At 49.8% G+C, this 498,850-nt stretch overlaps 16 protein-coding genes, 1 long non-coding RNA gene, 5 other non-coding genes and 1 pseudogene across 73 annotated transcripts; 12 read left to right on the forward strand and 11 right to left on the reverse strand.

The window, feature by feature from the left end:
- Positions 1 to 25,405: 25,405 nt before the first annotated feature.
- On the forward strand, positions 25,406 to 25,459 carry MIR1281 (microRNA mir-1281). Its single transcript, NR_031011.1, has one exon. It is a non-coding gene; the product is annotated as a microRNA mir-1281 (primary transcript).
- Positions 25,460 to 25,484: 25 nt separating this feature from the next.
- Positions 25,485 to 89,672, forward strand: EP300 (E1A binding protein p300). Its single transcript, XM_024992796.2, has 31 exons — positions 25,485 to 25,988; positions 44,896 to 45,533; positions 50,653 to 50,829; positions 52,088 to 52,349; positions 53,541 to 53,654; positions 54,522 to 54,767; positions 57,109 to 57,202; positions 57,771 to 57,908; positions 59,503 to 59,620; positions 60,278 to 60,449; positions 62,156 to 62,233; positions 62,672 to 62,781; positions 64,221 to 64,358; positions 65,127 to 65,564; positions 67,161 to 67,340; positions 67,543 to 67,687; positions 69,552 to 69,670; positions 71,429 to 71,668; positions 72,086 to 72,174; positions 73,981 to 74,061; positions 75,952 to 76,008; positions 76,609 to 76,686; positions 78,409 to 78,476; positions 79,096 to 79,246; positions 79,363 to 79,509; positions 80,115 to 80,228; positions 80,936 to 81,101; positions 81,972 to 82,136; positions 83,451 to 83,612; positions 85,856 to 86,137; positions 86,391 to 89,672. The coding sequence occupies exons 1-31, from the start codon at positions 25,895 to 25,897 to the stop codon at positions 88,563 to 88,565; spliced, it is 7,236 nt and encodes a 2,411-aa protein (XP_024848564.1). The 5' UTR covers positions 25,485 to 25,894; the 3' UTR covers positions 88,566 to 89,672.
- LOC112446777 (uncharacterized) lies at positions 65,551 to 106,923 on the reverse strand. Of its 19 annotated transcripts, none has more exons than XR_009494697.1 (10): positions 104,590 to 105,047; positions 103,666 to 103,705; positions 95,573 to 95,761; positions 90,537 to 90,676; positions 83,088 to 83,193; positions 75,032 to 75,215; positions 68,334 to 68,530; positions 67,531 to 67,570; positions 66,159 to 66,354; positions 65,552 to 65,936 (listed from the first exon to the last, which is right to left on the reverse strand). It is a non-coding gene; the product is annotated as an uncharacterized lncRNA (long non-coding RNA). The 19 variants fall into 19 exon arrangements; XR_009494686.1 differs by having other exon boundaries at positions 104,271 to 105,047; XR_009494701.1 differs by having other exon boundaries at positions 65,553 to 65,936; positions 104,914 to 105,046.
- L3MBTL2 (L3MBTL histone methyl-lysine binding protein 2) lies at positions 105,965 to 127,664 on the forward strand. 5 transcript variants are annotated; one of them, XM_059886330.1, is made up of 17 exons: positions 105,965 to 106,053; positions 111,248 to 111,488; positions 113,018 to 113,151; positions 116,170 to 116,293; positions 117,133 to 117,212; positions 118,530 to 118,647; positions 119,038 to 119,172; positions 119,437 to 119,525; positions 120,729 to 120,960; positions 121,486 to 121,562; positions 121,733 to 121,837; positions 122,653 to 122,800; positions 123,172 to 123,254; positions 123,559 to 123,793; positions 124,302 to 124,367; positions 125,209 to 125,325; positions 125,731 to 127,664. In XM_059886330.1, exons 2-17 carry the CDS (start codon positions 111,269 to 111,271, stop codon positions 125,841 to 125,843), a joined length of 2,076 nt encoding a protein of 691 aa, XP_059742313.1. In that variant the 5' UTR covers positions 105,965 to 106,053; positions 111,248 to 111,268; the 3' UTR covers positions 125,844 to 127,664. The 5 variants fall into 5 exon arrangements, with proteins under 5 accessions (XP_059742313.1, XP_059742311.1, XP_059742312.1 ...); XM_059886328.1 differs by lacking the exon at positions 105,965 to 106,053 and adding an exon at positions 109,375 to 109,557; XM_059886329.1 differs by lacking the exon at positions 105,965 to 106,053 and adding an exon at positions 109,375 to 109,448 and having other exon boundaries at positions 111,199 to 111,488.
- MIR2441 (microRNA mir-2441) lies at positions 120,620 to 120,689 on the forward strand. The gene has a single exon (NR_031254.1). It is a non-coding gene; the product is annotated as a microRNA mir-2441 (primary transcript).
- A 573-nt stretch (positions 127,665 to 128,237) lies between the features above and the next one.
- On the reverse strand, positions 128,238 to 139,831 carry CHADL (chondroadherin like). The gene is made up of 6 exons (XM_024992797.2): positions 136,247 to 139,831; positions 134,575 to 134,743; positions 132,343 to 134,043; positions 131,650 to 131,816; positions 130,812 to 131,010; positions 128,238 to 128,477 (listed from the first exon to the last, which is right to left on the reverse strand). The coding sequence occupies exons 1-6, from the start codon at positions 136,252 to 136,254 to the stop codon at positions 128,445 to 128,447; spliced, it is 2,277 nt and encodes a 758-aa protein (XP_024848565.1). The 5' UTR covers positions 136,255 to 139,831; the 3' UTR covers positions 128,238 to 128,444.
- A 90-nt stretch (positions 139,832 to 139,921) lies between these two features.
- RANGAP1 (Ran GTPase activating protein 1) lies at positions 139,922 to 167,064 on the reverse strand. Of its 13 annotated transcripts, none has more exons than XM_024992202.2 (16): positions 166,811 to 167,057; positions 164,281 to 164,430; positions 159,379 to 159,506; positions 156,584 to 156,643; positions 154,163 to 154,342; positions 152,002 to 152,136; positions 149,846 to 150,004; positions 148,735 to 148,848; positions 148,213 to 148,312; positions 148,048 to 148,132; positions 146,855 to 147,035; positions 145,715 to 145,834; positions 144,146 to 144,248; positions 143,066 to 143,154; positions 142,720 to 142,841; positions 139,922 to 140,921 (listed from the first exon to the last, which is right to left on the reverse strand). In XM_024992202.2, the coding sequence occupies exons 2-16, from the start codon at positions 164,390 to 164,392 to the stop codon at positions 140,852 to 140,854; spliced, it is 1,758 nt and encodes a 585-aa protein (XP_024847970.1). In that variant the 5' UTR covers positions 164,393 to 164,430; positions 166,811 to 167,057; the 3' UTR covers positions 139,922 to 140,851.
- Positions 165,103 to 235,698, forward strand: ZC3H7B (zinc finger CCCH-type containing 7B). 8 transcript variants are annotated; one of them, XM_010805757.4, is made up of 24 exons: positions 179,109 to 179,307; positions 196,045 to 196,240; positions 201,034 to 201,092; positions 204,799 to 204,832; positions 204,971 to 205,168; positions 205,997 to 206,155; positions 209,046 to 209,126; positions 210,234 to 210,290; positions 213,178 to 213,220; positions 213,810 to 214,003; positions 214,548 to 214,869; positions 215,674 to 215,762; positions 216,557 to 216,656; positions 218,400 to 218,561; positions 220,580 to 220,785; positions 221,769 to 221,869; positions 222,913 to 223,094; positions 226,161 to 226,246; positions 231,120 to 231,256; positions 231,361 to 231,466; positions 231,598 to 231,706; positions 231,932 to 232,065; positions 232,193 to 232,356; positions 232,698 to 235,698. In XM_010805757.4, exons 3-24 carry the CDS (start codon positions 201,040 to 201,042, stop codon positions 232,942 to 232,944), a joined length of 2,964 nt encoding a protein of 987 aa, XP_010804059.1. In that variant the 5' UTR covers positions 179,109 to 179,307; positions 196,045 to 196,240; positions 201,034 to 201,039; the 3' UTR covers positions 232,945 to 235,698. The 8 variants fall into 8 exon arrangements, with proteins under 8 accessions (XP_059742526.1, XP_059742527.1, XP_010804059.1 ...); NM_001192799.3 differs by having other exon boundaries at positions 179,115 to 179,307; positions 215,704 to 215,762; positions 231,123 to 231,256; XM_059886543.1 differs by lacking the exons at positions 179,109 to 179,307; positions 196,045 to 196,240 and adding an exon at positions 165,103 to 165,191.
- LOC112446896 (U6 spliceosomal RNA) lies at positions 170,622 to 170,728 on the reverse strand. The gene has a single exon (XR_003034974.1). It is a non-coding gene; the product is annotated as a U6 spliceosomal RNA (small nuclear RNA).
- TRNAG-UCC (transfer RNA glycine (anticodon UCC)) lies at positions 187,327 to 187,399 on the reverse strand. The gene has a single exon. It is a non-coding gene; the product is annotated as a tRNA-Gly (tRNA).
- A 4,900-nt stretch (positions 235,699 to 240,598) lies between the features above and the next one.
- On the forward strand, positions 240,599 to 264,032 carry TEF (TEF transcription factor, PAR bZIP family member). 2 transcript variants are annotated; one of them, XM_003586156.6, is made up of 4 exons: positions 240,599 to 240,758; positions 254,315 to 254,629; positions 258,876 to 259,096; positions 260,443 to 264,032. In XM_003586156.6, exons 1-4 carry the CDS (start codon positions 240,656 to 240,658, stop codon positions 260,656 to 260,658), a joined length of 855 nt encoding a protein of 284 aa, XP_003586204.1. In that variant the 5' UTR covers positions 240,599 to 240,655; the 3' UTR covers positions 260,659 to 264,032. The 2 variants fall into 2 exon arrangements, with proteins under 2 accessions (XP_003586204.1, XP_003586203.3); XM_003586155.6 differs by lacking the exon at positions 240,599 to 240,758 and adding an exon at positions 250,628 to 250,907.
- Positions 264,033 to 283,643: 19,611 nt separating this feature from the next.
- TOB2 (transducer of ERBB2, 2) lies at positions 283,644 to 293,699 on the reverse strand. Its single transcript, NM_001083387.1, is given in 2 exon segments — positions 283,644 to 287,534; positions 293,240 to 293,699. A coding segment is annotated over 1 exon segment (1,038 nt). The 5' UTR covers positions 287,439 to 287,534; positions 293,240 to 293,699; the 3' UTR covers positions 283,644 to 286,400.
- An 8,636-nt stretch (positions 293,700 to 302,335) lies between these two features.
- Positions 302,336 to 311,344, reverse strand: PHF5A (PHD finger protein 5A). Its single transcript, NM_001083382.1, has 4 exons — positions 311,288 to 311,344; positions 310,832 to 310,855; positions 310,175 to 310,341; positions 302,336 to 302,992 (listed from the first exon to the last, which is right to left on the reverse strand). Exons 1-4 carry the CDS (start codon positions 311,337 to 311,339, stop codon positions 302,903 to 302,905), a joined length of 333 nt encoding a protein of 110 aa, NP_001076851.1. The 5' UTR covers positions 311,340 to 311,344; the 3' UTR covers positions 302,336 to 302,902.
- Positions 311,345 to 311,848: 504 nt separating this feature from the next.
- On the forward strand, positions 311,849 to 360,913 carry ACO2 (aconitase 2). Of its 3 annotated transcripts, none has more exons than XM_059886089.1 (18): positions 311,849 to 329,974; positions 337,178 to 337,314; positions 343,087 to 343,345; positions 346,476 to 346,568; positions 349,992 to 350,150; positions 350,381 to 350,531; positions 351,833 to 351,937; positions 352,848 to 352,939; positions 353,903 to 354,008; positions 355,146 to 355,303; positions 355,436 to 355,509; positions 356,118 to 356,229; positions 357,288 to 357,410; positions 357,608 to 357,763; positions 358,589 to 358,780; positions 359,155 to 359,287; positions 359,784 to 359,905; positions 360,389 to 360,913. In XM_059886089.1, exons 2-18 carry the CDS (start codon positions 337,241 to 337,243, stop codon positions 360,521 to 360,523), a joined length of 2,244 nt encoding a protein of 747 aa, XP_059742072.1. In that variant the 5' UTR covers positions 311,849 to 329,974; positions 337,178 to 337,240; the 3' UTR covers positions 360,524 to 360,913.
- On the forward strand, positions 333,065 to 333,181 carry LOC112446877 (uncharacterized; annotated as a pseudogene).
- POLR3H (RNA polymerase III subunit H) lies at positions 360,772 to 373,311 on the reverse strand. Of its 2 annotated transcripts, none has more exon segments than NM_001076962.2 (6): positions 360,772 to 362,274; positions 363,163 to 363,364; positions 364,672 to 364,735; positions 365,121 to 365,207; positions 370,070 to 370,166; positions 372,866 to 373,311. In NM_001076962.2, coding segments are annotated over 6 exon segments (615 nt in total). In that variant the 5' UTR covers positions 372,977 to 373,311; the 3' UTR covers positions 360,772 to 362,220.
- Positions 373,312 to 374,450: 1,139 nt separating this feature from the next.
- TRNAM-CAU (transfer RNA methionine (anticodon CAU)) lies at positions 374,451 to 374,523 on the forward strand. Its single transcript has one exon. It is a non-coding gene; the product is annotated as a tRNA-Met (tRNA).
- Positions 374,524 to 384,298: 9,775 nt separating this feature from the next.
- On the forward strand, positions 384,299 to 398,206 carry CSDC2 (cold shock domain containing C2). Of its 2 annotated transcripts, none has more exon segments than NM_001076877.1 (4): positions 384,299 to 384,441; positions 394,263 to 394,561; positions 395,443 to 395,565; positions 396,320 to 398,202. In NM_001076877.1, coding segments are annotated over 3 exon segments (462 nt in total). In that variant the 5' UTR covers positions 384,299 to 384,441; positions 394,263 to 394,385; the 3' UTR covers positions 396,483 to 398,202.
- Positions 398,207 to 398,427: 221 nt separating this feature from the next.
- Positions 398,428 to 408,753, reverse strand: PMM1 (phosphomannomutase 1). Its single transcript, NM_001076083.1, has 8 exons — positions 408,316 to 408,753; positions 405,689 to 405,806; positions 404,112 to 404,188; positions 403,891 to 403,982; positions 403,597 to 403,696; positions 400,103 to 400,178; positions 399,342 to 399,457; positions 398,428 to 398,971 (listed from the first exon to the last, which is right to left on the reverse strand). The coding sequence occupies exons 1-8, from the start codon at positions 408,400 to 408,402 to the stop codon at positions 398,849 to 398,851; spliced, it is 789 nt and encodes a 262-aa protein (NP_001069551.1). The 5' UTR covers positions 408,403 to 408,753; the 3' UTR covers positions 398,428 to 398,848.
- Positions 408,754 to 428,641: 19,888 nt separating this feature from the next.
- DESI1 (desumoylating isopeptidase 1) lies at positions 428,642 to 450,262 on the reverse strand. Its single transcript, XM_002687946.7, has 6 exons — positions 449,994 to 450,262; positions 437,090 to 437,111; positions 435,855 to 435,924; positions 433,500 to 433,609; positions 432,727 to 432,849; positions 428,642 to 431,206 (listed from the first exon to the last, which is right to left on the reverse strand). The coding sequence occupies exons 1-6, from the start codon at positions 450,079 to 450,081 to the stop codon at positions 431,113 to 431,115; spliced, it is 507 nt and encodes a 168-aa protein (XP_002687992.1). The 5' UTR covers positions 450,082 to 450,262; the 3' UTR covers positions 428,642 to 431,112.
- Positions 450,263 to 450,551: 289 nt separating this feature from the next.
- Positions 450,552 to 473,733, forward strand: XRCC6 (X-ray repair cross complementing 6). Of its 6 annotated transcripts, XM_059886265.1 has the most exons (14): positions 450,552 to 450,806; positions 451,200 to 451,289; positions 453,817 to 453,929; positions 458,667 to 458,805; positions 459,083 to 459,337; positions 460,000 to 460,180; positions 462,089 to 462,275; positions 465,794 to 465,962; positions 467,254 to 467,415; positions 469,355 to 469,484; positions 470,629 to 470,729; positions 472,460 to 472,573; positions 472,977 to 473,033; positions 473,140 to 473,258. In XM_059886265.1, coding segments are annotated over exons 1-13 (1,695 nt in total). In that variant the 5' UTR covers positions 450,552 to 450,805; the 3' UTR covers positions 473,030 to 473,033; positions 473,140 to 473,258. The 6 variants fall into 6 exon arrangements, with proteins under 6 accessions (XP_059742248.1, XP_005207440.1, XP_005207439.1 ...); XM_005207383.5 differs by lacking the exons at positions 472,977 to 473,033; positions 473,140 to 473,258 and adding an exon at positions 473,265 to 473,731 and having other exon boundaries at positions 450,552 to 450,619; XM_005207382.5 differs by lacking the exons at positions 472,977 to 473,033; positions 473,140 to 473,258 and adding an exon at positions 473,265 to 473,731 and having other exon boundaries at positions 450,552 to 450,581.
- Positions 473,734 to 478,039: 4,306 nt separating this feature from the next.
- SNU13 (small nuclear ribonucleoprotein 13) lies at positions 478,040 to 486,835 on the reverse strand. The gene is made up of 3 exons (NM_001077004.1): positions 486,775 to 486,835; positions 480,177 to 480,297; positions 478,040 to 479,273 (listed from the first exon to the last, which is right to left on the reverse strand). The coding sequence occupies exons 1-3, from the start codon at positions 486,775 to 486,777 to the stop codon at positions 479,011 to 479,013; spliced, it is 387 nt and encodes a 128-aa protein (NP_001070472.1). The 5' UTR covers positions 486,778 to 486,835; the 3' UTR covers positions 478,040 to 479,010.
- A 1,916-nt stretch (positions 486,836 to 488,751) lies between these two features.
- On the forward strand, positions 488,752 to 495,744 carry LOC112446778 (uncharacterized). The gene is made up of 2 exons (XM_024992798.2): positions 488,752 to 489,049; positions 491,118 to 495,744. The coding sequence occupies exons 1-2, from the start codon at positions 488,834 to 488,836 to the stop codon at positions 495,630 to 495,632; spliced, it is 4,731 nt and encodes a 1,576-aa protein (XP_024848566.1). The 5' UTR covers positions 488,752 to 488,833; the 3' UTR covers positions 495,633 to 495,744.
- The last annotated feature ends 3,106 nt before the right edge of the window (positions 495,745 to 498,850 follow it).

The raw sequence follows: 498,850 nt of genomic DNA on the forward strand, positions 1-498,850 counted from the left end.
CTACAGCCCACCAGGATCCTCTGTCCATGGGATTCTCCAGGCAAGAATACTGGAGTGGGTTGCCATGCCCTACTCCAGGGATCTTCCCCACCCAGGTATCGAACCCGCGTCTCTCATATCTCCTACGCTGGGAAGCAGTTCTTTACCACTAGCGCCACCTGGGAAGCCCCACTCCAGTATGAGCGGCTTCTGTAATGACTTCCAGGTATCCCTGCCTCCCTGGACTTATTTATTCACTTCTGGGAAAGACATAGGAGACATGGGTTCAATCCCTCGGTCAGGAAGATCAGCTGGAGAAGGAAATGGCAACCCACTCCAGTATTCTTGCCTGGGAAATCTCACGGACAGAGGAGCCTGGTGGGCTACTGTTCATGGCATTGCGAAAGAGTTGGACATGACTGAGTGGCTGAGCACATGCACACAGAGAAGACAATACAGGAGACGTGGTAAAATGTTCCTTTCAAGATTAGTCCATGAAAAGATGGTGGTTCTGTGTTACGTGCTAGCTTTCTCTTTCCCTTGGATGGCTCACTCTGGGAAAATACAGCTGCCATGTTGCAAGGCTGTCCTGTGCAGAGCCTCATTGGAGGGAATTTGGAAATGCATCTTTCAAGGACTGCCGATAGCCACAGGAGTGAGCTCAAATGCAAATCCCCCACTACACACACCCACAGCAGGGTCTTGAGGTGATTGTCGCCCCAGCTGATACCTTGATCACATGAGAAAGAACCACCCAGCTAAGTTGCTTCTGGATCCCTAACCTGCAGAAACTTTAAGAAACAAATGTTTCTTGTTTCCAGGTTTGTAGCTTTGGGATAATTTTTAATGCAGCAATAGATAAAACATTCCCCTTTGAGAATACTTCCCAGAAGTGCCTTCACCAAGCATGTCTATAGATGATTGGTCAAAACTTGCTCCACGACCACATCCAGTTGCAAGTGGTGCTGGAAAACATAGTCTTTATGAGGAGAGTGGCAAATGTCCAGCTAAAAATTGAGACTTCTAAGTGAAGAAGGGATATTGAGAACTACTGCCCATCCCTAGAACAATGACAGTGACCAGAGATATGGCTTGAGGTGATTACCTTCAATGAAAGTTGTGGAACGGATCACTGGAGAGAGGAATGAGTTGGCCATATTGGCTCAAACGAAACAATCTGGGAATGGGGTCAGATTCCCAAGGTTCTCAGGGGCTGAGTGGTGAGGGGGCAAACACCTGAACAAAACTGAGGCTCTGGTAGGAAGAAGGAAGGGTATGTGAATGCTGGGAAGTCGACCAACAGTGTTCTTGCAGACTGAATACTGTATAAGAGGGTGAAGATTGGTTTTCTTCCTTCTCACTTTCCATAGTCTCCTGTGGAGACACAGACAAAAGACTCTGCTACACATTTCGTCCAACAATTCCAGAGCCACTTTGTCCAGCCCAGCCCAGATCACCCCATGAGGCTGAGACGCACACATCCAACCGTCCACTGCCAACGGGGCACAGTCCATCCACAGGTCCCTCTATTGCAAGGTCCCTCTTCACTGATGGTGAAGGTCCCTCTTCACCATCAGTGTTAACTCACTAGGGCTGCCATGATGACATAGCACAGGTTGGGTGGCTTAAACAACGGAAATGCATTTTGGGGGGACTTCCCTGGCAGTCCAATGGTTAAGACTCCTCCATGCTTCCACTGCAGGGGGTTCAGGTTCAATCCCAGGTCGGGGAACTAAGATCCGGCCTGAAAAGAGAAAGAAAAAACAAAATGTATTTTCTCACTTCTGGAGTCTAGAAGTCCAAGATCAAGATGTCAGCAGGTTTGGTTTCTGCTGAGACCTCGCTCCTTGACTGGCAGATGGCTACCCTGAACTCTTTTTACAATACCACGTGACCACATGTATGGTTCTTCTTCTGTGTGCTCAGTCATTCGGTCATGTCTGACTCCTTGAGACCCCATGGACTTTAGCTCACCAGGCTCCTCTGTCCATGGGATGTTCTAGGCAAGAATACTGGAGAGGGGTGCCATTTCTTTCTTTTCCCACACCAACAACAAATTCTCCAGCTCTTGAGATACCAGCTGCTGCTGCTACTACTGCTAAGTTGCTTCAGTCGTGTCCAACTCTGTGGGACCCCATAGACGGCAGCCCACCAGGCTCCCCCATTCCTGGGGTTCTCCAGGCAAGAACACTGGAGTGGGTTGCCATTTCCGTCTCCAATGCAGGAAAGTGAAAAGTGAAAGTGAAGTCGCTCAGTCGTGTCCGACTCTTAGAGACCCCATAGACTGCAGCCCACCAGGCTCCTCCATCCATGGGATTTTCCAAGCAAGAGTACTGGAGTGGGGTGCCATTGCCTTCTCTGAGATACCAGCTGGGTGCCCAACAATTCAATCAATTCTGACACAAACTGCCCAGAATAGGCACCAGACCGTACAGGTTAGGGCTCAGTCTCACAAGACTGTCCCCTATTTCAGATGCCAATCACCATTCTCAGACTTCTCATATGTGTGTGTGTGTATATATATATATATATATTTTTTTTTTTCCCCCCTTAATCTTTTGACTGCACCACACAGCATGTGGGATCTTAGTTCCCTGACCAGGGATCGAACCTGCATTGACAGTGCTGAGTCTCAACACTGGACAGCCAGGGAAGTCCCAGGCTTCCCACACTTCTGACAGAGGCTCTAAATTAGGGGTTTCCATGACCCTCTCTTCCAGTGCAACTATTTCTTAAGATGGCTCACTCAGGAAGGCCGTTTCCTGACTATTCTCCATTATAAAGGACACACCTGAGGAACAGGGGATGAAGAGACACACCGGGCAGGCAGGATATGGGGGAGGGGGTGAAGCCTCCCAGCACGTCGATGCATTCCCCAACCTGGAAGCTCCATGCTGCTGCTGCTGCTAAGTCGCTTCAGTCGTGTCCGACTCTGTGTGACCCCATAGATGGCAGCCCACCAGGCTTCCCCGTCCCTGAGATTATCCAGGCAAGAACACTGGAGTGGGTTGCCATTAGGGTTTACGAAGATTCCGTCATGGAGGAATGATCAATCCAATCAGGCTCCTCCCTTCTTCCCAGAAGTGAGTGGGTAAAGATGGAGTTGAAAGTTCCATCTCTCTAATCCCAAGGCTTCCTCCTTTGGTAAGGAGCTTCCATCTTGAAGCTATCCAGGGGACCCACCAAGAGTCACCTCATTAGCATAAACTCCAGTATGATTGAAAGGGGCTTATTATGAATAACAAGACGCTCCTCTCACCCCCATCGCTCAGAAAATTACTAGGATTTTAGGAAGTCTTTGCCATGAAGTAGGGCATGTGTGCTAAGTCACTTCAGTCACGTCCCAGTCTTTGTGACCCCATAGACTGTAGCCCTCCAGGCTCCTCTGTCCGTGGGATTCTCCAGGCAAGAATACTAGAGTGGGTTGCCATTTCCTCTTCCCAGGGATCTTCCCGACCCAGGGATCGAACACACATCTCCTATGTCTCCTGCATTGGCAGGCGGGTACTTTACCAGTAATGCCACATAGGAAGCCCATAAAATGGGGACGAAAGACCAAATGTATATTCTTATATCATAACATCACAACCACCTTCTCCCTATGTCCTCACATGGTCTGTTTTCTGTGTGGTCCAATCACTGCTATCTGTTCCTCTTCTTATTAAACACCAGTCTTGCCTGGAAAATTCCATGGAACAAGAATCCTGGTGGGCTACACAGTCCATGGGGTTGTAAAGAGTCAGATATGACTGAGCTCACTTTCATTTACATACACATAGTGGATTAAGGGCCTCATTGTAGCTTAAACGCCTCTTTAAACATCTTATCTTTAAATAAGCTACATTCTGAGGTACTGGGCATTGGGACTTCATGAATTTGTGGGTGGGACATAACTGACCTTTAACATCATCTTGCTCCAGAAATCTTCCCTTTCATTCACACACGATTCATTCAACAAACTTATACTGGACATATATAGAGATGGCACTAAAAGCCTGCCCAGGGGTAGAGAATGGTATTAGAGGGCCAAGAACTAAGCCTTGGGGAGTGCAGCATTTTTTTTTTTTTTTAAATTTTTGGCTGCACCACGTAGCTTGCAAGATCTTAGTTCCCTGACTAGGGATCCTGTGCCCCTGGCAGTGAAAGGATGGAGTCCTAACCACTGAACCACCATGGAATTCCACTCAGCATTTTAAAGACAGAGGAGGGCCCAGAAAAGGAAACTAAGGAGGAGTGAAGGCTGCCCTTTCTGGCATGTGGATCTTCTCATTCTCTCCTCTGGCTCTTTGGCCCTTCCTCACTTTGAGCCCTGCTCCTGCCTCTTGGGGGGCTTCCCAAGTGGCGCTAATGGTAAAGAAACCGCCTGTTAATGAAGGAGACATAAAGAGACACAGGTTGGATCCCTGGATCAGGAAGATCCCCTGGAGAAGGGCATGGCAACCCACTCCAGTATTCTTGCCTGGAGAATCCCATGGACAAACGAGTCTGGTGGGCTGCAGTCCATGGGGTCACAAAGAGTCAGACACCATTGAATGCACACGCACCTCTTCCCCTTGGAACTCCCCATCCCTCCAGGCATGAGAGAAGCCCTTCTGGTGTCATATTTCAGTTGGATGTCAGTGCAGCCCTCTTGCGCTTGGGTGTTTACCACTTTCCAAGAGGATGATGCCCAGATGGGGGTAGAAATGGGGGTTGCCCTGTACTCTTAACAGGGATATAACATCTTAGGTGTTCAGTTTAAACTCGCATCAGCAGAAGCTGTAGCTGTTTCGCCCCTCAGTTCCCAAAAGGCAAACTGATCTTCCCACCACAGAATTCATTTCTTCTAACTCCACACTGTCCAGTCCAATGAAAAACACAATTTCCGGGACTTCCCTTGTGGTCCAGTGGCTAAGACTTTGAGCGCCCAATGCAGCGGGCCCAGGTTCGAACCCTGATCAGGGAACTAGATCCCATGTGCCACAACTAAAGATTCCTGCATGCCACAACTAAGACCCGGAGCAGCCAAATAAATAAATATTTTAAACAAACAAACAAGCACAATTTCTTCTGATAGATAAGATTTTGCTCTGTTCCCTAAGAAATGATAAAAATTCCTTGGGCTTTTTGTCTCCCAAATGCATTTGCTTTCCTCCTGGGGATTTTTTCCATAAAAATGTTATATGGTAATGCCTCCACCTGAGGTACCAGGGAAGGATAGCACTTTCTGGCATAAGTCTTCTCTGATTCCCAAATTCCTCCTCTAATCTAGGAAAGGTTTGGTTCCTTCTGCCACACTGTTGAAACCAGAGAAAGGGTAGGAGTTGTGTTCTGATGCTTTCTCTTTGCCCTGCAAGGTACAACGCAAGGCCATTTACTGAGAGTGAAAGAGGAAGGCAAAGAAGTACATAGTTCAGCGGAAAAAAAAAAAAAAAAAAGATTAGCAAGAGTCTTGTGAAGACCAGGAGAGAGAGCTGACCAGAGATGCTGGGTAATGTTCTCAGCAATGTTAGAAGGCCCAGGGAGACGGGTGACCCTGAATTTTAAGCCAGACCAGCCTGCCCATACCACGTACGGCTGCCTGGGTACATCGCTGCCTCCTCTCCCTGTCTCCTCTTCCTGGTTAATAATGCTACTGTCCCCTACCTGGAAACCTCAGCCCCACAAGGAGTCAGCCACTCAACCACCAAGCTTATAGATTCAATTGCTTACATATTCCTCACACCCATCCCCTCTGCAATGTTCTTTCATTGTGTACAACAAATTCTTCATTGGACTCCTACTTCTCTCCTTTCCATTACTCCAGCCAGCTATTACAGTAACTTTTCAGATGCCTTCCAAATTCTCAGAAATTTGGTGATGTCATTCTTTTATTTAAAGCCCACCATGGGTTCCCTGTCACAACCCTATCATCCGTGGGCTTCGTTCTCAGAGCAGTGCAAACCACCGGAGGGCTTTGAGCGTGACATGATTCAATTCACATGTTGGAAACGTCACTCTGGCTTTTACGTGGAGAATGGCTTTGATGGGGCGGGGGTGGGGGGGCGGTGGCGGGAAGAGCAGCTGCAGGAAAGGCCAGTGAGGACATCTTCTGATGCAGGTGAAGTGCTGGCTGAGGCCACATTGCTGGTGGTGGGGATAGAGATACAGGGAGAGATTTCAGCCCGGTGGTCCAGTGGTTAGGACTCCACGCTTTCACTGCCATGAGCCCAGGTTCAGTCCCTGGTTGGGGAACTAGGATCCCGTAAGCTTCACAATGCCACCAAAAAATAAATGAATAAAATAAACTATAAAATAAACATGGTGGCTCAGTGGTAAAGAATCTGCCTGCCAATGCAGGAGACTCTGGTTCAATCCCTGGGTCAGGAAGAACCCCTAGAGAAGGAAATGACAACCCACTCCAATATTCTTGACTGGAGAATTCTATGGATAGTGGAGCTGGTGGGCTATGGTCCACGGGGTCCCAGAGAGTCAGACACGACTGAGCAACTAAGCACGCACTTTGGTCTAAGCATGCCAATAAATTGGGTACAGATTCTGTGGGAGAGGGGGCTGTTAAGAAAGACCCTTTACTTTTGGAGATTCCAAAGTCCTTGTCTGGAGAAGGAAATGGCAACCCACTCCAGTACTCTTGCCTAGAAAATCCCATGGACAAAGGAGCCTGGTAGGCTACAGTCCATGGGGTCATGAAGAGTCGGACATGAATGAATGACTTCACTTTCACTTTTCACTTTCATGCATTGGAGAAGGAAATGGCAACCCACTCCAGTGTTCTTGTCTGGAGAATCCCAGGGACGGGGGAGCCTGGTGCGCTGCCGTCTATGGGGTCGCACAGAGTCAGACACGACTGAAGCGACTTAGCAGCAGCAGCAAGTCCTTGTCTTCTGCAGCACTTCACTCTTCCCCCAAGACGTGACTCTCAGTCTTGCCATTGCTCCACAGTCACTGCCAGCTCCTTAAAGGATATGATTCTTTAAGGCCCATGACCCTCTTCCACTCCAATTTTATTAGCTCTCTCTGGGAAAGCTCAGTTACCCCTTAGCTTCAACTCTTAAATATAGGTGACATTTTCCAAGTCTGCCTCTCCATTCTTGTTTATCATGTTGCAATCAGTCTTTCTGTAGGTGCCTCATTGAACATGCCCAAAACAGAACCTATTCTTTGACCCTCAATCATGCCCCATTTTCTGTGCTCTTGATCTCAATGCTTTCACCATCTCTCCAAATATTCCTCATTATCTACTAGAACATCATTATTGTCTTTCTCTCCTTAATCCATATATGCTGAGCCAACAAATTCCATGGTCCTTAAATACATTTGTCATTCAGTGTTTCTAGCCATTTCCAAAGTCACAGGTTTATTTCCATTCTGCATTATCTCTTGCTTGAACTATCTTACCTCCATGAACCACTTTCTCTAGCTTTTCCCTCTGGGTTTCTGTTGCTTAAAATTAGCATTTCCCTGGGATTGCTCCTCATGTGGCTTGGTCAAAGTTCAGGTGACGTCATCAGGAACCAGTCTCATATCTCCTCCATGCTCTGCTTCCTCCACGATGACTCTTCCTAGGTTCCATTCCCCCTGTGCCACAGATACTCTGGTCTTTCTCATTCAAGTCAGGAAGTAAGACCTAAAATTGAGCCTCACTGGCTCTGATTGGCCAGATTTGCATCATGAACCCCGTCTTGAACCAATGATTGTGTTCAAGAGTATAGAATGTTTTTATTGACTTAAGACTAGCTCACATGCTTCATCCTTGGTAAGGGGCTGGAAGAAGTTTCATCCAGAGCATCATGGTTGAAAGTAGGGGAAGAATGGTTCCCTTAAGGCAAAACCAGGGTACCATTATCTCAAGAAGGCAGACTGGATGCAGATCATCATCTACTGCAAGTTTCCTCTTCCTATATCCCTTTTCTTAGTGAGCAGTACCATCCTTAACCATCTGAGGGAATCCTTGGCACATTCCCCACATCCAGTCAAATCCCACCAAATGCCAAGATTCTAATCAACTTTTCCTTTCTTTCCCCAATGACAGGTTGCAATAAACTGTCTTATATGTTCATAGTCACTCATTCCTTCCAACCCATAACATGGAGCTTCCCAGGTGGCTCAGACGGTAAAGAACCTGCCTGCAATGCGGGAGACCCAGGTTCAATCCCTAGATCTAGAAAGATCCCCTGGAAAAGGGAATGGCTACTCACACTAGCATTCCTGCATGGAGAATTCCATGGACAAAGGAACCTGGTGGGCTACAGCCCATGGGGTCGCAAAGAGTTGGACGCAACTGAGAGACTAATACTTTTTTTTTTTTTTCCACCCTTCACATATCTCCCTGGCCTACTGCTTTGGATCTTGCCACTTGATCTGCTTTGGCCACTGGGATGTGAGTGTAGGCAACCTTTATCACAACTGAGTAGAGCTTTAAACCCAATCGTGTGGCTTGTCTGGGGGGCTTTTGCGCCAACACTCCACTATGAGAGCATGTCTCAGAAGGTGGCTGTTCCTTCATCCTGGGTTCCAGGAAGAAAAGATTTGTGCGGCTGCATTTAGAAGGGGCTTCCTAGGTGGCGCTAGTGGTAAAGAACTAGTCTGCCAATGCAAGAGGCGTAAGAGACGTGGGTTCGATCCCTGGGTCAGGAAGATCCCCTGGAGGAGACAATGGCAGCCCACTCCAGTATTCTTGCCTGGAGAATCCCATGGACAGAGGAACCTGGAAGGCTGCAGTCCATAGGGTTGCAAAGAGTCAGACAAGACTGAAGCCACTTAGTATGCACACATCTAGAGGAAAGATAGCTAAACTACAACCTTCGTGTTTCTTGAGCAAAAAATAAAGTGTATGTGGCCACATGCCATGAGATTTTAAAGTATTTGTTACGTAGCGTAACTTAGAGAAAGCTGAGTATTACATACACCTGAGTTTGAGTCCTTATCATTTCTACCAGGATCACCGCCAGCATTCCCCACTCCCACCGCAGCATCCTCCCCACCATCCTCCTTGCTGGTCATCTGGCCTCCTCCTGCCCATTCTCCACATTGCAGACACAGAGATCTTTCTAAAAGGCATATCTGATCACACGACCTCCCTGCTTACCTCCAAAGCCTCATTTTTCAGATAAAATTCAATCTCCTGGGAATTCCTTGGCAGTCCAGTGGTGAGGATTCCAAGATTCCACTGCCTGGGGCACAGATTCGATCCCTGGTCAGGGACCTAAAATCCCGCTGGCTGAGCAGCGTGGTAAAAAATTTTAATTTAATTTTAAAATTCAATCTCCTTTAAGCACACCCCAGTTTTTCAGGAGCTTATCCAGATCTTCAAGCTTACGCCTTCCCCATACAGGCACCCATTCCCCCAGTCTCACTGAATCCCAGTGAGGTTACTGCATGCAGCCACTCTGCTGGCTCTGCCTACCACGTTCTGCTCCTCGTTCACCTAGGTGTTGCTTAGTTGTTCATCAAGGTCTACCTCTACCCATATCTTCTTTGCCTTTTTTTGGGAGGAGGGGCCATGACTCACGGCTTGCGGGATCTCAGTTCCCCGACCAGGGATTAAACCTGGGCCATGGCAGTGAAAGCACCAAAGCCTAACCGCCAGACCACCAGGAAACCCCCAGCCATACTTTCTATTATGGAAGCCCCAGCCCACAGTGGAATTAGGTCTCTTCTCCTTCCTCTGTGCTCCCATAGCACAGTGTGCCCAACTACTCCTCTTACAGCGCGAGGTTCCCTAATCTCACTCCTTCCTGGCCCCAAAGTCCCACAAGGTCAAGGACAGCGTCTGGTTTACCTCTGTGTTCCCTGGGCTTGGTGATCCCTGGCACAAAGTGTGTGGTGATACTTGGAAGATGACTCAATAAAAACACATGAATATACGTGTCGGATTTTCTACGACCTATTTCTCCAAATCAGTCAATCTTCTACATTGCTGCCAGAGCTGTCTTCCAATAAACAAGATTTGTTCATGTGACTTCCTTGCTAAAAAAATTATTCGGGCTTGTCTTTGCTCTTACTTAACTTGTCCCAGTCTAATTTCATCCACTGTTTTGACCTCAGGCTGTATCCTCATGATGCTCAAATTTCCAGCCCAGAACTTTCTCCAGTTATATATATAAAACTGCCTATTGTACTTAACCTACTCAGGTAGGGTCTCACAGGAACCTCAAATTGGAAGAATCAGATGAACATTTTCTTTCTCGAAACTTCTTCCTCTCTTGTGTTTTCTCTCAATAAGTAGCATCATCGACCACTGAATTGCCCAAACCTGACATCTGGGAGTCGCCCTTAAGAAATGGGTTAAGGGCATGAACTTGGCAGCCAGATAAATGACTTCAGATGCTGGTTCTGCTGCTTAGTACCTAGGTGGCTTCAAGCAAGTTCCTTAACCTTCTTTAAATCTGTACATTCTCATCGTGGTAGACATACCTTCCCGATCACTAAGACCACTGAATGACAGAGTCATGCTGGGCAGGTAATACCACGTGGAAAGTCCTTACCAAATAGTAGCTTTTATTATTATACTGATCTTCTCTCTCCTTCTCCCTGTCATCCAGCCACTAAGTCTGGTGATTCTATTTTCTCAATCTCTGGAATTTGACCCATCCTCACTAGCCTCACTGCCACCCTCTCGGTCTAACCACCTGTCTTCTGTCATCTGATGATGGCAGAAGCTTCCTAACCAGTCTTCTGGACCCCACTTTTGTCCCCTTTCAATCCTTTCCTCACACTTCGACTGTGGCTTTTTCTGAAAACCAGCTCAGTTCATGTCAACTTCCGGCTGGGCCAAACTTCTCTCAGTTCCTCAAATGGCCAGAGCTCTCTGTTCTCCCTCCACAAATGCTGTTTCCTCTTCCGGGCCTGTGGTCTCCAGCTCCACAGGCTGGCTCCCTTGTCCTTCTGCTCCTCATGTAAACATCAGGCTGCCCACCTACAAGGCTCTCTTAGATGACCCTGCTCTGTGTCAGTTTCCTCCAAAGTGCCTCAATGTCCTATATTATAGCACTCATCACATCACCATAAGGATGGCTTTAGTGACTGTCACCCCTCACTAGACCAGGAACTCCAAAGGTAAAATCTCTGTTTTGTTCAGCACGGTATCGCTAGGATTTAGCACAGGCCTGGCCCATAATTGGATCTCAGTACATTTTAAAATTATTTGGACTTTCCTGGTGGTACAGTGGATAAGAATTTGCCTGCCAATACACGGGACACGAGTCTGATCCCTGGACCGGGAAGATTCCACATGGCACGGAAGAACTACAAATCCCATGGGCCACAGCTACTGAGCCTGCGCCCTAGGGCCTATGAGCTGCAACTACTGAGTCCACGTGCTGAAACTACTGAAGCCCGTGCGCCTAGAGCCTGTGCTCTGCCAAGAGAGGCCACTGCAATTAGAAGCCCAGGCACCGCGACTAGAGAGTAGCCCTGCTTGCCACAACTAGAGAAAGCCCATGCACAGCAACAGAGACCCAGCACAGCCAAAAAATAATAAATAAAATAAAACTGTTTAACTTACATTTAATAGGTGAAATGTACACCTAGTAGAAAACCCAAAAGGTGCAAAGGGAGGTACAGTAAAAAATAAATCTCTTTTCGCCCTGATTACCCAATCATCACTATATCTATTTTCTTAAGGGTCCTTCCAAGATAGTCTGTGCAAATCCAAGCATATATGTACATACTGCAGGTGCAGTAGCATATTATATACAGTATTCTACACCTGGCTATTTTTCCTTTTCTTTTGTTCTTTCTTGTCTTTCGGCTACACTGCGCCACTTTCAAGATCTTAGTTCCCAGACCAGATCTTAGTTCCTAACCACTGGACCATCAGGGAATTCCCTGTATTTTTTTCTTAACAATGTATCTTAAAAGATATTCATTTTCAGCCTGTATAACTTAAAAAATAATCTGCATGTTCCTTTGTAAAGATGTATCTTAAATTACTGAAGCAGTCCCCAGCCGATAGGTATTTGTTTTCCATCTGTGCTATTATAAACAAAGTTACCCTGAAGATCTTTGAATGTATCATTTCACAGATAACTGAATCCATACCTTTCTCAACCTTAAAATGTGGTGACGTCACTAGAAACCCATCATAAGTTGAAAATATTGTAAGTCAAAAGTGCCTTTAGGGCTTCCCTGGTGGCTCAGTGGTAAAGAATCTGCCTGCCAATGCAGGAGACATGGGTTTGATCCCTGATCTTGGAAGACCCCACATGCGGAGAAGTAACTAAGCCCATGGGCCACAACTGCTGAACCCACGTGCAGCAACGATGGAAGCCTGTGTGCCTAGAGCCCGTGCTCTGCAGCAAGAGAAGCCACTGCAACGAGAAGCCTGCACACTGCAACTACAGTGTGACCCCCCCAGGGCTGCAACTGCAGAAGGCCCAAATGCAGCAACAAAGACCCAGCACAGCCATAAATAAGATAAATACAATGAATACATCTTTATAAAAAATGCACTTAATACTCCTTAAAAGCACATCAAGCTTAGCCAAGCCAACCTTAAACATGCTCAGAACACTTACATTAGCCTTCAGCTGGGCAAAACTATGCAACACAAAGCCTATTTAATAATAAAGTGTTGACTACCTCATGTCATTTTTGGAATACTGTACTGAAAGTGAAAAACAGAATGACCGTCTGGGTTCAGAATGATTGTAGCCATATCGGTAGTTAACCCTGGTGACCACGTTTACCCTGGGAGCTGTGGCTGCTGCCCTGACCAATATCCTGAGAGAGTTTTCTCCCAAACACCGCTAGCCTGGGAAAGACCCAAATTCAAAGTCTGAAGTATGCTTTCTGCTAAATGAACTTTGCTTTCACACCGTCCCAAGGTTGAACCACCAGAAGCTGGGGACTGTCTGTGTGTCATGGGGTAAATTCCTAGAAGTGAAACGGCTGGAGTCAAACCACACCTGCATTTCACAGTGTGCTAGATGTGCCACACTAGTCTTCAAGTTCACTAGTTTACACATCTGTGTGTAACGGACTGCTATATATCCTTCACATGCTTGTCAGCACAATATTACCAGACTCCTTGATCTCTGGCTAAGCTGGTAATAGCAAAAACAATGCCGTCATAGTTTTGTCATCTCTTTTTATAACTGAGGGTGAGCATCCCATGTGCAAAGTTAAAAGACAAATGACATAGTGGGAAATTACAAACCATCAATCAGACAAAGACAAACGAACCGACAGAAAACTGAACGAAAACTTGAACTGGGGATTTCTCTGATGCTCCAGTGGTCAGGACGCCCACACTTCCACTCTAGGGCACGGGTTCGTTCCCTGCTTGGGGAACTAGATCCCATATTCTGTGCAGAACAGCAAAAAGAAAAAAAACAGTGTAAAAATAAACAAAACTTGAACTGGCACTTCATAAAAGAAGATATCCAAATGGGCATTAAGGGAAATATGAATTAAAATCACAGCAAGACTGCATTGTATACTCACCCGAGTAGCTCAAATTAAGAAGTCTGACAATACCAAATGTCCCCGATGATGTGGAGAATAGGAACTCTCACAGACTTCTGGCAGGAGTGTAAACTGATAAACTGCTCAGAAAAGCTGAAGATATGAATGCTTTATATCCCAGAAATTCTACTCTTGGCATCTATGTTCCTTGACAAAGTCTCGCCCATGTGTACCAGATAAGTTATATAAAGGAATTTCGGGGCAAAACTGTTTCTACTAGGAAAAAAAATTGTAAAACCTTAACTATCCATTCTAGTAAAGTGGAAAATAAATTGTTTACTCATTTTTATGATTTTTTATAAAGATATTTTAATGTTTAATAATTAAAAATAAAAATATATAATATTTTGGAAAAAATAAATCTCCACAACAATGGAAAACCATACAGTAACAGAATGAAGGAATCACGGCTTCATGCATCCACATAGCTGGGTTGCATAAAAATGCAAGCTAAATAAGTCACAAAAGAAGAACATGACTCACCTTATATAAAGGTCAAAAACAGGTGGAGCTACACTTCTGTACAGCGTCTGAGGATGCAAACACAGAAGGAAAAACTACATTAAAAAGATAAAGAAGGGCTTCCATGGTTGCTCGGTGGTAAAGAATCCACCTGCCAATACAGGAGACATGGGTTCAATCCCTGATCTGGGAAGATCCCATACGACACAAAGCAACGAAGCCCGTGCGCCACATCTACTGAGCCTGTGCTCCAGAGACCAAGTGCCACAACTACTGAGTCCTCCGGCTCCAGAGACCGTGCTTTGCAATAAGAGATGCCACTGCAGTGAGAAGCCCAAGCACCGTAACTAGAGAGTAGCCCCCACTCACCGCAAATCGAGAAAAGCCCTGCCGAGATGCTGGCTTTATTTTACTTTACTGTGTGGGTAATAGTTCTGCAAGTGTTGGCTACGTCTTTAAAATGTACGTATATGTTTCATACACTCCTCTGTGGGTATGATAAAAAAATAAAAGAAGTTCAGAATGACATGTGTATAATACCACTTAATTAAAAAGAAAAAAGTTTTTAAAATATAAAGAAATAGACATTTATTTCCTCATCTATGCACTGATCAGCTCTGGGAGCTTATGGAAGAAACTGGTAACAAAGATCATCACTGGAATGAGGCAATGGGTCACTGAGAGGCAGAAGCAGGAAGAAAAAGATACTTCTGGGGACTTCCCTGGTGGTCCAGTGGCTAAGACCCCATGGTCCCAATGCAGGGGGCCCAGGTTTGATCCCTGATCAGGGAACTAGAACCCACATGCCTGAACTAAGACTCAGTACAGCCAAATAAATAAATATTTTTTGAAAAAAAAGAAGAAAAGATACCTTTCACAGTGTTAAATCATGTTAACATACTACTCGCTTAAAAATACACTTGCATTAAAGAAAACAAGTTCTGTTGGTATTTTCTTTCTTGATCTATTACTACATAACAAGTAGCAAATTTAGTGGCTTTAAACAATACATACCTTTATTATCTCACAGTTTAGGTGGGTCCATCCTAAAGGAGATCAGTCCTGAGTGTTCATTGGAAGGACTGATGTTGAAGCTGAAACTCCAATACTTTGGCCACCTGATGTGAAGAGCTGACTCATTTGAAAAGACCCTGATGCTGGGAAAGATTGAAGACAGGAGGAGAAGGGGACAACAGAGGATGAGATAGTTGGATGGCATCACTGACTCAATGGACATGAGTTTGAGTAGACTCTGGGCGTTGGTGATGGACAGGGAGGCCTGGCGTGCTGCAGTCTGTGGGGTCACAAAGAGTCGGACATGACTGAGCGACTGAACTGAACTGAATTTAGGTGGGTCAGGAGTGCAGGCATAGCTTAGCTGAGTCCTTGACTCAGGGTCTCCCAGGGCTGCACAAGGACTGGGCAGTATTTTCACTGGGAGGCTCACATGGGGAAGAATCTATTTCCAAGCTCATTCAGATGGTTGGCAGAATTCATTTCTCAGTAGCTATATGACTGAGGGCCCCAGGTTTTTGTCCCAATTCCTTGAGACCACTTTGCCAGGTGGGCTTCCCAGCAGGGCTGCTCTAAATGCAGTCATAGGTAACACAGCATGTTTTGGGAGTGTCCTCCCATTATCTTTGCTGTATTCTAATGGTTACAAGTGAGTCATACATTCTGCCCACACTTAAGGGGAGGGAGTTACACCAAGGCATGGACACCAACCAGGAGGTAGGAATTACTGGGAGTCACCTTAGCGCTTGTCAGCCACAACTGTTTATTATTTGGGAAGATTTTTTCCCCCAATATTTTTCTATTTTATTTTTTCCCTTTATCTATTTGCAAGAGACCTGTGGATAAGTTAACCCTTTGTTTGCCACATGAAGTGCCAATTCAAATCATTTCTGATAAATTAATAAATGACTTCATGAATCTTCTATTTAGCTGGTAAAGAATATGCCTGCAACATGGGAGACCCGGATTCCATCCCTGGGTTGGAACGATCCCCTGGAAAAGGGAAAGGCTATCCACTCCAGTATTCTGGCCTGCAGAATTCCATGTGGTCCCAAAGAAACGGAGAGGACTGAGCAACTTTCACTTTCACACACTGTTAGCTCCGGCAAGAGTGACTTCACTGGGCCTTTGTAGAGTCTGTTTCCCTTACCTGGAAAGCTGAACTGGGTCAAGGCACAGAATTTGATTAAAATCCAAGGACAGGTGAGAAGATTGATTTGGGCCTGACTTGAAGTTTCTCTGACTTTGATTTATGTCAAGATGAACCAAAGAAATAGTGCCAAGAGGAACTTCCCTGGTGGTCCAGTGGCTAAGACTCTGTGCTCCAAAAGCAGGGGGCCTGGGTTCAATCCCTGGGCAGGGAATAAGATCCCCCATGCTGCAGCTAAAGATCCCTTATGTCACAACTAAGACCCAGCACAGCCATAAATAAATACATTTTAAAAAAGAAAAAGAAATAGTGCAAAGACAGTGTGTGCTGTGCCAGTTCTGGGCACTCTTCCCTTACCTGTGCCTGGACTACAGAGCCAAAAAGGAGTTGTTCAACTCTTTCACATAGGCCTCTTCCTTTTTAAACCACAAAAGCAAGGATAACACTCTGAATCATTCCAGATTCAGCTCCTAGGCTGTCTCCTAGAGGGACCTCACAACTTCCAGGCCAAGGTGGTCATACCATCAACCAGTTAGCCTTCACTGCAGAGAATTGTAATAGATCTATTATTAATATATTCACATTTCTAATTCTTTCACTCCATAGCAAGACCCTCCAAGGCAAGAATGGAATTTGCTTTTCATCTGTATGTCCAGCTGTCCACTGGAGATCTCCATACAGGTATCCCGCAAGCAGATCACCCTGTCCAAAGCTGAATTCACTTGATGCACCCTGCCCACTAAGTGTCTAGATAGCACCCAAGCCTCTTTCGTTGCATCTTTTTTCAAAATTTTTATTTATTTATTTTTGGATGTGCTGGGTCTTCGTTGCTGCTCAAGGGTTTTCTCTAGTTGCAGCAAGTGGAGGCTACTCTTCATGGTGGTGCCCAGGTTTCTCATGCAGTGATGTCTCTTGTTGCAGAGTATAGGCTCTAGGTGCTCGGGCTTCAATAGTTGCAGCACAAAGGCTCAGTAGTTGCAACTTGCTGGCTTTATGGTGCACGGGCTTCGGTAGTTGTGGCTCCCTAGCTCTACAGCTCAGGCTTAATAGTTGTGGTGCATGGGCTTAGTTCCTCCATGGCATGTGGAATCTCCCCAGACCAAGGATCGAACCCGTGTCCCCTGCATTGGCGGACAGATTCTTATCCACTGTACCACCAGGGAAGTCCTCATTGCATTTTGCATGTAGGTTGTAGTTTTCTGTTAACAAAACTATCTCTCCCATTAGATAGTGGGAAACTGGGGGCAGAAACCATATGAATTTTATTTATCTTTGTATCCCTGGAGCCCAGCCCAGACCTCCAGTGTAGGAGCTATTGAATAAATGGCCACTAAACTGAACTGGGTGTCTATATCTTCAGGCCCAGGTACCATACGGGTACCTGGGAAATGCTCAGGACATGTTTGTTCCATTAGATTCGAGGAAAGATGCTTCTCCGAGTCCTCTGCCCGCCCTCCTTCTCTAGCAGGCTTGGATTAATACTGAGAGCCAATAGTTTGTCACATAGCAACAATAGTAAAGAATGAGCTACTGCCGCAGAGAGCAGAAGCTTGCCTGCCGCAGAGAGCAGAGCTATTTTGAGATCCTTTAGGTAAAGTCACAGTCTGATAGGCCCACGCGTTGTAGCAAGTTACCCTCAGCTTAGGGGTACAAGGCACTGAAAACATCTTATTTGCATATCTGTCTCTTTTGCCATCCTTTGGAGCACCCTTTTAGAATATGAAGTACCACATTTTAGGTCATGGTTTTTCTTATTGTTCAGTCAATCAGCTTTTCACCTGCAATAATACTAACATATTTTAATATTCCACTGAATTACTGTACAGATGTGCTAATTTAGAGATCAAATGGCCACAAAACCCAAACAAAAAAGCAGGACTTAGGTCTCAGCCCAAACTTCTCGGCATGACACATGGGCCCTTTGTGGCCTGGCCAGGCCTACTTTTTCGGGATCTTCTCCTCCCTGGCTGTTCTCATTAGCATATGCTCCAGCCTTGGTGAGCAACCTCGAGGCACCAATGTGACAAGTGCTTTCGCTCATGAATTATCCATCTTTGTTTGCCTTGAGAGAGCCTCTATTGCTCTGTCCAGGAACTATTTACCTCCATGAGTTTCTTTCCAAATAGACGGTGTGCCCAGTGGACAGGAATAGTGGTTTTTCCCTTGTTGAAATCTACAGTATCCAGCAAAGTGCTGGGCACAGAGAAGAGGACCAGCAAAGGTTGGTTCAGGTATAAAGAATACAAGTTCTTCAGGTACCTTTCAGGCTCTGCTAGTCCACTTCAGTCCTGGTGGTGGGACACCATGCCTAATGACATGGACAATTATTACACATTCTATGGTTGTTTTTGTGGCCTTGGCAGTCTGTGTTCTTATTTTATAGAAAAGACATTGTGACTGTATGTTTACGTATACAACTGTCTTCTTCCTTTATTCATTCATTCATTCAACAAACACGCATTGGCTCTGAATTCTGTGGCAGTTCCTAGAAGCGGTGCTTCCCGCCCCAAAGGTTCAGTGGTAAGAAGCCTGTATGTGGGGTTGGAAGACCTACGGTCAAGCAAGCCTTGCCTTTGCCTCAGTTTGGGGTCCTGAACAGGACATTTCACTTGCCTTAGAGTCCTAGGTTCCTAGATCATCAGTGAATACAAACACTTATTCTCCTTCTGTTGTAATTGTAAATAATTTGGGTCAAGATATTCAAGATGCCAGGAGAGAGGAAGATAGACTGGCATCTTGATGGACAGGAAAAAAGAAACAAAAAAAGACCAAGTCCTTTTCAGGGCCAGAAAGTCCTCCTTGCTGCATTAGAACAGATGAGGGTGGGAAGGGAGACCTGCCCACCCAGACCAGATTCACAAGTCAATGATATCCATTCATTTGTTCAAGAAATTTGAGTTGAGTTCTTGCTTTCCCTTGTAGCTCAGTTGGTAAAAAATGTGCCGGCAATGCAGGAGACCCAGGTTCGATTTCTGGATCAGGAAGATCCCCTGGAGAAGGAAATGGCAACTCACTCCAGTATTCTGGCCTGGAGAATCCCATGGACAGAGGACCCTGGCAGGCTACAGTCCCTGGGGCTGCAAGAGTCGGACACGGCTTAGCGACTAAACCACCACTTGAGTTAGGAGCTGGGGAGAGAGAAATGGACCATATGGTCACCCTTCTCACTGTCACAGGGAAAGACCAACAAGGACTGTAACAGCATGTAATGTGGGGCAATTCAGAAGTATAGGATACTGGCCATGGAGGCCCTGGGAGGAGTCAGGGACTGGGGAGGACTTTAGTGGAAACGGGAGTGTAAGCTGAGATCTGAAGGGTGAATTGGCAATTCGGTGGGGAAAAGGGCTGAGGGTGGTGAGTGTTTCAGACAGAAATAACATTTGTATGACTGTCCCAGGCACAGAGAAACCATGGCTCAAACAGAACAGAAATAATTCCACTTGGCTGCAAGGAGGGAAGTTGAAAGGAATAAGACAGGTGGGCAAGAGCCATTTCCTGAACATGAAACTTTGCCCTCACGATAAAGAGGAACTATTGAAGGCTTTTGAAAAAACACTTTTGGGCTCTGATGTCATACACCACAGAAATTCATATTGCAGAATGAAAGCTCTCACTCTGACACTGGTAACAGTTCAGTGCATATTCACTCCCATTATTATCATTAATAACATTCGTAAACATAGAGCCATTCTTTACCTGCTGTCTTATCATTTTTTCCCTGTCCTTAGTAATATGGATATCTTTCTATGGTAGTACATATCTATCTACTAGTTTTTAAATGACCACATAATATCCCATTATTGTAAGGCTGTTTGATTGCTTTGTATTGTGGTAAAAAAAAAAAAAAAAATGTATATTCCCTGGTAGCTCAGTTGGTAAAGAATCTGCCTGCAGTGCAGGAGACCCAGTTTGATTCCTGGGTCGGAAAAATCTGCTGGAGAAGGGAGAGGCTACCCACTCCAGTATTCTTGGGCTTCACTTGTGGCTCAGCTGGTAAAGAATCCATCTGCAATGTGGGAGACCTGGGTTTGATCCCTGGGTTGGGAAGATCACCTGGAGAAGGGAAAGGCTATCCACTCCAGTATTCTGGCTTGGAGAATTCTATGGACTGTATAGCCCATGGGGTTGCAAAGAGCTGGACTCGACTGAGTGAATTTCACTTTTACTTTCCCCATCCCTCCTCCCCCCAGCCCCTGGCAATCTCCATTTTGCTTTCTGTCTTTATGCATTTGACTGCTCCAGGTACTTTATATAAGTGGAAACATATCCACAGCATTTTGTTTTGCTTTTTAAAACATTCACATAGAGATAGGCAATTGATTTGTTTCCCCCTTTTGGGTGAGGGATATTCTCATCTCTGTGTACTTGTATAATACATCCTAGAGGTACTGGAATTTTCAAAGTCTGTAAACATTTGGTATGAATCTAAACATTTATACCATGCTCTATCCCCACTAACAGTGTATGAAAGCCACGATTCTCCATATCCTTGCCAATTGTTGTTGTTATTTAGTTGTTAACTTGTGTTCGACTCTGTGACCCCGTGGACTGTAGCCCACCAGGCTCCTCTGTCCATGAAATTTCCCAGACAAGAATATAGAGTGGGTTGCCAGTTCCTCCTCCAGAGGAGCCTCCTGACCCAGGGATCAAACCTGCATGTTCTGTGTCTCTTGCATTGCAGGCAGATTCTTTACGTCTGAGACAGGGAAGCCCATCCTTGCCAAAATCGGCTATCACAAAAAAAATTTTTTTAAGAACAGATCTTATTAAATGAGTAATATAAAAAATGTGTTCTTGCAAATGTGGACAACATTTTACATATAGTATATCAATCGATAATTCCTTGTAATGGGTGTACAGTCACTTTCACCTCCCCGTGAGTGTTCACATTTGCAGGAGCAACCCAAGTTCGTGAACTGTTTTTCCCTTGATGACAAGTGCTTTGGAAAAAACTTTGTTGAGGCCACACCTGTAAGAGTTCGCTTTAATTTTTGTGAATAGGTGATACTTGCACGTGGTTCAACATCCTCAATTTGGAAGATAATTCAGGAAGTAGTATTCATAGGGCTTGATGACTTGGTGTGAGGAAGAAGGAACAGGGAAGAAGACTATGTGGATTCATGGATGGTGCCCAGATATCCATCCACAGATAGAGGGATCGTGGGGTTATTCGTAGGAATAAGAAACACAGAACACAAGGTATAGATCCTGGGGAAAGGGGGCAGGGGTGAACTAAGCTACAGTGCCAGGGGGTCACAGGGGTAGTATCTCAACCAGAGGCAACTGATGGATACACCCTGCGCTAACATCTATCTCCTCCTATTCTTGTGCCCATTATCTATGTGTGTTTGTGCTCACTCATGTCCAACTCTGCAACCCCATGGACCGTAGCTCACCAGGCTCCTCTGTCCATGGAATTCTCCAGGCAAGAATACTGGAGTGGGTTGCCATTTCCTCCTCAAGGAGATCTTCCCAACCCAGGGATTGAACCCTTGTCTCCTGCATCTCCCGCATTGACAGGTGGACTCTTTACCACTGAGCCACCTGGGAATCCCCAATATCTAGATGTCTCTTTTGGCAATCAGGGCATCTGGAAAGCTGAATTAGTGATCAGAGGGTTTCAAGGTGAACTGAGAATGTCTTAAAAGGAGTTGGATGACCCTGTGAGACACTTCCTTCTGACGACGGAGAAGTGAGTGTCGTAGCTCAGGAGCGCTAGCCAGGCCTGAGGTGCAGGCCTAATCACCTTACATGCAGTGATCTCATTTGCATTCTCCCAGCAACTCTCTGAATTAGGTAAGATCTCTTCCCTTTTAGAAGGAATGACCAGAAACTAAGGTGTACTGAGTACTTGCTGTATTCCAGGCACTGTGATAAACACCATTCATAAATTATCATGTTTCGTCTGTGAAACAGTAAAGTAAGTCTAATCAAGAAGTCCACTTTACCAACGAGGAACCAAGTCACACAGCTGCCAAGTGACAGAGTCAGGATTTAAACCCCATCCTGACTGACTTCTTACCTGCCTGTCTCTACTGCCTAGCGTGTGTCCCCCACTCTCCCACCACCCAGCTACCAGCAGGCAATTTCTTCTTTATGAATGTACTCTTCATTTACACATGGCACTCCACATTTGATTAGATTTTCATTTGATTAGGCTAGATATAATCCAAGCTGAAGATTCAATTCCTTGTTTTTGGAAACATGTGAAGTTTTCACCCTGATCGCATTTTGTGTGATAAAATTCCTTCAGTCACTCGCAACATGGCTGACTTCAGTGTCAGATTCTGGGTGAAGACCCAGAGGAGTCAATTGCCTGGAGAGAAGGGCGTCGAATCAGAATTCCCGGTTTACAGCAGAGCCTTCCCTTTGCCAGGTCCATGGCCCCTGACTACTCTCTGCAGAATTTTCCCCTGAGATGTTTCACAGGATCTTCTCTAATAGGTATTCCGTGGTATTTGGGGCTAGGTGGGCCAGGGACGTTTGAATGCTGTTTAGCCTCAAGCTGCACCATCTGCAAACAAGGCAAATCTTTCCCCAGAAGTCATGAACTCTTCAAAAAAAATCAGATGAGAAACCTTTCAGGAGGAAATGATGGGCAAAATTTCCAGGTGTTGTGCATATTTTTTCCCTCTGTCCTCTTTACTTTGAACGTGGATATAAACTACTAAAGAGAACTGAATTATTCCTGAAGGCCAGTTCTGACTGTAGCCCAACAAGGTGAATCCATCCTATAACAACTTTAAGGTAAGTTGGTACTGCCCTTTTCAATTTGCCTGCCTTTCTACTGCTGCTGCTGCTAAGTCGCTTCAGTCGTGTCCGACTCTGTGCGACCCCATAGACGCCAGCCCACCAGGTTCCCCCGTCCCTGGGATTCTCTAGGCAAGAACACTGGAGTGGGTTGCCATTTCCTTCTCCAATGCATGAAAGTGAAAAGTGAAAGTGAAGTCACTCAGTCGTGTCCGACTCTTAGAGACCCCATGGACTGCAGCCCACCAGGCTCCTCCATCCATGGGATTTTCCAGGCAAGAGTACTGGAGTGGGGTGCCATTGCCTTCTCCACCCTTTCTACTGCAGTTTGGGGTAAATAAGGCCTGAAGTCACAGGACGGAATTCATCCCTGTTGGCAACCTGAATTGCTTTATTAAGATTTTCACTTCTAGGTTCTTATTTATTCTCCTAGTTATTCATTTAAAAGGCAATAAACAACATCTACCGAGTCTGATGCTGGGAGGGATTGGGGGCAGGAGGAGAAGGGGATGACAGAGGATGAGATGGCTGGATGGCATCACTGACTCGATGGACATGAGTCTGAGTGAACTCCCGGAGTTGGTGATGGACAGGGAGGCCTGGCGTGCTGCGATTCATGGGGTTGCAAAGAGTCGGACAAGACTGAGCGACTGAACTGAACTGAACAAAAATCAAAGTAGACAGTAAGGAAACATCAACTAAGAAGCATGAGATCTGAAACATGTTTAAAAGCTTTTAACTATCTCCATAGAAACTGGTTTAGGGGTTTCTTTGGGGAGACCTTGCCATCAATTTACCCAAGGCCAAACACAGAGAAATCCTGTAACATGTAGGTACGAATGCTGGTGAGGCCTTCCTCTGCAAAACTGATGTCATAAACACATTTTATTTATATTCAAGCATTTTCCTCCATCATTTCCCCCATAATTACATTATCTTTAAAGCACTGCCTAAACATGGCCTTTTTTTTTTTTTTAAGCTGTTTTATCGAGAGCGAATTAAAAGAAACACCCTAAAATGTCATCAGGTCCTGGATGCGTTCAGAAAAATAATTCAACGCTCCTTTGGTGAGAGTGCCGCCTGGTAGGGGCATGTGCACACGTGGTGGGCAAGAAAAGAGTTTAGTAGATCTGGTCTTAAAAAATCTTCCCACTGCTGTGATTTTTGTTTCCTGATTATCAAAATAAAGTATGTTCATTGTCAAAAAAACCTAACATTAAAAGAAAAAGGAAACAACTCGTAGTTGGTGTGATTTTTGGATGGGAGCCCTGGGAAAGCGACGGAGAGGAACGCACGATCTGTGGCCTGGAATACTGGGCGGCAGGGTACCCCTGCCTAATAAATTAACAGGGCTGGGAAGACTGGCTTCCCAAGGGCCCCGGGCGCAGTGCCATCCCCAAGAAGCTCCTCTTCGGCCACCTGTGTGGCGACTTGTCGCCTTCCCTGAGTAGCTGCGCGGCCCCGTCACCCCGCCACCCAGTTCCCACCGATCTCCTACGCAAAGACCCAACCCAAGCACCTTCCCCCGTAAATGTCCACCGACTGAAAATAGATCCCAAGCCCGCCCCTGACCCCCCCCCCCCCCTCCGCAATCCTCCCCTTTAAAGGGAGCCACCGGGTGACGCCGGGGGAGTTTGCGGAAGCGCCAACCGCGTTGGGGCCTTGGGCGGATCCCGTGATTGACCCGGCCCCGCCCCCCGGCTCCTCTTCCCCCATTGTGTGAGCGGCTCGGGCCCAGGCCCCGCCCCCTGCCACCTCCCTCCGGAGGCCCAACCCCTCCCCTTTTTTTCACCCCCCCCCCCTTGGCTCATTTCCGGCCGCCGCTGCTACCGCTAGCCTGTAAGGAGGATTCGGCAGAGGGAAGAAACAACAGCCGCCATCTTGTTTGTGTGCTAGGCTTGGGGGGGAGAGAGGGCGAGAGGGAGCGGGCGAGAGTGGGCAAGCGGGACGCCGGGCTGAGTGCGAACTGCGGGAGCGAGAGTGCGGAGGGGAGCTGGGCCGGAGAGAGGCGGCAGGGGGCCGAGACAGTGGCAGGGGGCCCGGGGCGCACGGGCTGAGGCGACCCCCAGCCCCCTCCCGCCCGCACACACCCCCACCGCGGCCCCGGAGCCGGGCCGGCGTCGACGCCTAAGGGGGGACCATTACATAACCCCGCGCCCCGCGGCGCCTTCGCCCGCCGTCGAGGGCGGCCCCGAGCGGAGCCCCGGGGGGCGGGCGCTCCAGGCACCTGGCCGCCGAGGGTGGGGGCCGAAGCGGCGGCCGTATTTATTTTCCGCGGGAGGGGAGGGCGAAGGAGGAGAGAGCGCGGCGCGAGAGGAAGCCGCCTGCGCCGCTCGCCAGAAGCGGGGCCTCCTCGGTGGGCTCGGCGTCGGCGCGGGCAGGCGGCGCTGCTCAGCCCGGCCCCCCTCGGCCCTCTGGGCCGCCGAGCTCCGCGCCCGGCGTCCTCGCCGCGCCTCCGCTGCGCGATGTGAAGCGGCGGCGCCAGCCTGGCTCTCAGCTCGGGCGAGCTCTCTGCGGCCATTAGGGGCCGGTGCGGCGGTGGCGGCGCGGAGCGCGGCGGCAGCAGGAGGAGGAGGGTTCGGAGGGTGGGGGCTCAGGTCCGGGAGGGGGCACCGGGAGGAGGTGAGTGTCTCTTGTCGCCTCCTCCTCTCCCCGCTTTTCGCCCCCGCCTCCTTGTGGCGATGAGAAGGAGGAGGACAGCGCCGAGGAGGAAGAAGCTGATGGCGGCGGCGGAGCTCCGAGAGACCTCGGCTGGGCAGGGGCCGGCCGTGGCGGGCCGGGGACTGCGCCTCTAGAGTCGCGAGTTCTCCGGGATTCGCCGCAGCGGACGCGCTCGGCGCATTTGTGTGCCTGTGCCCTCCTCCGGGCCCAGGCCCGGCCCCTCGCACTTGCCCCTACCTTTTCTCTCGAGTCCACATCCCTCTTCAGCCACCGCGATCCGGCGGAGAGAAAAAGGAACTTCCCCCCACCCCCTTCGGGGGCCGGCGGAGCCCCCTAAGCCCACCCCCGGGATCCGGGCGGGGACCCCGGGCTGAAGAAGAGATTTCCCGAGGATTCTCCTTTTCCTCGCCCGTGTCTCCGAAAGAATTAAAAATGGCCGAGAATGTCGTGGAACCGGGGCCGCCTTCAGCCAAGCGGCCTAAACTCTCATCTCCGGCCCTCTCGGCGTCCGCCAGCGATGGCACAGGTTAGTCTCTGAAGCCCTGGCCTTCCACCTCCTCCTCAGTCTTTTCTGCTCGCTGCACCTTTATTCGTCCATATTTTCTTCTCTCTTCCTAGTTCTCTGCCTCTTGATTGATTTTAAAGGTGTTTGAATGAGCTGATCGAAGGCGTCCAGTAGCCGAACCATTTTCTTTGCTTCCTAAACATTCGTTGCCACACTAGGTCATATCGATGTGTGTTCTGGAATTAGGGCTCTTGAGTGGTGCTGTAAAAATGGCCTTTATTGTCGTTATCATGCAGTTTAATTTTGGAAATGCTAGTGCATTTGAGTTGTAAGGGCTTTTTTTTTTTTTTTTGCACTTTTAGTTGTAATTTGTGGTTAAGTGAGGAATTATGAATTCTTTCTTCCTGATCGTTACTTGTCCTGTTTCTTCTACTTTCTACTACTCTTCATGAATTCCATTTTGCATAAGATTTTCTGTTGAGGATGAAGGTGTAAAAATTCTTGGTTTTACTTGTTTGTGTGTGTGAGATCCAGGATTTCAGGCTTGATGTGAAGTTAAACGTCAAACTTGAAATTTGGTATGAATTATTTTACTAACCATTCCTAGCTCCCTCCGCCCCCTTATTTGCTTTAAAAATCAATATGGAGCGCAGTTCATTTTATCTCTCTCATTTCTTTGGTGCCAGACCAAAATGTCTGAAATTCTGGGGTTTTAGGTTGGAAGAGAGCAGAGGCATTTTCTTTGCAATTTGTAGTTACTTTCTCTCTGGGAAGAGTTGGGGGGTTAACTGATTCTATGGAGTTATATACTTGGAAATCAAGACTAGATATTGAAAGAGTCCCAATCAAGAACTGCCCACATAAACTGATCATAGAAGAATTTAAAATGTGTGTTAAGTTTTGTATTTGTGGGTTTTGTCTTTTTACATTTTAAACAATGTATGGGGATCCAGATTGCAGTTTAAAAAAACTTCAAATTTTTTACTTCACTCAGTTGTGGACCAGCCTTTTGTCAAGAGAAATGAGACTTGTATCATTCCCTTCTCAGAGTGAGTTTGGTGCTATCCTGATGGGCACCGACCTTCTCTTTGGCTTGTCATAGTTGTTTGAGGTGCCAGGATAATGAAGACGAAGAATGGCTGGCCATCTGACAGTCTACAAGATGTTCCCCTTTACTACGGAGCATCTCTTTAACACCCTGAGAAAACAGGCTCGACGTCATCCCTCCATCTGCCAGTGATAGTGCATAATGGAGTTAAATGTACCCTCTGAGTTTGTAGAGAACTTCTAAGCGCGGTTCTAAGTAGGTTTCCTTTCAGTGGGTGAAAAGGTAAGGATATGGCAAAATGCTGTGGATTTTTTGCTTTTATAAGATGTATCCTGAGTTTAAGATAACCTGCAAAGATTGAGGATTTTTGCAGAGTTCCTCTGCTTCAGGCTTGTAACATTGACAGTACATGAACTTTGATCTGTCCTCATTCCTTGAAGTTTCTGTAGTCTTCAGGGATTATTTTTTTTAACCTGTTTTTTCCCTCAGAATTCCTACACGTATTGAGTATCGTATTCCTTTGCGCTTATTAAAATGTCGCTCGGGACGACTTTCACCTTAACTTTAGACTCATTTTCCACCTGTAGATTTGTGTGTTGTTTCTTTAGTTTTTGTGTACTGTGGTAGTTTTTGCTGATTAGTTTTTGTGTAATATGGTAATAGATTTGAGTTAGCCAGTGACTGGGGATATTGTAAAGAAAACTTTTTACCTGTACTATTTTGCCAATTCCTCATTTAAGCAGTTTAGTCTTGGGAGTACTGCAAGGCCTGAAAGGAGACTGCTCTGTTGTTCAGATACTTCTGTTCAGGTTGATCTGTGCACTTGGTAACTTTAACTTACTTTGGTAGTGTTTCACCTGACTTATACACAGAAACTGTTTTGCTACTTTAAATACCTGTGAATAATTGTAAGAGTACTAAATGTATCAAGTAGGTTTTTATATAAAAAAAAAATTTCCTCAACATTGAGATTTAACTCAGTCTTAGTATTAAGAGTTTATCTTAATTACTTTACTCTAAATTTTGTAGTGAAGATTGATTTTTCTACCCCTGCCCCGCCCCACTTAAGATTCTAATCCAGGAATTGTTTGGTATCTAATTTTTAATCCTAACCAGTCTGGATTTTTTGATTGGGGCTGGAGGAAGGATATACTGTCCCCCTGTGAACTTCACATTGGGCACCATTGTATTTCTATCGATTGATTGTTTTACATCCAGCACGGTGTAGTTTTAAGTTTGCAGATAACTTTAATAGAAACATTTCACTCTTTAAAACTTTACATTTTAAACTTGTAACTTCTGAATTTTTAGAGTTGCCACCCTAGGTAGTTTATAAATGTGAATGTAAATTATGCCTCAGTACTTACTGATTGATTTTATCTAGAACTGTTCAAAATGATCCCCGAATTCTAGACTCCAGAAACTTTTTTTAAATGGTTGAGGCTTGCAGTTTTAATAGTGTACGTGTACCTGCCAAGAGTGTTTGCATGTGCCAGTTTTATAGGGAAGAAAGTTGGAACACAATTGGGTTGACATGCTAAAGCATTACAAAACAGAATTAGTGCTTTAATCTCCAAATTTGAACTTCTAAGGTTATCCACTGATGCAGAATGAAAATGACTTATTTAATTCTCAGAGATTCTTCTAAAAGATTTTCCAGGTTGATTGTAGTAGCTTGAATTAAGTTCAAGTTTTACATGTCAAAATGAGGAGAAAGAGAACTACAGCTTTTGCATCTTTATGGTCTTGTCTCAATATGCGCACATGATCCATTGAAATTTTTACGTAACTTGGTATGGTTAGATCAGAATTATTTGAGAAATCAAATGACTTTCTGTCCTACCACATCTGTTACCGCCCTACATCATAAAAGCATTTGTAAAAAAAATTGTTTTGGTAAAATTATTGACCAGAATAGTTAATATGTAAGTCCTACAAATATTTCTTGAACCTGTTTTGGTAATACCTTGAGTGGCGGGAAAGATGGGGATGATGCGTTGCCTTCATTGCTCACTGGACGTGTTCTAGCACTGCTTTGTGTACATTGGATGCTGTATGGCCAGAGTCGGGAAAGAGGCATGACAGCATGATCTGGTGTGTTTAGTAGGCTCTTTCTGGTCTTGATACAGTTTTGTGGCTCTGCGTGTACTCTGTGTCAGAATTAGCTTGGATTTTATGCCCATTTTCATTTTGAAGGCAAAGGACAGCTATAGCTGCATTTGAACACTAGATTATGGTACGTAATGGATTTTTTGTGTGTGTGGCAAGGATTTTTTAAATGTCTGTTTTTTTCTCAGGACACCCTTGTGTCTTAGTGGTTTATCATCAAAGAAAATATTTTTGATTGGAGACTCTCCTTTCTAGCTCTTACACCGGTGATACTATGTTTTAATTTTATTTTGGGGGCATGAAGGTTTGCTTGAGAGTTCTGCTTCTGAAGTTTTTGAGTTATGGCTGTTCAGTCCAGCAAAGTATTGCTGACCTTGTGTTAAATTTCAAAACATTTTAAGTGCCTTAAACTCTGGCAATTGCTTATTCTTAAGACTTTGTAAGTTCATTTATAAGGCTCCCAGAAAGTTGTCTGTGGTTGATAGTAAGATAAGATGACGTTAAGTTGTAAATCTTGTGTGTGTTACAGTAGGGTTCCCTTTTTCAGCTAGAGTTCACATTATTTTGTGGAGGTAAGAAATGCATTGCCATGTCCAGCGATTGGATGAAGGGGAGGGAGGAAAGGGTTTCTGCCTTGGTTGCCTTTTGGCATTGTTTTCTGTTTTACTTTGCTTTTGAACCTTCTCCTTAGTCTGTTCTGTAAAACGGAGGGGAATTAAAACAAAAAGTTGAATATTAGTGCATAGTGGGTTTGTAAGAACAGTAAGCGGTAAATAGGAAAGAGAGTAGGAAGAATGTTGCAGATACAAGTGGGAGTGTAAAAAGCTTCTTCCTGGTATATTTACAAAAACAATTCAAGAGTTATTCTGCCAGTTCTTACACCCAACAATTAATGGAAAAATAAGACATCTTGTTTGGTGTGATTTAAATTTTAAGGTTTCCTCCTTTGAGAATTTCTGAAGTTGATATTTTTTCCCCCCCGTATGGCAAGGCATTAAGAGAAATTAATGGGCAAGCTGAAACTTAAATTATGCCACGTGTAAAATATTTAAAACATTGGCTATTGCAGATGATTTTTTTTTAATTAGATGGATAGTAGTTTTCTTCTAAAATTTTAATGGGAAAATTTTTTATTACTGCTCAGTTCTTGAAAAAGATTTAAGAGAATAAATATTGAGCTTTTAAGGCCTATTCTGAACAATTTGGATATCATTTGTTTTTGAATGTACATTTTTTAAAATAAATGCCCCCAACGTCAATTAGGAGTAATTTAGTTGAGAATGTAAATTTTGACTAATAGGGAAAAAAGTGAAATGTACACTACTGGGAAAGTGAGTGGCTGAGAGAATGGGTTTTAGAGTCTAACTAGCGGAGTTCAAATCCCAGGCCTGCCTTTATTAACTGTGTGCCTTAGGCCAGTTACTTAATCTTTCTGTCTCAGCTTCCTCACCTGTAGTGCCCAATGTGTAGGATTGTGGTGAGGAGTAAATGAGAGTTCTCTTTATTAAATGCTTAGAGTAGAGACTTCCCTGGTGGGCCACTGGCTAAGACTCTGTGGTCCCAATGCAGGCAGCCTGGGTTCGATCCCTGGTTGGGGAACTAGATCCTACATGCTGCAGCTGAGACCAGGCACAGCCAAATAACTAAATGAAATAAATAAATATTAAAAACGCTTAGGGTGGTGCTTGCTGTAATATAGCATGAGCTTATTAAGTGTTAAGTGTTTTTAACCTTACTGCTAAATATACCCCACAAAAGCAGTTCTAGGTATGTTTTTTAATGGATATACAGATAGGTTGGCTAAAGATAATGAGAGAGTAGTCTTAAAAGTAAGGCTTATGGTGCAGAGTTAGCCTATACATCATCTACTCAAATGTGAAGTTTTTTGAGAATATAATATGGCAGCAGAGATTTAAGAGTATATATATGTGTGTGTGTGTGTGTGTATATATATACACACACACACATACACTGTCACATATTGAAGGCAGTTAAGAAAGATTGTTCTTACTGGAAATGCTCAAGGTAAGAATGTCTTTTTTTCTAAAGAATCGTGTGGTTGAGCATTTTTTATTTATCTGGATTTTAAAACTTTCTTAAAGGAGGAGGAAGAAAAGTAGAAGGAGCAGGGTACAGCTTTTCAGTATTTTTGGCCACACCCAATAAGAACTACAGTTTATATGGAGAACCAGAGACCCTGTCTCAGCAAGTGAACAAACAGTACTTATCCTGCTTATTTCTTGTGATCTACTCTGATATTTTCTGTTGCATTTTATTTTTTTAAAAAGTGGTGGTTGTGATCCACTACATTGATTTCATGACCCACCATGGCTTGTGGCTCATGACTAGTATTTGAAAAATACTAGTTTAAAAGAGTTGACAGTCTGCCAGTTAGTTGTCCTGTGTTGGACCAACATTTTCTGTGTGCTAGGCATTTATCCTCAGAATGAGGAATATTGTGGTAATCCAGAAAGTCATGGACCCTTCCTTCCTGGGGTTTGCAGATAAGGGGAGGAGAACAACATTCAAGTCTGATGGGGCCAGTATTGTATTTGGGAAGTACAGTGTACAGTGGGAGAAATGGGGGTACCTAACCTGTAGCTACTATTGCTCTGGTGGCTGTCTTTGAAGAAACTGGAATCTGATCTTGGGATTTGAAGGATAGACAGGGCTGCTAAGAGTGAACCCAGGTTAAGGAGAAGAGTCTGGTCTGTCAGGGAATCTTTGCATGTCATCTAGTTGGGGGACAGCAAGAAATATAACTGCATAAGTTAGCAAGGGGTCAGTCATACAGGACTTACTGGCGTTACTGCTTACTAGAGTTTAGACTTTCCATTTTAGCTTTTTTAAATGTATAGACAGAATTGTACCTTAGAGTCTAAGGCTTAGATGATTGACAAATGAGGAATGGTTTGGAAAGGAAAAGGAGAAAATAGGGAGACCAGTGAGATAACTGTTTCAGAATTCCAGCTGTGATGAGAGTGGCCCGGATTAGTAGATGAAAAGAAGTGAGGTTTGAGGGGGCATGGGTGGTCAGCAGAGCTTGGTGATTAATTAAATGTCAGGATATTGCCAGAGAGGGAAATTCCCAGATTTCAGGCTTGGACAGCAGGATTGATGAGGATGTCATTTACTGAGACAGCAAGCATAGGAAGAGATGTGTGTGGGTATGGATGGGGGAGGGGTTTTGATGAGTTAAATTTTGCACATTTTGAAGTTGTGCAATTCTCCTGAATTGAGTAGTCACTATTTTCATTTGGAAAACTTTTCATTTCAGCTAACAAACATTGACTGCCTACCGAGTTATAAGTGCTCGCACATAAAGATGAAGCAAGGTGCAGTGTCTGGTTTCAAAGCCTTTAGAATCTGCTGGAATTGGTATACATATCTACACAGTTTTCCCATAAGTTATACTCTGATACAAGTTGTTAAAATGGGTTAGATGAAGGCAGAGGATAGGGATTATTTCTTTCTTGACATGTACAGCTGCTATATTTATTTATTTTTGGCCACACTGGGTCTCTGTTGCTGCAGGCAGGCTTTCTCTCGTTGCAGGGAACGGGGGCTTCTCTGTCGGTGCACGGGCTTCTCTTGTTGGGAAACACAAGCTCTAGGTGCACGGGCTCAGTAGTTGGCTACTTGCTGGCTCTAGGTTGAGTGGGCTTCAGCCGTTGTGGCTCACAGACTCAGTAATCATGGCATGTGGGCTTAGTTGCTCCGAGGCATGTGGAATATTCCTGGACCAGGGATCGAACTTATGTCCCCTGCACTGGCAGGTGGATTCTTATCCACTGTGCCACCAGGTAAGTCCAGGGATTATTTTTGACAGAATGGGTTTGAAGTATTAGGGGAAAAACTTCATAGAGGAAATGTATATTTGAATAAGGGTAGGAGAGCATGACCTACCTTTTTTTAGAAGTAGGGAAAGTTGGGAATTTCCTGGCGGTCCAGTGGTTAGGACTCCTGCACTTTCACTGCCAAGGGCCTGGGTTCAGTCTCTCAGCAGGGAACTAAGATCCTGCAAACCGCATGGGCCAGTTAAAAAAAAAAACAAAAAACAAGAAGTAGGGAAAGTTGGAATGGTATTTCAGGTGGAACAAACATAAGTGGTTTATATGTGACCAGAACACAGACTGTATGGTGGAATGTTTTCATAGGCGACAGATGGGAAAGGATGTTAGGGTCCTATTTTGAAAAAGACAGAAATATGCTAAGGAATTTGACATTTATCTCACCATCAGGATAAACATTTTATGAGAATAGTGGCATGGTCAGGGGAAGAGTAGTTCCAGAAGCCTTGTACGGAATCGGTAACAGCGACAGAACCTAATGGCTGGAAGACCTAGGGTTTGTCGTTTATCTCTTGGACATGCACATATCTTTTGTCTTTGAGGGTTTTGGTAAGTTGTAATTTTCAAAGTGAATTGTTTATTTTCTTAAGATCCAAGTTTTGTTACCAGTTGTTTGTCATACATGTAGAAAATACAGCTGATTAAAAAAAGTCATGCTCCTCTTTTTCTTTACAGATGTACAGTTTCTAGGAGGCTTTTTTTTTTTTTTTTTAAGAAAAGAGTATGATAGCTTCTCTAGGAGTCCCCTAGGCATTCCCTTGGAACAAACTCCAATTAGGCAAACAAATCCAGCCCTCAGAGCAAAGCTTCTCTTAAGATGTTACTATACTCAAAATCAAGAAATGATCAGTGGTAGTTACGTTAGCATGCTGTTGAGGCTTAATATAAACATGTAATTGAGTTGATTGGTAAAGTGGGTATTTATTGAAATGAAAATAATAGTGTCCTCATCTTTTTAATTTCACACCAAGAAATATCATAAATATGTTAGGGTTAAGAATAAAACTTCAGGTCAGTCACTTTGCAAAGTATAGGTACACCTTTTGATGTCATGGTTGCAAGACTGTTAAGAATGCATATTTTGAAAATTAATACGTGCTTTTGCCTGTTGGCTTTCGAAATTCAGCACCAGCCAACATGCATAGCTGTATGATCCTATAAAACTTAATATTGATTATCGTCTTTGATCAAACTTGTATCTTACGAAACAGATGTTTCGTAAAGTAGTAGAAGTCTTACCTGTCTCTCCAGCATGGATTTTTTTTTTTATATATATATAATTTTTGGCTGTGCTGGGTCTTTGTTGCTGCAAAGGCTTTTCTCTAGTCGCAATGTGTGGGCTTCTCATTGCAGTGACTTTTATTGCAGAGTACAGGCTCTGGGGTGCACATGCATGGGCTTCCGTAGCTGTGGCTCTTGGGCTCTTAGGGCACGGGCTCGGTAGTTGCAGTGCATGGGCTTAGTTGTGGGATCTTCCCAGATCAGGGATTGAACCCATGTCTCCTGTTTTGGCAGGCAGGTTCTTTACCACTGAGCCACCACGGAACACCCACTGTGAATATTTCATTACATTTTTTAGTGTTCCTTTAAGCTCAGTATTGTAGTTTTGAGTGTCTGTGATCTTTTCCTTGACAGGTGGGTTTTTATGGTTAGATTAATTCTGCTTCATCTACAGAGTATTAAAATACTTACGAATTACAGTACTGAATAGAAGTTACCTATCATGAAGTTTACAAAATTGCCTCGATTTTAAAGGCCAACATTGTGCTTTTTTAAGCACCCAAAACAGCTGAGTTAATTTAAGAATAGAAGTGCCCCAAACCATTAAGGAGAGATCTTTGTGAGATTGATAGTTTCATATCTAGCCAAACCGTTTTCAGAATTATTAAAGTTCTGTAGATTTGACTTTCATCTCCAATCCCTGTTTTTTTAAAACCTCAGCTCTCTGCCCACCTCGTCACTCACCTGGCTCCCCTTCAGTTTGCTGTGGCTCAGTTCCTCTCCACTCTTAACTTGTCCCGTTCCTACTCGTCCTCTGGCCCCACCACAGGGATGAAAGAAAGGTTTTGAGATCTGGATTGTACATTAATTTAAAGGCACTTTTAATATCACCAGGGAAGTCCTTTAATATCACAGAGAAAGCTAGCTTAAAGGAGTGGATGGATAGATTCTGTCTTTTGAGCAGATACTTGCAAATTGACTAGTTTTAGAATAATTTGTACAGGTATTTCGCTTAATGTACACAGTTTAAGAGAACTGAGTTTTTATTTGAATTCAGCTTACCTGAAGTACAAAAAATAAGCCTGTTTATTCAGCAAATAAAGTTTGAACTTTCTAAATGGGGAAAAAAATTAGTAAGTGCAAGAGATTCTCTTATGCAGTAGAATTAGATTTTGAGCCAACGTTATTTCAGTTTTGCATCCTAGTTTGTAGTTTTAAACTTTTCTTTATACTCAGACAATCCACTGTTTGGGATTATATTGTTAGTAATCCTAATTTTGAAAGTTATACTTCAGTTATATATTTCACAGTAGTGAATGTCTGCCCAATTTCTCAGCTAAGTATTTATTGTACAAGAGATGATACAGTTAAATCTGCTGTGAGGACCACAGAAATAGAGAAGACACCAAGGGTAATCTACAGAATCAGAATGTAAGAATGAAAGGGTGTTTTGACTCAACACTAGTTTCCTACATGTTCAGTCCAAATTCATTTTTATTTAAATTGTCACATTTCTTATCCACGGTCCATTGGCTGAACCTAATGTATTATGCTAAGCTTTTCAAACCAGATTAAAATCTGTCCTGTTCGGCTCATTTTGTGCCACCATGTTTGGACTGACTGTATATTCAGGTGAAGAAACATTATTTTTTACCACATCGCCTGGCATTTGGGATCTTACTTCCCCAACCCAGGGTTGAAACAAGCCCGCTGCAATGGAAGCGATGGACCATGGACCTCCAAGGAAGTCCCGAAGAAGCATTTTACTCAAAGTTCTTTTGTATTTGAGCATCTGAGAACTGTATATGGAAACCTGTCAATAAACTATTTGATAGAAGCAGCCTGCTGTTGATGTTGATCGGTTGATACTTTGAAAAGTAAGCAGGAAACATCTTACAGGATAAGACGTTCAAGTTGTTCGTGATACTATTCTACAGTGTTTGTCATGGGATACTTTAAAGGTAATGGGATAAATTTCAGATTTATACATTTCTAATCAAAGAAAAAGGGGAGTCAGCAAATTAAATATGTTAGAGGCTCACCTTAGTATCTAGAAAAAGTTCTCTCTGTCATTTACTATCTTAACTTCCTATTTCTCAGTCCACTGCAGTCTGGCTTATGCGCTTCACTGCTCTTAACTTAGACCACCAACTATCTCCTGTTATCTATATTCAGTGAATTCTCTCTCAAGCATGGAACACCACGAACATTGCCTTCTTGGAACCTGGTTTCCAGGACAGTATTCCTGGTAGATGGACTGGAGGAGGATGTTGAATTTTAGCATCCTTTGCTGGTAAGATCATTGTCCTTTAAATACGGGCATGTCCAGGTTATCCAAGAGAGTAACTTCAGAGTCATTCCTCTCTTTTTCTCTCCGTAACCCCCTAACTACAGTTAGAGAGTTCTTCTGGTAGACCTCTTTGATGCCCCTTTAGCAGCAGCCTCCTCACCAGTCTGCCTTACTCTAGACTTGTCTGTCGATTTATTTTTCATCTTCTTTGTCTGAGTGAGCTAGAGCATGAAGATTTGTTCATATCCTGAAAAGTGAAAGTGGCTCAGTCCTGTCTGACTCTTTGCGACCCCATGGGCTGTATTAAGTCCTTGAAATTCTTCAGGCCAGAACACTGGAATGGGTAGCCGTTCCCTTCTGCAGGGATCTTCCGCACCCAGGGATCGAACCAAGGTCTCCCACATTGCAGGCAGATTCTTTAACAGCTGAGCCATCAAGAAAGCCCAGGAATACTGGAGTCGGTAGCCTATCCCTTCTCCAGTGGATCTTCCCAACCCAGAAATTGAACCGGGGTCTCCTGCATTGCAGGTGAGTTCTTTACCAGCTGAGCTACCAGGGAAGCCCTTTATTCATGTCATATTTTGCTTAAAACTCTTCAGTTGGGAAATTCTTCTCTTTACAGTAAAAATCCCAAGGTATTAACGTTAAGGATCTTCTAGGTTGCTGCTTTTATTTGTTTAGCACGTAAATTTATTTATTTATATATTATATATATATATTTATATATTATTTATATATATATAAATATATATATATAAATAAATTTACGTGCTAAACAAATAAAAGCAGCAACCTAGAAGATCCTTAATGTTAATACCTTGGGATTTTTACTGTAAAGAGTATATATATATATATATATATATATATAAATACGTATTTATTCAGCTGATCTGACTAATCCCTGTGAAGGGCAAGTTGAGATGGGGGCCTCAGAAGGTGATTTATTTGAACGTTTATATTTTTCCTTTCCTTGAACGAAAAGGAAGAAGCTGAGGAGCTTAGTAAGAGTCGTGGATTGAGGCTGGTCAGTATTGAGACCCACTGTTCAGTATTTGTTTAAATCCTGGCATTTAAATTTCTAATTATTTTTCCCTTGCATCTTCATACATACTACTTTTTGTTTGGGATTTGCTTTTCTACTAGTTGTAGATCATTGGGTTTTATTTCTGTTTATGACAAACTGGTTAAAGACATAATATCTCATTTTTAGTAATCTTTTTCCTATATGCTGCTCATGAACTTGCAACCAGGTTTTTTTCTGGGAAGCCCCTTGCAGAAGAACCTAATGGGGAAAGCTTGGAAGTTTGATTGTTAAAGTAAAACCCTCGTATTACATTTATTGAGCTTTAGTACTCCTAACCCTTTGGGGTTTCCCTGTTGGCTCAGTGGGTAAAGAGTCTGCCTGCAGTGTAGGAGAGACAGGTTTGATCCTTGGGTTGGGAGGATGCCTTGGAGAAGGAATTGGCAACCCACTCCAGTATTCTTACCTGAAAAATCCCATGGACAGAGGAGCCTGGCAGGCTGCAGTACAAAGGGTCTCGAAGAGACAGATGCAACTGAGCACACCTCTTATCTTAACTCTACCAGTATAGAACTGATACAGTTTGGGTAATTTTTCTTAGTCTGTAAATATTTAAGTTTTTATTAAAAAATGTTTTCTCAGTTTAAAAATGTTCAGAAAAGTTATACTTCTCATAAGGTTGACTACTACTCTAAAACAACTGCTAAAAATGAAGTCTATTTGCTTACTTACATAGAACATTCAGCTGGAATCCAGGGGCTTTAATAGAGTCCCTATTCAGTAACAAAATAGTACAATCTCAGGGAAGCCGGTGATGGATCACTAACTGCACCTATAAAATGAGAGAATCAGTCATTTCTGATCTTGGGCCCTCCCTGGCAGGGACTGGGTTCTCTAAGAGGCCTGAGGAAAATGCATCTTCGCTCTCCCAATTCCTCCCCACCCCATGTGTGCTGTGCTCAGTCTCTCCAGTCATGTCTGACTCTTTTCGACCCTATGGACTGTAGCCCACCAGGCTCCTCTGTCCATGGGCTTCTCCAGGCAAGAATACTGGAGTGGGTTGCCATGCCCTCCTCCAGGGGATCTTCCCCACCCAGAGATTGAACCTGTGTCTCTTGAGTCTCCTGCATTGGCAGGTGGGTTCTTTACCACCAGCGCCACCTGGGAAGCCCAGTATGTTTCTGCTTTTATATTTTGTCTGTTTCCAAGTAAACACTACTGGGTGATCTGAGGATCCTTTGCTCAGTCCCACCTGGTATATAACTTTTAAAAGAGGGTTAATGAATTTACATGTTTTTTAATAGGCACATACATTTATATACTTTGGAATTTTACTTTTTTTGTTTTTAAATATGTAAGAACCATCTCGTTCTTTAAAAAAAAAACACCATTCATTCATGGGGGTAGAATAAGTAGCCTTTTGATAGAAGAGGTAACATGAGCTCAGTTGGAAAGTAATTGGTAAATTAAGTCAGCTTATAAGAATTAGGTTTTAAACCCCAGGTATTTGGACCCCTTGAACTGTGCTGTTAGGTACCAGTGATGGCTGATGGCATTTGGGAATCCTAAATGTGCAGAACTCGGAGGCACAATCAGACTAGCTCAGAACAGTCAGTGGTAATCAAATGAAATAGTAAGATCTGTTTAGTCGTGGGTCAAAGTAGATGCGACTCTCAAGCCTTCTTTGCTGTGCAGGCTTTTCCCTGACTGCGGTGAGCGGGGCTGTTCTGCTCGCAGTGCGCAGGCTTCTCACCTTCTTGGGGAGGACGGGCTGTAGGTGCGCAGGCTTCCTTAGTTGTGGCCTAGGGGCTTAGTTACCCTGTAGCATGTGGAATCTTCCCGGATTCAGGGATTGGCAGGCGGATTCTTTACCACTGAGCCACCAGGGAAGCCTGTGACACTCTAGCATAGTCTTCCAAATTTAATTAATTTAATCATTGAAAATAACAAGTTTTAAGGAAAGGTTAAGAGAACTTTTATAAATTTGTAAATCACCCAATCAGATATAAATATAGTGTGCAGTTCCAGAATTGCTGGAAACGTTTATTATCATATTCATTTATTGAGTATATGTGAGGTGCTATGGGAAATGTAAATGTTAAATGAGACCCTTACCTTTCAATACTTAAAATTTGGTAGAGAAGAGCACACAAATATTTAGCTATAACAACAGGTAGAAGATAGGAAGTACATAATTGAGGTTGTAACAGTGAACCATCTTAGAAAATAGGAGTACTTGAATCAGACTGAGTTGAAACCTGAGTGGATCTTTTGTAGTGATCACTGAATTAGGTCAATTGAAAATATAGGATTGCCATTAAAAGAATAACCCTATAACGATTGTCAAGGTCTACCAGCGTTAGCTTTCCTGTCTGCTTCACAGTGGAGCCTAACTTTGTAATGAGATGTTGAATATTTTGAAACAGTAACCAAGTGCAGCAGATTGGCTGTAGTACAGGTTAAGTTAAATCCTCAAGGTGAGGGCCTGGAATAAGGCTTCTGTATTACTGAAGTTGGTATCTCCTCAATACTACTTCTGAGATTCTTGGAGGATTAATGAGAATAATGTATTTATTGAGGAAATGTAGACAATATGACACATTGAAAATGCCTTATAAAAAGTTGTTTTTGTTATTATAAGCTAGTTATAAGCTAGTCTTACCTCCTAATAGAGTGATGATTCTATTGAATAATAGGTAACATTTTCATAGTTCTTAATATGTGCCAAGCACTACTATAAATACTTATATTGTCAAATTCTCACAAATAATCCATGAAGTGGCTACTTCTCCTGTTGTGGAAACTAGGTTCTTCTGTGTATACTTTAAAATAGTCTTGTCTGGTGATTTGAAAAATTGTTAGGTTGTTTTTTTTGTGGGGGGGTGGTGTTGCTTGGCATTTGGGATCTTAGTTCCCCAATCAGGGGTGGAACCAATGGCCCCTTGCAGTGGAAGCATAGACTTAACCACTGGACTGCCAGGGAAGTCCCCTGTTAAAATTTTGATTGGCCTTGCATTGAATCTATAGGTCAATATTGGGGAAGAGTTGATGTCTTTATGTAATATTGAAGATCTGTACCCATATGTTTTGTGATGTTACTCTGTTCATTTAGATGGTCTTTAGTTTCATAGTTCACGTGTATCTTCTAATACTATTGTCAGGTTCCCCCCCCCCCCATTTCTTAAATTATTTCTAATCATTTTTTACTGATATACAGAAAATGCAATTTAATTTGCTAACCTCTTACTATTTCCACTTCTTTGCCTTGGAATTTCACTGTTGACAGGTGTATTGTTTGCATACAGTAAGTTATGTTTCTTCCTTTTCAGTCTTGACTCATGAATATTTCTTGTATTATTGCTTTGACTAGAGACTCCAGTTCAGCACTGAATAGAAATGGTTGTTTTGGGTATCTTTGTCTTGTTCTGATGCTAAAGAGGCTGTTTTTAATGTTGGTGCGTTATCCATAATTGCTGTCAGTTTTTAGGTTTTGGAAGAGCCTTTTTTATCAATTTAAGGAAGTTCTCATCAGTTGTGTGTGTGTGTGTGTGTGTGTTTTATCGGAGTGTTACTGATTTACACAGGCTTCCCTGGTGACTCAAGAGTCACCTGCCAACGCATGAGATGTGGGTTCAATACCTGGATGGGGAAGATACACTGGAGAAGGAGATGGCAACCCACTCCAGCATTCTTGGCTGGAAAATCCCACAGAGGAGCCTGGCAGGCTGCAGTCGATGGGGTAGCAAGAAGAGTCAGACACGACTACAGACGAGAGCATCGTTGATTTACACTGTTAGTTTCAAGTCTACAGCATGGTGATTCAGTTATATGTATATCTGTTCTTTTTCCCGTCGGGTTTTGATTGCTGTGGTTTTGTTTTAAAAATCGTGATTGGGTATTGACTTTTATCCAGTGCTTTTATTCCAGTCACTGAACCTAATGTTTTCTTTCTTCTCTGTTACTATGGTGAATATGCAAACCTCTCTTTCCTGGATTCCTGAGATGATCCCAACTTGATCATGAGATTACACCTTTAAGACACTGATAAATTTGGTTTGCTCTTTTTTAAGGATTCTTGCTTCTCTGTTCATGATTTTCTTTTCTTGTACTGGCCATGTGTGGTTTTTAGAGTATTTCTGTTTTCTAGAAGTATTTGTGTGAGGTTGAATTGTCTTTTCCTTGAAAGTTCAGTAGGACATGCCTGCAAAAATACTTATATTTGGTCTTTATGGGAAAATTAAGCAATGGTTCTTTGATAGTAATAGGAATATTCAGAGTTTCTCTGTTTCCTTTTAAACTTTTTAAGTGGAAGAATTCAATTTAATAGAAAAAAGAATTCCCATGTGCCTGTTACTTCAGGTTACTAATAATTTTGTCTCTTCCCCCACTCTGTTTTTTCTGCTGGAGTTTTAAAAGTAAATCCCAGGCTTCTTGTTTCACTAGAAATGCTTAAATATGTATCTCTTAGGATTTATTTCAATAACTATTCTGTTGTCGTACCCAACAAAATTAATGATTTTCTTAATATCCATTAATCAGTATTTGTGTTATCTTGATTCTCTTCTTAAAATGTATTTCCACAGTTGGGTTTGAATCAGGTATTCAAACGAGGTATTGTTGAATCTCTTGAGAACTTCTACCATTGACTTGTTGGAGATGCAGGGATATGTATAATTTCTTTTTGATTGAGGTTTATTGAGTGCTTAACAGGAATTCATTAGTTTTGTCACTTTTCCGTTTTTTCTTGGTATAAAATTGATTAGTAATGCCACTTTTTCTTTTTATTGTCTTTTCTCCTTAACTTTCCCAGAAGTTTATCTTTTATTACTCTCTTTGAAGAACTAACTTCTGGTTTTGTTAGTAACCTCTCCATTTTTCTTTTTTGTTGCATTGCTTTTTTATTTGATCATCTTTTTCTTACTATTTTTTTCAAATATCTTAGATATTTGTTGATTTCTAGCTGTATTTCCTTTAAGTTTTGAAATGTATTCTTATCATTATTCAACCAGGGATTGAACCCAGTGAAAACCTGGAGTCCTAACCACTGGGCTGCCAGGGAATTCCCCATGTGTATATTTTAAATTTCTAAATAGGTAGAGATTATTTTTTCTTAAACACTAAACATATGCTGACGGTGGAATGTTTCCTTGTGTACTCCAGGGGGTCAGTAGAATGCAAAGCTGCTTAAAAGTTTGTATGATTCCAGTGTTGTGAATTATGTAAATAGAAGGAAATGAAAGAAATATATAATTAAGCAGTTGTCTTGAGTAGTGATGTCAGGTAAATTTTATTTGAAACCTTATTTATATTCCAAAACTAATCATGAGATACTTTATTTTTATGATGGAGGGGCACATGATTTTTCAGAAGGAAAGAGAATAATTCTGTACTCTAAATCACATCCTGAGATCCTGAGGTACAATTCAGTTCAACTAAAATATCACCCTTTGAGGAGTTGGTATGTAAGTAAGTAACTCATGTCATTCCCAGAGCTACAGTCTGGGTGCATAGGTGGGGTGAGGGGTGGGGGCGGGGGGAAAGATGGCAGGAGAGGAGGAAGAGAAAGAGACACACATGTGATTTCAGTGCCATGACAGAATGCAAAAGAACAGGAAGTTCACATAGAAGAAGAATTGTACTTAAGAACTGAGGGTAATTAGACCAAGAAGATCATTATTAAAGTGGTATCTTGTCTTTGGATGAATTATCTTTAATAGGATTATCAGTTGTAGATTGAACTATATTTACTTTTTAAATACCCAGTAGGGCCTTTTTTGTTTAAAATTAATTACTTTTGGCTGCGCTGGTTTTTCCTTCCTGCGAGCAGTCTTTCTCTGGCTGTGGTGCTGGAGCTCCTCATTGCAGTGGCCTCTCTCGTTGCTGAGCAGAGGCTCTAGGACACATGGGATCACTAGTTGTGGCACTTGGGCTCCTAGTTGTAGCTGGAATTCGTGTCCCCTGCACTGACAGGCAGATTCTTACCCGCTGGACCACCAAGGAAGTTCAGCAGTGTCCTTTTAATGTTAAAACTACTTGGAGAATTAAAACTCAACATCTCAGTCCTTCTATTTACATAACACTGGATGGAGGAGCCTGGTGGGCTGCAGTCCATGGGGTCGCTAAGAGACACGACTGAGCGACTTCACTTTCACCTTTCACTTTCATACATTGGAGAAGGAAATGGCAATCCACTCCAGTGTTCTTGCCTGAAGAATCCCAGGGACGGCGGAGCCTGGTGGGCTGCCATCTGTGGGGTAGCACAGAGTCAGACACGACTGAAGTGACATAGCAGCAGCAGCAATCATGTATACTTTTAAGCATATACTTATAAGTATATGCTTTAAGCATACTTTCATTCTACTGTCCCCCTGGAGTACACAAGGAAACATGCCACCATCAGCATATAATGAATTAATACTGTCAACAACCAGGGACAGTTTTGCACTTCCAAGGCACATTTGGTGATATCTGGAGACATTTTTTATTGTCACAAATTGGTTAGAGGTACTACTAGCATTAAAAGGAGAGACCAGGGATTTGCTGAGTATAGTGCACAGGACAATTTTTCCTTCCTCCCAAGCAGAATTATCTAGCCTAGAATGTTCAATAGTGCCAAGACAAGGAACCCTAGGTTAATCTATAGTCTTCGCATCTTCTTTTTGGCACGGGGGTAGGGCAGAGATGGAGTGGTGATGGTTCGTAGGTTAGTGAAGGAACTAGACGCATGGTTTCATATCTTACTCAGCTAGATTTTGGTTAAGGAGAACTATTCTGTGGTTTGAAGTCAGGTGAACACAACTTCATTCAGCTTTGTGGCAGGCGCTGTGTGATAGCAGTTAGAGGTAAGCAGCTCCTCTCTTTCTGGAGCTTACCCTGAGTGGTCTACAAAGAGCAGGTCTTTTTCTTTATATCAGTTGTCTTTTTTATAATTATTATATTTTTAATCTTTTGTTTCATTCTGAATTAAGTTTGTGTATAGATTCTGGATTTAGTCTGTGTATAGATTAGTTATTTTAACCCCTTGTAAGAAATTCTGGAATAGTAAACAATTTTAATTGTATATCTTTTTCATGACTGTCAATACAAACTTTCAGCAACTTGTAATGTATATCACACTAATATGTATTCTTCTTTGGTTTTATTTTAGGTACAGTTTATAAATGTTTAAACTTGTTGGCATGATAGTACTCTTTTATATATATTTTCTATGTGCACACACACACAAACATGTAAAATAAAACTTTAGTGTAACATGAAAAACTAATACAAACAGTATTCCATGGGGTGAGGTTTAGAGATGATATTTAATGCTGATCAAGAACAAGTATAGAGAAATCTGTAATTTTGACTGTCATACTTTAACCTTTATCTTTCCTCTTTGTTTTTAGATTTTGGCTCTCTGTTTGACTTGGAGCACGACTTACCAGATGAATTAATCAACTCTACAGAATTGGGACTAACCAATGGTGGTGATATTAGTCAGCTTCAGACAAGTCTTGGCATAGTACAAGATGCAGCCTCTAAACATAAACAGCTGTCAGAATTGCTACGGTCTGGTAGTTCCCCTAACCTCAATATGGGGGTTGGTGGCCCAGGCCAAGGCATGGCCAGCCAAGCCCAACAGAACAGTCCTGGATTAGGTTTGATAAATAGCATGGTCAAAAGCCCAATGGCCCAGGCAGGCTTGACTTCTCCCAACATGGGGATGGGCACTAGTGGGCCAAATCAGGGCCCCACGCCGTCTGCAACAGGTGTGATGAGCAGTCCCGTCAGTCAGCCTGCCATGGGAATGAACACGGGGATGAACGCTGGCATGAGTCCCGGCATGCTGACTGCCGGCAATGGACAAGGGATGATGCCTAATCAAGTCATGAACGGTTCAATTGGAGCAGGCCGGGGGCGACCGAATATGCAGTACCCGAACCCAGGCATGGGAAGTGCTGGCAACTTAATGACTGAGCCGCTGCAGCAAGGCTCTCCCCAGATGGGGGGACAGACGGGACTGAGAGGCCCCCAGCCTCTCAAGGTGAGTGCAGTTTCGGTTTGTGTGCCCTGTCAGTGTATTTCTGAGTGTTCCAGGGGTGGAGGAGGAGGGCCTGAGGTCATTTATTCTTTACTGTTCATGTTTACTCTTCTTAGATTATGTAGCATCTCCCACATATTATATGCCAGGGATCTATTGTCACAAATTTTATACTGCTCTTACATTAAATGTAAGTGATAAATTTATTTTAACAACTTTGAGTACCTTCACAGTTTGTTTCAAATGATTGCCAGCTAATTCCTGTTCCCTGTGACACAAGTATTAGAATATTTTCATCTCATTTTAGCCTTCATAGCCTCCCTTAAAACACAGTTTTGAGAGAGCTGGCATTATACTATCTTCAGATAGATTTCATTTGTTCCCATTGCTTGGAATGTCCCTGGTTTTTAAGAGATGTGTTATTTTTTTTCCTTATTGGTTGATGGATATTAAGATGCGTTTTTGTTTAGTCACTTAAGTTGTGTCCCACTCTTGTGACCCATGGAGTCCAACCTGCCAGGCTCCTCTGTGCATGGGATTTTCTAGGCAAGAAAATGGGAGTGGGTTGCCATTTCCTTCTCCAGGAGATCTTTCCAACCCAAGGATCTAACCCACGTCTCTTGCGTTGCAGGCAGGTTCTTTACCACTGACCACCTGGGAAACCCTAAGATGCCATTAAGCCCCAACCAACGTCCCAGGTGTTCTAATTAACCTGATCTTGGCTGTTATTTGAAAGACTTTTCTCTTTTAAAAAGCCTACTTTCTTAGCCTTATCAAGTAGAGAATGTTAAATACATTTTAAAATACATTTAAATATGTACTCTGTGTAATTAAAATTTTATCAGTGTATATTTGATGTTTATTCCTCCATATTTTTCCTGCACATTTCATTCCTTTTTCTTGAAATGGCATCACACTACAGTTGCCGGTCTCTGACATGTAATTATTCCTAAGTTCTTGTTGAATGAAAGAGATGGCTTCACTTGTAAGGTGATATTAGAGGTGGGAGAGATTTTCACATTGAGTTAGGAGCAAGCATGCTCTGTAAGAGGAGTAATTTGAGCAACATTAGGACTTGTGTATTCCTGAGAATCATGATGGTGAGGGTTCTAGAGTGAAAGTAAAACGTGGATGAATTGGGAGCGGGAACCCTGAGGGCACGCAGATAAATGAAAGCCCTTAAATATATGTGTGTGGGGGGGTGTGTGTGTGTGTATATATTTTATAGCTACAGGGTAAAAAATACAGACAACTTAGGAAAGGGTTCTGTTTGGGGTTAGCTGCCTACTCGAGGCTCTCCCTTTCCGGCACTGTCATGTTGTGTGTTGGTGTGGCTTACTTAAAATATTTGGAATGAGAAAGAACAAGAAGGTAGAGTATTAAGTACCTCTTCTGGATTCTGGGGATATGCCTGTTAGGAGTCCCTGCCCTCCTGATGTTTGTATGGGGCAGGGATGGTACACCTTACGCCTTCACTGACCCAGCAAATATTTACTGAGTTGTGGCTTTGATGCTGAAGCTAGAGCAGTGGATAAACTCAACTTCAGGGAACTTACTTTCTAGGCTACACATAAGATGTAAATTAATAGTATTCCAGGTAGTGCTGTGAAGAAAAATAAGAAAAGGTTCATTAGGAGAATGCCTAGGTTGAGAGTGGATCACTGTTGTATTTATAATCTGAATCACACATTTCTACATCAGCATTGTTTCAGGTTGGATATATAGCGAGTAAATTAATCAGACAATAAAATCCTTGGCTCTGTGGAGCCTATATTTGCATGGGGAGGGGTAATTCAAATATAAAGATTCTATTACTAAAATATTTGTTTTAAGTGAATACCACCTATATGAGTACTGAACCCATAAAGTTTAAAAGTAAGAGTATTAAGTATAAGGCAGAGAGGAAGAATCCATGCTGAGAGAGAAAAAGACAAGTCTTTATGCCAAATCCTGATGGATTTTAAAGGAGACTCTTTCTCCAAATTTGCAATCTTGATGGGTGTGGTTTTAGGTGTGCTGTATCAATTTGAAAAATAGTCCCTATGGGGAGGTGAGGCCCCTGAATTAAGTGTAAGAGTCATAGGAATGAGTATGGAAAATGTTTAGGATTAGATGTCTTTTCGCTTCTGAAAGATCCCTAGTCTTCCTTGTTTATCATTGTACATACCACCCTGCCACCGCCTCTCCCACCCACCACCAATTGACACAGTGCTTGGGGAATGACTGGATATAGATGTATTTATCAAATCCATTAGGTAGACCAGGTCAGGATGTAGTTTAATTTTGTTTTTATTATTTGGGGATTCATGGAGTGTGTGCATTACTGTTGATGCATGCAAGTCTTATTAAGGGATTTTGTTTCTTAAATATTCCTGAACTGTTCACGTTGTTGTGTTCTGGGCGCTGGTTTTTGTTTGTCATGTGTGTTACCATCGTGTGTTTTATGTGTTCCTGTGTTCCCTAAGTTTCTGTTTTTAATGCATCGGACGCTAAGAAACAACCTGTAGAGTCAGATTTATTTTTAAAGAAAGATAAAATACTCCCCTGCGGTCCTCTGGTTTTAGTTGCCTGGAACTGACTGTGGCTTCCTGGTCCTCTGCCTTTTCAGTTGAGGTGGAGATCTGTATCACTGTGGTCCAGGTAGGTGGTACGTAGTTGGACATCTGGATCACATTAGCTGTAGGGAAGGGAACAAGATGAGATAACTCACTACAGTGTAGCAGAAATTAAGTACAGTATATTCCCTTCCTGTTATACTTAGTGAGAGAGTAGAGGGGGTTGAATAAATAGAAACGATAGGGGTGAGGGGGTTGGTTGTGTTTATTTTCTAACACAAAACTCTGAGGGAGATGGCACACAGAAAGCCTGAGGGCCTTTGTTGGTCACGGTGACCACAAGTGTTAGGAATGAATTATCGCCATCTGACCAGCAGTTGGTGCAGTCTGTATATTTGAGACCAGGGTCTGCTAGAGTGAACTTGGAATTTCCAGGTTATGCATTGTGATTGAGGAAACAAGCAGTGTCAGAAATTGTTGAAACTTGGTGAGAGCAATCAAGGTGATGTCTGTGTGAACAAATGTGTGAAGGACCGAACTCTACGAGGATGTACTTGATAAAGACATTATGCATCTAAACAAGAGACGTGAAGGCATCTTACTAGTGCCAGGGTTTTGTTTATATAAATTGTGGACTCTTAAATGGCTTTCGTTTTACATCTACCGTGGATTTCCATGCTAATAAGAAACACAAGTGAAATCCAACTCCCCCAAGTGTAGGCGAGCACACTGTTGGAACTGTTAGTGTAAATATCAGTACTTTAAAAGCAACATGTAGCAGCAGTGCTCCCAGCCCCATTTGGAACTACCAGAAGAAACTGAAACTTTTCACGTAAGCCTGTTTTTGTATTTGGTTATCCCTACATTTTCACTGGTCAGATTCACATAGGAAATTCCAGTTATCGGAGACCAAATACGTTTTTACTCTGGCTGCATCCCACTGAGGCTGCCTGTTTTTTTATGCTTTCACCGGAACGATGCCACTTCCTCAGTCTCATTCCCTATTATCATCCCTGCCTCTTTGTGAATTTAGTATTTTATTTCCTTTACAGGTTAGCATTCAGGAGCCAAAAAATAGGGAAGGAAGGTGTGCCACTCACTGCCTAGTTATAGGGAAAGGGAAAAGCTGAAGCAGATATTGGAGATTCAAGAAACATGATGCTCTCAGGTTTGCAAGTAAATGGGTAAGGGAGATAAGTAGTACTTCTGCCATGGAGAAGTAGTCAAGTTCTCATGAAGATAATGAAAGGTCTGGTATACCATCATTTTTTTCCCCCTTATGAGTAGAAAAAAGTGAGGACAGATGGCAAGAAAACCTGTTAGATGTAGTCTACAAAAGCTGCGTTCAGGGACTTGAATTAAGACAGTGACAGTGGGCACGGATGCATGGGACTGGGCGGCTAGAGGTAGAATTTGAAGGACCCTTTGATAGATTGGATCTGTCCAAGAAAGGTGAGAAATCTGGCATGACTCCTCTAGCATCCTTAGTTTGTATCCTGAGTGCTTGCAAGTAGGCAGTGATTGACTTACATGGGGGTCTTATGTGGAAGAATAGAGTTGTGAGTTGCATCATTGTTATCAATAAAACATTTGGCTTTTGAATAATTAATGCTGTGTTCTTTAAGCTACAGTATGATGGCTCCACACAGACTTACATAAAGACAGGGAAATACTTTTTTTTAAAGCCATGCTCTGCAGCATATGGGATCTTAGTTCTCCGACCAGGGATCCAACCTGTGTGCCCTGCAGTGGAGGTGCAGATTCCTAACCACTGGACTGCCAGGGAAGTCCCTGAACTTCCTTTTTAAAGTACATAGGGATTACGAATATACTCAGATTACTTTAAGAGCCAAGGAGGCAATTTAATAAAGCAGCTAGGTCTAAGATATCAAGAAATGCAGGCTTTAAAGTTTATGCGCTGTATCTAGGTAATTCAGATTCAAAAAAATTTTAAATCACTGTTCTACTGTGTCCCTAAATTTAAAAAAAGACATATCCCCCAAACTACCAGTTTTCTACCTTGTTTTTGGTATTTGTTTGTTTGTTTTTTTTAACCCAGCCACTCCACACAGCATTTGGGATCCTAGTTCCCTGACTTCAAACCCATGCCCCCTACACGGGAAGCACAGAGTCTTAACCACTGGACAATAAGGGAAGTCCCCTCCCCCACTCCTTTTTTTTTTTTTAATGCTGGAATAAGCATTCAAATGCTTTGGTATATCAAATTCTCTAATATATTTAAGGATTAGATGGTTTATTGAGTTGAATTGAATTTGTTAAGTTATAGTTTGCACGTTAAATGAAAGTTATTTAGTCATTGAAAGTGGAGATGAATGGCAAAACCTGCTTAGTAGGTATAGCTAAATGAAGACACATTTTTAGTAACATCTCATATTTACAGGCAATACCTCTAAATTCACTGTACCTCAGGCCCCTAGTCTTTTTATATATGGAGAATTTCTTTTAGAATTGTCTTTGTAAATTAGGAAGTGGAAAAGGAAGGGAAATAGTATGTCCTGTTAGTGTGGGGAATAAGATGTAATTTCTTTTCTGTTTCTTGTTCTTAGATGGGAATGATGAACAACCCTAATCCTTACGGTTCACCATACACTCAGAATTCTGGACAGCAGATGGGAGCCAGTGGCCTTGGTCTCCAGATTCCGACAAAGTCTGTACTACCAAATAGCTTATCTCCATTTGCAATGGACAAAAAGGCTGTTCCTGGTGGAGGAATGCCCAATATGGTGGGTAGTAATCTGTCTGCAGATTTGTTTTCCATCTGACACTTGAGCAAAAGAAATGCGTTTGGGACTTCCCTGGTGGTCCTGTGGTTAAGACTCTGTGCCTCCAGTGCAGGGGGCGGGGGTTCCATCCCTGGTTGGGGAACTAAGATCCCAAATGCCATGCATGCTTGGTGCAGCCAAAAGATTTTTTTTTTTTTTTAAAGAATTCTGTTAAACTTTTATGTTTTCTGTTCTGCTATAAAGCACAACACTAGGATTTAATGGGATGGTCCCTGTGATCAAGGAAGCTTATGCCTGCCTTCCATTTCACATGGTGTTTTTTTACTTGGGTATTGATCAGTAAAGCTGTTAGCCCAAACAGAAGCAAGTGGGGCTGCCACAATGAAAGTTTTGGGGTCCTGCCATATTCAACTCCTTGTATATGCAGTTCTTTCTATAGGATAGGAAAGTGGAACCTTTTTCCTCTTCGGTCAGTCATCTGGATATCTATTGATTTATATCTGGTACTGTTAGACAGAAGTAACTTCTCCCTCTCAAAGTTACACATTTTTAACAGTGACTGTTATGGAAAAATCTCCAACTCTTCTAACATTGCTGTTTTTCTAAAGTAAAACTATCTCTAGTTGTAAATGTGTCACATAGTCCATGTGTGTCTTCAAAAATTGTACTGTAGGAATTTTATTTCTTTTTCAGATATTTTAGGTTTTTTGCTTTATGTCCCATAGTCACTGAATGCCTGTATTTCAGATACTCTGCTAAGTACTGGAGACAAAAGATTAACACGTTTCTCTGTCTCCAGAAATGTTTACTTTTCTATAGGACAAGACGAATTTTGTCCAGAGTTTACAAAAACTAGTTTTTCACCCACCTGAAAGGCCCCTGCCAGGTCTTCTGAGAAGCTCTTCACTGTTTCAAAACCTAACTTGAACATGCCTTTCACAACAGATTCCTTTATTTTCCCCCTTGCATTGGACTTTACCATGTCCTCTTTGTTTTACTCTATGTTACACATACTTTGATTATATTACTTGTTAATATAGTAATAGTAATTTATTTTCTTGTTAAATTAAGCTTCTTGATGGTAGAGGCCATCGTTTATTTATCTTAGAATCCCCTGTGTTAAAAAATTGGGTCTGGCACCTAGTAGATGACATGTCGTTAAAGGTTTTCATTGAAAATCTCCAGGTCCGTATTTATTCAGGAGGTAGCACCCAGTGACCCCTAACATTGAATGTGTCTTTACTGTTGCACCCCTTAGGGCCAGCAGCAGGCCCCACAGGTCCAGCAGCCAGGCATGGTGGCTCCGGTGGCCCAGGGGATGGGTTCTGGGGCACATACAGCTGATCCGGAGAAGCGCAAGCTCATCCAGCAGCAGCTTGTCCTCCTCCTGCACGCTCACAAGTGCCAGCGCCGGGAGCAGGCCAACGGGGAGGTGAGGCAGTGCAACCTTCCCCACTGTCGAACCATGAAGAACGTCCTAAACCACATGACACACTGCCAGTCGGGCAAGTCCTGCCAAGGTGAGTGGGCTCAGAGGTTTTTTGTGCTCCGCAGTCAATATTTATTTATAGTCAGAGCTGATCACATTTTCTCTCCCCTGAGACTCCTTACTGATAATGCCTTACTCTATGTTATGATCAAATTCAGTATCATTTTGTGCTTATCTAGAGATATGGTAGTAGAGGAAGTTTTAGAGACTTCTCTTTTGCAAGGGACTTTTATTTGCCCCAGCATAGCTTTAAATATTGAGAGTTTGCTGTCATGTAGGCAAATACTAAAAAGAATGTTACCCAACTTAATATAATTATAGAGCCATTAGGAATCTGTATTTTTATTGAAGCATAGTAGCTTCACGATGTTGTGTTTGTTTCTGCTGTACAGCAAAGTGAATGTTATACATATTCATATATCCATTCTCTTTTTGATTCTTTTCGCATGTAAGTCATTAGAAAGTATTGAGTAAAGTTTCCTGTGCTATACAATAGATTCTTACTAGTTATCCGTTTTATAGAGTATAGTAGTATATATATGTCCTTCCCTATCTCCCAATTTTTCCACCTCCCCTGCCCAGTAACTAGAAGTTTTTTTTTACATCTCTGACTCTCTTTCTGTTTTGTAAATAAATTCATTTGTACCCTTTTTTGGGGGGAAGGTTGCACTGGGTCTTTATTGCTGCATGCAGGCCGCAGGGGCTACTCCCTGTGGTGGCTTCTCTTGTTGCGGAGCACAGGCTCTAGGAACTCAGGCTTCAGTGGTTGCGGCTCTCGGGGCCTAGAGCTCGAGGGTTCAGAAGTTGTGGCACACAGGCTTAGTTGCTCTGTGGCGTGTGGAATCTTCCTGGACCAGAGTACTCTTGCATTGGCAGGCAGATTCCTATCCACTGAGCCACCAGGGAAGCCCTGTACCACCACCACCCCCTTTTATTTTTTTAAGAGAAATCTGTATTTTAAAGATTTTTCTCACACAGTGTTGTGGTCAAAAATAGAGGCTCTGGAAATCAGACTGCTTGAGTTTGAATCCCACTTGGGGTGCTCTGTGACTTTGTTCAAATCACTTAACCAGTTTTTGCCTATTTTCTCAACTGTAAAATTTGAGGATTAATAACTACCCTTTAGGGGGTGTTAGGAAGATGCATTAATAACATTTGTAGCACTCATTATATGGTTGATAAGTTAGCTAATAATAATGTAAAAAATCACTTTTCTTATCAGTGGCACACTGTGCATCTTCTCGACAAATCATTTCCCACTGGAAGAATTGTACAAGGCATGATTGTCCTGTGTGTCTCCCCCTGAAAAACGCTGGAGATAAGAGAAATCAACAGTGTAAGTGATGAAATCTTTTGAAACTTTTATATCAAAGTATTCTTAGACTCTTCCCCGGTGCAATTTGGTGAGATTTAACATACTTCTTGATTATATGAAGTTCCTGTGACTGCCAGTGCTGTCATACTAGATTATTTCCACTTACCACAAACTTCATAATAATAAGGTTAGAACTGAAGTGTTTATTACTTAAAATAAGATCCAGAAAGATCATTGCTTTGACATTGGGCAGATTATTACTCTTCTCTACCTGTGATGTAAATATTTAGATAATTTGAAATTAATGTTAAAGAAAAGTTTGAGGTTATTTTTAGAAGCCTGGGGTTGATGAGCTTTTCTTAGAGAAAAAGTATCAAAAGTAGAAAGTGCAGCCACCAAGTCTCATTTAGGATTTAAAATTGAAAGGTGGCATTTAGGATTGAAAGATAAATTTGGAACTGCATATAGCATATTTTTAAAAGGAATGAAATTCCATAAATGAGTAAATAAATCATAGATATCCTAGTAGAGAATTAGGACTAGGAAATAGTTCACCAGGAGGAGGAAATACCCAAAAGTTCCCTATTAAATTAAGTAATGAAATAAAATACCATTTCTCTCCTGTCACGCTGTCATGCATTCTTCATGGGAACATTGATAACAGCTTGTGGGAAGGCTTTTGGGTATTTTGGATCAAAAGTTTTTCATGCCAGTGATGCCCTTTGACCAATCAGTTCTATGCTTAGAAATTTAAGGAAATAATGGGAAACAAGATGCATGTATTTCATAATCACACAACAGTATTTTTGTGTTTAAAACTCAGACATGATAGTATTTCCTGTCTCAGCATCTTTAATGTTGTAATACTCTTTCTTCTGTTTTCCCTAGCAATTTTGACTGGAGCACCAGTTGGACTTGGCAGTACTAGCTCTCTAGGGGTGGGTCAACAGTCCACTCCCAGCCTAAGCACTGTCAGTCAGATTGATCCCAGCTCTATAGAAAGAGCCTATGCAGCCCTTGGACTGCCCTATCAAGTAAATCAGATGCCGACCCAGCCCCAGGTGCAAGCGAAGAATCAGCAGAACCAGCAGTCTGGGCAGTCTCCCCAAGGGATGCGGCCCATGAGCAACATGAGTAAGTCTGTGTCCTCCTCGTCATGGCAGAGTTGCAAGTTAGCTTCTTGGATTTCTTTTTTACCTTTCTGAGTCTTTTTTTTTTTTTTTTTTTTTTAATTTTGATCTCTTCTACTGTTTTTGGGGGGAGCATTGTGCTGGGTCTTCATTGCTGTACATAGATTTCCTTTAGTTGCAGCAAGCAGGGGCTACTCTTCGCTGTGGTGGGCAGCCTTCCTGCAGTGACTTCTCTTGTCACGAAGCACAGGCTCTAGGCTTGCGAGCTCAGTAGTTGTGGCGCAGGGGCTCAGTAACTGGTTGTCCCTACTTTTGAGACATCTCTAGTGTGGATGAGCAAGTAAGTGAACAAATAGACAAAACAGCAGGATCTCTACTGCATATTTCAGGTAGTAGAAATTCTGTAGCAGAGAGGGGAAAGAGGGAGCCACTCCTGGAACTCCGCATTAGAGCTTTTCTCTGTAAGGCCCCCATGACCCTGTTTAACCACATGCTTAATCTTCTGATTACTATTGGATTCACTTAATGTATAAAGATTTTGTTGGGGCTTAGAAAAAAATATATGTTCTCCTAAGGCTTAAGATTCTCCCTAGGGCTAAAAATATTACATGTTTTCTCCTTGATTATTAGGTGCTTTGAATTTTTCTTTTGTTCATTTTTTTTTTCTTTCTGACTTACTCTCTGCCAGTGCCAGTGGTGTTTTTATCCCTACATTTTTGTATCTCAAGTGAATGCTCACTCTTAGGGTCCTAAATACAAATCTGTGTAAAGGTATCTTTCTCAAGTTAGATTGAGCCATTACTTGCAATCAGTGCCAAAGATTAAATGAACCTGGATACTTTGGAGGGAATGTCTTTTTTCGTATGCCATCAGAAGGCAGTAAAATAAGCAAATCAGTAATAGTATAATCACTTTTTTCTTTACCTTAATACTGTTACCACCAGTGAAACAAATCTGTGTTAAGGATGTGTAGTTTTCTTAAAAATGAATATTTCATAGTGACAGATAAGCCACTACCAGCAACTGCATTTCAGAGCCTGCCTTGATGCTGTTAGGAGAGTTCTGCCTAACGATTTGGGAAGTGTGATGAAAGAAGACAATAGGATTTTTATTAGACACTGTTGAGAAATCCAGTCAATTATTTGCATTTTAGGGAGGAGTTTTGTTTTCTTATTTTTAACTAAATATCTTGAAGGATATATTAATAAAATTGTTAATCAAAAAATTTTAACCACATGAAAATCTGGTTTAGTATAAATATTGCCATTGATGGTTTTCTTTGTTTTAAAGAAGTAATATTCATTAAATCATTAATTTAAAAAGTGATAGGAATACATAGAGCTATTCAAGCCAGTTTGAAGGAGTAGTCAATTTAAAATGTGTAATGCAAATACTGTCTTTAATTCTCCTCCCTGGGGATCATCATCCTTAGCTTTCTTAGGTTCTTACATAGATGGTGCTTATGAAAACACGTGCATGTGTTAAGTTCGGTTCCCTAAACAATTTTAGTTCTAGTTTTTTGCTCCTTTTGACACCATTACTCTTATGTTTATCCATACATATGTGAGTATAACTGTAAGATGGAATAGCAAGTGGAAATCTAAGTTGGTGAAAATGTGTGTACATTTTTTTTTTCATTTGTTTAACGGTTACCAGATAGCTTTCCAAAGAGTGGATCAGTTTACACACCTATGAATTTTCAGAGAAATGCTGCTTTTCCCAAACCTTTCTCAACATTTTGTATTCTCAAACTTTAAGGGAATTCATAGGAATTCCCTGATGGTCTAATGATTAGGACTCCATGCTTCCACTGCAGGGGGCACAGGTTCAACCCCTGGTTCAGGGAACTAAGGTCCCCACAAGCCCAGTGGCCCCCAAAAAAAAAGTTTGTGGAATTTCATACGTGAAAAAAAATTATATGTTTTTCATGTATATTTTTTAAGCCATTGTATTTCTTTTTTTATGTAAATTGTTCTTTTCTTCTTCATGTTTTTCTTACTATGCTATAAAGGAACTTTGTGTAGTAGCCTTTATATATGTGTTGCTGATTATATTGCAAATAATTATCATATATAATATTAGCATTTTCCCCCCCAGATTTGTCATCTGTCTCTTGATTTGGTTTATGGTGATTATTTTACTTGTTACTAATTACTGTTACATTTCTAAATATCCTTAAAACTTCTGTTTTGGGTCTTTTGAATGGACAAAAAATTCTTGTAATGTTTTATTCTAGTACTTTCATAGTTTTTCCTCTTCCTTTCTTTTTATCCTTAATTTTTGTTGTTTTTGTTATCATTTTTTGGTATTTAAAATACCGTCTCTTGCTTTTTGTTTTGATGTAGGTGCTAGTCCTATGGGAGTAAATGGAGGTGTAGGGGTTCAACCGTCGAATCTTCTTTCTGACTCGATGTTGCATTCAGCCATAAATTCTCAAAAGTAAGTTTTAATCTTGGCTTGTGCCCTTTGTCAGATTTCAGACTCTTGTTAGAGCTCCTTATTTGAGCTTTTTAAGTTTACTTGATTTGACAATATCCTTGGTGAATGATGACAAATTATGTGTTTTCTTTAGGCTCTGTATAACCTCTTTAGAAATTATATCAAGTATTTGGGGTAACTGACACCTGTACAAATACAGTAGGAAGTTAACAAATGCAGCTGCTTAAAAAGCGAGTTTGCTTTATCCCAATGCTAGCAGTTAGTCCATCGCCCAGTGGATTCTTGGGTAAGCTGTGTCAAAATGACAGCTCAGTCTTGTAACACAAGACTCAGTCTTTTAAACACAAGGTTATCAGCCACCCCTCTACACAGTGAAATGTTGTGTGTTTTAATTGTTTCCCCTCACAAGTACAAATACATATATACCATTTCCCCCAGATTTATGTGTAAATAGACTTGTCATAGTGTATTGGCCCTATTGCAGTCATCACTGTTAGCTCTACTTAAATTGAGAGCCTCTTTTTCCTACTACCCTTCTTTGCTAAAACTGTTTCACTCCTTCTTAAAGCCCAATGATGAGTGACAATGGCAGTGTGGCCTCTCTGGGTCCTATGCCAACAGCAGCTCAACCATCCAGTACTGGAATTCGGAAGCAATGGCATGAAGATATTACTCAGGATCTTCGAAATCATCTTGTCCACAAACTGTAAGCTTGTTGGCATGTCTTATTCATAAGGAGTTATAAGGTCAATCTGCCAGGCACTTAAACATGAGAAATTACTGATTTTTCTATAGCCTGGTTGCTACTGATACTTCTCCTGTGGCTTTCCTGCTTCTATTCTCTGCTTCTCAACTTTTTCTCCATTATTTCTTAGGTGTCTTTTAGCTTTTAACCATGTGTGAGGATTCTGTCTAGTGACAATAATCAATATATATTAAAGATTATTCATTTTATTAATCATTTCCTTTACAAAGTTAATATTTTAAAAGAAAAACTAGGTTTTAACTGAGATCATTAGAATAGTAGTGGCAACACAGCCTTCTGTTATCCTTGGTAAAATTTTTATTATCTTGACAAATTGAATCTGTTTGGGTGGCCTCTCTGGTCTTCTGGTCTTCTAAATGTGTACATAGCAATTACTTGTGAAATACCTGTGCACTGTTTTTTGTGAAGTTAATGTATGCCAGGCACACTGCCTCACAAACACTGTCTTGTTGGATGAAAGAGGCGTAAGGCATATAGAATGGTAAAATGTAATATACCCGATACCCTAAAAATTGAGCTTTGCCCTCACTGGTTACAGAGCTTATACTTCAACAAAATGCAGCACTTTTTTTTTTTCTTGGAAGAATCAGGTTTTTTTTTTTTGTTTTTTGTTTTCATTTCCCCTCTACTTAATAGAGAGATCTCCAGTTCATCCAGTTTTTTTTATTACCTTGAAACAGGGTAGTCTGTCTTGTTTTCTTAGTTTATTTTTATGTTACATTAGCTTATCAGTTATACTTGAGCTTCATTTAGGAATTCTCAAATGATAGCACCAGAAATGGAATTTGACACAAAGAAAAAACAGATTATTTTTAATACAATGAATTAATAGGGAATAACCAAAACAAACTTATCTTGTGATCAAATTGTTTAGAAACTTAATAGAAACGGTAGGTTATTTGGGATTGATCATCTGACTTGATGTTAATATTATATGCTTGAGAACTTTTTACTAACTCGGATTTCCATTTATTTCTTCTCCACCTGGTGCCTTCAGGAAAGTTAGTGCCAGGCATTTTGGGGAATTGCTAGAGAGTAAAAGACATTGAATTTAGCAGAATTTTCTTTGCATTTTTGCTCCCTTCACTTCAAGTTTTTGATCTTTTAAGATTTTGTAGAGACTATTAGGTTTTATTTTACTAAGCTGAGTGCAAGAGTAGAAGGATCTTAAGGCTTTTGCTACATGATGCTATAGTAAAGGTCAGGTTTTCTCACTTCCCTTTATGCAGATAGCACAGTTTTTTCTTTTTTTTTTTGCCTTACATTAGAGTCATAGGGACCAGAGTATTTCCATGGAGTCATTTCTTATATTCTGATCAGGAAAACCCTTTGATTTGATTAATACAGACACTTCTTTTGGTCAGTAATTTATGTTTGAACACATCTCAAGCCTTATTTTAAAATTTTACCCAAAGTATTCATTGTATAAAAATGAGAAAATACTAACCAGGAAAATATTTAAAATACTGTGTGTTTCTATGATGAGAAAAAAAAGCTGACGTGATATAATAGTGGTAGGATTTTATATTCCTAGCGTTCAAGCCATATTTCCCACTCCGGATCCTGCTGCTTTAAAAGACAGACGGATGGAAAACCTAGTTGCATATGCCCGGAAAGTGGAAGGGGACATGTATGAATCGGCAAACAATCGAGTGAGCATCTGTTTTTTCTATTTAAAGCAAAAGGGGACCTCTTCTGGTTGTTTATTTTTGTTCCTCTGTGTTGCATGTACACAGAACACTATACCTCAGAGGACACCCTTTAGCCATTCTGTCCTGTAATGCACTGTGGAGTTGCGATAACAAAACACTTTTCTTAAAGTGTATGTCAAGAATCTTGCATTTTTCCTCTTAATACAGCGCACTCATGTGGCACTTTATCTGGGTTGTCCTTCTGGCAGCTAAAAAGTGGTTGAGCTGTTACCATGCTCCGTGCTATTTTCACTGGAATATGGTGGTGAATCAGCTGCTCAGTATCTTCATCTCAAGTAGTATTTCTGTATCAGTTGAACTTTCTTCTCTAAATTGGCACTTCTTTAAGAAGTAGCATATTCTTGGCACATGTTGGGAATTGTACTTTGAGAAGTCATGCCTTACTGTGTATATTCATTATATAGCAATTTTTTACTGATCATTTTAAATGTGAGCTCATATTTGGAATGATCTAAGAAAATAGATTAGAATGCTTCTTTTCCCTTTTCATTTCTGCCTTTTTTAAATGAAGCAAATATTTGCTCTTAGTTCGTTTTTTCTGTTACCTGATGGTAGTTCATCTTTTTTCCTCATCTCTACTTAACAAAATTCAAAAAGGCGGAATACTACCACCTGCTAGCTGAGAAGATCTATAAGATTCAGAAGGAACTAGAAGAAAAGCGAAGGACTAGACTACAGAAACAGAACATGCTACCAAGTGCTGCAAGCATGGTGCCAGTTATGAACACAGGGCCTAACATGGGGCAGCCACAACCAGGAATGACTTCTAGTAAGTGCTTTTTATGTATTTTTAGGAGAAACTGAAATAAAATGGTTTCTAACCAAATTCACTAATTTGCATTAGCTTATGTTACTATTCTGGAGCTTTCAAATGACTATTGCCTTTTCAAAGAACTTAGTTTGTTCTCTAGTAAAAACAGTAAACAGTGTATTGAAGATTCCTAGATTTGCTACTTGTCTTAACAATATGGCATCATTTTTAGTGCCAAAGGTATTCTTCTCTCATAGTGACACCTAGGAACTGATAGCCCATGGGTTTTTACTGACTTGCATGTGGCAGGCAGCCAGTTGATGTAGACTCAGCAGGCAAGCACCTTATTGGCTTCGATACATCCTAAACAGTATCAGATTACTTACCTTGTCACACTTTCTTCTTGACCCAGTATGTTCATAGCCTAAGAACTGTTTAAATGATGTGTGAACGGCTGTGATGGGGAAAACCTGTGTTTTTTTTAAGTCAGGAAAAGCTGGCTACCTGTAAGTATGCCAACTGAGCCAGCAGGTACCAACCTTTAGGCCACTGGTGGATGGTGAGTGGGCTGAGAAATTGACACCCCACAGGTCTTGAAGTAGTCAGGTGGAGAGCTTTCAGCAGCCTCATGTGTTAACTGTGGTGTGCTGGATACATTTTCTCATTGGACCATGATGGTGAAAAGAATTGAGAACAGCATTTCTGGCAGAGAGAACAGCATGCACGGAGGCCCCACTAGCAAGGGAAAATTGCAGGTGTGTGGGTTTGGGTTGGTTTTTTTGTTTTGGTTTTTTTTTTTGAGTAGGTAGAACAATTGTTTGGAAACAAAGTCAAGATTGGGTTGAGGATACTGCTTCAGTGCTGATAGTTTGAATTAGAGCAGTACCTATGATATAGAGACAAGTGGATAAGTTTGAGATATTTGAGTGTGCTACAATTTACTTGACTTCTTCAGAAATTGGAGCCAAGTTTAAAGTTTGTCAGGTATTAAATTGTAGTCTGTATTTTAAAATACAAACAATGGTTCTAGTGTAGGCAGGAACAAATACTAGTGGAACTGAGTAGCCCTAAGTGCGTGTTTATGGAATGAAATCCCTCTTATCCCATACACAGAAATCAATTGTAGAAGAATCCAAAATTTTGTTTTTAACCATAAACATAACTAATGAGCAAACCAGGGGAACCAAGCGAACCACCTTTCATAAAAAAGGTGATTTTAGACCATATAGATTTTAATCATTCTTAATTATTTCTATTTTTGTATTTAAGAGGTACATGATATATAGTTCAATATAATATGTATATTATTTAAAGTCAGTGTTCACAGTGGACATGTATACATCAAAACACATTATTGGGGGTACACAATCAAAATCGGTCACTGGACAAAATCTGTGGCTCTTGTCTATAGAGAGATTCTTTTTACCAGTGAAATAATCAGGCTTAATCAAATGACAGCATATTAAATACTATATTCGTCTTTTTAAATATAAGATCTCACATTATTTCCTGTCAACAGCAAAAGCACCCTGGTTCATATAGAAATGGACTAAAACCATTTTGAGGTATTTTCTTGTACTGCAGAAAAGCATTTTCTTCAGATTCCTCTCTGGTTCAAACCTTTATTCTTTTGATAGACTGAATTCTGTAAGTTACTACTCTTATTTAAATGGGAACAGCTGGCTGAAAGGTGCGTTTCTAACCATCTCTCTGTTCTGCTCTAGATGGCCCTCTCCCTGATCCATCTATGATCCGCGGCAGTGTGCCAAACCAGATGATGCCTCGGGTAACTCCACAGCCTGGTAAGGTTTTTGTTTTTTAACAGAATTCCTAGTGTATTACAAGCTTAAAATTGTCACCTTGATTCCTGCTGCCACTCAGCAGCAGGTATCACGATTGTCTACTTGAGAAATCAGAAAGCCTTTTAGATTAGGAGCCCAGGGAGGGGGGAAATGTGAAGAGCAGGTTGACTGGCAGGTGTAGGAGCACAAGGTACAAACGATCACGCATTCATTCAAAAACAACTAGCCAAGATGAGGTTTATTCCATCCAAATTTGGTTGAGACCATACATTAATTAACAGTGCCTTTCTGTAGCTGTTGGGAATGAAACAGAGATTCTTTCACAGTTGGAAGCAGGTTCCTTTATTTGTCCTGATAAAATGACATAGAATTGTAAAGAAGAACTCTCTTATTCTCCAGTCACACGGTGTTCAGGTTTAGTATTTGTACTGATTACAGGTTTGAATCAGTTTGGCCAGATGAGTATGCCTCAGCCCCCTATTGGACCCCGGCAAAACTCTCCTCTTCAGCACCATGTACAGTTAGCTCAAACTGGAACACTTAACCCGGTAAGTTTGACCTCTGGGTCATCTTTTTGCCCTTTACTTGACCTTTTTGAAGTTCCTTTTCTCTGAGACAACAAATTCTAACACTAGCTTAAACAGCTAACTATATGCAATTAGTTCTTAATGCTGTTGTTTTTTGGGGTTTTTTGTTTTGTTTTTCGTTTTGTGTAGAATTCTGTTGTATTTAGCCCTTATCACAGACATGATTAAATGATTAAAACTAAACCATATACCACAATTAGACAGTATTCTTAATTTTCACTTACCTCTGTTTACCTATATTTGTTGTTTTTAGAAATTTATCCTATAGAAATAATTCCTGAGATACTGAAAGGATATAATTTGAAGAAAATTCATATTAAGGGTGGTATATTATATAATGTGTTTTAGAAAATGGCCATAGCCTGAATGTATATTAAGGGATTCATTATGGTTAAATTATGGTACATCTGTAAATTGGAATGCTTCATAAGTGTTAATTTCAGAACTTATATGATGGCATGAAAGCTGTTTACAGCTTTAATTGGGAAAAGCATGTGTCTAAAGTATATAGGATACTGTACAGTTAAGAACTCTCTCTGGATTATAACATATAAAATAAACACTAAAAGAAAGATTTGCTTCCAAATACTGTTCATATCTAGTCACAGTACTAGAAAGCTTGTAACAGCACCCAGTCAGCACTGCCTAGAGTCTCACTCAGCGTTGAGTAGTCTGCACACTTGGACAGAGTCCTCTCTCTTCTGTAATGCCTATCGTCCCCAAACACAGAGCCTGCCCAGGGAGGAACCTGTTAAGGGTGATGGAGGGGCAGTTGTTTGGTTCTCAAGAGTGGAGAAGAGGGACTCTGAGCACCTCATTCCTCCTTACACAGATTCTAAACCTGTCATCCACCTTTCCATGTTGGCCCCCAGCCCTTACCCTACCTCTCAGAGTTAGTACTATCAGTCATTGGGCCTTTTTGGAGTTGTCTCTCGCCTCTGGTCTGCTGTGTTTAATGAGGGGTTTTATTTTTCATTTTAATCTATGAGACAAGTGCCTTTCTTAGATTATGAAGTTTTGGGCCTTTGGTATCCATAATTACTCATTTTAGAGTCTTACAGCTTGTGCTTTAATAATACCTACATAAGCAAAAACCTCATGAAACTGATTTGCTCTTCTCACTTATAAAACAAGCAGTGTATAAAGACAGTTACCTCTGTACCTCGGTCTAGATGCGTGTGTGTAACTTCTTTAGAGTGGGCTTTAGGGTAAGTAGTGAGGCTGTTCTCTGTTATCTTGGCATGAGTGTCTGCTGCTCTCATGCCACTTTCTTCTTGTTCTTCCCCACCCTCCCATAGCAGGGCCAGAGCAATTAATTGGTGATTCCAGCCTTAGTAGAATAACTAAAATGAAGCAACTTGGTGCTCTGTGTTTTGTTTTTTGTGTGTGTGTGTGTACAGCCTATGGGCTACGGGCCTCGCATGCAGCAGCCTTCCAGCCAGAGCCAGTTTCTTCCTCAGACTCAATTCTCAACACAGGGAATGAATGTAACAAATATGCCTTTGGCTCCGTCTGGCGGTCAAGCACCAGTGTCTCAAGTATGTCTCACAGATGATTATTCTAAATTTGTGCAATTCTTGAAGCTTCTCTTGATGTAGGTTTTTACAGAGAAGGGCAGCAAAATTAAGCTTTTAATAAAAATAGTTATGGACATAGTATTCTGAACATGAAGTGATGACTCTGTGATACACCAGTGGTATTCCTTGCTAATAAGTAAGAAAAAAGTGACTGTGGTTTGTTTGCTCAGTTGTGTCCAATTCTTTGTGACCCCATGGACTATATCCCACCAGGTTTCTCTGTCTGGGATTTTCCAGGCAAGAATACTGGAGTGGGTTGCCATCTCCTTATCCAGGGGATCTTCCCCACCCAGGGACTGAACCTGGGTCTCCTGGATTGCAGGTGGATTCTTTACCAACTGAGCTACCAGGAAGCCCAAGTAAGAAGGAGATTAGATTTTAAAGAAAACCATTTTAGCCAGTTTTTAAAACCGTGAACTCTTTAAAAATGGTATCTTACTGAGTGCTATAAAGCAGAAGAGAGAGCTTTGGCTGAAGAGAGCATTGGACAGCTAGAAAACAACATGTTCACCTGTCCCATGCCCCCACAGCACCTGAGACATCTACCTAACTAAGTACTGTGTACTGGTTGGATTTTCCAAAGACAGGCCCCCAGTAATCGGGTTTTTGACACATTTTGAAATGGAGACATTCACTGCTGATTTCTGTTAAATGTATGTAGCCTGCCTATGTAAATACTTCTTTGACTGTGTTCTGAATTGCATCTTGTTTTGTTTCTCCTTTTAACAGGCACAGATGTCCAGTTCTTCCTGTCCTGTGAACTCTCCTATAATGCCTCCTGGGTCTCAAGGGAGCCACATTCACTGTCCCCCTCTCCCTCAACCAGCTCTGCATCAGAACTCACCCTCACCCGTACCTAGTCGCACCCCCACCCCTCACCACACTCCCCCTAGCATAGGGGCTCAGCAGCCACCAGCAACAGCAATCCCAGCCCCTGTTCCTACGCCTCCAGCCATGCCACCTGGCCCACAGTCCCAGGTTCTCCATCCGCCTCCAAGACAGACGCCTACGCCGCCACCAACACAACTTCCTCCCCAAGTGCAGCCTTCGCTTCCTGCTGCTCCCTCAGTCGACCAGGCGCAGCAGCAGCCTCTGTCCCAGCAAAGCACAGCAGCCTCTGTGCCCACCCCGACGGCACCCCTGCTGCCTCCGCAGCCGGCAACTCCAGTAAGCAGAGTCTGGGCTTTCAGCAGAACCATGTCAGCTGTGCTGTAGTTTTACACTACTTCAATGCGGTTTCTTTTTTTTTTTATTTTTTTAAGCTGGGAGGTGGGTGGGGGTGGTGAGCTTGCAGGATCTTAGTTCCCTGAGCAGGCATCCAACCTGGGCCCTTGGCAGTGAAAGCGCCGAGTCCGTATCACTGGACCTCGGGGGAATTTCCTCTGCCATGTCTGTTCTCTGTCATTTCTTCTCTCGTTGTCGCCTCCTCAGACTGGAACCTCTTACGTTTACGGACTTTTGCTGTCATACCTCACATAGAAGGACCTCAAAGATTTTGTTTAGATCTTATGTTGACCGCGGTCATGTTGTATTCAGAGGCTTGAAAGCATGTAAGGGGAGAAGAGCGACCAGACGTTTAATACTACACGTGAATTTTACAGATATTTAAAGAGTCTTTTCAAACAGCCTGAACTGCTGTGCTCAAGAGCAAATGAACAAAATCACTGATTTATGAATGTCTGTGGTACTAGCCAAAGTTAGAAAATTCATGAGAAGGTGTTTCATAAGGGCCTGAAACACTCCTTGCAAAAGATGTGTTACCTGTGTAGCAGAGATCCAGATGTCCACCTGACAGTTGATCCTTATTAACAGAACTCTGCGTGTCACTGTTCAAACTTTCTACATGATCGCTGATACTAACACTTCAGTTCTCTGTCCTGTTGGCAAACTGAGAAGTGCTGTGAGTCATCGCTACTTCTTAATACATTGTTCATGTGTGACTGGTTCATCTTAGCCTCTGATATGTAAGAAAAGGCAGGATGCAAAAAGGCATCTTTATTCTGTGTAGGACAGATTCTGAAAATACTGACTTCCCATTAAGAGGTATGTTATTGGAAGACTTAGGAAAAATAGAGATTGTTAGTTATCCATTAGAATGTGATGACTCAAAACAGCTGCTCATGGTGGGTATTTATTATATTCTCCCAACTTGGACATATGAAACTTTTTCTAAGGAGAGTTAAAACTAAAAGATTGCCCATCAGTCATTCTTATTTTCTTTCCATTTTTCTATAAACATGAGCTCCTCTGGGGCAGTCCTTTCTGAAACCTCCCTCCCAGGCACTGTCACAGAATGGTACTGGAGAAACAGTTGTTGACTCTTATGTCTACAACCAGCCAACTGATATTTGTTAGTCCTCAGTCTACTTTTCTTAAGCAACATTTACTTCAGGGGGGCCAACTAGGTAGAGTAAGTGAAAGCACCATGCGTGTACATGCGTGCTAAATCACTTCAGCCGTGTCTGACTCTCTGCAACCCTATGAACTGTGGCCCACCAGCTCCTCTGTCCACAGGGATTCTCCAGGCAAGAATACTGGAGTGGGTTGCTATGCCCTCCTCCTCCAGGGCATCTTCCCCACCCAGGGATCTAATATGTTTCCTGCATTGCAGGCAGTTTTTTACTAGCCCCAAAACACCATAAATGGGTGTAATGACATTAGCTTAGAAATAGGTGGTTATGCTGCCATCTTGTCATATAGCCTAAACTCTGGTTTTGTAATAGACGGACTTTTTTTTCCTCTCCCCCGCCCTTTTCTACCCAGCTTTCCCAGCCAGCTGTAAGCCTCGAAGGGCAGGTATCAAACCCTCCATCCACTAGTAGCACGGAAGTGAATTCTCAGGCCATTCCTGAGAAGCAGCCTTCACAGGAAGCAAGAATGGAGCCTAAAATGGAAGTGGAGGCGCCAGAACCAGCAGAGACTCAGCCGGAGGATGTTCCAGAGGTGAGAGGAGGGCAGTTACCACCTTTTTGGGTTAGGAACGTGTTACAGGAAAGGACTCGGATAATTAGGTCTCATTTTACTGATTTCCGTATGAGAAGGGGTCTTGACCTCCATTCACAGGGGAGAGTAAATAAGATAATGATGGGACTGCTACTCAGTTACATGACTTTGGAATACCAGAAATTCCTACCTTGCCTTCTAGACTAAAGCAGAAGACTGTAAAGTAGAACCTACAGAAACCGAAGAGAGAGGCACTGAATTAAAAACTGAGACAAAAGAGGAAGAAGACCAGCCAAGTACTTCAGCGACCCAGTCATCTCCAGCCCCAGGACAGTCAAAGAAGAAGAGTAAGTTTCTTAGTCTCTGGGTTCGTGGAGGCAGAGGGAAAACTAAAGACTTCAGTAGAGCGAGATTGGGCTTCTTGGGCCTTGGAATTGAACTCTCATGTGATTTCATTAAGCTTGGCGCCCTGGGCCTGGTCTTCATTATTACTAATGTTGGAGAAGGAATTTTCTTTCCTTTAAGTGTATTTGCTTCCAGCAGTCGCTGGGTGGCAAACAACTTCTCAGAACTCTTTCAGAGGACAGAAATTATTAAATAATAGTCTGGATCAAAATGCAGGAAATAACAGCAGTAATAATATTCTTTGTTTTCTTTGTTAACTGCTGTGCACCAGGCACTGTACCACAAGCTTTCTGGTCTCGTCTGAGAACCGCACAGCCCCTCTGTGAGTAAGGTCCCTGACCCCTGTTTCACAGTCGGGAAAACCGAGGCTCAGCAAGGTCCAGTAACTTATCCCAGCTCTCTTAGTCCAGGCAGGCTGATTCAGAGTCTCTGCTCTGAACCATGCTACTGAATGGTAATGAGGCAAGCAAGTCTGCTTAAGCAGAAAGTGTTTAACAGGTCCCATGGAAGTTAATTTACTAGCTAGTTTAGGACTAGAACTTCTATGGCTCTAGTGACCCCTTCAGTGTCACAGGTGGTAGGACTTACCTTAGAGGGGGTCTGCTAGCTCCTGAGATGATATATATGAAAGTGTTCCATGAATACAATGCACCTTCAAATGATGGGGCTAAAAAATTATTTAAAAATAAGGTTGTTGGGACTTCTTGGTGGTCCACTGTCAAGACTCCTTGCTTCCACTGCAGGAGATATGGAGTTCGATCCCTTGTTGGGGAACTAAGATCCTGCTAAAAAATAAATAAAAATAAAGTTTTATATATGGAGATGTGATTTTGATGTAGGCTGCAACAGACCCAGTCTTACTATTAGGAATTAATATTTAAAACAGCTAATCTCACAAATTTGCTCAAATTCTGTTTATTTTGAACACAGCAAAATATTAATATATTAAGAGACAAGCTTCTCCCATCTATTTGTTTGAATTTTTCATGGCAGCCCCCACCACGTGGTGAAAAAATACTCAAGTACTGACAGATATACCATCTTGAAGATGAAATTAATTTGTAAATAGAAGAAATAAGTCTCTGCTCACAGTGATGGACCCTGAATGGCCAGCTTCTTAAATGGAGTGTAAATTAATTCCATTTGGCGCACACCAGCAAATCTTCCTGACTTTTGGGAAACATACTGAGAACACATTTGAACATAATTTGATAACTGAATATACATCATTCTGGTGATAACAATTTAGGTTTTTTTTTTTTTTTAAGAATTAAAACTAACATTTGCCATTGAAACAGTAAATATGTCTACTGCTGAAGCTCTAAAACATCAAACATTTTAACGAAGGACTCTTGGCCTTCATTGGTTCTGATTCCTTTGGTGATAAGACAATACCAGGTCTAATTTCTGACTTGTTATACTCTGATATTGTGAAGAGGGGGCTTCTTTCTCTTCTTGCTTGACAGCATCCCCTGCCCATCGTATCATTTGGAATATGCTGACAAAGTCTTTTCATAAATTTTTGGAGCACTTAGGATTCTCTTGCTACTTGGTCAAGACTAAGTGAGTTTCTGACTAAGAAATTTAACTGAGTCATGACGGGTATTTAAAGATGACTAGACAGGGTGTTTTAAAGGATCTGTCTGAACCAGAAAATAGAAACACCCTTAGTGATCTTTGATGGGGACAACGTAGGGAATTTTGTGTATACCTCAAGACCCTTGAGGTATATGTTATAGTTTCGACTTGAACTTTTTCTCCTCTTTCTCTTAGTTGGTAACTAATTTCTAATATACTCTTTTTCAGTTTTCAAACCTGAAGAGTTACGACAGGCACTGATGTCAACACTGGAGGCACTTTACCGACAGGATCCGGAATCCCTTCCCTTCCGTCAGCCTGTGGACCCTCAGCTTCTAGGAATCCCTGTAAGTATGTGGGTGCTACTTCTCATTTCTCTTACAATCTGGTAACAGCTTTTTTTTAAAGATGGAATTCACGTATTATACAAACTGCCCATTTAAGTGTACAATTTTATGGTTTTTTGTATTAACAGAACTGTGCGACTATCACCACAGTCAGTTTTGGATCATTTTTCATCATCCCAAAAAAGAAACTGTGTCCATAAGCAGTCACTTCCCTTCCTGCCCACAGTCCCCCTACTCCCAACCAGCTGTTGGTCTGCTCTCAGTCTCTGGTTTGTCTTTTCTGGACATTTCATCAAATGGAGCCTTGTAGTATGTGGCTCTTTGTGACAGGGTTCTTTTCATTTAACATAAAGTTTTCAAAATTTGTCTATATTGTAGCACAATCAGTACTTGATTCTTTATGGCCCACCAGTGTTTGTGTGGATATACATACGTTCTCTCTGCCCACTCATTAGTCAGTAGTTACTTGGGTTTTTTATACTTTTTGGCTGTTGAAGATAGCATGCCTATGAATGTTTACGTACAAATTTGTGTGTGTGTGTCTTTTTTTTTCTCTTGGGTATATATCTAAAAATGGGACTGCTGGCTCATATGCTTTATTTTTATCAGTTGAGCAGCAGTAGTTTCATGATAGAAAAGATAGACCCAAAGTAGCTTCATCTGCTTTTACTTTTTTTTTTTTTTTTGCTTTTAAAGTTGCCTTTATACACCAGACTACTGGCAAGTTTCATTTGAGGATTTTAAGTGGTGTTGGATAAGGCATTGGAGTGCTTCAAGGGGTAAAAATTGGTTGGAATCTTTTGTTTTTTTCCCCTCTGTTTTTTTGTTTTGTTTTGTTTTGTTTTTTAGAGTACAGGTCTGTGAAGTTTCAGAGCAAAGTTTTTTGTTTTGTTTTGTTTTTTTAATTTTATTTTATTTTTAAACTTTACATAATTGTGTTAGTTTTGCCAAATATCAAAACGTCCCCTCTGTTTTTATAGATGATCTTAGTTTCATCTGTAGGCCCCATCTAGTACTAAAATGCTAAGGGTCTTTGACTTCTTGGTTTTTAAGTTGATCACACACATACTATAACAAAGTGTGTGGAATTGCTCCGATAGACCATTAGCTTGCTACTAGAAAGTCTAGGATTGAAGGCAAAAGGAGAACAGGGCGACTGAAGATGGGAAGGTTAGATAGCATCACTGACTCAATGGATATGAGTTTGAGCAAACTCCAGGAGATAGTGAAGGACAGAGGAGCCTGGTGTACTGCAATCCACGGAGTCGCAAAGAGTCAGACACAACCGAGCAACTGAACAATAAGAAGCTCGAGAATAGTTGTTAGTCTCTCTGCCCCTGTCTGCTTAGTATGTCTATAGACTGATGATTTAAGGAAGTGTTGGGGGACTTCCTGGTAGTCCAGTGACTTAAGAATCAACCTTGCAATGCAGGGGATTTGGGTTCAGTCCCCAGTTGGGGAACTAAAATCCCACATGCTGTGGCGCAACCAGGCTTGAGTGCTCTGGAGCCCGCATTATACAACTCGGGAGCCTATGTGCCGCAAGGACAGGTCCCGCATGCCACAACTAAGACCCGATGCAGCCAAATAAACAAAAATATATTTTAAATAAATAAAGATGTGATGGGCATCAGTCATTTATTTGGACAGACACATCAAAGATTCAGCATTGCCTAGAAAATGTCAAATGGTTATACTGTGGACCTTGAATATACTGAGGTTTTTGGTAATGTTGTTTGGTGTCACTTGTCCTTCTAGGATTACTTTGATATTGTGAAGAGCCCTATGGATCTTTCTACCATCAAGAGGAAGTTAGACACTGGACAGTATCAGGAGCCCTGGCAGTATGTGGATGACATTTGGCTCATGTTCAACAATGCTTGGTTATATAATCGGAAAACATCACGGGTGTACAAATACTGCTCCAAGCTGTCTGAGGTCTTCGAACAAGAAATTGACCCTGTCATGCAAAGCCTTGGATACTGTTGTGGCAGAAAGGTAGGAAATTTTTGCACAGATAAGAATTACAGTGAAAACTTGACCAGTTAGAATCCTTGGATCATCAGGTTTTAAGTTCATCTTGAGTTAGGGACTTGGTCATTTTTGCCTGCGGGGCACTGTGCCTGGCATGTGCTAGTTCCCCTGTGCGTGCCAATTCACACTGAGCTGTTTGTGCCCTCTTCAGTTGTTTGGCAACTGGTGGAGAAGTAACAGCTATTAAGCTTACCTCAGAGTGGTGGAATAATACAGTAGTAAACTGGAGTAGTTTTAGTTCGGTGAACTGTCTTGGAATCTGAAATTGCCTATCGTGAGAGACATAATGAGGACTAAGGCTTAAGTTCTCTTTCTGATTTGCCAGTGTAAATATTTTAGCTTGCCCTTCAAACCATATTCACCAAATGGTTTCTCTTGCAGTTGGAGTTCTCTCCACAGACACTCTGTTGCTATGGCAAACAGTTATGCACAATCCCTCGTGATGCCACTTACTACAGTTATCAGAACAGGTAAGCTTGACCTGTGTGGACCAAGGTCACAGTGTCCGCGTGTCCAGGGAGTGCATGCGGATGGACCAGCACACATACAGTCATGGTTTGTGTGTGGCTTGCTTGAACACAGCTGTACAGCACAAGTTCTGGTCTTTGCATTCTGCCGTTGCAAAATTGCATGATTTTCTAGTAGAAAGGAGCCTTGGGTCAGTTGTCTGGGCCCGTATTTTTATAAGCCAGGAACCCAAGGCATGAAGAAGTCAAGCAACTTTATGAGTTGGTAGCATTCATGGGATTATGTCCCAGGCTCCACATTCTTTTCCCACTGTCTTTTTATAGCTTACCACAGCCTCTGGCAAAACAGAAAATTGTCAAACTAATTGGTCTATCTCTCCGTGAAATTCCCAAATCTACCCAGAAAACTTTTAACCAGAAATTTGTTAGCCAGCTGTATCTTTTAGGAAATAATTCCCTTTTTGTGTGCAATGGATTCCTCAGTTTTTCTTGGAGCATATAAAATCAGAGGATCCCAGGGTACTTGCTTTTTTCTCTGTTAAGTACATCAAAAGGAGCACCTCCAAAAACAGCTCGGTACCGGCCTGTTCCTTACAAGATGCACATGACCGTGGATGGTGTGCTTTTAACAAGTTAGACACTTCGGCCTTTTCTCCTGCTAAAGTAAGGACTGTAGTCACACAGACTGCATTCATTAATCATGATTTGTCTCTTATTTTGTGAAATCAGTCAGCAGTGTACCTGGCATGGGGTGTTGACTTGGGGCTCTAAGACAGTGTAAGAGCATGGCTGGACAGTCAGTACTTTGATAAAGCAGCCCCATGGTGATGGCTTTTTGCTGAACTTGTGCACTACAGCTGTATTTCTAGCTTTGAAAAAGTCACTTAAACTTTTTGTTTTATTTACAAAAAGTTAGGTGTGTTCTCCTAATGCTTTGTAGTGGTAAGAATCCACAGTTTTTTATTCATGAAAACCTAGGAAAAAATGGGTCTCAAGTTGTTATTAGCACCTTACATTCAAAAAAAGCAAGTGACAGCTGGCATGCTATAGTCTCATGCTATCATCTTGGCGTTTATATACCATTTTTGGATTTTAAACACCAGTCTACAGCGCTTGCAGTCTTTGTACCAAGGAATATGTAATCACGTGTCTGCACATACCACTGCCTTTCATTTCCCTCTCAAACTAGGTGGCTACAATCAGTATTTAACTGCTTGTGCAGACTTTTTATTGTACACTGTGGTTTCCTTGGGATCAAAGAGAAATTGGTGTTTTTTGTTTTTTTCAGACCAAAATTGTTTTTAGATGATTATTTCCTAGTACTGTGTTCATAGTGGATTTTTGTTTATCCTATCTTTGATTATTTGTATCAAGTAGCATTAATTACTCAAATGAAAGGGTATAGGTCTGTGTGAGGCTTGTTTATTTGCTGTAATCATTTGCTACTTGTGATCCCATTGAGATATTTAATGCTAATCTGTGCTTTGCCTTGGCTTTCTGCTTTGTGTTGTCTTGTCTTGCTTTTATGTTTTTTGTTGCCCTGCAATCCCTCATTTCTTCGTTTGTTTTGTGTTTTTTTTTTTCTCCTCATGCTTGTCGTTGTCTGCACTTGGCTTTGATTGCAAAAACCAAAACCCAAACTGTGGTGCCCATAAATCTGCATCATTGAATGTTCTTGTCGCCGTTGATGACCTGCTCTCTGCTCCCGTCCCCCTCCTTGGCCTGCTGTGATTGGTGGCTTCGTTGCTTGGCTTGGGCTGTGTTGTGTGAACGGAACAGTTCACCCCAGTATGGCCTTCTTGCCGACAGGTATCATTTCTGTGAGAAGTGTTTCAATGAAATCCAAGGGGAGAGCGTTTCTTTGGGGGATGACCCTTCCCAACCTCAAACGTAAGTAACTATTATTTTAGAAAGTACTGTCTTTTCAGTTTGTCGTCAGATGATCGTGCTCAGGCTTCTAAGTGGTCTTGGATTTTGTTGTCCAGGATGGTATAGCCACAGGCAGCTATTTAAATGGAAATTAAAATAAATAAGATTTAAAATGTCTAATTTCGGTTGCTCAGTAGACGTTTGTGGCTCGTGACTGCCATATTGGTCAGCATAGATGGAGAACATTTTGATCACAGCATAAGTTCTCTCGGTACTGATTTAGCGGGGTACAGCAGTACTGGATGGTCATAGATTCCTTCTACAAGGAAATAGCTTCTCCCAAAAAGTGCAAGTGTGGAGTGCAAGGTAACTTCATCATTAATTGTTTTGAGTTTGAGGAGAATTGAACAAATAACCACCATACAGCCTTCTCATAAAGGTTAATAATACCAAAATCCTTAGAATCATGTGTATCATAATATCATTAGGGATTTAGGAGGTTGTGAGAATGACTTATTTTAAAGAGACTTGGTTGGACTTCTGCAATCCACAAGCTCTTGTGGTTCGGTAAATGCCAAAAAAATTTTTTAAACATTGCCTAAACTGCCTCTAATCTCTTAAGATTCAAACCGTCAAATTTTAACTGTTTTAGGAAGAAAGAACTATTTGGTGTCCTTTAAATATTCTTCAGCTTCTCTTCTGATTTAACCTACAATACACAAGCAATTCAGAATATTTCCCATAGCAATTCAGAATTGTTATGTTACTAGTAAAAACAGGGCTTCTGAGAAAAACTTGGTGTCTTCAAATTGGATTTTGAAGTTGTACCTTTCCTTCAGTCACCACTGACATATAAAATGGTGGGGTCTGGTACTGGTTTGGGTCCCCTTGAGCCTTGAGATTTTCTAACTCTTGGCTAACCAGGGAAGTCAGGTCTAGGTAGATTTCCCTGATGCAAAAAAGGGAGGCATCCTTACCACAAGTTTTGTACCTTAGGACAGCAGGTCTCTGACTTTGAAGTGTGTAGGAACCCCTCTTCCAGTTCTGCAGTTGGCAATGAGCCTGAGAGTGTGCGTTACTGACAAGTTCCCAGGTCCATCCAGGCTGATAGTCTTCCAGACGCACTTTGGGTAGCAATATCTTAGGGCACGTAGCGATGAATCTGGAGTCTGTAACTAGGAGAAAACAGTTTCAATGGGGAAATCGCTTCATTTTTATGAGGAAGAATCACAGTAGTCAAAGTTAGGTCCCTAACTTTAAAAACTTTAAAATTTTTTTAAGTTTGTTGTAGGTGGCCTCCTGTGTTTGTGAGACTGAGACTATGAGCAGAGTAGTAGGCTAGATTTCAGGATAGGAGGCCATGTGAAAAATTTTTAATGAACCCTTTTTTTTTTTTCCTTTTTTGACTAATCCCATCAGTAACCTGAACTATGTATTCTTAATGCTGAAATTTTTTATTAATATAAAAAGTTGCTTGATTGGACTGTCCTAAAAAATGCCTTTTTTTTTTTTTCCAATAGTGGTTTAGCTCCCTCTATACGCACTGTCTTTCATACTGCTAGACTGAGCTGTCTAGAAACATTAAACTATTCAAAGGTATAAATACATAACACTAAGAGTAGTAGGCAAGATTTTAAAAGGAAAAGAAAAAAGTACAAATTCATTTTTAGGTCTTACTGGGTTGTCCTGTTAGTGGGAACAGATTTACTATAAAGTCATTTCCCAAAACATAGGCATGTAAACGTGTGTTTTGTGGGAGCTTAGAATGTACTACTTGTATCCTTGATATAGTCTTAGATTTAAATAATCTCCTTACAGGGTGGGGTTTTTGTCATTTGGTTATTAGAACAATAGTCAACTTGCTAATCTTCTTGTGTTGCTTTTTCTTATTGTATCCTTTTCTTTCCTTAGTACAATAAATAAAGAACAATTTTCAAAGAGAAAAAATGACACTCTGGATCCTGAACTGTAAGTAGTTCCCCTTGAGTAGTACACTTTCATTGTCCTTCTTCCTGTCATTCTCTTGGTTTGTGCAGCCAGTGTGGTGATGCTATTATTCTTGGGCTAAATCTGTAACCTACATCTAGCAGGAAAGGTAGAAATGTAAAAAATTGAGGTTATGGTTTACATTTGCATTTCATTAACCCTCCCTAGTGTTTTGGTGCTTTCGAGGCTCACGTGAAGCACCAGGCTACCTCTGCTCAGTGCCGTTATTCCAACTTTGTCCTCTGTGTGTTCCAACCGTTTCGTAATCGCCTCCTTTATTGTGACACCTTTCAGAGGTACAGAGATGTACTGGTACTAGACATTCCTGGAATGGACAGGATGGTGTCAGACTCGGAGGTTTAAGCAGCAGTCATTTTTTCTATCACTTTTTACTCCATAAAATGACTGAATTTAACTGTGTTTGAGATTCGCTCTGTTACACTAAAGAGCTTTTAAAAACACTGTTACTTCAATTCTTTGGACATGATCTTGGCCATCTTTTGAATTGTCAGAAAACGAGAAATACCGGCAGTTTTCATTTGGTTCAAGTTTTGGATTTAACTCGACGTTTTGCCTTTGCAGGTTTGTTGAGTGTACAGAGTGTGGGAGAAAGATGCATCAGATCTGTGTCCTCCATCACGAGATCATCTGGCCATCGGGGTGAGGCATCAGTATTTTCCCCAGACTTTGTTGCGAACTTTAGCAAGTTTTTGTCATCTTTGCAATGATTGTATTTTATCGTCAAAATTAATTCCTCTTAGAATTATTCTCTGGATTGGGAAAAGGTCATTAAAATTCAGTTTTGAAACAGTAATGAACCTGGAATCCAGAACAGTCCTTCTCTTATTGCATCGGTTAGTCCATGTATAAACATTTCTCTCTGCTGGTTCACAGTTTCTAAATTCTTTGGTGGTCATTGCGCATCAAAAGTAAACATAGAGGATTCATCAGTAGAGGTAACAGAAATCTGTAGCACCTAGAAACTAGAAAGGAAGTGTTAGACACAACTAAGTGTTGGTCACTTGCTCACGTCCAGCTCTCTGTGACCCCATGGACTGTAGCCCACTAGGCTCCTGTGTCCATGGGATTTTCTAGGCAAGGATACTGGAGTGGGTTGCTGTTTGCTTCTCCAGGATATCTTCCCAACCCAGGGACAGAGCACAACTCTGCCACATTGCAGGTAGACTTCCCTGACTGAGCCACAGGAAAGCCCTTAAAGTGTTAGTTGTGTCAACTAAACTTGACAGATTTTGAATGTTGCTAATATTGCAGTAGACAGACTAGATGATGTCAATAATGGAGAACGCCAAAACGACGACTTTGTTTCTGCCTCCGAGAGAACATTAAAGTGAGATTGTATACTGAATGGTGGCCCTGGTTAGTCTGGATTATTTAAAGTCTTTTGGGCAGTTGGATAACAGGTAACATGGGTGTTCCCCCCTGCAAGGCAGAGATGCATGAAAATGATGAGATACAGACTTCAGTGAGCTAGATACACTTGGGCCTCTTGTTTTGTTTCTTGAGTATTCTCCACATATCTCCCCAGGCTGCCTATCATCAGTGCCTCTCACGGAAATACGTGGATTTTTGTCCACTGTGACACTGCCAAGTGTTTACTGCCACGGCTGCCTCTCGCTCTCCAGGAATGAGGCTGCTCCCAGCTCCCTTCAAGGGAAGGGTTGGGGAGGGGATGTCTGTGCATTAAGTGACTCTCATCAAGATGGGAGCTCTACTCTCTCTGCTTTTTTCCTGGACTAACCTGATGCTAGTTTAGAGTTTATGGGGGAAAAGGAGGCTAAATAACAAAATTTTCAGAAAAAAAAAAAACTAAGGAAAATAGTAGTAGATTTCTAAAGGCTTGTCTTTAGATAGGTTTCTCTCCTTAATTACAGAGGATGTGAGGATCACGAGACTTGCAGTGATCCTTGCAACTGAAGGTCAGCCAGCTGGTTGACGAGTACTTTTGTGGTGTCGTTTTTCTGAAAATTCTACTTATGCACACATCCTTATGTAATTTCAGGAACAAAGAGAATGTACATATAAAATCTATTCATGCTGCTTTCAAAATGTCCCTTTTTATATTCCCACCTGTAACATATACACTTTTGCTAATGTGATTGGCCAAAAAACAAAAATTTCTGCTTTAATCTGTGATCTTCACCATCTTTGCACATGTAAGCTAGTTTATACGCTCTTCATATCTTCTACCTATTTATCTTTTTTCTCTTAATGTTTTCTGAAAGCTCTTTGTATATTGGTTGTATTTCTCCCAGGTTGTTTTTTTATTTTCAACTTTATGCATACATAAGATAGATTCTGTAGAGTGCGTTATTTGAAATGCTTCTCTAAGTTGTTTAAACAAAGTCTTGGTTTACATTTTAGATTTGTCTGTGATGGTTGTTTAAAGAAGACTGCACGAACTAGAAAAGAAAATAAGTTTTCTGCTAAAAGTAAGTTCCTTTCTTACACGTAAATTTTGGGAAAACTTTGCTTGAAACATAGTTAAAAATTAACATCCATAATGAATTATTTTGTTTCAACATTATTTTAGATATTTAACCAAACTAAACAACAAATAAGTTTTCCATGATGTACTTGAAGTTGAACTGTAGTATCCTTTTTGGTGTGAAGTTACTTACACCTAATAATGTGTGAAAAAGAGCAGATGTATTTTTCTTGTTCCAACACATTTCCTGATAGAGGCCAGAATTGCCATCCCGTGAGTGATTCCCTCAGTTTTGTGTAGGGTCTGCATTTAGTCCTGTGTGATCTTTTCAGTTGGCTGGGGGTGGCAGTAGTTTTAGTTCTGGAGATAGATGCCTGTGCAGTTTTTTGCTGTTCGGTGGTGGTGTTGTTGAGTCCATCTCTTTGCAACCCCTTGAACTGCAGCACGCCAGGCTCTCCTGTACTCCACTGTCTCCCAGAGTTTGCTCAAATTGATGGCCGTTGAGTCAGTGATAATCTTGCTAGTATTGAAAAGGCAGAAATGAGATATGGTATTGAAATTTGACTGATAGTAATAAATGTGCACCTTGGTTTCTCCTGAACTTGTAACTTGTAAATTCCTAGGACTGCCATCTACCAGGCTTGGGACATTTCTGGAGAATCGTGTGAATGAGTTTCTGAGGCGACAAAATCACCCTGAGTCAGGAGAGGTCACTGTTCGAGTAGTTCATGCTTCTGACAAAACTGTGGAAGTCAAACCAGGCATGAAAGCAAGGTATCTAGTTATTTCCCCCTTCTCTGTGGATCCACAATTGCTCACACATAGTTACTGTTGATGATTCTAATCTGAATGAAATGTTGTACTTCTTCCCTCCACTATGAATTGTATAGATTTGTAGATAGTGGAGAGATGGCAGAATCCTTTCCATATCGAACCAAAGCGCTCTTTGCCTTCGAAGAGATCGATGGTGTTGACTTGTGCTTCTTTGGTATGCACGTTCAAGAGTATGGCTCTGACTGCCCTCCGCCCAACCAGAGGTAGGACTTTCCTGTGGTTACTTTGTAATTTGTGTGGAAGTTTGAAATTACAATAAGGTGAACAAGCATAGTGGATAAGAAAATGTTTGATGTGCTTCTTTTGGAAATGCAAGTTCTCAAGTGTGTAGTACAGAAGTGAAATAAAAAAAAATAGAAAATACTGCTCTTTCATATTCATAACAACAGGGAAAGAGATATGAATGGCAGCCTAAAATATGACTTTTCAGAAAATGCACTTAAATCTAGGTTGTGTCGAGTACCTTCTTGAGATTCTACTACAAATGAAGTAGAATATGGTGTAGAATTCTCCACATAGTATAAAGGCCAGAATAAGAGTCTGCCAGAATGTATTTGGACTGCTCAGTAGTGACTAATTATGCTGTATCTCAGGCCCTCTAGGTGCTGAGATGGTAATAGGGCCACAGACCCACAAAACTCCCTGATGAGCTCATGATCTAGTCATTTACCTAAATAACTGTAATATTGTGTGATAAACATTAAAAATGACAAGGCGAGCCAAGGGCACAGAGAAGAGAGATGTCTTTAGCCACATCGTCAGAAACTCATTATGCAACTTGACCTGGCTTCTTTCTCATTTGATACAGGAGAGTATACATATCATACCTCGATAGTGTTCACTTCTTCCGTCCTAAATGCTTGAGGACTGCCGTCTATCATGAAATCCTAATTGGATATTTGGAATATGTCAAGAAATTAGGGTAAGCATAAAAACAAATGCTAGTTTTAAAAACAACTTGTTTAAGCTGATTAGTTTTAAACTGATCACCACTGTGGTATTTTGGTGAGATACAGTACATGCAAATATGTAACTTTGGTTTTTTCTCCTCTACTTTGGTTTTCATCTGGCAGAACTATAATTTAGAGACCCTTTGAAATTGTTGGCTTTGCCATGGGAAAGAAATGGGTATTGTGATGCTAGTTGCACCCACCCCAAATTACTTTATTTTGTTCAATTAAGCCGTTTGATACAGTTTGATTTGAAGAGCCAGAACTTTAAACTGCACTTGGTCCTTTCACACCTCTAAGTGTCAAAACCAAAATCACACTAAGGTCTGAAGATACAAAACTCCTTCGTAGTGGTTCCTTACCTTCAAGGTATATATATGCTTGAGAATGTTTAGCACCTCACCTTGCAGGTTATTCCTCCTGGTGGTTTGCATTTCATTTAACTCTCTTGCTGACATGGATTGACTTTCCTTTGCATTGTAGCTTTTGTTTGATCTTTAAATGGAAATTGGGGATTTTTTTGATCCAGGGTTATGCCTAGTTCTGGCGTAGATCACACACTTCATGTTATCTTGGAGAAGCGTTAGTTTCTGTACTGATTCCTCTTTGTGGTTTAAAGTGTAGCATTCTTTCTAGAATGGATGATCTTTCTCTTCAATATTCCTTCTGTCTGTGTTAGATACACAACAGGGCATATTTGGGCGTGTCCGCCAAGTGAAGGAGACGACTACATCTTCCATTGCCACCCCCCTGACCAGAAGATACCCAAGCCCAAGCGACTGCAGGAGTGGTACAAAAAGATGCTCGACAAAGCTGTGTCCGAGCGAATCGTCCATGATTATAAGGTCAGGACAGGGATGGCAGCACCGTTGCTCGACTAGTCCTGCTGCTCTGTATTCGGCTTGTTTTACTACCTTAACAAAAATCTTGTGTTTCTTCTCATTCTTCCATGTAATTTAAAACAACCATTTGTGACTGTAGGATGTCTCATAATAAGAAACTTGAACTGTTAAATTTTTTACCTGTTTTTATTTATGGGGAGGGAAAACATGAGCTGCTGCTGCTGCTAAGTCGCTTCAGTTGTGTCGACTCTATTCGACCCCATAGATGGCAGCCCACCAGGCTCCCCTGTCCCTGGGATTCTCCAGGCAAGAATCTGGAGTGGTTGCCATTTCCTTCTCCATGAACTGGTATTGTCCTAATAAGCAGCCCAGAAAATCGTTCTTAGCTATATGGTTTCCAGTATCTGTAACTGGGATTTTTCTGAACATACTTCTCAGTAGAAACTGCCAATATTTCTAGGATTTTTGCAAGGCCAGCGCGCCTCCCATCACACCGCATTCTGTCTCAGAAGTGCTGGAGGCATGGGTGTGAGTGCTGCTGCCTCTGCCTTTGTTCCCGACAGAGGCATTTGTCACTTGGTTACATAAAGGCAGATAATCTCCCCGTCCTCAAGGGTAGAGGAAAGAGGAAGCCAGAAATACTGACTTCAGACCAGACCTTTCCCTGTTGGTGACACTGTCTCCCCAGGCACCAGGCTTGGGCACAAAATCCCTGCTGTCTTGCACAAAATCCCTGCTGTCTTCCAGAAGACAAATCTGGTTCTTTGCATTTCTTGAATCCATTAGCTGTGACTCTGCTGCTATATAATAAACACTTCCCCCTCCCCCCCCCCAAAAATAGACATTGCTGTTCGTTCTTGGATATTTTCACAGGACATTTTAAAACAAGCTACTGAAGATCGATTGACAAGCGCGAAGGAATTGCCTTACTTTGAGGGTGATTTCTGGCCCAACGTCCTGGAAGAGAGCATTAAGGAACTGGAACAGGAGGAGGAGGAGCGGAAGCGGGAGGAGAACACCAGCAACGAGAGCACAGATGTGAGCACTCTGCGTTTCCCTTTTCCGCCTCTGCCTCCGCTCATATGACCCAGACGTGAGCTGAAGCTTTCACCGGGCCCTGAAGCTCCAGCTGTCTAAATTGGGCAGGCGGGGAATATTGGTATAGATAAGTTACTATGGTTCTAGTTTAGAGATTTTAAGCCCTTTTTGCACCAGCTGCTACTGCTAAGTTACTTCAGTCATGTCTGACTCTGTGCGACCCCATAGACGGCAGCCTACCAGGCTCCCCCGTCCCTGGGATTCTCCAGACAAGAACACTGGAGTGGGTTGCCATTTCCTTCTCCAATGCAGAAAAGTGAAAGTGAAGTCGCTCAGTCGTGTCCGACTCTTAGCGACCCCATGGACTGCAGCCTACCAGGCTCCTCCATCCATGGGATTTTCCAGGCAAGAGTACTGGAGTGGGGTGCCATTGCACCAGAGCTCATTTTTAAATGGAATCTTAGATTTCTAGTAATGGAAACCCTGGAGAACAGAACATTACCTGTCTAGAACACGAGGTTGATAAACTGTTTCTGCAAAAGTCTGAATGTTTCAGGCCTTATATTGTCTCCAGCACATTCTTTTTTTCTTCTTTAAACAATCGTTTAAATGTAAAAACTATCATTCTTAGCCGTACAAAAAACAGATCTGGGCCAGAGTTTACCAGTCCCCCCAACAGAAGTTGCCTTATAGCAGGTCACCTGAGGAGTTTTTCCTTGTCATTTATTTCCCTGCAGTATGTTTCGGTTGCCCTTGCTGAGCCTGAACTACTGAAGTCACCCTTAGTCTAAGAACTCTTTACAGCCTGCAGTTTAGATTCCTCGATTGAATGTTTTTCAAGGGTTTTCTTTTTTTTTTTAATAGTAGGTCCATGAAATTTTAGAAAGTGAGTCGAAGGAAATAGAGCCAGGGCCTTTGGCTCCCTGCTCCCATGTACATACACTTCACTACCTGTTGCTCACTCCTCTCCATCCTCAGATTTGGTATGGCCTGGCTCCACCTGAGGTGTCTCCCGGTCCGCAGCTTCCGCTGGCCAAGGAGCTAAGGCTGCTGTTGCCTAATGAAAAGATAGAAGAGAGATTTTCAGTGAGAGAAAATTAATGCAAAAACATTAGTAAACCTTAGTTTACTGTAAACAACAGCTTTAAAAATAGAGGAGCAATGAAGAGAAAGCAGCTGTTAGAAGGTTATGATCTGTTCCTCCATTAGAAACTTGTTCTTAACAGTTATTAACAAATAACTGTTCCAAACTTCTAAACAGTCTGTTAACAAAGAGTTATTAACATTTTCTTGTTCTCTTATGGTAACCTGCAGGTGACAAAGGGAGACAGCAAAAATGCTAAAAAGAAAAACAACAAGAAAACTAGCAAAAACAAGAGCAGCCTGAGTCGTGGCAATAAGAAGAAGCCAGGCATGCCTAACGTATCCAACGACCTCTCACAGAAATTGTATGCCACCATGGAGAAGCACAAAGAGGTAAGGGGACAGCCGAAGAGCAGGAAAACCAAGGCCAGGGTCCTCCAGAACTGCCCACCGTAGTTGGTATCTATGATGTGAGCACCAGATCATATGAAACTCAGAAGGAAGGAAATCATTTGAGGGAGAAGAAAGCAAAGAGAGGGCGGTGAGAACAGGAAATGGTAAGGTGTCTTACTTGGATTTGTAGCTGTTACAAAGCTATATGGTGTTGGGAAAAGTGTAAGCATAGTTTGTCTGACCCTATTGTTTGTAACCATTTTATGTTTGTGTTTCTGTCCATTGTTCAGAAGATCGGCTTGTTGGATATTTTTTGGGTATCTTTGTGGTCTTGCTTTAGACCAAAGCCCCTTAGAACTCTATTTGGCCATTCAAGTTTGTAATGGAACTTTGGCAAAACGAATGAATGTTTTGCCTAACTGAAAGGGAATTGGCAAATGGAGAGAATTGAAGAAAAGTTAAACTTTGATATATGCATTTGTGAATGCCTTCACAGCAAAGTTAAAACTTTGAATTATTTCAATATTTATATTGGTTATTTGTTGTTTGGGAATATAACTGAGTATGTTGGGTTTTTTTCCCCTTCGACATTATTGTTGGTAAGATGAGGCGTGTTGAAGATGTTGCTTTGTTTAAACATCTGTTTATCTCCATGTTCAGACATCAGGTTCTTACAGGAAGAGGCTATTAATGTGGAGAGGGAACTGATGGTTTGACTTTAGGTGTGGAACCCTGAAATAACAGCCATTAGGAAAGGCCCTTAGAGTATGTTGTAGTCGGTATGACTTCAGTTGTAGATATATCATCTGAAGAATTTGTGGGTAGTAGTCTCCTGTTAGGAGTTAGAATCTAATTGTAATCATTTTATTAAATTTAGGTGTTATTTTAGCTCTAGGGTGACATTCAGCAGAGTCAGTCACGATGGCTGTTATTGGAGGTTGGCCATAGTGAAGGTTTCCTAGGGAGTCACCAGGTGGTTTGATCTGCCCCCACTTGTTAGATACAGTACTTCCCTGTGTGTGATTGCATTTTCACAACACTCCTCACTCTATGAATGCTTGCTTTGAGCCGCAGTAGCAAACCCAGTATCACAGATCCCCCCTTGAGCTTTTAACTCTGGCTTTGATGCGTCTTTACTCAGTGTGGATGCTCTTGTCCTGTGTTGTTTTCTGGCACGCGCAGTCTTAGTCCCACGTCCCGTCTCCCGCTCTCACCCGGGGCCGAACCCATGCCCTGCAGTGGAGTGCAGTGTTTACCAGTGGGCCACCGAGAAAGTCACTGTGTTCTTTTCCTAGACTCTTGTTCTGTGCCAACATTGCTGCCCAGATATATAACAAATATTACTGCCAGTTTGCACAGATTTTCAGCCTCAAAAAAACTGACAGGATATAGTGGGCAATACAGCAGTTACAAGTTCTTGATGTCTTGAAGGTTCCATTTTACATTTTATTACAGAAATAACAGCAGCTTCCTCTTGCAGCCTTTATACCAGTGGTTATGGGAAACAGTGGTTGTATTGTGTTTTTAAACTTCAACAAAAAATTTTTGTTTCTGTAGCAAGGAAAAAGATTTTTTTTTTCTTTTTTCCTTCCAAACTTACAGGAAAGTTCTACAGAAGATGCCCTCCTGTTGCCTTCAGCTAGATTCATCAGTTAACGTTCTGCTACATTTTATTTCAGTAAGCTCCTTCTAAGACAGAGGACATGTTCTGCATAAGCGTGCTGTGACTTCACACTCGGGAAACCTCACCCCTGTAGCCACCTCCCATCTGCTCCTCTGCTCCATGTTGAGTTGCCGTGTCTCAGTTCCTAGCTTTATTTTCTTTCATGACATGGGCATTTTGCGAAGACTCCAGGCCAATTGCTTTGTAGAATATCTATCCATTTGGGTTTTTCTGATTTGTTTCCTTATAATTAGAGTCAGGTTAAACCATAGATTGCATTTTAAAAGTTGACCTCTTTGAAGCAGAATGTCCCCTGTATGGCCCTGTGTCTGACCATTCTTCTTTTGAAGAATTACTGAATGAGGTAGAAAACATAAGATGTAGATGTTTTAGGCCCATTGTAGTCAGTTTCAAAAAAGAGAACAAATGCGTGAAGCAGGAGAACGAGGGCAGTATCGTGTAACCTTGCGGAGTGGTCACAAAACGAAGCCAGGCATCCCAGCCCCCCAGGTGCACAGCCTGGCCCAGCTGTCTGCAGTACTCTAGTTCCAGAGTCCAGAGGAGACTGTCTGTTTTGCAGGTCTTCTTTGTGATCCGTCTCATCGCTGGCCCTGCCGCCAACTCCCTGCCTCCCATAGTTGACCCCGACCCCCTCATCCCCTGTGACCTGATGGATGGGCGGGATGCCTTTCTCACCCTTGCAAGGGACAAGCACCTGGAGTTCTCGTCGTTGCGAAGAGCCCAGTGGTCCACCATGTGCATGCTGGTGGAGCTGCACACCCAGAGCCAGGACCGCTTTGTCTACACCTGCAACGAGTGCAAGCACCACGTGGAGACACGCTGGCACTGCACCGTGTGTGAGGTCGGTCCCTTGGCGGGGAGGGCTGGGGGTTCCAGGTACCTGGGAGGTGGTTCAGAGGTGGTACTGGCCTGAGGGCAGGCTCCGGGGCCAGTGTGAGGACCAGAACAGGCCAGGTGGGGCCTGGTGTCAGATTTGAGTGGTTGGGCTAAAGAAGCTTTCTCTAAACTAGGGATTTTTAGCCCAAGCAGGATGTGTAAATGCCTTTGAATGGCTTGAATCCTGGAGTGTTGACCTGCGCCTCTGTTTTCCCCAGGATTATGACTTGTGTATCACCTGCTACAACACTAAAAACCACGACCACAAGATGGAGAAGCTCGGGCTGGGGCTTGATGACGAGAGCAACAACCAGCAGGCTGCCGCCACGCAGAGCCCGGGAGACTCCCGCCGCCTGAGCATCCAGCGCTGCATCCAGTCGCTGGTGCACGCCTGCCAGTGCCGCAACGCCAACTGCTCGCTGCCGTCCTGCCAGAAGATGAAGCGGGTGGTGCAGCACACCAAGGGCTGCAAGCGCAAGACCAACGGCGGCTGCCCCATCTGCAAACAGCTCATCGCCCTGTGCTGCTACCATGCCAAGCACTGCCAGGAGAACAAGTGCCCCGTGCCCTTCTGCCTCAACATCAAGCAGAAGCTCCGGCAGCAGCAGCTGCAGCACCGGCTCCAGCAGGCCCAGATGCTGCGCAGGAGGATGGCCAGCATGCAGCGGACTGGTGTGGTGGGGCAGCAGCAGGGCCTGCCCTCCCCTACCCCTGCCACCCCCACCACGCCGACGGGCCAGCAGCCCACCACCCCGCAGACACCCCAGCCCCCACCCCCCTCTCAGCCCCAGCCCACACCTCCCAACAACATGCCGCCCTACTTGCCCAGGACTCAAGCTGCTGGCCCAGTGTCCCAGGGCAAGGCAGCAGGCCAGGTGACGCCCCCGACCCCTCCTCAGACTGCTCAGCCCCCACTTCCGGGACCCCCACCTGCAGCAGTGGAGGTGGCCATGCAGATTCAGAGGGCAGCCGAGACGCAACGCCAGATGGCCCACGTGCAAATCTTTCAGCGGCCGATCCAGCACCAGATGCCGCAGATGACTCCCATGGCCCCTATGGGTATGAACCCGCCCCCCATGGCCAGAGGGCCTGGTGGGCATTTGGAGCCAGGGATGGGGCCCACTGGCATGCAGCAGCAACCCCCATGGGCCCAGGGAGGACTGCCCCAGCCCCAGCAGCTGCAGTCCGGGATGCCCCGGCCAGCCATGATGTCGGTGTCACAGCACGGGCAGCCCCTGAACATGCCTCCCCAGCCGGGCCTGGGCCAGGTAGGTGTGAGCCCTCTCAAGCCAGGCACTGTGTCTCAACAAGCCTTACAGAACCTCCTGCGGACTCTCAGGTCTCCCAGCTCCCCCCTGCAGCAGCAACAGGTGCTCAGTATCCTTCATGCCAACCCCCAGCTATTGGCTGCGTTCATCAAACAGCGGGCTGCCAAGTACGCCAACTCCAACCCGCAGCCCCTCCCCGGGCAGCCGGGCCTGCAGCCCCCCGCTATGCCAGGTCAGCAGGGGGTCCACTCCAGCCCCGCCATGCAGAACTTGAACCCCATGCAGGCAGGTGTCCCGAGGGCTGGCCTGCCCCAGCAGCCCACGCAGCAGCAGCAGCTCCCGCCACCCATGGGCGGGATGAGCCCACAGGCTCAGCAGATGAACATGAATCACAGCACCATGCCCTCGCAATTCCGAGACATCTTGAGGCGACAGCAGATGATGCAGCAGCAGCAGCAGGGAGCGGGGCCAGGGATGGGCCCGGGGCTGGCCAACCACAACCAGTTCCAGCCTCCCCAGGGCGTGGGCTACCCTGCCCCGCAGCAGCAGCCGCCACCGCGAATGCAGCATCACATGCAGCAGATACCACAAGGGAGCATGGGACAGATGGGCCAGCTCCCGCAGGCCCTGGGAGCAGAGGCGGGAGCCAGTCTGCAGGCCTACCAGCAGCGGCTCCTTCAGCAACAGATGGGCTCGCCGGCCCAGCCCAACCCCATGAGCCCCCAGCAGCACATGCTCCCGAGTCAGGCTCAGTCCCCGCACCTCCAAGGCCAGCAGATCCCGTCTCTCTCCAATCAAGTGCGATCTCCCCAGCCTGTCCCTTCTCCGCGGCCTCAGTCCCAGCCCCCCCACTCCAGCCCTTCCCCACGGATGCAGCCTCAGCCTTCTCCACACCACGTCTCCCCACAGACCAGTTCTCCACATCCTGGACTGGTCGCTGCCCAGGGCAACCCCATGGAACAAGGGCATTTTGCCAGCCCGGACCAGAATTCGATGCTCTCTCAGCTCGCTAGCAATCCAGGCATGGCAAACCTCCATGGTGCAAGCGCCACGGACCTGGGACTCGGCACCGACAACTCAGACTTGAATTCAAACCTCTCACAGAGTACACTAGACATACACTAGAGACACCTTGTAGTATTTTGGGAGCAAAAAAAAAATTATTTTCTCTTAAGACTTTTTGTACTGCAAACAATTTTTTTGAATCTTTCTTAGCCTAAGAGACAATTTTCCTTGGAACACATAAGAACTGTGCAGTAGCTGTTTGTGGTTTCGAGCAAACATGCGAGATGAACCTGAGGGGTGATAGAATACAAAGAATATATTTTTGTTAATGGCTGGTTACCACCAGCCTGTTTTTTTTCCCTTGTGTGTTTGGTTCAAGTGTGCACTGGGAGGAGGCTGAGGTCTGTGAAGCCAACCACATGCTCCTGCCTTGCACCTCCAATAGGTTTTATTATTTTTTTTAAATTAATGAAAATATGTAATATTAATAGTTATTATTTACTGGTGCAGATGGTTGACATTTTTCCCTATTTTCCTCACTTTATGAAAGAGTTAAAAAAGAACATTTCTAAAACCAGAGGACAAAAGGGGTTAATGTTACTTTAAAATTCATTCTATATATATATAAATATATATAAATATATATTAAAATACCAATTTTTTTTCTCTGGGTGCAAAGACGTTCATTCTTTTAAAAATGTTTAAAAAAAGAAAAAAAAAAAAAAAACCCCTTTGCTCCCCTCAAGTCAACTTTTGTGCTCCAGAAAATTTTCTATTCCGTAAGTCTGATCGTAAAAACTTCAAGTATTAAAGTAATTTGTACATGTAGAGAGAAAAATGACTTTTTTCAAAATATACAGGGGCAGCTGCCAAATTGATGTATTATATATATTGTGGTTCTGTTTCTTGAAAGAATTTTTTTCGTTATTTTTACATCTAACAAAGGAAAAAATTAAAAAGAGGGTAAGAAACGATTCCAGTGGGATGATTTTAACACGCAGAATGTCCCTGGGGTTTCTTCTGTGCTTGCTTTCTTCCTCCTTACCCTGCCCCCACCCCACACACACACACACTTTCTGTAAAACTTGAAAATAGAAAGCAAAAACCCTCAACTTGTAAATCATGCGATTAAAATTGATTACTTATAAATATGAACTTTGGATCACTGTATAGACTGTTAAATTTGATTTCTTATTACCTATTGTTAAATAAACCGTGTGAGACAGACCCCTGATTTTGTTTTACTTCTTGCGGTTGCATCTCTGTGTTGGAAACCATCGGTTTAAATGCCTGACATCTGGGATTTCGGGCGGAAGGTGAGAGCACTGGCTTAACAGCCCTCCCTAACTACTACGTGAAGTGATTTTGTGATAAGATAGATTTTGATAAATTCATCCAAAATTTTGGAAAAAGACTTGCCAGGGAAAAAGACAAGCACCAGCTAAACATTAATTGTATCCATTTGAATTGATACAAGCCTTTATCAGCTTGATACAGCTCCTTCTCTATGGTCCCCTATGTATGACCGCACGGTCGTCATTCAGTCACCCTCATCTTAAAGGAGTAAGAATGACCACCTAAGAGGAGTCATACCTGCTGAAGTCACAAGTAGCTCCACTGGAAGCTGGGGCAACAATACAGCCCTGTTCTCTGTGAAACACTTTATTTTGCTGACTGCCAGCCAAGAAGTCCTGGGGGGATGAGGCTGTAGGAAAAGACACTCTGGAAATAAAACCCACAATGGGAAGGCTGAGAGAGACTAGCACAGAGTATGGTACTGAGATGGGTGTTGAAGAACAGAAGGGGAACCGGCCCTTCCTCTACAGAATATTACATCCACTGTGGACAAGCTTGAAAAGTCAGAAGGACCCTGGAGTGAGCTGCTCTGGCAGCATTTGGCAGGTCTTCCTTGTTACTCTAATAGAGCTTTAATTTACATTGACTCGATCATCTGCTAAAGGCTAAGGAAAGAAGACCCTCTTCAAGTACCTTAATTCAAACTCCTGTTTGGCCTTTCCACTAGTTTACTTGGTCTCAGCAAAAATAACCAGTATGTCCATGTGAGGTGGACCAGCACACTCAAGCACCCACCCCGGAAAATGTTAGCCAGTGTCCACCTGCCTCAGGTCAGTGGTCCAGCAGACATACACGCAGCGCCTACGTTCTGTGCCAGGCCGGACAACACACGTGGATGCGGTGCAGCTTTGCCCTCAGGCTAGCCAGCTAGTGATCTAGAAGAAAAGACAGAATGATGCTTAAACAAGATAAAGTGGAAAGTCTTAAGCATTGTAAGCAGGGAACAGAGGAAGTAGGAGTAAAAGCTTCTGGCTATTGGGAAGTTTCTGGGGAGGACAGCACTTAAACTTTCCTTTGTGGGGACTATCCACAGCTTTGTGGGGGAGATGGATGGGATCCAAAGGAGAGAGGTGAGGACGGTCTCCGCCCCTGAAGAGAAGAGTCAGTTCCTACTGGGAAAAAAACAGCTTCAGGTCCCCATGACAGACCAGAGAGAAGATGTGAGTGCCTGTTACAGAAAGGTCCCCAGTGTGGTCCCCACAACTAGAGACCCAGGGTAGATCTGAGCGCCCAACAAGGAAGATACTTAGAATTCCATCCATTTCCAAGCAGTGGATTCCCAGCCTAGGTAACCCTAGCCTCTGGCCAAATACAGCTGGATTGAAGTGTTAACATTCGCAATTTTGCAAGGAGGAAGTGGGGACAGAAATAATTAAATGGGGAGGAGGACACAAGCTGTCCTCGCCCAGGCCAGAGGCAGTGCTAGGGAGAGGAAAGATTGAATTAATACACAGCCAGGGATACAAGAAGGTGATTCCAGTGTTTCTGTGTATTGAAAATTACCACAATCAAAAGGTCTAAAAGGAGCCCCAAGTTTCCAATTGGGCTGTTTCTCGGACATCAGTCTAGGAAATGGGTGCAGCAGTGTCCAGGTGCTTTTTCATTTACTAGCTCACTGAATCCTCAAAACCAGCTCCAAAAGCTGACAAATGAGAAGACTGCAGCTTGGGTGTGTGCGCAAGGTCCTACAGCCAGAGCGAGCCAAAGGCTGCTGGACTCCAGCCCTGCCTTCCCCGGCATCCTTTCTCTCACTGCAGAGAAGCCCCGGTGACGGCTGACGACACAGGGCTGTATTCCAAACAAATCCAAAACACAGACTAAAAACTGAAGGGACAAAAACTAAGGAATAATAAACTTAAGTTCCAGGGTTCTCCAACCAGGGAACCTGATCTCTAGACAGTTTCCCGAAGTGTTAAGTTCAGGACGTAGTCATGCTGTTCAAGGAGCGCACAGGCCAGCATCAAAAAGGATAAAATGTTTAAGAATAAATTTAACAAAAGACATGCACAATTGTACACTGAAAACTACAGAACATCACTGAAAGAAATGAAAGACCTAAAGAAATAAAAGGACATCCTTGTTCATGGATCAGAAGACTGGGAAGACCACATATTGTTAAGAAAGTGCGGACATACCTCGTTCTATTGTGCCTCACTTTATTGCACTTTGCAGATACTCACTTTTTTTTTACAAGCAAGATTTGTGTAATCCCTACATCAAGCAAGTCTACCAACGCCAGTTTTCCAATGATATTTGCTCACTTCATTTCTGTGTCACATTTTGGTAATTCTCCCAATATTTCAAACTTTTTCATTATTATATTTGCTATAGCAAATAGAAGGGGGGAAAGCAGAAGCAGTAACATTTTATTTTCTTCGGTTCCAAAATCACTGCAGACAATGGTGACTGCAGCCATGAAATTTAAAAGATGCTTGCTCCTTGGAAGGAAAGCTATGACAAACGGTATTAAAAAGCAAAGACGTCTCTTTGCCAACAAAGGCCTGTACAGTCAAAGCTGTGGTTCTTCCAGCAGTCATGTATGGATGTGAGAGCTGGACCGTAAGGAAGGCTGAGCACCAAAGAATTGATGCTTTTGAATTGTGGTGCTGGAGAAGACTCTTTGAGAGTCCTGTGGACAGCATGGAGACCAAATGAGTCAATCTGAAAGGAAATCAACTCTGAATATCCATTGGAAGGACTGATGCTGAGACTGAAGCTGAAGCTCCAAACTTTGGCCACCTGATGCAAAGAGCCGACTCACTGGAAAAGACCCTGATGCTGGAAAAGACTGAAGGCAAAAGGAGAAGGGGTGGCAGAGGATGAGATGGTTAGATAGCACTGCTGCCTCAAGGGACATGAGTTTGAGCAAACCCCGGGAGACAGTGAAGGACAGAGGAGCCTGGCGTGCTGTAGTCCATGGGGTAGCAAAGAGTTGGACACGACTTAGCAACTAAAGCGGAGAAGGCAGTGGCACCCCACTCCAGTACTTTTGCCTGGAGAGTCTCATGGATGGAGGAGCCTGGTAGGCTGCAGTCCATGGGGTCGCTAAGAGTCAGACACGACTAAGCGACTTCACTTTCACTTTTCACTTTCATGCATTGGAGAAGGAAATGGCAGCCCACTCCAGTGTTCTTGCTTGGAGAATCCCAGGGACGGGGGAGCCTGGTGGGCTGCCATCTATGGGGTCGCACAGAGTCGGACACGACTGAAGTGACTTAGTAGTAGTAGTAGTAGCGACTAAAGAACAAAATGGTGATCTATGATCAGTGGTCTTTGATGTTACTATTAAAATTGTCTTGGGAAACTAAGAACTATGCCCATCTAAGATGGTGAACTGAATCCATAAATGTGCGTGGTCTGACTGCTCCACTGACTGGCCATCCCCTCATCTCTCTCCCTCTCCTCAGGCCTCCCCATTCCTTGAGACAAAACAATACTGAAACTGGGCCAATTAATAACCCTATGATGGCCTCTAAATGTTCAGGTGAAAGGAAGAGTCACACATCTCTCCCTTTAAAGCAAAAGCCAGAAATGATGGAGCTTAGTGAGCAAGATATGTCAAAAGCTAAGATTGGGCTGAAAGCTGGCCTCTTGCACCAAACAGATTAAGTTGTGAGCACAAAGGAAAAATACTTGAGGGAACTTAACATTGCTACTCCAATGAACACATAAATGATAAGACAGCAAAACAGCCTTACTGTTGATGTGGAAAACAAACTTTTAGTGATCTGGAAAGAAGATCAAACCAGCCCCAACAGTCCCTTAAGCCAAAGCCTAATCCAGAGAAGGCCCTGCCTCTTTAATCTAGGAAGGCTGAGAGAGGTGATGAAGCTGCAGAAGAAAAATCTGAGGCCAGCAGAGACCGGTTCATGAGATTTAAGAAACCACATCCGTGACACAGAAGTACGAGGTGAAATACCAAGTGCTGATGAAGAAGCTGCAGCAAGCTGTCCAGAAGATCTAGCTAAGATAATTAACAGCAGTGGTTGCACCAAACATTTTCGATGCAGATAAAACAAATGAAGATGTGAAGAGCTGACTCATTAGAAAAGACCCTGATGCTGGAAAAGACTGAAGGCGGGAGGAGAAGGGGACAACAGAGGATGAGATGGTTGGATGGCATCACCGACTCAATGGACATGAGTTTGAGTAAACTCCGGGAGGTAGTGAAGGACAGGGAGGCCTTGGCGTGCTGCAGTCCATGCGGTCGCAAACAGTCGGAGACGACTGAGCAACTGAATAACAATAACAAATGAAGACACTATATAGGGTTTTCATAACTAAAGAGAAGTCAGTGCAATGCCTGGCTTCACATCTTCAAAGGACAGGCTGACTCCCTTCTTAGGGAATAACAGAACTGATGACTTGAAGTTGAAGCCTGGGCTCGTTTGCCATTCTGAATATTCTAGGACACTTGATAATTAGGCTAAATCTACTCTGCCTGGGTTCTATAAATGGAAAAACAAAGCCTGGATGATAGTACTCCTGTATAAATGTTGTTTACTGAATATTTTAAGCCCACTGTTGACATACTGCAAAGAAAAGAAGATCTCTTTCAAAATAGTGCTGCTTCTTGACAATGCACCTGGTCCCCAGAGCTCTGGCAGAGATGTCATGAGATTACTATTGTCCTCATGCCTGCTGACATCCCTTCTGCAGCCTGCGGGTCAAGGAGTAACTCCTACTTTCAAGTCTTATTTTTAGGAAACACATTTCATAAGGTTATAGCTTCCACAGATAGTGATATTTCTCTGATGGATCCAGGCAAAATCAGCCGAAAGCCTTCTGGAAAGGATTCACCACTCTAGCTGCCAACAGATTCAAGGCAAGAGGTATTAACAGGAGTTTGGAAGATGATTCCAACCCTTGTGGATGACTCTGAGGCATTCAAGACTTCAGTGGAGGGCTTCCCTGGTGACTCAGTGGTAAAGAATTCGCCTGCCAATGCAGGGGACATCGGTGCAATCCCTGATCCGGGAAGATCCCACAAGCCATGGAGCAATTAAGCCTGTGTGATACAGCTATTAAACCTGTGCTCTAGAACCCAGGAGCCACAGCTACTGAAGCCCGGGCTCCCTAGAGCCTGTGCTCCACAAGAGAAGCCACAGCAATGAGAGGCCCGAGCACCACAAGTGGAGAGTAGCACCTGCTCACCGCAAGTAGAGAGAAGCCCATGCAGCAACAAAGACCTAGAACAGCCAAAAATAAATAAATTATTTTTTTAATTAAAAAAAAAGACTTCAGTGAGAGGAAGTAACTGCAGAGGTGGTGGAAACAGCAAGAGAATGAGAAGTGGCACCTGAAGAAGTGACTGAATTGCTGCCACCTCATGATAAAATTTGGGTGAGGAGTTGCTTCTCATACATAAGCAAAGAAAGTCGTTTCTTGAGATGGAGCCTACTCTTAGTGAGGATGCTGTGAAGACTGTTGGGCAACAGTGGGGTAGAAGATTACAGAAACCTAGGTGATAACAGTGGCAGGGCTTGAGAGGACTGACCCCAACTTTGAAGGAAATTCTACTGGGGGTAAAATGCTACCAAACAGCTGTGCATGCTACAGAGAAAGCATCTGGGAAAGGAAGAGTCACTTGATGATTCAAACTTCACTGTTGTCAATTTTAAGAAATAACCAGTCACCCCAACCACCCTGATCAACATCTCCACCAGCAAAATGGTTACAACTCACTGAAGGCTTAGATGGTTAGCATTTTTAGCAATAGTATAATTGTATACAATAGTATAATCTAACAATAGTATTTTTAAATGATTTACTTATTTATTTTTGGCTGCGCTGGGTCTTTTTTCTGCTGTGTATGGGCTTTCTCTTGTCGTGAGCGGGGGCTACGCTTCATTGCAAAGCACAGGCTGTAGGTGAGCAGGCTTGAGTAGACGCAGTGCGTGGGCTTTGCTGCTCCAAGGCAATGTGGGATCTTCCCAGATCAGGGATCGAACCCGTGTCTCCTGCATTAACAGTCAAATTCTTAACCATGGGACCATGAGAGAAGTCTCACAATTTTAAAATTAAAAGATATGTACATTGTTTTTTAGCCATAATGCTATTGCACATGTAATAAACTATAGGACAGTGTAAACATAACTCTTAATTTTAAGAGTTAAGCACTAGGAAATAAACAAATTCATGTAACTCACTTTATGGCAATACTTGCTTTCCTGCGGTGGTCTGAAAACAAACTGTCAATATATCTGAGGTACGCCTATACTACTCTCCAACTAATCTACAGATTCAATGCAATCCCTATCAAGAAAATGTACTTTTTTTTTAGAAGAAATTGACATGCTGATCTTAAAATGCATATAGAAATGCAAAGGAGTCAGGGACTCCCCTGTTGAGCCAGTGGCTAAGACTCTGTGCTCCCAATGCATGGGGCTGAAGTTCAATCCCTAGTCAGAGAACTAGATCCCACACACTGCAACTAAGAGTTTCTATAGCTGCAACTAAGACCCGGGGCAGTGGAATTAAATAATGAAAGAAAATGAGACCCACATATTCACGGACAACTTATGCACACCAAAGGCACCAAGGTAATTTGAGAGTGAAAGAATAGTCTTTTAAGTGAATGGTGGTGAAACAAGCGGTTATGAGTAAAACACCAAAAACCTGATGCACACAGCAAACCATATACAAGCTAAAGCCTTCGACTGTGTGGATCACAATGAACTGTGGAAAATTCTGAAAGAGATGGGAATACCAGACCACCTGACCTGCCTCTTGAGAAGCCTGCATGCAGGTCAGGAAGCAACAGTGAGAACTGGACATGGAACAACAGACTGGTTCCAAACAGGAAAAGGAGTATGTCAACGCTGTATATGGTCACCCTGCTTATTTAACTTCTATGCAGAGTACATCATGAGAAACGCTGGGCTGGAAGAACCACAAGCTGGAATCAAGACTGCCGGGAGAAATATCAATAACCTCAGATATGCAGATGACACCACCCGTATGGCAGAAAGTGAAGAAGAACTAAAGAGCCTCTTGATGAAAGTGAAAGGAGAGTGAAAAAGTTGGCTTAAAACTCAGCATTCAGAAAACGAAGATCACAGCATCTGGTCCCATCACTTCATGGCAGATAGATGGGGAAACAGTGGAAACAGTGGCTGACTTTTTATTTTTGGGCTCCAAAATCACTGCAGATGGTGATTGCAGCCATGAAATTAAAAGACACTTGCTCCTTGAAAGGAAAGTTATAACCAACCTAGACAGTATATTCAAAAGCAGAGACATTACTTTGCCAACAAAGGTCCATCTAGTCAAGGACATGGTTTTTCCAGTGGTCATGTATGGATGTGAGAGTTGGACTGTAAAGAAAGCTGAGCGCCAAAGAATTGATGCTTTTGAACTGTGGTGTTGGAGAAGACTCTTGAGAGTCCCTTGGACTACAAGGAGATCAAACTAGTCCATCCTAAAGGAGATAAGTCCTGAGTGTTCATTGGAAGGACTGATGTTGAAGCTGAAACTCCAATACTTTGGCCACCTGATGCGAAAAGCTGAGTCCTTTGAAAAGACCCTGATGCTGGGAAAGATTGAAGGTGGGAGGAGAAGGGGATGACAGAGGATGAGATGGTGGGATGGCATCACTGACTCAATGGACATGTGTTTGGGTAGACTCCAGGAGTTGGTGATGGACAGTGAGGCCTGGCGTGCTGCGGTTCACTGGGTTGCAAAGAGTTGGACACGACTCAGCGACTGAACTGAACTGAACTGAAAAGTTAAAGCTACAACTACTGAATTTTCTGGAAGGAAACATAGTAAACAAAAAAAAATCTCTGCAAATCTGGAGAGGCAAAGATTTCTTAGGATGCAAAAATCATGACTCATAAAAAAATTTTTTTTATTAACTTGAGTAGAACACAGTTTAATACTCATAAAACACCGTTAAGAAAATGTGAACAGCCCACAACCTGGGAAAATATTCACAATACAAATACTTGATACACTAAAAAAAAGACCAGCATCTAGAATAAAGAACCCCTACAACTTAATAGTAAGAAGACAGATAACCCAATTAAAAAATAGGCAGTAAGATTTAAGCACACACTTCACATGATAAGATATGTGAATGACAATAAGCAAATGAAAAGTGCTTATTAACATCATTAGTCTTCAGAGAAATGCAAACTAAAACCACAAGATACCAAAACCACAAGATATACACCCACTAAAATGGCTCAAATTGAAAAGGCTGTCAATACCAAGTGTTGGTAAGAACACCGAACTACTAAAATTCTCCCAGCGTGCCATTCAATGTTTAAAATGCCAAACTCTGGAAGACAGTTTGAGAGTTTTTTATAAATTCAATCACACCAGTATTCTAAGACCCAGGAATTCTATGAAATTCCCAAGTATTTACCCCCAAACATTTGTCCATGCGGAGAACTGCGCATGCACGTTCCCAGCAGCTTTATTCCTAACAGCCCCGAACTGAAAGCAACCTAATGTCTAGCGCCAGGTGGATGGACGCTCAGCCACCAGGACACTGCCCAGCAAAGAAGCAACCTCACTCATGCAACAAGGAGGATGAGCCTCGAAAGAACGCAATGCTGCGTGAAAAAAGCCAAATTTAAAAGCATATACTGTATTACATTTATGTGAGATTCTAGAAAAGGCAAAGCTAGTCCATTAGTAGCAAAAATCAGAACAGTGGTTGCCGAGGGCCAGACGGGGGTAGAGTACGGCCTGACCGTGAAGGCACCTATTGGTAAACTCCCTGGGGTGGTGGGAATGCTTGGTTTCCTGTGTGGGAGTGAGGGTACTCATCGAACTGGACTCACCGCATCTCACCTCACCCCAGAGAAGACTCCTGGCCAGAGGCCGCATCTTCCCTAGCCTCCCCCACTGCCAGGCCATTGACGCCAGCAAACACCAAACGTCACACTGTGCAGCGTGTGTGACACACAGCGTTTCACTGAACTCTCTGGTAAGGATGTTCTGTGATGGTGCAGACCTTGGCCCTAACCCTAAAATATAAGTCTGTCCTACACTGAGCCACTAGCCACACGTGGCAACTGAGCACTGGAAAGGCAGTTCCTACAACTGGGGGACTGAATTGTTCTTTAATTTTAGTGAATTGAAAGGGAAATGCTACTGTAGACAGCACAGTTCCAGCTCTCCCAGAAGTGAGGACCATAATCCTCATTTTACAAGTGAATAAAGTGGGATTCTTGCGAGGTCCTAATGTCAGTCTATGGGGAAAATATTAAGCTTCTCCCACTCAGGTTAAAAAAGGAAACGTGAAATTGATTGTCCTCTAATGGATCAGCTCAAAGATACAAAATCATCACAAAGAAACAGCACAGTTGCCACGCCTACACTGACGTCCCCAACGTCGCTGCTACCCCATCAGAAGGGCCATCAGCAATGGCTTTGAGAGAAGACAGGCCATTGCAGACACACGTCCCAGCCCTGGCAAAGGGTCAGCCCAGGGATATCCAGACTCTCCATGCCAACCACCTCCCGGGGTGTGGTCCCAGATGTGGGGCCACAGTCTGGGACTGCCTGTCAACCCCCACCCCTGGCCCCTGGCCATGCGGCTGAAATAGTCCTCTACTTCTCCAGGCAAATACATTAACTAGCATGTGTCCATCAGGCCCACGCCCATGCTTGTGGCACCCGGGGCGTGAGAACCAGAAGAGCTTCCTGGTGCTGAGGCAGGTTTCTGAGCCTGCAGGCAGAGATTCGCAGGGACCAAGCTGGCTGGCGAAAGTGACGAGGGACCCCCGCTGGACTCTGTCCAGGGGCAGCTGGCCTTTCCCAGGGGACTCCCCAGCTCTTCTGCAAGTCTCCTCTGTGGGGGACCACACCAGCCATGGGGCTCAGCACAGGGCCAGGGACACACTGTAAGTGCTTGATGGTGGCTCAAGGCCTCCTCCTCCAGGAAGCTGCCCTGATAACTGGTGCACAGACTCCCTCCTTCGATGGACAGAGCACTTGCTGTCACAGCACGTTTGGGCTCTTGGTCACATGCTGTCCCCACTGTGCAGCACCACATTCCTTGCTAGCCTGCCTTCCAGCCGTGTGCACTCTGCCAGCCCTGCCTCCACCCCCACCAGCATGTGATGAGCACCTGCTGACCACGCAGCTCTCGGGGACGGCATCACCTCCTCAAAGAGGTCCTGACCACCACTTTCCGGCACACTGCCCTGTGTCGATGTGCTCCAGAACCCTGTCTCTAACCAATACTTTTCCTGTTTATTATTTGTTTCAACCCTGTTGACCCGTTTAAGCCCTGGTTCCCACTGGCTGGGTTATTCTGGTCAGTGGGAACATTTGCAGCCAAAAGTTCTTGGGAACTTGCACCTGCCAGGTACCGCTAAGCTTTCACATACATTGCCTCACCCAACACTCACAAAATCCCAGCAAGGTAAGTTCTGTTAGTACTCCAGTTTTCACATGAGAAAACTGAGATGCAGGAAGATTCAAGAACATGGACTTCCTTGGTGGCTCAGTGGAAAAGAATCCACCTGTCTATAGGGGACCCAGGCTCAATCCCTGGCCTGGGAAGATCCTACATGCCAAGGGGCAACTAAGCCCATGCATTACAACTACTGAGCCACGTGCCCTAGAGGCTGTGCTCCACAACAGAAGTCACCAAAATGAGAAGCTCGTGCACCCCGACTAGAGTAGCACCCGCTCTGGGCAACTGAAGAGTAACCAAATGCAGCAACAAAGACCCAGCAGCCAAAAATAAATAAATTAATCTTTTTTAGAAAAAGACTCATGGAAGAAAACATAGAGAAAATCTTTGTAACTTTGGGTTAGGCAAAGAATTCCTAGATATACCTCTTTAAAAATGATAAACTGGACTTCATCAAGATTTAAAACTTGCCTTGCAAAAACGATGAGAGAACAAGCCATATGAAGAGAATATGTGTAAATATCTGTAAATCATAAATACAACAAAAACTGGTATTCAAAAAACCAAACAAACACAGCAAAAGTAAACATCCATCAAACTAAAAAGCTTCTACTTGGCAAAGGAAACAATCTGCAAAATGAAAAGGCAACCTACCAAATGGGAAAAAATATTTGCAAATCATATCTTTGATAAGATTTAATATCCAAATATATAAAGAATTCATATAACTCAACAGCAAAACAAACAGCCAACAATCCAATTAAAAAATAGGCAGAGGATCTGAAAAGACATTTTTCCAAGACCACCAGATGGCCGACAGGCCCATGAAAAGGTGTTCAACACCACTAATCATCAGGGAGACACAGATAAAAACCATAGTGAGAGACCACCTCACACTTTTTAGAGTGACTATTATCAAAAAAGACAAGAAATAACAAGTGTCTGTGAGGATGTGGAGAAAAGGGAATCCTTATCCACTATTATGGACATGTAAATCTGGTACAGGCACTACGCACACAGTATGGAGTTTCCGAAAATAATTAAAAATAGAACTATATGAACCAGTCATTCTACTTCTGGGTATCTATCTGAAGGAATGAACCCTAAATCAAAAGGATATCTGCACCCTTGTGTTCACTGCAGCAATATTTACAATAGTGAAGATATATTAACCACCTGGGTGTCCATTCACTGACGGATAAATGAATACAGACAATATGTTAAATGTATACAATTGAATAGGGGCTTCCCAGGTGGTGCAGTGGCGAGAACGTGCTTGCCAATGCAGGAGACAAGAGAGACTCAGGTTGGATCCCTGGATCGGGAAGATCCCCTGGAGTAGGGAATGGCAACCCACTCCAGTATTCAAGCCTGAAAAATCCCATAGACAGAGGAGCCTGGCGGGCTACAGTCCATGAGGTCACAGAGTCAGACAGGACTGAGCACAGAAGATACAACTGAATATGATCTAGTCACTAAAAAAAAAAAATCCTGCCATTTGCGGGTGGACCTTGAAGGCGTTGTTGCTGGTGCTGTTGTTCAGTCCCTACGTCACGTCCGACTCTTGTGACCCCATGAACTGCAGCACCTGAGAACATCTTACCTGCCTCCTGAGAAATCTGACTGCAGGTCAAGAAGCAACCGTTAGAACCGCATGGTTCCAAATCGGGAAAGGAGTACAACAAGGCTGTATATTGTCACCCTGCTTATTTAACTCATATGCCGACTACATCATGCAAAACGCATGGCTGGATGAAGCACAAGCTGGAATCAAGATTGCAGGGAGAAATATCAATAACCTCAGATATGCAGATGACACCACCCTTATAAAGAGCCTCTTGATGAAAGTGAAAGAGGAGAGTGAAAAAGTTGGCTTAAAACTCAACATTTAAAACACTGAGATCAAGGCATCTGGTCCCATCACTTCATGGCAAATAGAAGGGAAACAATGGAAACAGTAAGAGACTTCATTTTCTTGGGTTCCAAAATCACTGCAGATGGTGATTGCAGCCATAAAATTAAAAGACACTTGCTCCTTGGAAGGAAAGTTATGACCAACCGAGACAGCATATTAAAAAGCAGAGACATTACTTTGCCGACAGAGGTCCATCTAATCAAAGCTATGGTTTTTCCAGTAGTCACGTATGGATGTGAGAGTTGGACCATAAAGAAACCTGAATGCTGAAGAATTGATATTTTTGAACTGTGGTGTTGGAGAAGACTCTTGCGAGTCCCCTGGACTGCAAGGAGATCCAAACAGTCTATCCTAATGGGAATCAGTCCTGAATATTCATTGGAAGGACTGATGTTGAAGCAGAAGCTCCAATACTTTGGCCACCTGATGCGAAGAACTGACTCACTGAAAAAGACCCTGATGCTTAGAAAGATTGAAGGCAGAAGGAGAAGGGGATGACAGAGGATGAGATGGTGGGATGGCATCACCGACTCGATGGACATGAGTTTGAGTAGGCTCTGGGAGTTGATGATGGACAGGGAAGCCTGGTCTGCTGTAGTCCATGGGGTCACAAAGAGTCAGACGTGACTGAGCAACTGAACTGAATTGGTCCAAGTGTCACAATAGTGGTTAGTCTCACTAATCACTATTGAGTGCACTTATCATAGGAAACCAGTGACATTTTCAGATTTAATTGTGGTCAGTGGAAGAATATGCTCCTGCTATTTAATTTGTTAGATAAGGCCCACACCTGTTTTGCATCTCCCTTTTTGAAATGTCAGGATTGCGTTAAAGGAATTACTTACTTCATGTGTCCCCACAGCACCACATCACATTTAGAAAGAGGGGCTAGAACATCACCATGGATTTATAAATGTTTATCCCCTTCCCTGCAGGAGGGATTGGGCTTTTTTTTTTTTTTTAAGGTTTCCTAGTTGATTTCAAGGTGATCAGCTGAAATGAGCAAAAACCATGGTGGGTTGTCATGAGGATTAAATAAAATACTCAAAGGCACCGGGCCTAAGGAGCTGTTTATTAAATATTCACAGACTCTGAACCTGGATTGATCAACAATGGGAAAAGTGTTGTTTAGTGAAAAGTTTTTCAGCACCAACAAGGCTGATTTACTTAACTTTTCTACGCTTCACTCTCATTTCTAAAAAGGATAAAAACCCCTCCGGCCTTTTAAGTTTGTTGTGGGGAAAAACAAAGTTACAGGATCAATGAGAACAGGCAGCCTGGAAACACCTGACACACATCACGGTAGAAAACGCTTGGCCTCTCTCCCTTTCACAGGCCGATGGGGACTGAAAAAAACACAGCGTCTCTTAGGGTCCCTGTCAGTGTCTGTGATAATAAACTGCCAGCTGCTTAGACCTTGCTACATGTATTAGTAAATACACCCCTCAAAAATGGGCATTTGATAAGCACCCATCAATTAACTGTACACCTGGAAGTGGTGCCACCAAATTAACTGCCATTATTCTACAAAGAAACGATTTCAGTTCTTTAACTGATACTTCAAAATTCCTACTTACATTTTGCATTTGCCTTCCAGTAATCTGCTAGGAGGTGAACCTGTCAATAGGAAGGACAAAAATTATCTATCACCAACGCCCTCAAAAGAACGCTCACTTAGAAAACCCAAAATAGTCAGCTGGAATTTTCAGAATTCAATCAACCCCCTCTCTACCTACCTCCCACTTTTGATTCTGCCTATAGGACTCCTTGTAGTTGATCCAGCCCAAATCAAGAAATGTTTAAAAAATAGTAAGAGTCAAAACTGCTGGGGCCTGGTGATCTTGTTTGCTGGGACACAGTCGTTGGGACTTGGGAAGGGGCAAGCAGATTCCGCAAAAAAGCTGCTTTAAACTAATAGCTAGGCACTCAGATGAGGTCAGATGAGGTCACAGCATCTTTGAGCTTTTCAGAGCTCTATGCTCAGCCAGGCAGTATTCCTACATACCTTTGATTTATTCAACATTAAGGCTCTGCCCCTGCTCCCTGATCTTATAAACGTCTCTAGGACACAATTTCTCCATCTATATAGGGAGGCTAATAAAACGCTTCCTCACTGCGTTGTGAGGAATTATCTCTGACAACGTATCTGAAAGTGCTCTATCTTTTGCAAAGCACTACTCACATACTAGTTATGTCTTCCTAAGTCCAGCCGTTTTCACGTCAGAGCAAAGTGTGGCTTACAGAGATCAAACGTCTTCCCAAGGTCTCACAGAGAACCAGGGCAGAGCTCGCTCGGTTATCTGCAACCATCCAACCCTTCTCAAATTTCAAAGCCTGGTTCGAGTACGCGTTTTCCTCAGCCCAGCGCAGCGGGCAAGAGACAAAAACAGCCCGGGGTTCGCACCCCAGCGCTGCCTCTCACGACCTCCTAGGACACACGACTGCTCCGTGCGCCTCAGGGGAAGGATGGGGTGGCGACCCCGCCTGGCCAGCCTGGATACCTAACAATGGCAGTTAGCTTCTTGTCAGTCCAGCTGGCACTCCCTCTCCTATTTTCTCTCCGCTCGGGGGCCTGCAGTCAAGGCCGGGACACTTTGAGGGCTCGCTGAGTGCCAGGCACTGTGCTCGTGGCTCTGGCCGACCGCGACCCCCTCCTCAGCCCAAGACAAATGGTGGTGGTGTGCCTGTGGGGGGTCGTGCCGCCCCATCCTCCCCATCACGGGCAGGCGGGCATCCCAGCTCTGGCAGCCCCCGGTTCAGTAGTTCTCCTATTTCGCTGCCCCGCGACGACTCCAGCGCCCCTACCCTAAACGGCGGTCACTGACCCGCCCTGACTGGCCCCCGGCTGTTCAGCAGTCTGGCCGGGCTCGCACCAGCAGAAGCTGCACCCTTCCCGAGGAGCGGGCCGGGGCGGGGCGCGGGCCGGGGGCGGGCCGCGGGGCGGGGCGGGGCAGCCGGCGGTTGGCGCCGGGAACCCGCGCGCGCTCGCAGGCCACGTGACCCACGGGGCGGGGCGGGTAATGCGAGCAGCTCCGCCCCAGGCTGGTATTCCCGCCCCGTAACCCCAGGGGGCGCGCCAAGATCTGGGCCTAATAGTTATCGTCCCATTTTGCAGATGAGGCAAACTGAGGCCAGCCCAGAGTCACGGGGCGGTGGGAGGGGGTGGAGGCCGGCCGGGTGTCAAAGCGGTTAGCACCGTGCCTGCCCCTGGTTGGGGCGGGAAAGCGCTGGTCTCCTTTCCTTTGGATTATATTGGAGCGGAAGCCCTAAGAGGGCAGAACTGTGCCGTTCGGTGTTGTGCCCGAGCACAGTGGGCACGCAGTAAATCAGTTGACTCAATGATTTACTCCGGCCCTGCCTACCTCTCTAACTTCAACTTTGAGTCACTCAGGCTTCTCCTCAAAAGCTTGTACAAGAATCGGAGAAAGTCCAGACAGGAGGGATATGATATGGAAAAGAGCTCCCAGCCTGCACTTGTGCAGAGGAATTAATCCAATTTACAGAAGAGGTGGAGAGAGACCAGCTAGGAGACTTCAGTGAAACCCAGAGCAGGATGATGGTGGTCTGTTTAAGGGGTGGCAGTGGGGATAGAAGGGGAAATGTTTGAGATAGGTTTTGGAGAATTAAGGGGATTTTCTGATGGATTGAAAGTAAGGAACGGAGCAAGAGGAAATAAAGAAGCAGTTCTTAAGTGGCTGATGGTGCTGGATAGTGAAATGGGGAACTCGGAGAGAAATAGGTTTAGGTTAAGGGAATAAAGTGTTCTGTTTTTCTATTATGATGTAAGTTATCTCTACAGATATAAAAGTCTAGAACTCAGCGGACAAACACATGGACTGAAGATGGGAATGCAGGCCATATAAATGGTATTTACAGCATTAAGAATGAAAGACATCACTTATGGTGAGAAGATAAAAGAAGCAAGCAGGACAGAGCCCTGAAAATCACCTGGACTTAGAGTTCTGGTATGAGAGGGAGGCCCTGCAAAGGGGAGGGGACTGGCCAGAGAAGCAGGAGGAAAACCATGAGGGACCCAGAAAGAACAGTGTTTCAGGAAGCATGGAGTCATCAGTTTTGGCAAATGCCACTGAGAGAACAGCGATGTGGCTGTACATCAGAGAAATTGTACTTGAATTTGACAGAGCGCGTTTGGTGGAGTGTAGGGACAGCAGCAGCAGAAGTGGAGGTAGGTAGTGTGCACAGACAATTCTTTCAAGACATCGAGGGGTGGAAGAGAAGAGCGCAATGGTCAGGGACAGAGGAGGTGATTTCAAGGGATTTATTTGTCTAGAATGGGTGACACATGAGCACATGTGTGCAGTTATTTGGGAATGATCCAACAGAGAGCAAGAGATTTAATGATCCTGGAGAGACAGGGGCAGTGACTCACAGAGGAAAGGCCTCAGAAAGAGGGGAGTATGTAAGATTGTATATAAGGGCATAGCTCAGACCAGCCAAAAAGCATACCTTTGTGACAGCTCAGACCAAAGACCCAGGAGCTCCACTGCAGAAGAAACAGCCACACTATTTCAGGGTAGCCACTGTTGCTTAGCAACCTGTGTTTAGTAAGATGTTTCAACTGAATTCCTCATTAACTGCCATTTCAACTTAGGCTAACAGTTCACATCACTGGGACCTGCCTCAGCTTCCTTCCCTCCCCCAAAGCTGGGTACTTTTGTGGAAATGCCATGAAACTGGAAAGCTCAGGTTTCTGCTTTCTTCTACTGTTGATGATCTATCCATTGCGATGTGAAAAATAATACATCATAGAGAAGATGGATTTAGGGACTCTGACTCTGATTTCATCTTAAAGGGAGGTTGTTGAAAACTGCAACAGCAAAGTGTTGAGGAAACTTCCCTGGTGGCTCAGTGATTAAGAATCCTCCTTTCAACCTGAGGGATGCAAGTTCGATCCCTGGTTGGGGAACTAACATCCCACATGCCACAGAGCAACTAAGACAGCGTGCCCGAACTATCGAACCTGTGCACTCTGGAGCCCATGTACCACAGTTACAGAGTCCATATGCCACAACAAAAGATCCCACGTGCTGCAACTAAAACCAAATGCAGCCGAATAATTTTTTTTTTTTTAATTTCAGGGTTTATATTTCTAACTCAGGACTCTCTGGTGAACTCCACTACCTTTTTGCCCTCTTGGAGGCATATCAGGCTAAGCAGAACTCCTAATTCCCTCTATTCAACCACCCAAACTCACTTATTCCTTGTACAGTTTTTACCAACTACAGAACATGGTCAACCCATCTGACATATTTACCCAAAGTCATTCTGGATTCCACCCTCTTCCAAACCTACTCCATACAATTAATTACTGCCTCCAACATACTTCTCAAATTCTTCTACCTTTCTGCAAGTCCTCTAAGTCTGCCCTGGTCCAAGTCACCACCATCCCTCCCCTGGATCAGCACAGGAGCCTTCTAACTGGCCCCCTGCTGCTCCCTTGATCTACCTCCAACACACTCTCCACGAAGCATCCAGAGAGTGAGCTCTTAAAACAAAATCTAAACAATCTACTTATTTCCTTAAAAATCTTTAAAGGTTTCTGGTTACATCTTTCTGCCAACTGGAGCCCTTTACCTCCTCCTCTAAATTCTGTGTCTGGGAACTTCCCTGGTTGTCTATTGGCTAAGACTCCACAATCTCAATGCAGGGGGCCCAGGATTGATCCCTGGTTCGGGAACTAGATCCCACATGCCACAGTTAAGAACTCAAATGCCTCAACTAAAGCTCCTTCATGCCACAACTAAAGATCCCCCATACCACAACTAAGACCTGATGTAGTCAAATAAAAAAATACATAGTTTTTAAAAATATAGGATACCTTTTGGTGGCAGAAGAACCAACAGTACTCGTGGACAACGTGGGTATGTGGCTGGAGGTAGAAAGTCTTGAAGAAAACAAATTAAGAAAAACTTTCACATGTATCTGAACTGAAACTGAAAGTTGCTCAGTCGTGTCCGACTCTTTGCGACCCCACGGACTATACAGTTCATGGAATTCTCTAGGCCAGAATACTGGAGTGGGTAGCCTAACCCTTCTCCAGAGGATTTTCCCAACCCAGGAATTGAACCGGGGTCTCCTGCATTGCACGTGGATTCTTTACCAACTGAGCTATCAGGGAAGCCCACTCACATGTATCTAGTGGACCTCAAATTTAGAAATATATTTAACACATGTCAAGGCCTACTTATTATATTTAGATTCTCAATTAAGAGTATAGCATAGGCAAAGAATTTGGAATAAATCTTGAATTCCAATCAAATGTGATCTTAAAAACTGTCTAAACCCAAAGTGCCACTGTTTCCTCATTTGTGAAACAGTGACTGATTGTTCCTGATTTAAGATGTTTGTACAGCTCCATGGTAGAATTTCCTTGATGGCTCAGTGGTAAAGAATCCGCCTGCCAATGTAGGAAACAGGGTTCTGATCCCTGGTCCGGGAAGATCCCACATGCTGTGGAGCAATGAAGTCCGTGTGCCACAACTAATGACCTTGCGCCCTAGAGCTGGCGGTCTGCACAAGAGAGTCCATGGCAATAAGAAGCCTACGGATTGCAAGGAAGAGTAGCCCCCACCCTACCCCCACCTCTCTGCAACTAAAGTCCACACAGCAAGGAAAACCCAGCACAAATAAATGAATAATTTTTTTTTTTTTTTAATTTAAAGCTCTACTACAGCACCTAGAACTGTAAGGACCGTTGTGGGAAACCCCAAAAGAATGAGGCAGAGAGCCTCATATCTGAGATTTATTTCAGGAGATGGTGATGCAAGGTAGAGTGTTGCAGAATTTTGAGCATGTGGGACATTTATACCATTGGACCTAAGAGTGAGTATTCCAGTTTCTGCCTAAACAGGGAACAGTCTCTCTGCTAGGCATCCCAGCACTAGAGCACATTTAATTTCTCATCAGGGAGAGGGCGAGGTTTTTCCTGGAGGGTGCCTGAACAGTACCTTCTTAAGTATTCAATAATTGTTTAATGAAGAACGGAGTCGGTGTGATAGCAAGAGGTTACCGTGGAGAAACAAGAACTGTGCTCCCGGGCCGGGCAGGTCTGGGGCGGGGAAATTTTCACGTCGCCATAGCAACGACCCCCTCCACGCGCAGCCCAGAGGAAACTACAAGTCACATAAGTAGCCGCGGCTTCCCCGCCTCCAGGGGAGGCGGGGCTCAGGCCAGCGCGGAACCGGCTTTACCTCTTTCCTGCAGCGTGATTGGCCCTCGGCCCTGAGAGGCGGCCAATGAGTGCGCTCCGGGAGAGCGGCGAGGCCAATATGGCTTCCTGCACCTGGTGACGGTTGAAGAACCTGTGTTAGGTCTCATGGAGAAGCCACGGGGCGTCGAGGTGAGAGGGAGAGGACTTCTCGTGACTGGGAAAGGGAACCCCGAGAGCCTCGCTCGGTGGGCCTTTGAGCGACGCCTGGAGGGTGGAGGATGGAAGAATGGATAAACAGGTAGTTAGGCTGAGCAAGGCCAGAGGCGATTGGCGTCGCCTTTTGCTGCCGTTCTCCTGGGTCCGAGTGAGGTTGAGGGAGGAACAGCTTCACTGCTCTGGGGGAAGAGGAACTGGGTTCAGAATATGAGAGCTCCTGAATCTTCCTTCTCCTCCTTGTCTCATGGTGGCGTCTTTAGGGTCTGTGAGGCCTGTCACATCCTGGTGGGAAGTAAAGGAAGATTAAAGTTTAATAAACACTCCGCATCTGGAGCGTTCCCATTCGTTATCTCCCACAATTACAAGCCCTGTGTTATTGTCTGTTTTTTATGGATCATGCAGCTGAGGCTTGGAGAGGGTAGTGCTTCTCCCCAGGAGGGTCACCCAGCTGTAAAGTGAAGGAGATGGGCGCTAAGTCTGTCAAGTTCCAAAACTCTCCCTGTTTTGCTTTTTCCATTCTTCCCACCACCTGTAACCCATACATCCTTTCATTATTTGGCTTCTGGTCACCTTATATTTGAATTTCGTTTCTGGCACACTTGCATGTGTAGTATAAATATAAAGTGGAATTGCTCAAACACTCTACAAGAGTAAAGAAGAATCATCATCAGTGTAGAGTGTGAATGATAACTCCCAGTTTTAGAGCTGTCACTGACTCCTGGGAACAGAACTAGGCTTTACATAGTGCCTGGGTGCTCATAGCAGCCCTCTAAAGAAGGCTCGTTACAGCCATTGGACTGATGGAGAGACCAAGGGCCCTAAGTAGGACAGCCTGGATTCCAACTCCGGCATATCTGATTTGAGAGCCTGTGCTTTTAACCAGTAATGATCACCAGCATTTATTGAGTACTTGCTGTGTGCAAGTCACTATTCTGAGTGCCTTTCCCATATTAACCCCCAAAGCCTATGAAATAGGTGGAATTGTCCTCATTTACAGATGGGGAAACCGAGGCACTGAGATTGAACTGCTGCCGGTCATATACTAGGGCCGGTTTTGGAGTCTTGGCCTAGAGCCCAAACGCTTCACACCTTTTCTGCTACATGCCATGAGATTCATATACAATACCTCATTTTACATTGCACATCTTTTGAACCAAATATTTTTTTGTTTTATAGATGAGAAAATTGAGACCCAGACAGGTTAAACAACTTGCCCAAGGACCCACAGCTAGTTAGGATCAAGGCTGAGTCCAAAGCTATGGTATTTCCCACAGTGCTAGTATGTCATTTCCTCAAATCCTCTTTAGGGCAGTCTGGGCCCCAAATTAACTTTCATCTGACTTAAATTGTTTTTGAGTTGAAATTACTTTGGTGTACACCTGCTGAAGGGGGAAGAATGAGTTTCTAAAATACATCTTTTCCAAATGTCTTCACGAGGCACCATGCTTAGTATATTTTCACATCACTGTGTTCTCTGTGAATTGTGGTAAAATGTTGTCACGTGTAAATCCGCAGAGGACCCTGGTGAATTCCTAATACATGTTTCTGTCTGGCTAAGGTATTCTTTCGACTTGCAGTTGAGAAATGTATAAACACGAGTAAAGATCCTGGTGTTTACGAAAGGGGTGTTTGATTGTACCTGCCACTCGGCCCAGAAGCATTGACTTGACTAAGAACTGGAAAGGGAGTTGATAGCAGACTTGCAGTTTCCCTTGTCTTACAGTAAGCCAACCACGATTGCTTCTGCCTGCTTCGTGTCATCCTTTTCCTAGGAGACTCCGTCTTCAGAACCGATGGAGGAGGAAGAGGAAGACGATGACCTGGAGCTCTTCGGCGGCTATGACAGTTTCCGGAGTTACAACAGCAGCGCGGGCAGTGAGAGCAGCTCCTATCTTGAGGAGTCAAGTGAAGCGGAACATGAGGATCGGGAAGCGGGGGAGCTGCCCACCTCCCCGCTGCATCTGCTCAGCCCTGGGACGCCCCGGTCCTTGGACGGCAGTGGTTCTGAGCCAGGTGCCTTCAAAGTGTCCCCCAAAGATAGGGAGGTTGCAGAGGCTATGGATGGAGAGGCAGATGTAGGCCAGGTGGGCGGAGCTGTCCAGGTGTAAAGGGCTCTTTGATCTGATGTCTAAGGACCTGTGAGAGAGACAGAGGCACCCCAACTATCCCCAAGGGTCATTTCAGTCTGATTTCAAGTCGTGATTTCATTCTTTTCTCACAATTAATATTCATTCAGCACATATTAGATGCCGGTCATTAACATGGTGGTACTTTTGCGTTTGTGTAAATAATAATAATTGGTGGATTTCTAAGCCTGGGTCTTGAGAACATATGACACCTAATGTGATCTGGTTACTCTCTGGGAAGGGACAAGAAATAGCTTGTGAGTTGGAAGTGAGAGGGAAGGAAATACAGAATTAAGTGACCTCCAGGTAAGAGGATGAGGGCAGATAAGAATCCCCGTGAATCATCTAGAAGCCAGTTGGCTTCAGAGGTGTGATGCTTGCATAGCTGCTGGACCTGTGTGTCAGGGCCTCCAGTGTGGGGACTGCCTGTGCAGAGAGGCAGGTTAGATGGTCTGTGATGACACTCCTGTTTCCTGGTCCCTTTACTCTTTAGAAGAGGAGCATCTAATACTCTTTGCCTCTCCATTCATCCTGTCTTCTCTTCCTCTCTCCCCTTTTATTTTTATTTATTAAATTATTTATGTGTCTGTTGGTTGCGCTGGGTCTTCATTGCTGCACGCAGGCTTTCTCTAGTAGCAAATGGGGGTACTTCGTTGTGGTATATGGGCTTCTTGTGGTGGCTTCTCTTATTACGGACCACAGGCTGTAGGTGCACAGGCTTCAGCAGTTGCAGCACATGGGCTCAGTAGTTGTGGGGCACGGGCTTAGTTGCATTGTGGCACGTGTAATCTTCCCAGGCCAAGGATCAAATCCGCCTCTCCTGCACTGGCAGGCAGATTCTTAGCCACTGTACCACCAGGGAAGTCCTATTTCCCCTTTCTTTTTTCTCCCTTCTATCTTATTCCAGTCATTGTCTTAGAATCTTAGAACTAGAATGAACTATTAGAGACCATCTAGTCTGGGGGTGCACTCACCTGGCCACACATTAGAATCATCTGGGGAACTTCTCATAACCACTGATGTCTGTGTCCCACCACAGAGCAGGTCATTCTAATCAGGGCATTTTTAAATGCTTTCCAGGTGATTCTAATGTGATATCAGGGATGAAACATTGATCTAGTTCAGCCTCTTTAGAGATGAGAAGAAAACAGGCCCACAGAAATTACATTTTTGTCTTCTCATTTTCCTCTTTGCAAACTTTCCCCAGTTGTCCGCAGGGATCTCCTTAGCCCCACTGCTGACACACAGCCAAGGGATGCCACACAGCTTTCAGGGGTACACACCCAAACCGCTTCCTCCTATTCCAGCTCTGTCAGCCTTAGGGGGTTAATACAGTGCCCCAGGTTTGAAGGGCCCATCATTTTGTTTGAATTGGGGTGATGATCGAGGGAGTCACGTGCTAAATTCTCTTCCCAGCTGTCTGTGAGATGTGTGGGATCGTGGGTACCAGGGAAGCCTTCTTCTCCAAGACCAAGAGATTCTGCAGCGTCTCCTGTTCCAGGAGCTACTCCTCCAACTCCAAGAAAGCCAGTATCTTGGCAAGATTACAGGTGAGAGGCAGTGACTTGGAAGACCCTTCCTGGGGCCCTGGGTGCTGAGTCAGGAACCACTACCTGTGCTGCCGAGGGGCCCAGAGGGCTTGGGCAGGACGTTGCAGGTTATAAACGGCCTGGTATTTCTTAGGCACCCATTTCTGGAGCTCAATAAGTTGCAGATTCATGGAGCTACCCTTCACCCCCAACCCTCAACCCTCAGGGTCTGATGTGTTCTCAGAAAGTTCTCTTTTTGGCTGTGCTGCATGGCATGCGGGAATCTCAGCTCCAGGGATGGAACACATGCTCCCTGCAGTGGAAGCGCAGAGTCCAAACCACTGGGCTGCCAGGCAACCGCTGCCCTCAATAAGTTATAAACAAGAACTCGGGGGGGAGTCTGACACCCATGCCTTCCTGTTGCACTTTTACAAATGCTCTGAAAGGAAGCTGGGAAATGGGCCACAAGCTTCTCCGGCCATGGGGTGTTTGGGAAGATGGGGCCTTGACTCTGACTCCATTCCACAGGCAGCTGCCTAGAGTCTTACCAACCTCTAGTTAGTATTACCAACTAGTCTTACCAGCCTCTACTTTTGACATTTGTAGAACTCTAAGAAGGGGGAGGATGCTTGGAGATGTGTTGTCTAACCCACATACTAATTGACAAGTGTGCTGAGGTCCCGAGAGGAAGAATGATTTACCTGTGGGCTCTGTAGGAAGAGGACAGAGCTGAGACTGGAGCCTCATCTCAGGAGCCTGGCCTTGTGTCTTCACTACACTGGTTTGCAAACTTGACTACACGTAGGGGTCACCTGGAAAGTTTCAAAAATCTCATGAAGATTCTAGTTTAATTGGGAGGGAGCACAGCCTAGACATAGGCTTTAATGAGCACCCTAGGTGATTGTCCTGTGAAGCCTGATGTTTATTGTGGGTCTCAGCCCAGCTCTTCTAGTTAGAGCCTCGTGCATGTTCTCTCTCACTCGTGAGACAGCTACTGTTGTCTCCCTCACTTTGCAGCTTTTAGTCAAGGCATAAGAAAGTCCTTCCCAGGGAGCTAATAATAACATTGTTATTAACTACAGTCTGGGGATACTTGAGAAGGGCTTGGCACCCTCAGTCTAACCAGTGATTCCTAAAAAATGAATTTTTAAAGATTACGATTTCAAAGCCTCAAAAATTTTTACTAACTTACTCAGAGGTACACAAATAAAATTGAAGAGCCAGGATTTGGCGCCAGATCTGTGTGGAACTTCAGTTCAATTCAGTCGCTCAGTCGTGTCTGACTCTTTGCGACCCCATGGACTGCAGCACGCCAGGCCTCTCTGTCCATCACTAACTCCTGGAGTTTACTCAAACTAATGTCCATTGAGTTGGTGATGCCATCCAACTATCTCATCCTTTGTCGTCCCCTTCTCCTCCCACCTTCAATCTTTCCCAGCATCAGGGTCTTTTCAAAGGAGTCAGTTCTTCACATTAGGTGGCCAAAGTATTGGAGTTTCAGCTTCAGCATCAGTCCTTCCAATGAACATTCAGGACTGATTTCCTTTAGGATGGACTGGTTGGATCTCCTTGCAGTCCAAGGGACTCTCAAGAGTCTTCTCCAGCACAATTCAAAAGCATCAATTCTTCAGCACTCAGCTTTTTTTTATAGTCCAACTCTCACATTCATACATGACTACTGGAAAAATCATAGCCTTGACTAGACGGACCTTTGTTGGCAAAGAGACATGTCTCTGCTTTTTAAGATGCTGTCTAGGTTGGTCATAGCTTTTCTTCCAAGGAGTGTCTTTTTGTTTCATGGCTGCAGTCACCATCTGCAGTGATTTTGGAACTTAAACCCACATTTTTTTATTTTGAATTTTGGCTGTGCCACTTGGCTTGCAGGATCTCAGTTCCCCGACCAGGGATTGAACCCTGTCCATGGCAGTGAAAGTGCCAGATCCTAACCACTAGACAAGCAGGGAACTCCCTAAACCCACATTTCTAGTTCACTGATCTCTCTTTTTTTTTTTTTTTTTTTAAACTTTTTACTTTGTATTACAGTAGCTTCCTTTGCAGCTCAGTGGTAAAGAATCTGCCTGCCAGTGCAAGAGAGGTGGGTTTTATCCCTGGGTCAGGAAGATCCCCTGGAGAAGGGAATGGCAACCCACTCCAGTCTTCTTGCCTGGGAAATCCCATGGACAGAGGAGCCTGATGGGCTACAGTCCATGAGGTTGCAAATGAGTCGGACACAACTGAGTGACTAAATAACAACATAGTCGATTAACAATGTTACCATAGTTTCGGGTGAACAGCAAAGGGATTCAGCCATACATATGCGTCTATCCATTCTCCCCCAGTCATTGATCTCTAATAAAGTCTCTGGGCCTCTCTGATCAGTGCTTAAGCTACAAATTACCAACCAGGTTTTCCTTCTAGCTTAGATGGTAAAGAATCTGCCTCTGATGCAGGAGACCTGGGCTCGATCCCTGGGTCTGGAAAATCCCCTGGAGAGGAAATGGCAACCCACTCCAGTATACTTGCCTGGAGAAAAATCCCAGGAGCCTGGCGGGCTACAGTCCGTGGGTCTCAAAGAGTCGGAAACGACTAAGCGACTAACACACAGTTCAGTGGCCTTTCACTCTGGGGTAGGACACCTTTGAGCACCTCATAAACTCTGTTCAGTTCATGAGCCTCCTGAAGCCCCGTCTCTGCCATAAACCTATAGGAGCACCAGGGGAAGGAGAAGGCTGAGAGCTTTGGCCACCAGCAAGAAGTTCCTGGCAGTAGCAGGGCTTAAAAGATGGAAAATGTATCCCTCCCTGCCCTCTGGCTCTGCCAACCCCTGCCCCAGCAGGTGAACAATGGCTAAGTGCTTCCAGAGTTCAGCACAATGTGTGACCCTCACCCTTGCAACTCCCCACTGAGCTAAGCATTATAATTGTTATCATCTTGATTTACAAGTGAAGAACCTGGAGTCCCAAAGAGGTTACCAGGGCAGTCCAAATCCAGAGCCATGTTATCAGCCTTTAGGCTACAGACAGGCTCTCCTCCCTCCAGGGAAAACCACCTACCAAGAAGGCCAAAGTCCTGCACAAAGCTGCCTGGTCTGCCAAAATTGGAGCCTTCCTCCACTCCCAGGGGACAGGACAGCTCGCCGATGGGACCCCAACCGGGCAGGACGGTAAGTCTGTGGGGACTGGTGCTCAGGAAGCCGGTGGGGTGTGATGCCAGGACTCGGCAGGTGAGGCGGGGGTGCTCCCTAGGAGCCAGGATTGGAGAAGGGGGCCAGCTAGAAAGGGCCAGCCCAGGCTCGCTTTAGATGTCATCTTCCTCACCTGGGAGTAACTGTGAGATGGCCCAGGAGATCCTTCAATCACTCTCACTCTTCTCTTGAGCACTTAAAAGCCAAGAGTTAGCTTCCTCTGTTTAGCATTGCCTGTAGCCCTCTGGCTTTTATTTCCCTGGGGCAGTGGAGACCTAGATCTCCTGTGAAGAAGGGTGATGGGATCAGGAACTTCTCTCTCTCAGCATGAGTAGCTGTTTCTAAATAAATGAAGACTGGAAGCTATGCACTAGGTGGTCTGACACAGCTCCCAGATCAGGGCAGGAGGGGCTGTGGTGTGTGTGCCTCCCACCCATCTAGATTGGCTGTGGCCAATGAGAGGTTGGGGGCGGTCTGAGGAATTTAAGCCAGAGGGTCTTTTCTCCTGGGGAGAAAGATCAGACGTTTCCCTCTGAGAGCTTCCTTGACTGAGAGTCTGGCAGCCTCTGGATGAGGTCCTCCCCGTCCCATCCCCATGGCCACTGCTGAGGCAGGTATGGGGTGGGCCCGGGCTGCACGGCAGGAAGGGGCCTGTGTTCCCGCTCCCCAGGCCCGGGTTCCTGCGGTGGCCACTGCTGGGGCAGGTATGGGGCGGGCCCTGGCTGCTCCCAGTCCTCGGGGCCGCCCGGGTTCCTGGAGTGGCTGCTGCGAGAGCTCCCCGCGTCGACCCCTCAACTCTGGTCCTCTTGGCTCTGCAGCGCTGGTCTTGGGTTTCGACTGGGGGAAGTTCCTGAAGGATCACAGTTACAAGGCTGCTCCTGTCAGCTGCTTTAAGCATGTGAGTGCCTTGGGCACGAGGGGAGGGAGGGCAGGGCCCGGGCGCTGCCGCCGGCTCACCCACCTGGCTTACCGCTTCGGCTCCGGGAGGGAACAGGCTGAAGTCTGGGTGCTCGAAGCCTGACTTTGCCACTCGCTCCAATTCACCGTTTCTGTCCACTTGTTCTTCACCAAGTCCTCCCACAGACCCTCACCGAGGGCTTCGAGCACGCCCCTCGGAGGTCGCCCCCTAGGCTTATTCACATAATGGCACTTTGTGTTCTGGTATCCAGAGCCAACTGTGAGAATCCCTTTCTCTTTTCCCCCATCTTTAGTGCTTTCCTGTTGACAGCTTGGTGCTTATGAACTGCCCCCGGCCCATTGGCTCCTGGGAGGCAGATATGGGTGCCTCCTGGAACCCCTTCTGCTAAAGGCTTCCTGTCAGTGCCTAAGTTGTATCCGATTCCTTGAGACCCCGTGGACTATAGCCCGTCAGGCTCTTCCATCCATGGAGTTTTCCCAGCAAGAACACTAGAGTGGGTTGTCATCTCCTCCTCTAGGAGATCTTCCCAACTCAGGGGTCGAACCCTGCATTGGCAGGCAGATTCTTTACCACTGAGCCACCTGGGAAGCCCCGCTGTCACTGAGAAGCGGCCAAGGCTGAGACCTGGAGGGCTGGGCTTGGAGTGCAGGCCTGAGCAGTGGTCCCCCACAGGTGCAGAGAGAAGCCGAGGGGGCTCTCTTCGTCTTTCAAGCCAATTTCCTAAACCCCAGGAAATCTGGAGAAGGCATGTTTATTTTGGCTGCATTGGGTCTTTGCTGCGGAGCACAGGGGCTCCTCGTTACGGCACAAGGGCTTAGTTGCCCCTTGGCTTGTGGGTGCTTAGTCCCTGACCAGGGATTGAGCTCACATCCCCTGCACTGGCAGGCAGATTCTTACCCACTGTACCACGAGAGAAATCCAACCACCCAGTATGGCGATTGAAGGAGCGCTGTTTGTGTCTCAGAAGCGCCTGTTACGCAGTGAGAGTGGGAAGCCACTAGGTGTCTGCTGGCACAGGTGTGATGTGCCAGAGGGTGACAACTAGGAGCCAGGCCTGTGAGATTAGCAGAGCTGTCTGACACCCCGACTCCCATGCCGACTAGGCTCTTCACAGAGGCGGGCGCATCCGTTCATCGCTTCCTCCCTGGTCCTGGGCCTGGCCTTCCACACACAGTGAGGGGAAACACCGAGGGGCAAAGGAGAGGATACGGTGTTTTGTGAGGCCCTGCAGCCAGCCACTCTCCTCTGCCCACCCAGTGGCTCACTGTCCCCTTGAACCCTCTCACCCCCACGCAGGTCCCACTCTATGACCAGTGGGAGGATGTGATGAAGGGAATGAAGGTGGAGGTACTCAACAGTGACGCCGTGCTCCCCAGCCGGGTATATTGGATTGCCTCGGTCATCCAGGCTGCAGGTGGGTGCTCCTCCAGCCAAGGCAGGGTCAGGGGCTGGGGGCGACATCTCCAGATGGACAGGTAGAGTCGGAGCAGACATCAGCTTCATAAAACAAAAAATCCCGCCCACTGGAGTTTCGTTCTCCCTCCTTGCTATGCTTTCATGCTACCTACCTTAGAGGGGACCACAGAGCTTGGCGAGTTTGGAAACTCCCATTTTGAAGTTCATTCCGGGGTTGATCAGGCCATAGAAAATTACTCCCCCTGCTGTGCCATACTGCTTTCCAGGTACATGACAGGGGTTTGTTTTCGCTCTGGCTGTTGTAGAAGGGGTTCTTGGAGTAGGCAGCCTGGTTTAGGCTGGAGGAGCGAGAAGGCCTAAGAGTTCATCTCCCCTTCCTCCTGCTCAGGGTACCGGGTGCTGCTCCGGTATGAAGGCTTTGAAAATGATGCCAGCCATGACTTCTGGTGCAACCTGGGGACTGTGGATGTCCACCCCATCGGCTGGTGTGCCATCAACAGCAAGATCCTGGTGCCCCCACGGAGTGAGTTGATGAGAGTGCTCCCTGTCCTGGTTCCTGTGGGCCCCCTGGGAGAAGTCAGAACAGCCCAGAGCCCTCCTGCCTCCTCGCTCCCTCTCCTCCCTCATCCAGAGGCCCCAGGGCAGATCCAGGTTGGGGAGTCCAGGATTGCCGGCCTGAGAAGGCAGAAATACGTTATTCAGGCCCTCTGCTGCTCTCTGGGGCAGACTGGCACCCGTCAGCAGAGTGGTGGCAGTCTGTATTCAGGATTCTGCTCTGTCTCCCCAGCCATCCATGCCAAGTTCACCGACTGGAAGGGCTACCTCATGAAACGCCTGGTGGGCTCCAGGACACTTCCTGTGGACTTCCATATCAAGGTCTGGCAGAGCACCCTGGGGTCTCCTGACTGGTCTGCTCCTGCCCTTTTCCCCTTCTGTTGGTCCTTGGTGCTGCTCACTGGAGTATTTTTTCTAAGACCCCCTTGGGTTAGCCCTCAGAGCAGCTCCAGATTCCCTAAGTATGGGTGGTGGGCGTCATCTACCATTAGCTTCCTCCCTTCTCTGATCCAGCCTCATCAGTCACGTTGCTTTGTCTGCTGGCGTGCTCTTCCAGATCCTTCCCTTTGCTCACAGCATTTTCAGGAGCGTTCATTCATCTGGGCTTCCCAGGTGGCGCTAGTGGTAAAGAACCTGCCTACAGTGTAGGAGATCTCTCTGCATTCGATAGATTTGATTAAGTGCTTGTTGTATACAAGGCACGGCCATCTGGCACTCTCACCCTCCTGGTAGGATTTGGAATTGCACTGCTCTGTCCCCACCACCACTAAGAAACTGGAATGGCTCTCCCTGAGTCCACAGTGCCCTGGTGCTAGAAAAGCCACAGAACTTCCATAACCATCCTCTATCCCAGGCAGGACAGCACGAGAATCTCAGCAGACAGAACCACCTGTCTCTTCACCCAGGCCCCACCACCGGGGCTCTAGAGCAGCTGTGGGATCTTGATCACTATCCTTGGCTGTGTCCAAGAGGCTGGCATTACTGCTGAGGTGCTAGGAGAGCCGTTCAGAGCTGCAGCCCAGCGGGGCCAGGGCTGAAATTAGAGGTATCGAGGCAAAGGGTGCTCAGTTCTTTATAAACACCAGGCTGGTTGAGTGAGTGTTGTTGGCAGGGGCCGGAAGCTAGAGAGCACTGGGAGGGACTCGTGATCAGAGTGCAGATCCCTGAAAGAGCTCAGAGCTGGACCCCAGGACGAGATTTGTGGCTCAGCTCTGGCACTAATGACCCTGTGTGACTCCAGGTTAGTCACATGACCTCCCTGGGGCACCTGTTTCCTTAATCTGAAAAGCAGTCTATGATTCCCATCACAATGAGTTGCTGGCATTTTGGTGCACACATTGTAAATATTCTATCATCCCAGGGACTTGGAAGCCAGGGTGGAACCTGGCCGGCAGGAGGGGCCCCTCTGCCCGTTTCCTCCCGCCCTCTGCCCCGTCCCATCCTCTGGTTACTCCCAAGGGACAGGACAGGACAGTGGGAGGGAGGGATCGACCCCAGCAGGCCTGTGTTCTGATGTCATTGCAGATGGTGGAGAGCATGAAGTACCCCTTTCGGCAGGGCATGCGGCTGGAGGTGGTGGACAAGTCCCAGGTGTCCCGGACCCGCATGGCTGTGGTGGACACAGTCATCGGGGGTCGCCTGCGGCTCCTCTATGAGGATGGTGACAGTGACGACGATTTCTGGTGCCACATGTGGAGTCCCCTGATCCACCCTGTGGGCTGGTCCAGGCGAGTCGGTCACGGCATCAAGCTCTCAGGTTAGCCGAGTCCCTGGCCAGCATGGGCCTGGGTCAGGGGGGCACATCTCTGCACCCCACAACTACTCTGAGTAATGGGGGCAGTCATCTTTACCTGAGGATGGCAGGACTTGACCAGGTGTCCCAAGGGGTTGAGTGACTTGACCAAGGACACTCAGCCTGAAGTGTGTTCTGTGTGTTAGTTGCTCAGTCATGTCCAGCTCTTTGTGACCCCATGGACTGTAGCCTGCCAGGCTCCTCTGCCTGTGGAATTTTCCAAGCAAGAATACTGGAGTGGGTTGCCATTTCCTTCTCCAACCTGAAATGGTAAAAGTTAATTCGCAACTAGAGGTTCCAGGCCACATCCTCTCCTTGCGACGTGGGAGGAGTCTGGGTCCTCAGGGCTGAATAGTTCCGACAGAGAGCTCCTCCGTGCGGGTGGGAGGTTGCTGAGCAGCCCCACATTCTGGGGGAGGCGTGGAGATGGTCATGTTAGAAGCTTCAACTTCCTTCTCTCCCTTCCTCCCTCCACTATCTCCCTAAAAGAGAGGCGCAGTGACATGGCCCACCACCCCACCTTCCGGAAGATCTACTGTGACGCTGTTCCTTACTTGTTCAAGAAGGTGAGGCCCAGCCCTGGACACTGCCCCTTGGCTGCAGGTCCACTCCAGACCTGAGGCCCCGGCTCTCCCTTCCCTCCCCGTTTCCTTGCCAGGCCGACGGCAGCTGAGGCCTCTTCCCCGCCCCTCCCCGGGTCAGCCCAGAGATTGCCCAACTGCCCCATTCCTTTAAGGTTCGAGCTGTCTACACAGAAGGTGGCTGGTTTGAGGAGGGGATGAAACTGGAGGCAATCGACCCCCTGAATCTGGGCAACATCTGTGTGGCGACCATCTGCAAGGTGAGCCTGGTGCCCTCCCGCCTCCAGCAGCGTTTCCTACGGGCAGGGTGGTGGCAGAGCGCCCCCTACTGGTTGCTCCCGAGTGGCCTGGTTTTCGGGCACATAGACTGAGCTCCTGGCTGGGAATCTGCTTTCTCGTTGGGGGTCGGAGGCTTGCCAACCCTGTGGGCTGGCCCAGGCGTGTCAGCCATGGCATCAAGCTGGCAGGTTAGCCGAGTCCCTGGCCAGCCACCCGTGGGTGCTACGGAACACCTGGCCTGAGCCTGGTCCTGGGGTAAGTGTAGGCCTTCCTGCCACTGCCTGCTGTCTCCTTTGGGGGCTGGCATTGCCACGCCTCAGCCGGGCTGGTGTTGCTGCAGACCTCTGTTACTGCTGCAGCCTGAGGAGCCAGCCACACCCCTCGGCCCTCCTGGGGACACGCTGATTTGTCCATCTAGCCAACTTCCAGGCTCTGCCCCCTGTTCACCCCTGAGAACAGTGACAAAAGGACAGACACCGTCCTTGCTGGCACAGCATGTGGTGTCCACTGAGGGAGTCAGGAAGATGCCCTGGGACAGGAAATGGCAACCCATTCCAGCATTCTTGCCTGGAGAATGCCATGGACAGAGGAGCTTGGTGGGCTGCAGTCCATGGGGTTGCAGAGTCTGACATGACAGACCACACATGAGGAAGCTAGATGATTTTACCGTTATGGGTTACGTGAGTGCTGAGTGCTCTGAAAAGCAGCTCCATCCTATCCCTGTCCTGTCACCTCACCCTGGAATGGGGGTGCAGTTTAGAACACCAGGTTCTGTTTCCTTCTCCGCCACCACTAGGTCCTCCTGGATGGTTACCTGATGATCTGTGTAGACGGGGGACCCTCCACAGATGGCTCCGACTGGTTCTGTTACCACGCCTCCTCCCACGCCATCTTCCCAGCCAACTTCTGCCAGAAGAATGACATTGAGCTCACACCCCCGAAAGGTAAGACTGGCATACAGTTGGAGGGAGCAGGGTTGAGGCCACAGGCCAAGCCAGACCCCCAGAGTTGAAGTCTGAGTGGACTGGAGAGGTGACAGCACTCCCCACGGTCACCACTAGCCTTTAGTCTGGGCTGCCTTGGCCCCATGGCCTCATGTGGCTTGGTAAGCAGAACTCCCACCTGTCCCTTTGGGCAGTGAGCACCCTGTACTACAGGACCATGGTCCTAGAGCAGGTACCAGCCTGGGCAGGAAGGAAGAAGGTTGCTGGAGAAACTTCGGGCTGAGTCCTGATGGAGCTGCAGAAGCCCCTTTGGCGCTGTCTGGGACTCCCCCTCACCTCCCTCCCTCCCTCATCTCCGCCTTCCACTCCAGGGTACGAGGCTCACACTTTCAGCTGGGAGGCCTACTTGGAGAAGACCAAGGCAAAGGCAGCTCCATCGAGACTCTTCAACATGGTGAATAGACCAACCCTGCCCACTACCACCCAAGGTGGTGGTTCCAACCCCTTCTCCTCTCGAGTCCCTGCTGCTAAGATCAGCTGTTTCGGGGACAAGTCCAAACTCTGATGGATGCGGATGCGTGCTGAACAGTCAGCCAGTCCCTTTCCCAGAGGGGCTGGTGCCTGGGATCACAGTGCAGAGGGGTTCCTGGTCTGAGGACCCTGCCCCCACAGGCAGGCTCAGACCCACTCCCATACCCAGGGCTGCCCCGCCAGGGTAGGGACCTAGCTGATTTGTTCGGCCTTTATCCCCATCCCAGGACTGCCCCAACCACGGCTTCAAGGTGGGCATGAAGCTGGAGGCCGTGGACCTGATGGAGCCCCGGCTCATCTGTGTGGCCACAGTGAAGCGGGTGGTGCACCGACTCCTTAGCATCCACTTCGATGGCTGGGACAGCGAGTACGACCAGTGGGTGGACTGCGAGTCCCCAGACATCTACCCTGTTGGCTGGTGTGAGCTCACCGGCTACCAGCTCCAGCCACCTGTGGCCACAGGTCTGGGCTCTCCTGGCCCTGAGGGGCTCTTGACTTTCCTTTTCATTTTCCTTCCTGCCAACCACCCTCCACCCCACCCCCCGTGCCGCATGCCCACCTTTGGCCCTCTGGCATGAGATCGAGCATCTCCTGGACCACTTCTAGGGAGAGAGTGGCCCTGGTCTCCCCTCCTGCTCCTGACTTCTCTGTCTCCCTCTCCCTCTGGCCTGCAGAGCTCCTTCCTTGACCTTGCCCACTCTGTCATATGCTCGTGCCCTTGTGCACCAGGTAAATCCCCCAGGCCCCTCTAAGCACCCTGGTGATGCGGGTGGGAAGAAGGGACAGCTGTCATCCAGTCCCTCCCCGCAACCCCCTCCCCGTTCTCATGGCCCAGCTCTGGCTTTCCTTCAGGGGCGTCCCCTGTGTAAGGGAGGCCCGTGAGGGGTGGGCAGGGGTCTCGGGACGTGCCTGCAGCCTATGTCCTCTCAGAACTCTCTTCTCACCTCATGTCCATGTCTTTCAACAACAGAGCCCACCACACCTCTGAAAGCCAAAGAGGCCACAAAGAAGAAAAAGAAACAGTTTGGGAAGAAACGTAAGTGATGCTCTAAAGCTGCCCGGCTGGGGTGGGACCTGGGATCACCTGAGCCTGTGCCCCTGGGCAGGGGATCACTACGCAGATCAGTCACACTCTTCATATTCCCACCTCTCCTTTGCCCCTTGCCCCATGCACCCATCCATCACCCTGTGTCTTAGGGACCCACAGCACAGTTAGGGAGTCTTCTGGTCTCTGGCAGTGGTCAGGATGCTGAGGAGAAGACACAAGAGACTATATAGGTTGGAGCAGGGGTCGGGGGTGGCCTGGTCTCTGAGGCCTTGTGCAGCTGTGGTGTATGAAAGTAAAAGATGTAAGAGCCAACAGACGGAAGGCATTCTCTCATGATCCCCAGAGGGAGGGAGCAAGGGTAACCACCGGGCTTGGGAACCTCTCACAGGCCGGCCTAACCTCACAGGCCCCAGGCTGAGCTGCAGTGAGCTGGGCTCCCCAGTGTGGTCTCCGCAGAAGAGAGGATGTCCCGAAAGGGAACAGAAAGGAAACAGATGCGGTCCCTGGGCAGGGTTAAGATCCTGTGAGGGTGTGGTGTGGTTCGAGTGGCAGGATCCTGTGCCGTTCCGAATCAGGGCTGGGAAAGGCACGGTGTAGAAGTGAAGACAGTGAGGAGCAGAAACAGGAAGCTTAACTACCGTGGCGGGGTGGGGGCACTAACCTCTTACTGGGGAGAAGCTCTGCGCCTCGGACACACAGCCCTGAGGGTTGAGGTCAGAGCTGGGCCTCCGTCCTCCCCGGCTGGCACCTACCCCTCTGCTGGGCTGCCTGACCGCTGTTTCATGTGGATACAGCCCTCGCCTGGGTTGAATTCTGTTTTTATTCCAAGGAAAAAGAATACCACCGGCCAAGACGCGGCCCCTCAGACAGGGGTCCAAGAAGGCACTGCTGGAGGAGGACCTGCAGGCAGCGGCGAAGGCCCCGTCGGAGCCCGCCCCTGATGAGAGTAAGCCTCCGGGGGCCGGCAGGCGGCTCCCTGCTCAGAGGCCGGTCGCCTCCTTTCCAACCTGGCACAGAAGAGCAGAGTCAGGCTTAAAGGGCATTTTCTGGGCACTGAGAAACCTCTCTCAGACCACTGGGCCTGGAGGGCTTCCCAGACACCACTCCCCCAGCTCTGAATGGAGCCAAGCACCAGCCTGGCCCTCTCCACCCCCAGCCCCAGCCCTTAGCAGGGTGGGCTGCCTGCCAGGCTGGTGGGACAGGGCCCTAGGCCTTGGCTGCTGTCTGCCCCACAGATGGGAAGGGGCTCTCCCCACCACACCCAAGGGCCCCTGTCTGTAGGAAGCCCAGTTCCTTGCATCCTGAGCTCCATGCTCTCTCCTCCTTGCCCCGCACCTCTCTCCCTCTTCAGTCATCACCGTGCGTGTGAAGGAAGAGCACCTGGACGTGGCCACAGCCGACAAGGCTCTGAGTCCAGAGCTGCCAGTACCCGTCGAGAACATCAAACAGGAGACGGACGACTGAGCCTTCCTCGCTGCCAGTCAGAAGCCAGCCTAGGGCGCCGCTCTTGCCACCACGCCAACCTGCTTTACTTTGGAGACTGAGCCTTTTTGCATAAATTTTGCCTGGTACTGTGGGGGCCGGGGACCCAAGGAGCAGCCAGGGTCTCCTCTAGCCTCTGGCCTCCTCTCCAGCAAGGCCATGTGACGGGGGCTGCCTGCGAGCAGCTCCCTCTCCAGCTCGAGTTCCTGAAGCTCTTCCACACTAGTCCCCTCCACTCCCCCAACAGTGCTCCATTGCCAGGGCGGGGGCTACACACGGGAGACAAGCTGGCTAGTGGTTAGGCCCGAGCAGGTCTCGAGGTGGGGACAGACGGTCACCTGATGGACGTGAGTGGTGTGAGGGGTACAGCCTCTGCCCCAGACTCCATGCGGAACGGCCCCTCCTGCCTCGGTTGGGGCTCTGCTCCTCCTGGCACCCCCAGGAGGTTGCGGAGCCCTGTGCTGGTGCCCAGCTCTGGCAGGCAGCTGAGCAGCAGTGACCAGCATGTAGGTCCTGGTGGCTTGTGAGGTGGCCTTGATCTGTTTTCCCTTGGCATGAGTACTGACTCCATTTCCAAGAGGAGCAGAGATAAGGTCTGCTCCCTGGGAAAGGGAGCTTTCCAGGGCCTCAGGTCGGGGAGACCACACCAGTCCCTGTGCCATGGGAGTGGGGGGTGGGTGTGGGTGTGGGTGTATGCACATGTGTGTGCACAAGCATGCAAGTATCCCCGAGAGAAGGTGCCCCCAGTGTTGAACTTAGCCCACTCTGGAGCCCAGCTGGACGGGACCTGTCCTCCTCCTTCTCCCTTTCTGTTCACCAAGAACGGGTCTGGCCTTGCCAGAGTCTCAGGGCCTCGACACGGGGGGTGGTTTGCCCTGCTGGGACGTGGCCCTGAAGGAGCTCCTGGAGGCAGGGATGTACTTCTTGGTCCTTTTCCTCACCGTGCATGTCCTTAACTCCATAATATGTTTTGATTCCGCTGCTCCTCTGAAAGTACATTCTAGAATTTCACCTGGTGTCTGCCCACATTTCAGCTGCTTCTGCTCTGCAGTTAAGTCTCCTTTGAAGCTGTCTTCTCCCTCTGACTCACCCTCTCTTCAGGAGACCTGGGACCTAAGTGGTAACAGGCTGCTGTCCTCAGCCCTTCTTTTTCCTTCCGCGTGTTTGAGTAGAGACAGCATGGCTGAGTGTGTCCCTGTGTTCCCCTGTAATAGCTGCCACGGCCCATGCTTGCCTGATGGGGTGCTGACCTTGGGTGTGTTGAGGACCCTGCTGTTGGGTGTCATCCCAGAGATGGGCAACCAGCCCAAAGGGAGCCAGTTTCAGTTCAGAGAGAACCAGATCATTTGTCCTTTCCTAAAGGCACTGTGCAGGCTCACGTGGAATAGAAACGACGCTCTTGCAGCCTGAACTCCCCTAAATGTGACAGGGGCTGTGCCTCCCCTCACCCCACCTCACATTGATGGGTGGGTCATTGGAGGAAGGTGGCCGACAGTGGCTTGCAGTTCCACAGCCTGCTCTCATCACCTGCCTTTGTTGAGGGTGACTTGCCCAGCTGAGAAGAATCATTTTCCCCTATGCTCTTGCCCTTAAAGGATCAAGTTCTGCCTGAAGAGCTTCTGGGGCGATGGGACTTGTTTGGCTTTCAGTTTCGCTTCTTCCTAAGTGAAGAAGTTGATGCCCACAACTTGATGCTTGGGTGCAGCAGGCAGGGCTAGAGGACAAGTTTAGCCACCGTTACAGCCCCAGATGGGCTTCCCACACCTAAATCCTATGAGACGATTAAATCCCTTTCTTGCTGCAGTCAGTCTGTCAGTGTTCCTTCTGAGACACCACCCCACCAGGTCGGTTACAGAGACGGGGAGAGTTCATCCGTGAAGAGTGCAGAACAGCACGTCTCCACAGCAGTATGCTATGTTATTTGTCCCTGCCACTCCCCTCCCAGGACCCCGGGCTCCCCAAAGGCCCCGCCCGTGTCTTCATGTCCCTGGGACCTAGAGGTTAGTCGGTCACAGACGGGAGTGTCGACCTCCAGGGCGTTTTAGCTCAAGGCACAGAATGAACCTTGTCCCTCCACTGCCCTTGCCTATGGATGGGACTTGGTGAAGTTCCACAGCGGTGGCGGGGGTCGGGGGCGTGGGGGACACCTGAAGACTGGAAGACATCCTGAGGAACAGAAGCCTCTCTACTCCTTGCCCCACTGCCTGACGGCCTGCAGCGAGCGGCTCCCTGGTACAAACACTGGTGGAACCCCCTGCACCTTCCTTTACTGTCACCCCGTCGGACTCGGCTGCTCGAGGGATGGGGAAGCAAGGGATTCCACATTTGTGACAGCCTCATGCCAGACACTAGTTTACAGGTGTTCACACTGCTTGCTTCATCTTTGATCCTGTGAGGATGTGCTGACTTTATTTTACAAGTAAGAGAAAGAAGGCTTGTTAAAGTTCAGTAACTTGGTGGCCTAAGTTGACATGAAATGGCAACAGTGGGATTAAACTTCATCCAGCTCGTCGGCCAGGTCACAACCAGGACTCGGTGGCTTCAATCTGGTGAGCACCCCAGTGCAGAACATTCTGCCGGGGGTCAGAGCCCGTGTCCTTCAAGGCCTTTGTATTCCTGGGAGGAAGCAGCTACTTTCAATAGAAGTAGAAACAAATCCTAGGGCTTCCCTGATGACTTAGTGGTAAATAAAACGCCTGCCAGTGCAGGAGATGCTGGCTTGATCCCTGATATGGGGACATGCCACATGCTGCAGGACAACTACTAAGCCTGTGCTCCAGAACCCAGGAGCTACAACGACTGAGCCCATGTGCAGCTAAAGCTGAAGCCCAAGAGTCACCACGGTGAGAAGCCTGTGCACCGCAATAAGGGCAGCCCCCACTTGCTGCAATTCCAGAAAAGCCCGTGCAGCCAAGAAGACCCAGCCTAGCTGAAATAAACCCCTGGTGTGATCACTCACCTAGAGCCAGACATCCTGGAATGCGAAGTCAAGTGGGCTTTAGGAAGCATCACCATGAACAAAGCTAGTGGAGGTGATGGAATTCCACTTCAGCTATTTCAAATCCTAAAAGATGATGCCGTGAAGATGCTGCACTCACTCAATATGCCATCAAATTTGGAAAACAACAGTGGCCACAGGACTGGAAAAGGTCAGTTTTCATTCCAGTCCCAAAGGCAATGCCAAAGAATGCTCAAACTACTGCACAATTGCACTCATCTCACACGCTAGTAAACTAATGCTCAAAATTCTCCAAGCCAGGCTTCAGCAGTACATGAACCGTGAACTTCCAGATGTTCAAGCTGGTTTTAGAAAAGGCAGAGGAACCAGAGATCAAATTGCCAACATCCCCTGGATCACAGAGAAAGCAAGAGAATTCCAGAAAAACAGCTACTTTATTGACTATGCCAAAGCCTTTCTGTGTGGATCACAACAAACTGGAAAATTCTGAAAGAGACCGGAATATCAGACCACTTTACCTACCTTCTGAGAAATCTGTATGCAGGTCAAGAAGCAACAGTTAGAACTGGACATGGAACAACAGACTGGTTCCAAATAGGAAAAGGAGTATGTCAAGGCTGTATATTGTCACCCTGCTTATTTAACTTACATGCAGAGTACGTCATGAGAAACGCTGGGCTGGATGAAGCACAAGCTGGAATCAAGACTGCCGGGAGAAATATCAATAACCTCAGATATGCAGATGACACCACACTTATGACAGAAAGCAAAGAAGAACTAAAGAGCCTTTTGATGAAAGTGAAAGAGAAGAGTGAAAAAGTTGGCTTAAAGCTCAACATTTAGAAAACGAAGATCATGGCATCTGGTCCCATCACTTCATGGCAAATAAATAGGGAAAACAATGGAAACAGTGACAGACTATTTTGGAGGGCTCTAAAATCACTGCAGATGGTGACCGCATCCATGAAATTAAAAGACACTTGCTCCTTGGAAGAAAAGTTATGACCAACCACGACTGAAGCGACTTAGCAGCAGCAGACAGCATATTAAAAAGCAGAGACTTGACTTTGCCAACAAAGGTTCATCTAGCCAAAGCTTTGGTTTTTCCGGTAGTCACGTATGGACGTGAGAGTTGGACTATAAAGAAAGCTGAGCGCCAAAGAATTGATGCTTTTGAACTGTGGTGTTGGAGAAGACTCTTGAGAGTCCCTTGGATAGTAAGGAGATCCAACCAGTCCATCCTAAAAGAAATCAATCCTGAATATTCACTGGAAGGACTGATGCTGAAGCTGAAACTCCAGTACTTTGGCCACCTGATGCGAAGAACTGACTCCTTTGAAAAGACCCTGATGCTGGGGAAGATTGAAGGCAGGAGGAGAAGGGGACAACAAAGGATGAGATGGTTGGATGGCATCACCGATTCAATGGACATGAGTTTGGGTAAACTCTGGGAGCTGGAGATGGACAGGGAGGCCTGGCGTGCTACAGTCCATGGAGTCGCAGGGCCGGACATGACTGAGAGACTGAACTGAATTATGGTCCCAGTTACTTAAAAAAAAGAAAACTATATGTTTTGTCAAATGTAGTCAAGGGGGTGATGGAGTCTCATCTGTGGTGCCAGCAGCACACCTGTACCCTTGCTCTTCCCACCCCAGCAACAAGCAAGGCCCCCGAGATTGGGTGGGAAAAGGCTGAATGGACAGCAAGCTAGCAGTGACCGTCATTGTGGGATTCTTCTGGACACACGGTCCCGGGAGGCTGCAGCTTAATCAGCCACTGCCCAGGGGACAAAACGGCGTGCAGTCATTTCCCCATAGGCCCCCTCTGAGCTTAGCGCAGAGCTGGAGAGGGTGGACATCACTCTCAGAAGCCACCAGAAGTAGATCTGGTCCCTGCCCAGATCTACAACCTCATGAAACTGGGACCAAGACAAGTCAGACCCCTACTACCATAAGGGCCTTGAAACCTGACCCAACCACCCCTCGGCCGACCTTGTTCGCTCTCTGCCGTCTTCCCTTCGTGGGGGTCCCCCAGGCGCCAGGCCTGGGGGCTGGTGTCCGCTTGGCCTTCCTGGCAGCCTGGCCTGGGCAGGCTTCAAAGACAGCAGCTGCGGCCTTCACCCTCTGGCCACGGGCACTGGGAGGGGTGGCACAGGTGGCCCCCACGCGCAGGTTCAGCCCAGCCAGCCACCTGAGAAGAAAAGGGGTAGTGGGGAAGCCCCTGTGCTGAGCTTTCCTGAGGACAGCGAGGAGGTCCTCAGGGATTTGGGGATGGTGGGGCCTAGTGGGTGAGAGTGGACACACCAGTTAAGTGATCCTGAGCAAATCAAACTTCAATCCCCTTCCTGTAAAAGGGGGCCGGTAATAAACAGTGGTGGAGGACTGGTGAGCCAAACCGATCGAGACGAGCTACTGAATTTAACGTCATTTTACAGTCACCATCATGGCCTTTATAGATGATGAAACAGCACAGAGAGGCCACGTTCCTCAAAAGGAGACAATCACAGAGACGGGTTTGAGCCCCGGTCACTGGGCTCCAGGGCCCTTGCTGCTTTCTTGGGCAATGATGTACAGCACTCACACACACTGACTAGGTCCACTCGGCCAGGCAGATTTCACCCCCACTTTATGGATGAGGGAACAGAGGCTCAGGGAAACCCACCCCAAGCCCTGTGGGGTAGTTCCCCAGAGGGGGTAACTGGCCCTGGCAGGATCCTCCCCTGCCAAAGGTGCTCAGATGGCACCGACTTGGTGCCCCCAGAGAGACGGTGGGGGCTTGAGAGCAGCTGGCCGGGCCCCCAGCTGGGGGACTTCAGGCGGAGGTGCTCACCTGTGAAGCGGGAGCAGCTGGCAGTCACAGTGGAAGGGGTTGCCGCTGAGGTCAACAAGCTCCAGCTCACCAAGACCGGGCAGGGCAGGCAGTGTCTGCAGCTGGTTCTTCTGCAGGTGTAGGCTCCGGAGCCGGGGCCCCAGGCCTGAGAAGGCCCCAGGAGAAATCTGCAGGAAGGCGCCAGGCCCTGGTGTGAGACCCTGCACGCCTGTCCCAGCCCCAGGCCTGGGGAGTGGCAAGGCCAAGGCAGAGGCAGGAAGGGCAGTGCTTGTGGAAGACTCAGGCTGGTCCAAGGCCAAAGCACTGCCCTGTGCAAGTCACCCAGACCCCCCAGTTCATGGTTCTTACTGCTAGGCCCTATCCCCCCATATAATATATATTATAAATATTTGATTATAAATATAATTATTTATATATATACCCCCCATATAATTATAACAAAAGCCCTGCCCACAACGTGTGTAACAGCAGGTAATCCCACAGACCCTGGGGAGCTCCTGCCTCCAGGCCTCAGCAGCGTCCTCCCTGCTTCGCTGTGGCACAGCATTTGGCCTGATCTGTGGCCTACACCTGAGCTCCTAGGGGCAGGCGCAGTGCCCGGCTCATCTCGGGGCCCCACGCCCAGCCTGGGGCCCAGCGAGGCAGGGCAGCGGTGTGGGCTGCCTCCCCTCGCCCCTCTTCCCCTGCGCCCACCTGCTCCAGGCCACTGCTGTTCAGGAAGAGGTGCTGCAGCGAACGGCCCACGGGCCGGAAAGCGCCATCTCGTAGGGCCCCGAGCGGGTTCCCCGAGAGCTGCAGCTCCAGGAGGGCCGGCAGCCCCTCCAGGGCCTCAGTGGGCACCTCGCCCAGCTGGTTCCTGTCCAGGTGCAACTTCTCCAGCTCCCGAGCGGGGCCCAGCGCCCCAGGGGACACTCGGGCGAGGCGGTTCCCACTCAGGTAGAGCCAGCGCAAGGCCCGCCCGCCTGCCAGGTCACCAGGTGCCAGGTGGTCCAGGGCGTTGTCCTGCAGGTGCAGGGAGAAGAGGCTGGGCAGGGCGAGCAGGGCGGCCCCTGGCATCCGCACAAAGCGGTTCCGCTCCAGGTACAGGTAGCCCAGGCGGGGGGCCCCCTCGAGAGCGGCAGCGCTGAGGCCGGAGAGCCGGTTGTCTGACAGGTAGAGGTAGATGAGGCTGTCCAGCCCCGCCAGGGCGCCCGCCTCCAGCTCCGTGAGGCCGCAGTGCTGCAGGTGCAGCGACACGAGACGGCCCAGACCCGGGAAGGCCGCTTGGGGCACCACGGGGAAGCGGTTCCGCCTGAGGTCCAGGAGCTGGGTGTCGTTGGGGAAGCCGCGGGGCACGGCCTGCAGGCCCCGGCCCTCACAGCTGCTGTGCCGCGACTCCGGGACGCACACGCAGGTGCGCGGGCAGGGCCCGGCCGCCCCGGCCTCCTCCCCAGGGGCGTCGCCAGGGGCGCGGGGCCGCGCGGCCTTCAGCTCCTCGGCCTCCTCCTCCTCCTCCGCCCCGGGCCTGGGACAGCGCAGGTCCGAGGGCCGCAGGGCGTCCAGGGCCTCCCCACGCAGGCGCCGCGGCCCCCAGCACGCGCCGTCCGAGCGCACGCGCGCCCGCGCCAGCCACTCCAGCAGTGGCCGGGCCCGGCAGCCGCACCACAGCGGATTTCCCTGCAGCCGCAGCCGGCGCAGCTGCCCCGGGCCCTGCAGCGGCGGCAGGGCGTCCAGCTGGTTCCCGCGGAGATCCAGGGTGTGCAAGCGAGGGCAGCGGGCGAAGGCCCGGGCATCCAGGGCCTGCAGGGCCCCGTGGTCCAGCCTCAGCTCCCGCAGGCCGGGGAGCGCCAGCCCATCCTCCTCGCCCGTGTAGGTGAAGGGGTTGTGGCCCAGCTCGAGGCGGGCCAGGCCGCGGGCCTGGGACAGGGCCGCCCCAGGCAGGGCCTGCAGCTCGTTGTGGTGCAGGCTGAGCCGGCGCAGGGCGGGCAGGCCGGCCAGGGCCTCGGGGGCCAGCACGCTGAGCGCGTTGTGCGACAGCTGCAGCCAGCGGGCGCGCACCAGCCCCTGGAAGGCCATGGCGGGCAGGTAGACCAGGGCGTTGTGGGCCAGGTTCAGCGTGGTCACCGCGCCCAGCGCCCCAAACGTCCCTGGCCGCAGCTCCTCCAGCAAGTTCCCCGCCAGCTCCAGCCGCTGCAGCGAGCCTAGCCCGTCCAGCGCCTCCTGGGGTAGCGCGCGCAGGCGGTTGGAGGCCAGGTTGAGGAGAAGCAGGCGGCCTAGGCCTCGGAAGGCACCCTCGGCCACCAGCTCCACCTGGCAGCGCCGCAGGTCCAGGTGCGTCAGGTGAGGCAGGTCCCGGAAGGCGGCCGGGGGGATCTCCTTCAGCATGTTGCCCTGGAGGTCCAGACGCTGGGTCAGCTGAGCAGGGAGAGGGAGGGGACGCTGAGGGGCACCCGGACCACAGCCTGTGCCCCTTGCTGATGCTGGCACCTGTTCTTCCCTCACCTGGAACAGCCTCCTCCCCCTCATTCTCTTCATCCTGCTCCCTGACGCCTGCTCCAGGGTATCCACAGCCACCCGGGTATCCCCCACTCTGGCACTTTCCACACTGAATTATCACTGACCCCTCTACATTCACTCTCCAGCTCTTGACTCCGCAGGGCAGAGACCATACCTTATCCCAGTAGGTCCCCAGTTCGCTGCCCTAGGGCCTGTAATTAACTCAGTATCTATTATAGGTCACATAACTTGTTCCAGTCACTTAGGATTTTAAATAGATCATCTCCCTGTTGTTGGCTGTTATCATTCCCATTTTACAGTTGTGAAGACAGAGGCTCAGGGAGGAAAAGTGACTTGCCGGGGCCTCCCCCAGCCAGGTAGTGGCAGAACCTCCGGTGCCAGCCCAGGCTCCTCCCGCTGTCCTTCTCCACCCCACCTTGCCCTGCTGACCTCAGGAATGGCAGTTGGCACCTCGGTGAGGTTCTGGTGCCGGCAGGCGACATGCCTTCTGGGATTGTCACAGACGCAGGCCTGTGGACAGCGCTGGGCCACTGCGCACCGGTTTGGCCCTAGCGGCAGCAGCAGTGGAAGCAACAGCACCAGGGAGAGGCTCTGGGGCCTGGCAGAGAGAAGGGCCAACTGTTCACAGAACAAGAGACCCACACTGTCTGCTTCCCTGAGCCCTGCTTCTTGTCCCAGAGCCCATCGGACATCTTCCTCCTTTGGTGCTGGGGAAGCTTTCGTTACCCTGAGCCTCCAACCCCTCCACAGAGCTGGGATTCCGTTTTAACAGAGGAGACGGGATCAGAGGGACGACCTGGCGAGTCTCTGTGACTATCTGCCCGTTGCCTTGGTGAGGCCTTGCCCAGTCAGTTCAGAGGAGTGAACAGGCAGTGCAGAGGCTCCTGGGTCCAGGGGAGGCCTGTCTTCCCGGGGTGAGGCTGGCGATGGAGAGTCAGCCGTTCCTCAGACTGATGTGGCATCGGCACCCTGGTGCCAGGGAGCACGACACCCACCTTGAGAAGACGGCCCAGCAGCTGGAGGGGCGGACCCAGGCCTGGCCCGAGTGAGGCTAGACTTTGGGGGACCAGGTGTCATGGGACCCGAGAGCCTCAAGGAGCCTTGGTGGCTGGCCAGCGCCACTGACAGGCAGGTTGGTGGGAGCTCTGACTTCTCTGCTGTTTATTCCTCTGCTGTCCTCTCTCCATCTTACCACCCAGCTGGCCTGGCCTGGGGGAAACTGAGGATATGGCCTTAGAGCTGTGCTTTGGGCCTGGTCTGTCCACTTACCCATCTATCCACCCACCATCCATCCATTGCCCAGCAAGACCCCTTCACCTCCCAACTGCTACCTGCCTCTCCACAGGGCCCACCGTGCCACGATGGCACTCCTTGCCGCCCCCCCCACCCCCCCGCAGCCTTCCGCTCACTGCTAACACCCAGAGGGAACTTTCTGAAATACAGCTGGGCCCTGACACCCCAGCTGAAAACCCTCCAGCATCTCCTCACTGCCTTTGCTGGGAGGTCCTGAGTCCTGATTCCCTGACAGGTACCCACCCGCTCTGAGCCTTCAGTGTACCGTAAGTACGCAGAGCAGCTCCCTCCTGTCTGCCTGCCACGCAAACCTCACCAGCTCTTCCCGTGTCTGTCCTTAGCTCTGAGCAGCCCTTCCTGACCCCTGGGCTGGCTTCTACCCTGAGCTGCCCCCATTTCTGTTCACTGGCTTGTCACCATCTATTTTGCAGTCTCCTTGGAGTCCCAGGGTCCAGCCTGGCCTTGGGGCTGGTGGCATCCTCTAGTCTGTAGTGAGGTTGGGGCTCAGCGCAGGCTGGAGTGGGGTGGGGGCTGCGTGGTGACAGATCCCTGCAAGGTCAAGCGTCCAGGAGGGCTGCCAAGCTCTCAGCTGGGCTCCTGGAGGACTAGCCCAGGGGAGCTCACGGGAGCAACTGCACCCGCCATCTTCCTCAAAACCCTGTTTTGAGACCCTTGGAGAATCTCTGTCCGGGAAGATCCCAGAGCCCCTGTCCCCCCAGCCCTGAGAGGCCCAGAGAGGGATAGGGGCTTGCCTGCAGCCATGCAGCTTCTCAGACCCCCCCAGCAACCCTGAGGCCCCAAGACTCACCCCGCCATGCCGATCGCACGGCCAGTCTGGCCTGGAGGCGCAGCACAGGGAAAGGCTGGCAACAGTCCCCCGCCTGGACGCCGGGGGAGCCCCCCCTCCCGGCCCACAGACCTGGCAGCAGGGGCAGAGCTGAATGGGAGGCTTTGTGAGGTGAGGGAGAGACAGGCACCACGGGAGCAGCCGCTGGAGTTACAGGGCCTCCTGCTCTGAATCTGGGCCTGGGCCTGAGACCCAAGTCCCTGGACCAGCCCAGCAAGGAGGGGCCTCGAGGGCCAGGCAGCCCGTGGGTCCCAGACCTAGACTTCCTCCTGCTGTGGGTCAGTTCCCTGCTCTGTTAATGTGCTCACACACAGTGACTGGTTTACGGGGCTGCTGTGGGGTTACGGTCGGCATCTGGCACACCATAGGGCTCAAGAACAGTTAACTCTGCCTTGTTTGTGCTAACATATACCTATGTTCTTCAACACTTTACACAAGATATTCTGCACATTTTTTGTTTTTCCACTCAACATCATGGAACTAAGTTGATTAGTTAGTATTGGATGGTATTTCATTGTATAAATGTATCGACTTGCCTCCATTTTTTATTGCAATGTTGCACAGAATACCTAAATACTATCTTCCTGGGGACATGCACACTTAAAAAAAAAAAAAACAGTTTATCTAGACTGTAGCAATTATGTATCCTATGATTTTCCACATCCTATACTTTAGATCTGTGTTTCTGGTGGAAGTGCAGCTTTCATTCTTTTTTAAAAGCAAGAAACAGTGTCACACCACACACAGACTTCCCCATGTGCTTTATCTCACACAGCGAGTTCTATCCACAGTATCCCATGGGGTGTATTCTTTTATGTCTGGGCTTTTTTTTCGATCAGTATTGTTTGTGAGATTCGCCTGTGATGCATATTTTAAAAATTTGTTCATTTTCATTTTTACCCAGCATTCCCTTCTGGGACAGCGGCAGGAGCGTGGTCCACCCCCGATGGAGGTAAGAAAGTGTAGCATCTCCTTGTCTCTCCTTTCTACCCGAAAGCAATGGCTTTCATGTAGTAGTATAGTTTTTAAATATATTAAACAGTGCCATATTATTTTGCAAACATGTTTCTTTCACTCAGCCATGTTTTTGAAGGTTTATTTAGTAGATCCATGTAGCTTCTGCATCTGGTTTGTTCACTTTGAGTGCTACACATATCTCACTGCATGTCTGTGTGCCATAGTTTAACTCTTCTACTGATGGATATTTGGTTCTTTATTTACTTTGGCTGTGCTGGGGTCTTAGTTGTGACATGTGAGATCTCTGCTGTGGCACTCAGAATCTGTAGTTGTGGCACCTGGGAATCAAGTTCCCTGACTGGGAATCGAACCTAGGCCTCCTGCATTGAGAGCTTGGAGGCTCAGCTGCTGCGCCACCAGGGAAGCCTCATTCGGCTATTGAATCTTCTGGTATTCCTCACCAAGCTGCTTGTCTCCTTCTGCGCATGTACAAGTTTCTCTCAAGCAGACCCTTAGATGGGAACTTGGACTCACAGGCCGTGTATGTTTTCAGCTTTCTGTGTCTGCCAAATTACTCTCTGAAGCGGCTTTCGTTAGCTTGACATCCCTCCAGCAATGTGTAAACGTGCCAGACTCGTCTTTTTTCTGGTGTCACCTCTCAATCGTATCTGCCAGCCTGGTCTATAATGGTATTACCTAGAGTTTTACTTCGCATTTCCTTCAAACTGGATGTATATTCTCAGCACGAATCCTTGCTGTGTTGCAGTGTCTTTTTCTACTCTCTCACCTTGTCTGTTAACTTCCACGGTATTTTTGGTCACTTGTTTTTCACTTTGTTTTTCAAATGTATTTGGCTGTGTCTGGTCTTAGTTGCGGCGCATGGGCTCCAGGGTGCGGCCTCAGCAGTGGCAGCCTGTGGACTTGGTTGCTCTGGGGCACGCGCTTTGTTCCCTGACCAAGGATCAAACCCACGTCCCCTGCATTGGCAGGCAGATTCTTACCCAGTGTACCACCAGGGAACTCCCTTTTATTTTGATGAAGGCAAATTTCCTTATGGTTTGTGCTTTTTGTGTGTCAAAAATGCTCTTGTGTTTAATTTTTCCCTTAAAAAAAGCTATGGCTGTCAGGCAGTGGAGGTGGACCACTCTGAAGATTGGTGCACGAAGGCAGCCTGTGCCTTCACCCCGTCCTGACCCCTGCCCTCCCCAGGCTAACTCCCGTCCTGAAAGCTGGGTTTGTCGCACACGTGTATCCCGGCTTTGGAACCCGGGGTGCTGGGCTGAGGCTGCCATTGCTCAAGGCCACTGTTGATGCACCTGTGGGGGTCACGGTGTGCTTCGAGCCCACACCACGCTCTCACTGTTGTGACGTGGCCTGTGCTCCTGGTCCACTTTTCAGATGTGCCTGTGAGCCATTTGTAGGTTCCTGCTGTCGCAACAGTGCTACTCCGGGCGCCCCTGACCACACTGCGTGGGCCTTCCAGGATGGAATCGATGGTTTGCAAGCCACTGGCCCAAAGCTGAGCTCCGTTTACTGGGAACAGCCTGGGGCTGAGCAGGTCGTTTGCAGCTGGTGGGGGGGGGTCACAGGCTGCCTCAGCGGAGGCATCCGTGATCTCGCAGACCCCAAGTCAGGGTGTTCAGGGACCTGGTGCCTGTGTAATCCTAGGATTGGCTGTCGTCCTCAAATGTGGGCATTCGAGTCTGGGGAGGAGATTCCAAAGTCTGCTCTCAGTAGGCAGGGGAGAAGCCCCCGGCCCCTTCCTGCACCTGGAGTTGCTCTGAAGGACGGGGCAGGGGTGGGCATCCTTTGTATCACCTGTGAGAGGTCCTGCTTGGACGTCACGACTCAGCTCTTGAACCTGTAACTCGAGATTCTTCTCTGACTTCACCGCCCACCACCCCCACACTGGGTCTCCTACACCAGACTGGAGCTCCCCAGAGGCTGGGTGCCGCCCAGGAGCTCAAAATGGCCAGACCCCCACTGGCCTCCTGCCTGACACCTGGGATGGGGCGAGGGGAGGGTGAGGCCTGGGCATCGCTCTGCCACCCAGCCAAAAAGGATGTTGCCTGAGTGGTCCATGCCCAGTAAAGACACACTGCCCCCTAAGCAACCTCGGAGGGAGCTCTTCACTGTGGGGCCCGCTCCAGGGTGGGAAGGAGAGGATTAGGCTGTTGTCACACCACCGCAGCAACAAGAGGACCCCAGGGGTGGTGCCCTCCACTCTGGGCCACTTCCCATGCAGGCCCAGGGGCTCCTGCCTCGGCCGCCAGCAGGGCCTGTGGCCACATCTGGACTGTGTTCCACTCAGCTGGGTCCGTAAATGGAATAATGAAAGGTCTGGTGGAGCCCAGGTTAGGTAAGGCGGGACGTGGGGCTAGGCAGGTGAACCAGGGCCCAACTCCCCTGCCCAGAGCAGAGGCCTTCCACTGTCCCCGAACTCCAGGAGTGGCTGCCCCTCCTGGGCGCCACCCACCCAGCTGTGCGAAGGGGACAGGCAGGCCCACGACAGAGAGAGGGGGCTACCAGGCTGACCCCCGGTGATGATACAGACTGGCCTGGGAGCTCTTGGGCAAGGCGGACTGCCCCTTACAGACCTAGATGTGGCAGGGGTTGGGGGGCGCATCACCGTGGCCCCGTGAGGCAGGACCCCAGGAACCAAGGCCTGAGAACAGCTGCTTTAGGGGAAATGTTTCTCAGTGGTCACTGCTGCCACACTTTATTTGTGAAGCCCCGGGCACAGCCCAGACACACACAGAGCACATGGGGAAAGCACGGAGTGTCGCAGGGCTCCTCCAGCCCAGCCCAGCCCCCACCTTGCCCCGGCCCCAGCAGGCCCTGTCCCTGCCCACACCGCTGGAGAACAGCTGTGGGCCTGCCCAGACCCTCCACCTCTCTGCCAGGGCTCCCAGGCCACACCCAGACACCTTAGCGGCCCACACGGGGTGCGCAGCCAGAGCTGTCCAGGCAAATGCAGCTCCCAGACCCTTGCGTCTGCCCCCCGCTTCCCTTCCTGCCCACGCGGTGTGGGCGGACACCCACACCCAGTCTTGCCCTCTGCCACCCCCACCCCGTGGCCCCAACCAGAGTGGTCCTGGCCCCTCAGGCTGAGCGGCCGCACAGAGCGGGGTGGATGGTAGGGGCAGGGGTGGCCGGAGGAGCCAGCCCTGGCGACAGGAAGCAGAGCAGCCCTGAGCAAGCAGCCCCAGGCAGGACAGGACACACCCGGCCAGCAGTGCCCCAGGCCTGGTGCCGCCCGCAGCGGGGGCAAGGAAGGCAGGCGGGGGGATGGCCGCCGGGGCCTGGCGCCTGCGCAGAGAGCAGAGCGTCCTCAGACGGCGGCAGCTTTAATGGCACAGCAGCCTGCAGCCCTGGCGCCTGGGGGCCATCAGCTCCGCTCCAGCGGGACCAGGGCAAGTCCGGCAAGGAGACATGAAAAACTCAAACCCCGACCAGAAGCACACGCCTGCACGTACGCCACACCAACACACACACTCGGGAGACGACACGCGAGACAAAGCCCGTCCCTGCCGCCGGCCAGAGTCCTTCAGCTGAGTCCCTTCCCAAGTCATGGTCCAGGCGAGGGATGGGCAGAGGCCAGCTTGGCATCTAGACCTTGTACAGCGTCTGCAGTAGATTGTGGCGGGCAAAGGAGCAGGATTCCAGGGCGCCGTTGGGCCTGTGGGGAGAGAAGGGTCAGTGGGCGGGCCCCGCTGGACCCAGGAAGCTCTGGCTGTGCAGTGCCAGCTTCCCAGCTGTGATGCTACCCAGTATACACACCACACTCGGGTTTTCTAATTTTCACGACGACTCTGCAAGGGGGACGTCAGCTCCTGCCTTTGCAGGTTGGGTTTGGGGAGGCACCTGAGGCCACGTGGCCCCGAGCTGGCACCGGGCTGGGAACCTGGCCTCCGCTCCACCAGACAGGCTCTCCCAGGCTTCTCCAGCGGGCACAGGGCCAGGGAGCCTTCCTGAGCCACTGGTCCCTGTGAGCGACTGGACCGTGGGAGTCCCAGCTGGGCCCCTGAGAGCCACAGGTAACCAGATCGTTAGATGGTTAGTTCCACTGCCGAGAAAGAAACTGGCGAGGTGCTCAGGGGGACAGGGAACCTGGCGAGCAGCCAGGACCGAAAGCCACGGACGCCTTGCCTGGTGCAGGCTGGGCCTGGACCCTAGAGCCCTGGGCTGGAGCTGAGGGAAGGGAGCACACGTGACCCTCACGGTCGCCTATCAGGCCCAAGCCCCCCCTCCTCTGATGTGGATACGTTGAGGCCTGCACTGGAGGGCCGGCAACAAGCCGGGAGGAGGCAGTCTGTCACTGACCAGCAGGCGAGGGTGTCTTCTAGGGGTTTGGGGGTCCATGCCTAGCCCAAGGGCCAGACAGGGACGACAGGAGAACAGAGGCGACAGTCCCAACCAAGGGCTGGAAGGACACGGGCAGCCGGGGATGGCAGCTGGGGACACTCTGGACAGCCTGTGGCAATGGCTCCTGCAGCGCGAACAGGTGCAGGGAAGCGCGCACCTCGGCTGGCGGGGGAGGCCGGGCTGCAGTCCTCATGAGACCATGCCCAGGGCTTGGACTTGCCCTGGGCTTTGGCAGAGGAGCAGCTGCAGCACAAGGGGATGCCTGGGCTGGGGCAGGGGGTGGAGGGGTGGTGTGTGGTGGCAGGGGCAGGCAGACACAGCGAGGGAGTCAGGCCAGACCAAGGAGGCACCTGAGATGCCAAGTGGCAGAGGCCAGCTGGGTCCTCGCGGCCAGTGGGTGGTCCTCACCCTCCTCTATGCAGGCCACCCCCACATACTCCCTCACAAGCTCTAAGCGCCCTGACTGATGCCCGGGGGCCCAGCGATGTCACGTGTCCCCCAAGGTGGGGGCCCCTCCTTTCTCCTTGGACCCTCCCATGTTCCCCCACGGTCCTGGCTTCACCAGAAGTATGGTGGTCAGAGCCTCGGAGACAGCCTCACCCACCCCTCAGTTTGGCAGAAGGGGAGACTGAGGCCTGGGGAAGGCAGGGGCTCGGCTGGGGGCCACACGGGGCCTCAGTGAGGGCAGGGACGGGCCTCCCACCCCACCCTACCCCACCCCACCCCAGCTGGGCCTTGAGGTTAGGAGGCTCCTTGTTCCTTGACTGTGGCCAGCACCCTACCAGGCCCAGGACCCTCCAGGACAAGGCCCCCCCTTGGCCTAGGCTGCTGAGGGAACAGACACAAACTGCTCCTGGGATGCTGCCAGGCATGGAGCCCCGGTCGGCAGCAAGACGTGGGCAGACCCCCTCTGACCCGGTGTTCACTGCCTTGTCTGCAAGACAGGGCCACTACCGTGTCCCCCACTCTCAGGGAAGATACTGTGCCCGAGCCGTGTCCTCAGCTGGCCAGGCCTGGTGAAATTCAAACACAGATGCTGAGAGCTGGGGAAGCCTGCGTGGCCAGGCTGGGGACATGGACACTGGCCGCGTGGCCGGCGGGCGGACACTCACTTGGTCATGAACGCTAGCAGCAGGGGGGCAAGGGCCTTGGGGAAGTAGTCCTGCTGCACCACGTGGGTCAGCGCCATCAGGGGGCCGTACAGGTTGGCAACGGCCTTGATCTTGTCTTCACTCTGCGAGACAGACACACAGCAGAAGGCTGGGTGAACACCGACGCAGCCCCTGCTGAGAGCGCCCCACGGCCGAGGTCAAGCTGAATCCCACATCCCATCACAAAGGCAAAGCCTGCTTAAGCAGACCCAGGCCTGGGGACGGTGAGCGAGCGGCCCCAGCAGGACTCGAGGTGCCGGATGTTGGGGTGTACCCCCCCGCCTGGGCCACGCTCCTTTTGGCGCACCTTGAGCAGCCCCATGTGGATGAGCAGCCGGGTGAGGAAGGCGTTGGAGTTGAAGGCGGACGAGCTGAAGGCCTTCTTCATCAAAGCATCTACAAGGCAGAAGCAGTCGAGAGGACTCAGGTCATGTGGCCCCTGGGCACACAGGCTGGCCCTGTCTCCTGTCTCGTCAGGAGGTGGACGTGGGGTGGATGTGGCCACGGCAGCCAGACGGCGGGACCAGCCAGCACCAGGGGAAGGGCTCAACCCCCCTCCCGCCCCTACAGGGACGCCTGGGCCTGGCCTGGCCTCAGGTGGAACGGGCATGGGCAGAGGTGAGGTGAGGCAGGTCACCCTGGGGCGGTTTCAGCTGGTCTCTGGAGGTGGGGGGTTGGGGAATGGATGGGGGAACGGGAGGAGGTGTGGCCAAAGCCATGCAGGGACCCCACGAGCTCCTGCTCCTGTGTGAGGCTGTTCTGGTAAACAGAATTCAGGTAACCTGTCCCCACAAATGCCCCAGGAGGGGCGGGGCTAGGCCCTCAGGGAACAGACACAGAGACCCCGCCTGGCCCTTCCCGCCCCTCCCAGCCTCCCCTCCACCAGCCCACCAAGCGTCACCCACTTCTCCAATCGCTTCCAGCCTGTCCTCCCCTCCCTGCCTGGCCCAACCTGGTGGCCCAAACACTGGCAAGGTGGAAGGTGAGAAGTGCTGTGAGGAGAGGAACTGAGAGGATGGGGTGGCGAGAGAGGGTCCCAACAGGACCAGAGACCCTCGGAAGCCTGGGGAAGGCCTGGGGACCTGCGGGTGGAGGGGACAGTGTGTGCAGCGGCTTGGAGGCGGGGACAGGGTTCAACTCTCATCACCCCTCCTCAGAGAGGTCTGACCTTCCTGCAGAGGGCACCACGTGGCCCGAGTTCTCACCGTATAGAACTGTATGGCTTTGGGAAGGGCCTCAGGCTCCCCATCTGCAAAAAACAGAGAGGCGAGCACCCGGCCCGAGCTACGGCGAGAACCCGACGAAGAACAGATGGGAGGGCAGCGCTCTGAGCCAAGCCTAGGGCAGCGAAGAGGCCGGAGCTGTCTGGGCCACCCCCCGCACGCACCTACAGCGTCCTGCACAGCTGTCCGCACCGAGGCTTCATCCTTGAACACGGAGGACACCTTCAGGAAGGCGGAGACCACCTTCTCCGGGTCAGACGTGTCAGTCTGAGGACACAGGAGACGACGGCTGGTCACCAGGGGCCTTGGCAGACGTGGGCCCCTGCCTGTGGCTAGAGGAGGCCTTGGCAGGACATGGGCCTTTGCTGGGCAGGGACACGCTGTCCCCCCAGAGCCGGCAGGGGCCCGGCCGCCACAGGTGTGCAGCACCCACGGAGAGTGTACACGCTAAAAACCACTGTCTCCAGGGACCCCCTCTTGCAGCCTAACCCGATGAAATAATCCAGCACGCAAATGACGTTCACATGAAGGAAACCTGCCTCAGCTTAACCGACAACAGAGGAAAAGCGAAATGTTGGGAATCCACGCAAAGTGTGGATGGTTTAAGTGCTACCTCTGCTCACTGACATAAAGGGCGTGATGAGAGCTGTACTGACACAGAAAACAATGAATGGTGTTCAGTGAAAGGGTGGCCACACGAAGGTCTGCATCATATAATCTCATTTACCATGGGGGAAATCAGATAACAAGAAAAAAAAAGAGATCACAGAACAACATAAGAGGGAAATAAAAAGCCAAAATACCAAGCCAACTCTGCGAGTGGCCCCTTTTATTTCTTCTAGACGCACCTCGCAGACACTGTGGGCTTGGCTCCAGACCACAGCAATAAGGCAGATGCCACAGTGAAGCCAGCCACGTGAACTTTGGGTCACCCTGTGTGTGCGTCTATGAAGTGTGCAGTAGCATCATGTCCAAAAAAACACGTATATTAACTCAAAAACACGTTCTTACTAGAACATGCTGTTATCTGAGCCTTCAGAAAGTCGCGGTCTTTTGTCAGTGGACGGTGTGAAGCACTGTGAGAAATACCAAAATGACAGAGACACCGAGCGAGCAAATACGGCGCAACCACGGCATCAAGAGACTCGCTCACCATGGCTGCCACACACCTTCCATTTGTGTAAAAACAAACATGCAGCCTCAGCTTTCTTATCTGTCAAATGACAGGAGAAGGGCCTACGTTCCGAGGTGCCAAGAAGGTTGAGTAAATCATGTCCAAGTGCTCAGAGCAGTGGGGGCAGACAGGCACTGGGCGCTGTTGAGCTCAGGGTGCTCGGTAATCACCTCGGCAAGAACGAGTCACAAGTGAGCAGCCTGGGGCCTGCTTGGGGGCCTGGGACCTTCACGGGGGCAGGAGAGCCGTCTAGAAGCCGGTCCTGCAGGACGTGCAGAGGGAAGCCTAATAACCGTGTGCTCCCGTGACAATCCTGCGAAAATTCCCAAACCCCAGTTATCACTGAGACGCCCCAGGCCTACCCTTCCTCGCGGCCCAAGTTGTGTCCACAGTGTGCGCAGACCTGTGCCAGCACTTGTCACACTCATTACACGAGTGTGCATTAGCTATGACGCTTGGCAGCCCCGCCCCCGCCCAACCCCGAGCTGTGCCGGAACCTCTGCTCCGGCAGCTCCAGCAGCCGAGGCCCGAGTGGGGCTGGCGTCAGTGGTACTGTTACCTGCTGGGCTATCAGCATGGAACTCTTGGGCCCGAGGCGCAGCAGCTTCTCCGGGGAGGGGAAGGCCAGGAAGGTGGAGACGTCTGCGGGAGGCGGGGAGGACAGGACAGGAGCTGGTTCCTGGGGGACAGGCGGCACAGGTGGCTCTGGAGAGGTCCATGTCCAGACTCCTTGCCCAGAAGGACGCCCCTCACTCGGGCCACTCAAGGCTCAGAGTCCAGAATTTCCCCAAATTCCCCAAGGGTGAGGGGCCTGCAGAGGCTGCCTCTGGTCAGCTCTTCGCGTAGGAGCCTCTAGGGTGTGGGCAATCACTTCCTTCAGACTCCAAGAGCCTGGTGCGGCCAAGGGGATCCTTGGGATGACATGGGATACTGCAGAAATGACTCCAAGGCTCAAGGGGCCCCACCAGGAGCCAGTGTCTTAGCTGGGATGACCATTGCCGGTGGGCACCAGAGGCGCCCGGCCATCACACTGGACCATTAGCCACATTCAACATAGCCTGGCCCTCTGTGCCCAACCCGAAGTCCCCCAGAAGCTTTACTTGGGAACCTGAGGGAACAGACATGCCTCCCGGCCGGGAAAGAAACACCAAGTATCCAGGCTGGGTCATGACCCGGCCACTGTCTCCAGAATGGGGACCATCCCTAGGGGTCACCAAGATGGGGAGGAAAGTGAATTTCCATTTTTGCCTGTTTTTTACCCTACTCTTTTAGAAACACTTATATGCCTCCCGCACAACTGAAAACCCAGGTATGACTTTACAGTTGCCCTCTGTGTCTGAGGTTCTACACCCACAGATTCAACCAACCGCAGATCACGGAGCCGCGCTGCAGTTCAGTCACTGCAGACACCCACACAGAAGTGGGCTCGTGCAGGGCACACCCGTGCTATTCAGCAGTCTACTGCACGTGGCGCAGCAGCACTGTGCGTGTGGATAACTTATAAATGAGCAGACACATCTGTCCTGGGGTTAAGTAAGACAAATGCAGCCGCACTGGGGTGATTTCCTCTTTTCCATGTGGAAGCGCACAGGCAGAACGAGTCTGCAGTCCTGGGACCAAGACACCCCCACCCCCCCTCCCGGGGGAGCGGTCTCAGGACCCCAGGACCCGGGGCGGGGCTCTGACCTGCAGGACTCACCCCACTGTTCGGGCCCTGGCCCTTCCTTGAAGGTGTGCTCGACTCCTCGCCCTGCTCTTCCTGCTGTGGCTCCTCTTCCTCCTCCTCCTCTTCATCCTCCTCCTCCTCTTCTCCTTCCTCCTCCTCCTCCTCCTCCTCCTCCTCCTCGTCCTCATCCTCGTCATCCTCACCCTCGTCATCACTGCGGAGGAAGGTCTGGCTGAAGCAGACCCCTCCCTGTCCGGTGGCCCACATTGGCCCCGAGAACCCACAGACCCCCAGCCAGGCAGGAGCCAGGCAGGGAGGGCCGAGGAGCAGCTGTCCCGGACTGGGGACCTGGGAGTCGCCTGGAGGCCCGTCCCACAGGGACGCATGCACTGCATCTTGTCCCTGTCCCAAAGAACCCGCAGTCCCACGGGGGAGAAGGAGGAAAGGAAGAATTCTGTCATAGCTGGGGCCCAGGGCCGGGCGGGAACACTGCCCAGGCTGAGACGCCCAGGACGGTGCCACCCACGTCTTGCTGACCACGGGAAACTACGGTCAAGGGGGAGTGAGGGGGCCGCCCTGCCTCTGATGAAGCCTGTTCCACTTCCCCCGGACTGGGGGGCCCCTCGAGCCCTTCCTGGCCTAGGTCCTACAGCAGCACGGGGCCTGGCCCTGATGGGACATGATGGAGGGCCTGACACAGAAATGACGCCCATCTAGAGGTCAGAGAGGCAGGCAGAGACGGGTGCTGATGGACGAGCCAGCTCCCATCCAGACGGAGGAGGCAGCCCCCTGCCCCTCAAACCCGGAAGACCCTCGCTCCTGCATCAACTTCTGCCTTCTCCAGTCGACCTCCAAGACTGGTCTCAGGAACAGCCCGGGCCCATCCCATGGCCACTGCACCCCACATCACTGCTGCCCCGCACAGCGTCACCTCAGATCGAAGCGCGTCCCTTGGGAGGCTTCCCCGACCCTCCTGCTCTATAGGGTGACTGCTCTCAGCCCCCTCTATGTCCCTGTGATATTTACACGCCATCACTTGATTATCATTGTCTTATTCCTTGATCCCTTGCCCACGGCAACAAGGTCTCAGGAGTCAGAAACCTTGACTGTCTCGCTGTCAATCCCCTAATGCCCAGCACGGTGCCCGGCACACCACAGGGACTCCACCCATGTTTTCTGAATGAATAAAGGGAGGAACGAAGAATCCGGGGCCCCAGACCCCCCACCTGAGGGACGCCAGCACCGCGGCCATGTTGAAGCCTTCCAGCACTTCCTGCAGCTGCTCACAGCCTTCTTCTCCCAGCATGTTGCCTGCTCGCGGGGAGGGGCCGGAGGTCAGCACGGGGTGGGGCCCACTGGGCAGGCCGGGGCCGAGGCCACCCGCCTCCTACCATTGAGGTCCAGTTTCTCCAGTTCCGTCTTGTCTGCCACGGCCTCAGCGACGGACAGAGCAGCCTCTCTCTTGATCTCACCAAATGACAAATTCAGCTCCTAAAAGATAACGGGAAGGGGTGGAGGCAGGCAGACACAGGAGCCAGAAGACAGGGGGACCAGGAGACACGGGGTGACCAGGAGACAAAGGGGTCAGGAGCCTCCGCTTCCCCAGGTGAGGGTTTGAGGCAGACTCTGTCCGGCGTAGACACACCGCCATGACAAAAGGAATACTATTCACCCAACAACTCCCACTAAACTGCAACGACCCGAGTCACTCTTCTCTTTGAAAAGTCAGAAACCCTAGCTCGGAGGGGTGAAGAGACTTGCAGAGTCACTCGGGGAGAAGGAGGTGGAAAGGCCGGGCTGTGAACCCAGGCCCACCTGCCTTGACAGGCCTGAACCCTGCTCCCCGCACGCTGTCACCCTGAGAGCGGGGAAGCCTGGACCCCGGAGGGAGGAGGTAGGGGGTCGGCCAGCACCTTCAGCTTCGGCAGGCCCCCGTGGATGGCGTCTGCGATGGCGATGGCGCCCTTGGAGCGCACCAGGCAGTCCCCGAAGTTGATCACCTCCACCTGCCGCAAGGTCTTCAGCGTCTGCAGGAGGAGGTGGGGGACCAGGGTGAGGCCCTCCTTGAGCCAGCGTCACACCGCCCTGTGCCCGGTCCAGTTGCCTCATCAGCTCTTCCTGTTGCCCCCGGGAGGCCTCCCAGCCTCTGGCTAAGCCCCTTCCAGGGCTCCCTATTACTCATGGGAGGTCTCAAGGAGTCAGCAAGGCCCCCTCCATCCCCCAGCCCTCAGACACACCTTGACCCCCGGCCTGGTCACACCAGGACCAATGGAGTAAGGGTCACTCCCGTCTCTGGCCTGCCCACGGGCTGCTGACCCCTTTTCCCGAACACCCCTCCTGCCCTCCCTGTCCACACAAAGTTCACTTGTCCTGGAGAACTTGGCCACAAGGTGGCCTCTTTCAGGAAGCCTGCCCTGCGTCTGGCTGGAACTCCCTGTGTGCTCCCCAACGCTTGCTCAAGTCTCTAAGACCCCACAGCAGGCCTGCCAGACTCCTGTGGGGTCGTGCAGGCCTCTGAGGTTGATGGGAGCAGCAGCGTCTCCCACCCAGCAGCCCCGACGCCCAGCAGCCACTGTGCTCGCAGTGGACTGGCTCCTTCCTCCCCTCCTCGCCCTCGGGGCTCCTTGAAGGCAGAGTCCCAGACTCAGCTCTGTGTGGCCTGCACTCGGTACAGCGCTGGGCACTAGACGGGGGCTCAATAAACAGCTGAGGAAAGAATCGATGAGGCCAACAGGCTGGAGCAGCCTCTACGTGGCCTCTGAGAACAAAACCAGCACCGACAGCTGCGGCTGCATGGAGGTCGCTCAGGATGGGGCAGCGCAGACACACAGAGCTGCCCCCAGGGCCCAGGCCCCCTGGTGACAGATGCCCCGTTCGGGACACGTGCACGTGGCTGAAGCCACAGGATACACACCAGGTGGGTGGGCCGGGGGGAGAGCAGCCACCTGCCGACGGGTCCACAGCAAAGACAACCACCAGTCCTGGTTTCCGTGGCCCACTCGGGCCCTGCTGTGCCCCTCTCACCTTGGCCATGGCCACGGCGCCCTTCTCGGTGAACGTGTTGTCGTTCAGGTTGATGACCCGCAGCAGGGGGTTGATGGCGAAGGCTTGGGCCAGGGCAGTGACGCCGGGGTGGTTGATCCCATTCTGGGGCATGTGGACCTCCTCCAGAGTCCCGATGATCTGTGGGGGGCAGGAGTGAGAGCAGTGGGCCCCGAGGTCGGGGGCGGGGCCAGGGGACACCCTGCGGGCAGGAGGGCAGTACCACCAACCAGGTGTGGGAGGGGCTTGTCCATGAACAGAGGGCAAAGCATGCTTCAGGGCACAACCACACCTGATCCTCTCGTCTCAAGAGGGAGACCTACCTGGGATCAGGACCATCACCAGACAGATGACTGAGATCAGAGGGGCTAAGTAACTTGCCCAGGGCCACACAGCTCTGAGCACTGGTGTCTGTCTGGCACCTCTGCACTGCAGGGACCCTGGGCTTTGGCCTGCAGTCAGCCCAGGCCCTGCTCTGTATAATGCAGCACCGCGTGGCCTTTCTTTATGAGGGTGCTGCTGCCTTATTTACACAGTATGAGTGGCAGCCCATCTTCTGCATCCTTTTCTTGGGGTGAGAAGGCTTCCTGAACCTAGCGAACCCCCTCACTCCAGCCTTCCCTCACCTCCTTTTCTCTGCCTGGAACACTCTGTCTCCTCCTTTTTCTGGCATTTTCTTGACAGGCTGACTCCTAATGTGTTTAATAGCTCTCATTTTGGATGCCTCCTCCCACAGAAAGACTTCCTGGATTGCCCTACCCCAACCCCCCCAGCACAACCCAACACTCTTCCTCTCTGCCCCCAGGGCGCCTCATCCTTCCCCTCTCATGGTGTTCATCCTTCTAAAGTGTCAAAGCCACCTTCCTGTCTGCATCCTAACAGCCCCCAAGATCTCAAGGAGAGGCCCACGTCCCAGTCTCCATCACCACCCTGGAGGGACTGAGGACAGGCCTGGCCTAATTCTGTACCCAGGCACCTTGTCATCTCTGGGCGCCCAGCACAGCATGGGGATTCACAAATGAACACAGGCAGCCCAACTGAGGCACATTCCAAGTCAGGGCTCTTAATATTTTCTGTGCCATCAGGCAACCTGGTAAAGCCCTAGGGCTCCCCCTCTGGATGTTTTTAAATTTTAAGCTAAATTATACAGAATAACAAATCAATTCAACTGGAAGACAAGTATCAAAATGTTTAGAAAACTGCCTAAATGTTTGCTGTACTCATACATATACCTCTTAAGCCAACGGGTAATAAGACCTTGGAGAACCATTAACTTTAATGTATGAGAAACAAATACTTCTGTCTATCCACAATGGCTATCATTTGACATGAAAATACCTGTGATTTCTCCTGGTAACAATGCCACAAGAATTTCTAAAGCTGAAGTTTACTGTCCACATTCACCATGGAAGGTAAATGCTGCATTTTATTAGCTCTGGTAGTGAAACAATCATGCACTATCCCCCTGACCACATTCAAAGCCTTCCTGAACTCTATTCACAGACCAGTGGGATCCCACAGCGTGCATGCTCGGTCATGTCCAACTCTATGCAAAGCCATGGATCGTAGCCCACCAAGCTCCTCCGTCCGTGGGATTTTCCAGGCAAGAATATTGGCGCGGGTTGCCATTTCCTACTTGAGGGGATCTTCCTGACTCAGGGATCGAACCCAGTCTCCTGTGTCTCCTGCATTAGTAGGCAGACTCTTTACCACTGAGCCACCTGGGAAGTCCACGGACCTGACTTAGACGCCCTGCCCTGAAGGACACCTGAGAGCACCCCCTCCAGCTGCTGCTCCCGCCCTCCTCCCTGGCTCATGGGCAAGTTTCATGGGCTCCATCCCAGCGCCCTTCTCACTGGAGCCAGGGACTGTGACCCCACAGGCCGGGGTCAGCACTCACGCTGCTCTGGCACTGCCGCTCGTTTCCCAGCCTGGCAGGTCACAAATAGCACTGACGATTCACCCCAGAAGGCGGATCACGCCACCTTTCCGACTTGAGTGATGGGGATCCTGTCCCGAGAAGATGAGCTAGCAGCCTCGGAGGGGGAGGTGAGCCACCTGAGGTCTCTTGGCCAAGTTCTTGCGTCTGCCGGCCATGCTCAGCCTGCCCCAGGGCAGGGAGGGCAGAAACCACTCACCCCGAAAGCTTCTGCCAAGGCGGTGGCTCCGTCATTCTCCAGACGGTTTCTGCCCGCCACGAAGACCTTCAGTGCCAGTGGCTTGCCTTGGGCACTGGACTTCCGATGACACTCGGTCAGAGCTGCTGCCAGGATCTGGGGGAGGCAGGAGGCCCTGGTCTTCAAAGTGCTGTACCAGCCATGGCCCAGGTGGATACGGGACGAGGAACTGCTCAGCAGCAAGCACCTCAGCTGGGCCCAGCACTTTGCAGGAACATGGGCTGTGACATCCACCTCTGTGTCCACCTATCCCGTCAGCCTGTGGGGCTTAGCCTCATGGTAGGGACGGGGAGAGGGAGATAACAACACCGAGTGACGTGGGCAAGGGGCTTCATGGTCAGCCCACTTTAGCGTCAGGACCCTCTGTCAGGTGGGCACCATCGCGACTCCCACACTCTGGCTGAAGAAACTTGGGCTCAGAAAGCGACAGAAACTTTCCTGCAGACACCATGCAAGCGGCACACCCTGGACAGAACCTGAACCTTCTGGCATCTCCTCCACGCTCCGCAAGGCCTCAGGGGAGCTGGCCAAGGAGGGCAGGGCTCCCCCCACCATGACCCATCTGACACCCGCCCAGGCTCTGACCAGCCATACAGCGGGGGCTCACCTGCTGGGGGTAAAAACCTAAAACCTGGTTTGCCCTGACCCTGGGGTGGTGCCAGGAGGTGGCCTCTATCTAGTGACACCAACAGAGCAAGAGGTCACAAACACCAGTCGGCTGGTGGGTTGAAGTGGAGAGACGGCAGTATAGAGGATGTAAACGGGTCCTGGGCAGCGCGGCAGCAGACACTTACACACACCTGCCAGGCCTTGAGCGCTCCCAGCCAAGGTGCTTTCACACCTCATTCAACCTCAAAACCAGCCCGGGAGACAGAAGGCATTAGCCTTGCTCTGCAACGAGGGAGCCGGCTCAGTGTGGCTGCACACAGCTCTACTCCGGGGCACATACAGGACCCGGGACACCGCCAGCGGGGGTCGGGCGTGTGTTCAGGGCAGAACCCACCGACTTCTGCTGCAGGCCAGCCTGAGGGATCTGCAGAGGCAGCTCTACTCCGGGTGGGGCTGGACTGGTGTCCTGCGCTGAGGCAAACACTGTTGTCTTAACACACAGCTTACTGCCCCTAGACCAGAGGCCTGCAGGCTGAGACAGCCCAGCGTGAGCTGCCCGCCCTCCCATGGGGCAGGAGGTGACAGGCCATGTGCAGGGCAGGCCACTGTGGCTCCTCAGCCTGGGCCGCCTCGAGCACACACAGGTGCCTCCTGCTGCTCTGAGCGGCCACGGGGATGCTGGTTCAAATCCCACATCCGGCCCACGCTAGCTACATCATCTGAGGCGCTCAACCCAAGAGCTCTAAGCTCAAGTGCCGTTATCTGAAAAGGCAGGGACAGTGTCACCCACCTCTCAGTAAGGGGGGAGAATTAAGGTGACACGTCTTCAAAGAGAAGACGTCCCTGTTTGCTGTCAGTTCCTATGTCCTGGCCCCCTGCTCGTTTTGGTCAGACGGTGAGGGAAGGAGAATGGGAATGCAGACTGGCGCTTGGCCTTTCTAGAAGCTAGGCCAGAAACAGCCAGAACGGGCCAAGAAGAGAATAATCAAGGCTGGCCTCCCTGGCCCTTCTGCCCTGACCAGCCTGGTTGCTGGCAGGACAGAGGAGGCACCCTGGGCAAGGGTCTGACCAGGGACAAAGGTGAGCTGCGCCCAGGCCTCCCCGAGTGGCCCCTTGCTGTGGGCTCCCTCCGCCACTGCACATGCCAGCCCTCACATGGCTCTGGCAGCTGTTCCGAGGGCACAGCGGGTCTGGTGATGCCCAAACCCTGTGCTCTGCAGAGCCAGCAGGTTGGAGCACGTCTGCAATGCTGCCTGTGGGTTGCTAAGGCAACACAGAACTGAGGATGGTTGCTTGGCAACTCCACCCTCCCAGATCCATCTCCTGTCCCCACTGGCCATAGGCTGCTGCCTTTGAGGCCTTTGTCCTTTGAAGAGAAAAACAAGAGGCGAACCATCCCAGACGGTGGGTGGCCAAGGGCACATACTCCAGGCGGATGCAGATGTACCAGGGGACCGGGCAGGGAGGAAGGCGGAAGACACAGGGATGTGGGGGAGGGAGTGGCCACACCCACCTTGCCACCACCGATGCCCATGCCACAGTTGTTGAGCTTGAGTTCGTGCAGTGTGAAGCAGGCGGAGCTCTTGAGCAGGGCCTCGAAGCCTCGCACGCCATCAGGCCCGAAGGCGTTGTCACTCAGGTCCAGCTCTACCAGCTGGGCCCCGGCCGTGATGAGTCCCTCCCCGAGAGAGATCTGGGCACAGAGGAGCTCGCGTCAGTTTCACAGACAGGGACCAGGTGCTACTTCTGTGCCAGGCCCTTCCTGCCCTCGGGGGGCATCTGGCAGGTGGGGACCTGGCAGAGACACAGATGGTCTCAGTACAGAGCTGACCATGTTACATTGGACTGAAAACCCTGCAGAGGACTCTTAATTCAGCTGTAGCCTGGGGCTTAGTACGGTCATCCGGGAAAGCATCCTGCAGGAGGCCACATCTGAGCTCAGTCTGGATGAGCAGCAGCCAATCATGGAATACGAGGAGGTTCCAGCCAGAAGTAAACCCACTAGCAGAGGGACACAGCACGAAGCGGCAAGCTGTTGTCTGGGGACAAGCCTCCAGGAGAGGCAGGGGTCAACTCAGGCAGGCGCCAGGCCAAGAACTGTGAACTTGGGCCTGAGCGCAGTGGGCTTGGAGGCGCGTGAGGGGTACAGAAGACACAGCCCCAGACTTGGGGAGGGCAGACAGACAGGCAGAGGGAGGCTGGAGGTGTGAGACAGGGATCCAGGCAACAGAAGAGGCTGCGGGGGCCAGTGTGATGAGAGGTGGTGGAGGGGAAACTGAGTCTCGTCAGGGTTCTCACAGAGAGAGGGGGGACCTGCAGAGATGGGTTCACTGGCCAGGGAGGGGAGGAAGGACCACCGATGCCCCAGGGTTTCCAGCGGTGACTGAGCACCCAATGTGGGTGCCCCATTTCCCACCTCAGCCCAGGACCAGATGTGGCCAGAAGGTGCTGAGCTCTCCCGGGAACCTGCCAGGCTGGGACACCGAAGTTCCCCAGGACAAGTGGGTGGGGCAAGGCGGCTCTGCCAGGGCTGGGCATGGAGGGGGCAGGGTTTCAAGGTGGGAGGCGTACGGAAGACACTGCCCTTGATCCGGTGATGGACAGGGCAGCTGAGGCAGTTTCCACGGCCTCCAACCCCAGATCGACAACGAAGGGCCATTCTCTGGCTCCCCCGCCTGCTGAAGAAAGCCCAGCCCCAGTGATAGGGCTGCAACAAATCTCAGCCCTTAAGCGGTCAGAGGCTCAAGCTCTCCCTCTACACCACTCCACCATCCCTGCACTTCACGCCATTCCTGGACCCCAAATTTGTATTCCTGTTTCTGAGACGTGCTCTCACCGTAAGTTTAGTATGGAGATCACGCCTTCTGCAGAACTTCTGCAGAAGATTAGAGACTAAAATGTAGGTAAGACAACAGCGCAGAGGCGCCCAGCCAGGATCTCGTCAGTCAGTCTCCTTCAACTTTTCTAACTCAAAAGCCTTTTGTATACACTCACGTCAATTCACTTAACCTGTGCTCTGAATCCTAGCTGCCCCTGGTTCCTGTCCACCCTTGGAGACTTGTATCCAGCTTGAGCAACTCTGCCAGGGCTCCATCAACCTTCCACCCAGGGAGCCCGCTCTCCAGTGTCCCCATGGGGACAGCTGTCCCATCCTGGATGACCCTTAACTGTCTATTTGACAGAGGTGCTTTAGAGATGAGGCTAGTGCTGGCATCTCAGGAGGGCCGGTGCTGGCTGATCGGAGGCCTGGGAAGATAGCACCAGCACAACACAGACCAGACGGACCGGAAGCTTGCCCAGCCTCGCTGGGAGGCCTCGCTGGGAGGCTGCCAGCCCCGCCCCCTCCCCTTGAGCCCCAGGCAAGCCACACTGGGTCCTGTGACCCTCCGTGCCTCCCACACATGCACACAGGCTGGGAGCTCCACCCAAGCCAAGCTGAGCCCAGGAATGGGGAAAGGGAAAACAGGCAGAGAGAAGCCACCCATGATGAGAACCAAAGCAGAAAGAGTGGTATTGGAGAAAGGGAGGGGCTGGAGGAAGACTGGGCAGCCTGTGTGCAGAGTCAAGTCGAGAGGGACCTCAGGACACAGAGAAGGAGGGGCTGGGATGAGGGGATAATCATCTGGGGAGGAGACCCACGCTGCCTGTGGGCGAAATCTCTGAGCTCAGGTCTCTGCTGCGCTTCCTGTCACTGGGCCGCCCAGTCTCCCAGGGACCTTGAGTCCTCACTCCTGGCTCCCCATCACCGCGTGTGCTGCCACCTGCTTGTCAGGACACAGACAGTGACCGCGCTTGCCTGGCTGCCATGGCAGAATCTCGGCTGCCCCCAGGGCACTCTCAGCCTCCACAAAGAGGAGGCTGTGAGGGAAAGTCCTGGGAGGTGCTAAAGGGGTCCCTGCGGCCCGGGGCGCAAGCAGAGGTCACCTTTACTCACCAGGGCGGGAGGGATCTCCGACCGCAGCCTCCCCGTGAACATGTCGCTCCAGTGGCATCGCTTTGGAAGGAAGAAGAGAGTTAGCCGAAACCCTTCGAGATGGCCTTCAGACAGCCCCTCACCCCCATGGACCTGGGACCAGCTGTGATGGACGCTGACAGGACCTGGAGGCCCCAGAGGAAAGGACTGTGAGTATCAGCAGCAGTGTCAGGAAAACCCTCCATCTGTCCAACCCTCTGGTTCTCAGAGAAAAAAATAATCAGGCTGAGAGGGAAGGAGGGGACTGGCCCCAGGCCCCCCGGCAAGGCAGCGGAAGGACCAGGACCAGGACACCAGACTCCTGGCCCAGTGCTCCTTCCCAGTCCAATTTTCCCCCATGGTGTGGGCCATAGCAACACGGGACATGATCTTGGAGAGTGGAGGAAAGGAAACGAGACAACATAGAACCCAGCAGTGAAGAAGTTACTCTCTTTTCAACCCTCCTTACCACCTCCAGAAGACAGGTTTGGTTTGGGGTTGGTGAGTCTCACCCACGCCCCCACTTCCAGCTCATCTGCCTTTTTAACAAAGGGAGAGAAGGCTTCAGGTTCAGACCCTTTAGATGACAGTGACCTCGAACTAGAATTTAATAACACTCTGATTTCCTTTATAGTAAGGGATGTGATTTTTCCAGCTAGAAAAGAGATCGCGTTTGCTTTTAAATTACTTCCAAGTGAGCTGATTTAAAGGCCATGCCAGTTAAATATCACAAAAACAGTGGCCACGTAGCTGGGTCACATACCATGCTGGGGAGCAGAGTTGAGGCTCCCAGCACACAGCCCTACCTCTAACGCTAGGTCTGTGTCCACTTAAAATATCACCTCTGACAGCTCTGGCCTTTCCTGGCCAACCCTCGGAAAAATGGACACAGGAGAAGCAACTCTTCCCTGAAACCCAGGCCTCAACACGTATGAACTAGACCCAACATTAAGTACTAGAGAAGCTGGTGTTGGCAAAACTCTCACATCCTCCAATAAAGCAAATCACTAACACGCCTGTGGACATCCTACACAAGTTGGCTTGGGGAGATACACCTGTACGTAGGTGTGTGGGGTCAGAACCGGCAGCTCCAGCCTAAGCGCCTCCCTACGGACAGTGTTCTCATCCAGAAGCTTCCCCAACCTAACTCTGATGGGCTGAGGTCAGTGTGGGGCTCCAGGGCACGCGGCTGCCTTCTATTCCTGGCTCAGCTGACCCAGGCCTGCCACTCCCTGACTCTGACCCCCAGCATCTTATCTCTGAAGCAGGCTTTAGGCCTCGCTCATATCCATGTGGGCAGTATAGCAGTTGAGAGGCTGGGGTGCTGTCTGGGCTCCAAGCCTGGGTCACACTTTGCTCACCTGGCAAGACCTAACGTGTGAGGTGCTACAGGAGTGGAACTACCATCTTATCTCACCTCAGCGCTGTGCCCAGAAGGGCACCGGTGTCACAGGCACCGCTGCCCCGGCTGCTGCTCCAACACCCCCAGCTCCTTCCTGCAGAGAGGCAAGCTTGAGACTCTGCGGTGAGGCGACTCAAGGCCCTGGGCCTGCACAGGGGGATGCGAAACAGGCCCTACTCCCACAGCTCAAGCGCTCTCACTCCAGCCTGCCTGTGGTCACCATGGCAACCACCCAGGGAGGAAAAACTCCTCTGCATCAAGGAGCCCAGACGCCATGTAAGGCCAGGCAGTGCAGCCAATGAGGTGGTGGCACTGGGGCTCCAACCCAGGCCCTTGGATCCCTATGCTCAGCTGCAGGCATGTCTCCTCTGTTCCTGTCCTTCAGGGATCACCCGGGAGAGCAGAGTTCCTTCACAGAAAAATGTTCCAGTTCATGCGCAGGCAAAGGACAGGCCCTGGGCAGGAGAGCAAAAGCAGCCCTGCCTTGGCTGTCTGTTAACCTGACCATGATCCTCTTGAGGACACAAACATCAGAGGCCACGCCATTGACCAGCTCGGGGCCCTCCGCTTCCTCTCACGGCCCTGGCCTCGTCTGCCTTCCCTTTGAGAAAGCCCTGAGGGCCACGAACGCGTGCTGGACTTGGAAATGTGAGCACAGCTCAGGCTCTGACCAGCAGCAGGATCTGAGGAGGCTGACTCAGCCGCCCTGAGGCCTCAGTTCCCTTGACTCACAAGATGGAGACACAGCTTTATGACGGCACGTCTCTCACAGAGCATGAAGGACCAGCATTCAGAGGAACTCGCTCTGAGAAACACCAAAACGGAAGAATCTCTGGGTTGGCTGAGGAAGGGCACCGTTTGCGTCTAACCTTCAAGAAAGGACCAGCCATTAGGCTGTGAGAAGGGCAGGTAGAAGGCCCCCACTGAGCAGCCTTCCTTCCAACCACCAGCACCTGAGCTGAGGTGTGGCCATTTCTGCCCCAAACGCGCCTCCTCTGAGGGGCAGCCTTTGCTCAGGAGTCTTTGCCCAGGCTGGGCTGAGCACCTGTCAGAATGGCTCCCAGATCTGTGACATGAGCTGCAGGCTTTCTCCAGCTCTGCTCCTTCCTCTTTCCCTTTCTCACGTGACCCAGTAAACCTCTTATCCTCCTGACACCTTCTCCGGGTCTGTGACCGCCGGGCTCGAGCAGACACATCACACAGGCAGAGGGGCCCCAGCTGGCGCTGTGCTCCAGGAAGCCTGGAGCAAGGGGGCTGTCCGAGGTGACCACCCCCAGGGCCCAGGAGGGACTGGACACAGGCACCTGCCGGGGGGGTGGTATGTGAGCGGAGGCCTGTCCCCAACCAGGCTGGGCCTGCTCGCCCCCGACCTCACCTTCAGCTCCGGCTTCTTCTCCAAGGCCTTGGCGATGACCCTGGCTGCCTCCACGCCCACCGTGTTGCCCTCCAGGCGCAGGGCCTCTAAGCCGTCAAAGTCTTCAATCTCCTTAATCACATCTTTGGCTGCCCGGGGACCAAAAAAATCACATTCTTAGACTTCATGGGCCACAGATGCAGGAGCTGAGGCCCAGCAACCACCTCGTCCCTCACGAGGGCTACAGTGCACCTCCTGGGTGCCAGGCCCAGGCTCACCAAGGGACTCAGACAGGCTCACGGTATAGTAGGGGACGTGGCTATGCGGACAATTCCTCTGTAGTCATTAGTAGTTAGTCGCTCAGTCGTGTCCGACTCTTTGAGACCCCATGGACTGTGGCCCGCCAGGCTCCTCTGTCCGTGGGGTTCTCCAGGCAAGAATACTGGAGTGGGTAGCCATTCCCTTCTCCAGAGGATCTTCCCAACACAGGGATCAAACCCAGGTCTCCTGCATTGTAGGCAGATTCTTTACCATCTGAGTTACAATTCCTCTGTAATGAGTGTTAAAACAAGGCTTGGGAACCAAGGGAAAAGAGGAACCGGCTGGTGTGGGTGAAGAAGGTGCTCGGGGCACCTTGTGGGTGGTGTGGGTGGAACCTGCCAAGAAGGGGCGAACACCGGCAGGGCAGGGAGAAGGCACACACGCATCCAGGGCGAGGTGACTCGGGCTGGCGTGCGCATTAGTGTGCTGCTTTATTGTGATGAAAAATCCCATACACTCTAAATGCCAATCAACAGAGGGCAGGGTAACTCACTGGGGCGCGTGATATAAGCAGTCACACTGATGTCACTACGAATGGCAACAGAGCTGTTTACCTGACTTGGAAAATAATCGTCTTACAGTGATAAGTGAAAACATTGTATGAATTCTTACACACACACCCCCCCCGCCCCGCAAGTTTTAGAAACCAGACGTTAAAGCGGTTATCTCCAGGTGGTGGGATTCTGGCTCAATCTGTGTTTTCCCAGCATCTGTTCAATGTACTCTCAATGTGTCTGGTTAGAAAGCAGCTTTTTAAGTATCTGTAATTATGATCCCAATTACTTAGAAAAAAAAAAAAAGAGGAACTCAACTATGTGTTTTGGGAAAAAAAACACAAAACTTGAAAAAAAAAAAGCATCAAAATTAACAGCAGTTACATCCCTGGGCTGTGTTATAATGAAGATAATTTTTCCCCCTTCTTTCAATGCTTCTGTATGCTACAATGAGCATGTATTAATTTTACAATCTGAAAAAAACCATGCAGGTTACATGAAAGACAAATCTAGTCTGGCTGGCACAGGATGGATCGGGGTAACATGGTGGGGAAGAGATGGAGAGGAATGTGAGAGAGAAGAGCGGAACACGACCTTCTAGGCTACGACAACCACAGAAGGGTTGTCAGAAAGTCTGGGATATGCTAGGACTTCCCTGGTGGTCCAGTGGTTAAGAAACTCCCAATGCAGGGGGCCTGGGTTCAATCCCTGGTCAGGGAACTAGATCCCACAGGCTACAGCTACAACGAAGGCCCAGTGCAGCCAAGCAAACAGTTTTAAAAGAGAAAGCTCGTGACCTGCAGCCTCTAAGGGGCTCCCTGAGAAGCTGTCAGAGCTGCAGGAGAGCTGGGGGTCTCCCTCCTCTTCCCCACCCCCGCCAACAGTAGCACCTCCTCAGAAACCTTGCTACCTCCAACCAGGTCCATTTTTCTTTCGGCCCTGTTGTGCAGTATGCTGGGTCTTAGCTGGGATGGACTGTGTGGAGTCTTATCCACTGGACCGCCAGGGAGGTCCCTGAACGGTTACTTGATTATCACACAGAGACTTCATTAATACCGGCTTCCTCGCTGGGTCATCCGTTTGTGAAGAAAGGGCCTTTCCTCATCTCACTTCGCCTCTGCTCACTGGTACCACGTTTCCTAAGGTTGTTACTGACAAGCCTGGTCTTGTTAAGTGACCTGAGGTAAGGAAGTGCCTGCGAAGGTCACACAGCTAGAGTAGTGACCAGCATGCATTTTATGACAAGAAAGACTGGACAGGCACGAGCCTCCCATTTCCTAGGAAGGTACGCTGAGGCTTCAGAGAATGAAGCCACTCTGCCCAGAAGTTCAGGGGAAATGGCAACGCTGAGCTTCAGACAGGTTTTCCCAAAATGAACGTATGTGCTGCTCCCCAAAGTCTTGCTTCTGTGCACAACCACAGACTTCACACAGGGGGGCCCTGGCAGAGAAACCCCCAAACCCCTCTCCCCCTTTGGAGCTGCAACTCCACAGCGCCAGGTGTCCAGGCCGCTTCTGCAGCTGGCACTTAGGGGCAGGGCTGGCGTGGCCTCTCAGCCTTTGGAAGACCTGCTCCAACAGGGCGTCCCCCTAACATCCAGGGAACGGCCGGCTCACCAGGAGGGAAGATGGCTGCTCATGGGAATGTTTACACCGTCCTTAGAAGCGAGGCGAGATGCCAGGGCCCCAGGGGAAGCCGTGTATGTGACACAGGTACAGAGACCGGAAAGTCCTGTGCTTGCCACGAGCTTAGCCAGGGAGTCAGAGTGAGCGTGCAAGGAAGAGCACCCAAATGGAAAGAGCAGGGACGGGAGAGGGTGGGGGTCACAGCCAGGTCGCCTCTCGCTTGACTGGCAATCCAGAGTTACTTTACACAGAACTTAAAAACAGGCCAGGGATGGGCCCCAGCTGGCCCTGACTAACCACCAACCGTCACCAGGCTGTGTGGAAGGGGGTTCTCCTTTCAGCCTCGACTGCCTCACAAAGAAACAAATCCCAGGGGCTCTGCTACCTAAGGTAGCAAGGCCTTACTTTGGTCCTTACATGACTCAGTGAGCAGAGAAAAGGACCTAGTTCTTTGTTTTGTTTTCCAATTTTGGGGGCCTAGTTCTAATCAATGGCCTCATGGCCTTCCTTGGACCTCACCTGCTCACTCCCAGCCAAGACAGAGGCCCTTTCTGGGCTCACGATCAGGCCACCAGGCCCCTTGATACAGCACTCAAGGGCCTCTGCCCAGGGCTCCTTCTGGGATTCTGACTTCTTTTCTCTCAAGCCCACCCTGTGTGTCCCAGCTCCTGGGCCAAATCACATGGTTCTCCTGCCTGCGGTGCCCACTCCCCTTCAAATATCTGCTCATCCTCGGGAACTTCTGGAGCCCTCCTCCTCCTCCTCCTACTAAGTCGCCTCAGTCATGTCCAACTCTGTGCGACCCCACAGACGGCAGCCCACCAGGCTCCGCTGTCCCTGGGATTCTCCAGGCAAGAACACTGGAGTGGGTTGCCATTTCCTTCTCCAATGCATGAAAGTGAAAAGTGAAAGTGAAGTCGCCCAGCCACATCCGACTCTCTGTGACCCCACCAGGCTCCCAGCCTCTCCCTAAGTGGAAAACATCTGATCCCTTCCCCAACCTTACTTCCCAGAGCTCTTCCATGTCTCTGAGACTGTGTTTCATCTCTCTCCTGTTGGCTGTCTGAGGACCTCATTCCTACTCCAGGTCAGGAGCTCCTCAGAGGCCCGGGCTCTAAGCTGCCCATCCCTGGTGACCGCCAAAGCAGGAGGTGGCACGTCCAGCCTGAGCCAATGAAGTGGTTACGTGCATCTATTTTAGGAGCTGACAAACCTGAATTTTCTTCCCAGCTCCACTGCTTAGAGCTGGGCCTTAGGAAAGTCCTATCACCTCCCTAGGCCTCAACTTCCCAATTTGCAAAATGGGGTGAAACCTACCTCCAGACCTTTTCGGGGGGGATAAACGGAGACACTCTTTGTACAGCACTGAAGACTACGTGACTCAGTGTTAACAACCAGCATTTAATAGCAAATTCACGTTTACTGAGCTGGGCTGAATGTACACTGAGACGCACCAGACCAGGGACTCAGCTGGACCTCCGATGGAATCCTGGCTCTGCTATTCAGGGCTACACCACCTTGAGTAAGTTACTGAAGACTCCCGAGTCCTTTACTCCTTATTTATCAAATGGCAACATGTTTACCTCCCTTTCCCAGGGATGATGCAAGGATCAAAAGTGACAAAGCACAGGAAGGAACTCTAAAGATTAAGGCCCTACAGAGACGTTAGGAATGTGCAAGGACTCAAGCGGTCTCTGGCCTGGAGGATGGGAGCCAGTCTGCCTGTACACTAGGACAACCGGGCAAGTCCAGACCAGTTTCTCTGGTTGGGCTGGAACCTCAAGAGGCCCGATTCGGGCACCTTCATTTCCAGATGCCTGGGATTCGGGGTGGATGCGTGCCAGCCATACTCTGGCCACAGAAGCAAAGACAGGGTCTGCATTCTGCTTCTAGTTCTGTCCAGGCCTGATGCCTGTTCACAGACAAGCACATCCATCCCTCCCCAGGGGCATTCACTATGTGGACTAGACTCCCAAGAGGGCCCCAAGTCTCTTTTTTTTTTTTGGCCTGCACTGCACAGCATGTGGGATCTTAGTTCCCTGACCAGGGATTGAACCTATGGTCCCTGCAGTAGAAGTGCAGAGTCTTAACCACTAGACCGCCAGGGAAACCCCTGGACTGTCCTTTTCATGCAGCCTTACTGCTCTCGGGGTGCAGTGCTCGGAACCTTCCCGCTCTCGGAAGGGCAACGACTGTCCCCAGACCAACTCTGGATTGTGCGGTGAACTCGGGGGTGGATCTGAAGTAAGAAATCAGGGCCGGATCCTGGGACTGCAGCTCACTGTGGTCCTGCGCTGCCAACCATTCCCCCAAAGAGGCGTTTCCCACCTGCCGGCCTGAAGCCACCGGCAGGGATGCCCACAATGTGCTCACGGACAAAACATCTTTAAGCCTCACTGGGCTAGGACAAGTGTGATCATGAAGCTAACCGGGCCTGACAAGTGCTCCCTGTCCCTCCAGGGCCATTCCACATGGGTACTCACCATCGTCCGCAGTGTTGAGTTTGAGGCTCTTGCCCTTGAAACTCAGCTGTCCCCCGGCCACCTGGGTCTTGGCGAGCGTCTCTGCTAGCTTGGCAATATCTTCAGAGGCCATGGTGGCTGCGTTGGTGGGCTCCTCTGGAAATCTGCAGACTGAGGAGGTCAAAGTGCATTAAGAGAGGATCTCTGGGCATCTCCAGGTTGGGGAGGGCCAGGTAGGACCATTTCAGCTGCCTGAGCCCACCTCCCAGGATAAGGAAATCCCAAGCACTAAACCACTGGGAGAAATAAAAACACTGAGCAAGGAAGAGTTCTAAAAAGGCAAAGATTCAACCTCTGTAGAGTTACTGTCTAACTACAAGCCCTCCTCTGCCCAACTGCCCCAGGCGGGGTACCAAGCAGAGCCATGTAAGTTGACCACTGGGTCCCTAGGGAATGGCAGTCGAGTCCCAGTCTGACGGCTATGAAGAGTCTCCCCAGAGCACACACCTGCCTGATCATGTTGGGTGCTTTCTGTTTGAGGGTCCCATTCCTCAAACAGGACACAGATGGCTATGGGATCCAGGTTATCCATCCCAAAGAATGCCCCACTGCCCTCGTTGGCATGACTCTGGGGGTGGGGCACAGGGCACAGCCCACTGCACAGCTCGTTTCAACCTTGGCCAGGAGACTGGGCAGCCCATGGCGGCCAGACCTCAGGGGTTCCTAGGCGACCAGAGGTCTCTACATCACAACAGCCACCATCACAATAGACTGAGGACAGAGTTGCTGAAAAAAAGGAGCTTCTAGCTTATAGTTCAGCAGATTGGCAGAAAGGATCACTACATTTCCCCAAAGAGGAATGGGTGATCAGGAAGAACAAGGTTATTTAGTGTCTCAGACAGTGATAAGAAAAAAAACAAACAGGAAAAGGGGTAAGAAGCTTTGCTGTTTTCCTTTTTTCTTGGGAGGGGGGAATGGATTTAATCTAAAATAAGAGTGGTGGTTGTTGTTCAGTTGCTTAGTCATGTCCAACTGTTTGCAACCCCATGGACTGCAGCACACCAGGGTTCCCTGTTCTTTACCATCTCCTGCAGCTTGCTCAAACTCATGTCCATTGAGTTGGTGATGCCATCCAACCATCTTGTCCTCTGTCGTCCCCTTCTCCTGCCTTCAATATTTCCCAGCATCGGGGTCTTTTCCAAGGGGTCAGTTCTTCATATTAGGTGGCCAAAGTACTGGGGCTTCAGCTTCAGCCCTCCCAATGAATATTCAGGACTGATTTCCTTTAGGATTGACTGGTTTGATCTCCTTCCAATACAAGGGGACTCGCAAGAGTCTTAGAGAAGGTATTATTAAGAAAGAAACAAAGACTTGAAGGATACTGGGGACTGACCCACGCAGATATCTGGGGGAAGAACATTCTTGCAAAGGCTCTTGTGGGGGAAGGGGGGGGGGGGCGGTCAGAGGAAGTGCAAGGAGGCCAGTGGGGCTGGAACACAGAGAGAGAAGGAGAAAAGAGGTAAGAGATAAAGAGAATTAACAAGAGGCCCCAGTCACAAAGGCCATTTTAAGAACCGAAGCTTTTACTGTGAATGACAAAGGGAGCCACTGGAGGGTTTCTAGCAGAAGAGGAACTGTGATGTGACGTTATATTCTGACAGGATCACTCTATCTGCTGCGTGAGGCAGGGAATCTCAAAGCTGCTTCACGAATGAACGAGGGGATGAAACTGAGCATAAAACAGCCTGACACCGCCACCACCCCACTCCTTGTAATTCCAGTTTGGGACAATTTAAGGCTAGAAAAACGGTGGTGAGGCGTCCAGACGAAATAGGAACACAGAACTTCTCAGCTGGAAAAGTCCAGTACGCACACACACACACACCCCATCCTATCCACTATAAAGACTAGGCAACACACACACCGTTCACTGTAAAGTCTAGGCAACTGGACCACAGAGAGATGAACTGACTGGTCTAAGGTCTACAAAGGGCCAGCAGCGAAGTAAACACAAACATCTCCTCTCCCTCCCAAGCAGGAGCCTGGCACATTTGCCTCCGTGCACATCCACCGCTCCTGCCCAACGTCGGCAGAGACTCACGAGGGTCCCCGGGGATGAGGCTGCACCAGCCCAGGTCCTCGGCGGGTGTGGGCCTCTTGGGAGGCGGCGGCGGGAGAGCGACGTGCGAGTTCGGGCCGCGAATGACAGGCGGGGCCGCACCGGAGTCCCATCCGGGATCCCAGGCGGACGTTCACCGCCCTCGGATTGACACCGACGCGAACAGGGGACGCCGCTGCCGGCTGGGCGAGCCGGGTGGGCCTGATGCCCTCTCTTAAGCCTCAGCCTCGCCGCTTGGGAAAAGGGACAGCGCCCCTCCCGGCTTCCCAAACTCCCACCCGCTCGGCGCTCGGCGGTCGAGGGCACAGGGGATAAAAGCGGAGGGGGCATGCAGAAAGCGCCACACCTTCCTCGCCCGGTTCCAGGGCCGCGCCACCCCCGCCTGTATCCCCAGGCAGGTGACAAGGAAAGGAAAGGGATCCCCGACCCTACCGTACACAGGCTGCGCCGCCGCGTGGGGCGATCGGAGTGCGCGCGTGCGTCCGGCGGGCGCGGACGGATTTAGGGTCCGGGTCAGGTCAGGTCAGGTCGGGGTCGCCGCCTCCGATCCGGGGCTCCCGATGCTCAGCTCCACCGGTAGACGTCCGTCAGCTTTGCCCAAGCGCTTCTCGCCGCTCGCAACTCCGACACCACCTGCTCCCCGCACGGCGGCGGATGATGGCGGAGGGAGGTGGATTTTGAAAGCCGGCAGTTTCTTTCCTTCGATTTGATTTGTCGGAGGCCTGGTCCGGCTTCCCTACCCCTGCGCGCGCGCGGCCTGTCGGGTATGGTAGTCCGCTTCTCCTGCGCGGGGAGCGGCTGGACGCCGCAGAGTCGCGCCCGCGAACTACCATTTCCATAATACCCGCGCGGCGTCCCAGGGCGCCTCCGCTAGGTCCCTCTGTGCCCTCCCTTTTGCGGCTTCTGGCTCTTTTTCCCGGAGGCCGCTGGGCGGCGTTGAACCGCGAACTCCCAGGGAGACTACAATTCCCTAAATGCCTTGAGGCCGGGCTGGCTCCGCCCTTCCGGAAAGGTTCAGGTTCACGTAACTTTATTGACAAAGGCTGGTGCTAACGGAGACTCGAAGCTCAATCTGTTCCGCAAGCTAAGAGGTGTCCATTTCCTAAAGGGAAAACCTCGCTTTTTTTTGTCCCATGAAATTGGAAGGACATTCGAGGACTTTCCCCAAAATAGCCACAAATTCCTTGATAATTAAAAGGAGGGGGGGAAATAGTAACTCTGTAGCAAAGAAACTCTACCACACCACCCTTAGCCATATTAACGTTCACATTAACGCTACACTGACGCTGACATCCATCGCACACCTCCCGCTGTGCTGAGGCCACAGCATCACCATCCAGTCCCCGCAACGCATAAAATTAATCTAATCGTGAGGAGCCATCGGACGTACCCAACTGAGGAACACGTTACGGAATAATGTGTCTGTACTCTTCCAAAAATGTCTGTGTCGTGAAAGACAAAAGCTGAGGAGCTGTTGCAGATAAAACGTGACTGAAAAGACACGATAATTAAATGCAACACGTAGTCCTGGATTGGATCCTGGGGTCGGGGTACAGAGAATTATTATAAAGGGCAATATTGAGACAGAAAAATTTGTATGTTAGATAGTAACATTGTAAAAAAAAAAAAAAGATAATAGCATTGTTTCCATGTTAAACCCGTTGTTCCTTTTAAATTGTACCTGATTATGTAAGAGACTGCCTTTGTTCTTGGGAAATACATGCTGAAATAATTACAGGCATGATGTTGCAACCTAGTCTGGAATGGCTCAAAAAATGTATACATTCATATGTAGCGTTAGAGAATGCAAGTACAGCAAAATGTAAACAAGTGAATCTGGGTGAAGGGTCTGTGGGAGTTCTTTCTCTAGAGTACTTTTCTCTAGATTCGAATTTTTAAGTAACAGAACACAAGTAGCTATTTTCTTTTCACAAAGAACTCTTTAACCATTATGTAAATAAGGTGTTCATTATAAACACTTCAACCAACATAGAACAGGATAGAAACAGAAAAGTAAACCTTACCAGAGAAACTCCAGTTCCCAGAGATCAGCACTGGCAACACAGGCAGACTTCTTTCCAAAGTTACCTCTCACAACTCGGCCCACACACCCACTTACGCTTTCGCTTTACCTGCAATTCAGAGTTAAATGTCGTATGTGCCAGGTTCTTCCACATACAACTAAATTAATCTTTACAACCACAAAGGAAAAGGGCATCATTGCTACCCTTCCCAGCAGAGATGAGAAAACAGAAGCTCCAGACTCTAGTCCGAAGTACTACTGAGTTGTGGATCCTCTGCCTTCTCCCTTTCCTCTTCTGCCTGTAGAGCCCATATTAAATGCCACCTCCTCCAGGAGGCTTTCCTTGCCCTGGTGACTCCACCCTGAATGAATCAGCTTCCTGTGGGGCCCCTCAGCAAGCTTCAGAACCCTCACAGCTGTGGGTCTGAGAGCTTTTTCACAGAGTTAACATTCTACTTGGCAGCTTCCTCCTTCATCTGAAGAGCCTCTAGGCAGGTACTGTTTCTATCTGGGCAGCATTCTCTGGGGTCCTGGCCTGTCATAGGTACCTCAGTTCTGTTCAGTTTAGTTGTTCAGTCGTGTCCGATTCTTTGCGACCCATGAACCGCAGCACACCAGGCCTCCTTGTCCATCACCAGTTCCCAAAGTTTACCCAAACTCTTGTCCATTGAGTTGGTGATGCCATCCAACCATCTCATCCTCTGTCATCCCCTTCTCCTCCTGCCCTCAATCTTTCCCAGCATCAGGGTCTTTTCCAATGAGTCAGTTCTTCACCTCAGGTGGCCAAAGTATTGGAGTTTCAGCTTCAACATCGGTCCTTCCAATGAACACCCAGGACTGATCTCCTTTAGGGTGGACTGGTTGGATCTCCTTGCAGTCCAAGGGACTCTCAAGAGTCTTCTCCAACACCACAGTTCAAAAGCATCGATTCTTCAGCACTCAGCTTTCTTTATAGTCCAACTCTCACATCCATACATGACCACTGGAAAAACCATACCCTTGACTAGATGAACCTTTGTTGGCAAAGTAATGTCTCTGCTTTTTAATATGCTGTCTAGGTTGGCCTTACTTTCCTTCCAAGGAGCAAGCATCTTTTAATTTCATAATCACTGCAATCACCATCTGCAGTGATTTGGGAGCCCAGAAAAATAAAGTCAGCTGCTGTTTCCACTGTTTCCCCATCTATTTGCCATGAAGTGATGGGCCCAGATGCCATGATCTTAGTTTCCTGAATGTTGAGCTTTAAGCCAACTTTTTCACTCTCCTCTTTCACTTTCATCAAGGGGCTTTTTAGTTTTTCTTCACTTTCTACCATAAGAGTGGTGTCATCTGCATATCTGAGGTTATGATATTTCTCCCTGCAATCTTGATTCCAGCTTGTGCTTCTTCCAGCCCACAGGTTTCCTCATTTGAACTGGATTTCAGTCAGGGTCACAGGATGTTTCCTTAAAATGAATCATCATCTGAAAAGTCTGAGAAGCTTCCAGCTAGGCCTGATGTTATTCCTGAGCTGATTCTGGCTGCTGCTGCTGCTGCTGCTGCTGCTGCTAAGTCGCTTCAGTCGTGTCCGACTCTGTGCGACCCCATAGACAGCAGCCCACCAGGCTCCCCCGTCCGTGGGATTCTCCAGGCAAGAACACTGGAGTGGGGTGCTATTTCCTTCTCCAATGTATGAAAGTGAAAAGTGAAAGTGAAGTCGCTCAGTCGTGTCTGACTTAGCTACCCCATGGACTGCAGCCTTCCAGGCACCTCTGTCCATGGGATTTTCCAGGCAAGAGTACTGGAGTGGGTTGTCATTGCCTTCTCCAAATTCTGGCTAGGACTGATCAAATCAGTCTAAATTTTCCTTAGGATGACCCTAAGCCTCCCTCTTCTAGTTTTACTTTCTGAGACTCTTCTGATGGGGACCTCCCGAAGGGAAGAGAGAAGTGGGTGGCAGAACATCTGAGGTAATCTTCCCTGCCTCCTTGTCTGGGTGATGGATCACAGGGTTTTTTACAACTGCAAGTTTCTTAGCAGAAACTCAATGGCCTTCAAAGCCCAGGGGTAACGGGGTCCCATGGGGCCTGTGGAGAACCAATGGGTAGGTGTTCTGCTTGAAGGTGTTCATGTTCAAAGCTAAAAATCACAAATCCAGGCCCTTAGCAACACAGATTCTGTTTGTTACTCCTGAATCTAGATTCTATCCCAAACCCCTTTATTTTATTTTATTTTATTTTTTAAAATATGGAACGCTTCACGAATTTGCGTGTCATCCTTGCGCAGGGGCCATGCTAATCTTCTCTGTATCGTTCCAATTTTAGTATATGTGCTGCCGAAGCGAGCACCCAAACCCCTTTAAAATGGGGAGACTACAGTTTAAAAGGGAGGAGGGGGTTTGCACACTGAGTCCAAATGTTAGGGGAAGCACACTGTCTGAAATCGCCCACCCTGGCCAAGTACCTGAGTAACCATTTGCATGAGTTATTTTAAGACAGGAGGTCCTGGTAAGGAACACGAAACTAACAGGCCACCACCAATGGGAAGAGTTCGGGAAAGGTCAAAAGGAGACACCATGTGTTCGACCACCTCCCAGAATCCTTCTTGCTGGCATCCATCTTGGCTGGGCGATGCGATGAGTGTGCCTTCAGGAAGGACTCTGAGTCAGAATCATTGGCTAAAGACAACCTGGAAACTAATCCCATCACCATAAAACCCGAGACTGCAAGAACGTGGCAGAACAGTCCTCCTAAGTGACCTTACCCTATTGCTCTCTGCCTGGGTGCCCCTTCCCAATAAAATCTCTTGCTTTGTCAGCGCATGTGTCTCCTTGGACAATTCATTTCCGAGTGTTCCAGGGCCCATTCTCGGGCCCTGGAAGGGGTCCCACTTCCTGCAACACAGAGTCTTGAAAAATCAGTGTTTCCAAGCAACTCATTTGTCATCTTCTTTCTCTCTTCCCCTCACTTTCTCCAACTCTCTCTTTCAGAGAGACTAGTCTGTTTGCCTGACCCTGAGAAAAGAAATGGAATGGACAGATGGAACCATCTTAGGCCATCCCTTGCCTCTTTTCTTTTGTTCTTCTTCTTCTTTTTTTAATATTTATTTGGAGGCACCGGGTCTTAATTGCAGCATGCAAGATCTTTAGTTGTGGCAATGCGAACTTTTAGTTTCCACATGCAAACTCTCAGTTCGTTGACCAAGGTTGAACCTGGGCCCCCTGAATTGGGAGCACCAAGTCTTAGCAACTGGACAACCAGGGAAGCCCCTGTTCTCTTTTCAGCAAATGGAGAACTAAAGCCCAGAGGTCAAATAACATAAATTACACAGTAATTTAGACAAGAAATAGTGGAAGCCAGATCTCTGGGGTTCTTTTTCATTACACATGCAAAATAAGTCACCTTTTGAGTGTGAGTTGGGAATAAGAGGAGAGTGGATGTTCCAGACCCCTTTCTCCATTGTGCAGCAGCTTTTATTGTCTGCTTTCTTTCTTTCTTTTTTTAATGTTTTGAAGAGAAAAAGCAGACTGCCTCTGATTAGTTTGGTTTTCTTGAACTGAATGTTTTAAATTCCATTCTGGTGCCTAAAAACAAACTTAATTGCCAATTTTGAATGGAATAAATAACAATATTTATTCTGGTTTCCTGAAGAGCTACCAAGGCTGCAGACTTGCCATTTAGTCAGATCAAAAACAAATGCCTGAACTATGTCAGACACGTGAGGAATGCGGAGAGAAAGTCCCAAGAACCAACTGGGTGCTGGCCTTAGGTTCCTCCTGGAGAGAGGCAAGGGGGCCTGGCTTACCCACATTGCTGGAGAGTCTGCCCCCTCCCCCAGTGGGAGGGGATTACTACATTATTTGTTAAAGATAACTCAAACCAGGCTCCCCCCAGGTTCAAGCCCAGAGCTCCCTTAATGATTTCTTTTTAACCTCAATAAAAAAATGATACTCAAAAGAACTCATTCACTCCACAAATAGTTATCTACTGTGTGCAAGGCATTATTCCAGAATCCAGTGTTGAGTAAGATGGAAAACAGTGCCTGGGAGGAGCTTCAATTTGGGTCTAATGTGTATGAAGGGTTTCCTGGTATCCAATTCTTTTAGTAGATTATATCCCCTTTTAATAGTTCTTTTGTTTCAAAATGGAAATTATTTCATTTTTAAAATGAAAACTGATAGCAATTTAAAAAATTAGTATAAATGTAAAAGAGCACAGAGAAGAAAGTTAAAAATTACCTATTTTGTTTTTAACAAAAATATTACGTAGACTGATGGAGGGATGAATATATGATAAAACAAATACAGAAAAAGTTTAATAGTCAGAGCATAATATGGGCTTCCCTGGTGGCTCAGCAATAAAGAATCTGCCTGCAATTCAGGAGACTCGGGTTGTATCCCTGAGTTGGGAAGATTCCCTGGAGGAGAGCATGGAAACCCACTCCAGTATTCTTGCTGGGAAAATCCCATGGACAGAGGGGCCTGGAAGGTTACAGCCTAGGGTGTCGCCGAGTCGAAATGGCTGAGCAACTGAAGCAACTGCGCATGAATAGCATAACAGAGGGCTCTATAGTTCTTCCAGTTTTCCGTATGCTTGATCATTTTCAAGCATACTGGGGACAAATGTGAGCATGTTTTATCACCTGAATTTCATCCACTGTGTTATAACCTATCTCAGCTTCTGGGTTCATGGGTCCATCTTCATTTCTGAGAATTGGAATTCTATGGACTGTTTCCCAGAAGAATGTGTTATTTATTTAATCACACAGTACTTTGCATGCAGGAACTCAATCTTCATAGTAACCCTATGGGGAATGTTCTCATTACCCTCAACCTAAGCCTAAAATTGTGCACTTTATCTTCATGGTCTTTCCCTAACCCCGAAGTTAAGATCCCTTTCTGGAGGGCTGGGACCAGGGACTGTGCTGGAGCTGTGGGGAAAGGGGTTTACTTACAGTCCCAGGAGTGAGGCCTGGCAATGAATGTTTTTGAGTGAGTAAATGAACAGTGTATACATGATTGCAATTAAGGCTGCCCTTCTCTGGTGATCTAGTGGTTAAGAATCTGCCTTCCATTGCAGGGGATGCGGGCTTAATCCCTGGTTGGAGAACTAAGATCCCACATGCCACAGGGAAACTAAGCCTGTGTGCCACAACTAGAGAAGCCAGTGGTGGTGGTGGTTTAGTTGCTCAGTCGTGTCCGACTCTTGCGACCCCATGGACAGAGGAGCCTGGCAGGCTACAGTCCATGGGATTCTCCAGGCAAGAATATTGGAGTGGGTTGCCATTTCCTTCTGCAGGGGATCTTCCCAACCCAGGAATCGAACCCGGGTCTCCTGCATTATAGGCAGAGTCTGTAGCAACTGAGCTACAAGGGAAGCCCCCAGAGAAGCCAGTGGGCAACTGCAAAGATCCAGCACAGCGTGGAAAAAAAGAAAAAGATTGCCATGGACTCAGGCTTTTCCCAGGTGATAAGAAGGCATCCCTGAGGTCCAGCCCATGGCATGCCTAAGCTTGGAGCGGAAGGTGCTCACTGGAGAAGGGATAACTGAGTGATGTACCTGTCAGTTCCTCAAAGGTCAAGTGTCCACTTCCTATTCTCCAGCTACCCACTCCCATGACAGGCCCTTGGAGGTAATCAGTGATATGCATTCAGATTTAAGATAGTCACATCATGACATTCACATTCACATCTTACAGGTAGACAGCCCTGGCATTGAATTCTGTCTCTACCTCTTTCTTAGCTGTGTAACCTTAGTGAAGTGAAAGTGAAAGTCGCTCAGTTGTGTCCAACTCTTTGTGACTCCATGGACTATACACTCCATGGAATTCTCCAGGCCAGAATACTGGAGTGGGTAGCCTTTCCCTTCTCCAGGGGATCTTCCCAACCCAGGGATCGAACCCAGGTCTCCCACACTGCAGACAGATTCTTTACCAGCTGAACCACAAGGGAAGCCTGTGTGACCTTAACCAAGTCAATTAACTGCTTTGTGTCCGTTTCTTTACTGTGAAACAGGCAACAACTGCTTGATACCAAATTCTAGAGATGGCGGCAGCTGAGAGGAGATCCGATGTCCAGTTGAATTGCAACCTGAATGATGAATAGTCCTCTTTTAAGGATATGTGTTTTTCCACTGGCAGCCTGGGATGGTGGAATCACCACATCACCAGGTAGTTCATTTGAGGCAAGATGCAGTAGTCCAGCTGACCTCAACAGCTTCAGTCATAAAACCGGACTGATAGTAACAGTGGAACCTAATCTGATAAATCTGTCAAGAATGTTTCACCATACATTGTACAGGGGATATGGGAACTAACATGGATTCACCCCCGTGGGCTGGGCACTGTTCTAAATATTTTACATGTATTATTTAAATGTAGTGTTTGAAACAAACTTTATGTTGATTGGGTTTTCTTATCTTTATGTTACCATTGAGGAGCCTGAGGCTTCAAGATTGCCTGGGGTCACATAACTAGCAAGCCCTGGAGCTAGGACTCCGACCAACCTTTGTCTACCTAAGGTTGCCTCAGTGACAGCTCCACTCTTCCACTTAGCCTCCCTAAATTGCCAGGCTCGGCCTATGGATACCTTTAACCTATGATCTTGGATTTCTTACAGGTGACCCAGCAGTGCTTGTCAGAAATACTAAATCAAAATCTCTGAGAGCTCCCTGGTGGCCTAGTGTTTAGGATTCTGGGCTTTCACTAACTATGGCCCAGGTTGGGGAACTGAGATCCCGTAAGCCATGTAGCACGCCCCTCCTCTTCCAAAAAAAGAATCTCTGAGATAGCAGTGAGGTGGGGGTGATTAGAGGTCTCCATTTTATTTCATTTAATTTTTTATTTTTGGCCATGAAGCTTGTGGGAATAAACTCGAGCCTCCTGCAGCGAAAGTGTGGAGTCTTAACCCCTGGACGGCCAAGGAATTCTCTAGAAGTCTTCATTTTAAACAAGCCACAACCCTCCTCTACCCCACCACAGTGAGCCTGCGTGGACGTGGCTTTTCCTTTCTGGACGTCCCCCTCATGCCAGAGACTGCCTTTCTGTTGTTGTTGTTAACCTCAGAGGAGTGAGGGGAGCGATGGCACCCACGGAAGGAAGGGCTGGAGAAATGCCGATGGTGCAGGTGTGCTTCCCCTACCCCTTTCCAAGGCTTCCTTGAGGTGGATAGTGAAAAGCACAGGAGGCCATCTAAAGCGTACAGACTCTGCAGTCAGACTTGCCGCCTTGGACAAGTCACTTAATCCTTAAGGGCCTAGATCTGATAAACAGAGTGCCTGATGAACTATGAACGGAGGTTCGTGACATTGTACAGGGGACAGGGATCAAGACCATCCCCAAGAAAAAGAAATGCAAAAAAGCAAAATGGCTGCCTGAGGGGGCCTTACAAATAGCTGTGAAAAGAAGAGAAGTGAAAAGCAAAGGAGAAAAGGAAAGATATACCCATTTGAATGCAGAGTTCCAAAGAATAGCAAGGAGAGATAAGCAAGCCGTCCTCAGTGATCAATGCAAAGAAATAGAGGAAAATAATAGAATGGGAAAGACTAGAGATCTCTTCAAGAAAATTAGAAATACCAAGGGAACATTTCATGCAAAGATGGGCTTGATAAAGGACAAAAATGGTAGGGACCTAACAGAAGCAGAAGATATTAAGAAGAGGTGGCAAGAATACACAGAAAAGATCTTCACGACCTAGATAATCACGATGGTGTGATCACTTACCTAGAGCCAGACATCCTGGAATGTGAAGTCAAGTGGGCCTTAGGAAGCATCACTACGAACAAAGCTAGTGGAGGTGATGGAATTCCAGTTGAGCTATTTCAAATCCTGAAAGATGATGCTGTGAAAGTGCTGCACTCAATATGTCAGCAAATTTGGAAAACTCACCAGTGGCCACGGGACTGTAAAAGGTCAGTTTTCATTCCAACCCCAAAGAAAGGCAACGCCAAAGAATGCTCAAACTATCGCACAATTGCACTCATCTCACATGCTAGTAAACTAATGCTCAAAATTCTCCAAGCCAGGCTTCAGCAGTACATGAACCGTGAACTTCCAGATGTTCAAGCTGGTTTTAGAAAAGGCAGAGGAACCAGAGATCAAATTGCCAACATCCACTGGATCATTGAAAAAGTGAGAGAGTTTCAGAAAAACATCTATTTCTGCTTTACTGACTATGCCAAAGCCTTTGACTGTGTGGATTACAATAAACTGTGGAAAATTCAGAAAGAGATGCGAATACCAGACCACCTGACCTGCCTCTTGAGAAACCTGTATGCAGGTCAAGAAGCAACAGTTAGAACTGGACATGGAACAACAGACTGGTTCCAAATACAAAAAGGAGTACATCAAGGCTGTATGTTGTCACCCTGCTTATTTAACTTATATGCAGAGTACATCATGAGAAACGCTGGGCTGGATGAAGCACAAGCTAGAATCAAGATTGCTGGGAGAAAAATCAATAACCTCGGATATGCAGATGACACCACCCTTATGACAGAAAGTGAAGAGGAGCTAAAGAGCCTCTTGATGAAAGTGAAAGAGGAGAGTGAAAAAGTTGGCTTAAAGCTCAACATTCAGGAAACTAAGATCATGGCATCTGGGCCCATCACTTCATGGCAAATAGATGGGGAAACAGTGGAAACAGCAGCTGACTTTATTTTTCTGGGCTCCCAAATCACTGCAGATGGTGATTGCAGCCATGAAATTAAAAGATGCTTGCTCCTTGGAAGGAAAGTTATGACCAATCTAGATAGCATATTAAAAAGCAGAGACATTACTTTGCCAATAAAGGTCCATCTAGTCAAGGGTATGGTTTTTCCAGTAGTCATGTATGGATGTGAGAGCTGGACTATAAAGAAAGCTGAGTGCTGAAGAATCGATGCTTTTGAACTGTGGTGTTGGAGAAGACTCTTGAGAGTCCCTTGGACTGCAAGGAGATCCAACCAGTCCATCCTAAAGGAGATCAGTCCTGGGTGTTCATTGGAAGGATTGATGCTGAAGCTGAAACTCCAATACTTTGGCCACCTGAAGTGAAGAACTGACTCATTGGAAAAGACCCTGATGCTGGGAAAGATTGAGGGCAGGAGGAGAAGGGGATGACAGAGGATGAGATGGTTGGATGGCATCACCAACTCAATGGACAAGAGTTTGGGTAAACTTTGGGAGTTGGTGATGGACAAGGAGGCCTGGCATGCTGCCGTTCATGGGGTCTTAAAGAGTCAGACATGACTGAGTGACTGAATTGACTCAGTTTTCTATTTGTAAAATGAGCATGATAAACCCAATCTTCCAGGATTATGGTGAGAATTAGGTAAACTGTTTAAGTTTCTTGTGCCTCCCAACATTTGCCACATGTTTAAAATTCATCTCAGTAATGTACCTCCAGTTCCTAAGACTGTATGGCACAAATGTGGAAATGATAACATTTATAAAGATAAAATCTTCACAAATCTCACAGTTGATCCTCACTAAATAATTTTCTTTTTTTGACCTCACTGCACAGCGTGTGAGATCTTAGTTTCCTGCATGCCTGGATCTCAGTGGTATCTGACTCTCTGAGACCCCATGGACTGTAGCCCACCAGGCTCGTCTGTGCATGGGATCTTCCCGCAGGAATATTGGAGTGGGTTGCCATTTCCTTCTCTAGGGGATCTTCCCAACTAAGAGATAGCACCCCGGTCTCCTGTGTCTCCTGCATTGCAGGCAGATTCTTTACCACTTATCTGTTGGGACAAATGCTCAGTCATGTCCGACTCTTTGTGACCCCGAAGACTGTAGCCCGCTAGGCTCCTCTGTCTATGGGATTTTCCAGGCAAGAATACTGGAGTGGGGTGCCATTTCCTCCTCCAGGAGATCTTCCTGCCCCAGGATTGAATCTGCATCTCCTGCATCTCCTGCACTGCAGGTGGATTCTTCACCCCTGAGTCACAGAGGAAGCCCCTTGGTTCCCTAACCAAGGATCAAACCTGCACTCCCAGCATTGGAAGTGCAGAATCTTAACCACTGGATCGCCAAGGAAGTCCCCCCTCAATAAAGAAATTTATGTGCATATACATACATGTGTGTAAAATGAAGAGGGAAAAGAACTCTAGGAATCAATGGTAGGGTGGGATGGATGACACGGTGTTTGGATCTGAAGCTCTGGATTCAAATTCAACCTGGACCTCTGACAGCTGGTTTCTCCTTCGGGTGATCTCCCCTTAACTTTTGGGTCTTCTTTGTTGAGTCGTCAAGTCGTGTCCCACTCTTTGCCACCCCATTCACTGGGTCTTCTAAGCGGCCTCACATCCTTTAGGGAAAGATCCTAGACAAACAACAACCTTGGGTTCCCACTCTTGAAAAGGGCACAAGGCTCCTAGGGTTTTGGGGGAGCCTACACTGAAAGCAGCTAGAAACTCTGGGGCGGGGGCGGAGGGGGTGCTCTGTACACGCATGAAGAAGGGCGGAGGCGCTCAGGGAGACCAGCACCGTCCCAGAAATGCAGAATCGCCAAGAGAAAAGCCCTAAGAGGGCAGGAAACTTGCAAAGAAAATAAAGGTGAATTCCAGGCATGAGCTGTCGGCGAGGAAGGGGGACCTCCCCGCCCCCTCCGCCCCCAGGTGCGCGGCCCGCGCCGCCCACCCCCGGCGCCCGGCGAGGGAAGCCGCGCTCTAGGACCCGAGGAGGAGGGACTGCAGGGAGACCGAGCCTCCAGCGGGTGCTGCCGCGAGCGGCCGGCCGGCGGGGAGGGCTGGAAATGAAAGTAAAGCGCTCCGGAGCCACATGGACGGAGCTGCCGGGGCGGCGGCGCCGGGAGCAGGATGCGGCTGCCCGTAATTAAATAGCATTTACTCTTATTATTACTAATAATAATAACGTAATCATACCTCTAGTCATAGCATACCATTTATCGGGCTCGGCGCAGGCCCGCGGGGAGCGCAGCCCGGCCGAGGTGAGTGCAGCGTGCGGCCCGAGCCCCGCGGGGCAGAGGCCGGGGGCCCGACCGCGGACGGGCGGCCGGCGCGGGAAGGGCTCGGGGTACCCGGGGGCCGCGCCGGGCCGGGCGGAGGCGCGGGGACCCCTGGCCCGGCCGGAGCTGCGCTGGGGACGCCTGGAGAGTGCATGTTGCAAAAATAAAGACACAGCTTCCTCCCCCTCCGCAATCCCCCTTTCCTTCTTTTTGGGGCTCCCCCTCCCGGCCCCCGCGCCCAGCCCCAAAGTTTCAAAGTTATTGTGCGGCCGGGGGCACCTGCCGCTGGGTGATTTGGCCGCCTCTGCAAGCCCCCGGGAGGTGTCTCGGAATTTCTTGCATGGGGGCTCTCTCTTGGGCGTCCGGAGCTTTGGGGTGCGCGGAGCCTTTGCGGGTCCCCGCGATGGGGTTCGAGGGGATTGGCGATTGGCGGGGGCGTCGCTGGCAGCGCTCCCCTTCCTTTTGTGTGCGCCTTGGCCCCGCAGCGCCGGGAGTTGGAGGGACCGCAGCGCGGGCGGAGGACAGCGGCCGCCAACGGGCCGCCCCTGCGGGCTGCGGCGGCCACGCGAGCCCGGGGATCCGGGGCCTGCGGCCCGGCCGCGGGGAGAGGGCGGCAGGAAAGGGGGGCGCGGTCTGGGTGGGGGGAATTTCCGGTCGTGGGATCGGTCCCAGGACTCCTAGGCCTGCGAGAATTCCGTCGTCTGACCAGGTGCGCTCAGGGGCTGCGGGGGACAGCTCCAGTGCCTGCGGGGCGCCCCCTGAATATGGGTCCCCGAGAGCCACCCACAACGGCGGCCTCGGACCCCTCTACTACCCTCCGCGGGCCTCAGGACCCTTCCCGGCCTGCCCCTTTCTTTCCCTGATTTCCCCCTAAAATCTGACCGACTAGGACGTTTATAGGTGCCTGATTTGGGGGTCTTTAACAGAGACAAAGCAGTATTCCCAGGAGAAAAAAAAATCAGGATTCACTCTGATGGACTCTGATGGGTGTGATGCCTACATGCCATCTGTGGGGAAAAGTAGGGGCTGGAGAAGGGGTCTGAGCCCAGAGTAGGGGACTGGGGGCCCCCAGCAGCTTTGTCAGGGATTTCATTTTCCTGGGGCTGCTTACTGGGACTTTGGTCCTGGGTACAAGACTTGGAACCCCAACTTCTTAGCATTTTCCCTCAGAGCTTGCAGTTCATCAAGTTCCATGAAAATAGCAGAATGCAGATCCTTGAATCCTCACACAAATGGGATAATTATAGTATGTTTAGCAACTGTTGGACACAAAATTCCAGCAGAATCTTTCATTCTGTTACCAAATCTTCCTCTTCCTCTCTCTGCAAATACAAGCATACCCACCTTGGTTGTCTTTCCCCATTTTTACTTCCCTTGGAAATTGGACTGCAAGCTAGAAATGATGCCCAGCAGATCACAATTAGAGCAGGTTTGAGGTGTGGGCTTCCTTAAGCTGGGAAGAAGAAACATGTTCCAGAAGGGTTGAGATCTGAGGATGGGAGAAAACTTCTGTGATCCCTGAGCTGGGATGACGGCTTCCCCAGTGTCTCAGCAGTAAAGAATCTGCCTGCAATGCAGGAGTCTTGGGTTCAATCCCTGGATCAGAAAGATCTGGAGGAGGGCATGGCAACCCACCCCAGTATTCTCGCCTGGAGAAGCCCATGGACAGAGGAGCCTGGCGGGCTGCAATCCACAGGGTCACAAAGAGTCGGACAGGACTGAACATGCATGCACGTTCGTACTGGGATGAGGTTCCATGGATACTGTGAATGACTGCTGGCTTTTTGTTTAGGATGAACAATAAAGAATGTGGGTTTTGGTGGACTATTTGGGGCTAAGAAGCTCTGTGGGATGATCTGGGCTCTTGAATCTTAAGTATAGGACAGTTGAGGCATCAGTAGGTTTGGATTTGAGAATCCAAACATAATAATCCCTTAAATAGCACTTTTTAGTTTATAACAAAAGGGTTTCCACATATGTTCTCTCATCTGTCCTCCATAGCAACCATGTCAGCTCGACATTTTTCAATCTTAATTTTCCAGATGAGAGATCTGAAGCTTAGAGAGTTGAAGGTCTTCCTGGAAAGTCACACAACAGAGTTAGGATTCCTGCTTTGTTTTCTGCCTGCAAATCTTCACCCTCTCCCAGAGCCCTGCCTACCTTAGCAAATTAGTCTTCAAGAGCCTCTTATGGTGTACAGTGTGATGCTGTGGAGTCGGCTTGGGTTGAGTTTGCCACTTAAAGGCTGGCTGGAAAGAGAAAAGTTAACTCTAGTGAAGCAATGAGAGAACAAGAAGATGATCAATACTGGGGTCCAGGCGGTGAGAGCGGAGAGAAGAGAGAGCTCTCAGGGTAACCTGGAAAAGTTAGGGAAGGTTTCCTCCAGCAGGTGGATCTTGAGCTTGAAAGGATGAGGAGGTGTGGCTGGGGTGGAGAAAAAGTAGGGGATTCTGGGCTCCTCACCACTGCTTCTGCGCCGCGACGTTGGTGTACATTTTCTCTGATTCTTCCAGCGGCTCCGTGAGGGGTAGGCACTATTATCTCCATTTCACAGATGAAGAAACTGAGGAACACAGGAACACAGGACCTTGGCTGGTCACCCAAGGTCACCTGGCTGGATTTGAAGCCAGTCCTGTGTGACAGTTGAGTGGGCTACATGGTGTCAGAATTGGACCACCTCCATCCCAAATATGGAGAGCAACAACAGGGACCCAGACAGTCTGAACTGGCAAACGCTCTAGGGGTGAGGACCCAGGCTGAAAGGTCGGTAGGCTCCCCAGGGCCAGAGTTTCACTGAACTAGCCTTGTGTCCCATGGTCTTATGGGGCTGGCCCAGTGCAAGTCCTCTCAGGCAGCTATTGGAAGCCTGATTTTAGAAGGCAGACTGGTGGTGGAAGGAGACTGGGTCCCGAGCATGAGATCCGAGCTCAGTTCCCAGTGCCTGCCAGAGCCTGATTTGATACTGCCGAGGAGCTTGTGCTTGGAGAGGAGAAGGATACGGATGATTAACCTGAGTCTCCCAAGGACAGAAACTGGTTCTGATTCACCCTCTGTGTCCCAGGCCCCCGTGGAAGTGCCAGGAAGACACGATCAACTATTGTCTTGTCAAATTGAATAATGTCCCAGTGTAGAGGAAGAAGATTTATTTTGCCCTGGGGGTTGGAAGGTCTTCCAAGAAGTGCCACTTAAAACATTGGAAAGGAAAAAAAAGAATAACGTGTTGGAAAGATGGGTTGAGAAAGGGCATTCTAAGGAGAGGAGCTGAGCTGGACAAAGGCAGGGCTGTGTAAAGTCAGACCGGGCAGGTTGTCTGGTACAGTCCACAGTGCGGGTGGCAGGTGTGAGTTCAGGTTCAAGTCAGGCTCTGCTACCGTGGTCCCTTGGGTTCTCTGGACCCAAGTTTCCTTTTCTGAAAAGGAACTCTGAGAGTTGATGTTTTATGGTAACCTCTAGGAGAAGCCCAGTGCCAGGGGATTGGGACAGGAGACTCATATGAGAGGAACTTTGTTGTTCAGTGGCCCAGTTGTGTCTGACTCTTTGCAACCCCATGGACTGCAGCATGCCAGGCTTCCCCGTCCTTCACCATCTCCTGGAGTTTGCTCAAACTCATGTCCATTGAGTCGGTGATGCCATCCAACCATCTCGTCCTCTGTCGCCCCCTTCTCCCCCTGCCCTCAGTCTTTCCCAGCATCAGGGTCTTCTCCAGTGAGTTGACTCTTCACATTAGGTGGCCAAAGTATTGGAGCTTCAGCATCAGTCCTTCCCATGAATATTCAGGACTGATTTCCTTTAGGATGGACTTGTTTGATCTCCTTGCTGTCCAAGGGACTCTCAAGAGTCTTCTCTAGCACCATAGTTCGAAAGCATCAATTCTTCAGTGCTCAGCTTTCTTTATGAGAGGAACTAGGGGAGTTTATGCAGAAGGCAATGGCACCCCACTCCAGCACTCTTGCTTGGAAAATCCCATGGACGGAGGAGCCTGGAAGGCTGCAGTCCATGGGGTCGCTGAGGGTCAGAAACGACTGAGCGACTTCCCTTTCACTTTTCACTTTCACGCATTGGAGAAGGAAATGGCAACCCACTCCAGTGTTCTTGCCTGGAGAATCCCAGGGACGGGGGAGCCTGGTGGGCTGCTGTCTATGGGGTCGCACAGAGTCGGACACGACTGAAGCGACTTAGCAGCAGCAGCAGGGGAGTTTAAAATTTTTTAGTAACTTCACAAACACCAATCCAGCGATTAGCTAGTGGCCAGCTGTTATGAGTGCTTTCTCCTGGATAAGCTTATTGAATCTTTATGATAGCCATATACAGGTGGGTGCTACAATTATCCCCATTTTACAGATGGAGAAATTGTGGCACAGAAAGGTTAAATGTCATCCTGTAAGTGGCAGAGCTGGAGGGCAAACCGGGGCAGTCTGGCTCTTGAGTTGGCCCACTTGGGGACCAGGTGAGGCTAGGCAGGAGGGAGGCAGGAGACTCGTGGGGCCGGTGGTAGTACAGTTGAGACAGCAGAGGGTGGAGGTGTCCTCTGAGGAAGTCTGACTGCAGCTTCAGCTGGGGTTGATGAAGTGACGGCTATGTGTCAGCTCCCTGGAGCCTCCACGGAAGCCAGCTCCTTTCATCACATTTAATGGTCCATAGAAAACGGGATCGTTTTCCTTTTCTCTGTCAACACCAGCTATGGGGCTCCTTCCCACCTTATTTATTTCTCCTAGTAAGTCTGTTTCTTTGCAAGTGCCCTGATGGCTTCTGCAGGTGTGTTAACGCCATTTCACCATCAGGCCTTGGAGGCCCAGAGGGAAGGGGAGGCAGCCTTTCTGCATCCAGGAGCTGTCTAGAGGTGACTTCAGTTCAGCAGCATTTCCTGAGCTCCGGATCAAAGCCTGAGATTCAAGCTTGATGGGCACAGCGGCTACAGCGCCAGCAACCACCACAGCTGGACGCAGCTGTGTGCCCACACTGTACTTGTGCTTTCTGTGTGCCTTCTGTTACCAAACCTGCTAGCAGCCCCATTTTGCAGAAGAGAAGACTAAGGTTCCCAGATCATACGACTGAGGTAGAGCAGGAGGGTCAGGGGGAGCCCGAGCCCGAGTCGGAGGTCTTAGCTGCCCTGCCAGAGAGATGCTGTCAAGCTGTTTCAGTTTCCAGGGAGCTCTTTGCTTTTTCTTTTCAAAATATTTATTTATCGATGTGGCTGTATGGGGTTTTAGTTGCAAGATCTTCATTGTGTCATGTGGAATCTTTCCTTGCGGCACGAGGACTCTCTAGTTGTGGCACACAGGCTCCTGAGCGTGCGGTCTTGGTTGTCCCGCAGTACATGGGATCTTAGTTCCCTAACCAGGGATTGAACCTGTGTCCCTTGCATTGCACAGTGGACTCTCAACCACTGGACCACCAGTAAAGTCCCTTGAGCTCTTTTCTTACCTGCCTGGAAACCTTAGTTATCTAACATGTGTGTCTAGTCTCTCATTCATCCTCATGATAATCCTTCATGATAAGAGAAATCTCTGTTAGTCAAAAGAAACCAAGGGGCGACCCACCCACCCTCCAATTCTTCCTGCTCTGTCCACAGTGTGACTCAGAGAGGGGACCAACCGGGTGTCAGATACCCTGAGACCGAGAGCTGGGGTCAGCCAGCAAGTGTCTATCGAGCACTTCCCTGAGGGCTGCAGGCAAAGGTCGAGACTGTGACCCTTTTCAGAGGCTCCTCTAAGCTCTGGAGCATTCCGTGTCAAACCCTGTCCCTCTGCAGGCAGAGGGGTCCAAAGTCCTGGCTTTCGTTCCCCGCTCCAGCACACACTAGCTGTGTGAGCGGGGCACCAGCACCTCCTCAGTCTTGGCCTCGGTCTTCTGGTCTGTGAAATGGCCTTGCTGATTCAGTCCCATCTGCCTCAGGTTGGCTCTGAAACTTAAATGAAGGAACTTTGAAAGTTATAAAGACCACCCAGTGTGATGGCCATGAATACTGAATAACCTCCAGAATGTTCCTGAATCTTCTCCACTGCCCGCCTTGATCTGGGCCTTGACCACAACAGCAGGCAGCCTCCTAACCTTCTACCTTTGCCTCTTAGGACCCACTCCCAAGGCAGCAGCCAAGGGGTCTTCTCAAAATTTAAAGGAGACCCTGTCAGGACTTCCCTCATGGCCCAATAGTTAAGACTTGCACTTCCACTGCAGGGGGCATGGGTTCGATCCCTGGTCAGGGAACTAAGATCCTGCATGCCACACAGCCAATATATAAAATAATAATAATAATAAATATTTTAAAAAATAGATGAGATTGTCAGTCCTCTGCTGAAAACCTTCTGGTGGTTTCCCAGCACACGTGGAGCACAGAGCTGGCTCTCGCACAGAGTGACCTGCGTGTAGCTCTCTGACCAGCTCCAGCCTGTCCCCTGCCCCTTTTGCTTCCTGCTTGACCTGCTCTCGTTCCAGTCCTGCAGCCTCAACTGGCCTTCTGTCTCTTCCTTGAACATTCTAAGCTTATTCCCACCTCAGGGCCATTCCCCAAGCTGCGCCCGGTGCCAGGTGCGCCCTTACCCACCTCCCGTGTCCCCGTGACTGGCTCCTTGTCTCTTAAATGCCACCTCTCAGGACAGGCCTTCCCTAAGCTCCCAGCCGCCCCACCCCCGTCATTCCCTGCCACGTTCCCTATTTTAGTCTCTGTGTAGCTCTTATCTATATCTCTGCTTGTCTTGTGCATTTAACACTGACCTTTTTATTTGTTTTTCCACGCCTGAACCACAAGCTCCCCAAGGCCAGGGACTTCATTAATCTCATTCCCTCGGCTCCGGTAGAGCCCACTGCACACAAAGGTGTTCTGTGGTTGTTTGTTGAGTAAATGAACGGTAGTAGCAGAGTGGTCCAGAAGAGCCCTTGCCCAGAAAGAGTGGCCTAGACAGAAAGCAGGGCTTCCCTGGTGGCTCGGCGGTAAAGAACCCGCCTGCCAATGCAGGAGATGCGAGTTCCATCTGTGGGTTGGGAAGATCCCCTGGAGGAGGAAATGGCAACCCACTCCAGTATTCTTGCCTGGAGAATCCCATGGACAGAGGAGCCTGGTAGGCTCAGTCCATAGGCTCTAGGAGTCGGACACGACTGAGCACACAGGTGTCATCATTAGTCTTGCAAGGTGGATATCATTAGGTCCATCCTATAAAGGACAAAACAAAGGCTCAGACTGATGCCATGAAAGCTAGCATGAGTCAGGGCTATGATGGGAACCCAGCTCGGGGCCCTTTGCACTGCTCTGGCCTCTCTTCAGCCCATGATGCAGGCAGAGCAGCTCATGAAACTCTTGGTGCTCAGGTGTTAGGACCACAAGGATTTCTTCTCCCATGAACAGGAGCAGTGACTTCAAATTGCTCAAAAAAATAAAAAAAAGAATAGTAAGCAGTCAGTCGGAGCTCTGGGACCCTGGTTGAGTTCTGGTTTTTTTTTTTTTAATGTGTGCATGCCCATAACTCCCAAGAGTAAGCTTCTGTTACTTTTCTATTAAAAAAAAAATAAAACAAAAGAGTTATTGTTCAAATGTTTCACTTGAGCAGCATAGCAGGTGGGTCTTGATGGAGAAGCAGGAGTAGAGCATTGGTCCCCTGGAGAGAGATGTAGGTTTGAACCCTTCTGTGCAATTGGGCCCTTAGGTTGCTGGGAAGGAGAAAGACAAGGTGAAGAAAGTATTGAATCAAAGCCCTTTGGAGCCCGGGTGCTGCGGGAGGGTGGGGATTAGGCCTTGCTGCTGATGCTTGCTTTTACTTTGGCTTATGGTGGGGCGCCGGAGGAGGCCTGGGGCAAGTTTCTTGAACCTTGGTTTCTGTTCAAGGTGGCCAATTGAAAGAAACAAATTACAGGTTGCTGAGGCCTGTGGGTATCCATTGCATGTCCATTCCTGAACATACCTGCAACCCGCTTCCCTGGGAGCAGTGTGGCCTTGGACAAGTCACAGAGCACTCCAAGCCTCATTTTTTGTTTTTTGGCCGCTCCACGCTGCATGTGGGATCTTAGTTCCCCGGCCAAGGATCGAACCTGCACCCCCTGCATTGGAAGTACAGAGTCTTAACCACTGGACCACCAGGGAAGTCCTCAAATCTCTTTATTTTTTTAATAAAAAGACTTTACTTTTATAGGCCTAGCTTTTGGGTGGAAAGTGGGGATAAGAGCACCTATTTTTGAGATTACTGTGGGGATAAATAACCTGATCCTGAGAGCAGGGCTTCTCAAGCCCCTCTGTACTGCAGACCTGTCAGGCAGCCTGGGGCATCCATGAATGCCTTCTCAGAATACTCTTTCTAGATGCATATGGTAAAAACACACAGGATTACCAAGGAAATCAATGCTCTTGAACTACAGTTTGGGTCTCTTTTAAATCATTGCACTAAAAAATAAGAACTAGCAGTGAGTCTATGTAACTACCAAAATTTCAAAGTTGGGGTGAGCGTGAACCAAGATTTTGTTGTGTCTGCAGCAGCTGAAATGTGACAGGGAAAAAGCTGTGATTTCTGTGCCTGGCGCTCTTGGGGTGTTTTTCCTGTGTTCCTAATTGGAGGGGAATGGTCAGTATGAGGTAGAAGTTTGTGAAAAAAGTTGTGTTTTCCCAGACCCCTGAAAAAAGGTCACAGACCCCTGAGTTCTCTCCTTGGGACCCAGGTTCAAAACTCCTGCCTTAGAAGTGGCTGGAAACCCAGCAGGTGACCTCCAGAAATGACTTCCCTGGAGCAGAGGGTTGTCCATTGGACAGATGGGGGATGGATGAGGATGAGGGGAAGGGATAAATGCAGACCCGGCGAGCTGACGAGTGAGGTCAGAGACCATGGAATTAAAGCCTTCCCGGTCTCTCTGGGTAGCCGTCGAGGGCCTGGTGAGTCGGGAGAAGTGCCAGGCATGGAGATGATGTAAGCTCAGATAGTGTTCGTGTGGTGTGTAACCTGTCTGCACACTGTGGTGGGGCGGTGAGTGCCAGGGGTTGTGGGGGGACGAGGAGTGCAGGTCCAGGCTGAAGGCAGCCTGTGGGGGTGGGGGAGCACTTTTGAGTTGGGAGGTGACACTATCTGAGCCCCAGAACCCACTGCCAGAGTTCAAAGCCCAGTTTCGTCACTTAGTAACTAACCCTGGCAGGTCACTTCATCTCTTTGTGCCTTGGTTTCCTCATCTGTAAAATGAGGGTAATAGTGGTACCTTCCTAAGGAGTGTTATAAGGATTAAGCGGTATACTTAATGTTATATATAGTGTCTTATAGTATGTTATATATAGTATCTTACTCTATTGGTATATAGTATCTTACTCTCTTGGTATATAGTATCTTTTTAAAATTAATTTATTTTATTGGATAGTATCTTAGTATAGCATTATAGTTAAAGCTCACCAGGGCTTCCCTGGTGGCTCAGTGGTAAAGAATCCCCCTGCCAGTACAGGAGATGCAGGTTCAATCCCTGGGTTGGGAAGAGTCCATGGAGAAGGAAATGGCAACCCACTCCAGTGTTCTTGCCTGGGAAATCCCATGGACAGAGGAGCCTGGCTGGCTCCAGCCCACGGGGTTTCCCAAGAGTCAGACAAGACTTAGCAACTGAACAAACAACTCAGAATAATATCCGGTAAGAGAAAGTGCTCAATAAATGGTGAGTGAACTCTGCATCTTCACTTTTATTCCAGCTTTCATGAGACTGTACTTACTCAGAGTGTATTTTTCTGTGCTGCTGAGAGATAAAGCAGATACAGCTTCTTCGTTCAAGGAGCACCTAGTTTAGGGAGAGAATGGGAATATGAACACATACTTTCAGTTAACTAGGATCACTGCCGTGCTTGTGAGCTTGGGGAGCTGTGCTAGGGTGGACTTTGGGGCAGACAGCCTTCCTGGTAGAAAAGCCACCTCAGCTGAGCTTTAAGAAACAGGCGTTAATCAGGGTTGTTCTAGAAAGAGCCGGCAGCTTGAACAGGAAGCTGCGTGGTCCAAAGTTGCTGGAATGTCACATTCCAGACCGGGCCACGGGCTCTGTGTGCCCTGGATGAACAGCCTGGCCTTTGTCCTCCTGGTAGTGGGTGTCATGGAAGGTTTTGTTTGTTTTTAACTTTTTATTCACAGGAAGTCGCGAAAATGGTAACAAAGGGTTCCCTTTACTCTGCTTCCCTTGATGGTGATATATAGCCAATATCAAAATCAGAAAAATGACATTGGTACATTACTGGACCACAGAGCTTATTCACTTTTCACCTTTTTTTTTTTTTAATTGATTTATTATTTATTTGGCTGCGCTGGGTCTTAGTTGTATGGTGCTCGGTGCTCAGGAACTTCACTGTGACATGTAGACTCTTAGTTGTGGCCTGTGGGATCTAGTTCCCTGACCAGGGATTGAACCTGGGCCCCCTGCATTGGGAGGGTCGAATCCTAGCCACTGGATCACCAGGGAAGTCCTCACATTTTTTTAAACCTACATCCATGTGGGTGTGTGCACGCATCTGGAAGGGTTTTGAGCAAGGGAGTGATGCTGATATGTGAATCAGACAGAGATCCCTGACCAGCAAATGGCAGCAGATTGCAGGGAGCACAATGGTCAGAGGTGATGGAAGGCCTGCTTGTGGAGGTGGTGGGAGAAGCGTGGACAAGCGTTTCAGAGGTAAAGCTGGAATTGGAGATTGACTGAGAGAAGGATGATGGTTGGATCTATAACTAGAGTTGGAGAATGATGGAGGAGGAGCAGGATTAGGGGAGAAGCTGCTGAGTTAAGTCTGGAATGTATTGAGTCGGAAAGAACACTCAGCTCAACTGGAATGGGTACCAAGGAGGACTTTCTGAACACGGAGGCATCCATGTTGGGTCTTAAAGGATGAGTAGGAGTTGGCTGGAGGTGTGGCTGGGGAGGGGGAGGGCATTCCAGGTAGAGGGTTCGGGATTAGGAAAGGCACAGAAGTCATAAGCAGCCTGGGTATTGGGCATCTGGGTAGCATTTCCCACAAGGTAAAAGATGCGAATCTGAAATATTGGGGAGGGGGTGAGCCTGGTGGGAGGAATAGATTTGTGAGTCATCGACATGACTCATGAGATCATGAAATGCAAGAGCTCATCTAGGGGGAGCAGGTGGAGTGAGGAGACCAAGAGCACTGTCCCTGAAGCTGAAGACCTGGGCGGACGAGGACAAGGACCCACAGATGCAGCCAGCAGTCCCAGAAAAGGCCAGTGAAAAACTGGCCCCTCCTGGACTCAGCAGGTAGGAGGTCCCTGGGACGAGGAGGATCCTTGGCAAGCACCCTCAGTGGAGTGAGCGTGGGCTTGTCGTGAGTTGGGGAGTGGAGTGGGAAGTGTAGATGTGGAGACAGAATAGACAACTCTTTCACAGAATGTGACCAAGAGAGGGAATCAAGTTTGTGCTCGCCAGAAGGGGATTCGGGATCTGAGGAGGGAATTATTTTGAGGGGTGAGGAAGACTTGAGTGCGATGACAGATGGAGGTTCCTGGGGCTAGGTCTCTTTGCTTAACGGGTAACACTAAAGGTAACGGCCATGTGCGTGGGCTTGAGGGCCAGGCTGCTAGGGTTTGAATCCCAGCTCTGCCTAGTTCCAGCTGTGTGACCTTGGGTAAGTCACTTAACTTCTCTGTGCCCTCTGCTTCTCCACAAATTGGGAATGATAGTAGTCCCGATGTCATAGGATTATGCAAGTCTTAAGAAAGGTATTATGTGGGGTGGGAGGTGGGTAAGTAAGTGTTAGTCGCTTAGTCATGCCGACTCTTTGTGACTCCATGGACTGCAACCCACCAGGCTCCTCTGTTCATGAGATTTTCCAGGCAAGGATACTGGAGTGGGTTGCCATTTCCTTCTCCAGGAGATCTTCCCAACCCAGGGATTGAACCCAGGTCTCCTGCACTGCAGGCAGATTCTTTACCGACTAAGCTACAAGGGAGGGTGAGAGGGAGGCTCAAAAGGGAGGGGACATATGAATACTTATGACTGATTCATGCTGATAGATGGCAGAAACCAACACAATATTGTAAAGCAATTATCCTCCAATTAAAAATAAATATTAAAAAAAAAAGAAAGGTATTATGTGTATAGGGATCATGACAGTCCCTGGAACATCATAATCACTGAGGAAATATTATTACCTGATTGTGTATCTTGGTATCAGTTTTTTCATTCATTTATTCAACACTCATTCATTCTTATCTATGTAATGCTTGGGTTGAATGAATTGATACTCATTCATCCATTTCTTTTTCATCCAAACCACCATTTCCTGAACACTTGCTCTATGTCAAACATGGGCCAGACGTTGAGATTTTGGAGAACCTAGCATAGTCCCTGCCTGGTCTGAGGAAGATCTGAGTCTCTAAAATTCTGTCATCTTCAAACCCTTCTCCAAAGTGGGAAAAACATCAGGTTTCCTTCGTGGCTCCCAGGTCAATGGTTTGGTCTTTTTCTTAGGAAGGACAGTCCACGGATGCTTTGGCAGTCCCAGAGCACTGGGTTTAAAATCAGGCTCCTGGTTCCCATTTGGCCCCTGTCCTGCTGTTGGCGTCAAGTCAGTCATCTCATTTTGTATTTTAGATTACAAGGCAAATACTTTCTCCCTGCAAAATGTCCAAACCCTGCTGAGGCATTTAAAGCAGAAGGGAACGTGGTCTGTGTGCTCTTGCCTCTTGGCAGATCCTAGTTCCCAGAAAGAACCAGTGAAACTGGAGAATATTCTCTCAAACGCCTTCTTTATATAAACACACATTACACACAGATGTAATCATACAAACCCAAATGTTCTGAAATCTGTTTCTTTTTTTCCTTTCTCAACCATGTACAGAGGCATTGCCATGACAGTACCTATAGATTAAATAACTGGTTGTATTCCATAATGTAGTAGTTTGATTAAACCAGTTCTTTACTGATGGACATTAAGGTTGCTTCTAGTTATACAGTACCAGAAAAAGGGATAATCACTGCACCCCCATTTTATTTATTATTTTTAAGGTTTTTTTAAAATTTTTCTTGAAGGTTAATTGCTGTACAGAATTTTGTTGTTTTCTGTCAAATCTCAACATGAATCAGCCATAGGTATACATATATCCCCTCCTTTTTGAACCCCCCACCCCGCCATTTCCCTCCCTATCCGACCCCTCTAGGTACAGTCCCATTTTAAGTGTGAAGGAAATCTTTTCCAGAAGCCCCTTGGCTGATGTCCCCTCCTTCCTATTGGCCAGGATGATGTCACATGCCCTTGCCCAAGCCAATCACTGGTAAGGAAAAGAACCATTATGATCGGTTTAGCCCAGTGCAGGTTCACCTGCCCGGCTGTGTGCAGACAGAGGAAGTGATGCTGGCTGCTGGGTAGGCAGCTTGCTCATTTTGGTAGGTGTTGCTTCACAGAGACCTCACCAGTTCACAGGCTGAGTGCGTTACGGTGTTGGAGACTGCTCTTTCCTTCACCTCATTGACCAGGCTCTCTTCTTTCATTAGCCTCATAGGTGAAAAGAGTTATCTTGTTGTTTTAATGCGTTTTTTTTTCCTTTAAATTATATTTATTTATTTTGGCTGTGCTGAGTCTTCACTGCAGTGTGTGAGCTTTCTCTAGTTGCAGAGAACAGGCTTCTCACTGCAGTGGCTTCTCTTGTCGTGGAGCGCAGGGCTATAGGGCTCAATAATTATGGTGCATGGGCTTAGTTGCCCCGGAGCATGTGGGATCTTCTCAGACCAGGGATAGAACTTGTGTTCTCTGCATTGGCAGGTGGATTCTTAACCACTGAAGCACTAGGGAAGTCCTCTGAGTATCTTTTCTTAATGAGTTATGTTCCTGTGAATTTCCTGTTTATATTCTTTGCCCATCTTATTTTTTTAATTATCATAATAATTTTATTTATTTTTTATTGTGCTGGGTCTTTGTTGCTGCAAGGGCTTTTCTCTAGTTTATATTCTTTGCCCATCTTATTTTTTTAATTATCATAATAATTTTATTTATTTTTTATTGTGCTGGGTCTTTGTTGCTGCAAGGGCTTTTCTCTGTAGTTGCAGTGTGTTTCCTGTGAATTTCCTGTTTTATGTTCTTTGCTCCTCTTTTTAAGTAATCATAATAATTATAGAATAAAAATCAGTTCAGTTCAGTTCAGTTCAGTCGCTCAGTCGTGTCTGACTCTTTGAGACCCCATGAATCGCAGCATGCCAGGCCTCCCTGTCCATCACCAACTCCTGGAGTTCACTCAGACTCATGTCCATCGAGTCAGTGATGCCATCCAGCCATCTCATCCTTTGTCGTCCCCTTTTCCTCCTGCCCCCAATCCCTCCCAGCATCAGAGTCTTTTCCGATGAGTCAACTCTTCCAATGAGGTGGCCAAAGTACTGGAGTTTCAGCTTTAGCATCATTCCTTCCAAAGAAATCCCAGAGCTGATCTCCTTCAGAATGCATATCTTGTGTCAAACATGTCATTGAACTTTCACAACAACCCCTGACAGTAGCTACTATTCCTGTTTTAGAGGCGAGGGAAGTCAGACACTGAGAAATTAAGCAGCTCATATGCAGTTAATAGGGAGCCAGATCTTGGATTTGAACCAGCATGCCCCTGGGTATGAGGTCACATACCATGCTGACATATTGACGGAATCGTTTTCTGTTGGCTCTTTTAATTCACAGCTGTATTTCTGAGACGAGCTCATTTGAGTCAGGTCCCACTTAGAATTCCTAAATTACCAGAATCTGGACCCAGAGCTGGGGGGAGGGGACCGCCCAGTCTGGTGGTGGGATTCTGGGGAGATTGGGGCCTTGGTTTTCTCCTTGGACTTTTTTCTTTAGAGGGAAACAAGATTTATTTGGCTTACATGCTCCTTGCTCTTTCACCAAGTGCCCTCTCCAAGCCGTGCCTGACCCTCACCCTGGAGGAGCTCACTCCCTCTTTGGCTGAGAACCAGTGATCTTTTAACCACTGTCTTCGTCCGCTGTGGCTGCTGTAACAAAATCTTATAGCCTGGGTGGCTTAAACAGCAGACATTTATTTTCTCACAGTTCTGGAGCATAGATGACCCAGATCAAGGTGCTGGCAGATTTGGTTTCTACTGAGCACTCTCTTCCTTCTTACAGACGGCTAGCTGCCTTCTCACTGGCCTCGTCTGGCCTTTTCTTGGTGATGCCTGCCTGTAGGGAGAGGGAGGGAGAACTGTGTGGTGTCTCTTCTAATAAAGGAATCAGTCCTATCAGACCAGGAGCCTACCCTTATAGTCTCATTTAACCTTAATCACCTCCTTCGAGGCCCTATTTCCTAACAGTCGCATTTGTGGTTAGGGCTGCCAACATGTGGTTTGCGGGGAACACAAACATTCAGTCCGTAGATTCTACTCTTCCCACTTCCCCAAAATTCATGGTCTCATCACATGCAAAATGGATTCATTTCATCACATTAACCCCCAAATTATCAACTCGTTCCTGCATCAACTGTCAAGTCCAGAGTCTCATCTGAATCAGATATGGTTGAGACAAGAGGGATGATTCATCCTGAAGTAGAATTCCTCTCCGGCTGTGAACCTGTGAAACCAGGCAAGTCACAAGCTTTCAAAGCACAGTGGTGGGATGGGCATGGGACACATTCTCCTTCTCAAAGAGATTCACGGGAAAGAAGAAAGAGGTCACAGTTTCCGAGTATGTACAAAGCCCAGGGGGGCAAATTCCATTTGATTTTAAGGCTTGAGAAGCATCTTCTTTGGTTTGATGTTCCTCCTTCCTGGGCCCCTGGGGCGCAGCATCACCCCCACAGTTCTGCCAGCACTTTGCCGCCCCCAAGACTCTGGGCTTGTAGAAAAGGAAGCAGTGGCCCCACCCTTTGAAATGGAGCAGGTGGCCCTGATGATCCCTGAATCACCTTAGGGTTATATTTCCTTTTTCTTAAAGAATAGAGCATGTATGTAGCCACATAGCTCTGTTGTCTTGTCCTGTAGAATTTCAGAAGTCCTCCAGCCTTCTCTTCACTCTTTTTTTTTCTTTTAAGCTCAAGAAGAAACATGATCTCTTTCCCCCCAGACTTTAAGCTTTTTATTTGTATTGGGGTGTAGCCTATGAACAGGGTTGTGGTAGTTTCTGGTGAACAGTGAAGCCACTCAACCACACACACATGTATCCATTCTCCCCCAAACCCCGCTCCCATCCAGGCTGGCACCTGACATTGAGCAGAGTTCCGTGTGCTCTACAGTAGGTCCTTGTGGGTGATCCATTTTAAATATAGCAGTGTGTATATGACCTTCCCGAAGTCCCTAACTATCTGGCAGCCATACGTTTGTTTTCTAAGTCTGTGAGTCTCTTTTTGTTTTGTAAGTTCATTCTGTATCATTTCTTTTTAGATTCCACATATAAAGGTGCCATACAATGGTTCTCCTTCCCTGTCTGACTGACTCTACTCAGTATGACAATCTCTAGATCCATCCATGTTGCTGCAGATGAAGTTATTTCATTCTTCTTAATGACAGCCTGCCTTCATTCTGCCATTCAGTTTTCTCTGTCCCCTTCAGTTCAGACTGGCATCATTTCTGCTGCTATAATCCCATCTCTGTTTCTGATTTCTGCTGATGGCTGGTTTGAGCCGTACTAATCTCCTTACCCAACAGTTGTTCAGCCACACACCAAACAGTTGTTCTGGTGTGCTTTTCAGAACACTCCTCATTTTTTTTGCAATATGGATACATTCTGGCTATAGATATGGATAGTTCTGGTTCCTTTTGTTAAACAATCCCTCCTTCAATTTATCTCTCTTCTCTGCATTTTAGCATAAGCAATAAGGAGGACCCGTGCCAACACGTCTAGACTTGGCTTAGACTTGGCTTAGACCCGCTGCCTCTGTACTCCTCTGCTAAATACCCAGTTTCATCACTTGCAAAGTCTACCCTCCACCAAACACAAGAACACAGTTCAGCCAAGTACTTTGTCACTTTTTAACAAGGATCACCTTTCCTTCAGTTTCAGGTAACCTATCCTTCATTTTCATCTGAGTTCTTACCAGAATTGCCTTTCGTGTCCATGTTTTTACCAATGGAGAGGCAGGAGACTATGGTTTGATCCCTGGGTCGGGAAGATCCCCTGGAAGAGGGCATGGCAACCCACTCCAGTATTCTTGCGTGGAGAATCCCATGGACAGAGGAGCCTGGCGGGCTGCAGTCCACGGGGTTGTAAAGAGTCGGACGCGACTGAGCACACACACATTTTTACCAGCAGTGCTTCCATGGCAGTCTAGGGGGTTTTGGTAGCGTGCACCTCAAAACCTTTTCAGTCTCTACTCATCATCCAGCTCCAAAGCCTCTTCCGTGTGTTCAGTGTTTGTTATAGCAGCACCCCACTTCTCACTACCAAAATCTATATTCGTCTAGACAGTCTGCCAGAACAGAACACTGGATCAGAACCCTCTGCTCGTGACCACATGAAACCTGAATTCCTTCCTCAGAGGCTGTGTCTCCAAGTACCGTCAGTCACACTTAGGGCTTCAACATATGCATTTGGCCGGGGACACAAACATTTAACTCATAACAACCACCAGTAAAAATATTCTTCCCAGGGGAGGGAAACTGAGGAAAGGGGAGGCATGTGGGGCGTTCGGTGCCTCCTGGGGCTGGGGGGGGCTGCCTGTCTTTGCTCACCTGGCATTTGTTAAGGCGGCTGTCTGAGGCCCATCTCTCCAGGCCTTTTCATCCAGGTCCCACCATCCCTACATGGTCATGAACAACTTCCCTAGCCTCTTGGAAGCACTATTTTCCTGCCTGATGGGGTCGTAGTGAAATTTAAGTAAATCTCATTTGTTTAATGACAACACGTTTTCATGTAGGGCAGAGCCTTCCTACTCACCATGCTCCCCAGTACCCACCCCAGGCCATCCACACTGGCCTCCCTGCTCCTCCTCAAATACGCCAACCAATTTCTACCTCAGGACCTTTGCACCCACTGTTCCTTTCCCCCAAACATTCACAATGACTTGTACCCTCTGGTCATTGAGGTCTCTGTTCCTGAGTCCCCTATATAATTATAGCACCCTGTCACTCTATCTCCTTATTTTCTCCTTCATTATTATGATTTAAATCTATTTGTTCCTTTGATTTTTAAAAAATACTTATTTATTAATGTATTTGGGTACACCGAGTCTTTCATTGCATACGGCACGCAGGATCTTTGATCTTCACTGTAGCATGTGGGGTCTAGTTCCCTGACCAGGGATTGAACCAGGCCCCCCGTGTTAGAAGTCTTAGCCACTGGACCACCAAAGTCCCCTAAATCTAAATGTGATATCCCTGCTCCCCCAGAACATGTGCTCTATAAACAAGGGGAGACTTTATCACCTTTGATCATTGCTGAATCCTCAGTAGGCCCACAATGGGGTGGCGTTTCTCCAGCGGATTGCGGGTAGCTGGGGGCTCTTCTAAGGCTCCTCTTCTCATCTGCATGTAATGGACATACTGCAAGTGTTGACTTGAATATTCAGCATAGGAACTCTGATAAGAACCGTCATTTATTGTCTGCTGTGTACCAGGCCCTGTGTACCAGGGGTGCCTTCTGTGTATTAATCCTGTTGGTGGGCACTAGTTGTAATCTCCGATTTACACAGCAGGAAACTGCCACTCAGAGGGGATCGGAACCCCTCTGCATAGCCCACGTGCGTGGCTGCGCTGCTGCCTTGGGAGTTTGGTGGTCAGAGAAACGCATTAATGCCCACCAGCAGCGGAGCCTTCATACTGCCTGGGGCAGAGAATAAAGAGAATGTTTATTCCCTGGCATGAGGTTCAGATTTGTCAGGAATTACCGCTAGGATGGTTACAGGCAGCATTTGTTTCTGTTAAGTCTGTTCAGACCTCAGGACCTAGAGAGCTGATGCAGAAACGCGTCTGTGACCCCCGGGGTTTTCTGAGAAGACCGTGGGCTGAATGGGGCCCAGGGGGGTCGCAGTGGGGGAGCAACAGGGCACGTGTTCCCACGAAGTGTGCGCTGGTGTGGGGAAATTGACCAGCAAAGGTCAAGAGAGGCTCTTGGCTGAGGAGGACGGGGTCTGATCTGTGGTTTGAAAGACCCCTGTGATGGCATTGAGGAAGTGGGGGCAGGCAACACCCCAGGTGGTGGGGAGGGACGGATGAGGAGACCATGAGTGTGGTGGCCATGGGCATGGCAGCTTTGGGGGTAGACACTCTGGCCACGCCCTGGGCTGCTGGTGGTCCAGGCTGGCATGGTCCTTCTTCCCTCCCATCCCCCACTCTCCCCCAGCTTCTTGGCCAGTGCTGGGCTGCCCTGTTGTCTTTCCACCCAATGAGCCTGTCTTCCAGGGCAAGGGTTGGGTCTGACCCCAGGCTCCCAGGAAATGGGATAACTGAGTGTGTGATAGTGCTGTTGGAGAGAGTAGGAGCAGCTCCATGGAGGAACCGGGCTTGAAAAGATGGATGGAGTTTCATTAACAAGGCGGATGGAGGAGCATGGCAGCATAGGCGGAAGGAACGGCAAAGGGAAAAGCCTGGAGGCGGGAAACCCCCCAGGCCTTCTGGCTGGAGCCCTGATGTGGGGCATGGGTGTAAGGATGATGAGCGCTTGTATCACAGACAGGGACACCGAGGGCCAGGACACCAACCAAGAGGCCCGCTCGGGGAGGCACGGGCAGCCTGGGGCCACTGCTGCCCGCCTCCTGCAGGAGAACAGGGTCTCACCGGTTGGGTCCATCCCAGGAAACACTCGCAGCGTCTTTGGAAGAGGGAGTGGATGACAGACACTCGCACGGTTGTTGGACTGTCGCTCCGAGCCAGGCCTTCCGCACGTGTCATCTTCTGAACCCATGACAGCCGGCGCGTCGGGAGCACCATCAGCCCCACTTTCCCCATCCGTCAGGCATGTGACCAAGATCCAGAGTCACGTGGTGTGCAAATGCTGGCCCTCATACCCAGGTCTGAGTCCAGAGTGCTGGCCCAAGGCCCTGGCAGGGCCAGCAGACGCATAGTGAGTGCTTGCCAGTGGCCCCGGTCCTGCCTGGAGTGGGAACGGGTGTGAGCAGCGCTGCTCTGGGAGCCTGAAGACGCGGCATGGCTCCAGCCCTCCTGGGATGGACCGGCGGGCGGACCAAGGTTCCCGTGGCCTGAGCCCCTCGCTCTTAACGCTCTCATCAGTCTCCTTAGAGCCTCAGGGGCACCCTGCCTGACCTGGGCCGCATGGCATCTCACAGCTTGGAGTGTGGGTAGGGCTGTGGCCTCTGACAAGCTGGGTTCCAGCCACGGGTTAAGTGACCTTGGGAAAGAGACTTGATTTCTTTGTGTCTCACTCTTCTCATCTGAAAAATGGGGATAGTGACCCCCTGCCCGCTTACCTTATGTGAGGACAAGGTGGTCCAACCCGGAGTGGGGAATAAAGAACAAAGAAGCAGAGAATTTTTAGAAAGTATCAATTTGGTACACTTGCTGCCTCTCCAAAGCAGTTAGGTGTTTTTTTATACTTTTTTAGACCTCTTTGCCAGTGAGGCAGTGAGGACCCTCTCCCTGTGTCTGCATATCAGCCCTCTGAAGATGTTGTGTGGGGCTGAGATATGAAGCCGGAGGGGTCCTGCAGTCCCCGGCTGTCCCATCCCCGAGCCTTGCCTGAATCCTCTCACAGTAATGGTTTGATGGGCAGAGCCTGGGAAGGGCCTGGGAGTGGCTGGGATAGAAAGTGCTGGGCAGCAGGGCAGTGAGTGCCCCAGACTCAGTTTCTCCCCTGGGGTAGGCCTGACCCCCTCGGGGCTGTCACTGGGCGGGATCAGCTGAGCTCCATGGTGGCATGGAGAAGGAGCCCAGCAGGCTGTTTGGATCTGGCCAGGAGCTTCCAGCTCCCGGGGAGGAGGGGGGGCCCTCACCCTGGGGGTACCAGAACCCTAGCTGCTCTGCCTGCGCCTCCTTCTCCTGAAGCACCCCTGCCTTCCGTTTTCACTCCCTTCATCTCTGGAGCAGATCCCTGCACGAGTTCAATGCCATTCATTTGCTCTGCAGCCTTGGGCCACCCCTCAGCCTCTCTGAGCCTCGGTCTCCCCTCATCCATAACATGGGGAATTCACACCACCTCACTGAAACGGTGCGGGTACCAGGCCACCACGGCCTGGTTGTGGTGGAGGCCAGCCAGCTTATGACGAGGGCTCCCTGAGCTTCAGTTTCCTGGTAAAATGGGGACAAAGTGACACCCACCTCAAGACTTCCCTAGAGGTCTGGTGGTTAAGACTCCGTACTTCCAATGCAGGGGGCATGAGTTCAATCCCTGGTCAGGGAACTAAGATCCCATATGCCACATGATACCGCAAAAAAAAAAAAAAAGATACCCACCTCCTGGCAGATTCAGTGAGCCTGATACAGAGTGCCTGGCCCACGTGTGATGCTACACTGTAGCTGTAATCATGGCCATGCTGGCATTTTCTGTGTTTCTTCTCTCTAAACTGTGCCTGCTGGTAAAGCAAGACTTTCCCCTTGAACTTGAGGGTGTCCTGTGCAGTTTGGCAGCCCCAGCCACGTATGGGGAAGGGGTGGTGGCCTTCACGAACCCCCCTGTCCATTGAAGGTGCTGTACAAACTCAGGGTCCAGGGGAGGTGCAGGTGTGGATGGAGAGCCGTGTGCTGGAGGTCTGTGTGGCCCCCGAGATGGGTCACCGGCCTCAGGGACGCCCTGACACCCTGTGAGATGGGGTGAGCAGGGAGTAAGGGAACACACGGTGGGGAGGCGGGTGTAGATGGCGACCAGCCCTGCTGACTTCCTGATGGACGGCATTCTCTCCACAGAGACTGATGGAGAGGCAGAGACGGAAGGCGGACATCGAGAAGGGGCTGCAGTTCATTCAGTGAGTGTGTGTTTGGGGCGGGGGGGGGGGGCGGGGGTCGGAGGGTGGCACATCTTCTTTGTGTTTCTTGCTTACTGAGCTTTTGCTGTTCTGGCTGCCCTGTGTGTTGGGGAGTGAGGAGGTGGGACAGGTCGGGAAGGGGCTGGCGGGGCGGGCGCCGGGGGTGCTCTTAATCCTGAGCCATGATCTGCACACGTGCACACGCTTCCTGACCTGACCCTGGCCACCCTGTGGCCTTGTCCAGCATATCATTTTACCCTCCCTGTCCACGCATGCTCCTACGCTCCCTGTTAATTCTCTTGCTTGTCTGTGCACATCCCATAATAAGTCAGTAGTCTTTGCTTGCTGAGCACGTCTTTCTATTCCATGCTGGGCCCTTCACATCCGTCGTCTCTCTCATCTTCACAACAGCTCAGTTTAGCAGGTGGTTTTATCTCCATTTTGCAGATGAGAAAGCTGAGGCTCAGAGAGGTTAAGAAACTGGTTTAGTCACACAGCTACTAAACGACGGAATTCTAACCTGGGTCTTGCGGACTCCAAAACGCAAATTTCTTTCCATTATTTGCCCCTGGTACCCATATGCCGTGTTGGTTTTTTTTTCATCTTTTTCTTTACACACAAAATATTTTTATTAACTCTTTTCTCTCTCTGAAATGGACCCTCAGAGGCACGTTTATCGTGACTCTGATGAAGTGTAAGCTCCCAGCCCCTCATTTGTAAGAGTTCTTTCCAAAGCCCTGAAAGACTGCCTAGCAATTCTTCGTTTCTCATTTTGTGTCTTTATCTTAAATATGACTGCCTACAAAACTGGGGTTTGCACATACGAACCCTCATTGTTGTCGTTCAGTAGCTCAGTTGTGTCCAACTCTTGCGACCCCATGGACTGTTAGCCTGCCAGGCTCCTCTGTCCATGGAATTTTCCAGGCAAGAATACCGGAATGGGTTGCCATTTCCTCTTCCAGAGGGTCTTCCTGACCCAGGGATCAAACCCACATCTCCTGTGTCTCCCGCACTGAAGGCAGATTCTTTACCGCTGAGCCACCGCAAAAGCCCCACAAACCCTCATATACTCCCTGATTTTGTGCTCACGCAGACCTGCAAAATGCAACCTGCCTTTTCAGCACAAGCTCGGTCCTTTTCTACACACAGACACACACACACATGATCTGCTGTGTGTTTATATTCTCACAACACGCTCTCCTTCCTCAACTTGCAAAACGGCCACTTTTCCTGGCTTCTGCCAGCTCAGAGCTGTGGCCTCACCCTTCTTCACAGGGGGCTCGTCTTCCATCTGGGGGAGAGCGTTGATCTTGGTCAAATGCCCAAGTTTTGCTCAGAGGCCATTCTGGAGAACAAGGCAGGCCTTGGGAATCCTGTCTGTCATAAAAATTCTATCTTCAAGTCACTGATTTCTGTGTAACTGGACCTCCAAGCCCCAGTCTTCAGCCCCCGTCCCGGTGCCCCTGCTTTCTGTGGTCTCAGCGTCTGTGAAACAGAGAGAATGCCCCTTTCTTCTCCAGATCGTTGCGCTTGAGGTCAGTGTTAGCTCCGTGTCTTCCTTCCCCTTCCCAAAGGGGAACTCTGAGGAGGTATAGCAGTGGGTCACCCTCCCAGGAGCCCACACGTTGGTCTCCTGAGGAACTACAGGTTATACAGTCAGGCCTGTTCCTTTAGAAATGGCTGTTTCCTCGTGTGCCGACCTCGTGTGCTTTGCTAGGCACCAAACACCGTAGGAGCCATGAAGTGCTGCGGACAGGTGGGTGACAGGCTTGTGTAGAGCCTTAAACACCAGAATAAGGTGACCTTAAGGACAGAGTGTGACCTACTGAAGATGAAGCTGAGGCTGGAGGAAGAGACTGGAGGTGGAAGATGAGTTAGGAGGAGAGCGGCGGGCAGCCACGGCTGAGCGAGGAGGGACAGGCCCTGGTTTCTGATGGTGGGCGGCAAATGAGAGGGTGGGTGGCCGGCCCCACTGTCACAGTCAGGGACACCTCCCCCTCCCCACAGGGGACCTCCGGGGTCTCCACTCACCACTTGTCACTCACCAGCTTAGGCTGCCTTTAATGAGATCTTACCTGACCAACCAGGAATTGAACCCATGCCCCCTGCATTGGAAACACAGAGTCTTAACCACTGGACCACCAGGGAAGTCCCTGTGTTAGTCGCTCAGTCGTGTCTTACTCCTTGCCACCCCATGGACTGTAGACTGCCAGGCTTCTCTGTCCATGGACTTCTCTAGGCAAGAATACTGGAGTGGGTTGCCATTTCTTTCTCCAGAGGATCTTCCCAACCCAGGGTTCGAACCCACATCTCCTGCATTGGCAGGTGAATTCTTTACCGTCTGAGCCACCAGGGAAGTCCCTAAGCTGTTCTTTTTTGCACAGGTATTCACAGTGGCTCCAGGCAGTAGAAGGAGCCCCAGCCCTGCTTTCTGGCCCTGGCTTGGACCTGCTCTGTGACCTTGGGCCTGTCACTGCCCCTCTCTGAATGTCTGGTTTCCCCTCTGTGACATGAGAGACCAGAAGACAAACCCCAGCTTCCCTTCCAGTGCTGCCTTGTAGCCTCACAAATGTGCCTTGGGCTCATGCTTGCTTTCTCCTTGCTTTCTCCTTTCTCCCTGAAGGCCCTTCCTCTCCCTTCCTTTCTTTCACACTTTCTCCTGGGCTCAGCTGTTCTGAGCTGGCATTGTTTTGGCAGGAGAGGGTGCCTAAGGTCCCACCTACTCTGCTGAGTTTGGCAGGAAGGGTTAGGTTCTATGTGCTGGGCATTGGTTGGGGTTTGTGTGTCTTGTGGGCAGGGACAGAAAAAGTGCAGAGACTCCCAAATGAATGGCCCCCAAGGTAGACTTTGGGTGCTGCCTGCGAATCTGAAGTTGCAAGTTTGGTTTGCAGGGACATGGTCGTACCCAGGGACTGGTTTCTTAGGCAGAGGACAGCCAGCCAGAGCTCCTTCTCAGCAATGTGCACCTGGAAAGGTCTATACAGTCAAAGCTATGGTTATTCCAGTGGTCATGTATGGATGTGAGAATTGGACCATAAAGAAGGCTGAGCGCTGAAGAATTGATGCTTTTGAATTGTGGTGCTGGAGAAGACTCTAGCGAGTCCCTTGGACTGCAAGGAGATCAAACCAGTCAATCATAAAGGAAATCGACCCTGAATATTCATTGGAAGGATGGATGCTGAAGCTGAAGCTCCAATAGTCTGGCCACCTGATACGAAGAGCCAACTCATTGGAAAAGCCCCTGATCCTGAGAAAGATTGACGGCAATAGGAGAAGAGGGTGTCAGAGGATGAGATGGTTAGATAGCATCATCGACTCGATGGACATGAATTTGAGCGAATGCTGGGAGATAGTGGATGACAGAGGAACCTGGCGTGCTACAGTCCATGGGGTCACCAAAGAGTCGGACATGACTTAGCGACTGAACAACCACAGCAGCACCTGGGAAAGCCTGGCTGCCAGGCCTGGGGCAGAAGCAGGACCTTCCACCATCCTTTTGTAGGAAAGAGAGGGGCAGCGTGGTGTTGATTTAGGGGAAAAAAAAACAAACTGCTGTCCCCTCATCTCGGTCCACAAGGTGATGTCTGAGGTCTGAGCTGGGGGAACCAGCTCCCAGGCATGGTCTCTAACCTGTGGCTCTGGTTCCTGGGTCTGTGGGAGGCTGAGAATCCTGGGCCCGTCCAGACCTTGTGTCCTTTTCCCATAGGTCAACCCTACCCTTAAAGCAAGAAGAATATGAGGTGAGCATCAGGGGCTGGGCTGGGGGAAGGCAAAGGGCAGGGTATCCCTGGTGGGGGACATGGGGCTTGGGTGACAGGGCCCGAGCTGGGTGCAGAAGACCCCCTGAGCACCCTCATCCCCACGCCCTGCCCCGGCAGGCCTTTCTGCTCAAGCTGGTGCAGAACCTGTTCGCTGAGGGCAATGACCTGTTCCGGGAGAAGGACTACAAGCAAGCGCTGGTGCAGTACATGGAGGGGCTGAACGTGGCCGACTACGCCGCCTCCGACCAGGTAGCCTTGCCGCGGGAACTCCTGTGTAAGCTCCACGTCAATCGGGCCGCCTGCTACTTCACCATGGTGAGCTCCCCCCACCCGCTGGTCCCACCCACACGCCCCTGTGGCTGCTCCGCCCCCATGCCCCTCACCCCCGCCCTCTGCTCCCAGGGCTCTCAACCCCAGCGCACAATGGACTCACCTGGAGAGCTTTTAAAGGACTAATACATAATAAAAAGTGTTGTCATGATATGGAGCCCAAGCCCTGCCCCAGATGAGTTAAGTTAGGTTCTTGGATGGCCTGGGCCCTGGCAGGAGTCTGTGGGCCATCAGAGCTGAGGACCGGCGCCCTTATCACCATCTCTTTCTGCAAACCCCCTCCCCATCCTCCACCACCTTCCTCCTTTCTCCAGACTTCAGGTTCTGCCTTTCCCTCATTCTTGCAGCTCCAGCCTTCTCCTCTTGCCTGTCCTCGCTCAGGGCCTCAGTCGTTCCCCAGATCCTACGGGGCTCTGCAGTGGGCTCTGCCGAGGGTTAGGGTTAGGGGAGTCAGGGCTGGATGAACGGGTCTACCAGATGCCCGTTCACGGTGTGTTCTGTGTGCTGAGCCACTTTCCTGATGTTGCCTCCTCTGGAGATGCCTGTGTTACTTGCAGTCCGTGGTCTTCTGAGTGGCCGGGCTCATGACTATAGAGTTCGAAGGCCCTTCCCCTTCATGTCCTGCCAGGGCTCCTTGGCTGGACAACAAACACCCTTGATTGGGTCTGAACACCAGAGCTGTCTCCTGGAGCCCTTGCCCCCGCCCCATCTGCGAGGAAGGGAGGAGGTTGGTCCTCGGTCCCCGTGGAGGCAGGAGGCTGAGGGAGGGCGGGTAACAGGCTGACGGGCGGCCCCCCTGCTCCTCTCTGGCAGGGCCTGTACGAGAAGGCGCTGGAGGACAGCGAGAAGGCGCTGGGCTTGGACAGCGAGAACATCCGGGCGCTGTTCCGCAAGGCGCGGGCCCTGACCGAGCTGGGGCGCCACAAGGAGGCCTACGCGTGCAGCAGCCGCTGCTCCCTGGCCCTGCCCCACGTGAGTGCCGCCTCGCTCGCGGAGGCCAGGCTCCCCATCCTCTCTGGGCCCACGTGCCTCACCCCTCTGAGCCTTGCTTTCCTCCGCTGAGATGCTGATATTAACACCAGGCACTGCTAAACATATACTTGTGTATCAACTTACTTAATATTCAGGTTCTATATTAACTTACTTAACCCTTGAGAGAGTCCTGTGAGATAGACGCTCTCATTATCCCCATTTTAAAGATGAGGAGACAGAGGCATGGAGAGGAGGGAACTTACTGAAGATCCCAGTGAGGGGGCAGGGTCGAGACTTGAGCCCAGTAGTCTGACTCCTTTTATATACATACATACATACACACACACACACACACACATATATATATATATAAAATTTTGGGGGGCTTCCATCGTGGCTCAGCTGGTAAAGAATCTGCCTGCAACACCAGAGACCTGGGTTCAATCCCTGGGTTGGGAAGATCCCCTGGAGAAGGGCGCGGCTACCCACTCCAGTATTCTGGCCTGGAGAATTCCAAGGACTGTAGAGTCCGTGGGGTCAGGAAGACTTGGACATGACTGAGCGACTTTCACTTTTATTTGTTTTTGTCTGCGCTGGGTCTTCGTTGCTGAGTAGGCTTTCTCTAGTTGTGGCGAGTGGGGGCTACTCAAGTTGGGAGCATGGGCTCTAGAACACAGGCTCAGTAGTTGTGGCTCATGGGCTCAGCTGCCCCGGGGCATGTGGGATCTTTCTGAATCAGGGATTGAACCCATGTCTCCTGCATTGGCACTGAGCCACCAGGGAAGCCTGAGCAGTCTGACTGTTTAATCTCCACCCCTCTCCTAGAGTCAAGGGTTGCAGTGAGCACCTAATGGGGGTGTCGTGTGTGTGGGATCCTGATGTCCAGGGTGTCATTAGGTGGGGAAGGTCAATGGGAAAATCCAGTCAAAGGTCTTGCTTGCCCCAGCTCACGCACAGCTGGGCACATGTCCCCTCCCCATTTATCCATCAACTTAACAAATATTTATGAAGCGCCCACGGAGTGTCCAGATCTGTGCCTTCCAGGGACCCACAGTCTGGAGGGAGACACGTGAAAACAGCCCTGAGGTCTAGGCCTGGCTGCACGGAGCCTGACATGATCCTGGCAAAGCCCCTCCTCTCCTCTCTGCAGATCAGCTCCATGTCTATAAAGTGCCCTTCCCACTTTGTCTCTGGAATCATGGGTGTGAAAGGGCTTGGAGAAGGGTAAATGCTGCCTAGGAAGGACTAAGAGAGCTCTCAGGAGTGGTCAGGATCCTGGAGGGCTCCCAGGAGGAGGCAGGGCTTGAGTGGGGCTGGAAGAAGCAAGAAAGATTTGAGTGGGCAGAGCAGAGACGAGGCTGGAGGCAGGATGATCAGGAATGTCAGTGCCAGAGAACTGGTCTGGGTTTGGGTTCTAATCTTGGGCCTGCTATCTACGAGCTCTGTGCCCTTGGACACAGGGCTTAGCCCCTCTGAGTCTTGGTTTGCACCCCTTTGAAGTGGGGGCGATGACATGAAGCGGGGGTGATGGTATACCATGCACCATAGGGCCGTGCTGAGGATGGAATCAGAAAGTCATACAGGGAAGTGGGCACAGTGGATGGACACAGTAAGAGTTCAGAACACTCACTGTTGTTATACTTTCTGTTTATTATTCTTGCTTCTCCAATTCAGTTTACTCTCTTTTGATCTAGTCCCCGACCTCCACCGAGTTCTTCAGCATCTGCAGCAGGTCCACATCTGGGTCCTGGGCCTGCCTTCTTATAGGAGGAGAGGGTGGCTCTCACCTCGCTGTACAGGCCAGGGAGCCAGACCTGTGAGGGCTCCCTGTGAGGGCTCCCTGTGAGGGCTGGTAACTCCCCAGAGGGACGTACCCACATAAGGACTTCTGCCTTTGAGTCAGAGAATTCCCTCGTTTTCCCAGGCAAACGCTGACCAGGCCCTGCTCTGTGCTGGGTGTCAGGACCAGAGGTGACCCAGACCCTGGGCTCCAGGAGTTGTCAGTGAGGTGGGGAGGTGGATGAATGAACAGCGTCCCCAATGCCCATCTGAAGTCAGGACTGCAGTCGCCGTTGCTCTGTTCACTGACTGGTCTCCCCACTGAACTGGCGCCTCAGGGAAGCCTGGGCCCCACCTGCCCTGTGACTGCGATGTCCCTGGCCTCCAGCTTGTGCCTGGCACATAGGCGGTGGTACAGACATGGAGGGTGGAAGGGGTGCTGGGTGCCATTACTGAGCACAGCCGTGGGCCAGGCTCCTTCTAGACTCTACCCGGCCTTGTTCCTTGGCGCCTGTGCTCCATCTGCTCGTCCTCACCTGCAGAGAGCTCCAAGACACTGTTTGATAAAAGAAGCCCATTGTAGAACAAGCAACAGGTGTAATATAATCTCACTCATATACAAAAAGAAGGAGAAAATCCCCACAAAGCAAAACTAAACATCCTTTGTCATCCACGTGTGTGTGAGTCCCTAGCTGAGATCTGTAGGGACACAGAGCACCCTTGTTGGCTAAGCTCCCGCTATGGGAGTGGGAGTCTAGGGTGAGAGTCCAGGGAGTCCTTACTCCATCTCTGACATTTCCGCCTTCTGCAGTAACTGTTACTTGAATTGTGGAAACAAAAAGACAATATTGAAACGAAACCCCAAACGTATTCCTTTCTACTCCCCATAATAAAGGGAACAGGAGAAGCACGGTTTCCTGGCCCCAGCCCCCCACGCGCCGGCCGTGTGACCTGGGCAGCTAGCATCCCCTCCTAGGATCTCGCTTCCATACCCATAACCTGGGGTAATGGGGACCCTGTCCCCCTTTGCTGGGCTGCGCAAGCGTTTGGAGCACAGCTTCGCAAGTCGGAGCAAACTCACCCCCCCTTACCCTGTGTCTTGCCTTCTCAGGATGAAAGTGTAACTCAGCTTGGTCAGGAGCTGGCTCAGAAGCTTGGGCTTCGAGTTCGGAAGGCATATAAGAGGCCCCAGGTAGGTGGGCCCTGGGCGCTGGGGCTTGGGTGGGGCTGGGGGGTGGGGAGACGTGTAGAGGGGGGCCAGGGCCTTTGAGAGACATAGGTGAGGGGGGCTGGGGCCAGGCCAGGACAGAGGGGGTGACAGCAGGTAATCTTCCCTGTCTGTTGGCTGAAAGCCCTGGAACGGCTTTCAGAGCCTCTCGGAAGAGGAAAGAACAGCCAAAGCTCCCAGCTCACCCTAGACACCAGCTGTTAAAGCCTGCTCAGTCCCCTGTCCTGGCCGACCTTAACATCCCAGAGATGGCCTCAGTTGACACTGGTGTCCTTCAGCCTCCTGTTCTCAAATAACCCCCGTGTGGTGCATGTTTGAATTGTCGGTATCTGTTTGGCTCATTCACATCCACGTGTGTTCATTTGGCTCCTACTTTGGGCCAGGAAGCCACATTCAGGAGAGGGTATGGCTCTAGAGTCTCTGCTGTGACCTGGAGCAAGTTAGTTCCTCTCTCTCCCCCTTCTTTTCCACATCTGGGATGTGGGGATAATCGTGTCCCCTCTCAGAGGGCTCAGTGAATTGCTGAAGCTGAAGTTCTAGTACTTTGGCCACCTGATGAGAAGTGCCAACTCCTTGGGAAAGACCCTGATGCTGGGAAAGACTGGGGGCAGGAGGAGAAGAGGGCGACAGAGGATGAGATGGTTGGATGGTGTCACCAACTCAGTGGACTCAAGTTTGAGCAAACTCCAGGAGACAGTGAAGGACAGGGAAGCCTGGTGTGCTGCGGTCCATGGGGTCACAAAGTGTCAGACACACTTAGCAAGTAAACAACAATAGAGGGCTCATGGGAGGATCACAGGGAGAGAGTGTTTGAGACTGTGCCGGGCACACACAGGAAGTGTGTGCCTAGAAGTCCTCTGCCCTGGTCGTGGTAGCAGGAAGAAAACATCCAAATGGAACTCACAGAGACAGGGTGGGCGACTCCCTGCAAGCCTGGGGGCAGGAAGCTTGGGAGGGCACCACAGACCCCACCCGCCTGGTTGGGGCTCCTTTGCAGCCCCAGCTGGTGGGAGCAGCTGAGCACCTTTGCAGAATCGCCATCTCTTCCTGTCTCTCTCCAATCTCTGGCAGGAATTGGAAACCTTTTCTCTGCTCAGCAACGGCACTGCGGCTGGTGTGGCAGATCAGGTAGGATGGGGCAGGACCCTGAGCCGATCCCCACCATCTGTACCACTGCCCCGCACCCCACCCCCTGCCCAGGACCAGCCTATCTTGGTTCATCCATCATGAGAGCTTTGGGTTTGTTCTCGGATATAAACAACCTCAAGCAGCAGAGCCAGAGGCAGCACACTGAAGGGTTGGGCTCAATCTGTCCCCATTCTCACCACTGTAGCCAGTCCCTGCCTGGAGAAGTGGGGTGATGACAGCTTGGGCCTGCACCAGGCTCTTGAGGGCAGCCCTGGGACCCAGAGCACCTCCCCGCTCCCAGGAGGGGCCTCCTGGGACCACAGGGGCGGAGTGGGGGTATGGAGTGTGGCTGCGGTGCTGGGAGTGGTCCCCACACATTAGAGTCAGGGTTAGGTCACTGCAGGGGGACCGTTGGGGGTACCCTCACTTGTGGACCCCGAGAAAGAAGCCAGTGGCAACAGGAAGAGTGGGAGTAGGACTGAGAGAGAAAGGCGGTTGAGATCGGACCACCAGGCCTTGTCTAGGGGGCGGGGCAGGGCCCTGCACACATCAGACCCCCCACCACCCACCACACAGGAACTGCTCAGGAGGACCCGGGGAGGGGGACGGGCTGTGAGAGCTGACCGTGGCTGGCGTCCCGCCTCCTTGTTGTACGTAGGGGGAAACTGAGCACAAGAGTGACGAGGGGACTTGGCCAGCGCCACACAGTAGGACAGCTCATTCACTCATTTACTCCAGACTCCCAGGGAACCCCTTCGTGGCTCTGGACTGCCGCTGGGCCAGAGCTGAGACAGGCGTGTCCTTGCCCTTGGGCGCCTGGCAGGCTGCAGGGGAGGCACATGTGGACCTGCCTGGGTAGCGTTCAGGATGGTTTGTAACCAGAATGGCTAGGTCTGCCGCATACCGGGTCTTCAAAAAAAATTTAAATTAAGGGAATGTCTTAGTCTGTTCTGGCCACTGTAACAGAATGCAGGGAATTTCCTGGTGGTCCGCTGGCTAGGACTTGGCACTTATTGCTGGGGCCCCAGGTTCCATCCCTGGTCGGGGAACTAAGATCTTGGCCATGTGGTATGGCCAAAAAAAAAAAACAAAACAGTCATGTACTGGGTGACTTACAAATAAGAAATTTATTACTCACAGTTCTGGAGATTGGAGGGTCTCCTGCTGTCACTGGTGGCATGGCCTAAAGGAAATGACATCATGTCCTGGCCTTAGGTTCCCTCTGTAGAATGGAGATGACACTGGTGCCCGGGTCCCTGGGTGGGTGTGTGGCTGGCATAAGGGAGTGCAGTGCCCGAGGCAGGGCTGGACCTGTCGGGTCTTTCCAGGGCAGTGTTGGGGAGCCCCTGCAGGTCCTTGGGGCCCATGAGGGGGTATGTCTGCTCATCACAGCAGGCAGAGTGGCGCTGGGCAGGCACAGCGGCTGCTGAGAAGACAGTTGTTGAATAACTGAATGATCATGGCCAAAGGGGCACAGCAGATATGGGTGGGATGCTCAGCTCCACAAGGGCCAACCCTCGGTGTCCACTGAGTCTGTAGCCAAGGGATGCCGTGCATGGCAGTGGGCACTCCAGCCCCTGGCAAGCCAGCCACCCATCCCTGCAACCTTATGGATCCCCCACTACATATTGGTCACAGGGATGGGAGTCTTTAAGAAGCCCAGGCAGAGAGGATTCCATGATGGAGAGGACCCTGCCTCCCTGTGCTAGCATGGTGCCATGTATGCGTACACATGTGCACACGTGCACACACACCCCTACATCCACCACACACTCCCACACCCACATACCACCCCCTACACACAGTGGCCTGCAGACACGTGGGACGGAAGGGCAGGAGGGGCCCAGCTGGATCCCCTGACCTTCCAGAGGTCTCACTGAGATGCTGCATGTGAGCCTGGCCGCTGGGCTCCCCACCAGCTTCTCCAGTGTGGAGGTGCCAGCCAGGCAGTCATTCCCTGCATGCCTGGGAACAGAGATGGCACGAGCTGTGCCCACAAGGCACTCCCCGTGGTTTGGAGACAGCAAGGCCCCGGGGCACTCTTGGCAGCCTGGGGAGCCAGACGCAAGGAGGACTGTGAGATCCAGGACCAGACAGAGCCTGAGGCAGCCTTGGCCTCCTGCTCACCTTGGACTTCGCAGAGCAGCCAGGCTGCGGGATGCCGGCAGGTGGAGAGGAGGGAGCCGCTCACTTGAGTGCCTGGAGGCAGGTGGGGAAAGGCAGGCCACAGCCCAGTGCTGGGCACGAGCCAGGCGAGTCCACTCGGGCCAGGCGTGGAGGCCGGTGGACGAGAACGCCAGGTTCCCCAGGCCAACCTCCTGGTGGCCTGGATTTAAAAGTTGATGTTTCACATTCGACTGACACATGTAGCACTCCCTGTGTGTCGGGCACTATTCTAAGCTCTGTACAAATGCCACGTGATCTCATCCTTTTAACAGCCCGGGGAGGAGGTGACTGTGCTGTCCTCATTTTACAGATGAGGAAAGGGGCCCAGAGAGGGTGGGGGACTTGGTCAGGCCCACAGCACAGGCTTGGGCCCAGCTTTTCCTCCAGTGGGAGGTCCGCAGGGGGCAGGGGAGTCCCACCTGGGCCAGTTGGGCCTGGGGCTATAACTGGGCGAGGGGACACTGGTCAATCAGGAGACTGGTGTTTTAGGCTTTGAGCTGTGACCTGTCCACGCCTGGCATGCACATGGAGGGCTCAGTAAAACACCCCCTTGTGACGGGCAAGGAACCAGCTCAGAGGTTGCGTCCCCTCCCTCTGAGGACACTCTGGTGAGAGGCAGACACAAGGCCCCTGACCAGCCGGCCTGGTGGTTAACACAAGCGGGCCACTCAGGGAGGGGCCCTCCCAGCCCGTGTCTGTCTGACGTCCCCCTTCTCTACAGGGAACTTCCAATGGATTGGGCTCCATAGATGACATCGAAACAGGTAGTGTCCGTGATGCCAGACGACAGGGTGGAGATGCGCCCTGGGGAGAACTCAGCCCCCACCCCCCACGACCCCGGGAGGTCAGCCTGGTCAAGCCCCTGCAGATCCCTGGCCCTGCAGACAGGGCTCCTGGGGGCTCCCTGCCCTGGGGACTGCCTGAAGTACAAAAGAAAAGAGTGAGTGCAGGAAAACAGACTCCCCTACAGGGCGAGTCTCCAGCCTGGGAGGTATGGGGTCACCTCAGTGGGACCCAGGTGGGGGTCCACCTTTCTCGAAGTCCTCCTCTTTCTTTGTCTTCCTCACTGGCTTCCAGGAGGGGTCACAGTTACAAAGTGTCCTTGAGAGGGGGTGTTGCATACCCCAGAGGTGGGCACTGACCTGGCCCATCTGGGAGATGCCACAAGACTGAAGTCCCCTCTGCCAGCGAAGCCTCCCCGTGGGGTCAGGCCACGGGGCAGGCAGGGCTCCAGGCTCCGGGGAGGCAGGGGAGGAGGGCAGATGGTAGCTGAGGAGCCCCAGGCCCCGGGCCAGCTCCCCCATTCCCACCAGATGGGACTCCCTGCAGCTACTGAGCCCACCCCATCCACAGACTGCTACGTGGACCTGCGAGGCTCCCCGGCCCCCCTCCCCTCCACCCCCACGATGCCCCTCTTCCCTCACGTTCTGGACCTGCTGGCCCCCCTGGACAGCAGCAGCAGGGCCCTCCCTGGCACTGAGAGCCTGGATGACTTCTCCGATGGGGACGTCTTTGGTCCAGAGCTGGATACCCTCCTGGACTCGCTGGTGAGCATGGCTGTCCCCTCCTGTTCCCAGAACCCCTCTCCCCACTCCCCGCTGGGACCCCATCACATCCTCACATCCCAGGTGAGGGGGAGGGAAGGCCCGCATCCATGTCGCAGTGGGGAGACTGAGGCCTAGGGGAAGGCTGCTTGCGCTGGATGAAACAAGAAAAGTACAGATCACGCATCCAGGAGGGACTGAGGTCCGCCCTGTGGAACGGGCCTGGGCACTTGCATCTCGCTGGTGTTCTCCTCCAAGAGGGACTGAGGTCCGCCCTGCGGAACGGGCCTGGGCACTCGCATCTCGCTGGAGTTCTCCTCCAGGAGGGACTGAGGTCCGCCCTGTGGAACGGGCCTGGGCACTCGCATCTCGCTGGTGTTCTCCTCCAAGAGGGACTGAGGTCCGCCCTGCGGAACAGGCCTGGGCACTCGCATCTCGCTGGAGTTCTCCTCCAGGAGGGACTGAGGTCCGCCCTGTGGAACGGGCCTGGGCACTCGCATCTCGCTGGTGTTCTCCTCCAACTCCTCCCTCTGTTCCCATCTCGCAGTCTCTGGTGCAGGGAGGCCTGCCTGGCGGCGGTGTGCCCAGCGAGCTGCCCCAGCTGATCCCCGTGTTCCCCGGCGGGACCCCGCTGCTGCCCCCTGTGGTGGGGGGCTCCATCCCCGTGTCCAGCCCGCTGCCCCCTGCCTCCTTCGGCCTCGTCGTGGACCCCTCCAAGAAGCTGGCGGCCTCTGTGCTGGATGCCCTGGAGCCTCCGGGCTCAGGGCTAGACTCCCTGGACCTGCTGCCATATTCGGAGACCCGGTTGGATGCCCTTGACAGCTTCGGGTCATCCCGTGGTTCCCTGGACAAGCCCAGCTCCTTCCTGGGTGAGGCCTTCCGCCACCACCTGAAAGTTGGCAAAATGCCATCTGTCTCTAGTCTCTGGAGAGTGCAGCTGGGATGACAACTCCTTCCTGGTCTGGGGCCCCTGGCTTTGTGTCTCCTGTAATGCCCACCACAGCGTGGGCCCAAGACCTCAGGGGCTGGGTTACTTGCTTAAGATCAACAGCAGGGCTGGTATATAGTCTGGTGCTCTCTGCCCAGCCTCCCAGGACCCTGGGATCGCCAGACTGGTGGGAGGATGATCCTGGGGCTGGGGGCAGAATGCAAGGCCATGGGTTCCTCCAGCACCACTCTGACCTAGGACCCTGCAAGGAAACAGACCTTCCTGGGCCTCTGTGGGACCAGTTTTCCGACAGACCTAGCCTAGAGTGCTCGCTGTTGATGGGAATTCCCAGGGGGCACAGATGGGCTTCACGGAGACTTCCTGGAGGAGGTGACAGCTAGCAGGATTGCCTGCCAGCCGACGGAGCGATGCTATGCAAGCCTGGTGTTGGAGGGTCTGGTGGATGAGCAGAGGTGTTGCCCACAGGGTGGGTGGGTTGGGGGGCCTTGAAGGCCTGAGGCTGGTCTCGGAGGACCGTGAGCCAAGCTGAGGAGCTCAGGCTTTCTCCCGGGGGCTGTCAGGGCATAGAAGGTGTAAGCGCGGGGTGGATGTGCCTGAGCTGGGAGGCTTCTCTGTCCCCGGGCGATAGCTCACATAGGAGAGCATGTGTGGCCTGGATGGCTTCTCCAAGTTAGAAATACAGAAGAGAAATACAGAAACATAGAGGGCCCCTTACACCCTTCAGGACAGGTGACCCCTCTGTCTTCTCGCCCAGAGGACACCAACTCGCAGGACCATCGTCCCTCGAGCGGTACTCAGAAACCAGCCCCCTCGGTGAGTGACTCGGCCAGGATGGGTGCCCAGGTACCTCGTGCTTTCCGGGGGGTGGAGGCAAAGCCCTGTGGGCTCCAGAGTGGGGGTGAGCCCTCAGCGTGGGATGAGGTCCAGCAACCTCAAGAGCAGGTGGGCCAGAGATGGTCTCTTCCTGGTCCTTCCAGACCCTTCCTGGCCTGGTGGCATGCTGGGAGCAAGCAGAGGGCTTGGCCCTCGCTTTTCTGACCGGAGAGGACATCGAGACTCAGAGGATTGAGTGATCTCTCCAGGGTCATTAACATCCCATATCTCAGGATTCAGCCAGCTTTGAGTTGAAGAGAGCATCTGTCCAGGACTCAAGTGACCTAGACTCTGGCCTCAGCCAAGACAGTAGCTGTGTGGCCCTGGGGAAGCCACCAAACCTCTCTGAGTTTTGCCTTCTTCCCATCTAATGAGGCTGTAGGGGCTTGGGAGAGAGGATGGGTTGCGGGGGCTGGTGGTGGGCTGTGCTTGGGCCCCAGTCAGGGCCACTCCTGTTCACTCCTTTTACGTTGGACTTTGACTCAAGGAAGGGTTCTAGGCCAAGGTCACTGTCGCGCAGGCACCTTGACTAGGCTGAAGTAGCCCTGTTGGATTCTTGGATCATGTTACAAGGACCTCCCCGTCTGGGAGGCTGGGGGAAGGAGGAGGGTCCCAGGCTGTGGTTCGGCTCTTGAGTGGGATGGGGGGCATGTCACACTTCTGGTGCCCAGGCTGGCCCTGGTGGCTCTGGCCACTGTCCAGCGCCTAAAATGGCCAACCTCCTCCTGTTACAGCCAGAGCCTTCCATGCCGAACACCGCCTTGCTCATCAAGAACCCCTTGGCTGCCACCCACGAGTTTAAGCAGGCCTGTCAGCTGTGCTACCCTAAAACAGGTAAGGCCACACCTCCGTGCTCCACCCCTCTGCCCAGAGATAGCAGGGGTCTCAGGAGCGTAGAATCCCAGAATGACAGAACCCCAGTGCACCGGTCAGAGAGAAGTCTGGGAAGACAGAAGCCCTGCTGGCTATTTAGAGCAGCCAGGGATGTCAGGGGAGAAGGCAGTGGCACCCCACTCCAGTACTCTTGCCTGGAAAATCCCATGGGTGGAGGAGCCTGGTAGGCTGCAGTCCATGGGGTCGCTAAGAGTTGGACACAACTGAGTGACTTCACTTTCACTTTTCACTTTCATGCATTGGAGAAGGAGATGGAAACCCACTCCAGTGTTCTTGCCTGGAGAATCCCAGGGACGGGGGAGCCTGGTGGGCTGCCGTCTATGGGGTCACACAGAGCTGGACACGGCTGAAGTGACTTAGCAGCAGCAGCAGCAGCAGCAGGGATGTCGGGTGGGGCAGGGACTTTCAAAACTGCCAGAAAGGCTGGAGGGGTGGAAGCCAGGAGACACCATCGAGGCTGTAGGCTACTTCTTCACAAGCTGAGGCCCAGAAGTGGGGTATACTGCTCACACAGAGCTCAGGGGGCTGCTGGCCAGTATCACGGCTATCCCATAGCCCAGAGGCTGGTTCCTGGCTGTGGAAGGCAGGGTCTAGCTAGCTGCTGCAAACGTATCTGCTGAGAAAGTGCAGCCTGCATCTCTGTCCACATTCACCTCTCCATCCAGCTCTCACTGGGTGAATTCAAACCTTGCCTAGAATCCAGAGAACAGAGGAGCCTGAGAAAGGTTATTTCCTGGGCTCCCCGCCCCTGAACCCAAAGGAGACTGTAGGAGCAATTCCAGCTAGGTACCTGGTGTTGGTAAACAATTTTCAACACACCTAGAATTTCAGATTTCTAGACTCAACATCATTTCATCTGCCAGAATTCCACAGTCCTGATGTTTCAGAATAATATTCTCTGGGTATCTCAGGGTTACAAATCTTCCCAGCCTGAAATTCTCCATCTCAGAGGGGCTGGAGTTGACAGGACCTCAGAGGTCATCTATTGCTGTCGTCCACCCCCTCCCCGTCACATGTATGTCACGCCTGCCAGAGTCATCCTGCGAAGCCCATGGCCCTACAGGGCCAGGGGACAAAACGCTGTCTAGCTGGGTGTCTGTGCCCACGAGGAGGTTTTTTTCCTTGTACGGAGTGATCCGCAGTCCCCTGCTAGGGAAGCAGAGTTTTTGCCCACCAGTTGCTGGCCAGCCACGTCACGTAGGTCCCCATGAGGGACCTTGGTCCTTCTGGTCTCTTTGGGGAGACTCACCCCACTCTATTGTTGGGAGAGAGGAGTCCCTTGGTCAGAAGATTCAGGAGGACCAGGGGAAAGAAGAAAAGGAGCAGGGGAGGGAGGCTAAGGAAAGCTGGCCATGCCTCCATGGGCAGGAAAAGGAGGAGATGGAGCCTGCTCTCTGCCGGCCTCTGTCTTCATCATTTGTTCCAAGCAGACACTGACATGGTCAGGCTCTCTGACTGGAGAGTCAGGGCGGTGGTGGAAAGGGGGTGGATGCTGAGAAGGGGCTCCTCAGAGGGGATCTTCGGCTAGCCCCAACACCCTGTCCGCAGGGAGCACAGGCAAGGAACTGGCGGGAGGCCCGGAGGAAGGAGGTGGGCTTCTAGGCAGCAGTGGGGTGGCCAGTCCCCCGTCCCCCTTCAGTTCTGCCTCCGGAACCGCAGTCCCGGACCTCCCTTCCCCCACAGGCCCCCGGGCAGGCGACTACACCTACCGCGAGGGCCTCGAGCACAAGTGCAAGAGGGACATGCTGCTCGGCCGGCTCCGGAGCGCTGAGGACCAGACGTGGAAGCGGATCCGGCCCCGGCCCACCAAGACCAGCTTCGTGGGCTCCTACTACCTGTGCAAAGGTGGGTGGGCCGCCGCAGGAGCGGGCGGCACGGCCAAGGGCCCAGCTGCCCACAGCTGGCCGCGGCTCTGCGCCTCACCGCAGGCAGACAGGCAGACAGACAGGTGGTCTGGAGAGGATGGAGTCAACGTAAGAACAAACAACCCCGGCCCTGACCAGCTCTGCAGACAGACAAGAGCCTCTGGGTGTTACACTCGAGCTGGGGCCTCGGCAGCTCCTGGGTGGGAGGATCAGAGAGTTCTGATATGCTGCTGGGCCCCAAAGGGCTATGGGAAGGATGTGGAGAGAACCTATGTAAAGCACTGGAGACTGGACCATAGTAAGGGCTTGATAGACACTAGCTTTTAAAAACTCGTGTGTTGTCATCATCCTCCCTTCTGGCTCACATCGGGTTGACATGTTGTGGATATTCGGCAGGTACCTCATTTGCTTTCTTCTTCTTCTTCCCAACCAAGCATCTGGGTGCCATCTGGGTGCAAGACCTGAACAGTCTTGATAGCGTTCAGAGCTTTAGAGTGTCACCCTTTTGTTGCCACCGTCACACATCCTCATGACAACTCTGAGTGAGGAAACTGAGGCTTTGGGAGCCCGCCCCAGACTCCGCCTTTGTCCCCCAACCCAGCCCGTGGCAGTAGCCCACCCAGGCTTTCTGGATCAGCTTGTTGTCTTCCCGGCTGGTTCTAAGAGCTAGCTTTATTTTTTTTAATATTTACTTACTTACTTTTGGCTGTGTCAGGTCTTGGTTGCGAGATCTTCCTTTGCAGTATGTGGGCTTTTCTCTCGAGTTGTAGCACACGGGTTCAGTTGCTCCACCACATGTGGGATCTTAAGTTCCCTGACCAGGGATTGAACCTGTGCCTCCTGCATTGAAAGGTGGATTCTTAACCACTGGACCACCAGGGAAGTCCCTCAGCTGGATCTTAAAGACTTGTCATTTCTGAGCCTGAAGGTCTCCGGTCGTGCCCAGCCAGTGTGGATGAAATCCCGATTCCATGAGGCCTACAAGTCCCCCGTCGGCCCTGAGCAGTCGCCACATACACTGAACCCTGACTCTTGTACACGTTGTGCCCTGGGAGCCTGATCATCCTCTGCTCCTCCTTCAAGCAGTGCCCAGATCTTGGGAGCCCCCCCAGGGCTCCCCGATGGACTCAGAGTTGGTCACAGTGCAGAGCCCACTGTCTGTGGGGTCACTTGGCCACCGGCCTGCTCATCCCTGTGTGCCGGCAAGCCTGGCCAGGGGCCAGGGGCGACTTAGAGTGTAAGGGAGGGGGATGAAGAAAGAAAAGCAGTTCCCACTGCCAGGAAATGGCTGGTCTCCAGGTTATAAACCTGCTGCCTTCCCAGCTCCCTGGCCCCCAGGAGTTTATTTATTATTATTCTATTTACTATCATTACTTTTTATTTTATATATTATTTCACTTAATTCTTACAACAACCGTGTTCTCATTTCACGGACAGCTGAGGCTCAGGAATAACAGGGAATCCCCAGGCCACATCTGCCAGACCCCAAGGCCCATGCTTTCCATCACCAGGAGTATTTTCCTAGTGACTAATAATAATATAATAATAAAACCTCCCATGTTTATTTAGAGGCTTATATATGTCTGGGCTTCCCTGATGGCTCAGATGGTAAAGAATCTGCCCGCAATGCAAGAGACCCTGATCCCTGGGGTGGGAAGATCCCTTGAAGGAAGGGCATGACAACCCACGCCAGTATTCTTGCCTGGAGAATTCCATGGACAGAGGAGCCTGGTGGGCTACAGTCCATGGGGTTGCAAACAGTCGGACACAACTGATCGATTAACACTTTCACTTTCTATATGTCTACAAAGCCCATTTGTGCCTGCCATCTTGCCTGGCCCATACACAGCAGCTCTGTGTAGGGGAGGAGCAGGGATGACCGCATACTCTCCCAAGCCCCGCTGGGTGGCTGCCTGTCCGTCCGGCCGCGGCAGTGGCCGCGAGGGTGCTGCGGTGCCGTCCGTCTGGCGGACCGTGTGTCCTGTTGCCTCTTTGCAGACATGATTAACAAGCAGGACTGTAAGTACGGGGATAACTGCACCTTCGCCTACCATCAGGAGGAGATCGACGTGTGGACGGAGGAGCGGAAGGGCACCCTTAACCGCGACCTGCTCTTTGACCCGCTGGGGGGCGTCAAGCGCGGCAGCCTCACCATCGCCAAGCTCCTCAAGGAGCACCAGGGCATCTTCACTTTCCTCTGTGAGGTACCAGCCCCTCCCCAGTCCATGCACAGACCGGGGTGGGCTCCATGGTGGGCGATGAGCCCGGGGACCCGAGGGTTTTGGAGGCCTGTCCTTCCAATGAGTAGGTTCCTGGGACTGTCATAAAGTTAGGCCCATAGGACCCTATGGCACTAGAGCCCAGATCCTATCCAGTCCCCTCATTTTGCGGAGGTGGAAACTGAGGCCACAAAGAGAAGGAACCACACCTGGCTCTTGACTTCCGGCCACCAGAGGCCAGACTCAGGTGCCCTAGGAACTCATGCTAAGCTCCCCGCGCTTCCTCGTTCAGCTGTGCTGGTTTAATGCCCATGGTACCTTCCGGCCCACTTCCCTGCCTATGTCCAGGCCAGGCCCTCTCCCCGGGGTGCCCTCCCTATGTTTCTGCGTCTTGGACCCTCTGAGTCTCAAGGGTGATGCCAGCAGCCCCACCAAGCTGTTCATTTCCTCCCCAGAGCTGTCACAGGAGACCAGCCTCCCCACCAGGCATCACGTGATACGGGGAGGGACAGGCTCCATCTCTGGGAAGTGAGGGCGCTGGGTCTGGGTTGCCGGCACGGTTTGGTGCTGCTCGGCCAGCCCCCATCCCTCACACAGCCAACCCTTCCCTCTGACTTAGAGCAGGTGGGCCTCCCGCTCCCTTCAGGGGACCACAGTCTGCAGCCTAGGGGTTGCATAGACTTCACAAAGCACCTGCAGTTCTGTTAGATCCTTCTTCGGTTTCACAGTGGATCCGTGGGACAGAGCAGGTGTGGTTTTCCCCTGGGTTACAGCTGAGGAAACGAAGGCTCAGAGATAAGGAGTAACCCCTGCCCCAGCCATTTGGAGTGGTGGGATCAGAGAGGTGGGGGCCACAGACCCTGGGGTTCCCTTCCTCATCCCCCTGACTCAGGGCAGGGCTTGCAGGGACCCAGTCTGTCCCCCTGGGGTGGCCATGCTGGGTCCCAGCCCACCCCCTCCCTGGGCAGATCTGCTTTGACAGTAAACCCCGGATCATCAGCAAAGGCACCAAGGACTCTCCGTCTGTCTGCTCCAACCTGGCTGCCAAGCACAGCTTCTACAACAACAAGTGAGTGAGGCCCACAGCCAGACCCATGGCCTGGATCAGGGAGGGAGCAGGTGGAGAGGCCCCCTGGGGCAGCTTAGATGCCTGGGGAGCAGTTGTGGCCATAGGGTGGGCCTAGGGTGTCAAGGCAAGGGGCAGGATTTGAGACTCAGATCCAGCATCCACCTGGAAAGGACAGAACCACATGTACTGAGCATCTACTATAGTCCAAGCATTTTCTTACGTATTTTAATAATCAAATCCCAGGGACGGGGGAGCCTGGTGGGCTGCCGTCTATGGGGTCACACAGGGTCGGACACGACTGAAGTGACTTAGCAGCAGCAGCAGCAGTCATTAAAGTCCTCCTGTGTGGAGGAGTGAGTGTCTCTGATACATGGTTGACAAAGCTGAGGCTCAGAAGCTGCTTACTCAGACAGCAAGTGAGGGCCACATCCCTGACTCCCATCCAGCGCCCTCCACGGTCCTGACACAGGCACTGGACAGAGAGTGTGAGAGGCTGTGGGGTCCAGCACCCACCTATGGTCCCTCTGACTCCTCTTGGCCGTGCCCCAGCCTGAGTTGATGGAATCAGAGTTGGGTCCAAACCCCAGCTCAGACCCTGGTCTGTTTTATATCCTCTGACCTCTGTGACCCTTGGTTTCCTCTTCTATAATGTGGATGTTAATCCCCATCTCCCAGGGTTACTGGGAAGGTAGTTAAAATTCCCAGCCTGGAGGAGATGCTCAGGCGTCATCCCTCCGGGTGCAAGACCAACTCTAGGGTATCAAGCTGGGGAACCCAAGGGAGATGCCCTTTCTGGGGGTCTGGTGCAGCTCCTTCCTAAGCCGTCTCCAGGGTGAGGCTGGGAGAAGGGCACACCGCTGGGATTCGCGGCAGACCTGCCTGAGCATAGGACCCCCGCCCCTTCCCTCCTGTGCCAGTGGTGAATAGGGGGAGGCAGCCGGGTAGGAGACCTTCATCAAGTGTCTGGCACAGATACCAGGGAGAGGGCCTCGGCCAGGGATGGGGGGCTGCAGACTGCATCATGCCCCGCCCCCCCCCACCAGGTGCCTGGTGCACATCGTCCGCTCCACCTCCCTCAAGTACTCCAAGGTTCGCCAGTTCCAGGAGCACTTCCAGTTCGACGTGTGCCGCCACGAGGTGCGATACGGCTGCCTGCGCGAGGACAGCTGCCACTTCGCCCACAGCTTCATCGAGCTCAAGGTCTGGCTCCTGCAGCAGTACTCAGGTGAGGGCTCAGGTGGGGGCTCAGGTCAGGGCTCAGGTGGGGACTCAGGTGGGGACTCAGATGAGGATTTAGGCGAGTACTCAGGTGGGGGCTCAGGTGAGGGCTCAGGTGGGGATTTAGGTGAGGGCTCAGGTGAGTATTCAGGTGGGGGCTCAGGTGAGGGTTGAGGTGGGGGCTCAAGTGAGGATTCAGGTGGGGGCTCAAGTGAGGATTGAGGTGGGGGCTCAGGCGACGATTCAGGTGGGGGCTCAGGTGAGGATTTAGGTGGGGGCTCAGATGAGTACTCAGGTGGGGGCTCAGGTGAGGGCTCAGGTGGGGATTTAGGTGAGGGCTCAGGTGAGTATTCAGGTGGGGGCTCAGGTGAGGGTTGAGGTGGGGGCTCAAGTGAGGATTCAGGTGGGGGCTCAAGTGAGGATTCAGGTGGGGGCTCAGGCGACGATTCAGGTGGGGGCTCAGGTGAGGATTTAGATGGGGGCTCAGATGAGTGCTCAGGTGGGGGCTCAGGTGAGTACTCAGGTGGGGGCTCAGGTGGGGATTTAGGTGGGGGCTCAGGTGAGGGTTGAGGTGGGGGCTCAGGTGAGTACTCAGGTGGGGGCTCAGGTGAGGGCTCAGGTGGGGATTTAGGTGAGTGCTCAGGTGGGGGCTCAGGTGAGGATTTAAGTGAAGGCTCAGGTAAGTACTCAGGTGGGGACTCAGGTGAGGATTGAGGTGGTGGCTCAGGTGAGGGTTGAGGTGGGGGCTCAGGTGAGGACTCAGGTGGGGGCTCAGGTGAGGGTGAGAGGACTGCAGGGTTCAGAGGAGGGCAGTGATGTTGTGATGGGGGCTGCAGAGAAACCAGTACTTCCTGGACATCCTAGGACTCAAAGGCTCTACATTAGGGGGCTTCCAGGCCCAGAAGACCCTGGGTTTATCCCTGTGTGGGCACTGCTAGGGGAGCCAGTGCAGAGGAGCCAGGAGGCAGAGCTCCATGGGCCATCTGGGTGGTCTGGTCACCAGCGGCCCCTCACTGAGCCCCACTGCTCCTCTGTGAGGCAGTGATGTCAGCTCCGCCTCAGCGATGAGGAGGTTAAAAGCCATTCACTTGCTCTCTGGCTCACCTGATGGGATTCCTTGAGCACCTACTCCATCAGGGTCCTGAGTGAGCATGTGGAGGCCCTTGGCCTCAGGGCCCTGGGATGTACATGACAGCAAGGCAAACAGTCGGATGGGGAGGTAAGGGACCCTCCATCCCTCTGCTCCAGGAGGCACACTGTCCCCTGCTGCCTGTCATTGTTCACTTAACAGCATTTTTGTTCTGTGTGCAGCATAAAATAACGGTGCATCTAACAAGCCTTGCCTTCTGAGAGTTGGTGGAGTAGGGTGATAGAATTTCAGATGTACATCAGTAACATGAGGAAAGGAAAGCAGAGCAGGAAGACGGAGAGGGACGTGGGATGGGGCATTTGGGATTAGGAAGTCTGGTAGGGCTTCTTGGAGTAGGTGGCATTTGAGCAAGGAAGGGCAGAGAGAGCGTTCCAGGCAGAGGGATCGGCAAGGCTGGCAGCCAAGGAGCAAGCTTGATACAGAAGGAAGGATATCTGTGAGGGCAGAGCAGCTTCATGCTGGGGGGAGGGGCAGTGTCAGAGATGAGGCCTAAGAGGTGAAAAAGTCTCGAGATCATAACAGAAATAGAAATAGTTGCATGCATGTGTGCATGCTAAGTCACTTCAGTCATGTCTGACTGTGACCCTATGGACTGTAGCCCGCCAGGCTCCTCTGTCCGTGGGATTCTCCCAGGCATGAATATTGGAGTGGGTTGTCATGCCTTCCTCCTGGGGATCTTCCCCGACAGGGATTAAACACCAGTCTCTTATGTCTCCTGCGTTGGCAGGCAGGTTCTTTACCACCAGCGCCAGCTGAGATTGTTCTAAATACAATGTGCAGGGTTCGGGGGTCGGGGGTTGAGCGGGTAGAGTTGTATGACCTGATCAGTGTTTTTAAGAATTCGCTCTAGCTACTGGGTGGAGAACAGAGGGGCCAAGGGCAGATGGAGGGGGGCCCAGGGGTGTGGCTCAGGCCCTGGTGGCAGCGGTGGAGGTTGTAGAAGTGATCGGATTCTGGGTGTTTTGATGGTGGAGCCAGCGGGAGCTGATGAACCAGACATGATGTAAGAGACAGAGAAAGGGCATCAGGTTGACTCCAGTGGGGAGTCTGTGGGCTGAGACGGGGAGGAGCAGGTCAGGGGATCACATCTAGGCTTGTGTGGGATGTGGGGCGGTCTGAGCTGCCTGTTGGACTTCAGGTGGAAAGGTCAAGCAGGCAAGCCAGATGTGGGGGTCTGGAAGGTCCCAGGAGAGCTCTGGGCTGGAGATGCATCCATCAGCAAGAAGGTGGGTGCCAAGCAGATGCCTGGCCGAGTAAGGCCCTACTAGTGAGCCGCCGTGGGGGAGCGATATCCACAGGGCCAGACTGCAAATGAAGTGGGTCTGCAGAAGGAACTAGAAGACCAGAGCCAGGTTGGGAGGAGGGCAGGCCTCATGGAAGAGGCTGTGAGCTGCCCCTCGGAGGTGCGCTCAGTGTCCACAGTCAGATTGGGAGGGTCTGGGCCACCAGGCTTGGGTATCTGTCCTTTACCAATTGGCAGTGAAGTCCTGGCCCCTCGGTAAGCGGGGCAGCCGGGCTGGGCCAGACATGAAGCCCTAAGAACCTGTGGGCTAGAGGCCACCGAGCAGGGGTCAGACTTGAGGTCCCCCCTGAGGGAGGCAGGGGACAGGGGAGGGACAGAGACACTGGCGTGGATACAGGGAGGCCCCTGTCATCCTGCAGAGCCCACATCTTGCTCCTGCATCTTATTCTCTGTGGGACCTGGAATAAGGCCTGGAATCAGGCCTCTGTCTCCAGCGGCAGATGAACCAACGGGCCTAGAGAACGTGCAGGGTATCCCTGCTCCCCTAGTCTTTCCCTGGCCTAACTGGGAAGTGGGGCTCCTCCCTGGGCCTGGGGTGGCACCAACACCTCTTGGACCCCTCGCCTTTCTCCTCACTGAGCTCCAGGGATGCCATGTCTTTCCCCCCTCTCCCTTCCCAGGCATGACCCACGAAGACATCGTCCAGGAATCCAAGAAATACTGGCAGCAGATGGAGGCTCACACAGGGAAGGCCAGCAGCAGCTTGGTAAGACCCTGGGCTGGCATAGGGGGTGGGGTCAGCCCCCACGAGGGGCATCCCCCGTTCCCCATCCCTTTGGTTTATCTTTATGTAATGGAGAGTCCAACTCTTTGTAATCTCATGGACTGTAGCCCCCCAGGCTCCTCTGTCCATGGGATTCTCCAGGCAAGAATACTGGAGTAGGTTGCCATTCTCTTCTCCAGGGGATCTTCCTGACCAAGGGATCAAACCCGGGTTTTCTGCATTGCAGGCAGATTCTTTACCATCTGAGCCACCAGGGAAGCCCCCACCTCTTTACCTAGTCGTCATTTATTTAACAGAAAATTTTAAGAACACAAAGAATTTGTGTATAGCTTTTTCTAGAGTCCCCTGATGTTAACATTTTACAACTGTCCACACTCACTTTGTGCTGTGTGTGTGTGTGCATACACACATATACATTTATTTATAGAAACACACTTTTCTGAACCATTAGAGAGTAAGATGGAGACATGATGCCCCGTTACCCCAAAATACTTCAATGTAAAAATAAGGACACTCTCTTCCATAATAACCACAGTACAGTTACCAACATCACCAAATTCACGCTGGGGTGATTATCCGGATTGTGCTGTACTGTACGCGCGTGCTTAGTTGCTCAGTCGTGTCCGACTCATCGTGACCCCCTGGACCGTAGCCCGCCAGGCTCCTCTGTCCGTGGGATGCTCCAGCAAGAATACTGGAGTGGCTTGCTGTTTCCTCCTCCAGTGATGTACTATTATTCAAATTTTTGTGACTCCTCCCCAGATCCCAGCAACACATTGTATTCCTTTATTGTCTTTTGTGTGTGTGTGTGTCTTTGATTGCCTTTAATCTAGAGCAGTTCCTCAGTCTTTGTGTTTCATGACATTGACTTTTTTTTAATATTTATTCTTTATCTATTTGGCTATGCTGGGACTTAGTTGTGGCACCTGGGGCTTTAGTTATGGCTTTAGTTACAGCTTTAGGATCTTTAGTTACGGCTTTAGTTATAGCTTTAGAATCTTCAGTTACAGCTTTAGGATCTAGTTCCCTGACCAGGGATCCAGGGCCCCTGCATTGGGAGCACAGGGTTTTTAGCCACTGGACCCCCAAGGAAGTCCTGACATTGACATTTTTGAAGAACCAGATGCTTTGTAAAAGGCCTGTCAGTTTGGGATTGTCTGATTGGAGACATGTCACTTCCATTTGTCCCTTCCCCGGTAACTTGATTAAAGGTGCCTCCACTGGAAAGCTTTCTCTGTTGTGAAGTTGATCTCTCCTCCTTTGTAATGAATGACTGTCTTCCTGGAGGGCCTCTGAGACTCTGTAAATGTCCTGGTGTCCCTCAGCCTTTGCCCCCACTGCTCATATCACTTCCTATCCCTCTGGATCCTCACCCGGGTCCCCTGCCGTGAGCTGGCGCGTGGTGGTGTTTTCGGGAGGGGAGACTGAGGCTCAGGACACGCTAGAGACTTGCCCGGGGCACTCGAGCAGAGCAGCAGAGGTGGTCTTGGGTTCTCTGACGGCTCGTCTAGAGTCCACTCTGCTCCCGCCCCAGCCGCTCCATCCCCATCAGCCTGAGGGCACCTCATTCATAAACCGCGGATCAGAATCCTGCCTGCCATCTCCAGGGCCAGTGTGAGGCTCACAGGAGCTGACCATGTCCCTGCTCCATGCAGGGACCCCATCACCCTTGAAGCTCACACTCTCCCCAAGCGGCAGGGGTCATTGTAACTCTATCTGATAGAGGGGAGAGAGGGGTGGTCTTAGGGCCCAGGAGACAGTCACGTGGGGGATGACTCCCACCATGCCCCGCCCACCCACTGGTCACCTAGGGAGGACCCTGGGCCTCAGGCCCCTCTTAAGGCCGGCCTGGGTATGGCTTGGAGCCAGGGAGCAGGCAGGCTGGCCAGTGGGGTACGCCTGGGCCAGGCTGGCTGACCTCGGCCTTCAGTCTCCTGGCCTACCTGCTCCTTCCTGGTCCTTTTTCTTTCTCTCTTCTCTTCCTAGTGGTTCTTGTCCTCCGCCCCTCTCCCACTCAGTCCTCTTCCCCACCTGCCATGCAGTTTATTTTTGCTCCTGGCCAGGAGCCCGGCTGGGAAGCAATGCAGGACTCAAGCTGGACCTGCAACGTTGTCTGCTAGAGAGAGAACACCAAGTCTGCACCACCACCATTCCTCTGATCCCCCTGCATCCTGCCCCCCCAAGATGCCACTCTCGGGCCTGGCTCAGGAACAGGCCTTCTGTGCCAGACCTGGCTGTGCCCTGGGCATGAGGTGTCTCGCTTGCCATCAGAGGGTGGGGCCAATGGCAGCTTGAGGTCAAGGACAGGATGCCAGGGTAGAAGCTGCTCGGGCCTGGTGCTCCTGGTGCAGCTGTGCCACTGTACAGGGGAGCGGGAGCACCTGCCTCACATCAGATCTCTGTCCTTAGGCCACTTACCCACGGCAGGGTTAGTGACCGCTCTGAGCCTCTGCTTCCACTCAGTCCAGTGGGAATGACCCCTACCCCCAGGTCTGCTGCAAGAAGATGCTGAGTCTGCAGTTCTGAAAAGGAAACTGTGGGCCAGCGTGGCTGTTCCTTAGAGCAGTGGCTAAGCCATGGGACTCCTTGGACTCCACTTACCTCACCTGTGAAATGGGCCCTCTCACACTTCTGTGAGGAATCAATGGGGCGTCTCAAAATCACTGGTGACACATAAACTTCCTGCCAGCTTTAGCCAGGCTGCGGGATCTGAACCACCTCGTGTTGACTGATTCATCTAGTTATGAGGGCCAGGCCCGATGGAGAGCAGGGCCTAGAGGGTGGGGATAGGGGCCTGCCAGGTAGCTTTAGCCAGGTTACAAAGGCGGGATTTTACCTTGCTGTTGGGATGTGTGTTAACCTGGGGCTGAGCCAGGCTGCATGTCTCCCAGCAAGAGGGTCATTCAACACCCAGGAGGGACTTTCCTGGCAACCTAGCATTTAAGACTCTGTGCTTCTGACATAGGAGACACGGGTTCAATCCCTGGTCAGAGAACTAGGCTCCCAAATGCTGGGTGGCACGGCCAAAAAAAAAAAATCCAACAAAGTGAGAGCCCCCTCCTGCTCAAGGGAGGCCCTGGTCTAGGCAGTGCCGGGGACAGAGGATCCTCCCGTGGCAGGAGAGGAAGAGGAGAGGGCTGCCTGGAGGGGTGACCCCACATCTGAGGCCCCAGGGAGCTTGGGGAGGTCTAGCTGACAGGAGGGCCAGCAGGGTGGCCAGCACAGCTGGGCGAGGGGTTGCAAGCGGTAGGAGACAAGGCTGGTAGGCACGCCTTCCATCTCTCGCCCAGCCCCCGACCCTGCCCCAGGCAGGAGTGCGGAAGAGCAGGCCCTCTGCCTGCAAAGGAAAGGCTGAGACAGAGAATGGGAAGGAACATGGTGGGGCTTCAGAGAGGCTGGGACTTCCCTAGTGCTCCAGTGGCTAAGACTCCATGCTCCCTATTCAGGGGGTCCCGGGTTCAATCCCTGCTTAGGGAACTTGATCCCATATGCTGTAACTAAAAGATCTTGCAGGCCTAACAAAGATTGATGATCTGCATGCCGCAACTGAGACCTGACGCAAACAAATAAAAATAAATATTAAAAAAAAAGAGAGTCCAGGGCTGCTCAGAAGTCTGTCCCACTGATAGGCTGGCAGGCTCCTCCAGCCCCACCCTCTAGGACCTGCTCTCCACCAGGCCTGGCCCTCATAACTAGATGAGGCAGTCAGCGTGAGGTGGTTTAGGTACTATGGCAGCCCACAGGATGGCCAGCTGCTACCTAGGAGGACTTCAGGGAAGGCTTCCTGAAGGAGGTGGTACTTAAGCTGAATTTCAGAAGTTTCCAGAACAAGCCTGATAGAAAGGGGCATTCCAGGCATGTGCAAAAGCAGGGAGCTGAGAGGTCACAAGCCATGCCCAGGGATACGCCAGCAGCTCCACAGAGCAGGCCCGTGGGGACTAGCCAGATAAGGTGACAAGTACTCTCCTTCAGGAGACCAGAGCCCTGTCCCAGGCCTGGCCCCCATGCTGAGAGGCCGTGGGGCCCGGAGTTAGGGGGTCGGTTCAGTCCAGTCACTCAGTCATGTTTTACTCTCGGCGACCCCATGGACTGCAGCACGCCAGGCCTCCCGGTCCATCACCAACTCCCGGAGTTTGCTCAGACTCACGTCCATCGTGTCAGTGATGCCATCCAGCCATCTCATCCTCTGTCGTCCCCTTTTCCTCCTGCCCTCAATCTTTCCCAGCATCAGGGTCTTCTCCAATGAGTCAGCTCTTCACATCAGGTGACCAAAGTATTGGAGCTTCAGTTCAGCATCAGTTCTTCCAACGAATATTCAGGACTGATTTCCTTTAGGATTGATTGGTTTGATCTCCTTGCAGTCCAAGGGACTCTCAAGAGTCTTGTCCAACACAGTTCAAAAGCATCAATTCTTCGGCGCTCAGCTTTCCTTACAGTCCAACTCTCACACCATACATGACTACTGGAAAAACCATAGCTTTGAATAGATGGACCTTTGTCGGCACAGTAATGTCCCTGCTTTTTAATATGCCATCGAGGTTGGTCACAGCTTTTCTTTCAAGGAGCAAGGGTCTTTTAATTTCATGGCTGCAGTCACCATCTGCAGTGATTTTGGAGCCCAAAAAAATAAATCTGTCACTGTTTCCATTGTCCCCATCTATTTGCCATGAAGTGATGGGACTGGATGCCATGATGTTAGTTTTTTGAATGTTTTAAGCTAGCTTTTTCACTCTGCTCTTTCACTTCCCACCAGTAACTGGGAATGGAACTACTGACTCCAAGGCTCCAGGCAGCTTGTGTGTCAGACCCCAGGGCCTCAGCCTGGTCCTGTGGCTTCACCAGCCCCTCTCGCCAGCAGGGTGCCCCACGGACCCACGGGCCTAGCACCTTTGACCTACAGATGAAGTTTGTGTGTGGCCAGTGCTGGAGGAATGGGCAGGTGGTGGAGCCCGACAAGGACCTCAAGTACTGCAGCGCCAAGGCGCGGCACTGGTGAGCCAGGCGCCAGGCAGGGGCATGGGCAGTGGGGGGGCAAGCGCCACGGGTGAGAAAGCCAGGCTCCCTGAGGAGGTCACACAGCCCTCTGCGTCCTGCAGCTGGACCAAGGAGCGGCGGGTCCTCCTGGTGATGTCCAAGGCCAAGAGGAAGTGGGTGTCGGTGCGGCCGCTGCCATCCATTCGCAACTTCCCACAGCAATACGATGTGAGTGCCAGGGCGGGGTGCAGGGTGGCATCAGGGCTTCAGATATGGGGCCCAGGAGGGCTTGCCCGCTCGCTGGGGCCATGACACTGTCCAGCAGGACTCAGCAGACTCTCCCTACGCCCCCACTGCAGCTCTGCATCCACGCACAGAACGGCCGCAAGTGCCAGTACGTGGGGAACTGCTCCTTCGCACACAGCCCGGAGGAGAGGGACATGTGGACGTTCATGAAGGAGAACAAGAGTGAGTGGGCAGGGTGGGGCAGAACTGACCCCGACAGCCCCACTTGGCAGGCCCCAGGGCACCCGCTGAACCTCACTTTGCTGCCAGGGCCCTGCCCTGGGCCGTGCCCTCTCTGGGTCTCCAGTGGACCAGGCAGCCCCGAAGCTGGGGTCCCGCAGGGGCCGTGGGACAGAGTGGAAGGAGGATCCGTGCTCACCAGGCCCTCCATCCCCTCTTGCCCACCAGTCCTGGACATGCAGCAGACCTATGATATGTGGCTGAAGAAACACAACCCTGGGAAGCCAGGGGAAGGGACGCCTGTCGGTTCACGGGAAGGGGAGAAGCAGATCCAGATGCCCACGGACTACGCCGACATCATGGTAACGCCCACCCGCAGGCTGGTCCCAGCTTGACCTGGCAGGGCCGAGGGGAGGGCCTCAGTCTCCCGGGGGAAGCGATCTGGGCAGAGGGGCGGGGAGTGGGCACCCACGGTGGCCGTGTCCCCAGATGGGGTACCACTGCTGGCTCTGTGGCAAGAATAGCAACAGCAAGAAGCAATGGCAGCAGCACATCCAGTCTGAGAAGCATAAGGAGAAGGTGTTCACGTCTGACAGCGATGCCAGCGGCTGGGCCTACCGCTTCCCCATGGGCGAGTTCCGGCTCTGTGACAGGTGCCCCCTGGGGAGGGCCGGGCCGGGGGGCCGGAGTGGCAGGGCCTGGAGGGCTGTGGGGTGGGTGGCTCTGGTTCTGCTTGGCTGGGAGGTGGCAGGCGGGGGTGGCGTGTCCAGAAACAGTCACTCCTGGCATGAGGACCATGGGGGCATTGGAGGCGGGGACTGCTCCTCCATGTGTGAGATCCTCGGGGAAGGCTGGGCCAGGCCTGCTGTCCTGGGGCTGATGCTGCTGGGGAGAGGCTTGTCGTTGCGGGGAATGGGGATTTCCAGCCCCAGGCCGGGCAGCCTATGGAGGCCAGGGCACAGGGCTTGGGCAGTGAGCCTCCTGCTGCCCGCAGGCTCCAGAAGGGCAAAGCCTGCCCGGACGGCGACAAGTGCCGCTGCGCTCACGGGCAGGAGGAGCTCAACGAGTGGCTGGACCGGCGTGAGGTTCTGAAGCAGAAGCTGGCCAAGGCCCGCAAGGACATGCTCCTGTGCCCGCGGGACGACGACTTCGGCAAATACAACTTCCTGCTACAGGAGGATGGGAACGCCCCTGGTGCCGCCCTGGAGGCCCCTGCCACTGCCGCCGGCACCGGGGACTAGGCCAGCTCTCGGCCACACGTGAAGTCCTAGGATCAGGGGCCGGGGGTGGAAACAGAGCGCTGTTGGGAGGACTGGGGCCAGCCAGGGCTGGGGGCAGGGGGCATTGGGCAGCCCCCCACCCCGGGGCCCCATCCATCCTCTCTGCCCCCACCCCCACCACCGCCCCGTGCATACCCAGGTGCACGAGCTGCAGCCTGCCCCCTTACCCCTTGGTCCCAGGGTTCTTATCCTACCGAAGCCCTGGGCAGTGCCTCCCCTCCCCGACCCCAGCTCTCCTGGTTGTGGAGGGAGGGGTCTGGCTGACCCCTCCAGCTTCAGCCTACAGCTTTAACTTCTGTCTGCTCCTCAAGGGGGCCCAATGCTCAGGGCTGGGGAGCCTGGGGTCCCCCACTTGAATCTGCAGCAGGAGGGTCCTTCTCCCTGCCCCACTCCCACCCCACCCTCCCCGCCCCTGGGGGCAGATCAGGACACAACAAGGGCAGGAGGCCCCCAACTAGCTTTAAAACACAGCCCCAGGACAGGACTGGAGACACTGCACAGGTCACTTAACCCTCTGGGGCCTCAGTTTCCCCTCTGGTTGGAAGAATGGGAGCTGCTGGACTTCATGGTCTCTGCAGCCTGACTGGGGAGTCTGGCTCTCTGCTGAGGCCATCTGCCCAGCCCTTCTTGTCTGTGGGCCACCGAATGTAGATAGTAGATCATCGGAGCCTTCAGAGATAACACACCCCCAACCCCCATTTTGCAGATAGAAAAACTGAGGCCTAGGAGAGGGGAGTGATCTGCCCAGCATCCCCAGCACACGGCATGGCTCAGCTGGGACGCACATGTGGTCACAAGACTCAGGGCCAGTTACCAGCCAGAGCCTCCAGGCTCTCGGCAGGGATGTGACAGTCTCTGTATCAGCAGCTGGGATCCCAGGCAGCCCCACCCAGGGGTGGGTCATGGCCACACACTGTAGAGGGACAGTTCCCTCTGAGGATGGTCGGAAGGAGTGTAGCAGTGAAGGTCACTTCCCTATGGTCTGCTCCAGAGAGGAGGTTACCTGGCAGGGTGCTTGTGGGCTCAGGTTCTGCACAAGGTCCTGGGGGGAGGGGACTGGGAGGGTGGGCAGTCATGGGACGTGGGGAGAAGGGAGACTTGATCGTGGGCACCATGGGCTGCTCCAGGATCGGACACAGCCCCTCTTTCTTAGGGACTCAGCAGAGTCCTTCCACCTTCTCCCCTCAACCCAGACATACAATTAGGACCATCCATCCCAGCCCCTCCCTGATCCCGGCCCTACCAGCTGCCTGGGATCCCAGCTGACCCCCAACTCCCACCCGCCCCCCCCCCACCCAACCAAGCCCTCTCCCATCCCTCCTGTCTCATGTGTCTGCGTGCACCCCCTCCTCTCCATCCCACCCGCTGTGGGCAGACCCAGCCTCCCCCGGTTCCCTAGACATTCCAGAACGCCCCACACCATTGGCACAAGAGGTGGGGTCCCCCGGAAGGAGCTGAGGACCAAGGCTGGAGTCAGTGGTGAGGGTGGGGGGTGAGACAGAGAGAATGGAATACCCTTTATTTCCCCTCAAACAAGAATTTCGAGTGTGCGATGATATGATGACGGGCACCCTGGGCCACAGAGAACCCTGTTCTCGCTGCCGCTGCCCGACCTCTTCCTGATAATTGTGGCATGCATCTTTCCTCTCCCCGCCCCTCCCCCCAGCAGGCCAGCACTGAGGGGTCTGGGTGCTGGTGGCGTGGCTGGAGGGGGAGGAGAGACCCGAGGTGGGGGCCGTGGCCGTGAATGTTGATGACACTTGTTTTCCCTGATCTGTGCCGTTGCAGTCTGTCGTCACCAGCCTTGTTTTTAGTGTGTATATATGTCGCCCCCGTGATGCATATATACACAGGTATTAAATATATCGCTCTATATAATATTATATATGTGTGTGGTATCCAAGGAATCACTTCTAATGATAAAGAATGAGGGCTAAAGATAAAGCATTTGGCCAGAAAATGCAGCCATCCTGGCATAACAAGGATTTTTCGGGGTCAGCAAGCCTTTTACAAGGATTGAGGGACTGAAGCAGGGTGGGGAGAGCAGGTAATTTGGGCAGCAGGGGCAGAAGTGGTCCCTGCCTGGGCTCAGCTCTGCCTCAGAGCTTCCAGACCACCCCAGCTGAGTGGGGAGGGAGCACGTGTGCTCAGGGAAAGAAAAGGGCTTGGTGTCTGTCTCCCACCTGAAGGAATAGGGTTAGAATCCAGATTTTTCTTCTTCTCCAGCCTATTATCCATGCAGAGGCCCCTGGGATGTTGGGGGCACCCTGGCCTGGCCGGAGCTGGATTCCCCCATGGGGTTGGAAGCGAGCCAGAGGCAGGCAGGGAGCAGGAGGTGGGGGTGGGAGACAGGCGTGTACTCTGAATGATGAGTGTGTTTATTTCAGTTGTGAACCCGACCGAGAGGCTCAGAGAGTTGGAGTGGGCCTGCGTCCCCCCCGCCGGCAGGCAGGGACTAGACATCACGGCAGATACGGCAAAGCGGGGACAGGCACCCCTGATGTGAGGGTCCCTTAGGGATGGGGCCGGGAGGGAGGCTGCGTTTCTCAGGTGGGCAGTAATCAACTTAATGGTCCTTTAAAAATGTCTGTGTATTAAAAATTTAAGAATACCACACTTTAATATTAAATATTCATAAGGTCTAGTATCTTGATAATAATGTAGATGTTTTAATAACAATTTTTGTCCTTCTTAAAATAAAATGAAAGAAACTTGCTTCTTTTAGCCTTTGTTCTAGAAAATAAACAGGTGCACTTTGACCTCTGTCCCCGAGGTGTCACTCCTGCTCCTCCCTTCCTAGCACTTGTGCCAGGGGGCCTTGTGGGACGAGCTGGCCGGCTGGCTGGCACAGGGCATTCCCCAAGGCAGAAATTCCGAGGGGTGAGGGGCAGAAGGTCTGTGTCCTTGCGCAAACAAGGCAGCCTGGCTGACCCTGGCTCACACAGAGCCTCGCTGGCGGGGACAAACTACTCTCGGTTTAAGTGGCCCCATGGGCCACCCTTTGCTGGCTCTTCCGCAGCCTGTCTGCTCGTGGCCTCTGTGTGGGGACTCAGCAGTACCCACACTTTCCTGCTTTTACCCTGTGCTATCTCTGTGCCCTTTCTAGGGGTGGCTTATTCCAGAAAAGTAAGGGGCTCTGACGAGCTTTGGAACGTGAGCCTGTATGCAGCCTGGACTCCTTGGTGCCTGAGGGAGGTCTGAGTCACCTGGGACCAGCTTCCTCATCTTTAAGAGACAGCAAACTGGATCAAGGATTCTCAGTTGGGGACTCCTGTATCTGCCGGAGGCCCTTTTGCAAATCTCCTGGATTGTGTGTGGCTACAGGTGACGGAAGGGGTCCTGACGGGAGCAGCTATCATTGAGAGTAAGCTCTCGCCAGACAATTTCAAACTACAGGGTGCAGTGGCTCCAGGGACAGAGGTCGAAGGTCTGTGAATCCTCTGAGGACAGGGAATCATCTGGGCTGGGTACTCAGTAGGGGCTCAGATGCTTGATAAATGACCAGATGAATAACAGGAGCAGCTGACTTGATGGAGCACCTTCTGCATGCCAGGCACTGTGGATATAGCAAGTCTGTCTCTATAGCAACCTGAACATTTGGAGTCCACATCTCAGCTCACAGAGGTTCCGTGAAGGGTTCCAAAGACCCTCAGAAAAGAGACAAAAAAGATGGAGAATCAGTGGCAACTGGGTGATCAGCAGGGTCCCTTCAGCACTGGTGTTCTGGGGTTCCCAGCACCCCTGGCTGCACTGTGAAAAACCAGCAGGGTATGTCAGGGTCCAGCTCTCAGGAGAAAATGCAGACCTGTCCTCAGGCCGAAGAGATCGTTAACATGCATCAGAACCTCCTTTAAACTTAGAAAGTCAAAGAATAAGATAAGCAGTACTTCAGTGAACCGAGTGGACTAAATTCTCAAAAATTCCCCTAAATTCTCATCCAGTTTTCTCTTAGCCCAGGTTGGTAGGCATTAGCTGAACACTTGTCCCATCTCAGATCTTACAGATACAAGATGATAGACAAAACGTGGCCTTCTGGGAATCCAGTCTGTGAGGTGGAGATGGGCCTGTAGGGAAGAGTGTAGGATGATGTGACAGACAGTGGTGGGAGACACCAGGTGCCACGGAAAGGTACCACATCCACGCTGGGGAGCTGGGGAGGGCTTCCTGGGGGGAGGTGAGCCTGGATTTGAGCCTTAAAAAGATTGTATCGTCGTAATCAATGTGTACTTATTACTCTGCATCTTCCCTTTTCTTGGTTGCATTTCACACGTGCATCTCCACCTGTGACATGTAACCTAGAAATGCCCAATGTAACCTAGATATTTATGGTCAGTGGCTTCATCCATCAAGGTGCCTGAGCTGGCTTGAGCTAACTAACCCAGATATGGAACGTAGGCCCATTTCTGGCCTTTGGTCCTGTGATTAGGGGCCGCCTTGCGTACCGCCATCACTATGGTTCCCCAGCTCCTCCTTCCTGCCTTCGGGGAAGCTGCTTGTGAGAGGCTGCCTGGGCACCTAGGGGACTCTGCCCAAACTGCATGCACATACAGCCCCCACCGGCACAGCCACCAGACCTCTGAGCCAGGAGACCCAGTGCGTGCGGACGATCCCAGCATGCCTGCCATGTGGGCCCTCTGGACGTGTCCAGGTTTCCGTGTGCCGCCCCTCCCCTGCCTCTGCCCCCCCACCCCAGCCGCCTGACCCAGCGTCCTGCTGATGTGGCCCCTGTGTGAGCCATGGGTGATGCTGCCAGCTGGACATGCTGACTGTGAGTGGGGATGCCACGTAGACTGACTTTCCATGGCATGAAAATTCCCTAATGGCAGGGCCTTGCCTGGCCCGGTCTGTTATTTAGCTTTGAACTCCTTACAAGGTCTAGGCTGGTGCCAGGTATGCAGTGAGCAATCATTCACAGCCTTAGAGGCTTCGTACATTTGTGCATTGGAAGGGGTCTGACAGGAGCGAACTTCCGAGAATGAAATATCACGCGGCAGGCAGGCACATTTGAGACACGTAGGGACTTCCTGCTGCCTCCCAAATCACACTCTGTGTGCACCTGCCCACTCACCACTGGGGTAAAGCCAGTCGGGCACATGAAAGTGTTCGTGGGCCAAGAGATGGCTAATGCACCGACTTAAACCCAGCCCCAGCCCCAGCCTGCGAGTCACAGGTCAAACTGAGGCAACCTGCACACCAGGTCCTCCACACTCTCCGCCCTCCAGAGTTGGACCCTCCAGGGTCACAGAGGCAAAGGGAACTGGGAGGATAAATAAACTGAATCTGTTATGAGGAAGGGGAACAGGGAGGGAATGAGATTCCTGAAATGCACCTTTATCAAAAGCTTTGAGCTTTGAGCCACATACTGTTTTTTGTATTCAATAATGGAAATTAATTTTTAATTTGGGGAAAGAACAAATGGTTTGGGGAGGGCTATTAGGGTGGATCACTTCATGGGAAATAGATGGAGAAACAGTGGAAACAGTGTCAGACTTGATTTTGGGGGGCTCCAAAATCACTGCAGATGGTGACTGCAGCCATGAAATTAAAAGACGCTTACTCCTTGGAAGGAAAGTTATGACCAACCTAGATAGCTTATTCAAAAGCAGAGACATTACTTTGCCAACAAAGGTCCGTCTAGTCAAGGCTATGGTTTTTCCTGTGGTCATGTATGGATGTGAGAGTTGGACTGTGAAGAAGGCTGAGCGCCGAAGAATTGATGCTTTTGAACTGTGGTGTTGGAGAAGACTCTTGAGAGTCCCTCGGACTGCAAGGAGATCCAACCAGTCCATTCCGAAAGAGATCAGCCCTGGGATTTCTTTGGAAGGAATGATGCTAAAGCTGAAACTCCAGTACTTTGGCCACCTCATGGAAGAGTTGACTCATTGGAAAAGACTCTGATGCTGGGAGGGATTGGGGTCAGGAGGAGAAGGGGACGACAGAGGATGAGATGGCTGGATGGCATCACTGACTCGATGGACGTGAGTCTGAGTGAACTCCGGGAGTTGGTGATAGACAGAGAGGCCTGGCGTGCTGCGATTCATGGGGTCGCAAAGAGTCGGACGACTGAGCGACTGAACTGAACTGAACTGAACTGATTAGGGTGGAAGGGGCTTCCCACGGTAAAGAATCCGCCAGCACAGGAGAAGTGGGTTCGATCTCTGGATCAGGAAGATCCCCTGGAGGAGGAAATGGCAACCCAATCCAGTATTCTTGCCTGGGAAATCCCATGGACAGAGGAGCCTGGCAGACTACAGTCCATGGAGTCACGAGAGTTGAACACAACTGAGTACCACGCATACACACACATGTTGGGGTGGAAAAGAGGGTAACTGGAGAATAAGCTGGGGACTGTTGGGAAAAGGAGAGGCTTGAAGGCATCCTGACGTATCTGCTGTTTGAGCAAAATGGGATTTTGGAAAGTGGGGAAGGATGACATAGAAATCAGCTACAAGTGCAGGGAACCAAAGGCTTATTGCACCCAAACAGAGACAGAACAGAACCAGAGACAGAACCAGAGCTGAAAGGAGCCGTGAAGGTCGCCACATTTGGTGGTTTTGGAGCTGAGACTCCAAAGAGCAGTACAGCCTGTTCACGATGCTACATGTGGAGGGGAGGAGCCCGATGATCCCCCGCCCCGCCACCTCCCCTGCTCGGGCAAGGCTGGCGTCGGTCTTTGTAGAAACTGCCAAACAGAATCATGGCTTCAACCTCACATTCAAGTAAGTGGCCCAGGGACCACAGAGGCCAGTGAGAGGGCCAGGGAGGGGACTGTTGCAAACAGCCAATTGCTGCCCAGGCCCCCAGGCTGGGGCAGAGGCTGAGAAGCAGGACGGTGTCCCAGAAAGAGTCTCAGCCAATCTGCGGGGCCGCTCCCCTTCAGTGGCACCTACTCTGCCTGCCTGCCAGTACCTGTCCGCTGGGCACCTGCCTCATCTCCCCCTCCCCTCCGTCCGTGAAGGCCAAAGGGATCTCAGGCTGCAGGTTTGTCCCTCCCCTTAGAAAAGCAGGCTTCAGTTTCTGCAGATAGCGTGCCCCAATTACCCATGCCACACGCACACCGTGTGCCTTCCAGGGCACGTGTGCATGTACACAGCCTATAGACCAGCATCAAAACACACCAACACCCCCTCGAGACTCACAAGCTCGCAGGTAAGTGCGTGACGCCCACTTGTGGGCCTGTGCTCACCAACACAGTACATCCTCTGTGCCCAGCTGCCTGCGGCCGGGGTTGTGGGTCCCGCAGGGCCTGGCCTCTGAAGCTTCTCTGCCGAGTGGGCCTGAGTGTGCAGTGCACGCTCACTGTGGGCGGGCAGCCAGCTCACTGTTCTCACCTGGCAGGCCCGGCTCTGGCTCCCAGCCTGGAGGAGAACTTCCCTTTGCAAAGTTAGATAACACCAGGCTCTCTGTCAGAGGATTGGCGCTGTGGCTCCACGTGCTGATGCTGGCGCCGGGCCAGGCCCGCCCTGCCAGGCAGCGGGAAGGGAAGGCCTGGCTGCAGCCGGAGCTGGCAGGTGGCCGAGCCGGGGGTGGACGGGCGGGCCGGGGCCCGTGCTGCCCATTGGCTGCCTCGGGCTCCCGCTCCGCCTGCCTCCAGAGCCTGCGGCTCTCCTGGGCCAGAGCCTGCCTCTCCAGCTGCTTCTAAACTCCCCCAGCAAGCACCTCCCGCCAGGCCATGTCGAGCTGTGACCGGATCGGAGTGGCCCCTGCCATGGACATGCCGGAGGTCCTCAAGTCCCTGCTCGAGCACTCTTTGCCTTGGCCAGAGAAGAGGACAGGTAGGAACGGAGGTGGCCTGCAATGGCCAGCCACCCAGGTGCCTGAGGGGTGGGGGCCACCACGGGCACTGTGGCCGGACAGGCATCTCCAGGCTAGGGAGGGTCCTCAGCAGGGGTCTTCTCTTGGCTTCTTCCCCGGGCGAGGAAGGGCTGGGGTGTAGAGAGGGTCACGGTGGGGAGGGCCTCTGACTCTCCAGGGATGCCCCCTAGGCTTGCTGGCCCTGGGAAGCTGCGGCCAGCATGCGGCCACTGACAGGTGCAGGGCTCACGCAGGACCAGGACAGGACCAGAGGGCCCTGCTGAAGGAACGCTCCGGATGCTGACGGCTTATTACGTTCCCCCCTCCGTGTGTTGGGGTGCAGGGGACCAGCAGAAGCTGTGGCTTCAGGCGGCCAGCTGCCTGTGTCCTGCAGGAGAAGCTGGCCTCCGGGCGCCTGCTTCAGCTCCCGCTCGCCGGAGGTGCTGGACCCGGCGATGGGGTGAAGGCTGTTATGTAACAGGACCACAGGCTGGAAGCCCCGGTTCCTAGGATACCACAGGCAAACACGGGGCGAGGGAGCCTGTGGAGGAGGGTGTGGACAAGGGGCAGAGCCAGCAGCCAGCACCAGGTGTCTCCCGAGTCCTGCCTGAGAAACCCGGGGGCCATGAGAACTCTGGGGGCCAGCCTGCTCGGGGCTCTCCCTCCCGACAAATATTTCCCCTCATCTCTTCTGTTCTGAGACGTCAGGTCCTCATTGCTCAAGCCCCAGGGATGCCTTTAATGGAGCCCAGCTCCCCCTGGCTGCCAGAGCCTGACCTGAGGGCCAGGTGGCCCTTCAGGGGACCTTTCTCAGGCCTCTCCCTCCCCTCCCCACACCTCACCTCCCCTGCAGGTACCTGATCCACCCCATCACCAGGTAGCCCTGGCTGGCCCCGCAGGCCCCGCTTCCACGGGACCCTTAGCCCACTCCCAAATTCTGGGGCCCGAGGACACACACCACAGCCCCTGCCTGGACACGCCTCTCAGGGAACTGGGCTCAGGAAGGGAGGGTGGCAGGCTCTGAGCACGGAGACACCGCCTGAGGGAGGGAGGCAGCGCCCAGAGCCCACGGCAGGGTCCCCCGTGGGCTCTCTCCCATGGAGCTCTGGGCCCCTCGGACCTCACCCGTCGGCAGTCTGTGCCCTCTCGGCACTCAGGGTCCTGGCTGCTCACTGGGAGAAGCCCATCCCCTCCGGAAACTCACAGCTTGGCCTGGAAAAGAACCACGGCTGATGTTTTCTTGCCATTCCTGAATGTCCTGTGTGGGGAGGTGAGGCGGGACATCTGGATGTTAAGGGCTCCCTTCTTGGTCTGAGTGCTAGAGAAGGCAGGGTGGGCCTGTGGCCCAGGGCGGGCACAGGGGGCAGCTGGGCTGCTGGTGGGTCTGCGGGGACAGCTCCCACTTGGGCAGGGAAGAGTTCTTGGGGGCGACTCAGGGTGCAGCTCCTCAGACCAGGGCAACAAGGCTTATGAAGTGTGGCAGCAGCTGCTGGTTCCTGGATCCCACCTGGTCCCCAGAGCCCTGTGGAATGTCCCCATCAGTCACTGTGGATGGCAAAGTCCAGGCCCAGAAACCCGCCCCCCTCGCCAGGGTCTCAGGCAGAGCTTTGTCAAGAGCTGGGAAACTGACAGAGGACGGTGGGTCTGGTACAGCCAGGCTGGTCCATGGGAGACGGACCATCTCAGGCCACCTCCTGTCTCTTCTCCATGTGCCCTCTCACTGAGGGTCCGAGGCATGAGACCCTGACAGATTGAGAGATGCCGACGGGTGGATAAAATGATGGAGTGAGGGTTGGAGACTCAAGGGAGCCAGTACACCCCACAAAGACCTCACTCTTAATACTGCCCTCCATCTGCTGTCGCCACTTTCCAAAGCTCCCAGACTCTCCAAATCTTTCATGAAAGTATCCACCTGAAGGCAGTGTACCTTGGTGAAGACAGGGCACAGGACATCAAAGCTGGAATTCCCAGCCAGCAGGGAAAAAGTGTACTTGACCCTGGCACAACTCGGGGGTTAGGGCCCAAGTTGAAAATCTGTCTGTAACTTTATGGCCACCCCCAGATCCATGGTTTCACATCCTCAGATTCAACCAACCACAGATTGAGTAGTACTGTATGTGTTTAGTGAAAAAAATTCACGTATAAGTGGAACCCGTGTGGTTCAAACCCGAGTTGTTCGAGGAACAACCTGTGCTTTAAAAGTTCTTGACGAAGGGGCTTCTCCCCGTGTGCGTTCCTCATGCTGGCTTCAATCCCCCCGGGAGGAGGATGACAGAGGTCTGGTTGCCTCCTGTGCTTCAGCTCACGTGGGGGTCATGGGTCACGTGCAGAGCACACCTGGGGTCCAGAGGGAGGAGACATCCAAGGAGAGTCCTGGGGATGGTGAGACAATGCCCTCACAAGACCCTGCTCGCCCTGCAGACTGTGTTCAACGATGCTCCTTGAACCCCAACTGTGGGGCCTCTGGCTCTTGTTGCCCCTGGGCCTCCCTTCCTCCTCCCCAACTTCCTGGAGGAACAGACTTTCTCCAACAGAGCTGACCAGGCTCCAGACTCCCTGTTTTCAGGCTACAACCACCACCCAGTGGCCTGTCACTCTGGGCCACCCAGGCAACCAGCTTTCTTGCGGGAAGAGAAATCTCTGCCCAGCAAGAGAGTGGATCTGTGCCCCAAGCCTTGACTCAGTTTCCCCTCTGTCTGTGGGCCCTGTTCTTCCCGCTCCCCTGCCTGCCTTTTCTCCTGTGGATCCTCTCCCAGGAGGCATTCCGTTCCAGACTGCTCACCCTCCACTTTCATCTCCAGTTTACAGAAAGACGCGGCTTCTCAAACCACATGGTTAGCGCTTTTACTCCCCAACTCCTTGGCTGTGCTCAGAGGCCGGCACCTCATCTTTCGGCCAGCTTTGGCCACTCAGGCCTCCTTCTCAGGGAACCACGGAGCGCAAAAGCACACCGGAGGTGGAACAAGGCCTTCACTTTGAGCTGGGCAGGCGGGATCCCCAGGTCAGGAGCTCCTAACTGGAATCACTGTGGGCTACCCAGCAGGTATCCCTGACATGCCTCTCTCCATCCCCAATCTGTGAAAAGAATACCTGCTTCACAGGCTTGTGGCCAGGATTAAATGACATATCCCAGATGAAAGCGTCTGCAAACTGTGAAGTGCCACGCTGTTTTCTCTGCAAAAGATAAACAGCAGCTGGGCCTGGTTAGGCTCCTTCCATGGACATCACATCTGCCGTCTGACCCTCACTCCCTCCTTTCCGTGGATATTCTCCTGGAAAGAAGTGGATGTGGCAAGGCTGTGGGCACACAAGCAAGGCTGTCTCCGTGGAAACACGTGCTGAGGTTCCTAGGGTCACGGTGCCATCAGCCCTGTGCCAAGCAGGACAGCCCAGCTGAGCTGGCTCGGTGGGACCTGGTGGGGCAGAAGCAGGGGTCTGGGTAACCTCCCATTGGGGAACTGAGGTGAGCAGGAGAGAGGGTGGACTCAGAGCAGCCTGGGCTGTCCTGGGCTTGGCCTCAGTGATGGTCTATGTGGTCGCCTCCACTCCCAGCCTGGGGGAACCAGAGCAAGAAATCATGAAATTTGCTTCCATGGAAAAAGAGCCTGGAGAAGTGGCCTTACATGTACTGCACGTGTTATCTCTAATCCTTGTTGTGCTGTGCTGTGCTCAGTCGCTCAGTTGTGTCTGACTCTTGGAGACTAGATGGACTGTGGCCCAACAGGCTCCTCTGTCCGTGGAATTTTCCAGGCAAGAATGCCGGAATGGGTTGCCATTTCTTTCCCCAGGGGATCTTCCCAACCCAGGGATCAAACCCGTGTCCCTTGTGTCTTCTGCATTGACAGGCAGATTCTTTACCACCACGCCACTTGGGAAGCCCCTAACCCTCGCTACCATCTCCTAATGGCAAGGAAACACACTCAGAGGACTGGCTACCCTCAGGGTCAGCTTCTTCTCCACCTCCCTTGTCAGGGGCTTACCTTTCTTCTCTACCTGTCCCAATCAGAGAAATGTGAGAAACTCATTCTCACCTAGTGTGGACACTGACAGCAGTGTCCAGCAATCCAGATGACTTTTGCATCCTAATGGGCCTGTCCCACGGCTAGGTTAAGGGAATGAATCCTGGTTCTAATGGCCCCTGTTTCCCAGGTGTGGCTGGGGACTATGCTCAGTGCTTTTACATTGCTACTGCTAAGTCACTTCAGTCGTGTCCGACTCTGTGCGACCCCATAGACGGCAGCCCACCAGGCTCCCCCGTCCCTGGGATTCTCCAGGCAAGAACACTGGAGTGGGTTGCCATTTCCTTCTCCAATGCATGAAAGTGAAAAGTGAAAGTGAAGTCGCTCAGTCGTGTCCGACTCTTAGCGACCCCATGGACTGCAGCCTACCAGGCTCCTCCGCCCATGGGATTTTCCAGGCAAGAGCTCTGGAGTGGAGTGCCGTTGGCTTTTACATTACCATCTGTGAAACGGCTTTGCAAGAGAGGTGTGATTATCCATTCTACAGACCAGGAGACTGACACTCAGAGATGGGAAAGCCAGACACTTGTCGAGGGGCTCCAACCCAGCTTGGCCTGCTTCCAGGCTCCTCCCTACCCACAGGCTTCCCCGGGGTCTCCAGAACCGTCTCAGGGCAGCACCTCCCCAGTCATCCAAACATTCATCATGCTGAGCGCTTGCTAACGTGTGGCACGGGAGCGAGTGAGACAAACACTGCCCTGCTCGCCTGCTGTCTGCATTCCAGTGGGGAGACAGACAGCAATCAGGAGGGTCAGGGCCAACCTCTCTGAGAGGGGGACATTTGAGCCAAGGCCTGGAGAGTGAGGAAGGGCCAGTTACACCAAGAACTTTCAGGCTGGGGGAACAGCACCTACAAAGGCCCTGTTTGGGTCAAAAACGACACGTGTCTGAGGAATAAAAGGCCACTGTGGCTGCAGAAGGTGAATACATGGGAAAGGAGGAAGAGTGAGGTTAGAGAGACCCGCAAGGGGAAGGACTGCAGGGCCTTGAAGGTCATAAAGAAGAGTGAGGCCATCTTCTCCCTGACTACAAGGTCCCACCCTCCCCCAACTATTCTTGGGGAAGTGGCCGGTTGGGAGGAATGGGGTGTTGCCAGGACAACCCAACATGGGATTGTAGTCAGAGATAAACTTCAGGTGAGTGCGTGTTATGCTCCCAAGTGCTATTCTCAGCAGTGTGCCTGAACCGCTCCTTTCCGTCTCAGGCTCAGAGAGGTTAAGTAACTTGCCAAGGTCACACAGGAAGTAGTCCAAGCAAGAATCAGACCTACACGTTCCAGCTCCAGAGTCCACTCCCTACCAACACCGCCTCCACTGGAGAACCCTTAGCTGTCAGAAAGTGGCTGTTGAGACGTGGCAGAGCCTGGAGGTAAGGGCTTCTCTTTGGAAATACTACTCTTAGGGTGGATATCATTCTATATTTCTAAGCTGGGCAGTGGACAAAATGCAAGCCAAACAGGAAACTAAGTACTCTTGAGAGTACTGAGAGATGGGCAAGAGTTGGTGAAGGGCCTCCACCCACCACCTCTCCCCTAGAACACACTGAGACCATGGTACAAACCGCGGCCCAGAACTATGCAGCCACAGGTATGTAGGCTCAAGAGGAGGCAGTCGTTGGCAAGGCCAGTGGTGGAGGACTCGCCATAAGGGTGGCTTTTATTTACTATTCTAGGTTTGATTGTGAATTAAACACAATGAGTGTTATTTAATGTTAGTAATGTTCCAAATGTGTATGACCTAGCTCTGGAAAGTTTTTGTTAGCCCTCCTACTGGCACCAACAACAAAGTAAGCCAACAAATATTTAGTGGGTGACTACCCTGAACAAAGCTTTGTGCTCTCCTGCATTTGGGATCGCAAAGCACACAGATAACTGGCCTTTGTTAGTGCTCAGTGGAAGCCTTCTCATCGTCCTGCTCTTGCAGACACCAGGCTCATGTCACATTTTGCAGTAAGTCAGGAGAGAGGGTCATACTGTCCTGCAAGATGCTGACTATGAGGCCAAAGAGTCATTATGGGGTATCTGGCCAAAGGCTCCCATGCTGGAATTTTAGCTCCTCTGAGCTTCAAGTTTAAATTACCCAAATTGGCATAATGGTTTCATGTAAGGCCCTTTGTTCTGCACATGTTCAATTGAATTAAATTTTTAACTTGGGTTGGTTAGCAAGTTTCTGGAACACTGAAGAGTAGAATTTAAAGCCAGACCAGCTCTGGAAAATGGACATTTCATATCCCTTCTCGACTCTAGAACCCACCTTGTCCCCCCACCTCAAAGAATCCTGCTCCTCACCCAACACAGCCTGAATGAAGCGGAAGGGTGGAGGCCCACACAATCCATGCCATACACCATTCAGGCTGGCACTTGACATTGCTTCCCACACGTAATTCTCATAACCACCCTGTGACGTAGGCAGATCCATTTCTGTTTCCAAGAGAAAAATACATGAGACTTAGGCAGCAGAAGTCACTTGTTTGGACAAGAGGTCAGGCAGCCACTGAGGAGGGTCTCTACCCAGGCCTGCATCTCATCCCCACAAAGTCAGCACTGCCCCAGGACCCCCACCTTCCTCAAGAAGCTGCTGCATTGAAACCCTAATACTTTAGAATACAAAGGTGCTACTTCACAGTTTTAACATCTTAATCATGTAACAACATGTTCTTTTCATAGAGTTTACTTCTTTGTCAGGGCTCTCTGTGGAAATTACACTATGGAACACTATGAAACACTGTGGAAATTAGCTAACTGCTTCTCAAATGTTTTCCTCCACTAAGAGGAGGGGCTGCAATGTTCCTCCCACTTTACTGATAAGAAACAAAGGCAGAGAGAGGACGCTGTGGGTCTTCTCAGATCCGCTGGAGAATGAAGACAAGAACATAATGGCGCCCGCCTCCTGGATGGTGCTGTTGAATGCTGCCAGTCGGCAGCGTGGCTAACCCCCCAGCCTGCAAGTAAGCACGAGAGAGAACATGTTTATGACGTTCCTGCGGTGTTTGTGACACACCATTTACCCTGTGGTTATCCAGGGGAAAAAACCCTCTGTGGGGAGTGTCAGTACATGAACAGAGGACTAAATCAGAACAAAGTTTTAAAGCCCTAACCTGTTTACCCAGCTTCTTAACCTGCTTAGCAGTGCCACTTGCCTGTTAGATCAGTTGCTCCAGGCTGGGTGGTAAATGAAGTGGGTATTATCCCCTTTGAATAACTGAAGATTAAAAAAAAATTGTTTAACTTTTTTTAATCTTAAAAAAAAAACACCTAAATCTAAAATGTCATACTACATACCACCTTTGTCATAAACAAATGTTACAACTTTCCACTGTTTTGTTACTATAAATCCTCCTCTAATATCTTAAGAATTTTTTCCCCTTCAATAGTGTCATATTAGCTATGAAAATATACATTTAACAGTAATCCCATAAGTCTCTCCCTGGCCAAACTAGCCATTGTCTTTTTTAAACTCATACTTTTTTTCCCCATACTTTGTTTTAATCAATTTCCCTGAACTGTCCTTTGAAATTTGTTTCTAAAAACCTCTAGGTCAGTTTATCCTAAAGATATCTTAGTTTAGCCACATAGAGAATTCCCACTAATAACAACTCTGCAACACAACAGATGTTCTGTACATAATTTAGTACTTTCACTAACTAGAGAGTGACATGGGCACTGTACCTCCCTCTAGGATAATGGATACATCAAGCAGTGGATTTGTACCCATCAAGGGTAGCAAAGCTATGAAAATGATTTGTTGACTGCATGTTTGCAATTGTGCATTTTAGGACTTCCCTAGTGGCTCAGTGGTAAAGAATCCACCTGCCAATGTAGGAGACATGGGTTCAATCCCTGGGCTGGGAAGATCCCCTGGAGAAGGATTCTTGCCTGGGAAACCCCATGGACAGAGGAGCCTGGCTTGCTACAGTCCATGGGGTCACAAAAGTCGGACACCACTTAGCCACTAAACAACAAAACAAAAACAATTGTGTATTTTACATGAACTGGCTTACGCTAGCCTCACAAGGTCAGTCCTTCCCCATCTCTCTCAAAGAATAGGAAAGGTGGCCTGGAGAGATGAAGCAATAGGCTGGAGATATCAGACTCAAAAAGTGATTATAGTCTAAGTAATGAGGCTATGAGAACTTGAATTTTGGAGTCAGGCTCTGTCACCTGTCCTCCACAACCATCCAGAGTTCTTTCAAATCTTTTGCTTTCCAGGCTTGCTCAGGCGCCCAGCCTCTTGCTTCAACTGCCAGTACTGATTGTATCAGGCTGACAACTTTGAGCTAGCTGGGTGTCGCAGTCACACACCTACTCTATGAATCAAGGACTGTGCCCTGCATCTCGCAGCCTCGCTCCTGGAAGGCAAGAGTCACTGGTCTCATAGGAACAAATAAACTAAAGTCACTGGTCTCATAGGGACAAATAAGCCAAAGTCCCTGCCCTCTCAGGCAGGGAGTACCTAGTATTGTTTGGGTTCAAAGCAGGGTATGATTCCTGCTATCAAGAGGTACAAAGTTTGGGTGACCTGTAGGATCAGGTTCCTAGAAGGACTCAGCATGTGTCCGCCACCCAACCTCACGTTTGACATTTGTACCCGCCGTTTCCCGATGAACTCCTAGGAAGCATGTGCATATATTTTGAGAGGGAGGAATTTTGCGTTTTTTTTTTTTCCCTAAGAAAAAGAAGGCAATGTCCTAGAGAGAAACAGAATTTCAGAGCTGTTTAGGACTTGAGACTTATCCAGCCCAAGCCCTACATTTTATGGACGAGGAAACAGGCTCGGGTGAAGCAACTGGATTTTCCCAAGGTCACAGGCTAGTTAAGCGCGAGGACGGAAGCGCGTACTCCCGCCCTGGCTCAGGGCCCAGGCCCTCTCTCTGTACCCGCGGCCTCAAGAATGCGCCCTCCACACTAGTGTTTATCTGGCCGCCACGCCCGCACCAGAAACCCGGGATCAGGGGGTAGAATCTGACACCATCTTCAGCGGCAGCCAAGCCTGTTCCGTCAGTCCCTACGGGCGGGCAGGTCGCCGTCCCCGACCCCGCCCTCAGCCAACCTCTAGGTCGCGGGGTGGGGGAGAGGCGGGATAAAAGCTGCGCTGTGAGTCCCGGTACCACGACCCTAGGCAGTCCCTAGAACAGAAAGGCCCGCCCCTTCCCTCCCCGCCGCAGCTCCGCACGTGCTGCGCCTCGTGCACCGCCCCGGGCCCCGCCCCCCGCCCTCCATTGGCTGCTCCGCGCCTTCCTCCTGTCCCCCTGCTCCCCGCGCGGCGGGACTCGGCTGCAGCTCCACGTGACCCGCGGAGGGGAGGGGGGAGAGGATGGGGTAAACAGCCGCGGGGACCCCTAGGGGTCTCTCTGATAGGCTACCTCCCCACCGGCATGGCCGCTGCCAGCCCCGCCTCCTCTGGGTGGCGCTTCCGGAAGGTGGCGAGACTGGGATGCGAGGGAAGGGAGAGCGGTTTACAGTGGTCCGAGAGAAGGGCAGGGGTTACGGCGAAGGCGAAAGCGTGGGTTGAGGGGCAGGGGCTGTCGCCGGAAAGGGCCCCCTAGACCCAGGCCTCGGCAGGCGCCAATCAGGTGACAGCGAGGAGGAAGGGGCGGGGCCTGCGGCCCTGCTTCTCACCTGGCCCGGCACGTGTGGCGTTTACCCTAGGGGCGGCCTAGCCAATCACGATCCGGAAGGCTGCGCCTGCCCCCGCCCCCTCTCGCGGGATGGGCCAATCCAAGGCCGCCATCCGGGGAAGCTGGCCTGGCTTTATGAATAATTAATAAGCCAGAGCCAGTCCGCCGGCGGGGTAGGGATGGATGGGGAGGGGGGGGGGCCTCTGCGCGCCTGCGCAGTAGCTGCCTGTGTCGGCAGCTGCGGCGGGTCGCACGGCTCCGTCCCATCTCGGGGGGCGGGCAGGCGGGCGGGGGAGGCGAGGCGAGGCGAGGCGCGCGCGAGCCGAGCGCGGGGCACGATGTCCGACGCGGGCGGTGGAAAGAAGCCGCCTGTAGAGCCGCAGGCGGGGCCGGGCCCGGGGCCGGGGCGCGCAGCTGGGGAAAGGGGCCTGCCGGGCTCCTTCCCTCTGGTCCTCAAGAAGCTGATGGAGAACCCCCCACGCGAGACGCGCCTCGGTGAGGGGAGGCGGCGGTGGATGGGGTGGGGTGGGGGTTCCGCGCTGTTCTGGGGGCGGGGTTTCTGCAAGGGCGGGGCCTTGTGAGGGCGGGGCCGGGGAGGTCGGAGGTCTGGGTGAAGTGGTCCAGCCTGGGGGATGGGGCCAGGAAGGATTCATGGACGGGAGGGCGAGGCGAAAGGGGGTAGGAAGGGGTCGCGGATGAGCTGAGAGAGGCGGAGTCACATGGGGGTTGGTGGGGAAGGGTGGGGGAGGGAGGCAGTCGGGTGGGGGTCGCGGGGAGGAGGTTCATTGGGGAGGGTCCGAAGCACGCGCGACGTGAAGGGATTACCGAGGAGTCTGATGGGGGTCGCAGCAGCTATTCCAGTGACGCTCCAGGACGCCTGCCCTGGGGACCCCTGCATCAGAATCACTTGGGATGCTTGTTTAAAATGCCCATTTCTGGGCCCCACCCTTCACCCTTCACTGGATCTGCGGCTTCAGAGACAGGACTCTGCATTTTAAGGGGCACCACCCCACTTCCGTGATTCCACAGTCCGCTAAAGTTTGAGATGCCCTGATACACCGTAGCGAACTGCTTTTGTTTATGGCCGTCCTCCTCCCAGCGGGGAGGAGGACCTGCCTTCTTCCCTGCTTGTGAGTATCCTCAGGTTCTGGGTCCTCACTGGAGATTTCTTGGAAATGAGTTTCAGGGCTGCTGCCGAGGTGGAGAGGGGTGTCAGGAGGAGACAGGAGGTGCCTTCTGAGGGGGAGATTGGGATGAAGGTAGAGGGATAAGGGTCAGAAAGAGGCCACTGAGGCCCTTTACCTGGTTGTTTGGGACTGACCCTGGACTTGGAGGCCACAGGGTTGGTCTTTGTCCTGTTTGCTGCTGTGTGTGCTTAGTCAAGTCCCCACTGTTTGGAACCACATGGACTGTAGCCCACGAGGCTCCTCTGTCCATGGGATTTTCCAGGCAAGAATACTGGAATGGGTTGCCATTTCCTCCTCCAGAGTATCTTCCCGACCCAGGGATCGAACCGGGTCTCCAGTGTCTCCTGCACTGGCAGGCAGATTCTTACCACTGGGCCACCTGGGAAGCCCTTGTCTTGTTTCCTAGGCCACAGAGGTCCCTGGGGCTTTTGTGGAAAGCAAGTTTGGCCTTGTTTTTGGTCTGAGAGCATGGGGTTCAGGGAGCAGCAGGAATACCACCTATAGTGGAGTTTCAGGGGCACTGAGGTATGCTTTCAGTCTTCTGAGATTTGAATTTCCAAGAACCACTGGTGTCTTTCAGGGATTTGGGAAGGAATGGGCCTTCTGTGAATTACCGGTCTTGGGGAATTCATTTTCTTTTAAAAAAATGCCATTTCTCTTCCTTTCTTGGGTGTGTTCTGAGACTCCCATCCCTATGGCTATCACGGTCGGGTTATAAATAGCTTCAGCACATTAGGTGAGGCCAGGCTCTCTCCTTCCGCTTCAGGACCTCATATGCACAGACCCTTTTGTTTATTTTTAAGGCAATGCTTTGTTCCAAATCTGGGGCTGAGGCAAGCTGCCCCGGGACGGGTGTGCAAATCTGTCAGGTTCTGTCAGATTACCGAATAATAATCATCCATAATAATAATTCCATCTCACATTTGCAGAATTCTTCCAGAGCCCCTTGACATAATCTTATTTAGTCTTCTGCAGCCGTCCTATATGGTATTACCCCACTTCTCAGATGAAGAAAGCAGAGGCTCAGAGCGGTGAGGATGTTTCCTTAAGGTCACGTCACCAGTCCTTACATTGTATCACTGGTAATCACTGATGAACATCTCCTACAGTTAAAACTCCATCTTATAAAAACACTGATTAACAGTGTGCTTAATTGCTCAGGCCAGACAAACCCTGGAACTTGGTACTAGTTCTCCAGTATGGCTGTCTTTCTGTCTCCTCCCTTCTTCCTCTTTTAATCCCCACGACCCCCACCCAACAGGAATCTCAGTCATCTCTGATCAGAATGTAGAGTCAGTGTCAGGGAAGGAGAACAGGGAGGCCATCTGGCCCACCCAGCTCACCAAAGCTTGGCTTTCTTACTTCCCATTTGGTTTTAAACCAAAGCCTGGTACAGAAGGCAGTTGCAAGAATTCGAGTTACTTTGTATTAGTAGCCATGACCAAATTCTGTTTGTCAAAACCTCCACCTTTTCACTGGTTGTGTCCATTTTTATTGAACCAACAAGCTGCTTTTTGGCTGTCTGAGGTCTAGGCGTCCATGCATGACTGGTTTACTTCCAACATAATCGTATTTGATTTCTGTTTCATTTCAGAAACCAGAGTTCAAAGTTGTCGCCCTCAATTTGAAAACCCATTATGAGCTTGTCATGATCTTATCTCCCACTTCCCTCATTTGCCTCCCTGTCACTCTGATTTTCTTCCAACCTTGTCACATTTTTCTCTTTTTTTCTCAATTTGCCCTTTCTTGGATATCCATCCACGTGTATAACTTTCGGGCTGAGACAGTTAGGTGGGTTCATGTCCCCACTGATTGATTTGTTTTGCTTTGAATGGGAGCATTCTTTCTTCTACAGCTCCATGCATCTCTTTCTTCCCAAAAAACCTGCCTTAAGTCTCTGCTCATTCAGGGATAAGCAAATGGTCTCTGGAAATGGTTGCTGTGAAAAAGGTCCTGAAAAGACAGCTCCAGGCCCTCTCTTTTATAAACCCAGCCTTCTTCATTCAGTACACTCATCTTCCTGGGGTCTGCTGTCTTGCCTGCTCCTGTATTGGTCCCCATGATCTAGAAATGAATCAAACACAATCCCTTCCCTGAGCAAGCTCACCATAATAATGAATGCCTGGCGTGTGCCAGGAGCTCTACAAGACACTTTCAAATGTTACCTCTAGTCTTCACCAAAGAAGGAGCTTTATCCTTACTTACAGTGGAGGACATTGAAGCTGAGAGAGGTTAAATAACATGGCTAAGGTCACACATCACTGCAGTGGGTGGCAGGCAGGATGGGACAGGACAGAAGAACAAGCAAGTTCTTGGCCTGAGGAGTCAGCCCTTTCCTAAGATAGCAGGATCAAAAACCCCGTTCCCCACCCCCCGACCCCTGCCGATAGGCTCTCTCCAGCAGATGATAATCCCACAGCCTGTTCTGAATTAACCCTGGGACTACATCAGGCCTCAGAGCTGATGGCAAGCATCCTAGGAAGCCCAGGCATGGATGTGCAGCACATGAGGGTATGCTGCCATCTCTAAAGGAGACCAGTGGTCCTGGTTCAAGCACCAGGTTATAACTGGAGAATGATGTGGGCTCTTGAAATGCATGCATGGATGGATCAGGACTCCGAGAGAGATGGCTCTGCCCTGTGAGGCTCACCACGTGCCTCCTGGGGTTGAGTTACTCTCTCAAGAGATGTCTCATCACAGATTTTGTGTCTACAGATAAGGAAAAGGGGAAGGAAAAGCTGGAGGAAGACGAGGCTGCAGCAGCCAGCACCATGGCCGTCTCAGCCTCCCTCATGCCGCCCATCTGGGACAAAACCATCCCGTACGATGGCGAGTCTTTCCACCTGGAGTACATGGACCTGGATGAGTTCCTGCTGGAGAATGGCATCCCCGCCAGCCCCACCCACCTGGTGCAGAACCTGCTGCTGCCGGTGGCTGAGCTAGAAGGGAAGGAGTCAGCCAGCTCCTCCACGGCGTCCCCACCATCCTCCACTGCCGTCTTTCAGCCCTCGGAAACCGTGTCCAGCACAGGTTGGTGATGAGCCTTTGGGCAGGGCCACCTGCCTCATCCAAGGAGATCCACTTGCCAGGGGGCTGCGTGGTCCCATTGGACCTACCATTAGCAGAAGCCCTCTGCTCCCCCACCCTTCAGCACAATCCCCCACGGCTGGAGATAAAAATAGCCATCCCCTCAGCGGCAGCCGGAGCCTTCCTGTCTTTGGTTGCTACAGATGGTCAGCCCAGTGGAGTGAGCAGTCCCAGTCGGAGGCTTCATAGGATAGCAGTGCCATCCTGCCTCTCCGCAGTACTGCTCTCTGCCGCCGTGTGCACTTTGCCTCAGATTCTTAGGAAGCTCAGGCAATAATAATAACAACAGCAAACATTTATTTAACATTTATTCTGTGCCAGGCACTAACACATAATCCTCACAAAACCTCCTTATGAGGTTGATACTTTCATCCCCATTTTATTTATTTAGCTGCACTGGGTCTTGGTTGTGGCACGTGAACTCTTAATTGCAGCATGTGGGATCTAGTTCCTTGACCCGGGATCAAACCCGGCATTGGCAGTGTAGAGTCTTAGCCACTGGACCACCAGGGAAGTCCCCTGTTATCCCCATTTTCTAGGTGAGGAAACTCAGAAGTTAGGTCACTTGCCCAGGGTAACACAGCTGATGGGAAGTGGAGGCAGCACTTGAACCCAGGATGTCTGACTGTTTAGCCAGGTACTTCTCAGGTACTACCACGAAGAAGGCATTTCCACTGCCAGGACCAATACCATCTTTGGGATTCCTGCTTCATCCTCTTGTCCTTTTTCTGTTTTACCTCCAGTTGGTTGGTTTTCATGCCCCTGGGTCATGAACCCATCAGAGCAGACATGGTCCCTGTTTCAGGGGCTCTGCAAAGCTTTCCACAGGCTCAGTTCAAGGCATATAGGCAGATGTCTCCTGGAAAAGACCCCAGGAGCTGGTGTGGAACCCAGGAAACCTGCACCCAAGGAATTCTCATGCTCTATTTTTTTTCTTTTTATAATGGAAAAATGTTCAGATATGAAAATGAAGGGCTGCTATAATAAACCTCCAATAACCATCACTCAGGTTCTGTAGTAATTGGCTCATAACCAGTCTTGTTTTCTATAACCTCCTTCATTCCCCTAACCTGATTATTTTCAATCAAATGTATATGTAAAGTATAGTTTTTTTTAAGAACAGAAATACCAGTTTTACATCTGAAATTGACAGTAAATCCAAATGTTACTGTTTTACAGTTTGCTTGAATCAGGAGCCAAACGAGACCCACACATTTCAGTTAGTGATGTGTCTTAAATCTCTTGTAGTCTGTGGGGTCTCCTTTCCTTTTTATTTCTCTGCAGTTTGTTTGTTGAAGCTGAATTGTTTGTCCTATAGAGTTTCACACATGCTGGATTTTCTGGTTATATCCCTCTACTGCCTTTTAACATGCTCCTCTGTCCCTCGTTTCTGTGCTGTAAACCATTCAGCTTCAGAGGCTTCAGCTGATTCCAGCCGAATTCTTGTTTGAAGGCAGCTCATTTTTGTGCTGGTCAGGTTATCCTGAAAGGCTGGTTCCGTGTGTGGGTAGGGGACAGAGCTGGAAATGAGCCCTCTTCTTATACCTGAGGCCGCCTAGGTGGAATTTCCCTCTGATTTTGTGTTTAAGTAGACCTTAATGAAGTGTGGCGTCCAGAGGTGCCCCTATCATAGGTGCACCGCTCGATGAATCTTCAGAGTGAGCCCACCCATGTAACTACGCCCCATTCAGAGCAGAGAACAGTCGGTATTCTGGAAGTTCCTCCTGACCCCACTCAGTCCTCACTCCCCAGAGGTATCCACCATCCTTATTTCCATCACCAGAGATTCGTTTTGTTTATAGATGAACGTTCTGTAAATGGAACTGTATATTACGTTCTCTTTTTCTTTAAGTAAATTACATTTACACGTTCACATTTAGAGCTTCCTATGGCTAGCTTTATAGTAACATACAGATCATGTGGGCATCAGTGACTAAAAATAGATTTATAGAACATACTTATGGACTACTCCTGTGACAGAAAAACCACGATACAAATAAAGTAAGATTTATACTGAAGAGTTATATATGTGGTAGAAATGAAACAATTCATTTTTCAGTTCCTCTGTAATAAGTAGTCTGTATGCTTTCGTGACTAGCTCCTTTCCTCAACTCCGTGTATGAGAATCATCCATGTTGTTGCCTGTAGCAGAGCTGTATTCATTTTTTGTTGCTGAATGGTATTCCGTGTTTTATTTTGCCTCACTATGCGGCATTTGGGATCTTAGTTCCCACACCAGGGATCGAACCTGTGCCCCCTGCAGTGGAAGCACAGTCTTAACCGCTGGACAGCCAGGGAAGTCCCTCCAAGTTGTATTGCATGGCCACACCAGTTTTTACCCACTCTTTAGGGGATGGACACAAGAGATGTTTCCAGGTCAGGGTTATGCCTAATAGCACTGCCATGAACATTTGTGTGTGTCTTTTTTTTTTTTTAATTCTTATTTTGTGAGTCTTTGTATGCATTTTCTGTTGGGCATTTTCCGAGGAGTAGAGCATCGGATACCCAGTGTTGGATGGGAAGGATTGTGACTTGCACGTAGACTCACTCTAGATTGTTTCAGGGCCACCCGCCTCTCTGTCTTTCTGAATACTCCCTGGAAGGGAAGCTGAGTTGCACCCAGTCAGCTTTTTGTAGATGTTTCCAAATAGGATACAAAGTGGCTGTTGCCGTTTATACTCCCACCAGCAGTACAGCGGCGGTCTAGTTGCCAGGCTGTGGTACCTTGGCTGTTGGTTGTTTATTCCTATAGTTACCACGCTGGTCCCTGGCCACTCACTCTTCTGACACTCAGCCCTGTTTGTAATTAACCTGTCTGATAGGATACAAGTCGTTTATATGCATGATCCAGTTAAAACCTATGTCTGATCGTGTCACACCTCTGCTCAGAACCCTCCAGTGACTTCTTTCACCTCAGGGGAGAGTCAAAATCAGTAACACTGTTGACGTCCGGACCAGATAGTTTTTGCTGGGGTTGGGGAAGGGCTGTCCTTGCACCTCAGCATGTGTAGCAGCACCCATGGCCTCTACCCACCAGACGCCAGTGGAACACACCCCTCCACCCTAACAGGGTCACGTGTCCCCTGCAGAACAAACTTGTTCCTGACTGAGAACCACTGCTTTACTGGGATTAAAGGTCCTACGCTTTCTGTCCCCATCCTGTTACTCCTCCCTCTTAGTCACCCCAGCCACAATGGCCTCTGCTCTCCTCAAGTCTCCCAGTACTTGCCTGTGCACAGACCATGCACTTGGTGTTCACTCTTTCTGAAATGTTCTCCCAAATATCCACATGGCATCCAACACTTCTGTATGGGTGTTTGTAATTTATCTTATGTAACGTCATCCTTCCCCATAGGATAACATTCCATGAAGGCAAGGATTTTTCTTTTGTTCACTGCTTTGTCTTTGCCAGGACAGTCCTTGGCATATAGTAGATGTTTAATAATGTATCTATTGACTGAATAATTATTTTTGTGTCCTCTTATAAGTAGCATTGAGCAAGTAGGCCAAAGGTATAGATTAAAAAAAAATAACTTATCCCTAATAACACATAAGATTTGAATAGGGTTTTGCCTTTTGTTTTTTTGGCCAGACTTAAATTTTAGTTTATTTACCATCCACGTGACCCTAGGAAAACCTTGTCATTTCTCCAAGCCTTGGTTTCCTCATCTGTAAAATAAGGTTAACACCCATCTTCCTTTCAGAGTTGTCATGAGACTGAATGAGTACAGCCACTGATTCGTCTCAAGGGGATTCAGAAATGGAAGCCATTTCATTATTCAGTCTGTGTCCCTAAACCATTATAGTTCCTGGTGAGATTCAGCTGCTTCTCATTACTTGAGAACTTGAAACCACAGGAAGTTAAGGGGGTATAATGATTTAATGTTTTGCTTAACATTTCTGGGGGGAAAAACAATTGGAAAATCTTGTCTTTTTCGAAGGCCCCTGTTTCCTTTTGAGCATTTTGTTCCTAAAGGGAAGAATTCTTTTCGTGTTTGCGTTGTTGAATTGAATCACATATGCCAGTCTGGCTTGTGAGGGGCTGGTGCTCTTATAGATTTTCTTCCCTCCAAGCAGCAGTCGCTTCTGTGACCTTGAGATTCAAGTAGGTGTCTGGGTATGTGACGTGAGCCTTGGCTATTTAGTGAGTCTAGGCTTTTTCAGGACCACCTGCCTCTCTGTCTTTCAGAATCCTCCCTGGAAAAGGAGAGGGAGACCCCCAGTCCCATCGACCCCAACTGCGTGGAGGTAGATGTGAACTTCAATCCCGACCCTGCCGACCTGGTCCTCTCCAGCGTGCCCGGCGGGGAGCTCTTCAACCCTCGGAAGCACAAGTTTGCCGAGGAAGACCTGAAGCCCCAGCCCATGATCAAAAAGGCCAAGAAGGTCTTTGTCCCTGATGAGCAGAAGGTAACTTGGTACATAGTGAAAGTGCAGCGTGGGCTCAGGGGTCAAGGGGCTTTCCCCAACTTCCATTCAGTTTCCCTGGGAGGACCCACCCTCCTTGGGGACACATCGAGAAAGGCGTGCATTCAGAGCTTTGGGCCACATCCTGCAGCAGTTGAGAGAAAGGCATTTGGGTGGCGTTTGGCCCCGGCTTGACTCCCCGCAACGTCTCTTTCCATTCTAGTCGCCGGCTATGCCCGTGCTCCCACTTCCCTGGCTTCAGCCCAGCCCTTGGGCAAGAGCTCAGTCGGCCACAGAAACCGGGATTGAACAAGCCCTCACTTTGAAGGACAAAAGATAGCTGTACATTGCCATGACAGGGATGAGCCAGCAGCCTTCAAGCTGATGGTTTTATAGGAGCTGGGATGGGAGGAGTTGTTCAGTCACTAAGTTGTGTCCGACTCTTTGCGACCCCATGGACTGCAGCACACCAGGCTTCCCTGTCCTTCACCAACTCCCAGAGCTTACTCAAACTCAGGTCTGTTGAGTTGATGATGCCATCCAACCATCTCATCCTCTGTTGTCCCCTTCTCCTCTTGCCCTCGACCTTTCCCAGAATCAGGGTCTTTTCCATTGAGTCGGCTGTTAGCAACGGGACTGGGAGGAGAGGAGGATCTTGTAGTTTTTCCCTTCCCCACTGAGAAAAACTCAGAAAAGGGACTGGACTTTTCACCTAAGCTTTATAGAGTCAGGCAGACCTCAGGTTCCTCATCTGTAAAATGGGAATAACCATACCTGCCTCTTGAGAGGTTTCTGAGGCTTTTACAATAATAACGATGAAAATGGTAAACCTTTATGGGGTCCTTACTATAAGCCAGGCATTGGTATAAGCACCTTGTACATATTAACTCTTCTAATTCTCAGGTAACTTTGAGGTAGTTACTGTAATTACCCCCCATTGTAAAGACAAGGTGGGGAGACATCATGAGGTTAAGGAACTTGCTCAGTTCCACTGCTAGAAAGTGGCAGAACAAGATGTCAGCTCCGGGAACTGGAGTCAGGGTGCAGACCCTCAGCCACAGCCTAAGTGAGGCAGGAGTACAGACAGTGCTGTATGTTGGAGCAGCAGAGAGAGACCACTGGTAAGAGGAAGGCCCATCCTTCCACCAGTGGTCCCACTTGGATTCTGTGGGTCTGTGGATAATGCTCCCTGGGTGTAAGGGCTGGGCCCCTGGGAGTCCCCAGGTCCCAGCTGCACCATGTGGGTTAAAAGAGGAATCGGTGTGGGTGGGGTGGAGTGCTGGCAGGAGGGGAGGGGTGGGTTCTCTCTTGGGAAAGTGGAGAGACCCACCAAAGACCCTTCCCCACAGGACGAGAAGTACTGGACGAGACGCAAGAAGAACAACGTGGCGGCCAAGCGGTCCCGGGACGCCCGGCGCCTGAAGGAGAATCAGATCACCATCCGGGCAGCCTTCCTGGAGAAGGAGAACACGGCCCTGCGGACGGAGGTGGCGGAGCTGCGCAAGGAGGTGGGCAAGTGCAAGACCATCGTGTCCAAGTATGAGACCAAGTACGGGCCCTTGTAACACGCGCCCCCGCCGGGGCGCTGCCTCACTCAGACCTCTGCCCGGGGCCCCTGAAACCCACCCCCGCGTGGAGACTTATGACTCGTCGTGGGCGCATGGCGGTGCACCTGCCCCGGAGCCTTCACGTTCAAGCTTCATTATCACACACGACCAGTGCGGCGACTTCCCTGGGGGCCAGCCTCCTCCCTGGCGGGACTCGAGAGAATCTACGAGGCGGTGAATAAGCCTTCGTCTCTGTCCTTGGCTGTCGCAGCTGGCCCAGAAGGGGACCTCTGGAGCACAGGCTCTCCTCTCCCAGGGGGCCCAGGCTTCCGTGACTCTCCCTCTTCTCCAGCCTGGGCCGGGCCAGGCCCGTATCTGCAGAATGAGTGGTGATGACTGTCGCCCTTACGTCTTCTCAGGTAGCTGGGCACATTTCTAGGCAGGGCGGGTCTGTCATCCTCCCCAGAAAGTCTTAGAGAGAGAAGCCTCTGTTCCCATCTTCCTCAGAGGTAGGAAGACATGCCAGCTCCTCTGTAGCGTCCTTGTGGGCACCAGGCCATGGGGGCGTGGTCTCTACGCAGCCGGGGATGACCTTTGCATCTGGGCCTGCAGCAGAAGGTCACCCAGCCGTTTCTGGTTCCCTGACCCCTTTTCTCTGTGGCTTGAGGCTTGGGAGGAGGAGGCCCTGGTGAGGGGCTCCCTGTGCGTTCCATCCACTGCTGGGAGAGACTCCCAGGGCGGTGGTCTCTGCGCCCTGGTCACCGTGCTCATCTACTCTTCTCTGGGGCACTCGTGGAGGCTGCCTAAGTCTCCTTTGTCCCACCAGACTGGGCCTCTGGCCCTGCTGTTTTTCCTCACCCAGTGACCACGCTCAGATCTTGGATTTTACCTGAAAAGTCCCCTCGTCTGGGGAGCTTAACTTCCTGGAGTGGAGACGCACCTTCTGCATGGTGTTCAGATACCTGGCCTCCACGGCCCCCTCTCACCCTCCCCCAGCACCGCTGGTGGAGAGCCGGGCATGTTTCTCTAGAAGCTCCCGTTCTTTCTTGCTCTGCTTTCTCGTGCGGGCCATGCCCAAGCCCGCTCTCCCCGAAAAGCAGAAGAGGGCTTCCTGGTTCTCGCTTCAGGATCCACCCAAGTATGAGCAGCCTAGAGGGCGTCCCTGGGCAGGGCCCTGGTCACCGGGTCCCACCCAGCTCATATGGAAGAACAGGCTCCTGGGACTTGGACATAGGCTAGAAACCCCTCCATCCGGGTCCTAGGAGACGGCCAGCTGTGCAGGCCCGGCCAAGGTGTGGGTGGAGGGGCCCACCTCGCAGCTGCTCCTTCCTCTCATGTCCGGCTGGACTCATCCTTCGGTTCTGCCCGGAAGACTTGTTACGGACATCTGCGGAACCCTCTGCTCGCTGTGGTCAGCCGGGCACCTGGAGATGGGTGTATTTATTTGCTCAGGGCGGGCAGCCTGTGGTAAGGACGGGTCAGAGGTGACAGGCACACTTTTGTCGCGTTCACCACTGGTTTTATTTAAAGTGGTGGCTCCGAGTCCTGGGCCTTGACCCCTAAAGACTTTTTATAACAGATGTTAAGAGCAGGGGAAGCCATCCACTGGCCGTGGACCACACCCCAGGGGAACACACGGCCCTCCAGGGACCTGCACCCCCACCTCTCCAGGGGACTTGACAAAGGTCCTCGAGGCCGAGGGACATTGGTGCCCCTTCCCCCTCCCCCGACTTTGACTTCGTGGTTCTATGAAAACCATGTTAACACTTTTCACTCTTATAACCACAGCAGGGCAGTTGCATCCAGCATGTCCATGTCCTGCCCTGGGCAGCTTGCCCGCCCGGGCACTCTCGCTCTGGTCTGGCCACCCACCCAGAGGGCACTTCTCATTTTGTTATTGGGAGAAGAGCCACCAGCTTAAAAGCTCTTCATTTTCTTTGGCCAGAAAGTGTATGGTTTGTGTTTTCTCGGTTTTTTTCCCCCCCTCTAAGGGATGGACATTTAGTCTCTGGGTGGCGTCCACTCTCCGACCCCAGCAGGTGTGGTGATGGCCTGCTGTCTCTTCTCTCTGTCCCACTTTCTGCCTGTCTGGGTGCCCTCCCCTTGCACCTCCTCCCCCAACCCTCCCCCCCCCCCCCCCCCCCGCCCCAGGCAGTGGGTGTCTGGTTCCTTCCCAAAATGCTCACTTGGAAAGAGCGTGGCTGCTGGCCTCTTCTAGAAGAGCCCCTTCGAGTCAGGAGTCTGGCGGGGACAGGAAGGAGAGGTCCGTGGAGATTGACATGCTGGGGAAAAGGGTGCTCAGGTAAGCGTGTCTTCTTAGTCCTTGCAGGAGAGGTGGTGCCTCCTCAGTTTCCATCGTGGAGTTGGGAGTCTTCTTGACTCCCTGCCAGGCCCTCTCCATCTTAGGGCTAATGGCCAAAAACTGAGGCTCCTGTCCTCATGTCTTTGACACCCTCTGCAAAGCACCAGAGACGAGAGATGCCGGTGTGAGTGGCTTTCCCTTGGCTTGCAGTGGGCTGGGACGGGCCATGCCTTCCTGAGCGCCCCCTTTCACCTCAGTTGCAGCCTCCGAACAGACAAATCATGAATGAGATGGAATGTTGCAAGAATATGCATATAATAAATGTATATCTAGACATAGAATACATATATATTTAGGGAGAGCTTTCACAGTGACCAGCAGTCTTGTGGAGGACCTGGGTAACTCTTACCCTTGGCCCAAGGCAAAGGGTTTGCCTGTCTGGGGCCTGAGGTTGGGGAAGGCACGTAGCAGTGACCCTTGATTCTGGGTAAGCGTCGCCCTGGTCAGGGGGGACCTGCTGTGGCCCTGGCAGGCAGCGTCTGCAGTCGTCCAGGCAGAGGTGGGGCAGCAGGCGAGGGGGCCAGCTGACAAGGGCTGCTCTGTGCTGGGCAGCTCTCCATCCGGGACCCTGGGAGCAAAGGGCTCAAAGCCCCCTGGTTTTCATGGCAAAGCCCTACCACCCCAGAGCTCCTTTAACATCTGTTAATTAAGTGCAATAAATTTTTCTAGAAAATGGCAAAGATGACTTCCAGGTGGATATTGCTGTCTTACAGTGTTGGGGACGCCAGAGCACCACTTGGTTTTATTTTTCTAAGTGCATGTGATGTGACAGAGTGTGTGGGGCTCTGCGCCCTCCCCCGGGAGCTGGCATTCCAGCAGGCCCCTCTCTCCTTCACCCGTGTCGGGGAAGGAGGCACGGCGCAAACCCCTTCTCCCTGGCCGGCGCGGGGCAGATGCGGAGCGTAGCCCGCTGGCCTTATGTGCGTGTGTGCGTGCGAGTGTGCCACTGCTGGTGGGCCCGGGTGACGTGGCGGGAGGGAAGCCGGGGATGTAGCCTTTTCAAACAAAATTAAATATTTTGAGACGAGAATCGCGGGGCTGTCTTTTCTGTCCTCCTCCCCACGTCAAGGCCGAGCCGCCCTAGCCAGTCTGTGCCTGCTTCTTCACGTGTCAGGTGGAAGGAATCCCTGCCCGCTTAGCCACACAGTTCCTGAGAAGGGACAAGTGCCAGGCCCCGGAATCGTCCTCAGCAGTTAGAACAAATGAAAGTGCAGCACAGCTGCTTGGAACGCCAGGGAACTGCTCATGAGAAGTGTCCCCAGACAGAATCCTCAACAGTGCTCGGAGTGGGATTCTCGAGGTTTTCCTTGTTTACTTTTGCCACATTTTCTGTCTACACTGTGAGACCGTCACAGTTAAAAGACAAGGTTAAACACAGGGTGCAGCTGTCTGCTGGGCACCGGAGCTGTCGGGCTGAGCCACTCAGCATTGGCGTCCCCAGGTCCCCTGCTCAGGACAGGCCCAGGCTCCTGGGGTGAGAGCAGAACAGGGTGTCCACCCTTGGCCGTGCTCACTGCCAATTCCACCCCCCTTCCCACATCTCTGCCCACTCTTGATGCTGCGTCTGCTCCGTCCACGTGTGCGTGCCTGGAGCTGGTGCCTGTGTGCGGCCATGGCCGTTCTCCCCTGCTTCCCATGCTGCACGCCGTTCGTGCTCCTGTGGTTTAAGGGACCGGTAATCATTTCATTTCTAAGAGGAAGAAACCTATGTTTGGAGTTTGGAGATGGGCCGGCAAGGTGGACTTTTTTTAAATGGCCATTTTACAAGAAACACTGAAGCTCAGAAAAGCATTCCTAGACTGTCCTTGGCCTTGGGCTTAGGGCAGTGTCACTTACTCCCATCTGTCCACCAGCTGCACCCTCGGGTCTTCCCATTCCTGACGACTTACAGAGCCTTTCAGCTCAGCCTTCCCCTCCTCCCTGCTCCCAGGACTGTGAGCCTGGGCTGGGTGCTTTGAGGCGCTATCTTATTTAAACTTCACTGTGGGAATGTTGTCACCCCCTCAAAACCCCGCACAGATGTGGAAACCCAAGTTTAGAAAGACGTCATTCAGCAAATATTTATTAAATGTCTATTTTGTGTCAGCCCTGCCTCCACAATCCGCTTGGAAAGACAAACATTACACAGAAAAGAATGACGGATGCAGTAAGCGGTGCAGCTGAGGAGACTGGGGAGTCTGGGAGAGACCATTTATATTAGAGGGGCAGGGAAGATCTCTTTGTAGGTGGCATTTAAGCTGAGACCAGAGGATAAAGGGATGTGACCTGCCCCCAAGGCTGCCACACAAGTTGGTCACAGAGCCAAGTCCATGGGCAGCTTCTGACCCCATCCACACACCTCAGTTCCCCGGATAGATGTGACCCAACCAGCTGGCCGAAGGGGTGGACACAGGAAAGCAGTTACAAGAGGGCCCAGGGTGCGTGAAAGCCTGACACCCCAGCCTCCTGTCACTGAGGTTGGGAATAAGATGCCAAGAGGCCCAGGGAGGCAGATGAACTCAAACAGATCTTTTGGCCCAGGGGTCACATCTTTAGGCAGACAGATCACTGTGCAGGCCTGCCCCACCCCTGAGCCACCTTGTGGCCTCCAGGGGCTGCCCACATGGTTAGCTGACCCAGGTGGCGCTAGTGGTAAAGAATCCACCTGCCAGTGCCGGAGACCTAAGAGACACGGGTCATATCTCCGGGTGGAGAAGGTTCCCTGGAGGACAGCATGGCAACCCACTCCAGTATTCTTGCCTGGAGAATCCCATGGACAGAGGAGCCTGGTGGCTACAGCCCATAGGGTTGCAAAGAGTCAGACACAACTTAGCAACTTAGTACATATGCAGCCCTGGGCACAGCTGATTGGTCAAGGAATGAACATGTGACCCAGCTGGGCCTATGAGGCCGTTCCCTGAGATTTGTGCCCTTGAGGTCTCTGGAGAAGATCTGTTGTGATCACTGTGTTTTCTGCTCTGGGTGCAAATGCTCTCGCCCAGAGTGGAGATTCTTGCAGTCTCAGGAAGCACAGGGGCTATGGCCTGGTGAGCATGTGGCATGCAAGAACACAGGCTCGGAGTTAGTCCCAGGTTCAAGTCCGCCTCCATCACCAATTTGGGGTGTGACCTTGGGCAAGTCACTTCCCCTGTCTGGGCTTCTGGTTTTTTATCTATAGAATGGGCCCCAGCCTCACAGGCAGCTCTCACAGAGCAGGTGCTCCCCACGTGGCAGCTGCCACTGTGGCAATGCTGCAGAGGGTACTGACCGACTGGGACATGAGGCTTTGGGGCCTGGTGGCTGTCAGCCATGGCGCAGCGGGCAGGGTGGGGGTGAGGGGGTGTCCACCGGATGATGTGGGATCCAGCCAGGGTTCCCAGGCCCCACCCCCTGAGCTATTTCCCTCTCTGTACAGCAAGGACGTGCCGCATAGATAATGTTCCAGTACCTGACACAGGGCTCCCTCCCGCCCACCTCCCTGGAGGACAAATCCCCCAAAGCTGAACACATGCCCCCTTCCTTGATTATACCCAGTGACCAGACAGCTCCACACACCTCCCAGCGGCTGCACCACAGCAGCCCAGTTGGCAGCTCCTGATGTCAGCACCTAATCTAGGAAAGCTGCCAGCCAGAGATGGGGCTGAGCAGCAGAGGAAATGGAAGACAGGTTTGAAGGTGGGTGCCCACAGCCCCCCAGCCAGCCCTCCCTGCGCCCTCCTCAGCATCTTGCTTCGGCAAAGCCTCCCAGCCAAGCTGGCTGACGCCTGAACCCAGAGGGGCAAGGGCTGCTGTGCGGTGCACCAGGCTCAGCCTCCTTCAGCTCCCAGGCTGCAGGGGCCCCCAGGCTGGGGAGGGGGCAGCCACTCCCGCCTATACTCCAGGCTGAGTCCAAGTCCCAGTGGGGTGGGGGCTTGGGGGCTGTGGGAAACAGAATGGGCTGGAGGTCAGCAGGGCTGTGTTGCTCGGGGCTGAAGAGCGTGACTGTTTTCCTGGGGTCTGACCCAGGTCTGTTGAAGGCTGGAGCAGGTCTCTGAAGAACTGCTAGACCAGGCTCAGATCGCCCTAGGAGCCCACCCGAGAGCCTTCCCAGGCCTCTGGGGTGTGGCTAGAGCAAGTGGTGGTGCCCAAAGCTGGGATCAGAGTTTTGAGCTGGGAGCCAGTGCCAAACCCACCAGACTTGCTAGGCTCCTCCTTGCTTGGGGCCTCAGTTTCCCCATCTGCCCAAAACACCAGACTTGTGGATCTCAGTACTGATATCCAGACTGGAGAACACCCCAGGGCTTTGCATGGGGTGTTTGGCAAGCCAAGCCTTACCCTTCCTCTTTTCTCTGCCTCACGAACTCCTCTCCATCCCTCCAGGCTCCAGTCAGCGAACTTCCACCAGGAAGGCTTCACCAGCACTACTGAGAACCAGTAGCTGCTCCTGCATGGTCCCACACCACACCTTCTTTGGCAGGTCCCCCCAGCTAGGCCCAGTCCCTCCCTTACCCTGAGGTGAAGATACTATGAGTTAAAACTTGTGAAATGCTTAGAACAGTGCCTGGCACGGAGCAAGCAGCCATGAAAAGTGAAGTGAAAGTCGCTCAGTCATGTCCAGCTCTTTGTGACCCCATGGACTATACAGTCCATGGAATTCTCCAGGCCAGAATACTGGAGTGGGTAGCCTTTCCCTTCTCCAGGAGATCTTCGCAACCCAGGAGTCTCACATTGCAGGCAGATTCTTTACCAGCTGAGCCACCAGGGAAGCAAGCCGCTGTAGGTGCCAGCTATTACTCTCATCACCACCTGTATTTTACAGGTGAGGAAGCCGAGGTTCAGAGAGCAGAAACGACTTGTTCTAATTCCACTTCCTGTCAGTGGTAGAGCCAAGATTTGGACACAGACAGCCCAACTCCAGGGCCCTCTCTCTCAGCCTCCCTGCCTCCAGTAACCCAATCCCTCCCCGAGGGTACCCATCCTGTCCCCATGCACCTGGGAAATGCCCCTGAGATTCTCTCTCTCCTGGTCATCAGTCCCTCTCCACAATATCATTCTGTCAGCCCAAAACATACTATAAGATCTTCCATCCTAAAAATTAAATAACTGAGTTCTCACGGCTCCCCAGCTACCACCATCCATCTGCTCCCTGTATAGTGAACTTCCACAGGCCCCCTAAGACTTCCACCGTCCACTGAAGCCACCTTCGCAGGGTCACCCTGGAGATTCCCTTGGTGTAGCCACATCAACCTGGGTCAGTCTCAAGCTCATCTTTCTTGACTTCTGAGCAGCGTTCAGCCCAGCTGCCCACTCCAGCCTCCTTGAAACCCTCTCCCCACCAGCTCCAGGTTCTCCTTCCTCCCTGGCTGTTCCTCCTGTCCCTCTGAACTCTAAATATCAGAAGCCCCAGGGTCAGCAGGTGGCCAGCTGCACGCCTGGAGTGCCATCCATACCCCAGCAACTTCCTCTGGTGTCTTCGGCCTCACCCTCTGCCCCGAGCTGCAGACTCAGTGCCTCCTCCCACTCCCTCTCCAGCTCTGCCTTGACCTGCCCAAAGGCTCCTGGTCTCCCTACACCTGCTCCTCCTCAGTCTTCCCTTCAAAAGAAAGGACCCCACCGTCCCTCGGGTGCTCATAACAGAGCCCTGGGGTCATCCTAGATCACCTGCTTTATCTTACAGCCCCATCCAATCTGTCCACAGTTCTTGTCAGTTCTAGAATCCAGCCACGTCTCCCTGCCCCCAAACACACCCCATGGTGAATGAGCCATCGTATGTCCTGCCTGGGTTCCAGTAGCCTCCTCCGGCTTGCCTGTTTTTACCCTGCAGCCTGTCCTCCTCACAGCTGCCTACAACTGCGTCATATCCCGTGGTTCCCAGCACGCTCAGAAACAAACTCAAACTTGTCAACATAGCCTAAAAGGCCCTTTGAGACCTGGCCACCTACCCCATGCACTTCCCCGCCCTCTCCACCCTTCTGGACCCTTTTGCTTCTCCTGGGTCACGGCCAAGCCCTTCCCTTCTCAGAGCCTTTGCACTTGCCATTCTGTCTGCGTGGAGTGCTGTCCCCGAGATCTTCTCAGCCAAACCCCATTCTCTGTGCCTGGCCTGCCTGGTGCTTGGTACATAGTTGTTCCGTTGCTAAGTTGTGTCCGACTCCTTGTGACCCCACGGACCGCAGCACGCCAGGCTTCCCTGTCCTTCACTGTCTCCTGGCGTTTGCTCAGACTCATGCCCATTGGGTTGGTGGTGCCATCCCCACATCATAGTACCACTTCACTAAGTTCGTTCGCTGAACCTAAAGGGAAAGGATGACCTCACCAGGGACAGTGTAGCAGGAGTGCCTTTGCCACCACCAGGCGGCGCTGCAGACACGTCCCTGGGCAGTGACCTCTGGTCCAGCCTCCAGATTCGTCCTCTCAGCAAACCTAGCGCGGCCTCCCATGCCAGGCGGTGCTGAGAGGCACCAGCTGCCCTGGCCCCGCCCAGCCTGCCCTCCAGCTGCTACTGGCGGACACGGTCTAGGGGCATCCAAAGAGCCTTGGAAGGAAGGGAAAGCTGTCTGCCTCTGAGGGCCTGGACTTCTAGGCTCTCTCTAGGGAGGGAGTGGATATGTAAGCCTGAGACAGTGGGGTGGGGAGAATGGGTGGCTCAGCAAATGGGAGCAAGGCGTCTGGGATGAGGAGTTCTGGGGAGTCTGCCCATCGAGCAGGGGTTTGCATCCCACCTTCCTCTGTCTTCTGTATGACTTTGACAAGCCCCAAAGAGGACATCAGCCCTTGCCCAGCCTTCCAGGGCAGCTGTAAGGCGTCAGTACAGTTCAGTCACTCAGTTGTGTCCAACTCTGCGACCCCATGGACTGCAGCATGCCAGGCTTCCCTGTCCATCACCACTGGTGAAGGGAATGGCAAACCACTTCAGTATTCTTGCCTGGAGAACCCCATGAACAGTGTGAGGAATCAAGGCTGCCATTTTCAAATGGACTTTTCAAGTAGAGTCTCGTTTTCAGCCACAGTCTTCTCCAGAAGGCCAGCATATGAAACTGATATAAAAGAGGTGTTTCATCAGCATATGTTTCCAAGCTCAGGGTGCTGAGAGGTCCTCAGTGTAAAGTCACTTGAGAGGGTAAGTATGTGACAACTGTGACGGACACGCACCCTGCCCGGGGTGTGGGTGAGGGCTGTGGTGCCTCTGGGAGCTGCCCCAGCACCCAGTTTATTTCTGCAGCTTGTCTGAGCAGCATTCAGAAAGCCTCGAGGTCCACAGGCAACAAGCTGTTTTTAAAAATGAATCCAAATCAATCCTCAGTGACAACCCTAAGGCCCAGTCAAGGATTTCAGGTGTCTATAGAGCCTGATGACCCTCCAGCCTTAGCAGTGGGACCCTGGCAAGCCCCTTACCCTCTCTGGGCTCCAGGAGGCACAGCGGGCTGTGATCCACCTCCAGGGGCCCATCTGTTTACTCTGGCAAGTCTGGATTTGGTGGTCAGAGATATTTGGCCAATGGCCTGGCTCCCTGTGGCCCTCAGAAGCCTGGTGGATGCGGTCAGACAGCAGAACATATGTGGAGAGAACTTTCAAGGAAGGGCTGGGGACTCAGCAGGGCTGTGGGAGACAGGGTAGGCAGGGTGAAGTGGGGTGGGGTCGGAGGGGGCAGGAGCTGACTAAGCCCTGAGAGTTTAAAAATAAACCCTGAGTGCTGTCAGCCACAGCCGGCCACAGCTCCCAGGCCCTGGTGACATCACCGGGGCACAGGATGTCCCTGGCAGGGCTGGAGGTGGGGACACAGCAGGGCGGAGGGGTCCTCATCTGCCCTTTCTGCACCTGGGCGCTGTTTGCGTTTGGGGAGAGCCAGCCTAGGTTGTCACCGTCCAGAGGGGCTGTCCGGGGCCCCTCCTCCCCCAACACTCAGGAGTATTTCATTTTGCATTTGAGAAAACTGAGGCCCAGGGAACTTGTGACTTGCTTGAGGCCCCTTCCTTTGAGGGATTTGGCAGCTCCAGAATTGGAAGCTAGCAGGGCTGGCCCTCAAGTAGTGACTCTTGAAGTCTAGTGGGCACGGGGTGGGGAAGCATTTGGGGAGAAGGCTCACTTGGACGAGGGCAGGGGGAGGCACCAAGTAAGCAAACGCCCAGGACCAGGACCACGCTCAACCCTGTTCAGAACAAACACGGTCTGATCTGGAGGAGGGACTGGCAGGGCTCAGTGCTGCCCCCGTTTTCCAGATGAGGAAACTGAAACGCAGCACAAAATCACCTACTCCAGGCCTCACAGCACATCACGCCTGGTGCGGATGGGGTCCCGTCTCTCCTGGAAGTCCCCTGTTTGAGCTTCTGGAGCCGGGTGGGGGCTGCATGGATGGCTGCCATGTGGATACAGGGAAGAGGCGGGAGGGAAGCCCTGCCACCGCTGCTGTCAGGGTGTCCTGTTCGGCCTCTCTCCCATCCCTCCTCCATGGGCTCCAAGCCCCTACTCAGGACCACGTCTGTCCTCTCGGCCTGACCAAGAGTCTCCCTGAACATCCAGCCTCATCCTTCACCATGTTCCTGACACTCAGACCTGCTGAACTGCTCATAGATTCCTTCAGAGATTGCTATTTCAGGCCTCTGAGCAGTTGAACAAGATGTTCCCGCTGCTGGAATGCCCCCTCCTGTATCGAATCTTCATGGGGAACTCCTATTCATGCTTCACAATTCCGCTGTGAGCCATCATTGCTCCATCAGATCTGCTGTTTGCTGCCTGCCTCTCTTCCTGGACTGGCAAGTCTTAAGGCCAAGCACTACTCCAAACCCAGGGCTTGGATGAATGAATTAGATTGAGCCTTATAAGGTGTGGGCAAGGCCCATTTTGCAGGAGAATGGTGGGATCTGTTGTATCCCTTAGTTGGCTTTTCTGATGGGGTTGGGAATATTGCATGAAGGCCACAATTCATTCTCTGGCCAAGTCCCCCCGTCTACCCTCCCCCCAGGCCCTTAATTGCTCTGCCCTAACCTCTCCAATGGATCATCGAAAAAGCAAGAGAGTTCCAGAAAAACATCTATTTTTGCTTTATTGACTATGCCAAAGCCTTTGACTGTGTGCATCACAATAAACTGTGGAAAATTCTGAAAGAGATGGGAATATCAGACCACCTGACCTGCCTCTTGAGAAACCTATATGCAGGTCAGGAAGCAACAGTTAGAACTGGACATGGAACAACAGACTGGTTCCAAATAGGAAAAGGAGTACATCAAGGCTGTATATTGTCACCCTGCTTATTTAACTTACATGCAGAGTACATCATGAGAAACGCTGGGCTGGAGGAAGCACAAGCTGGAATCAAGATTGCCAGGAGAAATATCAACAACCTCAGATATGCAGATGACACCACCCTCGTGGCAGAAAGTGAAGAAGAACTAAAGAGCCCTTGATGAAAGTGAAAGAGGAGAGTGACAAAGTTGGCTTAAAACTCAACATTCAGAAAACTAAGATCATGGCATCTGGTCCCATCACTTCATGGGAAATAGATGGGGAAACAGTGGAAACAGTGTCAGACTTTATTTTGGGGGGCTCCAAAATCACTGCAGATGGTGATTGCAGCCATGAAATTAAAAGATGCTTACTCCTTGGAAGGAAAGTTACGACCAACCTAGATAGCATATTGAAAAGCAGAAACATTACTTTGTCAACAAAGGTCCATCTAATCAAGGCTATGGTTTTTCCTGTGGTCATGTATGGATGTGAGAGTTGGACTATAAAGAAAGCTGAGCGCCAAATAATTGATGCTTTTAAACTGTGGCGTTAGAGAAGACTCTTGAGAGTCCCTTGAACAGTAAGGAGATTCAACCAGTCCATCCTAAAGGAGATTAGTCCTGGGTGTTCATTGGAAGGACTTGTGTTAAAGCTGAAACTCCAATACTTTAGCCACCTCATGCAAAGAACTGACTCATTGGAAAAGACCTTGATGCTGGAAAAGATTGAGGGCAGAAGGAGAAGGGGACGACAGAGGATGAGATGGTTGGATGGCATCACCGACTCAATGGACATGGGTTTGGGTGGACTCAGGGAGTTGGTGATGGAGAGGGAGGCCTGGCAAGCCGCGGTTCATGGGGTCTCCAAGAGTCCGACAGGACTGAGCGACTGAACTGAACTGAACCTCTCCTTTCCATCCTGCTCCATCAAACCAAAGAAGGGGTAGGTAGTTCCAACCTGCCACCCTCCTGCTGTCTGCTTTCTCCCTTCCCCAAAAGCAACCACAGGACAGACCGTTCCCAAATCAAAGAAAGCTCAGAATTCTCCTAGGGAACCATGCTTCAAATGCAGAATCCCAGGCGTCATTCCCGGGAGGCCCACGCAAAGGGACCTGCAGCGGAACCCCGGAACCCGCATTGCAAGAAGCCTTCCAGTGGCCCCAAGGATCCTACTTTTGGAACTTCCTGGCATGCCATGACCACCAGGGAGGGAGAGCCAGTGCCGTGCAGGAGGGACCTGGGGCTGGGGATGACCTCGGATGGTAGTTGCCAGGCTTAGGCGCAGGGCTTCCTCGGTCTACGCGCCAAAGGTGGGCCCAGAGGCCCGCATTTGCTGCACCAGCCGCGTGTGCAGGCCTCAGCGCCGGGCTTGCAGCCGCCCTCCCTCGGTGCTGGGGAGACAGACGCGGTTATAAATAACAGCGAGGCCGGGTGGATGAAGTAAGTGCGAGCAGGGAGGCAGGAACCGCCGCCGGCGAGCGGGGGAGGCAGAGGCGCTCCAGAGGGCCAGGAGCTCCCTCGGGTCCCGGGTGACCTTAGGGACGGGGTGGGTGGGGGGGTGCGGGGTGCGGGGGAACCTCTGGGCCTCGAGGCGGAGCCGAGGCGCTGCCGAGCTTCCAAGCCAGGCCCAAGCGGGAGGAGTGACCAGGCCGGGTCAGGCTCTGGAGAGGAGGCTGCGCGGCGCCAAGGCCGGGCACTGGGGAGCCAGTGAGGGGCTCTGAGTACAGGGCTCCCCCACGCCCCGGGGAGCGGCCTCGGCCCCTCCGCACGCCCAGCCCCGGCCTCGGCGACTTCGCCGATTCTGCTTTAGGCCTTGGTCTCCCCAGTGTCAGGCCCCCCTGGTACCCTAGCTCTCAGGGGCCGAGGACGGGGTTGCGGGAGGTGAAGGGGTGGAGGGGCGCGGAGGGGGCTGCCCTGGTGTCGAGAAGACAGAACAGCCGGGCTCTTCCCGGGAACTGCTCTTCCCCCAGCGGCTCCCCTCCCCTTCCCCGCTTGCACTGACGTTCGCCCCGCCCTGGCGCTTGCCCCTCCCTGCACTGGCGCTCGCCCCGCCCCGCGCCGCAAGTTACGTAACCCCGCCCGCGCCCCGCGCCCGCCCTCTCGCACTCTGCTGGGGTTGGGGATCTAGCAAAGGATCGGTCTGGGCCCTGTCTCTCAGCGTTAGTTTTCCTCTCCCAGCACTTTCCCCTTCTACTTAGCGCCAGAGGGGAAACTGAGGCAGCTGTCCAGCAGAGCACAGCGAGCGGGGCGGTGCACGGGGGGATGCTCTCGCCCGGATCTTGGGGCCCCCGGGGGAGCCTAGATTGCGGTGAGAGCCCCAGCTCCGGGTGGGGCCCGCGGCTTCCTCCTCTGAACACAAGTTCCCTCCCTGGCCTTGACCCTGGGGGCTCTGGAGGTCCCCTGCTGAGGAATCTTCCGCACTGCGCACTGCGCGTGGGCCACCAGTATCTTGAATTCTAAAGTCAGGCAGTGAGGTCCAGTGGTGACTGATCCCTCCGCCCACCCTCTGAGTGACCTTGGGTAAATTGCCTCTGAGTCTCAGTGTCCCCACCTAGGAAATGGGGCTGCTCACGGGTCCTCCTTCTCATGTCCTAGAGAAGAACCCTGCATGTCAGCACCTGCTGGGTACTTAACAAGGTAACTATGATCTGTCCGTCTCCTCCACTCACCCCTCCCAGGACCTGTCACAGTGCAGGGCCTGGGCCTGGCGCTGGGCTGGTAGGCGGTGCCCCCGCCTGGCCAGTCAGCTCCCAGTGGACCTTGGCTTTTGCCCAGGGAGCACGTGGTCCGGGTCTGCCCTGTGGCCTGGCTGGCAGCTGCGGGTGGGTGGGGGCTGATCCTGCAGAGGCCACTGCTGACGCACAGCAGACCCTGCCCAATTGCCCTCCCACAAGACCCCTGGGAGCACCCGGGGGTTCCCTGCAGTGCCACCCTTGTTTGCACTCTCTGAAATAGCCCACCCAACATGTTTTGAGCATCTTCTACAAGCAGGCTTTGGGATGAGAGAGATATCTGCCCAGACCTTTGTGGTGCTTAGACACAATGGGAGCCTCAGTCTCTTTCATCTGCAACATGGGGATAATCACACTTCCCTTCCCTCTTGCTTAGCCTCTGCCAGGATGAGATGAAATGCCTCGAGCCCTGCTCCCCTTTATCGGGCTTGGAGTGTGAGCCCAGGGCTGTATGTTCATTTTACCTTCAAACAGCACCTTGAGATGAGAATTGGTGCCCTTTTACAGTTGACCGCAAGAGGTGGAGTAACTCCTCCAGGCAGGTGATCAAAAGTCCTGGTCTGCCCAAGCGCAAAGGCACTTTCAGTGGGAAAAGCAGGAGTCACTAGGCCACACGCATCTCACAGGTGACAGTGTCTGAGTGCAAAGTCTGGCAGTCCAGCTCCGGAGGCTGCATGCGACAGCACCAGACTGTCTTTTCCTCCATCCATATTTGCTGAATGAGCAAAAACATCTCTCCCCTGACCTGCCCCCAAACCTTGCTGAGCACCTTGGCTCACAGTCTAGTCTGCTCTCCACCAAGAGAGACCTAAGGGAAGCAAGCGTGGTCTCTGGGTTCTGCTGCTGAGTGCCCCCTCCCTCATTCTGCTCTGCAGAGGGAATCCCCAGGGTCCACCCATCAGGCTTCTCCCTGTTGCGGGAGGCTGGGTTCCCTTGAGGGGGCCACTGCTCCTTGATATCAGTTGTCCCTTTGTTCTACATCTCAGTTTCCTCACCTGTAAAAGGAGGGTGATAAAGCCTGCTATCCCGGCGCCCAGGAGGCCCTCAATATATTGATGTAAATGTTATAATGTGGTGACTATAGCAAACTGTTCCATCAATGGTTCCCTCTGTGAGGGTGACTATCCTAAATGCTGTCCGTGCACACCTGCATGTGTGTGTGTGTGCACACATGTGTACCCACTCACTCAGCCGTGTCTGACTCGTTGTGACCCCATTGACCATAGCCCATCAGACTCCTCTGTCCATGGGATTTTTCAAGCAAGAATACTGGAGTGGGTTGCCATCCGCCCCACCCACGAGGAGATATTCCCCACCCAGGGATCGAACCCTTGTCTCCTGCGTCTCCAGCACTACCCAATTATAGCAAACTATTCCATCAAGGGCTTCCTCTGTGAGGGTAACTATCCTAAATGCTTTCAAGTACTAAAGCCCAAGGAAGTCGATGCCATTTTCCAAGTGGAGTTCTGTGTCTCAGGGAGGTTGTGAACTGCCTCAGGCCACAGCAGTGAGGGACAGGACCTTGGTTTTCAGGGTTCTATATTCTTGGCGAACTTAGCTCGAGTGACAGCGGCTGCAGGTGACATGGAGCCACTAAGGCCCAGGGTAGGGAGGGATTGCTGAGGTCCCCACAGGGCGCCAGGCCCCCTACCTGCCTCCTGGAAAAGCTGGTCCATTCTTTGCCCAAGGTGGCAGGACAGGTTGTAAGAACCAGCCTTTGCTCGGGCCAGGCTGCTCCCCCCCACATTGGGCTGGCTGCCAGAACCCTCTGCCAGCCACTGTTCCCTGTCCGCCAGCCAAGCTGTGGAGCAGTCCAGGACATTGTGTCCAGAGAGAGGGCCAAGTGGGCCCCTCGCCCCTGGCCGATGACCTCCCGCTCCACCCCTCTGGGCCTCAGGCCAGCCTTCCCTGTTCCCGGGGCCTGGCACGCCTCAGCCCCTCCTGGCTCTCTGCGAGCCCTGCTGAGGAGGGGTGCCCGCTGCTCCAAACCATGCCCTCTCCCCAGAAAACGACCCCAGTCCAGAGAGACAGGCTCCCTAGTATCCTTTCCCACGAAGCCAGCTGGGTTCCTGAGAAGCATGTTTTCCTGCCCCTGGCAGTTTTGCTCTGCCTGTCCCTGTCCCCAAATCCAGCCAGGTCCAGGTGAGAGGCCCCCTTGGGCAGAGAACCAAGATGGGAGAGGCCACGACCTTGTCTCCCCGCCCCTCGCGGCCCAGGGCTAAGAAAGCTGAGCTGCAGAGACAGGTGGGGGTTTGGGCAAAGCCCCATAGTGGCTGAGAGTTGAGAGTTCACGGAGAGTGGGGCAGGCAGGGGGCTGCCTTGGGGAGTGGGGGCACAGAGAGGGGAGGAACACAGAGGCTCCCTCCCCACGGCGCGCTGCTGCCCCCTCTGCCAAGTTCTCCCATGTGGTTTTGTTTCCCTGAGGGTATTTTTCTCATTTGTTTATCAGGTTTACTATTTATCTTGCCCACTGGAACATGAGCCCAGTGTGGGCAGGGACTATGACTTGTCTCACAGCTTTATTGAGGAATAATTGATAAACAGTGATGATGGTTTCATAGTATATAATATGTCAAACATGAGATTTTCAGTCACCCCCGAAAATTCCTATGTTCCCCTCTTTAATCCCTCCCTCCTGCCCCTTCCCCTCCTCCTCCTGTCCCCAAACAACTACTCACCTGCTTTCTTTTGCCACCTGATTAATTTACATTTTCTAGAATTTTCCATAAGCAGATTCAAACAGTATTTTTTTTTTTTTGCTCTTTTCACTCAGCATTAATATTTTGAGCTTCATTCATGTATCAGTACTTTTTTTGTTTTTTTTTTAATTCCTGAGTAGTTTTCCATAGTGTGGATTACCAGGGTTTGTTCAGCCATTCACCTCCTGAAGGACATTTGGGTTGCTTACAGTTTAGGGCGAACACATAAAGCTGCTATGAACATTTGTATACAAGTCTTTGTATGAACATTTATTTCCTTTTCTTCTTGGTGAATAGAATGGAATGGGGGGTGGATCAGGTTGTAGATAAATGCTTAACTTTTATTTTTTATTTATTATTATTTTTTTAATGCTTAACTTTTAAAGAAGCTTCTAAATTATTTTCCAAAGTGGTTGTGCCATTTTCCATTTCCACCAGCAGTGAATAATTGTTACTAATTCCTCGAACCTATGTTTCCTGGCATTGGCAGGCGGATTCTTAACCACAAGACAGTGGGAAACTGCCCTGATAACTGACTTGTAACATTGTATTAGTTTCAGGCCTGCAACATAATGCTTTGATACTTGTATATACTCTGACATAGTATAGTTGACTTTTGAAAGTTCCTCATGGATTCTCTATGAAAACCCTTACAAAGACTGTTTTGCAAATGTCTTCTTCCAGTCTAGCTTGTCTTTTTATTCTCTTAATAGTATCTAAGGGAAGTTTTTAATTTTGATAAAGTCCAGCTTATCAGTCTTTTATGGATCATTCTTTTGGAGTCCTAAGAAATCTCTGTATAACTTAAGATCACAAAGATTTTCTCTTCTCTTTCCTAAAAATTTTTATTGCATGGGGTCTTTGTTGTGGCACGCAGGCTTTCTCTAGTTGCGGCGCAAGGGCTTCTCGTGGCAGTGAGCAGGCTTCTCTTGTTCGGGCCACGGGCTTTAGGGCCAGTGGGCTCAGTACTTGTGGTGCATGGGCTTAGTTGTCCTGCAGCATATGGATCTTAGTTCCCCAACCAGGGATGGAACCTGAGTCCCCTGCATAGGAAGGCGGATTCTCAACCACTGGACAGCCAAGAAAGTTTCTCTTCTGTTTTCGTTTGCTGCTGCTGCTGCTAAGTCGCTTCAGTTGTGTCCAACTCTGTGTGACCCCATAGACAGCAGCCCACCAGGCTCCCCCGTCCCTGAGATTCTCCAGGCAAGAACATTGGAGTGGGTTGCCATTTCCTTCTCCAACGCATGTAAGTGAAAAGTGAAAGTGAAGTCACTCAGTCGTGTCTGACCCTCAGCGATCCCATGGACTGCAGCCTTCCAGGTTCCTCCGCCCATGGGATTTTCCAGGCAGGAGTACTGGAGTGGAGTGCCATTGGCTTCTCCGTCTGTTTTCGTTTAGATGTCTTATAATTTTAGTTTTACTTTTCCACCCTCTGGATATCTCTGTCGCTTTGTGAAGGACGTCATCTGCACTTACTGTGCCCACAGCTTTACTCCCTTGCGTCTCTGCTTTCGAGTCTTGTTCCTTTTCCTGCCTCTCTACCCGCTGCAGGGAGCCCCTCAGTGCTGAGTCTAGTTGCTATTGTACTTGGCATGTGTGCTGGGCTGTAGCTACTCCCCCATGACCCTCTATCGACCGTCTGAAAAGCCTTTAGGCTGGATAGGAGCCTCCTCTGGGGCACTTAGGCTTCCCTGGTGGCTCAGACAGTAAAGTGTCTGCCTGTAATGTGGGAGACATGGGTTTGATTCCTGGGTTGGGAAGTTCCCCTGGAGAAGGAAATGGCAACCCACTCCAGTACTCTTATCTGGAAAATTCCATGGATGGAGGAGTCTGGTGGGCTACAGTCCATGGGATCGCAAAGAGTCAGACACTTTTACCTTCACTGGGGCACGTATGGCTCCCTGAGCATCCTTCTGCCCTGGAGCTGAGCCTGCAATGGAAGCGCGGAGTCTTAATCACTGGGCCACCAGGGAAGTGCCTTCATTCCACCAGCAGTCCCCCTGTCCTCCAGCAGGCCCATGCCCAGAGCCCGGGTCAGGACCTGCCACTGAGAAGGGGCTCTGGGAAGGTTTGTTGATTGAAGCTGTGAGAGAACTCTTTCTCTCTGCTCCCAGCTTGAGCAGCTGGGGCAACCTGGGGGTGAGTGACAGCACTCTCATTGGAGATTAGATCCCAGCTCGCCATCCGGGCTGGGGGCCCCGTGATGTTGCCCTGAGAACCTCTTCAGCCTCATCTTGTGCTGCTTGCCCGTCTCTTGTTGTTTAGTCACTAAGTTGTGTCTGACTCTTTTGCGACCCCATGGACTCTGTCCATGGGATTTTCCAGGCAAGAATACCAGAGTGGGTTGCCATTTCCTTCTCCAGTCCCTTGTTTATGGCTGGTCTTTTCATTCCCTGGGCACACCATGCTTGTTCCTGCCTCACCCGTGGATGTGTGCTGTTCTCTCTGCTAACACTCTTGTAATTCAGGTCGCAGGTTGAAAGCTCCCTCCTTGGGATGGTTTGCCTTCCCCCGACCACCCAATCTCAAGGGGTTACTTGGTCACTGGCTGCCATCCCCAGTTTTGATTGTCTTAGTGGAGCATCCTCACCATCTGATATATCCATCACTTGTTTTTTTGTGGTTCATAGAAAATAGCTTCATGAAGACACCTGGGGGACTTCCCCAGTGGTCCAGTGGTTACAACTCCACGTTCCCAATGCAGAAAGTATGAGTCCCATCCCTGGTTGGGGAACTACCTGCATGCTGCATGCCTGGAACCGTGTCCAGCACTAATGGGGGCTCCGTATAGCATAGAATGTTAATGCTTGGATGTTGGGTGATTTCCTACTGCAGGTGAGGGCAGAGCCAGCCTCAGAAGCCAGAAGTCCAGGTGGCTGGGCCAGGCGTCTTCTCCTCCCTGGACTCACCCAGCCCTGCCACAGCCCAGTAGGATTCTGAGCGAGTCCTCATGCCTGTGGGGCTCTCAGCCCATCGCTCTTTGCTCCCCTCTCTGGGGAAGGTGCCACAGCCCATGGTCCAGGGCCCTCACCAGGGCTCGGGACCCAGTGGGGCAGGAAGGGGTGCTGGCCCAGGGTCCAGCCCCAGTGGCCTAGCTGGACAGGGGCCGAGACTCACTGCCTCTTGTACAAATGGGACAGAAGTCAAGGGGAGAGACAGATATCTGAGGTTACACAGAGTCGGCAGCTAAGAGGAGCCATTTCTTTTGCTGGCAGTTGAAATTCCCCAAATTAAAACCCAGCAAATCAGCAGGTTCCTGTTGCCCGGGCGGGTCCCAGCCTGCCCTTAGGCCCTGCCCACTCAGAACTTGGCCAGAGTGGCCAGATCCAGGGAAGGGAGGGCAGAGGACAGGCGTGTGGCCCTCCACCCCGTGACTCACTGGGGGGCGGTGGCAGTGAGGGGCCCAGACAGCGGCATTCCCTTGGCCTCGGGACTGGCACTGATTCAGGCAGGCGGTGGCGAATGGAGCCGGGTTCTCCCGCCGCCATGACTCACCCCTCCCCGCCCACCTGCTCTCCAGGGAGAAACTCCCAGGCGGTTTCGGGGCTCACATCGGGAGTGACCGGCATCCTTCCCAGGACACTGCCTTGCTGGGCGACAGCAGCTTCCCACCCCTGCGGAGGGCAGGCAGGGGGCCAGCCTAGCATCTGCCCTGAGAATGGAGTCTCTTTTTTCCGCCCCAGCCTGGTCTTGCTGTCAGCACAGTTGGGTTTCTGCCTGTGTGCTGAATCAAGGAAGCCTCCTGGACTCGTTGGCTGGTGGTGTTTGAGGATGGATGATTATCGCCTTGATGATGAAATGATACTTGTCATTTACTCTGGGCCAGCCACCATGCTCAGCATTTCCCACTCACTATTGTAGTTAATTTTCACAAGTAGGTGTAATTATTATCCCCATTTTAGAGGTGAGGGAACTGAGGCACCGGAGTAGGTGGAGTGGTTACTTGAGGTCACCCAGCTCGGGAGTGGCAGGGTTGGGACTGGAGCAGAGTCCAGACGCCTCCCTGCTGAGTGCCCTCTTGACACATTCCCTGGGGAGGGGCCATGGCCTTGCCCTGCCCCTTCCTGGCTCTTCTTCACCTCCCGATCCCTGGGCTCCCAGGCCCCCTGTGCATACCTATCCTGTCACTGCTGTCCCCCTGTACCCGGGGCAGTGGGTGCTCACTGAGCGTTTGTGAATAAATGAGCCCTTTCCCCAAGGAATTCTGGGTCTACCCGAACGTTCTTTCTCCCCTGACCCCCAGGTCTCCCACTGCCCCACTTCAGAGCTAGCCGTTGATGATTAAATGGACACATGGACATATGAACCAATCATGTCGTGCCTGAGCTGTGGAGAATTTGGAGGTGTGTTCAAATCTGGAGTCTTTGGTCTACTCTCTAGCTGCAGCACGTGGGCTTCTCCTTGCAGTGGCTTCTCGTGTGGAGCACGCGTTCTAGGCTCCTGAGCTTCAGCAGTTGCAGCCCATGGGCTCGGTAGTTGCAGCTCCCAGGCTCTGAAGCACAGGCTCGGTAGTTGTGGCACATGGGCTTAGTTGCTCCGTGGCATGTGGGATCTTCCCAGATCAGGGATCAAACTGGTGTCTCCTGAACTGGCAAGTGGATTCTTTACCACTGAGCCACCAGGAGCCCTGGCGTTTGTTCTTTCAGCTGGAGGGGCTGGCTGGGGAGGCGATCTTGGCACCTGAACTGGGCCTCCAGGTGCCTCCCCCAGGCCTGTCATCTCCCTGGCACGTGCACAGGAAGTGGGACTGAGTAGCTGGGGCCCAGCTCCAGCAGGGTCTGTGCTAGGTGTTTTATTTATATTAACATAAATAGGGGTGAACATGTGAGGGGCCCTGGGGCCCACAGGCAGTGGGCTGCCTGAGCCCAGAGACACGGAGACAGGCTGGGCTTCTCCCTGCCAGGCCGGGGAAAGGGAGACCTCTGCCAGGCCTGGCACCCTGGACTGGGGCCTCGCTCCTCAACAGGCTCTGTTGGGGGAAGCGGCCTATGGAGGGGCTGGACATCAAGGGCTCCTGGGACCTCGTGCAGATGTGGGGTGCTTGGCTTGAGAGCTTCTAGGTCCAGTTCACACACTTGGGTGGGCAGGGATTGGTGGTGTCGTTTGGGGAGGGGCGGGCAGTTAGGGGCCTGAGGAAACCCCCATCCTGCTGATGCCCCCGAAGAGCCGCTTGTCCCCTGCCCCAGCCTGGATGGAGGGGGCAAGATCAGACCTCCCGTGCCCACCCCATGTCACTCTTCCGTGACAGTTACTATAGTTTTATAAAAAAGCCACACAGGGGTCAAAAAACCGACTTCCCCATTTATCAGTTTTATTTTAGCAGGTAGTCTAACACGGAGGCCATTTCTCAGTTGTACCGTGGAGATCATACCTGTTATCAGGTTGTTGTGAGGGTAAAACAAGATTCAACAAACACAGCCACCCTCTTCATCCCGTGGGCCTTGCGGGGCTGGTGTGCAGCTCCGCTGGGGAGAAGGTGCCAGGTCCCAAGGTAGAGGAGATGGCGGAGGGTAGAGGAGATGGCTGAGTTCCTAAGAAAATCAGCAGATGGCAAGGCAGGGGGCCGGCTGCTCCCAGGCCCAAGCTCAGGTAGGCCGTTTCACCCCTGAAGCACCTCGGGAAGCACCAGGTTTCCGGGATGGAACCTGACCTAGGCAGGTTCTTCTCATCCTTGCCCACTCCTGAGGTCTAGCAGCCTGAGGTGGAGAGCAGGCTGGAGGCTGAGCCCTCCCTGGGTTGCTGCTCCCCAAACAGGTGTGTCCTGTTCTCACCACTATCAGCAGAGGAAGCGGGGCAGTTCCCTACCTCATGGAACCGGTTTCCAACGTGGAAAAGGCCCCATGGGCATGGGCACCCCAAAGTGTCCTGTGCTGATGGGCTAGGTGATAAAAAGGGGCCCGCAACACTGTGACCCTCCAAGGCTCAGGAGAGGATGGCCAATCATTTCTCGAAGTTGACAGGCATTCACTCCCAACTCTCCCTCTTCCAAAAGGGGCCCCGGAAACAAAACAAGCAGGGAGCCAGCAGGTTATTATATATCATGCTTTTAATACAAACTTAAAAAAATCTGGAACAATATAAACTGTACAGATTTGATCAATCTTTTTTGTTTTTAAACTAAATCTCTAAACACACCAATGTTCCATTCCAAAATATTGCACAACATTCTGAATACAAAATGCTTGATTGTATTCCTCCTTCACTAAAGAAAACAAGTTCATTACCCTGCTCCCCCAAGCTCCTCTGCGTGTTGCCTCAATGCCCCCCTTCCCATCCCTAGGGGTCACACTAGAGAATCTACAGCTCACTGCATTGAGAAAAAGACATCATTCTGGACTAAAAAGTTTACATTCTTTACAAGACAATCCACCTTTTGATTTGTTCCTGGGAAAGAGGGGTAGACAGAGAGAGGATGGGGAAAGGGGAGAAATAGATTTTATTCTCCTCTTTTTTTATTTTAAAGTTTGTTTTTCCTGAAAAAATATCTTTCTCTCCTCTTTTTAAGAAAAAATCTTGAAAAGAAAAAAATTACGTTTTTTTACGTTAGAAATATACATATATTATATATACCTCTTACATTTTACAAATGTAGCAAATTATTCAATACAAACGGACACCAAAAAATGTAAAAAAAAAAAAAAAAAAGTCTTCCTACGAAACCAGGTAAATTAGTGCAGATTTCGGTTTTTCTTAAAAAAAATAAAATAGAAGCAAAAATGCCTAGATTTGAGACAGACACACTGAAGTGGGCCCAAGAGCCCAGCCCAGGAGTCATGCTCCTGAACGCACATTTTTTTCTTCTTATTTCAAAAGACACTAAGGGGTTGGTCTCCCCCTCCCTGTACTTGGTGAGAATGAGCCGACCGGGTGTGGCGGGTGCCTGTGTGCGTGGGCGTGGGGGAAGGGCTGGGAGGGGGCGTAAGGCAGCGTCCAACCTTTCCCAGAGAACAGCCTGGGCCTGTCACCTGTGCAGGAGCTGAGGGCTAGGGAGAGGGTGGCCCAGATCGGGCTGGCCCCTGAGAAGGCTAGGGGGGACAGATGGTGCTGGGCTGAGGAGCCAGGGCGTTGCCCTGCTCAGGGAGGTAGAGCTGGTGCCCACTGCAGGGAGAGGAGGCTGGCAGTGTCTGTCTGGGCGGGACCCACTGCCGCAGCAGTTGCCCACTTGGGGTCACTGGGGCATGCCAAGGGCTTTGGGACTTTCTGGGGATGGGGCCCCTGGTGCCCATACCCACTCGCCAAAGCGTCATGGTGTGGAAAGCTAGCCCGTTGGGGTAGGGTCGAAAAAAACAACTTCTCTCCAGCAGAGGTTGGAGTGGGGTCGGGGCTACGCGCCTGTCCAGCCCATCACATCCTCAGAGCATCAGGGCCCAGGGGGACTGGGTCGGGCAGTGAGGGGAGGGCAGGAGGTACCAAGAGGTTCCCCAGCAGGCAGAGGAAGAAATGTACTAAAACAATGACAGCCCAAAGATCAAAGTCTCAATTCAAGGCTTAGGACTGCCCACCTCAGGTGCTGACCCCAAACTCCCATCCCCTCCTCCCCAGGTACTCACGGTAGCAGTTCCCACCCTGGGCTGAGGTCACACAATAGGAGGGTCCAAGTCCAGGGACTTCTCCTCTTAGGTATCAGAGGCTGGATGTCTCCTTAGCCCCTCACTGCTAACCTTTTTTTTTTGGTCAAAAACAAACAAAAGTGCAGATCCCTCCGCGGCTGGGAAACCAGTGGTTTCTGCACTGCTTTCCCCTGGGGGTGTCAGGCTCAGCCAGACTCACCCTCCATGCGAACCACAGAAGGACCGACAGCCCCCCCTCAGCCCTTTCCCCAACCTCACACATAAATAAGCACTTGCTGCAACCCAGAGTCACATCTAGAGACCAAGTTTCACATGGCTTGGAATCCCATACAATAGGACAGCAAACCACGCACGCAGCCCACTGACACTCACCCCACCTCCCTGCCCACCAGCGCAGGCCCAGGAAAGAGGGGGCTATAGGAGAGGCAGCCTGTGCCAATGGCTGGGGTTCCAGGGCCTCAGTGACTGTCTGGGCCAGGTGGGAATGGTGGCGTGGGGCCACAGGGCAGACATGAAAGGGACACCAGACAGACTGCTAACCTCCCTGGAGTCAGACATCAGCTCAAGCGCGGAGGGTGTCAGGCGGCCAGCTGGCAGCTCCCTAAGGCCCAGGCCGGAGAGGGGGTGGGGGCGGGGGCTGGAGTCAGACCTATTTGGGTGGCAGGGCCCGAGAAGGCCTGCTGAGGTTGGATGGCTTTGAGTCAGAGGATAGCTGAGTGATGGAGGCAGTGACACGGGGCAGTCTCTCTCTGTTCTGAGGAGGGCCGGGCCCCAGCTGTAGTTCTTCCTTCCCTGTGAGCTTGGACACACCAGCTTTAAACCAGGCGTGTGAAGGAGGGAGGGAGGGAGGGAGGGAGCAGGGAGCAGCAATTCACATCTGGACCATTCTTAGCACAGGAAGCCACTAATTAAAGATGTTATATAGAAAACTACATGTAAAAAAGAAAAAAAAAAAGAAATATAAAACCCAAACCAACCAAATAAATCTAGAGGCAGGCAGGAAAACAGCAGGGGGGGCCGAGTTAAACCCGATTCGCTGCTTCGGAAGCCCCCTCCTACTCCATGCCTGGGCTGGATCTTGTTTCTAGAAGTTAGAGTGAGAAGACTGGAAATCTTGTTGTGTTATCTTGCTTTTCCTCTCTTTTTTTGGCCTTTCCTTTCCTTTCTCTTTCCTGTGGTCTTGGGTGCTCCTGGCCCCGCGGGCAGGTAGGCGGTCAGTTGGCCAGCACGACGGGCTGGAACGGCTGGCTGGGATACTGCATGGTGTTCAGGTTGTAGCTGAGGCCTTCCACGAAGGGTGTCTTCTCCAGAAAGAGGCTGTTGGCACCACCACCAAACACCTGGGCCACGTCGAAGCTGCTGCTGTTGCAGGTGCCAGCACCGCTGCCCCCAAAGGAGGCCGGAGAGCCACTGCCCGGGCCATCGGCCCCGTCAAAGAAGAGGCTGGGTGAGCCACCGCCATTGTACACGAACTCCTTGGCGTTGGGTGAGAGCTGGGACTGAGGGGCTGGGTTGGCGGTGATGAAGTTCAGTGAATGCAGGGACAGAGAGAGGCTCTTCTGCTTCAGCAGGTTGTTGGTGGGAGAGCGGGCCAGGCGAGGCTGCTGCTGTGGGGGCTGCGGGCCGCCTGCACCCCCGCTGGCCACCCCACCCCCACCTGCGGCCCCACCCCCCTTCTTCATCTTGGTGGAGCCAAACTTGGTGGCCGCAAAGGAGGCGGTGGTAAAAGTGATGGGCTGGGCCGAGCGGGGGATGAAGGTGGGGCTGGGTGACTGGCCAAAGGACGGGGACGGGGAGTTGGACAGGGAGCTGTCCTGGCTGCCGATGGGCACGAAGACCTGGGCGTCGGGGTTGAAGCTGCTCTTGATCTCCTTGTCCAGCTCAGGGGCAACACAGCCCTCGCTGTCATCCACGTACAGCACTTTCACAGCCCCCTTCTCACCAATCTGGTAGGACACCTCGAAAGGGTCGATCCAGACGCTCAGCTCCTCGGGCACGTTGGCCCGCACGTCCTCCACCGCCAGGCCACTCCGCTTGGCGGCCAGCTCCACCACGGGGTCCACTATCTCCCCAATGTGGACACAGCGGAAGCCAGAGCCCTTCAGCGGCTTGTCGGGGTACCAGTGGCCTTCATATTTCTTTTTCAAGAGTCGCTCGAGCTCCTCGCCAAACAGGTCTGCCCGGCGCCGGGGCAGCTTGTTGTACAGGTAGGAGATGATGAAGTTCAGGGCTACTTTGATCTCCAGCTGCATGGTCGTCTCCTAGGCAGAGAATCAGCGCAGGTGCGTGCACAAGTCGAGGGGAGAGGTAGGAAATGTACGGCGGGCAGCCCTGGGCTCCAGACAACTCTGAGAAATGAAAAAGAAAGGCTTCGTAAGTAGACATGCAGAAAGCCGGGGGGTGGGGGTGGGGGGCGGATGACACCGAAAAGACAGAGAAGCACCAGCTCTGGAACACGGAGGCCCAGGGTCCCCTTTCTGCCCCACTAGTGGTAGGCTCGCACGTGAGGCTGTGGGTAGGCCACTTTCTTCTCAGCCTTCCTTTTATCAGTGACACGATATTTCAGGAGGCACTTGATAAATATTTTAAGCAATTCTAAAGAAACAGGGGTGCTGTGGTTTCCACTATTTTGAGAATTCAGGTCATTGTGAGTGAAATAAAAAAAACAAAAAACAAAAAACTGCGCTCCTAAATCAGAAGGAGAGGGGATGGTTCTTACTAACTGGTTCCTGCGATGTCTCAAGGAAATCATACTCCCAAACTGTCACAGGTCACGACAGGAGTTTAGACTCTTCGTTTCTCCCCCTTAAATGAAAAGTGATACGGGCCCCTGAACAGGAAGTAGCACCACCAGCATTTCATGGGAGGCTGATATCCAGTCACATCCCATTTGCTATCCTGGGCTCCCTGGGTGTGTATGTGCTCTGGTTCACTTAGCGTTTGCAGAACTGTTTTTTTTTTTTTTTGCAGAACATGTAACCAAGGTGTGCATTTCCATCCAGATAAACCTCCAAGAACAGAGACTGGAGCACAATTCCCCCCAAAAAAGCCAAGACCTATCACAGTCAGACACACAGACCAACAAGGGAATTGCTGACTAGGGGCTGCCGCAGAGAAGCAGAGGAAAGGAGAGGAGAGTGAGCCTTTTAGGCGAACAGAGCCTCAGGAGCAGTACTGGTGTGGCCTCAGGGAAATCTCTGCAGTTTCTGGCTGTGATGGGGGGGCAGAGAGAAGAAATTTTCCATCACCCTCCAGCCTCCAGCTGGGGACCCATCATCACTCAGCCTCCCAGGGACTGTCTGACCACCTGTCCTTGGCACTGGACCAGATTTATCAAGTGTTTGGAGATCCCTGGAGAGGAGGCAGCCCAACATAAACACTCAGCTTGTTATTTTGGGATTCTCTCACAGCCAGATCCACAGAGGTCAGAAAGGTTTATTCCTGAGGTCTGGGCCAGCCTCATTTCTCAGGAAGACGATCTGTGAGGTCCTAAGAGCAGTGATCCTAATCGGCTCGCTTTCTCCACAAGGGCAGATCCAGGCTCCTACCGTGGGAGACCTGAACTGAAAAGGGACATCTTTGAGGCCGACAGAGTCAGAACATGTCCCCCGCCAGACCCCTGGGTGCAACTGTGCTGCTGAGCTCAGCCCAGAAACAAGACTCATTCATGACCCAGGACAGGCATCTTCTGTCCCTGGAGCTGGATTTTTGACTAAAATCCCTTTGGGGTCCAGCACAGAGTATCCAGGTGCTCACTCTAGGCTTGAGGATCTCAAACTTTCTGAACACTTGCCCCAGCTCACTACACTGCAATTGTAGGGTCTGGGCCTATGGTTCCCTGGGGGCACTCTCAGGAATGAACTCTCAGGCAAAGCTCTCCGAGGTGAGTATCAGGGAAACGCACTGGGTCGCTATGGAGGTCTGATGACGCTGGCCAAGTCCAGTGCTACCCTCATCTCAGGTCTGAGAGGCCACGGGCAGCAGTAAAACCAATGCTACGAGCGCGGCCTCTCCAGAGCCCTCCACAGGGAGGCTCAGGACTCAGGAGACCCTTGTCTTCCCCTCTTCTGGCCTCTAATATAGACTTAATCTCCATATGTCTTCAGTGCCTATTCATAGTCACCAAAGATTAGTTCCAGGGTCCTTCTAGGTTTAAAGAAAAGAATGGTAAAGATAAGCAGCCTTCTGTTTATGAGGATTGATTTCACCACCAGATGCAAGCTAGCCACCAGGACTATGCCCCCCACTCCCCCAAGAACGGAGGTCTGTAAGGGCCACAGTGGCCCACTGGGAGTGTCCAACACATAGGAAACTAGAGTTGTGAAGAAAGTTGGCACTGATTCCCAAGAACAGGCCTGGATTTAAAGACAGTGTCTTCAAAGTCTTTTTGAAAAGGAGACCTTGAACATGACATATGACACTCCTCCCAAGGCACCATATGGCCTCTTGGTATGCCACACGGTCCAAAAGGGCCCCTACACCCATCTATGCCTTCTCCAACTCTGCTGCCCAACTGCCTTCCAAGTCACCTCCTCTGAACAGTTCAGCCTCAGAATGGGAGTGTTTTAAATGCAGGCCAAAGTCATTGGGAAATAAGCCTCCCACCTCAAAATACAATAGAATCACTGTCATCAGCCCTGCCTAGCTAGCCATTTTCTGCAGCATAAGCAACTAACGCTGCACACCAATTTATACCTCTGTGATGCTGCTGCACAAATAAGGAAGTATGTAATGCCACCTTCACTTCTTTAATTGGAGAACAGGCCAGGCCAGATGGCTGTGGGGTGGAACCTTAGAAAAATGCCGGACAACCAGAATGAGCTTTTCTGCTTTATCAGCTCAGGCTCTAATTTTGACTTCAAGAAGCTTATGGAACAGAGGATTAAAGCACTACTGCTCTCTTTAACTAAAGATAGGAGTGACCGCTCAGATCAGTTTGTTCATTTTTTTAAGGCTATTGTACAAATTCTAACAATTACATACTAAATATTCATACATTCATACAATGTGGTAAAATTAGAAAGCTTAAAAATAAGGACCTTTCAATAAAAGGAACAAATAGATTTAAGTTAAACCACAGGAGAGGACTCAAAGACTTTCTACAACTCTGACTCAGGTGCAAAAGGCCAGAAAAGTCACAAAAAGAAAAAAAAGACTAAGTGCTTAACAATAGCAAAACTGACCTTTTGTCATTAAAAAAAAGTTGAAATATGAGATTAAAATTGTTTGCTTTTATTTTTTTAATATTTATTTTTATTTATTTGGCAGCATCAGGTCTTAGTCCTGTCATGTGGGATTTAGTTCCCTGGCCAGGGATCGAACCCATGCCTCCTGTATTGGGAGTGCAGAGTCCTAGCCACCAGACCACCAGGGAATTCCCTGTCAGATTTTATTTAGAATTTTATCCTCTTTCACTTGCTTGACTTCCAGCAATAAACTTAATCCTGGATTTATGTTTTAAGAGTAAGTGCTCAAGAGAATGTCAAAAAGCGGGCGAAGAACGAAGCTGAAAGGTGGCTGCCAAGTCAACAATATGATAATGGAGACGCCAGAGAAGTGACAAAAACGTGGACAGTTTTCAGAAGAAAAAGTTATATGTTTTAAAGGTGAAAAAGAGGTATGGTGGAGGGAACCCACTGGGCCCCTAAACTCTGAGTACGTGTAAATTCAGACACCACAAGCCTTAACATCCAAATCGTCCTACTGGATTCAAGTGAGTGTGGAAGGAGGACTCGGCGATCACACTTTTGACAAGACCAGTCGATGTCATTAACCGGGTGCTGGGCAGTGGGGGCCTGGCTCTCGCGGGACAGGGGGTGGCCCCACCCCACTGGTCCGGAAGGCGGTGGCCCAGATGGGCGGGTGTGGTTGAAAGGCTTCCAGGACTTGCGGCGACCGACCGCAATACCCCGCCCAGTGTCTCACACCATGTCCCTCAAACATGGACCGTGCAAGCCCAAGCCGGCTTGCAAGGCTCCTTCCAACTAAGAGGGCTCGTCCTATGCAGTCCAGGTTTCTCTGAATCCAGGAAGACCTGACTGCGCCCCAACGTAAGAAGGGCAGGCTCTTCACTCTGGGAATTGTAGTCTTCAGAAACCTCATGCTCAGGTTGGAGCAAATGACCTACTTTCTCTGCACACTACATTTCCCTGCGTACTTTGCGAAGACTCAGCCAGGGAACTACGCATGCCCGACGGAGGGTGAGAGAATCCAGGAAAAGTTTCCGCTGCACATGCGCGCTGTGGCGGGCTGGCGCCCACCCCCTCCTTCCCCGCCCACGGCCTAATACATTTTATATAAATTCTATCTTAAAGCCTACTCTTCGTATTGTATCACCCCACCATATCCAAGTCTCGACTTCTCAAGAAACTAAACTTTTCCTCCTTCTGTCTCTTCACTGCCTCGCATGACTGCTGAATTAAGGATCAGCTTCTAATGAGTTTTTCTTGTTTTTTTTTTTTTTTTTTCTGGGTGAAGGTGGTAGGCTGGGATAGATAGGGTCACATTCCTCCCCCGCCTCAAACCCCTGCCACTTTAATCTGTATTCTTTGGGCTGGGTGGTTTCCTTTTGGAGTTGCTACAGGGCCGGTGGGTTCGAAGAGAAAAGAGCCTTTTTCCCTTAAAGCTCAGCGGGCTCCACTGCAACACCCTCACAGCCAGGAACGGACAGGCAGGAATTCAACCAGTTCTCCCGTCCTCTCGGCCAAAGAAATTCCCAGTTTTGAGCTGCGGGGAGGCGCTGGGCCGACAATCAAAAGGCCCGACGCCAGCAGGGCCCAAGCCTCACTCCTCTACTAATCCAAGTCCGAGTAACCGGAGCCGGCTAGGTAATGGGAAAAGAGTTCCCGGGCAGGGAAGGAAAAACGGTACATCTGACACCTGAACAACATCTTTTAATACTTAAAATTGTTGGTGAGTCTCCTCCCACTGAAAGACCTGCACTCTGGACCAGACTTACCAGATCCTAGGCAAAGCTCCCTAATCCTTCCTCCCACACAAGCTTCTTTCCCCGCTCCGCTTAAGAGGGGGATGGGGGCAGGCACCCAAGAAAGCAACAGGGGTGTTTTTCTGCTGTTAAATCAAAGATGAGGGACCCTTCCCCAGGGTAGGGTGGGTAGGAAGGAGGGGGAAAAAAGGTTAAGATACTGAGCAGACATCCGGGAACCCCCTCGGCTAGCCGCTAAGTTGTCGCCTGATGTGTGGCGTTCTGGCTCTTCTAGGGGGTGAGAAAGGGCTGCCAGCTGTCGCTCGTCTCTCTGCTCCCTCCTCCCCCTCCGTTTCTGGTCAAGGGCACAGTCCATCCTCTGGACAGGAAGGAGCTTAGGAGTAGGGCTCTTCCTCTGAGGCACCTCACCAGGGTCAACCAGTATCCACTGATACAGCTGGAAGGGTACTTTTTTTCCGCCTAGTTTTCCCTTCAAACACTGACGAGGATGAAGAGCTCAAGCCAAAATGGTGAATTCTGGCTTGGAGACCAGAGGACCGTCATCACTGACGGGTCCAAAAGGGGGTGTGTGGGGGGGTGTCCATTCTCCATCCCTCAGGCTCCACAGGGCTCAAAATAAACCCTATTAATTATTACCACCACCCCCCTCTTTCCCGGACACGGGCAAAGGAGGTGCAAAGCAAGAAGGCCTGGATCCTCTTCCTTCCTCTTGATTTATTTAATGGTGTTGAGAGTTATGTTTGGGGGGGGGGGGCGGAAACAAGGAAAATCTAGCGACTCTCTAGGATATTAAGAACGGAGGGAGGAAACGCACCCCACCCAGGAGGTGGTCACACTTGAAACTGGGAGAGAGAGACTGTGGGATACCCCAGGATCAGAGCGAACGCGAGGGAAAGAGGAGCACGGGCAAAACGTGGGCTCCAGTGGGGAGGTGGAAAGGGGGGGGGAAATGCTAGCCAGGTGTAAGGGGGTGCGACAGCAACGTGGAGCGTCCAACAGACCGAAGAGCCGGAGTGGAGCGGGGGTGGGGGAAAGCGTCTCCTGCCTGTTTGGGTCCTTGCGGGGGCCACCCCACCCCCCTCAGCCCGCACGGCCCCACTCACTCACTCGGGTCTCCGCCGCGGCGGGGCTGCGTGCCGGCCGCGGGGCGGCTTCTTCCTTCACGGTGTCACCTGCGAGCCGAGCGGAGGTCGTTCTCCTTTTCCTGGGCACCGCCGGGCCCTGGGCCGATGTGTCCTTTGCTTCGTGGAGGGTTGGGGGAAACGAGTGAGAGGGGCTTATGGGCTATGACTCTCAGTAATTCTTTCCGCTTTTTTGGAGGTCGGGCTCAGCAGCAGGGCGGCGCGCGGGGGGGCGGGTGGTGGTGGTGGTGGTGGTGGTGGACGCAGGGCTGGCGGGCCAGCCGGCGGCGGTGACGGCGCGGGGATGGGAGGACCAGGAGGGTGGCTCGCGTCGCGGAGCGGAGGACGGTCCGGGCTGTGGCCGGAGGACGGTCTTGCCCTTCTGGCCGCGCGTCGCCCGAGCCGCTCGCTTCTCGCCGCAGGACGACGACTCGCACCTTCCCGCGCCCCGGCCCGAAGTGAGCAAAGTCAATGAAAAGTTTCACCCTTAGCAACCCTGCGCACGGATCCGGCTTCCCCACCCCTGCGTGATGCGTCCCTCCGCCCTGCAGGGGCGGGGCCCGGCGCCGGGCCGGGACTACTTCCCGGCCGGCTGGCGGCTTTAACCCCTCCGGGCTCGCGGCCAGGCACTCGGCGTGGAACCCGGCGGGGGCCGGGCCCTCGCCCTTGTCCTACCCTCTGGTGGTCGGCCGGCCCGCCTCATCACTCAGCCCCCTCCTCTCTCAGATGTCAGCGAGGCTGCCTCTGGTCGGCCTGTGTCACGTGGGCTGTCTCCCCTCCCCATCACGACTCCGCATCGTAGTTTATTTTTTTTCTTCGTGCAACCCCCGCCCCCCGCCCCCCGCCAAACCACTCAAATCGTGCTTATTGTGTAAAGATGTTTCCCTAGGTTAGACAGCAAGTTCGGGAGGGCAGGGGAGTCTGGCCTGGGACTGCGCGTGTGCTCACTTGGTGTGTTGGCTGAATGGGTGTGTCGCGAGAAAAGGGAGACTTTTCCCCGCTGTTTTTTTTCGGCCCTGCACCTGCACGGTTCGGTTTTGCTCGGCCGAACCGTCCCCGCGGCCACCTCAGCGAGTCCTTTCGGCTCTGGGCCTCTTTGACTGACCTTCCCCGTGGCGCTCGCACCGCCCCAGTTACGGGTCTCTTCTCGGGTAGGGGAGCTGAGGGGACGACTCGAGCTCTGGAAAGGTTTCAGACCTTTTTATCAAATTCGGCTCTTGGCCCAAGTCTTCCGAGCCCCTCGTGCCTCGTCAGGGGGACCCGTAACGTCGAGGGGAAAACCCGGGCTCAGGCAGCGCGGGTGTAAGAAAGGGATGACCAGAGGCCGGCCGGCCGGCCAGGAAAAGGAACCGAGCGACACATGAACCTGCCCCCTTGCCGCCTCTGGCGCCCGTTAACCTCGCGTCTGGGGCAGCGCCAGCCCCAGCCCCGCGCAGGCGCGCGAGCGTGTCCCCCGCCCGCTCGGGGCAGGGCTCGGCCCCTTTGCGGACGCCCCCGTAAGGTTCTCCCCATTCGGCGACCCCCCACCCCGCACCCCGAGCCACATTTCTTCTAGTAACAGACCCCGCCGGCGGGGGTGGCGCCTGCTAGGGCCAGAGGCACCGGGCTCGCGCACCCGACAGTCAGTCGGCGTGCGGACCTAGGGCGGCGGACCCAGGTTCGCCAAACCCGGGGACCCGCACACGCCAGACCTGCGCGCTCGGCTCCCCTGACCGGGCTACTGGCCACTCGGCTACTTTGTGACTGTGTTAGGCATTGTGTGTGTAGGGAGGCCTGAGTCTCCAGGGAGGTCACAGGCGGACGGGACTGCCCTTGGTGAAGCCCGGGGCCGCTGGGAGCTTGTACCTTAAGTCTTCCTATCCCTTCTTTAATCGCCCATTCCCCAATTCCCTCCCTACCCCCGACCTTAATTCTCATTCCAGACAGTTCCAGCCCAACGGCAGCCGCCAAACCCACGTGGGGTGGCGAGATCCGAAAGTTTCCAGCTACGAATGGTTTGCAGTTTTTCCTTGATCACTATTTTTGGCAAGGGCAGAGAGCAACGGTAAGGAGCGGCTTTAAATGCTCTTCGCTGTAGAGAAACGCTGGACTGGAGGGCAAACTCCAAGGGGACCGAAAGCGGGAGAGAGCCTGAGCCGTAGAACCCCCCATCCCCCACACTCAGAGCACCTCAACCTCTGGGGCTCCTCCAGGGACTACTTGCTTGTGCGTCAGCCAGTGCCAGAGCGTCACGTACACACCCCCTCCGCCTAGCCTACTCCCCCCCTCCCCTTCTTATTCCTCCACCTCCTTCCCCTCCCTTCCTCTCCCCTACACCCCCGCCCCCGTTCCGCCCCGCCTCCCTCTCTTCTCCCCTCCCCTCGCGAGTTCCAACCGGGCAGCCAGACTTGGCCGACTCAGGGTTCCGGAGCCCTGGAGAGCTAAAAATATACCCGGTACGTTAGCAACAGCCTTTCCATTGGTGGGGAACAGGGAGCGGCAGCCCCTGATTGGGTATTCGATCCAACCTCTAGGACGGGGAAGTGGGGGCGAAAAGCCTAGGAGCCCAGCCCTTTGCGGAGGGGGTGGGGTGGGGGGCGGTGGCGGGGAGTGCGGTTGCGTATTGGGGCATTGCAAGGGATGCTGGTATTTGTAGTCATTTATTGGAGGCCGCTGTGAAAATAAGTGGGTTTGAATCCCAGTTCTGCCACCAGCCGTTTTATCTTGATTTAATGGCAGTAAATCTCTTTACATTATCAAAACGTTTTCTCGTCCTTAAAACGGAGATCGTGTAGGGATTAAATCTTATACTGTATGTAAAGCCTGTCTCAAGTAGTTGTTCTTAAAGGTCACAGTCCTGGCCAAATTGCATTGTGTATGTGCTGTGCTCAGTTCGGTGTGTATTCTGCAATAGGAAACCATACAAGACAGAAAGAGAAAGGGGGGAGTGAGCTGAAACGAATTCTTCTAGGGTATCACAAGAAGGAGGGATGGAGTCCATGTAAGCAGATAAAGGGTACACATTTCTTACCATTCAGGAAATGTGAAGCAGGTTGAAGGAGGAGTGAATCCCTGGAAGGGAGGTGTTGAATTTCTGCGCGTTCCAGCATTTATTCCAATCTCTCCTGAATGCTGAAAACACACCAGCCTGGACCAATATCACTGAAACAAAACTGAGAAACTCAGCCTCCCTGGCAAGTGGGAGCACTGGGTAAAGGGTTAGCATATAAATAGGAAAAAAAAGGAAAAAAGGTAATCATCATTCTTAACTGCTGAAGTCTCCATTTATCATGTGGTAAGGTGGATGTTTTTTGCTCTCCTCAACGTGTGATTTCCTCTTGTCAGGGCTTAATTGTGTGCTGAGTTCCTACTCAAGCATTCCAGAGTCCCCTCCTATTTTGAATAATCACAGGTTGAGACATACACTTTGTTTTCAAGATGGTGAGCTTCAGTAGTAAGCATGTGCTCAGAGGGTGGAGGCAGCTCCCCTGTCTGAGAGTAAGCAAGTTACGCCAGATGTTTTGTTGTGACAAGTCAGGCTGGTCATAATTAGCCCCAATTAACTCTCTGGGGTGAGTCATTCTCACACACACATGTCCGGGTGAGAAATTTTGTAGTTTCTTTTAAGTTATCCAAGAAAATAGAAAATTTGATTCTTCAGACCCACTGCTCCAACTGCGCAGGAACAAAGACAGCCACACAGAAATTAACTTTGGAGAAGAGTGATTGGATGGATGCTGAGGGCAAATGATATGCTGTTTATTGACCTCATTTACCTCTAGTAAAGGAGGTAAGTGAACAAACCTGTTTTTGGCTAAGACACTAAAACTAGAGTGTCCAAAGGAAGTATCACTTTAGCCTTGGTGATGGCAGGCAGGCCATTTGGGGATATAGTTGATAAGGAACTAAATAACTGGCAAAAGATGGAAACTGGAATCTTTTTTTTTTTTTAAGGCAGGAAAATTCCAAGGCAAAGAATCTTTCGCATTTATGTCCTTGGTTCAAACTCTAAAGAACTACAGGTCAAAATGTAGTGACATACAATCTCTTTGAGATTTAGTTGAGTTTGATTCCCTGGGAAGTTAGTTTTCTTCATTTAGAAGCTGCTAATTGCAGGCCAAGGTCCACATCTGGTGGCTCTATTGCCTTGGCATATACTGACACATTAAAAAAAATTTTTGTTGTTGGCTGCGCTGGGTCTTCGTGGCTGTGCTCCGGCTGTGCTCTGGCTTTCTCAATTTGTGCTGAGTGGGGGCACTCCGACTCCTCATTGCAGCGGCTTCTCACGTTGCAGGACATGGGCTCCAAGGTGCTTAGGCTTCAGTAGTTGTGGCTCCCCTGCTCTAGAGCCCAGGCTTAGTGGTTGTGACACATGGGCTTAGCTGTTCCATGGCATGTGGGGTCTTCCCAGACCAGGGATCGAACCAGTTTCCCATGCATTGCAAAGTGGATTCTTAACCACTGGACCACCAGGGAAGCCCCTACAATTTTTAAAATGAGTTAACAGACAACACTTAAAAGTTGAGAGGTTGTACAAAAATGTCTTGTCACTTGTTCTAAATTCAAAAGATATGGTAACACTGGGCATTCAAACTGGCAATTGTTTCAGTTGAATAGCAACTGTTCCCTGTAGACAGGGCCTGTGCTCTCTGGTTCCAAGTTTCCTAGACTCCCTATTGTCCCCCAGACACTGAGGCCCAGTGCCACACACCAGAAACCATCAAGTTTGGGCTGCTCTTCTTACATCCCTCCCGTTTTTTTTTTTTTCCTGCACTATGAGGCATGCAGGGTGATCCCCAAGCGGGGATTGAACTGTGCCCCCAGCAATGGAAGGGTGGAGTCTTAACCATTGGACCACCAGGGAAGTCCCATCTCTCTCCTTTAAAAAAAAAAAAAATTTGGCTGTGTTGGTTCTTAGTTGGAGCACACAGGATCTTTCGTTGCGGCACACAGGCTAAGTGAGGGCTCAGTACTTGTGGCGCGAGGCATGTGGGCTCTTAGATCTCTGACCAGGGATCAAACCTGTGTCCCCTGAACTGGAAGGCTGATTAACCACTGGACCACAAAGAAAGTCTCTCATCCCTCCCTTTTAATCACTTATGTTACTCACCCAGACTCCTGTATTTGTGAGTACTTTTTCTAGATGGTTTTTTTTTTTTTTTTTAGAACAGAATAAACTGGAAAATATTGTACACACAGTAAATATTTCATGAAATTTTGATTTCTCTTATACATATGTATGAGGCGTGAAAACAGTCCAAGTGAGAGATTGTTGTAGGGTATGGTGCATCTGGCAGCATTCATGTTGGGAGCTTAGAAAGAAAAGGTACAGAGTTGGCTGGATAATGTGACAATGGTATTTCAAACAAAGGAAATAGCCAAAAAGATGGGGTATGTGTGAGGAATTCCCTTCATGAATAGAGGAAAACCTGAGGGGTAGGGAAGAAAGGGAACCATATGGAAGACCTTCAGTGCTAGGACTTAAATGTTTATCTGTGAAGTAGAGGCAATGGCACCCCACTCCAGTACTCTTGTGGAAAATCCCATGGACGGAGGAGCCTGGTAGGCTGCAGTCCATGGGGTCGCTAAGAGTCGGACACGACTGAGTGACTTCACTTTCACTTTTCACTTTCATGCATTGGAGAAGGAAATGGCAACCCACTCCAGTGTTCTTGCCTGGAGAATCCCAGGGATGGGGGAGCCTTGTGGGCTGCCGTCTATGGGGTCGCACAGAATCGGACACAACTGAAGTGACTTAGCAGCAGAGGCCCTTTGCAAGAACTACCATTGAAAAAAGTAAAGCCTTCCCAGTAAGGGTCAGGCATTTACCAGGTCAGATTTAATCCTTGCAAACCAAAGTGGGAGGCATTAATGTCCTTATGTAATAGATAAGAAAAAAATGTTCCCAGTACTAAAGATCAGTAGCAGATCAGAATTCAAATACAGGACGGATAATAAAGCCAACGCATTTCTCATTACTTTTTTTTTTTGAGCAAGAGCAATGTAATAAGTGTGATGTTTAAAGGAGATTAAATTACCATATGTGTACAGAGCATATTTGAGAAGCTAGAAGCAAGACACTCATCCTTTTTAGATCCTAGAAATGAATGTATCAAAACACTGAATACTTAACAGTAATCATAAACCTGGGAAATGAAATGGCTTTCTTAGATTGAACTATAATAAATTTAGTTATTTTAACTAGACTTGTGTAAGTAGTGGTTACTTCAACAAATAAGAAAAACAGTAATTTTTAAGACCATTCTGTTTTTTTGTGGCCACACAGTTGGCTGAGATTATTATTCACTTTCCAAAGAACTGTATACAGTTAGAGGTTAAAATTCAGTTTGTAAGCAATATTTTCTCAACAGAGAATACTGTCATTATTCCAATTTTTAAAACTGAAAAAGACTTATCCTAAGGTCCAAGGTAGACAATAATTAAGGACTTGAATTTGAACATCGTTTATCTAATATGGTCTTTAAAAAAAAAAAAATTTTTTTTTTTGGCTGTTCCAGCGCTTAGTTGCAGTAGGAAGGACTTTCAATTTTCATGGGCATTTGGGCCCTAGTTTTCTGACCAGGGATCGAACCCAGGCCCTTTGCATTGGAAACACAGTGTCTTAAGCCAACAGAGTTCTTAACTTACTCATATCCTTCTCTTGGCCTCAGACAGCAAACAAATGGAGAATGGGATTGTGAAATTAGGTGACAGAGGAACAGCGTTCAGCAGAATTCACTGGGCTGAGATTGAACTTGCCTGTCACTGATCAGTATGGAAATCTCACCGGGCATTAAGTTTTAAGCTCCCTTGCAAGACCTTTTAGAGGCATACACACTGAAGCTCATAGAACACAGTAAGGTGTTGTTTTGCTAAAACTAAGCAGTAGCTTTTCAAACACTTGTAGATCCAAGATGTTACATGGACCAAGGTGGTTAATAAATTTTTGTGGGGAGGGGGGACATACCTCAAGGCAAGTGAGATCTTTTTCTCTGACCAGGGATCAAACCAGAGTCCCCTGCATTGGAGTTTTTACTGCTGGATTGCCAGTGAAGTCCCAATGAACAAATTTCAGAAATTGTTTAGTAAAACAAAACATTATGACTTAGTATTACACATTAAAACTAAAGTTAGTTACTAACTAAACTTAGTTAGAATCAGTGACAGATTCTAGTTATAACATGGATTATCTGGTCTCTACAACTTTTGATTACTTTGCCAACAAAGGTCCATCTAAGTCAAGGCTATGGTTTTTCCAGTGGTCATGTATGGATGTGAGAGTTGGACTGTGAAGAAAGCTGAGCACCGAATTGATGCTTTTGAACTGTGGTGTTGGAGGACTCTTGAGAGTCCCATGGACTGCAAGGAGATCCAACCAGTCCATTCTAAAGGAGATCAGCCCTGGGTGTTCTTTGGAAGGAATGATGCTAAAGCTGAAACTCCAGTACTCTGGCCACCTCATGCGAAGAGTTGACTCATTGGAAGACTCTGATGCTGGGAGGGATTGGGGGCAGGAGGAGATGGGGACGACAGAGGATGAGATGGCTGGATGGCATCACTGACTCAATGGACGTGAGTTTGAGTGAACTCCGGGAGTTGGTGATGGACAGGGAGGTCTGGCGTGCTGCAATTCATGGGGTTGCAGTCGGACACGACTGAGCGACTGAACAACTTCTGATGTACCATAACCCTTACCTGATGCTTTAAAACTGCTCAGAGCTCCCCAAACACATCACCCTGTCCAAACTGTTTCCCCCACAAAAATGTCCGTTATCAGCAGACCCCATCCCCTCTGCTGGGAGGTTGCAATGTGGCCTTCAAAGCCCAGTTTATTACCTGGTTTCTATTACTTTAGTTATTCATTCAACACTGAGTACCTGCTACACGCTGGGCACAACAGACTTATTTCCTGCCATCATGGAACACAGCCTTATAGATGATAGTCAATATCACCAAATGCGAAAAACAAAATGCTCATGGTGCTATGTGGGAGTATGACAAGAGGGACTTTGGGGGTTGAATGAGGCATCTTTAAGGAAATACTTAGCTAAGGTCTGAAGGTGAGTAGGAGTTAGTTGAGCAGAAGCAGAACAGAGCTTTACAGGTAAAAAGCACAGAGGCAGGAGGGAAAGCAGCAGTTTGAGGAACTGAAAGGAGCCCTCATGGCAGTCCTATGGCTATGATCTTCCTCTAGCCTTCCTGAGGTGCCTCTCGCTAGGCCCTTGCTTTGTGCAGCCCCTGAGTTGCACTGAGCTGTTTCTGTTAAGCTCAATCACTAAATTCCTTGAAGGCAGAGATTATCTGAATTCTGTTTTGGACATTCAATACATCACAAATAAGCAAGTATACATTCAACAAGACAAAACTCCGACAAGAGGTCAGAAGACCCATCTCTTCCTTTAGCTCTGCCACTAAGTTGCAATGTGACCTTGGGCCAGATCCCTGGATCCTGCCAAGACTCAGAAGCTCTTTCAAATTCATGGTCTTAAAGGCTTACTTGACTGGAAGTCTCCAGTTATGAATATGTCTCTTCTGGATAACTTGCTTATTGCCTCTAGCAGACAAAAAGTACAGATGGTTAAGTTAGGGTAGGATACATCTAAAGTTGATTTTACTTAAATCACACATCCCTTCACATCCTATTATTTTTTTTGGCCGCACCTCATGGCATGTGGAATCTTATTTCCCTGACTAGGAATTGAACCCACACCCCCTGCACTGGAAGTGCAGAGGCTTAAACACTGGACCACCAGGGTGGTCCCTCCCTTGTATCTTTAATGTGAATATATATATGTACTTTATGAAAAAAAGTCAACCAAGTTCAGTTTTCCTAACTCATTGATTTGAATACATTTTGTCTCACTCCCTTCTCCGTTATTGGAAGCCACCTCTTCAGTTCAAAACTCAAGTTGGGCAGGAAGGAAAAAGCAATGTTTCTAAAAATAACTTTGGTTTACTTATCATAAAAGGCACGACTGGTTTTGAATTACAATAGTAATAAGAGAACAAGGTGCTTAAGTTAATCCCAATACCTCTATTTTGAATCACAAATTTCTAGGTGACTAAAAGTCCTCGAGTTAAAATTAAATTGGGAAGGGGCTGATGACCAGAAAATAAACACCTACTTTATTAATATAACACAAGAGAAAGGGTTTACAATTTTTTAGAAGAAAAATAACATGAACCAGCACCACCTGGTAAAGGTTACAGGATGAAACGCCCACATTTATTGCTCTGCTGGCCCCCCCCCACCGCAGATACTTCATCAAGGACAACTGCCATCAGAGATTCCCTAAGAACATGCTTTTCACTGCAGGTAGCTTCACAGTCGGGTCTTCAAATAGAAGACGGAAATGACATATTATTTCTGCTTTAGAAAGTTTTGGTATGAAGAAATTCTTGATGTGGATAACACATCCTTGCTTCTAGAATTTAAGGAATACCATGAACTAATCTATCAATTTTTCTGATATAGTCTGCCAGAGTGCTCTGCGAAGAATCTTTCTTCCATTCCTACCAGGTCCAGGTGAGAGGAAACCGGTAAGGTGCCTGTACTAACAGGCAAATTCAGGTGATGCTCTGTGCTCCGCCTCCTTTCTGCTGGCAGTAGTAGGCATTTCTTTTGGCAGCTGCAGCAGTCTGATGGAGGGAGGAAGAGGCAGCCCACCAATCACCTCTTCTTGAAGCCATATTTTTTACGTTCATAGAAGAGATCTGTCTTAGAGCTTCCCAAATTGACAATCTTTGGGCAACCATCTCTCTGGAAAACAGAAAAGTTGTTAAAAGTCTCTGAGCTTTAATTGAAAGGAATCTAAGATAAAAATTTGGGCTTCCCTTGTGGCTCAGCTGGTAAAGAATCTGCCTGCAATGTGGGAGGCCTGGGTTTGATCCCTGGGTTGGGAAGATCCTCTGGAGAAGGGCAAGGCTCCAACTCCAATATTTTGGCCTGGAGAATTCCAGAGACTGTATAGTCCATGGGGCCACAAAGAGTCAGATGTGACTGAGTGACTTTCACACTAAGAAAAAATAACTTTTGGATTAATGGTTTAGCCATTCATCTTACCAGTTCAGTTATCCTATTTGATCAATCAGGTATTTACTAAGCACTTAGAATTTGCCATCTATCCAGTAGCCTGCACTTAGAATGCTGGATTCTTAGCCCACTTCTGTTGCTAATATGATATAGTGGAGGCAAAATCGGAAACTCTTTAAGGTGAACTTCCCTGATAGTCCAATGGTTAAGACTGTGCTTCCAATGAATCGAGCATGGGTTTGATCCCTGGTTGGGGAATTAAGATCCCACATGATGTGTGGCCCCAAAAAATAAACAAAACTCTTTAAGGTGTTCAAAGGATTTTCTCCAAGTGAGAGGTAGGAAATGGTAATAATCATCTACAGATCAAGCTCTTTAGCTTTCTTTCACTATCCCAAGAAAGGAGATAATACCAAGAGAAAAAAACTGAAGACTTTAGGAAACAGTACCTTATATTTTAAGTATCATAAGAGAATACTGAGTTTGATGTGTCCTTATTAATTCACTTAATTTGACACATGGTCTTGGGAGAAGAGTGCTCCTGTGCTAGAGATCGCTGTTGACAGTCCATACTCTGATTTGTAATGTCAGGCTCCCCTGGCCATTCTGTGAGCTTGAGTGGTTTCAGTGAAGCCCCTGGGAAACTATGTTTTGCAGGGATGATGGTTCCATCAGTTGATTTGGGATGATGAGAAGAAAACTGGGGGAATTACTACTGGAAGAAGCCTTCCTCGATCTGATGATTTTATTACACGTTCATGTCAAAGGTAGTTGCTTGATGCTGGGCTATGGAATGAATGAATGAATGAGTCCAGTCCTCAGACAACTTATTTCTAATTCAGCTGTTTTCTTTTTTGGGGGACTGATACCAACACTAAAAAAATCTCTGAAAAGACACAAAGCCAACACTAACATTTCATTATTTTCTAGAAAACATGTATAGGTTGGCCAAAAAGTTCCTTCAGGTTTTTCTGAAAGATGTTACTGAGGGGCTTCCCTGGTAGGGAAGTGCCCACCTTGTGGTTAAAAGCCACATGGTTATGTGGCTCTTCCAGTGGTTAAGAGCCCGCCTTGCAATGCAGTGGACACTGGTTTGATCCCTGATCCGGGAAGAACCCACATGCTGGGTGGGAACTAAGCCCCTGTATCACAACTACTGATCCCATGCACCTAGAGCCTGTGCTCTACAACGAGAGAAGCCACTGCAATGAAAAGCCCATGCACCACAACAAAAAGTAGGCCCCACTTGCTGCAACGAGAGAAAGCCTGTGCACAGCAGTGAAGACCCAGAGCAGCCAAAAATAAACTAAAAAAAAAAACACAAAAAAGTAATGGAAAAACCTGAAGGAACTTTTTGATCAATCCAGTACAACGTATTATATTGAGAACTACCGTCTGTGAAGCTCAGTGTGCTGAGGGAGCCAGGCTGTGGCACCACAGCCCCACCAATGCTAGGTGCTAGGTGAACTCAAGTAAGCCACGTAATCTGTACTGGGAATCTTGGTACACACGTCAGAAGAACTGCCTCTCCTGACCCAAGATAGCCTGCTACTAGACACGACAGTGCTCGAAGCCCTTTAGGGATGCTGTGAAATTTTGTGGTATGATGACAGCCTGTTCAGCTTTACTACGCCTCACTGACTTGCATGACTGGGCAAGCCACTTCTGTCTGGATTCATACCCAACTATAAAATAAGATGACTGGATCAGGTCAATGTTTACAAACTGTGTTTGTAGAGCCCTCGAGAGTCCTGAGAGGTGCCAGGTGACTGTAGGACTCATCCCTGCTCTGTGCAGCTCTGTTCTCACTCATATTAAGACTGTAGGCTCTGGAGACGGGCCACCTGAATTCTGAGAAGTTATTACCCTCTTTATATCTCTTTTTAGTCATATTATTAAATTACTACAATGGTAGAACCTACCTTACAGAGTTAAGAATCAATAAATGTACCTAGAACAACACCTGGCATATAGCCAGCCTTTAATAAATTGTAAGAAATTGCCAAAAACAAATAGCAGCAATTTCATAATGGTCCAACCTAACACACCCATGGCTTTTGTATAAGACACTTTTTGAAGATAGGACTCCATGTGTTAAAAAGTTGAAAAAACCACCGGAAAACTAATGTTTTAGATTATTAGCTCTTTGGTTTTTATGGCATTTATAAATTTCCTATTTTCTTGCCTAAACTCCTGTTTTTATTTTCTACATATCCTGTGGGTCTAGTGGCTGTTCCCAAATTCTAACAGTACTGAAGAGGTGAGGATGTGTGCACTGGCTGGCTTTTGTGAACGTGCCTGTGAATGGAGACCATGAAAACGGAGATGTTTAAGAAAACCTCAAGGATGGTACAGAGAGTATCTGTGAGCTGCGCTAGGGAGTGTATTAAAGACAAATTTCAGCCTTTTTCAGTCCTCCCGGAGGGTAACAGATTTCCCCATTCTGAGCATAGGGAGCTTTTATTTTAGGCAGCTACAGCTTTTGAGTTGAATGTACATGTTGCATGGCCACTTAACTTCTATAATTTCACACCCAAAAAAGTAGACACTAGACTGCCAAGTGCTTCTTTCCATTATACTAAGTATGTCTGTTAAAACATCCCCGTGTGTGCATGCTAAGTCAGTTCAGTTGTGTCCAACTCTATGTGACCCCATGGACTGTAACCTGCCAGGCTCCTCTCTCCATGGGATTCTCCAGGCAAGAATACTGGAGTGGGTTGCTGGGCCCTCCTCCAGGGGATCTTTCTGACCCATGGATTGAACTGAGTCTCTTATGTCTCCTGCATAGGCAGGCAGGTTCTTTACCACTTTAGGGAAGCCCCTAAAACATCCCCAGGAGAAGCCTAAGGTGGGCTCCATTACCAACCACCAAAGAGAAGTCAATGCCTATGGATTTCCTCCCTGAGGAGGGCTGAACGTCAAGTCCATTTCTATGGTGCAAAAGCAAGCTACAAAAATTACCCTGGACCTGGTGAGAATCCAGGACTTTATAAAGTAATACTTAAAAAACCAACACTGATCATATACCAAAATATAACATACCATGGGGAAATGTGTACAGAACCAAAATGCAGGAAAAGGCAATTTACAAATTTTGAGATCAGAAAAACAGGATTACAGAAAATGGGTCCACATGTCCATTTCTTATATTCGGTAGCAAAGAATTACCAACAGCAGACAAGACCTGCTTGATTAACAGAAACTAGTAGACAAAACACTGATTCTTCCAGCAACTATTTAATGAATACCTACAAGGTAAAAACCAGACTGTACACTGGTTTGAGACCTTAACAAGGGCATCACATTTTCTATTTGAAACTTTAAGCTCTCAGTAAATGTATCCAGGAGGTAGAAGGGACTGCTACTACCCTTTGTGGGCTGGGGGTCAGGGGCTGGGGGTCAGGGTGAGACTTCCTCAAAGCCACACACAGTATCTTAGCAAAGCCAAGACCTGAACTTGGGCTTTCTAACTCCTACTCTGGTGTTTTTTGTAACAGAGGTTCCTGGAGGCAAACCTCAAAACTTTCACAAGGTTTAGGAAGCTGCAGAGAAGGGTAAACTTGTGAATTACCTTTGAAAATTATCAAGTATCTTTCCTATATATCTAACTGCTCTGCTATTTAAACAGGAAGAGAATGGTAGACGTAGCATGAGACAGAGAGGTGCATCCTTAACCACCTTGAGAAGAGAAATACGATGAGTGTTTAGGGTAAGTGCTTTGAGTTAGTTGATGCATCTTCAATAAGGGTGAAAACACCTTTGACATTACAGTGGTTTGTGATCTGAAGCTCACCCTTACCCAACAAAATCTTATCCAACTTTCATTCCTCTTGTTGTGGAGAAAACGTAAATAGTTTTTCGGCATTCGAGATCTTAGTTCCTCAACCAGGGATCAAATCTGTGTCCCCTACAGTGGAAGCGTAAGTCTTAACCACTGGACCGCCAAGACTTCCCAAGAAAATTTAATTTGGATTTTAACCTTTCTCCTTTAGTGGAGGGGCGATAATGAAAAACCACCACCAAAAAAAAAGGCTGAGAAAGAATTACAGAGACCTGGGTTCTAATCCCGTATCTGCCATTTATTCATCATGTGACCTTGGGCCAAACCTACCTTTAAGCCATTCATTTCCTCATCTGTATCATACACAACTTTTAGACAAGAAAGACCAGCACAGTACCTGGCATGCAGCAAGAGCTCCAAAAATACTAGTTGCTATTTTTCTTGTTATCTGGTTGGGAGAGTTGAGGAAAATGGTTAAGTAAAAGGAGTCAAGGGTGAAGGGAGATCAATAAGATGCCACATTATAAGAAACTACAAACTGGTACTTTGGCAGAAGTGCCCACAGATATTGTCCCTGACCCCTGAGTATTCTCAAGGCTTTGAAAAAACTATGGAGAACACCTAACCTAGCTTACTGGGCTAATTCCCTCATAAATTATGGAAGTTGCTGGAAGAGAACAATAAGAGGGGTTGCTTTGGCTGTAGGAAGATTTGTGTGTAGGAAAGTCTTGGGCACTTAATCTACATCATGATCTGTAAGGCTGAGAGGCTGGATCATGTCACTGGACTGTTTTGTGTTCCTTGGAAACTATTGCTGAGTTAATGCGAGCTAGATGCCATCTCAAATATCCTCAGAACATTCCTGTATAATGTGAAGTAAGGGAAGTGGTGACATCTAGAATGAGGCACAAGGATCCGGAGAGATCAGGTCACCCGCCACATGCAGACGAATCAGACAGTCATTAACCTTTATTAAGTACTCTGGTTGTAAGCGTATCAGATAAGAACTCTAGCTACAGTCATGGAAAATTCAAGAAAATGTTGTCCTTAATAGATCTTTGGCTCGTTTTAGCTAGTTTAAGACTTGCTTGTACTTTTGTTCACTGATATTGCCTCACCATGGTGTAGACTGTAATCATCCGACACCTACTGTGTACCAGACACTCTCTAGCGGGAGCTCCTACAGGTGATTCACAGGAGTAGCACAGAAACGTGCACCAGACTTACAATATATGCCGGGACGACACCAAGAGCCGGGGCTTCCCAGGTGGCTCAGGGAGATCCTCTGGAGGAGGAAATGGCAACCACCCCAGTATTCTTGCCTGGGAAATCCTATGGGCAGAGGAGCCTGGTGGCGGGGCTACAGTCTACAGGGTTGCAGAAGAGTTAGACACAACTTAGTGAACTAAACAGCAGCAGCATACAAGAGCTAGAGAAAAAGGGGGACATGAGCAGGGCATGATTCGACAGTCAAAGATAAATGCAAATCAGAGTTTAGGGTAAGACAATGTTCAAATCGGGGACATCCCTGGTAGCCCAGTGTTTAAAAATCTACCTTGCAATGCAGGGGACATGGGTTTGATCCTTGGTCAGGGAACCAAGACCCCACATACCTTGGAGCAACTAACCCTGCACACCACAAGACCTAGAGCAGCCCCCCAAAAGAGAGAGAATGTTCAAATCACCAACTGAAATTGTTTCTGGTACTTTATCTATGACTGTTCTCATTTCCCTAAATAACAGAAGACTTTCCTGGTGTAAGAAATAGGTTTATCTGCTCTAATATGTCCCACTTATTAGAGGTAGACAAAATCTAACTGCAAAGATTCTGAGGTAGCTGAATCATCTCTCTTCAACACAGGCACATCACAGATTTATCAAAGGACACCACGAGGTTTAGTCAGAAAGCTTGGACTTGACACTTATTAGCTGGGAGAGGGGCTGTAAAATGGGGATAATAATAACCCCTAATTAACAAAGCTATTGAAAAATAAGGGAGATAGGATCTATATAGAAGGGGGATCTTCCTGACCCAGGGATTGAACCTGTGATGAACTTGAGTTTCTCACATTGCAGGCAGATTCTTTACCATCTGAGCAAACTGGGAAGCCCTATATATATATTTAATTATCTACTATTTGTAAAAGGAAATATAAGGAATTATTTATCTTTTGGGAATTCACTGGCAGTTCAGTGGTTAGGATTCTGGATTTCCACTGCAGGGGGCCTGGGTTCCACCCCTGGTTGGGGAACTAAGATCCCCAAAGCTGCCCAGCATGGCCAGAGAATTTTTTATTTCTTTTTTGCCTTATGTCTCATCCTAGATTAGGTAACCAGATACCTCATATTAGCCTATTGTTACTGTATCACACTTTGTTTTATTGTCATAAAAAGAATAAAAGGTGATTCATGGGTTGTCCTCCTCTCCTCCAAGAAACCTGTTTTTGGTACAGATCTATAGTTCTCTATTGTATCCTGGCAACTGGCTTAAGGAGTTGAATAACTGCCATTGCCAGCATACAATGTTAAGGGGCAAAAATGTCACAAGCAGAATCCCAAGCAATTCTGAAAAATCAAAGCAAAAGTATTCTCTAGCTACTCAGAGCTGAAATCAACTTGAATAGTCCCAAATTCAGAAGTCAACACATCCACCTGAACAGTCCTTAATAATAATAAAGAGAATTACTGAATGACTATTGTATACCATCCACTGTGCTAGGACTTAAAAATGCAGAATATTGGGAGTTTCCTGATGGCCTAATGGTTAGGATTCTGGGTTTTCACTGCCGTGGCCAGGGTTCAAGATCCTGTAAGCTATGTGGCACAGTTAAAAAAAAAAAAAAAAGGATATTGTTTATGAATAAAAATGAGAGAGACATCAAAGGAATAGAGGGCTTTCCAAATTGCTAGTGTTGACCAAAATTTGCTTCTCTTGCACTTTTTTCCTTGATGCAAAATAACTGCCTTTTGTTGGGCTACACCCAGTTTGGCTCACAGAGGTTGAAGAAATTATAACCTAGATGACTAAATGAACATACTCATCTACGGACCATACAGTTTGCTGTGGATGGCAAAGTGTTACTAAACACAAGGAAAAATCAGATGAAAAGCTTCCTATATGTACTCACATCTTTCTCCTGGATGGTGCATTCCTTACAATAATAGGCATCTGAAACTCCAGGGCCTCCACAGATCACACAGCGGCCCTGGTAAGAGCCATAGTTACACTCGTCGCATATGCGCACCAGGGTGCAAGGACGCACATAGGAGTCACAGATCACACACTTGCCATCACCTATGAGGAGAAGAGGATGGAGTTACACCACGTGCAAGTACCTCGAGGCCTTTGCCCTCCTCCTGCTATGGGGACTACACCAGTCTCCTAACAGTGACTTGAGGACCCTCTACTTTGGCATCACAAAACCGACTTACCTCGTGTCCATCTCAATCTCTACAACACATAGGAAAAGTTAATCAACTACTAGGTAAAGAGCTTAGAGAAGCACCTGGTAGACACGTCTATATAAATTAATTGGCAGACCATGTGGGATGTGGTCATGCTACTTCCGGTCCAAAGCTAAAGATTCTCTCAAAACCTAGTGTCTAAAACGTGCAAGCTGGAGTGAGGGTGGTGGCCTTTAGTTGTAGCCTGGCATTGTGTTGACATTCTTTGGGTCACGTCTACTCAAAGTCCTCTTAGTGCCACCGCTGAAAATGCCCGTTTGCTTGTTCTACAGAAACTGAGTGGGCCAGGTGGGCTATTTGGGGAGGCGTGTTCCACTTACACTTTTCACACAGTCTTCCAATGGCTGGAAAATAAAAGATGGTAAAGAGCACAATTAGGATTAAAGTTTTGATGAAGAGGGGACAAACATCCTCGAGCTTGCGGTGGGGACAGGAGCAGGGACTGCAGTGAGCCCTGAGGGGATCTATCCATCTTATCCCCTTAAACTTCAATCCGAACCAAATCCACAGCCTCCTGAAGCCCCTCACAGGTCCTGCGCAAACTGAGAATTTCTCCCAACCCCATTCCGGCAGCCTGCCTCCAGCTCCCAGCACGCGAGCCCCCGCCCTCCTTTCAATCAAGAGACCGCAAACCCGCGCGCTCCTACACTTTCAACCTAGAGGCGGGGAACGTGGCGCCTCCCGGGCAAGACCCTAAGCAAGTGACGGGAACCCCGGGCCTCTCAGGTCCTAATACCATTCCCACCCAGAGAGCCGGGTGCAGAAGGCTGCCTCACCAACACCAGCCTGCTTGCGGCAAAAGATCAAGTCCGGGTGATGTTTAGCCATAGCGCCCTCTCAAGCCACCGGAAGCTTACAGAACTTCCGTCCGACCTTTAACCTCCGTTGCTCCCGCCTCTTGGTCGCCGTGATTGGTTCTCTAGACATCCATCAGTATTTATACTCTTTGCACCAAAACCCGCTGGTTCTCGCGAGATCAAATTCCAAAGCCAAGTTTCCGTCCTAACGGGGGGCCGGGTCCTGGCAGGTGCATAAAAGTTATTAAAAAAAAAAAAAATCACAACCTTTCCAGGACTTGAATGGAAGAAGCAAATTTCAAAGTGCAAAGTTGAAGTGTGCACTTCGATAAGACATCTCTGTGCCCCGTATTTACTTCCTTAAGTGTTTTTATATAGTTTTTTCCTCTCCCCTTTCGAGTCCTCACACGGGAACTCCGCCCAAGGCGCTCGCAGGAGTAGGCGCCTCGACGGAGGCCCAGCCTTCACGAGGTCGCGTTTCTCTTCAGGCCACGCCCACATCCCGAAGGCTTTAAATACTCTGAGTGGTACGTCACTTTCAAGCGACCTCATCTTTGTCAGTGCACAAAATGGCGCCTTACAGCCTACTGGTGTCCCGGCTGCAGGTGAGCGAACTGAGGGCCCCCTGGGTTCGCGGGGGCGGGGTGCCTCCTCCTGTGCTTGCGGCTGTGGGCGAGGCAAGACGAGGCAGGCCCGACCTCCGGCCGGCTTTTCGTGTACCTGTCCCTGTCGCGGGCCCAGCACCCACGCTCGCTCCTCCGGCGCCCGAGGTCAAGGCGTCCCTGGCTCTGTCAGCTCTCTCTGCTCTGTCCCCGCCCAGCTGGAAGCTTGGGTCTTAGAAGCAGCATCTAGGTGAAGAGTGGAGTCACCTCTTTCTCGTTTTCGTGGACCTCACTTTCTACCCCATAGAGTTTCGTTTTCTGTTCCTCAAGGTGAGGACAAGGTGACTGGGGGGGCGCGGTGGTTGTTGAGCTCGCTAGGCCCAGAACCCGAAGGCCTCACTTCTCATCTCTCAGCGGCGGAGACTCGCTAGCCAAGTGCATCAGTCGTTGTCAAACCCTAAGTCTGGAGGAAAAAAACTATATTCGATCTTGAGGGAATCCTGCAGAACATAACAGCCAAGAGTTCTAGGGGACCTTCCGTCCCCAGCTGTAGTAATTAGTAATGATAACAGTAGTCTCTCACCTTTGCACAGATTGCAAGACCATTCCTCGTCATATCACTTAATTTATATGATCATTTGGTAGGATGATTATTCTCATTTGATAGGTGATGAAACTGCTAGGTAAAAGTTCCTGCTCTCTCTTGAGTGTTACCCAAGTGCTGTGGCCTCAGCATCTGCCCTACTACCCCGCTGTTCGTGTCACCCTGCCCTCAGAACTTTTTGAACCAGAGTGTGATCCTGGAGCTGATGTTTGTATTTGTGAGAGTACCAGAACGAAGTATATTGAGCCCACTTTCGTTGCTTTTCAATTACTAGATGGGAAGGTAAAAGAATCAACAGTTTGACCTTGACAATCCTGTTATGAACCATCTAGAAAATTGACTGTGACTGCCAGATGGCTTTTTCAGTCTTAACTTGACAATCCTAGGAAGGTGGTGTTACACACAAAGGTTCAATGTCAAGCGTGTATTTTAATAAAAATAAAGGAAGCAAGCATTTGTGGACATTTATGCAACTTTTTACATTTAACCTGTGCATCTACTTTGGATCAAGTAGCCAACTATACTTACAGGTTTGAAGAAGGTAAGGTACTGTACCCTCAAAAAGTTTTGTGTTACCAGAAGTTATTTATTAAGTCATATTGCTTAAATTTAAACCATTTAAAGTGAAGTCATCATTTATCTTATTTATACTTATGGGGTCTCAGTTCTGGCAGAAACAGGGGATTTGGCCTAATTAATTCTCTCTTTAGATGCTTTGATTCTCCAGGTTAGCAATGTGGAATAGTTGTTTCTTCTTGATCCTACTGTCACATGATCTAGTGAAGTTATACAAGGTTATTTGATAAGGTAAATTATTAGATTTATTGAGCTTGGAAGAGACAACTGATATCACAGTATTTTTTAACCGAAAAAGAATCATGGAAAGCATGAGCATTAGACATGCATAGGAAGAGAGCTGGACTCTTCCAAGTTAACCCATATGCTAACCCATCCAAGTGACCTTGAACTTGGAAACGGAATCCCAATTTCTTCATCTGTCATTTGGAAATTGTGTTCATTGAAAAACATTTATCGAGTACTTGGTGATCAGCTTCCATTCATATTGTTATAATAATTGTTACAAAGCAATGAGCAAGAATGTATTTGTTTATGATCATCATGTCGTCCAGCTTCCTCTTTTATAGACAGACACTCCAAGACCTTGAGACTGCATTTAGCTAAGATGAATGAGCAGCATTATACCACACTGTCTGCTAATAGCCAGGCTGTCTTAAGTAATGGCCAGCTTCCACTGTTGTCTAAAAACTTTGTAAATTTACCTCTTTTATGTTCAGCTACATTTGAGAAGTGATGGTACTACCTTAGTTGTTGTGTGACAGAACCCTGTCCATGCACTCAGTTTATTTACCACATATTAACTGAGTACCCTCTGCTTCCTCTGGATACAACGAGAAGCAGAAAGAGCAGATAATTCTGTTCTCATGGAACTTCCACTTATTCTAACGTATTCTGCTGCAGAGGATCTTGGAGATCTTTCTCAGCTGAAGTATTTTGGGCAGACCTTGATTGAACCTTGACTGGACCAAAGGTGATGGCAATTACTACTACCACTAAGAGCAGCTAACATTGAACTTAACTGTGTGCCAGTAGCCTCGCATGACCCTGTGAGATATTGCAGATTTATTAGCCCTGTCTTATAGATGAAGAAATAGGAGTAGAGCAGAAACACAGTGTAATGGCTGAGAGCATAGATTCTGGCATCCAATGTCTTACTTTAATGCTGACTCTGATATGCACTAGCTGTGGCTTTGGGCAAGTTACTTCACCTCTCTGTGCCTGTTTCCTCACCTGTAAGATAGGGATAATAGTATATCTGACTTATCTAGTAATCATAGTTGCAAAGTACTTAGAACCCTTGTCGTCGTGTCCTGAAGTCGCTCAGTCGTGTCTGACTCTTTGCGACCCCATGGACTGTAGCCCACCAGGCTCCTCCCTCCATGGGATTCTCCAGGCAATAGTACTGGAGTGGGTTGTCATTTACTTCTTCAGGGGATCTTCCCAACCCAGGGATCAAACCCAGGTCTCCTGCATTCCAGGCGGACACTTTAACCTCTGAGCCACCAGGGAAGCCCACTTAGAACCCTGCTTCCATCTAAAAGAGCTATATAAGTGTTTGTTCATTAAATTAAAATAAACTTGTCTAGGGCCTTATCACTAGTTGTTAGTGGATGTGGTTTGAATCTGGTACTTTCTGACTCACAAGCCTGAGGTCCCAGCACCTGCACCATACCACTGCTTCCCTTTGCCATCAACACTCAGCCTGTCACCCAGGGCACCATTAATGGTCCATAACCAGAGAACAGTGCTCCACAAAGTGTTGTGTCATTTGATACCTGCTACCAGGTAGGAAGATAGAAATAAAGTGAAGAAAATGGAGGTGAAGTTTTTGAAAAACTGTATCTACTCTCCAGTTTTTAAAATGAACTTTCAGGGACTTCCTTGGTGGTCCAATGGCTGGGACTCCATGCTCCCAATGCAGGGACCCTGAGTTCAATACCTGGTCTGGGAACTAGATCCCACACTGCAACTAAGATTCGGCACACCCAAATAAATAAATATTAAAAAATAAAATAAAATTAACTTTCATGTAAATGACCATGGATAGAAAATAAAAGGGGTTGGACACTTCCAGATACATTTTAGGTCTTTGGTTTTGCCTTGAGATACCGGGATGCTGAGTTCTTACCATGTGACCTTGCGGAAGTTATGTAACTTCTTGCATATAAATCTGAAGAGTCTGTTAACTACAAAGAAATCAGACACATTTGCAAATGTTAAAAGTGCCTCTGTAAAGTGCCACATTAAAAAAAAAATCTTGCTTTGAATTGGGAAATAGATCATTCTGGTTCCCTATTCACTGTGGTACCTTCTCAGGTGACCAGTAGTTCGTTGTTGGTTTGAATTAAGTGAATGAATGAACAGATGAGTAAACTTCCAATCTGAAATTTGGGCAGAGTGAGTATGAGGATGAGGGGAGTACACCATTGCCTTTTGAACAGCCTGTTCCTAAAACGTTTATTGAACGCTTAACTATGTCCCTATCTCTCTTCTAGACACTGAGAGAGTAATAATCAACAGGAATAGTGGAGCTTGTATTGTAGTTCTGGGGAGACAAACAAGTGGACAAGAAAATTTAGCTGTGAAGTAAGACAACAAAGATAAGGATAGTGTGGTCGAGAGAGTAGAGGTGAGGATGTGGCATAGCTTTTGACTGGAGTGGTTGGGGAAGGCTTCTCAGAAGAGGTAGCATTTGAACTGGTACTTAAATGATAAGACAACCCTTCAGGATTTGGGGAAGGGCCCAAAGTAGGAGGGGAAGGAGCAGTATGTGCAAAGCACCTGAGATGGGTCTGAGGATAAGAAATAAGGCCAGTGTGGCTGAGGTGATGCGAGGGAGGGCTGAGCAAGTGGCAGGAGCCAGGGTCCTGTTGGATCTGGTAAGGAAATTGGGTTTTACTCCAAGTGTAATGAAAATCCACTGGAAGATTTTAAATGGTGAAGTGACAGGATTTGATTTGTAATTGAGAGGGATCATTCAGGCTGTATGTGTCTTCATCAGCCCTGGTGTTCTTTGACACCCCTTGTTTTCCCAGCATGTAGTTTGGAAGGCAGTGGTGGGCTCTGCGCCCCTCAGCATGTAGAAGGGGAGGGACTGCAGGGCAGCTGCATTGGGTGAGGGGGGCAGGGGGGAATTGGATGAAATTTGTCAAAAGGTGCAAAGTTTTATAGTTATGACTAAGTACTAGGGATGTAATGTACCTGGTAAATATAATTAATACTACTGTATGTTACATATGAAAGTTGCCAAGAGAGTAAATTCTAAGAGTTCTCGTCACAAAGAAAAAAGATATTTTTCCACTTATTTGATTTTGTGTCTAAATGAGGTTGATGGATGTTCACTAAACTTAATGTGGTAATTATTTCATCGTGTAAGTAAAATCATTATGCTGTACACCTTAAAACCTACACAGCTATGTCAATTATATCAATAAAACCAAGAGAAAACAATTTTTTTAACAAAAATAAAACGAGAAAAGGCAGCACATGGGATACCAGGAATCTCAGGAGGCTCCTCTAAGCCCTTCTCACCATGTGGCTTCAAGCGAGGCCTCAGCCCTCTAGCGCTCTGGTTGCACATCTGCAGAGTGGGACAGTTCATAGCCACCTTCCAGTTGAGAAGGCTCCTGAAGACCTAGTAATGTTTGGAAAGCTCTTTAAACACGTGGTCTTCCCTGGTGGTTCAAATGGTAAAGAATCCACCTGCAATGCAAGAGACCCAGGTTCGATCCTTGGGTCAGGATGATCCCCGGGAGAAGGAAATGGCAACCCACTCCTGTATTCCTGCCTGGAGAATTCTGTGCACAGAGGAGCCAGGTAGACTACAGTCCATTTTTAGAATGGTGCTGAAGACCTGGTAATATTTGGAAGGTTCTTTAAACTCTATGGACTATAAAAATGTGTGAATAGTTTCTAATGTTATTTTAAAAATAGACCTTTTCTAATATTGAGACAAAGGACAGATTTTTTTTTTTTTCTTAAACTATTCTAGAATGAACCTGTGGAAGCTCTTCTTTATTTAGTGGATCCGAAAAGGCAGGGAGAATGATTTTTTCTTGGATTCATTGTGCAAAGCTTGGGTCAAAGGAAAAGGCAGCAACGTTGCTGTGTGGCCCTGGGAAAAAGAGCTAAGTTCTGGAGCCTCAGTTTCTTCATCTATAAAATGGACACTGTACCTTCTGTCTCTGGACGATTGTGAGTATTAGGTGGGACTGTGTGTATAAAGTGGGGGAAATCTGACACAGGATATATGGGCACTTGGTGAGAGTTAGTCTGTGTCTCCACCCCTCCAGATGGTCTACAGCCTCCATTGCCCAGCGTTTATCTTCAACTCATATGTTTAAAGAGAGTCTTGGGACTTCCTTGGCGGTCCAGTGGTCAAGACTCTGTGCTTTCACTGCTCTGGGCCCGTGTTCCATCCCTGGTCCGGGAACTAAGATCCTGCACGCTGTGTGGTACCGCCTGAAAAATAAAAAAGAGTGGCTCTAGTGAAGCTGCTTGTTCCTTCTGTAATGGCCGTGGATACTGGGTGTGTAGTGCTAGTGCAGGAATACCTTTTGGGTACGGCTCTAAGAGAGTTGGGAGAAGAGGAGCAAATGAACCCATGGCTTCCTGTTTTTTAATTTTCTAAGTTGAAGGCCAGCATTGAGAAGGCAAGCTCTAGAATAACATTTGCAGTATTTCCATCAATAAATACGAGGTTCCTTGGGGAATTTAGGCCCAGTTAGGAGCATTTCTGCTTTCACCCTGCAGTACTTGAGACAGTTTCTCAGTGGGAGCTTTAATTCTGTGGCCGGTTGTGGGGGGACCAGAGAGGCCTCAGGAGCTCCTTCAGCCTACACTTCAGTGCTCTGTTGCTGGGCACTTCACCTTCAGCTAGACATTGCTGTTACTGTTGTCACTGCTCACTGAGAGAACTACAGAACTTATTTAAAAGGCCCGGCCTGTGAAAGAGCTTCTGTGCTGGTGAGGAAGAAACCACATCTTGGTAACTGTAATACATTGCGCTGAAGCGAGGAGGGGAGGGGGTGTGCTGGGTGGAGCTAAGTCCAGGCCGCCCGCCCTACTTGCATGAGTGATGGCATGCTCGGTCTGCCCCACCGCACCCTTGGCGTTCAGAAGATACCCATACTGAGCTGTCAGCCCTGCTGTACTCGTCACTGAACTAGGTCTTGTTGGACAAGCGCTGCCTCACTTGACCTTCACAACAACCTAAGATGTAGGTGTCGTTAGCCTTGCAGAGTTTCAGAAATTAACTAGTTTTAAATCTTTGTATGTGGCCAAGGAAAGGAGGGCTGGAGAAGTGAAACAGTTAAACAGACCCCAGTTGGTTAAATGGCCTGCCCAAGGTCACGACTAGTATGCAGCTGCCTCAGATTTTGACTGCAGGCTTGTTTGACTGCAGAACTCAGGGTTTTTACCCTTTGGTCAAACTGTTTTCCTAGAGGACTCCCCTGAGTATAGCAAGTAGAAACTGGATCTCTGGAGAGTAGGCTAGATGGAGGGGACACAGTTCGGTTGGCTCCATGTCCTGTTGGGATGTGGAGATGTTTGAGGCCATGGTTGCCTTCTGCCCCAAATACCAGCAGAGCTTGAGAGGGAGGGCCCAGAGCTGTGGGTCAGCCTCACAGGCTGCCTGTCGAGCTTTCGGAGGAAGCTATTGCCTCAGGATGGGCGGTGGGGGCCAGACCAGGGCTCAGAATTTATATGCAGTTCATGGTGTGCCTGGAGTCTGCTTCAGACACCAGCAAAGGAGAATTAGGCAGATGAGTGAGTCTATCAACTGACTTCTTAAAGGAACCCCTACTGCCTTGGACCCCATTTAGAGGCTGTGTCTTGGATAGAATGGCTCCCTGCCCCCTTCCCAAGCCTCTGAAAAGGACTGCATCACTTTTGTGCCTGCCTGTTGCATAGCAACCAAGCTCACTGATTGCCTAGGGACAGGAGGGAGTTGTTATAGCTTGGGAGTCTTAGGAGGGTTGCCAGACATTCTTCTGCCAGGAGTGGGAGACAGTTTTTAGAAGCAGGAGAGATGTGGAGAGATCACCCTTCTTGAGGAAGCAGAGATGTGGAGAGATCACGCTTCTTAAGGAAGGTGCTGACTGACGTGCATTCCTGCATTGCTCACCTAGACAGAGCCTCACCTGAGGCTTCCCTGCCAGGAAGAGCTGGTTGCTAAGAGCTGTGAGGCTAAAAGCCATTGAGGGTTATGGTCAGAGGAACCAGGAGTCTTTCCCTTCCTGAGACCTTGAGGTCATCTTGCTGGTGAAATGGGTGGCCTCACGCGGTAGTGTGTTCCCCACTGCCAGAAAGGGTCTCCCAGGCATTCAGGGGCAGAATGAGTGGATAGATGAGACCTTTTCAATTCTGAGATGTGCTGTCCTGGTGCTTGGGACCTGCTCTGGGGCTGGGAGGGACCTGCTTTGACAGCTGGGAGGGGGCAGAGGGCATGGTCGGAAACTGCAGCTCATGGTTCTTTCTCAACATGTAGGTAGGAGGTATGTGAGAGGCAGCATCTCCTCCCAGGAGAAATGATGAACAGCAGCTTACATTTATTGAATGCCTGCCAGGAACCCAGCTGCCGAGCTCTGTGTTTTCCATATATTTTTTCCTTAAAGAAGACTACGTTTAAAACTCTCTTTCCTTCTCCCAGTTCCTGTTCACAGAGGCAACCACTGATAGGAATTTTGTATTTTCATTCCACACTTTTTTTTTCCCCTCTATGTTTACAAACAATACATTGTTTCTGGGCTTACCAGGTGGTGCTAGTGGTAAAGCCTCCGCCTGTCAGTGCAGGAGATATGAGAGACGTGGGTTCAATTCCTGGGTCAGGAAGATCCCCTGGAGGAGGGCACGGCAACCCACTCCAGTATTCTTTCCTGGAGAATCCCATGGACAGCGGAGCCTGGTGGGCTACAGTCCGTAGGGTTGCAAAGAGACAGACGTGAGGGAAGCGACTTAGCACACACATTGTTTCTAATCCTCACAAAATCTCTACTGTTTTACACCAGTTCTACAGAAAAGGAAACAGAGGCTCAGAGAAGTGAAGACTCTGGTCTGAGGTCCCAGAGCTGGGGGAGCTGAGGTTCTGGGCCAGGCCCCTCCAGCTCTAGAGCGGATGCCTTCCCTGTGGCTAGACACGGGCTGCAGTGTTGCTGCAGTGAGACTTGACAGGCCAGAATGGGGCCGGCGACTTCCCTGTCTCTTGGTGAAGCAGCTGCCTTCAGAGACCAGGCTGCTCCAGGATCCCGGCCAGTTTGGACAGCTCAGCCACCTTCTCCTCCGCTTGCTCTGAGCTGTAGCGCCCTCTGACACATGGTTCTCTGAGGCAGCGCTGGTGTGTGGCGTGCTTCAGAGTGTGGACGGAGGTCAGACTGGCCCAGCCAGCCTGCCCCATGCTTTGGCTCTGTGAACAGGCACGGAGGCTCAACACAGCCTCTGCCAGAGACACTCACAACTTGAATTGGAAAGCAAGATGAGGAGCCTGTGTTCAAATCATGGTTCTGCCTTCATCCATCTCATCATCCAGCACTGGTGTCCTGGACTCTATGTCCTAAACTCTGAGTCTGTCGTGGTGACCAAATGAGACAAGTCTTCTGCCCTTGTAGAGCTTACATTTTAGTGCAGTTTACTTTCTCACCTGTCGGAGTCTGTTTTCTCTTTAAAACAGAAGACACAATGACCTGACACTCCTACTTGGCCCAGTTGTTGGGAAGGTGACCTAAGATAACCTTTGTGGTCCTGCCTCACAGTTCTGTTGGTTTTGTTTCATTTTATTTCTTACCTGATTCCCTGGCGGGTCCACTTTGGTTATAGTCCTTCCTTCAGAGTTTGTTCTGTGTCAGTTAAGCACAAGATCAGGAGAGCCTCCCTCGCCCCTGGGAGCCCTGGAGATTCATATCCCAGCCAGCAGAGGAGAGGGCACGGTCAGACCAAGAAGCCAGATTCCACCAGAGACACTGAGCCCCCATGGAGGACTGAGCCCACCTGGCTGCCGGGCCTGAGCAGAGGTTGGGAGACACTCTGTAAGCATGGTGAGAAGGGCACGGCTCAGCAGGTTCCCAGCCATGTGACCTTGGGCAGGCCACTTGCTGTCACTGAACCTCTGCATCTTCAGGGCATTTAGGGAGGCTGAGCTCTGTCCAGCAAGGGTTAGAAGAGACACTGCCCTGGAGCAGTGGGTCAGCTGTTGCTGTTTACTCCAAAACAGATCTGAGGGCTTTATGGTCACCCTGAGGGGAGACTCCCACCCAAGTGGATGGAGTTTTGTAGCAAGGAAACACTAGAGTGCTTAGAATGGAGAAGACACAGTCATGGTTTTCAGTGATTTGAAGGGCTGAAGCGTGGAGGAGTGACTAAGCTCATTTGATCTGGTTCCAAAGGACAGGGCTAGGAAGTGTGTCGGTGACTGGGCTGGCTGCTTTCACATGGGTGCTCTCCTTCAATAACCCCTGCAGCGTTAGAGGGGTTCAACAAAACCACGCAGCCTTACGCCACTTGTCGGGGACAGAGCTGGGATTTGAGCCCCGGTTTCCGTTGCCTGATAGGAAGGAGGTGGGTTTCAGTTCAGCGTGGGAAGCATTGGTTGTTAACAGCTGTCTAGTAGTGGAATAGGCTTTCTGTAAGCATATGAGCTCCCTAGAATAATCATGTTGAATCCAGGCTCTGTAGAGGTTGCTGAAGAGGTTTTCTGCCTTGAGGCTGCCCTCGACTTCCTAGTTCCTGAGAAAATGGAGGCTGAGGGCTTAGTAGAAGTATCTGTTCTAGATAAGGGCCTGGTACTTACTCATGAGAATTTCACATGGCCTGGGACTTGGACTCCCAAGTATGGGGAAAAAATTTTCCCATTTCCTAATTGTTGTGACATCTGAGTGGATGGCCAGTGGATGATCACTGGAATGACCATGGGGCCAGGTTGAACCAAGCATTATGTTTTACTTTTGGATTGAGAAAACAAAGACAAAACCCCAATAAGTTTTTAATATGCCCAAGTCATCTTCCTTCTTTAAATGATACTACTGATCTAGACTACTTATCCTCCAGCCACAATAAGACTCAGTAATAGCTATTTTTAAGGTAGAATTAATTTCTTACCTTTTTTCCCCCTTATTTATAAAGATACCTATTTAGGAAGCTTGGAAAATACAGAAGTATAAAGAATACCGTAAAAATTACCTATAATTATTCATAATACCCAGAGATAACCCACCCCACCCAGAGATAACTACTGTTAACGTTTTGATAGATTTCCTTGTAAAGTTTCTGAAGTTTTGTAATCAAAAATGTTTAATAATAATGTATTTATAATTTATATTTCTTTAGACTTTCTTCTGATTCTAAAATTTATGTACGGTGTTAAAGGTTCAGATTACCTAAATACAAAAAACTGTCCATAATTTCACCCTCCAGGGATTTTGATGTTATTTGATTTCTTTAATTCATTTGTGTCCAACTCAGTACTTAAAGTTGCCAGGGTTCACTTGGCACTTGGAGGTTTCAGTGTTTAGGCTTAGAGCCAGGCTGCCTTTGAATGTTGGCGTATCTGCAAGACCTTGGGTGAGTTACTGTCCTCCTCCAGCCCTCAAGTTCCTCGTCTGTTAAGTGGGGCCCATATACACTAGGGCTGTTCATGCACATAACCCTTACTGCTGCTACTAGTAATTATTATTGTTGCCATTGTCTTTGCTTAGACATTTCAGCTCTGACACCTGTTCAGTTTGGGTTCAGTGGGTACCCTGGTGCTAGGGGCTGTGAGGAGATGTGGATTCAGCGTGGACTGGTGTTTAGTGCCCTTCTGGGAATCACCGAGTATTGAATTCCACAGGGTACCTGGTATCAGGCCAGGGAGTCTGGTCAAGGGGTGGTGGTGGTAGGTATTTCTGGATGATCTTCAAGGAGTTATAAGATTTTCTAAATTTTTTCCAAGAAACATGTCCTACTTTTTTAAATGGGAGGAAAAACTCTAGTAAAAGCTATTTAATAAATAGCCTTCCGTCTCTCCCAGCGTCAGGGTCTTTTCCAGTGAGTCAGCTCATCACATCAGGTGGCCAAGTATTGGAGCTTCAGCTTCTGCAGTCGACCTTCCAATGAATATTCAAGGTTGATTTCCTTTAGGATTGACTAGCTTGATCTCTTGTCCAAGGGACTCTCCTAAGAGTCTTATCCAGCACCACAATTCGAAAGCATCAGTTCTTCATGGTCTAACTCTCACATCTGTACGTGACTGCTACCCCAATAAAAACTTCAAAAAAGAAAACTGGGTTCGAAGGTGAACCCTTGGCTTGACAGTGCACAGCTAGTAAATGGAGGAGCTGGGCCTTTGAGCTGTATCTAAATTCTTTTCACGGGGTAAGTAAGCCGCAGGTCTTAATTGAGCCTCCTCGGCCCTGCTGGGTGTCTGGCCTGACCTTCTGCCACCTCCTGCTTGTCTTTTGCCTCTCGCCATTCTGAGTGGTTTCTAGCTCCTCCTCGCTTCGCTTGACGATTCTGTATCATCGTACATACTGACTGTCCTCCGAGTGCCTTGCAAACCCTTGTTTATCCTCCACGGCCCTGCTCAGTGCAGGCTTGCCCGGGGAGAGTTCACTGTTCCCTCTGCTATACTCCTGCCCCTGTGTGTGTTTCCTCCTTCCTGCAGGTCACAGTGGGTGCACTGACATGCTGATTGTGGCCAGGCTACATAAGTGTAGGGACTGTCTTACTCTTCTTGGTATCTGTGTCCTACTGACTGGCACAGGATAGATGCTCAAGTGTGAAAATACAAATGTGCTCATGGGAGGTAGGTAGGTTACATGATAAGCCACTGTCAACCTGTTCTGCTTTGGCCCCCCTTGAGTGCATTATCTACATGGCAGCCACAATGACTTTTTATTTTTTTAAGGCAGATATAATCCTGCTTCAGTGGCTTCCCGTTACTTTTAGGATCAAGTTAAACGTTTAACATGTTGTACTGTAAAGTCCACACATACTTATAAGAAGAGATCAAGGCCTGGCTGCTTGATCAGTAAAGGTGCAGTGAACCCCTTTCATATTCAGACAGTTCATTACTTAAGATACAGAATGAGGAGAAGAACAAGCTGAAGGTGCCAGGTCCCTGGGCTCTAGTCGCATACACTGAAAAGGGCCGCACCGGAACGCAAGGAACTGAGCACTGAACCGACAGTCGTGGCGGCCCTGGCACCACTGAACGGCTCTGTATTCTGCAGTTCTAGTCCAAAGAGTCCAGGGCAGAAAGCTCTATACCTCATCAGAATCTGGGAGGCGAGGAGAAACTGTCTCATGACTGCCTCCCAGGGAGGTAAGGAGTCAGGTGGGAGAAGACTTCACAGCTCCTTTAGAAGCCTTCTGTCCTCTGGTGTTCCGAGATGTTTCACCAGGTATTCCACCAAGACACAGACAAGCTTTAGTTCAGGGTTGCTGGGGGCTTTTCTCATAGATCTCCAAGGTCCTTTACAGTACCTGGCTCCACTTTACCTCTTAGCTCTATTTTCTGACATTTCCACTGCCCTTTGCTCACTTTGCTCCAGCCAAGCTGGCTTTCTCTTTTTTCAACCACCAAGTGCTTCCCTGCCAAGGGGAATTTGCACCTGCTGTTCTCTCTGCCTGCCAGGTTGCCCGAATTCCTTCTCCTAAACCACACTTTGTTTGCTTGACTAGCTCCTAGTCATGTTTCAGTTCTCAGATGAAAGATCACTGTCTTGGAAAAAGCCTTTCCCCCACCTAGATTGGGTTCTCCAGCTTTATGCTGTTAGAGTGTTGTAGCTGCATCACCTTTCTTTCACAGTGCTTGGATCATTGCTTCCATGGTCTCATGAGTGGTATCTGACTTGGTATCTGTCTTCTCCACCAAACTGTAAGCTCGCCAGTGGGAGGGACTATGTCTTATCTTGTTTATCTTATTAATCCAAGCACCATAGCAAAGTCTTGTGCTTGTGCTTAGTCGCTTCAGTCGTGTCTGACTCTTTGCAACGCCATGGACTGTAGCCCACTGGGCTCCTCTGTCCATGGGGATTCTCCAGGCAAGAATATTGGAGTGGGTTGCCATGCCCTTCTTCAGGGGATCTTCCCAACCCAGGGATCAAACCCAGGTCTCCTGCATTGCAGGCGTCTTCTTTACTGTTTGAGCCACCAGGGAAGCCCAGCCCAAAGTCTGAGGCTGTATAAATACGTGTTTAATGAATTAGTACTACTTCAGTTTTAATTAGGGAGGTAGTATGGTAGAAAAAGTAATAACTTGTGAATTAAGTGACTTGAGTTCTGCTCCAAACTGCTGGATGTTTTTGTTTGTTTGTTTTGCTGTGCCATGCAGTACGTAGGATCTTAATTCCCCAATCAGGGATCAGACTTGCACCTCCTACATTAGAAGTTGAAGTCTTAACTACTGGACTGCCAGGGAAATCCCCAAACTGCTATAAACTAGGTATGTGTGACCTGGGACACTCTTCATCTATCAAGTGAATAAAAGATACTTGGTGATCTGGGGTCACCTTGGGTTCTGATAATCTGCTTCCACATGGACCATTTATTGGCCTAGTTCTAGAGGGAAGGGACCCAAAATGAGAATCCAGCTGCCTACTTGACCTCTCCACTTGGGGGTCAGACAGGCAGACTCCCAGGCTCACCCCAAGCCAGCTCTTCCTGTTACCTTCCCGATTTCAGTGTATAACAGCTCCATTTTTCCAGTTATTCAGGCCCAAAACCTCAGTGGTATTATTGACTTTGCTGTCATGCTTTCTTGGCCAGTTTGTGAGCAGATCCTATCGTTGGAATGTCACCTTCTCACTGAAGCCCTTCCTAACTATCCTCCTTTGAATTGCACCTCTCCCCACTTCCCTGGTTCACTCTCCCATTGCTTCTGCTTCCTTCTCTCTTATGATACTTATTAATATATGACTGAGATTTTACTTGTGTCTCTGTCTCTACTTGACTGTCTCCCCTCCTCCCTTAACCTCCCGGAATGTCAGTCCCAAGAGGGCAGGGAGTACTGAAACATTTTATTCATTGTTGTATCCTCAGTGCCTGGAACAGTGCCTGGCACCCATAATCACTCTAACTGGTTGACAGATGGGCAGAATGGGTAAACAGATGGTAAGCTTTGGTGGTAGGAGGGAGGGGAGACAGGGAGAATGACAGTGAAGATAGATGTTTTTCACCAGCGTCAACCCTGCTTATCATTTCTCAAATTTCTGGCTGCTGCTGAGATAATAGGGGTAATATTAAAACCTAGCTTTTTCCTCCTCCTTGTATCTTACTTCTCCGGTGTCCCCCAAAGACAGTTTTGTTCTGGGAAAGTTGCATGATAGGGGGCACCAAAGTGTATACATGGAATTGAAGGGATCAACCTAAGGTTACAGGTTTTAAATTTTTTAAAGTAAGGACACCAAAACAACAGCAAACCAAACCAAAAAGCCCATCAAATCACCCTCTACTGTCGCCATTATTTCTTTAAAGGACCTTTTTAACATCAAAGATACGGGAAGGGTCAACAAGGGACGTGTTTAAGTGTAATAAATTTGACTGAAAAAATAAACAACTTGCTCCGTCGTCTTCATTTATCCCATTTTCCTGGTGGATGTTTGTGTGTGGACAGGCACCAAGTGGGTGGGTTGAGGTGGGGGCCACTGGTGCAGGAGGTAGAATGCTGCAGAGAGCCTGGGGATGCAAACGCCTGTGGTGGCAGCTCCTCGTTGTTTGGCTTTGATGTTTGTAAGTAACGTTTTAAAAATTTGAGTTACCATTTGCATACAACTTTCTAATAGTTTCTGATAGTTTCATGTATACAACATGATTATAGGTATGTGTGTATTGCAAAATGATGACCGTAGTAAGTCTCGTTGACATCCATCGGCATAACTTGATATTTTTAATTGAAAGGGGTCCCCAACCTCAGAGATCTAATGCCTAATGATCTGAGGTGGAACTGATGTAATAATAATAGAAATAAAGTTCACAATAAATGTAATGCATTTGAGTCATCCCTAAACTATCCTGTGGAAAAATTGTCTTCCACGAACCTGTCTCTGGTGCCAAAAAGGCTGCATTAAGGAAGTGTTTTCAAACTGCCTATATTGACCTGTTACTGGATCATGAAATTAATGGGGTGCAAGTTACTTTCAAAAAAATAATACAGAAAGCTAAATGGAAAAAGCCTGACCCAGAAGGCCACCTATTGTATGATTTTGTTTGTATGAAATATGTGCAATAGACAAATCCGTAGAAACAGCAGATCAGTAACTGCCAGCTGCTGGGACAGGGAGGGTGGAAAGAGGAACAGCCGCTCGCTTTGGGTGGTGGAGAAGTTCTGGAACGAGACTGTGGTGATGGTTGCACACTGAGTTGCACATTTAACAGTTACAGTGGTAAATCTTACGTGTGCATGTGTACTTTACCACATTGAAGATAATTAGAGAATAAAAATTATCAGTATACATTGCACATGGCAGGTGTGAAACTTTTGAGTTACACGCGCTGTCAAGTACCTGCTGCTGGATCACACCATAAAGTGTATTTTGTGTGTGCCTGCGTGTTTTTAGTCAAAACTGGAAAGTCCTCTCTGCAAGGGTCCTTTTAGCCCAGAACATCTTGTGGCCAGTATTTGGATGTTGCTAGGATACTACAGCGGACTTTGAATGACTTCTTCCTTCCCTGACGACTCTCCACGAATGGCATTTGATGTGGAGCAAATCATTCATTCTCTCTGTTTGGCTTTTGCATCTGTAGCCAGTGTTTTTTATTTAAAACCGAACATGATCTTGTTTGACCCCGAGGAGGGCTCAGCATCCTTTTCACTTCACCGTCCATATTTTCCTAACTTCACTGACCCGTGTACCTCACGCGTACAACAGCTACTCTGACACCACCACACTGTTTCCATGTCTGTCGTATCCCACCAACCTCTGGTCTGGAGGGAGAGCATTGTGGTGTTCTAGAGTCCAGTGTGGTACAACTAAGTTCTCTTCAGGAGTTTGTAGCAAACAGCGTACAGGTGTGCAGAGATAATGACCCTACCCCACCCCACCCCAAGCGACAGGCTGCCAGTTGCCTCCTAGCAACAGCCTGGTGTGTTTACCACAAAGAATTTTGTTCGCGGGCCTTGAAGTTTGGAAACCACTCAGAGACAGTTTTTGGCATCTAGGAATATGTTCATTGTTAAATGACAGGATTATTCTCCCTATTTAATAATTATTTTAAAATAGTTTGACCAGGCAGGGAACTAGTCATCAGTGACGTGTTCTGAATCTGGCTTGCTTTCTGTGACACTATACTGGGTTGCATTTGATGTGTGCACAATGGCATGTCTGTGAACGAAGGGCGAAGGCTGTGGCTGCTCCAGAAAGACCTGAACCCTGGGGGTCTTCTTCCTTGATGCAGATAAATCTGTTGTGACGTTGCTATGCTTTCCCCTAGGCCTTTGGGGAATTACTGGGTTTAGCTGAGAGCCCGCTTGCTGGGGAAGAGTATTTATAGACTCTCTGAGCTATAGAGAACGCACTCTAGAGAGCATCTAGTCCAGTGGTTCCAAGACCCAGCTGTCTTACTGGTGCTTAGGTTCCGCCTCCGATGACTCTGATTGAGCGGTCTGGGAGCCCGTAGGGTCTCGGCACCATGTCTGTGAAATCTCCCAGGTGATTTTGAGGCATCCAGAATAATCTACTTCTCCCATTTTATAGAAATGGAAAAAAGAAGGCACAGAAAGTCTGGGCTTTTTATCCAAGGGGACATTGTGACCCCACTCTGAGGCCAGATCTCTGGATTCCCACCCCTCGAGTGTTCCTTCTTGGTCCCCACCGCCTCCTGTCACCTGGGGGATCGCACTGTCCACCAGACCACACACAGGGAAGTGACCCACGGGGTGGGCACTCTGAGCTTGGTACCTTCCCCAAATGTTGGGTTTCAGAATTGAGGTTCAGGGACAGAAGTATAATGGTACTAGGGAACTTTGGTTTTTTTCTACACCGTCTGAAAACAGTATCACCTTGATACAAATTTGGGGAATTATAGGAGAAAATAATTTTCCATCTTAACCCAAACAGTTTTTTATAATGTTCATTGCCTTTATATATTTAGAATTATTTCTTGAGGATTGAGTCTCAGCTACAGAATTATTGGATCAAACGTATAGATGAGCCCATGGGCATCTTACTGACAAACTACTTTATGAAAAGATTGAATTATCAATAGTTTGCTTGCAAGCAGTCTATAAGAGTATTTCTTTGGTTCTGATTTAATTAAAAACTAATGCTGGCTACATTCTTTCTAATTATAAGAAGTATTATAAAATGAGTCTTTTGTGGAAAACTTGGAAAATACAGAAAAACCAAGAAGGAAATTTAGGCCGTTATATCTAGCACATGGATTTAACTGTTCTTGATGCCTTATTTAAAAGATTTTTTTTTGTCATGACTTTTTACACATAAGGAAATATAGAAAATAGTACAAAGAATACCCATATACCTACCGTCCAGAGTCAAAAGTTACCAACATTTTGCCTTATTTGCTTTCTTTACTTCTCCCAAAAGTGTCTTTGGTTTCTTTCTCTTTCCACATCAAAATCTAATAATAATAAAAAAAAAATTGCACTGTATTGACGTGGCTTTTGTAGTCTCTCTTAACCTAGAACAGTCCCTCCCAACTCCTGCCCACCCCCACACACGCACCCCGTTTTCCTCTATGACATTGACTTCGGGAGGAGACCAGGCCAGTTTCTTGTAGACTGTCCACACTCTGGGTGTAGTCTTCGGTTCAGTTGAATATTTGTTGGCAGGGACTCTTCCCAGGTGGTGCCGTCTGAGCGGAAGGCACATGCGTGAGGCGGTCTTGCTGTTGCTGACGCTCTTTGGCCTCTGGTTAAGGTGGTGGTGACCAGGTCCCTGTAGCGTGAAGGTACGTTTTTTCCCCCCTTTTCCTTAGTAATGATAAATTCCTGTAAGTTAACTTGCTGAAACAAAGGGTTTGCACATTTTAAAAAACTAGCATGCTTTTGATTGTTGTCCAGATGCACCTCACTGATCTTGCTGTGTATGCTCTACTACAGTAAACATGCTTTTTCTGCATTGATTTGTCTTGTCCATTTTTCCCCCTGATTACAAAAGGAGCTCACAAGTGTAGCATTTGGAAATACTTAGCCTAGAACATAAAAGTGCCCATAATTCTAATCTCTACAGATAATTGCTGTGAACAGTCTAAGCAGATCTTACCAGTTTTTTTTTTTTCTGAGCATATTTACATTTGTTAATTACTATTATTATACAGAAATGGGCCCATACCATAGTACTATTTTGCCAGTTATTTTCACCTCATGTCATGGAATTTTTTTTCCTGCCAATAAAGGTAGATCTACTTCCTTCCTTTTTAAAATTATGGTAAAATACATATAAAATTTGACATTTTCAAGTGTCCAGTGGCATTAACTACATCCACAATGTTGTAAGACCACCACCATCACCTTGTTCTTTTTAAACAGCTGTAGAATGGCTCTCCTTCATGGGTAGACAGAATTTATTCAGTCAGTGCCCTATTTTTGTACAATTAGGTTGTTCTTTTAGAAACAGTGATGTAGAGAATGTTCCTGCCAGTCTCTGTGCTCTTTTAAATGAGTATTTTTATGAGATAGCTTCCTGGAAGAAGAAGAAAAGTTAGTCATAAGATAGAAACATTTCACATTTTAATAGGTAGTGCCTAATTGTCTTTCACAAATGTTCAGCCTGTTTACAATCTAACCAAAAGCATCTGAGACTGGTAAATTATTAATTTGTCTTAACTGTTTGCTGTTACAAGGTAACCAAACTTGCTCTGTATTCAACCTTTTTCAATAAGGAAGAACTGGTTGGTAAAGTTAAAAAAAAAAAAGTCCTTTGGTTTAATTAACCAATGTTTATGTAACACCTCCTGTGTTTCAGACCTGGTGTTCAGTCATATGGGGAATTTTATTATGAAGACACAGAGACAGTCTGTCCCTTAGTGGATCTTACAGAGTAGTGGAGACAGATAGCGTCTCACAAATGAATGTTAGAAAGTAGTAAATGGGCATGTATGAGAGGAGGCTCTGCTTGAACTGAGCGTTCAAGAAGTTTCCCTAAGAAAATGAAGTTAGTTTGGAACTTGAAGGATGAATGGGAATTACCTACATGAAGGGCAGATTGGGAAGGGATGGACAGAGCTTTCTAAGCAGAAGAAACAACATGTGCAAAGGCCCAGTGGCAGAGCCCTTTAGGCTTTGTACTGGGTAAGGAGGTTCAGTGTGTTTAGTGCCCTGGAGGAGAGCAAATTCTGAGTTCTCAGAGACCAAATCGATGAGGTCTCACTGCCAGGACCCCATAAGTAGAAGGGATTTCAGAAGGATGGGAGACTTTCCAAGGCAAATTCTAACAAATTGCAAGTTGTCTGAAGGAGAGACATGTACCTATAGACCTCAGCTTAGATTTTCAGAATGTCTTGGCCAGAGTTGGAAGGAGGGCAAATAACTAAGGAGAAATACTAAGACAGCTGGAGTACTAAGACAGACAGAAGAGGGTCAGGAATGTCAAAGGTCCACATGAGCTAAGGCTTCTGAAAAATGCTGATCAACCAAAAGCTGTTTGCAGTAAGCAAAATAAGAGGCATACCTCTTCCACCAGAATCCAGAAAAGGAGCACAACCTTATCTAATTTTGTGTCTGTCTCCTCCATGAAGGAAAAGAATATAATGAGCACATATTCTATGAACACACTCTGTGCCAAGCACTTGGATTGTTTAATTTAATGTTAATGCCAACATTTATCTCCCATTTTCTTTACGGGGAAGCTAAAGCTTGGTGAGGCTGAGTAACTTATCCAGAGTCACAGCAGGTTGGTGGTGCTGAATTGGGCGGTCTGACTATAGGTCTTCTATCTGAACCATCACACCAGGCTGCCTTCAAATGGGAAAGGATAGGTTCTGTGGGGCAAGAGGGCAGCAGAATCCAGGGGAATTGGCTCATCTTAAACAGGCCGGTGCTTGCCTCCTGGATTCACTGCTTATCACGTGTCGGACTTGTGACTTAACCTCTTTGACCTTCAGTTTCCACATCTGTAAGACAGGAATAACAATCATCTTGCACAAAATCAGAGACAGAAAATGCCTCGTGGCATAGAGCAGGTACCAAATAAGTAATGGCTGTTTTTTTTTTTTTTTTTTTCATTTATTTTGATATTTATTTTTTTATTTACTTGGCTGTGTTGAGTCTTTGCTGCTGCACGTGGGATCTTTGATCATCCTTGCAAGGGAGATCTTGTTCCCTGACCAGGGATCAAACCCAGGTCTCCTTCATTGGGAGCTAGGAGTCTTAGCCTCTGGACTGCCAGGAATGTCCCTGTTCTTATTTTTATTCCAAGATCACCCATAGCCTGGTGTTCATTTTACATGTGAGAGATACGTGGTCTGTGAATGAATGATACATGGTGTCTTTGCCCTTGAGGTCAGCCTCTTCAGAGTTACACGTGACACTTCATACACTTCAAACCTCTCAGCTCAGCTCTGAAGCAGGGAGCACGGCTGAGGTTTCACCCTTTGAAAAGCTAAGGCCTGGAGGAACAGAGTGAATTGCTTACAATCTTACAGCCAAGCTAATAACATCCTTTTACTTTTTTGTTGCAGTCAGTAGATTAGTAAAACAGTGAGTGTAAGTGTTGATTTCGGTAGGACAATTGACAGGTCAGTCAGGCTGTCCCTAACCACGAAACATAAGTGATGGCTTAGTGACATTTCAGTCAGGTGGTGGTTATTATTGTGGGTTGAAGACCTGGGGAGTGTCACTAAATAGGTTGGCCTGACCAAACATCCACCCTGGGGAGCCTGACCTGGAATGGGTCACAACTGCACTGAGATTGAATGAACAGCCTGAGAGTTGTGCCTACTGGGTGTGGCTGACGTCCACTGGGAAGGCCTGCCTATCAGACCTGGGGTGACTGACCCGAACTCCTGTAGACCACAAGGTGCTGGAGGTGGACAGAAACCGGTGCTGAAATTAAGTCAAGGTTAAGATATATTTATAACACACCAAACAGGAATCTGGGTTATTGTGACAAGGGGCACAAAGCTTGTGACCTCCCTGTAAACAAACACCCAACACGTGTCCCCCTGTACCTCCATGTGGCTGCTGACAGGACCTGTGGGACAAGGCTCAGTATCGCTTAGAAAGCTCCAGTGATTGGTTGCCACCTAGAGCCTGTCTGGTCCATGCATGGGTGGGCCCTGAGAGGTTAAAGACTTTGAACCTCCCTTTTCAAGGAAAAGAAGAAAAATAGATTCCAACTGTATGGTATTCTGCAAAAGGCAAAACTGTGGAGGCAATTAAAAGGTCAGTGGTTGCTAGGAATTTGGGGGCAGAAGGGAGATGAATGCACAGTACAAAGGTTTTATGAGCAGTGAAAATACTTGGTATGACAACATAGTGGTGGATATAAGTACTTAGTGTGACAGTGTAATGGCGGATGGACGTCTCATATTTTTGTCCAGATGCACAGAATGTACAACACTGTTCACTTCATTAAAGTGGACCCTCAGATGAACTGGGGCCTTGATGTGTTATACGGTTCATCCTTGGTTAAAAAGGAAAAACCTTAAAATGACTTAGGATAGACGTTTTGTCAAAACTTTTGTTTCACTGTTATATACATATATGTATTATATATGTTTGTGTATTTGTTGGACAGTGATATAAAAGGTACTTTTAGATCAAAAAAGTTTGCAGGCTACTGTAGTTAAATTGTACAGCCAAATAAGGGCACAGATTAACCTCAAGGGGAAAAAAAAAAAAAGATCAAGGTAGAGCTCTGCACAGAAAACGAAGTCAGTAGTACAGTGTGGCTTGAGTGGTCAGTTAGGAGGATGTCCACTGAAGTGTTAGGAGGTAGGAAGTGATGTGTGTGTCAGCAGTAAGGTTGGCTGTCACCATCGTAACAAAGGAGGTGACTGTCCATTTGCCCTCAGCACAGGGCATGGTCAGGCTGTTGCAGAACCATGTAAAGGAAGAGTTGAAGCACTCAGGGCTACCTTTGGCCTAGCAAGGAGGAGATTCAGACAATATGATAGATCCCGTCTTTACATAGCTGAGGAGGACCCCACCCTCAGCTGAGTTGCTGATCTGGGTTGAGCTTTGGGTTTATGTTGTCGTTGGCCATGTCGTACGGCTTGGGGGATCTCAGTCCCCCAACTAGGAATTGAACTGGGGCCCACACAGTGAAAACCCCAAAGTCCTAACTGCTAAGATATTCCCAGGATTACATATTTTTAACAATCTCAGGAGATTCTCTTGGATCTGAGGCCTGGGAAGCAATGTCCTGAGGAAGAGAGGTTGGGTTTATTTCATATGGTCTGAGAGGGCAGACCCCCAACTGAAAAAGTAGATTGTGCAAGGAAACGAGTTTGGCTGAATATTTTGGGAGAATATTTTGAAAATTTTCAACAATGGATTGGTGGTTGTGTGGGATGATGAATTCCTGGTGTTGGAAAGGGTCCAGATTTTAAAATATATAGATATCTTTTTCAGAGAAGGCAGTGGCACCCCACTCCAGTACTCTTGCCTGGAAAATCCCATGGACGGAGGAGCCTGGTCGGCTGCAGTGCATGGGGTCACTGAGGGTCGGACACAACTGAGCGACTTCACTTTCACTTTTCACTTTCATGCATTGGAGAAGGAAATGGCAACCCGCTCCAGTGTTCTTGCCTGGAGAATCCCAGGGACGGGGGAGCCTGGTGGGCTGCCATCTATGGTGTCACACAGAGTCAGACACGACTGAAGCGACTTAGCAGCAGATATCTTTTTAGAAGAAATGACTTAATAAACAGGCTTCCTAAAAACTTTTTCCATCCTTATTAATATATAAACCTGAGTGGCAATTAAAGTTGATAAAAAATTCCACTCCCCAGCCACACTGGGCGCACCTCAGTCACGTGTGGTTGGCGGCTACCATGTTTGACCGTGAGGATCTAGGACGTGTCCCTCAGAGCAGAAGGTCCTCTTGGGCAGCTGGCAGTTGGGAGCAGACGTTTGCACGTGGTTGGTAAGCAGAGCATATCATGATTAAGGACGGAGCATGTAGGTGATTTAGTTGTTATTAACAGTGTAGAGTTGATCCCCATTTTAGGGGCAGATCTTCGGGGGAGGGCCTGGGGCATTAGCGAAAAGTGGGTCAGTCAGGCTGGATTGGGTCCTCGTGGCTGCTCTGTGGCCTCGGTCACTCCCCAAGGGCCTCAGTCGCCTCACTGGAAACAGGCTCGTTATCGGCGCCACTTCACCGGGTGGCCGTGAGGACTCAACGGACATGATGTGCGTGGAGTGCTTAGCACGGGGCTCATCTCATTAATACTCCTTTTTTTTAATCCCAAAGTTATATTCTACATGAACATACTGTTTTGTCCTTTTTTTCCAGTTGGCATTATTACCTGCCCCTGTGGGGTCCCACATTCCTCCTTGGCACAGACTGCTGAAAGTCCTTTGGGACTTCTCTGGCTGTCCAGTGGTCAGGACTCCATGCTTCCCCTGCAGGGGACATGGTTTGCTCCATGGTCAGGGGACCAAGATCCCACATGATGTACTGCCCACACCACCACCACCCCCCCCGCCCCCCGCCGCCCAAAAAAAGCCCTTTGATTGGCGGGTTCTTCACCCAATAGAAGAAGGGCAGGGAGTAGAGTCCCTGGTGGATTTTGAGCTGGAGGGCAAGTGGACCTGAAGTCTGCATTGGGAGGTCCCTCCTGCTGTGCTGGGTGGGGGGAGGTGCTGTTTCCTAATGGGGTCTGCTCTCCTCACTGGGTGACCTGAACAGGGAGTGGCCGCTACGCAGGCGTAGTGGTTCAGATGCTGAGGTCAGCAGGGTTTCTTACAGAAGGGTGACTTACAGAAGGGCACCCGGGGCGGTGGCCTGAGCCTTGCCTTTTCCTTGCCCAAGGTGTGAGCTGCTAGACCCGGAGCCCTGCTCTTCCTTCCCTCCGTCACTTCATTGGGTTCATTTATTCCCTTGGTCACAGTGCACCCTGTGAAGTGTGTCATCCGGTTTAAAATGAACTAACAGACCTGAGAACTCAACAGTCATTCATCTGCTGCTGCATTAGTAAGTTGTTTCTCCCAAATTTGGAGGATTAAAACAACAGTAAACATTTCTCACTCCTAGTTCCTGTGGGCCGGGAATTTGGGAGCGTCTTGGCCGGGTTATTCTGGCTCTGACTCACTCAATAAATTGCAGTCCAGATTGCTGGCCAAGCCCCTGGTTATCTGCTGCTTGTGCTTTGGCTGCAGTGCTTCACCTGCTTACATATGGTGTGCTTACCTGCCTAGCAAGGTCATGCTGGGTTTTGGCAGGTGGTCTAGTTCCTCTCTAGGTGGGCCTCTCTCAGGACTGCCTAAATGTTTTCATTGCAGTGGTGTCTTGCCCTAGAGCAATCAAAGAGAGCCAGGTGGAAGTTATCCTTTTTATGGCCAGGTCTCAGAGGCCCCGTAGCATCATTGTGCCACATTCTGGCCAGCTGTAAGTCTGCTGCGCGTCCCAGGGTTAGCCACCACCCTTTCAAGGGAGGAGGAGACATCCGAAGCTCATGTGCAGGTTTTCCTCACTAATTTTTCCATCACTTCAGCTGTTTTTCAATCTCTAATGTGCCAGGTAGTCCAGATAGAGATAAGTAAGACAAATAAAGTCCCTCAAGGGACCTACAGAGCAGGTAGGACAGCAGGTACAATTTGGGTGGTGCTTTAGAGCTCAATGAGAGTCTCCACACACATTCTCGTCTGCCTTCCCAGTGGAAGCTGTGTGATCACTACAGCTGCTTGTGCCCTCATGGCCCATCTCTTCTGGCCCTCAGATGATGGAGGGTTTTCTCAGGTGGCTAGAACTCGACTTTGTGACTATAAATAGCCACTGTGACTGTAAATCCCTTGCACTTTCTCCTACCACAGGCTGTGTTCCTGGTGGCTGCTATATCATTCCTGTGCTCATGCGAGGAAACTGAGGCTGCAGTCACCGAACAGCTCTTGACACTATAATTCCATGCTTTTTTTCACCATTCTGCGCCGTCCCTTGGGGTGCAGCGCCCTAAATACTCTGCTGACAGTCGCTGTTGTCTTTCTTGCAGAAAGCCCTGGGTGCGCGGCAGTACCATGTGGCCTCAGTCCTGTGCCAACGGGCCAAGGTGGCCATGAGCCACTTTGAACCCAATGAGTACATCCGCTATGACCTGCTCGAGAAGAACATTAACATTGTCCGCAAACGGTAAGGCTGCAGGGTGAGCTGTGGAGACCGTTAGAGGGGTTGGTGTTTCTGGTGTTTCCTGCCCCTCAGACAGTGTAGGAGGTGCTTGGCGGAGGAGGATGGTGGCAGGATCTAGGCGTTGAAGGCATAATGGTCCCTGCTGCGGAAGGGTGTTTCAGATCACTGGTGGGCCTTCTGCCCTCTCTGCCAAGGAGAAGCCTGGAGATGTGGGCCCTAGAGATCTCAGGCCTTCTTTGGTGCTGTGGCTTGAACGTCCCAGCTACTCTTTCCAGAACAGACAACTGGCCATGGGCCATTCCTCTGGGATCTGCCAGGTCCAGGAACTTCAGAATTACTATATTTCCTCTTTGGTCCATCAGCCCGGGAGAGAGCTCAACCTTGAGACTCAGAGGGAAGCTCAGATGGGCACTAGAGCATCCCTCTTTTCTGGACCGCTCTTTGCCCATGTGGTGAAGTGGCAGCCATCTTGCTCTGCTGTTCCGAGTGCCAGGTTCTGGGCTGGATGCTGGCTCAGGAGAGTGGTGGATGAGATCCCACAAGAGGAGGGATGGAGGCTGGCCCTGCATGTCAAGCAGCACTGCTCCTGGAGCTTGAGCCACTGCAGACAGAGCTGCACGCCTGCCTGTCGGGTGACATGGCCCTGGCAGCGCGAGAGAACCAATATGAGCACACGCAGAAGCCCCGCTTAGAGCTGACAAGCGGGCTTAGGTGGACAGGGCCACACAGTGAGGGGGTGACTGGACCTCACCCAGTGCTCTGGCCACTGCGCCACATGTGCTCCCCGTTGCCACTTTGCTTCTGCCTTACTGGTATCCTCACCTCAGTTTTAAGGGTCAGGGACTATCTTAGTCTTTATCTCCAACAGCCTCCAGCATAGCATCACCTAATTACAATAAGGACCTCTTATTGTCCATCAAGGGTGTTCATCTGATTCAGGTGGTATGAACTTTACTACTCAAAATGTGGCTCGTGGATCAGCAGCGTCGGTATCAGCAAGCAGCCCTGGGGGCTTGTTAGACACAGAGAACCTCAGGCCCCGCCCCAGACCCACTGAATCAAAATCTGCAGTTTTCACAGGCGCCCCAGGTGACTGAGTGGACACCAGACTGTGAGGAGTGCTGGCCACTTTCCTGGTTGCAGCCAGGGTTAAAACCACTGTCCTCATCACTCTGCGACCTTGTACAAATACTTTTTCCCCAGAAAACACTATTTTATTTATTCTTAGAGCTCTCAGATCACAGCTCAGTGGGAAAAGAATGGATTTTCCTTTAGTCTGCAAAAACACCTCCCCCTGCTTGGGAGAAGTAACACAGAAGCTTGCTTTCACATAACTTGACAAAAGAGTCTTTACCATTTTGTCTTTGCTTCAAAAAATTAATCAAAAAACTTTGATTTAAATTTTGGTTTTAAATTTTTTTGGTTTTGGTTTAAATTTTTTTGGTTTTAATTTTTATCAGCAAAATTAACTCTCCCCTTAAAATTTTTCCTCTGCCTTTTTATTCCAGCCCTGCACCAACCAGAAAAGTCCAATCAATAACTTTGGGCATTTTCCAGATTAGTACAGACTAGGGATGTTCCATTTTCATTGTTGTTACAGAGAAGTGGTTCTCACTGAGGGTGGGGGTGAGGGGTTGATTTTTGTCCCCCAGGGAAATTTAGCAATGTCTGGAGACATTGTAGGTTGTCTTAATCCAGGGTTGTTGGGGGCCAGCGTGAGGTACTCCGCCTGTGGCAAAGGTCATGAGGAAGGAGGCTCGACATACGCAAAGGCAGGATCGAGCCTCAGGAGTCCCCCTGGAAATTCTCGAGCATCTACCCCCATAACCAGAGCCTGCCTACTTTACTACTTTGTGCTCTCACCTACACCTCTGACTTTACGGGGGGCTGTCCCCCACCACCTCTTTCGGAGAAGGAGTTAACTTAGAGCTCCAGTTAATAATAATTCCTGGGCGTGACAGGAGTGTTTCAACTTACAAACTCCTCTGAAGGTTCTCTAGCCTCCCTGACAGGCTTGTCCGGCCACATGTGATTGCTCACAGCCTCCCAACCCTGAGAGGCACGAGACACTTTAAACCTTCTAAAAACAGGTTCTTTAGAGAAGTTAGAAAACTATTAGTATAAGTATAATGGGCTGATTAGAAATTGTATTGGTGAAGGGTTTTTCATTTGTTGAGCCAATGTTTACTGCTAAGTCTTTATATCCCCTGCCCTTACACACATTAATGAATATATAGAAGAAATAAGTATTAACCTTTGATATAAATCACTTTAGACCTTAGGCCAAGTAAATTCTTTCCTTAACTAAAACCCACTACACCCTCACCCTATAGGAATGTAACTTTATTTGAGTGACGTCTGTTTTAAGAATAATCACCCTTGGAGAAAAAAGTGTTCTGGTTGACTGCCCACTGTCACAAGGAGAGGGTCATAAATTGTCAGCAGGCCCCCCTGGCCAGAAGATGATGTAACACCCCTAAGACCTCTGTATACATTTGTATGAAGCACCTGACTTTAATAAAAGTCAGGACTGCTGTCCCCACGTGACTTTTGTATAACATCTCAGTGTATAAAAACAGACTCTGGAAAATAAAGAATTGGGATCAGTTCCTTGAAATACTGGTCTCCCCATGTCACTCTCTCTCTCACTCTGGCTGAGTCTCAATCTGGAGCGCGGAACCCACCAAGCTTACTGATTTTGCCTGGGCTTCTAAGATCCAACTGGGGAGGCCTCAGTGTCTCCTCTCCTTCGGGAGAACGGAAGGACGCCTGCGGCCTACGTAAGTGGTGCAAGCTTCTTGTGTTGAAGTTTTATTGGTCTCCCGCGTAAACCAAGCTACTCAGCCTCTTTTCTCCACTGAATTTTCCTGCTGAGCTATCCTCATTCTATTATTCTTTATATCTTTGATGAATATTTAAGTAGCCGCCAAAGCCGTCTCCCCTTCGAATACCCTGGATCAGCCGGGGCTGGACCCCGGCACAGGGTGGGGTGGTGGTTGACTGTTACCTAGTGGGTAGAGGCCAAGAATATGGTCAGATACCCTGCAGTATGGAAGACAGCCCCCGCAATAAAGAATCATCTGGCCCAAACTGTCAGTGGTGGCACAGTTGAGATACCCTTCCATAGAAAAAAGAAGGCAGAAGTGGAGCCATTCTAGGAAGATGCTGAAGGATTAGGATAGATGTGAGGGTGTTTTGGAGGGCCAGGGGGCCTGCATGGGGGCAACTCCTCCACCCTGTGACAGAGGAGCCTGATTCTGTTCCTGGGAACCGAGTCTCCGTCCCTCAGTGAAGCGGGGTGACAGATGGGCATTGAGGATCCATTTTGCCGTCCTCACTTAATCCCCACAGAAATGTGGTGATGAACTCGTCCTTAGCTTTTTTATACAGCTTCAGGCATTTGCTGTCAAGGTCTTTGGTTTGAAAGCCCATGTGCTATTTTTCATCGCCCCTGGGACCCAGGAAGAGGGGCTCTGCTCCGCGCGGTGAGTCACTGCCTGCTCACCAGCCAGGGAGACGCTCCACTAAAGGGGGCAGGCTGTACTCCAGGCCAGGCCTATTTTTATTCAAGTTCTCATGACAGCAGAGCTGAGAGGCTTTCAGAATTGCCAGTTGCTCTGCTGTTGCCCACAAAACCAGCAGCCTAGGGAGCTCTTGCTCTCAAGAGGTGAAGTCAACTTGGGGGTGAGGGGCTGGAACCCAGGCCAGCAGAAGGGCCTGTCTTTGCTTCCCCGCAGAGTCGTAATTGGTAACAGCAGTAGCAGTGATGATAGGAATGGAGCACTGGCTACAGGCCGGGCTGGACCCTGAGTTTCCAGGTGTTATTGAGAAGACAGTGAACGGCCACAGTGGCTCCTTGCCTTCCAGCTCGTCCACTCGCTACCTCATGACCAGGGTCAAGGTTCTTTACCTCACTGGGCCTCAGCTTGCTCCTCTGTGTGGTGAGAATAAAGTGACTTCTGTACATCCAAGTATAGACGTATATAGACCAGCACTGCCCTGAGCACTAAAAGCGCCAGGACAAAACTATGACAGAAAGCAGATGAGTGGCTACCGAGGGATGGGGGCAGGAGGGAGGGATTATAAAGGGAAAAGAGGAGACTTTTGGGTGGCGGATGTGTGCGTTGTCTCAACGTGGTGACAATCTCATGGGTATATTCATATGTCAGAATTGATCAGTTGTGTGCTTTAAATATGTGCAGTCTATTCCACACCAGTTATACGTCAGTGAGGCTGTTTAAAAAACGTGTGCTGTATAAACACTGTTATCTGTTTCCAGTACCAGCCCTGGACTTTAGAGATGGACTGGTGAGCTCCCTGGCTTATCTGGTTACACATTGGGTTTAGTAATAGGGTCAGGTCTAAACCCAGAGCCTCTGACTCTGAGTCCAATTGTGTGTGTGTGTGTGTGTGTGTGGTTTGTTGGGTATGAGTGGAACTCTGCCCTTTTGAGGAGGCCTTGGGTTTGGCTTTCCAGTGGTCATGTATGGATGTGAGAGTTGGACTGTGAAGAAGGCTGAGCGCCGAAGAATTGATGCTTTTGAACTGTGGTGTTGGAGAAGGCTCTTGAGAGTCCCGTGGACTGCAAGGAGATCCAACCAGTCCATTCTAAAGGAGATCAGCCCTGGGATTTCTTTGGAAGGAACGATGCGGGGGCTGAAACTCCAGTACTTTGGCCACCTCATGCGAAGAGTTGACTCATTGGAAAAGACTCTGATGCTGGGAGGGATTGGGGGCAGGAGGGGAAGGGGACGACAGAGGATGAGATGGCTGGATGGCATCACTGACTCGATGGACAGGAGTCTGAGTGAACTCCGGTAGTTGGTGATGGACAGGGAGGCCTGGCGTGCTGTGATTCATGGGGTCACAAAGAGTCGGACACGACTGAGCAACTGAACTGAACCAGGTTTGGCTTAAGCTTTGCGAGTGGCGGAAGGCAGGGTGTGAGGCATAGACGGACTATGCTGAGAGGGGGTAGGGGTGGTGAGAGGTGGCCCCCACAGAGGGAGCTCAGTGTGTGGCGTGGAGGCTGTAACGAGAAGGCAGCTGCACCTCCCCAGGGGCCCTGACGGGAAGGGAGGGGTGGGCCCCACAGGGAAACAGGGTCTAGGAACAGGGTCTCGTGAGGCTGGCGTCAGTTTCCGTTCTGAGAGCTGGCAGCCTCACCCGTCTTAGTGGGGTGAGAGCAAGCAAGGCTGATGGGGAAGGCTTTTGCATAATAGGGTGATGAGGCCTCCAGCACCTAAGGTAGAGGGTTGTGGGTGCAGGGCGGGGAGATGGGGTGAGGGCGTCGCCAGGCAGATTCTCTGTCCCGGTGGGCCGACTGCACGGGGGAGGTGGCTGTGGCCCAAGAGATGTAGAGGATCCAGGGTGAGACTCCTGCGAACCTGAGCTTTGAACATCACTCCTCTGAGTCTCCGTTAATTCTAGGTCATTTTACTAAATGACGAGGCTACAGTAAGGATTAAACGATGAGACATAGATGAAAAAAAGGGCTCATCAGATAATAGAACTTTAATACGCGTGGGAAAGTAAATATCCTTTAGGGAGAAACAGAAAACCCTCCCCCTCTTGTGGTGGTGTCATTCCTCAAGTGATTTTGGACCCGGTGAGTGCCAGGCGCTGTGCTGTGTGCTGGGGGTACCGGTTCTCCACCTTGGACGCAGTGTGCCCTCCCTGGCTGCCGTCGAGGTTGCCTTGTACTTGAGAGGGCCTGGCTGTGGGCAGACAGGATCGTGCAGCCGGAACCAGGCAAGCCTCCCCTTCTCCCGCCAGGCTGAACCGGCCTCTGACCCTCTCAGAGAAGATCGTGTATGGACACCTGGATGACCCGGCCAACCAGGAGATCGAGCGGGGCAAGACATACCTGCGGCTGCGGCCTGACCGCGTGGCCATGCAGGATGCCACGGCCCAGATGGCCATGCTGCAGTTCATCAGCAGCGGCCTGCCCAAGGTGGCCGTGCCGTCCACCATCCACTGTGACCATCTGATCGAGGCCCAGCTCGGCGGGGAGAAGGACCTGCGTCGGGCCAAGGTGAGCTGGAGGTGGTGGGGAGGTGGGCAGTGGGTGTGACGCGGGACGAGAGGCAACGCCCTTGAACGAGGGCATCGCCCCCTAGTTCTAAGGGACTGTGGTTTAGTCTTTTTCTCTTCTGCCTCTAAGAACACCACTTGCTCTTTGTGAAGATGTTAGAAAATACTGAGAAGACCTAGAGAAAGCAAAAGTCATCCCCAGTCTTAACCATACTAAAGGTACTCTTTTCGGGTCCTTTTTCTGTAATAAAACAGAGTATGAGGTGAATGGTGCAGGTAGCAGGTTCTGATCCTTGTCTCCAGTTGCTCTGGAGAGTCGTCACTCATGTTCTTGCCAGGCCCCTGGGGACCTTGGCAGGGAGGTGGGTGAACAGTGTCACTGTTGGTAAACTTGAGGCGTCCAAGTTGTGTGCAGTCCCACAACTGCACGGGGGTGAGGCTAGGGCCAGACCCTTCTCCCAGCTCCCACTGACTGATAACCGCTGTGGGCTTTCTTCATCTGTGAGTTTTGCTTAATGAGGTGGAAGGGGCTGGCTGCCACACTGAACACCTTGGATTACCCTCTCTTCCTTAGGAAGCCTAATTCACGCGCCTTCCTCCAGGCTCTGCTGTGGTACCCTTGTGTGTGCCTGCTCTTGGCAACATGCGGTCTCTCCCAGCTCTGGGCCTCCACCCTCTCCACCCAGTCATGGACGTGGGCCCCGCTCTTGGGGGCCGTCGGCAGGAGCTGAGTGCTGGCAGGGCTGCCGCCTGACGGGCACAGAGCATGGCGCGCAGTTGAAAGTGCTTCGGCTCCCAGGGTTGGCAGCTCAGCCAGCCTCTCAGGCCCTTGGGAGAGGCTCAGGGCGGCTTTCCCCTCAGGCCCCCCCGCCTACCTGCTCACAGCGACTCCCCTCAGCCGGCAGAGTCCAGCCGGCTGGCCCGTGGTTCCCATGTTAGCAGCAGTCTTGGCACCTGGTAACATGACGGGGTCCTGCGGTGCTGGGGACTGGGTCCTCTTCAGCCTGAGAGATGCATGACTGCCCACAGCAGGGCCATCCCCCTCGGAAGTCGGCCCTCCCCTGACTTTATGGATTAAAATCTACCTTCTGGAGATGAGATTCACAGAGTCATGGGGTCTCAGAACCCAATTCCTGCTTTACTTCACCCATGTTTATTGAACGTTAATTTTATGCCAGACACTGTGCTGGGATTCAGTATGAACGTGGATCTTAGAGTCCAATAGAGAGACAGCAGCTAAGCAGTTACGCAGACTGGTAACTACTAGTCTGTACGTGTATTCTGAAGGAAGCGTGTGGGACTCTGGAAAGTGTGTGTGGGTCGGGGAGGATGTAACATGTAAGCTGAGACCAGAACAGATGAGGAAGCACATTCTAGACAGAGCAGGGTTCCTCAAGGCCTTGAGGCTGGAAGAAACCTGATGCCTTTATGGAGCTGGAAGGGGGCCTGTGGGCCTGGGGCTCTGAGGTGGGCCGGGCAGGAGTAGGAGGGCCTTGAGGCCTCCGGGCAGGAGAGTGGTCGGATTTCCATGTGTTTGTAAAGGCCCCCTCTGGTTGGAGCTCAGGGAGGCAGGTCTCTGTGTCCAGGGTCACAGAGACCAGCAGAGAGGCATCTAGGCTGAGTCAGGTGCAGACAGCAGAACGCTCCATGCCCACCTGGCTGTCTCCCCCGCCCCCCACCCCGCCACCCGCATGGACACAGGAGCAGCTGCAGCCACAGCCACCCGCTCCTGCCCTCGGTACCAGTTATATCAGTGACTGATTTGTAAATGAGGAGACCAACGGATTAATTATTAATCAGAAAGAGACTGCTGTGGGGACCCAAGCTCTTTGTCTGCCACTCTTTCACTTAGGGGAGCCACACGTGCCCTCAGAAGGATGTGTGGTTGGTCTGCAGTTTATTTTTATTGTTATTACTTCTAATCTTTATTTATTTGGCTGCACCAGATCTTATATGCAGTATGTGGAATCTAATTCCCTGACCAGGGGTCGAACCCAGGCCCCCTGCATCGGGAGTGTGGAGTGCTAGCCACACTGGACCACTGGGAAAGTCCAGTTGGTCTGGAGTTTAAATGAAGGGGACTGCATGCTTTGAGGGTGTTTCTTGGAGGGCCCAGTGGAGCCCACAGTGAGTCCCTCCTCTGCCTGTGGTCCCATCCCTTTTGTCCCTGAGGTCTCACCTGTCCAGGGACATGCTTGGTTGTCCAGTTAAACGTTGGCCTCATGTCCTTCGGCTGGGGTAGCCTTCCCTTCCCCCTGAGGAAGTTGCCTTTGAATTACAGGCGTACTGGTTACCGTCCTGCTGTCTGTTTGGCTGAAACCTACAGTTGAGAACATGGTCCATCTGACAGTCTTTCATTTGGGGCCCATGAAACATATTACCAAGTGTTGAGCACCTACCACACGTTAGACAGTGGTCTAGGTGTTCTGAGATGTAGCTTCTGTGAGGGCAGTAGCTTTGTTCCTATTACAATGTAGTGACGGGCTCTGGCTGGACAGGCCTGGTTTCAAACTCTGACTTGTCTGTTTAAGTAGGGTCTTGAGCAAGACCTCTGAGTTTCTGTTTTTGCGTCTGTAAAATGGGGTTTGTTTTGGCGTGGTACCATTTCCATAGTGGGCATTCAGTAAACATTAGCCAGGATTACAGACAAGGCATCCGAGGCTCCAAAGGAGAAACAACACCCAACATGAGGCGTGGTGGGACCGGGTGGTCCACTCCGTCCCACTGCTTCCCTCTGGCAGTTCCCCTCCCCCCACTGTGTCCCACTTAGTCCTGTGGTGTCTTGCTGCCCCCTCACTGCTGGCCTTGACCAGGGACCTGAGTGCCGGAAGGACCCTTCTGCAAATAAGGAAGCGGAGACCCAGGGCGGGGAAGGGATTTGTTCTGGACCTACTCCCTGGCCATGTGTCACAGAACTGGGCTCCGTCTCTGTTTCCTGGTCTTTCTCCTGGGCCTGCCGGCCGAGACTTGTGGGCCGGCATCCAAACCCTTTGGGAATTATTTGTAGAAGGCCTCCAGGAGAGCGCCTGCCTTTCCAGTGCCAGCATTTCAGTCACAGGGGAGAGGAGGTGGAGGGAGGGAGGCATGAGCAAACTGTTTCTAATGCCCTGGTTATTGATTTCTCTCAATAGGACATAAACCAGGAAGTGTATAATTTCCTGGCCACTGCAGGTGCCAAGTACGGCGTGGGCTTCTGGAGGCCTGGCTCTGGAATCATTCACCAGGTAAAGCAGGGCCTGGCCAGCCTTTGGGGGTGGGCAGAGGAGCACGCTGCCCTTTGGACCTGGGCAGCACCTCCGGGTCTGTACGAGTAGGGGCCTCAGTGGGCAATTGGATGATGTTTTCATCAACCCTTAGACTCCACTTTCATTTTAAAATTAATTTTCTCTGTGTCAAGTTACACATCCTCACTGTCCATGTGGGAATTTAAAGCAGTCCCTTCTGACCAGCATTTTCACATTGGCGTGTTTTGTGTTATACCGTCTTCTGAACGTTCGTACGTATCGCAGTGTTTTTTGTTTTGCTTTTCTCCACAAGCGTCGTACCTTGGGTGGATGGCTAATACTTGATGAGAAAGGCACTCTGCAGATAGTAACTTACGCAGTGCTCGCCGTGACCCGGTGAGTCTGGTGGTTGTATTGTCCGCACCTTACAGATGAGGAAGCTGAGGAATGGAGATTTAATCTCCTTGCCCAGGGACATCCGGCTCACCGATTGTGGAGTCAGGCTCCTGCGAACATCCGGGCAGCCTGGCCCTGGGGCCCGTGCTCTGCCCGCTCTGTGGTCTCCTATCACACCAGGGGCTCATCCCCTCTCAGTGCAGGGGGTGCCCCTCAGAGTCTGTGGCCGCTTGCTGGAGTTCTGGAGGGGGAGGTACCACAGGTCATGTGGCCTCATCAGCCAGGAGCTCTTCTGGGTCTCCCCAGGAGTGAATATTCTCTTGATAGGAGAATATCGTGTGTGTGTGTGAGTGTGAGTGTGTGTTTCTGGAGAGATAGTTGATTAGCTTTCATCAGAGGTGTCTGTTCAGGACTGCTGAATGGCGTGCGGGGTGTGCGCTGGTGTGTGTTCATCTGCCCTCCATCCTGTGTGTGAAACCTGCCTCTTTGTACCTTCCCAAGGTGACCCTTCTCCCCACCTCCAGCCTAGGCCTCACTTCCAGATGCGCTGAGTCAGGCTGTAACCCAACCCTGCCTGGGCTCCCACACCGCCCCACTCAGAAACCAGAGCCCACAGATCACCGCTCTGCCCTTTCAAACCCTCTCCCTTGCCAGGAAGGGGCTCCCCGCGAATGGCAGGTCACATTGGTCTGCAGGGGCCAGAAGGCCTCTCTCAGCGGCAGGGTAAGGGAGTCTGGTGGACCCAAACTTGGCTTTTTGTCAAGGGGACCCCAATCCAAGCGTCCCGCATTCCCCGAGTGCAGATGCCCAGGCCTTTTTGGGAGCTTTTGGGCCTAGGTTTTTAAAAAGAAAGTTCCTAGGGACTGTGCGATCTCTGTACAGCTTTCCTCTTCTTCCCCCCCTCCCCCATGTTAGGCAGCTTCAATCCGCCATGTCCACAACAAACCTTAGTCCTTTCCCTCTGCCTTGAATGCCCTGGCTGATCCCTCCTCCACCGTGCTGCTTCCTGGTTCCCCCTGTGCAGCCCTGGCCCTCCGGTGCCCAGCACTGGGGGTCTCTGTGACCCTGTGGGACCCTTCGCTTTACGACCACAGAGTGTGCCGCGTGCCCTGTGGGGACCGGGCCTGTGGCTTGTTTACTCCACTCAGCTCTGGGCCCGCGGCCAGGTCAGTGCAGAATAGGTCCTCAGTGCGTGTGGCTCCTGCAGATAGATGCTGCATTTCCAGTTTTATGTTCTCAGTGTTAGTCCAGCCTAAAAATACACTTCTTGCCCACCACACCCCCACCTGCCTAACCGAATGCAGCTGACCGCTGAGGTCGCTGTCACAACCAGCTTCTTTGTGATGCTTTCTGCAGTCCTCCGGTCTGCGCCGACCACTCCTTTCTGGATGTGGACCATGTTCACAGTCTACACTGTGTGGTCATAATGAATTCTGTGTGTCTGGTCTTCATGGAGCAGGCTTTTACAACCTTGAGTTTTGGAAATTAACTAACTAGTTTTAAATCTTTGTATTGGCTGAGGATAGGAGGACTGGAGAAGTGAAACAGGTAAACAGTGTTCTTTGCAACAGTTGATTTTGTTAGGGATTCCCTCCTTGTTGGCCTCTTCTCCCAGCCAGCTGGCTCATTTCTGGGGAAGGAACCAGGTCTTCTAACTTCCCGCATTCCCAAGAGGCGAGACCCCTCAAACCTTGCTCAGTCTGCTGAGCAGATGCCTCGCCCGAGGCAGAGGCCCTGGGATTTCTGTAAAATTCCAGGGAACCTGCCCACCTTTCAGTTGGTCTTGACAATTCATAAGAGCCTTTCACCGCTCTGATCTCACTTAGTGTCCCCGACATCCATAATATGTGTGTTTTGAGACACAAGTCCATATGACGGTGAGCCACAGGACCTCAGGTGAAGGCTTTTGGCTGCAAAATAAGACTGCCTCTCCCAGGCATTATTGCAGCTTGCTGCTGCTGCTGCTAAGTCGCTTCAGCTGTGTCCAACTCAGTGTGACCCCATAGACAGCAGCCCACCAGGCTCCGCCATCCCTAGGATTCTCCAGGCAAGAACACTGGAGTGGGTTGCCATTTCCTTCTCCAATGCATAAAAGTGAAAGTGAAGTCGCTGAGTCGTCTCCGACTCTTTGCGACCCCATGGACTGCAGCCCACCAGGCTCCTCTGTCCATGGGATTTTCCAGGCAAGAGTACTGGAGTGGGGTGCCATCGCCTTCTCCGATTACAGCTTGAGGGACATGCTCCCATCACATCCTCACGGTGACCCAGTGAGGACTGCACTACTGTCAGCTGCTCTACAGATGGGAAGCAGAGGCTTGGAGAGAAGTGCATTGCCTGGGGCCCACAGCAGGGTGGTGGGGCCAGAACTGAGGCCCAAACATGGTTCCCTTTGGCCGCAGCTCTCCTTGGGCAACCCCGCAGCCTCAGTGTGTCCAGCACCTCAGGTGGTGGGTGGGGCTGCTCTGGGATTGCTGCCCCTGTGGCTGCATCAGGTATCTTGGGGGGAAATGCTCACTGCCACCTCCTCCCTCCCCTGTGCTGGAGCCAGGCCATGGAAGATTGTCCGCTCTCTGGAGAAGCCAGATAAGCACACTCGACACATCCACCACATGAGGCAGAGAGTGTTATCGGAAGCACCTTTGATCAGTCAGCATTGTCCCCGGGCTTGTCCCAGGACACACTCTTGTATCCCAGGTCATCTGGTTCTCACCACCATCCTGGGGTCGGGATGGTGCAGCCATTCTTAATACTGTGCTAACAGATGAGGAAACTGAGGTCCAGGGAGGCCGTTACTAGTCCAAGTCATAAAATCAGGAACTTCCAGAGCTGTTCCTGAGCCCAAGCTACCAGTCTCCCAGGTTGCTGGCTCATCTAGGCTACACTGGAGAGGCCCCATGCAGGAGGCATGCCTAGGACTAACTCAGTGGCCCAGTGTTGGCAGGGGGCAGTCTTGCAGACCCCACTGGAGCGCTAAGCTCCTTTCTCTGCTAAGGGCTTTTAAACAGAAGACCTTGGATTCTTTTTCAGATCATTCTGGAAAACTATGCGTACCCTGGGGTTCTTCTGATTGGCACTGATTCCCACACCCCTAATGGCGGTGGCCTGGGAGGCATCTGCATTGGAGTCGGGGGTGCTGATGCCGTGGACGTCATGGCTGGGATCCCCTGGGAGTTGAAGTGCCCCAAGGTGAGAAGTGGGGAGGGGCTTGTGTTGGGGTGGCAGCAGAGGGGTGGTTGGTGGGGCGAGTAGGAGATGTGGGACCCCCAAGAGCTGAGAGCATAGGTCAGGCTCAGCTCTCTCTGGGAAGGAGGCAGGGAGAAATAAGCCCGAGTGAGAATTCCAGCAGGTGGATTCCTGGTTCGAACGTGGCGTGTGACACAAGGGCCTGTGCCTGCTTTCTTGCCCCACCTACTCAGGTGATTGGCGTGAAGCTGACAGGCTCCCTCTCTGGCTGGACCTCACCTAAAGATGTGATCCTGAAGGTGGCGGGTATCCTCACAGTGAAAGGTGGCACGGGCGCCATCGTGGAGTACCACGGGCCTGGAGTAGACTCCATCTCCTGCACCGGTGAGGACGGCGGCCGCGGGCGTGCTCCCAGCCTTTGCGGGCCCATGGGCCTGTGGCTGAGCTGTAGACACAGTGGCTGGCCTGCCCATGAGGCTCTGGCCAGTCAGTTTGGGAACTTGCAGTGGGCTCTTAGAGGTAGAGGGGAGGTTGTCTAATCCAGGCCCTTCATTTAATGGGACGCTGGGGCCCTTCGAGGATGGCGGGTCCCTTCCCTGTGGCAACACAGAGTTAGGGGCTGAGCCAGTGTGGCCATGGCCATGGACTGCCTTGACTGATCCAGAAGAATCCACAGAACGTGGAGGTGGTGGGCAGGGACACAGAGCAGCCCCATTCTCACACTCTCCCTTGCCTGGAGTCAGAGCCTCACTCTCTTCTTTTGGGTTAGAGCCCATCACCTCTTAGTCTCTAAGACCAGGTGGGAGCCAGCCCCCTCCCTATTCATCACTCCTGGTGATCTGGCCTCAATGCCTGGGCCCTCAGAAATCCAAGTAGAGTTGGAATGAGCCTTAGAGATGGTTCAGTTCAGACTTCCCTGCCTGCCTCAGTTCCACAGCACCCCCACAGAACTGGAGTTCAGCCGGCGCTTGTATCCCTCCAGTGCTGCAGGGCTCACTCCTGTAAGTAGCCCTTACTGCTGATGGACGTTCTGTTAGGAAGTTGGCAACAAGCACAGACCCATGTCCCAGCAACACCATGGGGCTGGAGTGCTGGTTGCAGTCAGGACGTCTGTAACCTCCCCAGTTCCATGGGCATCTCTGTGGTCCAGGCCGTAGACGTCATTCCAATATTATAGCTGGAAAACCCCAGGCCCAGAAACATTTCCACCGTGGTGTGGCTGAAAGCACGCGGGCCTGCCCGTCAAGCAGGCAGACAGACCCAGTCCCGAAGGCCTTTGCTGGCATTTGCTTTATGGCATGACCGTGGACCTCTCTGAGTCGGTTCCCTCACCTGCAAATGGACACAGCAACAGCTGGGCGGTCTGGCCAGGTCAGCTCTCATCACATGGTGGCCATCTAGTCTGCTGAGCAGGCAGCCAGGCCCGGAATTGGAGCTCTGCTCGTAGGGCTAGAATCTTGTGTTCTTCTCCCCGTATCCAGCAGCCACCCTGACAGCCGGGACACTGGGCTCCGGCCCCATGGCCTCTCTTTCCTGGCCCTCCTTTTAATCCTGAACCACAAGGGCAGTGAGAGCGAGGGAAGAAGTGATGCCAGCTCCCTGGCGCAAAGATATGTGTGCACCTCTAGCAGGTGCGGGGGCCTTGCCCAGCTGCTCAGCCGGCCCTGTGGGCTCTCTCTCTACAGGCATGGCGACCATCTGCAACATGGGTGCAGAAATCGGGGCCACCACTTCGGTGTTCCCTTACAACCACAGGATGAAGAAATACCTGAGCAAGACAGGCCGGGCAGGTGAGCCGGTGGGGGTTCTAATGCCCGCGTCTCTGAACTGACTTCAGGGCTCTGAGAAGCCCCTGGAAGTCTGTGCGAGCTTATGTGTGTGACTGCTCCTGAGTGGGCTTTTGTAGCTCTCATCAGCTTCTCAGAGGCTCTGGCCTCTCAGCGTGAAACATCATGGCTCAGGGATTTAGTTCCCCTGAACGAGCATCCTTGGGATTTAGTTTCCCCCGCAAACGGCGTCTGAATTCGGTTCTTCTTGGTCTGGTCCCTGACGCCCTCTATGGGAAGCTCTGTAAATGACATGTATTTGCTTCTGTTTGTAATTCCTACTCTAGCAGGGAAGGAGGAAAATCATTTGGTGCAAGAACCACTTTCTCAGCCTCCCCCAACAACTTCCCTGAGCTTAGCTTCTTTGAAACCCAGAGTTGGAAATGGGGCCTGGGGAGAGCTTGTTGGGTCTTCTGAAGGGAGGCGACTGGTGGAGCCAGAGGCTGGGGGACCTGGGGAGAGCTTGTCACTTTGTTTCCAAGCTCTCTGTACACAGAATCCTACCTGGAAGACTCTTCCTTTAGATATCAAGTAACTTCTCCTCTAAAATTCAGTGCTTCTCCTCTCCCTGACTCTGAACCCCAAGTCAGTGCCCGTCCTCAGTGTCCCCACGTTCCTGTGCCTCTCTCGTGTTATGTTGTAACTTCTGGCTCACTGAGAGCGCCTTCACTAGACTGTGAATTCCTCGAGGGCAGGGACTGTGTCCTCTGCTGTTGTTTTGTTCCTTTGTTTGCCCAGTCAGTGCCCAGGGCCCGGTGTGTGTGGCAGATGCTGGGTAACTGGTTCTGAGGGATGGATGGATGGATGGATGGATGGAGTCTTGTGACCAATTTCTGTCTTACATGCTTCAGTCTCCCTCCCTTGTTGATTTCAGATATTGCCAACCTTGCTGATGAATTCAAGGATCACTTGGTACCTGACTCTGGCTGCCATTATGACCAACTGATTGAAATTAACCTCAGTGAGGTGAGGCAGGGCATTGGTTCTAGGGAGTTTCTGAGGGTGGGGGTTGTTCAGGCGCCATCTGGAGACTTCTGGTGGGCCTCAGGGAGAGCTTGGGCAGGTCCCTGGCTGCACACCCAGCAAGGCTCTTGAGTTTTGGTTCCCCAGCTGGTCATTCAGAAACATTCAGTTTGCCCCTGCCTCAGCTCTCGGAGAAGCCAAGATTTTACCCTTGAGCTTGCTTTGTTGTGAGAATTCAGAGGGCAGGGCCCAAGATTCCAAGCCTGACCCTGGTGCCCTGAGACCTGTAGATCAGGGTAGCATTTGGAAGGCCAGAGGAAGGATGGGCTGGAGGAACCAAAGTAGCAGAACAGAGCAGCCGAGGGTTTGGGCCCTGAAGCCAACCTGCACAAGTTCAAATTCTGACTCTGCCACTTAAGCTTGTGACCTTACTTAAGGTCACTATGGGCCTCACTTCATCATGTGTAAAACCCGAGGCAGTCATGGGAACTGAATGAGCTAATTCATGTAACAACTGTTGCTGATATTTATTGAGGGCTAATTGGGTGCCAGGCACTTCAGTCAGTGCTTCACGTTGGTGATAAGTAGCATCACGTATAAAATGTCTGGCCTCCAGATTCCAGAAGCACCAACTCACTGGAGATAACGGGCTGAGGGAGCCGGCAGCCTTGATTCATCCCATGCCTCTGCTGTCTCCAAGCTCGTGACCTTGGGCAAGGCAGGCAGCTCTGCCATCTGCAGGCGGGAGATAATGACCTTGGGGGTTGGAGGGCTCCAGGAGCGGGTGCATGGACAGTGCCCGCTGTTCGGGCCCTTCCTGGGATGAGGTGTGAGCTGTAGAACGAGAGCTGGCCTCCCAGGCCCACCATGATTGGGCGAGCAGAAGCCAGGCCACCTCGAAGGAGAGAGGTGTCACACACCAAGCTGAGTTCCTCCCCATTCCCGCCCCCACCTCTTTTGCTTCAGCTGAAGCCGCACATCAATGGGCCCTTTACCCCTGACCTGGCTCACCCTGTGGCAGAAGTGGGCAGTGTGGCAGAGAAGGAGGGGTGGCCCTTGGACATCCGAGTTGGTGAGTACCCCCACCCCCAATCCCAGAGCCAGCAGGTCCGCCCAGGGCTGTGGACCATCGCCCGTGCTTACCGTGGGGCCCTCCTGAATGGTTCAGGCACTTTCTGAAATAGTTTTTTTTCCCTCCACAGCTTCTTAAAGAAATTACTTTTTCTTGGTATAAAAGAAATATGTATCAGTGTAGAGACTATTGACAAGAATTTTAAAACACCCTCAATCTCCACCCTCAGCCAGAACCAGCTCTTTGTACATGCCCATACTGATGTGTGTAAATTTTGTTTTACGAACATTTCCTCTTTGAACCACCATGCCTGACTTGACTTTACGTGCTTTACACACACACACTGGCATGTCGGTATCACTGGTGTCATCTTTTCGTGAAGCACGTGAACCCCGGTGGCCTGAGAGTGAATCTGACCCTGCCCCTTCATAGCTGGGTGACCGTGGGCTCGCTGCTTCGCCCCCTGTACCTCGGTTCCCCAGCTGTGAAATGGGGTGATACGGTTAAACTTGCTGGGAGGGGGGACGTGTTGAGGGCTGGCGAGAGCTTCCGACGGCGCCTAGCATGAGGCGCTGCCCAGTGTGTGCAGCCTTACTAGTTGACGTAAATAAAAAGAAGTCTTTTGGTAACTTAATAATTAGAAAATAAATCACTGAACTGGTAAGACAGACTATCTCTCTCTATAGACAGTGTGATGTCATCCAGTCTTTATTGGCTTTTTGAATAACTATGATAGACTTCTTTAAAAGAATTCTTTTCTTCCTGATTATAAAACCAAGTAGAAAGCCAGAGAACACTACAAAGTATAAAAGAAAATGGGCCTCTAGGTCCTTGCCCAGCAGTGGTCCCTGTCCGTAGTGTAGTGGGGGCCCTCCAGTGTGTGTCCACACACAGACTCTGTTCACTCTGAGACAGTGGGTTATACGCTGCCAAGGGTGTTCAGCGTCGTGCTCAGTCGCCACAGTTTCTCTTAAGTGTCTGGGTTGAGAGGATAGACAGCGAGATAGGTTGCTTCCAACTTCTGTCTGTTGGGAGCAGGGTCAGGGAACCCTTGACTGGATCTGGATCGTTTGCAGTCAGGCGGAGCTCTGGTCACTCTCCTCCTGACGGTCTATCCCCCCACCCATGACGCACCAGGTCTGATTGGCAGCTGTACCAACTCCAGCTATGAAGACATGGGCCGCTCCGCAGCCGTGGCCAAGCAGGCGCTGGCCCACGGACTCCAGTGCAAATCCCAGTTCACCATCACCCCAGGCTCGGAGCAGATCCGCGCCACCATCGAGCGGGATGGCTATGTGAGTGCCCGTGCGCTGCGCCCCAGCTCCCCCACCCCTCTGCTGAGGAACGTGGCTGCAGGGCAGATCTGGTGCCCTGGGGTTCCCGCCAGCCTGCCCCTGACCACTCCCCGTCCTCTCTCCCCACTGCAGGCACAGATCCTGAGGGATGTGGGTGGCATCGTCCTGGCCAATGCCTGCGGGCCCTGCATTGGCCAATGGGACAGGTGAGAAGCACAGGGTTTTTTTTTAATGTATTTTTTAAAATTAATTTTTTTTTAATCAAAGGATAATTGCTTTACAGAATTTTGTTGTTTTCTGCCAAAGAAGCACAGTTTTGTAGGATGGCCCCTTGTGTTCTGGGGTACAGAGCCCCAGATGTTGAGGGGAGATGCCCTTGGGGTGGAGCTTCCAGGGCTGTAGGATATTAGAAGACTTTTCCAGGCAGGACTAGAAAGTTGGGCTGGAGGTAAAGAGGAAGAGTCCCCCGCAGTGCTGAGTGGCTGCCTGCCCAAAGCCTGGGGAGTGGGAAGAAGCCAGGGAGGCCTCATCCTAACGCACATGGTGGGGGGCTTAGATGGACCCTCCTGAAAGGACGCCATAGCCCCGGTCAGGGATCCCTGGCCTTGGTCTGGCCTCTTGTCTTAACGTGTGGCTTCTAACAAACCTCAGTGATGCCTGCGGTTCCCTCCTGCTCCATGGGTGTGAGTCGAGTCCCAGGAGGAGGTGACCATTTCCAGGTCTTTCCATTTCCCCCTCCTCTGCCATGAGCTCGGCAGGTCAGGCCAGCTGAGAAGGCCAGATGTCCCTAACTGTGTCCCCTTTGACCTGGCAGGAAGGACATCAAGAAGGGGGAGAAGAACACCATCGTCACCTCCTACAACAGGAACTTCACAGGCCGCAACGACGCAAATCCTGAGACCCACGCCTTCGTCACGTCCCCAGAGGTGAGGCTCCGCCCTAACCCAGGATGGCCTCTGGGGGCCCTGCCCTGGCCAGTCAGGGGGGTGGGGGCCCCGCAGGGCTGCTGAAGGAAGGTTGGCATCACAGGGCCAGGAGTTGTTAGAGCAGAAACCAAGAGCCACAGGCCTTGCCAACCCCAGGCATCGAGCTCCCTGGGTGTGCCCTGCCTGGCTCCCCTCAGCCCCAGGAGTGTGAGGTTTTGTTAGAGTCACCACCGGAGACAGAAGGCAGTCCTGCCTCCACCCGGCCACATGGGCCAGATCCTCAGTGCCCCGGGGTCCAGTTGGTGACCCGTGAACAACACAGGAGGCACCTGCACTGCCCGAGCCAGGAGGGAGGCCGTGCTGTCACGAGGAACAGTCCGAGAGCTGCATGCTCTGGGCACTCAGTGCTTGTCCACACACAGTCTTCTGTGACTTGTTTTTCCTGCGCTGGGTCTTTGTTGCGGTACGCAGGCTTTGCTCTAGTTGCAGCAAACGGGTCACTCTTGTTGCTTGTTGGGTTTCTCACTGCAGCGACTTTTTCTGCAGAGCATGGGCTCCAGGGTGCAAGGGCTCAGTAACTGTGGTACACGGACTTAGCTGCCCCACGGCACATGGAATCTTCTTGGACCAGGGATCAAACCCATGTCACCTCCTTTGGCAGGGGGATTCTTAACTAGTGAACCACTAGGGAAATCCATGACTTGGTTTTTTAAATGAGCATTCCAGAAATACTTCAGTGAAGAAATGGCCCCCTCCATGTTTTCAATGCCCATGAAGGAATGTCGTCATCATGGGAGCGTTTCTGTGCCAGGGCCTCTCGGGGTCCAGCACTGGCCCTGCCCAAGGAGGCGCTGAGGTCCAGGCCCCGGGGGGCAGTAGAGGTGGGTGCGTGAGTCCTCTGCAGGCCCTGGTCCCAGAGACATTGCCGCAGCTCCTGCCTGCCAGGGGAGAATCTGGAATTTCCCGGTTCCACCTCAGTTCCACCTTAGACTTCTGCTGAAGTAAAGGGATGGGCGGGGAGTTTGGTGCGAATGACAAACTGGCCACCTCCATTCCAGATTGTCACAGCCCTGGCCATTGCTGGCACCCTCAAGTTCAACCCAGAGACTGACTTCCTGACGGGCAAGGACGGCAAGAAGTTCAAGCTGGAGGCTCCAGACGCAGATGAGCTTCCTCGAGCGGTGAGCAGGCACGGCCTCTGCCTCCCGTCCTGCGGGCCCACCTCGGCTTGGGGCTCAGGGCCGCTGAGATGCTTCCGGCCCAGGAGGGGCACTCGCCGGGACGGGGAGCTTGGCGCACGGGGAGCTTGCCTGCCACGGGAGCATGTCCACGTGGGACTGAGGGCTTGACACCCAACCTGCCCTGTCGCCTGCTACAGGAGTTCGACCCCGGACAGGACACCTACCAGCACCCCCCCAAGGACAGCAGTGGGCAGCAGGTGGACGTGAGTCCCACCAGCCAGCGCCTGCAGCTCCTGGAGCCTTTCGACAAGTGGGACGGCCGAGACCTGGAGGACCTGCAGATCCTCATCAAGGTCAGCGGCTCGGGGACGCGCGAACAGCCCTGCTGCCAGGGCACCCTCCCCTGATGGGCAGGAGGGCCCAGGAAACCACACAAGCCCCCACGGACCCTGGGGAGGACATGGTCAGGAGTCAGGCGGGGGCAGGAAGGGAGGTTTGGCTGTGGGGGAGTGAGGGGATCTGTGTCCCCCATTCTGCTGCCTTGTGCCAGGCCAGCTGCTCACGGGCCTCTGGGTGTAGGCAGTGAATGCAGCGTTAGGAGGGCAGGGTGGGCACTGTGACCCTCACAGCAAGCCTCTGTGCACTGGGCTTGACTGGACAGGCTCTGGCCCCGTCGATTCCTAGTCCCGTGGTTGAGCATCGGGTAGGGCCTGTGCCTGGGAGCTGAGCTGACCGGCCAGAGGCCTTGGAGCCATGCCACACAGGCACTGTACTGTTTACTGCGGGGTCTGCAGGCGGTGACATAGCCACCGTTAAGCCCACATGGTAGACAAAACTGATCAGTCACCAGGCAGAACCCAGACACATCCTCGGGCTTGTCTGTCCCTGGCATGAATCTGCAGGTGGTTTCCCAACCTGGGCATCTCCTACCTAGGGGCCTCGGGCTGAAGGGCGAGTGAGCAATCACACGGGTCCTCCGTGCGTGGCTCTGCCCCTTGAGGGGCGGGGGACAGCCTTGCCTGAACCCTCTTGGCCAGAGCGTGGTGACGCCAAGACTGCAACCCGTGTCAGAGCCTGACCTGCTTCTTCTGTCCCCACCGCCTACCTCCAGAGGGCCTGTCCGTCCACCACTCAGAGCCCACACCCCGACCTCTGTTCTCTCTGCTCACCCACCCAAGGTCAAAGGGAAGTGTACCACCGACCACATCTCGGCTGCTGGTCCCTGGCTCAAGTTCCGTGGGCACCTGGACAACATCTCCAACAACCTGCTCATTGGCGCCATCAACGTGGAAAACGGCAAGGCCAACTCCGTGCGCAATGCCGTCACCCAGGAGTTCGGTCCTGTCCCTGACACCGCCCGCTACTACAAGGTGGGGCAGAGCTGGCGCTTGCTGGTGGCCAGCTCGGCACTCCCGCTCGGGGAACGGGGCGTCCAGACTTGCAGCTGTGCAGTGGAATGGGGTCCCAGTGTCGAGGCGGCCCCATGTGCCCTGAGCTCTGGGTCACACAAGGGTGGGTCACACCTTCCCAGGCCCTGCGGACAGCCAGGCCCTGTCTCATCCTGTCTTCTGAGGGTCTGGCTGGGGCTGGATTCAGCTCTAACTTCCCTTGTCCTTGGGGTGCAGGTGAGGAGGGGGGCTCTGGCCTCTTGACCTGTGAGCCATAGGAGGCCTGAGGGCTGAGCAGGAGGTGGGCCAGTGCCACCCTCACCCTCATAAATTCACTCCTTACTCACCCCTGACAGAAACACGGCATCCGGTGGGTGGTGATTGGAGATGAAAACTATGGTGAGGGCTCGAGCCGGGAGCACGCAGCCCTGGAGCCTCGCCACCTCGGGGGCCGGGCCATCATCACCAAGAGCTTTGCCAGGATCCACGGTGAGCAGGAGCCCGGTCCCAGCCCCGCCCGCCTCCCCTCACTGGCAGCCCAGGGTCACCCGGCCCGCAGAGCCTGGTGGGGCTGGAGCCACGTGGCCGGTCTCCAGGGTGCGTCCACAGAGACCCCACAGCTCCCCGGCCTCCAGCCTCTGCCCCTTCTGGTTTGTCGGTTCTGACACCGCAGCTCCCCATCCCCGGCATAGTCTCGCTTCCACACTTGGAGCAGTTGAGATCCAGGCCTCGTGGTCAGAGGACCGTCTCTGATTGTCAGAGGCCTCAGGGAAACACAGGCACACAAGCACACTCGCCTAGGGTCCCACGTCACTGGGAGAGCGACCAAGCTGGCCCTTGCGGTCAGGGACCCAGGTTTGTCCCCACGTGGCAGGACCCGGGGTGACCCTCCCAGAGCCCTAACTGGGCTTGGTTGGTGAGGTTCCTCACAGAGAAGGGAGGGACGGGACCTGCCCACTATGGACTACTGCCCTCTGCCTTCTAGAAACCAACCTGAAGAAGCAGGGCCTGCTGCCCCTCACCTTCGCTGACCCAGCTGACTACAACAAGATTCACCCTGTGGACAAGCTGACCATCAAGGGCCTGAAGGACTTTGCCCCCGGCAAGGTCAGGGGGCAGGGAAGGAGGGTGGGCCAGCCAAGCACATGCGTTTCTCCCAGAGCCGTCCTGAGAGGGGAGGGGAGGGGAGGGTTGCCCTCCTACACCTGGCCCCACCTGTACCTCCTTCCGTTAGCCTTTGTTCTAGCTAGAAGGGCCCCTGAATTCTCCAGGTAACCCCTGAGAGGGAAGGAAATGCCTTCCCAGAGATGAACATAAAGCCAGCTCAGGCCCCCATTCCATCCAGTCAGTGGCCCAGGCCTGGCACTCCACGGCCACAGCCCACACCCTGCATGCAGGGCCCTGTGGTCCCAGGAGTCAGGGCCTCCGGGTCTTCCCGTGGCCAGCCGCCGAGGCCCAGACTGGGCCTAGGACCTGGTTCACCTTGCTGGCCCCAGGCCCCAGAGCGGTGGCCCACCCTCCTGAGCCTCTAGCGGAACCGAGGGCCGTGTTCCCAAGGGCCCGCCTGCCCACACGCATCCTTCCTCACAGCCGCTGACATGTATCATCAAGCACCCCAACGGGACCCAGGAGACCATCCTCCTGAACCACACCTTCAACGAGACCCAGATCGAGTGGTTCCGCGCCGGCAGCGCGCTCAACAGGATGAAGGAGCTGCAGAAGTGAGGGCCCGCTCAGCCGCCACCGCCCGCCGGCCTGCTCCTCGGACCCGGCTCCGGCGTCACAAGGGCAGTTCCGTGTCACCAGAACCGGACCCGATCTGATCCAGCCGTGGCTCCACTCGGAGATGTGGTGGCTGGGCCCCCTGCCCTCCTCCCCTCAGCCGAGGGAATGCCCCAGAGCCGGAGGTGGGGAGGCTCTTAACAGCGTGTCAACCCCCCGCCTTCCTGTTTTTAGTCCGATTCAGATCTTGAGCAGCTTCATGCAACTATTTATTTTTGATGACAGACGCCCGTCTAAAGTTTCTCTCTTGCCTGTTCATTTCACTGGTGGCTGAAGGATTTGAAAAAAATCCTTCTGCTCTTACAAGGAAAATAAGAATTCAGGTTCAGTGACTGTTGCTGTGTGAGTGGTGGTGTCTGCTGCTATCAGCTCCAGCAAGGGGCAGGGGGGTCCTTCACAGCCAGGCTCAGTGGACACCCCGGAGAGCCACGCCACTGCGTTTGTTTTTCAGCCCCACTGCCTGCGGGGCAGCCTCCCCTCCCCATCCCCACATTCCAGTTGCTTCCCCGATGGGCCTGGGGGGTTGGGCCTGATATGGAGCCTCTCCTTTCCCCTGGGCTTTGAGTTGCCCTTCAGACACGCAGTGTGTGTCTGTCTGTCGTACAGACTGGCCACCACATCCAAGGTCACAGCTAGTCCCCGTGTGCCCTGCCCCAGCCCCCTGGCACAGGGTGGCAGCAGGCACGGCTCCTCTCCCTGGAGCGCCATCCACTGGCACCACCCACAGCTCCAGACCCCTGTGTCCACGTGAGCCGAAAGGCCGGGGTGGGAGGCAGGCTCCATGGCGACCCCTTCATCAGGATAAGACTTGCCTGACGGAAACATGGTGTCCGGTGGGGGCTATAAAACCATGTCCTGGTCCCAAGAGAGGTTTCTGGCAGAAATGAACGGAGGGGCAGGAGGAATCTGGCAAAGCCGTTCTGTTGAGTAAACGATGAGGCCCACCTCCAGAATCTCAAATTATAAGCAGACAGACCCACAGCGTGCTCACAGTGCGGCCGAGGTCGCGAAGCGACAGCCAGCCCGAGGCTCCCTGCTGCACTGCTGGTGGGAACACTGCGACAGCAGGCGGCCAGCCCTCCCCCCGGGCTCAGGGAAGCCCACCGCTGCCACTTGCCAAGGAGCCGCCTGGCTGAGACCAGGCCCCCACCCCCCACACGCCCGTGGGAAGGAAGGTCGTTTCCCTTGAAGGTCAGGCTGATGAGCGCCTGGCAGCTGCCCCGGGCCAGCCTCTTGCTCTCTGGGTTGCTTGTGGGGTCGCCAGGCTCAGCTGGCCCAGAGCTTGGCCTGAGGCGGCCAGGACCTCTCACCCCCAAGTCCACCTCTGGGTCATCTCTAGACGTGATCTGGGGTCAGGAAGGGTGTGCTGTCCCGGCCGTGGCAACTTGGTGACTGTAGATCACTGAGACAAGGGCGGCGCTCCCGGGTGACGCTGTCTTCATTTATTAAATGTCTTTGCTGTCACCAACGGGCAGAAGTCCGTGGGGACCGTGGCACTCGCGTAGCTCTGGGAGGGGCAGGGGAGGGGACAACCTGGCAGGGCGCAGGCCGCTCCCCGTCTGCACAAGCGGTGGGGGTCTTCAGGGCCAGCTGTGCCTCCTTCCCGAGGGCCGGGCAGGGTCCGTGGTCACAGTGCAGGGCTAGCTGCTTGTCCACCAGGAGAGGAGGCCCAGGCCCGGCTCGCTGATGGATCCCTGCCAGGGTGGGGAGAGGGAACCGGCGTGCTTCATCTACCGTTCAGCCTGGAGCCAACTCGGACAGGAAGCAAAGGGGGCCCTCTCTTCTAGGTGAGGCTCCAGGGAGGGTAGGGCACAGCCAGCCAGGAGGCTCTGGGAACACCCGGGAGCCACACCAGCACCCCAGAGGGGAGGTGGACTCCCCTCTCGCTCCAGCCTTTTTGAGGCCTGTAAGGAAAGTGCTGGTTTACCGAGGACACGGCCCCTAGCCCCTCACCTGTATGCCTGCCCACAAGGGCACCAGCGTGCCAGTCCTAGGCCTGCCCTCCTGAGCCGCTGGTGGTCTAGTCCTGCCAGAAAAGCCTAGTGACCTTGAGCCCCAGCCTCCGAACCACATAGAGGGTACCACCACCCCTCTTCCTGACAAAGACAGCTGCCCTGAAAGTGAACAACCTGGGCCCCACGTTACACTAAAAAACCCTACCCGCAGGCCCTGAAACCCCACTTGGGTCATGTGTCAGACTTCATGAGGGCAAAAGACAAGGGACCCAAGGCGGATCGGGTGGGTTTCAGCTTCCCCAGGCCCTCAGGCCACTCGGGTCTGCAGTGGGAGCAGCCTTGAGGGTCCTGTCCCTCCCCCCACCTCCCCAACCCCCGGTTTCTTCCTCATACAGCCAGCTCATCAGCAGCCTTGTCCAGCTGGTGCTGTCCTCTCATGGGCAGGGGCCTGACTCGCCCGCCCTCCCCAACAGCATGGCAGCTTTATGACACCGCCGCAAGGACCACTGCTGCCCTGGCACGCAGAAACTGGGCTCCCCAAGAAGGGTCCACCCAAGACGCCACGGCACAGACTGCACCCCCACCTGCTGGGTCCTCCCGCCCCCGGGTCCCATCAGGACAGCTCACCATGAGCGTGTACGGAGCCTCCTTCTTGGGCAGCTCCTCACTGGAAGAGGCGGCCTCGGCCGAGCTGGGTCCCGTGGGGGATGTGTCCACGAAGCTCTCGTCCACCACCCGGAAGCGGACCTCCTCACCGATGTCCATGTATAGGTCGTGGGCGCCCTCCTCCGTCTCGTACTCCCACACCCACACCTGCTCTGCCTCGTCGCTGGGCGGGGCACACAGTCAAGGCAACAACCAGGCCAGCGGGGAAGCCCTGGGTTTGGGGGCGGGGGGGTCCCTCGGGGGGGTCCCTCCCATAGTGCCCACACCCCCAGGAAGAGCCAACTGCAGGCTGACATGTTTTACCTGGGAAGTCCCAGGAAGAGAGGGCTCAGCCCCACATACAAGAGGCGAGGTCGGGCCGGCCTGGAGCCCATGGAGTGACCAGAGTGCCAGGACCCAGGCTGGGAACACGGACATCAGAGCGGAAGGAGTTTGGAGCAGAGCGCAAGCTGCACCTCCACCCAGGAATGATCATGGCCCCTCAGTGCCCGGGGTTGGATTCCACCTGTGTGCCCTCTCAGACGCTGGCTGCCAAGTTCAAACCTCAGCTCACCGCCCGCTGGGGGCCAGGCCCACCCAACCTCTGTGCTTCAGGGCCCCCGTCGGTATACCAGGGGCGCTAGGGAGGCCTGCCCTCCAGGGCTGCGGTGGGGAGGTAATGAAACAGCACGCGTGGAGGGCGCCCTCCACAGGCCCCACGGTCGGCCCGAGCACCGGCCGCACGTCTCACGGTGCTCTCTGCTGGCAGGCAGCCCAGGAACCTTCCCAGTTTCCAACAGGACGTGGCAGATTTTCTGGCAAGTTTCAGAGTCACACACAGACCCTGCCCCAGGCCCTGTGCATGCGTACACGCACACACATGTAAACACACACACCATGCATGCACACACACGTACACACACAAAACCGGGGCCCCTCCCTCAGCAGATCCCACACTGAAGGGACATACTGCCCTCCAGTGGCAGCCCCGTAGGTGGGTCCTGCCTCTCCTCACTGCCAGGTCCCCTGCTGGGCACTCTGGGTACAGCTAGGACAAGATGGGGTCTCTCCAGGTGAGCAGTCTAGGGGAGCATCCACAGAAACAGCCACCCCAGTGCAGCAAGGCGAGGGCCGGGACAGGGACAATGGGGCAGCCAGCAGAGACTCCTCAACCAGCCCAGGACCTGCAGCGCCAGGCCCTCAGATGCGCACTGAGGAGGGGCGGCGGGCCGGCCAGGGGCCTCAGAGGGAGGCACCTGAGATGCTTCCTGAGGGGACAACCTGAGCGAGGCGAGCTGGAACCAGGCCTGGCAGCCCCGACGCAGGCGCAGGCCCCGCGGCCTGTGTGGGATGCACTGGCAGGTCCGTGCTTTGGGAGCAAACCAGAGAAGGGGTGGACAGAGGCTGGCATCAGGTTACAGGCCCCAGGGCCACCCCGAGGAGTGGGGACCCTCCTGTGGAGGGGCGCGAGCTCTCACCCTGGGAGGATACAACTTGGCCGGCTGCTGCAGCGACTCCGGAGGGATGAGAATGTCGTCGAAGAACCCTAGGGAGACTGGAAGACAGGCAGGTGACAACGTAAGTAGACAGGCCAGCCCTGAGTCTGTGCTGCCCAGGGCCCCTCCTCCACCTCGGAGCCCCACACCTCTGCCCGGCCTGAGCAGCCACCCAAACCCAAGGTGGACCCCGCACTACCAGGGCCAGCGGCCTGGGTCACCTCCGCCAGCTCCAGTGCCTCCCTCAGGGTGTCTCAGCCTCCTGGCCAAGGCCCCGAGCTGGCCAGGGTCCTCCATGTTACAGGACGGACGGCCGAGCACCCCCTCAGGAAGGTTCTGCTCATCTAGGTGGCGGCTCCCCTGACCACCTGGAGAGGCCACTGGCTCGGCGCCTGCCCCCGGCGTGCTCCCAGGTCTCGTGTGAGGACACAGGGCCAACGTTACCATGCACTCCCTCCGGGCTGCAGCCTTTGATCTTTCCAATCAGAATCTCGTCCAGGAACGGATGGAACACCACATAGCGAAAGTGAACTGGAAACAGAGATGGCGTGGCGGTGATGAGCAGGCCGTGAGCAAGGGCCACTCCGGCTGGGGGTGGCCTGTGCTTGCCAGTGTCCACCCTCACTCACTGGCACGCTGACCCCCATGGTGACACCAAGAGCCCACCCAGCAGTCCATGCCAGGCCTCCCCATGGGCCTAGACCCGTTAGCTGAGCCGGAAGGACCCTAACCCCACCTCCTGCAAGGCCTCTGCTTGGCCCCCATGAGAAGCCAGCAGTACTGGCCCTGAAACACAGGCCCGCTCCCAATCCGTCAGTCACACCTGAGCCCACATCTTGGCCATCAGTGACGCCAAAATCAACCTCAGCCTTCCTCCGGGCTCTCTCCTTGAAACTCTAACGAGGGCAGAAGCAACTGGCAGAGAGAACCAGGTTTGGAAACAAGTTCCCCATCTCCCGCTGACCGGCAAAGTTTGCCCCAGGCACAGCTCTGACCTGGAACAGGATGCTAAAAATGCCCTGAAATTTTGGGGGGCGGGGAGGTTGGGGGGAGCCAATAAACCAGCAACAATGCCTCTGTGGGTTCTCCGGTTCTGCCCTAGGTGGTCCCTATTCACGTGAGCCCAAGCAAAGTATCAGGTAGGGTCTGTGCCCACATCACAGACTCTGACTCCACGGCCTGGCAGAAGCCATCCCTTGATCACTGCTGCCCCTTGCAGAGTGCCTCAAAGCGGGTGCCCACTGAGCCCTAAAGGCATATGGTGTCTAAGGCCTGACTCCGCCAGGGCCAGATAATAACCATGAGGCTGCCCCTGCCTAGCCGCCCAGGGCCCATCTGAATCCGCCCGTGTCAGTGTCATGGTTCCCCACTGGAAGCAAGCGGCTCCGGGAGGTCAAGTAACCTGCCCACAGCCACATAGCTGTTCTGCCAGCGGGAGACTCCAAGCCTTTCTGAACCACCACCCAGATCCATGGAGTTGAATCTGCCTCCCCCGTTCAAACCCCAAACACAGGCTTCTGCTTTCGGCGCCCTCAGCTGCCTGGTCTGCTGGCTCACCCCAAGGACAGTGGGGTCCACCTGCTCCCCACCCCAGCTCCCTGCAGGCTGCTTCCCCATGACTCCACCATGCAGGAAAGCGTGGGGGGAGGACAGGGGGCAGCTGGTGTGGCTCCCTCCCGGTGAGGGGACAAGCACAGCTGTCTGAGCCTTTGTCGAGACGGGAGAGCCGCACGCTGACCTCGGAGAGAGCAGCTGAGGGCCGATGTCCCTAATGCACAGAATGGAAAAATCCCTCTGCCCGTGTGACCCAGTTCCATCAGCTCAGTTTAGTAAGTCCCCACGGAGCCTCTGCCAGGGCTGTGCCAGGCCGGGCTTGGGCACAGGGCTCGCTGGGGCAGGACAACACGTGATCCTGCGCCCAGGGAGCTCAAGTCTGGAACGACCACAACGAAAGCACATGGTGAGCAACCCAGGTGTCCGTGGACAGATGGATGGATAAACACACTGTGATACAGCCATGCAATGGAAGACTGTTCAGTCTCAGGAAGGAATAAAGGGCTAACACAGGGAGCCACACGGATGAACCTTGAGGATATCATGCTGCAGGAAACAAGCCAACCACAAAGGCCAGCACTGTAGGATCTTATTCACAGGAAATGTCCAGAAGAGGCAAATTCAGAGAGAGAAAGTTGATGCATGGTTGTCAGGGGCTGGTGGAGGGCAGGGAGTGATGGCTAATGGGCGTGGTATTTCTTTTGTGGGTGACGAAATTATTCTAGAATTAAGACAATGGTGACAGTCACACAGCTCCGTGAATACACAATGCTGAAAGCTCCTGAATTGTATGCCTTAAAAGGGTGAATTTCACGGTATGTGAATTATACCTCACTTAAAAACCAAAAGGAGGCCACAGCCCAGGTGGAGGGCCAGGTGGGTAGTGCTGTGTTGGGGGCCACCTCCCAAGAGCCCCCCCTGAAGTTCTAGGGATGTTCAGCCTGAGGTAGGAAACCCAAAAAGTCAAAAAGGATGGGTCTGAAGAGCCAGTAAGAAGAGGAAGACCTGTTCTTAGTTGTAGGCCGAGGATAAGCAGGGCTGCCTTAGGACGCAGTGAGTGTCTACAAAGGACAAATACCTTGACTGCACTCAAGGTGCCTGGAGGAGCCAAATTCACAGAGACAGAAAGTAGAGCGGTGGTTGCGGGGTAGGGATAGGGGGTGGGTAGGGAGAGGGGAGCGGGGAATTGGTGTTTAGTGCAGACAGAGATCCAGTGTTGGAAGACAATAAAGTGCTAGAGATGGATGGTGGTGACAGTCAAACAACGTACACATACCGACTGTCACAGAACTATACGCTGAACACGGAAAATGTTACGTTCTATCACAGCTTAAAGAAAAAGTAAAAGGGAAAAGAACAAAGCAAATGGTAGGCACAAGACAGGCTGCTCCGGGGCCATGAGTGGGGCCCCAGCTCAGCCAGAGGCGGGGGCAGTGGGCAGGTCAGGAGGGACTTCCTGGGGGGCGGGTCTACCCAGCTTGGAGGGCATGGGGCACACAGGGCTGGTGCCAGGTAAAAGTACCCTAGGTGACACGGGATGAGGCTGGCCAGTCGGGCGGGGCCAGTGTCACAAATCAAAAGGCTGACATCCCGCGAGCACTTACTATGTGCCGGGTGCCAGGCCAAAGGCTTCCTGTGGTTTTTCTCCTTGACTCCTTGTAATTATGTGAGGCAGGTACTATGAGTATCATACTGTTTTCCCAGAACTGAGTCTCAGAGAGATAGGTAAAGTAACCTGGCCGAGGCAGAAGTAAAACTAGAAGAAGTAGAAGGCAACTGGCGAATGAATAACCCTCTAAGTAAAGGCGGAGGCCCAGTGCTGAGCACCCCTCAACACACCCTCGGCCACAGCCCTGGGGAGGCAGTGGGGGAAGAGGGCCTGGGCCCAGGGTCAGCCCCGAAGCCTGGCCACTACCCCACCACAGATCAACAACTCGCCCTGCACGATGCTCCATGGGCCCCGAGGAGCTTGACTGCCACAAGTGTTACCCCAGTTTACAGATGAGCAAAGTGAGGCTGAGCCAGGTAGTCACCTGCCCGGGGTCCCCCTGCAGGGGGATCAGAGCCAGAATTCAACCCTGGGTCCACGTGGACTCTACCCCTGCACCTTGTTCCCGGGCACACCAGGGACCCAGGCACAGGGGGTCAGTCAGAAAACCAGCAATGATGCCCCACAGCAGAAACAACCCAACAAACGGGCAGAATCTCTGCATATTAGCTTTTCTCTCCAGTCTCTCTTGAAGTTCTGGCCCCCATACCACTTGTCTTCTGGACAGCAAGGCCCCTGTTCCCCAGCAGAGACTGGCTCAGCTAGACGGCGTCCTTCTCTGTAAACAGGGCCCGCGCGTCCTCGTCTCCACATCACCATCTGACCTTTCTGCTCATGAGACCGTCCCAGTCCACACACAACTCAGAGCTTCACGGCATCCTCGTGAATGAATTGTCTCCGGATTCCTGGACACACATACCAGGCAGCCTCGCAGCACGTTCTGGAATGCTTGGACATCCCTGTGCCGAGGCTGACGCCCCCAGTGGGGGTCAGGGCTGAGTGGGAATCACTGCGGGGCCCTCCCCAGAGATTCTGACTCAGAGGGTCTGGGGCAGACGGGCGAGCGCCCAGCTGATGGCGAGTGGCACATCTACACCCTGACTGGCCCTAAACCATCTCAATGGCCTCCTGGCCCTCTGCTCCTGACTTGGTTTGTCCCGGCAGGAGAGGGACCAACGCCCCACTTCCTCCCCGAGCCCTCCTCCCATGGGCTGCACATCCCTTTGCAAAGTGACTGCAGCTCTTCCCATCGGGGGAGTCCTTCTCCAGCCCTCGACTCTGGCCTTGGCCATGTGACCTGCTCTGGCCAATGGGATCCGAGCAGAGGCTCAGCCCGGAGGTGCTTTGGTACCCAGTCTGTCTGCCTCCTGAAAGAAGAGACCACGTGGAGCAGAGATGAGCAGCCCAGCCGAGGCCCCCCCACCCAACCAGTGTGCTAACCACCAGACACATGAGACCACCCTACACCATCCAGCCCTGGTCAAGTCAGCCCAGAAGACCACCACCAAGCTGACCGACAGAATCAGAGGAACAATTCAAATCAATGAGCTATCAGGACTCGCTATAAGCCAAGGTCCTGTCCTGAGAGCTTTGCGTGTATTAACTCAGTAACCCTCGACAGTCCTGTAACTTAGTCTACTGTTAACTGCCTTTTACTGAAGAGGAAACAGAGGCTGCATATTCCACTTACGACATAGAGCAAACAAGCAGCAGAGCTGGTATTTGAACTCAGAGGCCACGAGTTTAACCATCATGCCCTGGTGTCCCTCGAGGTCTCCCACCCGCAAGCAGCCTCCTGTGCCCTTCCTCACTCTCCCCACTTTGATTCAGCAATGCCGACTCCACTAACTGTCCACTCCCCCTACCTGAGCGCACCGACAGCCAGGCAGAGCAGGGCTCAAGCAACACACAGGACCACAGGGGACACATCACAGACAGAGCCACAGCCCCAGAGCTGGACAGGCCTCGAGAATCACCTCATCCACCTCCCCTTTTATTGGTCATGTTGCACTGCACGTGGGATCTCAGTTCCCGACCAGGGACTGAACCTGTGCCCTCTGCAGCGGAAGCACCAAGTCTCAAGCCCTGGACCACCAGGGAAGTCCCCGCCTCTTTTTTTATAGACGGGAAACCGAGGCCCAGAAATGGGAAGATTCTGCCCATACCACCCAGAAAATTTCTGGCAGAGTGGTCAGGACTAGATCCCAGATCTCCCAACCCCAGACCAGGATCCCCCACCGAAAACTGAGCCCCAAGAAACCCGAAAAGCCCAGGAGGAGAGGGCACCCACCTTTCGTGTGTGACGCACCATCCCCTGGGAACACGTACGCGTCCTCCAGCTTGGTGATGTCAAACAGACAGATGCAGAGTCCCACGTTGTACACGACCTGTGTGCGTCCATGTACACGCCCAGTGACTCCGAGGCCCAGCTGCCAGGGCAGTCTCTCCCGAGATCCGCACCTCCCCCCTCCACGGGGCAGGTATCCCCATTTTAAATGCACTGAGGCAACGCCTGAGGTAAGGAACTCCAGTAGGAGATGAGCTCTAAAAAGAACAAAGCCTTTGGTGACAAGACAGATTCAAGTCACAACAGCAGCCCCACCACTCCCTGTGTGGCCTGCAAGGTCACTTCTCTGAGCCTCGGTTTCCCCATCTGCAAAAATGGACATACCAGGCTGTGGGGCTGTTAAATCCTAAGAGAACAGGTGTGAAGCGCCTAGCTCAGTAGCCAGCTCACCTGCTAGAAGGAACCCTCTCCAATAAAGGATCATCACTATTAGTAGCAAGGACCGGGGTGGGGAACACAAGTTAAAACTGCACTTTTCCAAGGTCCCAAGTCTATCCTGGAGCTCACAGTTCGGAGTGTCAGAACCACAGCTAGTCGCTGTTCTGCTCACAAAGTCTCAGACACACAGACGTGGCCACAGGGACTGAGGCTGGCAGAGTGACACGCAGGAGGCCCTGAGACTGGGCAAGACAGGCCAAGGACGTCCACACCCCATTTCCACCTCACGATGCTCCAAAGGACTAGCCGCTCGGTGTCTGCTTATCTGACACCAGCATCATCACATCCCAAACAGAGACCTTGCAGGACTGTTTACGGATTAGCAAGGAGCTCAGAGAAGTGAGTCCTGGCCAGACCTCAACGCAGTGAGGCTCAGAGTCTGGATGGTTTGGGAAGCACAAAGAGACAGGCGCCCTTGACTGCACCTTGGACCTCTTTCGCGAGGCCTCCTCTCAAATGACTCAGTAATTCAAATGCAGAAATACTCGTCTGGGAATTCCCTGGCAGTCCAGTGGTGAGGACGCTGCACTTTCACTGCTGAGGGCCTGGGTTCAACCCCTAGTTGGGGGACTAAGATCCCACAAGACTCAAGGAGCAACCAAAAAAAAAAAGGAAATACTTGTCTGAACATGTCAGAGAAGGCCCTGGGCCACAAAAGGACTACATTCCCTTCTTGGACTTCTCATATCTTCTCTCTTTGTCCCCTCAGAGGCCCCCTCTCCTTGTACCTTACAAAGTAACCAGACACCATCCACTAAGGACTCTGTGAGTTCTCGCCAACAACGCCCCAGGTCTGTACAACCCAACTTCTGTGACTTCAGCCTCTGTGGCAGGGACCTGCCTCCAGTCTCTAGCCAGCCGGTCTTCTTCCTGCTGGCTCTTTTTCAGCCTACTACAGATGAAGGCCATCACTCCAGCGAGGTCCTGCGGGCCCTGTATGGGCTGGCTCCCACCACTCTCCAGCCTGCCCTCCCCTTTCTCCCTCTGCCCTGGCCACACCAACCTCCTCCAAGCTATGACAGGTTTGATATTCCTTCCTGCCACAGGGCCTTTGCACATGCTCTTTCTGCTTCCTGCATAGCTCTACTCTGCCCGGAATCCCCTACATGAGTTCTTCCTCATCACCAGATCTCAGCTCAAGTATCACCTCCTAGCAAAGCCTCTTGTCTCCCTCATTGTAGGCAAAGTTCCCTCATTCCACAGGCTTGTGAGAACACCTGTTGTCATAATGTAAGTAGGTGAAGTAGCTCAGTCGTGTCCGACTCTTTGCAACTCCACGGACTGTAGCCTACCAGGCTCCTCCCTCCATGGGATTCTCCAGGCAAGAATACTGGAGTGAGTTACCATTTCCTTCTCCAGGGGATCTTCCCGACCCAGGGATCCAACCCGGGTCTCCTGCATTGCGGGCAGACGCTTTAACCTCTGAGCCACCAGGGAAGCCCATAATAGTTATCTCAGTTGGTCAACACACACTCAACTGTGAGAGTCTCTTATTCATATCTGCTGTCCCCACCACACTACAGAGTAGAAGCGTGTCTGTTTTATTCATTCAACAAACAATTATGGAACATCTGCTCTGTGCCCAGACTCTATGGGGGTTACCTGCAGAGAAGAAAAAGGTCACTGCCCTCATGTAGAGGAAAAGAAAAACAGTAACCAAGTAAACAAGCAAGAAAAGAGTGTGGCGACTGCTAAAACGGAAGGAGTGGTGTGGCACAGAATAACTGCTTCAGAAAAGACAGAGGGACGGCCTCTGACTGGCACTAAGGCGTGCTGGCCTGGCAAGTAAACGGTGCACAAACATTTCTTTTGAAGGAATGAATGGCTAAACCTCCTGACAGCTGAACTACCACCCATCTTCACAGCAACAATGCATGGTTGGACAACAATGATTATTTCCATTTTGCAAATGGAAACCGAGGCCCAGAGAGGGTAAATGACTTGATTTAGATTGCAAATTATCAATAATTTGGAAGTGGGGACGCTGCTGCTGCTAAGTCGCTTCAGTCGTGTCCGACTCTGTGCGACCCCAGAGACGGCAGCCCACCAGGCTCCGCCGTCCCTGGAAATATTCCCCAATTACAAGAGCCTTTTTCAAACCCAATTTTTGATTCTCTCCAACATCCTGGTGGGGTAAAGGATGAGTTCATCCCACGCACAGGTGAAGAAACCGAGTTCTGAGACGTTAAGCTCCTTGCCCAAACGCCAAGACTTGGCACGGCCAGGCCGGCGGCGGGCGGGTACGCAGTGCTGGCCCTTCCCGTGCTCAAGGCCTGCCTGCCACCCCGCGGGGCCCAGTACCTTGTTGGCCAACTTTTTGTTCAACTCTTCGGCGATGGAATCGTTGAGCTTCCTCTCAAACTGCCACGGGGGGATCCGCACGGTGTCCACCATCTCCACGAGGACAAACATCCCAGCCTGGGCAGGGGGCTCTGAGAGCCGGAGGATCAGTCACGCACCGGGGCCTGCGGCGGTGGGGATCCCCGAGCCGGCTCTGTGGCGTCCCAATAGGCGATAACCGTCCCCAGGCCGGTAAGGCGGGCTGCGCCGTAGGGCCCGGGGTGTCCCGTGCGGGGCGCGCTCCGACAGAGAAAGAAAACAGGCTCAGCGGCGGCGGGGAGGTCTCCTGGCTGAGCCGGAGCGGCGTGCGGCCCGCCACATGCAGCCCCTCACCACGCGCCGCCACCACACACCGCGCACCCAGACGCAGCCCGCTTCAGCGAGACCTGGGGCGAGATTCCGAATCCAGTGGCTTCCGGAGGGCTGACCAATAAGAAGCTTCGGCCCGCCCCCGGCGTGGGGCGGGGCTGCCTACCGGCTCGTGCGAGGGGCGGGGCGAGGCGGGGGCGGAGCCTCCCCTTCGGTGTGCGCGGAGCTGTCAAAACCCTCAGACAACGCTTTCAGGTTGCTAGGCGACCTCGGTGCCACCCAGTCAGCTCTCGCCTAGCCTGTACGTCCTCTCCTTGCTGGTCTCAGACAGTCCTCAGCACTACTGCCCGAGTGATCCTTTCCAAATGCAAACACAATTAGACCCTACCGGATTCTGGAAACGGGGAGAATTAACCGGAACCGAGCAGCGGGACCTTTTTCGGACAATAGAAATGTTCTGTGTCTCCTTTTAGCAGGTGGTTACACGGATGTATGTAATTGTAAAAACTCATCCAATTCAACATTTAAGATCTTTGCATTTAACTGTAAGCAGATTAAATCTCAATTGAGAAGCAATAATAAATTGGGACCAAAAAAAGAGAAAGAAAACAACCCCTCAGTGGCTTCTCGTGCGTGCTAAGTCATTTCAATCGTGTCCGACTCTTTGCGACCCTATAGACTGTAGCCCGCCAGGGTCCTCTGTCCATGGGATTCTCTAGGCAAGAATACTGGAGTGGGTTGCTGTGTCCTCCTCCAGGGGATCTTCTTGACCCAGAGATCGAACCCCTATCTTTTATGTTTCCTGCATCCGCAGGCGGTTTACTTACCACTAGCGCCACCTGGGAAGGCCCAGAGGCTTCCCATTCAGTTCAGTTCAGTTCAGTTCAGTTCAGTCACTCAGTCGTGTCCCACTCTTTGCGACCCCAGGGACTGCAGCATGCCAGGATTCCCTGTCCATCACCAACTCCCGGAGCTTACTCAAACTCATGTCCATTGAGTCGGTGATGCCATCCAACCATCCCATCCTCTGTCATCCCCTTTTCCTCCTGCCTTCAGTCTTTCCCAGCATCAGGATCTTTTCCAATGAGTCAGTTCTTTGCATCAGGTGGCCAAAGTATTAGAGTTTCAGCTTCAGCATCAGTCCTTCCAATGGCTATTCAGGACCGATTTCCTTCAAGATGACTGTTTGGATCTCCTTGCAGTCCAAGGGACTCTCAAGAGTCTTCTCCATGGGATTTCCTTGGTGGTTCAGTGGTTAAGACTCTGAACTCATAATGCAGGGGGCCCAGGTTCGATCCCTGGTCAGGGAACTAGATCCCATATGCAGCAACTAAGACAAAGTGCAGCCAAATCAATTAAAAAATAAATTTAAAAAAGAGTTTTCTCCAACACCACAGTGCAAAAGCATCAATTCTTCTGCTCTCAGCTTTCTTTATAGTCCAACTCTCACATCCATACATGACTACTGGAAAAACCATAGCTTTGACTAGATGGACCTAGGTTGGCAAAGTAATGTCTCTGCTCTTTAATATGCTGACTAGGTTTACCAGAGCTTTTCTTTCAAGGAGGAACCGTCTTTTAATTTCAAGGCTGCAGTCACCATCTGCAGTGATTTTGGAGTCCCCCCAAAATAAACTCTGTCACTGTTTCCATTGTTTCCCCATCTATTTGCCATGAAGTGATGGGACTGGATGCCATGATCTTAGTTTTCTGAATGATGAAGATCATGGCTTCCCATTGAACTAGTAATAAAATCCAAAACCTTTCTGGTAGCTCACAAGGCTTTGCAGGATCTTGACACTACCCACAGGCCTCCAGCCCCATTTTATTCTCTCCTGGCATTCCAATCTCATTCATCTTCCTATGGTAGCTAACGTGGGCTTGGGCTAAGAGAAGTTAGTAACTTAAGATCATGGGTTGCTAAATGGCAGAAGTGGGCCCCACTGGAATCTCTACACTACACAGTCTCTAAAAGTTGGTGGGTCATGGAAATACACTACACAGTGTTGTTTGTGGGTTTTTTTTAATATTTATTAATTTGGCTACATTGGGTCTTAGTTGTAGCACTCAGGATCTCTGCTGGGTCATGGGGAATCTTTCACTGTGGTGCACAGACTCTCCAGTTGTAGCCTGTGGGCTCTGGAACACTAAGGGTCAGTAGTTGCTACCTGCAGGCTTAGCTGCTCTGAGGTCTCTGGGATCTTAGTTCTCCAACCAGGGATTGAACCTGCATCCCCTGCACTGGAAGGCAAATTCTTCACCCTTGGACCACCAAGGAAGACCCTGCAGTATGTTTTAAACAAACAAAAAGAGACTTGGAGTACATGACAGAGGCACTCAGAAATGCATGGTCCTTCGATTTGCTGATTTTACACATATAGGGATATCTCTGTAAGTCCGGCTGCAGTGACCAAATTTGGCCTTCTCTGCATCTATATTATTTTTAGGTCTGTCTGCTTTTCCTAGGATTTGAGCTTCTTGAAGTTGGGAGGAAATGTGACTTTAGCTCTTTATTCCCACAATTGCCCAACATCATTTCTAAGATGTCTTCAGTAAAAGTGTTTAGGAAATCATATTAATTCTTTCTCTCAAATCTCTCGAAGTTTTCCTTCTTCATTTCATTCCCACAACTTACTGCCCTGAAGGGCTTTTCATTGCTGCCCCAGAGCTTAGCCACCACACATCCAAGCTCCTGGCCTCAGTCTTTCTTGCAAGTGACCCACCCACTGTCACAAAAGCCTTCCCTTCATGGATTTCTTTTGTCTACACAGAAAGTTCTGGACTAAGCCCAACCTTCCTCTCCAGCCTAACCTCCCTTCTGTCCTCTAGTCACTGGGAGCTTCCAGCTCCAAGGATGGAGATAGTCCTTTTATAGCCCAGTCTTGAACACTTCTTTACCTGAAAACTCCTACTCATCCATCAGAACCCAAATGTAATAACTTTCTCATTCATTTATTCAACACACTATGTGACAGCTGTTAGAGATCCAGTGGGGAAGAAGAACTGGTTTCTAGGCCCAGATTAAGCTCAGAGGGGTTGGGAGAAGGAGAGGGAGGGCAGGGCCAGAGGCTTTGAGAAAAACAAAAAGTGTTTCAGTGGGTTTATAGAGGAGATGAAAACTGGTAAGACTGAAGACCCCTAGGTAGGGTCCAGATCACAAAGTCCTTATTATTATATTCATTAACTTTTTGGCCAGACCCCACTGCATGTGGGAATCTCAGTTCCCAGACCAGGGATGGAACCTAGATCCCCTGCACTGCAAGGAGATTTCTTAACCACTGGACCACCAGGTTCATTAACTTTTAATTCTTACGCCAGCTGTATAAGGTAGGGGTTATCATCATCATCATTATCTAATTTATCTCACTATCATTTATCTCATCTCAGTTTGCCTCATCTAAGGCAAAGGGCTTCTCATGTGGCGCTAGTGGTAAAGAACCCACCCGCCAATGCAGGAGATGGAAGAGACACTGGGTTTGATTCCTGAGTCCGGAAGATCCCTTGGAGGAGGGCATGGCAACCCACTCCAGAATTCTTGCCTGGATAATCCCATGGACAGAGGAGCCTGGCAGGCTACAGTCCGTAGGGTCACAAAGAGTCGGACATGACTGAAGCAACTTAGCACGCACTCGCGCACAAGGCAAAGAGAAGTTAAGTAGGTCATTCAAGGTCACACAGCTAAGAAGAGGCATAGCTGGAATTCAGACTCCAGAGCCCTCCTAACCACTGGGCTTATGCCACCACCTCATTAGCCCAAGGGCAGCAGAGGGAAGCCTTGGAAGGTTAGAACCAGGAAATGACACTGGGACATGTGAGCTGGAGGAATAGTGGGTGGGAGGAGGCTGGTGGAGAAAAGAACACCAGAGAGGAAATTACTGGGTGGCCCCTATAAGAGGAGGCCTGAGCAAGTCGGTAGCCATGGAGAGCGAAGTTGGGCCGAGTCCAGAGGTCTTTAGGGGGTGGTCTCAGATAGGGTGCAGGACCTGGGGATGGAAGTGGGAGGAGTCCAGGCCTGAGGCCTTTCACTGAGATGGGAAACTGGAGGAGAGCCAGGGTGGGGCGAAGAGGCCAGGGCTACGGAGTTTGCTGTTTTGGGTTCCCAGGCTTCTTTTTTGGTGTTCAGCTTACGGGGTTGTAACAGTGATTTGTTGGCACGATTGGTTTCCTCATTAGTGAAAACAGGGACCAGGCCTCCTTATTAATTCTCTGCATCGTTCCATGGATGCTTTGAGGTGGCTGACAAAAACGCACAAAGACTTGGTCCGCCAGCTCCTTGCTGGCCCAGGACTCTTCTGTCGTGTCCCTCCCCATCCTCCCGGCCTAGCCCTGTGCCTGGCACAAGGGCAGGGCTTATAAATACGTGCTATTTGAAGGAACAAAAGGATACCAAAATAATTGCTAAGAACAGAGGACTGAGGGAGAAATCGAGTTGGAAACTAACCCAGGAGTAGAGTCCGGCGGGTGGTTAAGGGCATGGAGTTCCCACGCCGCAGCGCACTAGCTGAGCAGCGGCGGCCGGTGAACCTCTCGCGGCTCATGGCCTCCCTGTAAAGTGGAGATAATAATAGAATCCATCTCAGATGACTGGCCATCAGTGGAGGGCTGGATGGAAAAAGATACATGGTGTACCACTGAGAAAATAATACAAAGCCATATGAAAGGGTAGAATGTATTCTGTGTATGGATGGAGAATGATATTGAGAATATATTATTAATATAAAAATGCAAGGCACAGAGCAGTCTATATGGGATGTTACTATTCATGTCAAAAGGAGAAAAATAATACTGTGTGTGTGTCTGTGTGTGTTTGTGTGTCTCTGTGTGTGTCTGTGTTTGTGTGTCTCTGTGTGTATCTCTGTGTGTGTTAGTGTGTGTCTCTGTGTATGTCTGTGTATGTGTGTGTGTTTGTGTTTGTGCATGTGTGTCTGTGTGTTTGTGTGTGTGTGTGTCTGAGTCTGTGTGTGTGTGTCTCTGTGTGTTTGTGTGTGTGTCTCTGTGTGTCTCTGTGTGTTTGTCTGTGTGTGTATCTTTGTGTGTGTCTGTGTATCTGTATGTGTTTGTGTGTCTGTGTGTGTTTATGTGTGTGTCTGTGTGTGTATCTCTGTGTGTCTGTGTATCTGTGTTTGTGTGTCTATGTGTGTGTCTGTGTGTGTGTATATCTCTGTGTGTTTGTGTGTGTCTGTGTATCTGTGTTTGTGTATCTATGTGTTTGTGTGTGGGGGGGTCTGTTTCTGTGTGTGTCTCTGTGACTGTGTGTGTATCTCCGTGTGTGTGTCCATGTGTGTGTTTGTGTGTGTGTTTGTGTCTCTGTGTGTTTGTGTGTGTCTGTGTCTGTCTGTGTGTGTGTCTCTGTGTGTTTGTATGTGTGTGTCTGTGTGTTTGTGTGTGTGTGTCTGTGTGTTCATGCAGGTATGTGTGCACTGATCACACTGGCTGTCTCCAGGGCAAGGAACTGAATGCCTGAGGGATGTGGGGGAGGGCCTGGGTAGGAGGGAGAATGTTTTAAATGCCCTTCAGAATCTGTGATGTGTGGGATCATGGGGCACAGTGTCCACAGGCTTTGACCCCTTAGGGTCACCAATCAGAATCTCAGGAGCAGCCTGTTGAAATCTCTGGCTGGGAGATGGGAAAGCCGGAGTCCTCACTGCTGGGGAATTCCCATCACTAGGCGTGTCCTGAGTTTCTCAATTGTGTCCAAGTCATCTGCATTTTCTGTTTCCAAATCCTCTCTTTTTGTCTGTCTTCAACCTGCTCTGGTCAGGGTTTTGGCCCTACCTCTCAACCCACGCTGCTTTCTCAAGGTCAACAATGGCATCCACGCTGGCAAATCCCGTGGCAATTCTCAGTCCTCAAGGACAGCATTTATCACTCCCTCCTCCCCGACACCCGGGTCCTCCTCCCACCTCCTCTCCCCACCTCTAGACGCAGGCAGCCTCAGGATTCCGCTGAGTAGTCTATACACCTGTCTGCTCACATCCCCATTTGGAGACTCAAATTTCACCTGGGCCAAAATGGTCATCTCTTCCCCCACAAACCTGCTCCTGTTAGACTTTCCATCTTCAAAAAGGACTTCATCAGGGACTTCCCTGGTGGTCCAGTGGCGAAGATTCCATGCTTCCAACACAGGGTGCCCGGGGTTCAGTCCCTGGTTGGGGAATTAGATTCCCTCGTGCTTCACCTAAGTTTGCAGGCTGCGACTAAAGGTCACACATGTCGCAACTAAGACCCGGCACAGCCAAATAAGTCAACTAATTTTAAAAAATAAATTAAATGTCACTCAGAAATTCTCAGTCCTCCTTTCCCGACCTGGCAATGCTCCATCTCACTGGAGGAAGAGCCAGTTCTTGGGATGGCCTTCTTAGCCCTGAAGGGTGCACCGGTGGTCCCTATGACCGCGTGCACCCATGCACCCAGGGCTGTTTCTCAAACCCTGGGCATCCTTCCCACTCATGGTCTCTGCCTGACGCTGTCTCCTCTCCCTAGGACATTCTCCCTCTCAGCACCCTCATGTCTTCCTTCCTCACCTCCTCTAGGTCCTCACTTTAATGTCACCTCAATGATGCTTTCTCTGGCACCACCCCTCCCATTTTAAATTGCAAAGCACCCAGCACCACCCCCACTCCCTCCCTCACCTCCTTGCGTAATAGCTTTCTATAAGCATTTACTGTCTCCCGACATGTGACATAGTTATTTATTAGGTTGTTTTACTGCCTCTCTCCTTCTTCCTGACTGTAAGTGCCACGAAGACAGGGGTTTGTGTCTGTTTTGTTCACTGTTGATTTCCCACTACAGCACTTAGAAAAGTGTCAAGTGCACAATAAGCCCAGGACAAATATTTATTGGATGATTAAATCAGAGCAGGAAAAGAAAGCATTAACCCTGAGCTACGCATGGCCCTGTAAATGAACTTGCTATTGACAAAGGAAGAATTTGGCTCCAAGATTTCTAGCAGTCAAAACAAAGAGAAAAACATCTCAATTATAAAGTGGAAACTGTGGGTGGTTTAGTCACTAAGTCGTGTCCAACTCTTGGGACCTCCTGCCAGGCTCCTCTGTCTATGGGATTCTCCAGGGAAGAATACTAGAGTGGGTAGCCATTCCCTTCTCCAGGGGATCTTCCTGACCCAAGGATCGAACACGGGTCTCCTGTATTGCAGGCAGATTCTTTACCAACTGAGCTACAAGCTGCTGCTGCTGCTGCTAAGTCGCCTCAGTCGTGTCTGACTCTGTGCAACCCCATGGACTGCAGCCTACCAGGCTCCTCCGTCCATGGGATTTTCCAGGCAAGAGTACTGGAGTGGGTTGCCATTGCCTTCTCTGAGCTACAAGAGAAGCCCAAAATAGAAACTAACCAATTTTAATTGGTTAGGAACGTTTCAATTATAAAATATAAACTAACCAGGTATTTTCTGGATTTTCCTGATTCTGAGCTCTCGGAGGGCCTTCTCCAGGTTCTCAAGGCATGGAGGCTCTGAGGAGCAGGATGATGCCCTTGACTTTGTCTGGAAAGGCCCAGAATGACACAGACCCTGCCGTGGACAGCTGGGGAGCACTGGGAACGGTGATCCTAGAAGGAACCTAAACAGAGCATCCCAGGACGTTACTCTCTGTCCTGGTTTGAGCCAGAAAGCAAAGTAGAAAAAGTCAATAGATGTTTGTTAGGGTTACTGTGCAGGAGGCCCTGCTCTGGGGGGCTTGTGCTCCGGCAAGGAGGACTTGCAGGAAACAGGAAAACAAACAGAGGCAGGTCCTCTCTCAGGCCCTGCTGCTGAGAAAGCTCACAGGCAAATCTGATGGTGAGGGTGGGGCGACTGCCCCTGTAGCCAAGGCGGTTAGGGACGGCCTTGCTCGGATGGTGAGCGTGGAGGGAGCACTCAGTTTGGGAAGGCTGGAGGTGTTCAGGACCTGAGGGCAGATGGCTGATCGAGGCCCACCTCACAGCCATCCCAGGGCCAGGTCAGCTGGGGGTCAGCCTGGCTGACCCCAATCCTCTGGGAAGGGTGCAGGGGAGGCTGGCCGAGGGTCAGGGACCCCCCTCTTCTCATCACAAAGAGCTCCTCCTAATGACTTGAGGAGATCCAGGCAGCTACAGCACAAGGAGATGCTCACCCATGCACCTTAGGGCAGGCTCCAGCCCCAGGCAAGGCCAGGAGAGTATCCCACACCCCCAACATCTTGCCTGCCCTGACCGTTATCCTGGACAAGCCGTGAGGCTGCCAGCAACACCATCTCATTTCAGATGAGGAGCGGACCTCTTGTCAGGCACCCCCCCCAGACCCCACACAGCATGGCCTCTGCCCTGCTATTCTCTGCACCAGCCACATCAGAAACCCTAAGTTCCTTGAATATGCAGTGTTTGTGTTTTTTTTTGTTTTTTGGTGGCAGGGCATGACATGCAGAACTTCCTCATGCAGCAACAAAGACCCAGGCCAAAAATTAAAAAAAAAAAAAGAATCCACTTTCCAATGCAGGAGATGAGGGTTCAATCCCGGATGGGGGAACCAAGATCCCCTGTGCTTCAGGGCAACTAAGTTCACACAAGGCAACTACTGAGCCCACGAGCTGCAACAAAGATCCAGTGTGGCCGAGTTAATGAATTAACTGAAAAGTAAATAAATAAATAGGATGCTTATGGAGGGCTGCACAAACCAGTGACATTTAAAATGAATAAATAAATAAAAATAAAATTGCTAGTACAGGCAGCAGATGAGTCCCACAGCAGAGGATACGGGTGTCCAGGGAACTGAAGACACTTCAGAGCAGTGTGATACAGCAGAAAGAACAAGAATAACGAAGCCAGAATTCTCGTGCTTTAATTCCAGCTCCGTTACCAGCCGTGTGGTGCTGGGTAAGTTTCTTAAACTCTCTGTGCCAAAGTTTCGGCATCTGTCAAGTGGCACCAACACTTAGGAGGAGTGCCTGTACCTTAAAGGGTTTTGTGGATTCAAGGCCTTGGAAGGCCAGGACGGGGCCCCACGGGTGGGCTGATGGTCAGTAACGAAATGGGGATTTTAAAGTTCAGTTGGAACCAACAGGACTAAGGGGCTTCTCTCTCCTGACCCACCTCTACAGCCTCACCAAAGTGAGGAAGGATTTCTAGGGGGTGAGCTTTTGAATTCTTGGGTTTTCACAGAAATAGCCTGCATGGCGGAGCCCCTGGTTTTAAGCAGCTGATTTCTTTGTTACTCAGCTGCTGGTGGGTGGGTGGGCGGTGCCTTGGGCTGCTCATTTCCTGAATGAACAGCTGTGCCCTCCCGTCTTCGTGGAGAATAATCATAATACTACTTCAAACCTCAGCCCAGCCTCCTTCATTCACGGCTCCCGGCTGCCTGGCAGCCGCAGCACTTGCTCGCCCGCCTGCCTGCGGGGCAGGGAGGGCCTCAGAGAAGGGGAGGCTGGATGTGCAGGGAGGGGTAAGGCCCTTGGCCCTGGTCTACAGCAGACCAAACCACAGCCTCCTCAGAGCTGGCCTTTGAGGCCCTGCTTCTTGGCCTCCAGACTCATAGCCTACCTCTCCCCTCCCACGCCCCCTCCAGCCACACCAGCCTTCTTCCCAGAGCTCTGGCACGCCAGCACTCACACCCACCTGAGGGCCTTCGGAAAAACCACCCCCTCTTCCCACGGTTCTCTCTAGACCCTGGCAAGACTGGCTGCTTCTTGTCACCAGGGGCTCAGCTTAAACATCATCACTCCAGAGAGGTCCTCCCTGACTACTTCCCTCTGCTGGCCCATAATCCACCGTGCAGCCATCAAGACTCAAGGCTGAACCAACTCCGGACTTTTCTACTTCAAGTACTACCTTTGGGACTTCCCCGGTGGTCCTGTAGCTGGGACTCTGTGCTCCCCATGCGGGGGGCCGGGGATCAATCCTGGTCAGGGAACTAGAGCCCACATGCCAAAACTAAGACCCAGCACGACTAAATAAATAAATAGATATTTAAAAAATATTTTTTAAAAAGTCACTGCCCTTGTGCCAGAGAAGATCTCTTCCTGCAGTTCTGACCACATCATTTGTTCATTGACTCGTGCACTCACCCAACTCATTGGGTTGCCCTCAGTGCCTCTTACTAGCCATTTTTATTAGGTATTTGTATCTTTCTGGCCTCCCTTAAAACTCTCTGCTCCTTTTTATTTTAATAAGACTTCTTCTGAAAATGCCAGGCTGCGTCAGCTATACTAAAGATATACGAAGGACAGACTTTCTTCTTTCCTGAGAAGAAGGGATGGGTAGGGGGACGAGGAGCCAGTCTTTGGGGGGGGGGTCTCCAGCCAGGCTTGTACACTGGCTGCCCTGGAGCCTCCGACAGCCCCCTCAGCAAGGGCCTCCTTCTCTGCTTTCCAGAGTCGTGAGAGGCTTGCCCAGGTCACCCAGCTTGGAAGCGCCAGGGCTGAGACACACCCAGGGCTTCCCAGGCTGTGGAGTCTGTGTGTGTAGCCACCTTTCACTCCCTTAGGGGCCTCTTCAATTCAGTTCAACCCAGCAGAAACAGCTCAGGGTCTGCCACGGGCTAGACAGAGGAAGACATGAGTTCTTGCGACTAGACTTGCCCACATGGGTTCACTGAGGAGGAGCCCAGAGCCAAGGGAGGGAGACAGCAGTGGAGGGCAGGGGCCACTCTGCTGAGGGGACAGAAGGGAGAGGGCGGATGGCAAGTCCCTGGGGCCCTGATGCGGCCTCCACTCTTCCAGACTCACCCTCCACCCCACGGCCTCCTGGCAGACACACACACACACACACACACACACACACTCACCACCCTCCTTGCTCTCTAACTGCCAGGAATGCAGGCTGTCCCCAAGCTCTTCCCCCTTGCATTCCTCAGCAGCTACTCCCACCTGGCAGGGCAAATTATACCCTGGCCTGGCAATAAAAGCCACTTTCCAGAAAAAGAAGCTTCGGAGGCCCCGAGAGACGCAGCTCACTCTCTCACACTGCCCGTGTCTGACTCAGGGGCCCGGTGTCCCTTTAAGCAGGGAGTACAAATTCCCACCCCGGTCCCTCCCTCCTGCTCTTCCTGACGTCAGGAGGAAGGCGTGTGTGAGTGAGTGAGGGGCCTGAGGTGCCGCATGCTCACACACACACACACACACACACACACACACACACAGAGTCAGACACACAGCACATCTCTCAGACCCATCCCTGCTCATCAGCTCCAAGCACGCCAGAGAGAGACGGAGTCTGAACGGCTGCAGGAGGCTGTGTGGGACCTCGGCCGCCAGGGAGAGGTAAGGGGCTAGGACCCTGGGACGTCGGGCGCTCCAGCCCTGGAAACTGGCTTTAACGACGGGGGGCAGAGGGAGGTGCAATGGTGAGAGGGGGAGGCTCTGGGAAGGTGGGCCCCCTCCCCTTGGGCTGGCCCAGCCCAGTCCAGTTTACAGAGGAGAGGCAGGCATGTGTGAGTGTGGAAGAGCCCACCCGGCCATCCCGCCCCCCTCCCTCGCTCTGCCTGGCCCCCAAGGGAAGCTGAGGCTGCGTGGTTCCCTGTGAAAGGGCGTCTGTGTGTGTGTGTGTCTGGGACTTGTGTCTGGCTCAAGAGGCAGAGAACAGCAGACACCTGCCAAGCCGTAGCCGCAGCCTCCTGTCTGGGAACCAGGGGGGAGAGAATGACTGGAAAACAATTGGGTTCCTACCAGACACTGAAAGCGGAGTGCAGCAGGGAGCGACATGGATCGTTCCCCCTGGAATTTGGGGCTGGGGCCAGGGAGGGACCGTCGGGGGCGGGGGTGGGGTGGCAGGCAGACAGCTGGACCTGGAGCAGCTGTCTCATCCTGACTCTGTTTCTTCCGTGAGGTGTTGGGGATAATTGGGCTAATTGGCTTGGAGAGGCGGCTCCACGCTATTATTTCCCCGTGGCCTGGGAGCCATCCCCACCAGGAGCTTTCGCTTCTCCCAAGGCCACTCCTCTCCCAGGCAGGCTGGTCTCGCGCTGACCTCCACCCTTGCCAGGCGCAGCCCCTGGAGGGCAGGGGTGATCAGCCAGGGTCCGCTGGGTCCCCTGCCATGGCATTCAGGGACTCAGGCAGCCTTGGGTAGTAGTGCCAAGTCCCCAAGTGGCCTGACCCTGGCACAAGGAGTCCAGGCGGAGATAAGGGGTGATGCTGGCACCCACAAGGGAGACAGCAGGTTCCTGCCAATCTGCCAGCCTGCAGACTCTTCTCAGGGAGAGGGGAGGGGGCCGCGGGGAGCGAGAACAATAATAAATACAGACTGTGAACTGCTGCATCCGCTGGGGCTGGGGGAGGGGAGGAGGAAGTGCACCCGGGTGGAGGGTGGGCCACCTTTCTGAGAGCCTGGCAGCATGCCTGCCTGGATGGGCTCCAGGGGAGGCCTCTCCCTGGGAAGGGGGCTGTCTGCAGCCCCCTGGGGGATGGGGAGCCTGTCCTGCAAACATGACTATCTCAGAAGCCTCTGAGTCCTCCAAATTCTGGATCTCTCCTCCCCCCAGCATTTCCTTGAAGTCTTTTCAAAAAACATCTATTTCCCATATTTGCCCCACCCCTCTGGGTCTGTCTGACCCTCCTCCAAAAAAAAAACCAAAAAGAAAAGACAGGTGTAAGTAGGAACCAGCTCACAAGGGCCTGGGAGAGGCCAGAGGACAATCTTGGTCACAGAGCTTTCTCCCAGGCCTGGCGAGAGGGGATGGGCAGTGGTCACTGAAGTCCGCTGGCCGTGAAGGGAGCCGCCCTAGGAGGAACTTGGGGGTCCCACTTTGCTGGCTGTTGAGGGAAGGAAACCCGCAGGCTGGCCTGGAGGCAAGTCCCCCGGAGTGGCACCAGCAGAGGGCGCTCAGGGCCTGGCTGAGCTCATCACACTGGTCACAACTAACACGGCCAGGACCCGAAGACTCGGGGGAAGAGGAGGGCTCGGGGCAATTCGGACCTTTGTCCACGCAGACCATTACTATGGGAGGCAAGAAGCAATGGGGCGGCTCTTCCCCCTGCCCCAAGCCAGCGAAATGATGGGCACCAGGATAAGTGGCCTGGCATGCTGGAAATCCCATGGGTCCTGTTGATTTGAGTTCAAGCTCAGCCACTCTTAAGTATGACTTTGACCAGTCCATTCCTCTTTCCAAGGAGGGCTCAGAGTGGGAAAGCAACTTGCCCAGGGTCATACAGCCCGGCGGGGCTGGGATGTGAGCAGGGCTGTCTCGTGGTGCCCATCCTGGCATCCATACCCTCACTAATGCCCACGAAGCCCAAAGGCCTTAATCATAGGAGCCCTCCAGGGCAACCTGGGGACATGACAAGGAGGAGAGTTAAAGGGTCTCAATTAAGCTCGAGTATTGGCTGGGGCAGTGCCCCCCCACCCCATACACACGCACACACACATATGCACACGCACACACACACACACACACACACACACGCTGTGGGAGAGGGAAAGAACCAGGTTTAATTAGGTCACCTCCAGCTGCTCCAGCAGCTTTGGCACTGATGTATTTTAAGGAGTGTCTGAGAGGCTGGGAGAGGGCAGGGGCACTGGGGAAGAGTTGGCGTCTGCCTGGTGGTCCTGAGGCTGTCTCCTCGCCCTCCTCAGGCCCATCCTGGGTAAGACTTCAAAGTCCGGAAAGCCCTTCCCCCATCACCCTGTGTTCCCTGTCCTTCCCCCTAAGTCATCGGACCCACGCCTCCCACTGTCTGCTCCTTTTCAGTGGGGGCTTGGGCTGGGATGCTTTTATGGAGGGAGTTGTTTTTAAGCTTGCCGTAGTTGGCAAGTGACTCACCCAAGGTCACGGTCTGAGTCAGCACAAAGCCAGGAATAGAACCCCAAGCCCCGTTCTTCCTTCTGCAGGGGCGGCGGGAGTTTGCAGGGACCAGCAGGTCCTCCCTCCCTCCCTCCTGCCTGAGGCCTCTGTCCTGCCCCCACCTAGGGTGCTAAAGTGCGTGCCCCAACTGGCTGTGTGACCCCAGCAAGACTCTTCACCTCTCTGGGCCTCAGTTTACTCCTCTGAAGAATGGGGTTATAATGATAATTACCTTGTAGGGCTGTTGTGAGGAATAAATGAGGAAAGGGGGCAAAGTGCTTGCACGCCTCTTGGCACGTGGTTGCTAATCCATCGATGGTGGCCGTGATCTTGCCGTGACCAACCACCCTGTGTTCTGCTTGTCTGTCTGTTCCCCACCGGACCCAGGCTCTCTCAAGGCAGGGTTGTCTCTTCTTCTGTTTGTTGTCCCAGTGCCTGGCAATCACACTCAGTTAAGCATGTGTTTTTGACAACCTCAGAGGAGAGGTGGAGTGACCCTCATGCGTCATCTGGATCAATGATGATTCATGTAGCCGAGGAGAAAATTGAGGCCCAGAGAAGGGCAGGTGCTTGCCCTAGGTCACACAGCACCGGGTGGTTGAGCCAGCTTCATTTCCCTGACCTGCCCAAAAGGAAAGGGATTCACAGGGTCAGCAGAAGACTCTGACAGCCATCTCCTGCCCAGTTCTTTTGGGGGAGTGGATAATTGGAGGAGCCCCAGCACCAGGCTGATGGTCACCTGCTGATGTGGCTGAATCACCATTCACAGCACCATGAGGCTATATCAGGACCTTGCCTAGGGTTATCTCTGAACAGCTCTGATGTTTTATTTTTACCTCCCCTGGCCTTTTGTCTGCGGAACTTCTGGGGCTTGATCTTCATGCAGGGAAATGAAGAGGAGCTTGGCTGGCAGGGTCAGAACCAAAATACTCTCAGGGGCACCACTGACACAGCTCCTTGGCTCCTCTTGGAACCTGGACAGGGACTATGATTCACGCTATTTGACAGATGGGTAGACTGAGTCTCTGGAGAAGGAAATGGCAACCCACTCCAGTATTCTTGCCTGGAGAATTCCATGGACAGAGGAGCTTGGCAAGTTACAGTCCACGGAGTCACAAGAGTCCATGGACTATTGGACACGACTTAATAAACCACCACCAGAGTGAGTCTCAAAGAGGAAGTGTTGAGACTTCCCTGATAGTCCAGTGGCTAAAACACCAAGCTCCCAATGCAGGGTGCTAAGGCTTCGACCCCTGATCAGGGAACTGGATCCCACATGTTGCAATTAAAGATCCCACAGACCACAACTAAGATCTGGTACAGCCAAATATCTAAATAAATAAATATATTGTTTTGAGGGAGGGTCACCCCGCTAGGACACTCTAGAGCCAGGAGTCAATCCTGGGTCATCTGGGACTCAGGCTGTCCTCTTGCCCTCCAGCTGCTAGTTCTGAAGGGCATCATTCCAGGCCAGAGATGGCCCCAGGCAGGCACACCAAATCCCTTGGGGGTCAGGCTCTAGCTCTGTTTGAGTTGAACCAAATGTTCTACAAACACATCTAGTTCTCTGCTCTCGGTTATTTCCCCTTTGCTTTCTCAGGGAAAATTCTTCTGGGAACTTATCCTCAGAGGAAGACACCATTTGCTTTCAGACAAATCTGGCCTCTGTTGCTTACCTGCTGTGTGACCTTGGGCAAGTCACTTCACTTCTCTGAGCTTCAGCTTCCTCATTTGTAAAATGGACACAATTGTAATTTCAACATTTTGCGGCAACTGGGAGATTTAAAAATGGAAAATAATTTCTGTGGACTCCCTGGCAGTCCAGTGGTTACGACTTCACCTTTCACTGCAGGGAGTGCTGCTCTATTCCTGGTCAGTGAGCTAAAATCCCATATGAATGGTGGCCACAAAATCAAAACATAAAATAGAAGCAGTATTGTAACAAGTTCAATAAAGACTTAAAAAGGACTTTTTTGTAAAGACTGTATATAGCATTCAGACGATCAAAGCCCTGTCTTCCCTCGCCCCTTCTGCAGCAACATTCTGGAGAAAGAATCTGAGCTGGAGGCTTGCTCTGCATCCCCTTGTTTGGCTCTCTCTAGTTTCCCAGGCTACCCTGCACTGTGCAGCTTCTTCAAGTCCAGGGCTCTGGCATGGATCAGAGAGGCAAAGACTCTGTCCAAGGTCACACAGCAAGTCAGTAGCAATACAAGGACTGAACCCAGGACTCCTGACTCCCCACTCCAGGGCTCGAGTCAGACTGCCCTGGTTCAAGCTCTGGTTCAGACATTAATTGCTGTGTGGCCCCGAGTGAGTGACAGCCTCCCTGAGCCTCAGTTTTCTCGTCTACAAAATGGGGTCATAATAGCAAGAGCCTTACAGTACTGACACAGGGACTAAATGAAAGGAGAAACTATGAGGGGCAGGGCAGGGACCTAGTGGGTGGGCGAGTCCTTGGGGAAACAGGAGAGGTGAGAATAAAGAGTGGGTTTGGCTCCAGGGTCTCTCCTTTCACCCACTCCCTCTCCCCCTGCAGCCCGTGCCCACCTTAGCCACCCTGCCTGGGAGGAGCACCCTCTCATCTAGCACCTACTCAGTGCTCCCACACTCCATCCCGTGTCGTCCTCACTGATGCCCTTGGAGGAGGTGCTCTTGTAATCCTCATTTTCTAGCAGAGGAAGGAGAGAGGGGAGATCCCAGCCCCAAATCCTTCCCGAAGGCCAACTCCCCACCTTCTCCCAGGGTGGGTGGGGTGATGGATGGGGAGTGGGAAGGCATACATGTCTATCGCTGCTGTTATTCCATCTCCTTCCCCTTCCCCTCTGCTGCCTGGCCCACTGCGGGAGGGGAAGGAGGAGGCTGCCCTCCACCCCTACCTTGGATAGTGCCCCTTACCCCTCCCCACTGCCCACGTGGCATGGAACCTGAGAGCCAGGCTCATTCAGTCTTGGGTCCGGAGGCCTGGCTGGCCGGAGCAGGGCCCAGCTCAGCTGCATCTCCCTGGCAACAGCTGTGGACCGCCTCAGCCCCTCCCCTACCTCCTTCCCTCCCCTCCACCCCCGGCGACCTCCCAGCACAGGCTGTCACTGCCAAGCACAGTACCAGGCCTGGGAAAACTGTGCAGTGGGCCGCCCAGGACCGCCTTGCTTCCTGGAGAAAGGGAGGCCGAGTTTCTCTCCCTGCCACCTGCCACCCTCACCCAGGTAGGGTAGGGGGCACCCAGGAGTGCACCCCAGGGCATCTCCTGCTTTTCTGCTGTCATCCTGGGTAGCTTTGCTGCCTGTCTTCCTTTTCCCTAACGGTGTTATTGAGGTATCGTTCCCACACTATATAATTTATCTGTTTATGATGGACAAGTCAGTGGCTTTTAGTGTATTTACAGAGCTGTGCAACATCATGATAGTCAACTTGAGGACATTTCCATCACCCCCAAAAAGAAACTCTGTACCCATTAGATGTCATTCCTCATTTTCCTTCGCCCTTCCCAACCCCTAGAACCACTAATCTTCCCATCTCCATGGGTTTGCCACTTCTGAACATTTCACATACGTGGAATCAGGTAATATGTCATCTTTTATGACTGGCTTCTTCCACCTAGCAGCATGACTTCAAGGTTCAAGGTTTCAAGTCCAGCTGTCGTATAGCTCTATCAAAACTTCATTTCTTTTTATGGCTGAATCATGTTCTGTTTCGTGGTGAACCACATAAAGACATAAACCACATGTTCATCTCTTTATCTGGGGATGGGCCTTTGGGTTCTTTCCACTTTGGGGCTTTTATGAATAATGCTGCTGTGGACATTCATGTGCAAGTTTTGTGTGATCGCTTTTCTTCTTGAAGCCTCCATTTTCTTCACGCTAAAATGGGGACAAGGGAATTCCCTGGAGGTCCAGTGGTTAGGACTCTGCTCTTTCACTGCCAAGGGGGCAGGTTCAATACTTGGCTTTTAAAAGTTAATTGATTAGCTTGTTGTTGTTCAGTCGCTCAATCGTGTCAGACTCTTTGCGACCCCACGGACTACAGGATGCCAGGCTCCCCTGTCTGTCACCCTCTCCCGGAGCTTGCTCAAACTCATGTCCATCGAGTTGGTGATGCCATCCAACCATCTCATCCTCTGTCGTCCCCTACTTCTCCTGCCTTCAATCTTTTCCAGCATCAGGGTCTTTTCCAATGAGATGGCTCTTTGCATCAGGTGGCCAAAGTATTGGAGCTTTCGCTTCAGCATCAGTCCTTTCAATGAATATTCAGGGTTGATTTAATTAATTCAATTAGTTAACTAAATGGGGATAAAAATGCTAAACCTGGCCCCTGCCTGCCTCCTCAGGTGGGCTCAGAGAGAAAAACCGCACCTCAGCATGAAGGACCCTGAGGGGCAATTCTGACCCTCTGTCTGCCTCCCCATGCCCCCACAGCATCTCTGCGGGCTGGATGGGATGTGTTGGGGGCCTGCTGAGGGGGAAGGACACTGAATCTCCACCCCCAGGGACGGCAGAGCCAGCTCATCACCTTGACCCAGAAAAGTCCCACCTGCTGTAGGACATTGAACAGTGGCCAGGAGACCTGCCAGGGAGTTGAGTGGGGGTGACTCCTCAGCTATTCCAGTCCATGCAGGGCTCTAGAGTCCGAAGGCATCTTAAACTCTTCCCTGGAAACTATGGGTTTGCAGGGGGCAGAGAAGAGATGGAGGTCAGAAATAGACTTAGCTCAGAGATTCACCTCTGGCCCCAGGGTGGTGGGGGAGTGAAGGAATGGGGGCGAGGAGGTGGAGAGCCTGTCACCCTCACTCCTGTATGTCATGGGCCGTGGGCAAGTCTTTATATCCCTGCTTAGTCAAGCCTCACCATAGCCCATGAGGGAGTGAGGCAGGGTTTCTCAGCTCCGTTGTACAGGTGAGGAAGCTGTTGTTCAGTCACTCAGTCGTGTCCTGCTCTTTTCGACCCCATGGACTGCAGCACACCAGACTTCCCAGTCCTTCACCATCTCCCAGAGTTTGCTCAAACTCATGTCCATTGAGTTGGTGATGCCACCCAACCATCTCATCCTCTGCTGCCCCCTTCTCCTGCTCTCAATCTTTCCCAGCATCAGGATCTTTTCCAATGAGTTGGCTCTTTGCATCACGTGGCCAAAGTATTGGAGCTTCAGCTTCAGCATCAGTCCTACCCAAGAGTACTCAGGGTTGATTTCCTTTAGGATTAGCTGGTTTGATCTTGCAGTCCAGGGGACTCTCAAGAGGAAGCTGAGGCTAGTAGAAGTGCTACCCAAGCCAACAGCTAACATGCAGCGAAACTGGAGCTCTCCTGGTCCAGGCGTCCTGCTCGCCCCGCTGTGGCAGGCCACCCGCTCCAGGCTCAACAAATAGTCTAGCGTCTCTTGGAGCCAAGAGTTTTCCATCCCAGGGGACCCAGAGGGTGAATGGGTGCATGGATGGGGTAACTACATTCTCTTCCTTCGCAGAGAAAAATACAGGACGAAGGACTTCCCTGGTGGTAGAGTGGTTAAGAATCAGCCTTCCAATGCAATAGATGCAGGTTTGATTCCTGATTTGGCAACTAAAATCCCACACACTCAGGGCAACTAACCCTGACCGCTCAACGAAAGATCCTGCGTGCCCAACTAAGACCCGATGCAGCCCCCCCAAAATAAAAAGAATGATTTTTTTTTTTAAGTTTATCCAGGCACTGAGCTGCTGTCAGGGGAACTTCTATGGATTAGCATTGATAATAGCAATTTATCGGGTATCTACAAGATGTCAAATGCTATCACTCACACACACACTAAATCATTGAAGCCATAGTCCCTTTGCACGGTAAGCATTCTCAACTTCCTTTTAGAGAGGAAGAAACTGGGGCTAAGGAAAAATCTCCAACATTACAAAGAGCTCACCATACCCCAGTCCTACTTCTAAGTATGTAGAATGTCATCTAATCCTCTCAGTGATCTCTCTATGAAATAAGAACCAATGCTTTTCCCATTTTACAAAACAGGAAACCAAGTCAAAGGCTATGAGTGTTGACCAAGGCTGCACAGCCAATAGTTAGAGAAGGATTCAAACCCAGGTCATTGGGGTCTGGAGCCCACACTCCCACCCACTATGTTGAAACTGTTGAGTGGCTTGCTTGAGGTCACCAGGTTACAGGTGACAAAGCTGAGATTCAGACCCAGGTCTATAGATTGGAAACTGCTGGTAATTGTGCCAAACTGTTCCAGGTCATCGGCCACTTTGTGCATCCCGCCTCCTAGGCCTCCAAGTTGAAGAATTGAACTACAAGCTAGAAGGACTTTGTGGTTAGTCTCAGTCAGCTCGGTCCACCATTAACAAAACACCACAGACGGGGGGCTCCACGGAGATATTTAGTGAATATCTCCATGGAGATATTCCGGTTCTAGAGACTAGCGGTCCAAGTTCCGTGTGGCAGCATGGTCTGGTTCCGGGGAATGTTCTCTTCCTAACTTGTAGACCACCCTGTGCTAGGGCTTCCCAGGTGGCTCAGCAGTAAAGAACCCACCTGCCAACACGGGAGATGCAAGAGATGCAGGTTCGATCCCTGGGTCAGGAAGATCCCCTGGAGAAGGAAATGACTGACAACCCACTTCAGTATTCTTGCTTGGAGAATCCCATGGACAGAGGAGCCTGGCGGGCTACAGTCCAGGGGGGTCGCAAGAGTGGAAAAGTAATAAAGCGACTTAGCACGCACGCACGCCCCCTGCTGGCTGTGTCCTCACAAGGCAAGAGGAGGGGAGGCAAGCTCTTGGGCAGGCATGAGGAGGGAAGGGTATCTCCTTCTAAGGACACCAATCCCATAATGAGGGCCCCACCCTCCTGACCTCATGTAAATACTTTTTTATTTATTTGGCTGCTCCGGGTCTTAGTTGCAGCACTTGGGAATCTTTAGTTGTGGCATGCGAACTCTTAATTGCTGCACGTGGGATCTACTTCCCTGACCGAGGATCAAACTTGGGCCCCCTGCATTGGGAGCGAAGAGTCTTAGCCAGTAGACCACCAGGAAAGTCCCTTTCCTTACCTCATCTAAACCCAGTTACCTCCCAAACGCCCCCATCTCCAAATACCATCACATTGAGGGCTTCAGATTTCAATAGGTGAATTTTAGGAGAACACAGTTCAGGCTGCAGCAAGGTTCTAAGACCTTTGTCTTTCTGGTGAGGACCCTGTGTCAGGGAGGGGCTGTGAGTGGCCTGAACTCACGGTTGGGAGCAGCAGGCAGGCCCAGCCCTCCAGACGTGTGTCCGGAAGCTGCCCACCCTGGACCACACTCACCTGTACCTCTCTCTCCCCCCTTCCAGACGGAGCCTGTGGCTGGTGAGGCCGCCGAGCAGGGCCAGGCCGGGCCCTGCCCGTCAGGACGCCCAAGCCCTTCTCCGGCCCCTGCGCCTGGGAGCCCGCCTGGCTCTCCCGCTGGCCCCGCCATGACTTCGGAGCCTACGCCGCCCGCGGTCGTGCCCCCGCTGCACTCCCCCAAGTCCCCTGTCTGGCCCACCTTCCCCTTCCACCGGGAGGGCAGCAGGGTCTGGGAGCGAGGCAGTGTCTCATCTCGGGACCTGCCCAGTCCCCTGCCCACCAAACGGACCAGGACGTATTCAGCGTGAGTACCTGCCCCTCGCCCAGGCTCCGCTGATCTTTCCCAAGACAGGGCTCCAGGTGGGGCTGTCCGGCCTCTTCCTCCACCATCCCCTTTTGTCCTCACCCGAGGGCAGGGGAGCTGTGTAAGGACCTTCTAGTAACCACGAGCATTCATTCATTCAGTCTACCAAGCTGTATGGAGCTCCTTCCCCAGGGGATCCAGTGATAAAAAAGGCAACACCTCAGTCCACAAACTGCTTATAATTCAGGGGGAGTTTGTCCACAGTTCACGACAGTTGGCAGGGTTGGGGGTGAGGACCCAGCATCGGGCTTCAGGGAAGATGTCCTAGCTGGCCTTGGAAGATGTATCAGGAGAGGAGGATGAAACTGCCTGGCCAAGAGCCGTGGCACGTGGCTGACCTCTGGAGAGAGGCGGGCAGGCTGGATAGAGACCAGCCCTGGGCCTTCAGAATTAGGTCACTGGGGGGAGTCAAATTGAAGAGGAGATTTGTGCCAGCCACCTGGGCTTCCCTGGCGACTTGAACAGTAAAGAATCTGCCTGCAGTGTGGGAGACCTGGATTAGATCCCTGGGTCGGGAAGATCCCTGGAGAAGGGAATGGCTACCCACTCCAGTATTCTTGCCTGGAGAATTCCAGGGACAGAGGAGCTCGGTGGGCTACAGTCTAGGGGTCAGTTTTCCCTCTCTGGGCCTGTCTCCTTATTGTCCAGTGGGGTGATGAGAGGACTGAACTAGTCGCATGATAGGTGGTTTCTGCTCCGGGGAGGGTTTTCTAGGCAGGCTCTGCAGGCAGGGCGCAGGAGGGCTGGGGTGGGGGGTGGTCCAGGGAAGCAGGGGGTGGCGTGCTCAGGCCACATGTCCAAGCCTCCTACCCTATCTGTAGGACAGCCCGTGCCTCGGCTGGCCCGGTGTTCAAGGGCATCTGTAAGCAGTTCTCACGCTCACAGGGCCACGGCTTCATCACCCCCGAGAACGGGTCGGAAGACATCTTCGTGCACGTGTCTGAGTGAGTCCCTCCCAGCTCCCCATTCTCGGCTGGGCCCTGCTACAGGGTCCCAGCAGTGCCTCCAAAATGCCTCCCTAGGCCTCTGCCCTCACTGGCTGAAGTCTGTGGTCCTGGCAGCTTTTTTTGCTCCTAGGGCCTTCAGGGGCAGGGGTGGAGGAGGGCTGGGGCCAGGTGGAGAAGGGGGAACCCCAGAAGCCCTGGGAGCCACCACCTGAGTCCTGGATCCTATTCCCACACCATGGGGGTTTAGAGGGCTGGGCCAGCCTCTGGGCCTTTCAGCCCAGAGGGGGGCTAGGAGAGGCGGGGTGGTCTTGGTCTGGACCCCAGCCCTCATGCCAGGTGTGGCCTGTGGAGTCCCTGAGCCCTGAGCCTTGGGGACCTCCCCGAGTCCTCTCACACTCTGAACATTATAGCAGTGGTCCCCAACCTTTCTGGCACCAGGGACCGGTTTCGTGGAAGACAATTTTTCCATGGACCGGAGAGGGATGATGTCAGGATGATTCCAGCACACTGCGTTTACCGTGGGCTTTGCTTCTATTATCAGCTTCGCCTCAGATCATCCGGCATCAGATCCCGGAGGTTGGGGACCCCTGCTTTATAGCATCGCGAGGGGAGGTTTTGATTTCTCTTTTACGAGTCTGGCTCTGGCTCCGCAGCCTCGGGAGGCCCAGGGTGAGGCTGCCCTCAGGCCAGACCACAGGGGCTGTCCAGGGACGAGGCCTCTCCCGGGCTGACACCCCTCTCCCCGCACCAGCATCGAGGGGGAGTACGTGCCCGTGGAAGGCGACGAGGTGACCTACAAGGTGTGCCCGATCCCGCCCAAGAACCAGAAGTTCCAAGCCGTGGAGGTGGTGCTCACCCAGCTGGCCCCACACACTCCCCACGAGACGTGGTCCGGCCAGGTTGTGGGCTCCTAGGCTGGGGGCCCCCGTGCCAGCCGCCGAGGGAGGGAGGGAGCCACACAGGGTAGACGGGCCGCAGCCAGCCCTGCGCCCCACCGTGCCGGCTGCGCCAGTCCCCCGGGCGGCCTCGGTGTGAACATGTGTGTCTGTGCTTGTGGACATGAGTGTGGGCCTCCATCCACCCCGTGACCCTCGTGTGAGCTGGACCGAGGCGGAAGCCACCAGACCTGCCTTCTCTGCTTATCTGCGTTCTCCTCCTGCCCCTCCCCGCCACATATGCACAGGACCCCCTTGCCCTCCTAATACCCGTCCCAGGGTCCACTGAGCCTCTGCGGGCCCGTGTCAGGCCTGGGGCTGGGAGTCAGGGCATTGGTGGGCCCTGCCCTACCAGCTTGCTCCCCTCGCCTCTGCCTCAGGCCTGGCCGGCGGGGTTGTTGGGGGCGACTCTCCCTGTGCCACTCACATCTTCCCCTCTGGGCTGGGGTCTCCCCCTGGGACCTGGATCTCTCTCCCCCAGAAGCCAGGCCAGTGAGTGCTTTGGGAGAACCCCCTGGCCTCTTGCAGGGGAAGAGGGTGAAACCAGGAGGCAGACAGACCCTCTTCCCCACTGCCAAGGCCCAGCCCCGGCTCCTTCCTCCTTTCCCCCCAGCACACTGGAGAGGTAGGAGGCAGTTTGGGGAGCACAAGGCCAGCCCTTCCTCCGCAGCCTGGCAATGGCTGTGAACCCCAAACTGAGGCCACGTCCACCACCCTGGGCCGCGCTGAGCCTCTCCGCCTCCGCCCTCCTTGGAGCTAAGGGTCTTCAGTGGGGTGGGGGCATAGCGCCCCAAGCCTGGACGGAGCCACCCCCTTTGCCCTGACTCACAAACCCCACTGATGCTCAGCCCGTGCCCACCCATCACAGCTGCGAGGACCCAGCAGTGGACACACACACACCCCTCAGGCAGGGCCGGGCAGGGGCACCCACCAGAATAAGCCCTTAGCCTGGGAGACCACCAGCCCTGCAGGCCCCTTGCTGGACCCTGTTCCCAAAGCCATGCGGTAGAGGCTCCCGCTGGCCCCCCACAGGCCAGTGGCCGAGGTGTGGTCCCCATCTTGTCCATCCCTTAAATGCGTGGCAGCCCTCTCCCCTTTGACCAGGACGGGTTTGTGTGCACTATTGGGTAGTGGCCCCCACCCCCGACACTCCCTTCCAGAGAACACATCACCTGGTGGGGGAAAAAACGGGGTTCAAAGGAGGTCTTGCCAGGGGGTCACCCTCAGGAGACCCAGTCTGAGTAAAAGAGGGGCCCAAATGCCCACGATATGGGGTCAGTGACTGTCTAGGAGGATCCCGGCCCTGTAGCTATGTGTACCCCACCTCTGTCCGGAGGCTGGAAGACCAGAGCTGTTAGGATGCACTGGCCAGCCCCCTAAAACTCAGAATGGCCCCAGTTTGAGCTGGGCCTACTCAAGCAAGGCCTGAAGCCTTTCACCTGAGGAACAGGCTCCCTGGCTTCCTCGGAGGAAGGTTTACTGGTGCAGGTTAACTCCTGGGAACCCCTAAGACACCCGCACCCCCACCAGGAGTAGGCTCCCCCCTTTTAGGCACCAACCAGGAGGCAGACTGTGTTAACAGCAACCCTGGGCCGCCCCACTCATGGCCCCACAGTATCCAGTCAGACCTCCTGAGACCCCCACCAGACTCCTGGATCCCCCATCCTTCCTGACACTGGCAATAAACCCTCAACTGTGACTCAGCCTGGCCCAGAGCTGCCTGTCTATCTGGGTCCTGGGGGAGGGGGCTGGGGGACGACACCCCAAACAGCTCATTTGGGGTTCAGTGGCCCACCCTCCTGGACTGTATCACATCTGCTATGTGACCTGGGCCAAGTCCCTGCCACATGCGTCAGTCTCATCTACAAAGTGGGGGCCGGAACAGTGTCTATGACGGGGGCCAATCAGCCACTCGGGCTCCATATCACGCTCCACAGGGTTTAATATCCATGAGATAAAGTTCTCACGAAAGTGCATGGTCCCCACTGCTCTGCACCCCATGGAGGGCAGGCAGGCAGGCAGGGCGGGCTCTATCTCGTACCAACATTCGTACAAGCTTCCCGAGTAGACAGAAACCTGTTCTGCCAAGAGTCTGGGCAGCAGCTGCAGCCAGGGCCATCGGATTGGGCTGGAGGACGGACGCGAGGCCCACCAGGAGCTGACTGGCTGTGGGTGGCCGTCCACACAGATCCTGGGCCCGTAGAGCTGGGCCTTCAGTAGGTAACATGAGGCAGGGGTCCTGGGCCAGAGGAGGGGCCTCAGCACCCCCCAGCGCCAGGGCCAGGGGCTCTCTCAGGCGTGGGCAGAGCTCCCTGGAAGTCCTGAGGGGCAGGTGTGGGCCCTGGTCACGCCTTGTGGGCTGTCTCTGGGAAGAAGAGCTCTCGGCATCGCTGCACCGTGTCCTGCGGCGACACCACGCTGTGGCCGACCGTCCGTGGGTCGGTGTAGATCTCAAAGTCGTTCCCACCCTACACATGGAGGAAGGGCAGTGAAGGCATGTGTACACGTGTGGTGCCTCGAGGAGGCTCCCAGGTTTGGGGCCCAAAACCCACCCTGGCCTGGGGGTCCCCTCCCCACACTGGATCCTATACAGCTGCTCCTCTGGCCCCCCTCAGAACCGCCAGGAGGCCCACCTTCACCACATCGGCCCTGACTTGCTCTGTGACACGGGCCAAGTGTCCACCCAGCTCTGGGTCCCAGCCTTCCAATTTGTATAATGGGGCTGTTGAACACTGACTGCTTTCTGGGAGTTTCCCAGGAGGTGTGTCCCATCATCCCGTGTCCTGGCCCTAATCTGGGGGGCTAGGGGGACCTGGGCTGAGCCTGAGGCACACTTACAGGGCTGGTCTCATTCCCAAAGAAATGGATGGTGTCGAAGCAGTCCTGGTCCAGGCTGTCCAGGCAGTAGCGCTTGTCCCAGCCCTCAGGGAAGACGTCAAAGCTGATCATGCCTCCTGCAGGGTGTTGGGGGGGCGGGCAGATGAGGTGAGCAGAGGGGCGGCTCACAGGGCCTTGGGCAAGGCCCTTCATTTGTTCATTCATTTCAACAACGCCTAAGTGCCTACCGAACACCAGGCGCAGGGCACCGACAGGCTCAGGATCCTCACGGGGTTACGATCCAGGTGGGAGGAGGGCCGGGAAGCGACCAGACCACCTCTCAGCTCATGTAAGTCAATGGCAGGGGTCAGGGGTGGAAGGGTAGGGAAGCTCCCCAGCTGGTGTGGTCTGGGGACAGCTCTCCAAGAAGGTGACACTGAGCTGAGACCTCAGCCAGAGTGGCAGCTGCCCGGGAGCCATAAGATCCTCAGGGCAGAGAAGGGGAGTGCAGGGCCTGGGTTTCATTAAAGTCAGAGGGAGCCTCGGAAGGGCTCTAAGCAGGGGTGTGACAGGGGCTGTTTGTCCATAAGGCTCCCTCTGGCCACTGTAGGGGGAAGTGGCGGTGAGGGTTGCCTGGGTTTAGGGGAAGCTTTGGGGGCTGGGGTCCCTGCCTGTGTTGGCTCAGCCTGCCCTTGATGCACCTGGGGGACTGGGAAGGGTTTCTGAAGATGCTCGGGTGCAGCCTGGCCTTGGCAGTGAGGCCCTCCGTGGGATGCACGTACCACGGGAGAATCGCAGTCCTTTGCCGGCAAACTCGGTTTTCAGGGCTTCCACGAACTTCTCCCGGATCTTCTCCTTCTGCAGAAGGGGAGGGAGCAGACTGAGGTTTAGGGGGCCATGTGTGCCGGGCCCTGGGCTGGGCAGACAGTGCCTGTGAGCTCACTGAGCCTGCCAGGTGGAGGTCATGACCCCCCCTTTACAGATGTGGAAGCTGAGGCTCAGAAAGGGCCGATGCCTTGTTCAGGGTCACCCAGCCTCAGAGGCAGGGCCAGAAGTCCTGAAAGTAAATTCAGTGCCAGCTGTGCTAGCGGAATTCGGGCAAGGTATCCTGAAGGAGGCCTTGGAGCAGAGACTCGAGGAGGAAGGCTGAAGGGATGGGACGGTCTGAGTCCTGAGTCACAGTGTCCACCTCAGGGCGGGGCTCAGCCCTGTCAGCTCTGCCCAGCCCAGCCACGGCTCAGAGTGTGAAGAGCCAAGAGCACGCAGAGACCTGTGAGTAAGTGGCACTGGTGGTCTAGATGCTGAGTCGTGTCCGACTCTTTGCGACCCCATGGGCTGTAGCCTGCCAGGCTCCTCTGTCCATGGGATCCTCCAGGCAAGAATACTGGAGTGGGTTGCCATTCCCTTCTCCAGGGGATCTTCCTGACCCATGAATCGAACCTAGGTCTCCCGCACTGCAGGCAGAATCTACCAACTTGGCTATGTGGGAAGTGGCAGCGGGCAAAGAAGTCAGCAGGAGGCGGGGACAATCACAGCACCCACCACGCAGCAACGTGCCTTCACTGAGCACCTCCCACATGTTCCCGGCTCCTACCCCTCTGGGCGGGACCTTGGAAGTCTCAGCGTATCTACAGACACCAAGAAGGGGACACTCACTCACCAGCCCAGGGATTCCCCAGCCTGGCCTTGCTGGAGCCACAGAGGGGAACAGCCATGCTGGGCCTGGAGGGGAGCATCTTAGCTGCTGAGCTGATGGGGGCCACGGCTGTGGGAGCGGACGGCAGGCTCGCTGTGGCCGAGGCACCAAGGTGGCAGCCCCCATCTGGCCACCTTGAAAGACCAGCAGGATGATCAGCACACAGAGGGCCTGGAAGCCAGGCTGGGGAGCTTGGACACATCCCAGGGGACCAAGAGCCGCTGAGGATTTCAGAGCATGGGGGTTAAGGCGCCCAGTTCTCCACTGTAGTCAGTGATGGGTAGGACTAGAAATGGAAGAGAGGCAGGTGGCGGCCAGCAGTCTGGAGCCTGGAAATGTGGTCCAGGGAGCACATGAGAGATAAAGGCAGGCTGCCTAGGTCCCAGGCCCAGCCGCTGTGCCTCCTGGCTATGACTCTGAGTCGATTTCCTGGGCTTAAAGATAAGAGGTGTATTGAATGAACATTGACATACTCTCATGGGAACAGAGATGAGGCATATAACCTTCCTAGAAAGCCCTGGCTTCCCAGGGAGGCCAGCCTCTATCAGAGGCCACTCTGTGGGTCCAGTGTTAGAGCTAAGGGTGCCCCAGGCTCAGAATAAACGGTCCAGGGCAGCTGCACTGTCTATCTCCAGGGAACCAGGCTGGTCACCAGACAGCCCCACATGCCAAGTCCAGCCTGAGCAGAGACCAGCACGGTGTCCTCAGGCTGGTTCACATGCTTTCTGGCCTCAATGTCCTTAGACCCTGTCCTCAGGGTCTGAGGGGGCTGAAGGAAGGTAAAACATTAGTATTAGATCTGTGCTGGTGAAGTGCACACAGATCAGAAGGTTCATGTCCCTCTCCAGTATCAGAAGAGGGCAGAACTAGACCCAAAATATAAGAGAAGACCCTGAGGGCTGTGGGAAGAGTCAGCGTGTTCCACCTCATGAGATGGGAACTGTGATCATTACCACTTTACAGGTGAGAAAACGAGGCACACAGCAGAGAAGCCCCTTTTCCAGGTTGCTGGGCAAATGGGAGGTGGAGCTGGGATGGGAAACCTGGGTGGCCTGAGAAAGGCCCACCTCTCCATATGTGTGTGGGAGGAGGTTCTTGGCCAGTGATCAATAACCCACTCCAACAAGGAAGTCTCCATGCTCGAAGGCATTGCCTGTGGGCCTTAGGGCCCAGGGTGGGAATGGGGATGAGCTGGATAAGCTGGGAGTTGTCACCAAGTCCCACACAGCCTCTGGGAAACATCAGAAGGAAGCAAGCAGAAGCCCAAGTTCAAATCTTTGGGCTGCAACTCATTCCCTACATAACCTTGGGCAAGTCACTTTTCTCTGAGCCTCAATTTTCTCATTCATAAAATGGGGATAACATCATCTATTTCATTCAAAAAGTATGTCTCGAGCACTTTTGTCAGGCATATGCTGGGCCCATGGATCTAGCAGCCAAGAGCCACAGAAATCCCAGCCCTTAAGGAGCTTACAGCTTTAGTGAATGAGACAGATAATCAAGATTTAAAAATAGGTGATGCACTGGATTAGTGGGTGGTGAAGGCTGCTTGGGAAGAAAGAAAACTTTGAAGATGAGGAAGTACAAGAGGGTGCTGGGTTAAGTGTCATGCTTAGGGAAGGTGACACTGGAAGGTGACACAGAGGCGACACTTGAGCAGATGTGATGGAAGTGAGAAGACACAGCCCTGAAGCAGGAGATAGTCTGCTGTCTCTAGAACTGGCAGGGAGGGCATGGCTGCGGCAGAAACAGCAAAGGGGAGAGCAGAAGGGCAGGCCAGGGCACCTCCCAGGCAGGCCAGTGGCTGAGAATGCACCTTGCAATGCAGGGGACGTGGGCGCCACCCTGGTCAGGGCACTAGATCCCACATGTTGCAAGGAAGACCCGAGGCAGCCAATAAATAGAGTTTAAAAAGGGCAGCCAGTGGGAAGGTCAGAGATGGGCTGATATGAAAAGGCCTGGGGGACGGCCTCCATCCCTGAGCGCTGAGGGCAGGGAGTGATGAGCAAAATCCAAGTCAAGGTCAGCGGGGGCAGCACACCCAAAGGTGACAGGGATCTTGGTGTGTTCCAAAGACAGACGCACAGGGAGAAGGTGTCTGAGCCAGGCAGACCCCCAGAGACCACGGGAGGTTGGCCAGGGGGCCCATGGAAGGACTGTTAGGCAGGGCAGCCAGATGTGCTTCAGAAGGTTCTCAGTGGCACTGCTGGAGAACAGGTGGGCAGGGGGCAGAGGCACACACAGGGGTGAAGGGATTTTTTTTGAGACCAACTGGGGGGCTGAAACCCCAGGAATTACTGCTGGACTCTATAGGGGTGGGAAGGTAGAAGAGATGCCCTAGGTGTTGGCTCAGGTGAGCAGGCGGCTGGTGGTCCTGGTCGTCAAGGGCAGTCACCGAGCCAGCAGTGCTGGGAAGACACAGAAGTGCCGACAACCGTGGCACAGAGCAGGTGTCCGAAAGGGTACTGGTTGAATCAGAACAGCCTGCCACCACGGATCCCTTTCACGGATGAGAAAATAAAGGCTCAGAGAGGTCGAGTGACCGAGGTCCCTGAGACTAAGGCTGACAGTGGGCGGCACCTTGTCCAGCTCGGAGAACTCGATTCGCTCCTCGAGGGTGCAGCTCCGGCCGATGGGCGAGATGTTCAGCATGCCGTTCCGGAACTCGATGAAGGTCCCACTGGGGGCGAGGGGACGGGCGGAGGGGCAGGGAGGCGGGGCCAGAGAGAAGAGGGACCCTGAATTCAAATCCAGTCCCACCGGCACTTCACGGGGGACACGCATCCACCCCTGGACAAGTCAGAACCCATCTGTGAGACTCCATGCCCACCACCCCCACGCCGGGGAGGGTGCCCAGGAGGGGTGGGATCTCACCGCTTCTTGGGCAGCCTGAGCAGGGCCATGTAGCGGAGGCAGAAGTTGATCAAGTCCTGCAGGAGCTCTTCCCCCAGGTGGTTCTGGATGGTCTGGGCAAGGGACACAGGGCTCTGAGGCTGGTGGGCACAGCGTCCCTCCCGCCCAGGACAGAAGGCACCCAGAGACTGTTCCACTGTGGAAAAGTGTCCCAAGACCCGGGGGAGAGGCAGGGCACTGACCTGCTTGGAGAGCAGCCGTCCATGCTTATACTGCACCGTCCCGTTCTCAGCAAACACATAATCAAACTTCTCGATAACTTCAGGTCCACGTGGAGGCCAGAGGGAAAGACAGAGTGTGAGACGAGATACCCAGAGCCAAGGAGAGAAGTGAAACCCACACTCCTTGATCTGGCATTCAAAGCACCCTTGTTCCATCCCCAACCTGCTTTTCCAGCCTCCTCGCCTTCGCAACTTGGTTTTCTTCCAAACATGCACACAAGCCCGTCACAGCCTTAGGCCTTCCCTCCTGCAGCTCCTTCTGCCTGGGATGCCCTCCCCCTTCGGTTCTCCTCCAAGCTCCAGTTCCCTCCTCTGGAAGTCCCCCAGGGCTTCCCAGCAGAGGGCATCATTTCTGCCCTGCACTCCCACAGGCCCTCAGCACAGGAACTTCTTTTCTGTTTTACAACTTCCATCACTGTGCCACCGAGGCTGGCCGCACAGGGACAGTTTTTGACTCTCACTGCCACCAAGAAGCGGCTGGAGCACAGCCAGGAGGCTGCTGCGGGGTCAGGTAGGGGGAGAGCACCCGGACGATGGTGGGGTGATGGAGACATGGATACAGGAGACCTGGACGCGCGGAGACATTTTTGGACTTGCAGATAAAATAGACAAGGGGTTGGGAAAGGGGGCTTTCCTGATGGCTCAGATGGTAAAGAATTCACCTGTAATGCAGCAGACCCAGGTTCGATGCCTGGGTCAGGAAGACGACCTGAAGAAGGAAATGGCAACCTACTCCAGTATGTTCGCCTAAAGAACTCCATGGACAGAGGAGTCAGGCGGGCTACAATCCATGGGGTCATAAAGAGTCGGACACGACTGAACAACTAACACTTTCACCCCTGGGGAAAAGTCAAGGAAGCCTCTAGATCCACAGAACTGCCAGGATGACTTTAGAACCCTCCTCTGTTAAATGAGATAATCATTCACAACCTAAAGCATGACAGTTGTGAGGATTAAATGAAAGGAAGTTAATACAAGGTCATTTTCAACCTGTGGTAGCTGTTATTGATTAGGTCCATTTTAAAGATGAGGAAATCAAGACTCAGCAGGGAGAACTGAGAAAGGAGACTATGTAAGGGCTGGATTCTGTCTGCTTGGTTCCCTGCTGTTTCTCCAAAGTCAGCACGGCGCCTGGCGTATACTAAGGGTTGAGGTGTTAGTCACTCAGTTGTGTCTGACTTTTTGTGACCCCCATGGACTGTAGCCTGCCAGGTTCCTCTGTCCATGGAATTCTCCAGGCAAGAATACCATTCCCTTCCCCAGGGAATCTTCCTGACCCAGGGATTGAACCCAGGTCTCTCACATTGCGGGCACATTCTTTATCATCTGAGCCACCAGGGAGGCCTGGCACATGGTAGGTGTTGACCAAATGTTTGTTAAACCCCGGAGCAAACACCCGCCTATTCACTCTGCTTGCTCTGCCCCACAGAAACAGGACTGGGTCTTTGAAGGCACATCGCTCCAGGCGTCTCCCAAACTCCCCACACCCTCCACTCCCACCACCCAACTGTGGAATTGGTTCTGGCCTCTCTTCTTACCTTCATCCCCCTCTCCCAGCTGCTCGGCAATTTTCGAGTAGTCAGAGCCGCCCACCACACCAATCTGCACCCTACTTCGCAACTTCTGCAGGAAGGCAGCCACCTCTGGGTCGATTTTCTGCAGGGGGCAGGGAAGCACAGGCTCCGTTGGCATGTCTGGGCCCTCCACCCACCCTCACTCAGGGCTCAGAGTCCTGGGAACCCATGTTCCACCCAGATCTGGGGCCAGTCAGGGTTCAGAACCCAGATCTCCAAATTAGAAGCGCTTGGGTTCAAACTCTGGCTCAAATTCCTCAACAGCAGGATGACCTCAGCAAATGGCTTTGCCTTTGCCTCAGTTGTCCCATCTATAAAATGGGGATCACAGTAGAACCTGGAGAGGGTCACTGTTAAGGATTAAATGAGACAGTGCTTGGAAAAACAACTAGCAACTGGCTTCCCTGGTGGCTCAGTGCCAGAGGATCTGCCTGCCGATTCAGGAGACAGGTTCATCCCTTGATCCAGGAATATCCTACATGCCATGGAGCAACTAAGCCCGTGAGCCTCAACTACTGAGCCTGTGCTCTAGGGCCAGTGCAACTACTGAAGCCCAGGAGCCTGTGCTCCACAGCAAGAGAAGGCCCCGCGATGAGAAGCCCAAGCACCTGCAAGCAGAGTGGCCCCTGCTCTCTGCAACTAGAGAAAGCCCTCACTCACAGCAACGAAGACCCAGCACAGTGACACTAAATAAACAAGCAAAACAAAACAAAAACAACCAGTGACTAATCACTTGAAAAGACGTCCCCCCAAGGAAACGTAAACTAATGGGTTTCAGTCCTTGTTACTCCAAGCTGACACCGTCTAGGGTGGACAGAGGAGAAACGCACTCAGATGTTGCTGGTCAGAGCGTAAATTGGTATAGCCACTTGGAGGGCAATCTGGCAAGATCTAGCAAAACTTTACACGCTAGGACTTGTCACCCAGAATCGCCCAGGTGTATATGTTCACCGGGATGGTTTATAACAGTGAAAAACTGCAAATAAGCTAATCCATTGGAGAATGGCACACAGCTGCTCTGAAATTCTATACTGTGCTTGCACAGTAAGGCAGGACTGTGTTTCCAATATGAGAGAGCACCAAAACACGCTGTGAATGGTTAAAAGCAAGTTGCAGGAACTTCCCTGGTGGTCCAGGGGTTAGACACCGAGCTCCCAGTACAGGGGGCCCGGGTTTGATCCTGGGTTCAGGGAACCAGATTCCGTATGCTGCAGTGAAGATCGACGATTCCATGTGCCGCAACTAAGACCCGGTGCAGCCAAATTAATTATTAACAAAAAATTATGATATCGACTATTTTTTTTAAAAGCAAGTTGCAGAAGGGCACACACAGTATGATACCAGTTGCTAAAAACACACACACACAAACTCACAACTTTGGGATGGGGCTGGGCCGCAATCCTGACTAGTCAAAAGGGACTTTTACCCTTCTCTGTTACGCTTTCATTCTTTACAAGAGAATGTGTTTGTGAATATGCGTACAATTGAAAATTAACTTAAAATGTACTATGCACAGATCTTAGGTGGATGGACAGACAGCACTGACACTCTAGTCTTGTTTAGGCCCTGGGAGCAGTGGGAAGGCAAGGTGGCCAGATTGCTTCCTGTGCCCCCAGGGCCCTCATTCATTCAGGGGTTGGGATGCTAAGACCAGGGTTCCTATCCCTGCCTTGCCACCCAGACCTAGTGGCTCCTGCTCTAGGAGATTCCTCAGTAGGTCCTGGGGGACCCAGACCAGAGAGCAAGAAAGAGGCCTGCTTATCCACGCACCCAGCTGCCGGGAGCAGTGGTGGTGGAGGGGGGGGTTCATCCTGAGTTAGATCGAATGGGAGAAAAACTAGGTGTGGAGCAGAGGTTGGAGCATCAACCCATTGAGATGCTTTTAGAAAGAAAACCGCACTCCCACCCACCCTGAACCACAACATCCCCACGGAGACCAGACCAGCCTCCCACCCCTCACCTCCAGGAGGAAGAAGCCCCCAAACTCAGCCTGAATGGTACAGAAGCCCTCCCTCCCTGGAAGAGAATGGAGGTGGGAGAGGAAGTAGGGAAGGGGCTTGAGAAACTAAATGCAGGCCAGCCCGATTTTGCAAAGGGATGGCTCCGAGACGCCCACCGATGGCCCTCGCGCCCCACCGATAGGGACTCTTAACGCTTGGGTGTGCTGCCCTGTATGGAAACGCAAGGTTCAGACGACAGCTCCGGGCTACTGGTGTCACCTAGGGCTGAACTGGGGGTGGGAACCAAGGCTGGGGAGACGGGGGCGGGGGTGGGGTGGGTGGCGACCCGAGGCAGGCCTGGCGGGGGAGGGAATTAGGCCCCTGCTCGCAGCTTCTTCCCTCCAGAATCCGACCCATTCCCCTCGCACCCAGGCACAGAAAGTGGGCGCCGATGCTCGGGGGGGCTGTGACGTGGGGAATCGGGACGTATGATTCCCAGCGTGCGGCCCCGGGGTGTCAGGGGCCAGGTATTGCGGCAGCCCACGCACGGTCCCGGGGGATCTGGGATCACGCAGCTGCAAGTCACTCATTAGGCTTCTGGGTGTTCGCGTGACACCCCCAACGGGAGCTTCTGAACGAGCGGGGTCCTACCTGGCGAGCCGGCGTGAGGGTCCCGTCCACGTCAAACAGGCAGAGGACGCGCTCCTTCCTGCGGGCGCCCTCAGCGGTGACGGCCATGGTTGCAGCTCCCGGCGCCCAGCTGAGACGATGGCTAGGGCCGCCGGAGCCGCTTGGGATAGAGGACGGACGGGGCGGGGCCTAAGGGGCGGGGCCAGCAGGCAGGTCGCAGAGCGCCAAACTGGGAAGGGGCGTGGCCGGAGCGTGGCCTCGGTGAAGGGGCGTGGCCCGGATGCGGCCGACACAGGGCCTGCGCTGACGTGGGACGAGGATTCTGATGGCACCAGGCGGAGAAGGGCCCTGGCATCGGGAGGGGCAAAGGCTCGCAGGTTCCGTCAGTTCAGTTAGTTCAGTCGCTCTGTCGTGTCCGACTCTTTGCGGACCCCAAGAAATGCAACACGGCAGGCTTCCCTCGGATTTTACCAAGCCAAACCGGAGGCGGGCCTGGGCTCGGCCCGGAAGTGAGGGATGGAACCCGGAAGGAAGGGGCGGGGCCAGCGTTGGCCCTTGGCGGGATGGTTCCGGTGGCAAGTAGGGGCGGGACGGGGGCGGGGCCTCTAGCCCGCAGTGCAGAGTCCGCGGGCGAGGCGGGGCTCAGCGACCCGCTCCCTCCCTCTAGCACTACCCCTGTCCTGCCCCGCTCCGCCCAGTCCGCCACTCACCCCCGGGCGATCAGTACCTCTAGGGCTCACCCGCTCCCTCCTAAAGCCTTTGACCTACAGATCTCCACCTTTAAGAAATCTGATGGCCTTTGCTCAAGGTTCTGTACTTTGCTGAATGGCCTTCCCTGACCCTTACTTCTCTAGCTGTCATTCTGCCCACCTCATGAAGTGAAGTGAAATGAAATCGCTCAGTTGTGTCCGACTCTTTGCTACCCGATGGACTGTGGCCTACGAGGTTCCTCCAACCATGGAATTTTCTAGGCAAGAATACTGGAGTGGGTTGCCATTTCCTTCTCCAGGGGATCTTCCCGACCCAGGGATCGAACCTGGGTCTTCTGCATTGCAAACAGATGCTTTTATCGTCGAAGCCACTAGGGAATCCCGTCCACCCCCCATTAGATCAGATTAGATCAGTCGCTCAGTCGTGTCCGACTCTTTGCGACCCCATGAATCACAGCACGCCAGGCCTCCCTGTCCATCACCAACTCCTGGAGTTCACTGAGATTCACGTCCATCGAGTCAGTGATGCCATCCAGCCATCTCATCCTCTGCCGTCCCCTTCTCCTCTTGCCCCCAATCCCTCCCAGCATCAGAGTCTTTTCCAATGAGTCAACTCTTCGCACAAGGTGCCAAAGTACTGGAGTTTCAGCTTTAGCATCATTCCTTCCAAAGAAATCCCAGGGCTGATCTCCTTCAGAATGGACTGGTTGGATCTCCTTGCAGTCCAAGGGACTCTCAAGAGTCTTCTCCAACACCACAGTTCAAAAGCATCAATTCTTCGGCGCTCAGCCTTCTTCACAGTCCAACTCTCACATCCATACATGACCACAGGAAAAACCATAGCCTTGACTAGACGAACCTTTGTTGGCAAAGTAATGTCTCTGCTTTTGAATATGCTATCTAGTTTGGTCATAACTTTCCTTCCAAGGAGTAAGGGTCTTTTAATTTCATGGCTGCAGTCACCATCTGCAGTGATTTTGGAGCCCAGCAAAAGAAAGTCTGACACTGTTTCCACTGTTTCCCCATCTATTTCCCATGAAGTGGTGGGACCGGATGCCATGATCGTTTTCTGAATGTTGAGCTTTAAGCCAACTTTTTCACTCTCCACCCTCACTTTCATCAAGAGGCTTTTTAGTTCCTCTTCACTTTCTGCCATAAGGGTGGTGTCATCTGCATATCTGAGGTTATTGATATTTCTCCCGGCAATCTTGATTCCAGCTTGTGTTTCTTCCAGTCCAGCGTTTCTCATGATGTACTCTGCATAGAAGTTAAATAAGCAGGGTGACAATATACAGCCTTGACGAACTCCTTTTCCTATTTGGAACCAGTCTGTTGTTCCATGTCCAGTTCTAACTGTTGCTTCCTGACCTGCATACAAATTTCTCAAGAGGCAGAACAGGTGGTTTGGTATTCCCATCTCTTGAAGAATTTTGCACAGTTTATTGTGATGCACACAGTCAAAGGCTTTGGCATAGTCAATAAAGCAGAAATAGATGTTTTTCTGGAACTCTCTTGCTTTTTCCATGATCCAGCAGATGTTGGCAATTTGATCTCTGGTTCCTCTGCCTTTTCTAAAACCAGCTTGAACATCAGGAAGTTCACAGTTCACATATTGCTGAAGCCTGGCTTGGAGAATTTTGAGCATGACTTTACTAGTGTGTGAGATGAGTGCAATTGTGCGGTAATTTGAGCATTCTTTGGCATTGCCTTTCTTTGGGACTGGAATGAAAACTGACTTTTTCCAGTCCTGTGGCCACTGCTGAGTTTTCCAAATTTGCTGGCATATTGAATGCAGCACTTTCACAGCATCGTCTTTCAAGATTTGGAATGGCTCAACTGGAATTCCATCACCTCCACTAGCTTTGTTTGTAGTGATGCTTTCTAAGGCCCACTTGACTTCACATTCCAGGATGTCTGGCTCTCGGTGAGTGATCACACCATCGTGGTTATCTGGGTCGTGAAGATCTTTTTTGTACAGTTCTTCTGTGTATTCTTGCCACCTCTTCTTAATATCTTCTGCTTCTGTTAGGTCCATACCATTTCTGTCCTTTATCGAGCCCATCTTTGCATGAAATGTTCCCTTGGTATCTCTGATTTTCTTGAAGAAATCCCTAGTCTTTCCCATTCTGTTGTTTTCCTCTATTGCTTTGCATTAATCGCTGAAGAAGGCTTTCTTATCTCTTCTTGCTATTCTTTGGAACTCTGCATTCAAATGTTTATATCTTTCCTTTTCTCCTTTGCTTTTCACTTCTTTTCTTTTCACAGCTATTTGTAAGGCCTCCCCAGACAGCCATTTTGCTTTTTTGCATTTCTTTTCCATGGGAATGGTCTTGATCCCTGTCTCCTGTACAATGTCACGAACCTCATTCCATAATTCATCAGGCACTCTATCTATCAGATCTAGTCCCTTAAATCTATTTCTCACTTCCACTGTATAATCATAAGGGACTTGATTTAGGTCATACCTGAGTGGTCTAGTGGTTTTCCCTACTTTCTTCAATTTAAGTCTGAATTTGGCAATAAGGAGTTCATGGTCTGAGCCACAGTCAGCTCCTGGTCTTGTTTTTGCTGACTGTATAGAGCTTCTCCATCTTTGGCTGCAAAGAACATCATCAGTCTGATTTTGGTGTTGACCATCTGGTCATGTCCATGTATTGAGTCTTCTCTTGTGTTGTTGGAAGAGGGTGTTTGTTATGACCAGTGCATTTTCTTGGCAAAACTCTATTAGCCTTTGCCCTGCTTCATTCCGTATTCCAAGGCCAAATTTGCCTGTTACTCCAGGTGTTTCTTGACTTCCTACTTTTGCATTCCAGTCCCCTATAATGAAAAGGACATCTTTTGGGGGTGTTAGTTCTAAAAGGTCTTGTAGGTCTTCATAGAACCGTTCAACTTCAGTTTCTTCAGCATTACTGGTTGGGGCATAGATTTGGATTACTGTGATATTGAATGGTTTGCCTTGGAAACGAACAGAGATCATTCTGTCATTCTTGAGATTGCATCCAAGTACTGCATTTCGGACTCTTTTGTTGACCATGATGGCCACTCCATTTCTTCTGAGGGATTCCTGCCCGCAGTAGTAGATATAATGGTCATCTGAGTTAAATTCACCCATTCCAGTCCATTTCAGTTCGCTGATTCCTAGAATGTCGACATTCACTCTTGCCCTCTCTTGTTTGACCACTTCCAATTTACCTTGATTCATGGACCTGACATTCCAGGTTCCTATGCAATATTGCTCTTTACAGCATCGGACCTTGCTTCTATCACCAGTCACATCCACATCTGGGTATTGTTTTTGCTTTGGCTCCATCCGTTCATTCTTTCTGGAATTATTTCTCCACTGATCTCCAGTACCATATTGGGCACCTACTGACCTGGGGAGTTTCTCTTTCAGTATCCTATCATTTTGCCTTTTCATACTGTTCATGGGGTTCTCAAGGCAAGAATACTGAAGTGGTTTGCCATTCCCTTCTCCAGTGGACCACATTCTGTCAGATCTCTCCACCATGACCCGCCCATCTTGGGTTGCCCCACAGGCATGGCTTAGTTTCATTGAGTTAGACAAGGCTGTGGTTGTAGTGTGATTGGATTGACTAGTTTTCTGTGAGTATGGTTTCAATGTGTCTGCCCTCTGATGCCCTCTTGCAACACCTACCGTCTTACTTGGGTTTCTCTTACCTTGGGCATGGGGTATCTCTTCACGGCTGCTCCAGCAAAGCGCAGCCAATGCTCCTTACCTTGGACGAGTTAGGAAGCAGAAAAGCAAGCTTAGTTATAGACATGCAGAGTTAGGAGCAGTTAAAAAAAAAGAGTAGGACACTACTGAGTGACTGAACTGACTGAAAAAAAAAAAGGACTTCCCTGATGGCTCAAACAGTAAAGAATCTGCTTGCAATGCAGGAGACGCTGGAGACTTGGGTCCGATCCCTGGGTGGGGAAGACTCCCCTGGAGGGAGAAATGGCAATCCACTCCAGTATTCTTGCCTGGAGAATCCCATGGATAGAGTCCATGGCTATAGTCCATGGGGTTGCAAAGAGTGGGACATGACTGAAGTGACTGAGCACACAAAGTGAAAAAAAACACTAGGAATGCTCGGGCCTGCTCACTGTTCTCTTTATCTTCTTCGTTCTCAGGAAAGGGAAAGAGAAAAACTCATTCTTTTTTCTTTCTTACTGAAACACATCCACATACCTATGAGTAAATGCTTTTGATAGGCCTGTTTGTTTTCCTGTCTTGGTAGCTGTGGTACCCTGGGCAGATCCCTGGAGGCGGAGTCCGGAGAACTGCAGTGAGGTGTCTGATAATTTAGGGTCTTGGACAGGTCACCTTCCTTTGCTGGGCCTCCATTTCTTCATCTACATAAATGAGGATGTAATCCTGGCCTGTTAGGACTGTGAGACCATGGTGGCCAGGGAGTGTTGCCTGCCATCCTGTTGCAGAGAATACCGTATCTGACTCTGTGTTGGAACTGTTTCTTTTGACTTGCTTTTCACCGCTGTTACTATAATCATACATAATGGCCCATCGCAGAGGACCCTGCCCCTCTACCTGACTGTTAAACTAAAGTAAAGCAAAGTGAAGTGGCTCAGTCTGCCAGGCTCCTCCATCCATGGGATTTTCCAATCAAGAATACTGGAGTGGAAAAAAAAAAAAGAATACTGGAGTGGGTAGCCTTTCCCTTCTCCAGGGGATCTTCCCAACCCAGGGATGGAACCCAGGTGATCTTCCCAACCCAGGGATGGAACCCAGGTCTCCCTCATTGCAGGCGGATTCTTTACCAGCTGAGCCACAAGGGAAGTCCTGTTACACTAAAGTGCCTTTGTTTAGCTCACAGGGAGATTATCTGACCCTGCTCACCTGTGAAAAGAAGAGATTAACATATCCCTTCCAAAGGCTTCCCAGCTGGCTCAGTGGTCAAGAACCTGGCTGCCAATGCAGGAGATGCAGGTTCGATCCCTGGGTTGGGAAGATCCCCTGGAGAAGGAAATGGCTACCTAGTCCAGTATTCTTGCCTGGGAAATCCTATGGACAGAGGAGCCTGGCGGGCCCAGTCCATGGGGGTCGCTCAAGAGCCAGACATGACTTAGGGACTAATCAACTACAACAAAGGGGCCATAACTAGAGAGGCAAAAGGAAAAATCTTTCTTCCCAGGCCCTGCAGCAGAGTTTGTTTTAGTCATTAAACAACACGTTGGGCCAGACACCATTATGGGTCCCAGCCACACTGCAGGGAACAAAACCACAACTCTGACTGAGGTGACTAAGCATGCACGGAACATGTGGGATCTTAGTTCCCTGACCAGAGACCCCTGGAAGCAAGGATGCTTACCCTCGGCGGCACCACTGGGGAAGTCCCAGGAAGCTTTTGTTTTCCGTTGGATGCAGATAGCAAATGGAACCCTCTCGGAGGAAGTGAAGACTGAACTCTTTTTTTCTGCACTTCCTGTTCCTTCTAGATCTGGCCTCTGGGACTCTGGGTGTTCTCAGGGCCCAAGACCCCTCCCAGGATCTACCTAGTTTACAGGCAGTTGGTGGGGCTGGAACTACCTAGATCTATCTCTAATATCTCACAGTCAATACCTGTTCCTTTGCTTAAGAATTCCTATAGGGACTTCCCTGGTGATCCAGTGGCTAAGACTCTATGCTCCCATGGAGGGGGACTGGGTTCGATTCCTGGTCAGGGACTAGATCCCACATGTTGCAACTAAGACCCAGTGCAGCCAAATAAAATAAATTAAAAACATGTTATAAAGTAAAACGTACTATATGATTTCAGTTAAAAAAATGAAGACATATGGGCGTGAGAAATGCATAAATTGTGATATATTCCTACAATGCTATACAAAATAACAATTAAAAGAAATGAATTAGCCCTCATGTATCAGCTACGTAGAATTCAAAACTATAAAGTTGAGCAAAAAAAAAAAAAAGAATTCCTATAATATCCATCACATGCTCAGTCATGTCTGACTCTTTATGACCCTCATGGCCAGGCTCCTCTGTCCATGGGATTTTCCAGGCAAGAAAACTGAAGTGCATTGCCATTTCCTTCTCCAGGGGATATCGCTCACCCAGAGATTGAAGCCTAGTCTCCTGCATGGCAGTTCAGTTCAATTAAGTCCCTCACTTTAGTTCAGTTCAGTTCAGTCCAATTAAGTTCAATTAAGAGTCGGACAATTAAGTCCGACTCTTTGTGACCACATGAACCGCAGCATGCCAGGCCTCCCTGTCCATCACCAATTCCCAGAGTTTACCCAAACTCATGTACATCGAGTCGGTGATGCAATCCAACCATCTCATGCTCTGTCGTCCCCTTCTCCTCCTGCCCTCAATCTTTCCCAGCATCACGGTCTTTTCCAATGAGTCAGCTCTTCACATCATGTGGCCAAAGTATTGGAATTTCAGCTTCAGCATCAGTCCTTCCAATGAACACCCAGGACTGATCTCCTTTAGGATGGACTTGTTGGATCTCCTTGCAGTCCAAGGGACTCTCAAGAGTCTTCTCCAACGCTACAGTTCAAAAGCATCAATTCTTCAGCACTCAGCTTTCTTTATAGTCCAACTCTCACATCCATACATGACTACTGGAAAAACCATAGCCTTGACTAGACAGACCTTTGTTGACAAAGTAATATCTCTACTTTTTAGTATGCTGTCTAGGTTGGTCATAACTTTCTTCCCAAGGAGTAAGCGTCTTTTAATTTCATGGATTCAATCACCATCTACAGTGATTTTGGAGCCAAAACAAATAAAGTCAGCCATTATTTCCATTGTTTCCCCAACTATTTGCCATGAAGTGACGGGACTGGACGCCATGATCTTCGTTTTCTGAATGTTGAGCTTTAAGCCAACTTTTTCACTCTCCTCTTTCACTGTCATCAAGAGGCTCTTTAGTTCCTCTTCACTGTCGACATAAGGGTGGTGTCATCTGCATATCTGAGGTTATTGATATTTCTCCCGGCAATCTTGATTCCAGCTTGTGCTTCTTCCAGTCCAGCGTTTCTCATGATGTACTCTGCATAGAAGTTAAATAAGCAGGGTGACAATATACAGCCTTGACATACTCCTTTTCCTATTTGGAACCAGTCTGTTGTTCCATGTCCAGTTCTAACTGTTGCTTCCTGACCTGCATACAGGTTTCTCAAGAGGCAGGTCAGGTGGTCTGGTATTCCCATCTCTTGAAGAATTTTGCACAGTTTATTGTGATGCACACAGTCAAAGGCTTTGGCATAGTCAATAAAGCAGAAATAGATGGTTTTCTGGAACTCTCTTGCTTTTTTGATGATCCAGCGGATGTTGGCAATTTGATCTCTGGTTCCTCTGCCTTTTCTAAAACCAGCTTGAACATCTGGAAGTTCATGTATTGCTGAAGCCTGGCTTGGAGAATTTTGAGCATGACTTTAATAGTGTGTGAGATGAGTGCAATTGTGCAGTAGTTTGAGCATTCTTTGGCATTGCCTTTCTTTGGGATTGGAATGAAAACTGACTTTTTCCAGTCCTGTGGCCACTGCTGAGTTTTCCAAATTTGCTGGCATATTGAATGCAGCACTTTCACAGCATCATCTTCCAGGATTTGAAATAGCTCAACTGGAATCCCATCACCTCCACTAGCTTTGTTTGTAGTGATGCTTTCTAAGGCCCACTTGACTTCACATTCCAGGATGTCTGGCTCTCGGTGAGTGATCACGCCATCGTGGTTATCTGGGTCGTGAAGATCTTTTTTGTACAGTTGTTCTGTGTATTCTTGCCACCTCTTCTTAATATCTTCTGCTTCTGTTAGGTCCATACCATTTCTGTCCTTTATTAAGCCCATCTTTGCATGAAATGTTCCCTTGGTATCTCTGATTTTCTTGAAGAGCTCTCTTGTCTTTCCCATTCTATTGTTTTCCTCTATTTATTTGCATTGATCACTGAGGAAGGCTTTCCTATCTCTCCTTGCTATTCTTTGGAACTCTGCATTCAAATGGGTATATCTTTCCTTTTCTCCTTTGCTTTTTGCTTCTCTTCTTTTCACAACTATTTGTAAGGCCTCCCCAGACAGCCATTTTGCTTTTTTGCATTTCTTTTTCTTGGGGATGGTTTTGATCCCTGTCTCCTGTACAATATCATGAACTTCTGTCCGTAGTTCATCAGGCATTCTGTCTATCAGATCTAGTCCCTTAAGTCTATTTCTCACTTCCACTGTATAATCATAAGGGTCTTGATTTAGGTCATACCTGAGTGGTCTAGTGGTTTTCCCTACTTTCTTCAATTTAAGTCTGAATTTGGCAATAAGGAGTTCATGATCTGAGCCACAGTCAGCTCCCAGTCTTGTTTTTGCTGCCTGCCTGCATTGCAAGCAGATACTTTATTGTTTGAGCCCTCAGGGAAGCCCCAGGGAGCTGGTGAAATACAGATACCTCCACCCCCGCCACCCCCCCAGCTCTGGGATCTGGAAGATGTAGGGTGAGGCCCAGGTTTTTCCCTTCAGGGGTTGGATACACCTTTCCAAAGACAAACAAAAATCTACCAGTACTTTAGATCAGTAGTGAACCCGAGTTTCCTTACAAGTACCTTTCACAGTCTCACCGCAATCCTTTTCACAGATTCAGTTCAGTTCAGTTCAGTTCACTCGCTCAGTCATGTCCAACTCTTTGCGACCCCATGAATTGCAGCACCCCAGGCCTCCCTGTCCATCACCAACTCCCAGAGTTTACCCAAACTCATGTGCATCGAGTCAGTGATGCCATCCAGCCATCTCATCCTCTGTCATCCCCTTTTCCTCCTGCCCCCAATCCCTCCCAGCATCAGGGTCTTTTCCAATAAGTCAACTCTTCGCATGAGGTGGCCAAAGTATTGGAGTTTCAGCTTCAGCATCAGTCCTTCCAATGAACACCCAGGACTGATCTCCTTTAGGATGGACTTGTTGGATCTCCTTGCAGTCCAAGGGACTCTCAAGAGTCTTCTCCAACATCACAGTTTAAAAGGATCAATTCTTCGGCGTTCAGCTTTCTTCACAGTCCAACTCTCACATCCATACATGACTACTGGAAAAACCATAGCCTTGACTAGATGGACCTTTGTTGGCAAACTAATGTTTCTGCTTTTTAATATGCTGTCTAGGTCGGGTGCAGGAGGGCCAAGAGGAGCTACTCCACGTTCACGGTCAGGAGGGGCGGCTGTGAGGAGATACCCCTCATCCAAGGTAAGGAGCAGTGGCTGCGCTTTGCTGGAGCAGCCATGAATAGATACCCCACGTCCAAGGTAAGAGAAACCCAAGTAAGACAGAAGGTGTTGCGAGAGGGCATCAGAGGGCAGACACCCTGAAACCATTATACAGAAAACTAGTCATACTAATCCCACGGACCACAGCCTTGTCTAACTCAATGAAACTAAACTATGCAGTGTGGGGCCACCCAAGACGGGCGGGTCATGGTGGAGACGTCTGACAGAATGTGGTCCACTGGAGAAGGGAATGGCAAACCACTTCAGTATTCTTGCCTTGAGAACCCCATGAACAGTATGAAAAGGCAAAATGATAGGATACTGAAAGAGGAACTCACCAGGTCGGTAGGTGCCCAGATGCTACTGGAGATCAGTGGAGAAAGAACTCCAGAAAAAATGAAGGGATGGAGCCAAAGCAAAAACAATACCCAGTTGTGGATGGGACTGGTGATAGAAGCAAGGTCCGATGCTGTAAAGAGCAGTATTGCATAGGAACCTGGAATGTCAGGTCCATGAATCAAGGCAAATTGGAAGTGGTCAAATAGGAGATGGCAAGAGTGAACGTCGACATTCTAGGAATCAGCGAACTAAAATGGACTGGAATGGGTGAATTTGACTCAGATGACCATTATATCTACTACTCTGGGCAGGAATCCCTTAGAAGAAATGGAGTAACCATCATGGTCAACAAAAGAGTCCGAAATGCAGTACTTGGATGCAATCTCAAAAACGACAGAATGATCTCTGTTTGTTTCCAAGGCAAACCATTCAATATCACAGTAATCCAAGTCTATGCCCCAACCAGTAACGCTGAAGAAGCTGAAGTTGAACGGTTCTATGAAGACCTACAAGACCTTTTAGAACTAACACCCCCAAAAGATGTCCTTTTCATTATAGGGGACTGGAATGCAAAAGTAGGAAGTCAAGAAACACCTGGAGTAACAGGCAAATTTGGCCTTGGAATACGGAATGAAGCAGGGCAAAGGCTAATAGAGTTTTGCCAAGAAAATGCACTGGTCATAACAAACACCCTCTTCCAACAACACAAGACTCTACACATGGACATCAGCAGATGGTCAACACCGAAATCAGATTGATTATATTCTTTGCAGCCAAAGATGGAGAAGCTCTATACAGTCAGCAAAAACAAGACCAGGAGCTGACTGTGGCTCAGATCATGAACTCCTTATTGCCAAATTCAGACTTAAATTGAAGAAAGTAGGGAAAACCACTAGACCATTCAGGTATGACCTAAATCAAATCCCTTATGATTATACAGTGGAAGTGAGAAATAGATTTAAGGAACTAGATCTGATAGATAGAGTGCCTGATGAACTATGGACGGAGGTTCGTGACATTGTACAGGAGACAGAGATCAAGACCATCCCCATGGAAAAGAAATGCAAAAAAGCAAATGGCTGTCTGGGGAGGCCTTGCAAATAGTTCTGAAAAGAAGAGAAGTGAAAAGCACAGGAGAAAAGAAAAGAAAAGATATACCCATTTAAATGCAGAGTTCCAAAGAATAGCAAGAAGAGATAAGAAAGCCTTCTTCAGTGATTAATGCAAAGAAATAGAGGAAAACAACAGAATGGGAAAGACTAAAGATCTCTTCAAGAAAATCAGAGATACTAAGGGAACATTTCATGCAAAGATGGCCTTGATAAAGGACAGAAATGGTATGGACCTAACAAGAAGAAGATATTAAGAAGAGATGGCAAGAATACACAGAAGAACTGTACAAAAAAGATCTTCATGATCCAGATAATCACGATGGTGTGATCACTGACCTAGAGCCAGACATCCTGGAATATGAAGTCAAGTGGGCCTTAGAAAGCATCACTATGAAAAAAGCTAGTGGAGGGGAGGGGTTTCCAGTTGAGCTATTTCAAATCCTGGAAGATGATGCTGTGAAAGTGCTGCATTCAATATGCCAGCAAATTTGGAAGACTCAGCAGTGGCCACAGGACTGGAAAAAGTCAGTTTTCATTCCAATCCCAAAGAAAGGCAATGCCAAAGAATGCTCAAACTACGGCACAATTGCACTCATCTCACACACTATTAAAGTCATGCTCAAAATTCTCCAAGCCAGGCTTCAGCAATACATGAACTTCCAGATGTTCAAGCTGGTTTTAGAAAAGGCAGAGGAACCAGAGATCAAATTGCCAACATCCGCTGGATCATCAAAAAAGCAAGAGAGTTCCAGAAAACCATCTATTTCTGCTTTATTGACTATGCCAAAGCCTTTGACTGTGTGCATCACAATAAACTGTGCAAAATTCTTCAAGAGATGGGAATACCAGACCACCTGACCTGCCTCTTGAGAAACCTGTATGCAGGTCAGGAAGCAACAGTTAGAACTGGACATGGAACAACAGACTGGTTCCAAATAGGAAAAGGAGTATGTCAAGGCTGTATATTGTCACCCTGCTTATTTAACTTCTATGCAGAGTACATCATGAGAAATGCTGGACTGGAAGAAACACAAGCTGGAATCAAGATTGCCGGGAGAAATATCAATAACTTCAGATATGCAGATGACACCACCCTTATGTCGACAGTGAAGAGGAACTAAAGAGCCTCTTGATGACAGTGAAAGAGGAGAGTGAAAAAGTTGGCTTAAAGCTCAACATTCAGAAAACGAAGATCATGGCATCTGGTCCCATCACTTCATGGGAAATAGATGGGGAAACAGTGGAAACAGTGTCAGACTTTATTTTTCTGGGCTCCAAAATCACTGTAGATGGTGATTGAATCCATGAAATTAAAAGATTCTTACTCCTTGGAAGGAAAGTTATGACCAACCTAGATAGCATATTCAAAAGCAGAGACATTACTTTGCCGACAAAGGTCCATCTAGTCAAGGCTATGGCTTTTCCAGTAGTCATGTATGGATGTGAGAGTTGGACTGTGAAGAAAGCTGAGCGCCGAAGAATTGATCCTTTTGAACTGTGATGTTGGAGCAGACTCTTGAGAGTCCCTTGGACTGCAAGGAGATCCAACAAGTCCATCCTAAAGGAGATCAGTCCTGGGTGTTCTTTGGGAGAAATGATGCTAAAGCTGAAACTCCAATACTTTGGCCACCTCATGCGAAGAGTTGACTCATTGGAAAAGACTCTGATGCTGGGGGGGATTGGGGGCAGGAGGAAAAGGGGACGACAGAGGATGAGATGGCTGGATGGCATCACTGACTCGATGGATGTGAGTTTGAGTGAACTCCAGGAGTTGGTGATGGACAGGGAGGCCTGGCGTGCTGCAATTCATGGGGTTGGAAAGAGTCGGACACTACTGAGCGACTGAATTGAACTGAACGAGGTTGGTCATAACTTTCCTCCCAAGGAGTAAGCGTCTTTTTATTTCATGGCTACAATCACCATCTACAGTGATTTTGGAGCCAAAACAAATAAAGTCAGCCATTATTTCCACTGTTTCCCCAACTATTTGCCATGACGTGATGGGACTGGATGCCGTGATCTTCGTTTTCTGAATGTTGAGCTTTAAGCCAACTTTTTCACTCTCCTCTTTCACTGTCATCAAGAGGCTTTTTAGTTCCCTCTTCACTGTCGACATAAGGGTGGTGTCATCTGCATATCTGAGGTTATTGATATTTCTCCCGGCAATCTTGATTCCAGCTTGTGCTTCTTCCAGCCCAGTGTTTCTCATGATGTACTCTGCATAGAAGTTAAATAAGCAGGGTGACAATATACAGCCTTGACATACTCCTTTTCCTATTTGGAACCAGTCTGTTGTTCCATGTCCAGTTCTAACTGTTGCTTCCTGACCTGCATACAGGTTTCTCAAGAGGCAGGTCAGGTGGTCTGGTATTCTCATCTCTTGAAGAATTTTGCACAGTTTATTGTGATGCACACAGTCAAAGGCTTTGGCATAGTCAATAAAGCAGAAATAGATGGTTTTCTGGAACTCTCTTGCTTTTTTGATGATCCAGCGGATGTTGGCAATTTGATCTCTGGTTCCTCTGCCTTTTCTAAAACCAGCTTGAACATCTGGAAGTATCAGATGTTGAACATCTTGAACATCAGATGTATTGCTGAAGCCTGGCTTGGAGAATTTTGAGCATGACTTTATTAGCGTGTGAGATGAGTGCAATTGTGCGGTAGTTTGAGCATTTTTTGGCATTGCCCTTCTTTGGGATTGGAATGAAAACTGAACTTTTCCAGTCCTGTGGCCACTGGTGTGTTTTCCAAATTTGCTGGCATATTGAGTGCAGCACTTTCAGTGCATCATCTTTCAGGATTTGAGACTCAAGAAGGGGCTAGTGAATTGTCCTGAGGCACAAATGCAGGAATAGCAGGTGGGGTAAGCCTTATGGCCATCATTGTGTTCCTTTAAGAGGGAGGCTCATCGCTGGCAACTGGTGCTCAAGCGGGGGCCCAGGGGAGGCCCCAGCGAGAGCCAGGAGCAGGGTTGGGCAACTGGGACCGAGAGGTCTGGCCAGAAGGATGTTTTCAGAGCAACAGAGGAAGCCAGGCCTGAAAGCGGGTGCCTGAAAGTGGGGGCCTGAGACCCCGGCCTGGCTGGATCCTGCTCAGAAGGAAGGCTCTTGGCTCCTCTGGGCCAGACAGTGGCTGAGGTTTGGAGGTCAGTGACTTCTGTGTTTGCTCCGGGCGGTGTAGCTCCTACCTTGTGTGTTTCAGTTACTTTTGTAAGAACCCTCTGAGGTCAGTACCCTTATTATACTCAATCTCCAGAGGTGGGTGCTGACACCAGAGAAGAGGATCTCCCAGCATCACGGCAGAGCAGGATTCTCATCCAGTTCTGTTCCCCTAAAATCTCACATTTTCCCCTGACCCTGACTGTTGGTAGAAGGTCACTAGCCGCTGAGTTAATGAATATAGGAGGTGCTGACCCTCTTTTTCCCTCCCTGGAATGTGGCTTTCCGAAGGTAGGCAGTCCTGGCCCCGTAGACAGGCAACCTGGGTGTAGTAGGTGTACAGTCAGATTGAGAGTTCACAGGGCTGCCCCGCCTCAGCCAGGTGACCTTGGACAGCCCCCTCCCACTCCAAGCCTGGTCCACGTTTATTAATGAGGCTGCCGCTGCCAGCCCCCCTGGTCTGTTAGGAAGATGAGGGTTGCAGGGAAGGAGAAGGGCTTAAAGAGGCTCAGGTCAGAAGAGGTCAGGGCTGGTTGCTGTTTTTAATTCCATCTCAGTTTAGGGCCAGTGGGAAGTTGACTGCTCTTCTCCGTTTTTCAAAATGCCAGCAGCGCTTACATTGTTTTCACAGTAAATAAGTCCCTTGAGCTTAAGCTGAACAGCACATGCTCAAAGGTGGTGTTTATGGAGGGGGTGGAGGCTGTTGCTAGGTTGTCAGAGGCCCCTTTGGGGCTCCCTTAGCCAAAGCCAGTGGGGACAGGGATGACTCTGCCCTACCTGGGGCTGGGGGATGGGGCAGCAGTCCCCCTAATGTGGAGTTAGTGGTCTTTGCAGATCAGAATGCAGCTCTAGAACTGGGAGATCCTGGGCAAGTCACTCCTCAACTTTCAAACTTCACTTGCGGGATGAAGCTGGGGGTTGTGGTGGGGAATCGGTGGTGGTGAGGAGTCCCCCTGAGAGGGGCGTTAGAGGTTATCTGATCCAGAAGTATCAGATGCAGAAAGCCCCAGAGAAGGGAAGGCCTTGATCAAGGCCTCTGAGGTAGGTCTCTGAGGTTCAATCCAGGTTGGTCTACATCCAAATTCAGGTTTTTATGACCTGCCCTCCCCTGAAATGTCAGCCCTACCAAGACTGAACTGGTGGGTTGACTTGTTAGGGGAGTCTAATCTCCTCGGTTCTGTTTTGTCACAACAAAGATTTGAAGTGACGGACATAAAAGCCCTCGGCGCCTCACAGGTCTCAGACAGTCTGTGTTACAGTTCTTGGACGGATCAGTTTTATTTAGAAAATAAAGGAAAATACATCCTCGAGGCTTGAGGGCATGCCGACACAAAGACGTGAAGAGAAGAGAGAGAGAGAGAGAGAGATAGAGAAAGAGAAAGAGCGAGAAAGCACACACACAGGAGAGAAAGACCCCTGGGCCTTCGGCTCCTCTTTTTATACGTTTTTTCTCCTCCCCCTGGACCTGCCCTATGTAATCTGGGCCAGCCAGGAGTGCTGTTTGTTCCACCTGAGGTCCTCACCAGCATCCTCGGACCTTCCTTTGTTTTGTTTTTGCGGGCTTTTCCCTTGTCTTTTATCCACTGCCGTTCTGGACTCCTTTTTCCTATTCTAACTACCTAACAGATTCATTCAGAGCTGGCTTTGTGCCAGGCCCTGTGCTGGGCATCAGGTAATCAGAGCCAGACCTTGCCCTTTGAGAGTCCCAGCTGGTGGGAGTGTGCGGGGAGGCTCGGGAGGAAGAGGTCTGCCCCAAATTAGGAAGGGCTCAGGAAGGCTCTGGGCTTCCCAGAGACTCAGCAGGAAAGAATCAGCTTGCAATGCAGGAGTTGCGGGAGACGCAGGTTCAATCCCTGGGTTGGGAAGATACCCTGGAGGCGGGCATGGCAACCCACTCCTGTATTCTTGCCTGGAGAATCTCATAAACACAGGAGCCTGGTGGGCTACAGTCCTTAGGGTTGCAAAGAGTCAGACACAGACTGAAGCGACTTAGCATGCATGTAGGAAGGGTCTGCAGAGGAAATGCGGGAGTTGGGCCTTTAGCGCTGAGTAAGAAGGAAATGGCAACCCACTCCAGTGTTCTTGCCTGGAGAATCCCAGGGACGGGGGAGCCTGGTGGGCTGCCGTCTATGGGGTTGCACAGAGTCGGACACGACTGAAGCGACTTAGCAGCAGTAGCAGCAGCAAGGGTTGCTCTGAGGACAGGTGGTAAATCAAGGCTGGAGGTGGAGGCTGGAAACCCTCTGCAGTGATGTGCATGCTAACACTTCAGTCATGTCTGACTCTTTGTGACCCCAAGGACTGTAGCCCACCACGCTCATCTGTCCATGGGATTCTCCAAGCGAGAGTACTGGAGTGAACTGCCATGCCCTCCTCCAGGGGATCTGCAGTGGTAGGGACCTGCACATGCCAGTGGGGGTGGTGGGAGGGAGTGGGATGTAGGTCTGGGGACAAATCTGGGAAGAACCTTGATCCATGAGAACAAAGCTTGGCTGTTGCTGCTTGGACTCTACGGGAGTCATGGAGAAGTTGAGATGTGTGGGGAGCAGGGTAAGCTCAGGTGACCAGTGGTCAGTTCAGTTCAGTTGTCTCTCAGTCGTGTCCAACTCTTTTTGACCCCATGAACTGAACCACACCAGGCTTCCCTGTCCTTCACCAACTCCTGGAGCTTGCTCAAACTCATGTCCATTGAGTCAGTGATGCCATCCAACCATCTCATCCTCTATCATCCCCTTCTCCTCCTACCTTCAATCTTTTCTAGCATCAGGGTCTTTTCCAATGAGTCAGTTCTTCGCATCAGGTGGCCAAAGTATTTGAGCTTCAGCTTCAGCATCAATCCTTCCTATAAGTATTCAGGACTGATTTCCTTTAGGATTGACTGGTTTGATCTCCTGGACCAGCGGTAGCTCAGTTGATAAAGAATCTGCCCGCAATGCGGGAGACCCTAGTTCGATTCCTGGGCTGGGGAAGATCCCCTGGAGAAGGGAAAGGCTACCCACTCCAGTATTATGGCCTGGAGAATTCCGTGGACAGTCCATGAGGTCGCAAAGAGTCGGACACTACTGAGACTTTCATTTCACTTCACTTCACCAGTGTGGTACCCAAGACATTCCAGGGTGAACTGGGCCGCGTGAGTCCACAGCGCCACCTGGTGTTCATCTCCCTCACTGCAACTTGACCTTACTGGGTTTTATCTAACCAGGGAAAAGGCAGAGGACTCGGCTCCCAGGCAAGCTTGTATACCAGGACCAGTCTGGGAAACCCTGCCCCTTACCAAAACAGCCAGTCTTCATGGGCAAGAGCTCACATTCAGTGATGTGTCCTTTCAGGCCAGGGTCCCCATGTGTGCATAAGGAGACATGGGTCTCATGGTTCAACATGCCTGCAGGAATCCTCCTGCACCATCATGCCCCTCCCCACCTCCTGGCACACATCTGTGATGAGCATCTTATTCTTTTTTTTTTAATTTATTTATTTGGCTGTTCTGGGTCTTAGTTGAGGCACCCAGGATCTTTAGCTGTGGCATGTGGGATTTAGTTCTCTGACCAGTGATGGAACCTGGGCCCCCTGCATTGGGAGCAGGCTTCTTAGCCACTGGACCACGAGGAAAGTCCTGAGCATCTTACTCTTTCCTACTAGCTCCCTCAGGCTTTGGGGAAAATTGCTGGAATGACTTCTCCTTGGAATTTCCTCAGTCCAGCACCCCCACCCCCTCCTCCATGATTCTCCTTCCACTTTGCTAGGGGCTTCAGATCTTTGCTACATGTTGGGTAGAGAACAAAGCCAGGGATGACACAGCATGTCTAACGTGTACCTTTGAATCAACAGAAACATCTTGCAAGGATGTTCACAAAACGTTAACGTATCTTAGGATGATGGAATTTTAGATGACTTTTTTTTTCATCTTCATACTTTCATGGGTTGCTTACATCTTCTAAATATACATTATCTTTATACTCATATGAAAGTGCTTAGTCGCTCAGTCGTGTCCGACTCTTTGAGACCCCATGGACTGGAGCCCGCCAGGTTCCTCTGTCCATGGGATTTCCCAGGCAAGAATACTGGAGTGGGCTGCCATTCTCTTCTCCAGGGGATCTTCCTGACCCAGGGATTGAAACTGTGTCTCCTGCAACTCCTGCATTGCAGGCAGATTCTTTACCGTCTCAGCCACCAGGGAAGCTCACATAACCCCAACTTTTTTCCTTTTGGAAAAAACAAAGAAATCTAAGCACATCCAAATGAAGCTGGAATAGTACATTAAAAGCTTACAGAAGCGGGCCATGTGGCTGACAGCAGCCCTCAGTCCTGGTAGCTCTTGCCTTTGCGTGTTTCACAGGGGCTGTTCCATTTTTCTTGACGTTCTAAGCGCCCGGGGGGACAGGGACCAAACCAATCTCCAGGACTTCTTCACAGCTCCGGACACGGGAGAGGTACAGTTCCCCTCACCTCTTGCCTGACAGCTATACTATCCTCCTCCCTGATTTTCTGCTGCTCCTCTTGCCATCTGTCCACCCCAACTCCCCTGCCCCGTCTGTTCTCAACAGTGCAAACCAGTCACATCATTCTTTGACCTACTGGGCCAACCCACTCTCCAGCTTCAACATCTCCCACCACCCCCTCTGCTCAAGTTCCAACTGCTCTAGTCCCATTCAGTCCCTCTGACATTTTCTCACTTGCTACTGCTCTCTCTGCCTGAAATGCTCTTCTCTCAGATCTGCGTTTTGTCATTTAGTTCTCAGACTTGTTTACTGTTTGTATTTTGAGTTAATTAAGCGTCTTAGTTGCCACACATAGGATCTTCTTTGTGGTGCGTAGGATCTAGTTCCCTGACCAGGGATAGAACCCGGCCCAGGGCAGTGAGCGCGCCAAATCCTGAGAACTAGACCAATCAGGTAACTGCCTTGCTGGGTTCCCCTTAAGGACTTCTGACCCTAAAAATGCCAGCTCTTGGGAAGCAAATATGTCAGCTAAAGCCACCTGCCCTCTGTGTCTTCTAGAAAGACAGAAACTCTTTAATGTTTTTAATTGAAGGATAATTGCTTTACAATATTGTGTTGGCCTCTGCCATACATCAACATCAATCAGCCATAGGTATACATATGTCCCCTCCCTCTCGCCTCCTATCCCTTCTTGCTTAATTTTTAAGCCAGCACATTGGAAAGAGGCAGTGCCTCAGTGATGATGTCTCAGCTGGGTGGTGGTGAGAACATGGGCTGGACTCAAGAGCTCAGCCACTTGCCACCTCTGCACCCACTCGCCCATCTGTAAAACGGGACCAGTGCTCACCTCACATCCATCGTGAGGGGAAGGTGCTCACTCCAAGTGACCTGACTGAACCCGCAAACACCCACCACCAAGCTGATGTGTCTGGTCATATCAGGGGTCATTCAGAGAGCTGTCCATCCAACCCAACACTTGTTCAGTAAGGTGATGGTAACAAGGTTGGGAGAGATCCCCAGGGCCACAAACCCAGCCTACAGCCAAACTGAAACCAGAAGTAGACACTTCTTGTGAGGTGAATGTCCTCTGAGGTCTCAGAAACTGGGCCCAGCAAACCAGGCTTCTGAGTCTTTCTCCACCCTCAACCACGAGGTGACCTTAGGCTAGTCGAATTCTCTATGGGCCTTCTCCACCTTTATAGTCCGGTAGTGAAAGTCATACATTCTTCCCTGCTCTTATCACTTTTTATCCACGAGGTGTACAGCCAAGCGCGGGCAGCATGTCCAGACTCAGCAAAGCTAAGCTCAGAGGGAGACAGAAGCAGCAGCAGCCTGGAGTTGCTTCACGTTGGCTTCAGACTCAGACCCTCAAGCAGCACACAAATGCAGCAGGCAGAAGTGAGTTTATTGCATTAGAAAAAATACCAAAGAAAACCAGCAAACACCTCCATACTAGACACAATTATTAACTTGACTTCAAGGGCGGAAAGGAATTTCCAAGTTACAAACTTTATTTCTGGGAGGGGGGTGACAGTTCATGCCCTCTCCTCCTCCCTTGCCCCTTTAGACCCGTGGACCTTGATGGGGGCGTCCCACTGTGAGACAATCACACACGCCTCCTCTCTCATTCCACTTGCCTGTGCGTGCCCCGGGGGAGCTAGCTGGTCACAATGAGCAGGCTCCTGAGGTCCTAGGATACAGGGAAATGTGAAGATGGGGTTGGGGGTCCTAGCCTGAGCTTCCAGTGAGTGACGGTGGGACTGGGGTGGGGGAGGGAAGGTTTGCCTTCCTGCAGAGCTGAGGGGAAGGCTTATCGCTCCCTCCTCGTCCCCGACAAGCCCTAAGGCACGGGCTTTGGCACAAATGGCTGTTACGCATGAAGGGCGACTTTCCGTGAACCAAGGGACTCAAAGTCTCTCAGGGGAGCAGCTCAGGCTGACCTCGTGGTACAGCCCTGGGTCTGGAGGTGACTACTAGGAGGACAGAAATCAACTGAGCCCAGGTGTGGGGGAGGACAGAGAAGAGGAGGAGCTTGTGAGGCCCACCACGCTCTGGCCAGACCACAGCGCCCTGGGCAGAGGGGTCTGGAGCAGGCGCCTGGGGGAGAGAGAGGGCTTGTCAAGGCGAGCTAAACAAGGAGAGCACCTGGCTATGCAGCAGAGCCGTGGCCTCCACCAGCAAGCTGCCCTCCCAGGAGAAGCCCAGCCTGAAATGCGCTCTCCACAGCCCAGTTCTGCCAGTTGGTCCACACTGAATAGCAGCCCTGCTGGTTTCTGCTCTGACAGATGATTACCATGTACACTGGCCAATCAGTGGGTCTTGAGAAGGATTCAAGTGCTCACTGGTTTAGCTCCCAATCTTAAAAGTCACTTGATAGCACAGCTCATCATCCGGGACGTGCCCTGCTCAGGTCACAGGCAAACACTAAGGCAGAGGAGCACCTTTCCTCCAGCTGAGACCCGACGATGCCCGCTGCCATGACAACGGCAGAGATGGGAGATGAGGCCAGAGGTGAGCAGCAGCTCTTTGGAGAGGAAAGGCAGCTGCTGTGGGCCAGACCCCAGGAGAGAGAAGGTAATTCAAGTCTGAGAACTGGCAAGAGCCGCGGCAGGAGGGGCCCATGGAGGTCAGGGCTGGGGCTCAGGCACCAGGGAGCTGAGTTCTCCACATCCACTCTCCCAACTTAAGGGCGGGCTCACAGGAAGCAAAAGAATCTGAAAGCCTCTCCAGGTTAGAAACTTCCAGATTGTTCCCTGCCTAGAAGCTCCTGGCCAACAGCCCTTTATGAAAATGCCCACTCATGTCCTCCATCTTGCTTCCTTCAAGTCAGAAGGACACCAGAAATAACATGTGCCTTCAAAACACATTTAGGATACTATAAAAATCCCTATCAGAAATAACTACATTTTCTTGCCACCTTGATTCTGCATTATTATGCTTTCTACATCAGGGACATCTTCCAAGAGCAGGGAATCATTTCCTCTTGGTCCCCAGCTGAATACTGCACATTGGTCTGGGTGGGGTGGGTACAATGACTGTCAATAACCTACATTATTACTTGCAGACAAAAGGCCTGGGTCTCTGCCGCTCCAGACCTTCATTAACTGTGACAGGTCAGCTACACGGAGGGAGAGCAGACTGCAGACAGCAAGGCAGGCTCTCCTAGAGCGATGTCAGAGGACGGGCCATCAGTCTAGGTGGAAGGAGGCATGGCTTTATCCTGTTTCCTCTGGACTGGCACTTGCTGTTACTCTCCCCGCATCCTGAGGCTTTTGGTTGCTCCAGTCCGGGCCCCCTGGCCTTGCTGGGGGAGGGGAGGGAAGGTGAGAGAGATTGTGGCTAAAGAGTTCACTCAGGCTGGGTGAATGTCCCTGAAACTGGCCCCATGTGCACCAATCCTTTGGTTCATTTCATGGTGGCGAGTAACGACTTCCAGGTCACGGATAATGTGAAACTCACCTGGGTCCCACAGCAGGTTGCAACCTGGGTGGAGTATGGGCATTCTCTAGAAAGAGGTTCTGGGCTGGGGCTCCCCCAAACAGTGCCTCTTGCTTAAACAAAGCCCCTCCCTTTCTCCAGTGGGGAGGACGCTTAGGAAGCAGCGTCAAAAGTGAACTCACAGACAAGAGAGCCTTAATAAATTAGTGTAATACTATTAGAAGGGATGGCATTTTGTTCTGTGTCTTAGCAGCTGTGTCCTACATGCAGCCTGATGATTTCCTTCCCTGGGAAATTTAAAAAGCCGTCCCCTGGTTGTTAGCTCTGATGTAAAATTATAAAATAGAAATCTGGTAGGGTTTGTTTTGTTTAAAAAGGAAAAGCCCTGGTGAGGCAGGGCGGTCCCATGCAGTCCGGTTAGCTCTGGCCGTTGGGTCGGCCCACCGGGCTCCCTCCGGGAGGCTGGATTGCAATGGAGTCCAGGAAGGGCCTCAGGGCCTGTCCGAAGGGCCTGCGGAGAGAAGAGACACGGGTGCTCGGGTGGGCTCGTGAAATGAGAAAGTCAGAAATGAGGATGGCACACAGTTGGACTTTGGGGGGACTGGGGTCTTCTGGGGGTATTGGCAGTACTCAGGAAAAGTGACAGGTGCAGGCTGCCAGAAGGCGTTGATGCCACTGCCCAGTGTGCTCTCAGAGTAGCTTAGCTGGAAAAAAGACTGCAGATACTGTAATCTTAAGACACTTTCCAGGACTTCCCAGGTGGTCCAGTGGTTAAGACCCCCTGTTTCCAATGCAGGAGATGTGGGTTTGATCCCTGGTTGGGGAACTAAGATCCCACATGCTGTGTGGCACAGCCAAAAATAAAAAAAAAAAAGAGAGACTTTCCAAGATTACTACAACATTAAATTGGGTTGCCCGCAAAATATCTCAGTTATTGGCTTTCTTTTTCTTCAGTGGCTGCTGCCATTTTTGAAAACCGTCCCTGAATTCAAAGGAAGTGAAAAATTCTAAAGCATAAACAGAGGAAACCAAGAAATAGTAAGCCTAATTCAGACAAGTTCAGGAACTCCATGCACCAAATAATAACAGCGAGAACACTCCAGCTACTCAGGGCCCATAACCTAGATCCTGCCGTGGGGTTTAACACGCCCACTAAGGAGTAGGAAGGCAGGGCCAGGGACATGGGGCTCTCCTCGCCGGCTGGATACTGACATCAGCCTTGTTTCCTGAGGGGTTCTGACCCAGGTGTGAAGGATAGCTCACCTTGCTGAGCCTGCTAAACCTGTCAGGGTCTCTGCTGGACAGGTCCTCAGTTTAGAGTAACCGAGTCAGAGTCAGGAAATGGGCCTGGTCCTGCAGCGGGCAGAGGCTGCCTGAACGCAAGGGGAGGAAGGGGTACGAGGGCACTGAGTGTGCGTGTCCCCGGAAAGGACACTGCCTGGATGGTGGCCCACAAAGCTTGGACCACATCAGGGTTGGGGGCTACAGGGTGTTTTTGAAGAAAACATCTACTGAGGGCTGTCTGTGTGCTACGAGGTACGAGGTTGACTGGGAGGTTGTCTTTGAGGATGTCAAAGAGCTCAAGGTCCAAGGGAAGAAAGACTGACAGTTTCAAAACAAGTCCCCTGACTAATTCTCCGACTTACTCTGCTTGTCCATCTAAACTGCCTTTTAACCGGGCACTTCTGGGGAGTGGCAAGCTTCATGTGCAATGGGAAAGACAGATGCCAGGATTCTGTACAAACACTGGGGCCGGCATCAAGTGGGTTTCTAAGTTCTGCAGTTGCCCTCAGGCCAGGGTAGAGTTGGTACAGGGTAGAGTAGGAGGGTGAAGGTAACACAGGTGAGCCTCCGAGGGCGGAAAGAATTGGTGGCCTTCCAAGGTAGAAGCTGCCATCATGACACCCTACCGAGCCTGGCAGGATTGGGCGGGGGGGCAGTGATGGGGAAGGAGGCGGATGTGGGCCAGAGGAGAGACCTTGTCTGTGAGTGGGGATTTCAAAGGCAGAGGCAGAGACGGAGGCCACTTACGTGGAAAGAATTTCAGAGGGAAGGTCAGTGATGTAAGAAGGGATCTTCCGCCCAGTTAGGAATTGTGCCACTTCGTTGCTGAAGGTGTTACAGTTGTTCTCAAAGATGTTGTAGGCTTCACTTCTGTACATTATGAGGTTTGGGACACAGATATGAGTCAGTAAGCGTGTACATGAAACTGAGGTCAGGCAATGGGAGGGTGACCACAGCTGAATCTGAGGACAGGGAATTCCTTTCCTACACTCCCAAGCAGAGCTTGGTTTGCCACTCTGGGTATTTAAAGGGAAGAATGAAATAAAAACATATGGCTCCTCCATTTCAGGAGAATCTTTGCATTCACAAAAGCCGAGCTCCGGGGTTAGAACTTTAACGGTTGAAATTGACTCAAGCTTCAGTAAGAGAAAACCTGCTCCAGTGTATTTCATCCCAACCTCTCTACAAACCCTGATTCTGATTTTCAGGACAAAATACTTGGTTGAGAGCAGCATGTGCTGAAATAGCAGCAGCTGCTTTTAATCAGAAGGAATAAATAGCTCTTCCTTCCCTCAAAGTTTCAGCAGTAGGTGTGCTGGATGGAACAGCAGCCTTGGAGGCAGTGCTGAGCTCTTTTTGTGGTACGGTAGCTCCTTTCCCATCCTAAGTAGTTCAGCAAATACTGGGCCAGACCTTGCGCTGAGTGCTCTGGGGGAAATGACCTGGTGGCTGCCATCTGGGGGCCAATTATCTAGTTGGGGAGACAGACACGACTACCGTCTCCCCTGTTCTCCACTCACCGGAACAGAGACTCCCCCAGGGAGGACAGGTACTCCAGAAAGATTTCTTCTGTGACTTCTGTGCTCCCAACATCAACCACAGAATCTGGGGGCCCAAGCAAAGTCCTTCCCTACAAGAGCCAATCCAAAGAAAGCCAGTAAGTCACTCCCTCTGCTGAATTTTTTCCCCTGCTACGGAAGACCACAAATGCTCTGCTCCAACAACTTCTAACTTTCAGAACACCTGGGGCAGAGGAAGACTTATTTCCTCTTTGTGTCAAGGCTACAACAGTTTAGAGGCTCCTGGAGACTGTCCGTGGCCGTGGGCTGACAACATGGCTGAGAAGTTGGGTGTCCAGTTTCTGGTGAGGCCCTGGGAAGCTCAGTCTTCTGCAGGTGGGCCTCCTGATACTGTCCACTCCTTCAGTGGACAGACACAGAAACCCAGAACCTGCACTGCAGTCTCTCTTTGTTCCCAGCAGGCCTAGTCACGAGGGCCGAGCAGGACGGCCAGAAATGGCTCACACCTGGCGGCCATCGTTCCATGCCCGTATTCACCATGGATGCAGCCAGCTTTTCATATGACACAGTTGATCCCCCTGTGACACTGGGAAAACGTGAAGAACCGTGAAAAAGCTGGCAGATATTTCCACGATTCAGTTCCTTTTTGATCTGTGAGGCTAATTTAACAAGGTGATAGGGTTCCCCTGGCAAGGGAGCTACTGGCCCCTGAAAGGCCTACCAAAACCCCTCAGCCACGGGTTAACAGACTGGCGTAGCAGATCCAAGGAGAGACTGAGGCCCTGGGGGAACCAGCCGAGGGGAAAGCAACAGGATCAGTGGGGGAGAGGGCTGGGGATAGACTGGGGGGGAGGGAGCGCGCTTCAGAGCAGCGCTCCTTGAAGAGATGGCAAATCCATGCGACAGCTCTTGTGCACCCACTGTGTGCCTGACGAGATTCGAGGGGAAAGTGTGCTGAGCAGATTACTGTAGTCAGAGATGCAAGAGACCAAAAGGTCACTGTTGACCCACTACTCTTCACTCGTGTAACAAATATGTTATTGAGAACCTACTACACGCCAGGCCTCATGCAAGGCACTGGAGGTATGTGGACAAAACAGATGAGATTCTTGTCCATGTGGAGCTTAAAGTCTAGCAATAAAGGCAAACCAATGTATAATTATGAGCTGTGATAAGGGTCTTGTTGGAAAAAGTACAGAATGCCATTAGTACATAAAACAGGGGACCTTCCCAGTCCAAAAGAGAAGACTTGTCTAAGAAAGTGACAGTGAGCTCACCTTAAGGATGGAGAGAATTAACCCAGTGAAGGATCAGGGATGGATGTCAGAGGACAGGTTTAAATGTCCAAGATGTTCAAGGAATGAGAAGGGGGGGTAAGGGTGGGGAAGGGCACAACGGGCAAAAGGGCTATCTAGAGAGAGGGAGCAAGCCCAGATCGGATGGGGCCTTGGAGGCTATGCTGAGCTTTCTGGTTTTTATTCTGAGAGCAGTGGGGAGAGTTCTGATTTAAGCAGGGGAATGCTATGATCAGAGTTGGATTTTGAAAAGATTGCTTTGCCATCTGTACAGAGAACCGACTGAGAAGGAAGAGCAGATGCACTGCTATGGTCCAGGCTAGAAATGAGGGTGACTGGATTAAGGTGAAAACTCCGGAGAAATGAGAAGAGATGAAGAGGGACAGACTGCTTTGAGACACACTTACAAGGTGGAACTGAATTGGGCTTAGTGAAGGACTTGGTTATAGGAGGTGGGGGACCAGTAGAAGGGAGAAATAAAACATGACATCCCATTTATGAGTATCAAAATGAATGTTTTTTGGGTCTTTGCTTGAGTACCTCCTGGGACAACACTTAGATAGCTCAGACAGACATTTTCTGGGAAAGGACATAGGATTTGGAGTCAGAGAAACCTGAGTTTTAGTACTAGTGCTGCAACTGGCTACCAAACTTTGGGCACCTCACTTTCTCTGTCAGAGCCCTCATCAGCTTCACATTGACTGAGTTCACACCAGGAAAGAGGCCCTGAGCTGGTGATGGTGACAGAAGAGCGAGACAGTCTCAGCTTATAAGGAGCACACACCGGGCTCCCTGTGGAGACTCAGCAACAGCCCATTTCACCATCACATGCCCAATGTGACAGAGGAACCACGAATGCCATGGGAACAGACAGGGGGCAGCTGCCTGGCGGACCTGTGAAGGGTATTCTTGAACTGAGTCTTGAGGTCATCATGAAGAACTAGGCCACAGGGCTACCTACACTGGCTGGATGCCAGAACTACGGAGGACAGCAAGGTTCCTGGACTATGAGAACCCCCGGGAACCTGGGACAGTGGACGGGGTGGGGGCGGACACTCACTGGCGGACAGCTGGAGATACCGCCACTGCCGAAGAAGAACTCATCCTTGTGCACGACTATGGAGGTGTGCCTGCAACGCAGAGAAGAGGGAGAATGAGCCAGATGGCTTGTGGTCTGAGGAAAAGCAACCACCACCCTGCTGTAAGAGTAATTTCTGCCTCAGGACATGACTTAAAGGTCAACAGCTTTATAATCCTAACCAAACAAAGTAAGATAAACATCATAGATCAGAGTTTCTCGGCACTGGCACTAGTGACATTTGGGGCTGGCTAATCCTTTGCTGTGGGGGCTGGCCTGCGCATTCTAGGTTTAGCAGATCCTGGTCTGTTCCCACTAGATGGCACTAGCATCCCTCATGCCCTCTGTGGTGATAACTAAACATGTCTGCAGACACCGCCAACGTTCTCCTGGTGGCAGAAATGTCCCTTGTTGAGAACCATTGTTGTGGATCACGTGAGCGAAGGGGAGTCCTGAGAGTCACCCCAACATTAACTAAACAATACTGAAATAAAGCTCTGCAGACCAAGATGTGTTTTCAGACCTTTCATATGAAATCAGGTGTGTTCAGGGTGGTATGGCCATAGATTGTTCCCAGACTTTTCAAACTAACAGGAGTAGTTAACCTGGACCACGTTGACGGAAAGACCAGATGGTATTCAGTGTGGACCTACTTCAAGTAAAGGTGCTCATATTACTTCTTGGTTCCGGTCGAACAAAGCAATGGTCATCTGGTCAACCAAAATGTCAGTAGGCTCTAGGATCCAGTCAGAAGTCTGACCTACGGTTTCCTCAGAAATGGAACAGAGCCCAGCCATCATCCTGTGTCTGACAGGGATGAGTCTGAGAGCCCAATGAAGTTGTGTTTTAAGACCACGTGGGGTCCTCATGACTTCTGTAGTTAGAAACCTTGGTCGGGGTGGGCATACATCATTCCGCCTTTCCTTAGGACAGGTGAAATATCTGCGCCACCGATATCTTCAGCTGGATGAGTCTTCATTGTGGAGGGCATCCTGCGCACTGCAGGATGTTTACAGCAGCAACCCTGGCCTCCACCCATCCACCCTAAACGTCTCAACACGCTGGTAACTTCTGGCTGGGAACCACTGCATTAGAATGTGAAGGTTTGTGGCTTAGAGGGCTAAGTTTCAAACTGGAAGCCACAGACTGGAACCTGAAACGCATGATGCTGTTTGGTTTCATAAACCAGCCAATGTAATGAGCCCCACCCAACTTACCAGATGCCTTCCAGTTGTTTCCCTGTGGAGAAGAAAAAAAAAAAGAGAGAGATTTAGTCACTTGGGACTAGACTAACTTGGGACTTTTGCCTCCCAGCCAGAGGAAATTCAGATCAGAGGAACCCCTTATAAACCTCTTGGGGGACCTCTGATAAGGTCCTTAGGTTGTGACATGATATGTCGTGTTAAATAAGTTGAAAAATAATCAGAATCCTTAAGCAGAATTCAAACAGAAACACTGGTATTGATGTACCCTTTTGTGTGTGTGTGTGCCAAGTCTTAGTTGCAGCATATGGGATCTAGTGCCCTGACCAAGGACAGAACTCAGAGCCGCTGCATTGGGAGTGTGGAGTCTTAGCCACTGGACCCCAGGGAAGTCCTGATGTACCCAATTTTATGTCTGCTTTTCTTTCTCCTTTAGGGTCAATTCAACTCTATCTTTTTAATTTCTGTCTCATCTACAGAGACAAAGTAAAACAAGAGTATAGAAAAGCTATTATCCACTTCTTCATTGAGCATGTGTGAGGTGAAATCCTCTAGAAAACAAGAATGAACTCTGAAGATGCCATCCATTTGACCAGCCAATGCACGTGTATTCTGTACCTCTATACCTCTATATGCCAGAAGTGATGAGAGATATGGAAATGCAAGTACGAAATCCAAGTCCTGCCTTTAAGGAGTCCAAAGTCAAATGGAAAAAGAGCCATACACAACTAACACAGAATGCTGATCAGATCAGATCAGTCGCTCAGTCGTGTCCGACTCTTTGCGACCCCATGAATCGCAGCACGCCAGGCCTCCCTGTCCATCACCAACTCCCGGAGTCCACTGAGACTCACGTCCATTGAGTCAGTGATGCCATCCAGCCATCTCATCCTCTGTTGTCCCCTTCTCCTCTTGCCCCCAATCCCTCCCAGCATCAGAGTCTTTTCCAATGAGTCAACTCTTCGCATGAGGTGGCCAAAATACTGGAGTTTCAGCTTTAGCATCATTCCTTCCAAAGAAATCCCAGGGCTCATCTCCTTCAGAATGGACTGGTTGGATCTCCTTGCAGTCCAAGGGACTCTCAAGAGTCTTCTGCAACACCACAGTTCAAAAGCATCAATTCTTCGGCGCTCAGCCTTCTTCACACTCCAACTCTCACATCCATACATGACCACAGGAAAAACCATAGCCTTGACTAGATGGACCTTTGTCGGCAAAGTAATGTCTCTGCTTTTGAATATGCTATCTAGGTTGGTCATAACTTTCCTTCCAAGGAGTAAGGGTCTTTTAATTTCATGGCTGCAGTCACCATCTGCAGTGATTTTGGAGCCCAGAAAAATAGTCTGATACTGTTTCCACTGTTTCCCCATCTATTTCCCATGAAGTGGTGGGACCAGATGCCATGATCTTCGTTTTCTGAATGTTGAGCTTTAAGCCAACTTTTTCACTCTCCTCTTTCACTTTCATCAAGAGGCTTTTTAGTTCCTCTTCACTTTCTGCCATAAGGGTGGTGTCATCTGCATATCTGAGGTTATTGATATTTCTCCCGGCAATCTTGATTCCAGCTTGTGTTTCTTCCAGTCCAGCGTTTCTCATGATATACTCTGCATAGAAGTTAAATAAGCAGGGTGACAATATACAGCCTTGACGAACTCCTTTTCCTATTTGGAACCAGTCTGTTGTTCCATGTCCTGTTCTAACTGTTGCTTCCTGACGTGCATACAAATTTCTCAAGAGGCAGATCAGGTGGTCTGGTATTCCCATCTCTTTCAAAATTTTCCACAGTTTATTGTGAATGCTGATAGGCTCCATAATAGAAATAAACGTAATAAAGGTAAAGCTCTGAACTACTTCAAAGCTGCAATGTAACCAGTGAACAAACAGGGAGAGGAGTGGACATTTCTGCCAGAGGGAACAGCATATGCAGACACAGAGCTATGAAAAAGACTAAGGCAGGGTACAGCAAAGGGTGCAGTGATGGCGGGAAGAGGACAAGTGGCAGGCCAGGGTGCGAGGAGAGAGCAAACCTGCGCAGAAGGCCGCCCCACACTGCAGGCCATGGGGGTGCGAGGCAGCACAGGGCCGTGACCAGACCCAGGTTTTCAAATGATAACTGTGTCTTCCAAGAGAGAACTGTAGGAACAGAAGATGTACTGGAGGGAAGAGAGCTGAGAATAGAGTGAGGAGGTCTGCGCAGTCAGCCATGGGAGATGCAGGAGTGCAGGAGGATAAAGAGGAAGCACAGTGAAGGACACGAGAGCGTGATCGAACATCACTCACCCACCTCTGGTTATCACTTCAGGGTAACTGTTTACTGAGTGCTAAGCAAAGAGGAGAAGGGGACGACAGAGGATGAGATGGCTGGATGGCATCACTGACTCAATGGACGTGAGTCTCAGTGAACTCTGGGAGTTGGTGATGGACAGGGAGGCCTGGCGTGCTGCGATTCATGGGGTGGCAAAGAGTCGGACACGACAAAGTGACTGATCTGATCTGAAGCAAAGAGTGCTTACTTTTGCCTTCAATGCTTCGGTGTTTGCCCTGTGACTTTCTAAAGGATGAAACTAGGCCCTGTACAGAAGGGGAGCTGATATGATTACACTTTTCCCTCTGCCTAACCTGCACTATCTTGCCCTTTCAAGCAAACTTAAAACAGATAACCTTGGCTTAATTTTCTTTTTTTGGAAGAGACAAAAGAAACCATGGCTCCTCCATGACAATCTATTGATGATGCAGCACAGTGTCATTAAAAGCAGTTAAGAATATGGCATAGGACTTCCCTGCAGTCCAGTGGTTAAGACTCTGCCTTCCAATGCAGGAGGTACAGGTTCAATCCCTGGTCAGGGAGCTAAAATCCCACATACTTCGTGGCCAAAAAAAAAAAAAACATTAAAAATGCAAATAATATTGTAACAAATTAAAGACTTTAAAAATAGTCCATATTAAAAAAAAAAAAGGAATATGGCGTAAGTTCAGATCTGAGCTTTTCCCTTTGCTAGAGGTGGATCTTGGGCAAGTTTATTCAACATGAGCTTCAGTTTCATCAATACAAAGTTGTTATAATCAGTAATGATTATTGGTGTAAAGCAGCACAGTGTGTGGGACACAGAATTCTGATAAATGGAGATACTAGATATAATTTTTTAAAAAGATCAAAGAAATTCCACTTCAGGGTTGATAGGTAAGATCTAAGAACGGATTTCAGTATCCATCAGATTAGTCTGAAATCCTGAATTACATGTAATCATTTTACACTTTGCTGTTAGTGCTGCGAGGCTAAATGAAATAACAAAGGAAAATAAAATGTAGCAGAGTTCTTCTGCCTCTAGAGACCAGTCTGCTTTTCACTAGGAGACCGGCTGCTTTGACCACAAAGTCACAAATGGGACAGAGGGATTCTGGCCCGGGGTTTTGGGGACTGTGGGGCAGGCTCTGCCTTGATCCAAACCGAGCTGAAATTCTACAGAGATGGATCAGAAACAGAAATGGATGCCAAAAGGAAGTGATAACCCATTTAGGACAGGCACTGAGTTGGACTCTTCATCTCTTCCAGCCGACTCTAAAAGACCACACTCTTCCTTTCATAATGGTAAAGTGGAGAGACTAACATTGCCTTTTAAATCGAGCTGGTGTGCTCTTCTGGATGGACACATAAAAAGCAGCTTATTGTCTAAATGGCAGCAATCTGATGTTTATTTCCTTGGAGACATGCAATGATGCACGAAACTGGACAGATAAGGAATCCTGCTTTCTCCTGGGTGATCCTGCTCTCATCTACTTTGGGAAGAACACTATACTTATAAGACAGGAAGTACAGTGTAGTAAAGAAGAACACAGGTTCTGAGAATTCCCTGGTGGTCTGATGGTTAGGACTCTGCGCTTTCACTGCCCAGGGCCTGGGTTTGGTCCCTCGTTGGGGAACTAGGATCCTGCAAGCTGAATGGTATGGCTAACATTTTTAAAATTCACTAACTTTTAAAAGTCAGTGAATCAATGTTTATTAAGTGACTATTAAACTTCAGGTGATGTACTTGGCATTAAGGATACGTCAGAATGCAAAGGAGACAAAAAAAAAACAAAACTCCTTCAATGCATTCACAGGGTGTGGAGATAGGACAGTCAATAAATAATACTAATAAGCATAATAAACCACAGTAGGTTAACAACAATGAGTGATAAAAATAAGAGCAGGATAAGGGAGACTGGGCATTTCAGCGACGGCCAGGGTGGGCCTATTTGAGAAGGTGGCATTTGAGCAAAGGCCTGAAGGAGGCAAGGGAGGGAGCCGTGCAGAGGCAGGACATGCTAGGTGTATCCGAGGGACCTTCAGGAGGCCACTGTGGCTAGAGCGGGTGAGTGAGGAGAAAAGCAGGAGGTGAGCAGAAGTAATGGAGAAGCAGGTCATGTAGATCAACTTGGAGAAGTTGAGAACTTTTCTAAGCCTGAGCTGTTCAGCATGGTAGTCACTGACCGCAAGTGGCTTTTAAAATCAAAGGAACAAATTCAGTACCGCATTTCAAGCACTCTCAACAGCCACGTGTGGCTAGCAGTTAGCCATGGGACAGTGCAGATCTAGATTGTTTCCATCACTGCAGGAAGTTCTATTGGTTGGTATTGTGGGAACCTTGGTTTTCGATTCTGTTAGGGAACGAAAGGCATAGTAATAGTGTCCAGCTCATAACATTTCCAAGATTAAGAGATGACACATGAAGGAGGCCCAGCACAGTGCCTGGCACATAATATGTGCCCCACAAAAAGAATACCTCTTTTTTCTTTTAGGCTTTACCATTTGAAAGTTTTATGGCTGCTCACAGCATCTTGGTATAAAAACTACCTACTTATAGGTCTTTTCCCCTCGTTAGACTATAATGGTCTCAAGGACAAGGGCCGTTGCTTATGCATCTTTGTGATTCTAGGGCTGAGCAAAGAACCTGGATCAGAGATATTACATGCACAGCTGTGGTGGCTGACATACGGTGCTAATGAGGCTAAAGAGCCTCAATCTTGGCTGCCCTGGCTTGTTATTCAAATGACTTTGCAACCCTGGCATATTGCATCCTGCTTCTGCCTTCTCAGATGCCCACGCTCAATGACCCAGGAAGACAGGTGGCAGGTCCAGATGCACTGGTTCAAACCCAGTCCTACTAAAATAATGGGTTTTTGGAGTGAGGCCTCAGAGACCTTCCTGCCGCTTATTTTTACACCTGAAAAACAATGCAAAGTTGTGGGAAACAAGTCCTACTTCATTCCCCTTGATATTCTCTGTACTGATCATTGAACTTATCTGTAAGCTGGACATTATGCATGCGTGAGTGCCAATCCTGTGGACTATAGCGTGCCAGGCTCCTCTGTCCATGGGCTTCTCCAGGCTAGAATACTGGGGTGCGACAGCCATGCCCTCTTCCAGGGGATCTTTCCAACCCAAGGATCGAACTCACATCTCCTGCGGCTCCTGCAGGGTAGGCAGATTCTGTGCACTGAGGCATCGGAGAAGCCCCAACCTAGACATTATACTTCCTCTTTATTCAACCACATCAAGGTATGCTTAAGATCCCATCCACCCATAGAATGGTGATAGAAACTACAGAAAAAAAGGTCCTCTTATTTATCCTTCTGTCATTTATCAATCCATCTACCAAACACCTAGAAACAACTTGAAATGGATTGAGTGGATTCACATCCTTTCTTAAAGTGCTTCATAGTTATCCTTATTTTCACATCTTTACATAGTAGAGTGGGACAAATATTTATTAACATCATTCAAACCGGTAAATAAAACTCATGATTTGTCCAGTGTAAAGAGAAAAAAAAAAGGGGGGTATGACCATGTACTTGTTAGAGCAGCTCAGGTAGAAATGTAACGTTAGCTGTCATGTAAATGTAACATTAGCTTGTCCTCATGGCGCTCTCCTGAGGACAAGAACCAGGGTCATGGCCTCCTCTGGGGGTGACCAGCATTGTAAAGTGGGACTGGAGTGATTTTTAAATTTTTTTGTTCAGACTGAGACACAGTAGGTGAGTAGGTGGTGAGGGTTTGAGACTGAATCAGGGCACAAGGCCATTGGGGGATGTGAATTAGGCTCAGTGGCTATAAGCACATTACAGAAAAGCAGACTGTTTTCCCACTAGGACTTCCTCAGCAAGCTGCAGAGTGCATGGGTCAGATGGCAGCATGTCTCTAAGCTTGCTGGCACACCCACTGCATTGATTTGGAAGCCTGTGAGGTATGCACATGAAAACAAATAGAAGCTGTGGATATTAGCCCTGTTTTTCATCATTAACAACAAAGAATGTAGACTGAGGTCCTGATTATAAGAGTAAAGTCAGTATATAAAAGCCAAGGAGAAAATACTCCATCTACCTCCCTCGCCAATTAAGGTAGTGGAGATTGTGTGTATAGACACACAAGTTGGCAATGGGACATGCTCACCTTGTATACTACTGGTGCTAAATAAATGTCTACTAATAAGCAAAAAGTGGGTGGCAGGGATGGGACTCCAGGGGCAGGCGGCATTAGCTCGTGGGTGTAAACTGAAAGTAGCCCAGGCTCACCTTGGGCTTCTCTAGTAGCTCAGTCGGTAAAGAGTCTGACTGCAATGCAGGAGACCTGGGTTCAACCCCTGGGTCAGGAAGATCCCCTGGAGAAGGAAATGGCAACCCACTCCAGTACTCTTGCCTGGAGAATCCCCGGGACAGAGGAGCCTGGCAGGCTACAGTCCATGCAAGAGTTGGACATGACTGAGCAATTGAGCACACTAGCTCACCTCCTAGGTGTCTCTCCACAAGGACAAAGAGCTCTTAACTGGAAATGTTTTAATCTGATTTTCCAGATTACCAGCAATGTGAAGGGGTTAACTTAAAAAAAAAAAAAATCAGCTTATTCTCTAGGTGGTGGTTTAGTCACTAAGTTGTGTCTGACTCTTGTGACCCTGTGGACTGTAGCCTGCCAGGCATCTCTGTTCATAGGATTCTCCAGGCAAGAGTACTGGAGTGGGTTGCCATTTCCTTCTCCAGGGGATCTTCCTGACCCAGGGACTGAACCCTGGTCTCCTACATTGCAGGTACATTCTTTACTGACTGAGCTATGAGGGCTTCCCTGGTGCCTCAGCTGGTAAAGAATGAAGTGCCTACAATGTGGGAGACCTGGGTTCGATTCCTGGGTTGGGAAGATTCCCCTGAAAAAGGAAATGGCAACCTACTCCAGTATTCTGGCCAGGAGAATTCCATGGACTGTATAGTCCATGGGGTTGCAAAGAGCCGGACATGATTGAGCGAGTTTCACTATTCTCTAGAACCACTAGGTAAATGTTGAATCTATGTGGGAAAAGGTAAAAAGAAACATTTGTGTATCATAAGTGGACCTCTGGACCTATTTTGTAAAAAAAAAAAAAAAAAAGCTTATTAGCAGGGGGCTTGCCCCTCCTTAAGGCAGGGAAAGGTCATCACAAAATCAAAATGCAAAACACTGTTAAAAACTGAGAGGTATTTTAATCCTCAAAAAAGGATAGATTTAAAACTACTTAATACTTTAGCTCTAGGAGCTAGTACAGGATTCTTTCTCAGGATAAAAATAACTAATTTGTGAGTTCTTTTCTTTCAGTACTGAGTGGGTTCCCTCTTAATCACTGCTTGGTGTTATGAGTCAGGCCTTGTAGCAATGCTTTGAGGTAGATCTGCAACCTGCTTCACTTAATCAGTTTGTATGATATTTACTGAATTCCAGGGCTTCCCAGGTGGTGCTAGTGATAAAGAATCTGCCTGCCAGTGCAGGAGACAAGAGGGTTCGATCCCTAAGTGGGGAAGATCCCCTGGAGAAGGAAATGGCAACCCACTCCAGTATTCTTGCCTGGGAAATCCCATGGACAGAAGAGCCTGGCGGGCTACAGTCCATAGGGTCACAAAGAGTTGGACACAACTAAAGTGACTTAGCACTCATGCACAATCAGGGATTCTTGTCCCCAGTGGAGCTTCTAGTCCAGGTGGGGCTGGGGGAGTGGACATAGATGAGAAAACATGCAATTATAAGAGAATAAATACTATTAGAGGAGATCACAGGATGTTATCCCTACTTTATAGAGACACATGACCAAGATTTGAGAGGCAGGGGGATAGGGAAGGCTTCCTGGAGGAAGTAACACTTCAGTAGAGACCTCAAAGATAAGCAGAAGTTATCCAGGCTAAGAGATGGGGAGAGAAACTATCCCTAGCAGTGGGCACAGCCTTTGAAAAGCCTGGAGGTGAAAAAGAAATGAACAGTTCAGTCCTGTTAAGATGCACAACCATCTTCTCAGACCCTGGGGTTCTGTTAAGACAATTAAGCCATGATGCCTTGAGGATCTACTGGGAGAAACAGTTACTCAGATCATTTTCCCCAGGGCTTAGTTCTCCAGTAGAACCCAGTTGAGAAAGTCTTAAGTAGAGACTGTTCAGGATGTGGGGACAGGTGAAGGTGGAGAGAAAAGCAGAAGGATCATGAAAGGCCTAGTAAGTCACATTCGTTTTTTCATTTTGCTATTAAGAAACGGCAGTTATTACTAAATTAACTCATTGGATGGATATAAAACAACACACACAATGAAGAATAAATATCTAAAACAAAGCACAATAGATGGCATTAAAACATTAAATAAATCCCCTCAGATTTAAATACATTCTGTCTAATCTTTAAGCCTGAGCTTGTCTCTGGGTAAATATAGTCAATATTTACTGACCACCAGCTCTGAATGGCCGCTAGGGAACACGCAGGGGAGACAGCGTCCCTGCCTTTCAGGAGCTCAGGGTTCTTGCTGAAGTCTTTCTGACACATCCAGCCCACAATGGCCTGTCCCGTCTTTCAAGGCCTAAAATAATTGTTTCACCACTCACTTCTTTTTGGCATCTAATCCTAATCTCTTTTGGGCTGTTATCTAATGTGGTATATGTACAACATTATTTTTAACTAAATAAACTCCTCAAGGACAGAGTCTTGGACACTCAAGGACAGTGTTTTATTTTCTTAATATTTGTACTATAGAATTAAGCAAGAAACTGAGCAGTGTAAAATCTTAAATATTCATTAGATTGCATTCTGCCGGGAATATATATTTATATATATTGTATATGCCTAAGTCTTTAAATCTGAGAACAACTTTGAGACAGGCTTGTAAAGAGGAAATAAATGTGATCTTGGAACATGTATATGCACACAAAACTTCAGATCAGAAAACAATCAACAAATACAAGAATCCCTTAGCATAATTAAATAAATACATAAACTTCCACATTTATTTTTACATACTTTCGCACAAAAAGAGGTCAAGGAATTTAAAGAGCAGCCAAAATTATTAAAAGGACAAACTGAAGGACAATCATAATAGCTAATTATCTTAGGCAAATAGTGACCGTGAAAAAAAAGTACAATCAGGCCATCTGCTCGATTAGAAAGCTAAGGATATTTCTGGGATCATGTTCATGTTGAGTGGAACAGGAACAGTTTCATGAGAAGCAATTCTAGAAGACTGAAAAGGGGACAGGGTAAAACTGTGGAGTCCACACTGTTTCAGGGGAGAACGGAATTACACTGGGCTTTATCTGGTCTAGTTATGAATGTAATAGACTAGATGGGGTCTCATAATGAGGAACTGTCACAAGAGTACAACAACTAAATTAAAGAGCCAGGCCACCCCACCTTAAAAAAAAAGATTGAGAGGGCACTGCTGATGAGGTCATACTAGTTCGGGACAATGAAGGCCAGGAGGGATGGTCATAAATCTGTGATTATGATTGGCACACACATTGAACTCAGCTATTTTCCTCATCCAGATTTGAAACATCTGGCCAAAAAATGCCTTTATAAACTTGAATGAGGTCCCTACTTTACGTCAGTTATAAAGGAACAGATTACACAGGAAAGGTGGTACAGCAAAATAACTGAGAACACGAGCTCTGGAAGTCAAGACTGCCCGTGTTCACAGCCCAGCTCTGCTACTTACCAGATGTGACCTGGGGACAAATTCCTTAATGCCCTTTATCTCAGGAATCTCAACTAAAAAAAGGAGGTAATAACAGGACGTTTCTCACAAAATTGTGGTGAAGAATGTAACACATGAAAATACTCAGGAAACAGAAGGGTCTGGCACATGGCAAGCAGTCAGTAAGTTCTAGCTATTAATATGCTTCTAGAATTCATTAAAAAAAAACAGGAAAAAACTGATTTTTTAAACATTCAAATACATTAATATTTAGGAATGGGAAATCAATGGATGGCTACTCACAGAACTGGGACACACTCAACTTTAAGGTTAGTGATGTTTGGATGGGATGAACCAGTAAAGCAATGCCCATTTTCCATGTTTTTAACTCTAGAAAGTAACAATTATCAGCTCTGATAACCCTTTTTTCATTACTTTTACAAAAGGTAGAGAAGCAATATGAGAAAAGCAGATAGAGAACAGAGAATTAAATTTGCAGGCAAGGTAGTGTTCTCAGAAATACCACTGCAATCAAAGGTGCCCAACTGATGAAGTTCCAATTTGGCTGAGGTCTTCTAGGATTTCACATCTATTAAAAAAGCTTTCAGATGGGATGGGAAGGAGTCCCAGTATTCCACCTTCAGTTAAGGCACTTTGTTCTTCACCCACTGAACTCCACAAAGGTCTTCTTCCAGTGCCAGGTCAGGCTCTTTTTGCGTAAGGGCCTTGGCAGGCTAATTCCCCTTCTGCCTGGAACCCTGTAACTACCTCACCACCCACCTTATGACTACTTCTTCCTCATCCTTAAATTTCCAACTTAAAAGCCACTACTCCTGATTCTCTTATTTAAAATTGGTCTCTCTTCATATTTTTCGTCTCAGCACCTAGTTGGCTTCCTGCACAGCCTAATACTTTTCACAATTTGTAATTATTTCATATGCTTATTTATTTTTTACTGTCTTCCCCACTAAATAGCTCCATGATGGCAGAGAACATCTTTATTCATCACATCATCTTCACTTAACCTTGACATTGACTAGCATATAGTAGGCACTCAATATGTTGAATGAATTATGAATCAATGGCCGTAAGGCCCCTTTCAGCTAAAATCAATAACTATTAGATAATAGAACAAAAAATATCCAGTGTAAAGGTGGAGGCTTTTATGGATGGGCCTAGGAAGTATCAAAGTGACACCTCACTATGATCAAGCTAACTAAATGGCTCCATTCCAAGAGGTTTAGTCAGAACTTGACTGATGTAATATACTAGTGACTGTCACCTTCCTCAAACAGTGACTCTATAAGTTTTGCTTTCAGATTTGCCTTACTCATTTTAACAACTGGAGAACTAGGCCCAAACTTCTAAACATGGATTGGCTATGTAAGAATTATCTGAGGAGCTTATTAAAAAGACAGGTTTCTGGACCAAAACTCCAAAAGATTCTTATTTAGTACTTGTGTAATAAGGCTCTAGAATCCATATATTTAAAACTTTGTGGGAATTCCCTGGCAGTCCAGTGGTTAGGGCTCTGTGCCAGAACTGCGAAGGAAGAGGGGTTCAATCCCTAGTTGCCGAACTAAGATCCCGCAAATCAGTGTGGCCAAAAACAATACTTATTTTGCAATATATGTATAGTGCACAATTCAAAAGATACAAAAAAGTTTACAGCAAAATCTCCCTTTAATTCCTGTCTCCCAGCCTCAGGTTGCCCTTTTCATAAGCTAACACTGTTAGCAATTTTCTTATGTATTTCTCCAGATAACTATTTGCCTAAACAACAAGTATCCTTTGCTTCAAACACCCAACTGCATATAGAAAGAACTATTTCAGTTTCACTTTTTATATTCCCATTTAACAATATATGCTGGAAAGGAAGGTATCTGTATTTTTAACAAGGATCCTAGGTGATTTCTGATGGAAAGCCAAACAGGAATCACTCATTGGCCCAGAGTTAAGTGATTTAAGTTCACTCTACTAAAACATGTTAGAAACTCAAGGACACACAAACTCAAAGGTAGCCTTTCTTACTTGACCTCTCCCCTCTTGTCTCATGGACACGAATTAAAACATTCTCTAACATCTCCACAGAAGTCAAGAAAAACTAGCCATTCACATGGATGCTCCCAAACTGTTTAGTTTTCTATTCCCATAATCCTTTCCTGCCCAACAGCACCTGAAACCACAAACCGGACTATTCCTAGGTTACACAAGACATTTTGGTATTTGGGTTATAAAAGAGGATTGGTCTCCGTTAAACTGGGACTGGTTTTCTCTCCTGGTAGTTAAGTAGTTTAATGGAGCACAACCGAAAATACTTCCTTCACTAATCATTACTGACCCAACAGCACCCAATCCTCCAATTGCTTTTTCACCATGTGGGTAAAAGCAATTAACTTAGGAACTGTCGAGACGAAGTCAGGCCGAACTCGGTGAATTCTCGAGTTCGGAAGCCGGGAGACCCCGACTTTATTCTCTCTGGGGGCGACTGGCGGGGCACCTGTGCAACACGCTCTAGCCTTCTCTCCCCACCTATCCCAGAGACTGCAGGAAGTTTCCCTTTGGCGCGGAGCGAAGGCTCTCCTCCGCAGTGTCCCTTTCACCACGCGGGGCACTGCGCGGAAAGGAACCTCGTCTCCCCTCCGAGGAAGGAGGAGTGTAAGGGGGCTCCACGAGCGAGTCAGGACACCCACCGGGACTCAGCGCCGGCTTATCCCTCCTCCGAGCTGGAGGGGCTCTGAAGGGCTTGGGGAGGGCGTGACTCCTCCCCGCCCTCTCCCGGGATTCAAACGTGATGACTGCAAAGGGGGGCTTAGGGGGCCCCCACCTCAGACGCACACCTTCTCTCCTCGGGCGTTTCTCCATCCTCTGGGCCTTCCCTTGAGTCGTGACCCAGGCCTGCCCCCCTCGGCCGGCCGTCCCGGAGCCCTCTTGCCCGGTTCCCGCCCGCTCCCCACAGCCCCCCTCACCCAACATGATGGGGCTGAGCCGCCGGGCCAAGCCCTTGGACAGGTCGTACACGTAGAGCTTCACCGGATAGAGATTCGGCGGCTCCATCGGGACCCGTGGCGGCGGCGGCCACGAAGTCCCTCAGGCACCCGGCAGCGGCTTGGACCTTCCCGTACCCGACGGGGGAGGGGAGTGGACGGAACAGGAGACCGAGCCCCGGCCCGGCCTGAGGGGCGGGGAGAGGCCGCCCTGGGCTGCTCGCGCCCCAGCACCCGCCACCGGCAACTGTGAGGTGACAGAGCGGGGATGGCACGGTCAGTGCGAAAGACAGCGCGGGGGCGGGGACGCACTTTCGCGCATGTGCGTAGTGTCCTTACGGATGACGAGGGGCGGGGTTTGGCGGGCGGGGGCGGGGCTTCGCAGACGGCGTGGTGGTAGTTCGCGTCCGGTGTGGATAGCGCCTTATGGGAGTGCGCGTGTTTGCTAGACAGGAACGGGGCGCGCTGTGCGTGATGACGTAAGCGGCGTTGATTGGGTGCAAGAACAGGAGCTTGCGCGTGCTCGGCGCCCCGCCTTCCGCCCAAAATAATATCTTCCTCGAGGTCAAGGTAGGCGGGAAGTGGCTGTTCTCGTTTGTTGCTTTCTGGTCAGGGCTGATTTCATTCTACTTTGCCTATTCAGTCTTGCGAGTCCCCCGTAGCCTCGCCGTGGGGCGGTGTCAGCCAGAAGTGTGCAGACCCGAGGGAGTGGAGGAGACAGCCTCTGATCTTCGTTTCTTCCTCCGGAGAGAAGGCGGCACCTGGCCTTGGAGGGCAGCTTCGTTTGAGACCTCAGTGGGCATAGCTGGCTGAGGAGTTGGGGGCGGGATGAGGATAAGTGGGTCTGCTAAAAGACGGAGTACCCTGGACTGGGAATCTCCAGTCCGGATGATGCCGGAGGCGGGACTGGACCACTGCGTCAGGACACCCATTAGAGGCGTTATCCCGGGCCACCCCCCCTGAATCGTCCTTAAGGGATATAGCTCAGGAGAGGCTGCTTCAGGAATGGTCCCCATGCCCGTTTACCTTTGCATCTCAATTACCAAGCACTCCAGGCAGCAGGATCCAGCATCCCCATTTCTAACAAGTAACCTGTAGCCTTTAGGACAGATCTCAAAGGAGCCTAGGAGTGGATAACTTTTAGGTTTAAATTTACTTTGTTACTGATCTTCGCTTTCTTTCACCTAGTGAGCAGTAACAACATGTCAGGGTGGGAGTCTTACTACAAAAATGAGGGTGATGAGGAAGAAGAACAAGAAGAGGGCCTTGAAGCAGGTGGTAAGTGACTTTCATTAACACGTACCATTGTGTGTGTGTGAAAGACTTTCCCTGCCTATCTCTGCTGGATGACCCTTGTTGCCTCCTGGCCCACCCTTCTTTCCCCAGAGAATCTCCAGTACTTTCCTCCCTTTGAACTTTGCAGAGCTGCTGTGAAAGTGAAAATGAAAGTTGCTCAGTCATGTCTGACTCTTTGCGACCCCCATGGACTATACAGCCCACGGAATTCTCCAGGCCAGAATACTGGAGCAAGCAGCCGTTCCCTTCTTCAGGGGATCTTCCCAACCCAGGGATCGAACCCAGGTCTCCCAGATTGCAGGCCGATTCTTTACCAGCTGAGCCACCAGGGAAGCCCTAGGCACTTTTATTCGGGTCCTGCTCTAGTCGATGGTACATTCCTTGTCTTAAACTTTTGCTGGGCACTGATAGATTGAGCTCCAATAAATTACACTGAAACATTGGTATTAAGGGTCACCTTAGGTGGCTCAGGTAAGACCTTTCCTCACCCAGGAAAGAAGTTTTTCTCATTCTTGGACCTCAGTGCAAAAATGTTTTCACCCTACAATAACTGCAGCAACCAAAGAGTAAATGTTAGCAACACAGATACAAGAGTCATTCCCTCACCTTGCTGCTGCTAAGTCGCTTCAGTCGTGTCCGACTCTATGCGACCCCATAGATGGCAGCTCGCCAGGCTCCCCCGTCCCTGGGATTCTCCAGGCAAGAACACCTTAGCCTGGTGTTTTGGGAATATGTTCAGGCAACACAGTAACACATAGGCCAAAGGAAAAGAAACAAGGGTTGCATGTCTGTTGTTCAGTTAATAAGTTGCATCCAACTCTTTGCGACCCCGTGGACTACAGTATGCCAGGCTCCCCTGGTCTTCATTGCCTCTCAGAGTTTGCTCAGATTCATGTCCACTGGGGCAGTATGCTATCTAACCATCTCATCCTCTGCTGCCCGCTTCTCCTTTTGCCTTCAGTCTTTCCCAGTGTCAGGATCTTTTCCAGTGAGTTGGCTTTTTGCATCAGGTGGCCAAAGTATTGGAGCTTCAGCATCAGTTTTTCCAATGAATATTCAGGGTTGATTTCTTTTAGGAAATCATGTACTCTACATACTGGTTAATTTAAGTCCTTGGTAGAAAATGGTAAAGTATTTTTATTAAAAGTGAGAAATAAAAGAAATATAAAAATGAAAGATCTGTAATCTACATAATCTATCACCCTTACACAGCCATTACTAGCATTTTGGCAGTTAGCATATTTACTTCCTTTATCTTTCAGACTATATATTTCCTAAGTATATATAGTCTGTTTTTATTTGTATCTGATTTTTGTATAATTGTAATTATAGTGCTTATATTTTTTCCCTTTAATTTATACTTTCAAAATTTATGTTTTTCAAAAAGAATTTTAAACATAACTGTGTGCCTTTTTTCTTTACTGTACTATAGATATATCTTTCCATGTAACTGCAAATATACCCTCTATGACTCATTTTAAATGTGTTGTGATTTTCTTCAGTTTACCTTCCTTTGGACATTTAAGTTTTCAGTTTCTTACTTTAATAAACAACATTGTGGAAATTTTTGCATAGGGTTTTTCCGTATCGTATTTTCTTAATATAGATTCCTGAGAAGTAAAATTCATTGGCTCAAGGTAGAATTTTTCTTTAAGGTTCTTGACACATATTGCTATATTGCTTTAGCAAAGATGGGAAAATGAATTTATTGCATTAGGAAACAGCATAGTCAAAAGGGAGACAACCAGATATATGTCTTTTTATGAAAAACTCAACATCACCTATAATGTAATTATGCCAGAAAAAAAGAAAGAAATAAACCCAAATCCGATGAAGTCTCTATAGGTCCTTTGTGGAAAAGACAGAACTATGTTAATCTACATCAAAAGAATGTAGTCAAGCAAAATCCAGAAGGTGGAAAACTATATGACATAATATCTAGGTTCTTTGGCAAATAAATTATAAGAGACAAAAGACAGAGGGGCTGTCCATGGATTAAGAGGCTTTAAAAACTGGTGTTTTTTTTGTTTTTTGCTTTTAAGTCAAAACCAGTGTGTAGGAATGTTGGCTTGGATGATTAACCTATAAAGAAAAATAATGAAAAATGACTACCAAAGTCAGGATGGTGGTTACTCTTGGGAGGAAGATGGGTGTTAAAATTGGAAGGGGACCTGGAGAGGGCTTCAGGGGTGACTGGCAAGATTCAATTTCGTGATGTGGTGTTGATTTTAAGAATGTTTGCCTTTTTTTTTTTGGTTGCATTGCGTGAGCATGGCTTGCCAAATCTTAGTTCTCTGGCCAGGGATTGAACCCGTGTCTTCAGCAGTGAAAGCATGGAGTCCTAACCACTGGACCACAAAGGAATTCCCTAGGGATGTTCATCTTATAATAATTCATCAGGTTATAGTTTTGCTTAATGGGCTTTTTTCTATTTGTTTTAGTATGAATAATAAACATGATAAATGTGAAACAACCGCAAATATTTCCTTCAAAATTTTTCCCCCCATAGGAGATTATTCATATTCAGGAAGAGATAGTTTGATTTTCTTGGTTGATGCTTCCAGGGCCATGTTTGAATCTCAGGATGAAGATGAATTGACTCCTTTTGACATGAGCATCCAGGTGAGACTACCTTTTCATTAAATTAAACAAACAAAAAAGTATTAACACCCCTTTAAAAAATGTGCACTCTTAGAAAAGTTTGTTTGGATTGATAAATGGTGGTTAGCCTCCTAGGATGGCTACCTATACTTGCAGCTGAAAAAGAATACCAAGAGTTGGAGAGCAGGCCCATTTTATTTTGGGTTTGAACTTCTGACCCTGGGAATACATTGCTCCCACCTTCTGTGTTAGCTCTGGTAGTAGAAGTGGGCTCCTTTTTCTCTAGAGATGTTTGTGTAAAGGAAGGAAACAACTTCCAACAGTTATGCTGTGAGATAAGCCCTTTTGTAAGTAATTATGTGAAATCTGAGTATTACTTGTGATTGTGGAAGATTATGACAACAAGAGGACAAACAGCCTAATTTTTATTTATTCATTTTATTTTGGTCGTGCTGGATCTTCATTGCTGCACGTGGGCTTTCTGTAGTTGCAGCGAGGCAGGGCTCCTCTCTATGTTGCGAGGGCTTCTCACTGCGGTGGCTTCTCGTTGCAGCACACGGGCTCTAGGTCATGCAGGCTCAGTAGTTATGGTACACTGGCTTAGGCGATCCTCGGGATGTGGGATCTTCCTCCACCAGGAGCTGGACTCACGTTACCTGCATTGATAGGAGGATTCTTTTGTTTGTTTGTTTAATATTTATTTATTTATTAGGCTGCGTTGGTCTTAGTTGTGGCACTCGAGCTCTCTAGTTGTGCACATGAACTTAGTTGCTCCATGGCATGTGGGGTCTTAGTTCCCCTACCAGGGATGGAACCCATGTCCTTTGTATTGCAAGGCAAATTCTTAACTACTGGACCACCAGGGAAGTCCCTGGCAGGAGGATTCTTATCCACTGTACCACCAGGGAAGCCCCGGACAACCTAATTTAGAAATGAGCACAAGACTTGAATATACATTTCTTTAAAGATGTTCAAATGTCCAAAAGCACATGAAAAGATGCTCGACATCTTTAGACATTAGAGAAGTGCAAACCAAAACCAAAATGAGGTATCATACCCACTAGAACTGGTATAATTGAAAAAAAAAAGAACAATAGGAAGTGTTGGCGAGGATGTGGAGAAATTGGAACCCTCATACGTTGCAGGTAGGAATATGAAATGGATCAGCTGCTGTGGAAAACAGTTTGGCAGCTCCTCAGAAGCTTAAACATAGACTTATTATTTGACCTAGGAGTTCCCCTCCTGAGTATTTACCCAATTAAATAAAAAACAGCTTCTCAAATCCTGATTCTGCCACTTACCAACTGTATGATATTAAGAGAGTTGCTAAAGCTCTTATATATTTTCTCATCTGTAAAATGGAAATAATAATAGTACCTGCTGTGTCAAATTATCAGAATTAAATATTTTCATTTTTTAGATTGAGATGTAATTTACATAACAAAATTAGGAAGTAATTTCATAACCATTTTGAAGTATACAATTTTAAGGTATTTAGTCATTCATGTCACCACTCCCTATCTCATTCTAAAACTTTTTGAATGGATAAACAAAATGTTTATATATAGGCAGTTCAGTTGCTCAGTTATGTCGTACTCTTTGCAACCCCATGGACTGCAGCACGCCAGGCTTCCCTGTCTATCACCAACTCCCAGAGCTTACTCAAACTCATGTCCATCGAGTCAGTGATGCCATCCAGCCATCTCATCCTCTGTCATCCCCTTCTCCTCCCACCTTCAATCTTTCCCAGCATCAGGGTCTTTTCCAGTGAGTCAGTTCTTCACATCAGATGGCTAAAGTATTGGAGTTTATATATAGGTGGAATATGATGGTTGTTATTTAGTCACTAAGTCGTTCTGGCTCTTTTGTGACCCCATGGATTGCAGCCCATCAGGCTCCTCTGTCCATGGAATTTTGTAGGCAAGAATACTGGAGTGGGTTGCCATTTCCTTCTCCGGGGAATCTTCCTGACCCAAGGATAAAATCTGAGTCTCTTTCATTGGCAATCAGATTCTTTACCACTGAGCCACTGGGGAAGCCAAATGGACTGAAGCCATAAAAAAGAATGACGTACTGATACAAGATACAAGGTGATTGAGCCTTGAAAACATTAAGTGAAAGAAGCCAGGCAAAATGTCACATACTGTATGTTTGCATTTATATGAAATACAGAATAGATAATCCACAGAGAATGCAGGTGGCTAGTTACCCCAGGCTGGAGGGGGAGGGAAGAATGGGGAGCAACTTCTTAATGGGTATGGGGTTTGCTTTTGGGATGATGAAAATTTTTGGTAACTGTTACAGATAGAGGTGGTGGCTGTACAACATTGTGAGTATTAATTGAACACTGAATTGTTCACTTTAAAATAGTTAGTTTTGTTATGTGAATTTCACCTCAATTAAACATGTTACTATCCCTTCACAGAGAGGAATTTCTAAGGATTTATTATATATCTTGTTTCTCATATTTTTGCAGTTGGGAATCAAAGAGAGGTTTCTCATGTTCTAATTTCTATACAAATAGTTCTTTCAGTTGACAAGTCAGAATATCTTGCATCTAAAAAAAAAGAATAAAAACAATTTTGAACTTTAAAGCAGTGGTTTTCAGTCTTTAACCTACATCATGCAGGGCTTGTTGACACAGATTATAGGACCTCACCCTGCAGTCAGAATTTCTGCTTCTGTGGGTCTAGAGCAGAGCCCAAGAATTTGCATTTCCAGGGCCTTCCCTGGTGGGGCAGTGGTCATGGTTCCACTGCAGGGGGCTCATGTTTGATCCCTGGTTGGGGAACTAGATCCCACATACAGAGACCAAAAAGAAAAGAAAATGCTTGTCCATCGAAGTTCCAAGGTGATGCCAGTGTTTGGAGATCACTCCTTGAGGAACACTGCTTTAACATTTTTTGGTTCACGGGCCTCTTTGGAGATGTGATGAAGGCTATATACCCTCTGCCCCAAAATGATACACTTACAGTGTATGTAAAAAGATTGCTATGTGTAATTTCACAGGGCTCAGTGAAATGGGAATACCTAGAGAACCCAGAAAGAACTGCCATATTATGCAGTGAATAAGTGAAACATTCACAGATGAACATAATGTATTTGATAAGGAGCAATGAAAAAACATTTACTTACATTCTATTTTAGTTTGTATGTGCTGTGTATGTGGTTTATTTTAGAACATGAAGAAACCCTCACCAGATTTTTGTAGATGTTTGTAGAGTGCGCAAAGAATAGATTAAAATATTTATAGAAATGATTACCTTAAAGATTTTAATTGTCTTTAGACTTAATAAATAAAAAATTTAAATTTAAAAAATGACTACTTGCAGTGAAGATTACTGTCAATGACTAGATATGCCATATATAAGTTCTGCATTCCAGGAGAGAGTTACTAAGGAGGAAGACCAGGTAGAGTCTCAAGCAGGATATGGAGGGGGGTTCCCAGGGTTGGTTTATTCCTCACGTTTGCAGAATCAGAAACTTAATTTTGTCAGCGTCCCTAGAATTATAGGCCACAAGGACTAACGCACTTATAAGACACTGATTTATCAGATGCTGGCTTTAGTTTAAATGGATGGCTAGAACTTTCCTGGAATACTGATGTCTTTAAATGTATGATTAAGCAAATTTTATTTCAAAAAATGCTGTTGGTAGTTACAGATTTATTTTAGGTCACATATACTTTTTTTTTTTAACATTTTTAAAATTTATTTATTTTTGGCTCTCTGTGTCTTCATTGCCTGCAGGCTTTTCTCTAGTTGCAGAGATTGGGGGCTACTCTCTAGTTGGGGTTCTTGGGCTTCTCATTCTTCTGTTACAGAGCGTGGGGTCTAGGTGCGTGGGCTTCAGTAGTTGTGGGGCACAGGCCTACTTGCCCACAGCATGTGGGATCTTCTTGGACCAGGGGTGGTACCTGGGTCCTGTGCATTGGTAGGTGGTTCTTAACCACTGGTGCTGGTGGTGGTTTAATCGCTAAGTCATTAACCGCTGGATCACCAGGGAAGCCCCCAGTTCACATATACTTAACATTTGCTTAAATTTTATACATGTATATTTTGTTTCTTGGTATCAGGCTACTAGAGAAATGATAAAATGGCCTGTCTAGACTCAGCCAATTAAGTAAATGACATCATTGGGACTCAAATTCTGGTTTTCTGATTCTGCTGCTGCTGCTAAGTCACTTTAGTCGTGTCCGACTCTGTGTGACCGCAGAGACGGCAGCCCACCAGGCTCCCCTGTCCCTGGGATTCTCCAGGCAAGAACACTGGAGTGGGTTGCCATTTCCTTCTCCAATGCATGAAAGTGAAAAGTGAAAGTGAAGTCGCTCAGTCATGCCCGACTCTTCGCAGCCCACCAGGCTCCTCCATCCATGGGATTTTCCAGGCAAGAGTCCTGGAGTGGGATGCCATCGCCTTCTCTGTTTCTAATTCTAGTGCTGGGCTTTTATTTATTTATTTCTATTTCCCTAGAGTTTCCTTCCTGGGTATATACCTGGTTTCAATTCTCTGATTGATTATGGTAGGAACTGCTTATACTTCTGTGTTTATCGCAATCTGCTTTTGTTATTATAATGTCAATGGCCAGCATTCTCACTGGTTTGTGAGTTGCCTGAAGATAGGAGTCACGCCTTGCTCTAAAGCCATGTATAAACTCAGCAAACACATATTCAGTGCTCTACTATGTGTCAGGCGCTTGTGGAGCTTAAGTTTAGTGGTAAATAATATTAATTGAAATTTTGCTTTTTTTTTTTTTCAGTGTATCCGGAGCGTATACACCAATAAGATCATAAGCAGTAATCGAGATCTCTTGGCAGTGGTGTTCTATGGTACCAAGAAGGACAAAAATTCAGTGAATTTCAAAAATATTTACGTCTTACAGGAATTGGATAATCCAGGTCAATAGTATTCTGTGATCAACTTTTCCCTTTTACATGAGAAGGGACAAGGGACATGCCATGCACAAGGAGGGCTGTGGAGGAGGAAGCAATGACATCTTGACTGGGAGTACGCTTTCCTGCACAAGGGGGTTCTTCCTGGGATGTGGACCTTTGTTGCATGGGTTAATCAGCTCTGGGTGAGAAAGAGACCGTAGGCCCTTCTGTTAGTTTTGTAAGTGTGGCCACTGACACCGTTCTGACTTTTCTGCCCATTTAACTCCCTGTCTCTGATCAGGTGTTAAACGAGTGCAGGAGCTTGACAAGTTTAAGGGGCAGGAGGGGAAGAAATATTTCGAAGACCAAATTGGCCATGGATCTGATTACTCCTTAAGTGAAGTGCTGTGGGTCTGTGCCAACCTCTTCAGCGACGTCCAGTTCAAGATGAGCCATAAGAGGATCATGCTTTTCACCAATGAAGATGACCCCCACGGCGATGACAGTGCCAAAGCCAGCCGGGCCAGGACCAAAGCTGGGGATCTCCGGGACACAGGTTGGTATTCTCATTCTGTTTTTGTTTTTTTTTTAACAGCTCCATTACAGCTCAGTTTTATTCATCAAACAAAGGATAGTACACCCTTTCCCCAAAGGAGAGGCCCCCAGTCTTTAATTAATTTATTTGATCACACCGTGTGGCTTGTGGGAATCTTAGTTTCCCAACCAGAGATTGAACTCATGCCCCCTGCGATGGAAGCGTGAAGTCTTAACCATTGGACCACCGGGGAAGTCCCTTCCATTGTTTGTTTTTTTTTTTGGTCATTGTTTAATTGCCAAGTCATGTTTTATTGCTTCTTTATAGCTGATGTCAAATATTTGCTTTTCACCCTTCAGAGGAAAATGAAAAAATAAAGTGAAGCTAGGGGAGACCATTATGTAACATTCCCAGTAAAAATGGCCAGGCCATTAGCTGTCTGAAGGACTCTACCAGAGCGAGCTTTTCTTGACTGCAGTGCCACCACAAATGCTGGTTCTTTGAATAACTTTTCTGAAGTCGTTAGAGCAGCTGATCCCCTTAACTACTTTCTCTCAGTCCTGAAAGTGTTTATTCTCACTCTAGTCTTTGGAAGCATTTGTTTAGCATATTTGAACTTAACTGAAAAAAATTCTCCCTTGTTGGAAATTGTTTCCCCTCATTTTTGTCTGTCCTCGCCCCAGGTATCTTCCTTGACTTGATGCACCTAAAGAAACGTGGAGGCTTCGACACATCCTTGTTCTACAGAGATGTTATCATAGCAGAGAATGAGGACATAGGGATTCACTTTGAGGAGTCTAGCAAGCTCGAAGACCTGTTGAGGAAGGTTCGCGCCAAGGAGACCAGGAAGCGTGTGCTCTCCAGGTGGGTATTAAGCCTGGGTCAGCACCTTCAAGGCCCCTAACTAATCATAAGCCCATGCATGGCTTTGACCTTCTTGGCAACTTAGCTTTGGGTTGTACCAGCTCTGGGTTATACCACTGCCTCACTGTGTTCCTCTTAGAGAAATGTGCTTTATTTCAGGATGACACAAGCTATTTGCTTTTCTTTCTCTAGACAGAGCAGGTATGCTGTTTGTCCGAAGTAACACACCTCTCCTTTGGGGTAAACAACTGTGGCCTAACGATGTCCCTGGGTGCACTCTGTAGAACATTGTCAGTTTCTTCTCCTCTGTAGATTGGGGATAACAATCGTACCTCGTATAGAACAAAAACCCAATGCATGTTAATTATTATCATTGTTGTGGTGGTATTCTAGTTTCTTATTAAAAATGAAAAAGGGAAAGTGTTATTTGCTCCCTCATGTCTGACTCTCTGGGATCCCGTGGACTGGAGCCCACCAGGTTCCTCTGTCCATGGAACTCTCCAGGCAAGAATACTGGAGTGGGTTGCCATTCCTTTCTTCAGGGGATCTTCCAGACCCAGGGATTGAACCTCGGTCTCCTGCACTGCAGGCGTATTCTTTACCATCTGAGCCATGGGAACCAGAGCGTTGGATTATCTTCTTTTAGAGAAGTTAGGATTAGAATCCTAAAGCCTCTTCAGTGTTTCTTACTGAAGAGCATCAGACTTCTTCACATGCTTTCCTCAGTAGAGAAGAATGAGACCATTGGTAGATTTGGAGCTGTTTTCAAAAAATTACAATTCTACTAGAAAACCCATGAAGTTTTTTAAGGAAACCAAGATGCAGCTCTTTGCTATAGTTATAGTTTTGTCGTTGGTCTCTCTTTTCCTCCAAGAAAAGAGGGGGGAAGTTTCTCTTTTTCCTCAAATAAGCACCCTGTCACCTCCCCCTCTTCCTGAAACAGTGGAATATTGTTACTACTACAGTTTGGAAATCTAACATATTGGTGGAAGTGGCAGGGAGGATGAAACAGTGGTTGAAGGTAGGTTATGGAGTCAGATTGACTTGAATTCTAGTCCTGGCCCCTTTGCTGTGTGGCCTGGGGTAAATCATGTAGCTTCTCTGAGCCTCAGTAAAATGGGAGCAAAAATGGTTCCTCCTTAAAGGACTGCTGTGATGATGAAAAGGAATAACGTAATTATAAACGATAGCTAGTCTTACTATTTTGTGAAAGAGTCATTATAGGATACTGATATGAATAATAATAAATTGGAGCTATTTGAGAACTAATTGCCTAAGGCTTAGAAAATTATTACACTTACCCTTGCTATAATAAAATAACGTAATTATTTTACTGCATGATTATTATGTGCCAGGCACCGTCCTGAGCTCTTTGTCTCCAGACTCTCAGGAACAAGTCTGATGGCTTGAGCCTGGACCAGATGTGCCCATCCTTTGGTCAGGGTAGGGCACGGTACTTTGCTGGACATTTTCCCAGAGCAATAGGGAAAGGGAGATTTCTCAAAGAAAAATTGGGGTTTCATGGTTAAAAGAAGAGGGAAGATATACCAGACAAGCAGAAAGCACAGATAACATAGTACTTACAGGGTTATGATGATGATTAAATGAGAAAATAGCTGTAAATTGATTTAGTAAATGGCTAGACTCAATTTAAAAAATCATTACAATACATTCTTATCATTATTTTAAGGAGTTAATAATATGTTCTGAAACTAATTTTTTGTGATACAGACCCTGAGAAGTATTACAGCAAACTCCATTGTATTATTAAAATGCTTTATGTTTGTATTCAAAGAGCTTGAATTGTTGGACGGGATGAAACAAATCAGGGCTTGGGAGCCATGAAGGTATTTTAGATAGGAAAGTATAATCTTTAAGTCCAAATTAAAAAATTTTTCTCTCCTTCAGGTTGAAGCTTAAACTCAACAAAGATGTCACGCTCACTGTTGGCATTTATAATATGGTCCAGAAGGCTTACAGACCTCCCCCAGTGAGGCTTTATCGTGAAACCAATGAACCAGTGAAAACTAAGACCCGGACATTTAATGTAAATACAGGCAGTTTGCTTTTGCCTAGTGACACCAAGAGGTCCCAGGTAGGTCTTCCTTCTTAACTGAATTTTGTCCTGTTGAACTGTTGAGGAGGGAGACAGGATCAGTCTAACCAGTTAAATAACTTTCACGTGTGCATCTTTCCAGCCAAGTTGTTGTCATTACCCTTTGGAATATGGCATCTGGATCAGTAATACCTTAGGGGCTAGAAAGTTAGAACCAGTTATTTGAAAGAGAGGTCAGTGAAAACTTCAGCCCTCTATCACTCAGCACGTGCTGCTCTGAGTCTTAACAGTCTAATTCCTTGCTCAGTACCATGGCAGAAAGGGTTTTATAGTTGACTAGGTAGGCGCGTTGTGTGTACTCAGTCATGTCCAACTCTTTGCAACCCATAAACTGTAGCCCACCATGGCTCCTCTGCCTATGGGATTTCCCAGGCAGGATTACTGGAGTGGGTTGCCATTTCCTACTCCAGGGAATCGTCCTGACCCAGGGATCAAACCCAAGTCTCTTGCATCTCTTGCATTGGCAGGCAGATTCTTTACCACTGTGCTATAGGGCTTCCCTAGTGGCTCAAGTGGTAAAGAACCCGCCCGCCAATGCAGAAGACCAGGTTTGATTCCTGGGTTGGGAAGATCCCCTGGAGAAGGAAATGGCAACCCATTCCAGTATTCTTGCCTGGGAAATCCCATGAATAGAGGAGCCGGGTGGCTGTAGTCCATGGGATCACAAGAATTGAACACAACTTAGTGACTAAGCAGCAACAAGGGAGATGAGTTAGGGAAAGTGTGAAGTGTGTTAGATGTGAAGCGTACTCATTTTTTTAGGGAGAGGGTTGTTGTTTTTTTTGCCAAACTAACCACAGTTTCTTCTGTGCTTTGAAATGATACGTGCATGCCTTTCTTAATCTGAAAGACAGACTAAGAATGTAGAACATTATGTCTCATCCTCTCACCTTTGTTTAATCTGGAGAAGGATTTTAATTTATTCGGCTATGCTGGGTCTTAGTTGCAGATCTTTGATCTTCCTTGTGGCATGAAGGATCTTCTGGTTGTGGCACGGAGGATCTTTATTATTTAGTTGCAGCATTCAAACTATTATTAGTTGTGGCGCGTGGGATCTAGTTTGCTGACCAGGGATGGAACCCAGGCCCCCTGCATTGGGACTGTAGGGTCCTAGCCACTGGACCACCAGGAAAGTCCTAATATTCTGTTAATTTCTGCTATGTGGCAAAGTGATTCAGTTATATATAGGGCTTCCCTGGTAGCTCAGGTGGTAGAGAATCCACTGGTAATGCAGGAGACCCGGGTTTGATTCCTGGGTCAGGAAATTCCCATTCCAGTATTCTTGGGATTCCCTGGTGGCTTAGTCGGTAGAGAATTCGCCTGCAATGTGGGAGACCTGGGTTCAGTCCCTGGCTTGGGAAGATCCCCTGGAGAAGGGAAAGGCTACCCACGTCAGTATTCTGGCCTGGAGAATTTCATGGACAGAGGAGCCTGGCAGGCTACAGTCTATGGGGTTCCAAAGAGTCAGACACAACTGAGCAACTCTCACTTTCATATATATATATATATATATATATATTTTTTAATATATATATATTCTTTTCCATTATGGTTTATCTCAGCATGTTGAATATAATACTTCCCTGTAGAAAGGTTTAATATCTAAAATTAAAGTTGAATGAGTCATCCTTTCTTTTTAATTATGCAAAATGTGGGAGAGCACTTTTGCATAAGTTCAAGACATAGGAGGATCAACTAAGTGACTAAAATTAGATATTATTTTGATTCAACCCTTGAGATGTTTTTTAGAGCACAAATTTCAGGCCAAAGTGTCTTGCCCTACTTTCCAGAAGGAGAAAATGACAAATTTCCCCTTCTATTTTGCAGGTAGCTTAGCTTTCCATATTGGTTTATTGATAGGCAGTACCTCTTCTGGTTTCTGAGTTTCTTTCTTGATTCATTGTGCCTACAAGAAAAATCTTTTAAGAGCTCTGTTTTGTTTTGTTTTGTTTTTTAAATAAAACTCAAATTTGATTGTTACTAATTTCTGTTACAAATCACATATTTAGGATCCAAATGCAAATGTTGACATTTGAAAGTGTAACAGGTAGTAACAGATGTTTGAAAGAGATGTGTGTGTGTCTGTCTGTGTGTGTGTCTGCCTCCCATATTAACTGAGACCTCTCACAGTACCTGACATAGATCCTCTCAATGAATAGGTAAGGTTTGAGCATCCTTTTTGTGTCAGCGGGTGGTGCTGAGAGTTTGTTGTTGTTCACTAAGTCGTGTCCAACTCTTTGCGACCCCGTGGACTGAGAGTTCAGTACACGTTATGACATGAGGGAAAGCATAAATGCTGAAAGAGCCAGGCCTTTAGCGCCAGATGTGGTTTGGTTTGAGGCCCAGTTCACTTGTATAACCTGGAGCAAGTTAGTAACTATTGAGCGTCAGTACACTCATCTGTAAAGCAGAGTTTTTAACATTTACCGCCTGAAGTACCATTTCACGCCAGTCAGAATGGCTGCGGTCCAAAAGTCTACAAGCAATAAATGCTGGAGAGGGTGTGGAGAAAAGGGAACTCTCTTACACTGTTGGTGGGAATGCAAACTAGTACAGCCACTATGGAGAACAGTGTGGAGATTCCTTAAAAAACTGGAAATAGAACTGCCTTATGATCCAGCAATCCCACTGCTGGGCATACACACTGAGGAAACCAGAAGGGAAAGAGACACGTGTACCCCAATGTTCATTGCAGCACTGTTTATAATAGCCAGGACATGGAAGCAACCTAGATGCCCATCAGCAGATGAATGGTTAAGAAAGCTATGGTACATATACACAATGGAGTATTACTCAGCCATTAAACAGAATACATTTGAATCAGTTCTAATGAGATGGATGAAACTGGAACCTATTATACAGAGTGAAGTAAGCCAGAAAGAAAAACACCAATACAGTATACTAACGCATATATATGGAATTTAGAAAGATGGTAACAATAACCCTGTGTACGAGACTGCAAAAGAGACACCGATGTATAGATCAGTCTTATGGACTCTGTGGGAGAGGGAGAGGGTGGGGAGATTTGGGAGAATAGCATTGAAACATGTATAATATCATGTATGAAACGAGTCACCAGTCCAGGTTCGATGCACGGTACTGGATGCTTGGGGCTGGTGCACTGGGACGACCCAGAGGGAGGGTAGGGGAGGGAGGAGGGAGGAGGGTTCAGGATGGGGAATGCGGGTATACCTGTGGCGGATTCATTTTGATATTTGGCAAAACTAATACAATATTGTAAAGTTTAAAAATAAAATAAAATTAAAAAACAAACAAACAAACAAACATTTACCGCCGAGGAAGTTGTTACAGATGATAAACTGGGTGGTAAAAGTGCAGCCTGGTCAGCCGTCAATAAGTGTCCGTTCCTATTGGCAGGAGGAAGGTGCTTCCTGCCCCTTAGAAGAACGCCGGTTTTCACTTGCTAGTGTCACGTAGCGACCATTTGCATCTCTGCATAGCCTCTTTACATGGCTCTCGTCGTTCCCTTTCTATAGACCTATAGTCATCGCCAGATTGTATTAGAGAAAGAGGAAACGGAAGAGCTTAAGCGGTTTGATGAACCAGGTTTCATTCTCATCGGTTTCAAGCCCTTGATGATGCTGAAGAAGCACCATTACCTGAGGCACTCCCTGTTCGTGTACCCCGAGGAGTCCCTGATAAATGGTAAGGGGCACGGGCCACGGGTAAACGAAGAAGTGACGTAGAAGGCAGTTTACCGAGCAGCATTTCCCAAATGGCTGCCGCTGGAAACTGTATAGGAGGCGTTACTGGGTGTTTTGAAAGTGTTTCATGCTCAAATAAATTTTAGAAACATGGGACTAAAGAAAGATTTCTTTAGGACCTACAGTACACTGACACATATTGTGAATATCCAGGAGGGGATATGAAATTAGCATATTTAAAACTTACTTGCTTTGAAATTCTTTCTTGGAGGCATTGGATAGGGAGTTTGGGAAAAACAAAACACAAACCTGGCATCTTCTTTAGTGTTGCAATTAGAAATGCATGAACTTGACCTCTGGGCTGATGCTGAAGCTGAAACTCCAATACTTGGACCACCTGACGCGAAGAGTGGACTCATTGGAAAAGACCCTGATGCTGGGAAAGATTGAAGGTGGGAGGAGAAGGGGACGACAGAGGATGAGATGGTTGGATGGCATCACTGATACAATGGACATGAGTTTGAGTAGGCTCCGGGAGTTGGTGATGGACAGGGAGGCCTGGCATGCTGCAGTCCATAGGGTTGCAGAGTCGGACATGACTGAGCAATTGAATTGAACTGAACTGAACTTGGCCACTGGGTTTATCTGTCCAGACCTATATTCCTCTGTGCTATAACTAATGAACCCCCTGGATCTGGACCTGACTGGTATTCATTAGCAACTCAGGCTTATATCATTAGCCTGCTGCTGCTGATAAGTCACTTCAGTCGTGTCCAACTCTGTGCGATCCCATAGACAGCAGCCCCCCAGGCTCCCCCGTCCCTGGGATTCTCCAGGCAAGAACACTGGAGTGGGTTGCCATTTCCTTCTCCAATGCATGAAAGTGAAAAGTGAAAGTGAAGTCGCTCAGTCGTGTCCGACCCTCAGCGACGCCATGGACTGCAGCCTTACAGGCTCCTCCGTCCATGGGACTTTGCAGGCAAGAGTCCTGGAGTGGGGTGCCATTGGCTTCTCTGATCATTAGCCTAATGACAGTGAAAGTGAACTGACATCAGTAATTCACATTCCTAAGTGGAATATTTGATGCTCCCAATCTCTTACTCCTTTCCTTTTTGTGCCTCTGCTCCCCCAACTTTTCTCTCTGCTCTGGGTCCATCACCCCTGACCTATTTAAGTGTCAAAAGTCCTTTTAAGAAAATGGAAGAGAAACTGTAGGCTTATAACTTGGGCTAAGAGGGAAGAAAGGAGGAGACACCTTTAGGATGTAGAACCCTGGGATGTTTGTTTTCCAGGGAGCTCAACCCTGTTCAGTGCTCTGCTCACCAAGTGCCTGGAGAAGGAGGTTATGGCAGTGTGCAGATACACACCGCGCCGGAACAGCCCGCCTTGTTTTGTGGCCTTGGTGCCACAGGAAGAGGAGCTGGATGACCAGAAAATTCAGGTGGCTCCCCCAGGTAGGTGGAAGAGGTGATTTCAGGGCTTTTGAACTCGGCTTAGGCTTTGGAATCACTCATGGGATACCAACTCAGACTGGCCAAAGCAGAGTCTCTAGGAACGGAGCCTGGAAATTTTGTATTTATAAGGTTGCTGTTGTTGTTAGTCACGAAGTAATGTCTGATTCTTTTTCAACCCTATGGACCGTAGCCCGACAGGGTCCCCTGTCCGTGGGACTCTCCAGGCAAGAACACTGGAGTGGGTTGCCATGCCCTCCTCCAGGGGATCTTCCTGACCCCGGGGATCTAACCCATATCTCCTGCATTTCAGGTGGGTTCTTTACCCAGTGAGCCAACTGGGAAGCCCTTTTATAAGGTTGCATAGGTGAATTTGAAGAGCAGCTGGAGAAGGCTATCATATGTGGTTGTGCAGTACACAGCATGTACAACTGTACAAGGCAGCTCTGCGGCCAGGGTTGAGAATTAACTACATAGGGACTATTCATGGGTTATTGTCATAAGTTCATGGGGTCTCACAGATATCACATTCTTTACTAAAAACCATTGTTTGATACCCTGGTAATGTTTAATAGTCGATTTATCTCCTGTGAACAAGGCAGTGAGGTATAGAGGAAAGATTGGGTTTTGAAGTCAAATTTTATCTTATACTTAAGTGTCTGAAGTAAGACACATAAGTGTCTTTTTGAGGTCCTTCTCTGCCACCTGTTAGCTTGCCAACTTGGGCAAATAATTGAACCTTCCTGTTTATGTTCCTTCTCTGCAAAGATGAGAATTCTGGAATACTTTTCTCTCAAGGTTGCTTCACATTTGAAATAAGTTAATAAACATATAAGTGCCTAGCCCAAGGCAGCCTACTACTGTCGATGGTAGTCATTGTTCTTCATTAGCTATGCTAATAAAAATGATAAAGGAAGTCTTTGAACGTGTTAATATTTCTAACCCTGGTCATCAGAATGCTCAGGAACAGCTTTTATGTCAGTTCTTAAGCTGTAGTCTCAGCTCTGTGCTCCTGAGGGGGTGAGGCTCTTCAAGCCCCATTTCTCCATTGCCAGCAGGCTGTCAGGGAGACTGTCAATAGTGGGCGCTAGAGGGAGACATTAGTGCTGGGGAGAGCTAAGAGGCTTGCTCCTTCCTTTTGCTTGGACCTCTTGGCATTGCCAGCAAGGGCTCTTCACCTGGGTTTCAGTCTCTGGATTTTTCAGTCTTTTTGAAACCCATCAGTAATAGGAGAGGGATCAGCCTGATAACCCTTACCTCTTCCCGTTTAGTATGTGTTGAAGGCGGGGGAACAAAGGGGAGAGGTTGAAGCTCAGAGGAGAGGCTGATGGTGGGGTGTAGCCCTCCAGGGAGGGGCACTTTCCACCTGGCTCTGGGTGTAGGGAAAAAGCTGGAGGCTGGAAGCTGGCTTGGAGGGGACATGGACCGGAACAGGAAGTACCTGAGAAGGATGGTGGCTCAGGTGACACTGGCCAGAACAGGAAGTACCTGAGAAGGAACTCTCCTGCTTTCAGGCCTCCCTTTTGAAGACGCCGAAGGGAGTCTGCTAGGTAGATGCTCACAGGAATCAGCTGATAAAGAAGAAATGGGGTTTGCAGGGTGTCAGCCCCAGCAGGAAAAAAAGAAAGTGAAGTCGCTCAGTCATGTCCGACTCTGCGTCCCCGTAGGCTGTAGCCCACCAGGCTCCTCCGTCCATGGGATTTTCCAGGCAAGAGGACTGAGTGGGTTGCCATTTCCTTCTCCAGGAGATCTTCCTGACCCAGGGATTGAACCCAGGTCTCCCGCATTGTAGGCAGATGCTTTACTGTCTGAGCCACCAGGGAAGTCAGCCCCAGCAGCACAGGACACAAAAGGGTGAATCAGGGCTGAGAGAAAAACGACGACTCGGTGACTGAAGCCTTTTATTAGATCAAGTCTCCCAAGACGTACCTTTCTTCCTCAGGCTTCCAGCTCGTCTTCTTGCCCTATGCTGATGACAAACGGAAGGTGCCCTTCACTGAAAAAGTCATGGCCAACCCAGAGCAGGTAGACAAGATGAAGGCTATTGTTCAGAAGCTCCGCTTCAAGTACAGGCGAGTGATGCATTATTCACAGGCTTTCTTCTGGAACTGCCTCTTGAGTTGAAGGTCTAACTGGAGTTTCAACTTAAACACAGACCAAGAGAATATGATTTTCTAATTTTCCATTAACTGATGGTTTATAACTCTTTAGAAGCTATGCAGAGAGTGAAAGGTCTTATATTGAAACTCCGGAATTGTGCGAAGTGTTTATAGCTGTTGTGACCTTATGAGTGTTTATGACCTGTTGTGCTGAGAAAGCCAGGTTAGTTAGTTGAGTTTGCTCAACAAAGCAGCAGTAAGGAGAAGGTTCTTGGATGGCCTTCTTCTTGATTGTTGTCACACAACGAGTAAAAGTAAGTAAACCCAGTGTCAACTGTTGCAAGGTTAAAAGGATGATTATATCATTCAAGTTACTCCCCGTCACACGCACGTAGACCATCTCGCAGAACCCTCCATTCCATCTTTTGTCTCTGGGCTACTTCTGGGCAAACTGACCTTCCTCCTTCAAAGGAAACCTGGTATAGTCCTTTATTGGGCAAATGGAAGCAGTGTTAAGATTCTACCACGTGCCAGGCACTGTTCTAGATACAGTTCCTACAGTGTCTCATTTATATAATTCAATGGCATTTTCGTAAGAACCTGCTCATTTTACAGATGAAACTGAGGCTTAGAGGAGTGAGGCAACTTGTCCAGATTCACCCAGCTAAAAGGAACGGGAGCCAGGGTTCAAGTCTAGGACTGTATGCCTCTAGGTTCTTTCTCTTTTTACTCTCATGTTGCTTTTGAATGTGGTAAAAGAAACTGTCAAGTTCATTATCTCCTCAGCGCCTATCATCCGTCCTTCATCTTTTCTCTGTACCTGCCTCCCCTGGCCCTGCCTCCTCTATTTCTGTCTCTGCCCACAGCTGCCATTGTCAGACAGATAGGTGGGTATTGTTTTGCTTTTAAGTTCACTTTTGTATCTTTAGCATCAGACAATAAATTGAAAATTGGGAAGAAAGAGGTTGATTCAAGAGAGAAAACTCCCAGCTGTTTTACCCTGGGTGTATTTCTCAGCTGACCTTGGGCCTGCACTGTCTCAGCTGAGTTTTTATTTTTGTTTTTTAAATATTTACATCTTAACTTTAAAAATTTATTCATGGTACTGTTTTAACAGAAGTGACAGCTTTGAGAACCCAGTCTTGCAGCAGCACTTCAGGAACATGGAAGCCTTGGCGCTGGATTTGATGGAGCCTGAGCAAGCAGTGGACCTGACATGTAAGGAGGCCATAACCGAGCTGAGAAGTTCTTTTCATGGGAGGCTTTCATGTTAATTCTTCCTGCTCCAGTGCTATGCATGCATTTCCTGGCAGCCTGTGAGTACTTGACCTTGTTGTCTAGGGCATCTCTGCTTGAGAGATTTTCTAGACCAGCTTAGATTGCCTGGGAACAGATCTGGCCAGTTCTGCAGTAAAAGGTGGAGAAAGTGCCAGGCTTCTGAGACCCATCTCTGAAGTAGGCCACCCATGACTCCGTGTTGGTAAAAGTTAAAAACAACAGTCTGTACCATTTATTGAGTGCTTGCCGTGTGCCGGGCACTGTTGTCCAGTGTGTTGACTCATTTATTCCTGATGACCGTGAGGTGGGTGCTGTTACTATCCTTGGTTTGCAGAGACGGGAGTGACTTGCCCCAGGCACCAAGTAGTAGTGGTGGGTGGATCTAGGTTCGGAATCCTGTGAGCTGGCCCAGAGCCCTTGCTCTGAACCGCTGTGCCCACTGCTGCTGCATCAGATGGCATGCTCTGCCTTCGGAAAATGTACCTCGTTACCCAGCATGGAGATCTGCCTGGCCTCTGAGCTCCCTGCTGGCCCCTGTCTGGATTGTGACTCTCTGATGTATTTCATAGGAGGATGCATGACATTTAGCGATGTCAGTAAATCCCCAGTGGAAAACAGGTTGGATTTAATAAAGACTCTAGATAGCGGTTGAAAAGATCAGAACCATTAGTTTGGTCTTCTTGGCTTCCCAGTTATTAATGTTCTCTTTCATATTAGACAATAGGAGCCAGCCTTACAAGCATAAGCGTTATTGGACCTGGGTCATGGTGGTGACTATCAGCTGGGCCTGGCATGCCCCTGAACCCCCACCGCTTCAGGCTTCTCTCTCACCCTCCTTCAGTTCATACTCTGCACAGCTGGCCTGCAGGGAGATCCAAAATGTCAGTCTGAACATGTCGCTCCCCCGTTCATAGCCCTTCAAAGTCTCCCCAACACTCTTAGCCTGAGGCCTAGTTCCTGGGCAGGCATCTGAGGCTTCCGTGACCTCGCCATGCTGCCTTTCTAGCCTCCTTGCTGGTCCTGCCCTCCTCATACTCCACCTGCAAGCTGTGTCACCTGCTGTCTCTCATTCCCGTGCCTTCTGCTGAGACTGGACTCAGCTTGCCAGACTGTCCGCACAGAGTCCTTCTGACCACTGTCCCGCCGTGTTCCCGCATGCCTGTATGGCCTCTTCCTTCACGGCACTGCCGGACTCTGCTGCATTTGTGTCTTCACCTCCTCCTCCTCCCACCTGGCCTGTAAGCCCCGAAGGCAGGGACTCTTGTTGAATCCCTTGGCTCTAGCCCTGTTCTCAAGTCTGCCCCTTCTCTGCTGTTTGACCTCAGCAAAGTAATTTAACCTCTCGAATTTCCACTTCTGTAAAATGAGGAGAGAGGTTTCCCTACCCCAGAGATTGTTAGGAGGAGTAAATAAAAATAATAGTAAGTTTAAAGCATTTAAGAGAGTGCCTGGCTGTTGTGCTCATTAAGTGCAATTGTTAGAAGCTACTTGGTAAATGTTAGACTTTCAGTGAACATTTTCGTGGCCAGGTGAGCTGCCTCCTGGAGCCTTCATACACCTCCCCGTCTCAGCAATGCTGTATTTTCTTCTCTGGTCCCTGTAGATTTTGACTGGGCCGAGGCTGGGCTTGTGACTCACCAGGCCACCCTTCTTGTGTTTTTATTTTCTAGTGCCCAAGACTGAAGTAATGGATAAAAGACTGGGCTCCCTCGTGGATGAGTTTAAGGAACTTGTCTACCCACCAGATTATAATCCTGAGGGAAAAGTAACCAAGCGAAAAAAAGGTAAGGAGCTGGGCATGGATGTTCAGTGGGTTTCTTTTTTTTTTTTGGCCGCACCGCACAGCTTACAGAGCAGACTGCCTGTGTTTTCACCTAGAAGTTTTATGGTTTCAGGTCTTACATTTAAGCCTTTAATCCATTTTGAGTTTTTTTTAAAGTATGGTGTAAGAAAATAATTGATTCTTTTGTGCATAGTTGACCAGTTTCCCCAGCACCACGTATTGAAGAGGCTGTCTTTTCCCCCTATTCTTGCTTCCTTTGTCATATTTATTGCCCGTGTAATGCAGGTTCATTTCTGGACTCTATCTGCTTCACTGATTTATGTGTCTGTTTCAGGGCCAGTACTATATTTGATTACTGTAGCTTTGTAGTATAGTTTGAAAGTATAATTGCTTTTTGAATAAAGGAAGGAAGGAAGGAATGACTTGCTCACCCAGAATGATCAGGAGTTTGGAGTGAACTGGTAAGACTCGTGACCTTTAACTCCCTCCTAGATGTGATACTTTCTAAATTTTGTGTATAACTGAAGCTGCCTTATCAAGACACCCGTCTTCCCCAACGTGTGCTAGGTGGGCATCACAGCTTTATGGAAGATGGTTAACTGCTGCCCTGATGACGTGAGGGCCCCTGTGCTGTATAGCTGGGATCCCACTGGTAGCCTTTCCAGTCACTCCCACCTGACCTCTGTCCTCAGATGATGAAAGTTATGGAAGCAAAAGGCCCAAGGTGGAGTTGTCCGAAGAGGAGCTGAAGGCCCACGTCAGCAAGGGCACACTGGGCAAACTCACCGTGCCTGCCCTGAAGGAAGCCTGCAGGATGTACGGGCTGAAGGGCGGGCTGAAGAAGCAGGAGCTGCTCGATGTCCTCACCGAGCACTTCCAGAAGGCCTGACCGGAGAGCACACAGCCAGCCAGCCTTCCACAGTGCAGCCAGGCTGCCCAGTTTTGTTTTTGTCAAGTCAAAACCTTTTGTCTCCTGATCCAGGACGAGTCCGTGTGACAGAAGTCAAGGACTTTGTTTATGAGACTTTCTGTTGCCATGGAGACAGCCCGCCTTCTCACTTTGCTGTGTCTTACTCTACTGTCTGAATAAAGAGCCTATCTTTGTACTATATATTGTTCTATAGAATAAAAGAAAAAAGATGTCTCCTTTGCATCCAAAGATGCCATTGGCTGTGAGCTTTACTTTCTCTCCCACTGGGAATGCGTTTCCTCACAACGGAAACAAGAAATATCAGTGAGGGTAGGGAAGAGTGTGACAGTTATGGACACATGAACATGCTTTAGGGATGATGATCCTGCTGCTGCTGCTAAGTCACTTTAGTCGTGTCCGACTCTGTGCGACCCCACAGACGGCAGCCCACCAGGCTCCCCCGTCCCTGGGATTCTCCAGGCAAGAACACTGGGGTGGGTTGCCATTTCCTTCTCCAATGCATGAAAGTGAAAGTGACATCGCTCAGTCGTGTCTGACTCTTAGCGACCCCATGGACTGCAGCCCACCAGGCTCCTCCGCCCGTGGGATTTTCCAGGCAAGAGTACTGGAGTGGGGTGCCATTGCCTTCTCCAATGGTGATCCTAGTCATCGTTGGTTATATTTTGATCCTCTGTTTTCCCACTTGTTTTCCTTTACATGTGTCATATTAAGATCTGAAGATCAGATTTCAGGAGTAATAACAAGGTAACTTGTCTAATTCTTGTACCACTTGCTTCACGAGTACATACCAACTCCCCTACTCTTGTTGTATTTTCTTAAGATGACATTCAAGTACGTGAAGGAGAGATACGCATTTTCTGTTGCCCTGAGAATTGGGGTTGCAGTGTAAGTGAAATGAGTTATTCCTGTAATTTTTCAGGGGAGCTGTAGGAAGTTCAAGAAGATAAGGAGAGGTTTGATGGAAGAATGGAAAAAGCAGGGGTCCTTGGATCAGGAAAAGGGGAAAAGGAGGGGAGGGATCTCTCCGTGTCCCTCGTACCTTCCCACCTTTATCCTCCCTGCCCCTTTCCTTGTTCTCTGTGCAGTTACTGCTTTTGAACAATTAGCCTGAGAGAAGGAAGGAAAGCACCTGAAAGGGTTTTTATCCTCTGAGGATGGCTTGTAGGTCCTGTGTCTTTGAGACTAGAATGAGCATCTCATGAGGTGAGTGTAGGAAGGGTCAGGTTACTCTTGGAAGACGTTTTCAGTTTTGGATTCTTTGCTCTAAGTTTTATGGATTTTCTCAACTTTTTTTTGCTTGTGTTTGTTTGGAAAGGAGATGTTATATTCTTGTTTGGATTTCTTTCCTTATCTCGGGGAGAGGGAAAATAATTACCCAATTAGATTCCTTTGAGGATACAGCAAGATAATGTGAAATCATTTAACATAAGTGTTCATTCTTGTTGCTGGGAAATAAGACCACCCCTGTTAAATGACACATTCTTGGAAAACTCTGGGTTCTAGAGAAGGTTACTAATACCACAGAGGTAGATCAAAATCAGGCTGGTCATCTCAAGTAGGAGGGTAAGAATGAGTGCCACCGCTTGCTGGGCCTTTGCTTTCAAGCTGGTGAGAAGGAAATTTAATGAGTCCTAGGCTTTTCTATGCACACCTGCAGGCCCGTAGGGTCCTTTTCCTCCGTTTGGTTTACAAAATGGAGAGAAGGGTTCAAGGGTCAAACAAAACATGGGTAATGTGAATGATGTTAGAAAAATAACCACTGAGGTCTGTGATAAAGAGCAATTGTGTGATCTCTGTTTCTCTGTAGATTAATGATGCTTGCCTTCTCTGCTGTGGAGCTCCTGGGAGAAAAACCGTTATGTCCAAACATAATTTGGTTGGGCTCTTGTAAGCTCACAAGTCAGATTTAGTAGATTTACATCTTGGCTCCATCACACACATACAAATGACTGTAGGCAATTTACTTGGCATTTTCAAGCCTCAGTTCAGTTCAGTCACTCGGTCGTGTCCGACTCTTTGCGACCCCATGAATCACAGCACGCCAGGCCTCCCTGTCCATCACCAACTCCTGGAGTTCACTCAGACTCACGTCCATTGAGTCAGTGATGCCATCCAGCCATCTCATCCTCTGTCGTCCCCTTCTCCTCCTGCCCCCAATCCCTCCCAGCATCAGAGTCTTTTCCAATGAGTCAACTCTTCGCATAAGATGGCCAAAGTACCAGAGTTTGAGCTTTAGCATCATTCCTTCCAAAGAAATCCCAGGGCTGATCTTCAGAATGGACTGCATGGATCTCCTTGCAGTCCAAGGGACTCTCAAGAGTCTTCTCCAACACCACAGTTCAAAAGCATCAATTCTGCGGCGCTCAGCCTTCTTCACAGTCCAACTCTCACATCCATACATGACCACAGGAAAAACCATAGCCTTGACTAGATGGACCTTTGTTGGCAAAGTAATGTCTCTGCTTTTGAATATGCTATCTAGGTTGGTCATAACTTTCCTTCCAAGGAGTAAGCGTCTTTTAATTTCATGGCTGCAGTCACCATCTGCAGTGATTTTGGAGCCCCCAAAAATAAAAGACTGACACTGTTTCCACTGTTTCCCCATCTATTTCCCATGAAGTGATGGGACCAGATGCCATGATCTTAATTTTCTGAATGTTGAGCTTCAAGCCAACTTTTTCACTCTCCTCTTTCACTTTCATCAAGAGGCTTTTTAGTTCCTCTTCACTTTCTGCCATAAGGGTGGTGTCATCTGCATATCTGAGGTTATTGATGTTTCTCCCGGCAATCTTGATTCCAGCTTGTGTGTCTTCCAGCCCAGCGCTTCTCATGATATAGTCTGCATAGAAGTTAAATAAGCAGGGTGACAATATACAGCCTTGACGTCCTCCTTTTCCTATTTGGAACCAGTCTGTTGTTCCATGTCCAGTTCTAACTGTTGCTTCCTGACCTGCATACTAAGAAGAAGAATAACGTGGAATAATGAAAATAAGAAAACATGTGAATACAGAAAGTGCTCAAAAAGCACTAACTTACCCAATTTCTTAGACTGCAAACACGCTTCAGTCCAGCAGGCGGTGATGGCACGCACACAGCCACTGAGCAGAAATGGCCTGTGCGTGCACACCGCAAACCTGGCGCCGAGAGCGTGCGGGATGGGAGGAACAGGGAGGTGCCTCTGCCCGAGTGGCAGTCAGAGGCAGGTGGGGGCGGGGCTGCTGGAGAGAATTGCACGCGTCTGTGCACATGTGTATATGCCTCCAGGCCGAATGCAGAGGGGACATCTCTTTTAACGTCTTATTAAAAGGGTAAAGCAGGACCATGAAATCTGGGAGAGCCTAGTCATCCACTTCCTCTCCGTTGCCTTCAAACAAATTCCAGCCTCAAGTCCATTTAAGAGGGAAACACACCTATTATAATGGACCGGGAGCTATGACAACTATCCAGCCTTTCCAGTTTGACCCCAAACTATCCCTGAATGTGTAATCTTCATTGTAACTGTATCACACATAAAAGCCAGTCCTGCCTGAGGTTTACTCTGGACACTCATGCAGCTGGGACCTTATCATCTGTAGGCCCTGCCAGCACTTCAGCATTCTTCATCACTAGAGCAATTCTGACATGGTCATATTGCTATTTTTTATTTTTTGGCTGCGCTGGGTCTTTGTTGCTGCTTAAGGGCTTTCTCTAGTGGCCACGCTGGGGGCCTACTCTCTAATTATGGTGCACAGGCTTCTCATTGTGCTGGCTTCTCTTGTTGCCCGGCACAGGCTTTAGAACACACAGGCTCAGTAGTTGTGCAAGGGTTTAGTCCTCCCCCTTGCCTCATGGTGAAGGAAATGGCAACCCACTCCAGTACTCTTGCCTGGAGAATCCCATGGACAGAGGAGCCTGGCAGGCTACAGTCCACAGGGTTGCAGAGTCGGACATGACAGTGACTAAACCACCACCACCGCCACCTGCCTCGTGGAATGTGGGACCCCTAGTGGATCAGAGATCGAACTTGCATCCCCTGCATTGGCAGGTAGAGTCTTAACCACTGGATCGCCAGGAAATTCCAGAGGTTGGATTACTTGATCTCCCTTCACCCCCAATTTCAGTCTTTTACAGTATGATACATGAAGATACATATGCTGGAGTGAGCCAAAGGAGATTACTAGCCCAGTAGGAACAGAACAGGCTTTAGCAGGACAGGGTAGCTTTAGCCTCCCTAGGAACCCACTGCTGGAGTGGTTACATTCTAGTGGGTAAAGGCCAGGTTTGCTGCTAAACTTTCTACAGCATACAGGGCAGGCTCCTATAGGAAAAGATTATCCAAGCAAAGATATCAACAGTGCTGAAGTTGAGAAATCCTCTTCCAGAGTGGCAGCAACACCTCAATGATTAAGTCTGAATATTCTGAACCACCAGAAATCATTTGGAAGTGACGGCTTTTGCACAGCTTCCTGGTGAAAACGGAGAAACTACAAGAAACTATTAACCACTCTAATGCTTCAATCAAGTATCAGCTGGACACCTACCAAGAATCACACTTTCTTTAAACTGGGATATGAATGTATGTATGCTTTATTAGGATGCTCACAAGAATGACACATTAGCACTGTCCTTCTGGTGGGACAGAGAATACACATCTGACCCACATCATAGAAGGAGACAGGCCCGGGTAACGGCTCTCAGAGCTGGTACAAGGGTCCACTGAAGAAATTGCCATTCAGCAAAGCGAGGATGCTTCCTTGGATTCCATCATCTCTGCTGCAGCTTCCAGTCAGTCCTCCATGATGGCCCCAGAATCCTCCATTCCAGAACCTCCTACCATGCCTTCAAGACCTAGGTCAACTGGCCCATGTCTCATTCACCCAGGCGCCTCTGGAATTTGGCAGCACGTCTCTTTGGTATGCTGCTGCCCCGCCACCCTCAGGGGGCAAAGGTGGGAGTTGGGGGGGAATACAACATTACCAAAAGCAAATAGCAGGGGTACATCAGCAACCGACACTTCGGGCATACACCCAACAACCTCACAGAACACATGCTTCCTCCCCAAATGATACATTATGCCCTGCAGAGCAAAGGAAACCCCTCGATGATTCAGACACACGTGCAACGATCCTGTACATGGGAATGAGGGGTACAAGCAGACAGTTATGCCATCATGCCCTGCACAGTAGGAAGCAGGCCCCTGAAAGCTGGAACCAATTCTCTACTCTCTCGGCTCTTCCCTGCCTTTAAGTGGTGTCATCCAGCCTGTTCCACCTGTTCTTGGCGTTAGTTCATTTTTCTAAAAGGGAGGATAAGATGGCAGAGAGGAAGGGGAGATTAGGGGAGGGGCTGACAACCTATAAAACAAGACAACAGTACAAAAATGCAAAAATCAGATTGAGCATTAAAATATTTTATAACAATAGAAGGTAGCTGGAAACACTACATGCTAACAGACAATATGATACATAACTCTGCGGGGGCGGGGGGGTGGAGAGGAGTCAGCTGGGAGTGTGGCTGAGGCCACCAGTTTAGACTAAGAGCCTTTCAATGGACTGCTGGATGGACTGGATCTGCTGCTTCAGTTGTGAGCCCTCTTTGATGGTGACGGAGCAGGCGATGACAGGCCTGGAGACCCCGCAGGCTCGCCCCAGAGCCTGCTTGGAGCGCACGAACACATAGGGCACGTTCTTGTCCTCACACAGCAGCGGGAGGTGCAGGATGATCTCCAAGGGCTCCGCATCTGCGGCCATCACAATGAACTCAGAGATGCCTCTGTTGAGGGTTTTGGTGGCTGTGGAGAGAAGGACATGAAGTCAACAGGTGATGGGGGCTGGGGCAGAGAAGCCACAACAAAGCAATTTCCAAGGAAAAGAAACAGGTGCAAGAAAAATGGGCAAAAATGTCCAGGACTAGGATATTCCTGGAAGAGATAGGGAGCCAAGCATCAAATCCCCAATGCCTTCCTCAAACTCTACATCAAACCCATCAGTTCTGTCAAAACGCACTCTAAATCCTAAAAAGAGCCCTTCTTTTCCTGTCCTCTGCTACCACACTCCCCAAGCTTCACCAGCAGGAAGCAGTGCAATGTAGCACTTCTCCAGCCCTGTGACCAAGGATCAGGAGTTTCCATCCCAATCTGCCATCATCAATACTTTGGAAAGTTCACACTACACGTTAACTCACCAAGCAAGTTCAACATCCCACAGCATTGTTCAAATCTTATCATTTTATTTAGTTTATATTTTTGTTTCTGGCTGTTCCGGGTCTTCCCTGCTGCTTGGGCTTTTCTCTAGGTGTTGTGAGCAGGGCTACTCTCTCAGTGGCGGTGTGCGGGCTTCTCACTGCAGTGCCTTCTCTTGTGCAGCACAGCCTCAGTAGTCGTGGCACACAGGCTTAGATGCTCAGCTGCGTGTGGGATCTTCCCAGATCTGGGTTCTAATTGTATCTCCTGCATTGGTGAGTGGGTTCTTTACCACTGAGCTACCAGTGAAACCCCCTCAAATGCTTATTCCTGACTGCTTATCTCTGTGACCCAGTGCTAGCCCACAGGCCACACACGCTGCTGCTCTGAAGTCTCCATGGTGGGCCTAGTCAAAAGCATCCAGCCCTCTTTCCACCTTGGAAATCTAGTCCAGACCCCAGACGGGGACCGTGCTGGTAACACTCTTCTTGGACCATCCTCTGGTTGCCTTACCCTCATTGGCTCCTTTTCGAAGCTGCTTGTAGTTACATGACTGCTGAACGAGATCCAATAGTTTCTTGGTGAGGTGAGCATCTGCAAGAGGGTAGGCCTTCGGATTGACGTCAGCCTCAGTCTGTTGGGGGTATATCAAAGCATGAGTCAAACTGAACCGGAAGTTGTTCCAGACGAGTCACAAAGTACTCCAACCAAAAACTGAGAGGGACAATAGGGAGCTTCCCTACTTCCCTCCCCCAAACATACACATTTAATTTACTAAATCTAAACAAGTATAATTTATAGAAACCCAGCACAAAGTTCTATTTCCTTTATATTTTAATCTTCAGTTTTCAGTAAGAATCCTGGTTTCCAAAACATCCAAGTATTTTCTCATTTATTCTACCCTGCAATTCACATAAAATGGTTTCAGAGTTGCTATACCAATACTACCTCCATCAACTATAAACCCACCAAGGTCAAAATTTCCTTTTAATCTTACAATACATCCAACTAAAACCATCCAGTCAGAGTACTATATTCAAAAGTTATTCAAACTATATGTTACCTTGTGGCTATCAATCTGATATACAATTAAGGTTCCTTTGTATTTAGTTTGCTTAAAAATTCTTAAAAATATATAAAACATTTATGTGGTTCCAAAGTCATTGTTTTGAAAACTAGTAAACTGTAGAGCCTTTCCTATGTAGACTGATAGGTAAGCAAGCAGCAGGTAAACATCTTCTGTATTCCACCTAAAGAATGATACAATTAAACAGCACCATCCTGCAAGCCATACTAATTAGTTAATTAATCCAAACAAATTAATGGATCCAGGTATTGATTTTAATAGCTACCAACATCACACAAAAAAAATACCATGTGACCATTGCCTCTCTGGGCTTCCCTGGTGGCTCAAAGGTAAAGAATCCACCTGCAATGCTGGAGACCTGGGTTCGATCCCTGGGCTGGGAAGATCCCCTCAAGGAGGGCACAGCAACCCACTCCAGTATTCTTGCCTGGAGAATCCCTAGACTAGGGAGCCTGGCAGGCTACAGTTCATCGGGTCGCAAAGAGTCGGACACGACTGAACGACTAGGCACACTGCCTCTCTTAAAGAACAAACCATCAATGATCAAGCAGTCTTGGGGGGAAAAGAGGAAAGCTAGGAGAAAAGCTGATCAAGCCTTCCATCCCACTTTTTTTGCCCACAGTGCTTGCGGAGATCCTAGTTTCCCGACCAGGGACGGAACCTGCGCCCCCTGCAGTAGAAGCGCAGAGTCTTAGCCCGGACCACTGGAGAAGTCCCAGCCTTTGATTCTAATACTGCTACCAAATCCAGGTCCGGAACCCAGGTCTGGCTGCTCGAAAGCCAATTCTCCAGAGACAAGTGCTGGGAGGAAAGGAAAGGTTGCTTTATTTTGGAGGCCTGCGGCAACTAGGCAGAAAAGGCAATGGCAACCCACTCCAGTACTCTTGCCTGGAAAATCCCATGGACCGAGGAGCCTTGTAGGCTGCAGTCCATGGGGTCGCTCAGAGTTGGACATGACTGAAGCGACTTAGCAGCAGCGGCAACCAGGGGAGAACAATACTATATATTTGATATTAACGAATTATTAAATTTGGGGGTATTGTAGTGGCATTGAAGTTGTTGAAATTTCTCATTTTACAGATGCATGCTGTAATACCTATAGATAAAATGCAACCCCATTGGATCCATTGCAAAACAACACACAGAAAACAAATTCGGTGGTGCCTCGCCTATTCCATTTCTCCTACCCTATTTTCACCTCTTGACTTTAACTTTTTTTATAAATTTCTCACTTGCTTTCCCTGTGATTCTTTTTACAAATATGTATTTTATTATATACATAACCTGGGTGCAGCCCACATTACCATTCCTGAGCACCAAGCAGTTTGCCCGCAGTGATGCGGTCTAACCCTGGGTTTGGAAGCTGGACCGTGGCACGCAGCTTACGGCAGGTGGCACCGCGGTTCCAGGTGGTGACCCATGGGCAATGGCCCAGTGGATATACTCACCATATTGAGTTCACCTTGATCGTCTCCTGCCTGATCCCCCAAGAGCTTAGAAGCACCCCCCCGCTCCCGCCCCCACTGCAGAGGAACTGGAAGTGACTTCGAGAACCAGCTCGTACCCGGAAGCCTGGTCCCACACACCAACACAACGCACTGGGTCAGTCTGTCATGGTCCCAGGGTGATGAGAAATTAGGGGAAGTTCAAGATGTTTCACGAAGTGGGAAAGATCTCTAATTATTTGCTCTTCTTCATACAGCCAGGTGGCTCAGTGGTGAAGAATCCGCCTGCAATGCAGGAGACTCAAGAGATGTGGGTTCAATCCCTGGGTCAGGAAGATCCCCTGGAGGAGGAAATGGCAAGCCACTCTAGTATTCTTGCCTGGAAAATCCCATGGACAGAGGAGCCTGGTGGGCTATATACTTCATGGGGTAACAAAGAGTCCGACATGGCCAAGCAACTAACAGCGACTGAGCAAGCACATATATTCTAGAATCAGCTTTTTCAAATTCTACCAAGAAAAATAGAAAAGAAAAAGAAAAAGCCTGCTGGGACAGCATTGATTTGTAGATTTAAAGTAATCCCAATTAGGATAAAACACCTTTAAGATACAGAATCTGTCAAATCAGTTAAGCATACATATTTACTTAACTTTTTAGTGCTTTTAAATAAAGCTTTATAATTTCTCCAAAAGCCTTAGTATCTTTTAGATTTACTCAGATATTTCAGCTTAAGAAAATTCACACTATTCCTTAATATTTTAAGAACTTCTTTTATAAATGAATTGGCACTGAATTCCATCATATTTTTTGTACGAGATGGATGAGTCAAGACTTTTCTCCTTTATAAGTTTTTCTAGTGTTGGTTGCACAAGGTTGTAAATAGAACACCCACTGAATTATACACTTATTTTTTTTCTACTACACACTTGTTTTTAAAATTGATGCATAACTGACCTATGATATTATGTTAGTTCCAGGTGCACAACACCATTATTTGATATTTCTATACAAAATGATCACCACTGACTTACACACTTTAAAGAGAAGAACTTTATGGTATGAAATTATCTCAATAAAGCTATTGTTTAAAGTAGGTGTAGTGGCTCAGATGCCACAAAGCAGGAGGCCAGGGTTCAATCCCTGGGTCAGCAAGATTGCGTGGAGAATGGGATGGTTTTCTAGTTTTCTTGCCTGGAGACTTCCATGGACAGAGGAGGCTGGTGGACCACAGTCCATGGAGTTGCAAAGAGTCAGACAGGACTCAGCAACTAACACTTAAAGTTTTTCCATGTTAAAAAACTTTAGTTAAAAAAAGAAAAACAAAACTTTAGTTTTTCTTACTGAATTATAATTAACATACAATATTAACTTTGTTTCTTTACTATTATTCAGCCCTCCTACTTCTACTTTAATTCATTTTGATTCTATTGTTTTCAGGTATTTGTTCCTCTAAGTTCCTATATTTATAAATATCACATTGCTCATATTTTCTAGATTAATCTCATCAGAGGGGACTTTTCAAATATTCTTCTGATTCTGTCCACCTTACAACAAGATATATTTTCTATTTCAGTAATTTCTGCTTTTTCTTTCACATTACTTTGTCCTTATGATCTTTTCCTAGCTTTTTAGTGCCCCCCCATCTTAGGTTCCAATACTTTAGTTGTACCCTACATATTCTGATATTTGGTATTTCCATTATTGTTCAGTTCTGTTTTCAAATTTCCCTTGTTATTTTCAATTTGACCCATGAGTTCTTTATATTTTCTTTACACTTTGTTTCTAAGTCATTTGCATTTTAGTTGAGAGAATATGGTCTGTATTATTATCAATCTTTATCTTCTATAACTGATGGGTGCAGTATTCACTGGTTTCACTACCACCACTAGATCAAGTTTATTCATAGTGTTATTCACACTGATGTTTTGGCTTCACAATCAATTAAACGCTACATAACTGCACATCTATTTCTTCTTGTAATTATGTCATCCTCATTTTACTTGTACTTTCTTTCCTTCAAGTGTCTCCCGCCCCCACCCGCCACCATTTTCTACTCTAGTGGTTTGGAGTTATTTTTATTTTTTTGATGGCTACTAAGAAATCACAACTTATGTTTTTAACTCATCAAAATCTAATGCTCACCAATAATGTCACAATTCAGAACCTCCTCTTAAACAGTTAAGTTCCCAGGAACACTTTAATTCCTATCACTCCTCATAAATATACTTTTTAAAATGCCAGATATTTTTACTGTAGCTTCCAATCACCCATCTCTGGGAACTAGGATTCTCATCTCTTAATAAACATCAAAGGCATAAAAGGGGGAGACTTCAGGAGATCCACTATGATCATCCAGTCCCAACACTTCATGGCAAACAAGTGGGGAAACAATGGAAACAGTGACAGAATTTATTTTCTTATGCTCCAAAATCACTGCAGATGGTGACTGCAGCCATCAAATTAAAAGACGCTTGCTCCTTGGAAGAAAGTGAAGTGCAAGTCACTCAGTTGTGTTCAACTCTATGTGATCCCGTACAGTCCATGGAATTCTCTAGGCCAGAATACTTGAGTGGGTAGTCTTTTCCCTCTCCAGGGAATCTTCCCAACCCAGGTCTCCCGCATTGCAGGCAGATTCTGAAAAGCTATGACCAACCTAGACAGCATATTAAAAAGCAGAGACATTACTTTGCCAACAAAGGTCTGTCTAGTCAAAGCTATGGTTTCTCCAGTAGTCATGTGTGAGAGTTGGACCATAAAGAAAGCTGAGCCCCAAGGAATCAATGCTTTTGAACTGTGGTGTTGGAGAAGGCTCTTGAGAGTCCCTTGGACTGCAAGGAGATCCAACCAGTCAATCCTAAAGGAAATCAGTCCTGAATATTCATTGGAAGGACTGATGCTGAAGCTCCAACACCTTGGCCACCTGATGAGAAGAACTGACTCATTGGAAAAGACTCTGTGCTGGGAAAGATTGAAGGCAGGAGGAGAAGGGGATGACAGAGGATGAGATGGTTGGATGGCATCACCAACTGGATGGATAAGAGTTTGAGCAAGCTCTGGAAGTTGGTGATGGACAGGAAAGCCTGGCCTGTTGCAAGTCCATGGGGTAGCAAAGAGCTGGATACGACTAAGCGACTGAACTGAACTGAAAGAGGAGTCACTTTAGTGGTTTAATAAAAGTCAAAACGACAACAAAAGTTCCACTCAATTTTAAAGCCAAACCACCGACCTTATAAGTAGCAACTGAAAGTTGCTTAGGGTGTATTTATCCACCTTTTAATTTTTCCAAGGGTTAATTAAATGAGTGAATGAATGAAATCTTACTGCTAGACAACTTTAACCCGTAGCTTGATGTCTTTGTTCTCCTCATACACCAGACAGCAAAAACCTGCAAGTTTTGATTTGACAACAAATAGTGCATGCTCACTCTCTCCATACCAGGCGCAAAGGCAATTAAATGCATTATTAAACTGAGACCACCTGATTCCAAAACTTCTCAAGGAACTCCGAAAAACGAACACCAGTTTAGAAGGTTCAAGTTCTAGACTCAGCAACATACCAACCTCAAAATGGGGGTGGGGCAGCAGGGAAGATATGCTTTGGGATCCAAGAACCGTTAAAAGGATTAAACCTCATTATGAAAGTCGAAATGTTTTTGCAAACTCTTCCCTCCTCACTAAGTGCCGACCAAAACTAGGTACCAAGGCACACGATCTGATTAAAAAGTTAGAGACCATCAAGAGTTTTAGATGAGCCCCGCACGTGGTGCTACCAGGACTTCTGATTTCCGAGGTTACCGCCTCGCAGGAGGAATCTTTCCTGCATTCCAGGCTGGGGTTCCTTCCAAACGCAGGCTCCAAACGCCAAGTGAAAGTGAAGTAGCTCAGTCGTGTCCGACTCTCTGCGACCCCGTGGACTGTAGCCTACCAGGATCCTTCCTCCATGGGATTCTCCAGGCAAGAATACTGGAGTGGGTTGCCATTTCCTTCTCCAGGGGATCTTCCCGACCCAGGGATCGAACCGGGGTCTCCCGCATTGCAGGCAGACGCTTTAACCTCTGAGCCACCAGGGAAACCTCCAAACGCGAAAGGCCCCTTTAATCCCTGGCACACGTAACTTGCGACAGGCACTAGGCGTAGACCCATGGAGATATCCTTCTCCTGAACCCCAGCAATGGGAAAGTGGAGCTGGGGAGGATGATCCAAACCCAGGGTTCCACATCATTCTCTAGCGACCCCTCCAAAAGAAATATAAAACCAATAAAATCAAATTTTCTCATCCGACTTTCTACTCTGTCCCACGTGGGTCGGTCCCTTTCTCTCAGGCCCTCTCCGCTCACCGGAGGCATTCAGCCAGGAGCACTAACTGCTGACAGACGCTCCATCACAGAATCCGGGACCCATCTCTAGCGTTCTAACCTCGGACCGGGAGAAAAGACAGTGCTTGGGGCTACTCGGCCGTCCGAGCTCGAACCCCTCGCCGAGACGGCGACACCGCGCATGTTCTAAGCCGACAAGCTAGTGAGAGAACAGAACCCCGAGTCTCCCACTTCCTGGCTCTTCAACCAGGCGCACGCACTCACCATAGCTGCGGTTCAGTGATACCGTCCCTCCTCAAGAAGCACAGGCGATGTTAGAAAAGAACTTTCCGCCGAAAAAAGTCGCAGGGAAAAAGTGGAAATGGCCGCTCGCGGCCGGAAGCGGAAATGACGTTAAAGAGGGCGGCTCTCCCCTTAAAGGGCAACAGCGCGGAACGACTTCAGTTCTGGGGGGAGGGACCGCCTTTGCCGTAGTTTTAGTGTTGTTTTATTACCAGTTATTGGCAGGAACAGTGAGTTCGATACCCAAAATATAATGCACCAAAACAAAGAATTTTAGTGGTGTCATTCCATTGCTAGTTTATTTTGTAGCACATTTAAATTTAAACATTACTTTGCCAACAAAGGTCTGTCTAGTCAAAGCTATGGTTTCTCCAGTAGTCATGTATGGATGTGAGAGTTGGACCATAAAGAAAGCTGAGCCCCGAGGAATCAGTGCTTTTGAACTGTGGTGTTGGAGAAGGCTCTTGAGAGTCCTTCGGACAGCAAGGTGATCAAACCAGTCCATCCTAAAGGAGACCAGTCCTGGGTGTTCATTGGAAGGACTGATGCTGAGGCTGAAACTCCAATACTTTGGCCACCTCATGCGAAGAGTTGACTCACTGGAAAAGACCCTGATGCTGGGAGGGACTGGGGACAGGAGGAGAAGGAGACGACAGAGGATGAGATGGCTGATCACATCACCGACTCGATGCACATGAGTTTGAGTGAACTCCGGGAGTTGGTGATGGACAGGGAAGCCTGGCATGCTGCGATACATGGGGTCGCAGAGTCGGACACGACTGAGCGACTGAACTGAGCATTTAGCCAAGATGCATTGTGTGGTATATTGGGGTTTTCTTGTGTGTTTTTTAACTTCATTTGTTTATTTATGGCTGTGCCGGGTCTTCATTACTGCACTTGGGTTTTCTCTAGTTGCAGTGTGCAGGCTTCTCATTGCAGTGACTTCTCTTGTTGCAGAACATGTCCTCTGGGGCATGTGGGCTTCAGTAGTTGCAGTGCAAGAGCTTAGTTGCCCCATGACGTGTGAAATCTTCCCAGACCATGGATTGTGGAATCAGTGTCGCTTGCCTGGGCAGGCAGATTCCTAACCACTGGACTACGAGGGAAGTCCTGGGCTCTTAGAATAGAGAGATACTTTCCAAATGGTTGGTAAATAGGTGACACCCTTCTACTGTAACCCCAGGGACCACTTTTGTGTGTACATGCTCAGTTATGTCTGATTCTTTGTGACTCCTTGGACTGTAGTCCATCAGGTTCCTCTGTCCATGTGATTTTCCAGGCAAGGATTCTGGAGTGGGTTGCCATTTCCTCCTCCAGGGGATCTTCCCGACCCAGGGATCAAACCCTCATCTCCTGGGTCTCTTGCATTGATAGGCAGATTCTTTACCACTGCACCATCTGGGAAGCCCCAGGGACCACTTACAACCCAGAAATGAAGGAGTTAAGGCCTGGCCCATTCTGATTGGCTGAAGACCCTGCCTGCTCTGTTATTCAGTATTTTGTTCATAACCTTTGGGTGAAAGTCTTCAGGATAGCATTTATATTCCTATCAACACTGATCCTGAGTTGGGAAAGTAATCCCCCAACAAAAAATCAGGATATGCTGGGTGGTTAAACAAGAACACACATGTTCAATAGGGTGTTCATTAAGTGTTTGATATTGGATACCTGAAGGACAAATGGATGAAAGTATCCCATAGGAAGAAAGAAATCCAACAGACTTCAGTTCATCCCTCCATCAACATGGGGGGAACATAGTCTCTTCACTCCAGAGGGCAAGGTGTTTAAGTTCTTCTTCCTCTTAATTCCTTTTGGGCCGTTCCCCAGTGTTGTCCTCATCTATACTGTGGCCGTGTTAGCCAGCTCTGATGTCACGTGCAGCAGCTGCAGCTAAGGCCACAGCATCAAAAGCCTTTATGAGGTGGCCTTAGTGACAGCAGTTCTATGAGGCAGGGGCTACCCCGCCCCGCAGTGGCCAGGTCAGCCATATCAGCCCTGCCCTCCAACTCCAGAACACCACCTGCCTGACCTAAACCGTGTCATGTTGCTGCCCCTCCTGGGCGCCTGTGCTGTCGTGGGGCCGTTCCGGGGTCCTGAGTGGGAGCCAGTGCGGGGCCTGCTCTCTGAGGATCGCAGCTGCAGGGACCCTCGGTGCTGTGGCAACCTGCTTGTCCTCTGCCTCTTTCTGATCTGGCAGGTCCGGCACTACTGGCATCAGGTCACCAGGACCCACCGCAGCATGAGGAAGTTCATCAAGGTGAGGGGGTCCCACCCACCTCTTTCCCTCCACACCATGATTGTGTGTCATTTGTTAGGGACCCTGTTCTATGCCCTGTGTACCGGAGATGGATTCAGACTGAACTCTGATGAACTCAGGAAGAGCATTGTCTTGCCTCAAAGCCAGAAGTCACCCTGGACTTCTCTCTCCCTCATGCCACGTGTTCAATCCACCTGCAAGTCCTATGGGCTTTACTTGCAAACCATATCTCAAATCTGATCATTTCTCAAACCCTCACCACATTCTTCTGCACTATAGGTACCACCTTCTGCCTGGTTCCTGCCTCCTCTCTCACCCAACCATGGAGCTCAGTGCTCCATGCAGCCAAGAGAATGAACTTCTTTCTGTCTCTTTTTAAAATTTTTCATCCAAGGATAATACATATATACAGATTATAAGTGTGTATTTTTATTTTTAAAATTTTTATTTATTTTAAAAGTTTATCATCTTAACTATTTAACATATATATGTATATTTTGTATACTTATACGTCCATATATTGTATATTTATTTATTTTGGGCTGCACTGTGTCTTAGTTGTGGCATGCGGGATCTTTGATTGTGGTGTGCAGGCTCTGCATTGTGGTGCTTGGTTTTCTCTCTAGTTGTGATGCCCGGGCTCAAGAGCCCCCCAGGCTCAGTAGTTGTGACAAGCAGGCTTAGTTGCCCTGTGGCATAGTTCCCCCAACCAGGGATCAAACCTGAGTCCCCTGCATTGGAAGGTGGATTCCTAACCACGGACCACCAGGGAAGTCCCAGATTATAAGTGTGTAGATCAATGAATTTTTGCAAACGGAACACATCCAGGTGCAGCATTAGATTAAGAAAACAGACCACGACCAGCAGCTCAGAAGCTTGCAGCACTCCGCTGATTTCTAAAAGCATTAGACTGGTTTTGCCCATATGGCATCACGCAGTAAATATTCCTTTGCACCTGGTTTAGGCCTAACATTATGTTCATGAGCAAGAACAAACTTTTAAAAACAGATCATAACACTTTGCCACTCAAGACTTTGCAACAACTCATGGATATACTTCCAGTCAAACTCAGAACAAAATCTAACTCCTAACCACAACTCCAAGGCTTGGAATAATCTGTTCTGCATTTCTCTCTGACCTCATCTCTTCGTGCTGTCTTCCTCACTCACTCCTTCCATTCTGACTACACGGCCTCCTAGCTGTTCTTATACAAACGACCCTGTTCCATCCTCAGGGCCTCTGCATGAATGTCTCCTCACCTACAAGTTTCTTTCTTCAGACGTCGCTTGGTTTGTCCCTTGCTTCATTCAGGTCTTCAGTCAAACATCACCTCCTCTGAGAGGATTCTCTGACAAAAGGAGCTAACCCCATCCCTACTCCTGCCTTTGTTCCCGTTAGAGCACTTTTTGATACCTAACATCATGTTGTATACTTGGTTATTGTGTCTTTCAAGTCTGGAAGACAGCTCCCAACAAAGACTTTCTGTCTTGTGCATGCTGGTACATCCAGCACCTAGAACAGTGCGTGGCCTGGAATAAACTCTTTATCTTTCTTTCTTGAGTATTTTCTTTTCTTTAAGTTTAATTAATTAACTTTGCTGTGCTGGGTCTTGGCTGCTGCGTGAGGATTTAAGAGTGGGGATTACTCTCTAGTTGTGTTATGTGGGCTTCTCATCGTGGTGGCTTGTTTTGTTTCAGAGCATAGGCTCTAGGCACACGGGCTTCAGAAGTTGTGGCGCCCAGGCTCAGTTTCAGCTCGTGGGCTCTACAGCACAGGCTCAGCAGTTGTAGCGTAACAGCTTAGCTGTTCCTGCGGCATGTGGGATCTTCCCAGACCAGGGATGGAACCCCCATCCTCTGCATTGGCAGGCAGATTCCTATCCACTGTACCACCAGGGAAGTGTAAATTAATATTTTCTTGAATGAATATTTTCCTTAAGAGGAGTGACTCCCCATTTCCTGAACCCCAGCATCCTCATCTGGATAATGAGGATTACAACCCTAATCTGTGAGGATTAGATGAGATAATGTAAATGCAAAGATTTTTACTTCTCTGTTCTTACCTACAGGTGCCACTGCAGAAGTGGGCAGTGCCCTCCATGAGACATGACACTTGTATCAGGCTGACCCCTGAATTCTTTCTCAGTCCTGGCAAGTTCAGGGGCCTGGATGCTCATGCCCAACAATGGGCCCGAAGAAAGAGCAGGGAATACTGGAGGAGCCTCGAGGAATCATGGACCCAATATCTGCTCTCTTGTCAGCACCCATGTCACCATTTACTGTGGGATGCCTACACCTCTTCTGATCACATCTTTTGCACCACCTCCTTTCCAAGCACCAGTATGCTACCTCGGGACTGTTCTTGGGAAGCATGGCAGGTACCCTGGTGTTGTAGTGATGATCAGACTCACCTGATTTGCAAGCCACAGCCCCCTGCCCTGGACAGGTGCCAAAGGATGGAGCAGCTGTTGGTCCATCCCCAGGAAGAACTGGCACCACTGGAGCATATTGTCAGCATGAGATGCCACCCCACCTCCATGACCCCTCTCCCAAACCTCCCTTCAGCCCAGAGCTTGCCGTTTTGTTCCAGAGAGTTCCTACCGGTTCCTTCCAACCAACGAGTGGGAATGCCCACGTGGAAATCCTGGGGCTTCCCACAAGAGGCCTGCACACCAGGAACAGAAAACCAGACATTAAGCAGAGAGGCTAGTAGACAGACCCAGGCTCCAGGGTGGGCGAACCAGAGAGAGAGCAGAGGGGATAATGCTTGGGAAATTCAGGCATCTGGAAGGCAACTGCCAATAAACTTTGGGATGGAGGACATGGCAGAGAGTAAGGCCCTGGACTGCGGCAGCCGGAGACTAGTAATAAGTAAGGCTGTTGGCGAGATCTTGACATCATGGTGGGAGAAGCAGGACCGGGTGCAAGTTGAAAGTAGAGCTGAAATTCTATGGAAGAGAAGTCCCGGGGAGGCTGGAGGCGAGAATCTTCCTGAAACCCAGGCATGTAGAGGAGAGAAAGTAGAACAGTTAAGATGTAAAATTGATGCAGAGATCCAAACACCAATGTGGGAAACTCAGGATAGGAAAAGGGATAAGGATGCTATAGAGACCCAGTCTTTTGAGAACAAGAAGGAGGCCAGAGGAGAGGATGAAGGAAAGAATGAGGCCCACGTGTTGAGGAAGCAAGGCCAAACTGGAAGTGAGAATGGTGAGGATGCCCGGCTCCCAGGGTGGGGAAAACAAGAGCAGATTACAGGTGATAGTAGTATAGAAATTCAGGTGGAAGAGAGGAGAAAAGAAGACCGGGGTGGACGTGAGGGTGCTGTGCAAATCCAGGTATCTGGGAGGGAGAACTTGGGAGAAGTGGAAAATGAGGATGGCATAGAGACCCAGGCCCTGGGGTGGGGAAAGCAGGAATGCGTTCAAAATGAGAATGTTACAGAGATCCAGACACCAGGATGGGAGAAGCAGGATCAAGATGGAAGTGAGAAAGCTGGGAAGGTCCAAGTATGTAGGGCAGAGATCCAGAAACAACTAAGACATGAACTTCAAGTGGGGTGGAGTAATCAAGGCGTAAAAAGAGGTGAGGATGCTGGGGAAAGTCAGATATCTAGAAGGAACAGCATCAGGGAGATAAGAGAGGAGGACTGGGTGGTGATCCGGGCACAATGCTGGGGAGACCAGAAACCAGGAGCAAGCGAAATTGACAGAGAATTCAAGACACCATGTTGGGGGAGTGAGGACCAGATTGGAGGTGAACATAGAGCAGAAATTCAGGCACTGGAGAAGAGAGACCAGAGAAAGGACAGAGATGAAGATGATACAAACACCCTGGCACCAGAGGCAGAGAACCAGAGACAATTAAGAGGTGTAACTCAGGTAGAGACTCATCCATCAGGGATGAGGAACCAGGAGAAGTTTGGAGATGAGACTAGTACAGATATCCAGGCAACGGGGACGAAAAACCTGAGAGAGTTTAAAGGTGAAGATAGTAAGCAGACTCAGGAACTTAGGGAAGAAAACCAGTACCAGTTAAACAGTGAAATTAATGGAAATATTCACATACCAAAGTGGAAGAATCAGGAACACATTAGAAGCAGGGATGGTCAAAATACCCAGGCATCTGAGGCAGAGAACTGGGGAAAACTAGCAAGTAAAACTGATATAGTAACTAATTCAGCAGAATGGAAGAAAGAGGAGCAGGTTGGAGGCGAGAATGGTGTAGAAATTGAAGGTCCAGAAAAGAGAAACCAGAGAGAAGCTGGAGGTGAGGAAGGTACAGAGACCTGGACACCTGGAGGAGAAAACCAGAATCAGTTAAGAGATGACTCTGATGAAAAGACTCATTTGTCAGACAGGAAGAACCACGAGCAGATGGGAGGTGAGAATGAAACAGAAATTCAGATACCAGAGAAGACAGACCAGAGAGAACCTGGAGCTGACGATGGTGTAGAAACCCAGAGATTTGAGAGAGAGAATGAAGGACAATTAGACGGTGAAACTGGATTGAGCCACTCACCAGGGGGAAGACACTGGGAGCAGACTAAAGGAATGGATAACCCAGAAAATCCAACATTGGAGAAGAAAAGCCAGAGAGAGGTTGGAAGCAAGGATGGTAGAAATATTCAGAGACTTGGGGGAGGGAAGCAGAGACTGTTAAAAAGTAAGGTTAATGAAAACATCTGTTCACCAGAGTGGAAGAACCAGGAGCAGACTGGAGGTGAGAACGGTGCAGAAATTCAAATACAAGGGAAGAGTAACCTGAGAGGGATCACAGGTGATGATGGTAAAGAGACCCAGGCTCATGGTGGAGATTATCAGGGAGAGTTAAGAAGTGAAACCAACAGAGAGATCCAGATACAAGGGCAAGGAAACCGGAACAAGGGTGAAGAGGAGGATGCTGCAGAAATTGGGGATGCAGGGAGCCAGAGAAAGTGCAGAGCTGAGGATGCTGGAAGGCTTCGAGTGCCAAGGCAAGGAAACAAAGGCCAGGTCAGAGGAAAGGATGCTGCTGAAGGCCCTCTCCAAGTTGACTGTTCTGGCCGTGAAGGGCCCCCAGCCCTCACTGGCTCTGACTGTGGGGCCATGGATCAGGAACAGGCTGTGGCCGCTGCTCCCCATCCTGAGATGAAGGCTCTCCCCAACCACAGCGAACTCTTCCTGCTTGTCAGTGGAGAGGGGGAGCATTTGGCCAGCCAGAGCACGGCCACTGCTGGGAAGCCCAGAGTCGATGTCATTCCAGCTTCCCGGCAAGCCAGACCTAAACCCCAGAGAAGCCAACAAAGGGAGGGAAGAGTGGATCCAGGGAAGACCGCTGACCGGAGTGGACAGCTCCGGAACCCACAGTCTTTGGCTGCTCCCCTGGGCTTGCCCTCTGCCTGCCCCTCTGTCTCATGTGGCCACACCCCCCAAGCCGGTACAGCTCCATTGGGTGATCCCACTGCCCTCACTGTCCTGCCCAAGTGGCCAGTCCTCAAGAAGAGTCAGCGACAGCTCCTGGAGTCCCTTATGCGGCGGAAGATCGCCCACCTGAAGTGGGGCCTCCCCCAGCGGATCCTGGAGTCCTACATGCACTTTAATGTGTTAGGACCACGCCCACTGCCTCTTGCTGGGCAGAGGTTCCCTGGGTTGCACATGGCCTGTGAGTTGCAGGGGCAGCAGGAAAGTGAGGCCCAGGGCTCCAGGCCAGGCCTTAAGTCCCAGAAGTTTCGGACCCCCGAAGGGAAAAGCTCAAAACCTACACAGGCCAGAGCTCTAAAGAAGCCTAGCGGGTCCGGGTCGGAGCCAATGGGCAGTTCTATCCCTCCTGTAAAGCCTAAGAGAGTCAGACCACCAGAGGGCGCCAGAGAACCACAGGATGTCCAGAAAGAGGCTCCTCCCAGGGCGGAACTCACGGCTTCCAGGAACCCCAGGCCTGCTGCAGAATCTAGCAGCTGGTGGCGCCAAGAAAGGGTCCAAGAACCTTCCAGTGAGAACATCAGTGGGGGAAAGATGGTCAGGCCGGGGATCTCCCGGATGGCAGAGAGGGCTTTCCGCAGAGTGAGGGTCTCATACCCCAGGGCAGGCTACGACTGGAGGAGGGAACACGTATCTCAGAAGCCCCTCAGATTCCAGTGTCAGCAGCCCTCACACAAAAGAGGAAGCCTGGAACCCGAGGAACGCAGAGGGGCTGGGCAGCAGACTTCCTCCTGTTCCACAGACACCTTCAGCTTCAAAAGGAGTCTCCACTGTGCTGCAACAAGGCTGAGCATGACCTTTTTGAACAAGAACTCCCGGTCCCCACACTTGGCCAAGGCCCAGCACTCAGCCCCCAACCTGAGTGTGAGAGATCCTGGTCCTATGCCGCTTCCCAGAGTGAGTGCCCCACATGCCAGGGAGGGCAGCATCAGAGTCCACACTTCTCTGAAGAGGAACCTTCAGCCACCAGGTCACTGCGGTGCTGGGGCTCCTCGTCTCAAGACAGAAGAACTGGAGGAAATTGAGAACCCACATGGGGCCCTATGGAATCCACCAGCCCCCAGAAAGTCTGGTTTGATGAAATATTTGAGGGGTTTTCTGCTTCAGCATGGCTTTAGGAAGTAGGCTGAGGGCACAGAGTCTTCAAAACACATCCAGAGAAGGCATGAGAGTGGCCTGCTAACCCCTAAAGGGGATGATAAAATAACCTCTAATAAAATTGGTTATTTAAGCCCTGTGAGGGTTCTGATTTCTTTTGATACATGTTTTATAAGTGCCTCTTTTGGGGATGGGATACTGTATGGGTGGGATAGCTACTCTATGGTTTCGAAGGTTTGGGGAATGTGATTCAGCCCAATGCTGCCTCCTAAACACCTGCCCTCTCCAGGTACTCAGAGGAGGGTTTACTGAAATTTCTATCATGGTTCTGTCCTGTCCTACTGCTGCAAAATTGCTTCGGTAGTGTCCAACTCTTCACAACCCTGGGGAATGTAGCCCACCAGGCTCCTCTGTCCATGGGATTCTCCAGTCAAGAATACTAGAGTGGGTTGCCATTTCCTTCTCCAGGGGATCTTCCCAACCCAGGGATCAAACCTGAGTCTCTTATGTCTCCTGCATTGGCAGGAGAGTTCTTTACCACTAGCACCACCTGGGAAGCCCTGTCCTGTCCTCAGTTTAGCTCAGTTCAGTCGCTCATTCATGTCTGACTCTCTGCGACCCCATGGACTGCAGCACACCAGGCCTCCCTGTCCATCACCAACTCCCGGAGTTTACTCAAACTCGTCCATTGAGTCAGTGATGCCATCCAACCATCTCATCCTCTGTCATCCCCTTCTCCTCCAGCCTTCAATCTTTCCCAGCATCAGGGTCTTTTTCAAATGACTCAGTTCTTCACATCAGGTGGCCAAAGTATCAGAGTTTCAGCTTCAACATCAGTCCTTCCAATGAATGTTCAGGACTGATTTCCTTTAGGATGGACTGGTTGGATCTCCTTGCAGGCCAAGGGACTCTCAAGAGTCTTCTCCAACACCACAGTTCAAAAGAATCAATTCTTTGGCACTCAGCTTTCTTTATAGTCCAAATCTCACATCCATACATGACTACTGAAAAAACCATAACCTTGACTAGACAGACCTTTGTTGGTAAAGTAATGTCTCTGCTTTTTAATACGCCATCTAGGTTGGTCATAGCTTTTCTTCCAAGGAGTAAGCGTCTTTTAATTTCATGGCTGCAGTCACCATCTGCAGTGATTTTGGAGCCCCCCAAAATAAAGTCTCTCACTGTTTCCACTGTTTCCCCATGTATTTGCCATGAAGTGATGGGACCAGATGCCATGATCTTAGTTTTCTGAATGTTGAGCTTTAAGCCAACTTTTTCACTCTCCTCTTTCACTTTCATCAAGAGGCTCTTTAGTTCTTTGCTTTCTGCCACAAAGGTGGTGTCATCTGCATATCTGAGGTTATTGATATTTCTCCTGGCAATCTTGATTCCAACTTGTGCTGCATCCAGCCCAGCATTTCTCATGATGTACTCTGCATATAAGTTAAATAAGCAGGGTGACAATATACAGCCTTGACGTATTCCTTTCCCTATTTGGAACCAGTGTGTTGTTCCATGTCCAGATCTAACTGTTGCTTCCTGACCTGCATACAGATTTCTCAAGAGGCAGGTGAGGTGGTCTGGTATGCCCATCTCTTTAAGAATTTTCCACAGTTTGTGGTGATCCACACAGTCAAAGGCTTTGGTATAGTCATGTCCTGTCCTATTCCAAGTTAATTTTGATTGAGGTAGTATGCTCCAACAGCCTTTTCTGCTTGAGGAAGGGGTGGTACTTTGCACTGGACACTATTATTCAGGTCCTTTTGAAGGACCTGAGGGAAGAGAGCTTGACCACTGAGTAGCTGCCATTCTGGGATTCTGCTGTCCATGTCTAGATCTCATGGAGAAAACATTTCTACCTCTTCAGTTCTCAAACACTGGTTCTCAAGTCATTAGAAGCTGGAAAAAACAAGGAATTGTTTGCCTGCTCGTGCCTAGGGCTTCCAAGGTGGTGCTAGTGGTAAAGATCCCACCTGCAATTCAGGAGACATAAGAGATGACCATTCGATCCCTGGAGCAGGAAGATTCCCTGGAGGAGGAAATGGCACTCCACTCCAGTATTCTTGCCTGGAGAATCCTATGGACAGAGGAGCCTGGTGGCCCGCGGCCCATAGGGTTGCAAAAAGTCGGACATGACTGAGCACGCAGTGTAGTCCTCCTGACGTATGGCCTCCAGAACTGAGAGAATAAATTTCTGTTGTTTCAAAACACCAAGTTTGTGGTAATTTGTTAGAGCAGCCATAGAAAACTAATATACCCCAATATTTAGCAGCTTAAAGCGACATTAAACTTTTTTTCTTTGCCACACCATGCAGAACACAGGATCTTAGTTCTCCAAGCAGGGATCGAACCCATGGCCCTGCATTGGAAGTCCAGAGTCTTAACCACTGGACCACCAGGGAAGTCCACAGGAGCATTCCTTAACTCACAGTTTCCGTGAATCAGGAATCCAGGCACAATTTAGCAAGATGACCTTGACTCAAAGTATCACTTATCTCCTTCAACGCTAACAGCTTGCTGGGCATTTTTGTGCTAATTAAATTCTTGTAGATTGACCGATTTGGTTAATAAATTTAATAAACCAATTTTTCTTCTTCAGGATTCCTTTTGGGCTCACAACATTGCAAGTACTGTGCAGCTCTCTGTGAGAGGATATTTTAAGGGGATCACCTTAGAATCTCTGAGAGAAAGGCGTCACCTTAGATTGTTTGAGAGAAAGTTGTCATGTAAATTTAAAATAATAGTGCTGACAGTTTTTCGATAAAAATCACTGAATTCATTTACTTTTTTAATAGCACAAATAGATTGTTTCCTTTCTTTTTCAAGGCTAATAACAGCACCTTTATAAATGTTTTTCAACCTTCGGCACGTGGTGAAGCCGAATTCCTGCAAGTTACAAGAGCAAACATCATCTTTTAGGATTTGAAATAGCTCAACTGGAATTCCATCACCTCCACCAGCTTTGTTCATAGTGATGCTTCCTAAGGCCCACTTGACTTTGCAGTCCAGGATGTCTGGTTCTAGGTTGGTGATCACACCATCATGATTATCTGGGTCATGAAGATCTTTTTTGTATAGTTCTGAGTATTCTTGCTGCCTCTTCTTAATATCTTCTGCTTCTGTTAGGTCCATATCATTTCTGTCCTTTATTGTGCCCATCTTTGCATGAAATGTTCCCTTGGTATCTCTAATTTTGTCGAAGAGCTCTCTAGACTTTCCCATTCTATTGTTTTCCTCTATTACTT

Source organism: Bos taurus, chromosome 5 (assembly GCF_002263795.3).
Source record: "Bos taurus isolate L1 Dominette 01449 registration number 42190680 breed Hereford chromosome 5, ARS-UCD2.0, whole genome shotgun sequence".
NCBI classification, from domain to species: Eukaryota; Metazoa; Chordata; class Mammalia; order Artiodactyla; family Bovidae; genus Bos; species Bos taurus.

Coding starts and splice junctions, on each gene's coding strand:
- EP300 (XM_024992796.2), top strand. CDS start 25,895: ATGGCCGAGAATGTCGTGGAACCGGGGCCGCCTTCAGCCAAGCGGCCT. Junction 50,830..52,087: donor GTGGAGGAATGCCCAATATG/GTGGGTAGTAAT, acceptor TGCACCCCTTAG/GGCCAGCAGCAGGCCCCACA. Junction 54,768..57,108: donor GCGGCCCATGAGCAACATGA/GTAAGTCTGTGT, acceptor GTTTTGATGTAG/GTGCTAGTCCTATGGGAGTA.
- L3MBTL2 (NM_001075610.1), top strand. CDS start 109,425: ATGGAGAAGCCACGGGGCGTCGAG. Junction 109,449..111,247: donor AGAAGCCACGGGGCGTCGAG/GTGAGAGGGAGA, acceptor TCCTTTTCCTAG/GAGACTCCGTCTTCAGAACC. Junction 111,489..113,017: donor CGGCAGTGGTTCTGAGCCAG/GTGCCTTCAAAG, acceptor TTCTCTTCCCAG/CTGTCTGTGAGATGTGTGGG.
- CHADL (XM_024992797.2), bottom strand. Junction 131,011..131,649: donor CAGCTGCTCCCGCTTCACAG/GTGAGCACCTCC, acceptor TTTTCTTCTCAG/GTGGCTGGCTGGGCTGAACC. Junction 128,478..130,811: donor GACGGCAGAGAGCGAACAAG/GTCGGCCGAGGG, acceptor GCTTCCTCCCAG/GAATACAAAGGCCTTGAAGG.
- RANGAP1 (XM_024992200.2), bottom strand. CDS start 164,851: ATGGATAACCTGGATCCCATAGCCATCTGTGTCCTGTTTGAGGAATGG. Junction 159,507..164,280: donor ACTCAACACTGCGGACGATG/GTGAGTACCCAT, acceptor GTCCCCGGGCAG/CCAAAGATGTGATTAAGGAG. Junction 156,644..159,378: donor AGAAGAAGCCGGAGCTGAAG/GTGAGGTCGGGG, acceptor TTCCTTCCAAAG/CGATGCCACTGGAGCGACAT.
- ZC3H7B (XM_059886543.1), top strand. CDS start 201,040: ATGGAGAGGCAGAGACGGAAGGCGGACATCGAGAAGGGGCTGCAGTTC. Junction 210,291..213,177: donor CGGCTGGTGTGGCAGATCAG/GTAGGATGGGGC, acceptor CCTTCTCTACAG/GGAACTTCCAATGGATTGGG. Junction 214,870..215,673: donor CAAGCCCAGCTCCTTCCTGG/GTGAGGCCTTCC, acceptor TACACCCTTCAG/GACAGGTGACCCCTCTGTCT.
- TEF (XM_003586155.6), top strand. CDS start 250,751: ATGTCCGACGCGGGCGGTGGAAAGAAGCCGCCTGTAGAGCCGCAGGCG. Junction 250,908..254,314: donor CCCACGCGAGACGCGCCTCG/GTGAGGGGAGGC, acceptor TTGTGTCTACAG/ATAAGGAAAAGGGGAAGGAA. Junction 259,097..260,442: donor TTGTCCCTGATGAGCAGAAG/GTAACTTGGTAC, acceptor CCTTCCCCACAG/GACGAGAAGTACTGGACGAG.
- PHF5A (NM_001083382.1), bottom strand. CDS start 311,339: ATGGCTAAACATCACCCGGACTTGATCTTTTGCCGCAAGCAGGCTGGT. Junction 310,856..311,287: donor CCGCAAGCAGGCTGGTGTTG/GTGAGGCAGCCT, acceptor TTTATTTTCCAG/CCATTGGAAGACTGTGTGAA. Junction 302,993..310,174: donor GCACCATCCAGGAGAAAGAT/GTGAGTACATAT, acceptor TCTGTTTTCCAG/AGAGATGGTTGCCCAAAGAT.
- ACO2 (XM_059886089.1), top strand. CDS start 337,241: ATGAGCCACTTTGAACCCAATGAGTACATCCGCTATGACCTGCTCGAG. Junction 354,009..355,145: donor GCCCTTGGACATCCGAGTTG/GTGAGTACCCCC, acceptor ATGACGCACCAG/GTCTGATTGGCAGCTGTACC. Junction 356,230..357,287: donor CCTTCGTCACGTCCCCAGAG/GTGAGGCTCCGC, acceptor CCTCCATTCCAG/ATTGTCACAGCCCTGGCCAT.
- CSDC2 (XM_024991815.2), top strand. CDS start 394,386: ATGACTTCGGAGCCTACGCCGCCCGCGGTCGTGCCCCCGCTGCACTCC. Junction 394,562..395,442: donor CGGACCAGGACGTATTCAGC/GTGAGTACCTGC, acceptor CCCTATCTGTAG/GACAGCCCGTGCCTCGGCTG. Junction 395,566..396,319: donor ATCTTCGTGCACGTGTCTGA/GTGAGTCCCTCC, acceptor TCCCCGCACCAG/CATCGAGGGGGAGTACGTGC.
- PMM1 (NM_001076083.1), bottom strand. CDS start 408,402: ATGGCCGTCACCGCTGAGGGCGCCCGCAGGAAGGAGCGCGTCCTCTGC. Junction 405,807..408,315: donor CCCTCACGCCGGCTCGCCAG/GTAGGACCCCGC, acceptor TGCCCCCTGCAG/AAAATCGACCCAGAGGTGGC. Junction 403,697..403,890: donor CTCAGGCTGCCCAAGAAGCG/GTGAGATCCCAC, acceptor CCTCGCCCCCAG/TGGGACCTTCATCGAGTTCC.
- DESI1 (XM_002687946.7), bottom strand. CDS start 450,081: ATGGAGCCGCCGAATCTCTATCCGGTGAAGCTCTACGTGTACGACCTG. Junction 437,112..449,993: donor GCTCAGCCCCATCATGTTGG/GTGAGGGGGGCT, acceptor TCTTCTCCACAG/GGAAACAACTGGAAGGCATC. Junction 432,850..433,499: donor CTGGGGGAGTCTCTGTTCCG/GTGAGTGGAGAA, acceptor CATAATGTACAG/AAGTGAAGCCTACAACATCT.
- XRCC6 (NM_001192246.1), top strand. Junction 460,181..462,088: donor AGGAAGCGTGTGCTCTCCAG/GTGGGTATTAAG, acceptor TCTCTCCTTCAG/GTTGAAGCTTAAACTCAACA. Junction 472,574..473,264: donor AGTAACCAAGCGAAAAAAAG/GTAAGGAGCTGG, acceptor CTCTGTCCTCAG/ATGATGAAAGTTATGGAAGC.
- SNU13 (NM_001077004.1), bottom strand. Junction 479,274..480,176: donor TCGAAAAGGAGCCAATGAGG/GTAAGGCAACCA, acceptor TTCTCTCCACAG/CCACCAAAACCCTCAACAGA.
- LOC112446778 (XM_024992798.2), top strand. CDS start 488,834: ATGTTGCTGCCCCTCCTGGGCGCCTGTGCTGTCGTGGGGCCGTTCCGG. Junction 489,050..491,117: donor GCATGAGGAAGTTCATCAAG/GTGAGGGGGTCC, acceptor TCTTACCTACAG/GTGCCACTGCAGAAGTGGGC.